Source organism: Panthera tigris, chromosome B1 (genome assembly GCF_018350195.1).
Source record: "Panthera tigris isolate Pti1 chromosome B1, P.tigris_Pti1_mat1.1, whole genome shotgun sequence".
In the NCBI taxonomy this organism is placed as follows: Eukaryota; Metazoa; Chordata; class Mammalia; order Carnivora; family Felidae; genus Panthera; species Panthera tigris.
In genome coordinates this window covers 168,472,372-168,963,834 of record NC_056663.1, presented here as the reverse complement: position 1 = coordinate 168,963,834, position 491,463 = coordinate 168,472,372, and the positions used below count along the sequence as shown (strand labels likewise).

Sequence of the window (491,463 nt, the reverse complement as noted above, 5' to 3'; positions counted from 1 at the left end):
CGCCTCCGACGGGGGGAGGGAGGGGGAAAGCCGGATCCCGAGGGCGCGCGGGTAAACAGGGCGAGGTTCCGGCCAGCGCGAGACTTTGGAGCCCCACGTGCAGACTTGAGGCTTCTGCCGTTGCGGGCGGGGTTAACCTTCGGAAATGAGCCCCTGGCGCCCCCTACGTGACCCCAAACTCTCGGGGTTGCACAGAGGGGCTGGTAGTAGTTGGGGCGGGGCGTGTGTCCTTTGGGAAGGTATCCCCACAGCCAGTTGTTCTGCCCACGGGGAATTGCTCCCCCAATCTTCTGTAAAGAACATCTTGAAGGTCCTGATCCATGGTCGCTGCGCGTTGTTTGCACTTCTCGGGGTCTGCCCACATGGTCTTTGAGCTCATGCATATCACAAGGGCGCACAGGGCGTCGGACTTTTACGTTATTTTATTAATTTCCCATAGGAGCCCCGAAAGTGTGTAACAGAATCATTTACTCCATTCTGCAGATGAGTAAACCGAGGCTCGCGAGGTAATTGCCCAAAGCCAGACACTCAGGGAGTGTGTAGTCGAGTGCAGAGATGCATCCAGATCATTTGAATTCATATCCTCACTCCTTCTCATAGCACGTAGACTGTCTGTGCAATTGAGGGAAAAATATGACCAGATACCTCCCTTTGGGATGGTGATTAGATACTTTCAACAATGTCATTTGATATATACGTAAATGTGCTTGTAGAACCAAGGCGGTGTGAGACCTTGCCTCCTGCATCGCCCACTGCATCTGGGGCCACCAGGCCAATGTTTCTGGAAGACACACAATTTCAGTAATTATTTGAATGAGAGAAGAGCCTCTGTGGTCTGGAGGAGGATCCCCATGGAGTAGCGCTGTCTTCAAATCTAGAGGAGTGTCCTGGCCTCTCCCAGAGGCTCCTTGGAGCAAATCAGCCTTCCCCTAGGTCAGCTCCAATGCCAGCATACTCCTTCCCAGGAATATTGGTTGCCAGCCGTCAGTCTTCATTTTCCAGGTTTAGGATTCTGGGTGCATCTCCTCTCTGATATATGACTCCCCTCTCTCCACTCTGAAGTTAACATTTCTTTTCAGTTTTCCTTTTAATCTTGGGAAAGTGACCCATTTTCTTCTGTGGGTTCAGGTCTTTTCCTCTTATTTCCCATATCTCCCTTCCCTTAGAAGCCTTCTCTCCGTTGGTTCAGCCTCTGTGTTCCTCCACCTAGGATAGTCTCCCTTTCTCCTGCAACCTCCTCAGATCATGCTGTGGGTACCCCCCCTTCCATTTATTAGAGATGAAATAAATAATGCCATAAATAAAAGTATTTGGGAGTCCAGGAACTGTCAGGGCTGATTAGGGCATAGAGGACATTTTCTTTCTCATTATGCAAAAGCATTTCATGGGGAAATAAAAGAGGTTTCATTGTAACTCATGCATGTCATATTTCAAGGAATTCAAGATATTAATCATATTTAACATTATTTGCAACGTTTCTCCCTGGCTTCTGAAAACTGCTAAATGAGGACACGTGGATCACTAGGAAAAAAGGAGACAAGCATGAGAGGGACAGTTAAGAAATAATGAAATGCTGGTAAAAGACAGGGAGAGAGAATGAGATGCCAAAGAGATGTCTCTTAGGCACATAAGTGAGAAATGGGGGAGCTGCTTCTGAGACGTGAGACAGCTGAAATTGAATGATATACTGGAGGAAATAAATGATAACAAACCTTCCCACACTTTTCTTTCTATAAAGCAGTTCTGAATTTTGCATCGAAATGTTTCCCTCCCACTTTACTCCCAGATAATTTGCCAATAAGCTGTGGCTTTTGAAAAGCAATTGGGGTAGTGGCAGTGTGTGTGTGAGGTGGCTTCAAGGGGAGAGATTCTTGAGTCCTTCTACTGAAGAAGTAATTTCCTATGCCTGAGAGCTTTCTCTTTTGCTTATGTATTTTTTGTTTGTATCATCCTCACCACTTAAACACCTTAAGAGACTGGGAACAGTATTTCTGTTGTCATATTTTCCCAACTAAAAGGACCTACTTTCCTATATGTCAAAAAGTGGTCGTTTCTGTAAAAGTAAATGCCAAAATTAGTGATCCAGCTTTAAAAGAAAAGGTGGGGGGAAGGCTCCTAGTGGAAAAATATTGGAAATTTAAAAATGATCAACTTTCAGGTCTTCATGCTAACAGTTGAGTCCATAGATAAATGAAGCGCTTTATAATCACTCTTGAGAAAATAAAATAGGCATTTTTTCCAACTGTATAGTTGAACTCAATTTTAAAATTGTAACTGGCCACTAATCCCTGCCTGGGCTTGTACTTAGTTGAGTATCGGACATAAGTAATATATTGAAGTGTTTATAAAATCACTGGTAGCACTTTGTAAGCATCTTTCTGTAAGTTATAGTCTAAATTATCAGATGGTGACTTTGCTGATATCTTCTCTTTAGGGTCTCAAAGGGGCTGATAGGATGGTAATTACACCTATGCTTTAAATCTCTTTAGATATTTACTCTTATCTCAAAAAAAAAAAAAAAGGTAGTGAACTTTTAAAAGCCAAGTGGCTATTTATGGACAGGGTGATTTTTGATTGGCAGCATGTCAATTCCTTGAGCCATCCAGAATATAGCTTTTAAGTAATAAGCCAGCCATGGGAAATGCTTTTTATTGCACCAATTTCAATGATATTTAATGAGCTTCTGATTGACTGTTTGATCTCCCAATGTTTTGTGCTACTTTTAATTCATTTCGTATAATAGAAAAAAAAAGTAATTGGAATAAAATTTTGTGACAAGATAATGACCTTCCACTTTGAAATTAAATGTCTGATTAGCTTCAACATTTTAATGCGGAGATGATATTACGGCAGGGATAGGAGTGTGCACACCATCATTTGGTGGAAAATGTCTGAGGATTACTTTGCTTTTCCCGTTGCATGACAGAAAGGGTGTAGTAGCCACAGAATCCAAGGCTTGTAGTACTAGAAGAGCCCTTCAGGCTCCTTTATTCTTGTGACCGAGCCTATGCCTATGGTTTTGCTATGACATTCCCAAGTGGTTGTACAAATCCTGCCTACATACTTCCAGTGATACCTGAATACCTCACTACTTCCAGAAGCATCATTCACCCAAGGATTGTTTGGTTGTTGTTGTTGTTGTTTTTAGGTAAGCTCTTTGTCCAATGTGGGGCTTGAAGTCATGACCCCATGATTATATGCTCTACTGACTGAGTCAGCCAGGTGCCCTTCACCCAAGGATTTATTCAACAAATATTTTTTGAATGCCTACTATGTGCTAGATACCTTTCTAAGCATTGGGGGATATAATGGAACCAGATTCCAAGATCCTACTATTATGGAATTTGGGTGGGCAGGTAATAAATAAACTGGAAACTAACCAAACAATGTTAACATATCACATTTACATAATATAATAAATACATAAATGTATATGCTTATATGATTACTTTACTAATATTAATATAATATAAAAAGCATATGTAATAATAGCACAATTATTGACAGTATTTCAGAAATAATTGTGATAAAAAAATAGGATGGGGATGTTACTTTTGATAGAACAGTGTGTGTGAGAAGATCTTTCTGAGGTGGAACAGTTGAGCTGAGAGTTTACTCAAGAAAAAAAGCCATCCATGAAAAGAGCTGTCCAGGCTGAGGGACAGCAGGTGTAGGGACCATAAGGTAGGAACAAGTTTGATGTTCTCATGGAGCTGAAGCAAGGGCAAGTAGTTGGAGTGTCCTGGCATGGGGCAGAGTGAGGAGATGAGGCCCTGGGACAAACCGGACCCAGGCTTGGCCATGTTTTGTGCACCTTGGAAAATGTTTGACATTCATTTTATTTGTGTGTTTGTTTGTTTATTATTTAAAGAAAAAGTTTTATTGGGGCGCCTGGTCGGTTGAGTGTCCGACTTCAGCTCAGGTCACGATCTCACGATCCGTGAGTTCGAGCCCCGCGTCGGGCTCTGGGCTGATGGCCCAGAGCCTGGAACCTGCTTCCGATTCTGTGTCTCCCTCTCTCTCTGCTCCTCCCCCGTTCATGCTCTGTCTCTCTCTGTCTCAAAAAATAAATAAACGTTAAAAAAAATTTAAAAAAAAAGTTTTATTTATTTTTGAGAGAGACAGAGACAGTGTGAGCAGGTGAGGAACAGAGAGAGAGAGGGAGAGAGAGAATCCCAAGCAGGCTCCTCACTCTCAGGACAGAGCTTGATGCAGGGCTCAAACTCATGAAACTGTGAGATCATGGCTCAAGCTGAAACCAAGAGTCGGATGCTTAATTGACTGAGCCACCCAGGCACCCCTGGCATTCATTTTAACTGCAACAGGAAGCTTGGGAGGGGTAAAGCTGGGGAGTGACACCACCTGATTTATGTTCTTAAAAGATAATTTTCAGAAAAAGTAAAATTATGATTCTCATACAGACAAAAAAAAAATGAACAGATGTTAAAGATTTTCTTTAACTTGTTCAATGCCCTCATAGTATTCAAAGGAAAAGTCAAAACACAGATTGATATGGAATAAGGCAATGTTGAATTGAATGTGTAAATGGTTTTAACATGTGTAAACTTGTGTTTCCATGGAGGGGGCGTGCAGGTGAGAGGGGAAGGGAACCTTTACCAGACAGGACAGTTTGCATGTCTATCAGTTATCTAAACTTTCAAAGGTGTAAAAATAGTTCAAAGACAATGAAAGAATAGAATCAGGTAACTGGGAAGGATGTGCTATACCTAGACAATGCAGACTTTTTCGTAGACAATGCAGACTTTTTCGCCAGAACACAATGTCTTTTCTACAGTTTTTTTTTTTTAAGTAAACTTTTTGTTTGAAAATAATTGCACATTCACAAGGAAGTTGCAAAGACAGGTCAGAGAGGTCCCAGGTACCTTTCATCTATTTCCTCCAATGGGCACTTTTCATGTAACTGTAGTTATATGAATAGAGCCATACAATATGTGATCTTTTGAGACTTTCTGCTTAGTTTAATGCCCTTGAGATCACTCCATGTTGTGTGTATCAGTAGTTTGTTCCATTTTATTGCCAAGTAGTATTCCATAGCAGGGATGTCTCTCCGTTTGTTTAACCATTTGCCTACATACAAACCGTGCCTACATTTGTAGGACATTCTCATTGTTTTCAGTTTGGGACTGTTACAAACAAGGCGGTTCTGAAAAGCCACATACAGGTGTTTATGTGGATGTAAACTTTATTTTGGGGGGAGTAAATGTCCAGGAGTGGATTGCTGGACAATGTTTTAGAAGATTCATTCTGCTTTGTGGACAGTGGACTGTAGAGAATCAGATTGGCAGCAGGAAGACAATTTATTTTCCAAACAGCAACTGAGTGACCCTTTTAAAATATAATCATGTCTCTCCACTGCCCTTTATTGTCTTTCTCCTCCATAGAGTAAAACCCAGAGTCTGTGCAATTGCTTTCTTAAGACTTGTCACGATCCACAACCATCCACCGCCTCTTGGACCTCAATCTTTCTTCCCTCCCCCTCCATCACTCTACTCCAGTCTGACTGGTCTTGAAGAGGCCCTAATGTCCTGTCCAGATTCTTCTGCTTCAAATATTTCTTCTGCTTCAAGTATTCTTTCCCCAGATATCTGCATCAGTCCCTAGCCTATCTCTTTAGCTCTGGCATCTCTTTTTCAGTGAGGGCCTCGCTGATCACTCTATTTATATTGCAACTGGGCCCTCCACCCATGCTCCCCATCTCCTTTCCCATCTAGTACCTAGCGCCATATGTCATGTTGTATGTGGTACTTGTAAGTTGCTTGTTTCCCCTGTGCAGAATGCAGACTCCTTTAGGTCAGGGGTTTCTGTTCTGCTCCCTACTGAGTCCTCAGCATTTTTATGTGTTCTACTCCCTGCTGAGTCCTCAGCATCGTGCCTAGCACAGATTAGAGGCTTGACACATATCTGCTGAGTGCATGAATGACTTTAGGAGGCTCTGGTAGTAACTCCGATGGGAGCGGAGATGAGTTGGACTGGTGCAGCCGCAGTGAGGATGAAAGAAAGGTACATGGATACAGAACATATTCAAGAGGGGGTCTGTTCTATTTTATGCAGCTCTGGGTCATGAAAAAGTGTTCCTTACCTTGAACCCAAATTTGCTTCTTCCAACTGCTGGCCCTCGGGCTATTCAGAGGAAGTTCAGTCCCCTCCCCTTCCTTCATATGACAGCTTCTAGGACCTTTTTAGAACAGATACATTCTTTTTAAAGAGTAGAAAAGAACAGCCACCTTTGATCTAATTACTATTTTTCTCACTAACAGGATTCCATATATTTATTAGGACTGTTTTACTAGCCAGTGACAGAAACCCAATGCAAATGGATTAAGCATAAAAATGCTTATGGCTCACATGACCCTGAAGACTGTATATATTTATATGTATATGTATATACATATACATGTATTGGGTATAGAATAGGCATCAATCCTTCTCTGCTGTTATTAGGAAGGATCTCTCTCTCCATTTCTCTCCTCTGATTTTCCTTGTGTTTTTTTCATTCTCTGGCAGGCTCTTCCCTTGTAGTGTTCATCTAGCTACCAGCAGTTGTCAACTGTGTGGAAAGAGAGCACCAGTTTCCCATTGGCTCCATCAAAGGAATTGGCCATCATTGTCTAATTATGTCAGGTTAATGGGTTAGTTTATTTATTCATTGACCCATTCACTGTTACAATATGTTAGGGCTATTTTGCATAAAGTGAAGAGAACTAAAGAACAAGGAATTGAAGAAATTTCCCAAAGTCACAAAGCAGGTCATTGGAGGATTTAACTTAAGTCAAGGTTCTTCTATTTAATCAAAGTAGCAAGCATACCTGGTCAAACTTAGTAAATTTAATATTTTATTCTCCATTCTTCACTTTCCTCCAATTTTTAGAAGAACATTTCTCCCAAAGAGCTGAAAGAACCCTGGGCAGAAGTTTGAGCTTGAGATATTTATGAGAACAAAGTTGGATATTAAAGCCAGGAGGGAAAATGGTGGAAAGAAAAAAGTCATTAAGAGAAAGTTGAGGAGATGTGGTAACAAGAAGTCAGAGATGCGTTCAGGTTCTTAGTGGAGTTAGCAGCCTCCACCAGCAAGATGCATTCTGCCCTCTCTTAATTTCTTTGTATGACTATTGTATTGCAATAGGACAGAATGAGTTCACAATGTTAATTAGTGTTTAACCCCACATCTTATTCCAAAGTACCCCAGAAGGACCAGCTTCCATGAAGAAGGTTCTGAAATGAGCCAATGAAATACAGTCTCAAATAAGGGCAACTTGAGGTTTCCTAACATCCCATGTTATACAGTTTACTGGGCTTTCTATAAATTAATCCATGCCAAATGTCCCTAACCAAGAAAGCAATTGGATTTGACTGATGCACTGATTGCTTGGAGTATTTCATGGTTTGCTAACAAAGCTTCTGTTAGTACCCATTTCTGAAGACCAATAGAAATATGTTTTTGCTGTAAAAATTATGATAATTTTCTAACTGATTTCTATAATGCCCAGGCAGCTAGGGTTTTGGAATTTGTTTTCTAGGCTAGGAAAAAGGAAAGTTTTGGTTTTTGTTCCTCTTCTTTTGTTTTCAAAAAGCAGCTGGTAATAAACTTCATGCGTTGCATAAAGATCAGCAATGACCCTTTAACTTACTGCTTTTGGGTTATTTAGACTTCTGGGTCTTTCCCCTGATGACTACAGGCAGCATTAAAGGTGAACGATTACAGAATCATAGACTTTTCCTTTCTGCAATGGACTATATTTGTCTCTTAGGGCTATCGTAACCAAGTTCCACAAACTGGGTGGCTTAAACCACAGAAAGTTTTTGTCTCACAGTTCTGGAGAAGGGAAGTCCAAGAGTAGGGTGTCAGCCACATTGGTTCCTTCTGAGGGCTGTGAGGAAAAGTCTGTCCCACGACCTCCCTTAGATTCTGGTGGGTCCTTTGCTGGCATTCTCTGGTGTCCCTGGCTTGTAGAAGCATCGCCTGCACATCTGCCTTCCTCTTCCCATGGCACTCTCCCTGTGTGTGTCTGTGTGCCCATTTGTTTGTGGTCCCTTCTTATCACAGCCCTAGAAAATTAATACATATACCATTTAGGTGGGCTATAACATCATCTCTGTTAACCAAAGTGAGTTTTGTCAGAAAGGTCAAGTGTCTGATTTTTTTTTTAAACAAGTCTACCAGAACTTGAATAATATATATAGACAGAAGACCAATCCACACAACAGATATGCACACTTTGGCACAAACGCTGGGCTCCCATGAGGCCACAGAAGACAGGGACAGTGTGTAAGTGATGTTAAGAACAGGGCCTTTGATCATCCCCATCATACCCCTGGAGATATTCACTGTGCTTTAATGAATTCAAGCACACCCCCAGGAGATACTGAAGGAGAGTTACATAGGGCTGACACCTCCATGCCTTCTCCAACCCCATCCCCAAGGCACGGTCGGAGAACAAGTTATTCTAGTTGATTCAAACCTAAAAATCATTAAAAACACATATAGATTTTTTTTTTTTTAGGTCGTAATCTTGGCTGACTTAACCTTGGCTGGGAGAATTTTTAAAAAGATTGATGATGCTCAGGACCTTCCCCAGACCAATTAAAACAGAACCTCTGGGGCAAGACCTCATCGCCTTGGTGGGTTAAGAATCCCTTCAGGTGATTTGTATATACGGCTATCTTAAGAACCACTGCTTGAAGCAATGGCAGTGTCACTGGTATAAATGCATCATGGTATCGAGGTAACCACTTGGAAGACCACTTCACATTGGGGGGTGCTTGAGCATTTTGCTGTTTATGAGCGAACAGCGTATGGCCCTGTCTTTGCAAAGACAGACTAAGTTACTGCAGCTAGAGAGTAATCACATTGGCCAGAAGTCCAGGCTAAGTAGGGCATGAAAAAGGAAGAAATGGATTAAAATCAGAGGATGATTCAAACTAGAATGTCGACGGGTTTATTGGATATAAAAGAAACTCAGTCTTTTGTAAGAGAGGGAAATACATTCAGCTCAGGCAGGCACCTTCTGGGAGAGGTCAAGGCAGTGATTTAAACTTTTAGTCTTTTATATTATGACTCTTTTGGTTGCAAGAGACAGAAACCCAACTCAAACCAGATTAAGCAAAAGGGAAATTTATTGGCTCATTCAACTCAGAAGGATGCTAAGGCATCTCACAGGAAGGAAGAAAACTATAGAAGTTAGAGTCTTTGAGATTAGAAAAAGGGGCTCACTGGTTCTAGAATTTTCTCTGTCTCCACCCTACTCATCTCTCCATGTTGCAGGAAAGATGGGCCCAGCAGACACAAAATCCACAAGAGAAAGAGATGTTACATGCCATCCTTGGACAAGTGTATTGCTTGGGAGAGAGGGTTGTGTTATGAGCCCTGCGATCCAGGCCTCCCCACTGGAACTGCACATAGGGATGTGCTTCCCTAAGGAAAGAATGCTAGGTAGACCAGAGCAACTGCTGTCTTGGAGAGCAGACTAATAGCTCTCTCTCAACCTTTAACAAAAGCCATTTCTGTGGAATAAAGATGTTCTCTAAATCAAGGAAAAAGCCTTCTTTGAAATTATAAGGGAAAAACCAAAATGACAAAGGAAGACCATCTTGAATGTCAAAAGCCAGTTTTATGCTTTGCTATCTCCACTTTTCTATTTGGTGAAATTTAGGAGGATTGATCTGGACTTGTTTGTTCACGGACAGATACACCTGTGCAAACAGTGCCTTGACTTGCGACACAGTCTGCTCTGTAAAGCAAGTAATGTACTTTCTGTAATATGCATGACGGCAGCTGTTACTTAGCTGTTACTTTCCCTTTAATGGGAGAGCCTAGTGGTTTTCTTCCGTATTTTTTTTTTTTTTTCTCTTCCAGCTGGGTTTCCAGGCTTCCCAGGAAAGGTCATTCATGAATCCAGAAGATAAGAGCAGAAGTGTGACTCCTGCCTAGCTGCCTAGCAGAACCTCCCCCAACCTCCCCCCCCACCACACCCATTTTGAACCTGTAGAGATAGTTGTTTTCAGTCTGTTGACACTATTATAGGCGTTTGAGATTTCCAAGAACACAGATATGGTTTCAAGTATAGAAATGGAATCAAGATGAAAGAGATCCTGTTTTTTTTCCTTAGAAACATGTAAGCTGCTGCATGTTCCAAGGGTCTCATTTTTGCCAATGGAAGGGTAGCGGGAGTGTTGTTCTGAATAAAAATCTGAGCGGCACAGTGTAGAATCAGGAAGTTGTAGGCTGTGCTAACTACCCATTATCTGTGTGTCTTAGAAACAGGAGAACATAGAAGTTGGGAGTATGAGCTCTGGAGCTAGTTGCTTGGGTTTTCTGTTGGGTCTTCTGTTTACCAGCTGTGTGTCCTTGTACCAGTTACTTAACCTTCAGTATCTTGGTTTTCCGTCTGTAAAATGGGGATAATAACAGTGCCCACTTGACAATATTGTTCTAAGGACAACAGGGATAAATGCATGGCACGTAAACAGAGTCTGGCACACGGAAAACACTCCATAAAGCTTAGTTCTTATCATTGTCTTCATCATCACTGGATATAATCAAATGAAATCCTTTGTATATATCTTAATCCCAAACAAACAACTGCCCATGAGAGGGATCTTTGTAGCTTAGGCTAGTCTGCTGGCCTCACCCTAAATTGGGTGAAGAGCACAGATGTTGGAACCAGCACCTCTGGACCCTGCTTTAGGCTCCGGCACTCATTGCCTCTGAGATGGTGGACAAGTTGTGTGACTCTAGGCAGCTTGGGCATGCCTCTGAGTCCCATTTTCCTCAACTGTGAACCCTGGAAAATCACACTGACCTGCCTCCTCTGCTGGCTGGATAGATGGAGGAGACCACATTTTCCAGCTGCTCCTGACCTGAGACCCGGCACCAGTGGGCGGCCCCCCGGCTCAGATGTACTCCTTCTCTCCTTTCCCCCCACTGGTAATATTTCAGTAAATGCAAGACACCCGAGATGCATTGTGACTTGTTTTTAACTCCCCCATTTGGTCCCTGTCTCGTCCTCAAGTTTTCGCTGTTCTGAATTTCAGGAAATAGTTCAGTTGCCAAAATTGGTTGAATGAGCTACTTTCAAAATTAGTCAAGTGATACAAAGTACTGCTTTGCAGAGTGGGTCTAGCAATTCCCTGTCATGGAACCATTCTGTAAGAGAGTGTTTTGACAAAAGGGGAGGATTTATAAAATTCACATTATGAGAACGCTTACCGTCTTATCCAGGAAAATCCCTGTGTAATATAAATCTCTTCCCTTCCTAAAGCAGAGCATCAAGATAAATCAAGACATGGATCATTATCAAGTAACCTTCCATGGAGGTACCCAAAGATAGAAATTTTAAAGTTATTATTCTTACTCCCTTCAACAGTGAGGTCCCGTCTTGGGCTACTGGTTCAGTCCTGTCTGGATGGCCTCAGGTTCTAACCTTAGCTATTTGGTTTAAACTCAGTTCAGCAGCTCATGTTTATGGATAAATGAGCAAAACAGTAAAGATCAAAAGCAAAAAATAAAATTACTATGGAATTCAATATTTCAGAAGCCAGAGTCGGGTAAATGTTAGTGAAGTGTGGCGTTCAGAACGAAAGGCCCTCACTTATGATAATGCGCCTAACAAGGAAATGAGATTGACACAGCAATTCTCTGTTTTTGTTGTCCCCTGAGGTTAGAGATTATGCAGTGCGTGTTTCTGTTTTTAGCTTCTTTGGTAATTCCTATGGTGAGAGACTACACTCTGCATATCTGTCAAGGTTGCACTCCTCTTAGGTGCTGGCTCTCTGAGGTAGTGCAGGAAACACTGTTCTCACCTGAGCCCCCCTCCCCCTCCCCCAGTTGCCCTGTGATACTGAGCCCCCCCCCCCGCCCCGCCCCCTTCCCATGGCTGCCTTCTTTATTTATGTTCGGTTGCTAGGGAATTCCACAGAGGAAACATAGGTCTGTCTTAACCACAGGTGTTGCTGTGAGAAATGTTCAGATGGGTGGCAGGTGACAAGATGTTTACGTTGTTTATTTGATGTCTCATTGTAATCCTGCAGCCTTTTAACGCCAATTGAAAGTAGACTAAGAACAAGAGACTAGGGAAGATCTGCATGGATTTGAATAAAAAATAAACTAGTTAGCTTTCCTTTAGGTATGACAAAACCAAAAAACGAAAACAAAAAAGCCCACATGGATCCAGGGCTTCTTTGGTATTAGTTACTGTAGCTGAATCCTCAGGTAGAGGTGTTACCCGTAAACCCAGCTCAGGTCTGCTGAAGGAGCAAAGGGCTGTATCGACTGAGGAAGGTGGGAAGGGGTAACAGGGTCACCAGAGCAGCGAGGCTATAGCAACCAGAACCACGGATTGGAGCTGGCAGAACTCCTTCCCTCCCCACCTGGTACTCATCCCTGCGTGCCTCAGTTTCTCTCGGTGAGTCGCCCTCAGTCTGTCCTACTGAAGGTGGACTGTCTGCACGCCAGAGCCAGCAGACTGCCACCCGCAGCCTCAGTTTGGGTGAGAGAGCTTCTTTCATCCAGCACTTGTACTATACATCCCAGGCTGGGAGGCTGATTCACTCTACTTTGGCATATGTGCCCAACCCTTGGACCAATCAATCTCTGTTGCCAAAGAGTACATATTACAATTGGTTGATCTGGGTCTGATGCTTACCGCTGTGGCCGGGGGCAGAGTGTGTGTTCTCAGGAGAAGAGGGATGAGATCATTGTCAGTGGAGTCCAGGGCAGTCCCGCCCTTAGCTATCTGCGACATACATAGCATAATACCACCAGAATGCTTTCGTTTATCGTAACTGTCCCGCGTGCAACCAAAATACGCTTATATACTCCCTGTCAAGAGAATCAACCCAATGTCACATCCAGTTACTACATCTAGCTCCAAGGGTAGCGTTTCTAGGCAATCCCTTTTCCTCTAGGTCGGGTTCAAGCATGCCTCTTTATGGTCTGGCAACCTTTGACTAATAGTCTCCAAATGCCCAGTGTACAATAATAGGGTAAAAGGATCAATGCAATTAAAGCCTCTCAGTTAGAAAAATAAGAAAATGGAAAGCAAAATGCAGCAATCACAGTCCTTAGCCTTTTTTCACATCCTGGTATCCAGGAATAGCAAGGAATTCTTTCTCTAGTAGTGAGTCCCCTCCCAAATCCAGTCACTTGATATGAGGTGGCTTTACTGGGAAGCTTAAAAGTAAACAATAGGAAGGGTATGTCACATTTCTCTGAGGAGACGTGAAGGCCATACTCTGATGCCTGACGTCCACGCCATCCTCAAACCAGACTTTCTATGGCTTGTGTGATGCGCTGGCCATATATTCCAAAACCCAGCCTGGGCTTCACTGACCAGTGATTCAGGAACCACTTTCAGGCATGTCCAGGAATATGTAGTTTATTTATTTTTATTTTTTATTTGTAATGTTTATTTATTTTTGAGAGAGAGAGAGAGATGGAGTATGAGTAGGGGAAGGGCAGAGAGAGAGGGAGACACAGAATCGGAAGGAGGCTCTAGGCCCTGAGCTGTCAGCACAGAGCCTGATGCAGGGCTCGAACTCATGAACCATGAGATCATGACCTGAGCCGAAGTCGGATGCTTAACCGACTGAGGCACCCAGGCGCTCCAGGAGTATGTAGTTTAGATGACAAAACATTTGCATTTTTGGGACTTTATTTTTCTTTCCTTTTTTTAAAAAAAAAAGTTTTTCATTTGAGTATGGCTGACACACAATATTACACTAGTTTCCGGTGTGTCAGGGATTTTCCTTTTCACGTGAACCGTTGGTGTTAGAAGCCTTCCTACAGTATATTATACACTTCTCTGCCTCGAGAAAAATGTGAGTAATCCCTGTTCCTTGCGGAAAAGGAAAAGACACAGATGGACAACAACAAAAGTATTACCCATAATATCACAGTCCAGACACGGCAGTAACCACTTGACTTCCAGTCTTCTGTATGTTCTTTTCTTATAGTACGTGCCTGTGTGTTTGTGTGCGTGCTGGACGAAAGTGGAATCCCGTTGTGCGATGTGTCTAAAACCTGCCTGCTTTTCCCTGGGGGCCTTCCTCAGAGGTGATAGGAGGACGCAGGGGAGATGGAAGAGGGCTGGCCTGAGTGCCTGTGGAGATGCCCACCATCTTGTTGGATCAGGATTACGAACCCAGGAGCATCGCAGTGAGTGGCGGCCCCAGCCTAGGACTCAGCTACTGGGCACATCCTGAACTTCCCCCTCGCTCTCCTCCTCATGATTCCTGACCATTATTAGTTCCCCTGGGTAAATGTCCCTTCCTCCAGCCTACCCTTCTCTTCTCTCTGTGACACAGACCTCTGATGTCTTCTATTGGCAGCCTTGTGGAAGTTCTTCAGGGACAATTTTTAATGGTTTGTGGGGCCAGTGGGATACGCTGTATGAAATCATGACTGTCCTGGAATCTGTAGGACCAACAGTCACCATTGAACTGAGATAGGAAAACTGAAGGGACTCCATGTTTAGAAAGGCTCCATGTCTGCTGTTTTTCTGCTAGGCCCCATTGACTAACATTCTGTATTTTACCTTGCATCTCAGTAAACTGAAGAAGCTATGTTCCCACGCCAAGGGGGAAGCAAGAAAGTTAATCATTCTCTGAGTTTCATCCCAGGCCCCTAAACACCTGATAACATCTAAGAAGAGCCCGTCATGTTCCAGGACATTAGCTGTGGTCAAACCCCGGCCAGCCCTGGCATCAATACCCCCAACTTCGATGATCTGTGAAAGAGCACTTACTATTTACCTGTCACTTGCCTTTGGTTGGACCCCGCCCTGGATTCCTGAAGAAACACGTACCATGGACCCCTTTCTAATATAAACCCCTCACCCCAAGCGATGACAAGACTTACTGTCTCCTTTCTGACTCTCTCAGACACTTGGTCTGCTATCACTTAACGCCATTCAGTAAGCTCTGCTTTCATTTCCTGTTAGCTCAAATGTGATTTCTATCCTGCAGGAAGCCAAGAACCCTCTTGGTTGGTCCTGCGGGACCCCCTCTGGGGGTCTTTGGACCCGGCCTGCCTACATCAAAGCATCAGGGTACGAGCTTAGCTCCCACAGGGAGGGCTCACTTCAGGCTGGGGCGGCAGTGCCTGGCCCTTTCCTCAAGACTGAATTTAGGTTTTGGGTCAGATGCAGTCCTTTCGCTTCTTCCTTCTTTCTCTCTTCATGTTCCCTTCAGCCACTGTACCCCCAAATCTGACTGGACCAGAAGGGAACTGTGAGTGTGGTCCAGGAGCTGCAGACCCTGGCACATGTATAACCTGACTCGTTGTGGAGAAGCGGCTCTGTTCCATCCTGTACTACCCTGTGCATCTCTGTGCTATGTTTAAAAAGAATTGCTGTTTTCTGCATTTTTGCAAAACGACCCCTCAGCCAAGTGTTGAAAATCTCAGCAGGAGTACTGAAATGGAGTTGATGGACGGGTAGGAACTCTAGAAGTTTAAGTCTTAATTTTTTTGGGGGGTTGAGGGCTTCAGGTCAAATATGTCTAGCACCTGAGTGCTGCTTCCAGAGTGATACTTATTTTTTTTTAAGTTTATTTATTTATTTTGAGAGAGAGAGAGCACATACACGTGAGTGGGGGAAGGGCAGAGAGAGAGAGGGAGGGAATCCCAAGCAGGCTTCTCACTGCCTGACATGGGGCTCGAACCCACGAACTGTGAGATCATGACGTGAGCTGAAATCAAGAGTCACATGCTCAACCAACTGAGCCACCCAGGTGCCCCAAGAGTGATGCTTTTTTATTTTATTTTACTTTATTAAATTTTTTTTAACGTTGATTTTTGAAGAAAAGAGACAGAGACAGAGCGTGAGCAGGGGAGGGGCAGAGGGAGAGAGGGAGACACAGAATTCAAAGCAGGCTCCACGCTCTGAGCTGTCAGCACAGAGCCGGATGCGGGGCTCGAATCCACGAACCATGAGATCATGACCTGAGCTGAAGTCATAAGTTTAACCACCTGAGCAACCCAGGCATCCCTGGAGTGATGCTTTTTAAAGGACAGTCAGTCACATCACTGCTTTGCTCAGGCCCGCAATGCTTTCCCCTCTCACTCACACAAAGCCTGCAAAGGCCTTCTTGCCGGCCCCTCTGTCCCATACCTCTGATCTCGACTCCCACGACCAGCACACTCCATCCACACCAGCCTTGCTGTTTTTGGAACACTTGAAGGGCAGCCCCATTTCAGGGTCTTTCTGCTTGCTGTTCCCTCTGCCTGGAACTCTCCCCGCTCCCCTGCTGCCCTCCATAGGACCTGCTCCTTCACCTTCTTCAGGTCTGTGACCATATTGTCAGCGTGAGTGAGCTTGCCCTGAGTGAGCTCAAAATCTCATCTCGTGAGACGGGCCCTGTCCTGCTGCCATGCTCACTAGCCTTCTCTCTGCTTCTTCTCCAAAGGCCTTGTAACTAGTACTTTCTCTGTTTACTTCCTTCGTTTATGGTCTGCCTCTCCTCACTGGGATGCAAACTCCCTGGAGGCAGAGAGTTTTGTTCACTTCAGCATTCCCAGCCCCTATAACAGTGTCTGGCCCAATAAAAATTTGTTGAATGTGTGAACTGAAGGCAGTTTCCTCAGAGGCTAAACGATCATCGTCTGGAACCCCTTCTTTTTAGAAGTACAATGTCCACTCATTAATGGAGTAGATACCTTTTTGTTTGTTGGCTATAAAATCAAATCCATTTGCCTCTTGATTTTCATTATAAAATTAAAGATGCATTTCTATGGAAGAAAAAAACAAAACTCCCATGGAGATTAAACAAGGATTAGGACAACTTCCAAGCTTTTGACATTCCGGGCATCACTGCCATGCTGTGTTTGCTTGCTGCCTTGGCATTCACCCATCAGTTCCTGCTCCTTTGTAATATTTGTAGCCCATGGTGGTGATTCTAATGCTGTCGCTCGCTCTCTCTCTAAGGAGGGGATCTTTTTTTCTTTTTAAATGCCAGATCCCCTTGCTTCCTATTCATAATGTTCTGAACTTTCTTCTCTTTTCCTTTTCCTTATGCCTAATCTATAATGGTGTTGCCCAAAGTTTACCAAGCACAGCACCTTAAGGATACAAACGAAGTTGCTACAGCATCAATTTAGATTTCCTTTTCTTACTCTCTCACGCTGCACAGTCTCATGCCCTGAAAGCACCTCACCTGTCAAATATTGCTTGGAGTCCTCAAAGATGAGCCCCACAACTTAAAGGTCAGATGTAGACACTGTTTGGTGTCTATCATGTTCTTTTTCTCTTGCTTTGGCTCTTCTTAGTTGATACACAGTGCCAAAGTCACCATCTGGAGCACCTTACCTCCATCGGTGGTGGCAGTGTCTACTGGGAGCTGCTGTCTCCTCATGCCCTGAAGGCTGCTGGTTCTCTGGGCGCCCAGGGAGTTCTCACCTCCCAGAAGCGAAGGAATGACCTGGTGCCAAGGGCACTCCTGCATTTGGCATTGAAAAATACTGCTTGGGGTTTTCTTTTTAGTTGCTCTTTGTTTAATGTCTACCAGAGTCTTTGGGATGATGATTGACCCAATGTCTACCATTCTTACTAATGTTTCAAAAATTTAAAGTCAAGTTTTGATCAGAACTCAAGCCCAAGATTCCATGAGCTTCCTGACGCAGTAGGCATACCTGAAAGGATTTGAATGATCTCATTAGGGAGGTTTGGGAATGGGAGCCTTGAGAAAATGATCCACATCTGGCTCCAAGGGATCACTACTTTTTTTGTATTGTTATTTTAATAAAGGGGCTGTTTATTAAATAACAGGGAATGGTTATTTTAATAAAGTGGGGCTGTTGCAAGTATCCATGGTAATTTCAACACATGGTTCAGGTTGCGTTCCATTCACTCATTCTTTTATTCACCAGATCCACTGAACACTTATTCCATGCTAGGTGTTGGAGATACAACGGTGAGCAATCCAAACATGGCTCCTGCCCATATGTAGCTCACCTACAGTCTGGTAAGGGAGGCAGATATTAAACAGGTCAGGTAAATGCACATTGATTACAGATGAGTTCAAAGCATTAAAGAAAAAGTCCAGGTTTTCTCAAACTGTGTGGGAGGTGGCAGTCGGACAGCCTGTAGGGGTGTGGGAAAGGAGTCCGGGACAGCCTCTCTAAGGGACTCATAGTGAGGAGAGTTGAGATGTGGAATGTGGGTAGGAGTTATCTAGGAGTAAAGAAGAGAAGAATGTTCCAGGCAGAGGGAAAAAAAAAAATACAAAACTTCTTAAGATCAGGCTTTCAGGGATCTATGCATAAAACGTTAATTTATTAATTACAGAATGGCTGACTGTGATATGTTAAGTCCAATTTAAACATGGGTTGTAGTAACATCCAAAATAACCCATCTTATTTCCTGTGATTAGGGCCACATTTCTTTGCACCTGCTTCTACTCTGATAATACCGGTGTTAAGTGGATATTAATGAGAATGTGAGAACTCTTTGGTTGAGTAATTTTGGGGGTCCATTTTTTTTTTATTTAAATCATTCCCGGGTGCCTCGGTGGCTCAGTTGGTTGAGCAGCTGACTTTTAATTTCGGCTCAGGTCCTGATCTCATGGTTTGTGAGTTTGAGCCCCGCATCAGGCTCTGTGCTGACAGCACGGAGCTTGCTTGGGATTCTCCCTCTCTGCTCTTTCCCTGCTTGTGCTCACTCTCTCAAAATAAATAAACATTAAAAAATAGTAAATAAATCATTCCCGAAGCTAGTCCTTCACTTAAGCCACAGAGTTTCGTGTTTCTAGGTATGTTTTCCAAGTAGTCATTGGCTTCATGCTTTGGTAGGCTGGGTCAGCCCATGGAAAGCCCCTAAGAGTACAGATAAGGGAAATCCCTGGATCCTGAGACACAATTAAAGGAAAAAAAAAACATTGCATAAGGAAGGTGCAATAAGGATTTCAGTATCGAGACCTTAGACATTAGGCCTTGGTGATGTGGCTTGATGATAAGTGGAATGAAGGCACTGTACATGGGTATAAGTTGTTTTTGGAAATTGATAGAGTTTTTTTTTGGCAGAGAGTGGGTAAAAGCAAGAAGCCAGGGATCCCCTTCGTGTGGAGACCTTGGGACCTGGCTCATTTTTCACACATTATGGACCACAAGAATAATTTGCACTCATGAGACTCTTTGCGACCATTCACAAACCCATCTCTGTTTCTTCTAAATCTAAGCCTAAGACACAAAACGTGGATGTCCAAAAGACTGGTACTTCTGGGTGTTGTGTACGTGGCACATTCAGTGTCCCTCTCATATGCCAGTTTTGACAGTGTCCCCATATTTGTCTATAGAAGAGTATTGACTTGCACATGGAAGAGGTTTAAAACTGCCCTGTGAAGCACGCACGGGTGTGTCACGTTCATCCAGTCAGCTCATACTTACCGAGCACCTACCACGTGTCTGTCTGGTGCTGTATCATGAATTGGTGGTGAACAAAATAAAATTCCTATCCTCATGGGCTCGCATTTAATCGTGAGATACAGGCAACAAATGAGTACATATGTAAGTAGAGAAATGTGTCAATAATATAAGTGCTAAGGAGGAAAAATGACAGGAGATAGAGAGGGACTTGGGTGGGGGCATACTGCTTTGTACAGGGCAGCCAGCAAGACCTCTCTGAGCAGATAACAATTTAGTAAATATCTGAAAGGAATCAGGCAAGGGACCGTATGGTTTTGCAGCATCTTACACAGAGGGCACGGCAGAGGCAAAGAGCTGGGGAATAAGCATGTTTGCCTTGTTCAAGGAGTAGTAAGGCCGGCAGCAGTGGTAGATTGGGGCATCAGGATGGTGGTCGGGGTGGAATGGGGGGCTGAGGGGAGAAGGAAACTGTGTTAGGACATAAAAGACTGAGAGGTGGTCAGAGACCAGAACAAGTTGGGCAAGGTGTGGACTTTGGGTTTTAATCCCTGTGTGAGTGGCAGCCGTTGGAAGGTCTTGAGCATCATCTGTAACATGATCTGACTTATGTTTTATTCAAGAGACTTTGGGGGTAGCAGAGACCTGGGTTGTTGGGCTGGGAGTGGTTGTCTCTAGAAGGGCTCTAGGCCTCCCGCCTGCCTTCAACCAGGGCAACTTCATTTTGGCCTATTTTATGTATTTGGCTTCTGGATAGATTTTTTTTTTTTTTAAAGAAAGGTTCTTACTGTTCTCAGATTTCTGAAAATTATTGTTTTATGTTGCCTGTGATATTTATAAAAACAAGTGGCAAGTGGAAAAATTAAAGAGGTAGGAAATGAACATCTCATACGTTTTACTCCATTAAGGCAAAGAAGGAAACTACTATGAAGACATGAAGTGATCAATCTTAACCTTAGCTGGACCACCTGCTTTTAAGCTGGTTGAATTGTTCCTTTGTATCAACCACAAAGGAAAATGGCAAAATTAAAAGTGAAGGTTGTTTTTTAAAATTTATTATTTATTTTTTAATTAGACTCCACGTGCAGTGTGGGGCTTGAATTCATGACTCCAGGATTAAGAGTCGCTTGCTCTGCTGACTGAGTCAGCCAGCCGCCCCCAAAGTGATGGTTATTTAGAGAATTTATAATACCTTTTAGTTGTGTGGGAATAGCTGTCTGTTCAAAACGGGTGGATTGTTCACAGCTGTCTTCAGGGACACGTGCAGTCACTTCAGGAGCACCTGTAGTCAAGGTGGCAAATGTCTGCATGATGCAAAACTGAGGTTTAAAAACACACTATAGGGGGCGCCTGGGTGGCTCAGTCGGTTGAGCAGCCAACTTTGGCTCAGGCCATGGTCTCACAGTTCGTGGGTTTGAGCCCAGAATCACGCTAGCTGCTGTCAGCACAGAGCCTGCTTTGGATCCTCTGTCCCCCCTCTCTCTGCCCCTCCCCCACTTGCCGTCTCACTCAAAATAAACTTAAAAAAAATAAAAACACACTATAAATTATCATATGTAATAGAGTTGATTGTTTTTTCTTTTTTCCCTTTGCGTTACATTGGTGGATAGGAAAAAATAGATAGTATATAAAATATATATAATAAATATATATATTTACTATATAAAAATATATAGTAAATTGATATTGTAAGAAGTTTTCAGGAATTTTTAAATTTATTATCTTGGAGAGGTACTGCTTTATTAACTTGTTCCCTGACATTTATTGAGCGACAACAATGTGCTAAGGCCTGTGATTTAATATGATTGATTTGAAAAAGACATAAAGCCTTTCAACCTCAAAGCCCCAGTAAAAGTATGTCATTATTTATAGGAAGCCTGCCCCTCCTAGGCTCTCTGTTGAATATTTTGCATGCATTAACTTATTTGATTACCACAATCACCCAAAACTTGGCATTATTTTTATCCATTTCATAGGTAAGGAAACTGAATCACAGAAAGCAAAGCATTTGACTTGGCATCATAAAACAAAGGAGTAGGCGAGGTGATCTTGGAGGTAAATCTGTTGGCCACAAGGCTGGACCTTTTGCCCTGCACAGAGCCATCTCCCAGGATGGGAGAAGCAGTTTATCTGGAATGTTCAAGATGGAGTCCAGATCTAGGTGGTAGAGAGAGAAATTTGACATCCTCTGCACCTTCTGTGAAAACCTATCTTTACTTGAGCCCATCATGTGGTGATTGCATAGAAACTCTTTGAATGCTCTGGGTTATGGTACTCTTTATGAGCATTTTTGTGTTTTTTGGGAGATGGATATTTACCATCTGAAATAGATTGTTTAAAATATGACATAATAAAACCTCAGAACTTTGATCTCCATAAAATAATATTAAAGGTGCTTGTCAGTGAAGTATGCCCTGGGATGTGAATTCCTGCTATGGAGACATGTTTGTCAAAGTCTTTCTTCTCAGGAAATCACGACATCTTGGAATATTGGTCTTCAGGATGTTCAGTGCTCTAATAAATGTATTTCTTAGTCTTGAAGACATGAAAGCCTTGTCTATATTCTTTGGACCTTAAAGTGTTAAAAAAAAAGAAATTGATTAAAGTTAGATATTGACACTAAAGAGGGGGAACTGACATATTAGGTCACAATGCATTCATTAAATGTTGATGGAAACTGAATTTCTTCAGCTAGAGTAAATCAGGCTGAAGAGGGACTAAAATAGCCTTGAATCATTTTATCTTCAGTACCCTCTCTCTACCTTCTCTTTCTCTCTCTGTCTCCCTTCATCACTCTTTTACTTTTCCTTCATCTGCAAGATGAAAAAAAAAAGTATGAGGGTAACCAAAAAATTTCAAAAAGTAGGATAAAAAAATAGGGTCCCAGCCCAGTAGATTTTTAAATACATGGTAAGTTTACACATATTAAAACAGTGCTTGGCCAGGAATGAGGCAGCAGGTGATGAATCAGATGAGAAGGTCAAGAGACAGACTTGCTTCCAGTTTAATAAAGGAAAACAGAATCAGGGAGTGGCTGGATGGATTATTCAAATGTAATTTTTGAATACTTTTCTAATTCCTTAGGAAAAAAGAATGACAATGTGTTTTCTCACTGCTTACATCAAAATACATTCAATATGAAGAAGATTTTAATGTAAAAACAAAACTCCATAAAGTGTTAGAATGAAAGTAAATATCTTAGGATGGCAAAGGGCTTTTAAAGTGTAACTTTGAAAGCAGAAATAGGAACAGCTGATCTATTTTATTAAATTTTAATTAAGAACGTCTATATGGTTAAAAATATAATACCCAATTGAAAAGCATATACATTTGGACAAAATGTGCACTCATATAAAAGTTAACATCTTTATTGTATAGAAGAGCGCCCTTAATGTGGAAAAGACCATCATTCTAGTATCATAATTTAAGTTCATGAACAGAATTTCACTGCAGAAACAACTGTTTAGTAAATGTTTAAAAAGTACCTTTAGGGGCACCTGGGTGGCTCAGTCGGTTAAGCGTCCGACTTCGGCTCAGGTCACGATCTCACGGTCCGTGAGTTCGAGCCCCGTGTCAGGCTCTGTGCTGACAGCTCAGAGCCTGGAGCCTGCTTCAGATTCTGTGTCTCCCTCTCTCTCTGACTCTCCCCTGTTCATGCTCTGTCTCTCTCTGTCTCAAAAAAATAAACATTAAAAAAAAAAAGTACCTTTAAGGAGCACCTGGGTGGCTCAGGCAGTTAAGCGTCCGACTCTTGATTTCAGCTCAGGTCATAATCCCAGTGCCGTGGGATAGAGCCCTGGGTTGGGATCTGCACTGGGAGTGGAGCCTGCCTGCTTAAGATTCTCTCTCTTCCTCTCTCTCTGCCCCTCCCCTGCTCGTGCTTGCTCGAGCACTCTTTCTCCAAAAAACCCCCCAAATTCTTAAAAAATACTTTTAATATCACAAGTAATCAAATATATGCATATTAGAACAAAGAAATTCCAGTTTTTGCATATCAGGCTCCCAGAGATCGTAAAGCATAATTTCTAGTCTTTCTTGGGGTATAGGGAATTTGGCACCAAGGATGAGAAAGTTATATAACATTTCTGATAAAAAATTTGGCAACGTGCATCAGAAACTTTAAAAACATTTATAGCTTTTGACCCAGTAATCTCAAAGTATTTATCTTAAAGAAATAATTAGAAATGTAGACAAAGAGGCACCTGGGTGGCTCAGTCAATTAAGCGTCTGACTCTTGGTTTTGGCTCAGGTCCTGATCTCACACTTCGTGAGATCCAGCCTCACATCTGGCTCTGTGCTGACGACATACTCAATCCTGCTTGGGATTCTCTCTCCCTTTCTCTCTGCCCCTCTCCTGCTTGTGCTCTTTCTTTCACTCTCTCTTTCTAAATAAATAAAACTAAAAAATTGACAAAAATGTTTGCACAAATACATTAATTATGGCATTAAAAATGCCATAAATTAAGAACAGGAATCCCATTTTATTAAGAATAAATGTATATATGGGGTGCCTGGGTGGCTCAGTCGGTTAAGCGTCCGACTTCGGCTCAGGTCACGATCTCACGGTTCGTGAGTTCGAGCCCCGCGTCAGGCTCTGTGCTGACAGCTAAGAGCCTGGAGCCTGCTTCAGATTCTGTGTGTCTCTCTCTCTCTCTGCCCCTTCCCTGCTCATGCTGTGTCTCTCTCTGTCTCAAAAATAAATAAAACATTAAAAAAAAAGAATAAATGTATACACACACACATGAATACCAAAAGAAAATGCATCAACTTGTTAATAGTGATGATCTCTAGCATTATAGATTATTTCTATCTTTAAGCTTTTTTCTTTAATGTTTATTTATTTTTTTTTTTTGAGAGAGAGAGAGAGATACAGAGCGAGAGCAGGGAACGGTAGAGAGAGAGAAAGACACAGAATCCAGTCTGTGAGCTGTCAGCACAGAGCCCAACGTGGGGCTCAAACCCCTGAACCATGAGATCATGAACTGAGCTGAAGTCGCATGCTTAACTGACAGAGCCACCCCAGCCGCTCCTATTTCTATCTTTAAACTTTTGTGAATTCTCTAAAATTCCTACAATGCTTAGGTATTTCCTCTACACTTAAAAAGGAGCAGTGAATGTTAAAAAAAAAAAAAAAAAGGTTCCTTCTCTTTGGCTTCAGACAAATTTGAAGCAAATCTTCCTCGGATGGCTACCCAGTAAATTATCAATCTTTAGTGCTTCAGTGTGAATTAATATGTCTATCTTTTCCTTTGTGACCGAAAGAAGAGCCCTCGGCAAGGCAGTCAGAGAGGGAAGGCAGACCCAAGCAGGTTGCTTTATCCCCTAAGTACTTTCGCTCTGTGGGCTCCTTCCTCCATAAAAAATGTCAAAAATCATATTTTATGATTTCATTGGCATATAGATGAATGTAATCCACTCTGGTAGATTGTATTCATTTTTTTCTTCCGACCTAAAAAGAACGTAAATTAAAACAGTTTTTTGTGGGTTCCCGAAAGGATCGTGGCCCTAGGCACTGTGCGAAGCTTGCCTAATGGAGGAGCTGGCCCCGGAGGCGAGGTAGGAAGTACTGAGGCACAGGAGCTGGGGATTGTGGGGTTTGGCTCATGGAGGAGTCGGTTCCCAAAAGGCAGGCACCATCTACTCCACTGGGTGGCCTTGAGCAGCTCAAGTTTGTCGTTTGTCCTTTGGAGAACCACTCAAATTTCAGGCTACTAGGGAGTCTTTTCTAAACTCTGTTCTGAATTGTGCATTACATTTCCAGGGCCCTCTCTGGGAAGGTGTGCTAGAATTATGTGACTTTCTGTTTGGGGATAAGAGTCGTTAACAAGAGGCAGGGTGACTTCCAGATTTCTGACCAGGGCATCTGGCTCAGTGGAGGTGCCGTTCTTCAATGTAGGTCACAGGAGGAGGAGGCTTTCTGTTTAGATACGTTGAATTTTAGGTGACTTGGAACACACAGAAGGAGGTGGGGAGTAAAGTTCTTGGGGATGTCCTAGGACTCAGAAGGGAGGTGGGGAGTAAAGTTCTTGGGGATGTCCTAGGACTCAGAAGGGAGGTGGGGAGTAAAGTTCTTGGGGATGTCCTAGGACTCAGAAGGGAGCTGCGTGTTAGATTACAGGGCTTGAGCCATCAGCAGACGAGAGGCGGGTGATGATGGATGGGACCAAGGGTGAGTGACTGGGAGAAGACTGGTGGCCCCAAGAACAGAATTCCCGGGATGGGGTGGGAAAGAGGAAAATCTCAAGATAGTCATGTCGACACCAAGAAAGGATGCAGTTCCTGATGGAGGACATGACTCACAGTTTCAAAAGCCGCAGGGAAGTTTAGCAGGATCACGGTTTAAAAAGGAAGGTGATTGAAAAGTTAGACGGTTATTGGTGACACTGGTAAGAATGTTTGATGCCAGGCTGGATTAAAGTGGGTTTAGGAGTAAGTTCATGGAGAAATAGATTACTCTTGTGAGAAGCTGGCTCTGAAAGGGAAGAAAGAATTAAGGTCATAATAGACATTACTGTTACTAATTTTCAGTTTCATTTATAATAAGGGGAATTAGTAGAGCATGCTTATATGTTGAGCAAGTACGAGTGTTTTAGGTTGAATTGTGTTACCCAAAATGCATGTGTTGAAGTCCTAACCTCCAGAGCCTCAGAATGGGACTTATTTGGGGAAAAGGGTCTTTGCAGATGTAATTAGTTAAGATGAAGTCATACTGGAATGGAGTGGGCTCCTCATCCAACAAGACTGGGGGTCCTTATAGAAAAGGAGAATTTGGACACAGATATGTGAACGGGGAGAAGGCCCATATGAACATGAAGGCGGAGTTTAGGTGATGTGTTTACAAGGGAGGGGACGGGGGAGGGGAGTGCCAAAGATGGCCAGTAAACCACCAGAAGCTAGGACAGAGGCAGGGGGCAGATTATTCTCTAATACTGGGTACATGCTCTGCATTCTCTAGGGTACATGGTCCTGCAACAACTGGATTTCCTGCTTCTAACCTCTTAGAACTGTGAGACAATACATTTCTGTTGTTTAAGCTGCTCTGTGGTACTTTGTCACGGGAGTCATAGGAAAGACACACAGGCAGGCAGTCAGAGAGACACCTGCATAAATCCTAATTCTAAGGATCTGGCCAAATGGTATTGTTAGTGCAGCATCTTGCTTAGTGAGCACCGTGGGAAATGTGTTAAAGAATTCATGAAAATGCCTGCAAATCGGACTAGGTTGCATGAAGAGGGCCACATCCAGGTTTTTGGTTGTATCTCTCCTATTCAGATGTCATTTCTACATACTGCCTGCTAGAGGCAAAACTCGTTGTTGTTGTTTTTTAATGTTTTTATTTTATTTTTGAGAGAGAGAGACAGAGCACTAGCAGGGGAGGGGCAGAGAGAGAGAGAGAGAGAGAGAGAGAGAATCAGAAGCAGGCTCCAGGCTCTGAGCTGTCTGCACAGAGCCCGACGTGGGGCTTGAACTCGTGGACTGTGAGATCATGACCTGAGCAGAAGCCGGATGCTTAACTGACTGAGCCACCCAGGAACCCCACGTTTTTGTTTTTTTTTTAGTTGATCACTTCTCTATTACATAAGTTCAATAAAATCTAACATCACATAGCATAATTCATACAGCTCTCAGAGATAACCGTTACAGTAACTTGGCAATATAAATCTTGGTAGTATTGACAAAAAGTGTTTATATAGATATTTCCAAGTACCCTGACTTGAACAGAAAAGTGGGAGTGAATAAGTAACAAATTGCACTCAACAATATCTTAACAAATTGATTTCCACTAAAATGAAAATGGAAAAAGATTCCTATCTTGGGTGAATATTAATTCTTATGCTCTTTATAGAGAGCCAAATTAATCTTTAGGGTGAAATTCATAAGTTAGCCAAGGAAAAACTATATGCATCAAGAAGAAGAGCTCAAAATTTATTCAATAAATGCAACTACTATTTAATTCTAACATGATCGTCATTTATTTTGGGGGAGCAAATGCATTGTCAGACAATTGCTATTTTATTTACTTTGTAAATGACTTTTGATAATGTTGATTATACTAAAAGGATACAAATAATGTGTCAAACAGGAGAAAGGTTCTTTTGTGTTTATGGATCGCCTGGGAAAAGCAGCTTATGAGAAGAGGGAATGTTCAGAGGTGGAGTATGAGGTGAAGAGGGAGAGAAAGGGGCAGTAAACAGATAGGTTACAGTTTGCTAAGCTGTGTGGCCTTGGGCAAGCCCCTTAACCTCTCTGAGCCTCAGTTTCTTCATTTCTAACAGAGCCTTAATAAGACCTACTTCACTATTGTAGATGAAAGCATCTAGCAGAGTGTCTGAGGCAGAGTAAAGGCACAATTGACATTTGCAGCATCTTTTTTTAATACTAGAACTTGTAATTGGAGGCAGTGTGGTAGAGCATGAAACATGAGTTTTGGGATAGGCTGATCTGGATACAAATGTCAGCTCAGTTTCTCATCAGTGTGTGGTTGGATTCGATCAAGTTACTGAAGTTCTCTGGGCTTCGTTTTCTTCATCTTTATACTCTTTATTTTATACGGTTATGTATTGATTAAAGTAACAAAAGAAACCGTCTGGCGTTGTGACTCTCAGGGTCACTGCTGGTCTCTATGACAATTTTATGAAAATAAGAAAATATCAAACCCTTCCTCAAATGATTTTACTTCTACCTATTAGAGAATTTTCCTAATATACTGATGATTATAACAAAAAATACTTTGCTGTTTATATTAGTTTGCTGGAGTTGGCCAACAAAATGCCACAAGCTAGGTGGCTTAAATAGTAGAAATTCATTTCTCATGGGGCGCCTGGGTAACTCAGTCGGTTAAGCGCCGACTTCCGCTCAGGTCATGATCTCATGGTTCGTGGGTTCGAGCTGCACGTCGGGCTCTATGCTGACAGCTCAGAGCCTGGAGCCTGCTTCAGATTCTGCGTCTCCCTCTCTCTCTGCCCCTGCCCAGCTCACCCTTTGTCTCTCTCTCTCTCTCTCTCTCTCTCTCTCTCTCAAAAATAAACAAACATTAGAAAATAGGAAGAAATTAATTTCTCACATCTAGAGTCTGGAAGATCAAGATCAACGTGCTGGTAGGGTTGGTTTCTCCTGAGGCCTCTCTTCCTGGTTTGGGGATGGCCACCTTCTCACTGTGTCCTCACGTGGAGTTTTCTCTGGCACACATCAGTGGTATCCCTTCCTTCTCGTATAAAGACAGTCTTATTAGATTAGGGCTCACCCTTTTTTTTTTTTAATTAAAGAAACATGTTTATGTATTTATTTTGAGAGAGAGAGTGAAAGCACAAGTGGGAGTGGGGCAGAGGGAGAGAGAGGATCCCAAGCAGGATCTACGCTGTCAGCACAGAGCCTGACACAGAACTTGAACTCACAAACTGTGAGATCATGACCTGAGCCGAAATCAAAAGTCAGATAATTAACTGAGCCAGCTAGGCGCCCAAGGGCCCACCCTTCTTATTTAATTTAACTCTAATTACTTCCTTAAAGGCCCTGTCTCCAAATATAGTCACACTGTCGGTTAGGGCTTCAACATACGCATTTGAGGGGGACACGATTCATTCCGTAACACTACTATCTGCCAGAAAATTGTCAGAATATACAAATTTATGGTATCTACACTTTGAATGTGGTACCTTTGTGTAGTGCGCAACCTGCACAGCCTTACACAAGTCTGGCACATAATAGATGCTAATTTAACATGTGTTTCCTCTTCTTCCCTCTTCCTCCTATCTCTGTTTTCCTTTCTTCCTCCCAGGCAGGGCACTCCCACGGATAGATCTTGTAGCCTTACGTGGGCAGTCTTCATTCTGAATGGAGTTGCCACAACCCCTAATGAGGAGTCTCCATAGGGAGAAAAAGTTATTGAGACTGTTCCCCATCAGTAACTTGATTTTTCTGGTCCCCACACATTCCTGGAGTCAGGGTTGACATTTCTACCCTGTGTTTTTCTTTGTCCCACTGCCTCCTTATGTCCTCAAGCTGATTTCCTCAGTGGGAAAAGGCAGTGGATTCTAGACTAGCAGTAGCCAAATGAGGAAGGAGTCAAGGGAAGAGGAGCAGATGTGGGACCAGGTGCTGAAGAGTCTCTCCTTTAATCTTTGTCCCTCCACTGCCACTTACTCCCTGGAGGCTTGTCTGCCGTCATTGGTCTTTCTAGTCACACCGGTGCTTGTCATTATTTTTTTAAAAGTTTATTTATCTGTTTTGAGAGAGAGAGAGTGTGCGCACATGAGTGGGGGAGGGGCAGAGAGCGAGGGAGGGAGAATCCCAAGCAGGCTCCTCGCTGCCAGCATGGAGTCTGATGCTTGGACTCCTAAACCATGAGATTGTGACCCAAACCAAAATCAAGAGTCAGATGCTTAACTGACTGAGCCACCCAGGTGCCCCAAAGTGCTTGTCACGATTGATGGCCTCAACTTCTAAGAGTAGATCCATCCAATACCCGAGCCGGTGACTTTCATCTCCATTCTAGTCCACGTAAGCACTAATCGCCACCAAATTTTGCACCGTTCCCCAAACTCCTGCTCCAGTCATCAGCGTCTTCAACTGAAACCTCCTGTGCACGCGGTTGTCCTGCATGGCCCTCCGCCATGACGGTTCTTTGGTGTCACTGAGATCTCAGGTGTGCTGATCAAACCCCTTTCTCTGTATCTTACAGCTCCCTCCTGCCCTGTTCTTGCTCCTGGTCCCACTCAGATTCCACAATCATTGCAGTCAATGTGGTGTAGATATCCCGAATTCCCTTGAATCTTTCATTTTTTGTTACATTTATCTGGCGAAGTTCTGACCTTGAACCCAAACGTTTGCCTTCCTTGAACTCGCACCTGAGCAGGTGGCATTGCCACATTGTACTGTGTGGCAGTCCTACCTCAACCTCAAAATCGACTTGCTTTCTGCTCTCCCAGAGACCATTTTATGACTTGCTTCATATTGTAGACATCCCTCTCCTTCCTCATTTTTCCCACCTAGTTTTCAGCTGTTGGACTTGTCTTCCTTTGGAAATAGAAGCCGTTATGTGGGAGCACCTTTGTCTTTCCATCACCTCATCTGCAGATAGTTCTTCCTGTGTCTGCATCCGTCCCCTTGCCCTTCTCTTCTGTCACTCCCTCCCTGCACGTGTTATCTTTGTGCCTTCTCCTCTTTCCTTACCTTGCTCTCTCCCCTTTCTACTGGATCACACAAGCATCCTCAGGCTCCTCCCTTAAACCCATCTTTTTCTTGTAACTGCTCCATTTCTCTGCTTCTCATCATTGTCTGACTTCTCAGAAAAGCTGCCTGTCTTTTGTCTTTTGTCTCCACCAAAAATACTGATGTCATTTTCATTGACTGCCCTGTATGATGGGTCCTCTTCAGTCCTCACTTTATTTGGCTTAGTAGCAGCAGTCCACAAAGTTGAAAACCCCCTCCTCTTTCACACTGGGACATAACTCTCTTCTAATTTTATATCTACCTCCCTACATCCTTCTCCTCTAGTCTACCTCTGAGTACCAGATATTCTCGGGAATTGGTCATAGGTCCTCTTTTTTCTCCATACTCCCTTGCTCGGGGGTCCTCTCTGTTCCCGTGTTTTTTTTTTTTTTTCTAAATATGTTTTTTGTTTGTTTTTTAAGTAGGCTTCATGCCCAGTGCACAGCCCAATGCAGGGCTTGAACTCATGACCCTGAGATCAAGACCTGAGCTGAGATCAAGAGTCAGGTGCTTAACCAGCTGAGCCACCCAGGTGCCTCTGTATTCCCATGTTCTTAAATAGCATCTATGTGATGATGATTCCAGCCCCAACCTCTCTTTTGAGCTTCAGATCTAATGGTATATCTGACATCTCCACTTAGATGTTTTATAAGTATCTTAGTAATGAAATGTCTGAAATTCTTGAGTCACTCCTCAAAATATGTATTGCCAAGCTTTTACTTTTTCAGTATATGATTATCACCGAGTAGCCTAACCCAGAAATGGGAGTCATTCTTGATTTTTCTCTCTCCCCTACCTCTTCCATCTAATTCATCACCTAAGATTTTATATTTCCAAAACGGCTTTCCGGTTGGTCTTCATCTCTCCATTTCTACTGCCATCAACCAAGCGCAGCCAACGTCAGTTGTCTCCTGGACCACTGCTCTAACCTGTCTTGCCCATCTGTTCTTGCAGCCCTCCAGACCACTTTCCAACCACAGCATGGTGGATGTTACACAATGTGCATTTCATTCTGCCATTCCCTTGTTGAAGACTATTCAGAGACCTTCCACTGCTCTTGGAATAAAAGCTGGACACCATTCCATGTCCACACAAGCCTGCCCCTCATGGTTTAGCTTCTCCCATCTTTATCACCATCATTCTATGCCCCTTTGTCCTTACTTCACCTTTCACTTTTTTCCAACATGCCAAGTTCTTTCCTTCTGAATCAGTGAATGGGCTCTCACTGGACATTGAATCTGCTTGGCACCTTTATCTTGGACTGGACTCACAGTCTCCAGAACTGTGAGAAATAGATTTCTGTTATTTATAAGTCATCCAGTCTATGGTATTTTTGTTATAGTATCCCAAATGGACTAAGACACTTTCCTTGGAGTTCCAGTACATGTGGTACCCTGTGTCTTTTATTACCTTCCCTTCAATCTTTGTAAAGCTATTTTTCCCCCAACTTTGAAGTCTCTTTTTTTTTTAATTTTATTTATGGGGGGGGTGGGGCAGAGAGAGGAAGAGAGAGAGAGAACCCCAAGTAGGCCCCACACTGTCACTGCAGAGCCCAAGGCAGGGCTCAGACTCATGAACCGTGGGATCATGACTTGAGTCAAAATCAAGTCAGACCCTTAACTGACTGAGCTAGCCAGGTACCCCTAAAGTCTCTTTTTAAATGTCTATCCCCTTGCCAAGAGGGTCTTGCCCACCATCTGTCAAGTATGTTCTTTCCTTCACACATTTATCATATTTGCAATTTCATATTTATTTTTTTATCCACTTGTTTAAGCCTGGCTCTCCCTTTAGACTGTCAGCCCCATGAAGGCAGGGACCCTGTTGGGTTGTCCTCCATGAGAACCTCTGCACTTAGCATCATGCTTGGCACCTAGTAGGCACATATGTTGCACTTTTGATCGAATGAACCAGCTGTTAAGATTTTGGTTCAGTCTATTATTTCCCAATTTCAGCTTTCTCACCTGCATTCTCTAAATTATCACCCTAAGATTTATAAAATGATTACAAGAAACATTATTATGAGTCATTATATTTTTTAAAAGTACGTGTTTCCATTTTTAATTAGTATCTATTAATTCCCTGCTAGGAAAGGTTGAGGAAATTAGCACTCTCACTTCCTTCCCCTTTTCTCCCACATCTCCTGTTTTTGTTAGTTATATTATTTTATTGTATATTGGCAGTGTTTATACCATTTACACCTGTTTTTGTATCTCTAATTCCCTGAGTTACTTCATCTTAGTTTTCTACTGAAATGGATTAATTGCTTACCATCTGTATCATTTTAGGTTCTTGGTTTTAAACAACAAAATTTAACTTCAGTTAATTTAAGCAGGAAAGGAATTGATCAGAAGGATGATGGGTGACCCACGGGTGGGAAGACTACAGGGAATCCTGCTCAGAAGTTGGGCAGGGACCAAGGGAGACAGAGCACTGAGAAGACCCAGCCCGGGTCCTGCCTCGTGGTCGGCTGGTTAGGACCCACTGGGCTCCCTCTGGACCCTCTCTCCCTCCTTTCCTTTCTCCTTTCCCCCGTCCTTCCCTGGCATTTCTTCCTCCTCTTTTGCTGTCATGTGTTTGGATGTCCTCTTATTTGTTTATCCTTACCGAGAAGCTTTTCCAAACAGTTTATCTGTTTTCATGTGGTGTGGATGAATTCCCCTTCCACTGGGGCTGAAGCTTTATCCTTTCCCGCACTCAGTTATTTGAACGCTGGATATTTAGTTTTCGTTCATCCCTGTTTTTATTTTTATATTTTGTACCTGAGGGATGAGGAGAAATGTGGTTGAAGCTATGGGAAATCTTTATCAGAAGACCCATCTTCTGTTTTGGAATCTGGTTTTGTTAAATGTCCTCTATGAGAATTCACTTCAGCTAGTGAAGGTGGATTATATTCCCATGTGCTGGGGACTCTGTGCTCCAGACTATTTACCCCTCACCCCACCCAAGGCCCTAGAAGGGGCCCGGGGCCTTCATATCTGGCAGAGAAAATGGGCCCCGGGTATCTACTATTTTATCCATCCCTTCTTAGGAGCCATTTCTATTTTCTGACAGTTGGAAGATGGGACATATAAAGATACACCCTTAATTCACTTTTGTCCTGATTTGGAATAAAGTGCTTTTTTGACTTTTTTTGCATCTGGTGGGCCAGGGGTGGTTGGTGGTGGATGTGTGGAGGGCATGGGGCTGAAGGCCATATTTAGGAGCTGTGCTAGGCCAGAAACTTGTGCTTCATTCCTCAGCTGCCCCTTCCCTTGTTTCATTGGTGAAATGTCTTCTAATTGCTTGACTCTCAGCATTGGAGGAGGGAGAGGATCTGTTTATCTTCATTGGTTCCAGCATCCTGATAATAAACCTCTATTTGCTTAATCTGGTTCAAGTTGGATTTCTTTCACTTGTGAACTGAGCAGTACTAACAAATGTAGTGCCGTAGATGCAGGGTGCAGCCTTCTCCAGTGAAAATGAGGGGCCCAGCTTGTATCTTATCAACTCCCATACCCTGTCTGCACAGAGGTGGGTCATAGGGGGCCTGTTCAGAAGCATCTCTTTCTTCAGGGGCAGCATTGAATTATCTGCTTAATCGTTCATTTTGCAATCTCATAAAATGATAATGGTAAGCATAAACAGATCTAGTTCAGACTGGATAATTTTAAGAGCAGCATGACGGTTACTATGGGCATGACGTGTCAACTGGGTTAGGCCCAATTATTTGGTCAAATACCACTCTAGATGTGAAGGTATGTTTTAGATGTGATTAACATTTAAATCAGTAGACTTTGAGTAAAGCAGATCACCCTCTGTAACGGGCCTTGTTCAATCAGTTGAAGGCTGATGACAGAGGTCCCGTAAGGAAGAGGGAATTTTGCCTCTAGACCACCTTCAACTCAGGCTGCAAGATCACCTCTTCCCTAGCTTGCCAGCCTGCCCTACAGATTTTGGGGTTTTGGATTTGCCAACCCCCATAATTATGTGAGCCACTTTCTTAAAGTCTCTCTCTTTCTCTATACACATGTATACACACACCACACTGCATACCCACACCCTATTGGTTCTGTTTCTCTGGAAGATCCTAATTGATACAAGGAGAAATTACTGAATACCACAGGCACCATAGATGTTGAATATGCTTCCTAAGGCTCAACTGATGTTGCCTGTTGCTGACTCCTGTAGGGTTTGCCAAGATGACTTTGCTGCCAAGGAAGCAGGCAGACTCTGGAGTCAGGTTGCCTGGTATCAATCCTGAGCTCTGTTACTTACTTGGTGTGTGACCTGGGCAATTTACATAGTCTCCGTGTGCCTCAATATCCTCATTTGTGAAATGGGACAGATGTTCGGGTGTGCCTATAAGATTATGTGAAGATTAATTGAGGTAATACATGCAAAGCATTTAAAATAGTTTCTGATACATAGAAGCTCCTTAATAGGTCTTGACAAATCTTATAGATCTATTGTAATCCCATAATGGAGCATAGGCTGGGCCTACAGAGCATACCCTGTATGCTGTAAAACGCCACCAGGGGGGTCTGGGTAGCACCTGATAATAAAACTTGGTCATATTTCTACCGACTGAAATGCACTTAGAGGAGTAAACATAGATCATAAACAACTGCCTATCAGTTCAGGTCAGTTTTTACCACCAGGTGGGTTAGGGAAGGAACTTGGTTTTCAGAGCTTTTGGGATTAAAAAAATTTTTTTTAATTTTTTTAAATTTATTTTTGAAGCAGAGAGAGAGCAAGACAGAGCATGAGCAGGGGAGGAGCAGAGAGAGAGGGAGACACAGAATTCGAAGCAGGCTCCAAGCTCTATGCTGTCAGCACAGAGCCCAACACGGGGCTCGAACTTGTGAACCATGAGATCATGACTTGAGCTGAAGTCGGATGCTCAACCAACTGAGCCACCCACATGCCCCAAGCTTTGGGGATTTTATTTTATTAAAAAATTTTTTTTGATGTATATTTATTTTTGACAGAGAGCGAGAGAGACAGAGCATGAGTAGGGGAGGGGCAGAGAGAGAGGGAGACACAGAAATGGAAGCAGGCTCCAGGCTCTGAGCTGTCAGCACAGAGCCCTACAGGAGGCTCAAACCCACAGAACGCGAAATCGTGACCTGAGCCAAAGTCAGACGCTCAACCGACCGAGCCACCTAGGTGCCTGGGATTTTAGATCTATGGGGAGGGGCCCACAGACCCGCACCCTCTGAGACTGTTTTGGAGATTCCTGAAAACAAGTCGGCTTGCCGGGAGAGCTTGTTGAATCGCTTCTGCTCAAACATTGGAGCATGTTATAAAAATAATGTCTGTTGAGGCATCGTTGATAAAGAGCTATTTTTTTTTATACTCAACCAGACAATGATAGCAGTTGCTTCTGGAGATCTCTCCTGGTATAACCTCAGGGGAGAGAATTCCTGTCTTTTTGCTGTGCTGTTTGTCACAGTAAAGCGTGTGCCTCCCTCCGCTTCATGCTAAATCCTCCTGTTTGTTACACAAACTTCGAGACTGAGACCCAGACCGGGTGGTGTGCTGGAAGGAAGCCAGCAGCCATGAACTCTCGCTGGAAGGTGAGGGAATTAGAACCCTATTCCTTTATCCACTCAACATATATCTTTTGAGCACTTACTCTGTGCCAAATAGTAGAAGCTCTATCTGTATAGCATTTTGTGGTTTATAAAGTGGGTTCACATCCATTGCCTCTTTAAGTAACCCTTTGAGGAAGATGTAGTAAATACTGTTATCTTTGTTTATGGTGAAGAAGCAGAATCTTGGGAAGTTCAAGTGTTACTTTAAGGCACAGAGGTAGCTGAACTGAGACGCCAACCCACTTCTTCTATACCAGACATAATAGAGGTTTGTATTTCATGAACATGGGGTGAATATACATTTTTGGGTTTTAATAGTAATTTATTTGTTATTGTAATTTGTGACATAAACAAATCACAATTTATTCTGAATGTTTCTCAATAGTCTTTGTTTCCAAATAGAAATATTAAATGGTGGCGAAAAGGGGGGAAAAAGGAACTTTCAGTATTATAAAGGATAAAAGAGAATCAAAACAAATCAAAGGCAACCTGATACAGAGCCCAGTGACCTCTTCGGGATACCTGAAATATAATTAAACTGTATCATCCAGGCTTTTCCAAGTCATCATTCTAAATAAGAGTATTATTTATAAAGAAGTACAAATTGACTTTTATATTCAACGTTGGTTAAATGAAGGTATTCAGTAGTCTTATTATTTTGTAATAAAAGAATCTTCATCTACCCTTCTCTCAGTTTGTGATGATTTATTTCTCTTCTAAATGGAGGAAGGCCTGTGAACCATAAGATGCTGGAACTAAACTGGTTGGCATTAGTGCAATGAATTTTTCTTCTGCTGAAGTATTTTTTTTAAGTTTATTTATTTTTTATTTTGAGAGAGAGAGGGACAGAATGTCCAGGAGAGAGAGAGAGAGAGAGAGAGAGAGAGAGGGAGGGAGAGAGAGAATCCCAAGCAAGCTCTGTGGTGTTATTACAGAGCCGACACAGGGCTTGACGTGGGACTCGATGTGACAAACCATGAGATCATGACCTGAGCCAAAATCAAGAGTCGGACACTTAACCAACTGAACCACCCAGGCGTCCCTCTGCTGAAGTTTTAAAGTGAATATATGTTAAACCAAGTTCTTTTGAGATAACATACACCTTGTGCTGTGGTCAGGAACCACTGATGTTACCCTGGAACTGTTACTCTTCTGCTAAACCTCATTATTGCAGAGGAGAAGTGTTCCACCATTTTGATTCGTAAGTAGGTCTTGTCTTCTGAGCTTCAGAGCTGCCCAGGGTCTACCTGTTAGAGAATCAGCACCTCTAATGTAGTTAACAGGCCAGTCATCCATTTTCACCTTAGCAGTCACTGTGGCTTTGAGCTCCTTTGTGGTGATAAGCATCAGTGTTTTCATACCTAGCTTCTGTAGTGACAGCAGGAGCTAAGGGGTCAGACTCCATTACCTCGTAGTAATTGGGTGGCTGGAGATCATTCTTCGTCATTGCTGAGTGATTGCTGGGCTAGGATGACAGTCTCCAGCTTGATAGTGTTGCTGGAATGGTCTGTAGACTAACCCAACTATAGTAACACTGCATTTGAATGTTTCAGAAAACTCTCATATGTAAGACTTGAGGGGAGATTTTGGCTGGTCCTTTGGGTAAACAGGGATGTTTCTGTATTTGCCAAGGCTAGCAAATCTACTTGTGGATGAAGAGTAGGTTTCAACTTGTTACAACAGGACTTGGAGAGCTGAAGTGTAAGTCTGAAAGCTGAGCGTTCGTGTCCCAGAGTGACTGAGCTCTCCCAGAGTGGCCCCACGCATTGGAGGGCTGGGACTCAGGACAAGGAGATTGCAGGACGAGGCTTAAGTTTCCCTGGTGGTATTGGCATCTTTCCTCTGGTTCCTATTTTGCTCCAAAATTCTTCGTTGTTTTTGACTAAATCTCTCATATCCAAAGATAGCATTATCTAAATCCTCATTCACTTGAATTAGCTCAACAGTTACATTTTCATTCTCCACTACCACAAGCACATCCATGATCCCATCCTGTGTCTCCTGACCCATCTTTTATATAAAGTTTCTGCAGTAGCTCTATGCCTTCAAGATTTTCAGACCCAGGAACACGGTGAGTCTGCATCAGTATGGTGGACAGCACCCTCACATTCATTTTCACCATATCTAATTCACTGTGCAATTGTCCAATCTGTTGTGGGACCAGTGTAATAGTAGAGCTCTTGAGAACAATTATAGAAAGAAGAGCTGGTTCAGTAGAATTCAATGAGATCTGAGCAGTCTCTTGTCTTACTGTTTCATCCTTGCATCTGAGGGAGGAAACTGAACACCTTTCTTAAGAAGGTCAAGCTATACTTCTTTCACTTCGCTTACATCCACACCTCCTGGGAGATGCTGTGACCAAATCTTAATGAAATTTAAGAGTCTACTCTGAATGTCTAATGGCAAGATATACCTGGGATTCAGCAGCTTAACTAGATTATCATTAATGAATTCCTTCTTCACAATCAGAGATTGAAAACTGGGACCACAGTTCTGCGTGCACAGATCAGTAAGTGACAAGGTCAGTTGGATTTCTTAATGATTGTAGTTTTGGGAAATCCTTTACTTCAGAGCTTTTATTGCATCTTTTTTGCCCATGATGGGCAGTGTTAATTATGACACACGTGCACGAACTGGCCCCAGTCTTCTGTCTGAATGCTAGCATATGTAGCCTTTTTGTATTTTGGGGTGTTCTGTCCATCACTTGTAGGATACAGATATGACATTGTTTCAGAGGCAGGATTCTGTTCATCTCATAGTAGGCATCAGTCAACATACATGGTCTTCCTAGAAGACCACTTAGGGATCAAGCCACAGAAGCCATTCTGGGTGGAAAGAGTGGTTGGGAAGAAATGGAGAGTCAGAATCTTGTAGCACAGGACGCTACTCCCACAGGATGCTCATGTGTGACCAGTTCCAAATGCTTCAGATTATTGGTGTTCCAGTTTAACTTCCAGACTTGAACTTTTCAGAGTATGCACTGCTATTAGTTCTTTCACAGAAAGACCAGGTTCCTCTTGCTGTGCCTTGAGGTGGTCGCTGGTTAGGAAGTCTTTCTCCATTGGTAACAGTCCTACAAGGCCCGCAGATGTAAGTTCCACTGCCCCCCGAGCTGTGAGATCTAGGCAGCCACAAAAATCGGGGTGCCTGAGGCTGGTGTGAGCTCCTTTCTGTTGATGCTGGTGAGCAGGGCAAGGCAGAAAGAAAGTAGGAAGATGGCACTGCCAGCAGCCATACCTGGGGGGTATTTCAGCAGACCCCCTGCTGTATGTTAAATTAGATACCTGTCCCTCAGGCCACTGCTTTCAGACAAGCAGATACACCTCCTTTCACAGAAAGTCTGGGCACTTTTTTTTAATTATTATTTTTAATTTTAGTTTTTTAAAATTTACATCCAAATTAGTTAGCATATAGTGCAACAATGATCTCAGGAGTAGATTCCTTAGGGCCCCTTACCCACTTAGCTCATCCCCCCTCCCACCCCCACCCCCCCAGTTTGTTCTCCATATTTATGAGTCTCTGATGTTTTGTCCCCCTCCCTGTTTTTATATTATTTTTGTTTCCCTTCCCTTATGTTCATCTGTTTTGCCTCTTAAAGTCCTCATATGAGTGAAGTCATATGATATTTATCTTTCTCTCACTGACTAATTTCACTTAGCATAATACCCTCGAGTTCCATCCACATAGTTGCAAATGGCAAGATTTCATTCTTTTTGATTGCCGAGTAATACTCCATTGTATATATACACCACATATTCTTTATTCATTCATCCATCAATGGGCATTTGGGCTCTTTCCATACTTTGTCTGTTGTCAGTAGTGCTGATACAAACATTGGGGTGCATGTGTCCCTTCGAAACAGCACACCTGTATCAGTTGAATAAATACCTAATAATGCAATTGCTGGGTTGTAGGGTAGTTCTATTTTTAGCTTTTTGAGGAACCTCCATACTGTTTCCCAGAGTGGCCGCACCAGCTTGCATTGCCACCAACAATACAAAAGAGATCTTCTTTCTCCGCATCCTCGCCAATATCTGTTGTTGCCTAAGTTGTTAATGTTAGCCATTCTGATAGGTATAAGGTGGTATCTCATTGTGGTTTTGATTTGTATTTCCCTGATGATGAGTGATGTTGAGCATTTTTTCATGTGTCGGTTGGCCATCTGGATGTCTTCCTTGGAGAAGTGTCTATTCATGTCTTTTGCCCATTTCTTCACTGGATTATTTGTTTTTTGAGTGTTGAGTTTGAGAAGTTCTTTATAGATTTTGGATACTAACCCTTTATCTGATATGTCATTTGCAAATATCTTCTCCTGTTACATCATGTGCCTTTTAGTTTTGTTGACTGTTTCCTTTGCTGTGCAGAAGCTTTTTATTTTGATGAGGCGCTAATAGTTCATTTTCACTTTTGTTTCCCTTGCCTCTGGAGACCTGTTGAGTAAGAAGTTGCTGCAGCCAAGATCAAAGAGGTTTTTGCCTGCTTTCTCCTCGAGGATTTTTTTTTTTTTAATTTTTTTCAACGTTTTTATTTATTTTTGGGACAGAGAGAGACAGAGCATGAACGGGGGAGGGGCAGAGAGAGAGGGAGACACAGAATCTGAAACAGGCTCCAGGCTCCGAGCCATCAGCCCAGAGCCTGACGTGGGGCTCGAACTCACGGACCGCGAGATCGTGACCTGGCTGAAGTCGGACGCTTAACCGACTGCGCCACCCAGGCGCCCCTCTCCTCGAGGATTTTGATGGCTTCCTGTCTTACATTGAGGTCTTTCATCCATTTTGAGTTTATTTTTGTATATGGTGTAAGAAAGTGGTCCAGGTTCATTCTTCTGCATGTCGCTGTCCAGTTTTCCCAGCAGCACTTGCTGAAGAGACTATCTTTATTCCTTTGGGTATTCTTTCCTGCTTTGTCAAAGATTAGTTGGCCATATGTTTGTGGGTCCATTGTTGGGTTCTCTATTCTGTTCCATTGATCTGAGTGTTTGTTTTTGTGCCAGTACCATACTGTCTTGATGATTACAGCTTTGTAGTATAGCTTGAAGTCTGGGATTGTGATGCCTCCAGCTTTGGATTTCTTTTTCAAGATTGCTTTGGCTATTTGGGGTCTTTTCTGGTTCCATAAAAATTTTAGGATTATTTGTTCTAGCTCTGTGAAGAATGCTGGTGTTATTTTGACAGGGATTGCATCGAATATGTAGATTGCTTTGGGTAGTATCGACATTTTAACAATATTTGTTTTTCCTATCCAGGAGCATGGAATCTTTTTCCATTTTTTTGTGTGTGTCTTCTTCAATTTCTTTCATAAGCTTTCTAGAGTTTTCAGTGTATAGATTTTTCACTGCTTTGATTAGATTTATTCCTAGGTATTATATGGTTTTTGGTGCAATTGTACCTGGGATCAATTCCTTGATTTCTCTTTCTGTTGCTTCATTGTTGGTGAATAGGAAAGCAACCGATTTCTGTGTGTTGATTTTATATCCTGCGATTTTACTGAATTCACGGATAAGTTCTAGCAGTTTTTTGGTGGAATCTTTAGGGTTTTCCATATAGAGTACCATGTCATCTGCAAAGAGTGAAAGTTTGACCCCCTCCTGGCCAATTTGGATGCCTTTTATTTCTTTGTGTTGTCTGATTGCAGAGGCTAAAACTTCCAATACTATGTTGAATAACAGTGGCGAGAGTGGACATCCCTGTCTTGTTCCTCAAGCTCTCAGTTTTCCCCCATTGAGGATGATATTAGTGTTGGGTCATTCATATATGGCTTTTATGATCTCAAGGTATGATCCTTCTATCCCTACTTTCTTGAGGGTTTTTATCCAGAAAGGATGCTGTATTTTGTCAAATGCTTTATCTGCATCTATTGAGAGGATCATGTGGTTCTTGCTTGTCCTTTCTTTTATTGATGTGATGAATCACGTTGATTGTTGTGTGGATATTGAACCATCCCTGCATCCCAGGTATAAATCCCACTTGGTCGTGGTGAATAATTTTTTTAATGTATTGTTGGATCCAGTTGGCTAATATCTTGTGGAAGCATTTTGCATCCATGTTCATCAGGGAAATTGGTCTATAGTTCTCCTTTTTAGTGGGGTCTCTGTCTGGTTTTGGAATCAAGGTAATGCTGGCTTGATAGAATGAGTTTGGAAGTTTTCCTTCCATTTCTATTTTTTGGAACAGCTTCAAGAGAATAGGTGTTAACTCTTCCTTAAATGTTTGGTAGAATTCCCCTGGAAAGCCATCTGGCCCTAGACTCTTGTTTTTTGGAAGATTTTTGATTACTAATTCGATTTCCTTACTGGTTATGGTTCTGTTCAAATTTTCTATTTCTTCCTGTTTCAGTTTTGATAGTGTATGTTTCTAGGAATTTGTCCATTTCTTTCAGATTGCCCATTTATTTATGTAATTTCTCATAATATTCTCTTATTATTGTTTTTATTTCTGCTGTGTTGGTTGTGATCTCTCCTCTTTCATTTTTGATTTTACTTATTTGGGTCCTTTCCTTTTTCTTCTTGATCAAACTGGCTAGTGGTTTATCAATTTTGTTAATTCTTTCAAAGAACCAGCTTCTGGTTTCATTGATCTGTTTTACTGTGGTTTTTTTGGTTTCGATAGCATTGGTTTCTGCTCTAATCTTTATTATTTCTTGTCTTCTGCTGGTTTGGGGTTTTATTTGTTCTTTTTCCAGCTCTTTAAGGCATAAGATTAGATTGTGTATCTGAGATCTTTCCTCCTTCTTTAGGAAGGCCTGGATTGCTATATACTTTCCTCTTATGACTACTTTTGCCGCATCCCAGAGGTTTTGGGTTGTGATTATCATTTTCATTGGCTTCCATATACTTTTTAATTTCCTCTTTAACTTCTGGTTAGCCCATTCATTCTTTAGTAGGATGTTCTTCAGTCTCCAAGTATTTGTTACCTTTCCTTATTTTTCTTGTGGTTGATTTTGAGTTTCATAGTGTTGTGGTCTGAAAATATGCATGGTATGATCTTGATCTTTTTGTACTTGCTGAGGGCTAATTTGTGTCCCAGTATATGGTCTGTTCTGGAGAACGTTTCATGTGCACTGGAGAAGAATGTATATTTTGCTGCTTTAGGATGAAATGTTCTGAATATATCTGTTAAGTCCATCTGGTCCAGTGTGTCATTCAAAGCCATTGTTTCCTTGTTGATTGTTTGATTTGATGATCTGTCCATTGCTGTGAGTGGGGTGTTGAAGTTTCCTACTATTATGGTACTGCTATCAATAAGTTTCTTTATGTTTGTGATTAATTGACTTATATATTTGGGTGCTCCAACATTTGGCACATAAATGTTTACTTCTTGGTGGATAAACACCTTAAATGATATAATGCCCTTCTGCATCTCTTGATACAGTCTTTATTTTGAAGTCTAGACTGTCTGATATAAGTATGGCTACTCCAGCTTTCTTTTGTTGACCATTAGCATGATAGATGGTTCTCCATCCCCTTACTTCTTCAATCTGAAGGTGTCTTTAGGTCTAAAGTGGGTCTCTTGTAAACAGCATATAGATGGATCTTGTTTTCTTATCCATTCTGTTACCCTATGTCTTTTGATTGGAGCATTGAGTCCATTGACATTTAGAGTGAGTACTGAAAGTTATGAATATTGCCATTATGTTGCTTGTAGAGTTGGAGTTTCTGGTGGTGTTCTCTGGTCCTTTCTAACCTTTGTTGCTTTTGGTTATGTATGTATGTATGTATGTATGTATTTATATTTTCATCTCTTCTCCCCTCAGAGGGTCCCCCTTAAAATTTTTTGCTGGTTTAGTGGTCACAGATTCCTTTAATTTTTGTTTTTCTGGGAAACTTTTTATCTCTCCTCTTTTGAATGACAGCCTTGCTGCCTAAAGAATTCTTGGCTGCATATTTTTCTGATTCAGCACATTGAGTATATCCTGCCACTCCTTTCTGGCCTGCCAGGTTTCTGTGGATAGGTCTGCTGCAAACCTGATCTGTCTTCCCTTGGACTTTTTTCCCCTTGCTGCTTTCATGATTCTCTCCTTGCCTGAGTATTTTGTGAATTTGACTGTGATATGCCTTGTTGATGGTCGGTTTTTGTTGAATCTAATGGGAGTCCTCTGTGCTTCCTGGTTTTTGATGTCTGTGTCTTTCCCCAGGTTAGGAAAGTTTTCCTCTATGATTTGCTCACATAACCCTTCTACCCCTATTTCTCTCTCTTCCTCTTCTGGGACCCCTATGATTCTAATGTTGTTCCTTTTAATGAGTCACTGATTTCTCTAATTCTTAAATTGTGCTCTTTTGCCTTAATCTCCCTCTTTTTTTCTGCTTCATTATTCTCCATAAGTTTGTCCTCTGTGTTGCTGATTCTCTGTTCTGCCTCATCCATCCTTGCTGCTGCGGCATCCATTCGTGATTGCAGCTCAGTTATAGCATTTTTTATTTCATCCTGACTAGTTTTTACTTTTTTTATCTCTGCAGAAAGGGATTCTAATATGTTTTCAACTCCAGCTAGTATTCTTATTATCGTGATCCTAAATTCTGGTTCAGACATCTTGCTTGTATCTCTGTTGGTTAAGTCCCTGACTGTCGTTTCTTCCTGCTCTTTCTTTTGGGGTGAATTCCTTCATTTCATCATTTTGAAGGAAGAAAAGGAATTAATGAGGTAGAAAAAATTAAAATTAAAAAATTAAACACACACACACACAAAATCGAATAAATGATGCTAGATCCTAGGTGTGTTTTGGTCTGAGTGTTGAAAGTAGCTTGAAAGGGGCACCTGGGTGGCTCAGTCGGCTGAGCGTCCGACTTTGGCTCAGGTCATGATCTCACGGTCTGTGAGTTCGAGCCCCGCGTGGGGCTCTGTGCTGACAGCTCAGAGCCTGGAGCCTGTTTCGGATTCTGTGTCTCCCTCTCTCTCTGACCCTCCCCTGTTCATGCTCTGTCTCTCTCTGTCTCAAAAAATAAATAAACGTTAAAAGAAATTAAAAAAAAAAAAGAAAGTGGCTTGATAGATTAGAGAAAAAAGGGAGAAAAAAAGAAAAACAAAGGAAATAGTTTGAAAATTTGAAAAAAATGAATGCACTGAAGTAGACTAAATTGAAATGATGGAAGTAAAATAGAATTTGAAAAAATATACACAAAAGTAAAGAATATAGTAGAAAAAAATTAAAGAAAAATATTTTTAATAAAAAATAAAAATAAAAATGAATTTTTTCTCTTTATTCAAGAAAAAGAAAAATGAAAAAGAGAAAAATAAAAAAAAAGGAAATTGTTTGAAAATTTGAAAAGTTAATACACTGAAGTAGACTAAAATAAAATGATGGGAGTAAAATGGAATTTGAAAAATTTACACAAAAATAAAAAATATAGTAAAAAAATTAAAGAAAGATATTTTTAATAAAAATTGAAAATAAAAATGAATTTTTTCTCTTTTTTTTGCTGAATTCTGTGGTTCAGGTTGTGCAGATTGTTTTGTTAATCATCAGATCAGTTTTATAGGTGTGCAGGATGGTTTAGTGTTGGTCTGACTGTATTTCATTGACAAGACACACAAAAAACTTCCATGCTGTTCCGCCATCTTGGCTCCCTCCAAGTCTGGGCACTTTTTAATCTGGACCCTGGTGAGGGTGAGTCCTTTAGAAATGTTTCTCAGTTTGTACTAAAGCCTTGTGGATCTCTGGACACGAGCCCTGTTGACTTTGAAAACACAATGTTTTGGGGGCTCATCCTTCAGATGCAGGTCTTAAGATTTGGTGTTCCCATGGGGTACATGCATGGCTCAGTCAGTTGAGCATTCAAGTTCAGCTCAGGTCATGATCTCACAGTTCATGAATTCGAGCCCTGCATCGGGCTCTGTGCTGGCTTTAGATTCTGTGTCTCCCTCTCTCTCTGCCCCTTCCTTGCTTGTGCTCTGTCTGGCTGGCTCTCTCTCAAAAATAAATAAATAAAAAAAAGATTTGGGGTTCCCAATATTGGTTTCATACCTTTTGCTCCTCAGAGAGAAGCTCAGTATTTTGAGCTCCCTCACCATTGTGAGTTGCCACCGCAGGGTGTGGTTTATGGTGAGACTGTCTTCACTTCTCCCTGCTTGGATGTGGGTTTCTTCTCATTTGCTGGATATGTAGGAGTCTCTCAGCTAGTTTTGGCTTTGTTTGTTTGTTTGTTTGTTTTCCAGAGGAAATTGTGCCACATGTAGTTGTAGATTCGGTGTGTCCACGGGAGGAGAAGAATTCAGGATTTTTCTTCGTGGCCATCATGAACCACAACATCTTTAGTGTATAGACATGTTTGAACCCATAAGGATCAGACTGTTGAGCAGTTGTTGATGCCAGCCATCAAATCAGGATTTAAATAGCTTTGGTGATGGGGCGCCTGGGTGTCTCAGTTGGTTGAGCGACCGACTTTGGTTCAGGTCATGATCTCAAGGTTTGTGAGTTTGAGCCCCATGTCAGGCTCGTTGTTGTCAGCATAGAGCCTGCTTGGGGTCCTCTCTCCCCCAGCAGCCTCTCTCTGCCCCTCCCCCACTCATACTCTCTCTCTCAAAAATAAATAAACATTCTTAAAAAATAGCTTTGGGGGCACCTGGGTGGCTTGGTTGGTTAAACTGAATTCAGCTCAAGTCACGATCTCACAGTTCTGTGAGTTTGAGCCCAGCATCGGGCTCTGCACAGACAGTGTGGAGCCTGCTTGGGATTGTCTCTCTCCCTCTCTGTGTCTCAAAATAAATAAGTAAACTTAAAAAAAATAGCTTTGGCAAAACATCTTCCATGGAACCTATTTCAGCTTAAGGTGGTTAATCAGAAATTTTATATTATAAGGGCTTACCCTTCTTTGGAGGATGTGATGCATTGCCCAGACCCCTGCTTAAGGATTAAAGGGCTCAGTCCTCTAGCTACTGAGAAGGTTGTTGGCTAATATCTGTCTTTGGGAATTGCCACCTGGTGGAGCCCAAGGTTACACCCCCCGACTGGGGACAGCCTTCATCCCATGGTGCTAAAATATAAAAGCCCCTCCCCCTCTCCTGGCTGGGGAGAACTCGGAAGGGCCATTCTTGGTCCAGACTTCCCTCTGGGGTTGGCTGAGACTTGTTGTACCTGCTCCATAGCCCAGCTTCCCCCTCTGCCCTATCCTGCTCTGTTCCCTTTCTCCCATGGGCATTGAACCAAGGGCACTCCCAAATACACCTCTGTACCCAAATCAGCATCTCAGAGTCTGCTTCCTGGGGAACACAGCCTGCGAAACCAGGTCTCAGTAGGAGGTGAAAAAAAAATAGTTCTCAGATCCTTATTGTGTGAGAAAATACTCACTTTTGAGATTTTCTGCCTTTGATCATTAAAAAGGAAAGAGAAAAAAATGACCCTTTTGGAAATTTGCTCAGTCTTTCTGCTGAACCAGACACTCTGCTCTATATTGTTTCCCTTTATTTACTAACTTTCACCCTGATTTTAATTTATCTCAAAATAAGAAAACCCAAACCTTCTTGAGCCCATTTTTGCAAGTGTAATTTGTTGCAGAACAGAAAATGACAGGAGGACCTTGAAGGACAAGGCATTTGTTGGAACAAGAAATGCAGAACATTATAGCAGAATGGAGTACTTTTGGTAATGATGCATGGGGTTGAAATGATGTGAAAGGGAGGTCATTTAACCATGTAAATTGAATGAAGGAGCATTCCATGAGAATGACCCCAGGCTCCAGTTTTCAGAACAAGAAGGTGGTAGGTCTCAGAATGAGGTCACCCTAGCACACGTGGCACTGAGTCCATCCGTCCACTTGGGTTTGGCAACCTGGTTTAATTCTCTGCTGGAGCATGGATTAGTTTTCATCTCAACAGTCCTTCTGCTTCTCGGAGGGTAAAAAATAGGCCCATTTTATAATATACTGCAAGGTATCTCAGGGTAAGAGCTATCTTAGGGAAGGAGGATTTTCACAAACAAATTGGCGACTCAATTGGAACTGGAGTTGCTGTTGAAGGTCTCAGGAACAGGTTAAAACAGTTGCATTTGCTGGAGAAAAGGAAGAGGAGGAAGGGCTGTTAACCGTTGTCATTGTTTTTTCTCTAATATTTCCTACCAAGCAACTGCTTTGGGATAATAACAAAATGATTTCACTATGGAAAAAAAATGCAGAGAAAAGGAACTGGAGCTGTTTGATTGGCTAATAATGAACATAAAGGACTTCATGCTTGTTGAATGGCAGATTGAAATCCAGTGAGTATTCATGCAGATCTTATGGGGGTGGTATTGGATGGGACCACAAATTAGTGCTGGCATTAATGAGATGGAGGCTGTAAAATACAGAGAGTTCCAATAACCAGGATCTCTGATAAGGCCCGATTGAAAGCACCCAGACCTTTCAGACAAGTTCTGTGCGAGAGCAGAGCAATAAACAACAAAGACATTCAGAATGGGGGAAAACTGGGGATTATATAATGGACTGAAGTGGTGTTAGGACGCTTGGTTAAAATGACACAGCGCAGCTGAGTGACAAACATAGCCTTGCCTAGAATAATGATTTTTAGAAACAGACATTGTTTAGATGCTACTCAAATGATCAGAGAGAAAAATTATGCCTTTTTATTGTAGGGAAGTTGGTCTAAATGAGGAACTGCCCTGTGACAATACCACTACTGCTGCACCTTATATGTGATGGACATCGTGGTTTGTGGTTCATGGCACTGTTAACACTTGTTATCCGGTCCCGTCCTCACAGTGTTTGCACACTGATAGTTGAATGCATGTCTGTGCACCCAGTTAGCTTTGGAATGCCATGACAGGAACCGGATCATATTCATTCTATGAGGCTTCTCCTCTTTCCATTTAATTGTTTGTGAATTCTCCGAAGTAATTTGTCTCAAAGAACACTGCCTCGTAGAAAATCTCCCTTTCCCAGCATTCTGGGATTATCTGGCATATAGAACAAATGCTGTTGTGGCAAAGTTATATTACATAATGGCATTACGTTGATAAATGAATGGAAGACACCATGTAACATTAACATGGGTGGCTTGCGTTTGCATGGGTGGAATTCTTGGATAACTTCAGTCTGCAAAACTCATCCACAGCTGCTGTAGGTATATTCTCTTTCCCAAGCAGGCTAATAAGGTTTTGCTGAGCATGTGTGCTCTTTATAGAACCTTCTGGCTTTCTAGAACTCCATCAGTAACTTTTTAGGAATTTGTCTCCATTTTGTCTTAGGTAAACCAGCTGGTGCCTCTCCTGCTGGTGCCACTCATGCTTATTTGTTGTTCAGTCACCAGTCTTCTATTTCCTGTCCCTCTCGGGAAGCCCTAGGTCCTAAAATAGCTATGGACTGTCTTTTGTTCAAGGCACACACAATGTTGCTGTGCTGCTATAGGGGACACAATTGGTGGGAGAACTTACTTCGTTTCCCCGATGGCCACCATCTTGGTTTTGTTCTTCCACATCCTCATTTTCCATATTACCTGAGTTATTTCAGTGCCTTAAGGTCTTTTAAGGGCCTCATTGTGTATGCTGGCTTTTAACCTGCTTTTTTGTAGTCTCTCCTTTCTATTGAGGTTTGATATGTGTTCAGCATAGAGCCTGACATACAGTGTATGTTTATTTAGTAATGTTGAATTGAACTACCCTGTGTGAGAGAGGCCCTTTTGTATTCATTGTATATGTAAGAACAGTTAAACCAAGAGAAGTTATATCTACAATCTTAGATAAAAATTTACAGCTGCGAACCCCCTTGGAAATCAATTAAGCTTTTCCATCTCATCCCCATTGTTTGTATTGATAAGAAAATTAAATTAGAAGGAAATTGACTTTCCCGGTATCTAGTAGTTAGTGGGTGGTTTAATAAAGGCTAGAATCCTGGGCTGTGGTCAATGTCTGTGTCCCCATATGTCTTCTCAAGGTTAAAGACGGTAGGCACAGAGATACTCCTGTGTGCATCATATTGATCTTTAAAAAAATTTTTTTTTAGTTTATTTTGAGAGAAATTGAGAGCAAGCATGAGTTGAGAAGTGGGGGAGGAGAGAGAGAGAGAGCGAGAATCCCAAGCAGGTTCTGTGGTATCAGCACTGACACAGAGCTCGATCTCACGAACCACAATATCATGACCTGAGCTGAAACCAAGAGTTGGACACTCAATTGACTGAGCTACCCAGGCGCCCCATCATATTCATCTTAATTTCAACATGTTTATGCCAGGCCTGGCATGCCAGTGGCTTTTTATTTATTCCTTGATGATTTCATGTCTTTCCATACCAAGAATTTAAGAAATGCCAGGGAGAGAGAGCCTGGAAGTCTTCCTGAACTGGCTGGTATGGAGTCATAGAACATAAAGGTCAAAAGAGGTTGTACAGGTTCCCTAGGTCAGTCACGCTCTAAAATTTTAGTCTCCATCTATACCATTCTGCCAAGTGGTCAGCTAGACTCTGTCAGAACATTCCTGGTCTCTCTCTCTGGAAAGAGCTGACTCTTGGGGTTTGACTGAAAGCCATCTCCCTGGAGCCTTCACTTGAGGACCAAGTCTACCCCTTTGAGGATGCTCAGAACAACTGAATTTATGGCCTCCATATCAGTTCTTCCAATTTGGTTCTCCGTGATGTTTCTCTTTCTACATTAACGTTTTTTTTTTTTTTTCTACCAGTGTCTCCCAACCTTTTGAAATCTAAGGCAGATACTGAAGATGATATTTGCAGAGTACCCTAGGGTGAACCTGAGAGGAATTAGGAATGTCTGTCTGGGGATTGGTGAAAAATTCATTACATTTTTTTCTTTATAATATATAATTATGAGAGGAAAATAAAATATAAAATACTAGGGAACATATTAAATATTGAAACTGTAGAAAGCTTCCAAATAAAATCTTTTCAAAGGTTTGAAAATGAAAGCTTAGTTTGATTCCATGAACATAACCTTTAGTATCAGGTTTTATGTTTGAAATGGCTACTTATAATTCCTGATCAAGACTTGTTAATGATGAATTCTTCAAATTCTCAATAGTTGTGATGGACAAGAAGCTGTGATTAAAAATTTAATACCATTTTTTCAGCCTGTAAAAGACATACAGCAGTTGAAATTATAATTATAGGCTCTAATAGCTCTTTCTTCACTTTCATTGACAAATATAATGTTGAAATTTCTAATGTTGGTGAGAAAGGACTACTAATCCAATTGAATGTTTTCATGTTAAGTATTTCAAAATATGCTGAAGCTCTATTTTGCAGAATGCATGTGCATTGTTAGAGCAGACGCTCAGCAGTACGGATATCTCCTGGAGGGGTATATCAGCTACACGCAGAGGGAAGTGGTTGTTATGTGTGAAGAAAGAGGCTCTGGACAGCACAGTGATCACACCCACTGGAGCACTCCTTCTACTCCCTGCCTCCACCTGGTGTCCTTAGGGTAACCGTGCCCTTTGGGCACCTGGAATAGGGACTGACTACTTCAGCAGCAGCTTCTCCACCCCACTTCCAGGATGGGGAGATGTGCTCTGCCTCTGGCTGCCAAAGTAGAGGTAGAGGTGATAGATCTTGTTTAAGCTCAGTATATCCAGGCCGAGTAGCAGGTGCCAATGTCACTTTTCATGTCTTCCTCCTGGGGGACCGTGAAAGGCATCCACAGACCCCACAATGCTTGGACAGTTCTTGCACAGAACCTACAAGAGCTTCCTGGGCCAGAGCTGGCTGGCATGGGTCTTCAGCTGTCCAGGTCCTGCTCAAGAGCTGAGTGATCCAGCTCCGGGCACAGCTTTAGAGAATTCAGAGCACAGCACAATGCCAAGGCACATGGACTGGGAAGATCTTTCGGTCATTGCTTCCATGATGTGCATTCAAGTTCTTTCATCATGATGATCTTTCTCTGAGGTCATGTCTGATTGATTTCTATCCTTTTCACAGCATGATGACCAGACCTGAACCCCAGGTGCAATCTAATCAGCAAAGAAGACCCCCCAAGGATTTTCGCCTCTTGAGACATAGATACAGTGCTTCTATGTCACATCCCTGGTATCTACGTCATGCCGTCTTGTATTATGTTTCTTGGATATTTTAACCTTTAAATGGCTAAACTTGTCTGCAAAAAAAGCCTGCTCCCTGGCCACAAAGGTAATTTTTGTGTGAGTCAAAGGCAAAATCTTGTTTGAGTATAGGGAGACTAGCTGCCTCTAAGGTGACAAAACTCTGCCACATAAATGGTGGCATGTCTGCTTGCTTTGGTAAAGGACAGTGAGTGCAAATGCTAGTTAAATGAGAAGGCATGTTACTCCTATAGGCAATGGTGGTCATTTTTATTTGAGAAGGCAAGTAGCCTAATCTAGTTGTACCCTTTTACTTTGCTTTAGGTTAGGATTTTTCTTTTTGTAATTTCTCTTCCTTTTTTTATTATTTATTTTTAAAAAAATGTTTATTTTGAGAGAGAGACGGAGTGCGAGCAGGGGAAGGGCAGAGAGAGAGGGAGACACAGAATCCGAAGCAGGCTCCAGGCTCTGAGCTGTCAGCACAGAGCCAGATGTGGGGCTCAAACCCACAAACAATGAGATCGTGACCTAAGCCGAAGCCGGACGCTCAACCAAATGAGCCATCCAGGTGCTCTCTCTTCCTCTTTTTAAATAAGCCAATTATATTGAAATACGTATAAAGAAAAGTACATCAATAATAAATGTACACCTGAATGAATTATTATAAAATAAACACTCGGGGCGCCTGGGTGGCTCAGTCGGTTGGGCGTCCGACTTCAGCTCAGGTCACGATCTCGCGGTCCGTGAGTTCGAGCCCCGCATCGGGCTCTGGGCTGACAGCTCAGAGCCTGGAGCCTGTTTCGGATTCTGTGTCTCCCTCTCTCTCTGACCCTCCCCTGCTCATGCTCTGTCTCTCTCTGTCTCAAAAATAAATAAATGTTAAAAAAAATTTTAAATAAACACTCAAGTCAAGAAATAGAACATTACCAAGAACGTAGAAGATTTCTTACTTCCACTTACCAACCACTTCCCCTCCTTCTTGTCCAGAGGTAACCACTGCCTTTACTTCTAATGTGTAAGATTAGTTTTGCCTGTTTTTGGACTTTACAAATGGACTTATGCGGTATATATTCTTTTGTGTTTGGCCAATGTTGTTCAGCATTGTGTCTGTGAGGTTTATCTCTATTGTTGAGTGTATCCATAGTTTGTTCTTTTTCATCATTCTGTAGTATTTCAGTGTATGAATATGCCACATTTTATTTATCAGTCTATTATTATTTGGATATTTGGGTTGCTTCTAGTATTTGGCTCTCATGAATAAGGGTACTAAGAGCATTTCTGTATGTGTCAGTGGCCCATATTTATGATTTTAAGGGATGATCGTGCTCTGTAGCCACTTGGAACCAATCTGCCCTGCAGGGGAGCCTAGGCATTCTTCTCTCTGGGCACAAAAGCAAGTAGTAGAGATTCCTTCTCAAACCACTGATGAAAGATATCCTTCCTGATACATATCCCGAAGTTGTCCTCTGGGAAATAATAACTTTGAATTTCTGGTGTTTTTTCTTGATGAAGTATGTATGTATCTATGTATTATAATTTCAGTATAGTTAACATACAGTATTATAATAGTTTCAGGTGTACAGTATAGCAATTCAACAGCTCCATATATTACTCAGGGCTCATTAAGACAAGTGTACTCTTAATCCCCTCCTCTTTTTTAGGGTACTTTCCTTTCTTTGAATTCCAAGTGTGCAGTCCACATCCATGCAAGAGAAGAAAACAAAAGATTGAGTTGTGAGTGAGTTTCTTAAGGTACAGCCCATGGGACTTCCACAGAGTAAAGGTTGGACTCCACTGGTGACATTGGAGGTGACTTCCCACTCTGAGAGCCTGTAAACTAATGAGATATTTTAAAGGAAGCAGTAAGAACCCAGACAACTTTATTATTTCTAGATCTGTCTCCATGGCAATTGAAGCACAGCCCTTTCTTACCCTGTAGCATATTGTATCTCAGTTATTTGTTTATGCCCATCTCTCTGTCTTAGTAGGGTCTCCTCAAGGATCCAGATGAAATCTTTTTCATCTTTTTCACTTCTGGCACAGTGCTTGCACACAATAGATTCTCTGCTTGAATTCTTTCCTCAGGGTTAGCACTGGAGAGCTGCAGAGAGGAGGCTGGAGATTGGTCCTGAGAACACACCAGAGCTTTTCAGTACCTCCAGATTTTTCAAATTTGTTCTTCCGTGTGGATGATCCACTATTAGCACCAGAGGCACAAAATGGTTTAAAATAATAAAAGATAACGTAGTTAATGCTGATTGAATCTTTCTAGTGACCAGGCACCATTCTATCTGTTTTACATTTGTGGACTCACTTGATCCTAGCATATCATGCCTGTTTTCAGGTGAGGAAGTTAAGGCTCCAACAGGTTAAGTAACTTACCTAAAGTTAACCAAATAGAAGGACAAAAACAGGATGGGAACCCAGGCTGCCTGGCTGCAGACCCCATATGACAGCCATTCCTCAATGTTGCGTCTACCAAGAGATGCATAAGACAAGTACCTATTGATTAGTTTTTGGTGGAGATTATTCTCACCTTAAGGAACAAGACAAGTTCCTATGCTAATAGTTCTCTGGATAAATTAAAACATATTCTAAATGGAAGCCTTGCATGGTAGTTGGGTACAGAGTCCCAAACCATGGTAAAGGGGGTGAGAGCATGGGCTCTCAGATGGATTTGAATCCTTACTCTGCCTCTTATTCCTTGTGACTTTGACAATTGACATAACATCTCTGAGCCCCAGTTTCCTTATCTACAAATTAGACATAGTCACTTTCACTTAAAATTTTTTTTTGAAAATGGAAAAATTACATAGAATACTTAGCATTACTAAAACAATAATAAACACTCGATAAATGGTAGTAATATTGGTAGTATTAGTATTTCTATTAGTGTTATAAGCTATGGCATGACAACGGGTCTTTTCTTTCTAGGGATGTTTCTTTTCTGAAAAACTGTTCATCTCTAGCCCTCTACAACCAGAACCTTTTCTCTCTCAGGCAATCTTAGAAGAAAATAGACTCCATCTTCTTCTCCAATACTCATTGTTGTATTGTGGCAAAGTATACATAACATAAAATTTACCATTTTAACCATTTTTTAATATACAGTTCTCTGGCAGGAAATATATTGTGCAGTCACCACCACCATTCATCTCTAGAAACTTTTGGTTCTTCCCAAACAGAAACTCAGTACCCACTGGATAATAACTCCCCATTCCTCCTTTCCCCAGGCTATTGGCAAACACCATTCTATTTTCTCTGTCTATGAATTTGACTACCCTTGTAGCCTGGTGTAAGTGGAATCATACAATATTTGTCCTTTTGTGACTGGTTTATTTCATTTAGCATAATGTTTTCAGGGTTCATCCATGTTTTAGCACATGCCAGCATGTCCTTCCTTTTTAAGGCTGAATAATATTCCATTGTGTGTGTATGTATATATATATATATATATATATATATATATACATACACACACACCACAGTTTCTTTATCCATTCATTTGTCAAGTGGTTGCTTTAGCCTTTTGGCTATTGTCAATAATGCTACTAAGAGTATGAGTATACAAATACCTGTTTGAGTCCCTGCATTCAATTATTTTTGGCATATACTTAAAAGTGGAATTGTTGAATCATATGTTAATTCCATATTTAATTTTTTGAAGACAAAATTTTTTTTGCCACAGTGGTTGCACCATTTTATATACCCATCAGTAATGGCTTGGGTCCCAGTTTCTCCACATCCTCACCAATACTTCTTAGTTTCTGTATTTTGTTTTTGTTTTTGTTTTTGTTTTTTAATAACAGCCATCCTAATGGGTGTGAAGTGGTATCTCATTGTCGTTTTGATTTGAATTTCCCTAATGATTGGTGATGTTGATCATGTTTTCATGTGCTTATTGGCCATTTTTTTCCCAATACCCATTGTTATTCTTTTTTTTTTTTAAATTTTTTAATGTTTATTTATTTCTGAGACAGAGAGAGACAGAGCATGAGTAAGGGAGGGGCAGAAAGAGAGGGAGACACAGAATCAGAAGCAGGCTCCAGGCTCTGAACTGTCAGCACAGAGCCCGATGCGGGGCTCGAACTCACAGACCGCGAGATCGTGACCTGGGCTGAAGTCGGACGCTTAACTGACTGAGCCACCCAGGCACCCCAACCCACTGTTATTCTTAACAAAAAGCATACACACCCACTCAACTCTGACAGTCTATGAATTCATGCCAGGCAAGTCGCCATACAATACAGTAGGTGGTTGTTTCATGTTTCATACTTCAGTGTCCTCCTACTGAGCACATTGCTGGGCCATTGTAGGCTGACTTACTTGCAGTAGATGGCTAATCTCAAATGCTAGGCACTGATCTTTTCTGCCATCAGTTTCAGAGGGTACTTTTTCATCCATCTTTTGCCTTATTCCAATGGGCAAGAAAGTTTTCAGTAGGTATTACGTCAGTGTGCAGGTAAACCCCATTGAAAGAATAAATGATGCCTCTCATATCCAAATAAATGTAATGAATATATCTGAGCAGCCTTGACAATGTTGACCACTCTGTCCTTTTTGAACCTGTCTTCTCCTGTGGCCATCTTGACAGCATCCTCTCTGGTTCTCAGCCTGTCTCTCTAACTACCACTCCTTCTTTTAAAATTTTTTTTTAACGTTTATTTATTTTTGAGACAGAGAGAGATAGAGCATGAACGGGGGAGGGTCAGAGAGAGGGAGACACAGAATCTGAAACAGGCTCCAGACTCTGAGCTGTCAGCACAGAGCCTGACGTGGAGCTTGAACTCACGGACCGCGAGATCATGACCTGAGCCGAAGTCGGCCGCTTAACTGACTGAGCCACCCAGGCGCCCCTAACTACCACTCCTTCTAAGTCTTCCTCCTTTTTCTTTGTTCTCTGCCCGTCATTAAATATTGGTGTTTTCCATTTCTGCTTTGTTTTTTTGTTTTTTTTTTTTTTCATCTGTGTGGTCTTCCTTCTTTACCCACCATTTGTACCTCCATTTATATATGGGGAAATTCCCAAACATGTCTCTTGCCTAAAACTCTGAGCTGCAGACTCATTTATTCAACTGTCCATTTCTACACAAAAGTTCCATGAGCACCTCAAACTCTACATATTGAAAATGGAACCCATGGTATTTTCCCGAAATAATATTCTTCCTTGAATCTTCCCTAAATGGATCAAAGACACTGCCATCAACAAGTCACAAAAACAGGGAAATCATTCTACATTCCCCTCTCCTTTACCTCCCCACATCCAGTACATCACTGCTGATCCTCCCACCTATAGTCTTTCAACACCTCCCCCCACCCTCCCACCCCAACACCCCCCCCCACCCCGTGGTTTTTCTTGCCCTAGGTCTCTGAATTCAGTAAGATAATGCTTACAATGTGTTGGCTCTGTGCCCTGCACACTGTAGCTTTTCCTACTAGTAGTACTTGCTTCAAACCCTTGTTACCATTTACCTAGGCTATTGCAATTCTCACCTCTTCTTCTGCTTCTGGTCTTGTCTCCATCAAATCCATCCCTTAAATTCTCTCAATCATTATTAATTTTTTTTCACAGCACACATCTTGTCATCTCACTTCCCTGCTTAAAAATGCTTTAGCGACTCCCTATTGCAATTACATTTGTAAGCTCAGCGTACAAGGTCCTCCAGCATCTGGCTCCTGGGTAAAGTTGGATCCATATTTGGCTGCTTCCTCACAGAGCCCTATGTTCTGCCCAGAGCAAATGCCTATGCTTCCCTGAACATACCACACTGCTGCGCAAGTTTATGACTTTGCACACACTCCTCCCCATGTACAAAACATGTTCTTACCTCCTTTTCCTCAACCACAGTTCATCCCTTAAAACCTCACCAGGTGACTTTTCTTACCTGTTGTCTTCCCTGAGCTCAGGTTTTCCAGGATGGTTGACCACCCTCTCCTTTGTGCTATTGTAACGTATACATTGTCAAGGCAATTCAGGACTCCAATGAATAGGACAGAAACTGCTGACAGCATCTTAGATGGAAGTTTTTCCAGCTTTGAAAATAAAATGAAATGTCGAGGTCTAGACTCCACTGGAAATCCTGTCATAGTACCATTTTTCCCCCAGCTAACTTTGTAATTATTTCTTTAAAAATGTCTGCCTCCTGACTAATGTAAAACAAGGGGAAAGGCCTGGGTTACAGTCTCCTTTACCTTCACACTGCCTGGCATGGTGCATCATACCAGGTATTTATTGAGCGCTGTCTGTGTGCCAAGCACTGCTGTAGGGGCTGTAGAGATCGTAAGGAACAGAATTCCTGCCTTCCCCGAGGAAAGCCTGTGCACTGCCCACCATGTTCCTGTCCCCCCCCACCCCCACCCAAAGGCTGATGTTATTCACGGAATTTTCTATGATTAGTAATATAAAGGGGGAAAAATCACTCAGAGAGAAAATACGAACTGTCAGATGAGAATGAAATTATAAGTGCTAAGAGGAGAATTAAATTAAGAACAGTAAGCATCATGGATTTATAAAAACAAGTCATGTCAGACAAACTTAATTGCTTTTCCTGATAGAATTACCAAATTAGGGGATGGCGGGGTACAGTATCCTGAGAGCAGTTTCCTTCAACGACCAGGTAATGAATATTATTTTTGAAGTTAGCAGAACCCTTTGAAATAGTATCTGTTGAAATTGTTCAAAATGAATTCAAATTGACTTTGATATGAGTCTGGTTCACCGACTTGACAGCAGATTGAAAAGGGGAAAAGCCAAGGCAACTACAAACAAGATGGCACTAAGCTTAAAGATATTGCCTAGCAGGAGCTTGGGGGGGTCTTTTTATTCAGATGTGTTTATCATGATCATTATCGGGGTCAAAGTATGATTTTGTGGCATTTAAAAGACATTGAGAGAAAATCACAGTACTTGGGGGAAGTCATTGCATGGAACACACAAATGAGATGGTTCTCTATTACCATTATGATGGTATGGCCCTCGGAGTGATAACACTCAGTGTTTTGCATAGTGCTTTAAACCCTTGCTCCTCAAAGTGTGGTCTGTAGACAGCAGGAGCCCGCAGAGCTGTCAGGATCTGGGAGCTTGTTAGAAATGTAGAATCTCCCACCCCAGTGAATCCAAATCTGCATTTTAACAAAAAATCCCCAGGTGATATTCGCGTGCACATTGGTTTGAGAAGCACTGCTGGGCTTGTTTCGTATTGTCCTTTGTGATTTGATTTTTAGACCCTTCTCAGAGGCGCAAGACATTGTGTTGATCTCATAAATGGGACTAAGCCCCAGTCTCAGTAATTCCACTTTTTGCCCTTTTTGCTTTGCTTAAAAGCAAGCATATGGGGGCACTTGGGTGGCTCAGTCAGTTAAGCGTCCGACTTTGGTTCAGGTCATGATCTCGTGATCCGTGAGTTCAAGCCCTGCATTGGGCTGTCTGCTGTCAGCACAGAGCCCACTGCAGATCCTCTGTCCCTCTCTCTCTCTCTCTGACCCTCCCCTGCTTGCACTCTCTCAAAAATAAAATAAACATTAAAAAAAGCACACGACCATATGAAGCTGATGGAGTTCTATCCTGGGGGCGGTTATTTTAGTGGGTCACACTGTCTTCTGTAAAGTGACATTAACCACCCGTGCCTCCTCACAGTGTTTCTATGTGCCACACATGTACACCGTCTGTTTCCATCCTTTAACATCATTGAGAAATGTCTTACTATTCTCATTTCACAGGTGTGGACTCTGATGTTTGGAGTGTTAATATAAATGGCTTTGGGGCACCTGGGCGACTCAGTTGGTTAAGTGTCTGACTTCAGCTCAGGCCATGATCTCGCAGTTCCTGAGTTCGAGCCCCACATTGGGTTCGCTGCTGTCTGCACAGAGCTGGACTTGGATCCTCTACCCACCCCCCTGCCCATCCCCAGCTTGCATTCTCCCTCTCTCGTGCATGCTCTGTCTCTCTCTCTCAAAAATAAATAACCAATAAATAGAATAAAAAATGATATATGTATAATTGGCCTACATTTATATTTTTAGTAAATGGCAGAGCCAGAGCCAGGATTTAAACCTTGGTCTGTCTGACTCCCAAACCTTGCTATTTCATATCTATGTATGACAGAGACTATGTCATGGCTATGCGTAACAGGAGTTTCAGACGCTGGCACAGAGAGGGGGATTCATCTGAGAACTGTTTATTGAGCATCTATGATATTGTAGGAACCACTGAGAGTATTCATTAAGGAATGAAACAGACCTGGGCCCTGCCTTTGTGAAGTTTATAATCTAGTAGAGATGGGAGTATGTGTGTGTGTGTGTGTGTGTGTGTGTGTGTGTGTGTGTGTTTAAAGTAGGAATAGTATGGGAGATATTGCTTCCAAACTTGTGCTATTTGTTGGGATAATGCAGATATCAAGAATGATGGAAAATTGCTTTAAATATAAGGTTAACTGGATGAATGGTAAACATGGGGGTATGGAAACATTAAAATACGTAACAGACTATCGAGTTATTAATGACAAATTTTAACTAACCATTTTGCTTTTTAAGGATTTCTTCCAACTTTGTAAGGAACCTTGTTGGGCCCTTAGAGAAATCCGTGATTCAGTGAATGCCAGTGAGAACTCTGGAAAGGAAAGGTGATGGAGGAGACTAACATGCCATCTCTTGCATTGCTGACCTTGGCCTAGTGTCTGGGTCCCAATGCCTTTTGGTATTTGAGACTGAACTAAGAGAAGGATGTTTGTCCTCCATGTGAGCCTGGTCTCCAGAAAACTGCCGGATGATAAACATTATAGAAAATCCAGAATCCAAGAGTCCTTAGTGGGGAGATGGTACATTGACACATGGAGGGCTGAGCATCTTTTTAGAAGCTTTTCTCCTAGTGAACTGTCCTTTATCCCTCAAGTTTCTGATCTTGCCGACGTGGTTAGGAGGGTGATATCTGCCAGATGGTCCTGCACAGCGTTACCTTTTGCTTTAAAGTTCTCATCAAATTGTAATTTAAAAAAAATTTTTTTTAAGGTTTATTCATTTTTCAGAGACAGAGGCAGAACATGAGGCGGGGAGGGGCAGAGAGAGAGGGAGACACAGAATCTGAAGCAGGCTCCAGGCTCTGAGCTGTCAGCACAGAGGCTGACATGGGGCTTCAACTCACGAACTGTGAGATCATGACCTGAGCTGAAGTCAGGTGCCCAACCAACTGAGCCACCGAGGCCCCCATCAAATTGTAACTTTAAAAATGTTTATTTATTTTTTAGAGAGATAGAGAGAGACAGAGAGCGAGTGAGTAGGGAAGGGGCAGAGGAAGGGGCAGAGGGAGACACAGAATCTGAAGCAGGCTCCAGGCTCCGAGCTGTCAGCACAGAGCCTGATGTGGGGCTCAAACTCACAAACTGTGAGATCACGACCTGAGCTGAAGTCGGATGCTTAACCAACTGAGCCACCTAGGCGCCCCGGATTGTAATTTTTTTTTTTTAATATCCATTTCTTTCCACAAGTCCTCAGCTCCATGAGGGTAGAGTATTTGTCTCTTGCAATAAATACAGTATCCCCAGGATCTTGCAGAGTGCAAGGCAAATAGTAGGTGATAAATCAATGACTCAATAGTTGTTCTATTAAAATTTGAAAAACTGGTATTTTTAAAAGTCCTTTTTACTTTAAAAAATGTAGCTCAATAAATATCCTTTATTTTCTTATGTGTGGCAAAATACACATAACATAAATTTACCTTCCGACCATTTTAAGCATACAGTTCAGTGGTGTAAAGTACATTCAGATTATTATACAACCATCGTTACTGTCCATCCGCAGATGGATGTCAAAATGAAACTCTGTGCCCATTTAACACTAACTCCCTGTTTTCTCCTCCTCCCTTTCCCTGGAATAATTTCTGCCTCTGTGAATGTGACTATTTTAGGTACTTCATACGAGTGGGCTCATGCAGTATTTGTCCTTTAAAGACTTTTTTACTTTTTTCTTTCTGAGTTATAAAGGGGCGCAAACTCTGTGGTAGTGTTTATTGGAGTGAGTCTTCCCTTCATCTGACTTAAAAAGAAATATGCTTATTCTTGGCCTGTTCATATTGAAAGAATCAGAGGATAGTAGAAGAGGAAGAGATGTGGACAGACCATCCTCTCCAGGCTTCTTACTGTTAAGCTTCAAGTATAAGTTGCTAGCCTAAAATTCAGGGATGTGGGAATAGGGGATCAAGTATTTCCTCCCTGTCTGTTGACCTATTGAATGTGAGAATCCAAGGCAGTGTAATTAAGATAGCATTTCCCCATCATTACTTATTTTCACATCTGACCCAGACTCCCGACATAATATTGAAGAGAAGATATGAAATAAATATGAAATAAAACAGATACGAAATAAAACAGAACAGATGTAGCAGAGATCCTTGGGTAGTAATTTAATACCTGAATCTGGGGCATGGAGAAGGGACTGGCTCTGGTCTTTTTGATCTAACAAGGCCAAGCAAGTTACATGATGCCTGCCTGTGCTTTGACTGGAATACACTTACCACACAACACACACACACACACACACACATCAATGGTTTAGAGATGACAGAGAGGGCTTGCAAAAAGTCACATCTACATATGCAACATCTCTTGACCAGCCAGTGAATTGACAGCAAATAGAAAGTAAAGATGAGACTTCTGAGGTCCATGTTTAGGCCAGCTATCTGTATATGCTATTCTGAGTGGCCTCTCTGGTTCAGAGATGAAGACAGGAAGGGGCAGTGGTGTTTGGTGGGGCTGAGTATTTGGCTGGGGCAGGAAATAGGATTCTCTCGAGGCTTTGGACATCAATCAGATTCTGGGGAGCTCACGGAGCCAAGAACTGAATAAGACACCAGTAAGCCCATTTGGGAGCTAGGAAGGGCTGCAAAATGTGAAGGGAGTCAGAGATCATTATCAGAACTAAGAACTTGAAAGATAAGAAATTAGTTAGCATTTAAACAAGCATAAGTGGGCTGAGGTGTGTGGCAATAGCCTGGTTGGAGTGTTTTCTGTGATCATGGTCCATCATGAGGATAATACAGGGAAGTTTAAAGGGCTAGGAAAAGTACAGACATATTGCCTGAATTGTTAAACAGGTCACATTTATTTTACTGTGTGGATGTGTCCAGTGTGCCATGTTGATGTCTCTTTTCCCTAAAACCCAACTCCTCCACATCTTAGATGTTAGCTTTGTGGCGAGCTTTATATCCCTATTACAGATCAACTAGTTAGATGCCAAACACTGTACTGGTTAAAATGGTTAAGGGGGCTTCTAGTAAGGTAAGTGATTTGCCTGGTATTAGAAATGTGCATCCCACTTTGAGAGTCCTGCAGGTGTCTGAGAAGCTTTGGGGCTTACACAAAACCATTTTCATGTCTTCAATACACATTTAGCTTTTACTTGTGCCAAGATGATAATGGGCTTCCATTCATTCCTTCAACTTCTTTTGACTATTGAAAGAAGTAGTTAGAGTTTGCTGAGAATCTTTGCACCCCAAGTGCAAGTAAGAATACATATATCATGGAATACATATATCATAGATATATATCTATATCTATATCTATATATGTCATGTATATTTTTATTCATGAAAAGATGGCTTCCAAAATCATTGAACATATTTATCTTAGCTTTTGCGTTCTCAGGTCCTACTGCCAGACCAGGTAATGCTTTTCTTCTTGGATCATATAGTATGTGCTTCAGTCTGAATAACATTAAAAATATTTCTCTTAGCAGGATGTGGTGGAGTTGTTTTCTTTTTTAATTTCAAATAACACCACTCCTTGAACTGGGAACAAACAATTCACTTGCAGCTCAGCTCTGCATTTATTTGTAATTTTCACATAAATCAACTTATATGAAAATGTATTCATAATTTGAGCTTTCTCTATAGCGATAAAATGTTTCTGCTTCTGTGGTAGAAAATAGCTTATTATGCAAACAACATTGCCACTCTTACATTATGCATGGGATTTACCTGGAGAACATCACAAAAGCTTTAAAAAAAAGGCCAGGGGAGGGTGTAGGGTACTTCATTTACTGCACCATTTACCTATAATAATTAGCTACAAATGAGCTAATATCTGTATTTAGCAACTTATTTAATATTGCTTTGGTTAATTCAGGGAAACAATGGAGGAAAAAGAAAAAAATACAAGGGAGGTCTCCTGATAAATGGTGCCTTTCAGGATGTCAGCCCAATGAAAAATGAGATCTGGTGGTTTCAAACTTGGGCCAGTGGTGGTGAGTAATTAATGGCCAACTCATTTGAACTTGTGTGCTTGATCTAATTTGGGATATTGAGAGTTCACACTGATTTGCCTTTAAAAAGGATGTCACTGTCAAATAAGGTGATTGTATAAGATTGATATGGAGAGCCCTGACTTGGATGTATAGCACAATTTATATTTAGAGAGGCAGGAGCGGTGTTATTCCTAAGCGTGTGTGTAGCGGTTCCACCACATCTGGAGGGAAAGCTGGTGTTCTTTCTATATAGGATTTAAATAGGGATCTTCAGGTATAAATGGTAGATGGTATTTATTTTTTCAGTCACATCACAAATATGTCTTAAATGTCTTTTTGCTGTGTTCAGACCTGCGGATAAAACAGTAATACAGTATGGCCTCTGCTTTTGTATTACCTCTGTTGTGGTTGGGGAGGAATGGGAAGGCAAAGAACAAATAGCACAAATGAGTACAATAATTGCAATAAGAATGATAAATGCTGTGAAGGAAACATACAAGGAGCATGATTTAAGGAGTTACAGGGTGGTAGATATAATCTTTAACGAGTGACCTAACCTTTTTGAATATACTCTTTGTAAATTATAAAGGACTGCATATACATGAATTATCATCCCCCAGTTATGTACAGTCCTACTGGTTGCCTCAGTGCATCTGCCATCTTGAATCACTGTTAGTGGTCCATCTGGGTGATCCCGTTTCGAAGAACCAAACACCAAGAGGATTGCTCTTTGGTTGTGGCTTCTCAGAAGCCTTTGCAAAGCTTATTATTGCTCTATTGAGTCCAAAGGGTGGCTTTCTTTTCTTGGGCCTGCTATGGGGTTTCTGCTAACCTTTGTTCAGGTCTAAAATTGAGGGTCTTACCTGGAGACATAAGGTGGTACAAGGTAGATCAAGATCCAGTTCTGGTATCAGAAGCCTGGTGTTCCATTCCTAGCTTTACCCCTTAGGGGTTTCTTGACTTTAGTCAACTTACAGATTTTTCCAAACATCTACTCCTTGTCATGTTTAAAAACCGTATAACAATAATATCCTCCCTAATAATATCTGACAATGCTTTTCCAAGTTATTATAAAGTGAAAATTTCTATGTTATTTAATAATTTCAGGCCATGGAAAGAAAGTGGACCGTTCCTTAGTTCATTTTACAAAGCCATTGTAATCTGATATTTATGTATTGGTTTCACTTAGAAATATGGTTGCAAAAAGTCTAACTAAACCTTAGTTTACTGAATCTAGTCCTGTATAAAATGAATAACACACCATGACTGAGTAGGATTTATTTCTGTAATGTAAATGTGTTTTAATATCAGAAAATCTACATGATAGTTCTTTAAATCAACAAACTAAAAGAGGGAAAAAAATCATAGGATTATTCGATCATTAGATACTATAATATAATTTTATAAGATTAAATAGCCATTCTTGATAAAACTACAAGCAAAATAAGAATATAGGAAAACTTACTTACGCATGAAAAGATTATCACATTCTTTTAGCAAATGTAATAATCCAGTGATGAAGTTATTTTGCTTAAAATCAGGGACAAAATAGGGCTCCCGTCTATGACCATAGTTATTTACATTGATTTGGAGGTAGTAGCAAATGAAATAAGATGGGAGAAGTAAATGATAAGTATAAATATTAGAAGAGATGAGATTGCTGTATTTGGAGATGGTATGACTAGATATTTAGCAAACCCATGGTACTAAAAAAAATACTATGTTATATGGGAGCTTTTGGTGAGGTGTTTTGTTATTTGATGAATATACACAATATATATTTTTTCCTTTTATTCGTATTAGTCAACTAGAAATAGACTTTGAAAAAATCTTCCATTGATAATAGCAACAAAAATTCAAACTACATAGGAATAATTTTATAAGATTTGTACCCCCCTTAAAAAAAACCTAAAAAATCTTATTGAATAAATGGAGAGGCATACTTCAAACCGTAAAATTTTCAATTCTTTCTTTTTTATTTTATTTTTGGAGAGCACGAGCAGGGGGGAGGGGCAGAGGGGGAGAGAGAGAGAGAGAGAGAGAGAGAGAGAGAGAGAATGAGAATCTTAAGCAGGCTCCATGTTCAGCACAGAGCCCAACACAGGGCTTGATCCCATGACCCTGGGGTCATGACCTGAGCCAAACTCAAGAGTCGGATGCTCAATAGACTGAGCCACCCAGGTGCCACAAATTTTTAATTCTTTGGAAATCATTGAACACATATTTGCAATTTCATTCAAAAACCTAATGGGATTTTTAAAAAGAGAATAATTAAGTTCAAATGGCAGAATAAGTATCTTAAAATAGTCAAGAAAAATTGTGCAAAAGAATAATAAGACATACTTACTAGATATTAGAACTAATTTCAGAGCCATGATGGTAAAAAATTGTTTGGTATCAGCATCAAATCAGATAAATAGATCAGAGAAACATAGTTAAAAACACCAGAAAAAGATCCAGGTGTTGATGAGAATTTACCATGTATCAAAAGTGGCATTGCAGCTTATTAAAAGCATGGTTTATTTAATAAAAGGTCCTGGCAAAAGTGACTACCCATGTGGAAGACAACAAAATTTATAATCCCTACGTCGTCATATAAGAAATCAAGTCTGGATGTATTAAAGAAAGTAATACGATCTTTATTAAAATGAGTAATGCACTTAAGCTTTGACCTTGCAAAGTGAGTGGGCTTCTAGCCAATAGAAATAAAGCACTGGTATATGAGGACATGTATACTAATATTTATTACAGCATTGCTTTTATTGGCAAACAAACAAGAAAACTGGAAACAACATCACTTTTCATCAATAGGACTATTGAATAAGGAGATCCATATATTGGAATTTTATGCAACCATTTAAAAGAATGAATTCCACCTCTATTTATTGGTTTGGAAGGATGTCCATAATGTAATTCAAGAAGGAAAAGCAAGCTGCAAAATTATGTGAAGAGTATGATCCAATTTCTGTATCTATATTTTATATAAACCAAAAAAGGAATAAAAGGGCTCAGCTGGCTGTTACTATTGGTTTTCTCTGGGAAGAAGGTAAGGATAGAGGGAAATGAAGAGGGAGATGCATAACTTTTAAAAATATATTGTTAGCTTGTGTCACTTGTTACAGTGAGCACTTACTCCTTTTAAATTAAAACAAATTATTTAAAATGTTAAAAGACCAAATAAGTTAGTGCACTGTCAGATTGGCATTACTTCTTGCTTCTGCCTAAATTTTTTTTTTTTTTTGCCTAAGAATAGAAAACCACCTTTTTAAAAAAAAATTTTTTTTTAACATTTATTTTTGAGAGAGGCAGAGAGACAGAGTGTGAGCAGGGGAGGGGCAGAGAGAGAGGGAGACACAGAATCCGAAGCAGGCTCCAGGGTCTGAGCTGTCAGCACAGAGCCTAATATGGGGCTTGAACTCAGGAGCCATGAGATCATGACCTGAGCCGAAGTCTGACCCTTAATCAATTGAGCCACTCAGGCGCCCCTAGAAAACCAGCTTATTGAGAATGGGTCAGTTCTCATCTAATTAGGTAATATTTTTCAAAATATACTCTGGGAAGTAAGCCTTCCCAAAGATCCCAAAAACCCAGATCCCCAAATCCCAAGCACTTTTCCTTTCTACTCAAATTACCAATGTTAAAACCAATTACATTGGACAGTGAGAACAATTTATAAAAATTAGAATAAAAAGTCCTTTGGCTGGGAAATTATATGGGGTCAGCCTCCAAAAAGAAGAGGCCTAGGGCCTGAAAGTTCTCAAAGGACACCAGTCTCACAGCCAGTAATACTATGCTCCAACTCTCATATCTGACTCGGAATATGGTATTCTTCCTACTGCTCCACAATATTGCCTGTCAATATGGGCAAAGGGCACTAAACCTATCCCAAATGGAAATGTTCTTTTCTCCCACCAATTTAGAAGACCTTTGAGGGCTTTACAGGCTGTTGTACTGAACCATAAATATCATATAGCTGTAAGTATCAAAATGTTCTGCTGTTTTGAAATCTCTGGTTTTCAAGATACTCAATGATTAGAAATTTTCATAGGCTGGCCCTGACCATTTCCTGCCAGAGTTGGCATGACAACTAAAATCAAATTGATGCCAACTTCTACCTGTCTCATTTTTCATGTTACTGCTGTCCTAGTAAAAATTAGAGTTGGTTTGGTATCCAGTAAGAACTGGGCATCTCTTAGTACAACGCCACCATTCCCCATATTCACTATGCCCCTGGTGTCTAATGTGGGGCGAGTTATTTAGGAGAGGCAAGCTGGTGGCATGGACAAAGCACGCTGGGGAATTAGCATAGTAGCCCAGGCCTTTGGAGTGTGTGTGTGTGTGTGTGTGTGTGTGTGTGTGTGTGTGTGTGTTTGTGTGTGTGTGTGTTTGCGTGTGTGTTTGCAAGGCTTAGAATTGCCTCAGTAATGATCACAAGCACTTTTTGATGTTTGCAACCTATGAATGCATGCCAACAAATGACTGACTGGCTGAGCTGGATGAGTGTCCCAGAGGATGGGTTGTTGGCAGCTGTTCTTGGTGTATCTTCAAGCATAGTTACTTGTGAGAGAAGAAATAAAATTGGAGCAAGAGAACAGCTTGGCTTCATTTCTCTCATAGTGAGAAAGGGTTGTGACTTGAAGTCATTTGTCTGTATCCTGATGTTAAGAGTAGCTCAGATGTAAATTTCAAATTAAATAAGAAAGTCTAAGAGAATGCATTATGAGCTCAGTGCTCAATGAACAAAATAAAAATGATTTCCGCCAAGGGAGCTAATTTTACTCTGGGGATGAGTTTATATTTTTCCCCTTTAAGTGTGCTTAGGATTCAGTCTTGAGGGTCAAATATTGACATTTATAAGACAACTTCTTATCCTATACAGCAATGGTAATGAAGAATTGTAAGTACATGAAACATTATGAACAAATCTCACAACATAATGTTAAGTACAAGAAGCCAGGCACCAAAGAGTATACTCTATGATTCCATTTACATAAGGTTCAAAAGCTGGCAAAACTCATCAATGGGGCTGAAAGTCAGGAAAGTGGCTGCCCCTGGGGGCAGGAGTAACAGGAAGGAGCATGAGGGGAGGTGCTTGTCATGCATAAAAATAATCAGGGGCGCCTGGGTGGCCCAGTCAGTTAAGTGTCCAACTCTTGATTTTGGCTCCCATCATGATCTCACGGTCGTGGGATCAAGCCCTGTGTCAGGCTCTGTGCTGACAGCATGGAGCCTGCTTGGGATTCTTTCTCCCTTTCTCTCTCCCCTGCTTGTGTGCTCTCCCTCTGTCTCAAAATAAATAAATAAACTTTAAAAAATAAATAAATAAAAATAATTTCTCGTGTCTTTCTTACGTGCTCTTTCTTTAATTGGCTTATTTAGCATCCTTGGTAGATGGCAACCATTCTTCCTCCTTTGTCTCACTTTCATTCTATGGATAAATCTTTAATAATGCTTACAATTGATTAACATTAAACCATTTTTTTTAGTCCTTGACTACTTAGAATGAGTTCATTTATTATAGTCTTTTCCACCTGATACTTTACTGAGGGGGGCAGACTAATAAAACAGGTGCAGACAGCTTGAAATAAATGTTAGACATGAGGAAAAGATGGCCCATTAACCTCACACAGTGAAGGGTACTACAGTCGTAGGTAGAAAGGCAGCTTGCACTCCATTCACAAATTTACTTAGGGCATGGTCATCTAACAAAGCTTTTAATCCCTGTCCTGGGTAGTTTGTTAATTTATTCTGTCTAGAGGTGGGGCATCGATTGGGAAACCTCTGGAGATGTTTTCTGGTTGTTTCATTTCAAGTAATTAAGTCTATCAGGGAGCATGGTAAGAGATGAGGACAACCCCGTCATGAAAGTAAAACCTCCAGCATCCTGGGGCTGTGAGACGACTTCTGCTGTGAGTGATCCCAAGTAAGGGTCACTTAAGAATGAATGAAGGAGGTGATGGAGTCTGGTTGGCCTCTAGGTCAGGACCTCCTGCCTTCAGCTCAGCAGTGTCTTTTCAGACCATACCCCAGACCCTTCCTCCTGAGTCCACCCAAGCTGCCAATGGCTGCACTCACCTTCGGTTTGTTTGCAACTCTGCTGTCCTGCCTCTACTTCTGTTGTGATCCCTTGGTACCCACACCCTGCGCTCATCTGTCTCTTGCCGCTGAGTTGTGTTCCCAGGCATCATCCCTCTCTGTGAGGGATGGCTGTCCACTCTTTGGCAATTGCCTACCATTATTCTCATCTCCTCTCTGCAAGGGGACTCCACCTGAGCTTACCTTGGAATGAATGTTTTCTCACCGGGGCTTGAACTATCCCTTCCTCATGGATCAGTGGCTCTTAGCTGCCAGTGAACACATAAAAAAAGAGGGGGGAGAAGGAGAAATAAGGAGAAACTCTGATTAAAGTTACCAGTCTTTAGGGTGCTTCAGTTCAAATGTTACTTCCTTACAGAAACCTTCTCTAACTTCCCTTTCTAAAGTGACCCCATCATTTTCTATCATATTACTCTCTTTTATTTTCTTCCTTACTACTGAAATTATCTTGTTCGTTTGTTTACTTGTTTGCTATCGAATTCTCTACTCCTGTATGACTGTGATCTCTGTAAAGAGTCCCTTACCAGTCTTGTTTGCTGTGATATCCTAATGTGAACAGAACTTGGCACTATGGTAGCACTCAACTCATAATTTTTGAGTGAATGAATGAATGAATCTTTAAAAACACTCTGAGGGGCGCCTGGGTGGCTCAGTCGGTTGGGTGTCCGACTTGGGCTCAGGTCACGATCTCGCAGTCCGTGAGTTCGAGCCCCGCATCGGGCTCTGTGCTGACAGCTCAGAGCCTGGAGCCTGTTTCCGATTCTGTGTCTCCCTCTCTCTCTGACCCTCCCCCATTCATGCTCTGTCTCTCTCTGTCTCAAAAATAAATAAACGTTAAAAAAAATTTAAAAAAAAAATAAAAAATAAAAATAAAAAAAAAATAAAAAATAAAAACACTCTGAAACTTGAAGAAAGTTTGAGTGACTCCCATTCAGAGTATAATGTATGAAAGTAAAATAGCCTCAATCGGTCCTCCATGTGATTTTGTCTTGCAAAACCCAACTGGCCAAAGACTATAGAACACCCACTTGGGACAGTTACACTGTGATGCTAATACAGTCTTTGTTGGGCTAATTTGAGGTCATTGGCCTATGATGGCCACAGTGCTTACATAGGCTAGCTTCTGGCTATGGAGAGGAATGTGGCTTTTAGTTACAGAGTCGGGAAGGCATGCAAGGTTAATTCTGAGTTAAACTTCAGGATTTGACTCCCCTGGGAGACCTAGAAATGGCTAAGATCTCACATTAATATGTAACCAAAATTTAAACTCATATTTCAGCAACAAGAAATAGTAAATAATGCATTGCTTCATGAAGATTTGCTTAGTTTATTTACTTACATTATTTATAGGTTATGTTGGGAATAGACTTGGCCTGCTCTGCTTTGTTCACAGTAACATTCCATAAATATAACAGCAAGCAATAAAATAGCATTGATTCAGAAGTGAGCTCATTGCTTTGTATAACATCAAACAGAAAAGCTGTGTTACAATGATAAATACTAAATCTTTAAAATATCTTTAAAATATCATTGGCTTTTTACTGTCATTACTTATGCAGTGTGTATTTCAGATTTTCATATTCAGTCTTGTGCTTTTTTACGTGTGAGTTATGCCCTGAGGCTTTTGGTATAGTCTGTACAAAACTGGCATTTTGAAGTTTTGGTTAGATGGCAGAAGAACTTGATTCTGGCTCAAAAGACCATCGTGAACTGTCCAGGAAGATCTCAATAAGAGAACAAATGGCAGTAAAATGTAGTGGCTTTTTTTTTTTCCTGTGAATGTGAAGTTCAAGCAATTCAAAAAAGTGAGGGTTTAAACAGAAACGACTTTTTATTCTTCCTGTGGTACGGAATGTCTTTGTTTTCCTACTTGGCATCTCCTAGAATTTTCTCAAGATTGTGGAGTCTCATGGCCTTATGTTGGTCAAAGGAAGCCAGGATGGTGCTTTGCAGACAATGGGAAATAGGTATATAGTTAAGATCTGGACTATGGAGTCAGGTAGCTCTGGCCTTCGGTCTGGCTCTGTTACCCTATCAGCACGTTGTGTTGGGCACACGTTGTGTGTCTTTGGGCAAGGGACTTAAGCACTTGAGCCTGAATTTGTTGTCTGTAAAATAGAGATAATACCATATACTTAATAATGTAATGAATATCCAATAAGATAATGTTTCTGGAGCACAGTGCCTGACACATATTGAGGGGACCATAAGTGTTGCATCACTTTGGGGAGGGGCTGCTGAAGAGGAGGGGGAGATTTCCTGACTCTGTAACCAAAATTGAAAGTTGCAAATCACCTGATATTTATGATGGAAATGGATTGTATGAAGTAGTCATAATTATATATTGAACCCCCACCTTAATGCTCTTTGGCATAAAGCATGTCTGTCTTGGACCCTTTTCAAGGAAATTTATAAAAACTGGTATCACAAAAAAACCTCTCATAAAGTGCATTTATACACATCTATCTCCTTGGCAAAGGCCTGAGGGCAGTGTGAATATGTTTTAAAAACACAATCTGCAATGTTGCTGAGTCTGACTGTTGGGTAATTTTTTGATTTTTTTTTTTTTTAATGCCCTTATGAAGGCACAGTTGTATTTTTAAAACATAGTGACAAACTGAAGGAGGGGTGGGGAAGATGGGAGGAAGCAAGCCCATGGAAGGATGGAAAATAAAGAGGGCTGACAAATGGCCCCCAGGTGGAACAAGTTGGATCAAGTCTTAATTTATGGGCCACCACTTTCTACCCTGGGTCTGTTTTTGACATGCAGATTGGAAAGCAGTGGCTCAGACAGATCCCCATGTGAGGTGACCTAAATTACAGCCTCTGTACGCTGAGACACGGGGGATTTGTTACAAAATGATTTTCTATCTCTTATGGTATCCTCAAGACTTATTTAATCCTCTCTCAAAGTGTGAAGAATACGTAAGAGTTATGGTATCTTGTTGGGGGTATCTTTTTTTTTTTTTTTAATTTCACCTTTTAATTTGAAAAGTTTCCTATCTGCTGAAAAGTCGCAATAGCAATATAATGAATTGCCATGTATGTTCACCTAGATCTACCTATTGTTACTATTTTGCCACTTTCATTGTATCTATGCCTATCTATGATATGATGTATGATATATAACGTATTTTATTTACTTATCTTTTGCTGAACCTTTGGGAGTAAATTGCAGAGATCATGATGGTATCAGTGAACATTTTCTTTTTTTCTTTTTGAATTTAAATCCAAGTTAGTTAGCATGCAGTGTAATAATGGTTTTGGGAGTAGAATTTAGTGATTCATCAGTTACATATAACACCCAGTACTCATCCCAACATGTGCCCTCCTTAATGCCTATCACCTATTTAGCCCATCCCCCCACACAACACCCCTCTGGCAACGCTGTTTGTTCTCTGTACTTAAGAGTCTCTTATTATGGGGCGCCTGGGTGGCTCAGTCGGTTAAGCGTCTGACCTCGGCTCAGGTCATGATCTCGTGGTCCGTGAGTTCGAGCCCCATGTCAGGCTCTGTGCTGAGAGCTCAGAGCCTGGAGCCTGTTTCCGATTCTGTGTCTCCCTCTCTCTCTGACCCTCCCCCGTTCATGCTCTGTCTCTGTCTCAAAAATAAATAAACATTAAAAAATAAATAAAAAAAGAGTCTCTTATGGTTTGCCAGCAAACAATTTCTAAGAACATTAAGTGCATCAACATCATGAACTTATTAAATCTAGTAAGTTTCATGTTGATACAAGGCCATTATCTAACATGCAGTCCATATTCAAATTTGTCCCTTATCCCCAAAATGTCCTTTCTGGCAATTATTTTTTTTCACTCCAGGATCATTCATTGTATTCAGATGTCAATGTTTCCTTAGCCTCCTACTGGAGGCTGCAGGCATTCCTTGGTCTTTTCTTTGTATTTCCTGACATTGACATTTTTTAATAGGACTGGTCCCTTATTTTTTAAATGTCCCCCAATTTGGGTTTGTCTGATTGTTTCCTTATGGCCTATTTCAAGTTCTGCATCTTTGTTAGGAATACCACTGAAGTGATGTTGTGTCCTTCTCAGTGCCTTAGTGCAGGTGACGTGCAGTGCTGATTAGAAAATTTTCATCAGCACTAAAATATATCTTTAATAGTCTTACTTCTTATTTGTTAAAATGAATACTCTGGAGGATTTCTTAGTTGGAAAAATCTCCTTGACAATCTTACTACATGAAACATTTGCCACTGTTTCTTGGAACAATGGTTATGGAATCATCTTGCTTTATCACTTTATCACTAGATAGAACAGTGCTGATGTGTTTGAATTTTGAAATCTTAGGGACTTCCCTAAGATGCCTTATTATCAGGAGATTTAAACTATGTTGGAAGTCTGAGGGTGCTAATTAATCCCTCTTCCCTTTCTGTAGGTTCTTAACCAATTGAGAACACAAGGAGCAAAATGATGATCAGCTTTATTACTAGGAGAGCTGGAAGATGTGGCAAAGCCTTTTCCTTCTTCTACAAGGCAGAACCTTTGATACTTTCCCAGTCCTGACCTAACCATTCTCAACCCACATTTACAAAGGTCGAGACCTGGCCAGACCTGCCACAAACTGGTTGGGAGAGGAAACACAGCTATCCATGTTGTTGAGTACATGCAGATCTGAGAGGCCAAGTGCAAAGGGAAAGGGAAAGCGTGGGACATAGCTGGCCCCCACTGCCTGGAATGGCCCTGACTAATGTGCCCATGACTGCCCTGCTCTTTCCGGTCTCATCCTCTTCTGTGGAGAGGAGCCAGTGATAGAGGAGAGAGACAAAGTGCAGGTGTTTTCCCTAACGCTCCCCTAGACGACAAGAGATGAAGTCTTGACTCTGATGTAGAGTGACAACGTGAGGATGGATGGAAAAGGGCTCTTCCTATAACAGTTATTTCTTGGGTTGCACCAAGTGGAATGGAAAAATGTGAAGTCTAATTGCAAAGTGAAATCTCATCTTTTTAATTAATGCTGCAGACTGCCAGGGACATCAGCTTTCTTTTTCAACTTTGGAAAACCCATTGAAGAGCAAAACATTTGTCAACTTTGCCAACCTAGACTAGTCTCTCCCACACTGTTCCCCATCCCCCCTTTTAAAGAAATAATACATTCACGTGGTTAAAATTTTTAAATTTACAAAATCTCCTTTTCACCTTTCCCTCTACTTCTCTTGTACCATTCTTAAAATCTATTCTTTTTTTTTAAATTTTTTTAATGTTTATTTATTTTTTGAGACAGAGAGAGACAGAGCATGAACGGGGGAGGGGCAGAGAGAGAGGGAGACACAGAATCCAAAGCAGGCTCCAGGCTCTGAGCTCTCAGCACAGAGCCCGACGCGGGGCTCGAACCCATGAACTGTGAGATCATGACGCGAGTGAAGTCAGATGCTTAACCGACTGAGCCACCCAGGTGCCCCTTAAAATCTATTCTTGAATTCTGTGGCTCAGGCATTCATTTTTCAGACAAATCATTATCACGTGAAGCTTCCTTACCCTTCCATCCCTCCTGTCCATCTTGGTTCCCAGTCTTTTGATATTAAAGCCAGATCCTGGAAAGGGGTCAGTGCTAGACAGGGAGAAGATTCTAGACATATGTGTATGCATATTTATGTGCCTGCATTTCAAAGTCAAATAAAAATGATTTAAGAATTGCTCATTTAGTCAATAAATCAAATCATATTTATTATTTAGTTATCATGTGCCATGGATGACACAAAGAGTACAAAGAATGGTCCCCTGAATTCAGAATGCTTTGGAGTTTATTTGTGGAAGCAAAATTAATAAAGATACCTGCAGACAACTTCTAAGCTGTGTGATCTCATTTGTGGGTACTGAGGTCTTCTGGAGAGAAGACTAGTGTGAATGGTGGGCTCTGGGGAGAGCTTCATGGAGCTTCTAGCTGCTTGGAAAACCCATCATAGGCAATCAGTAAATCCTATCTCATGGAGGAGATAGGATTTGAATGGAGCTTTGGAGGACAGGACTCAGTGGGTGTTGGGGAGGAGGGCATTCTAGGCCTGACTACTTAAGTCACACGGACCTCTTTGCTATGCCTTCAACATGCCAGGCTCATTGCTGACTTAGACCCTTACTGTTTCCTCTGCCTGAAACACTTCTCCTAATCAACTTAGCTAATTTCTCAACTCCAGCTCACTGCTCTAATGTCACCTACCCAATGAGACCCCCCTGGCCACCCTATTTAAAATTGGAACCCCCCTCCATGATCTGAATGCCCCTTATTCTGATGTCATTTTTCCATAGCTATTACCAGTTTGTAAGACATTGTACCATTTAATTGTTAAAATTGTATTGGTTGGGGTGCCTGGGTGGCTCAGTCAGTTGAGCGTCTGACTTCAGCTCTGGTCATGATCTTGCGGTCTGTGAATTTGAGCCCAACGTTGGGCTCTGTGCTGACAGCTCAGAGCCTGGAGCCTGCTTCAGATTCTGTGTCTCCCACTCTCTCTGCCACTCTCCCTCTCTCTCTCTCTCAAAAATAAATAAACATTAAAAAGAAAATTTTAAATTGTATTATTTATTTTCTGTCTACTCCCACTAGAAGGTAAGTACTGTAAAGCAGAGGTTTTGTTTTCTTCCCTGTTTGCTGCTAACTTAAGCAGCTAGAAACTGGCCCATCATAGGCAATCAGTAAATGTTTGTTGAATACAAGAATGAATAAAGCTATCCCTTCCTTTCCCCCAGATAGAAATTGAGGGGAGAGAGAGTTCATGGGAAAAAATTTAATCAGGTCATCCCTGTGAGCGCAAGACCTCTTTGCATTTCTAAGGGACAGTTATTGAAAGTATATGGCTCATGGCTGGGCCTCTTTCTTATTTTCTGCAGGCCTGAAGATACACAATTTGGAAATAGAAAATGAAGGGAGGAAACTAAACATTGTTCTGCATATTAATGTGACACAGTGACGCTCTTGAGAGAACAGCACCTTGAAATTTATGAGCAGTTAGAAAATGATTTTTCTTCATCTCTCCAGGTTTAGATGGTGTTGAAGAACTGCATTCCCTCCCTCAGTCAGCTTGTCCAGCCCCTCTGCGTTAAATCCCCCTCTATATGCTGACAACACCGACACTTACATCTCTTAGCCTGACATCTGCGTTTGCATGTCTGATCTAAATTGCCCCCCTCCCAGGGCTCCTGGGTGGCTCAGTTGGTTAAGCCTCTGACTTTGGCTCGGGTCACGATCACACGGTCTGTAAGTTCGAGCCCCTCGTTGGGCTCTGTGCTGACAGCTCAGAGCCTGGAGCCTGCCTCGCATTCCGTGTCTCCCTCTCTCTCTGTCCCTCCCCCACTTGCGCTCTGTCTTTGTCTCTGTTTCTCTTTCTCTCTCTCAAAAATAAATAAATGTTAAAAAAAATTAAAAAAAAAAACCTGCCCCCCTCTCTCAGCTCCCAGTCTTTACCACCTCCGTTAATGGCTCCATCACATACATAGTGGCTTCAGCCCCAAACCACCTGGTCACCTGTGATTCCTTTTTTCCTCACTCTTGACATCTCATTCACTGGGAAGTCCTGTGAGTTTTTCCTCCAAAAGGTATTATATCCCAACACTGCTGACTGTCCATTTCTACCACATCACGCTAGTCCAGATTCACTATCACTTCTCTGAACTGTTGGCCAGCAACTCCAATGGAGTCTTCCTGCTTTCTCCCTTGTCCCCAAGTACCTCTTCTCACAGATCAATTGAGGGAATTCTGTCAAAGATGTAACTCCGATTATGCCACCCTCCTGTTTAAACCCCTTTAATCTCATTCAATTTTACTTCAAATGGAATCTAAACTCCTTAACCTGGCCGGGGCTCCACCTGATCTGGCCCTTGCCTGCTTCTGCATCACCGTCCCACTTCTCCTTCCCTACATTGGCCTCATTTTCCTTCTTTGAATATACAGAGCTCATTCCTGCTTTGGATCTTTTGCACTTGCTTTTCCCTTTGTCTGGTAAGCTCTGTCCCAGAGCATTGCTGCACTCTGTTCCTTAGTCAGGTCACCTACTCAAAGAGCCCTTCCTGACTACCCTGTATAATGCCTTTCCACCCCCACCCTATCTCCTCCTATAATCATCTAGGTTTTATAAGCAGTATCAGGAATGATTTTGATTGTGTGTCTTGCATCAACAAAGTCCCCCAAAGAACGTCCCCTTCGCGTGGGGCAGTTGAAGAGAGGTTAATAAAAGCACCATTTCCAAAGATTTAGGGAGGTGAAGGGGAACCAACCAGGGAAGGTAGTACTACTTGCAGCAATAATAATAGAGAGCTGTTAACACCCCAAGGCCTGAATGGCGCGGGGCTGGGAGCAGCTACTTGAGCCTGGAGAGAATAGCTGTAATTTACAGGAGAGGCCATTTGGCAGGACTGTGGCCCAGCAGACAAGGTGTCAAGGGAAATAAACACTCAGACCTAACTCTCCTGCTTCCGTCCAGACTTCTGCTGGTGCTCCTCATTGGCCTAACCCAACCAGAAGCTGAAGGGCAAGACTACCAATTGATGCAATCCATAAAGGTCAGTCTCCATGACATAAAGTTGGCTTGAAAAGAGGGGAGAGAGGATATGGTAGGGCAAACAGGAGATATGCACCACACCCCTTTACTGGAATGCAAGCTTCATGGGAGAAGCAACTGTCCCTCAAATCTAGGAGAGTTTCTGGCACATGTAGGTGCCCAACAAGTATCTGTAGAATGAATGAATGAGAATTCCTTGTCTTTGGAGGATGTGTCTGCTTAGCCCAACTGTTATTAGCTTATAAAATTGGGAGAATAAATAGATGTGCTTTCAGTTCACAGTGATAGAGCAGGAAGTCAGGAATGGATTGACTTTGGTAGATGTGTGTCCCCCTGATGCTGAGCAGTGCTATGCAGCTGGGAGCCTGCCCCTACTAACCCTCCCGCTGAAGCCCTGGTCAAAGTGCTGCTGTATGCTTCACTACTCAGACTTGGAGAAACATACCTTGGATTAGGGTGTGGTGGGGGATGGATTTGCAACTGAGGCAAATCTCCAGAAGGAGAGGCTGAGGTTTCCCGAAAGATGGGTTGAGATTCATGGGGAAGCACGAGGGAGGTACTTTAATAAGGGTGTGCAAATCTGAGGGTAGAAGTTCCTCGAGAAGGATTTAACTTGTTACCTTCTGTATGTGGCACCTGAAACCTCTTAGCTGTCTGTTATGCAATCGTTCTCCTTCAACTTGGAAGAGAGAATATTAATATAAAGACCATTTTTCTTAAGGAAGATACGCTAAAGGATCACTGCACATGTTCTTGTATTAAGGAATAATGAATAGTATATGTAGATTTGTTATCAGCAGTGCTCCTCTCTTGACACCTCCTAATATATATATATATATAATGAGAGACTTGTTCCTTTGTTTAAGGCCTAATGGAATTTCACCTGGCCAAGATCTAATGGAGCTTTGTCTTGAATAAAGGCCTAATTGGATTAGGCCTTGGGGAGAGGAAGTTCATTGTGGGCCTCTCAGTTTTTGCCTTGGGAAGGGTTAGGGGTGGGAAGAGAGGAAGGAGGGAGAAATTGAGAAAAGGAGAGGGAGAGGTAAATGGAGCAAACTTTTCAGAAAGTGGAGATAAATTTTAATACCTTCTTTGTGCCATGTCACAGATACATAATTTCATGTATTCATTATGACAATATTATGATGTCAGCAGTATTATTGTTTCATTTCTACAGATAGGTAAACAGATTAGTCAAGAAATTAAGTTGCCCAAAGTCACATAGACAGGAAGTATGGAAACAGTCCCCTGTGTTTAGTCTTATACTTCTTGAATCCATTCTGTCCACCTTTAGAAAGAATTAGAATGAAAGATTGCTGGGAATTCGGTTGCGACCTGAGGAGTTCTACTTTTCTTCTTCTTTGCCTTGGCGTATTTCTGACACAGTAGACTCTGCTCTGTATGAGCTTCTAAGTGAGAATGAAAGGTTGAGGGGGCTCAAAAGGTGGGGGAGGAAGGGAGTTAGTACATTGGTGTTTCATACTTTTTCTGTTAGGGAGCATACAAAATCTGTTTTGGTTTAAGAAAAAACCTTCCATAAGAAAAGTCCCTTTTTTTAAAAGAAGAGATAGTGTGTGAATTTATATGAAAAATATCTTCCTAACCGAATAATATCAACAATGATTAACAATGCATATGGATAATGCATTGGTGGGTAATCAAGACTGAATATCACATAAGTCAGAGTAATGATCATCATTTCTTGAATTTCAAGGAGAGGACAGAACTTTCTTAGAAAGCATGGAAATATTGGCTCAATGGATTTGCCCCATTGCATGCTGTTTTTGTAGTCAGAGAACACTCTTTGTGTAAAGGAAATTTGGGATTGGGGAAGGAGAAATATGTTAACCTAGACTTTCCTTTATTACTGGGTAAAAATAAGAGAGAAAGCATGACAGGAATAATTTTTGAAAGAAAGGTTTGTGCAGGAAGAAACAAAGCCATCCCTACCTGTATCGGCTATATCATGTTGAGGTTTTATTTACGTTCAAACTGATCAAGTCCACAGAGCATGCGGCAAGGCAAACCAACCCAGGTATGGTACACTCTTGTGCTATCCTCGATGACGTTGTTTTTGAGGTTTAGAGAAGATTCTGCTGCCTCGGTACCGAACCAAACCAGTAGTGTGCACCTACTAGCTGTAATACACGTCACTAATACTCACTGATATTTCCAATTTTCCTCCCCTCCTCAGACTTATGAAAGAGTATGTTTTCCTTCCCTTCCATTCATTGGGTGGAACAGAGTGACCAGTTCTAGCTAATAGGCTGGAAATAAAAATGACACGTGTCCCTTCTGGGGAAAGGAATTAAATGCTGGTGTGTTATTTTCTGTCTTTCTCCTAGCATGGTCAACTAAGAAGTATCACGTTGAGTTGGAGAAACCCAAGACTGGAGCCTGGAATGGTGAGCCACTACATGGGGAACAGATGTCCTGATGAGCCCCCTGGACCTGTAGTGGATTTAGTGTGAACAAAACTTTCGTTGTGTTAATGCCTGAAGATTTGGGAGGATGTTTATTACCATAGCCTAATCTGGCCTAGTCTAATATCCTGGTAGGTGGATACACACACACACACACACACACACACACACACACACGTCAAGAAGAATGTGCAGAGCCAGCTCTTGGTTCTATTTCTAATCATATCTTCTAATTCTCACAAATTACACAGAGGATGGGGGTTAGAGATGACTCCTCTCCTCTCCCTGTTGCCTCTAGCTCCTCACCCGGGGTACTGGGAACCTTGGCTCTCAGGGTCACCTCTTGTGCTTGCTTCTCAGGTGGTCATCGCTCATACCCAAGCTACTTGTCCTGACTCCCCTCACTCCCTCCCGGGGTCTGGCAGCATTCCCTTCCTAGCCTCTGGTATGCATTTCAATCATTCTGTTTTGTTCTGCGGGTAGGGCTCAAGGTATTTAGGATTCTTGTGTATGGATAATCTTCAGGGCAGTGAGAATTTTCCCCTGTCAGGCAGGGATTCATAGAGTCATGAGGCTTAAAGAATCCAGTGCTCTGGATTGTGTGTACCTTGTTCTGCCTGTGTCTCAGGAAGAGGTGTTTTTGTGTATGGGGAGAGGTAGCAAGAGGGGGAAACAGACCACCCTTCCTGCCACACTAAGAGACAAGAAAACGAAGCCTATCTCTGGTAGGATTCTGTGGATTCGCAGTAAATGCCAATAATGATGACGCCTGACTTTTCATTTATATGGTCTTATTTTGTTTCTGCCCTAACCTGAATGTGGTGTCAAGGGAACTATTAATGACTGCTATTCAGGGACATGTGACTTGGTATTTATATATTACCTGCCCACTTCATAAAGTGCTAATGAATGTTTGCAAAGCTCTTTGAAATCCTCTGGTGAAAGGTGCAACGTTAAGTGAAAAATATTATTATTATTATTAGAAGGTAATAGACAGCTTTGAATGATTGGTCATAAGAATAACTGACATAGCATTAAAAGAAGTGCCAGAAATCATCCAGACGGTTCCAGCTCCTCCGGCCCATCAGCCTCCACATTACATATATTACACTGTTTCCCTGACACCCATTCTAATAACTGTATAATTCACACATTAAATCACCACTTCCAGGGAAAGGTTGAGCTCACTCACAGCTCTATTGATGGTGACACTGAGAGGGTATTAAATGTTGGAAGGTCTAAAATGGAGAAGTGCTCTTAGGTGGAGAGGCCAGATAGAGCCACTGAGTGGCCACCATGTTTAAGGGGATATGAGAAGGGAATGAATCAGAAGCACCTTGGAAATGGAGAGGAAACTTTAAAATAGATGTGATATTGAACAGCCGTGAGAACAATCAAAATCTGAAGTGAGATAGCCGACACGTAGCCATACTCTTTATTGCATGCCTTCTCTGGTTTGAAAAAATAGCGATAGCACAGACAGGTTTTGGTTTCCTACTTCCTTTAGCTTGGAGTTGTTTAATATTTCTGTCTTCTGCATAAAATTCAGTCTCAGAGTTGGCAAGTTAGGTCCAATCTTGCTAACTCTGGTTGGATGGCAGTGGCTGTCTAAGTGTGGTATTAAGAGTCATGGGGGCACATTTGGACTTGGCAGGAAAGAGTGCTGTGATGCATTAGCAATGTCTCTGCCTAGGGAGAGGGAGAGGAAGAATGGCATGTATGTGGGTGAGGTCTGACTAGCAGTAAAAATGGCCAAAAAGGACAGCATGGACTTAGTTCAAGGTTGCTTTTATTCTGACTGAAAACCAAAGCTATTACAAAGTAGTCTAAGGAATGCCTCTTGGCCACCCGTCTCTGGAGGCCAGAGGACCTTGTGTTCCTGGTCCCATAGGATTCTAATAATCCATGTCCCCCACGAAGGAGCTCCTACCCCTGTCTATCACCCTGATTTTTCTGACTTCTGCCAGGAGGCATTTCTATATTGCCTGGGTTTTGTTGCCAGTAGAGCTTATGCCCATGAATTCTACAGGACTATAACCAACTGAGAAAGAGTTCTTTTTTTTTTTAATGCTTATTTATATATTTTGAGGGGGGAGGAGCACAGAGAGAGAGGGGAACAGAGAATCCCAAGCAGGCTCCATGCTGTCAGTGCAGAGCTGGATCACGGGGCTCGAACTCATGAACCGTGAGATGGTGATCTGAGCTGAAACCAAGAGTTAGATGTTTGACTGAGCACCCAGGCACCCCAACAGAGAAACAGTTCTTAAACATTTACCACCCCTAGGGCACCACAAGAGGCAACAAGCCCAGGAACTGGGTTTGTCTGTGCTGGAAGCCTATTAGCTGATCATCATGAGTGTGGCCTGAGGGGTGGGCTTCTGATTAGGAACGCATCTTGGGGCGACAGTAATTCTTTCCAGAGACCTCATAGGGCAGGTGCTGTCTTCATTCTCGCCCTCTGTTGCACTCCAGAGTGCCCGTGTCTCCTGGAGGGAGCGTTACATGATTCTGGTGTCCTGCATTTTGTGTCTGGAGCTTCAGTTTTTGCAGCTGTCACCTCAGGGATGCCCCTTGATTGCCTGGCTCTGGTGGCCAGGGGCGCTTGCATTCCTGGGCCCCAAGAGACTGTAACAATCAGAGAGATGGTTCTTGGCTGGCTGTCATCCCCCAGGGCACTGCACAGACAGCAGACTGGGATACATTCCCCAGTCCTTCTGTAAAGGAGGCTTGTCTTGAAGTTTTGGTCTGAGGGGTAGTACTCAGGTCTGGCAAATATTTAGTGACCTGTGGAAATGCTCTCAAGAAACATTGGCTGAAGGAGCGCCTGGGTGGCTCAGTCAGTTAAGTATCCAACTTCAGCTCAGGTCATGATCTCGTGGTTCGTGAGTTCAAGCCCCACGTTGGGCTCTGTGCTAACAGCTCGGAGCCGGGAGCCTGCTTTGGATTCTGTGTCTTCCTCTCTCTATGCCCCTATCCCACTCATTAATAAATAATAAATTTATAAATAAATAAATAAACATTAAATAAATAACAAATAAAGAAGCATGGGCTGTGGATGCCATCTTGGTGCTTTTCCTGTGATTTGTCCCAACTCACCAGTATCACCCAGGAAAGAGATATATACTCATCTCGATTTGTGTGGCTGACACTCAGGGGACGCCTCCAGATCCCTGGCTCTGGTGGCCAGTGGGGCTTACACTTGCAGTCCTATAGGACTATATATATTTGCACATTTTAAAAAGCTGATGCCTGAGGGTCTGGCTTTAGTCATCATGAATCTAAATGCTGAAATCCTCCCCTTTGGGACATGACAGGTTTTGGCACATCCTCAACTACTGGGAGCTATTGAAAATATAATAGGCTGCTTGTTTGGATGAGCGCAGAGGTTTAAGAGAACACTAAGAGCTGAGGCAGTGTTGAACAGGTGTCATCTTCTACACAAGCCACTCTTCCAAGACTGTGAGAAGTGGTTGTTTCAGTCTATCATATAGAAACCACCATAGAGAACCAAGCAAAATTAAGGAACAGAGGAATATGTTCCAAATGAAAGAACAAGATAAAACCTCAAGGGGGAAAAAAAGTTAATGAAATAGAGATAAGCAATTCATCTAATAAAGAGTTCAAAATAATGGTCATAGAGATGCTGACCAAACTGGGGAGTAGAAAGGGTGAACACAGTGAGAACTTCATCAAAGAGATATGAAATATAAAGTAATACCAAATAAAAGAAGTCACAGAGCTGAAGGATACAATAACGGGAGTGAAAAATACACTAGAGGGGCTCAACCGTAGACCAGATGAAGCAGAAGAAAGAATCCATCAACTCAAAGACAAGGCAGTGGTACTCAGCTAATTAGAGCAGCAAAAAGCTAAAAGGCCAAGGAAAGGTAAAAAGAGCTCAAGGGACATATGGGACATCAGATGGATTAACCTTCCCATCACAGGGCTCCCAGGAGAAGGGAGAAGAGAGAGGCACAAATCCCATTTGAAGAAATATGGCTGAAAACTTCCCTAACCTGGGGAAGGAAATAGACATCCAGATCTAGGAATCCCAGAGAGTTTGAAATAAGATGAATCCTAAGAGACCCACAGGAAGACACATAATTAAAATGTCAAAAGTTACAGACAAGGAGAGAATCTTAAAAGCAACCAGAGAAAAACAACTTGTAACATATAAGGGAATCCCTGTAAGCCTAACAACAGATTTTTCAGCAGAAACTTTGCAGGTCACAAGAGAGTGGCATGATATATTCAATGTGCTAAAAGGAAAAAAAACCTTTCCTACCAAGAATCTTCTCCCTGGCGAAGTTATCACTCAAAAGTGAGGAAGAGATAAAGTTTCCCAGACAAGCAAAAGCCAAAGGACTTCATCACCACTAAACTGACCTTACAAGAGATGTTGAAAGGACTTCTTTAAGCTGAAAAGTAAGGGTTCTAATTAGTAATAGGAACACATGTAAAAGAATAAATCTCACGGGAATGGTAAATATAGTAAAGGTAGTGGATTAATCTCTTATAAAGTAGTATGAAGGTAAAAAGTAGTAAAAGTAACTATAATTATAATAATTAGTTAAGGGATACACAAGATAAAAAAGATGCAAAACGCTGGGGGCAGAGTAATAATGTTGAGCTTTACAATGGGATCAAACTTGTTACCAACATAAAATAGACTGTTGTAAGTTGTCATATGTAAGCCTTATGGTAACCACAGAGCAAAAACCTGTAGTAAGGATGTTTTGCTCTTGGATGTCTCCTCTTCCTTCTAAAAACTCAACTTCTCTAAGGTGATGGGGGAGTGGAGGAAAAGACAGACATCTTCCTGCCATCCTGGGCAAGTTCACATCCTCCTCTTGGTTGGTTGTGAGTGTTCTTCTTGCTCAGTGTCCATAGAGGAATGATGTAGATGTTGGTCAGTCATCATTGTCCCCTGACCTGGGACTCACTCCCAAGTAGTTCCCTGAGACTTAGCAGGTCCTTCCAAGATACAGCTGCATCTTTCAGAGGACCCTGGGCTGGTGCATTCCACTGAATCTCTGATGCATGCACCTTATTGGCCTTAATGCTGTGACAGTCCCCAGTCTCTGCTCCCAGAGCTAATTCTTCAGCAGTGCAAGATCTACCTTGCATACCTTCTTCTCAAACTCAAGAGAGTGGTCCTGGCTTCCTCTACCCTGGCAGTCTCATGCCTGCTTCTCCCACCCTGCCACATTGCTTCCCCATAATTATCTTTTACATGGTCACAAGCACTTGGGACAAGTCAGCAAGTCGCCTAGCTAAGCAGTCATAACTGGTAAATGAAAGGCTGGTCCCCTCTTCCTTCAGGACATCCTTTCATGACCAGTGAGTCTCTTGAGGCCCCTGTTAGGATGAGTGGAGGGAACAGTCTCAGACACTTCACTCCCCCTAATGCCACCTCCCACTCTTAACCCCCGCTTTATATTGACTGGGGTGATGCAAAGGAAGGTAGGCAGTTGTAGGACTAATCCAAAGATATTTCTGGGAAATTCTTGTAAGCCCTGGAGGGAGGAAACTATCCCTAAATAATGGCACATTTACCATGTGGTATACTGGGCCTTAGCTGCAATCCTAGGACATTAAGAAAAGTTCTAGTATATTTTTGCATAGACTTCAGATGAGCATTCTAACTCTTTATAGCCAGACTGTGCTTACCTTTAAACTAACAGAGTACAAGATAAGAACTAAAATAAAAGGCAAAAGGTAAATAAAGAATACAATGAGGCAAGTTTAAAGTATAAAGCAAGATATTTAGTGCAAACATCATAAACTCATTTTAATAATAATTTTTATATCGTTTACTGTGTGTCAAGCACTATTCTAAATTTACATGTATCATCTCATTTAGTCTTTGCAACAATGATAAGAGATAAATTCTTTTATTATTAGCTCTTTATAGATGAGAAAATGGAGGCATAGAGACATAATCTGTCCTTAGACACAAAAGAGTGCATCAGTAGCAAATATATTAAAAAGATATCGGGCTAACTTTTATAATTAGCATTCCATGTGCACCAATTATGAAAACAGTGTTTAGACTACTATAGCAAAATCTAGAAATTCGGGGTGTTAGCTTCATATCCTTTCAAGAGGCAGTACGAGTGTAGTTGTTAAGAGTGTAGATTCCAGAACCCAATTGTATGAGTTCAAATTTTAGCTCTCCTTCTACTTTCTTGGTAGCCATTTAGAACTGGGGTCCCCATGCCTCAGTTTTCAATAAGTGGTATTTAGCCTAAAGGGGTTGTTGGCAGAATTAGGAGAGTTAGTACGTCTAGAGCTGCACTGTCAAGTAGAAGTGTACAAGAGCCATATATTTAATTTAAAATTTTCCAGTAGCCCCATTAAAACAAAAGGAAAGGGGAACAGGTGAAATTAATTGTAATAATATATTCCACTTAACCCAATATATCCAAAATATTACCATTTCAATGTGTAATTAATGTGAAATTATTAATGAGATATTTTATGTGTGTTTTTTTTTTTTTTTTTTTTTTTTTTTTTTTTGTTCTGGCTCTTTGGAATCTGTGTTTTACACTTACAGCACAATTCAGTTTGGACTAGCCTCATTCAATGTGCTTATAGCCATGAGTGCCTGGTGGCTACTGTGTCCAACAGTGCCACTGTAGAGTGCTTAGAACAGTGTCGGGCGCATGGAAGCTGTCAAAGTTTATAAGTTCTTTTACCTTTCAAACATTTTTCAGTGGATCACTTTTCTCATTCTCCACTGACATGCATAAGGCCAATTTGTCATCATTTTTGCCAGGAAAGATGGATTAGCCTCCCAACTTGGCCCCCCCTGTATTCTCTAAGCTACCTGTACTTCATACTGAAGTTCAAGGCATGCTTTCAAAATATGTATCTGACCATACCCCTGCTCCATTGCCCCTGAACCCTCTCTCTACCACATTTCTCCTCCTCTTTGCCTTAGCCACTAACCTTGTTCAGTTCCTTGGACTGTTCAGTTCCTTGCTGAGTCCTTGGACATGCACTCCCATTTGTACCCCTCCTTATACTTCCTCCCTCCTTTAGATCTTTTGGGAACCCCTTTCTAGTAGCTTCCAGTCTCTGTCAGATGACTTTATTAGGATGCAGGCATAGAATCATGTTCTTTTTCCAAGGCTCTTTTCCTTGTTTGTAATTTTGCTTTCATTAGTGCAATAAATTAATTAACCTGTCTACTGCCCCGAGTAGACCACGAGTTCTTTCAGGGCAGGTACTACATCAGTTTTTGTTCACCATTTTGTCCCTTACATCTACCCCAATGCCTGGCACCTCGTGGGCCCTTGTGAAATATGTTTAAATAAACTATTTGAAATAACTAGATATGCAAATATTACCCTACAGAACCCTACAAAAACAGAATGAAGGGAATTTCAAACAAGGAGGAAAATGATACAAGGTCAGCTTTTAGTTTAATTTAAATTCTTAAGGATAAGAACAGAGGGATTCTAGAGTAGAATAACGCACCATGTAATAAGATTCAGAAAACTTCACAAACATGGAAATACCAACATTTAGACTGACATAAGACAAAGACATGAGCAGACTATGTCCTTAACCACCCTGAGCATATAAAATCAGCCTATAAATAAGAGGAGAAAAGGAGATGAGGAACAGGAAGGAATATTGTAAGCCAGGTTTTACTTCTCATATGCCTGAAAAATTAAGTATGAGTTGGGCATGAGGGGATATTGGTGGTAAAGGAAGTATGGGGCCTTTGTACCCAGATTTTCTATGATAGTCCTGTACTATTTTCTCTGTAAACAAATGAAATATCATGGAAATTCAAGTATCTCAGCAAATAGTAATTAAATGAAGTTGGTCAATGAGTCAACAAGTATTTTTATTTTCCATAAGCTGTGTGCTGGGAATATTGTGGAAAGCAAGGCAGCTTGGTCTCTTTTTCTTTAGGTTTAGGGATGACATCCATTTCTTCCTTCCTTCCTTTTCAGTTCTATATCAACTGAGCTCAGACCTGAAAACTAGGTTAGGATTAAAGTACAGTGTCCAGGTACATAAAATAAGTGACAGTAAAGGTGGTTCAGTGAATCTCATCCATAAGGTAAGTAACTCATCCTTGCCATCTACCTATTAGGGGATGGTGGAGAAGCTGAGTTGAAGAGTTTTCCAATATTGCTCCCCTCTGGACAGTGGATGACTGTTCCTCTTCTAAGAAAACATGAAAAAATAGGTAAGAATGTCTACTCACTACCGACATGAAGTTTCTGGTCCCATCAATTGAGTGGAGTGAGAACACTAGAGAGAGGAGCAGGTTGGAGATGGGAGGATGCAGAGAGAACAGGTGTCTCCATTTTGGATGAGCTAAACAACGCCCCTATAATAAGCTCATCACAAAATCTCAGTGACTTAACCCAACATGGTTTTACCTCTTGCTCACACAATGTTGTGCATTTGGTGGCTCTCTAGAGTAGCTCACCTCCAAGCAGTGAAAGAAATGCAGTCACTTTCATCTTGTGGCTCTGTTGTCTCATCCCAACTTCCAGATTTCCAGGTGACTTCTAGATTGCCAGGGCAGTGGGAGAGAAATCCAGCGTTCACTGCCTCAATTTGGAAGTGACATACGTCACTTTTGTTCACAGTCCATTGTGCAGAACAGAGCTAGTCCCATGATATTCCCTAACTGCAAAGAGGTCTATGATATGTTATCTTCTGTGTGCCCAAGAAGGAGGACAACTGGATGTTAGTGAACATTAGGAATGCCCATACCCACTTGATGCACTTAAAGTACCTCCGAAATTTCCAAGTGAAAATATGCTATAGGCAGTTAGGTACATGGGTCTGGAACTGCAAGTCTCGAACTTGACTGTGTGCAAAAGAATCATCTGGAGGAGATTGTTAAAAATTCAGATCCTTGGGTCCTGCTTTCAGAGACGACTTTGGTAGGTCTGGAGTTAGGCTACGGATCTGAACTTTTAGCTTCTGCAGAGATCATAATTTGATAAACACTGGTATGGAACTTTAAAAGTTCAGCAGCATAGGGATGGCACTTGGCTGCTGTGGGGGGAGATGAGATCACCTATGGAAAGAATTGAGGAGGGTAGGGGGTAAAAAAGAGAAAAAGATCCAGCCCAAAACCCTAAGAAATACCAAGGGGAGAGACTGTTTTGAGAAGGCAGGGTGGGGGCACCCATTTATGTCAGGTGCTACTGGGAGATGGTATGGGATGAGGGCTGAAAGGTTCCTTAAGTTTAGTGACAAGGAGCTAGAGCTGGAGGTTGACACCAGATCTGTGTTTGTTGAACAGCGAGTGCTAATAGAGAAATCGTGTGGACTACTTTTTGAGGAAGTTGGGCTGCAAAAAGCAGGAGAGAGGGTGGCAGGTGAAGTGAGTGGGTGGGATGGAGGGAATTAAAAAATATATAGGTCAGACTTGAACATGACCAAATGCTAAGAGGAGGGAGCCAATAGTGACACTGGATTAACTTGGCAAAATAGGAGATGGGAGATCTTCACTAGAGTTTCTGAGGGGGTGGGGGGGATGGGGCACTGAAGAATGGGTAGGAGAGACTTGCCTTAGCTTGGCAGAGGGAACACTCCTTTGGAACAGGAGGGAGAGAGGGAAAGATGGATGTCAGCCTTGGGCCTTCATCGGAATCACCTAGACGGTGTGCTGTTGCCCTTGTCCCAGCTCTGAGATTCTGCTCTGATTAGTGTCCTGTACAGCTTGGGCTCCAGGATTTTAAACAGACTCTCCCAGCTGACTCTAATGCACCACTAAAACTTTCAGGTTTTCACTGGAGTAGAAACAGGCATGTTTATTAAGGTTCTTACAGATTCTTAGGTCCACGGCTTAGACGGCACTTCCCTAGAGAAGGCTTCTAGGACAGCTATTAATCTAGGACCCTGGATGTATGTTCCCATAGAGTGTACTTTGCTCCCTTCCTTCACTTTTAATTTCTTATTTAGTGCAGGTCTTCCTCACTAGACCGTAAGCATGCAGCAGTGGCTCCCATCTGCCCGCGTTACTCCTGAGTCTCAAGCTGGCAGAGCAGACATTTTGCGTCTTCAGAACAAATGCATCAGTCATACCGTGGTGTGGCAGGAGAGGGTACAGGTTGAAGGAACACTGGTGAACCAGGCAACTGTATGCACAGGGGCTACAATTGTGTCCAGCCATGGCAGTGTGGGAGGAGCATGCATGCTGGTGCCTCTAGATGGAGAACTCACCCAAACAGCATTAATGTAAAAGCCCATGTAATTGTAGCTGGCAGACAAAGTTGACTGCAGTATAAGGTGGTAACAATATTGAGCATTTCTTGTATAATCAAGCATAGTTTTACTTTGTCTGTAGTTTAAAGCTGTTTGAAGTTTAAAATTACTTAATTATAAAATTCTGGTTTGTTTCCAAATGAATACAGGGACTAGAAAAGAAAGGAGCCTTTTTCATGAGACTATTCAAAAGAATAGAACTCCTTAAGGAAGCATTGCAATCCACATGTAAGTTTTTGTGCCTTCATCCGGAAGATCAACTCTGCTTATAGCAAGACATCTGTTATTTCTTTTCTTTCATCTATAATGGTTTAATCATATATGAACTCATAGTATATATGAATGAGGAGCTCATAGTATGGAAAATGAGGAATCAGAAAATCATGGACCCAACAACCCTTTTGAGACAGGTTTTTCCTAATCATCCCACCCATAAGACTTTATTTTATTATTTATTTATTATGTCTTTTTATTATTATTGGAGTTGATAGACGTACAGTGTTCCATTAGCTTCAGGTATACAACCTGGAGATCCGATGGGGTATCTGTTCTTTTTTCAGCCTTCATCTCTTAGGTGTAGCCACAGACTCATCCCTGTATCATGGTTGTGATGTGGTTGGTATGTGTGATGCTGGGTCATAATTATATATAGCCCAGGAGTTTGCAAACTTTTTCTGTAAATATATGTTTTGTGGGCTGTACAGTCTCTGTCGCAGCCACTCAACTCCACTGTTGTAGCCCCCAAAGCAGCTACAGGCAACACTTACACAAATGGGCATGGCTGTCATGTTGCTTTTATTGCTGTGTAATAAGCTATCACAAGCTTAGTGGCTTAAAACAATACACGTTTAGGAGCATCTGGGTGGCTCAGTTGGTTGTGTCCAACTCTTGATTTTGGCTCAGGTCACAATCCCAGAGTTGTGGGATCAAGCCCCACATTGGGCTCCACACTCAGTGTGGAGCCTGCTTAAGATTCTCTCTCTCTCCCTCTCTCTCTCTCTCTCTCTCTCTCAAAAATAAATAAATAAACAAATAAATACAATAAAATAAAAATAAATTTAAAAAATTAAAAAAAAACCCCAAAAGCCCAAAACACATCTATTGACTTACAGTTTCTATAGGTCAGGAGTCAGCTTAGCTGGGCCCTCTGCTCAGACTACAGTCAAGGTGTTCTAAGCCTCATCTGAGGCTTAGGATCTTCTTCTCAGTTCAAGTGTATGTTGGTAGAATGCCTTTCCTTGCAGCTAACTTAACACACTCAGAGCAGTGTGTTAAGGATAGATGAGCTATCTCATCTTACTCATCTCAGCAGGAGACTGGGGAGAGTCCTAAGCCATCTTTTAAGGGCTCACCTCATTAGGGCAGACCCACCCAAGGTAGTGTTCCTTTGGTTACCTCACACTGAACTGATTTAAGGACTTAATTATATCTGCAAAATCACTTCAGCTTTGCTATCCAGGGTAACACGATCATGGGAGTGATACCTCATCATATTCACAGGTCCCACCCACACTTGAAGGGAGGAGAGATTACACAGGGCATGTATACCAGGGAGTGGTATATCTTACCTTACAGATAGTGGGGGCTATCTTAGAATTCTGTCTACCACATCTGTGTTCAAATAAAACAGCAGAGATACACTGAAATGTGACTATCGGATATTTTTTTCCCCTGTCACAAAAATAGTACTCTTCTCTTGATTATTTTTTCAACCCTTTAAAAGTGTTAAAAATCATTCTGGTGGGCTGGAGAAAACAAACATCAGGAACTGGCTAGACTTGGCTGGTGGCCTGTACTTTGTTATCCCCTGATATAAGCTGTGGAATGGAGTAAGGTAGCTCTTGTGGCTTAGGGAGAGATGGTTCCCAGAACCAGATGCTAGATCCAGATGTTCTGGTTTTGCAATATGGAGAGCAGTGCTGGAGTTCAAGGATGACCTGTTGGGGTAGGGGACACTAAATCCCTTCTGCAGAGGTTGCTTCCTGTGGCCTGGCAGGATCTAACAGAAGAGCAGAGCCACGGTCCTAATCATAACTCCCACATGAGGACACAGGGGAATCTGAGAAGCTGTGCTCAAAACAGGCTGTCCCTAGCCCGTTCTCTCCCCGTTACTTCGTGAAGACATGTTCTTTGTGCTTGTTGATGCAAATTGTAGCTTCCTTGCATTTATCTGTTCATGTGCTTATTTTCTTTAAGACTTCAATGGAATCTTCTGTGGGGCTATTGCAACTTCACATAGTCAATCAAAGATCAGCTTGCTCTTTAGTTTTACTGAAAATATAATTCTGCTGAAATGGAATTTATGGCAAAAAAAAAAAACCCAACAAAAAAAGCATTGCTTTTCATATCACAAGGCACAATCATAGTTTCAGAGATGTGGATTGTACATCTAGGCTAATTTTCATATTGTTTAAAACCAAATTTTCATCTGCACAAACAAAAAGATTAGCAACTGCAAAAAACATCCTTGTTCTGGGAGCTCAAGGAAACTATGATAGTATTGTGTGATCTTATTATTTTTTATTTATTTATTTAAATTCAAGTTAGTTAACACACAGTGTAGTGTTGGTTTCATTAGAACCCAGTGATTCATCACTTCCATATAACACCCAGGGCTCATCCCAACAAGTGCTCTCCTTAATGTCCATCACCCATTTAGCCCATCCGCCCCACCCACCTCCCCTCCAGCAACCCTCAGTTTGTTCTCTGTATTCAAGAGTCTCTTATGGTTTGCCTCCCTCTCTGTTTTTGTCTTATTTTTGCTTCCCTTCCCTTATGTTCATCTGTTTTGTTTCTTAAATTCCACATATGAGTGAAATAATATGATACTTGTCTTTCTCTGTCAGTCTCTGACTTATTTCAGTTAGCATAAAACACTCTAGTTCCATCCACATTGTTGCAAATGGCAAGATTTCATTCTTTTTGATTGCTGAGTAATATTCCATTGCATATATGCATAGCACATCTTCTTATCCATTCGTCAGTCAATGGACACTTGGGCTCTTCCCATACTTGGCTATTGTTGATAGCACTACTATCAACATTGGGGTGCCTGTGCCCTTTCGAATCAGCATTTTTGTATCCTTTGGATAAATACCTAGTAGTGCAATTGCTGGGTTGTAGGGTAGTTTTATTTCTAATTTTTTGAGGAACCTCCATACTGTTCTCCAGAGTAGCTGTACCAGTTTGCATTCCCAACAACAGTGCAAAAGGGTTCCTCTTTCTCTGCATTCTCTCCAACATCTGTGGTTACCTGAGTTGGTAATTTTAGCCATTCTGACAGGTATGGGGTGATATCTCATTGTGGTTTTGATTTGTAGTTTTCTGATAATGAATGATGTTGAGCATCTTTTCATGTATCTGTTAGCCATGTGGATGTCTTCTTTTGAAAAGTGTCTATTCATGTCTTCTGCCCATTTCTTCAGTGGATTATTTGTTTTTTGGGTGTTGATTTTGGTAAGTTCTTTATGGATTTTGGATACAAACCCTTTATCTGTCATTTGCAAATATCTTCTTCCATTCTGTCAGTTGCCTTTTAAGTTTTGCTGATTGTTTCCTTCCCTGTGCAGAAGCTCTTTATCTTGATTAGGTCCCAGTAGTTCATTTTTGTTCTTATTTCTCGTGCCTCCAGAGACGTGTCTAGTAAGAAGGGGCTGCAGCCAGGGTCAAAGAGGTTGCTGTCTGTTTTCTCCTATATGATTTTGATGGTTTCCTGCCTATCTCACATTTAGGTCTTTCATCCGTTTTGAATTTATTTTTGTGTATGGTGTAAGAAAGTGGTCCAGGTTCATTCTTCTGCATGTTGCTGTCCAGTTTTCCCAACACCATTTGCTGAAGATACTTTTTTTCCATTGGATACTCTTTCCTGCTTTGGCACAGATTAGTTGGCCATATATTTGTGGGTCCATTTCTGGGTTCTGTATTCTGTTCCAGTGATCTATGTTCTTGTGCCAGCATACTGTCTTGATGATTACAGCTTTGTAATACAGCTTGAAGTCCAGAATTGTGATGCCTCCAGCTTTGCTTTTCTTTTTCAGGATTGCTTTGGCTATTTGGGGTATTTTGTGGTTCTGTACAAATTTTAGGATTGTTTGTTCTAGCTGTGTGAAGAATGCTGGTGTTATTTTGATAGGGATTGCAATTAATGTGTAGATTGCTTTGGGTGGTATAGAAATTTTAACAATATTTGTTCTTCCAATCCATGAGCATGGAATGTTTTTCCATTTATTTTGTGTCTTCTTCAATTTCTTTCAGAAGCTTCCGGTAGTTTTTAGCATATGTATCTTTAACCTCTCTGGTTATGTTTATTCCTATGTATCTTATGGTGTTCGTTGCAATTGTAAATGGGTTTGATTCCTCGATTTCTCTTTCTCCTTTCATTATTGGTATCTAGAAATGCAACCGATTTCTGTATGTTGATTTTATATCCTGTGACTTTGCTGAATTCACATATCAGTTCTAGCAGTTTTTTTGATGGAGTCTTTGGGTTTTTCATGTAGTGTATCATGTCATCTGCAAAGAGTGAAAGTTGGACTTCTTTGCCAGTTTGTATCCCTTTTATTTCTTTTTGTTGTCTGATTGCTGAGGCTAGGACTTTCAAAACTGTTGAGCAACAATGATGAGAGTGGACATCCCTTTTGTGTTCCTGACCTTAGGGAGAAAGCTCTCAGTTTTTCCCAACTGAGGATCATATTAGCTGTGGGCCTTTCATATATGGCCTTTATGATGTTGACATAGGTTCCTTCTGTCCCTACTTTGTTGAAGTTTTTTTTTTTTTATCAAAAAAGGATGCTGTATTGTGTCAAATGCATTTTCTGCATGTATTGAAAGGATTGTATGGTTCTGATCCTTTCTTTTATTAATGTGGTGTATCACGTGAAACATTGGGTCTTAGAATCATGATACACTCGTCTAGCCACAAATGTACTTAAGTGTTTATATGGTGCTTACTATGTGTCAAGCACCGTTCTGAGCACTATACAAATATTAATTTGTTTAATCCTCATAGTAGTTTTTCAAAGACAGTATTATTAGTATCATTATAAGCATACTGAGGTGCAAAGCACAGTTAAGTAACTTGACCAGTATCTCCTGACTAACAAGTGACTGATATAGGATTTGAACCCCAGCAGTTTTCCCTAGAGTCTGTTCTTTCAACCACTACCTGTACTACTTCTCCAGCATATAATAATAATTTTCAAATGTTTTTCTGAATGTGTGGGTGTAATTTATGATGCACAACTAATTAATAAGATATTTTAATGAAAACACTGAAATTAGTGCAAAAATTCACGAAAGTGACATCCTGCCAGGTGACTGAAGTGGCCAATTAAATGACCCATCTTTCCTCTGGGTTCAGCATCAGCAGCCTTGTTGATTAGTTCGTCAATGTGTCATCCAGTATTTCTCATGCCGGCTTTGAGATTCTTTTCCAATAATGGCAATATCAGAATCTTGGGAAGGATTGGCTACATGGCACACATTTACAACGGTTGTATTAATATTCATCAGATTTTTTCAATTGATGTAGAAGTTGTTATTGTAAAATATTCAAAATTTGTTACATTTCTATAATACGAGTGAAGACATTGAAATAATTGTGTGATTTTATCAAAGACAAATTTGGTCCTATTCAAACATAAGATTTCTGATACAGATGCCTGTTCTCAGAAGAATGCTAATAATGTTACAATCATCACGTGCTTAGTTTTTATCAGCTGAAAAAGTTCCATTGTCAAGACATTTTCCAAAGACCCTAAATCAAAACAAGGTCATTGCAATTTTCCATGACACTTTTTTTTTTTTTAATGGAGAGACAAGTGTTTCTCCATGTGAATCTTTGCATTTTAATCAAAATTGAAGAACAGGATAAAAATGTGAATGGTTTCATTCTAAAAATAAAAGAATTTCAGAAGAAAATTGCTAATATTGTTAACTATTCATTGTGATGTGGATTTGGTGAAAGGGACAACAGGCTGGGAGGAGAATTACCCACCTTGAGAAGGGATATATTACAGAGCCTTGGACGGTTTTGTTCTATTTGGTAAAAACCAACAAAAAGTTGTTAAAAGGCCCTAAAAAGGATTATCTGAAGAAGGCATGGAATAATTTCTAGGATATTTTGTTTTCTGTTGCTGGGAACACTGTTCAAAATGGAATCCTTAAATTATTACCTCAATACTTGTTTGCTGAGTAGAAGCAGAAGAAAACAAAATTCTCCAGAAAGCTTTTCATGGAAAAACATTACTATTCCAAGATTTTATACCACGTGATATGTGATTCCAGTTCATCAGTTCATTTTTGCTGACAGCTTTTGGAGGATTATTAAAGTAATTGATACAAGATCTCTCTTGATAATCAAATGAATTACTCAGATTTTCTAAGAGATGTTTGAAAAAAAATAAGAACAGTTTTTAACTTCACAAGTTGAATTCTACAAATGAGCACAAACCCTGTCATCAGCTTCCACAGAGATGATGAAAATGACAAAAATTGTATTAATCCATTTGTAATTTTTTGCAGAATTTTGTATTAATTCTTACCTACGTTTACTGTTGTTGGTTAAATGTAGAATTCATAAAATTTATTTTTTCTAATTTTTGAGGCTTTCTAACAAATTCACAAAAAGAAAAACACCGTTTGTCAGAACATGAATTTAAATTTGGGGATCTGTCAATATGGTCACCATACGAGTGTTCTGGACCAGAAAGAGTCTTGTGAGCCAGAAAGAATGAAGCAAAGGAGTCACAGAGTGGATGTACATGAGCAAAAGATGAAGTGTGAGTGATTTGAGGATTAATGGGGCCTTTTTTCTGTCCAGAAGGAAAGCATAGCAGACATAAGATGATTCTTGATAAGGTAATAATCACTGACTATGATCAACCTGTAAGTACTTTAACCAGAACCGCTGAGCCCCAGGAAAGGGCTATTAGGCATTGTTAAAGCAATTGACCGCTGTCACTCCATCATCATTGTTTGTATGCCTGGAATTTCACACTCAGAACTGATCATGCTGTGTTAGGAGGCCTGCTGAAATTCACAAATTTGGAGGGGCAAATTGGCTGGATGATTACAAAACTGTAAGGCTGTCTTTTCTGAACTGAACATCGACAGATAATAAAACATCATAATGCCACATACATTATCCAGGTACTCTGCGTTGGGATAATGCTTGTAAATCTGACATTAGGCATGAAGAAAGGAAACAAATAGTCTAAAAGATCTGGTAGTTAGTATTTTGGAACAACCAAAGGTTTCTGGCTAGGAAGGTGAAACACACTCCTATTTCCTGAATAGAAAGTTATGAAATGGCTCATTCGTTTGTCCAACAAATATTTATTGAGCGTGTACCGTGTGCCAGGCACCATTCCAGGCACGACAGATACACTAGTGAACAAGCTTAGTCACTGGGCTAAGAGTCCAGCAAAGGCACAGAGAATGAGATAATAGTATTATGTGAAAGCTGGGTTGACCGTATATAAAAAAAAAGCTAACATTTTTATGAAGAAGGGGTATCTAACTACGTTGTTACTATTAAACGTTACTGGATGTCATATAAATACAGTCAAACTTCTCATTAACATTTCTTTTGCATGGAAATTATATTTGACTAATACATGTTTTGCCAGAGGATTGCACGGGCTTCTTTTTTAAAACTGTAATCTTTAACTATTGCACAATCCCAGAATTCCGTTCATCTAGTTTTTACAGAAAATTTAGGCCATTATTGATGATCGGCCAAATGAAAACTCATAAAAAAGTGGTTTTAGCATATGTACCCTGGGAGAATTTCAGCTTTGAGGAAAACTCAAACTCCATGTAGTTCCACTTTATATCTTCTTATAGTTAAAAGTATATCCAAGGAATACAAATTAAAAAATTAATAGTTCTAATATACTGAATTCTAGATGTTTGCATTGTTTCTCAGATGGACCAGGAAGATATTCTGATAGTTTTCTGTAAAGGAATAGTCCTGAAAATCAAATAAAAATTCTGAGCACTTTACACAGTACTTGGCACATAGTAAGTACTCATTAAATATCTGCAGACATGAGCAGGCAAATTGGGTATGACAAGTTAGCATCATGATAATTAGGTAGTAGGGGCAGTTCCAGTTTTGTGGAATCGGAAGCATATGCAATTTTGGGAGCCCTCTTTAAAAAACAGAATTCAAAATCATACATATAAAATTAGGCATGAAAGTGAATATCTATTTAGAATGAGAAAATAAATCACCACAAATTATAATACTTTAAAGGACAGACAATTGTAAAAAGGGGTTCTTTTCACATTTTTGGCTTCTACCAGAATGTTTCGTTTTGTCATATTTAATCAATAATCTGCAAAAATATACAAAATGAATCTGAAATTAAGGCATACAAAAGAAGAATACAAATGCATTTTTTAGAAGGCTTCCATGGAGCTACATAATTATGTAATCAAATTACTCAGATTACATGTAGCGACTGAGGAATTTTGTCATTGGAATATTTGTTTTTCAGGCCATTTTGCTGTGTTGGTGGCAAATTTGCATGCCTTTATCTGGAGCTGCCAGACCATCGGGACAAGACGTTTCAGATATGGTAAGGCGTGATTCAGTATACACTGGGATGCATAAAACATGTGACTTCCCACACAGATGCACTCACTGTTGATTGTACCACTATAGGTTTGTATCCTACGGACACAGGGACTCCATAAATTCCATTTCATGAGATTCCCATCAGAAGACAGAAATAATACATGGCATGTTTATAATTATACATGCTGCATTACTGAGCATATGCCTAACAGAATAGAACTCCTGTTTTGACTAGGCATTGTTGACAATTGAAACCTCCACTTAAGTTCTACATGTCTGATAATTGGAAGAATTCTCCACAGTCTCGTTATATTTTCAATCTTGTTTTTCTGCCACTAGCCACAGTCTGCTAGCTAGTGCTGGGTGCTCCAGAACATGTTCATATCACTGTTCTATCCCTGGTCCTAGATTGTCACGTCCTGACACTAGGCGAGTCGGCACAGGGGGCTTGGGGGTGGACTGGAAAGAAGTCAAAGGGTCTCATTTTAGGTGCAGCAGTCGACTCATCTGCTCCCAGACTTGGGGCCAAGTACCGGGGTTTGGGTTTCATAGTATTGAGATAGCTGAATGGCCCCAGCGTATTTATGAGTATAGCTCCCTTCCCCAGACCTGCTTTCTGGCCAAGAGAACTTTACCAATGGGTTGGCACCTAGTATGAACTCTGATTTGCACAAATGGTGTGATAAAAGACATCCTTCCAGTCCTTTCTCTGCGTAGCTTATCAATAAAGGGAAATCAGAGCTTATATAGCAACTTGGTGATGGAGGCAGCCTGTCAGCAGGGATTGTATTTACGACCTTGATGCAGACTTGTGCAAGAGGAGGAAGTTGTTGGGGCATCTGGGTGGCTTAGTTGCTTAAGTGTCTGACTCTTGGTTTCTGCTCAGGTCACAGTCTGATGGTTTGTGGGATCGGGCCCCAAGTCGGGCTCTGTGTTGACAGTATGGAGCCTGCTTGGGATTCCCTCTCTGCCCCTCCCCTGCTCATGCCCTCTCTCTCTCTCTCTCTCTTGAAATAAATAAACTTAAAAAAAAAAAGGGGAGAGAAGGAAGTCCTCAGGAGGACTCTCTTCTGAAAATATTACTCCCTGGCACTGCGGTCATGTTCTAGATCCTTTGGCCCAGACCTGCCAATTCTTTTCCTATTCCTACTGCCCATTCCTACAGCCCTTGACTGGGGTCCTGTTCCATCCCGAATGCACGGCCTGGAGAGCTGCTACCCTCCTGCCCAGAGGCTTTGTTCCCCCTCCCAGTCTCCAGATCCATCCAGCACTTGGATGGAGTGCCTGAGTTCAGTGCAATCTTGGACACGGAGATCAAACAGTGCCTTTTGCTCTCCCCGTAGAAAGCAAACCTGAGATGAAGCTTGCCTCCCAAGCTTGGACACTTCCCTTTTTCTCAATGGGTACTATCAAGGTTGTAGGATCTCTCCTACAACCGGGTGGGTTGTCACGGGTTTCCTGATGGAGCCCATCACCGCTCTCCTCACATCAATCCCTGAAGCTGGGCACTGAGAAAGATGACGCAGGACCCACCTGGACCCAAGCTGTATGTTCCCAAGGTAAACCAAAACTCTTCCTTTCTAAGGCTTATGTGGACAGGTACAGGCACGCGCGCAGGCACAGGAGGACCAAGGTTGGGGAGGAGCCGTCTGCCCAGGATGCTGAGGGCTGAGGCTGGGCCCCGGGCTGTGGGCCTGCCCCCTGGTGGCTGATGACCCCAAGAGGGTGGTGGTGGTGGCACTTCTCTGAGTATTGAGAGGGGCAGAAGCAGACTACTCTGTGGATACCCAGGACTCCTGTGTTCAGGGTTCCTGTGATTACACATGGTCTATGCACCTGTCTTGCTCACAGTTTAACACTTGAATTTTTTATATGTTATAGGTACACCCTGTTTAAAAAAATGCCAAGAATGCAGTTTGACTCCTTGAGATCCAGGCTTCTGCTCCTGATAATAAGCAACAGACGCCACTTGCTCAGCACTTTCCCGGGTGCTCTGCCTGGACTCCAGGGAAAAAGCTCGTCATCGCACAGCACACTGGCCTGCTCTCGTGTGTCTTTCTCTTCCGTCTGGGGTGCACTTTCCCTCTTCTTCATCTGGCTGACCCTTCATCCTTCAGAACACTCCTCACTCCTCATGGTGTCAAAGCAGCTTCTCCTGACACCCCCAGGGTCTGGATTAAGTCCCGCCCCGTGTGCTCCTGTGGCAGCCCTGCCTGCCTCTACCATGACACTTACTCCACTGTCTTAAAACCAGGTGTCCATTCATCTCAGTTCCCAGGAAGTCTGTGGTGTCTGGAAGAGAGGAACTACGTCTTTCATCTTGATATTTTGATGTCTAGTGCCCCGTAAATATGCAGTAGATGTTTGTTGAGTGAATGAATGAGAATTATTGACTTTTTGGCGTCAAACTATTCCAGACCCTGGTGATCTCAAATCCATCATCATATTCTGCACAAACTGATTGAATATCGATCCCTTGCCATTGCTTCAGGTTGAAAAGAAAAAAAAAAAGACCTTTTGAAAATAGGATGTGCAATTGTAGAAAAACAAAACTGTTCCTACAAGCCACACATAAATATCAGTCTCATTATTTTATGATTATCCTTCACAAGTGACTAAGAAAATTTGAGATGACTGAGTTGCAGTCAGACTTGAACACATGCTTCAAGAATCTTAACTTTGTTTGCTAGTACAAAACAGTTTCAACTGAAAATGTCAGAAAGACATCATCTGGCCAGGAGAAGATTTGCAAATAGTGTTTTATTTCGTTTCTGTCAAAACTTTACCTGGTTTGTTCCTATATCCCAATCTTCAAATTCTGTTTCTCAGTGAAACCTATACCATTGTCCTTGGACTCTGTAATTTGTTCAGTTCCACATAAGTTAATGAATACTTACCACTCACATTGTGCCATTATTGAGATAAGGTCACGGAGTCAGGGTATTTGTATTCCGTATTTTTTGTTTCTTATTCTTTCATTTCTTCACTCAAGAAATATTATAAAGTTTTCACGTAAAGGCACTGCTCCAAATGCTATTGGCGGGGGGGTGGGTGGTGGGGTGGGGGAAGATCAATGCATTCCTGATTTCAGAGAAATTATAATTAGTGAGATAAGATACACAGGCATACCATATTTAACATCAACGTGAGCCAATACTCTGAGATACGTCCCATGATGAATTCCCTCATGGTCGGTTCTCCCTGCCTGCAGGGTTTACCCTCACAGCAAGCAGGGTTGTGCTAGAATGAAAGAGGTTTCAGACATAGGCTAATGTTTGAAAACAGGGCAAGTTACTAGACTCAGTTGCTTAACCTGTGTCTACTGTGCGTAGAATTATTGAGAAGCGTAAACGTGGAAGTGTGTCAAAGTGCTGGCACGGAACACTCAGTTCTTGTGCCCGTTCTTCCCCAAGCCTCGGAGAGGAGGAAAAACACGCCGCGTCTTCCCCTCTACTCCGCCTCTTTGGGAAGGCCATGTCCTCGGTGGAGTTAGGGGATACCGGTGCCACAGGCAGGCAGAGCAACTCTGTGGTCCCTTCCAAAGTAGGCAGAGAAAGCAGCCCTGGCCGCTGCCGCACTCTCGAGGGAGGTCCCTGGGGACTTTTCCTTTTGTCCTGTAATTGGGACTAAGAGTTAAAAACAAGAGGAGCTAAGTCTATCCCGGTGCTAAAGAAAGTTCACAACGATCCAGCTGCCAGCCACCCTTCCCTGGGCTTGCAAGTGGCCACAGCATCAGCCCCGGTGCACCATGGTGCTCTCCCCTCGGCCTCTGCTGGAAGAAAGGGCAAGAAACGAGACTCAGAGCATCTTTGAGGTAAGTTTGAAACAGGACTGGACTTGTAATAATCAAGAGCGATTGGAAATTATAAAATCTGTCCAAGATGTTGTGGAAGAACAAGGAAGGGGCTTAGGTGCAGCGCAGCTAGAAGTAGTGATGGGAAGATACGGAATGTTTTCATATTTATACTGCTACCGAGTGTCCTTCGCAAACTCCAGGTGAACCCAGGGACACACATGAGAGAGCTGCTCATCTTGGGGGAATGAGTAGACAAGGACACGGAGCTCATGGGCAGGAACGCTGCTGCCCTCCCACTCCCCCCCCAGTCGTGGTCTGCTCTGAATACGACACCCCACAACCCAAGCAGAAGCAAGAGCCTCCCATTTAGGAGCATGAGGGATTGATTAAATTAAGTTGAATTTGAAAGACCTGCCTACGTAAGTGGCTGGAGCAAGGATCCTGTTAATTTTTTTCAACCTCAGTTTGCTTACCTATAAAATAGGGATAATAAAAGAACCTCCCTTTGATGTTTCCTTGGGGTTGCTTTGAAAAGAAAATAAAACACTTAAAACAGTGCCTTGCATAATAGCGGTAAGTGTGTGTGTGTGTGACATACATACATATATATATATATAAGTATATATATAAGTATATATATATATATATATATATATATATATGTAAAGTAATGAGATGTTTCTTATATGTCCAAATTTATAAGGTAAAAATTATGCCTACAACTTCTGGTTTCCGCTTTGGCACATAAGGAGTTGAGAAGTTACCACTCACTCCATTCTAACAACAAGCAAACAGCCAAATAAACTGGAAAACAATAACTCTTTTTAGATCTGTCAGAGAAGTGAGGTCACAGGGCAAGTGGTTATCCTCAAAATTGGGAGGATAGTGTATTTTATTCATGCAGTGAACATTTATTAGGTACCTAAGTGCGAAGATCTTTGATACAAAATAGGTTAAGATGTTTAAGATGCTATGCTTGTACTTTACCTGCAGAGTTGGTGACCTTGATGTCTATCCAGGGAAATCCTGGAGAGGCTAAGTTTAGGCAGCAAATTCCCTGGATAAACAAGAAAAGCAAGTGGAGATACTGGACACACACTCTCATCCCTGTGCTAGTGAGGTCTGCCTGCTTCTTATGGCTGCAAATACACAAGCTGATGTCCTTGTACGAGAGGTTTCTCCCTTTGACTAGTTTTACCTAACCTAAAGGGCATGGCTATAATGGAGAAAATGAGTGTCTGCCCTGAAGGAGCCAAGATAACCTTGAAGGGAATAAATGAACGTGCATATTGATGGAGCAGTTTGAGTAGGTATTGATTCCTGGGAGCTGGTGCCTGGATTCTTAGCTCATATAATAGGTGGGAAGGGTCACTTACAAATAAAGCTATAGAAAACTTTTTTTTTTTAACTCAATAAACCCTGGGAGATCTTTTTTTTTTCTTTATAAATACTCAGTTGATGGAGAATGCAGTGTGGCCTGTGGCTTGGTGGTTATTGATCTTTAGGCATGATTAAAAGAGCCTACAGGTAGCTACAGAGACAGTCCTGAGCACAGAGCAAACATGATTCCCTGTTAGAAAATTGATAAGGAAAAGAGAAATTCTCCTGCAGAAGGTACCTATCAGAAAGGAACTAGGTTGATTTTTCTTCTGGAAGGAAGGAGATGCCATTCTAGAAATTTATACCTCACTCTAAACTAAATAAAGTGCAAGAACCAAGGGCAAGAGTGAATGTGATGGGCTCTGGGGTTGTGCTTCTACTTCTATTCAGTCGTCCACGATTAAGTCACTTGCATTTATTTAATGTCTCATGCTCTCCAAACGGGCTTCCAAGATCTTTTTTTTTTTTTTTTTTTCACATCACTCTCATAGCATGAGGGAGACAGAGAAGTCATATTTCTGGCCACTGCATGAGAGCAGAACAAGGCTGAGAGTCCGTTGGTGGATTCCAGGGAAAGAGACACCTAGTAATATTACAGTTAGAACATCCATTCACCCGTCCATCTGTCCATCCATCCATCCATCCTTTATGTATTTGCTGAGTATCAGGCATTGTGTTTCTGCCTGGAGATACATAGGTAAACAAAACATAAGTCCCTAGCTCAGGACCACTCAGTCTTGTGGGGAAGATAGCCGTGCAAGCAAATATAGCTATCTTCATCCAAATTTAATTTTAGAAAAGTTGTTGGATTGCCTATTTTCAATAGGAGAACCTACGCCTTCTTGTTTTAAATTGGAAAAATAATGTGTCCCTATCCCATCCAAAAATCCCAATCAGTTTCTCCAAGAATCTATCAAAACACTTGTAAACATCTATACAATTATCCAATAAACATTTCTGGTTTAATAGAAAACATCTTAAACACCAATCATCTAATGTTTAGCACTTAATGAACTCCTTATTGTTTTGTGCAGTATACGATGATACTGAAGAGCACTAGATAGGAATCATGTTTTACTTTTATATCTAGAAAATACCCTTCAATAAGAACGTACCCTCAGTGCATCCCATCCTGATTGTGGCCACTGGTCCACTGAATATAGTATTTCTCTAGATTTAAAAGATATCATGCCATGACCAGCAGACACATGAAAAGATGCTCAATGTCACTGATCACCAGGGAAATGCAAATCAAAATGACAGTAAGATGTCACCTCATGCCAGCCATAGTGGCTGAAATCAGTAACACAAGAAACAAGTGTTGGTGAGGATGTGGAGAAAGGGGAACCCACTGTTGTTTTTAGTGGCAATTCAAACTGGTGCAGCTACTCTGGAAAACAGTATGGAGGTTCCTCAAAAAGTTACAAATTAGCACTACTGTATGATCCAGCAATTGCACTACTAGGTGCAATTCTTTACCCAAAGAATACAAAAATACGCATTCGAAGGGACACGTGCACCCCGACATTTACAGCAGCATTATCTACAATAGCCAAATTATAGAAACAGTCCAAATGTCCATCAACTGATGAATGGATAAAGAAGATATGGTATATGTATACAATGGAATATTACTCAGCCATAAAAAAGAATGAAATCTTGCCATTTGCAATGATGGATGGAGCTAGAGAGTATTAGGATAAGCAAAATAAGTTAGAGAAGGACAGATACCATATGGTATCACTCATATGTGGAATTTAAGAAACAAAATAAATGAGCAAAAGGGAAAAAGAAAGAAGCAAACCAAGAAACAGACTCTTAGCTATACAGAACAAACTTATCGTTAGCAGAGGGGAGGTGGGTTGTGGGATGGGTTAAATAGATGATGGCAATTAAGGCATGCACTTGTTAAGATGAGCACTGGATGTTGATGGAAGTGTTGAATCACTGTATTGTACACCTGAAACTAATATTATACCCTCTGTTAACTGGAATTTAAATAAAAACTTAAAAAAAGTAAAAGATACCATGCCACGTCTATTGAAGCTTTTCAGAAGCAACGACACTATTAACATTTCCTTTTGCATTTTCTCATGCATAGAAAAAAATAGTATGCACAGTAGATGGGGATGCATACATGGCCAAATGTGGGTCCTTTGTGTGTGTACCTCTCTGAGCACACGTTGTCCCTTCTAATGTGTGGACTTTCCCAGACACGTTACACTTAACTGCTTTCTCGGATGCATCTTCGGTGACATTTTTTCTGAAGGTTGCGGGGTATGTGAGAACAGTAATGCACAATACAGAACGACAGGCGCTTGCACTGAGATCCTTTGGGGAGAACAACTGACGGGGCATGCTGCTCCCCCTTGCCTGTGTTTGCACGCCACATAAGCATACAAATTTGTTATGATGGGTTTCTGACTTGGGGAGAGGCTGCTGGGTGAAAATTTTTGCAATTCATTACAGCAAATATTCATGCTATGAATTCCCAGAAAACTAGGGACACCCATAATTTCAAGAGGGGTGTGTAGAAGATAATGTGGTCACACAGAAGAGTGATAAATCCTGCCCGGGGAGGTCAGGGAACGCCCAGAAGGGGAGCAGGACCAAGGAATAGCTGCAGGATGAAGGCTCAGCAGACAGGCCAGGTCGAGTGGTCAAGCGGAGGGCGTTTTAGGCAGAAAGAAAACATGAGCAAAGTCAGAGAGGCAAAAACAAAACAAAACATCCCATGATACCGTGCTCAGGGAACCAAGAGTATTTTTGTATTGCTGAAGTATACGGCATAAGGGCAATGAGACTGGAGAAAGACACATTAGCCTGAATGGGGAGGCCCTTGTTTGGAATTTATTCTGGAAGACATGGACCATAACTGAACACCTTTAAGCCAGAGAGTGTTAGCATCTCATAAAAAAGTGCTCTAGAAACAAAACAGAAGCAGGATCTGAGGATAGAGACCTGTAGCCAGAGATGATGAGAACTGGAGCAAGGGCCACTGTAGTTATGACAATAAAGAGGATGGGATCGTCTGCAGGGATGCCTGAGAAATGGAATTGATAGGAGTTAGTGATCTCTGCGATGGAGAGGTCAGCACTTTTTATCTCCATGTCGTACATTAGGAAATTAAGATCAGGGGCTATGCCTTTTCCATTTAGTGTCTCCCAAACCTTACACGGTTGCTGGCAGCCACCCAATACATGGTAAATGGATAAATTCCATTGTTCAGCTAGCACATCTTCGGCGAGGTGCTGAGTGAATGGATCAAGTAATGAATCAGTGAAAGAATTAATAAATTAAGTGACTCTTTCCTTGGTAGGGTCTGATGGTCTCCCATAGCATTCTGGCTTCTCTTTTTAATGCCTACTCCTGTCTCCATCACCCGGAAAGCAGAAGTCTCACCTGAAATATTGTAATATCCTCCTCACCAATCCTGCAGCCTCTCTTCTCTTGCCTCAAGTCCCAAGCGGGACCCATCTTGGAGTGTGGTCTCCTGATTTTCAGTCTAGGATTTTCTTGACCTCAGCTGAGCCCCAGCCACTCAGCTTTTTCATCGTTTCTCTCTCCCCAGCAGAAATAATAATCCTTATTCCTCCACCTCACACAGATGTTGGACAGATTGATTATTTAATGTGTGAAAATTGCTTTGAGGATGAAAAGTGCCGATTATTATTATTATTATGTTGTCTAAGAGAAACTCTGCCTTTTAAAGGGAGTCACAGAATGGTCACTGATGTTTCATTTGAATGCTTTGCATCTCACAGGTGGAATATTTATTTACCAATAAAGAAAAAGATCTCCACGTTGGAGAGCTCCCCGAAGCTCGTTCATCTGTTTCCAAAAGACATGACCAAATTACTCCCATGGAATGTAACCAGGGCAGGCTGGTTAAGGTCAATGTCTAGGCCTAAGTCAGTTGGGCGTTTGTCAGGCACTGATGGCATGGCTTTGCCTTTGTCAGCCACATGTCACCTCCAATGCCACTGACATCAGCCTAAGTCATATATAGGCATCAGGTCTATCTATCTATCTATCTATCTATCTATCTATCTATCTATCTTTCTAAATTTTCTTCCATAACAGTTTGAACTTAGAACTTTTCACCTTGGCCAGAAGTGAAAAAGGGTTTCTCAGGGGGCTCCTTTTTCATTTGTTTGTTTCTATCCTGGGGTGATTTTTATGCATATACCTCAGGAAGTTCAGTATTGAATGACAACAACGAAAAGAATATTTTGAATTTTCCTTTTGTCGTTGTTGTTGTTTGGGGCTTGATATAAAGTCAGGGAAAGTTGTAAGAAAAAGTTTAAACTGCATTTAAATAATGGGAGGGCAGGGGACCCTTAATTTGAAGTGTGTGAATGTAGAATTGATGCTGGTGGCTTGATACACCAAGCTTGATGTGTTGCTAGTTTTCTTTAGCAACTTGGGCTTTTAGTGTGATTTATGCTTAAACTTTTAGAGTGAAATTTATGAACTGCATTAAGCGCTAAGGAAGAAGCATAAAAATCAGTAATTTGAGAGTCTGGAACAGTCGAGTGCTGTGTACAAATAGGCTAAATGGAAATAATAGACTAATAGATGTGTCAGAGAAAAGCAAATGGCTTTCTGACATCAAGGAACCAGAGCTTTGGGAAATTCTTTAATTATCAGCTAATTGGCTGGATGAGATAGTGTTGCTAAAGACGTATGAAATCCAAGAAGTGTCATTTGAAAATGAAACACGTTTGGGTAGGGACATGGTGAAATGGATGGCAGAGTTTCATGAAGGTGATCAGTTGGACAAGAGTAGAGAATCAGAGGTGGTGCTCCATTTTAAGACTTTGCCCAGCAGGTGGCAGATGTGAGACTTCAAGACCAGGGGTTGGGTAGCTGGGCCACCATCTGCCTGCTAAACTCTGCCCCTCTGGCTGCTGATACATCATTTGGATGGGTGGGTGTGGCTAAGCAGCCATCTGGATCCATCTTCCTGAAATGAAGCGTGTTACATGTGTGGCTGGAACAGCCCTCGGTGGCCTGGTCATTCTGGCCATTTGTTCTTGCCTTTTCCCAGTCGTGTGCCGGGCTCTACTTTCTCCCAAGTTTCCTCTGCCAGCCATACTGGGGGTGTCTATGTTCTTTTCCACCTGGCTTTTCTCTTCAATAGAAAGCAGTTGCTCTGGACACTGATCTCTACTCTCTTGGCTCTCCAACAGTACTAACAGATTGAGCAGGTATGAGGGAGTGAGGTTAATGTATAAGGTGCTGAGCTAGGAGTTTCATGTCTACCCTTCTCATGACCCTATGTGAGAGATGCCATTTTCTTTTTCGATTGATGAAGAAACAGAGCTTCAGAGAGAATGAGGAGCTTGCCTACAGTTCACAGTAAATTTTAGGGCAGCAACATACTCTTTTCCCCTTGGTATTTCTCATCTTGACCCTTATACCAATCCCTGCAGTGTTTAGAGTCCTTGGCATCATGGACGTCCGGGATTGTTACAGAAACTGTGCGGGCATCTCAGAGTATAGGAAAACGACTCAAAGTAAGGTGAAGCCCTTGCCTCGGTCCTCCAGGCTAGATAGAGATTCTCTGGGTTGGCATATTAGTCAGGGGTCTCCAGAGAAACAGAACCCATAGCATACAGAAAGATAAACAGAAGGAAATCTATTATAGGAGTTGGTTCACATGATTATGGAGGCTGAGAAGTCCCCTAATTTGCAGTCTGCAAGCTGGAGGCCCATGAATGCCAGTGATATATCACCTGTCCAAGTCCTGAGGCCTGAAAACCAGGGTAGCCAATGGTATAAGTCTGAGTCTGAAGGCCCAAGAACCAGTAGCTCTAATGTCCAAGGGCAGAAAAAGATGGACGTCTCAGCTCAAACAGCAAATTCGTCCTTCCTTCACCATTTTGTCCTATGCAGGCCCTCCATGGATTGGATAATGCCCGCCTTCATTGGTGAGGGTGACCTTCTTTTCTCAGTCCACTAATTTGAATGCTGATCTCTTTGGGAGACATTCTCAAAAACACATCCAGGAATAATGTTGTTGTACCAGCTCACTGGGCATCTCTTAGCTGGGTCAAGTTGACACGTAAAGTTCACCATCACAGTTGGGGTGGGGAGAGTTGGAGAAGAGGAAGTGAGGAGATGCTGTGGGTGCCTGAGAAAGGGAGGCTCTCATGCCTCATCCTCCAGCCAGGCTGGGGGTGAGGAACCAGGGAAAATAAGAGCCCAGCTAGTTTTAGCGGGCGGGGTCCAAGTGCAGAGACATCTGTGATCCCCTCTCAGGTGGGGATGAGACCCTGAGGAACATGGCTGTGGGGTGCTTGATGGCCGGCTGAGCCCGGGCAGCCTCACTGAACTCCTCAGCAGCAGAGTGGTCCCCCACACTCGGGAGAGGCACAGGGTTGGACCAGAGCAGAGGAGGGGGCCTTAGGGAATATGGAGGGTGCTTGGTGGCGACTGTGAAGAGAGATGCAGCTGAAATCTGATGGGAAGAGGAGGCTCCTGGCTGTGCCACAGGGTAGAGGTGCCGGTCGGGACCACAGGCTGCCCGGCTTGCAGGTGCCACCTGGGAGAAACAAGAAAGAACCATAGTTGACTCGGATCCGGTTTCTGCCCCCTGGTGGAACGGGGGCTCATTACAGAAGTGAAGCTAAATTAGGGAAACTGAAGTTTACTGTTTCGTGTTTGTGGAGTGGGATCTGCACCCTCAAACAGTGTTGAATCAGGGTTTTCTGGCTCCAAAAACCGCTTGCTTCACCGCACTAAGAGGAAGCAGCAGTGCCAGATCCTGGATGTGACACGGTCTGAAGCAACCGCTGGCTGAATTATCTAGATGTGTAATGTTACTATTTTCAACCAAGTCAGTTCAAAGTTTGTTTTTCCCCACATCATTTCCCTTCAATTTAATGAGATTTTACTCAGTATTTTATTAAGGTGAATCACCGGGGATCTCTCTTCAAATATTTTCAACGCGCTGGACAGAAAAGGGCTTTTTTTTTTTTTTTTGGTGATGACACAAATGGCTTGAGGATAGCACGTGGTTCCCAGTCACGCCACACGTTAGGGCTTCTCACGTGTGAGTTATTCATCTTTTTGAAGCAGGTTTTCATCCTTTGCTATTACCCAACCATCCTCAACCCTCAGCATTATATTCAAGAAGAAGAGTTCCAAGGACATTTATATCAAGAAGCTATTGGTTTACGGCGCCTCACTCCATAGCTGTTGATGCAACATTTCCAGGATTTCCTCAGTGTTCGTTTTAAGAAGTTAGTGTGGGTTGCTGGTGGCCAGGATGGTACTGATTGGTTCTCTGCCAAGGTTAGTTGGACCTCAGAGTAAGGACAGTGAGGTGATTGTGTAGGGGTTACAGGGACTCACATTCTGGGCAATGATGGCTCTCGCCAGCATGCAAGCGAGGAAAGCACACACCAAGGATTTGTAACGTCTTTTCCTGTTTGTGATGTCTTTTCCACAGGGTGCCAAGCTGTCCTCAGCTCTGGAGGTCACCCTGGCAGAGAGAGAAGCATCTCTCCAGGGGTTGATAAGGCTCTCCAAACTTCGGCCTGTCCAGCTCTTACTCTGATCACATCCCTGGCTTTGGTCTGGAGTTATAAACCACCTGCATAAAAAGAGAAGCTGAAAATGCACTTGAAACTTTGCATGTATATCCTAGGAAATCTATGCTCTCTCCATAACTCAGCGGGCACGAGAGCGGCTTCGATGTGCATGCAATAGAGACGAAACTCCTCTAGAGGGCACTCACGGCTTCTCCATGAACCGAAGTCACACCGTCGCAGTTTTACAGAAATGGCACACAGTCTGCATGGGAGCAAAATCTATTTATATAAATAGATGAATATGGATATGTAGATTTTTTTCATCAGCAAATAGTACCTCTTTGTCTTTTTGTTTTTTCAGGATTCGTGAAAATGATGTGCATGTGGGAAAATAAAATATGGAGGATTGTTTTGTTTCCTTTGTGAATAACACTGAAGCCTCACCTCTAGGGGAGTTTGCTGTAGTTCACTGCAATGTCGTATTTATAATTAGCGAGAATGGGAGGGAAATTAAAGGATTCAACTGCTTGACTCTTCAGCAGCTGAGCTGTCGGCCCTGGGGACGTGCCGGGAACTTCATGTTTTGGCGGAGCTCTGTGGAAATCCTCAGGACTGGCCATTTGACCTCTCATTGGGCCACCTGAGGAAATCAGCTTTGGTTAGATTAGATGGACCATAATTGGCTTTTGAGTTGTTGAAGCACATTCTGGGTACACATTTCTCCATGTTTTGAAAAGCGTGTGTTTAACTTGGATCAGATCGGTGTGGAGAGAAGTCAGTCACTGCCTGGGTGGGTGGATGGGCCAGAACGCTGTTTCCCATGATCCGCTCTGTCTCTCAGCGTCCGGTGACATTGTCCTACTCAGCCCCTCTGCGCTGTGCCATCCTCCCCTTCCAGCCTGGGGTCAAGGAGAGGATTGAACCCTTGTTGGTCTGCAGTATAGTTTGCAAAGGAAGTTTGGCCTGGATGTTTTTCAGGATTCTTTTCTCCCCTTAGGGTCTGTGAGTCCATGAGTTTGGGGATTCTGAAGGGAGGAGAACATAAAAATGAGTCAGTGTGACTCCAACATTGTGAAGGGTAGAACTGTTTCCCTGCACACATGTTCCTCCCAGAACCATTTTCCCTTCTCTTTAAATATGTGTATCAGAGCACGGTTTTCCTTTCTGCCTCAAATTCTTCAGTGGCTCCACGTTACCTTCCTGAAAAACTCCTTAGCACACACCATTTACAAGGCTTTTCAAGATCCGGCCCACAGCCTTGGCCCTTCCTCCCTCCTGAATGCCCTGCAGCTCTCCAGGACATCCTTCTCTCTCTTGCTCCCAGGCCCATACTATCCCTACCACCTGGAACGTACCCTCCGCACCAACATACATACGCCTTTGCCTGGCTGATGTTTTTCATGCTTTAGGTGTCAGCTTAGCTGCTTCTTTCTCTAAGAAGCCTTACCTAACTCTCAAAGACTGGGTTGGATGCCCTTTCTTATGTAATCTTGCAACTGTTCCATCCTTAACCTTGTAGACTTGAGGTTTGTCCTTAGAAGCTGAAAGGGCTTCCCTGAGGGTGCCAGGTGAGTGCTATCTAAATCTTCAGATCCATCTAGACCAAAGTTCAGGAAGTCATCTTGTCTACCTGAGAACCCAAACCGTCTATCCTCACAATAGCCTGGGCGCTGAGAACTAGAACCATACTTTCCTGCCCTCATTAACGTGACTTTGTACTTTGCCTCTGTCTTCATTAGCTTGACTTTATTTTTCCAGGAGTCTGCTGTCCAGGCAAAAGTTTAACACAGCGTCTGCCCAAAAGCTTCTTCCCAACTCCTCAGTGGAAAACATCAACAGTTTGTGCCTGAAGAGTCTTTGAATCCCTTGCCTCAAAATTCTCACTGTGCCGTTTTCCCCAATTCTGGGCTATTGTATCATGATTTTTATCCAGTCCAAACAACTTCTCTTCTTTGGAAAACCCATCTCAAATCAAAAGTCTAATTCTCAATAAATTCTTACCTCATTTATTGCCTTGGAATAAGTTTAAGTCTCTTTTTTTTTTTTTTTTTTTACAATCAACAGGAATGGGGATAAAGATCGTGATGTGAACGGTTATAGTTGACAAAACAGCTTTTTTTAAAAAAATAGCTGAGTCATTGTGTAAACTTAGCTCTTAACACAGTGTTGGGTGTACCAAGCCCAGATCCATCCACCCATCCTTATTTAAATTCTATAATGAGATAAGCAAGGAATGTTTGTTTAATTTCTTTTTTCCATCATTATTTGTTGCATGAATATTATTTACTAGTTCTGGGGGGTAGCATGGCATGGGGCAGGTGTGATCCCTTCCTAAAACAACTGGTTAATTTGGACTAGAAGGAGGGGCAGGTGGTTTTTCTGTCTGGCTGCTCTGTCATTGCTGTTCATTGCACTCCATGGCCACTTGGCACGTATTTTCTGTGCCCAAGATGTAACAAGTTAGCACAATTTATGTAGTGGGCCATGTGAGAAGGCATGGAGTGAAAACTCCAATTTCAAATCCATTCTCTTTTCTCAAAGATTCTGAACACTTACTGCTTTCTGGATCATTCCAACATGTACGTGTTGGTTGATCATTATATGCGCAGCAAATATGTATTCTGTTCCACTTTATAGGTGCTCTCTTAGTTGCCATAGATACAGAGATAGATGAGGCTCTTTCTACCTTCAGTTGTTGCCTGTCTATTGGGGACATGAATAAATCAAGAAACACTGAGATGGGAATGCAGTGAACTCTGCCTGATTGTGCGGTGGGGAGAAGACAGGTCTGCCACTTATGTTGTGCAGGGTGTGCACCTCACAAGGGTTCCAGGTCAGGGGGACAGAAATGCAGCCTGTGGGCTCTGGTACAGGGCTACAGATGCCAGGGGAAGGGTTGCATTTTCATCCGTACAAGGTGCCATTCACTCACCAAGTATGGTGGCCCTCCATCAGATGGACTGTGTTTACCAAGAGGAAGTAAAAACTCCTTGTAATTTGCATGAAAATGCTGTAAAATGTATCCAGTGGTCATGAGGGAAGTAAGAGGATATTTGAACTGCACTTAAAAGACTGGATAGAGGGGCACCTGGGTGGTTCGGTCAGTTAAGCATCAGACTCTTGATTTCCACTCGGGTCATGATCTCACAGTTTGTGGGTTTGAGCCCCACATCAGGCCCTGTGCCGACAGCACGGAGCCTGCTTGGGATTCTCTCTCTTGCTCTCTATGCCCCTCCCTGGCTTGTGCTCTCTCTCTTTCTCTCATACACACACACACACACACACACACACACAAATAAACATTAAAAAAAAAAAAAAAGACTGGATTGAAATTGCCTAAAAGAAGTACAGAAGTGAAGATGAGTTTTCCAGGCAGAGGGATAGACAAGTGCAGATGTACAGGGGAGGGAGAGAGGACAGTGCATTTGAAGAACAACAAGCAGTTTGTGAAAGAGACTGTTCAGGAGAATTCTGGGCTATTAGACCACAAGGACAGACAGGCCTGTCACCAGGGGGCAGGTGTGCTGAGAAGTCTGCCGTTTGTCCTGACGCTCTGGGGAGCCGCTGGTGGATCTTAAGTATCACCTCCAGATCAATAGGTTCAGCGTGCCTTAATCCTTCCTCGCCAGGCAGCCCTTCTGTCCCCCACCAGCTTCTCTGTTTCTCTGACCTCTCCTTTTCTTTCCTGCCGTGGCCACACGCTTTGGGATTTGATTATAGTGTGCCTTGTTTCCATCTATCCACTTCCTGTGAAATCTTCCTCGCCCTTGATCTCTCACCAGATGTAATGCTTTGTGACGACACGGAAAGCGCCTTATACTCCTGAAGAAAATCTCTCTATTAGCAGCGTTTCTCAAGGTATGGTGTACGTATGATCTGTGGCAAGTGGGGTGGTTTTAAGTAGCAGGCCAACAAATATTTGTCTTTGAGTATATTTATTTTGTAGTAGCATACATTTTACGCATATATTTATTTTAATGTGCAATAAGAAAAAAGTACGACAGGCACACCAGATCCATGGTTTCACTGATGTGTCTGTTCAGGATGCGGCTCAAACGAAGTTAATGAATGAGTTGATTTAGGGGCACCCGGGTGGCTCAGTCGGTTGAACATCTGACTCCAGCTCAGGTCATGATCTCACAGTTCATGGGTTCAAGCCCTGCATTGGGCTCTGTGCTGACAGTGCAGACCCTGCTTGGGATTCTCTCTCTCCCTCTCTCTTCCCCTCCCCCACTTGCGCTTTCTCTCTCTCTCTGTCTCTGTCTCTCTCTCTCTCTCTCTCTCAAAATAAATAAATAAACTTTAAAAAAAGAGAATGAGGGGTGCCTGGGTGGCTCAGTCGGTTAAGCATCCGACTTTGGCTCAGGTTGTGATCTCACAGTTCGTGAGTTCGAGCCCCATGTCTGGCTCTGTGCTGACAGCTTAGAGCCTGGAGCCTGCTTCGGATTCTGTGTGTGTCTCTCTCTCTGCCCCTCCCCTGCTTGTGCTCAGTCTTTCTCTCTCTCAAAAATAAATAAAATATTAAAAAATAAAAAAAAAGAGAATGCGTTGATTTAAAGAAGATATATTCTGGTGGCTCACAGATTTGGTGGGCAAATGACATATTTGAGATCTAGCTCAGGGCCATTTACATTCTAGTAATGGCTTAATGAATAGCTATTGGAAAGTGGACTTATTTTTATTAGTTTAGTACTGCATATCCAGGAGAGTTTACCTAAAAGGTAACAGGATAAGAACTTAGAAGGAAGGACGAAGGAAGGGTGGGAGACAGCAAGGCCAGCTGTGGACCTCACAGCCTTAAGGGGGTGCAGGGGTCCCTACCACTGGGCTGAGGGATAACAAGAGGGGCTCAGAACCATGTGTTTTCAGGGGATCGACAGGTGCCAGGAAGGGGTAGAGTTTCATTCCTCACAAATGAGGTTAGCCAGGGCAGGGAGGCAGAGTTGTATCTTCGTCTGGTGGTTTCGCCCACATCTATCTCCACTTCGATGGTGCGTCGCATGCTTGGTGGTGACTGAACCCTCTGCCCTGCAGTAGACACAGCATTTATTTACCCATCCACAGCCCCGGTCTTCCCTACGATAACTTTATCTGCCCTTCCATTCATTTGTTCATTCATTCCCATTTATGAAACACCTTTTATGTCCCAGATTCTGAACTCACTGTCACCATCCTGTGTGCATCTATTTTTTTAAGTATTTATATTTTTGAGAGTGGGGGAGGGGGGGCAGAGGATCCGAAGCGGGATCTGTGCTGACAGCAGCGAGGGCTCGAACTCACCAACCCGTGAGGTCGTGACGTGAGCCGAAGTCCGACTGAGCCACCCGGGCGCCTCTGGTGTGTGTCAGTTCGGATGCAAGTTCTGCCTTGGTTCTCCTCACACTCTGGGCTTCACCACCTTCGGTCCCTGAGTGATCCTTGCCATCTTCCATCTTAGGGGCCTTTACAAACCTCCACTCATCCCCCCTCTGCTCTCGCTTTGAGCTAATTCCTACTCCCCCTTCAGCTCAAGAATCTTTCCCTTATCCTCAAAGATTGTCTTTGGTTCTTGAAGTGTTTTTAAAACAAGGCTGCAAAGTTTTGACTCTTGTTCCATAGAGAGGCGGGGACTGTGTCACCTCCCGGGGGCGGGGGGGTTGGGTGATCTTCTGACTGCTTCAACCACTATGATACGTTAGAAGTGAAGTTGTGTGACTTCTAAAACTAGGCCATAAAACATCATGCGACTTGCACCTTTATTTGCTGGAAAATTTGCTTTTGGAGCCCTAAGCTGCCATGTAAGAAATCCAAGTACCCAAGGCCGCCGTGCTGGAGAAGCCACACATGGGTACTCCAGTGGACAGTCTCAGCCGGGCGCAGCCTTCTAGCCATCTCTGCCCAAGTGCCACACATGTGACTGGGCTGTCTTGTACCCTCCAGACCTGTCCACACCCCAGATGTATCCCAGTGAGTGACCTCCACTGATGCCGTGATTAACAGAATAGTCGTGCAGCTGAGCCCTGCCTGCATTTGTGACCCACAAAACCATAGGCTATAATAAAACGATTGTCATTTCAAGCCACTGTGTTTAGGGTGGTGTATTATGTAGGCGATAGATCATTGCAACTGTGCTCACTATCTGTGTTTCCATAGTGTTCCATTTTGTCCCCACGGTAGAACTGACTACACTATGGCTTAATTTCCTAATTAATTTCCCCTGTCTTTCATAACAGGAAATATAAGGGTAGGAATGATGCTTTGCTGGCCATTATATTTATTTTTTTAAGTTTATTTATTTTGAGAGAGAGAGCACAACAGGGGAGGAACAGAGAGAGAGAGAGAGGGATAGAGAGAGAATCCCAAACAGGCTCTGCCTTGTCAGTGCAGAGCCCAACATGGGGCTCGAACTCATGAACCATGAGATCATAACCTGAGTCGAAGTCAAGAGTTGGATGCTTAACTGACTGAGCCACCCCGGCGTCCCATGGCCATTGTATTTTAAATATCTAGCATCAGCTCTGCAAAATATATGGGCTTAATTATTTTTTAAAATTTGGGTTGAATTGAATTAAATGGAATGGAGTAGAGCTGATTACAGGTAGGGCGTCCATGCAGCTGTGTTTGCCTGGGACCTATTGACCTAATGTAATTACTGAATTACAGTTTCACTCTAAAATTTAAAAGATAAATTATACAAACACCCAAATTAGAGGGGTCTTTGTGGGATCAGAGAAAGCTCCTGATCAGTATCCATAAGGTTCATTAGAGTTTGGATTTGGCTCTTGTTGGATAAGAATGTTAGATTTTTAGATGGAACTTTGAAGAAGGACTGTTATTACTGCCATCGCCACTATATTTTGATTATGTGCTCTATAATTAGATGTTGAAAATGCTAATGTATATTAATACTTGATTGATTTGATTACCCATCCTAATTATACTTTGATCACTTTTGATAAATATATTGATTCCTATTTTATTTACTTCACAGAATTCTTTGTATAACTATGCTTTGATAATATCTGATTACATCTTAATATTTGATTGCTTTCAGTAGTGCTTGTTTTAACCGTTGGGAAGTTGGATCATATTAGCTGTGAGGTACCTGACTAGTAGTCACAAACAAATGTTGCAGTAAAACCCGCCTGGGTGTGATATTCCCTGCTACTTAACCACTGTGTGACATTTGGTTGGTCACTTAACCTCTCTGGCTTTTTGGTTTCTTCATCTATAAAACGGAAAGGTGCTGGGTGGATTCAATGAGATAATATACATTAATAGGGTCTCCTGACCGCGTGGCACTGACATACTAGATAACTCTAATGTGTAGGCAATGCTCCCTACGCCCACCAATATCTGTCTGCATGAGCTGATCGGGATTAAGGCTTTTTTGTTGCTTGTGTTGTTTCAGGAGGGAGTTGAGGGGGAAGGAGGGAGTAGTTTGGGGTAGGGTCCTGGTGAGGAGAGAAGGGGGAAAGGAGAGGACGGTGTGGCACGATCTCCATCTTCCTAGTCAGGACATGGGGCACAGGTGTTCATGTAAAGAGGGCTGGCAAAAGGGCAAGCGGGGTGGAAATCCATGTCTGGCCACAGGGCTGCATTGGTTTTGGGGGAGGGGTGTCTGGTCTAATTCACACGGGTCCTGAGAGCCACTCAGAGGAGCCATATGAGCCAGTGGTTTGAGATGCAGTAGAAAGAGAGCAAACAGGTGAAAGACCTGTGTGCGTGAAAGACTTTATGTTACTCTAGGCACAAGAAGGGCTGTTTTAAGGCCCAGGAGGATACCCTCCCTGCCCCCTCCCAACACTGAGGCATTCTGCACTGCGTCCCGGGGTTCCTGATGGAAGAGGGCTCTGTCTGGCCAATCAGTGTGCTCATGAAGTTCAGAGTCATTGGTGAGTATGTGTGTTGCGGGGAGGGGAACGTGTAATGTTTGTGTGTGTGTGTGTGTGTGTGTGTGTGTGTGTGCAGGAAGAGTGCCCTTTACTGTAATAGCTAGAACCTATAGGCTCTGGGGACTCTGCCAACACTTTACATACATTATTACTTTTAATGGTCACGACAACCATGGGACAACAACCACTGGTGCTTTTTTTTTTTTTTTTAAATCCCAGTATAATTAACATACAGTGTTGTATTTGTTTCAGGTGTACAATACAGTGATCCAGCTGTTCTCTACACATCTCGGTGCTCCTTAAGATAAGCGTGGTCTTCATCCTCTGCCTATTTCACCCACCTCACCCTTCCCTCTGCTAACCATCGGTTTGTTCTCTATAGTTAAGAGTCTATTTCTTATCTCTCTTTTTCTTTGTTCATGTGTTTTGTTTCTTAAATTGCACATATGAGTGAAATCATATGGTATTTGTCTTTCTTTGGCTGACTTACTTCCCTTAGCATAATACACTCTAGTTCCATCATGTGTGCAAATGGCAAGATTTCCTTCTTTTTTATGACTGAGTAATATTCCACAGTGTGTGTGTGTGTGTGTGTGTGTGTATATATACATATATACATATATATACATATACATATATATATACACACAAATACCACATCTTCTTTATCCATTTATCAATTCATGCACATTAGATTGCTTTAATATTTTGGCTATTGTAAATAATGCTTCAATAAACACGAGGTGTGTATATCTTTTCGAAATAACAACCGCTAGTACTTTTATCATCCTTATTTTACAGAAGGGAAACTGAGGCAAAGAAGGATTAAGTAACTTCCCCCAGGCTGACAGAGAGTAACTGGCAGAGGCAGTATTTGAATCCAGTCTATAGATGCGAGAGCCACTGTTCTTAGCCATCATCCCAATTACCTTCTCATCAGAGAAACCAGAACGTTTCCTAAGCACAGGTGAGCCTCCCACCCCTATACTTGGGATCCCTGGAAAGGGGAGAAGCTGAATTCTGGCATGATCCTCTTGTCCTAAAATTCAGCGAGATCTGGACATCTGTGTTAATCTCTTCCCCCAGTCTGGGGACACCCTGCATTTGCCTAGGGTGTGGTCCGTGCTTAGAACTCAGTCCGGGGTCTGTGTTCGGTGTTATGAATGTTTGGCTTGGTAGCTCCTTTCTTCAGTAATACTTTTAGGGATGAGAACATGGAAACCCCCTCAAGCAAGCCAGTGCCCCCTTTGGCCTCGTGTTGAGCCCGTCCTCTCCTCTGACCAGCCTGAGGTCTACAGGACACTAGAAGGAGACCCGGGGTGGGTAATGGTCCTCCGACATTGGGCATCAGAAAAGGCCATTGGCTGCCCATTGGCTGGAGTCACTGGCTGCTTTCCAGAAGATCCAGAGGCCCTGGGAACTTGTGAAGCAATGACTAGACACAGCCCATGTGCATGGAGCACCAGAATGACTGCCCTGATGCTTAAAGGACACTCTTACAGAATCCCATATAAATAACCACAAATAAGTAAGTACCTTCCTTTCTTCCTCCACAGAAAACCCATTTACCCTTGTCCCTCACACTGTCCTTCATTATTCTATTTTATAACTTCTTGAGTATAGCATAGTTTTATTTTTAATGTTTGGGATTTTCAAAATTAAAATGTTACTTTTTTTCTTATATAGGATGTTAAAAACCTTTTGTCACGCACGGATTTAGAGGGGGAAAATAAAACCTTGAAGGAAACACTGTAAAATGCCAACATGTCTGTGGGTGATGTGATTGTGGGTTATTTTAATTTTCTTCGCTCTTCTCAGGGAACATGTTCTGCTCTTATAATATGAGAGGGAGTGGATTTTGTTTGTCTGTGTGGGTTGGGTGGGTTTTTTTTTGTTTTTTTTGTTTTTTTGTTTTTTGAGATTAGTTGTCTTTCCCAATGCAGTTTTAGTCTATCAAGTGCAGACTTTTATTTGGAATAATAATGATAGTTTTTGTTTCTATTTCATTTTACTCCCTGAAATTCCTCCATGACAGACCTGAACAGCTGAGAGGGGAGATAGATTAACGACCAACAGGACAGACCCAGCCAGCTTCTCACTGGAGAGGGGAACGGAAAGAACTTTGGACCGGGAGTCCGAAGGGTGCGTTCTAGTTCTGACGCCATCAAACATGGGGTCTCCTCCTGGAGTGGGTCTCAGTCTCCTCCTGGAGTGGGTCTGATGCCCCTTCCAGGGCTGACCTTCAGGGACTCCTTGATGCCTTCTGGAAGTCACTGGGGAAGCAGGTCAACAACTAGCCGGCAGCTGAGTTTGTTGGAGTATGACAATTTCATTACCCGAGGAGCCTGGTAGTTCAGAGGAAGCATGAGAATGGCGCTCCTTTACTTCCTCTGAGTGAAGGCAGAAAGCTCAAGCAGTGGCAATCTGCCAGGACTTCCTGGATTTGGTAGTAGGAGCTGTGTACTTGAGGTAGCGACAGGCGTGGATGGGATATGGAGGAGGAGTACGGTCTAGGAAGGATGGATTTCTGGGCAGATGTGTAGAGGTGGGAACAAGCCCATCGCGGGTGGATGATGGATGGGAGACTAACAGGCAACACCACAGAAAGGAAGCTTGAAATGTCCCCAGCTCGGGAAAGTACAAAGTCTTGGGTGTCCTTCTTCTCATTCACGGTGCCCTGCGGTAGCCACCCCAGAGCGCCCTCCATATATTCTGTGACAGTTAACCAATCACTTTTGTTTTTCTTTAATTTGGCTATAAGTTTAAAGTAAATATTGACATTTTCGAAGATATAAAACCAGTCACTCATCACAGTACATTTTAACAAAACCAAACAGTTTGGTGCCCTACACTTACAGAGGTTTCTTCTAATTGGATACAATGATGTGGACTGTGCTTTTTCATTTGCCTGATTAATTACTGCTCGAAAACCCTTGAAAACAGACATGGTCTGTAAGTGGTATCTGTTGTTTAATCGAGGACAGATGTTTTTAGGCTTGGAGAGTTACTCTCAAGTGAATCATTGAACTGTATGTTTTAAAGTGACTATACCATGCCAGCAAAAAAAAAAAACCACGCAATTTTTACTAACATTCAAGTATGGTCATCGTAATTGTGGTTTGTCCTAAATTCACCAGCACCAAGAAGCCACACCGAATAGTAAATGGCATCACCATCCATCCTGGGGTCTAGGCTAAAACCCAGTAGTTTCCCACAATTTTTCTTACCTGTGCTTCCCTCCCCGGCCCCTGCTGCGTCCAAGGTCTCTTGTCAAGTTCATCGCCTAAGTATCTCTCCAGCTGTTTCCTTTTGTCTCTTCCTACCATCACAGCCTAAGTTAAAGCAAGTGTATCGGTTCAGCCTGGGAGGAAACTAAATTCACCCCAGATGGCTTGAATAAAGACTTTAATGGGAAGACTATTGAGGGCGCGTGGTCAAGGTTAGGGGAACACACAAGGGAGATGAGACACCCAGAGAGCAGGGATACCAGTATGCCAAGGACATGACACTCCTAGGCTATGGACAGTGGAGGATGTTGTGTTCCCAAAGCCCAGAGAGAGTGAAGGAGGAGGATGCTGTGTCAAGGAGGGGCACAGAGCTGTGGCCATGTAGCACCGAGTAAGGGAGTCGGGGTAAATACTCCAACCTTTCCCTCCTCCTGTCCTTCAGTCCCCTGTTACACCTCCTCTTGGCCAAACCAACCGAAGCTCCAGGGATTCAGTCCTCAGGGGACAGCCTTCTTTAAGCACAAAGTGGGGCAGAGACAGGTGCAGAGTGCAAATCTTAAGACTCGAATGAAGGATAACTAGCACAGCAACCAGGACCCCACCCTTGAACTACTACCAACAGCCTCTTTTAAAAAAAAAATTAATGTTTATTTTTGAGAGAGAGAAAGAGAGAGAGAGAGAGAGAGACAGAGAGAGACAGAGAGAGACCAAGCAGGAACAGGGGAGGGGCAGAGAGAGAGAGGGAGACACAAAATCTGAAGAAGGCTCCAGGCTCTGAGCTGTCAGCCCAGAGCCTGGCCAACAGTCTCTTAAAGGCCTCCCTGCCTCCAGGCTTGTTTCCTTTCCTAATGACTCTCCAGGATGTGACCAGAATGTCTTTCTACAGCAGAAATCACCAGGTCACTACCATACCTACAACCCTGTAGTGACTCCCCATTGCTCTCAGGATAAAATGAAACTCCTCAACATGTCCCACACCCCCGTTCAAATGTCGAAACCTACCATCCCCGTGTGATGGTGTTTAGAAGTGGGAGGTGATTAGGCCATGAAGGTGGAGCTGGTGCCTGGGATAAGTGCCTCTCTTGGAAAACTCCCTCTTCCTCCTGTGTGTGCCCCCTTTACTCTCACCCTGCTACCACACTCACAACACCTGACACCACACATCTAACCATTCTGCAACACCAGCGGGGTGTCCTATGATTCAGCCCAATTCTGATGCTGTCTACCCTGAGAGAGCATCAGCTCCCACAGGTTAAGGGTTCAGTCTTAAAGGACTTAAGGACTTAAAGGACTTAAAGGACTTTACACTTAAAGGACTGCCCCCTCTTCAGACACCAGTTGTAAGTCCAGGTTGTTAACCTGTACTTCTGACCAACTCCTTGTAAATCAAGGTTCCCTCGACCTCCTCCTTCCTTGGGTCTGATTAATTTGCTAGAGTAGCTCAGAGAACTCAGGGAAACATTTTACTTGCTAGATCACTGGTTTATTATGAAAGGATGTAACACCGGGACAGGCAGTTGTAAGAGATGTAGGGTAGGCTTTGTGGGAAAGGGCACAGGGCCTCCATACCCTCTCCGAGCTCATCACTCTGAAACTTCATGTGTTCAGCCACACAGAAGCTCTCTGAACCCTGTCCTTTTTGGGTTTTTATGGAACTTCATTACTTAGGCACAATTGATTAAATCATTGGCCACTGGTGATTGAATTCAGTCTCCAGCGCCTCTCACCTCCCCAGAGGTTGGGGTGGTGAAAAGTTCCAACTCTCTAACCACATGGTTGGTTCCCTTTGTGACCAGCCCTCATCCTTAGGTTACCTCTCGGGTTTCCAAAAGTCACTTCCTTAACATAGCAGCCACACCTTTATGACTTTATCACTTAGGAAATTCCAAGGGTTTTAGAGGCTCTGTGCCAGGACCTGGGATGAAGACAAATACATATTTCTTCTTATTAATCCCAACATCAAAATGCCCTCATATAGGAGGCCCCTATCCCCTTGTCTCCTTCTGCCATGTGAGGAGACAGTGAGAAGACAGTCTTCTAAGGACTAGGAAGCAGGCTTTCACCAGACCCCTAATCCACTGGCACTTTGATCTTGGACTTAGCCTCCAGAATTGTAAGAAAGAAATTTCTGTTGTTTATAAGCCACCCAGTCTGTGATATTCTGTTAGAGCAGCATGAATGGATTAACACACACAGTGTAGTGTCCTGTGAGCCACATTTTTATTTACTTCCCTACCGTCTTTCACTGTATGCATTCCTGAGACTGAAATGCTCTCTCCCATCACCCAGCCTTAGTCCATGCTGCCCTCTCCTACAATATTCTGATTCCCTCGTGCCCTACTCTCTTTTCCATCCGGCTAAATTCTGTTGCAGTTTTTTTTTCTTTCTTTCTTCAGACTGTCCAGGGTTTTTCCTACCTTTTTATTTTCTTATAGTTTTTTAATTAGACCTTATTTTTTTAAGAACAGTTTTTGGTTTACAGAAAAATCAAACAGGAAGTCAGAGAGTTCTCCATCTACTTCCTTTGTACTCCCCAATTTCACCCTGTAGTAACGTCTTATGTTGGCATGGGACATTTGTTACCACTGATCAACCAATATTGATATGTTATTATTAACTAAAGTTCATAGTTTACATTAGGGTTCACTTTTATGTTGTACGTTCTATCATTTTGACAAATGCGTGATGTCACGTAGGCATCATTACAGTATTGCACAGAATAGTTTCACTGCCCTACAACTCCCTTGTGCTTCACCTTTTCTTTCTTTAAAAAAACAACTTTTTTTAATGCTTTTATTTATTTTTGAGACAGAGAGAGACAGAGAGAGACAGAGCATGATCAGGGGAGGGGCAGAGAGAGAGGGAAGCACAGAATCTGAAGCAGGCTCCAGGCTCTGAGCTGTCAGCACAGAGCCCGACACGGGGCTCAAACTCCCAAATCACGAGATCATGACCTGAGCTGAAGTTGGACGCTTAACCAACTGAGCCACCCAGGCGCCCCTGTGCTTCACCTTTTCATCCTTCCTGTCTCCCCCTACACCTCTGGCAACTCCTGATCTTTATACTGCTTCCACGACTTTGGCCTTTTCCAGAACTTCATATAGCTGGAAGTTCCAGAACTTCATATAGCTGTACATACAGTGTGCAGTCTTTTCACGTTGGCTTCTTTCATTTAGGGATTTGCACTTAAGTTTCCTGCACTGTGTGTGTGTGTGTGTGTGTGTGTGTGTGTGTGGCTTACAGCTCATTCCATTGTAGGGATGGACCACAGTTTGTTTAGCTCTTCACATATTGAAGGACATCTTGGTTGCTTCCGAGTTTGGGCAATTATGGTAAAAGCTGTGGTGAACATCGGTATGCAAATTTTTGTGTGGATGTAACTTGTTTGGATAAACACCAAGGAGTGCAAAAGCTGGGTTGTACAGTAGGACTGTGTTTAGCTTCTGAAGAAATTGCCGAACTGCTTTCCGAAATGGGTGTATCAGTTTGCGTTCCCACCAGCAGTGAATGAGAGTTCCCATTGTTGCACGTCCTCACCAGCAGTTGGCGCTGTGAGTGTTTTGGTTTTTATTCATTCGGATAGGTGTGCGGTGACATCTCATAACGGTTTTGATTTGCATTTCCTTAATGACGTATGGCGTTGCGCATCTTTCCGTATGCTTATTTGCCATTTCTGCTCCAGTTCGAACGATCAGCCTAGCTGAAGCTTCTGCAGAAAGGCTTCTTCCCCCCATTGTTTCATTTAGCTTTTGTTGTGTAACAAGCAACTCCAAAACCCAGTACAACAACAAACATGCATCTGTGGGCCTTGTGGGATTCAGCCCATTTAGGCCGGGCTGCGCTGAGTGGCTGTGCTTCAGGTTGTAGTGGGTGGGGCTCCTCTGCTTTGCACTGTGTATTTATGCGTCTGCTGGCCTGGCTTTGCTCCACGTGTTTCACACCTTTCTTGGACTAGTGGTATAGCCAGCATATATTTTCACGGCAAAGGCAGAGGTATGAGAAGCTAAGTGGAAAATGTTAAAGGCTCACTGGCACATAGCCAAAGGAAATCACATGGCAAAGCCCAAAGTCAAAGGGCAGGGTAAGGCCCTAGCAAGGGTAAGGATGCCTGGAAGAGGAGTAAAGGATTGTGCCCAACAACCCCACCTACCGCTGTCTACCCTTTTGGTCACAGTCACTCACTTCCCTCCAACACGTTAAATATCCTCAGCCCTATCCTAGAGCTCCAGAGAATGTCATCCAGTCATGACATTGGCTCACGATCAAGAGGTCATGATCTATATCTCGTCCAGCCAGACATGCCTTCTCTTGACCCAGATACTTATGGACAAAAATGACAAGTTACCTTATGTACCTGTTATGTACCCAACACACAGAGGTGGAAAAATGGGAAGACAATAATGAAAATAAACACTTCTGTTTGACATACTCCTATTTCTGCCCACATGCTACTGGCCATATGAAGTCACACGACCAAGCCCACAGTCAAAGGGTGAGCATGATGAAGCCGTGGCCAGGGAGAGATAAAGAATCGGGGACAGTGGTTTACCCCGAGGCAAATGGCAGTGGAAGGACCCTTGTCCTTCATTTCCATCATCTGCCTTGTCACTCTGAAAAAGGCTTGAGAAAATATGTCCTTTTTGGCATCTGAGCAAATTCTTCAGAATGCTTCCAACCTGGAGAAAGTTGGGGGCTCCCAGGTTTATATTTCACACAGTTGTAGCCCTTCTTAGTCAAGGCTAGAGGTGCTTTTGCCAATAATCCTTTCAAAAAACCTTTCTGAGTTTACAAATAAAAGCCAGAAATGAAAAAGTGTAAAGGAAGCACACTTTGTCTTAGAAAAATGAGATATGTCTTTAGTAATACATTTTTGCAAATGACTAGTGTTGAAGAGACAGTCAAAAACACCAACCAAAATTTTATTCCATACGTGTTTCCTTACCCATAGGATTTCAATAATTCAAGGTTTGGACCAAAATATATATTTTATAAAATAATTTATAAAAAATATTATTTTAGTAGTAATATATTGAAATTGATACTTTAATTTTCCCCAAATCTTTCTGAGTATGTAAGGTTAAACAAGGTGTCCTTCAGTGAAAACATCTGTGTAATTAGTATAATTTGTATAATTAGTGGTTAATGTGTAAGTCCAAGAAGGTCTTTTTAGAAGATGTCACAAGCACTGAGAAAATGAAGGACTAATGTCTGGGTACAGGCTTTATGCAGGTGTGATAGTTCCTAATTCTTTCCATTAAAAACAATTGCAATAGAAGGGGCGTCTGGGAGGCTCAGTCGGTGAAGCATCGGACTTTGGCTCAGGTCATGATCTCACAGCTTGGCTCGTGAATTCAAGTCCTGCATCAGGCTCTCCGCTGTCAGCATAGAGCCGGCTACTGATCTTCTGTCTTCCTCTCTTTCTGTTCCTCCCCTGGCTCCCTTGCTCTCTCTCAAAAATGTTTATAGCAGCACTCTCAACAATAGCCAAATTATGGAGAGCCTAAATGTCCATCAACTGAAGAATGGATTAAGAAGATGTGGTTGATATACACAATGGAATACTACTTGGCAATGAGAAAGAATGATATCTGGCCATTTGTAGCAATGTCAATGGAACTGGAGGGTATTACGCTAAGTGAAATAAGTCAGGCAGAGAAAGACAGATACCCTATGTTTTCACTCATAGGTGGATCTTGAGAAACTTAACAGAAGACCATGGGGGAGGGGAAGGCAAAAAAGTTACAGAGAGGGAGCGAGGCAAACCATAAGAGACTCTTAAATACTGAGAACAAACTGAAGGTTGATGGTGGGTGAGGGGAGAGGGGAAAGTGGGTGATGGGCATTGAGGACGGCACCTGTTGGGATAAGCACTGGGTGTTGTATGGAAACCAATTTGACAATAAATTATTAAAAAATAAAATAAATAAAAAAATACTGTAATAGGATTGAATTGGGTTTTCAGCTGATAGAACTTTTACATTTAGCTTTGACAAGTACTCACTCTGTGATTTTAGGATTTACCTCAGAAGAAGTCCAAAGAGTTGAATGACATGGCTCCAACCAAATTCCTTCCAGTCCCATTAACTTTAATTTAAGGGCTCGATGTCTCAGCACATAGATCTGTTATAAACAAGAAAATAAAAGGAATAAAATGGGGGAAAACTTCTTTATGAGTTTTTAAATGTATTTTATTTTAGTGTACTCATATGTCAAAATTGATTTGGGACATGCTTCTCTGTCCCCGTCGCTGTCTGTCTGTCTCTGTCTCTCTGTCTGTCTCCATAGTTGCTGTCACTCTAGGCATATCCGGCTGCTGTGGGACAGTGCCCTTACTTTTTCTGCCAACCTGGTTGTCCAGCTAAGAGGATGTCCTCGTAGACCAGGGTGACCCAAACATGCAGCATCAGCATCACCTCGGAGCCTTTCCAAAATACAAGTTCTTGGGCCCCTCACGGATCCATTGACTCAAAATCTCAAGGGGGGTGGTGCCAAAGTATCTGTATTAACAAGCTCTCCGGCTGACTCTGAAGCATGCTAAAGTTTGAGAACACTGTACTGGGTGCCACCTTGTTTCTTTTACAGTTTGGTCATTACCTGGAGGACTTGGCTTAACTGGCAGTTAACTGGATCGGTCTTCGTTTCTAAGCCGTATCCTGATGGCCACACCTTGACTTGATCTTTGTCTCCAGACTATATCTTACTTGAGAATCTTTCATTGGCTGGAAAGTCTGGGAATAAGAAGCAATTTTATTTCCCAGCCCAGGTGGTTCCGGGCTCTCTGTGTGCCTTCTGTTGTTTTTTTTTTTTTCCAACGTTTTTTATTTATTTTTGGGACAGAGAGAGACAGAGCATGAACGGGGGAGGGGCAGAGAGAGAGGGAGACACAGAATCGGAAACAGGCTCCAGGCTCTGAGCCATCAGCCCAGAGCCTGACGCGGGGCTCGAACTCACAGACCGCGAGATCGTGACCTGGCTGAAGTCGGACGCTTAACCGACTGCACCACCCAGGCGCCCCTCTCTGTGTGCCTTCTGAATTCTGCGCACAACTTGACCAGTTCTTCTCTGAGTGGAACCATATCGTATGCAGCTGAGAGCAACCAGCTTCCAGTTGTGATCTTCTGGCCGTCGTGCCCAAGTCTCAGGCTCGCTAGATACGTTTTCTGTCTTCCAACTTAGTTCTGGTGTAACAAACCATTCCAAAACTTAGTGAGCGGCTTAGCACAATAATTATTTATTATCGCTCACATGTCGGTGGGTTGAGGGAGTTTCAGCTGGGTCGCCTGGGTGGCTCTGCCTCTCACTGCAGGCAGGTGGAAATAGGTGATGCTTCTTACGTCCTGGGTTTGGAACTGCCATACTATCCTTTCTACCCACATGCCCCTGGCCAAAGCAAGTCACATGGTCAAGCCCAAAGCCAAGGGGCAACTGTGATGAAACCATGACAAGAGTACAGATACAGGGAGGGGTAAGGAACTGAGGACAGAACTCCAAACTGGCACCCCCTCCAGGATAAAAGTAGGAATCTCTCTTATGTGTTGCCATAGCTTAAAAAATTTATCCTTCCAGAGCCTTTGTGTCATTGTTTTTTTGTTTTCTTCTACCACCAATTAGATTAAGTTCCAGAAGAGCAGAGGTCAGGTCACCATCGTGCTTTTAGAGCCCGGACCATGCCTGGCACATAATAGGGGCTCAGTAAATACTTGTGGAACAAGCGAATGCCTAGATAAATGAAGGAGTACTTTCCTGCTGGGGAGCCGGCCAAGTTAGATCTGTAGAGACCAGGAACTAAGTGCTGATTTAGAAGCTTGTCTGGACATTTAATTTGAACCTTCAAGATTTTCATCAGTATGTCTTCTTAGGAAAATAAAAGCTTACCTTTGCATTTGAACTTCACAGGAGGCAAGTGATGGTTAGCATTTGGGAGATACTACGGACCAAAAAAGAGTAATAAAAGAAAAAAAAATGGAAGCAAAGGGAAACTGTTGAGAGGGAAGAGGTGATGAAATACCTGTGTGGGTTTTCATGCTGCTTTCTCTCTTTTTCTTGAACTTTTTCTTTCACAAAGGATGAGTGAGGAGTTCTAAGTAGTTGTCCCAGGGGCACCCTGCCTGTCACTGCCTGGGTTTTGTAGTTGAAGCCAAGAATCAGCTGGGGCCAGTGGTGTGGTTAAACCTCCCTGTGAAGTCTTGCTGGGGGGCTCTGTGACAGCCTCGGTGAGCCACGTGGGATGGTGTCCTGTCTACTGAACCTGTTCACACCCTTCTACCTGTGCTCACAGCCTGGCTGTGGCTTCAGATAACCTCGGCAACATCTCTCCCCTGCCTAACCCACTTATCTCCCCTCCACTCTTTCAGAATGTTACTGTTACAAAGTAACAAGCAATGCTTGGGGCCAAAAGGAGAGAGAAATCTTTAAATTCCACCTGACTTAAAGATTGTTGAAAGTAGGTTGATTCGCTCTATCTCAACAGCCTCAACCTTCTCTACTTCTCCGCACAGCCCTTTGCTTGGGTTGAATCTCATGATTTTGCTCATGCTGTGCTGTCCTCACCTGCCTGCCCTTACTTCCCACATACAACGGGCCTCACCCCATCCAGCCTTCATGCCGGGAAGCATTCTAGAGAGCACAGGCAAGGAGGTGATCTGCATGTGGATCCAGACGCCAGCTACTTACTAACGGTGTCGCGTGGGGGTGAGTATTGGACCTCTCTGAGCTGGTTTTCTCATTTGTAAACTGGGTAGAAGCGGAGTGTTGTTGGAGGCGGGGGTTAGACACAGTATATAAAGCATAGAAGGTGTGCAGTGACACGTAAGCTCATGAGGTGATAGGGCGTGTTAATTAACTCCATGATGGGAAGACTTCCACGATGTGTACATATATCAAATCATCATCTAGTACATTTTAAGGATCTTACGATTTTATTTGCCAATTATACCTCACTAAGGCAGGGGGCAAGGGAACTGCTCAGGGCACAACTTATGAAAAAAGAGAGGGCTTCACCTTCTTCAAACTTCTCAGACCAGAGTTTGCCATCTTGTATGACCTTTCATTATTCCATGGATTCATTCTTGCTTGCCCCACCACATTAAATTTCATTGTGAATAGAAATCATTGGTTTTATTTCTTTTGTATCCCGTATAGTATTTGGTGTATGGTAGCTGTTGATTAATTATATAATGCAATAAGATTAAATAATTAAAAAAAACCCTACCTATTTGTGTATTTATTTATTTTTTTAAAAAACCTACCTATTTTCAATGTTGTGCAAAATGTTCTGTTTTGTCTGCAGTTTCCAGGTATTTGAGGATACAGGATAGAATTTTGAAGATCTCTTTTAAGATGCTTTACAGTGATATGTGACATCAGGATTAAGAAAAATATTTAAGGAGGCTGGGATTCTGACAGAGTTTGTTTATTCGACACATTTTTATTTAGTCTCTACCATATGCCAGGCTGGCTCTTCTAGGTACTGAAACCTGATGAGCGAGACAGAAAAATAAAAATCAAACAGGCAAAAACTACTCTGCATTGAGCACCATGTTCTAGTGGTTACTGTTATTGGAAGCTACGATAACATTTCTTGGACTTCTATTGAGGAGGAAGCGCTGAGACATTGAGTTTCTGAAAGTAATAGATTTTCAAATCTCAATTTATTTGACTAAAAATTCTTTGGTCTCGGCACGGTATCCTACTGCCTCTCCAAGGGCAGTAGTGGAGAAGCTGGTTTGGGAGGGGGATGATATTGGAGGGAGAGGTGAATACAGGAGGCAAAGGAAGGGTGGGGCATGAGAAAGGCTTGAGTGCACTGTCGATGGGGATAGAACATAGTGTAGCTGCTGTGCAAAAACACTATGGTAGTCCCTCAAAAAATCAAACATAGGATTGCCATATGATTCAGCCATTCTAATTCAGAGATATGCCCAAAAGAATTGAGGGCAAGGGGGCACCTGGGTGGCTCAGTCAGTTAAGCATTGACTCCTGATTTTGGCTCAGGTCATGATCTTGAGGTTTATGAGATGAAGCCCCATGTCGGGCTCCTCGCTGACAGTGTGGAGTCTGCTTGGGATTCTCTCTCTCTCTCTCTCTCTCCCTCTCCCTCTCTCTCTCTCAAAAAAAAAAAAAAAATAGAGTTGAAGGCAGGACTTGAACAGATATTTGCACACTGATGTTCACAGCAGCCAGAAAGTGGGAGCAGCCCTCGATGTCTAACGATGATGAATGAATGGATAACAAAATGTGGCATTTACATACAATGGAATATTATTTGGGCTTAGAAAGGAAGCTACCACATGGATGAGCCTTGAGGGTATTGTTCTGAGATGAACCAGTCACAAAAAGACAAATCCACGTGATTCCTGTCACGTGAGGTCCTTAGAGGAGTCAGATTCATAGAATGGTGGTTGTCGGGAGAAAGGGAAGGATGGAGAATTATCATTTACAGGGTTTTAGCTGGGGAAGATGAAAAGAATTCTGGAGATGGATGGCGGTGATGGTTGCACGATAACGTGACTGTATTTGATGCCAGAGAATTGCGCATTTGGAAAGAGTTGAAATGGTAAACTTTGCTCTATGTGTATTTTACTACAATTGAAACATCTTGACGAAGAGCTCTGGGAGATAGGTCCTTTAAACCAGGAATTATGGGAGTAGTCGTTTGCCCTTTTCTTCCCCCTGTGCATGGGCTGCTCAGAGGTCGTGTACACATCTGGGGTCACACCTGAGAAGATTCATTTTGGGCCCTGGCGGTTGCTGTCAGACTCAATTTGAAGAAATTCTTTGCCTCACGACCGATGCCCATTCACAAGAGGAAATGGTTTTCTTTTTTCCTCCTGGATTTCAGCACAGTTGGAACCAGTTCAGGGCTTGTAGACTCCAAGCTTCACAGTGGAGCAGTTTCCAAGGTGAGAGGGGTGATGAGAAGCCGTTAATCTAAAGCTGACCTTTTTCTGCAGAAGCGTAGAAATGCTCCTTTGCTGCCCCGTGTGGAAGCCGAGCACTCCATAAGTTGTTGTGAGCCCACTTGGGACAAGGCTTGTTGGCCAGAAAACAAGCAGAGGTGCGGAGGGAGGAGACAAGGCTTCTGTGAAAGGTCATGCCCTTAGCCTTCCTAGGGGCCCCACACAGGGAGCCCAGAACGTACTCCCCCCCCCACCCCCCCGCCCAGGGAGCCACTCAGCTTTAAAGGCCACTGGGGTTTGAGTCTCTTGAGTTTTCCCTTGGGATAAGATGCACTTTGTGGGGCTTAGAATGAGGGGGTGCTTGGGATGAGCCAACCCCTTGGAATATGCCAGCAGGGTTGCGATTGGAAGCGATTGCTTGGCCCACAGAAAAGGCAGGCTTCACCTGGATTGCATTTCACGAAGCTTGAGAAGGTTGGCATACGGCCTCTGCTTCTGTGGGCGCCTGTTCTAGACTGTGCCCTCCAGGACCCTCTAGGACGGAAGAGAGTTCCTGACAACAGATTGACATACCCCGACAGTGAAGGATGTTCACGTTATCGCCGCAGCTCGTCCCAGGTTGGTGCCTATTTTATTTAACCAACACTTCCCTAAGTGGTTTATGAATGTTTCCTTGTATAACCCTCCTAACAACTTCACGAGGTATCTGTACCATTGTATAGATGAGGACGCTGAGGCACAGAGAGGTTAAGTAACTTGCTGAAGGTGACCCAGCCTGTAAGAAATGGAGCCAGGCAACCTGGTGTCAAGTCTGTTCTCCTAACCATCATGCTCCACTGTCCTTGCACATGAACGAGCAGCATGTTGCGTAAGTCACGTCATCTCTCCAAGCCTCGCTTTCTTGCTGCAAAATGGGGCCAGCAATATGTTCTCATAGGGTGTTTACACAGAATGAACGAGATAGTACAGGGATGGTCTGATCATCAGTCAACTGTGACAGGTGACATTTCTAGAGGTTGGGAATCTGGCTCCGGAACGGGCACCTCCCCATAAGAGCAGATGAGTTTCTTCGCTGGATGGTGCATCTGAAAGACCATGGACTTGGGAGCCAGCCGCTTCTGGGTTCAGCTCCTGGCTCTGTTGCCTGCCAACTCTGTGACCTTGGAAAATCACTCAAACTTTCTAAATTCAGCTTTCTCATTAATAAATTTGGCATATTGATTCACATATTCAGGATTGCCAGTATTTATAAAATAAGTGTAGAGGGTGTTTAAAAATGCTAGTTTCCCTCACCCTTACAGTTTATAGCTTCATCTGTAAAATAACAGTGATAATACCCGTTTCCAAAGGTTTATAGCAGAATAACACCTATCCCAGTGTTCATTATACCTGTAATGGTTATTTTTGGCCATAAACCTTGTTGAATCACTGTAACTGCAGGAGGGACGAGAATCGCAGTGACTGGACATCATTAGAGAGGCGTTCTAGTAGCCAAATAAGCAAACCAGGACAGTTTATCTTAGTCTATTTCATTCCCATGTGTCACTGGCGTATGCCTAATCTCTGTTTTGGGACTTTGGCACCTGGGCTTTGGGGAGGACAGAGCTGAAGAAGTCTTTCTTCTCCCATCTTTCTCTCTGTAAAATCATGTCTTGACAACATCTTCCAGTTTTTTTTTTAACACTTTTATTTTTGACAGACAGAGACAGAACATGAGTGGTGGGGGGGGGGCGGGGGCAGAGAGAGAGGGAGACACAGAATCTGAAGCAAGCTCCAGGCTCCCACCTGTCAGCACAGATCCCAACGCGGGGCTGGAACCCATGAACTGTGAGATCATGACCAGAGCTGAAGTCAGACGCTTAGCTTGACTGAGCCACCCAGGCACCCCAACATCTTCCAGTTTTGAACCAATGGTGGGCCACTTTTGTTCCAATAATAGAGGGATCTCTAGTGGGTCCATGAATGGGCTTTAAATGGGGTGCGGAGACCCCCAAAACTGTTTTACATTTCTTCCATTAGAGGGGCCACAGCGTTTGTGAAGCTCCATGATTCCCCCTCCCCCACAAAGGTTAGGAAACGCTTTCTGAGAGAAGATGGATGTGGAAATGCTACCACATTTGGGAACTAAACACAACGTATATCTGTGAAGGGATGTGAGGGAGATTTCATTGGAACTTTTCCCACTTTCTTTAGGACAGAAGTTGTGCAATTTTCCCCCCAAGTATTTATTTTTGCTCCCAGGGGAGGAAGTCCTGTGTCTTTGCCCAGTGGACTCCCATCTCTGTACCTGCTCGGAGAGCAGATCAACTTGCCTTTTCTAGAAGGTCTTTGTCCTTGAAACCCTTAACTCAGTGATGAATGTTGGCATTAAAAGTCCACAGCCAAGCAGAAGCACACCTGAGTTGTTGAGTCTCCCTGGCTCTGTGAGATGGTTACTGGTTAGTGGCTCTGGGTGACCCTGTAAACTTCCCTGGGAACTACTGCAAACAGCCTTGCCCGACATGCATCAGCTCCAGATGCCAGAAATCTAGTTGCATCACTTACAGATTTCTTCTAATTCAGCTCCTAAAGGGTCCTCATTTGTGGCTTTTAAAGTAATTTGGCCCCAAATAAGCATCATAGACTGATTGGCTCTGTTGGGCATTTGTTTCCCATAAATCCAGTTCAGCTTAGGTGAACCTCGACTGGGACTGGAAAGAGAATTTGTTTAGTTATGCTGGACTGTAGGCACTAAATTGGGCCATGTTGTCACTTCTCTTTGGTAATGTAAACAAGCCCACAGACTGCTCAGCTCTTGTCAGGGACTGTAATCGGTCAAGTCTGCTCGCTGAGCTATAACTCAGAAGGAAAAAGTCCGATAAGTTAGTCTGAGCCCCACCTTCCATGAGCCATCAGTTCATACATCACCCATGACAGAAAAAGGGCTTCATTCCCACAGAGTTAGCCCCAGAAGGGTTTTCCCGGTGTTAAGTTCTTAAAAATAGCATCTGGGCTTAGGACATTATTCTCCAAAATTTTACACAAGTGCCAATGATTCCACTAAATCAGCCTTGCAGGATAATTCCTCAGGGCTCCTTCTGTTTATTTAGGCCAGAGTGAATATTGAGGAAAGTCATATTTTGCAGGTCAATATTTTATTGCTCGATCCAGCCTACAAGATGTTCTACATCTTGAACACTGGTCAACAGGGGCTCTGAGGCTACAGGTTCACCTGCTGGTCATCTAGAACAGTAATCATTCAACGCATATTTACTGAACATCTACTCTGTGCCAGGCACAGGCTCAGACACAGGAACTAAAGCAGAGAAGAGCATGAACAAGCCTCTTGGTCTTTTGAAACTTATATTCTTATGGAGACAATAGACCAAGTAAACGAAATAATTACCAATAGATTGTGGGACTGTGAAGGAACTAACTAGGATGATGTAGTAAAGACTAGTGAAGATGGGGATAATCGTGGAAGGTGTCTCTGAGACCAGACATTTCAGCTGACCCTGCAGGATGCAAAGTGGTCAGCTGGGCTAGAGGGAGAAGTAAGCCCGCAAAGGACCCTTTCCCCAGCTTAGTATTCCTGAGGCTTCTTTATCCACCAGATTGTTAGAAACCTGAACTTCTGTCTCACTTAAAATATCACTTGAAACTAGCTAGCTGTGATGTTTGGAGATTCAAAACATTATCCTGAGTAATTGAGCAGTTTTAGAGAAGAATCCCCTTCCGCCGACCCCCTGCGGGAGCCTGGGGGTTGTTCCTCCCGCAGGAAGCGTGAACCTAGATCACCCCCCCTGCCTGGTTCACTGCAGTCCTGGGAGAAGACCAAGAAGAAACTTTGCTGATCCACAGGCTCCCGGTGGAGAAATTACTTCCTGGTTGTAAATTAGTCACCGGGGGGAGTTGGTTTTCCTTCCAGAGGTCAGGCGTGCTGTTTAGTACCATGATTCCCAACTTAGGGAGAACCGGGACGCCCTAATGTCATTTGTTAGAGTTCATGATTACCTCATCCTCTGAAAGCACTAGGAGTCTTGTGCTTGTTTTAAACCTTTAACTGGATACAAAATTCATTTCACTTTGAGGAGTTTTGAGAAATTGATGAAACCCCAGGTGTTGCAAAACCGTTGCTAAGAATTGAATAATATAATGATACGTTCGAGACTCTAATAGCCAGAGAGAATAGCTAGTTTCTTAAGATGCTTATGTAGCTCAGGGAGGGAGTCAATCTAATGATCTGAAACAAGGTAAACTTGGAAGAAAAAGTAAGCGTGAGGCTTGTGTTTGGAGAGCTATTTGGGTAAAACGGTGGGTGATATGCCTTAGCTTTGAGAAGTACCAGCAGTTTCTGGGATCACCACCATCTCACATGGGTAAATCCCAGACTGCTGCTCTCCTCTGATAGCCACGGTTCCACTGGACCCCATTCCTCCCTTCATGGGTGTGGAGGCGCTGAGACTTCCTCTCCTACTCCATCATGAAGCCCATCAAAACACTCCCTGAGAGATGCCCAGTGAAATCTTTCACCTACTTACTGTTATGGGTTTAATTGAATTCTCTAAAAAAGAGGCTCAAATCCTCACTCTTAGTGCCTGTGAATAGGACCTTATTTGGAAATAGGGTTTTTGCAAATGATGGGTTAAGGTAAGATAAGGTCATTAGGAGGACTTAATCCAATGTGACTGTGTTCTTATGAAAAGGGGAAACTTGAGAGACATGAGTAGAGTGACTGCAATGTGAGGATGCAGGGAAAATGCCATCCACAAACCAAGGAACACCTACGGCCACCAGAAGTGGGGAGAGGCCCAGAGCAGATTCTCCGTCACAGCCCTCAGAAGGAGCCAACATGGCTGATGCCTTAATTTTGGACCTCCAACCTCCAGAACTCTGCAACAATACATTGCTGTTCTTTAAGCCACCCGGGATTGTGTTACTTCAGCCCTTATAGGTTTTCTCAATCAATACGATGTAAACGTGTACTTGATACGAGAAACTTCTCAGACCCTTTGGCTCCTGAGGGATCCAGGGCTCAAACGTTTTTGTCATCACCACCATTATAGTCATTGTCACTATGTATTCTGAGTCAAACTCTATATTCAATGCTTTATTTCCATTATTTCGTTTATTCCTTAAAAGGGTAGATATCAATATATCCACCTCACAGGAGGGTAAACTGAGATAAGCCATCTGATCAGAGATGTGACTTGGTTTTAACTACAGTGGAGGGGAGCCCCGGACCTGGCTTAGGGGCCTCTGAAGGACTAGGAGCTACATACTAAAATACACTTCCTTATGGGTAAAGAAGTCTTTGGGAGGTGGCCTAGGAATCTATCCACCAAAGACCAAAGACAAGATCATGTTTTTGGGAAAAATATGTTCTGGGTTTCATATACATGACTGGCTAATGAATCTTTGAAACATGTTCCTTAGTTAGTTGTTTGTGGGTTACCTGAGTCACTAAATTAAAATATTGCTTTACTTGTAACAGTTATTCAGAATTGTAAAAAACACGCAGAGGTGTGCTATGCTTTTGCTAAATAATGTTGGAAGATTTAAAAATCTATCTTTTCTTCCTGCTGGATGAAGCAAAGTGTTAATGGGTTATTTGATCACAGATTAGCAGAACGGGAACTAAGTGGGGGGCAGGGGATGAGAAAAGCCTTATGTTCTCGCACAGGTGCTGTTGTTTTTTGGGGAATGACAAGAGAGACAATTCCCAAGAAATCAAATAACCACCCTTTTTGGATTGATGGAGATGTCCCTCTCCATTCCTTTTTCTCCCCATAAACATTTGATTCAAAGAGTATAATCATGATACGTAAATGTGCAGAATTATTTTTTTTAACTTCAAAACCCCAATTTTTACTGCAGAAAATTGTAATCATAAAATTGACATATACTTTGATCAGTTGTAAAAGCTACTTAATAGACAATCAAAAGAGACTATTTTTTAATTTTCTTGGTTAACATATTTTCTGAGGCACTGTATTAATCAGATCTCAGTCACATGCAAGTGTGAGATGCTTAAATCAAACTGGCTTACGCTCTGGAAAACAGTGTGGAGGTTCCTCAAAAAATTAAAAAGAACTACCCTATGACCCAGCAGTAGCACTGCTAGGAATTTACCCAAGGGATATAGGAGTGCTGATGCCTAGGGGCACTTGTACCTCAATGTTTATAGCAGCAGTCTCAACAATAGCCAAATTATGGAAAGAGCCTAAATGCCCATCAACTGACGAATGGATAAAGAAGATATGGTTTATATATACAATGGAATACTACTTGGCAGTGAGAAAGAATGAAATCTGGCCATTTGCAGCAATGTGGTTGGAACTGGAGGGTATTATGATAAGTGAAATAAGTCAATCAGAGAAAGACAGACACCATATGTTTTCACTCATAGGTGGATCTTGACAAACTTAACAGAAGACCATGGGGGAAGGGAAGGGGAAAAAAAAAGTTACAGAGAGGGAGGGAGGCAAACCATAAGAGACTCTTGGATACTGAGAACAAACTGAGGGTTGATGGGGGTGGAGGAGAGGGGAAAGTGGGTGATGGGCATTGAGGAGGGCATTGGGATGAGCACTGGGTGTTGTATGGAAACCAATTTGTCAATAAATTATATTTAAAAAAATAAAAAAAGACAAACTGGCTTAAAAGGGAGACAACATGGGGTTAATGAAGTCATCTAATTGAAAAGCCTAGTGCAATTTCTAGTACTTAGTAAAGATAGATTTATGGACTTAGAACATAACCTGTCTCACCCATTGCTAATAGTATGTGGTGTGAATGTAAATCTAAGTTTTTAAATGCTTATTTATTTATTTTGAGAGAGAGAGCGAGCCAGCATGTGGAGAGGCGGAAAGAGAGAGAGAGAGAGAGGATCCCAAGCAGGTTCCACACTGTCAGTGCAGAGCTGGATGCAGGGTTTGATCTCATGACCATGAGATCGTGACCTGAGCCAAAATCAAGAGTCAGATGCTTAACAGACCGAGCCACCCAGGCACCCCTAAATTTCATAGTTCTCTGTACATTATCTTTGGATTGTAGCAGTTTGAAACCACCTGATGTCAGCAGAAGAAGGGCAGTGTGCAGATACACTGCCAATGTTGTGTAATTTTTAAATTACCATTAATGTGTTGGCTGTTTTTGAATGCCAGGAGAGACATTTTCAAATTTAAAATTTGCTCATAATGTTTATGTTATCCTCAGATATTAGGATAAATGGAAAACAGACACAAAGTTGACTGAATAACTCTGGCTCTTCCAAATAAATTATCCATGATATCCCAAGAAAGTACTTAATTCTTGCCATGTGCCCGAAGACGACCAGCTTTGATGAGGTTGCTTTTCAATTGCACAGTTCTTCGACGGCATTTAGCTGGCCTGTTGGACTCTTGGGAGTCAGGGAGTGTTTTTTCTGCCTTACCGCCTAGGCTATTGACTGTCCCATCAAGGTGGTATGGCTACATGCCTACACACAGGGATGAGGCCTAGCTTCCAAGCTCTAGATTAGAAGACGAGTAGTATGACTTAACAGGTGTATCTTCCTATTGGATGGCAGAGAAATGCCTTTACTGAGATATTTTTCTTGTTTTAGAATCCTGGAACTTGACAGGGCAAATTCCACAGACTCCATGTTGCAGGTATTTTGGTCAGGGCCGATAAAATCTCCATTGGTTAGTGGGAGACAGGGGGATGACATGGAAAGAGCATAGGGATAACAGTCTGGGTTTTATTCCCATTCTGACATCATCTCGGAGGCTTTTCTGGAAGGATGGTGGTGATGCCGTTCACCACGGCAGAAGGTATAGGAGGAGGAACAGGAGGGAATTACACAGTCCCACACCCACAACAGAGCTGCCCAGACTTCTACCTTATTTCTATTTGAGGTTGGAGTTGTGTTTCCTGGATTATCACACAGCACTAAGATAGCTTATCAGTTCCTTTAAAAGTGGTAGGAACAAGGGGAGTCTGGATGGCTCAGTCATTTAAGCGGCCAGCTCTCGATTTCGGCCCAGGTCATGATCTCACAGTTCGTGAGATTGAGCCCCCTGTCAGGCTCTGTGCTGACAGCTCGGAACCTGCTTAAGATTCTCTCTCCTGCTCTCTCTCTGCCCCTCCCCCCACTTGGGCACACACTCTCTTTCTCTCTCTCAAAATAAATAAACATCAAAAACAAAGTGATAGGAACAATACTCTCACTTTTATATGGTGCTCAGTCAGGAGGAGAGCTGCCTGGGCTCCAGAGTGTTAGTAATCCCTGAATAATTACATTTACACAGACAATAACCCTGGGGGAAAATGCCCATTGCTGGGTGGCTTTGGTGGGTTTCAGTGTCAGCTTATTCAGAGGCCTCCAATCAGGCTGTGGTGGGGATTCCGATATCCTGAGTGAGGTTTTCTGAATAGGAACCATGTGGTATGTTCTAATAATAAGGTCTCTGTAGGGCTGAGACCAGTCCATTGTTTTGTGTCTTCCTGGTAATGAGGACGGGGATTTAGAGTCTAACTTCATTTTCTCCCAGAAAGCTCCACAATGTTTAGGCACCTATATATGTTAAAAGAAAACAAAACATTGCTCATTTTACTTCACCATCAAGCAACCAAATCCCCAGTGAAAATGATCAAATTGTAAGAAATAATTCCCAAATCTACCACTGGGGCCACCATTGGCCCAAAGTCCAGGAAAAATATCCTTTCACGTTTGTTTTCAGCCTCAGAAATCCCTTAAATTTGGCAAATGTGATTCTGATGCGAAGGGTCAGTAGACTCCTACAGGAGAAGATGCATATTCACTGTGATGTGGTTTTCCAGGCTTTCTCATCCAGCTGTCTACTCGCTTGCTCTGGCTAAGCACACGTAATAGCATTTTGTAGAGTCAACAATGACTGAGGCGCCTGGATGTCTCAGTCGGCTAAACATCTGACTGGCTCAGGTCATGGTCTCACTGTTCATGGGTTCAAGCCCTGCATGGGGCTCTCTGCCATCAGTGTAGAGCCCATTTCAGATCCTCTGTCCCCCTCTCTCTGCCCCTCCCCCACTTGCACACGCATGTGCGCTCTCAAAAAAAAATGACTATAACGCCTTGAAAGGTCAAGCTGGATTAACGAGAGAAGAAAGAGATGTCACAGCCTTCAACAGTGCACAGCGAATATGATTACTCATAGAGTAATCACATAATGAAAGGGTATGCAAAGACCCAGGAATGTCCCTTCTCATCAAAAAGATTGCATAAATCTCTCTTATTTCTTCTTTCCAGACCATTGAGTATGATGGCAATAAGCGTTGTAACTTGTGTGCCGGCTTTTGTCGTCATCGTTGTTGTTCTTTATTCTGGTTCCATGATCCTACTGCATTGTTAAAGGGTGCTCAGTAAACAAGGTAGCCATGCACCAGAAGAACATAGTTGGAATCACATTTACAGACAGAAGCCAGGAGTCTGAGCACTAACCACCACTAACTAGCTGTGTGACTTTGAACAAGTCATTTAACTGTCCCTGCAAAAGGAGGGTGATGGTTTCCAACATCCCGTGTGGTTGTTCTGATATCAAATGGGCTGATGTAGGGGAAAGTGCTTTGTTAAATGGAAAGCACGGGACGAATACCACTTGCTACTACTGGTCAAGTCACCCGGGAAATGGTTCCATGTACTTAACTCCCATTGACTTCCTCCATCCCTCCTTTGGGCTCACTGACTTCTAGCGGCCCCAACAAGGGGTGCCCAGGCATTGAAACAATCTCCTCATCACCTACCATAGAAACAGTAGGGAAGCACGCAGGCACTCAAGAACATATTTGCAGGAACACTTCTGGGCTTTATATCAAGTTGAGAACTCACGTCAAAAGGCTGATGCTTGACCAAACTATTTTTTTTTCTCACTCTGCCCAGTACCTAAAAAGGATCATATAGTCCTAATTAGGCCTAGAGAGGCCCACAAAAGAAATGTGTTTCCAAGAGCTTTGGATTTATGAACTAAAAACTGTAGGCTACTGTGTATTTTAATATATTCAGAGAGACAATTAAGATAACTTTAGTTATGGTTTTGGAAAATAGTCTGGGCAGCATTCAACTGAGCATATAGCCGTTCTCTGTCAAAAACCAAACTGAAATGACATTTTTGGAATCAACTCACTCTGTTAAAAGCAACCAACCATCTGAAAACACTCAATGAGTTGGAATAAAGTTGTATAAAGTTTTGTGATTCTCAGGAGAGGAACAAAGATTTGGAAGAAAGCTTAGCTGCCGAACTGCAGGAACAGGCAATTCACAAAGAAGGGAGTTAAATGGCCTACGGATGTGTGAAAAAATGTCCGCTCTCACCAAACAAAGAAATGTGCATTAAAACAACAAAACACCTTTAACAGAGATAAAAGTAAATTCCAGGACTCAGTGTCAGCCAGGTTCTATAAAAACGGGCACTCTTGCATCCTGTGGGTGGAAAGGTAAACTAGTGCAATCTTTTTGGTTTGCAGTTTGGCAAGATCGGAAGTGAAACTTTAACTTCCTAGCTCTGCTTCAAGAAATTTGTTCTCAGAAATTTATAGATTAAAAAAAATTGTGAATGGTGTTCACTGTAGTCTTATTCATAATAAGGAAACTGGATAAACCTAAATTGGAAAAAGTGAAGTGTTCAATAATAGGGGAATGGTTAAATACATGGGGATCGAACCATTTGTTGGGGACTATGTGCTTGTATACCGCTCAATTCCTGTGTTCAAACCCTAGCCCCAGTAGGATGGGATTAGGCAGCGGGGCTTTGGGGAGGTGATTAGGCCATGAAGGTAGAGCCTCTCTGATGGGGTTAGTACCCTCATAAGAAGAGGAAGAGAGTTAGCTCTCTCTCTCTCCACCATAGGAGGATACAAGGTAAAGGCATCAGTCTGTAAACCAGGAAGAGGGCCTTCACTGGAACCCAGCCATATTGGTATCTTGATCTTAGAATCCCAATCCCCGGAACTGTGAGAAATAAATGTTTGTTGCTTAAGCCACCCAGTCTATACTATTCTATTATAGCAGCCCAAATAGACTAAGACATCACCCATACATAAAATGTTATGCGGTCTTTATATTTTATTATTTTGAAGTTTACCTGATAACTTGGGGAATATTGTTCTATTATATTCATTATAATGAAGAAGGACTGAAAATCTGCCTGCAGTGTGTAATGCCTATCTGGGAAAAAAATGTATAGAAAAAAGAGTGAAAGGGAATATAATAAAACATTAACAAGAGTTCCCACTGTTAGATAAGGATATGCATGGCTTCCATTTTTTTCTTTATATTTGTATTTTTTGTATCTTTCGTATTTTTCAAATTATACCTAATTAACATGGATAAATTGTCATTTTAATAATCAAGAAAAGTATTATATTAAAAAGAGGAAAAATTTGGTATCCTCTCAAAACTGTCAGCTGAGCTAGCTTGCACTGAAAATGGAGGCCCCACCTGTCCGTTTAAAGAGGGTCATCCTGATCTCTGCGTGTTTCTCTGAGAAGGATTCCAGCTGGAGCAGGAGACGTGTCATCAGAGTGAACACACAGAATTTTTAGTCCTGTCAGCCATCAGAATCCTACTAAGTACAACAAGAATTAAAAAGGAAGAGGGTGAAAAAAAAACCTTGTAATTTTTCTGTTTTTTCAGTTTTTTCCCCTTCCCCCTCACTGTAAATTCTGTTAAGTTTTATCTTCACATTCTGCCCAATTGATATTCTGAAAAGGAAGATAAAGGGAGTTAGACATTTAGAACTTTCTTGATAAAGTTAATTAAAATGGCCCGGGAAAGGCATAGCTGAGATTTCTTTTTATCTAAGATGGAGATGAAAAGCCACGTATTTCCAGGATTTAATTTCACTCTTGTGAGTCTATTGTTTCCAGTTTTGCTGGCAAAAAAAGTGCTTTCTCCTTTAGACCAAGTAGAAAATGACTCAAATCTTATCCATTTCTCTCCCCCTCCCCCCACTGCCCACCAAACAGGCTAGAAATCACAGTGCAGAATCAAGAAGAAAAGAGCTCGTCAGCAGTAGTGCTGGATGTTTCCTGTTTGTCCCTCTGGATACACTTTGCATCCCTTACCCTGTTCTCTGTCCAAGAAGACTGGTCTTTACAGACTGCATCCACGGCCCATGCCCTGTGCATTCCCGTTAGGTTTGGCCAATGGAAGGCACAGGCAGGAGAAGGTAAAGACCTTCCAGTATTTATTCCCCCGGCTCACTGCCTGCCGGGCCAGGGCTTGTCAGTGGCTGCATCTTGTAGGCAGCCTCTTCCAACAGCAACAGCTCTCTTTGGGTTCATGGTTGATTTCCTGCTGTCTCTTTCAAGAAGTAGGTCATAGTAACTTCCTGTTGATTCTAGCACCTGGGTGTTTTACCATCACTTGCTGATTTCCCTTAAACCTGCATGGTAAATAAATAGAGCCTGCATCAAACTCGGTTTTATCTCCTTTTTTGTATTTGCCCTCTCTTTCCTGCCAGGATGCTGAGCTTTAAAATATCTTCGGAGATAGTGCAGTTTCATTCTGTGTCATGACTATCCATGAGAATGTTCTGATAGCACAGATGAGCCCACTTTTTTTTTTTAAGTTTATTTATTTATTTTGAAAGAGAGAGAGAGAGAGTGTGTGCACCAGTCGGGGAGGGACAGAGAGAAGGGGAGAAAGAGAATCCCAAGCAAGCTGCACACTGTCAGCGCAGAGCCCGATGAGGGGCTCGAACCCACAAACTGTGAGATCATGACCTGAGCCGAAGTCAAGAGCTGGACGCTTAACCGACTGAGCCACCTAGGAGCCACAATGAGCCCACTTTTCATAATTATATGGTTAGCAGAAGAGTTTGTGAACATCTCACAGTGTGACAATGGTCAGTCTTGTGCCCTTGGGATTTATAATAATGGATCTTAGCAACTGGGTTTCACAAAATACTGGGGAGTCAAAACAGAGGTATGCTGGAATAATTTATTAGTAATAATGAAGAACTGAGTTTTGTGCATTAAACAAATAATAAGAATAGACATTGTTAAAAAAAAAAAAACGCTGCCATTTTTAATCACAGACAGTCCAGTAAGCTTTCTTGAGATGTAGGGAAAGGAGGTAGAAAGTTCCAGCATATACACCTGAAGTTGCCTATAATTTGTATGTGTCCTTATCTACATGCCATTCCATAGGAATGGCCCTGGCAATATGCCCCTTATCTTTTATGTAGGGGTGGAAAAAAGATGGGAAACTGTTGTTGGATCACAAAGCAATTCACTAAGGAATTTCTCTGACTCACTAGTAGCTCTATAGTTTGTCATCCAAGTTTCCATCAGTCTGTGTAGTATAAAGTCACTAATATTTTAATTAACATTCACTGATAAGTGCCTTAGATGAATTATCTTATTTAGTCCTCATACCCATTCACATATTACCAATAAAGAGTTCATCAGTGGGCTGAAAGGGAGACGGGCTTTGAAGAACATGGCGTACCTTCACCAAGGAACTCTGTTTGGGGTCTCCTGGTGTGAATGTGAGCTGGGTGAAATGCAATACTCCTTACTGCTGAGGCTGAGACTAATAGATCTCAAACAGTGAATAGAGCAAAAGAGTTCAAATCTCTTGCTCTGGTCAGTTTAATCCAATTAAATTATGAGATCTAGAGGATACTGGGATGAATGAAATATAGTTCTGCCCTCCAAGAATCGGAAGCCTAGTTGGTAGACAGAGATATAAACAAATAAAGAGAGAACTGTAATAAAATGTGATTAAAATGATCATAGACCATGCTTAAAATTTAATAGGAAAACAGATGAGGGAGCAATTACATCTTTGGGAGGTAAGGAGTTTCATGAAAAATTATGTACCAAAGGTGACAGTTAAGCTTGACCTTGAGGGGTGTTAGGAGTTTCAATAGTGAAACTGGTGGAGAAAGAGGCGAGAGAGCCCAGCAGGGGTTTTCCTTCTTATTCTTACCAAAAGCTCAGAGTCTCCAATTGCCTTAGGTTTCAAATGGCTTTTTCAATATTGCATTTCCTATGATTTGTCTAGATTTCTTAGTCCTCTTTGGGTCTAAGGAATTAAAGTACCATTGAACGGGTGCCTGGGTGGCTCATTCAGTTGAACGTCTGACTTCAGCTCAGGTTTTGTGGGTTCAAGCCCTTCTTTGAGCTCTATGCTGACAGCTCAGAGCCTGGAGCCTGCTTCAGATTCTGTGTGTGTGTGTGTGTGTGTGTGTGTGTGTGTGTGTCTGCCCCTCCCCCACTTGTGTGCGTGCATGCTCTCTCTTTCTCAAAAATAAATAAATAAACATCTATTAAAAAAAAAAGTACCATTGGTAAAGAAGCTTTGGTTGAAAGGAGAGCAGGCTGGTCTGGAGTAAAATCCAACCATTGATTGCTTTCAGCAGGACCATGTACCAACCTGAGAAAACCATCTAGAGACCCCCAAGTCTGAACTCTGACAGAAATGTATAGTCTGAGATGTGTACCACAATTCACAGGGCCTGCCTTTCACCTGGTTTTACAGATAGTCTTGGAGACAACTATCTACCGGAGATTTCTGTGGCCACATGGAGTTTGGATCATGAAAGTATTAGGGAAATATTAAGAAGGGAGAATTTATAGAAGGGATTTACCAACTCAATACTATTAGTCATAAGTATACTGTATTATATCAGACCCAGAAGAGGAAAGAGGATTTAGAAGATTGTCTAAGACGTCATGAAGATTGATAGAGTTTACTTGACTGAGAAAAGCAGACGAGTTAAATCCAGTTTTAGATTTTTAAATATGTGAGAGACCCGTGACTCTTATCTTTGCCCCCAGACAGATGTGAATTCTTTCTTGCTAAGACCCAAAGACCTTATTCACCACTGTCTTATGTCATCTTGTCTTAAACTCTAGACCTACTATTGTTTCTTGTTCTCCCAGCGTGGTCAATGGACATACACTCAAGTCAGGCCAGTGAGACTTGCGGACTGGGCAAGGCAAAGGGAAATGAAAAGAAAATTGGGAATTTTTTAGAACCCAAAATCAAGCCCCTGGATCAGCTTGGCTTCAGAAAGTAATGGGTTGTAACAACACCAAAAAAGATATAACACTTAGACATAAATGTGCAGATTTTATAAGGGAAAAAAAACCTTTAAAACACTTTTAAGGGGCACCTGGGTGGCTTAGCCAGTTAAGTGTCTGACTTTGGCTCAGGTCATGATATTGCGGTTCATGGGTCTGAGCCCCACGTTGAGCTCTGTGCTGACAGCTCAGAGCCTGGAGCCTGCTTTGGATTCTGTGTCTCCCTCTCTCTCTGTCCCTCCCCCACTCACGTTCTCTCTCTCTCTCTCTCTCTCTCTCTCTCTCTATCTCTTTCCCTCTATCTCTCTCTCTCTCAAAATAAATAAACATTAAAAAATTTAAATAAAAACACTCTAAAAAGATATAAAAGTAAACTTAAATGGAAGGAAATCCCTGTTCTTAGATAGGATGATTCAGTATCATAAGCGTCATAGAGACACCAGGTCTTTCTAAGTTAATGTGATCCCTACAAAAATACCATTAAAACCCTTTCCTGGAACTATGCAAGTTGATAGTAAAGTTCATACAGAAAAACAAAACAAAACTTGCAAGAATAGTTGGAAAAACACTGGGGGAAAAGAGCTACTTACCAGATATTACAATGTACTTTATTATAAAGCCTCTGAAATTAAAACAACGTGATACTGACGCATGAGTAGATAGACCATTGGAATAGAATAGAATAGAAAGTTAAAGAATAGACCCAAATATATGTGGAAACATAATACACAATAAAGGTAGCATCTCCATTGACTAAGGCAAAAATAGATTTTTTTTTAATGTTTATTTATTTTGAGAGAGAGAGTGAGAAAGAAGGAGAAAGACAGACTGCGTGTGAGCAGAGGAGGAGCAGAGAGAGGGAGACACAGAATTTGAAGTAGGCTCCAGGCTCTGCGCTGTCAGCAAAGAGTCCAACGTGGGGCTTGAACTCATGAACCGCGATATTGTGACCTGAGCCGAAGTCAGACACTTAACTGAGCCACCCAGGCACCCCAGGAAAAAAAATAGATTTTTAATAAACATTGTGAGGACCACAGGATAGCTGTATGTAAGAATAAACTCCAGCTGGATCAAGAATGAAACCCCTCAGTATTAGAAAATCTGGCTAACTTTCTCTTATAAGTATGAGGACATCCTTTCTAAATGCAACTCAAAATTCAGATGCAACAAGACTGATAATTCAAGCTACCTAGAAATAAAATATACTTGCATGGTAAAATAAAAAAAAATCATGACAAAGTCATAAGATAACTGGGAGAAAACATTTGAAACAAATATCATAATTAAAGGACCAATCCTCCTAATGTATGAAAAGTAACGGGATGTGGGAGGTGAGAATGCTTCTCCAGCTTTTTCCTGACTTAATGTCAGTCTTCACCCTGGGTTTTCTATAGAGGCCCCAGTAATTAGCTTGCTGTTGGGTTGATCTGATTTAACATTTCATGGTCACTTTGTTGTTATTTTTTACTAACTTGTACTTTCACTCCCTGGGACCTGGTTGATTTATAAGTGTTTTCTCAGATCACATTCTGTGCTGGGCTCTGCACCTGGTGTTTTTCCTGGGCCAGTAATGACGACTGGTTTGCTGGGCTCTCATTTTGCTGTGGGTTCCTAGTGAGATCCGCCCCTGTGTGGGTGGTAGGAGGCTCAGGGAAGGGTGTTGGATTGAGAGAGTCCTTTAGCAGAGATTAATACATTCAAAAATACACTTAGCTTACAGTCTTGGGGATTCCTGGGTGTTGTTAGACACAGAGGGCCCTTTCTTGGGTCCCAACAAAAATGGGTAAGTTTTCAAAGGAGGGGAATAAAATAAATAAGTTTTAGGTTATAGATACCTAAATCAAATCTTCATTTCCATTGTTGTTACTTGAGTAATCATAGTTGAATGCACACAGACTAAATTTCATTGCCATTGAAATAATTAAAGTGTCATGGATAGACAGCAGGAAGATAATGGTGTTCTGGAATGAGAATGTTCTGGAAAATTAAACGAATGGTGCCCAAACTGCCCCACCCCCACCCCCTCATGATGCTGGGGAGCAGCTTTAACCAGAGATTCATGCTCACATCAGGTCAGACGAATGCATTTCCTGGAAGCGTATAGTCTTGTAGATCTTTGGTCTGGATTCTGAGCTAGACTGACCCATGACTTACCTGCTAATATGACTACAACAGCACTTTACATTAGTAGAGGGATTTCTATTTTTAAAAGCATTTCCACATTATTGATCTCATTGGATCTTCATATGACTCTGTGAAACAGATATTACTGTCTCCATTTTGCAGGTGGGATAACTGAGGCTGAGAAAGGCTAAGAGATATGAAGAGACAGCCCAATGGATGACTGGAGTAAGAATTGGGGCACCTGACATAGACTCCATTGACCTGTGGTTCCTGAGCAACTCAGTTTATATGAAGTTTTCCAAGCCCCAACTCCACCTTCAATTAAATGAGAGGTTTGCACAAGGTGGCCCTTGAGGCCCCTTTCAGGGTTACTGTTAGGAACTGGTTAGTGGAGGGGAAACAGCATACACTACCCCCCGGGGCTGCAAAGTTCTCCCCCTTCGTCTACCCCACACCGTACAGAACCAAGAACTCACTTGGGATAGGGGGTTAGCTTTTTCCTACTGCAGACTATGGATGGAAGGCATACACTCTCCTGCCCAATGACAGGACATTTTTGAAGTTTATTTTATTTTTGTGTGTGTGACTTTTTCAATTCCTCCTATGTAGTTTTTATTAATGTTTTTTAATGTTTGTTAATGTTTATTAATTAAGCTTTATTGTGTTTGCTTCGGCAGCATGTATACTAAAATTGGAATAATAAAGAGAAGGTCAACATGGCCCCCGCACAAGGATGGTGTGCAAATATTTTCTAGCTTTATTGAAGTAGAATTTGCATACCATGAAATATATCCATTGTAAGTATATAATTCAATGTGTTTTTAAAATAAGTTTATGGAGTTGTGCAACCGTCACCACAATCCAGGCTTAGAACTTCTCCTTTATCTTAAAACATTCCTTTGGGCTCACTTACATCAGTCCCCACTCCCTTCTCCAGCCCCAGGCCACCCCAGATATGTCTTCTGGGTCTACAAATGTATCTTTTCTGGACAACATAAATAGAATCATGCAGTATGTAGCCCTTTCCACCTGGCTTAACTCAGCATAATGTTTTTAAGATTCATTACATGGTAGTACACATCCATATTTCATTTCTTTTTATGGCTGAATAATATTCCATGGTATGGATATACCACATTTTGTTTATAGGCTATCAGTTGGATATTTGGGGTGTTTCCACATTTTAACTATTATGAGTAATGCTATCTTGGACATTTGTGGATAAGTCTCTGTACAGACATATGTTTTGTATTTCTCTTGGGTAAATTCCTAGAAGTAGAAACGCAGGTTTGTTTTCTTAAGTTTTTATGCAGTATTTGGACCTCTGCCTTTAATCTTTATACTTAAATAAAAGATTCATAGGAAATGTGTGGGAGGGAAATGTGTAGCCTGTTTTTATAGGCTATATTAATGCCTGGTAGCTGTTTGTTTGTTTTGTTTTGTTTTGTTTTGTTTTGTTTTGTTTTGTTTTGTTTTTTAGGCAGGTTTCATGCCCAGTGTGGAGCCCAATGTGCTGAGATCAAGCTTCAGACGCTTAACCAACTGAGCCACCCAATGCCTGGTGGCTTTTACAAGAGTGCAATCTATCTTGAATCTAGTATAATCTAGTATAATCATACAGAGTTGCTAGGGCTGATTTGTGTCCTTCCAGAACTCCTATGTTGAAGCCCTAACTGCTGGTACCCCAGAATGTGACTGTATTTGGAGATAGGGCTGTTGGAGAGGTGATTAAGGCTAATTGAAGTCATCAGAGTGGGACCCTAATCCAATATGATTGGTGTCCTTATAAGAAGAGGAAGAGGGATGACTGGGTGGTTCAGTCGGAGAAGCTTCTGACCCTTCATTTTGGCTCAGGTCATGATCTCGCTGGTTGTGAGTCTGAGCCCCATGTTAGGCTCTTCACTGACAGTGTGGAGCCTGCTTGGGATTCTCTCTCTCTCTCAAAATAAATAAACTTAAAAAAAAGAGAGGAAGAGGAAGAGACCCTAGAGGTGCCTGCACACAGAGCAAAGCCCATGTGAGGACACAGCAATTATGGGGCCATCTATAAGACCCAGAGACAGGCCTCAGGAGAAACCAAACCTGCCCTCACCTTGATCTTGGACTTCCAGCCTCTAGAACTGTGAGAAAGTAAATTTCTGTCGTTTAAGCCATCCAGTCTATGGAATTGTGTTACGGTAGCAACAAACAAACGTCGAGGACTAATACACTGTCCTACATGTTGCTTTGCAGGGCCTTCGGGAGGCCCTTCACACAGAGTGTTCTCTAGTGAAAACGAGCACTCTGTTGGGCTTCGTGCCCTCCTTTCACAGCTGGCTTTTACTCTGTTCCTTCATGGGGGGGATGGGGGGCTCCTCCTTGCCTTACTCTAGGTCACGGTCACATCTCCAGTTACTCCCCAGGGGGACTGAGCCCAACGCCCCCCCTCCACGAATACTTTCTCCCGTTTGGAAGCAGTTCTCCTCAGAACCCCCATCTATCTGACTCTGCCTTTCTATGGCAAGGACCCCCGCCCCTGTCTTCCAGCTACTGGGGACATCTTATCCCTCGTGCTAGAGGAAGAGCTCCTTGGGACAGGGAAAGTGCCATTTGCATTTACTGGCCTTCAAACCTAACCTCGGGCTCCATGTCCGGCAGAATCAGAGTTTTTTTAGTTAATTAAAACCGACAGCTCCAACTACGAAAATGTTGAAGTTTCAGAGCTCTGTGAAGGCATAAAATACTGGTTAGTGAAGTGTGAGGAGAACAAGAATGGCTACAAACGCGGAAACGGCAAAGTGCATACGTGGGAAAGTCAGCGCTAGTGACCTTCCACTGAGTCACTTGTCCACACCAAAACTCAGCTGCTGTATCCCCAAGGGAAAAGGTTGATCTAGCAAAGGTCTGTTTTATGGTGAACATTTTAGGCCCCTCCAGCTCTTGGTGAGGGCCGCAGGATTCCTGTCTTTGACGTGTCTCTCTGGTTATGTGGCTGGCTGGAGAAGTTCAAGGTCTAAATCACACTGCAACTCAATTAAAAATGAACTTAAAATGAATTTTGTGTTTCTGTTTTCCACGTAGAACTTTTCCAAGTATATTCAATTTAGTTAGAAGTGCTAGTGATTACCTTCTGGTGGCCCAAACCCTTAGGAGGCAAAGAAGATATAGGAACCTATATCACCCTCTTTTTGACAATGAACAATTTTATTTTATTTTTTTTAAAGTTTTTAAAAATTGTTTATTTGCTTTGAGAGATAGATGGAGCGCGAGCAGGGGAGGGGCAGAGAGAGGGGGAGACACAGAATCTGAAGCAGGCTCAGGCTCTGTGCTGTCAGCACAGAGTGGGACGCGGGGCTCAAACCCACCAATGATGAGATCATGACCTGAGCCGAAGTCGTATGCTTAACGGACTGAGTCATTCAGGTGCCCCGACAATGAACAATCTTAAAGAAATGTGCACACATGCGCGCACGCACACACACACACACACACACACACACACAACTAGCTTGGAACTTTAGAGCATCATGTTCAAATCAGACTCCATCAGAATGCTTTGTGTGGGAATTAACACCATGAAAGAGAATAAATCACGAAAATTCCCCAAATGATAAGAAAAGAAAAGCGTGTGTGGTAAACAGCCCCAGAAGAGGCTGTGCAAGTGGCCCCTGACTTTCTTGGCCCGAGTTTTCACTTCTCCCTTGGGTTTCTTTCACATTTCCTCCACTCTTCCTACCCTACAGTCTCCAAGGATTTGTAGATCTTTATTTCTTTAGGCGGAGGCACAGACAAAAATGCTTTCCTTCCTTTTCACTCAGCAAACCTTTGAGAAAAATGAAAAACTAAGAGTGAGAGAGGAAGGGAGGTGGAGTATAGGGTCAGTATAGGGTCTCTGGTCCCCAGGCAATTAAATCCCTACCCCAGGCTGGCCAGCCCTCTGGAAAGCGCATAGACCCATGATCCTTTTCTTGTCTTCTGTTGGTCTATAACCACGAGTCTACACTATCTCCCTGCTTCAGGATGCATCCGCCCAATTACCCTGAACCATCAGTGGCAAAGGAAGACCAGTTATGTGCCCTTATGTGGCCTTTAGGAAGTTCCCTGATCCTCTGTAAACTCCCACCAACATTGTTTTTCTTTCGCTTCTATTTATAGCTCTTGTTTCATCTGCTGAGCATCAATAATTGACCCGGTTAAAACCCAATTCCTTTCAGTTTCTTTCTCAGTCCGCATCTAGTATAGATGTTCTAGCCTGCAAATGGTGGGGAAAAGCAGATTTCCAGCCCTGATCATTATGGCAAGACGTGGTTTCCTTTCTCCCCCGCTGTATCTGATGGGAAGGATCTCTTTGGTAAAGAGTGTGGGACTTTGTAAGTAAAATAATGTATTGGGGTTAATGTGTTGGGCTCCTCTAATCATATGCTTCTACATCAGAGATTCTGATAGGAATATAAAGACGAATGTCGTACAGTCTTTGCCTTTGAGAAACTCAAGACTGAAAAAAAATACATAAGCTCAACAAGAGGAAAGTCATTGTCTTTTGTAGTTGTACAGAGACTTTACCTCAAGAATATTTAAATTAATTTTATTGTTTACCTGGGGCTAAAAGCAGTTCCCCTCTTGCTAAAGTTGGCACAAGGCTGCCAGGGCTTTGCCTGCATGGGTCAGGGGTCATTTTATAAGGGTAGTTAGCAAAAAGGGGCTAGCTCTGAGCTCTCTATATTAGGCACTTGATTCAATTTGAGTTCCGAGTTAATTCCCTTCATTAAGAAAATAATTCCGGGATTGCTTCACTCTGTCCTTCTAAGTGTTCCTTGGGGTGACTTCCTCTGGATTTGGCCTTACAAGTAGCCCACCCAACCCACTTGGCTGGTGCACCCTCCTTAGAGGTCTCCCTGAGCAGAATTTAGAATCAATGCAACAAGAAGCTTCTCAGAGCAGTTTGGCGCACCCAGCCTCCCTGGAGAGGATAGTCATTCATTCATTCATTCATTAAAAGGATGTTTATTGAGTGCCTATTATGTGCCAGGTGTTATCCCTAGAGCGCTGAATTCAATTGGCAAGTTCCAACCCTTCCCTTCGAGCTCGCTGTCAGAGCCAGCAGACCAAAGGAAGACCAAAGACAAACAGTAAGCTTAAGGAACTGAAAATAAATGGGACAATTATAAATCATGATGTGAGCCAAGGAGGAAACAAACAGGACACGAATAGAGAAAACCAGGGTCGGGGGCATGGACCATTTGTGGCTGTCAGGAAGGCTTCTCAAAGGAGGCAAAATTCGAACTAAAGCCTAAAGATGAAGAAAGCATCCGAGCTGGGAACCGGTGTTGATGTTTCCTAATGGGAGGAACAGCACGCTCAAAGACTGGGAAAATGTTGTCAGATCCCAGGAAACAGAAGAAAGCCAGTGAGGTGGGGCTTTGGGCAATGCTTCCTTACCTTGTGCCTTGGAGGCTTGAGGATTAAACACCAGGCAGTGCAATTGCCTGACGGTCAGGAATTGGGACAAACGTCTCTTTCTCTACCTACCTGTACTTTTCTCTGCATTTTGTTTCAGACACACTTACTAAAAACCAGAGGATCCGCATGTACATACACAGGGACATAAAGGATGAAAAGAAAATTAGAGGTGAGGAGAGGAGGGAAGGAATAATTGGAAGTGGAGGGGCATATGGTTCTCTTAGAGAAATCATAAAACATAAGCCTTTAAAGGTAGACTCAAAGTCACAAAATCTTATTTTATTGTTTTATTTTCTTAAAACTCAGTTTGGAAAGTAGGCAATTAAAATATTCAAATTAAGGGGCGCCTGGGTGGCTCAGTCGGTTAAGCGGCCGACTTCAGCTCGGGTCACGATCTTGCAGTCCGTGAGTTCGAGCCCCGCGTCAGGCTCTGTGCTGACAGCTCAGAGCCTGGAGCCTGTTTCAGATTCTGTCTCCCTCTCTCTGACCCTCCCCCGTTCATGCTCTGTCTCTCTCTGTCTCAAAAATAAATAAACATTTAAAAAAAAAATATTCAAATTAAAAAGCCAAAGTAAATCACAGTTACGAGCTCTAAATCTACTTGGATTCCCCCGTCCCCTTTTAAAATGTAGAATCACATTTCCTGTCCACATCTATTGAAACCAGAGCAACAAAATTGTTTCCCATGGAAGGAAGACAGGGAGGGGTCTTCTCACAAAATGTCCCCTCAACCAGAGTTCTCAGAAGATCATGCATTGGACAGTCGGATTACTCATATGGGCATAAGTTCAGAGAGGAATTTTGAAATGAATTACAACAGTCGGAGAAAAGAGAAACCATCCGGAAAAGGGTATCTTTTACTCTGAGCAGGGCAAGCTATCAGTCGTTATGATTTGTCAAATCTGTAAACACACAGCACAGGTCTTCGTTAGAGATTGCAATGGGGAGCTCAGAGGGCCAGGGGCAGAGAGAAGGCCCCTGGAGGGCAGGGGAAGAGTTCACCCAGGTCAGGAGGAAAGGGGCTTCCTAATCCTCTCCAGCTACTCCCCAACCAGATGCACATATAGGAGGGAAATCTAAAGCTGTCCCTTTCTCTGACCAGTCTCCACTGTGGAGGCATTAGATAGTTGGTCCCAGGAAGGACCAGCGTAGCAGATAAGAATTAGGCCTTCCCCGGGTTCTGTCTCTATGTGTCTTTTCACCAGCAATAAATTGGAATTTGACTCCCCGGTGGACACCACTGGCGTCCAGTCACCTAATACATTTCAAGACCACCTTGACGGAATTTCCAGATGCCCTTAAATCAAGCCAAATCCTCAAAAAGCTGCCGACTTAGACTGTGCCATCTTCTATGGTTTTGATTAAACGATCCTAATTAAATTTCTTACCACCGTAGAGCATGTGGTCTGGGAATCGGATTTAATTTGATTTATTAAAATAATGAATCTTTTGAGTGAAATTTATATCTGTTTCATTATAAATTAATATTACAAATTTATATCTGCTTCAACCATAGATGGTTCACTCTGAAGTCTGACCGGGAGAGGGCTTTTCCCTTCATTCTTTCCTCATAAACAAAGACCATGTAGCTTCCTGCCCCAGTTTCCTAAGGGGAAGCCCAAATGGCAGCCAAAGTAAGAAGTAAAGCAGCAGCAGCAGCAGCAGCAAGGCCAGGAACGGGGGAAAAGAGCCAAACACACCCAAGGGACTATGGGAGGATGTGGGGGGAGAGCGAGGGGAGAGTGAGGAAACCAGAGAGGAAGGATAAAGTTAGACTCAAGGGGAGCAAGTGATAACTCTTCCACCACCGTCTGAATTTTGCATTTAGCGTGAGTGTAAGACTTTCTGTCAACTAGTGAACTAGACCTTCCTTGCCTTGCAGCCGTTAGGATGACACTGAGTCACATGCCAACTCCTAGAGCCAGGAGGGTGGGTGGGGTCTCTTGTCAGGTCAATCCATCACTGTCCCTCCCTTGGCCTCCTTTTCTTCTTCATTTGGCCCTTTTGCTAAGCAGCTTTGGCAGGAAGGAACTTCACTCTCTCAATATCCATTTTACGATGTCAGAGAAACACTCTGATTAACCTTCTTTGGGTAGTCCAGAAACGATAGCTCCCAATGTCCGCTGACCACAGTGAGGACACTGGCGTGGTTAGTATGGGAGGTTGTGGGGGTAAAGTGGGCCACTTTAGCACCAGCTTGTGGAAGCTGAGCAGAGTTAGCTGTTAGTGGTGCACGACAGGAAGCTATGGTAAGTTTTAACCAGAGAGAGGCCCTGATGAAATGGTACCAAGGGAGCTCACTTTGGTAGAAGTATTTTGATTTTATTAGGGAGAGGAATAATTGGAGGTCCATATGCAACAAATGAACCTTGACCCATATTTCTCACTTAGTATAAACATTAACTCCAAATAGATCATAGACCCAGGGGCGCCTGGGTGGTTCAGTGGGTTGAGGGTCTGACCCTCGATTTTAGCTCAGGTCATGATCTCATGGTTCATGAGATCAAGCGCCCGGTTGGGATCTGTGCTGACAGTCAGGAGCTTGCTTGGGATTCTCTCTCTCTGCCCCCTCACCCACTAGTTCTCTCTCTCTCTTTCTCAAAATAAATAAACATTTTTAAAAAAATGGATCATAGACCTAAATATAAAACCTAAAACTATAAAACTTCTAGAAGAAAACATAGAAAACCTTTGTGACTTTGCATTATAGAAAGATTTCTTAGCCATGACACCAAAAACAAGATCCATAAAAGAAAACGTCAGGAGACAAGAAGAGCAGCGTGTTTTTCTTTTGTTGGGTTTTGTTTTACTCAGTTATGAATCATTTGCTACAGTTCTCACCTTCAAGTTTGATGGAGCTATGCATTCTTGGAAAGCAGAAAGGGTGTTTTGATGATCATTGTATTTTCAGGGTCTGGCACCATATTTGGCACATCATGGACACACAATAAATATTGGTTAAATATATGAATAAGCAAAATGTGGGATGATCACAAGATGGCCAAAAGGAAATTCTCTGAACAGAAACATGAATCAGAATTCCGGTGAGAGAACGGAGTGTCGTGATAATAGAAGCAATGCTTCTATCTATTATGTAGAGGCCGTGGGAAAGGCTGTAGGAGGCCATGTCTTCCCAAGGGCAAAGTGTAGACACAGAGGAGAAGGTGCTTGGGGTCGCCCAGTATTAGAGGCTGGGAGGATTAAGGGGGTTGGGAGGTGCTGTGGAGGAGACGAGAAAGCAGGATTGAAGAGGGAGGAAGTGGGCTAGGGGCATTCAGGATCACGCAAACCAAGGGAGGAAGTGTCTCAAAGAGTGAAGGGTCCAGAGTGTCAGTTACAGAATGAGACTGGGTAGAATTTCTCTCAAGAGGAAGTCCCGGGTGACCTTACAGAGAGATGGTTTCTATCACATGTAAAATTTGTATTAATAGTCAATAGAAAACATATCAAAATAGAGGAAACAGTACAGAAATTAATAAACTGTAGAACAGGGCTCTGTCGATTTAAGGCACCCAACATAAGCGAGAGCAAACTTTGGCTTCCCGTGTCCTTGTCAAGAAAATGTCATGTGAAACTTGACGTGCGAACATCATTTTAAAAATGGGCAAAACTTGACACTGTCACCTTCCTCAAATACTGTGGGTTTTGTGTTTTTCTTTTTTCATTCTTTTACTTTTGGGAATAAAGAAAATAGCTACAGAGAATTCTAACAGAGGAGCCATATATTCCCATCTAAGCCAACTATTTTGGAAACAGAGGCCATCCAGACTGGGTTAATGAGGTATTAATTCGAAGCAGCAACAGCCTTCATTAATAATAACTTGATATCAAGAAGAGTCTCTGACATAAACTAGAACTCAGATGACCAGTTGAGAGTCCAGTACAGAACTTGTTAATAAAAGTGAACTTGGGGTTCCACTTGAAATGGGGATTATTTACTCGGCTAAATGTGCTGATGCACCAAAGAATGATTATGGAGCATAAAGGATTCATTTATTTCATGGAGAATAAAAGGCCAATTCATTTCACCGAAATGTGTGATAGGTGCTAGAGGAAGGATAAGAATGCCCTACGTTTGGGGGTGCCTGGGTGGCTCAGTCGGTTAAGCGGCCGACTTTAGCTCAGGTCATGATCTCGCGGTCTGTGAGTTCGAGCCCCGCGTCGGGCTCTGTGCTGACAGCTCAGAGCCTGGAGCCTGTTTCAGATTCTGTGTCTCCCTCTCTCTGACCCTTCCCCATTCATGCTCTGTTTCTCTCTGTCTCAAAAATAAATAAATGTTAAAAAAATAAAATAAAATAAAATTGACTACATTGAACATGTAAAAAACATTAAAAAAAAAAAAAGAATGCCCTACGTTTGCATGCAAACAGATACCAAAACTGTCTTATTGAGTGGCTTGCTTCAGATATACAACCAGAGGACTCTGAGAAAGGACTCTGTTGAAACAACAGTAAGAAATTCTACAGCCTAATAAATACCGCAGGGAGAGAGGAGTTAGAAATAGTGATAGTTTAAAGTTCAATTATAACAAAATTATTAGTAACTTAATAGTAATAGAAAGGGAAACAAAACAGTAACTCCTTAAAGAGGACTGACCAAAATATCCCAGAAGAGCAATATAAAACATGCCCATTTGTTTTTAGGCTTCTTATCGTTATAAATTATGGACTATCAAAGCAATAGCAAACCCATTAATCAAGACTGTAAACAATTAAAATCTTTTTCCAGATCCGGGAAAGCATCAAAATGATCAAGACAGTGCCAAAAAAAAAAAAAAGGGAACATAAATTTCAGCCAGCTCTTTGGATCTGGGAAGTGTTTAGGCTAACCAGCCAAAAAGTCAGAGAGCAAAAAGTCTAAACTAAGCTGATAACAACTGATCATTAATTAGAACTGAAGCCAACTATCTCAGTCTAGAGAAATATCTTGGCTACTCAGCTAAGAGCCAGAAAGCCAAAGGTCCAAGTTGGGTTCATGATAATTAATCACAGGCAAAGCCACTGCCCAGAAAAGCCCCTATTAATGAAGGGGCGCCTTTGAGAAGAAGCAGCTCCAAGAGAAGCTGGCAGGGACACCCCTTTGTATAGTAGGGATAGGGGACCCTTTCCACTCTGCTTAGAAGTTTCATCTAAGGCTGAAGCCCTGGAATTAATAATCATGTATAACAGATTCTAGCATTAAAGGGACAAACTGAGCAGCTGATAACTCATCTTTATTGGAAGGTTTTTTAAAAATGAGATTCAGATCTTTGAATTTCATTGAAATAGGAAGAAGGTACACATAGGAGAGCAAGGGAGCAATAATGGAGATTATTTATATAAAAGGTGTCCAAAGGGAAATGAAATGTTGATAGCACCAAAAGTCAGCCACCAAAAGGCAATATGTAAAAACGACAGTATGTGAGTGTGGGAAGAAACTGTGGAAGGGTAGTTTAGAGGGGATTTAAGAATTGGATGTCATTTATAAGTTCATGCATATTGATGTTTAAATTCATTTCTGCATCTGTAAGAAAGCATTTTTCCTATTTAATTAGAGAAGGCACAAGTACCTTCTCATGCACACATCCCCTTTCCTTCTAATATCGTATTTCATGGTTTCTGAGCTGCACGTTATTTTCACATTTTAATATCTCTGAAGTCAAGAATGTTTCCGACAGTCATTGACATGTGACAATTACTTGGAAGTGTTTTTACTTTCTTATTGCTACCCAAACAACGACATTTTTTACAATGGATGCCGTTTAGATATGATGTCGTTCACGTATAGCCCCTTGCAATGCGTGGTCCCCACGCAGCAGATGAACGATGTGGCTGCACATCCCCTGCTTCCTGCTGCAGAAGAGGACCCCAGCCCTTTCCCTTGGGGTCTGAAATGCAGAGAGCTGGGGCATGCTTGAGGGCCACTGATGCATGCATAGCTAAGCAGTTCCAAGAAAGGCTTGCATGGTCTAATGCTGAAGGAACAGGGGTGTTCTGGACATGCTCTGGGTCTTTGCACACAATGCAATTTGTGATCTTGCCAGCTCATGCTGTATGGAGCACAGTTTCTCTTTGGGAACGTAGGGGAGGTGTTGGGCGGCGCTTGGATTCTTTCCTCACACTATACACCTATTTTCTGCTAATGACTCATTAAAGCATCATAATAACACAGTAAAGTTGGCACTGCAGTATCCTCCCCATTTCACAGATGAGGAAATGGAGGGTCCCCTAGGGTGGGTAATCTGCCATAGACCGCACTGTTGATAAGTGCGGAGGTCAGCTCTTGGATGCAGGTCCGTGTGGCTTCAGAGCTCATGCACTTGACCATTATATCACCCTGACTCAACCAAGACAGTCTTTGGACAAGAAACAGTGTTGGTGATTCTATAAAGATTGTGTAGGAGAGGAGGAGAGAAAAGAGAATGGGGAAAATTGATTTTAAACGAGAAGAGTAGGTACAAATAAGGAAGACACTCATCCTCAAGCTTTGATTCCATCTCTGATTGCGTGTTTTCATCCCACGAAGGTGGCTCTGTGGACGGAGGGGCTGGTGGCTATGAATACACTGCTTCTATATCCATGTATGGAGACCCCAGGAACCTAAACGAGCAAACTATTAGTCCCTGGGATTCAGATGGTGCAGAAAAGTACCACTTTCCCACCACCAAAAGGTACAAGTTTTATTCTTAGAAAAGTTGATTAAAATTCTGTCTTAATTGTCCAAAGAAGGACTCGAACACTATATTCAAGTCTGAACTCCATGTGTGAATGTATGTGGAGTGTATGTGCATGTGTGTGTTCAGAGATACATGCCATGTTAAGAGCTATAAAATATAATTACTTGGATAAGCTTGAACATGTGTGATATTTCACAAGTACCACTCTGATACATCTAGGTCATGTTTACATATTTTAAGACACATTAGGGTAATTTCCGTTGGGGAAAAATGTGCATTTTTTCCCAAATTCTATGCAAATGGTAATTTTGAATGCGTAAGTACATTCTTGGTTAAAGAGAACATCACTGTCACTTAATATATTACTGGAGATATACACAGATGTTGTTTATGTTTGTGCTTTATGTAAATTGCCTTTCAGCGGAGGAGAAATGTATACATAAGATTTAAACTTGCTATGTTTTACATATTTAGTTTGTGTAGTTTGTTTATACTTCACGAAAGCAAATACAGGAAAGCAATAGAAACCAGCATATTGCATCAAACTTTCTGATGGTTTTAAATTAAATGCCCTGAATTTGTGAACCTTAACAAATGCTGAGAAATTATGAGGTAATTTAGGAAAAGTTTGTCTTCCACTGCACTCCCTGTATATTGGCTTCAGTGGTTAACTGATCCTCTCACTATTCCCTGATGCGGTTATTTCTACCATCGTTTCTTTGTTCATGGTATCTCTTCAGATCCCATCTCTGTCTCAGAATGCGCTTTCTGTGACCTCATCGTATCTTACTTGTATTAGTTTTCTTGCAGCTGCTGCAATAAGTAACTACACACTTGGTGGCCGAAACAACAAAATTTGTTCTCTCGAAGTTCAGGAGGCCAAAGATCTGAAATCAGTTTCACTAGGCTGAATCAAGGTATCAACATGGCCTTTCTCCTGCAGGAGGCTAGGGGAGAATCCATGCTTTGCTTTTTTTTAGTTTCTGGTGGCCGCGAGCCATTCTGAATTTATGGCCATATCCCGCCAGTTTCTGTTTCTGTGGTCACATTGCCTCTCTAATGTGTGTTTAACACCCCCCACCCCCCCACACACCTGTGTTATATGGGCACTTGGGAATGGATTTGGGTCACCTAAGTAATCCAGGGTAATCTCTCCACGTTAAGATACTTAACTGAGTCATATCTCTGAAGATCTCCCCTTTGTTGTAATGTTTACAGGTTCCAGGGATTAGGACCTGAGACCTTTGGGTGGCCTTTATTCAACCTACGATACTACCCATTCTTCTAACCCATCTCAAATGCCACCTTTTCCATGAAGTAGGAAAATGGAAAAACATCTGAGCTGGGAGCCAGAAGAGCTAGATCCTTGTTTTGACTTAGAACTAACATGCTTTGTTACTTTAGGCACCTCACTTCTCTAGACTCAGTGTCCTTTATTGTAAAATAGATGCATTAGATGCAATTCTGTCAATTGGGTGCCTTGGCATTTTGGGGTGTGGAGGACTTTAATACACTTAGCATCCCCGGCCCTAAATATCAACAGGGATCCCAGTCAACATGACATCCCCACCCATATTTGCCAGTATCTTGGGGTAGGTGGGGAACAATATTGCCCCAGTTGGCAGCCATTAAAATAAGACAGCTCTAAGATCCCTTTTCAAAAGAATAGTACGTTTATTGCTGATATTCCCTTCTGATTTAGAAGAAATGTCATGCCAATTAAAAAATATTGAAAAATAGCTTAAGTACCAACAAGAAAGAAAATCATCCAAGATAATTGCAGCCAGCATTTTGACATTATCCAGTCTTTTAAAAATCTACTTTTATACATTTTAAAACTCTGATTGGATCTCACCATACATTCTGTTCTGTAACTTATCTGTTGCTCTAGACCATAAACTACAAACATTCTTCCATGTCATGAAATACTCTTCTGAGATGATTTTTAATGAATCTTACTATTTCATATATGTCTTTGAGGTAACACACTGAATCACATCACTCTGATCCTATGAATACAGTGTATCTTTTCTTCTTCCCCTGTTTTTGGCACCAGATTATAGTGTGCCTTTTATTCACCATTTTTTAATTAAAAAAAATTTTTTTTTTAATTTTAATTTTTTTTAATGTTTATTTATTTTTGAGACAGAGAGATACAGAGCATGAATGGGGGAGGGTCAGAGAGAGAGGGAGACACAGAATCGGAAGCAGGATCCAGGCTCCGAGCTTTCAGCACAGAGACCGACGCAGGGCTCGGACCCACGAACTGTGAGATCATGACCTGAGCCGAAGTCGGACGCTTAACCAACTGAGCCACCCAGGTGCCCCTCACCATTTTTTTTTTAAGAGAGTGTATAAGATCATAAAATCCTTGAGAGCAAGTACTGGAAAAAAAACTAACTTGAAAGTTTCTTGGGTGGCTCAGTTGGTTAAGTGACTCTTGATTTCAGCTCAGGCCATAATCTCACTGGGCATGGAGCCTGCTTAGGATTCTCTCTCTCCCTCTGCCCCTCTCCCCAGCTTGCATGCTCCTTCTCTCTCTCTCTCTCTCTTGCTCTCTCTCAAAAAATCTAATTGGAATAAAAATCAACTAAATGTTGGAAGCAAATGAAAGATCTTTAAACCCTTCCTATCTAAATGTATGCTTCTCCCCCTGGGTTCTATCCTGGGGGTGGAGATATCAACGATAATTATAAATAATACTTACGTAGCATCTTTATGTGTGAGGCACAGTCTAAGTGTTTGACAGCTATCTATTCAGTTAATCTTGGTAGGCAGTCTTAGAAAAAGAGGGTGCCTGGGTGGCTCAGTCGGTTAAGTGTCCAACTATTGATTTCGGCTCAGCCATGATCTCGCAGTTCATGAGTTTGAGCCCCACGTTGGGCTCCATGCTGACATTGTGGAGCCTGCTTGGGATTCTCTCTCTCCCTTTCTCTCTGCCCCTCTCCTGTTCACATGTGCACACACACACACACACACACACTCTCTCTCTCTCTCTCTCTCAAAATAAATAAATAAACCTTGAAAAAAAAAAAGCTTTAAAAAAGAAAAAAAATGGAGGGACAGAGAGACCAAGTAACATGGCCACAGGCCACTCAGCTAATAAGTGGCAGAGTGGGGATTTCAGCTCAGGCGGTGTGGCTCTTGATGCCTGCACTCTTATCCACTGAATAACCATACAGACTCTTAACAAGGCAGAGGGAGAGAGAGAGAGAGAGAGAGAGAAATGGGGAAACCATGGTGGATGGTGACCTTGCCTCTATCTCTCAGGAGGAGACGAGTCATTCTGTGTCACGTGGGTGACGGTGTAAGCATTTGGCACACTTTGGGTGCTTCTTTTATATTGACTTAGCTGGGTTAGACACCATCAGCAAAAAGTGTTCTGTTATTTCTGTTCTAGAGCATTGTTTACTTCTAAGCTAAGAGAATCACTTTTGATTTTTCTAGTTAGGTATAAAGTCGTGTTTGAGACCTGGGTTATTTGGCAACTTATTTCTGATTTTCTTCCTTCCCATGTTTTAGTGCCCTCTCAAGATTAGCACCTCAGGCTGTTGTGCAGCTGGCCTGCCCTTGGGCTAGCTCCTTCTGGAAGCTGGGGGTGATGTTTCTCTGGCCGCCTCTGGCATCTGTTGAGGAGTGAGCACTCCTGCTTCTCTCTCTCATCAGCTTGTTGACTGATGTTAAGAGTGACTTTCTCCGGGGGTGCCTGGCTGGCTCAGTCAATAGAGCATGCGAGTCTTGATATTGAGGTTGTAAGTTCAAGTCCCACACTGGGGGTAGAGATTACTTAAAAATAAAATCTTAAAAAAAAAAAAAAAAAAAGAGTGACACCCTCCAAACTAGAGAAATGGATGGTAGACGGTCAGGCCAAATATTATTTAAATGCCAATAAAATGCTTCACAATAGGAATCATTTTAAAATGTTATTTGTGTTGTTTAAATGTCATTCATGAATAATTATACCATCAGTGATGGCATGGTTCTCTGTTTGGAGGGATCACATTATATTTTTATTTTTATTTTTTGGAGGGATCACATTAAATAGATGAACAAAAGATCTCTAGCATCTCGTTTTGGTTCTTAGAATTTCCATCTCTCTGCTTACATTGTCCATCTGTTCTTGCCTGCAGTCTACTTCATCCATTAGAGCCCTTAGCATATTAATCAAAGTTTTAAATTCCCAGTCATAATTCCAGTATTTCTGCCATGTTTGGTTCTGATGCTTGCTCTGTCTTTTCAAATTGCCTTTGTTGCCTTGTAATTGTTTTTTCTTGATAGCTGGACATGATGTATGGGCCAAAAAGAACTGTTGTAAATAGGCCGTTAGTAATGTAGTGGTGAGGTGTGGGGAGGGGAAGCGTTGGACAGCTGAATGAGCAGGGTTCAGTGTTTTAGTGGGGCCTGTGCTCCTGAGCTGTGACCCTCAGGACTGCTCTGCATTGTTTTCTCTCCCTTTAGAGGGGGACAAGATGACTAGATCAGCTACAGTTCAGTATTTCCCTTCCTCAGGCCGTTAGGCTCTGGTTAACCAGTTTCCCTCGATAGAGGCCTTAAGAAGGACAGAATTCTGTGGCCTCCTTCAGAATGATTCCTTTTCTCTTCCCCCCGCCAGAAGTTCAAGGGGATTTTTCTCTGATATTTGTTGTGGGAGCCTGGTCGAGCTCCAGGAGGTCACAATATGGCGGAGGTCTCCCTATCACCGGGTATCTTTGGAGATTTTTAACTCTCAGACCTGGCTCCCCTGAGCCTCCAGCAATTTGCCAATCATACTTCCCGGTTCCCATCCAGCCCTGGTTCTTACCCTGGTTTCCCCTCAGGAGTCTCTGCTCTGTCAGCTACAATTCCCTATATATGCCTTTTGTTTCTCTGGTCCCAAGGGAAAGCATTTTGCTCTGTGTCTCCTCCTCTCTCTGGATCCACAAAGGGTTGTTGATTTTTCAGTCTGTCCAATTCTTACTTGTTACAGGGAGAGTGGCTGCTTCCCTACTCCTTACAAATGGAACCAGAATAAGATGAAGTGTCCAGAGGAACAAGAAGAATGTTTCAAGTTCTGCCCTCATGGAGCTTATTCCCTAGAGGGAAAGTGGACAAAAACCAAACAAACATAGGCTAGTCTCCAGTGTAGCGATGGCCATTAGGAAGAAAACTAAAGTGGCAGCAAGAAGACAGAGAGGCTGGGGCTGGGGAGGAGGAGGGTGGCTGTTTGGATAGGATAGCTAGTGACTTGTGAGCAGAGCCTGGAAAGCAGGAGCAAGCCACACGGGTAGCTGAGAAGGACCTGAAGGCTGTGGGAACCTCATGAGCTTGAGGTGACCGGGAAAGGCAGTGTGACTAGAGAGGCATGGACTCAGGGCTGAGCCATCAGATGAGACTGGAGGTAAAGACAGGGACTGGATCCTACAGGAGCAGAGCACACAGTAAAGAGCAGAACAGGAAGACGGTGAAGGGTTTTGAGTAAAGGAAGAGATAATAATTTGATTTGCATTGTATACATTTGTTGCAGTGCTGTGTGGAGGATAGACTGCGGGGGGCAGGGGAGATAGAGGCTGAGATACTGGGGAGCAGCCCCTGCAGCACAGCAATGATGGAAGCTTGATTAGGCGGCAATGGAAGGGGCCAAAAATGGTCAGATTCTGAACATAATTTTCAAAGTAGATTTGACAGGTTGGTTGTGGAACGTGACAGAATGAGGGAAATCAAAGAAGATTTCTAGTTTTTCACCCCTCAGGAGCAGGTACTAGTGGGGAAGGATGCCAAAACAGAATCAAATATTGAATTTGGTTTGCCTGTAAGATACTGAAGTAAAATGTTGAATTAGCATCCGGATATATCAGTCAGGGGACAGGTCCATGCTACAAATCTAATTTGGAGCATATAGATGTGATTTACATCCATGAAATAAACGACACTCATCTGGAGCTGTGCTTTCCAATATGGTAGCTACCAGTAAACATATGTGCCTATCGAGCACTTGAAACATGGCTAGCAGGACCATGGAACTGAGTTTTGTTTAATGTTAATTTAATTTTAAATATAAAAATGGACACATGATTCAGTTATCGGAAAACTTCAAGTGTGCTTGGAAAAACATAGGTATAGTTTTCAGTTGTAAATGTTGTCAAATCAGGCATTTCCTATGAAAATGTAACATCTGAAGGAATATGTACGTAAGTGTAAAATATGTACCATATTTCAAAGTCTTGGTGCCCCAAAGGTAAAATGACTCATTAATAGTTTTTTTTTAAATATTTTTTTAAATTTTTTTAACGTTTATTTATTTTTGAGACACAGAGAGGGAGCATGAACGGGGGAAGGTCAGAGAGAGAGGGAGACACAGAATCTGAAACAGGCTCCAGGCTCTGAGCTGTCAGCACAGAGCCCAATGCGGGGCTCGAACCCACAAACTGCAAGATCGTGACCTGAGCTGAAGTTGGACACTTAGCCGACTGAGCCACCCAGGTGCCCCTCATTAATAGTTTTAATATTAGTTACATGTTGAAATGATAACCCTTTAGATATACTGATGTGAGTGTGCCATGAAAATTAATTTCTCTTTGCTTTTTTTTCAAAACGTGGCTACTAGAAAGCCGAACAATATATACATGGCTTGCATTATAATTCTATTGGATAGTGCTTAGCTAGTAAAAAAGAAATGTCTGAAGACTGAACCCTGGGGGTACTCTACTATATAGAGATTTGGGGGAGAGGGGTCATCCTATGAAGAAGCCTCAAAAAAAAAGCAGCCTCATAGGGAGACCAACCAGGAGAGTGAGGTGTTCTAGAAATGTGTTAAGAACAAGAAAGCAAGCAATTGTGTTGGAGGCTGCTGAGAGATTAGGTATAATGTAGACTGAGAAATGGTCACTGGATTTAGCAACATGGAGATTGTTAGTGAACTTGATGGTTTCTGTGTGTGTGTATGTGTGTGTACAGGTGTCACAAAAAGCTGATTGAGGTGTATTGTAAAAAAATCAATCATGGGGGCATGTGGGTGCCTCAGTCAGTTAAGCCTCCAACTTCGACTCAGGTCTATAATCTCACAGTTAATGGGTTGGAGCCCCCCACTGGGCTCTGCACTGTCACCTGCTTCAGATCCTCTGTCTTCCTCTCTGCCACTCCCTTGCTCATGTACTCCCTCAAAAATAAACATAAAAAAAATCAATTATATTGAGGAAGAATGAAATCATGCCATTTGCAGCAACGTGGATGGAACTGGAAGGTATTATGCCGAGTGAAATGTCAGTCAGAGAAGGACAGATATCATATGTTTTCACTCATGTGGATCTTGAGAAACTTAACAGAAGACCATGGGAAGGAGGAAAAAAATAGTTACAAATAGAGAGGGAAGGAGGCAGACCATAAGAGATTCTCAAATACAGAGAACAGGGGGGTGGGGGAGAGGGGAAAATGGGTGATGACCATTGAGGAGGGCACTTGTTGGGATGAGCACCGGGTGTTGTATGTAAGCAATGAACCACAGGAATCTATCTCCAAAACCAAGAGCGCACTTTACACACTGTATGTTAGCCAATTCGACAATAAATTATATTTAACAAAATCAGTTATAGACTACTTCTTAAAGAAATTTTGCCTCAGGGTGCCTGGGTGGCTCAATCAGTTGAGCATCTGACTCCTGATTGTGGCTCAGGTCATGATCTCAGGGTTCATGAGATCAAGCCCTGCATCAAGCCCATCGAGCCCTATACTGACAGTGTGAAGGCTGCTTGGGATTTTCTCTCTCCCTTTCTCTCGGACCCTCCCCCGTGCTCTCTCTCTCTCAAAATAAATAAATAAGTGATTTAATATAAAAAAAGAAATTTTGCCTCTCAGGGGAGCAGAATAATGGAGGTGTTGAGGAATAGGGGTTTAAAGGGAGGCTTTTTTTTAGTCTAATGAGAAACAGATAATTATAATAGCTACTAGTTTTTTTATTCTTTATTAAGTTTTGACCTAAATAAATCATCTTACAAATATCTATTAGCTAGGAAGATGGTTCTAATTTATTTAATCTAAGTTGAGGAATGTTAAAAATTTCCAATAAATACATGTGTCTTGTTTGGCCCACGAAATCATTGTGAACAAAGAGGTCTAGAATGACCAAATCTCTTTCTAGGATTCTAAAATGACTAACAGAACGCACTGCATACAGTTCCCTAAAATATGAAACTGTAACATCATCTTTGCTGCAGTAGAAGTATGTGGAATTCTAGACCTTCAGAATAGAACACAGGTCCCAGACTTGTATTAAATTTTGGTCATCATGTCTTATTTTAATTTCCATCCTAGTACTTGGTGCAGATTTTGGTACATAATTAGCATTTAGTGTAATGGAATGAACGAATGAGGATGATCTCAGCATCCTGAAATACTAAAGGGTCTAGCAATACCCAAGAATTCACCAACAGATGGCACCATTCAATTCTTAATTCGAGGGCTGGATAGGGGGGAATGGAATCCCCGGGAATAGATCTTGCTGCTTCAAATTACATAATTGAATTATTAAAACACATTCATGTATATTTACTTACTACAAATGTCTGTGTTCCTACTCTAAATTGACTCTTTCTTTAGCTCAGATCTTGAAAGATAAGGAAGTGAGATTGATTTGTAGGTAAGAGAAAATCTCCATAGGTTATCATTATTAAAATATTTGTGAACACTAAGAAGTCAAGTTGCTAATTTGCTCCCCCAAAAAGATTAATATCCTTGGAAGGCAGTAAAACCAAGGATGTTTTGCATACAACTGGAGCACTGGCGAAACACTCCAGAGAGCAGATGTTGCCTTTTGCGGTTCTACTGTGTTCAGCCCGAAAGTGACAAGGACTAAACATACCCCGTGCTTTAAAAATGTAAAACAAAACAAACAAAACCCTGTCCCATATGGTCTGCACATCCAAAGTGTAAAATTTTCAAGTGCCATATGTGAACAGCGCTCCCACCATGACCCCCAATTACTTTTATTTTCTGCAGAATTGGTTGTAATTTTCATAACTTCCTACATTCATGGTTTCACTTGCAGGCCTGAGAAGAGACCAGTTGTGCTCTAAGACAAGTGTTGTGAGGAGGCAGGCCTGGCAGCTCCGGGGAGTGCGGAGCCCTGGTCACACGCAAGACAGACGGGACGACAGCAGCAGCAGCACAACCTCTCAGTTCCATTTACCTAAAATCTGAGAACAGTGGCTACTGCCACGATTATATTTTTAGACTCATCAAGAAGCCTCTATCTCAGAGGTGGATACATCCCTGCAGAGAAATGTGACTGACCAAAGGTAAGGAAATGGGTACCTTCAAACTGACGGGATCCTGCTATAGTAGAGCAAGACCCCGATGCCCACAGTGCCCAGCGGCCTCTGGCTCTCTAAGGAGGGAACTCTGGAGTCTGGTGGCTAAGGTTCAGGGGGAGTCACTCGGGGCTAACCTGGGCTTCCCCAGAAGATCAGTAAGATCCACCCAGTTTCTGATATTTTTGGTATGGCCAATACCTTGCCAGGAGGGTTATCACGGTGTTTCTTGAGAATAACACCACTCTGAATTTAAAAATGTATGTGAATTGGGGCCTGGGTGGTTCACTCGGTTGAGCATCTGACTCTTGATTTCAGCCCAGGTCATGATCCCAGGATTGTGGGATCGAGCCATGTGTCAGGCTCTGTGCTGAGCGTGGAGCCTGCTTGAGAGTGTCTTTCTGTCCCTCTACCTCCCTCATTTGCACGTGTGCACACTATCTCTCAAAACAACAATAAAAGTATGTGCATAAATTCCTCAGTATTTATTTATTTATTTATTTTTTTACGTTTATTTATTTTTGACACAGAGAGAGACAGAGCATGAACCGGGGAGGGTCAGAGAGAGGGAGATACAGAATTGAAACAGGCTCCAGGCTCTGAGCTGTCAGCACAGAGCCCGACGCGGGGCTCAAACTCACGGACCGCGAGATCGTGACCTGAGCCGAAGTTGGCCGCTTAACCAACTGAGCCACCCAGGCGCCCCGAATTCCTCAGTATTTAAATGACACACACAATTATTTTCTCTGTGTTTTTTTTTTCCCACCAGAGCACTCCTCAATTGCTTTTGTGGGTTTCTTTCATCCTTTTTTTTCTTGTTTATTTATTTATTTTTGAGAGACAGAAAGAGTGTGAGTGGGGGAGGGACAGAGAGAGAGAGGAAGACACAGAATCCAAACCGGGTTCCAGGCTCTGAGCTGTCAGCACAGAGCCAGACCCCACGAACCGTGAGACCATGAGGGGAGCCAAAGTCAGACGCTTAATCGACTGAGCCATCCAGATGCTCCTAAGTTTATTTATTTTGAGAGACAAAGAGAGCACGCATACCAGCAGGGGAGCGGCAGAGAGAGAGAGGGACTCCCAAGTGGGCTCCATGCTGTCAGTGCAGAGCCTGATGCAGGACTCCATCCCACAAACCGAGAGATCGTGACTTGAGCCGAGATCAAGAGTCTGAGGCTCAACAGACCTCTTCCAGCTCCCGGCTCCTCCCTCTACCTTCTGAACCTCTCTACTTGAATGTCCCTTTAGTATCTCAAACACAATATGTGGGGGAAGAGAACACCTCATTATTCTCTTCCCAAACCTGCTGCCCTCTGTATTCACCGTGTGTGCATGTGAAAGTCTTTTGGCATAATATTTGATACTTAAAAAAACCCCACATGACTTATGTAAGTTATGAAGCATAATTATAAAACAGATATTCATGAAACCTTCTTTTAACTTAGGAATTAGCACTAAACCAATATTTTTGCATCTGTGTAGAATTTTATTGTCTCAACCTTCTGATGCCTTCTCACAGTGTGTTAATTTCCCATTGCTGCTTTAACAAATTGGCACAAGTTCAGTAGCTTAAAACAACATAAATTTATTACCTTACAGCTGGGGAGATCAGAGGTATAAAATGGGTTAGCAGGGCTGCATTCCTTCTCGGGGCTCCAGGGAGAAAGCTGTTTCCTTGCCTTTTCCAGCTTTTAGAGGCTGCCTGCCTTCCTTGGCTCATTGCTTCTTCCTCCATCTTCAAAGCCAGCTGGGTAACATCTTCAAATCTCTCTGTCTCTATCTGACCTCCGCGTCCATCATAATATCTCTTCTTTGACAATCTTGCCTCTCTCTTTAAGGACCCCTGTGATTATAGTGGATCCACCATATAATCCAGGATAATCTTCTCATCTCAAGATCTTTAATTTAATTGCATCTTTTGTCATGCAAGATTTCATATTCACAGCTTCTGGGGATTAGGACATGACATCTTTGGCGGGGGGTTATCCTGCCTATTACATGTGGGTAACCACTCTCCTTATTGTGTTATTTCTTTAAGATTGTATTACCAAATACGTATGTATCCCTAAAATTTTTTAATTAAATTTTGTTTGTTTTTGAAGTTCAGAAAAAGTATACATAGTCTTCAGTCTTTTAACTTAGTGTTATGACTCTAAGACCCACCCATGTTACATGTAGTTCATTTATTTATTTTTACTTTATAATGAATTTTGTTAACATACCTAAACTTATTAATCTATTCTACAGTTGATGCATCTAGTGCTGCTATGAACCATCTTGTCTGCTGGGGCAAGAATGTGCATGGGTTTAGGGGCGCCTGGGTGGCTCAGTCGGTTAAGCGGCCGACTTCGGCTCAGGTCATGATCTTGCGGTGCGTGAGTTCAAGCCCCGTGTCGGGCTCTGTGCTGACAGCTCAGAGCCTGGAGCCTGTTTCAGATTCTGTGTCTCCCTCTCTCTGACCCTCCCCCGTTCATGCTCTGTCTCTCTCTGTCTCAAAAATAAATAAACATTAAAGAATGTGCATGGGTTTCTCGAATGTCTTATCTAGGAGTGGAATTTCTGGTTTATAGAGTACATCTTAGGGTATGTTAAAAATAGCTGCTTTTTGAAAATTTACACTTCCACTGTGTATCATTGCTACCATCTCTCCATATCTTTGTTATGCAGGCAATGCGGTGGGTATGAAAGGAAATTCCATTGTGGTTTTAATTAGAATTTTTCTAATTACTCGTAAGAGTGAATAGCATTTCATATGCTTTTGGCCAATTATGAACTCTCTTCAGAGAAGTAATCCTTCATGGAAGGTGCCAATTTTTCCAGTTGTAGGACTTCTTTATATATTCTGTAGATTTATCCCCCATTTGAGAATTGTATTTCCAATAAATTCTGCCAGGCTGTAGCATGTCTTTTCTCCCTTTCCTTCTTTATGGTGTCTGTGGTAACACAAAGTATGAGTCGCTCAAATCAGACTCACAGGAGTGAGAGGTCTCACCCAGTGTTAAGCTTTTTTTTTTTTTAAGCTTTATTAATAATTTAAAGAATACAGTTAATTTTGCAATAAGTGAAGCAAGGGGAGGTCTGGGACCATTCATATCATTTCTTTAGATCCTTTCTAAGCAATGTATGAGATTCACATCACTTTAACAGAAAGAAGCCATTTTGAAAAGAAAATGTGCTTATCTATGCACCATTAATCCATAGATCTCAAGTTTGTTTGCCATGATCAATTCTGGACAATCAGATATATCCTGCTAAAAGCATTCCATGGATAAAGACATTTCCATCCACAAATTCCATTAATTCTCATTTGCCAAGGCATCTATCATTAGTATGTTTACAAAGAGATTAGGCTGTGTTCTTTCTTTCCTGGCATCATTGTTCCTCATTCCCCACCTGGAGAGAGTGAATTACAGACCTGCTGCTTACCCATTCATTTCCCAGTGTCTTTGATTCATGTGTCTGGTGTGAAGTAAAAATTCAAAGCATTTTTTATGAGGATAACCAGTAACAGTCCCAATAACATTTATTGAATTTCATGATTTTTTTTCCCATAGACTGTAATCTATATGATACTCAAGTCTGGAATATGTGATAATTGGAGACTTAATTTGTGAATTAGTATGTGGTCAAGATTTGAAATATTCTATATGTGTTGGGGAACATTGTGCATTATGTCCTATCTCTATCGATAGGATTCTAGAACTGCCCAATAAATCAAGTTGGTTAACTGCAGTTTTCAAATTTTTACTTTGCAAATTTTCACAAAGATTTCTTGTGTTCTTGACTTATGAACAATTGTGGTAGAGGTATTGAAATCTCCCAATATCTTATCTGACAATATTCTTCTGTGGTTCTGTTGATTTTTCTCTATGTATGTGAAGGTTTCATTTGGGTGTGCACAAATTTAAAATCATTCTGTATCCCTGGTGAACTTATAATGTTGTGACCATCCCATTTCCTAATAAGGATTTTGTCTCTAAGTTTTTCTCGTCTCATGGTAAAGTAACTATACCAGCTTTTCAAAGTTGTATTTGCCTTGTTTTTTTTTAAATCTTTTTACTTTCAACATTTCTAAGTCCTTATGTTTTAAGTGTGTCTTTTGTAAAGAGCCTATTATTATTTTTTTGTCTTCCAGTAAAAAAAAAATCTTTTGTTATTTTAGTCAGGGTATAGTTATTGTGATTACTGACATATGTGAACTTGTTTATATCATTAGCTTTTTTCTCCTTTTCTTTTAAAAGTTGATGACATCTTGTTTTTATGTTATTTCTTATTTCGTTTTTTCCCACCTACTGGCTTGAAAGTATGGATGTTTCTATTCTTTAGTCAGTATATTTGAAATATTATTATTTGTATTTAACAAGTATGACTAAGTAGAGGTTAAGTTAGTGTCTTAGCCTTTCTTCTGAAGAATAAAATTACTTTAGGACATTTTAATTTCAGTCACTCAATTTTTCTTTTTCTGGTGATGTCTGTTTTTTCCTTATTCTTGAAATATAGTTTTGTTGGCTATACAACTTTAGATTAATGGTAATTTTTCTCAGTATCTTTGAGATTTATTTTACTGTCTTTTGGCTTCCGACATTGACATTGAGAAGTTGGCTGTGAGTCTAATTGTCTTTTTTTCTTTTTATAGGTAATTTGCCTTTCGTCACTGCCTGCTTTTAAGCTCTTCTCTTTTTCATTGGTGTTCTGCAGTACCATTATTATGTGTGTAAGTGTGGATTTCTCTCTTTTTTTTTTAAGTTTATTTATTTATTTTTGAGAGAGAGAATGAGAGAGAGCAGGGGAGGGGCAGAGAGAGGGAGACAGAATCCCAAGCAGGCTTCACACTGTTGGTGCAGAGCCTGATGTGGGACTGGAACTCATGAACCGTGAGATCATGACTTGAGCCAAGATCAAGAGTGGGATGCTTAAATGACTGAGCCACCCAGGCACCCTGGTATGGATTTCTTTTTATTTATTTTACTTGGTACATGTTTTGCTTCTTGTATATGTGGACTTATATCTTTCATTGTGTTCCTGGAAAACTTTCAGCCTTTATATCTTTAAATATTGCTTCTCCTTCATTATTGCCACCATTTCATTCTGGAACTCAAAATAGGGTATGTAAGACCTCTTGGTATATCATTAATATCTCTTAATCCTTTGTCCATATTCATAGCTCTCTGTGCTTCATTCTAAAAATGTTTTTTTATCTTTTTTTGAGAGAGAAGGTGCAAGTGAGTGAGTGGTAGAGAGAGAGAGAGGGAGAGAGAGAGAGAGAGAGAGAAGCAGGGCTCACCCAAAGCAGGGTTTGCATTCATCCCAAGTGAGGCTAGAGCTCACCTGAATCATAGCACAAATTCACCCAATGCAAGACTCAAACTCATGAACTGTGAGATCATGAGACCTAAGCAAAAGTCAGATGCTTAACTGACCGAGACACCCAGGCACCCTTAAAAGTGTTTTAAGATACATCTTCCAGTCTACTAGCTGTGTCTCCCTTCATCTGTGTCTGATCTACTGTTTAACACATCCATTGTATTTTATTTATTTTTTTTTATTGTGTTTTATATTATGATAATGTTTATTGTAAAAAAGTTCTATTTAATTATTTCTTAAGTCTACCTGGTAATTTTTAATAGACTCTACTTTAAAAAAAATTTTTAATGTTTATTTTTGAGAGAGAGCACAAGTGGGGGAGGGGAAGAGAGAGAGGGAAACAGAATCCAAAGCAGGCTCCAGGCTCAGATCTGTCACCATAGAGCCTGACGCAGGGCTCGAACCCATGAACCATGTGATCATGACCTGAGCCAAAGTTGGACACTTAACCGACTGAGCCACCCAGGTGCCCTGACTCTACTCTTTTTAATTGCTTATTTTTTTATTCCATCTTCTTTCTTTTGAACCCAACATACAGATTTTAAAAACATTTTTTCTAATAATTCCAAATTCTTAAGTCTTCAGGGGGTTAAATGTGTATTCTGGTTGTGTCTACTGATTCTTATTTATGGCATTTTCCCCTAGTGTTTAACTTTGATTGTAGTTCGTATTTGTTTGAAGGCAGTCTTCTGACAGGATAAGCATTTGCTTTTTCTAGTTACTGGGGGATCTCAAGTCCTGTGTACCTGTGACAACTTTAGTCTCCTTAAAGTTTTTCCAGCCTCACATGAGAATGTCCAGTTCGGCTCACTTGCCTTGAACTAGCCTAGACAGGACCGGAGGCATATTTTGACTCTGCTCCAAAGGCCAGTCATTTCCAACCCATAACATTTAGGGTGAGTTGAATATCACACAAGTGTGAGTGAAAGAAATCTCCAAAGTTGATTTTAATTTATTATATAACCAAACTACTACTGAAAAAAAAAAACTGTTTTTAATTGCTGAAAGAAATGTCCAAGGATGAAAAGTTTAATTCAGTTGTGATCCATGGAATCTGAGCTTTTTAATAAAAAAAATAAAAAGAAACTGTGGGATGACATTCACTCCAATACTAACATGTTTAGACTGTCAGCTAGGCTAAAGTGTGCATAACGTTCAGGGTGAAGGGGCTGCTTGAGAAGCCTAATTCTCTAGCTTACTGCAAATCTGTCAACTGACTATGGGGGCCTGGGTTCCCCAAGTAGAAGTTAATCAATATATTAAATCTCAAACGATGTTGGGTGAATTGAGGGAAAACCATAATCTATTTATTGGGAAAAATGAATCAACTTGGATTTTGGTATCACATATATAAAACAACCAATTGTTTAATGAAATATTTCCCTATTCTCATTTGGAGCAATCTCCTACTACACAGACCACTCAGCAGGTGGATTCAGACTCTGGAGTGGATGAGAACATTGGGCAAGTTTCTTAAATTTGGAATCTTCTCAGAGGATTGATGTGACCATTAAACAAGTTAACCCATAGCAAACACTCACCATAGTACCTAACACAAAGTAGGAACTGAAAAATGATTCAGAAAGACCCTCCACACTGAATTCATAAAATTAATTGTCATTTTGTGACCTTTGTTCAGGGGATTTCTTTTCTTTTCTTTTCTTTTTTTTCTTTTCTTTTCTTTTCTTTCTTTTTTTTCTTTTCTTTCCTTTTCTTCTTTTCTTTTTAACCTATAGGAACAACTTAACTCAATGGAAATAAGTTAATGTTTTATCTGCAAAAAAGTGATCACAAAGTTAACTTTGATAAACCAAAAACCCCAATGTTCACTAATAATCACCATTTTATATGAAGTTCCCCGAAACAGAGTGTTTCTTGTGTGAATAACTTATTTTTCTTTCTTATAATGAAACCTCTGAGGTCTAGCTATGCCATCAAGATGTTAGAATATTTTCATTCAATTAACTTAAATTATGTAATGTGAAAATGAATGATGGCCAGAAGTCTGATGCCAGTGTAATTCTGGTGAGAAATTATATTTCACACATTGGTTTATTTAGCTAGAATTTTCTTTGGGTAGTAAAAATAGTGTTACATAGAAATTAGATGTATCTAACCTCACACATACTGCCATAAATGGCTCTTGCAAATCCTATACTCTGAGTGACAGTGACAAATCTCCCCAGAAGGCAATTCCACAGTAAAATAGGGTTCTCCCTGACCCACTCAGATGAGCCGTTCTTGATAGCTGAATGTTCTAAATAGCTGATCTAAAATAGCAAAACAGTGAACATTTCAACTATTTGGATTGGAACATTTTCTAATTGTATCATACCCTTATTTTTTTTCCTAAACAGATTGTATATGGATTATGATGCAAACTTTTCTTAATGACTCATGATACATCCTTAGTGGCCTGGGTGTTAAGGAATCAAAACTAGATCTTGGTATTTGAATTATTCCCTCCAGGTCACTCCCGGGTTCACTTTTTGCCTTATGAATTTGCCAAAGGCCCAAGACATAATAATTCTAATGACCTGTCACAAGACATCGTTCTGGCAGGAATATCATCTAGATCAGAAGAGATGGTAGTCTCAGCAGAATGGTCTTGCATTACCTTCTCTTCTTGCCATTAATGCAGTATCCTCCAGGATTTGGCCTCTGTCATTCAATGTGGAACCAGGAAAGGAACTCAGAGGATTGGTGAGGAGGCAGCAAGAGTTGTGACCCTTCTGTGGCTCAGTTGACTGTATTTTGCAAATCTGGAAAGATGTCACTCAAAATGTCCAGGTCACATACTCATTGTTTAGCACAGGTGTGTGATAGCATTTCTCCCACGTGCCAACAAGTAGGGAGGTGGGTGGTAAAGTCAGTACGTTAAAGCTGGTCCTTGGTTGCTGCCATTGCTACATTAACTAGCATCATAAATGGAAAGGAAGAGGAAATTAAAATACTTAAATTTACAAAGGGATCTAGGATAAGGGTTGTCAAACTATGGCTGGTGGGCTCAATCCAGCCCACTGCCTATTGGATATGGCCCACAATTAAGAATGGTCTTTACGTTTTTTAATGGCTGAAAAAAATCAGAAAAAGAATATTTTGTGACAAGTGAAAATTGCATGAAATTCAAATTCTAGTGCCCATAAATAAAATTTTATTGGGACACAGCCATGTCCATGCACTTATGTTCATCTATGGCTGTTTTCGTGCTACAACATCAGAGTTGAGGAGTTACAACAGAGAGTGTGAAGACTGCAAAGCCTGAAATATTTACTCTCTGGCTTTTTTCCAAAAGGGTTGCTGACCACTGGTCTAGAAGAATAAATTTTCTTTGTCTTCTGCCTAGAAAAATCTTTTTTTGGACTGAGAAGTAGAGCTCTTTCCATGCTTACAAAGCTTATGAGCCCACCCACTCTTATAAATAATGGTGAGGAATTATCCCAAAATCTCATGGTGGAGATACCAAGAATGTGTATGTGTGTGTTTATGTGTACAGACACTAAGTACTTAAAATACCTAAATGTACTCCAAGTTAACCATCACATGTGATGATAATTATGAACATAAATTATTCTTCTAAAAGGATAATATTTATTAAATTCTGTCACTAATTTAAACAATTTAAACAATAGCTCAGTTTTTGTAACTTTCCCCCTAACCAGCCAGGGGCACCCAGGGTGCCAGGGGCACCTCGGGGTGTTCAGAATTTATTAAAACAAGAAACAGAGGGAAAGAAAAGGTAAGGCCCAGGGTTAGACTAACAAAATGGGATTTTTTTGTTTTTAAGCCCGTAGAAAGACAACGGTTTTGAGACTCTTGAACATTTTCTAAATTCCTCAAGCTCTTCTTTACTTATTAAGACCAATGCCTGGGGCACCTGGGTGGTGTGGTTTGTTAAGTGTCCTACTCTTGGTCTCGGCTTGGGTCATGATCTCACAGTTCATGAGTTCAAGCCCCACATCGGGCTCTGTACTAATGTTGTGGAGCCTGCTTGAGATTCTGTCTCTCTTTCTCTGACCATTCCCCACTTGTGCTCGCTCCCTGTCTCTCTCTCTCTATCTCAAAATAAATAAATAAACTTAATATCTATCTATCTATCTATCTATCTAGATATATATACATGACCTATGCCTGTGCATAGGTCTTATGACTTATAAGTCATAGGTCTTATCATAGGTCTTCAGACTTATGATAATTCATTGGTAAAAAGAATTCAGTAAATGATGTGAGGGAAGACTCTGACCCATGGGAAAAAGGGAAAGCGTGCCCACTTGGGCCCCAGGAGAGTGTAGGTAACAGAAGGATATATATATATATATATATATATATATGCCCACACTCTTATTTATTTTTGACAGACAGACATAGACACAGCACCAGCAGGGGGTGGGGGGGAGAGAGAGAGAGAGAGAGAGAGAGAGAGAGAAACAGAATCTGAAGCAGGCTCCAGGCTCTGAGCTGTCAGCACAGAGCCTGATGCAGGGCTCGAGCTCATGAGCAGGGAGATCATGCCCTGAGCCAAAATTGGACGCTCAACCGGTTGAGATATCCAGATGCCCCACAGAGGGACATATATTTAAGAAGCAACTGGTGAGACAAGTATGCTCTGGTTACTTCTTTCCAAGCCCATTTGGGACTCTTGGGGGAGATAATCATGATGTGTGGTCTTCCTCCAGTGTGAGGAAACCAGTTAAAATGGCAGCGAGGGGTGGACAGGTAGAGGGAGAGAGAGATTGAGTTAGCGTTCTGGAGCCTCTCTTGGTTCCTGTGTACTGTGGAAGGATCTAAAAGGTTCCTCGTGCTGTGGGGAAACACGAAAAATAGGTGATAGTGCTGTCTGGATGGGTTGCCATGTTGAGGGGGTTTTGCCCCATAGCCAAAACCAGACGCCAACTGCTCAGGACAAGCTAAACCTGAGGCTGGGGTGGCAGGGAGGGTACTCACAGTGAGACATTCACTGGTCAAAGCCCAGATGGGGCCTGGGAAGGGAGGGTTATGGGCCTTTTCCATGCATAGAGAAAAAGCCTCGTGCTTGCTAACCACAGACTTTCTCAGTGGACTCGTTCCAGAAACCAGGTCAGGACGGCACCCCTGCAACCCGTAACGGTGAGGATCTGGAGAGCAGTCTGTGCTCTCTACTGCCCTCACAAGCTGAAGTGAACTGCTTCTCTTCCTCGCCCCTTCTACCCAGGGGGAGGACCAGGGCACGAGACAGTCCTGATAAAGAGATTAACTTCAACTAACTGAATAAATAATTCAAAGGAAGCAGCTTAAACTAGCCTGATACACCTTTAACTGCCTATAATTCTGTGCATGAATCCCACGTGTCTTCCCCTGTCTGCACACCTAGCAAGGTCAGGGCTAACTTATCAGTTATGGAGAATAGGCAGCTTTTTTTTTCTAGAACACATTCTTTTTTAGAACACAGGAATAGTGGCGTGCTAAATATTTTGACTCTTTCGCTCTATTCAATGTTGTGATTTTAGTTTTGTTCTAAAAAGGGCTTTCAAATGTTTTCATCAGGCCCCTCAGTAAAAAAAAAAGCTATTTTATATCACTATCTAGAACATGTATGCTTACACATATATCTGAAAGGTCATGAAATCAAACTTACCTTTACTAGGGGTGATGTATTCTCTGTTTTGTATCCTATTCTATCTTTAAATGAATACCATTAATGGACCAGTAAATTGATTTCACGACCCACTCTGTGTGTTCTGACTCACAACTTAAAATATACTGTCCTAAAGCCCTAATGGGGTGAATAAAGCATCTGTTTCTTCACAATATAGCTCCAGATGCTGTGCTTTCATATCATCCCATCTTGATAACTTTACCACCCCTCACCCCACCCCCTTCCAGGCAGCAGTCATTTATTAAAGCTGGCTCCATAATATTTACTGTAGTGGTCAGATTAGCTTTCAGTGATACGTGATCAGAACCTAAAGCAAACCGGCTTAAGCCAAAAGTGAACATGTCATCTCATGTAACAAGGAAGACGAGGATCGTGCGGATTTCAGAGTCCAGAGACTGCAACATTTTAGGTCTCTCCCTTATGATTCTTCTCTTGCTTCTGTGAGTTGGCTCTATTCTCAGTCAGGTTTACTTTACAAGGCCAGGAGCACATCTCTGACTGTCCCAAGCAAACATCTCTACAGTTCACAATCTAAAGCTTTTTAAAAAATGTTTATTTATTTTTTGAGAGAGAGAGAGAGAGAGAGAGAGAGTGAGCAGGGGAGGGGCAGAGAGAGAGAGAGAGGGAGACACAGAATCCGAAGCAGGCTCCAGGCTCTGGGCTGTCAGCACAGAGCCCAATGCGGGGCTCGAACTCACAAGCTGTGAGACCATGACCTGAGCGGAAGTCAGACGCTCAACTGACCAAGCCACCCAGGCGCCCCTCTACAGTTCACAGTCTAAAGAGAAGGGAGGCCCTGCTCAAATTTCGTGGAAGGACTCTGAGTGGCCATGCTTGAGTCACGTGCACACCCCTGAACCAATCACAAAGTCCAGGGAGATAAGGAATTCTGATTGCATCACTGAGATCTCACTCCCAACCCTTGGCCAGGAGTGGAATTCCATGACTGACAGTCCCTCCGGGCCCACACGGAATGGGGGAAAGTGGGGTACTATTATTAGAATGAGGCGAGGAAGTCTGCTCAAGCCAAGAGAAAACTCCAGGGAGACAGAAAGATATAGATACAGAAAGACAGGCCTTGCGTGGGTATGTATAGCACTCTCTAATCAATAAGGCGAACTACATTTAGTACCAGACTTTGTGATTTTTCTATGCCTACTTTGGAAGATGATGGGGGGGGGGGTGGGGAAGGGCGGCATATGTAGGTAAGGAAGATTGTTGCCTGCGTTTCCTATCTTCAAGAGAGCTAAGGTTGCCAAATAGGTAAGTTCTTAATGGAAGAGGCAGAATGGCACAGAAACTAAAGAATTACTGAATCCTAGATTTTTATATACTAAATTAGACTAGCCAAGCAGACAACTACAAATGTGGTCTATGTTTCAAGCCCAGTTCAAGTGGAGAAGCCAAAGAAAGATGCTAAGGGTGAGTTTTCTTCTTGTCCTTGATTACAGACAGTATGTCAAAGAAGTATATAATGAGGTGATTGTACAGAATGAATGGTTGGATGAAATCAGATGGTGGAGGAGATGAGGCAGAAAGAATTGCAGAGCCCAGTTTTGAGGAGAGGATGAGGGGCACATGAGTGCTACATATTAGACGCTGATATTTACGATGATAAAACTGTTGACCCATTTGCTGTAGGAATGTATGACATTGAGTTCATTTTCCATGCTGCATACTTGATTGTGTCTGTTAGAGTCAAGTTCTCTGGCTGATGCCCTCCAATAACTCACAGCAGGTGTTTGCAAGCCAAGGTCAAGTGTGCATTCTGTATTCCTGAGACAGAGGAGAATTAGTTGACCCACAGGAGTGGAAATTAGGACCTTTGCCTCATTGGCCCCCCATGTTACCAACAGAGCTAACCAGATACAGGCTACTTGAAAAGGACAAAAATTAAAATAAAAGATAACTTTGGCAGCAACTATATGGTAGTTTTCCAAAGAATTCCATATGACCTACAAACTGCAAGCGTACTTAAAAATTTTCAAAACATTCTGTGTGGCTAGTAGAGGTGAGAAGGGGAGTAAGAAGGCAGAAATAAGACAAGAACAATTCTGTGTTTTCTTTGTTCTCTAAAACCCTTTCCCCCACCAAAAGAACACATGGCCAAGGTGCAGCAACTTACCATTTTTCCAGGGTCAATTCACTTTCCGTGCTGCTCTAAACCCTGCTGAAAGCCAGCTCCTTGGGGAGCCCCAGGAATTGGGGCTGGCCTCTCTTCAGTCTGCAAGCACTCAGAAGGAAATGCCCCTTGCTGAGAAAGGGGTGGTGTTGGGGGGAATCCATCTACTGTCAAGGAAGTTTCAATTAAATACGGATGCCAATTAATTTAATTTATATTTCTGCATGAAAAATGTCATTCTATAATACATACACTGGAAGGATGCCAGGAGCCCAGGTTAATAAATTACATCTCTACTGACATAATATGGAATCACAGACTAATCGGATGCTTATTAAATGCCCACCTGTGCTGGGGGCTGCACCTTGTAGAAATCCAGCTGAAATAAAGTCTCTCCAGCAGGGCCTGTCCCTATACTATGATCGTCTGACACCCACCCTTATCCCCCTCTGCTCCTAGCTTTGGGGCATTTCTCAGGAGAGCAACTCTAAAAGCGAATAATCAATATTCAATTGCCAGTGGTTATGAATGGGCGCATTGAATGAATAAGGGAATGAACGATGGAGAACTGTAAATAATCCACTCAAATTAATCAGGGCACAGGCCCATTCTGGTTAGCAGGAGACTTGCCATGATTATTTGACTATAGATTCAAACCAGCTGGTGGTGGGTAATACCTACTATTTCTGAAGCCGCTATCCTGAGCCAGACTGCTACATGTTTTATTTCGAACCCTTACAGCAATCTTTCAGGGTAGGGGTTATTCTCTCCCACTCCCCTCATGTCAGAGACATGGAAGCTGAGATTCAGTAAGCTGGAAAGGGCCTTGCTCAAGGTCACATGATCAGAAAGAGGCACATTCAAACCCAGACTTGTCTGACCCTTAACTAGAATATTCTTTCCACTGTCCTGGCTGGTTTTCTCTGCATCATTGTTCTGTTCTCGTAGACAAGTGTCGCCACCGTCTCCATGGAGGATCGTTGGTGACTGCTCTGTTCTGTCAGTACTTGAGCTACATTTACAGTTAAATTACGGGAGCTGACTCTTACAAACACCCCCTGCCTCAGAAATTTACAGTGCCCTCCACTGTTTCACTCCCAGGTACTCACTTGTTGCAGCGCTCTATAGTAGTGAGACAGATGTCACTCAGTTGTCACAAGTTCTCAACCAGTCACCTATTGTTTACAGTCATTTGTTTGCTCAACATTTACTGAGCACTCACTGTGTACCAGATACTCTGCTAGGTTCCTGGATGTAATAATGAAAAACGAGGCCAAACTAACGGGCAAGACAGATGTCCTATCTTACAGTGAGATATGGTAAAGGCTATGACATCACTAAGGGAGAACATTAATTTTGCCATTTATTCAATCATGCACTTATTCCCTCTGTGACAATTTACTGAGGCTCACTCTAACATGTGTGAGCTGGGACAAGAATAGACCTGGAGGCCACCAGCCTGGTCTGCCCTGCCCCTTCCTTCCCACCTCAGACTCCATCTTGCACTGCAGGGAGCCTCTCCTGTACAGATTTGGACTCCTTAGCCTGTGTTTACATGTTTTTAACCACTTGGCCCTAGAACCACTTATGACCAGGAAATGGCTTCTGTGAACCATAGAGGTAAGCTTGAGTCTGGAGGCGAAGCTGGTATCTTAAGGCCCAGAGAGTGAGATAGAAAGTGAGGAAATAGGCTTTGGTCAGGTCCCTTTGGCTCCATTCATTCCTTCCCCTGTGGGTGGGGGCAAGGGCAGAGGAGGCCCAGAGGGGTGCCGAGGATGGTCCTCAGACCAGCCCTGGCATCACCTAGAAGCTTTTGGGAAATGCAGAATCTCTGGCCCCTCTGGAGACCCTGGGAATCAAACTTACATTTTAACAAGCCCCCCAGGTGATTCCTATGCACCTTATGGTTTGAGAAACACTATTCTAAGGGCTCTGTGTCCAATCTCCTCTTCATAAATGACGACTCTGAGGCTGGCTAATGCACGGGGCAGGTGGAGGGACCAGCTGGGAACTGGGCTGCTGGGGCTGGGAGTACACTTCTGGGCACCGTGCTATTTATTCTCCAGTGGTGGATATGTGCTAAAGCAAATTTGAGGAAAAATACCTTTCTAGTAACTCAGATTGACAGGGTTGTGGAATAAGAGATTTATAGTGAGTGAGTGACTCAAGGAAGAAAATTCCATTAAGTCCTGGGCAAAGTTATAAAAGGAAGGTAGGTGATAAGAAATCACTTCAGGAAGGAACTTCAGGGAAGGTTGAACACTTTCTGTTTTCTATTTTATTCCTGGATCCAATGCAAATGATCTGGAAAGGATTTCCGTAGCCAAAGTGACTTGTCCTTTAATTAATTAATTAATTAATTAATTTTTCACTTCTGCATTCCTTTGGCCTTGTCGCCTCCCTTTCCTAGTACATTTTTATTCCAACCCTTTCCAATGCATTCATTTTTCCTTCCTTTTCTTTACTCGTCTGTGGTAGTTTCATGCTGCTATCAATTCTTATCGATGAAAAATAAAAGAACACTTGCATATGTAGCTTTTCTTCATGCATAAAAATAGAAAGAATTGCATTTCAATTTTATAAGTACCCTTCACGCAGCTACAATGATGAACAGATTGCCAGTTGTGTTTCAGATTCTTCTATTCCACCTTCCATTCTCCATTTCTTCCCTACCCTCTCTTTATTTCCATCCCTTCTTTCCTCCCTCCCTTCCTCTCTACTTCCCTTCTTTCCTCCCTCCCTCCCTTTCTTCCTTCCTTCCCTCCCTCCTTTCTCTCTCTCTCTTTCTCTCTCTCCCCCTTTCACTCTTTCTTTCTCTTTTAGTGGTGTTTATTAAAGCAAATTCCAGACATCATACCATTTAACTCATTTCCTATAGAATTTCCTGGAGGCAGGGCCACCAGAGAATGTAGGCTGAGGAAATGATCCCTTATGATTGTGTTATTCACCAAAATATGGAATTTGTGTTACTGAGATAAGGAAAAATATAGAATTTCCCAAACCTCCGCATAATACCCCAGATGGTATAGATTTTATTTTCCATCTCTCTGTCTTCCCTCTAGAGTCTTCAAGGGGGGGGGGGACCTAAGAGAACTTTTTAATCCTCCTTTACTATTAAAGTAGTAACAGAATAACAGAAAATTTGGATGTTTAAAAGATACATATTCTTTTAGTATTCACAAAGAGCATTCTGAGAACATCAATTTTGCAGTTTAATTTGTCAGTGTAAATTTGAGGAGCTCTTTCACGGCAAAGAACCAAACACATTTCCTCCCCTGGGCACACCCCCTGAGCTGATTGTTGTAAGGCACCTGGATCTAGATATGAAAGCGTGGCACACAGTTGCTCTAATATTCACACGTGTCCGATCTGTGGAGTATCAAGTAACTCGAAGGTTTGGTTGTTTTCCATGAGTAAATATGCAACTAAATTGGAGTAAAATGCCCTCTAAATAAGTCAAATAGACAGGAGCTTTGAATGAGGGAATTCATTACAGTTCATGTCCTAAGGAAAAGAATCCCACTGTGGCACGGAGAATGTAATTAATGGGAGGTGAGCGCCAACAAATCACTCCTTAAAATATTAATGCTATCAAAGAACAGCTGGATCATGAGAGAAACTTGACCCTTGGGGGACTAGCAAACGCTGCTGTCGCAGAACTTCTTGCAGTTGTGATGTAATGGAATTCCTTTAAATTTAACAAAAATAATATAAAGAGGTGTGGTTCTGGGAAAGTTATTAGCAGTAAACATGTCTTTGCGGTTTTATCATCTTATTATGATCACTAGAGCTCACTCTTGCTGTGGTTCTAAATGACCTTTTCCCTTAATTGCTCAGGATATATACAATCCAAACAACACTCCTAACACACAATTAAAAAAACACACACACACAACTTTAAGTCTGGCAAGGACATTTTTTTTTTTTTTTGTAAATAAAAACACTGTACCCAAGAAATTTCTGCAAAAACAATTTTTCAGTATGCTTAAGTCAAGAAAAACTGTCCCATTGTATGTTTGTGGATAAAAGCCTGAACTTAATGTGGTTTTATTTAATAGTTATTATTGTCCCGAGCAATATGTATTTCTAAGACAGCAATATAGTAAAATATTTACACAGTCCTACTTACCATCTGAAATGTTGGGCATTGTTTTTACGTTTTCATAACTAACTGCTAATCCCAATATTTAAATGAAGGAATCAGAAGAAATCGTTTACTTGGAATATACTTGCACTTGGATTTTAAGAAAGAAACCGTTTTATTCAGAGTTTAAAAAAAAAAAAAAAAAAGCTTCTCTGAACTGTGGATCACGGGGAAGCCGCGGGCGTGGTAAATGCCTTTGACCGCACACTTTTTATTGCTGGTGCACAGCAAACTTTTGTCTCTTTTGTTTCACTTAACTTGCCAACATCTAAATCAGTGGCACGGGCATTCAGAGTGTTTGACAAATTGGTTGAGATACGTGGAACATATTCACACATAGCAGTAAACGATGAGAGGAAGTTCAGGACGCAGTAAAAATAAATGCCTGAGTTTAGCCTGGGTTTCACATAACATCAGTTTCATAAGGCACTTACGCCGCTAAAGGAGCGGTGCCCCCGAAAATAGCACACAGGGGACACATCATTTAAATAAATGTGTTTCTTTGCCCGAACAGAAGTTCAGATCTGCTCAATTATCATTAATTTTGTTCCCTTATTTCCTTTGTGGGCGTGAACGAAGTCGTGCTTTTTGAGGGTTTTCGAGCTGCCCTCGGCTGGTGGAGGTGACCGGCGATTCTTCACCCGCCCGCACGCAGGTTGGGGGGGCTGGGGGGGGGGAGTGCGTGTGTGTGTGTCTGTTTGTGAAAACGTGCCGTTCCTCTTAGAAATGGAAACTTTTCGGTGGAAAACTTAGTGCAAATGTCGCCGGCCCCTTAAAATCACATTGTCCTTTCTGAACCCTTATAGAACAGGTGTCCCAGGATCGAGTCCGCATCTGTGCAACAGGCGACGGAAGATTCGACAAAGTTCAGTCGCCGCACCCGCTTTTTATTACACCCATACACGGCAACCGCGCGTCTCCACCCGCGCGCCGACGCGCGTGGATGGCAGCGGAAACCCGCAGCTCTCGCACTCGCTCTGCGGAGCTCTGTGGGCCGAGCGAAACTTGGGGTGTGTGTGTGTGTGTGTGTGTGTGTGTGTGTGTGTGTGTGTGAAGGCCTGATGCCCGCACGTCCAGAGCTCAGTCCTGGGGGAGCGCGGTGGGCGGGGGGGGGGGGGGCCGGGAGGGGCGGAGGGGGGCGCACTAACCAGAAAGCGCAGGGGCATCGGCGTCCCGCGCCGCGCCCCCGCGGTGATTAGCTTCAGCGGCGCGACCCGGGAGGGCGGACTCTTTCTTAACCCTCGGCGTCTCCCCCTCCCTCTTCCTTTTTAAAGGACGCCTTGCAGGCAGAGCCGTCAGCAACCGGGAGGCCGTTTGTACTTGGCCGCGGCGGGGCTGACTCCTGCTCCGGTGACAGACAGGGGCGGGGGTGCAGGGGCCGCCGGTCCCGGGCGCCTGCACGTGGGGATCTCGATTTCTTCCTCCTTCGGGCTCCGCTCCGGATCCCCGGCGACGGCCCCGAGGAGGGGCGCTGCGCGGCGCTGGGGTCGCCCGCCCGGGACGCGATGGCTCCCTTGAGGAGCGGGGAGGGCGGCGGCCGAGGGTTCAGCGCGCCCCTGGCGCGGGTCGCAGTATGAGACCGGCGAAGGGCGGCAGTAGCAGCCCCAGCAGCAGCCTCTGCCGGCGCCTCCCGCGGGCCCTCGCCCTCCGACCCCGCGCACCATGCAGACGCCTGGCCTGCGGAGTCCGCCGCGCAGCCGCTGCCGCCTCCCCGGCCCCCGCTAACCCCCGCCAGAGGGGCCTCGGACGCCGCGGCCAGCCGCCCGCGCCGCGCCCCGGGGGAGGCGGCAACGAGGCGCTCAGCCCTCCGCTCTCCGGCCGCGCGCGTCCCCCTCCCGGCCGCCCCGGGCGCCCAGCGGCGATGGGGGCGCTGCTGGCGCTCTGGCTTCTCCTGGGCTGGCTGCGCTGGAGCCCGGCGGGCGCCCAGCAGTCCGGAGAATACTGCCACGGCTGGGTGGACGTGCAGGGCAACTACCACGAGGGCTTCCAGTGCCCGGAGGACTTCGACACCCCGGACGCCACCATCTGCTGCGGCTCCTGCGCGCTGCGCTACTGCTGCGCCGCGGCCGACGCCAGGCTGGAGCAGGGAAGCTGCACCAACGACCGCGGCGAGCTGGAGCACCCGGGCATCACCGCGCGTAAGTGCGGGCCCTCGGCCTCAGCCCGGCGCCCGCGGGTGTGCGCCCCAGGCGGTCCTGGGTCTGCGCGCGTTGGAGCGGCCAAGGTGGGGGCATCGGGGCCGGAGCGGGTGGTCGCGTTTCGGGTCAGGCGCCCTAATTGCTTTGCAATCCCGATTCCCGCCACGCGCGGTCTCCACGGGTCGGCCCGAGGAAAGTTTGCAAGGGACGGCGAAGACCACAGGGCTTGCACCCATTGACCCCGGGCAAGACAGTAGTAGGTCTCGGGAACGCGGGAGGTCAGGGGAAGAAGCTACCGGGACAGCGCCAGGTCGGATTGCGGTTTTCTAGGGCGGTGTAGGCTCCCCATCGAGCGCCCGGGTCACCCGGGGAACTGCCGGCGCCCGGGGAACTGCCGGCGGCGGGGGCCGCAACTCTTGGGGAGCGCTCATCTGCAGCCCCGCAGGGCTAAAGGAACTACAGCCACGTTTATCCTCCCTCCCCACTTTTTTTTGGTGGATCTTTGGTAGCTATCCTAAGCCTGTGTCTCGTTCTCCCGACTTCCTTTCATTTCTCTGCATCGAATTACCCTCTCCGACCCACCCCCTATTGTCACGCCTTTCAGAAATGCCCAGGTCCTCGAGGTGGAGATTTAGAAACCAGGGTCGCAGGGGCTGCCCGCCCCCTATTCTCCTGTCGGAAAACACGGGTCAAATTTCCGCTCACTTCAGAGCGGAATAAATCAAGACCCCAGCAGAGGAACTTTACACCTTAAAAAAAAAAAAAAAGGGAAAGAAAATAAAGCTTTCCACCTGAATGGGAACGTCTGGGAAACCCGTTGGAGCTTGAGGCGATGGTTTTACCGGTGGAAACCCGGGGAGCGGGCGGAGCTAAGAATGGGTGACACCCCAGAACGCCACAGCAGAGGTCTGAAGCGGGCACCAGAAGTTCCCCGGGAAAGAATTAATGGTGCCCGAAGTCCCCCCACTCCGCCCCAACCCCGCCCGCAGAGAGAGTAAGGACCCAGAGGAAAAGCAGACCCTGGTTTGTCTTAGAACCCCATTATACTCTCAAGGACTTTAACTTCTTGTGGATTGGGGAATTGGTTTCTGGAGAGAAGATGCTGGGGGGAAAGCAGAGAACTCAAGGCCATCCTGGTGTGTTAAAAAAAAAATACAGACTCGTTCCCCTGGCTTTCCTCCACTCACCCTGGGGGACCCATTTGCTTTCTGCACAGACTTTAAGAGCGCAGTCTGCATCAGGGATTCCGTCCTGGGCCTCCAGGCTCCGCTGTGTTGCCCAGGCCAGCAGGAGAGAGGGCAGCATCCACACTCACTGAGGTGCGGTTAGCCAAAATCTCAGGGACCTTGGCCTGTGACTGCCTCTTGCCAGCTGGGTCACTTGGGCAAGTGACTTAACTCTCTGGGCCTCTTCTCAGCTCTAAAATGCATGTATTGCTGGGGCGCCTGAGTGGCTAGGTGGGTTAAGCCTCCCATCTCAAGGCTGGTGGGTTCCAGCCCAGCATCGGGCTCTGTGCTGACAGCTCAGAGCCTGGAGCCTGCTTCGGATTCTGTGTCTCCCTCTCTGCCCCCTCTCCCCTCTCCCCTCTCAAAAATAAACGTTAAAGAAAAAAAACTTTTAAATGCACATATTGCTCTCAGAGGAGACAAACTGAATTAAGTGAGTGTATGGATGTTTAGAACAGTGGGGGAGTAAGTGGCTGGTCAGTCACGCTCCTCTCCCCTTCCACAGGGTGCTACTAAACATGGCAGAAGGGGCGGTAGACGGTAGAGCTTACACCGAGGAACCCCCAACCCTCGGGGTTGATCGTTCCCTGTCCATCACTGCTTGTGTGTCTTTGGGAAGGTCAAACATGAGTATGTTGCCACATCTGGAGAACAGAGAGTACCATGCCTTCCTCACCGAGTGTCCAGGAGAGCTGAATCAGGTCATAAGTAAGAGGCACACAGTAGGGTCTTAGTTTAATGCAGGTTTTCTTGGTTCTACTTCTAAGCTGGAGGCTGCATCCAAAGGTGGCCCTATCAGACAGGAGAGACACTTGGAGAATGTCCCAAAGGTGCCTCAGGGGTAGGAGATTTTATGTCTGCCGTGCACAGAGAGAAGGAAATGGGTTTGCTCTGACGGAGGGATGCCCTCATGGAAAGTTGGGGCCACCAACACCAAGAGCTACCTCATGATCTAAGGTTGGCCAGACCTTCCCACAGTTTGGGTGGAAATTGAGGGGAAGAGGTGTGGCAGCTGGGGTGGGCATCCCAAATCATTTCCAGGAAGAAGTGTCCAGAGATGACAATTTAAGATGCAGTCACAGACACAGTTCGTTTGGGCCCACTATGGAGTTCTTGAAAACTTTTATTTTTATTTATTTAAAAAAACTTTTTAATGTTAATTTTGAGAGAGACAGACAGAACACAAGTGGGGGAGCGGCAGAGAGTGATGGAGACACAGAATCTGAGACAGGCTCCAGACTCTGAGCTGTCAGCACAGAACCCGACACGGGGCTCAAACTCACGAACCACAAGATCATGACCTGAGCTGAAGTCGGATGGTTAGTGGACTGAGCCAGCCAGGCGCCCCTATTTTTATTTATTTTTTAATGTTTATTTATTTTTGAGAGAGACAGAGAGTGAGCAGGGGAGGGGCAGAGAGAGAGAGGGAGACACAGAATCTGAAGCAGGCTCCAGGCTCTGAGCTGTCAGCACAGAGCCCGATGAGGGGCTCAGACTCATGAATTGTGAGATCATGACCTGAGCTGAAGTCAGACCTTAACCGACTGAGCCACCCAGGCGCCCCGTGGATTTCTTTCTGTGGTTCTTTCCATAGTCTCGTAATGGAGGGCTCATTTACAGGCCTGGCTCTCTTTGCTTAGATTGGAGATTCTTGGATGGGAGATGAATTTTCAGCTTCGGAGATGGGTCAGAGCCCTCAGTGCCCCATTGTGGTAAAACTACCAAAAACCTGGGTTTACGTCCAGAAGTTCTGGTAACCAAAAAACTCACACTTTCCCTCCCTCCAGTGCATGAACAGGAGGGTAGATTCTGTCCCTTCTGACTTCCAGATGTGCAATATAACGTCTAATTGCTAACAGAGGCTACAGTATCAGTTTGCTTCCTCCCTGCTCGGAGCAAGAATATTGGGTCATCTCAGTTTGCACTTTAGAGGTTACCAGCTCTGAGAGGCTGGGCTGACAGCGGTGGTCATACTGGGTCACTCACCTCCCCCCCCCCCAAAGGTGCCTGGAGTTTGGGAGACTCGTCCAAACACCTGTGTGTGTCTTTTTTGTTTTACCTTTTAGAGCCCGTCTACGTCCCCTTCCTCATCGTTGGCTCTATCTTCATTGCCTTCATCATCCTGGGCTCTTTAGTGGCTATTTATTGCTGCACCTGCTTGAGACCCAAGGAGCCCTCACAGCAGCCAATCCGCTTCTCACTCCGCAGCTATCAGACGGAGACCCTGCCCATGATCTTGACTTCCACAAGCCTCAGGGCACCTTCCAGACAGTCCAGCACGGCCACCAGCTCCAGCTCCACCGGGGGCTCCATCCGCAGATTCTCCTTTGCCAGAGCAGAGCCGGGCTGCCTGGTGCCCTCCCCGCCTCCACCTTACACCACGGGCCACCCCATCCACCTGACCCAGCCATCCGGTTTCCTGGTGTCACCCCAGTACTTCGCTTACCCTCTCCAGCAGGAGCCCCCGCTGCCTGCGAAGAGCTGCCCGGACTTCAGTTCCAGCTGACGGGCCACAGCGATAAATCCAGCCCGTCGTACGACGGCAGACAGGTGGAGTGCTGTCGCCATTGCTGCAAGTAGTTCTGGGGAAATTTCCCTGGGAGCCGGCGATGTCATGGAGGAATGCGCTAGGAAAAAACAGCGCCTTCTTAGTCTTAAGGTTCCCAGCTCCCATCACAGAACGGGTGCGTTAAGAGAATTGCTTTCTGGCCTTGAAAACGTGGTGATTATTACATTTCAACTTATGCTGCTTTTATTCAAAATAGGCACCAGATCAATTTACAGTTGCAAATTGGCTGAAAATGTATTAATTAGACAACTCAGCTATAATGTTTAGGAAAGGCCTACATGTTCTTTTGAGTTGTTTAGTGAGTCTTAGTACAAATATATACATAAATAAGCAAAGTAAAATACCTGATAGTAATTATTGAAGGTTCTCTTAAAAAAAAAAATTAACAACTAAGCAACCTGAAGGGACAGTGAGCAACCCATTTACGATTTTGGGAGAAACCTAACCAAGAATAACGTTAGCATCGCGAGAAGAGTTACTTTTTAAATTAATAATTAAATTTTGTTTAAAATATAAGAGCTTTTTCAGAATACAAGATTTCAGTAACCACATGGAGTTTAAAATTTTAAATATTTACTCAGATATTCATTGTAAACAGATCTTATGTAAAAGCATTTCCCGCACCCACCCGAGGGAATATTTATTGCAGACTTTTTGTTCAACAGCATTTAGTGTTTAAATGAAAGTTGGACAGCTGAGTCTTAAAACATTTATTTGTAAAATGAGTCCTGTACAAATGTAAAGATTTGTAATTTAATGTATTTACCACATTGACGGTACTAATTATTTAGTAGTCCACACTGAAATTTTTTATGTTAATAATAACTGTGGCGTTCAAAGTCCATCTATTGGGTTATAATCACCGAATATTACATATCTTACGTGCCACTCAGTTCCATGTCTGATGATCACATTTGGGCATATATCCTGCTGGGTTAGAATAAATAAAGTACTTTATGTTTTTGTGAACTTGAAATTTTAGATCAAAGTGCTTCATTTTATCTTCTTAATGATACTCTCTGCTATTCAATAAAAGAAGATGTCTTCACTTACTTCATATTTTGAAATTAAAAAATCCTACACTGATTTTGCATTACGTTAAAAAGCTCTTTTCCACATCAGGGCTTGTGGAGAGCAGCGAAGGAAGTGAATTCTTAGAGATTTAAAAATCGGAACATTTCTCATAAGAGTCTGGATTTCTGGCTTCTCGTGACATGAGGAAGATGTGGCACTGAGGTTCCTATACTGCCATTGGGCCAGGCCAGCCCTTTTCAGACAAGACACTCGTCATTCACCAGCCTCCTGCCTGGTCTCCACAACCTGGCCCCTTTCCCTCAATTTTGTTACCTACTTGACCTCTGTGGGTGTTGTTTTGGAGCCCCGGTTTATACGAATTCATGCTACGATATGTGACCCTCAATAGCTCTTTTTATATATATTTTTAAATACAACCATTTTTATTTTTTTAAAAAGTAAGCTCTACACCCAAAGTGGGGCTTGAACTCAGGACCCTGAGGTCAAGCGTCACATGCTCTAATTGGCTGAGCCAGCCAGGCATCCCTCAGTAGCTCTTTTTATAATTTATTTTATTTTACGGAGAGAGTGCACAAATGGGGAGAGGGGCAGAGGGAGAGAGAGACTCTTAAGCAGGCGCCATGCCCAGCACAGAGCCCGACACGGGGCTCCATCCACGACCCTGGGATCATGACCTGAGCAGAGATCAAGAGTCAGATGCTCAATGGAGCCAGCCAGGCCCCCTTGAGTAGCTCTCTCTCTTTTTGTTTAAAGTTTATTTATCTTGAGAGAGAGAGTGTGCGAGCTGGGGAGGGGCAGAGCGGGAGAGAGAGAGAATTCCAAGCGGGCTCTGCACGGTCTGCACTGTGAGGATAGAGCCCAATGTGGGGCTGGAACCCACAGACTGAGATCATGGCCTGAGCCTAAACCAAGAGTCAGACGCGTAACCGACTGAACCACCCATGTGCCCCAGTAGCTCTTTTTAATAGAGCCACTTAGAATTCTAACCTGGGGGAGTTGTTTGGCCTTACCCTTTTGCTTTCTAGCTGAGGGAACAAATTCAACGGTATTGTGCCTTTGCTCGGTCTGATGGCAGAGGAGCTCTGAATTCTGGTCCTCTGCTTTCTCCCGTGACCAAAGTGGTGACTTCAGATATCCCATATTGCCCAAAATAAGAAATGAAAGGAAGAAGGGGGGGGGGCAGGTTGGGAGGGAGGCAAGAAGGGAAAGAGGGATGGCCGAACAGTAGAAGGAGAAACATTTGTGAGCATGCCTCTGGTACACACTCCTTTGTCATTAGACTGGTTTTATTCATGTTTGTTATATATTGCTCCTTTGATATTTTAAAAGCTAATCTCTACTGGGCTCTTATGAGCCAAAAACTATTCCAAATATTTATATGCGCTAATTCCTTTCATCCTCCAAACAACTTCAAACAGGGAGGCATTAGAATTCCTATTTTACGCACTTGGAGGAGTGAAGTCACTTGCCCAAGGTCACACAGTCGGTCCTGGAGCTTCATACAAAACCAGTCTGAAACAGCAAGGGAACGCCTACTTTGAGGTTTTGAAGTTTCTGTGCATGAAATCCACTGTGGGGTAAAGCATGAAACCCAGTCCCAATCTCCGAAGCTATGACTGTCAACTCTGTTGGGCCCAGTGAGCTCTCCTTAGAACAAATATTTTGTGCCATCCCTTTAACTGTCCTAAATTGAAATTTATAGGTAATATTAATCACTTACAGATACAATTTTGAAAAATCAATACAGTGTCTTAATGGTAAATAGGAGAAAGAAAAGGAAAATACTTCCAAATGTGACAGTTTCAGTAGACCTAACGAAGGTCCTAGATTTGCACCTCTACGCAGAACGACCGAAAAGTGATAGCTCCAAATCCAGACTGATGCAGTGTTGCTAGACTGGCAACCCACACCCCCTGTTGCATTATTGCTGTTAATGTGATTTTTCCAAACAAAGCAAGGTCTGATCTCCTTTTGATTTTCACAGTCGTTATGTATCTGGAAAATCCAGTGTATATTAAAACAGTGTCAAAGATACTTTATAGGTAAAATAGGATTAGGTTTTTCCACCCAAAGGAACATTCCAAAGTCACACCGACGGTCAAGTCTTTGTTGGGTGGACTAACCTGTGCATTGTAGGATCTCTGTCAAGACAAAGACCCACCAATGAATACCCATGACACCTGCCCCTCCCCCTCCATCCCAGCTGTCTCCACACAATTCCACAATGTCCTCTAGAGGGCAGAACCGCCTCCGCTGAAAACCATCTAGCTTGTCAGCCTTCTCTAGTGGCTGTACTTCTATTTGCCATCCCTCTGGAGAGCAGTTCCATTAGGCAAACTAATGCTAAGGAATTCAAAACGTTCACACCTGCAAACTTCTCTTAGCCGTGTGCGCCAATCAAGTTCATGGGCTCTAAGCTGTTTAAAATACGGAGACGTTGTGTCCTCATCGTAACCTGGCACTCAGTGACGCTGAATCAAATCATATCCCCACCTACTTGTTGACATAATACATGCCTTTGGACTTCTCCCTGAACGATATGTAGCTGATGTTATTATTTACACACCCAAGGCAGGCAACTTGGCCATCCTGTGGCAGATTTCCAGTTATGGTCCGTCCGGCAAGCATTTACTGGACACCGTCTCTGGGTGAGGCACTGTGCTAGGGGTTGGGAGTGTCAAGATGAATAAAACGCAGGTCTGATTCAAAAAGCCACTATCTCCACAGACCCAGGCATGACGGCAAGTCCTTGGGATAAGCTGTTACAGAGGCTCTATAAAAGAAGCACATTGTCTTTCCTGCTTTCCAGGAGCTCGCAGTCACTTAGGGGAAGATGAACCCACAAACCGACGCTTAGAATTCATTCTGGTAACTGCAATGATAGGGGATGTGTAGAGTGTCCAGGCGGCACATACAAAGGGCACCTCGCTTTTCTGGAGGGGTTGAGATCGAACCTGGGCCTCTGGATGCATGGGATCTGAGTGAGGAAGGCTGGGTGGGGGGGGGGGGGGCAGAGAGCAGTGCTAGGAATGAGAGGAAGAGCATATTAAGCAAAGGAAAGAACTGGTAGAATGGCAGAGAAGCACCCACCAGCATAAAAGAACAAGGAGCAGTCTGGAAACTAGCCAATTCAAAGAGTGAGGGTGAAGAGATGACCAGGCTCAGTATCAGAGGTCTTGAAAACTAGGGTGGTTGGATATACATCACATGTAAGGGGAACCTCGACGAGGTCCATGAAGGAGAGCAGCTTGATCACGTCTTCATTTTAGCCTAGAGAGCAAGGGTAACGTCAAATCACCTGAAATTTCCAAAGAGAGGCTCGCCACAACCTGCCACAGCACCAAAGTATGGCGGAAATTGGGCTGATTGATGCTTTATTACTTTCCCCAAGAATTAGAGTCCAAACATCCTAAAACCATGATTATTTTGAAGAACGGAAGTTCTACACTTTGAAAGGTACTTATGCAAATAATGGGTAACATTTACTAAGCACCACGTGTGTCTCAAGTCTTTATGAACTGTAATATTTAATCCTCACACCCCTGAAGTGAGGGTTGTTATCACGCCTGTTTTGCAGATGAAGAAATCAAAGCAGCAAGGTCAAACACTATGCCCAAGGCCAGACAATAATAGCAGAGCCAAGATTTGAACCCAGGCAGTCTGCTTTGAAATTCTACATTCTTTATGATACATAACCACACAGCTCCCTCCCCACTGGAATGCAAGTTCTAGAATTTCTAGAAGGTCTAATTTTCTTGGGAAAAAATCAGCCAACCTACTTTTCAGAAAATCTATTGGAGACAAAGTGATTGATTGTGTAATATTGTACAAATCCTATAGAGACAGGGGACTGTAACAGTCAGTAGAGCTGTGCTACAGCATGAAACACAGAATTAAATGTAAAGCGCGAATAGAAATACTAGATGACAAACACATCTCCCTTTACACATGAGAAACTTGGGAGACCAGATGATCTAGCATGGATTTTGGAGTTATAGTGCCTGGCTTAGTTTTCTGGGTCTGTCACTTATTATAAGCTGAGTGACTTTGGGCCACTTACTTCACTGTGTCTCAGATTTCTCATTAAAAAAAAAAAATTTTTTTTAATGTTTGTTTTTGAGAGAGAGACAGAGCGTGAGTGGGGAAGGGCAGAGAGAGGGAGACGCAGAATCCGAAGCAGGCTCCAGGCTCTGAGCTGTCAGCACAGAGCCTGACATGGGGCTCGCACTCATGGACCGCGAGATCATGACCTGAGCCAAAGTCAGATGCTTAACGGACTGAGCCACCCAGGCGCCCCCTCAGTTTTCTCATTTGTAAAATGGACATATTAGTGGTACCTTATTGCTTTGGGTTATCTTGAGAAATAAGTTAGAGTCACTGTTTCCAATCCCTTGCATTCTAGTGGGGAGGGAGCTGTGTTGTAATTAATGACAAATAATAGAAAGCAGATGAAATACCCTAGAATAGAAACAAAAAGGCTAAGAATTGTTGGCGGTGGGATGGGCAGATCTAACTGCTGATTGGAGTGCAGGGAACAGAGAAAATGGCCCTGTGGTTGATGGAGTGAGTCATGAAAATCCATGGCCCCTTTTGCTACCTGGCCAACCTCCCCACGTTGCCAGGGATAGAGTACTCTCCCACCCCGCTGCGTATTCATGACCTGTACGTTTTATCATCTGCTTTAGAAAAATGTATTTAATAAATTTGCTTTAAAATGAATCTTCATTTTAAAGCCAACAGATTGTACTTTTAATTGTCCAATTGGATCGATTGTTCCGTCTTATTTTCCTTGCCTATTTGCTTTTTCTTGGTGTTATTGTTAGTTATTCCATTTGGTGGAGAACTTGCCAGACTGACTTAAACCCGTAAGATTTCTAAAGTGAGATAATGAAAAAGGTTCCTGAAAGTATATACAATCACAGTTAAGAATTTGATTCAGTTCATTGGGCTGGGATCTGTTTACCTTTGCACAACCTAAAAAACTTATTTAGTATACACTCAGGAAAAATAAGAAATTAAACATATATTAAACTATTACGGAGACAAACTGTTGACATATTTTGACATGGATATGGACGTTTTAAAACTGCAATTAGTTATTAATGCAATTATTCTGACAGAGTTGTTATTTGAAATCCTAGTTTGTACATGAAATAAAAACAATGGTAAAACAGATTTCCTATTTTCCAGAAATTTTGACTAGCCTCCTAATGAAATTGTCCAGGTTAGGAAGACCTTTTTTCATTAGAATGAGTGGCTCTGTGTTACCAAAATGGAAGCTGAGCTTAGAGATGCCATACGCACACAAACTTTAAATGGGGAAGACATGTTGAATTTATGAGAACATTATTTCAAGTTTGCTGCTTCCTTTAGTATTTAGGGCGTATTAGCATCCGAAACCACGGGGTCAGTATAAACAGCGTGCACATTTCGAGGGGGGGTGGAGATACAGGTGAAAATCGTTTGACATAATTCACAGGTAACTTTTCTGTAAACGTTGTTTTGCTGTGGTTTTGCTTGGGAGGCCCACGTGCAGCCCATGTCCCTGGAAAGACTGAGGGAGAGGAAGCGGGGCCCTCAGCCCTTGCTAGTAAAACCAGAGGCTTCTCAAACTGCTCCCTCAAGTGTTTCTCTGGGAACGAATCCCATTCCGGCAGTTTCCAAAATTGCTGCTTCATTTGTTTCTCTTTTACCAAATGATGCTTGTTTCTGATAAGACTATTGTCCTCATACCCAGTGTTTCTTGTGCTTTTGTGTCACATGTGTAACATTTTTTGGTTACTTCCTTCACATGTTACTGGCTAAATGTGGCCATGTAGCTTGGGTAGGTTTGCTGAGGTGAAAGGATGGAACCGTGAATTAGCTGTTGACTTGTAGGCTGATTTAAATATGGAATGGGGATAATCCTGGGAGGCTTTTCTGACCGAAGAATCAAATACAGGAATTTTATTCAAAGAAACTGGGGGGAGGGTACTCAAATTAACCATGTCTCTTACCAAACTAGACTTCACATGTTCCCCCTCATGTCTCCTTTAGTTGGATTAAAAGGAAGGGCTATTTTCTAGATCACTGGGGTTATAAACAAAATGTTAAAATGCCATTAAGTGGAGACACCTTCTCAGACTATAATTACACTGGCTTTGAAAGTTTTATAAAGCAACAAAGTTTTTAAAACTAGCAATTACAACTGCAACAATTCCTTTATGTAATGGTACAGTTTATTTCATTTTTAATAACAATTAGAGGACAAAATGTTTAAAATTTGCAATTTAAAACATGCACATTCACAAAAGGCCAATGACACATAACACTGCATAGAACTGAATATTACTCAACTTTAATAACTATTTATGAAACACAGTGCATTGAACATCGAGATAAACAAACCTGAGAAAACTATGATCACAGATTCAATACTCTCCACTCATGCAGCTTCACAATTTCTACAGCAGTTTCAGCAGGAATGGTTTTTCATGGAGCTGAAAATACTATTTTATCTTAAATGCAAACTGCAATTTTCCATAGTAGCTGCCTCCCAAGGCTGCCTTTTTTTTTTAAACTTAATAAACTTGAAAGTGTGAAAAAATGAAGCTTGAAATAGCTAAACAAACAGCAAACAGTATTTACTGCATTTATGGCTTCTATTCTAGAACCATGAAACATAAAAATATTTATTATTTTTTAATATTCTGCTCTCGGTTTTTGCAAGAGCAGATTTACCTATGGAAAGTTGCTGTTAATTCAAAGTAAGCATGTATAAAATCTAGCTTTTTCCCCTCCTTACGGGAGATTTATTTGCTGAGAAGTTTTGTGAGCTTTATTAAGAAAAGTTCTTAGAAGCAAGCTAAACAAAAGTTGCAATTAATTTTTTGCAAATTTGTTTGTAAGATAATTTACTTATTAAAAAATTTGCGCAGAGAACCAATTAATTTGTCCACTGAATATTGAATTCCAGGTAGGCCATGACAGAATTTTATAAGGCAGAAATAAACATCAAGATTTACAGCAGTAGCCATGCATTGGCCTGGACCACTTTAAATATTAATTCATGCAAACCATAAACCTATCAAAAACACAGCTGCTTTCATACAGAAAATAAATCAAGACGAGAAATGGAAAACATTTATTTCCTTTCCTTCAAAGTTTAACTTACATTCCATTTTAATAGCCACTGAAGGTTAATTAAAATGCAGCAAGTATAACTAAGTCTCTCAAGTGACTTCAGTTATTTTAATGTGAGAAAAATCAGATTATGATCTCTTAAAGAAGCATTATAGAAATGTTCATCATTAAAAAGCATTTATTAGGCACCGAACTGCATGGTATTACATTAATTTACAAAAAGAATTCCACAGATCTGGTCCACATGATGTGAATGGGGTGGGTGTTTTTCCGATAAATTTTATAAATGGTTATTTATAAGGTTATAGACTTATTTGATGAAATAAGTTTTAGAACCAGGAACTCTCATAGGGCAACTGTGCAAAAATAAACACTGATGATCACGTAGCACGGTAACAGTTAGGACATTGTTATAAATAATTTAAAAACTACAAATATACGATCTTTTACTTTCAGACTTGCACTCAGTTCCTGAAAGACTATTTTCAATGACAAGTTACAAGTGATGTACAGTGCACACAATGCAGAACAAATTATCATGTGATGTTCACATCTGATACGAGAATGCTGAACTGCAGAATTATAAAACAAAACTTCATGATCAGAATAGGTGTTGATTTCTGGAATTCACTTTTCCCCCCTGAAAATTAAGAGGAATGAGTGACTCCATTCAATGACCATATAATTCATGTAAATAAATAATATTATTGAATAGAATACACGTTCATCCGACTCGATGAGAAAAAGGTTTCCCATTAAATCTGCGACACTGCTGAAGCTGGCTCATGTGAGATATCGAGTGGGGTGTGGGAGGGTGGGCAGCAAATATATCATTTTAAATTTGCTACATTCCTGAGAAACATCATTCTCCTGCTAACAATTTCTGCCAGATAGCATCTTTCTGGGTGTGAGACCCAGATCTATTTTTATATGTATATATAAAACATTTAGAAAGTTCATGCTCAATATCACCACGTACTACCCAACACTAAAGAAGCAACTCCCAGCTTTTCAATGTTAAATGAACGAGGATTTTCTGCTGTAAGTAGTATTTTCTGAATTGTAAACATTGTAAAGCAACGGTGTTAGCATTTGCCAAAGTCCCTACAAGGGACTTTTTAATTGAAGAGTATGTGTCCTTTATTTCAGAAAATACAAGTTGAAAGTCATTTCAGCTGTTTGTTTTAATCCTGGTAAAACTGTGTTACTTTTCCCCTCTTTGGAAGGTTAAAAAACCAGAGGGTTTTCTCTAACACTATGAAATCACTGCAACCGTAATGCTGTGTTTTAAGTTTTACCAAGGCGACCACTCCCTGCTGCCCAACCCCCTCTCTCACCCAAGAAGCAAAGGAATTGACTTAATAATTCATAAATAGGACTAGAAATTAGCCATATTTCAGACCATGATCTCGTACGTTAATTCACCATGGGTATTCTCTTCTACTCATGTTAAGAGCTCCATAGAAATAATCCATGTTTTAAGATAAAAATAAAACTTTTCATTTTTTGAAGCCAGAAAATTCAGTTCCATTATATTCATCACATTTTGCTATTAACATTTTGGAGAAGGACGCCGCTGACGAGGAGGAGGAGTTCTGATCTGTACCTGCGAGGAAGTGCTTCTCTGGAACGGGGTACTTCATTCTTGTTTTTGGATTTGTGTGGCTTGGCCTTGACTATCACCACTGCGAGGCCTGGGAAAGCTGCTCCATTCAGCGGACAAAAGTCCGTGACTGCAGAATTTTGAAGGTGATCTCAGACTCTTCTTACACGTGTGGACTTTCTAGATGTTTCGATTCACAATTTTCTTAATCTGAACCCCAAAGGGGAATGCTCTAGGAAGTGAACTATGTCAACCCCTTGCTCCCCTTGGAATTATGTATGTGTTATAACCTCTCTCATTTACAGAAAATGGGGGGGGGGCATACTTGTAACTAAATAGCTAAAAATACAGAGAAGGAAATGATGTATAACCTAATTTTAAATCTAGATTAAGAAAAAGGGTTAAAAGAAGGAGACATTATTAAACTCAAATCACCTCTTTGCAATTCTAGTTGAATTTTTTTTTTTTTTCAAGAGGAAGTTCTACCCATTTTGCTGGTAAGTCCACTTAAAGGCAAACAGGATTCTGAATAAAAGGCAGAAAGTTTGCTTCAATCTCTGAAGTGTATCTGAAAACTAGAATTCCTTTTTATTTTTATTTTTAAATGAAAGCATTATTTTAAAAATAGTATAGAAAAGCGGTTGTGGTTTTTAAACAGCCCCTTCACCATTTATCGTTGGTAGCAAAATAGGCATTTTTAGGACATGTCTCAGAAATGCTGAAAATAATTAAATTAAACTGAACATACATTTAAAACCATAGCAACAAAATCTACTCGTGATGAAGACTGTCTCTGACTGTAAAGCAACAGGCTTGAGTAAAACAGGTGTTTTTAAAATGGGGAAAATGTACCACTGATTTGTCCCAATTAGCAGCATGTGACTAATTTGGGGGAGCTATTTGAAAAGTGAACTGTGAAGTAATTCTCAGTGTTAAGTACAGGGGTGGTTGCCATAACACGGCGTGTGCTATATAAGACAGCAGGCATCTCTAGCAGGAACTATAGAAAGAACCAAAACACAGGACAAAAGCCGAGCCTACGTACATTACAAAAGCCCATGCATTTATCTGACATGGTATTCCAAACACCTCGACAGAAGCACTGGGACTCTCACGTAAATATGTAAGCAAATTTTTCTTGAGAGAGAAAATTTTAAGACAAAATGACATCACTCAATCTTCAGCGGAAGCCAGGGTTTTAGAAAAATCTAGAGACACCTCATCAGAAATGACTGAGACATATATACAGATTAAAAATCAGTGTCATAATGACAGAGTCACATTACCACGTGTGCCCTCCAACTTCAACAAGTAAACAAGACAAACAAGAAAGAAGCATTTGTAAGGCCAAAGGTGCAACATCACAGATTTGAGTAGCAAATGCCTTGAAATACTCATTTTTGCAAATCACTCTTACATTTGAAAAGTCAAGCATGCAGATCCTACAGCAGAACTGGAGGTAAACTTTCTTTTAAATTTCTGGGCAAATGACTACTGAATGAGAAATACACTTATTGAACTTCTTTGGCAAACATTTATCAAGACAATTTTTGACACAAACACTTATTAATGTCTTGTTTAGAAATTTTGCTCAGTAAGGTGAGTCAGTTCCTTAGAGAAGAGTGCTGGTTTTTTTTCAGCATATTCTGAAATCTAAGTCTGGATATCAAGAGTCCCTTTAAATTATTACCATTTTAGAGTTTTTAAATGGTTGGTTGCCTTGTGGTATATCCAATCAACTGATAGTCAGTTACAGCCCCAGAGTAACGCCATAAGACTCCTGACCTATTCTCAGTTTTAAGAAAGCATTCTGGCAAGATACAAGGTCATTTTCAATTTCTGCTTACAAAGACTCAGCAAATACTTTAAAAAATCTGAAAGAGATGGTGTTACAGTATAGTGGCACAGTGCTTATGTCTATAATATACATGAATCTGAAGGTCAATCAACGAGATGAGCTCAGATCCACTTTCCCCTCCTTGGACCAGACTGGATTTGGTCAGCAGATTCTGGGAAGACCTGGGAGCTCTCCTTAGAGACCTGGCGGAGCCAGCCTCGAAGCCCCGCCCATCACCATTCATCGGGTCTCTGCTTTGTGGTGTCATATGCTCTAATCACTTCAGATTGTGAGACGATCCCGTTCTCATCTTGTGAGAAAGCATACCCATCTATAAGTTAGAGAGGAAACAGAAATGATCATCGTGAAGTCACTGGGAATCTCTATTCTGAGTTTTAAGTACTTATTTTCCGATCGCGGGGATCTCATATAGCCCTCCTGCCCTCAAAAGTGTGCACGAAGACATGAATTTTTAACATCCGGAGAAAGATGCAGACTCAGCTATAACAGGAAGAGTGGGCTGACTGCAGGTTGTCAGCTGAGATTCTATGAACTCTGCCCCACGGATGCTTTCAACCCCCCTCGGTCTTCCTCATGGCATCTCAAATCCAAGCCAAGCCTTCCAACTTTTGCTTCCTGGCTACTGGAGGGTGTGGGAGTCTAGTCAAGTGGGCACATGCATTTCCATACACATCAGGTGGATGAGCCAGAAGGAAGAACAAAAGTGAGGAGGATTCACAATTAAACACATGTAACTGCCAAAGGTGGAAAAGGGGACTCCTTCCTTGGGACAACATCATCCTTGGCTCTTGGCGTCTACAAATAAACTCATTTGTGCCCCAACATGGCTGGGGATAAGCAATGGCCCCCAAGGGGGTCACATCTTTAGAAAATGCCTCTTGAAGTATAGAAAGCAAAAGCATTAAACATGAGCATACGTAAATGAAAATAAATTACATGTGGAAACAACATGAAACAAAAGATATATGACTAACACAATTACATTTACTACAGGGCTTTATATATTATATTCTCTTTTAGATCCTTGAAATGTTAAGAGGGCATGATACCTAATAATTTCTTACAACTCTAAATATTCATAAACATTTTTGAAGGGGGAAATATATGTTTCTGTGCCGTATGAAAGCTGAAAAAGCCCTTGCAAAGTTGTTCAAGTAGAAAAGATAACAGTACGGAGGGAGCTTTTAAGACTTAAGATTTATTTTACTAGTTCGTCTTAAGATTTAAGGAAGCAAGGGGCATGTGGAGATATTATTTCTTCAAGTGAAAGCAGCAGGATTTTAACATGCTTTGTCTTGTCTGCTGGAAATGAGAGGGTTGTGGTCAGAGGTTTCTCTCACTGGTCATTTATGTAACGTGTTGCAAGTACGCAAAACTGTTTTTCGGTGTTAATGTTAAAAAGTTGAATATTCCTAAAGCCCAAACCCTGCTGTCCTAAACGCTCTGACGTGACGGCAGAGAATTTATTTGCAAGTCAGAACTCAGATACTCACGGAGCAGATTTTGTTGCAGCGATTCAGATCGGTACAAGTTCACGTGGTTCTTCTTAAAGACGTTCTTGAGCAGTTGCGCCCTCTCCGTGAGGCTGTGGGGCAGGTGCAAATGTGTGAAATGAATTATCAACTCGGCAGAGACCCCAGTGTGCCCACAGGACCACCAGAGAATCAGACTTAAACAAAAGACTGCTTGAGAGGTCTGCAGTCTAGGGATTCTTTTTGCCCCGTTTTCTCAGATAGCAAATGAGATTTCAAGTATTTAGATACTTCCAAGGCCAGCTTTCCCCAGAGCTAAGGAGAGTTTTGTTCCCAATAATCCAGCCAAAAGAGTTCTCCACCCCCTAGTTATATTTAAGTCAAATGGGAATACAGAACCTGTACAACACAGTTAATAAAAAAATACAAAATCTGCCAGCAGCGTCATTAACTTCTAAAATCCTGGTTGACTTACTACGTACGTACCGAACGTGGCATTTTTAGAGTCACAAAAATTATTACTCTTTTTCCTACTTTGCACATATTTTGGTACAAAATAATATTTTTTTAGTGATGCAAAGAAATCCTAAAAATTACACGAAGAAGAGATTTCATAGACATTTTAATTAGAAAAGTTCCATTACCTGCTCCAATGTGGTATGAAATGTGTTCCTTAATTTCATTTTAAAATAAAACTATTTTCAGAAAATAATATTACGTAAAACAACAAGGAAAATATTTATTTCTCAATAAACCTTTTGAATAATCTCCATGGAAACCAATCCACGTAATTAATTATGTAACGCCTAGAAGCAACATTGCAAGAAATAATGCATCTGTTTTTTTCCACTGCATGTAGAATGGTGTCTCCCACCGCAGGAAGCCAATTATTTGTCAAATCAATGAGTTCGAGTAATCATTGTGAAATACACTTTAAACATCACACCAGGCCTCCCAATCATGCCATTTCTCCAGTGGTTGATGTATAAAACTTTGCTTTGATATCAAAGAACATAAGAATCCTAATAAGTAATCCACATGTGCTACAGCAAATGTTTACGCAATTTTGTTTTAATCACCGGAATTCGCTCAGTTGAAAAATTTCCATCTTGGGTTTTTCCCCCACTATAAAAGTTTTAGTTAAATTGTTCTGTCAGCTTTGTGTTTTGCCAAATTTTCTGAAATCCTGAAGTGGAACAATTGTTATCATATACAAAGAATAAAAATAAAAGAATCCTCTGCAGAATGAACTCGTAATTATGCAAACGTTTAGGCTTTCGCTGAAGTAAAATATTTAGCAATGTTGACATTTGTAGTTATCTTCACATATTTTTCAAGTCGAGGGATGCTGTAAATGGTACTTGTTAGACATACTTCATTGTCACTGAGAATTATCTACATTAAGGCAAGAAAGCTAATTAATCTAAAACTCTGGTGGATTTGCAAATAGTTGTAAAACTTGTTTTTGCCAGTGAAATAAACAGATATGGGGAATGAGAAGGGGCCATTTTTAGAGTCGAGTTTCTACTCTGTTCTTAAAATGATCTAACATTACAGACCCAGAGACCCCGAGGAACACTAAAACATGTAACTGCTTTGAGGAAGTCGGCAGCCTTAGCGGCAGGTGGTCTGATTTTGTTAGCAGAGCATTGCGGACGGGGTGCTGGGAAGTCTCTGGTGTTTAAGATGGAAATGACTACAGACAACTAGAGGTTGGCAATGTATCAGGATGTAGCTTCTTCTCCCCCAAATACATTTTCCAGGTTTCAGGCTGGCCTTCCTAAATGCATGATACTTTAATATTATAACATTAAATGTTAAGAAGGCAGATGTGGGAATTTTATCTGTCCTATTACAAAACTTAGATGTAGAAGATAATGTAGTTTGTAATAATCATTCATATGAGGCTTTCTTCTTACTCAGCTGTTGCATCAAGTTAATGCCTAGTGTTCAAAAACAAAGCGCAGTAAGAAAGCTTTCTCAGGAAAGGAGTGCATTACTGGGGGCAGAGCATGGGCTTTGGAATCTTAACTTTAATTCTGAGTCTGTTACTTATTAGCTGTGGAGCCTCAGGCAAACCTTTCTTGGTCGTCTCATACACACCAGGAGGATAATCCCTAACCAATGGTGGGGATTCAGGGAATTGTATGGTTTCTAGCACAGTGACTGGCACTTAGGAAGCACTCCACAAATGCTAGCCCTTCCCAACCTTGCCATTCTCCCAGCTCCCAAGGAGTTTATTAAAAAAATTTGTTTAATGTTTATTTATTCTTGAGAGAGAGAGAGAGCCAGAGCGTGAGCAGGGGAGGGGCAGAGAGAGAGGGAGACACAGAATCTGAAGCAGGCTCCAGGCTCTGAGCTGTCAGCACAGAGTCTGATTCGGGGCTGGAACCGGTGAACTGCAAGATCATGACCTGAGCCGAAATCGGACGCTTAACTGACTGAGCTACCCATGGGGATACCCAGGCGCCCCATGACATCTATATAAACTTTTAAAATTCTGGCAGGTGGGGCAGAGATCTACTCATCTTATGACCACCCGAGACTATCTTCTTATGTAAATCCCTTGCCAATTAAACCTGACACCTACCCATCTGGAGTGGCCTGCCTCTTCTTTCTTTGGTCTCTCTCTCTCTCTCTTTTTTAATGTTTATTATTTACTTTTGAGGGGAGGAGGGAGGGAGGGAGGGAGGGAGGGAGAGAGAGAGAGAGAGCGAGCGAGCAGGAAAGGGGCAGAGAGAGAGGGAGACACAGAATCCGAAGCAGGCTCCAGGCTCTGAGGCATCAGCACAGAGCCTGACACGGGGCTCAAACTCACAAACCGTGAGATCTTGACCTGAGTTGAAGTCAGACGCTTAACTAACTGAGCCACCCAGGTGCTTCTCCAAGGAATTTATTATAAAAAAAGAATCCACCAAAACAGAGATCATCACAAAACAGAAGACAACTTTGTGAGGATCCTTTTTGATGCCTTGGCTTATGTTCAACATAAGCTCAACACGACATGTCTATTGCTGCATGTGAGTTTTGATTTACAATGCTTCCACTCCAGTTCCACAGTAGGGAAACTACTAGGTTTTTGTTGTTGTTGTTTCCTGGACAACACCGAACGCTTGCTTTAGTTCTTGTAGAACAGAGTCCCTCCTATGAAATATAAATGCCATTCACAGGGGGGTGCTTAATAAATAATAAGTGATGATGATTTGTATTTGTCTAGTCTTATCCTACCTTTTGGGAGCTACTCATCATTTCAAAATTATGCAGTTCTAGGCCCTTGATGTTTATGGGTACTGATGTTACTATCAAGTCAATTATACATTGCATTGGTGACACGCAAACATTAATGGATATGTTAAAAAGTTCAGCTTTTCTTGAACAGCTTAACGCTGTGAGAAGAACAAAATGACTTTAGATACCTTCTCATTAAAACCCCATCCTTTTTTTTTTAATGTTTATATTTGAGAGAGAGAGAGAGAGAGAGAGAGGGAGGAGACAGTGTGGGAGCAGGGGAGGGGCAGAGAGAGAAACAGAGACAGAATGTGAAGCAGGCTCCAGGCTCTGAGCTGTCAGCACAGAGCCTGACATGGGGCTTGAACTCACAGACTACGAGATCATGACCTGAGCCCAAGTTGGATGCTCAACCGACTGAGCCACCAAGGCGCCCCTAAAACCCCATCTTAATTACAACTGTTAGTCAGTAGTTACTAAATTTTGTATGGTCTTTCATCATTTACATACCAAGCCATGCAAATTCTTAATTTGTTCAATGAAATTATGCAACTACCACTTAAATATTGTTACCTTATTTCCAAGCCCACTAAAATGTTTCAACTTAGATATTTGGTGGAGGTAAGGTGTTTCAACACACTGTGTTTTAAAATAATATTTCATTTAAAAGCACTACGGAAAGCCTAGGTAAAACCCCATTTACTGTCCTGGAATACATTGCCATAAGGTATTTTTGTTTATTTTTGAAGATTGGTAAATTTGCATTTGACTTTATATCGGGTTGACAAAGCTACTTTGGTTGACTCATTAAAATGAATCCCCAGAAAGTAAAAAACCATCCAGACGTGGCAGCTGTCCTGTGGTAGGTGGTGGTGGGGAGATAAACAGTGATTATAACTGTCCTGATCTCTGCTCTGGAGGAGATAATACTTGTCATTCTGTCACTTTTCTTTACAAATGCTGAGTAGAACCATTATCACAGTGATAAGAGTAGGGTGGAGGAAAACATCTGATATATGCTCCTGTCCTAAACCTCTACGGAGGTTCGAATGTAACACTGATAGAAATCCAGTGTGAAAACTGAGACACATAGTTTCTTTTCTATTAGTTTGGGGGCAATGTTAAAATTGCTTTTTTTTTTTTAAAGATAAATAATATAGGGAAAGGCTGAGAGAAACCATCATCACCATCCACATGGCCAAGTTATCTGACATCCATACTTCCATACTCTCTTCTTTAAAGTCAAGGCTGTAGTCAGTGCTATCGATAATAAACAAAGTATGGAAAGAGAACAAATGTCCAAAGACGGATGAATAAAGATGTGGTATACACATACAATGGAGTATTATTCGGCCATCAAAAAAGAATGAAATCTTCCCATTTGGAACTACCTGGATGAAACTAGAGGATATTACGCTAAGCGAAATTAGAGAAGATACATATCATATGACTTCACTTGTATGAGGAATTTAAGATTCAAAACAGATGAACATAAGGGAAGGGAAGCAAAAATAATATAAAAACAAGGAGAAGGACAAACCATAAGAGACTCTTAAATACAGAGAACAAACTGAGGGTTGCTGGAGGGGCTGTGGGTGGGGGAAGGGCTACATGGGTAAGGGACATTAAAGAAGACACTTGTTGGAATGAGCACTGGGTGTCATACATAGGGGATGAATCACTGGAACCTACTGAAATCATTATTGCACCATATGCTAACTAACTTCTATGTAAATTAAAAAATAACAAAATAAAAATAAAAATAAAATAAAATAAAATAAAATAAAATAAAATAAAATAAAATAACATAACATGAAATTTCATGGCCTCAAAAAAAAAATAGTCGAGGCTATAGCGAAGGACAAATTAATGAGGAATGATCTGAAGATCCTGGGGAAAAATTCTATTTAGTAATGGCTGATGATAATATGCTGGCTTATGTCTACGGTTGGATAATAAAACATGATGGATCTCATTATCACATTTGCCTGTACAAGATGTATATGCGTGCTTCTCATGCTTATGAAAGGTATCCCAGACTGCTCTGCCTCCAATGAGCCCAGTGTAAACATCCCTTATTTTAAAGCACTGGGTTTTTGAATTCACATTTGTTTGTGTTATTTTGTTTTAGAAAAGATGTTACACACAACTTATTGATGTAGATCTCCAGTGAGATCTGAGAGGCCTCTATTCCAAAAACGAATTATTATTTCTGCTATAAAATGTATGGATATTTATATCATAGAAAAAAAAAAACCACTGTCAATGCCTTTATATATATAGAACAAATGGTTTAGGTTCTTCTAGCAAATATTTGCTATAAACCTGTGAGGAAAAATTGAATTTCAAACTTCTTTGTATTTTGGAATTATAGATGCTTATGCTCCCGAGCGTTGGGGCCTATCCACAAAAAAGTAACAGCAGAGACAGGGTTTCAGGGCATATAAGTTATTTTCTTAACCAAAAATAATAAGCTATACCTACTTAGTGATCAGGGGCAAGACTTACAGTTATTCTCCCAACATTTTAGACTTAAATTGAATTCCACCATAACCCAAGGTTGAAAGCAACATACTGTACTTAGATGATCAAACACATCTCCCACCCCATCCCCCCAAATTTCATTGTAAGATTGGAGGGAATATTTCTAATTCACTGGATAATAGTAGGTAACTGACCTACTATTTCCACTAAACAAGACTGTCTCAACCAAAATGTTTTAGTTTTTGAACATGAGTAAACATAAGACATACATTATCTTATGTCTGGATACAGTGCTTACAAGTTATAGTTTCTCTGATGCAGTTTCAGTTTATGTACAGTTTGACTTCACAATAGAGCCTAGTGGAGACTGAAACAAATTGGGGATGGCCAGCTTACAAGATGGCATCATTCTAGGACAAAGAAGTAAAACACTGTTACTTCTCTGGGCATGACTAATTTGGAGAGTGTAACTTGTATAACTCTAGGTTCTTATTTATCGAATTTTTATTTAACTACCCATGAGTCAACCGTCTATTTACCACCCACTACTCAGCCATCCTTTCACCCACTCATTCATTTGTTCATTCATCCCTCAGGTCATTCTCTTGACCACTCGATCACCCATTCAACAAATGTTTATCAAGTGCCGTTATGTTCCTGGAACCATGCTAGGTGTTGGGTCTCGGTAAAGACTAAAAAGGGGGCCTCTCTTTCGAGGAGCTCCTTCTAGTAGGGGAAACAAACACACACATTATGATACAATAAAGTAAATGTGACAACAGAGGCACAAAGTACCCAGACAGCAGAGTAGGAACTAATCTCATGTAAGAAAACCTGAGGTAATTGCGTTGGAGCCGGGTTTTGAAAACTAGGAATCAGGCCGCCCAGTCTGGAGGAGGGTAGCAGCTTCTAAACAAGGGAGCAGCCTGTGCAGACTGGGAGGTATAAACTTGGTGTTTTTGAACTGAAATAAGTCTGACATCACTAGACTACCCAGAAATCACAATTTCACCCTCTTTGAAAACGTAGATAAGATTAGCTAACTTTCTTGAAATTTTACATCCATCTCATTCTCCAGGATTCCTAAAATAACCCTGGCAGTGGGGTGCCTGATCGGGCCAGTTAGGAGAGCATGCTGCTCTTTTCTTTTTTTTCTTTTTTAATGTTTATTTATTTTTTGAGAGAGAGATAGAGTGTGAGTGGGGGACGGGCAGAAAGAGAGGGAGACACAGAATCCGAAGCAGGCTCCAGGCTCTGAGCTGTCAGCACAGAGCCCAATGTGGAACTTGAACCCACGGACCCCTGAGATCATGATCCTGAGCTGAAGTCGGACGCTCAACCGACAGAGCCACCCCGCCAGGTGCCGCCGGGGTGACGAATTTGTACAGGACTGTCACGGCGATCCAGTGTGACAGTGCATATGAAGCAATCAGTGCAGCACCTAGCATGTAGTGAGCGCTCCACAAATGGCGGTGCAAGGACTTGTGCTAGAGAGGCACAGACTGGTGGGTGTGTGACGAGCCCTCCTGGCCTGAGGAGAGTGAGCCCAGGCTGGAAGCCAAGGTCTCAGCTTGAGTTCCCAGTCTGACACTTACTTAATCCTGTCAAACTGGGTAACAACAGTGGATTGTGATGACAGCGACAGACACCCGAGCAAAGCAGTTCCTATGGTGTAGACACAACTTGAGCTCATGTTAGTGCGAAGAAGGAAGAAAAAAGTAAATTCCTGGTATTACCTTCGTAATTGTGTTTTATTATAGACGGCTTTCAAATCAGTTTAATCTCTTTCTTATAATGCTTTGTGAATTTAGTACATTGGATTAGGTGTCTAACCTCGCTCTTTTGAGGGAGTGGTGCTGAGAAAAGGACTTGGAACACACAATTCACTTCATAGATGACCCATGCCAAGGTCAGTTCCTAATAAGCATTTACTCCTACTGTAGGGCACTTTGCCCTACGTCAAGCTCTGATTTTCCTGACACGCTATTTTATTACAGATACAGTGTCAAGCTAAAAGTCTTTTTTTCCTTTCATTTTAATAACACACTAATATTTGTAACCACCATTTATTTAAAGCTCATTAAGCACCACACACCAAGCTACCTGCTTGATCAATTAGATCTTATTTAATTCTAAAAACTATTCATGAGGTAGGTAATATTGCCCCCATTTTCTAGACGAGAAAACTGAGGCTCAAGAGCATTTTGCGACTTGGCTAAGGTCACACATAGCTTAGTGAGTGACAGATTTGATTGAATCTGCATCCCTCTGATTCTGAAATCTATCCACACTGCTAGTTCCATGTAAAGTCATAAATATAAGTTTTACCACTTATTTCCAACCACGAATGAAAGACAAAAGTTCACTTGGAAAAGAACATATTTAGTGTGTCTTTTACCTCTTTCCAAGCACAACTGCCCCTGGGTCTTGAGATTTTGCCTCCAGCTCCTGAACTTCATCTACCAATGTTTTAAAAGCAGTTCTCTTGATACTGGAAAAAAAAAAAAAAGATTTGCATGTAAATCTTCATACGAAGACTTCACACTTTACAAAACTGGTTTATTAATGTGCTGCTAGGTACAACAGTAATCAGAGTACAGGCAACCAGTTTTCAATAAGAATCTAAAAATTACAGTAATTTTGAGCATGATGCAATTACAGAAACAACAGTCTTAAAAGGAATGGTTTAGGTTTATAAAAGTTAAAACTCTCAGAGTTATTAAATAAGCATCATAGAATTAACTTTAGGGATATCTTTTTTTTTGTGGGAAGAGACAGCATTTTAAAACTGATAATCGTTGAGAAAAATGAGTACAGTTTTAGTTCCTTTCATTCTATATTTTATATAAGCTTTGAAACAGGCAGGCAAAAACCTTTTTTTCCCACAACTATTGTTCATAAATAAAATATATATGTGTTTGGAGATAACAGAATTTTTTCTTCTACCTGGATTTTTCTGGCTGATTTCTAAAAATGTACCGTCTACTATTAATAGAAAATACTTGCTCTATATCTTATTCAGTCTTTGTATTAATTTACTTTTCTAATTTCTGAATCACTCATTTCTTCTTTATTTATCAGGCAGAACTAATTAACACTACAAATTCTCACTAACATCATTGAGCTGATGTTACAACTGGAGAAATCTGAGGGTTAACACACATCTATACTTTTGTGTACACAGCCGAATAGTATACTTACACCTTGTAGGCCACATCAAGAAGCAGAGACGCCACGGGGATAAACAACAGGCCCATCCAAAAGACTCCAGAGCTAAACAACATGGCAGCCTGGGTAAACCATCAGAAACAACATTACTTTAAAAACTAAGACATACATCATCCGTGTTTAGTTTTTATATGATTTTAAGTAAAATAATTTAAAAATATTTCATTCTGCAAGAGGATATACAATAACTAAATCCAAACTTGTGCAGAATCTGGAATCAAAAGCCAAATGTGTTAAAACATGTCTTTGCTACATCTATTTTTTTCCCCCTCAAGTAGCTAATATAGCAGGGTTTTACCATGTGCCAAATCTTTTCATACTTTTATGTGAGATTTTTATTACTGTGGTCACTATGCGGAGTAATAAACTTTGACCTTCTTTTATAACTTAGAATATCAAAATCAATCTTTTGGAGCAAATGTCAAATATACTCTGGCTTAAATTCTCTTATACTACAACATGTAAAATAAATCCTAGTTAGAAACTAAATTTACTATTTCTGGCCAATAAAAATTAACTTTGCTTTTGTAAAATATTACATTAAAAATCATCCAGATAAATCATGATATGGTATAATCAAATTAAGATGTCTATGATATTAGGCAGAATAATCTTAAGTTTTGTTCAAAGATTTACATAACTTGCATTGATATGTCCTGTTACTGCTAAAGTCAAACCAAATATCTACTGTGTAAAACTCAAAGAAAAGTGTATTAAAAATATTTATAATCATTCCTTTGTATCAAATACTAAATGGCTATATCAGAACCTTTTGGGTTGCAAAGAAAATGATTCTATGCTTAAAAAATTAATAAACCTATTAGCTATATGAAATTATAATAAAATCCCTTTGTAATGTAATTAGATTATACAGAGTTTAAAAGGAATATGCCATACAGTAAAACCAAAAGAAATACTTTGTTTCACTTTGAGTCTCTGTTTACTAGAGTAAGTTTTCAGTACCGATTTAAGTGCATAAATGTATGGGCAGAACTCCATTAAAAAGCAGTCAACTAATGCATGTACATTTGCACTCTACTCAAATTCACAAGGATTTTTTTTTAAACCAGGTGTGGCTCAGGACTTAAAAATGATCTAGGGTTTTATTCTTACAGGCCAATATGCAATTACATATTAACATTCCTAATCAATCAGTCCGTACCTAATACAAAGATTACTACTTTTAGATTATGTTTGAGATTACCTATTCATTCCGACCCTCAACTAAAGACCAGGTACTGATGTTTAATTTTTTTTTTTTTTTTGCATTAACATGGGCTCATTCATATAGACTGTCAGTTCAAGGATGCTACGGTTTCTTTTTCCCCATATATACGATTAAATAGCTCTGAGCACGTTCAAAATAAAAACACGGTATTACAAAAGAATTTCAGAAAATAAATGTGGCCACGTGGATTCAATGAAATAGCACCTATATTCTAGACACCGACAAGACGAAAAATATTCACATAAAAGTCACTTTATTTTATAAGCAAAACATGATCTTCAACATGTTTGCTGACATCGTCTATAGTGAAAACCAACAATTACTATGTAATAGGAAATGTCTATCAAATCAGTGGGATTTGTTTAGATTGAAGGCAGCTTTTTAGTGAGGTAAGGACCGAGAAAAAAAAAAAAAAACCACAACAACAACAACCCCCAAAACCCCCAAAGCAACCACATTTCTTTTTTCTCCTGGGGGGAAAAGGTAGCTAAGATTCTAAGTCGCGTAACGGAAAATGCCCTCATTTGCGTGGCTTAATTTTAATCTATTTTAATTTAGGGGCCAAAGAAGAAAGATTTATGCTTGCCCTTGCCACCTTGTATTAAATGTCGCTGGTGGAAAAGGCAAAAGTGGTGGAGACTCTGGGCTGCTAATTCTGACCATTGTGATGTTAACTATGAATGGGGAACAAGGAGCGCCCACTATTCAGTCCACCAGCCTTTGGCTTTACAAATGAACAACATGAATTGAGGGGAAAAAAGTTTTTCTGCGTCATATCTGAAAGCCTGTCAGATTTTTTTTTTCTTTTGCAGAGTTAATCCAAACCTAAAAGATTTAAAGCCGACATTCGCATTAAAGACAGAGTCTCTTTGTATTTTTTGGATGAAGGGGAGGGTGGGGGGGGGGGAGAAAAAATAAAATCCCACAGAGGTATTTCCTTCCTTTCTGTACAAGAAAGCTCCCCCTCAGTCTGTAGAGACCATTTTTGTCTCTAACTTTTCACATCTCGCCACTCGCAGGCAGGTCAGCTGGGGAAAGGCGCCCGATCCCCGCAGACAATGGGGGTAACAGGAGCGGCCTGTTCGGGGCTGGGCTCGGGCTCCCTCCGAGAGCAGTTTGCAAATTGCTCTGAACGTGGGAGACTGCTGGGCCATGCCAAGCGGCCCCCACGGCCCCTCCTCGAGGCCCTGTGAAGCCAAATGGAGGCTGCCACAAAAGTGGCTCCCGGGGGACTTGAGAAAGGATCAGCCGAAGTCGCCGCAAAGCCGGTAAACCGGAGGGCACAGGCCTGCGCTGGGAACAAACGAGCGCTTGTCTCTGCACAGCGAGGCTGGCTCACCATCGCACCGTGCGCGCTCCCCAAATGAACTAACGCAGCCTGAGAACCTGAAAACGCAGGTTCGGAGGAAGGAGGAATTGCTCTGAAACTTCCACGTGAATGAACTTGCAGGGAAAGAACATTTGGGAAAGCAGGCGCGGACGGGTATTTTGGCCATGCCAAGGGGCTTGCCCAGATAAGAGGGGCTTACCTTCGGCCCCACCTGAGGCGATCCCCTAGTACCTAGTTCCCACACTAGAGAGAAACACTTCTTCCCCTTCAGGGCCCCCAAGTTCAGTCTTGTAGGAGAGAGAATTTACAGGTGCTACCTGCCTACACAACTTTGGGGATGTGGTTCTTAACGCTAACCCTCTTTTTACACTATAAATGTCAGAGTGGTGCACTAGGATTCTTATTCTTGGATAAAGTACAGATGTTGTCTAAAAGAGAGGGCCCTTTGGGGAGTCCTAAGACTATCTCCTAGGACCCTGATTGGAGCAGGACTGATGATAAACAGCCCTGGAAGGAGTCCTGGCTCTGCCCTTCCTTGCTCTCCCATTTGTGGTTTGTAACTCCCAGCCTCTGCTTCCTCAGCTAGAAAGCGGGCTGGAAGAATGAAACCCCATGGTGTTGGTAGAGTGGCTGCTTTTATTACTGACACAGATGAACAGACTTTCCTTTCTTCATTTAATTTTCAAATTTCTTAAAACACCCCAGGTCTTTTTTACTTTCTAGTGATCTCTCCTATGAGCTTTGAGGAAGAAAATTTTTGTCACAGTATCAAATTAAGTCTGAGCCAGTTTGTAAATGTAATGGTTTTTGTCGCATTAATGTCACAATACATGCTGGTCTCAAGACTGAAACTGACCAAGGTAACTGACCACTAATAAATAAATTGCCATTCATCTCAATTTGCTAATTTAAGAAATGGAGACAAATTATCTTTTTCATAACAATTATTAAAGACTGTCTGGGCATAATATATTAATTTAGGAAGGGAAAATTATTCAGAAAAGAGTGCTATAAATCTTGCTTAGTTGTTTTTCAGGGAGGGCAGCAATATAAATTCCAAGGAGGCTAAGAGTTTATGTCAATAACAACCAAAAACCAAGAAGTGATTATTAAGTGTCTAGATAAACCTTTATAAAAGGCCTTTCTAAGCTTAAAAACAGTACACACACACACACACACACACACACACAAAACCTACAAAAAGAAATGCTGTAAAGAATGGATTTATAAAAATGTATAAGTCCCACATATTTTAAAAGAACATAACTAAAAAGTAAATGATAAACAAGAAACTAGGAGAATGCCACAAATATATGAAATTCTGCATTAATATCTGATAATAAAAATAGACCATTTGTCTTCATAAGAATAGCTAAGGTCCCAACAAAGAGGCTAAAGACCAGAGAAGATTTTCACAAAAGCAGCAGTAAGTAACGAGAAACATGGAAAAGTGCTGAGCTTCTCTGTAGTCATAGAAACACCACATATTAGATCAGATTTAAACAATTCACTATCACAGCTGGTGTGGGGGCAACAGCTCTTTGTAACAATTTATATTTCTATTGGCAATGTACTCACCTTTGGGAAAGGTATTTGGCAATGTGCATCAAGTACATAAACATATTCACTCCTGTTAATTTGATAATTCAGTTTCTGGAACTATGTGCTGAAATTTGAGACAACTTTTGCATATAGGTTAGTATCCCATGAGACTTCTGTGGTCACTAGTCCTGAGACCACTACCCCCGAAAAGCTGATGTAATGTCCCAAGGCTTAGTAAAGGTATAAGCAAACCATAGCAGCACCCTCTTGAAGGGTCACATCACAAAGCAGCATATTTCAGGCTTTGAGAAATCACTGTAAAGACCTCTACTGAACCAACCTTCCTCCTGTCTGTCCGTCTCTCTGTCCTTCCATCCATCCATCCTTCCTTCCTTCCTTCCTTCCTTCCTTCCTTCCTTCCTTCCTTCCTTCCTTCCTTTCCTCCCTCCCTCCCTCCCTCCCTTCCCTTCCCTCCCTCCCTCCCTCCCTCCCTCCCTCCCTCCCTCCCTCCCTCCCTTCCTTCCTTCCTTCCTTCCTTCCTTCCTTCCTTCCTTCCTTCCAGTTTTATTAAGTAATCTCTACACCCAATGTGGGGCTCAAATTCATGAGTCACACTTGATCACCCAACTGAGCCAGCCAGGCACCCCTGAATGTTTTTTTTAATCAAGGTTTCTCTAAATGTATTTATCTACCATGGAATACTTTTGCCACAGTCTGCTTACTAGCACATCCCATGGAGCTAATTTGGGGGAATGCAAATATTCCTTGTGGGTTCTTTTAAATAGCAAAACATCACTAACAGGACACCATGTGGCTGGTTATGTAAATGTATACCCATATTAGAGAATATTATCCTAGCTGTTAAAGACGCTGTTCACAGACTGTAATTATTAGAAAACTAATTGTCTAAAAGAGCCCTAAACAAAGGGAAAGGTAAGATATCCTGCTATTCTGTCAGGAGGCTTCTGGTATCACGTAAACACACACCCTGAGAAGGTTAGTGTTTTCTATTGTCTATATGGGGATCAGTCACAATCTCTTCCCGTGGCTTACATCTCTTGCCTGTACTTCAGACTGTCCAGCTCTGAACTTGAACGTTGCACAGTTACTTTGAACTTGATCCGTCTCACACTGAACACACACTGTTCTCCCCCCAAACCTGCTCTTCCGTCGTGCACTCTATCTAGAGAATGGCTTCGTCACCAACTGTGTATGACGCAAAACTGGGCTCTAGTCTGGTCTCTTTATACCACCAGCTTCCGTTGTGCACAGTATCTTTGGACCTACTACGTACTTTTTGCCAACCCTGCTGCCATCATCCCAGTCCAAAAATGTGCCCACCCTTGCTAAAAGCCTGCAAGCTAGACCTCTGACTCCAGTGTTGCTCTGCTTCTAGCCTTGTCTCCACACTGAGGCCAGAGGGACACTTCCAAAGTACAAATTAGATTTTAGCACTTCTTGGATTAAACCCATTCAGTGGCTTCGTACCGCCCTGAGGATAGAGGGCAAAATCCTTAACATGATTTCAAGACCTTGTCTACCTGACTTCTGATGACTTCTCACAAGTCATCTTTCAAGCCAGCCCCCATCTCTAGCTATACACGTGTCTCAGTTCTTGGGATGTTCCCGTTTAATCAATTTTCACATCAGATTGCACTTCCTTCCTTAGACTTGGGTTAGCTGACACTACTTTGGGCTTCCATTTTGGTGGCACCTATCACTCATTTTCTAGGTGCTTCTTTATCTTCCAGTTAGACCATAAACTCTATAAGAGAAAGAAATACATCTTGATGAATTCTCACAACCAAAGTGCTTAACCAGTAAGCAGGTACTCAATAAATGTTGATTAGTAAATATGTTCTTACAATCCAGTGTTTGGAGAGACTGAAAGTCAAGAAGGCTGGAGCCTTGGGACTATGCTCCTAAGATAGGGCGGTTACAGTTTGCTTGGTTTCTTGTGTTCTGGCAGGGAGTTATCCTGGGAGCAGCCATAATGAGGTGTTTATGTGATCTGGGGAGGTGGGAGAAAAGGTTGATCCGGCTCCTTAACAATCCTTTTTCAACCTAGGTTGTCTTTTCTGTTAAAAAAGCTGAGCAACATCCATTAAAAGCGACGTATGTCAAACTACCCCTTCCCTCATCGGAATCAACAGAAAGATTTCAGTGAGTGAACTGGGGAAAAGTAGGATGACTGGAAAAGAGGACATTTTAGAGGGGAGTCGGGAAAGGATGCCGAACGTGCAGGAAGACAAGGAATGTCTCCTACCGACATTAATGAGGACTTTTAATAGCCACATGAATACTTTGCGACGTCAAATAAAAAGGAGGCGACATAATCCCAGCCTTCCCCGTCTCAACAAACACAACCTTTATTCTGCCAGCTGCTCTGGCCCCAAACCTGAGAAGCCATCTCTGCTTTCTCCTTTTCTCCCAAACTGCACATCCAGTCTTTGGCAAGTCTGCGCTGCTCTACTTAAAAACAGACCCCATACCAATGTTCACAGCATCAATATTCACAACAGCTAAAAGGTGCAAATACCAATAGATACATGGATAAATGAAATGTGGCTTATACATACAATTGGATATCAGCCTAAAAAAATGAAATTTGGACACAGGCTACAATAATAGATGAATCCTGAAGACACTATGCTAAATTAAATACGCTGGACACAAAAGGACATATACTCTATGATTCCACGCAAATGAGGCACCTAGAATAGTCCAATTCAGAGGCAGAAAGTAGGATAGTGGTTGCCAGGGGCTGGGGGGAAGGGGGAACAGGGAGTTTCAGTTCAGGATGACGGAAAAGTTCTGGAGATGGATGGTGGTGATGGTTGCACAACACTGCGAATGCACTTAATACCGCCAAACTTAAAAATGCTTAAAGTGATTGGGGTGTCTGGCGGGCTCCATCAGTTGAGCCTCCGACTCTTGGGTGTTGGCTCAGGTCATGATCTCATGGTCCGTGAGTTCAAGCTCCGCATCTGGCTCTGTGCTGATGCTGTGGAGCCTGCTTGGGATCCTCTTTCTCTCCCTGTCTCACTCTCTCTGCCCTCCCCCATGCCCTCTCTCTCTCAAAATATACAACTACGTAGACTTAAAAATTGTTTAAGATGACAAGTAGTGAATTATGTACATTTTGTCAAATAAAAAATGTTTAAAACTTGTAAGGATTCTAAGAACAAAACCGTCTTCCCTTGCAAATCCAGACTCTACCCATTTGCTAGTCCTTCTGCCCTGGCTTCAGTTCCCACTGTGTCTTCTGATCTTTGCTCAAGGTCATCTTTCCAGTGATGCCTTCCATGACCACCCCCACTTAAAACAGCACCCCACCATCACAATAGTAGTTTCTATCCTCTTTCCTACACCACGGTTCTCCACGGCACTTACTACCACCATCCAGCGTGCTACAGAACAGACATACTTGTTTCCGTCTCCCTCTCCTACTCCCCCTTCCCTTCCAGAATATAAGTGCCTGAGGGCAGAGTTTTCGATTTTGTTCACTGCTGTATCCTTGGCAACTAGAACTGTCCTTAGACATATATTTGTTGAAAGAATAAATTGTTGGATCACCTGGGTGGCTCAGTGGGTTAAGCACCCTACTCTTGATTTTGGCTCAGGTCATGATCTTATGGTTCCTGAGTTTGAGCCCCATGTGGGGTTCTGTGCTGACAGCACAGAGCTGGCTTGGGATACTTGCTCTCTCTGTCCCTCCCTTGCTCTCTCTTTCTCAAAATAAATAAACATAAAAAAAGAATAAATTGCTTAATCAAAGTTAAGTGTACAAATTAAGCGTATTAAAAGAAAAAAAAAGACTGGACCAACATGTTAACAGTGGTTACCTTTGAATACTGGAATAATGTTTTTTCTCACGTTTTCCCTATTTTCCAAAGTGTATTTAGTGACTCTAAGCTACTCACATAAATCAAAATTATGAATTTTACTTTAATAAGCAAAATTATCATCAATTTTCACTGATACAGAAACATTCAAAATAGTTATGATAAAACCACTATTTTCAGGCAGATCCTAATCTCTTTTTCTGCATTTAGGATTATCTTCCTAGGCTTAGTTACGATAATGAGGAGAAGACATATTTGCTTTTTTCCCAAATGGTTCTCTAATTGGGAAGAACAGATGATTCAACAGTGACCCTCCTGTTCGGAAACATAAACAACTTGTTTCTTTGTGTTTCTGTCATTTGTCTGATTTTCTAGTTTTCTTCTCATTAACCATGTACATATCTGGCTAAAGTCTCTCCTGTTGCTGCTGTGAATGGGACCTTTCATTTTCTTTGTGTAGGAGGGCTTATCTTTGAAGATTTAGGGCTTTTCCAAGGGAGTTAACAAGTTTTGGGGAAAAAAAAATCCCAGCACTTATTATATATAACTTATATATCCCATTACATGCTTCTTGGGATTTGGTCAGTAGGGTGTCGGACCCAAGAGGGCAGCTGTTCTTTCCGGCCATGGCACCTCTGAAACATCTTGGTAGAGTAACCCTTCCTGTGCAGGGATGGTCTGTGCTATGGTGTGGCGACCCTCATATCTTGCCATCTCCTACTTCTCTCTTTTTTCAAAGCCATCCAGCAAGTTAAAACCTCACTTAACTTCTCTCACCTGCTCCTCTCAGTTAATCCTTCTGGTCTCCTCTGTAAGCATCTTTCTCACGAAATCATTTTCGTCAAAAAAAATTCAGTGCTCAACCTCAGGTTTTCAGGTATTGTTTCTTTTCATACAAATTTTCTGGGTCTTTCCAAGCACGTCGCAGCTCTTGTCTCCCTACCGTGCCTCAATGCTTCGTCTCTGCTCTGCCAGCTGGATATTTCTTCAGAAAAGGCACACTCTGTGTCCGCGACGTCCACTCCCATCTCATCCAGCCTCGGTTACCCAAGTGGTCATTTTCTCAGTCCCTAGTCTCAGGGGAACCGGGAGAGCTGATTCACAGAACCTGAGATACAAGGATCCTTTTGGTACCTTGAAGGCTGAAATCCACAACTTGAGCATCTCTATTTTTGCGGCAAAATATCAATTTTATGTAAATAGAATATGACTTAGTGTATCAGAACTGTGCCTCCTCCTGGCAACACAACCACGGATGTATGGGAACTTCATATCAGCTCATCAAAATCAACGCTGCTTTTGGACATTACTGTGCCATTTGAATTTAAACTTGCAAATGTTTCTGAAAATGTCTCTGTGTCCAAGGCTTGGGAAACACCATGGTGTGACCCTGTCAATGTCTCTAAGTTGCGTGAGGCTTTCCCAGAGGCTTGAGCCTGTCTGTCTAAATTAATTGTGGTACCTGGGTGTGGGGCTGGATTTGGAGGTAACTAAGGATCACTGGGTCGGCACTAAGTGGTACATTCACCACCTGATACTTTAACAGAGAAACTTCAAGCTCATAGGAACTTTGGCTTGAAGACATGAACTTCCACTGAAATCCTTCAGGGGCTACACATGTGGGATAGTGTAGCTCAAAACCTCCCTCTGATAAAACCCAAAGACAGAGGAATTCACATGCCAACTTCCATGTTCTGGTGCTTATTACTGAGAAAGGTCTTTGATGTCTTATTTTAGCTGAAAAAAATTCTTGCAAATTTTCAATTATATCATATTATATTCGCGTCAAAATTTAAAATGTTTTTCACCCCTCGTAGTTTATTATTAGCATTTATCTATCACGCCCTCTGACCCAAATCTTTATTCTATGGTTTCAGGTACTTTCTAGAACACTATGTATTTCATCACAATGAAAAGCCATTTGCCATGGCTTAAAGTAATGATGTTGATGACACTTAAGGAGGTTTCTGTGACCGAGTCTTTGCTTAACTTTTCAGCTCTAGCTCCAGACATTCTCTACCTTAGCAACCCCAAAGTCCTTCTTTGCTTGGGCTGCCCTTTACTTGGAAAGTCTTTCTCCTCCTCTTCTGCTAGCAGCTGTGTATCCTGATCACGGTAATTAGCATCCATCATAATTACCTGTGGATCTGTTATTTTATCCACAAGACTCAATCTCCCCAAGAGGACCCTCTTTTTTCACATAATGATCCACTGACACCCATTATAGATCTTGACACACAGGTACTCTGTAAATCTCAGTTGTATTGAGCTGACTTGGGCTCTTACATAGGATGAATTATTACTTTCTCCATAAAAACAGAGCAGAACACCCAGAAAATAACTAAGGAGAAGGGTGTTTCAAATAAACTCCAGTATGTTTGCAATTATTCCCAGAAGCTCTTGCTTACTCAGAGACAAAGGAAACCCTTGGCTTGGAATATTCCAAATAAACAATCAAAACTCTTAGCAAATAGGCACATGGCTCCAAATCATAGACAAATATGCAAATTAGATACCAGCTCATAGCATTTATGCACTTTCCCTCCCAGTGGACATTTCAGGATGGTGGTGAGGGGCTCAAGCAGGAGCGATCACCCTGGGGGACTCAGAACCAATATTCCATCTAGCTGTATGATGCAAGCAGCAGACTTTGTATCTCCACCCTCTGGCAAAGGGAGTAACGAGAAAATAAACGATTAAGAAAGATGTTCGGAGGCAGTGCAGTAAGAGTTAGTTGGGACCTGAATTGATAAGTTAACTTTTTTAAAAAAGGAAAGTAAAATTTCACTCTATACACGTATATACTGAGAGCTGAACATGCAAAATAATCTTTCTGAAAAGGAATTAAGAGTGCTAGGATATATGTGGCTCTGAAACTTTATTTTCTAGGGATCTAGTTCCCAGACAGTGAAAATAATTAAGAACAGAATTTGTTTTGTTTTAATCTTATTGTACTATTTAAAAAACTTAAAAGTACAAGAAAAATGAGAACCGAGTTAGTAACCAAATATTCTTTTTATTATAAGAGAGATAATTTAAAAATGTTATGATGTTCCAGGGGAAGTTGTGTAAGACAGGGTTCATTATCTCAGTGCTCAATCTGTTTACCTCTTCTTTCATTCCTGCAGGTTTTTATAATTTTGTGATGGCTCTTTATCTCAAAAACCATCTCAGAAAACATCAATCGTTAGATTACTAGTAACACAATCTGTGAAACATGCCGACCTATAGTTCAGATTGTAGAAAATTATTTTCAAAAAATTTTAAATTCACTCTCCAGCTTTATTGAGACATAATTGACATGTGACATTATGTAAGTTTAAGGTGTATGATGCGTTGATTTGATACATTCATAAATTGCAAAATGGGTACCATTAGCATTAGCTAACACCTCCATCCTGTCACATAGTTAGCATCTCTTTTAGGAAATTATTTTTAAGAAACTCAAAAATTCAAAAAGCACTCAGCTATAAGAAAGACACAGAAAGGTTGTTAAATGGCTTAGGTTGAAAAATTACTGACTTTCATGGCAAAAATTTCTAGTTGTTCCCCAGTATATCCCCTCTCCCCTTCTTAGATGCAAACACTTGATTCTTGGCTGGACACTTTGTCCTCTAGCTCAGACTCTATTCCTCTGGCTCTCTTGTTGCAGCTAGGTGTGACTGTGTTACTAGTTCTTGGCCTGTGAGATCTAAGTGGAAATGTGGTGGGTGCTGTCTAGGAAAGAGCATCAAAGATAAAAGGTTAATCTTTCTTCTTCTTCCCTTTCTTGTTGGCTGGAATGTTGGTAAAGTGGCTAGAGCTGAAGCAGCCACTTTGGACTATGAGGAAGTACACTAAGGTTGGCCAGTGCAGCAAATACAAGAAACCTGGTTCTTGATGACGGTGCAGCTGCCGTACCAGCCTTGGACTGCCTGCCACCACTAAACTTCTTTTACATGAGAGAGAAATAAGTTGCTATCATTTAATCCACCCTTTTTAATATCAAAAAAATATGCCATAACCATTGAGGAGGGCACTTGTTGGGATGAGCACCGGGTGTTGTATGTAAGTCAATCTGACAATAAACTATATTTAAAAAAAGCCATAAAATAACTTGGTATGGATGATACACGCTAGGAAGCTGAAGTGACAGCATGGAACAAAGTAGCTTTTGACCACTCACCGATGATCTCTTTATCTTAAGATAAACAATCGTGTTCAGTTATGAGCTTTACTGAAGCAGATCATACAGTGACATTTGTGATTTCCTTTACGAGCATTTCTGATGGAATCCCAGGCCTGTTATCCAGAAACAAGCTGTGCTGGTCTCATGAGTGAGAATGCTGAGCTTGGGGGTGTGGTGATCTGCCCTCTGCCCATCTCACTGACTCCTTCCCACCCTCTCCACTCCAGCATTCCTGCCTCAGAGCATGGGCACCTTCTGTTCCTTCAGTCCTGAAATGCTGTTCTTTACGCACGTATCATTTTAAGTTTCAGCTTAATCATTCCTTCTTCAAAAAGACCATTTTGGAGCAGCCATTAGAGTCCTGCCCTTTAGCAAATTATCCTGTTTTCTTTCTATCACTTTGTGAAATCACCTTTAGTCACGCATTAACTGACTTAGTGATTGTTTCTCCCTCCCATTCCCTGGTCCCTTCAATCTGCATGCTAATAGGGATCTGGCCTAATTAACTGATTACCTAGCCACAGTGCTTAGCACCCATTAAACACTCAACACACATTTATGGAATGAATGAATACAAGAAATGATTCCAGAGAACAGTCAGAGCTCTGCCAGACTAACAGCAGGCTTTGTTCAGTTTCCTGTGGTTTGCTCACTGCCATGGCACTTTGGGTGTACCATATCATCTCTTACATTTATGATATCAGCACGCCATCATTAGCAATGAGATTCTTCTTATCTTTCTAATGTTGATTTATTTTTGAGGGAGAGAGTGTGAGCGGGGGAGGGGCAGAGAGAGAGGGTGACACAGAATCCGAAGCAGGCTCTGGGCTCCGAGCCATCAGCACAGAGCCCGACATGGGGCCTGAACCCACGAACCATGAGATCATGACCTGAGCTGAAGTCAGACACTTAACCGACTGAGTCACCCAGGCGCCCCTCATTAGCAATGAGATTCTTAAGGGAAAGAAACAACTCCATTCATCTCTGCATCCTCCACTGCCTAATATGAAGCCTGGCATACATTAGTCACTCAATATACATTTGCCCTGCATTATCGGAAAATATGCTGTACCTACAGAAAGCAATGCCAGTTCTTGTAAGGACCCTAAGGAGAGCTCTAATTTCAAAATGTCCTGATTTGCCATTAGAGTTGTCATATCCATAGCTCTCTTTGCTTCTTCGTGTTTCTACGTAGGCTTCTCTCTACAAAATGGGCTTGGAAATGGCTATGCAACCAGCTGCCTTAAGGACTGTGAAAGTCTGGCCTGTCTCATTTACTGTCAGGGGCATGAGGGCTGTTGACCAACGGCATGTTTTCCTGGATGGGCTCCCAACTGTTGGCTCACTGAAGAACATCTGAGAGAGTTCGGCGTAGTTGTTCCCTCTAGTCTCCTTGGCTAAGCACAGTAACTTGGATGAAGCTTCATCGTATCGTAACACTGTCCCACCCCATCGGCAAGGGCTGGTCTTGTGACCAATAAATCATTACATGCTATCTAGGTAATTAAAAGCTGATAGATGAATAAGGACTATTTCAACCAGGAAATTCCTCATACGTAAAGTAATTTATCGTGTCGGTAAAGTGGGCAACGGCACAATTTAGGAAAATCATAACACTAATGTTGTTTATTAATACCGTTCCTACAGGGGTGACACCAAAGAGTTCAACAAAGATTTTTATTGTTTTTCAGAGAGACTTTACCAACCTCAATCAAGAGATCTGAAATTCTGTAAAACACATGCTTGTTCCTTAACTTCAATTTCCTTCGGTAGTTTTATAGATCCCTTAGGCCAGGGAAAGCAGAACCAGACGGCGCTTGGGAGGACTTTACAGTGCGTGTCTGCAAAGCCACGATGAATTTAAAAGTTTTGCCGATACTAAGCTTCTGGTATTAATTGTGATATGAAACGATCCTCGATGTAGCTTCCTTTTCAGTTTTTAATCTGGTGTACTAACCATAGTGACTAAAATATTTTCTTCTGGAAAAAAAAAAAAAAACCCAAAAAACTCAGTAACATCATCTAGACAAGTCGGAAAAGCAGGCTAGCATATGTTTATATAACATAGCACTTCTCCCCAGGGTCTACCTTGCCCCATAAATTGTTGTACTGGTGTGAAAAAATACAAGTCAGGTCTGAAAAAAAAAAGTCCTTCTCTTAAATCACAACCATATTTGTGAAGAGGAAGACAGCGACATATTTAAAGTCACAGCCAAGCCTGTCACACTATTTTCTTTTTCTTTTTCCTTTCCTCAATAATTTCTCATCGTCAGATGTTCTACCTTTGCATCACCCACTGCCCCCACTCTGATATCAATATTCGGTCGTAATAGTTAATATTTCAATATCTGTGGTACTGGAATACTTGTTAATCATTATCGTCGAATCTTTATTCTGGACAGAGATGCAGAATTACTGTAATGGAAACAAAGTGCAGAACTATAGGAAGGAATGTTCCCAAATGGGAACACCCTGCCACCAACTGAGAGCCACCCAATCTGGCTGTAGCTGGAGTAACTGAAGACTGCATTAAACTCTGAGATATTTGGGGAACAGATTTTTGGAACTTCACGCATGTAGAATGTGCTGAAGTAAGGGGGAAAGAAGTGATCCGATGGTGTGAAAAGAACCCCCGATCTGTGATAAATGAGTGTAGCTTCTGAGTACAGCTGAAGATAGAAATAATATATACAGACAACACATTCCTTAGTTTACTGACCAGATGGAAGTCTTTTGACTGGTGGCACTGATAGGAAAAGGCATCTAACATCTTTAAAGTTGATGAGGCTGGCAGGAAAGGCCTTAGTGGAGATGGGAGAAAAAACGTAAGAAGAAACAGAGAACGGTATGTAAGGAGGTTAAGGGTACAGACTGTGTCTGAGTTCCAATCTCAGCTCACTCAAAGCTCTGTGACCTTGAGAACATTATGTAACCACCTGTGTCTGTGAAATGTATAACACAACTTACCTCACCGGGTTGTATTAAATATTCATAGTGTTAAATGAGTGAAGGCATGGAAAGTGCTAGAACGGTGACTGGCCTTCAGTAAATGAGGACCTATTACCATCAGAGTGGCAACCGTACATTCTCTAATGATAATGGGATGATTGGGTTTTCAATTTTATGTGTATTTTTAAAAATGAGAATGGTATTATTTATACTGGTATCACTGTTAAGAAGAGCCAAGAGTCTAGGTTATGAAATGAGATGGAATTTCTATAAATGTATTTAGGAAGTTAGGTAGGTGTTGAAAAGGGATAGTTAAAAATTTGGGGACTTTTTAAGAGAGATGGGCCAACTGAGGGAATTTTGTAATTGGCCAACTTAGGGAAACTGATGAGGGCCCCAGGTATCCCAGGAAATAGATAAATCAGAGAAATCAATGGAGTGCAGGCAACATAATTCCAGGAAGGAAAGAAAAAAAAAGACTTTCCCACTTGGGAGTAAGGAAGATCAAGGGCCCCAAAGAGAAGGTATTTCGATCCTTAGGATGTTAGCGGAAACCAGAATTTGAAAAGAAAACCTGGGGTAACTTCTCTAGGTCACTTGCTATTGTTTTGCTTACCACAAAGGTTTATTATCTGGGTTTAAATAAAACAAGGAATGCTTGAAATCAAACACAAGTGCCTGGAGAATATGGTGTGTGCACAGTAAATGTTGGTTCCCTTCCCTTCTTAGTGTTGCAAGGATTTTCTTTCAACATGTTGAAAGATACAACTCTGTCTTCAGATGGGCTGCAATGATGAACTAAGAATGTAGATTGGAAAGGACTATAAAATCCTGATCTATGTGTGAAGATGCATCAAGCTAAATATAGAAGCATGAGACCTGTACCTGTAAGTTGCCTAATTTGTGTACAATTTGCACCCCGAGATCCTGTTAACTAGAGCAAAATAGTCTGTGCCCTTGCAACATTTAAGTTGTTCCTCTGGAGAGAACTGAGTGAAGAGAAGCACACAGAGAATCTGAATCTTAGGAGTTGGAAGGCAGCCTTGGATGTGCAGATGATAGATTCTGCCTAAGAATCACTGGTGGCCCACTGGCACAGAAAGGGTTTCCTCAATGAGCCCAGCATCCTATTCTGCCACTAGACGTCACTACATATTGGCTCTTTAGATGTTCTATTTGTGCTGAAATCTGCCTCTGTATCTTCTGTGCATCTCTGCTTTTTCATCTGTAGAGTGGTTATAACCAGTCTGCAGTGAGGATCCGGGGAACAGAGGACAAGCACTCCTAACGAAATTCACAGACAACACTATGGGGTCTGCCTTGGCTTCTTTCACTCTCACTCCTGCCATCTGGTCTGTTGGCAAACCCAATTGGCTCTACCTTTAATGGAGATTTGGAATCTGACCACTTGCACCACTGCTGTCCTCCTGACCCATGCCACTGCGATCTCCTGCCTGGGTTACTGTGATAACCTCTGCAAAGGTTTACAACACAGCAGCCATGGTCCTGCCATGAAAACCTAAGTCAGATCTAGTCACTTTGGCTCTTGATTTGGCCACAAGTAAAAGCCATTAGGCTGTATGGGAAACACGACTGAAATCTTGGCTCTTGGCCCTCCTTACCTGCTATAATTTTCTCTATAATACTTGTACTTGTCTATATGTTTCACTTAATTATTTGTCTGTCTTCTTCCACTAGAAAAGTGAGCTGAGAAGTACGTGAGTTTTTGTCTGTTTTATTTCCTAATGAATCCAGTGTCTAGAGCAGTGCCTGAATGATTGAAGGATCTCAACAAATAGTTGGTGTATTGACTGAGTGAATGCATATAAAGTATTTAGAGAAGTTCCCTGGATACAGTGTTCAATACACTAAGTATTTAATATACACTAGGTATATTATTTTTCCTAGAACCTTGGTTGCCTTTTTGAATAACTGCTCTGTCTTGCTGATGCCACACAGTGTATCACCATCCCCTAAAATATCACCTGGACCAGGATGGGCCAGTAGGGCTATTATTTTCAGTTCTAGGAATTCTGGACTATCCTGTGGGCCCTTATTATGCTTTTAGGCAAGCAAACATGCATACATATTTAATTAATTGTTTCGTTCTGGGAGAAACTGCTGCCACATCAATATAGGAAAGAACTGGAGTCCTTGGGTAGAGTCTTGGAATTAGACACTGAGACTCGGTAGGGGTTGTGACAGAAAGTTACTACACACCACACCACGAATCCTGTGGAGGAGCCTTAAATCCCGGGAGCTACCCCGGGCCCCGTGTTTCATTATGTGGGTCACATAAAACATGTCGAGTTGAGGAATGCTAATATTTATACTTATCCTGATGTTATTTATAGTAATATATTACTATATGTAACACTCAATAATATATATGTAGTATATAATACCATTTTGCTATGAAAGTTAACAGATGAATAAATCTTATTCAAGATGGCTGGCCAATTATATATATATACACACACACATATGTGTGTGTGTGTGTGTGTGTGTATAATTGGCCAGCCATCTTGAATAAGATTTATTTATTCATCTGTTAACTTTCATAGCAAAATGGTATTTTATATTTATATATATATATATATATATATACACCATATATATATATATATATATACACATATTATATATATATGGTATATATATATATATATATATATATACGGTATATATATATATATATACCGTATATATATATATAAGTGGTATAATACATACAGGTATAAATATTGGTACATAAATAAATTTTTCATATATTTTCATGTTTGTATATATGTATGCTATGTATCTGGCTACACTCTTGACTGAAATATAGAATTTTAAGCTTAGAAAAATGTAAACCTAAGGGTAGTTGCTTCTTTCTGAAATTAAACTGGATTATAGTAGAACTAGTGACTCTCTACACATAATAAAAATGTTCAAAAACTGGGGCACTTGAGTGGCTCAGTTGGTTAATTATCTGACTGCTGATTCCCGCTCAAGACATGATCTCATGGTTCATGAGTTCTAGCCCTGCGTCAGGCTCTATGTTGGCAGCATGGAGCCTGCTTGGGATTCTCTCTCTCCCTCTCTCTCTCTGCCCCTCCCTTGCTTATGCTCGCTCTCTCAAAATAAATAAATAAACTTAAAAAAAAGTCCAAAAAATTGAGTATTGCTACAAATATTCTTGGGATCTAACCCTAGTGCCCAGGAAACAGTAAATGTAAATTCTCTATCCCTGAGAATATGAGTGGCATTCTTGTTAAACTCTTTTTTGGCAGTTGCCATGAGGCTCATTTGCACACGTGCATACACACACACACACACACACACACACACACATACAGCAAAAGACTTGGTAAGCACTAAGTACTATATAAGTTTAAAGTATTCTTTTCTTTGAATAAATTCAACAGTCTTACAGTCAAGTTTACAGCTAAATTAATCCGTTTTTCATATTTTCAATGGAGCCCCAGGTATTTAAACACTGTATTCAAAGAATCGGTAGTAATAACAAGAAAAAGAATCCCTGTTAGCACTTCCCACTGTATGTGAAGTGAAGAGAAACGTGATGGAGTACTGACATTCACTTCACTTTGAATTAAACACAGCATCACCGCAAATCTCAAGAGATGATATTAAGTTCTCTGTGTGGGTAATACCAGGAATTCTACAGGCAAGGGTAGAATTGTATTTGGTTGGCAAAAAGCCAATCAAACTTCACACTTCTTTTAGAAGTAGGTGGTCAAAGACTCTGTTCTTGTCATCAAAGCTGTTGGCTACAGTGGCTTAAACTATCTGAATCTCAACATCTTCTGTGACATTCATTTTGAAGATAAAACATTAAGAAGTGAGGTAAAATGAGGTCTAACGAAAATGATATTGAATTGGAATTTTAACCTCAGGGAAAAGCAGGTCTGGTGAGACAGAGAACATCAAATAAAAACAAAGGACTGATTTTCCAAATGGTATCTTCAGACACACATAGTCTCTGATTTTACTTCTTCAGGAAAAAAGGACTCTAAGCAAGGTAAGCAGATGCATTCACAGCTTTCTGTTTTCCTCACAATACATGCTGTAAATTTTCCAGAGTTCATAGTACATGTTTCCAAAGAGGCCTTCACCTCTGGTGGAAGGAAGTACATGCTCCTTGATACGTCTGGTTTTGCTGTAATAGTATATAATACCTCTCTCTAATAAATTGAACCACAAAAATTTTTTTCAAACGTGTCTGCATTCTGCTAATTTATAAAAAGCAGGATGCTGTCAGATAAAATTTCATGAAAATGATCTATAAACCAGACTGTCAAAAGTGAAAGGTACTCAGGCAGTACTTAGGGGCAACAAATCCATGGAAACCACTGGAAATCTTTCCTGTGGCTGCAGGACAACAATGTACTGTAACGGAGCTCACATTTCCTTGATTTGCAAGTTACTGTGAGGTCACAGGAAATCCTGAAATGTTTTCCACATTTTCTTTTATACATTTTATGTCAAATTTCCTGCAATTGAAATCATAAACCCTCCTACTGCTGGAATCTCTTCTGAAGGAAAGGAGATCTTGTGACACTCCCCCATGAACACCTAATAACTCAATTCCTACCAGTGTAACCAGAACCTAAAAGACAGAATTGAAAATGGACTGTGATAAGGCTGAAACGTCAGATGCCCTAACTCGTTCAAAATGAAAACGAAACCAATCTCATTAAGACGACTCTAAAAGTGCATTTAATCTAGTGACGGTACACTTTTCCCTAGAATGAGAGATAACAGAAGAAATGACAGACTGTCCCAAAGACAAATCTCTGATTTGTCTCCATTTCTCCAAATCTCTGATTCAGAATGTATTTGTGGATTTATAGTCTAATTTTAAAATGGCATCTTCTAGATGGAGATTCTTAACATGAATAAAGCTCCTGACCACATTTTAGTGTTCCAGCTAGGCTTTTGAAAGGGTAAGTCAGATTTAAGTAGAATGTCCAAGTTTAAAATGTTCTCTCAAGATTTATCACTTGCAACTGTGGAAATTAAAAATAGCTTTTAAATGGCCAAATACTATTTTAGTACAAATCCATACCAAACAAGGTTCATTAATGAACACCAATTTTTAAGATTAGTTGGATCGGGAGTTATCAGGACACATTACCTCTCCTGACATATCAGGGGCCATCGGAACAGCAGGCCACAGAGATGAGTAGATTCCAAAAAACACCACCCAGAGTACGATGCTGCCCCAAATCGCAATATGGCTGAACTGTGAAGGAAGAGAATCTGAGTCACGAGACTTTTAGGTAGGCCGGCTCCACAAACACTAATGAAGCTTTCACAAATTCCCTTATTAATTTTTTACTACATCCATCAAATAGTATCTATAGGAATTTCTAAATAATGATGTGGGCGTGTTTAACTAGATCCTTCATCAGGGCTAATGCTAATGTCTTCCAACCATGGCTAGGATGTTTGTGCTACTGGCATTTAGAAGTGTTCCGTCTCTGTCTCCTTTGGGGGCTTTCTCCTCCGAATCTCCTCTTTTTCATCTGCTACCATCTTTAACCTCCTTTGTTTTCACTTTGCATGCTGTCTCTGGGAGAAGTTAGACACGTGGGAAAATGCTACCTGTATGTTGAGGACGGTCAGCTCCACGTTTCTTGTGCCCATCTTTCTCCTGAACATCAAACTTTCATTTCTTTTTGTTTCTTGGGTCTCTCTACCTGGATACTGCAAACTAATGTTCTAAACTGGAACATGTTTTTATCCAAACTGGGTATTTACAAATATCTGAGGACAAATTTTTGCTAATATTGCTGGTCTTCATAATCATTTTCCAGTGGATTTTCCGCCAAATGCATCTTGTGACACATTCTACTAAGAAAAGACTCTTAGTCAAATAAGTTTGGAAGCCTCTCTCCTTCCTGGGATATTCACAATACGCAATAATATATTAAAGGCTCTGAAACTCTTGTGGTCAATAAACCTACTTCAGTTTTCTTTATTCACTGTTTCCAAATCAGACAAACTAGAATCCCCAGTTCTCCTCCTTCCACCCAAGACCCCTCACAATGAACAAACTGTGGGACCAGGGAACAGGGATACATAAAGTTAGTATAAAGAACAACAATGTTCACAGTTAGCACCTAAGTAAACGTGAAATGCCTTGGTTGTGGATAGAGACACTCTTACCCATGTCCAATATGAGGTCTCCAATCCAGCTTTCAAACACACGGTTATCACCACAAACTAAGACAGAAGGGAAAATGTTATTTTATTTCATAAATGTGACAGTTCCAATGATTGAAGTGAGGTTTATAAAGACTAACTATTACACTGTGAATTAGACTATGGGACTGGTAGATGATTCATAGCTTACCTTGTATGTCCACCAAGCAAAGAAACAGGTGGGCTATCTGCACATGGTGGCCATGGCCACTCAGAACCACCCATTAGCAGCATCACACTCCTGCCACCATCCCTGCTCTCCTCACCTGCACAGCCTCACAGTCCATCCATGAGGTTTGTGCCTGCCGTTTCCTGTACAATTCGTGAACGGTGAATGCAAACCTGCGGTAACTTGGATTCAAGTGTGCTTTAATTTGATTTTAGGGGTGCCTGGGTGGCTCGGTTGAGCTTCTGACTTTGGCTCAGGTCATGATCTCATGGTCTGTGAGTTCGAGCCCCACGTCGGGCTCTGTGCTGACCGCTTGCTCAGAGCCTGGAGCTGCTTCAGATTCTGTGTCTCCCTCTCTCTCCTACCCTCCCCTGTTCATGCTCTGTCTCTCTCTGTCTCAAAAATAAATAAACATTAAAAACTTTTTTTTATTTTATATCATCTGTAATGGGGTGCCTAAGGTGGCTCAGTCGGTTAAGCGACCGACTCTTGATCTTGGCTCAGGTCATGATCTCACAGTTTGTGAGTTCGAGCCCCACACTGGGCTCTGCGCTGACAGTGCTGAGCCTGCTTGGGATTCTCTCTCTTCCTCTCTCACTGTCTTTCCCGTGCTCTCTCCCGTGCTCTCTCTCTCTCAAAATAAGTAAAAAAAAGTTAAAAACTTTTTAAAAACATTAAAGAAATATCATCTATGAGACTTAAAGCCTCTACTTTCTGAACTTTAGAGATAAATTCTAAAATTCTAATATAGCTGGCTGTTTAGAAATTTAAACACTTACTCTGTAACTCTACTTACTTAAAAACCCTACCGATTAGGATATAAAAGCCTGTTATGCCCTCCGTGATGCACACACCCGTTATTGACTCTGCTACTAACTTTGCAGTAAGGGAACCTGCTGTAATGAAGTGTCCTGTGTTTTCCACAGGGTGGCTCAAAGGTTAACTGGACATGACCTGGAGTCACACTACTTGTGCTCAATGCACCACCATTTATTAGGCACTTTGGTCAAGGCACGAGGCAAGTTACTTGACATGTGTGTTTCCGCTCCTTCACCTGTAAACTGGGACTGATGTAGGTCACCTCCCTCACAGGGGTCTACCTCCCTCACCAAGAACAGTGCTTGGTGCTGAACTGTTATCTGCTATTATCTTTTTATAATTAAAAATGAAGTTCTAAGGGGCGCCCGGTGGCTCAGTTGGTTGAGCGTCCGACTTCATTCAGCTTAGGTCATGATCTCCCGGTTCGTGGGTTCGAGCCCCACGTCGGGCTCTGTGCTGACAGCTCAGAGCCTGTAGCCTGCCTCGGATTCTGTCTCTGTCTCTGTCTCTCTCTCTGCCCCTCCCCTGCTCACACTCTATCTCCCTCTGTCTCTCAAAAATGAAAACAGTAAAAAAATTTAAAAAGTATAAAAAAAAAAGTTTTAAAGCCTGTCAGTAGTCAAAGGAATTCTGGGCACCGAAGGCGGTGGCAGTGTGACACCAGCCTTGCACGGGTGGTCAGGGCACGCTTGCTAGCTCTGCGTTTTGGGCACTTTCAGGGTTTGCAAATGACATTAGGGGCTTCCCCGTGGGGTCATAAGTGAAGCGTGTGGGCCTTCTCAGCAAGATATCTAACGGCAATTTAGGATTAATATCTGTAGAAATAAAACTCTTAAAATGTAAGTGCTCATTAACAAACCCTATAAAAGTTCAAAACTAAGAGGCGTAGGTTGACATAAAGAAAAACACCTTCCTGAGACCTGAGTGCCTGAATGTGTCCCTAAAACACATCCATGATACATCCTCCGATTAATTTCTAAACGTACTCTATCAAGTAGTTACTTATTTGTTTTGGCACCCACGCTGCATGAGACCAAGTCACCAGCGCCCCTGACCCGACACACTTTCTCTCTCTGTCACTACTTCAGTTGGTTGATGTCAATGGAAAGAAGACCTCTGGAAAAAACTTAATCCCTCTGTTACTTACTGGCCTTAACATCCTATCACTCAGTAACTTAAACACTTGATATTTAAGCATCATAATATAGTTTTTCTACCAACTGAACCGGCCACACTGACAGCCACTTAGTATTTGGAGCAGCACACTGCCTTCATCGGGGGGACATGGACAGGGACACAGGATTAGAGAGGAGGGAATGCTGGCCTGAGAATTCAGAGTTGAAGGTGAGTAGAAAACTTACCAGACACCAACCACGTGACCTCGGGCATTAGCAGTCAAGTAATAGTTTTGACTTTTAAGGTTAAAGTGGTTTTAAAACATTTTTTGGACCTTTATGGCAGGAACGGGATTGCATGCATGTCTGTGTCCTCTGTAAGTGTTTGGATAGTGACTTAACACAGTGGGTTCCATGCCTTGTGTGGATGAAATGTCCCTAAAGAGTGATTCCTCTCCCATTTCAGTCATCATGAGACTCTAGAATAATTACTGGTTAAATACCCAAGGACAGTATGATAATATTTGCCATAAATTCAGGAAAGCCAAAAAAAAAAAATTAAGGGCAGTAAAATAAAAATGAGGAAAAAGAGACAAGGAAGAGAAAAAGGGCAAATGGGGGGCACTAAGAGTAAAGAGGGAATACTGAGAACAATAGCAACCAAAGTCTTGTAAAGTCAGTGAGCCCAAATGACATATTAAGAACCTAATATAAAAAAACCTCTTAATAGTCAAAACATCTATTTTCATTTTTATTTAGATTATTATTTTTTAATTGATTTATTCTTGAAAGAGAGAGAGAAGGAAAGAGCACACAAAAGTGGGAGAGGGGCAGAGAGACAGGGAGAGAGACAGTCCAAGCAGGCTCCACACTGTCAGTGCAGAGCCCTTCACGCGGCTCAATCCCATGAACCGCGACATCATGACCTGAGCCAAAATCAAGAGCCAGATGCTTAACCAACTGAGCTACCCAGGTGCCCCTCATCTTATTTCTTTTTTAAGGGGAAGTGTAAACAACTCTAAATCCAGCAGTGCACACAGTTAAAAGGATTTGATCTGATATACAAACTAGGCAAATGTTCTGCACTCACCGTGTAAACAAAGTTTCCCAACAGCAGATAATCGGAGGTTTTCCCATTTCCAAATACGGTACCTGTATGACAGGAAGATAGGCTTGTTAGAAATGAAAATAAATGAGGTCCTTTCAGAATCCTTTCAAATATAAATCAATTTACATGTGTTAAACAAAAGAAGGGGAACCAAGTGGCACACAATAGAGCCAGCAACTAGCGAATTAAAAAAAAATTGTAAGAAGTCTCACAAAATCGCTATGAATGTGGGTCACAAAGTGAAAACAATTTTTCCAAAAGCCAACATGAAGGAGGAAAACCGACTTGTTAACCAATTCTTAGGATCCATGAGATGGGGAAAAAAAAAATCGAACTAAGTATTAAGCAAAGCCTAATGTTATGGACATTGAGACAGGAAAGCATCCTGAACCCTTAATAAAGAACTCTGTTAACAATATAGATGAAGGTTTTAGGGAGGCTTCGTACTTTCTCTTCATAAAGTTGTTGGCATTGGTCCAAAAGGGATTCATAAATGCAACTCACAGAAGACTGAGGGCACCAATATGATTCCAGGCATATAGCTCTTGGAAGGTCTGGCTGAATTTAGGGGCATATTTTGAAGTATTTTGTTATTCCAGAAATGACTAACTAACGTGGCTTTAGATGAAGGGAGTGGTAGCTAACAAAGAAAAATGATTACTGTTAAAAAAATTAAAATAATAAAAATAAATGAATAATCATATCATTGGCACCACGGAAAAATGTAAAACTCATGGCATAGGCAATACGATATCCTATTTATACAAATAGGCAACAATATTTATTCAAAGTCTCACGTGCAAGGACAAAATATGTTAACGTATGGGATGAACCAGGCAGAGTGGCACTGGTATGAAAAGAAGGAATAATCAGGTGAGTTTGGGCGACACAGACTGGGGCTTGGTTCTGTGACTAATTGTATCACGTTGGTGTATAATCAATCTCCAGCCAACTCAGTTTCTTCACTTAAAAGATGAAGTGAAACGAACCACCCTGGAGGAGTTTTGAGATTAAAATGAGGCTTCATATGTAAGGCACCAAGCACAGTGTCAGTACTGGGAGCACGTGGTAGGGGCTCCATGATGTGGCTCTACCCTCTCTAAAGTTTTTGGTACAAGTAGTCAGGAAGGGCTGCTTAATGGCTTGGCAATAGAGAGGACTCCTTCCCTCTGTGGGGGTATTCCATGATTAGGGATATAGGAGCTGCCGTGCTATGTCTTATGAGTACATTGTGGACAAACTTGTAAGTGTCTGCAATTAACCTGCAAACTTCCATACAACCAAATTAACATACTCATAAATCTACAAAATAACTGGAAGTGTCTTATGATCACTTCCTGTTTTCCACGCATTTACAAAGGTCCCTTAACCAAAATATATAAGTTATCAAAAATGATCACATTTGGGTCCAAGCCTTCTGGTCATGACTGGTTCATCATGAAGAAGCCGAAGATTCATTTCAAGATCACATTGAGAAAAAAAATTAAGAGCTTATTGTGGGGTTTGCTGGATTCAGCATTTGGATCATTCAGGCAAATCATTCGTTCTCATACTTTCTCATTTCTAGACTCCTTTGCACTTAAAAATTATTGAGGATCCCCAAAAGCTTTTGTTCGTGTGGTTTATATCTATCGATGTTTACTAAGTTAGAAATTCAGGCAGAATATTTAAAAATACATATTGATTTATCTAAAAATAATAGTAATAAACACAATACATACAATATAAACAGATTTTTATAAACAATATTCCCAGAAACAGAGCAGGTTAGTGAGAAAATTGGGCACTGTTTCACATTTTTATAATCTAATGTCTTGCTTAATGGAAGGCAGCTGGATTCTCATATTGTTCTGGTTGAAATATATGAGGGAAATTCAACTTCACGGAGAGATGGAGTCATAGAGGAGTGTTTTAAGAATCTTCTCTAACGATATTCTTTGATACTACATCAAAACTCAACAAGTAGTTTCGTGAAGGTTACACGTGGAACCTGAAACTGTATCAGTGAGCTTTTAGTGCTCTAATTACAGTAAGATCGGGGGTTCCACTTGACACTCTGAGTGGATCTTCAACCCAGGCAGGATTCTGCAGCCTCTTGAAAGTAGCTGGTTCAGGTCAGAACTCGCATGGCGCATAGGGCACTCTGCCCGGTTCAAGGCTCACTGGTGCGCAGCACAACGGCTTTCTGCTCCCTTCCCGTTTTGTCACGCAGAATATTAATGAGACATGCACCAGATTTCAGGATTTAACAAAGGTATCGGTTTTACAGCTTCTTCAAGGGCATGCTTAAGTGCAACTGGCTTCTATTGTTGTTCTTTAATGTGGGTGCCTGGCAGGGAAGAATACCACTGCCCAGTGGTCCGGTGGTACCACTATGTGTGCTAAGGTACCAGCAATTTTAGCCGCCTTGCTTTTGTATCAGCTGTGAAAAAAGAAAAATCACGTCTGGATAATACGATAAAAATTTTGAAATTTTGACCTCAGGTAGCCCCAAAAAGGTCATGGGTATTTACAGGTGTCTATAGGCCATACTGTGAGAAGTAAAGAAATGAATATTTCGCTGTACTTTCTATAGCCTTACATTTCTTGTGTACCTCATCCTTTCAAGAGCTACAAAAACAAAAACAAAACCTCAAATCTAAAACCTCTCCTTATTTAAAAATTAAAAATAAGGCAAAAAAACCCGACAACAAACCCCTCAACATTAGAATGTTACAAGGTAATTTATGCCAGATGCCATTCATGTCGTAAGAAGAGAAAGCACGCGTGCCCTTGACTGGGCTAGGTCTGGGTCTACAGGTGGCACCCTTTTTATCAACTGCCTCTGCTGACGGTAGCTGGCTCGGGCAGTTTCTGGGAAACTGTGAACATGCAAAGGGAGTCCTAGGATCTGTTCGCCAGGAGCTGGAGTTAACCTGGGAATTCCTTTCAAACTCTGTCACTGTTCAGGTGTTTTTAGATGCTACTCGACTTGAGATACTTTGGATATCCAATTTCTGTTTTCTAATTTACAATGCTGAAATATCAAGAGATGGCCATGTGTAGTCTTTCATACCTATATTGATTTTGCAATCTGAAAATAAGGTTTACGTAGGGAAGTTGTCTAAGGTCCCGCATTGTACCCTACATCTCAATGTCCCACGGCTCCAAAGAGTGGAAGCAATCTAAATGTCCGTCAGTGGAAGAATGGATAAGCAAAACATGGGAAATCCATACAACGGAGCATCATTCAGCTGTAAGAGGTGAAGTACCGATTCATGCTGCAACTTGAACCAGGCCACATATTACACGATTCCATTCTTCCGAAATGTCCAGAACAGGCAAACCCACAGACAGCAGTGAGTGGCTCCCAGGGGCTGGGGGGGAGGAGCGATAGGGAGTAACTGCTAACGGGTATGGGGCTTCTTTAGGGGGTGATGGGAATGTTCTGGCATTAGACAGTGGTGAATTTGGGCAATTCTGTGAATATACTAAAAAACGCTGAATTGTACAATTTAAAAGGTGAATTTTATGGCATGTGAATTATTATCTCAAGAAAAAAAAAATCCATTTTGGTTCTCCTGGCCCATCCGGGTCAAGAGGCTATACTCGAATTGGATTTTCTTACCACTCATTTCCATGGCTTAGAAAATGAGAAGTATTTAGTGCACTGGCAGGGAAATTAACAAACAAATGAGATGAAAAATCTCTGATTCAGATATGAAGCCCTCACCCTCCTTGTAACATTTACCCCATACGTGCCACGTGTTCCCATGAAGGGACAGTTCACTAACTAGGTATTGTTTCAAACACTGCAAGTATAACATTGAACCACATGGGGAATCCCTTCTGGAACTCTGATTCTTTTTTTAATTTTTTTAAATTTATTTATCTTTGAGAGCCAGAGAGAGAGAGACAGAGAGAGAGAGAAAGTAGGGGAAGGGCAGACAGAGAGGGAGACACGGAATCTGAAGCAGGCTCCAGGCTCTGAGCAAGCGGTCAGCACAGAGCCCGATGCGGGGCTCGAACCCACGAACCATGAGATCATGACCTGAGCCAAAGTGGGACACTTGACTGACTGAGGCACCCAGGCGCTCCTGGAACTCTGATTCTAACTAAGGAGAAAGACAATAAAAAGTGAGCAAATATGTCACACCCTGGTAGTCAAAGACCTCACGAAGAGGACAGAGGATAATGAGGAGGAGCAGAAGCAGAGAAGGCAGTGTTGGTGGCTCTCTGGCAGCCCAGGCCTGAGGCACAGAGGGAGAGAACCCGCTGGAATATCTGGAGGACGAAGTCAGCAGTGCACCCAAGTGGCAGGCTGGGGCCCCGCGGCCAGGAAAGCAGGGAAGACACAGGTGGAGGAGTTAACCCCGGTGAGGGCTGTGCATTTCGTTCTAAACTCGACAGAAGTCTGTGGGTTTGTGAAGAGCGAGGCACGTGGTCCATGTCCCTTTTACCAGGACCACCTTGCCTGTGGAGAACAGGGCGTAGGAGGGCAAGAAGGGACCGGATGCTGGCTCTTCTATTGCCAATCGTTAACTCACAGCCGGCGGGGGAAGGCCTGCACTTCTAAAGGACGGACAGACCTGGGGTGGGGTAGGTGTCGTGTTTTCAATGCCTGTAGTTTGGGGGCAGAGGCCCCCAGCAGCCGGCTGCCTTCCTCGGGATCTCCAGCAAGGTCTGCTCCAGGGGACACGGCAGTACCAGCTCGAGAGTCACAGGGATCGCTTTCTAAAGTGGCTACTTTATCATTTTTATGTGCAGAGGCGATTCACCATCATCCTCTCTCTCAGGACTGACGGAATAAAGTCACTCCCTCAAAACAAGCAGAGGAAAAGCTTACACTCCAAGATGACCATAAAAACATATTAAAAATCTCATTCAAGATGTCGGCTCACATCGACTTGAAAACACGAGTGTTGTCTTATCAGGTTCAGTATAAAGGGCTTGGTACAAGCCTCGCAGGTATAATAAATGGACTACATAAAATATTAGCACTACTGTCTTCAAGCTCTACATCAATGGAGGAAAAAAAGAGCCCTAAAATTTAACTCTCTGCAAGTTTGGAAAACATGAGAAGTGGAGAAGAAAGGCTTTGCATATATTAAATCACTTTGCTCCCAAAGGAATAATAAAAATCTTTAAAGTGTGTACAGTTTTTGGATGCATGTATTTTAAGTTAAGGAAAACAGCATAAAATGAAACACTGCTATAATTTTTAACATATATTGACATTGAGTTATTTTTCTAAAAACGTAAAAAGTCATCTCTTAGCATTCATATCCTTTCTACTTACCATACTGAAGGGCTTTTAGTGGAAACCAAAACAGAATAACTGAGTGGAAGAGGCCATTTAAACAATGAACCCAGAAAACCTGAGGGAAAACAAAAATCCATGAGAACCATTTGCGATAAACTAGCTCTGTGAACTCTGACCTTTCTTTTTATCTGTGAGCTAGATTCACAAAACGTGTTTCTGTCGGGCCACCACTGTGAATTAATAGAACTGACAGACACTTTCTGCCTCTTAGACCTTCATGGGTCATTTATTTATTTTTATGTTTCTCAAAATGTTTTTTCAGCTTCACTGAAATTTTTTTCTGCTTTCTGAAAGCCAAGTATTAAAAGTTTAAATTTCTTCCTGCAAAGGAAAATAATATTGAAAAGACATGTAGATCCTGAAATTCTTTAGGTGCGACTGTTTTCATAATTCCAGAAGAACAGACTTTTGAAAAGACTATAATTTGGTGAAATCCCTACTTTCTCTTTCCCATGTGCAGTACAAGTGTAAATGCTTCAATGGTAAGGATGTAATGCATCCTTTCTCTCCCCCCACCTCTCTCTCTACACACACTACATGCTAGAAATAACAGGTACACCATTTGTGTGATTCTTTACCGCACTGCCACTGTTACTGAATTTATAAAAGGCTTCCACAACTTTTAACACCTGTCAACGTCAAAGTTCCTACAAGTGTAACGTCGTTTTAGTTAGTACTTTTCTATATCGATTGTACTTTAAGAACAAGGGAGCATGTATGGCCGGTACTTTCTCCGTGGCAGGGATGTGCAAGATTAAGTTATAGAAAAACCATTTACAATTCTTATGGTCCTTTGAAGTGCGGCAGTTTTGTCATTTAAAAGTGCTTCTTGCAAGCAAAACTTATGCTAAATAAAACTGGCATGTATTAATAGTTTTAAGCTGTTCAAACAACAGAAATTAAGTTGCCTGCCTCCCAAAATTTTCCACTGTGATCTCAATCTCCTTTGTTAGCTCACCCAGCCACAGCGGATTGTATGATCCAATTTACGCTCCAATACATTACACATTTGAACTTGTGTTACTCATTAACCTTTGTCTCTTCTCCTCACTATGTCATTACCACAAGTTTTTATTTGACAGAAAGCACAGGTGGGTGCAAGAAAAATTAGTTCTACTTTTCCATTTTCCTGACCGATACTTATTGTCACATGCTAATCCTTTAACCCCTGTCACGACCTCAGAACCTCCGACCCTTTTTACCATAACAAACGTAATCATCATCATTCAGGGCAACAATGCTTCTACACTGGGGACCCACAGCAACTGCTGTGTATACAACTATGCATTTTGTAGCCATTTGTCCCTGAATTTTAAAACACTTAGATGGGATTTAATCAAAGAATTTTCACTGAAATCATGAGACAATCCATAAATACTATTAAAAATGGTTGGCAACTTGTATATAAATATTCAAAGGATAGAGAAGTTGTATAATCTGTTTGTCTTGATCTGATGACTTTTGAAATGCATGGGCTCTGCAGACAATGAAATACTTTGTAAACAACAAAAGAACAACAAAGGATACAAGGAAGGATGCTTCCACACTGAAACTATAAACTACCTTTTCCTTGGCCACAAGACTGTCTAAAGTTGCCATGTGCAGAGGGCACGAAAAGATGTGACTTTCCAGGAATGGCTTTGGATACTCATGGCAGGATCAATTTATGTTTATAAGCAAGAGTACCATGGCCAAGTCTGTGGCTGGGAAGTTAACTCTTGAGAGAGTATCGTGGAGCCTGAGCTACGGTAGACTGGACACCTGTGACTGAGCTTGATACAACTGTCCAGGTTAGTGAGAATTACTGTTAGCATGCCAGTAGCCCTGGAACTTTCCCAGCTCTCAGATCACTTTTCCAGGAAAACAGCAGTTCACAGTCCATTGTATCTGCTCTGTGTCTTACCGTCATTTGAAAATACCCACCACAGGTAACGAAAAGAATTTACAGCAAAGTGGTGCCATTTAATAAAAACTGGACATCATAAATAAATTTTTAAAAGTCCAAAAATCGGGGCGCCTGGGTGGCTCAGTTGGTTAAGCGTCTGACTTTGGCTCAGGTCATGATCTTGTATTTAGTGAGTTTGAGCCCTGCCTTGGGCTCTGTGTTGACAGCTCAGAGCCTGGAGCCTGTTTTGGATTCTGTGTCTCCCCCGACCCCCGCTCTCTCTGCCCCTCCCCCACTTGTACTCTGTCTCTCTCTCTCTCTCAAAAATAAATAAACGTTAAAAAAAATTTAAAAATCCAAAAATAAGACATTCAAAAATTAAAGCATGCATATTGCACATTATAAGCACTAAACATTTTCAGAGACTATTAGAAATACTTTTCAGAACCAGTGGCCCAGGACACTTCAGCTTTTGTTGTTGTTGTTAATTGACCAAGTTGAGTTATTAAAAACAATGCCAACAAGTCGTATCTGCACACCTGGATACGCATGCACAGTGTATTCATGAAGACCTTGTCTCAGAAGATGAATGACACCCTGGCTATCAAGTTAGCGTTTCCAGTGTGAGCTTAGCGGAAGTGAAATGCCTTTTACTTTATTCTCTTGGTGTACTGAGAAAAAATGTCCTTTGAGGGTTTTACAAATTAATAAACATTAAAAATATCCTATGGTAACTGTCCTAAATTCAAAGCATTGAATTTAGGTCACATCTGATTATTAGTAATATGCCAATAACCACGTACTGTACTAGATGGGAAAAGTTCTGTGAAGGTGTATTATATTCGTGGCTTTTATCATATTTTCAAAATAGCATCTACTTGACGGTTACAAAATTAAACATTTTTCTTTCACTTACACTGAACAGAAACCTGAATTATTAACAAACACTGGTGGAAAGACTTTAAAATATAAACCTGAGGGAAAGTAAACTATGCAAAAATAAATGAGATATTTTTGTTGTTGGGATGAATAAACACCATGACCCCAAAGGATGACAAATAGTCCATGGTGTGTTATGTAGGGTACAAACTCAGAATGTGATTTTAGATAAACGTTAGATATTTTATCTTGTATTTAAAATTTCATGGGTTGGAAATACCGAGTATTATGACTGAGTTATTGGCCAGAGATTGTAATGCCCAATACAATCTAATATTCTTATGAGGTTGAAGTTATTTCACAAAACAGAGAATTGATAAAGAATGATACATCATCCACCCTGCCACCACTTTACACATGTAAAGACAGACCTTATCGGTCCTGGATGACTGACCCCTGGGAGGAGTGAGCCTTTCCCCACAACGCTGCAAAGACAGAAAGCCGGAGGGCCAAAAGGACACTCTTGTCTGTCTTTCAGACCCAATTTACTGCTGCCTGGCAAATCCCAGTGAACTGTGGTTACAAGTTAATTTTATAAGAAAACAAACATATAAAAACCCTTCTCTGTCCATATCAGAACCCGAGGCAAATATGACTTGCCGTGGTCGGAACCCTGGAGTTGTTTCCTTAGCTTTGGAAGACCAGATGCCCCATGTAATTAAAACAGGAGAGCAAGTCCCCCTGCCCGCCCCAAACATGCGCCGGGACATCCTGTCCTACCTTGGTGTTGAAGTCCAGTGCGTTCTGAGACGTTTTGTATAATTCAGGATACTTTAACATATTCTCTTTTCTGCATGATCTCTCAAATATTCCAAGCGTTAAGGGAGGCATTGCTGTAAACATCTAAAGGGCACAAAGTGGTTATTACTCCAAGCAATCTAACGCAGGGTGAACCTTTATCTCAAAGTATTTAATGAAACAAAAATAATCAAATGTCCTCAACTTACCACATTGTAAAGACCTATACACCATCTCTCAAACAGGATCTGTCCAGAGAAGCCATTAACAAAGGCAAACCAGATCTAGGAAGAAAACAACCCCAAATCCCTCAAATTAGAACACAGAAAATATAAATGCATTGCTTAGAACCTGAAAACTCAACCACTGTATAATGGCCGTATTAACATATTATTTTCACAACTTTCTTAAAAATGGCATTTATTTTTTAATTTGAAGAGATGCTTTCAGAAGATATTTGTTATTTAAGTCAGAATTGGCTTTAGGTGTTGGGTCAAAAAAGAATCCTGTTAATAGGCAATCATACATTAAAAACATTAAATATAACTTTATTTTCTAAAAGGTACTTTAGGGAATATATTTTAAGCCACTAAATTTTTAGAGGTTTAATTCCTTTTTGAAAGATTTAACTTTTGGTAATTAAATATTATTGTTTTTATTATAAAAGAACATTTGTTTATTTAGCAAATGAAATGATTTCCTATGACAATACCATAACGATTTTCTTCTGTGTTGGCTGTATTCATATAGGTCATCTATATAAAATTCACAAGATTACCTTACTGGAAAAGTGTTAGATAGTGTCATATCCTGTTCCTTTCCCTCTTAACAGTATAAAATACACATTTTCTCAAGTTGTTACATATCCTTTAAAGTGACATTAATAGATGGACATCTTCTATAGCGTGACTCTAACTATTTTGGGATATTTTGTTTGCTTTCAGCTTTGGTATTATATATAATTCTGAACTAAAATTCTTGTACAGAAATCCCACACATCTCTATTTTCTAAGGATGGATTTTTTTTTTAGAAATAAAAGCTTTATGAAGGTATAACTAATATACAAAAAAAATGCACACAGTTAATGTATACAATTTGTTAAGTTTGGACGTATGTATATACTCGTGAAACTGCCACTGTAATGGAGGCAACCTACATATCCATCACTTCCAAAAATTTCCTTGTGTCCCTTTGTTTTTTTTAAGGATGAATCCTCAGAAGTAGACCTAACAGGATAAAAGTTGATAAACCTTTTAGCATTTCTTGATAATTATAGCCATCAGAATGTGAAATCTGAATTTATATATTAAAAATATCTGGTAATGTGAATTTATGCTTTGAGTATAAATAAATCTTCAAGTATAAAGAAAGCATCATGTTCTTATAAATTTTGCAATTCTCTTAAAAATGGAAGACTTAACTTTGGATATAAAATTAAAAGACAATATAACAAAAAACTTTAACATGTTTAAGACAAACAGAAAATGAAGTGAATATTAGTAAGTCAATCATACATATATTGCTTTTAAGAAAGCAGACTGAAAATGTAACTAAATCTCAAGTTGATCCAGAAGAAAGAGAAGCGTAGCCGGCAATGAGATTACATAACCACACACCCAAAACCAAACATAACAACAACAACAACAACAAAACCTGTTCCAGGAAAGCAGTCCTGACATGCCAGTCAAGTGAATTTTTGAATCAGACTTGCGGGGACTTTGCCACACTTCACGTTTCATTTAACCTCATTATGGAAGCATGAATTGCTACAAATTCACCATTTATCAATATGTACCCAGGCTGGCCTCCCTATGAACAGCTTCTGTACCCACATTGATCTTTTTCCTTTTTATGGAGGAAAGGATTGATTGAGCATATATAAAAACGAATGTCTGCTTCATGAGATGGAAAAGAAAACAAAGGAGAAGTAGCACATGAAAAATAAGTCCAAGTTGTGTTAGGGCTGTAACACACATTAACAACAACAATAGCAACAGCACAGGGACCGGAGTCACATCTGAAATTCTTGCTTACTTTGCTACATCTATTTACAGAAAAAAATTGAACATCTGCCCTAGACTAGTAGTCAGGTCATTCATGTGTGCGTGCTTTAAAAGAACTTAGTATCTTTAAATTGAAGGTACATTTATTCCTTAGGGTGGTGCTGCTGACTTTACACTCTTTTTTTTTTCTTTTTTTTTTTAAAGTGTAAGTAGACACAAGATGACAAGATGAACTTTAATGCTCTCTTGCGTTTTCACATTTGGCCTTTTTCAGATATGGATTATGTAAATACGTATTTGTGATACTCTGGGTGGCAGTAATGTTCTCCCTGACGGGGTCTGTGATTTATTGTAGTAATACACTCTAAGAAGCTCCTTCTGATGCCTTAGAGTATGATAGCAATATATGGAATTATTAAACACCAAGTTTCAAATTATGGCCTCACTAGACTATGAAGATGTGGTCCAGTCTTTGTTGGTTGGAAAAAAAGATGCACACCAAATTTATCCAGTGGACATGACCTGGATCAAAAGGGTCTAGTAATACATGTATCTGCAGTCATCGATGCTGTGTACAATAAGAAAATTATGTTACGTTTGCGTGTGAGTAAACATTTGTAAATGTGAATGGTCTCCTACCGTCTTTGTATATAATATTCTGTGCTGATTCAAATGCCACTATGAGCCTGAAATTTAAGAACCTCCCTCAAATCAATAAATATTTACAGAAAGCTTAACATTCGAAATAATTTGCACATAAACGAGCAAGTCTGCATTCAAAGTTCATTTAAAGAGGCCTCACCGCGTTATGAAAGAAAAGCAGCAAGTTTTAAGTGGAAAGCTATAGACACATTTTTACCTTTTCATTTCTCCTATTGAAAGGAATGCGAACATGTTTTTAGAAATTACCTTCCTGCATTTGAAAAAAATTCTTATTCCAGTTTCTTTTTTAAGAAAGGAGACATGACTAGAATATGAACAGAATCCTTTACTATGGTATGCTGCACTTTCATACAAATATTTTGCCATTCGAGTGTACATACACTTTAAAAGAGAAAGGCCTTTAATAAAGAAGTCTACTGAAAGGATTTCAAGCTAGTGTGATTTGTAGTGAAAAGATATATTAGAAACCTATCCCATACTAAATAAAACAACACCTAAATGACTACAAACACATAAAAGCCCCTTCTTTGACTCAACCAAAACCATGGATGCAGAAAGAAAATACCAGTCTTTCTGGGGAGGTTTGGAGATTATTTAAATTCACAAGAAATCCACGTCCCAGCACAACTCGTGCTGGGAAAGTATCACCTCATTGACTTTAATCAAAGCTTCTGGAAATTAGAAACACTACATTGTTTTGGGATCTTACCAGAAAACCTGGATGCGACCAATCATTTGAAAGAAAAGGTCCTATTTTGTTAGGAAGGAGTCAGATATTTCAGAGAAAAAAAAAATCCCTTTAGAAAGAGCAATTTCAATGAACACCTAGGGCTGCCGCTGGGTGGCCACCACAAGTGAGTGTTTTATATTGCCACCTGCCGAATCTGTATTTATTTGTCTGGCTGTAATTTATGGCAATGGAGTCACTAGATAGTGACATTCCTGGCAATACAGCAATGGGAAAAGCAGGTTTTGCAGATAATCTATAAAACCCATGGTGTTCCTTTATTAGCAAAGAAACTTCAGACCTGGTATTATTTTCTAAGTTCCATGTCCCAACAGAGGCGTGGCAGTTAAAGCTTCACAGACATTTTCCTCATGGAGCATTTCTGCATATTAAACAGCAGCTTACAAATAGTCAATGAGTCCTCTGCTCCCACGCCTGATCAGCACAAAAAACTGAAAGGAGAGATTCGAGACTGGCAGTTATCCTCGCTAGAGACACCCAGTGATGTGTTTTCTGTCTATTCATTCACAGTAGTGACATGAGCCATTAACATCTGCAGAACTTGTTTTAGCTGGCAAAAGTTGGGTATCTGGGAATTGATTTAAAAGGTCAATTCCTTTCCAAGACAGTTGAATTATATTCAAAATATATTTCCATAAAGTGCTAAAAGAAAAATACCTTAAAAATGAGATTTCCAGTAGAGTTTAGGACTTACTTCTTTTTCAATGTGTAAAGTATTTGATCAGTGCTAAATATCTCATGAAGAGGCTTTAAATTCAAAGCCAAGTGAAATTTAGGGCTAATCAACCACAAATCGCGTAACTCTGGAGCGGAAACAGAGCTTGCAGTGTTCGTGTCTCAGTTGAATATATTTTATTTCCCCCACTAGTACGTAACTTTTGCCCACTTCATTGTTGATTGTCAATGTAGATTTTAAGAAAAAGCAATGAGCTGACTACTCATTTCATTGCACAGAACTAAAGTTTTGTAGTAGATTTATTGCTGCTAGTGTTTTTAAACTCCTGGTGTCTTCAAAAGTATTTGTTACCACCTATGTAATCTGATATTCTTTTGAATATCAATGTTTTGGGATGAGAAGAAAATTAAGAAAAACTAGAAGTATAGAGGGGATTGGGAATCCAAAATTATTATTTTAGAAAAGAATCACAAATCTACACATACAACAGAGAACATATCTATATTTGGATCTCATAAGCTATTTTAGAAGTGCATTTTTCTTTAAAACACAGACTATTCCAGACCCAATTCAGCAGTGATGAACAATAAACTCGTAGATTATGCTGTTTAGGTCTCCAAGCATTTGCTTATTTTACCTAATGGGTTGTAACCTAATTATAGAATTTTAGTGACCAGTAAATGAAAGTGCCTGCACACTTTGAAACTAAGTTTCAATTTTCCTAGCCTGAATCTTAAGAACTATGTTGTATCAACATTTTAATAAGGAGATAAGCATTCTGACAGAGGCATAAAGAGCAGCTGAACCAAACATACAGCAGTTCCCAACCAATGTGCCAATAGGGTAAATGTGAAATCCACTGATGTTTTGTTTGTTTACAGTGTGACTTCTCTGGCGTAAACTATGAGCTATTATTTCCATACAGCGAATGGTTAGCTTGTGTCTCTCCTGACAGAAGTGTAGAAACAGCAGATTAGAGGGCAAGGTGGCATAAACAAACGTGTGAGAGAGCCCTGGGCAGATTTATGAGGGTGTGGGAGGCCCTCTGACAGGAGTGGAACACGGAGGGTTTTCCTAACAAAAGCTACGGGGATCTTATCGCCACACTCTGTAGAGCAGGGGGAGCAAGAAACTGATATCACCTAGAACTTAAGTATTACAAACACAGCTTCTAATGGTATCTAGATGTTGGAAAAAAAAAAAAAGTAAATAACTTATCTATTATGTCCTGGTTAGCCACGTAGTTCAATTTGTCCACTTAGCCACAGGCCACACGTGGCTGCTGAACACTTGAAATGTGATCAGTCCAAATGGGGATGTGCTGTGATGTAAAATACGCACCAGATTTTAAACACTTGGAATGAAGAATGTAAAATACTGCATTGAGTTTTTAAAGCGGTGACATGCTGAAATGGTAATTTTGAATACACTAAGTTAAATAAAATATGATTTTATTAAAATTTTTTTTAATGTTTATATATTTTTGAGAGAGAGAGAGAGAGAGAGAGAGAGAGAGAGCGAGCGCGTGAGCATGAGCAGGGGAGGGGCTGAGAGAGACGGAGACACAGAATCTGAAGCAGGCTCCAGGCTCTGAGCTGTCAGCACAGAGCCCGACACGGGGCTTAAACCCACAGACCTTGAGATCATGACCTGAGCCGAAGCTGGAAGCTTAACCGACTGAGCCACCCAGGCGCCCCTAAAATATCATTTTAAAATTAACCTGGGGAGAGAGGCAAACCATAAGAGACTCTTAAATACAGAGAACAAATTGAGGGTTGATGGTGGGGGGGAGAGGGGAAAATGGGTGATGGGCATTGAGGAGGGCACTTGTTGGAATGAGCACTGGGTGTTTATGGAAGCGATGAACCACGGGAATCTACTCCAAAAACCAAGAGCACACTTTACACACTGCACGTTAGCCAATTTGACAATAAATTATATTAAAAAAAAAAGAAAATGAACTTGGGCTTTAACTTTTACTTGTTGCTACTGTGCTTCCTAAAAAAATTAAAATTACAAATATGGCTTACATTGTATTCTACTGTCAAGCTTCTGAAGGACAGAAGCTGGATTTACTTTGTAGTTGCTGAACGTGCCTGGCACCTAGTAGGTGCTGCAAAAATGTTTATAAAACAGAATGCATTCTTTTAGAGGTGATATTCCTGACCTGGGGTTAAGTTTTAATTTTAATAATAATGTTATATTTGATACCAGAAAAGGGATATAGCGATTTGTTGCTATCCAGACACAGGAACTGAACATTCTAATAATTTTTAGACAATTTCCTATCTGAACTGTCAATACCTACCAGCTCAGAAGACAAAACAGGTCTGGGTAGCAAAGGATACTTTTATATATATATATATATATATATATACATATATATACATATATATATATACGTGTATATATGTGTGTATATATATATATGTATATATATGTATATACATATATATATGTATATATACACGTGTATATATGTGTGTATATATATGTATATATATATAAACATATATATATACACGTGTATATATACGCATATATATGTATATATATATATGTATATATATATGTATATATATATAAGTTTGGAGCATAATAAGAACGACTAGATGACCAATACAACACAACACAAAAGTATGTGTGTATCCTTCTGATTCTACCCCTTAGTAGAACTGCTACCCTCAATTTTATGTCTGTCATTCCCTTACTTTCTTTTAAGGTAGTTTTCCATGTGTGTATCCTTCAACAGTGTCCTGCTTTCTCTAGTGTGGTTTTGAGCTGTATAAAACAAATGCTATGTAGTTGGTAGTCTTTTAAAAACTGAAAACAGTTTTCCTTCATTAACAATTCTAATTCAACACTATCTTACCAAAGCAATGTAACAATTTTAGCCAGGAATTTAAACACTGATTATTCTCTGCGGCCAACATGTTTGTAAGTTATAAAAAGTGGGCAGATGAAGGATTCACGAAAACAATGAGAAAACTTCTTTCACCATATATGCACATGACAAGGACTGCACACTTAACCTGCTATTACCTCAATAATATAGAGGACTATGTTCTTGTAGAAGCAGTACAGGATGCACTTGGAGACTCTGTTATAGTTCCAGGCACCGTGAACCATCAGCAAATTCTTCAAATACTTGAACTAAAATAAAAGTGGAAAGGAATTAGTGTTTTTTCCCTCCTACTATCCAGCTGACGGGGACAAATGGTGCATTTTGCAGCAACGCTGCTTTACCTGAGCTATGGAGTAATCCGAGGAGTTCGCGGCCTGAAGGCCCTCGTTGCCACTGATCCCAACCCCGACATGGGCCGTCTGTATCATGCTGACGTCATTCGCTCCATCCCCAATTGCAAGCGTTATGACTTTGACTTGTTTCTTAACCATCTCGACAACTTCAGATTTTTGAAGAGGAGAAACCCTTCAAGTAGAACAAAGTATCAATTAGCTCTGCTTTCTGAGAAAAGGAGTTTTGAAGTGTTACGGTCTTGAAGGATAAAAGCAGCGGAAGATCCAAAGGGATAGTTCTAGGAAGTACCATTGTGTAAAAGTCTTTGGTTTGCAGATGCTCAGTTCTGTTACCCTGGTTGCCACTCTAAGGGAAAAAGAGAGTCTAAGAAGCAGGCCTGTAGGTGAAAGGTAGGAGCTGCAGGGCCCTGTTAAACACTACTTCACCGGAATGGGTGCATTAATTTGTTAACAAAATCACATTTGAATTTAGAAATTCCACCGCTTCCTAATAAGCAACATCAGAATTTCAAATTCTTCACATTTGAATGAGAAAGGTCAGGACAGCTGCTGGATGGTAGTCAAAATGTTACACTAACTAAATCCTATACTGTACCTTGGAAATAAAAGTTTTGAGCCTCTGTAAGCAGATCTTAGATAATGTACTATGCACAACTTCAAACTCCAAGGAGCAGTAGGGAACTGGCTAACCTCTTGATCTGTTCTCATACACCATGATGAATCAATCAACCACAATAAACACCAAATGCCTGATTACATAGTTCATATGCCTCAATTTTCTTCCAAAGATACTAGCGGCCAAGAAGAATCAAGCAACCTTTTCTTCCTTCCTTCCTTCCTTCCTTCCTTCCTTCCTTCCTTCCTTCCTTCCCCTCTCTCTCTCCCTTCCTTTCCTTTCCCTTCCCCTCCTCTTTCCTTTTCTTTCTTTCTTTCTTTCTTTCTTTCTTTCTTTCTTTCTTTCTTTCTTTCTTTCTTTCTTTCTTTCTTTCTTTTCTTTCTTTCCTTCCTTCCTTCCTTCCTTCCTTCCTTCCTTCCTTCCTTCCTTCCCCTCTCTCTCTCCCTTCCTTTCCTTTCCCTTCCCCTCCTCTTTCCTTTTCTTTCTTTCTTTCTTTCTTTCTTTCTTTCTTTCTTTCTTTCTTTCTTTTTTCTTTCTTTCCTTCCTTCCTTCCTTCCCCTCTCTCTCTCCCTTCCTTTCCTTTCCCTTCCCCTCCTCTTTCCTTTTCTTTCTTTCTTTCTTTCTTTCTTTCTTTCCTTCCTTCCTTCCTTCCTTCCTTCCTTCCTTCCTTCCTTCCTCCCTTCCTTCCCCTCTCTCTCTCCCTTCCTTTCCTTTCCCTTCCCCTCCTCTTTCCTTTTCTTTCTTTCTTTCTTTCTTTCTTTCTTTCTTTCTTTCTTTCTTTCTTTCTTTCTTTCCTTCCTTCCTTCCTTCCTTCCTTCCTTCCTTTCTTCCTTCCTTCCTTCTCATTTATTTAGAGGAGAGAGACAGCATGCAGGGGAGGGGCAGAGAGAGAAGGAGTGAGAGAATCCTAAGCAGGCTCTGCACTGTCAGCATGGATCCTGATGCAGGGCTCGAACTCACAAACTGTGAAATCATGACCTCAGCTGAAATTGAGAGTCAAACGCTGACCGAACTACCCAGGCACCACAAGCAACCGTTTATACAGACAGGGGTCGGGAACAGAATACACCAGCATCTATACTAAAATCATATTTGGTGTTAACTTTGGATCAATTTATCACAGATTTTTAAAAGCCATTTAAGGGGGTGCCTGGCTGACTCGGCTGATGGAGCGTGAGACTCTTGATCTCACGGTTGTGAGTGCGAGTCCCACGTTGGGTATAGAGATTACTTAAAAATAAAAGCCACTTAAGAAATAAACCCCATGGCAATGACAGAAGGGTTCAAAGACAGAATGCCTCAGCGTAATTCCTATATCATCCACAATTATTGGCAATTAAAAACAAAGAGGAAAACTAAACAGTGAACTGAGTCCAAAAAGTATGAAGACAGTGATTAAGTATGAAGAAACAACTAACACACACAATGTTAGTGATCAGAGTTAAATTCTTTATCAAGGTGAAGTGGAGTAGGTATCTGATACCTATCTGCTGGAACATCTGGAAAATCATTTATTATTCTATTTAAAAATGAAGACCCTACTCTGAAAGATGCTACCTTATAATTTTCCTGATTATTATCAATTTCCTTAGGAACAATTCCCAGCAGTGGATACTCTGCACAGATGTGTACCTTCAGGTGGCCCTACTGCCTTTCTGAAAAGCTTTCCATCAGAGCAGCCCCAGATTTTATTTAAAGTTTGGGAATCATTATATTAGACTGTGAGTTACTTGCAGAGTGAACCAGCCTCCTCATCTTTGACCCAAAATAGGTACTCAATAAACGGCTGCTACATGAAAGAATTCTTTTTAATTCTCTCTTTGGATTTCCTTTCAGAGTCTGGCAATAGCACAAAATGGCCCAACTGTGAACACTGCAAGGGAATGGGTGAGTACCAGCCATTATGGGCTTTTTCACGGTTAGCCCCCATTTTTCTTTGAGGTAATTTTCCGTTCATTTTCACATTTCATTTAATTTTTCTTAACAGACTAATATAAACTGGTAAGCCCACTGGCTGTAGGCCAATGGTTTAAACATGGACTACAGCTAACATGTAGCAAATGCCAAAAAAGCATGCTCGCCAAGAAATGATCTAAATAGCAAATGGGAAATGGACATGAAAAGAGAGAATCATTTGAAAACATTCATCAAATTGCCTTTGTAAGTTAACAGGATCACAATGTAAATAACTGTGAAGTCACGCCATGGGATCGATGGAATTAGAAAACGGTGGTATCTGTTTTCATCGGCTGAATGTGTCATAAAAGAGAAATCTCTGCATGGGGAGCTAAGACCAGAGATTGGAAGTAGCATCAATTTTGTTTTCTTTCTTCATGGCTATCACAACCAACCACTATTTCTTCTGCCTGCCACTATAATTTTCAATGTCCCCAAATTAAAATTGGCTGAGGATTTTCTCCAACTTCGTGAGCGTGGTTATCTCAGGTGTTAAAAATGGAGTATTAATCCCCTTGGCAAGAACAATGCCTGTGTGTGTGTGTGTGTGTGTGTGTGTGTGTGTGTGTGTGTGTTTTAAAAGATGATGATATAGCGAGAGGCGTCCCCAAAGTTACACTGTAACTCTTACTAGCAGCGGCATCTGCCTCCTTTACAAGCTAACAGCAGACAAGGGCTTGGAAGAAGATTCAAGAAACGGCAGAAGCCTTCATATCTGATGTGTCTGACATAGCCGTTGCTAAGTGGGGATTCATAAAAAATAAAATATGCATACATAAAATATTTAACTCATGAACCCACAAACTTGTGATGTAGAGCAAAGAGCCTTACTTTGCAGAGGGGTCTACTGTTTGAAATTCTGCCTATTTTTGTGGCACAAACCTCACTCATGAGGCACACTACACGGCCGGTTTCATTCAAGTGGAGACCAGAACGTAATGACGCCTCCACCCCAGCTCACTGTTCTCTTTCCCACTCTAAAGTATACAGCAAATGGTTTAGCAACTCTGAAAGTCTTTCTAGAGTATTATACCAGGCTTTCCTAGCAACAATTTTGACTGATTCCTAGCAAGCACCACGTCATCTCATGAAAGCAAAAGTGCAGATGTGTCCTGAGAAGCATCCTTCCAGGTCTGGCCTAGATGCGCTGTGGGCATCTCTTAGGGGGACAAGGTGGTTCAAGAGGATTCAGGTTAGTCGAGCTGAAATCAGTTAAAAAGCTCTACTGTTTTTACAGCATCCACTAAAAAAAATTTTTTTTAAATGTTTATTTTTGAGAGACTGAGAGAGACAGAGCATAAGCAGGGAGGGGCAGAGAGAGACACACACAGAATCTGAAGCAGGCTCCAGGCTCCAAGCTGTCAGCACAGAGCCTGACGTGGGGCTTGAACTCATGGACCACGAGATCATGACCTGGGATGAAGGTGGACGCTAACTTGACTGAGTCACCCAGGTGCCCCTACAGCATCCATTTTAAAAACTGTTCCTTGGGAGCGCCTGGGTGGCTCAGTCGGTTGAGCGTCCGACTTCGGCTCAGGTCACGATCTTGCGGTTCGTGAGTTCGAGCCCCGCGTCGGGCTCTGGGCTGATGGCTTAGAGCCTGGAGCCTGCTTCCGATTCTGTGTCTCCCTCTCTCTCTGCCCCTCCCCCGTTCATGCTCTGTCTCTCTCTGTCCCAAAAATAAATAAACGTTAAAAACAAAACAAAACAAAACAAAACAAAACAAAACAAAAAACTGTTCCTTGGCACAAGGCAGTTACAAGATAGCACAACAAACTTAGACGACATTAAAAAGGAGTGTAGCATAAAGCTTTTTGATATAATTGCCAGTACTTCATAACTTCAGAGGACGTGGAAATCAGAATTGCTTGAAAGGGGCTTCCTTGATGAGTTAGAATATGACTTGGCTTTGACAAGGAGAGGAGAGCTTATTGTCAGGTAAAAAAAAAAAAAAAACCCAGCAAATAGCATATACTAAACTTCTTCACTGTTTGAAATCATCTAGAACATATTCCTTCTACCATTGTCCTTCTGTCTTATAAGAAGTCACTAACTGAAGTCACGCATTAGAATTTATTTTCTTGACTTTCATAAACATGCTTCTATATTTGTACAATTTCCAGAATAGTCTAGAACAATGTTACTACATGCTAATTTTCCCAAATGTCTATCAAAAAACTAGAGATCCATGTTTGAGAGTAACTAAAAACTGAATTTTACAAACGCCAGTAGTGACCCAATGTATAATTCAGAAACATCATAAAAGCACTGTTTTCTACTCTAGATTTTTTTTAAAACCACTCATGGGTCTGCGTTAGGACTTCAATTATACACAGTTCTCTTCTCCTCCATTGTTGCTCTTTTCTTCTTTGGGAGAAGCCAGAGCCTCTGTGGACAAAGACTAATCAAGTATGTGCTCTAAAGATACAGTTTTCTTCCTGTGGCTCCACAAACAGAAGGTGGTCTTTTGCAATACAAATTAGCAGCACACTGAGTGTAATAGCTTTTCAGATATTATTTTGGCTATATTTTCTGCACATGCCGTTCAGTATTTTTCTTATTTGCTATGTAGTAACTCTCATTGTCCAGTGGACATTAGATCAGTGTACTGACAATTTTTACCATTTAAGCTGCAGGTATATAGAGAGCACATCTTTAATGAGCCTCATTTTGCACTCTTTTAATGGGATTAGCTAAACGAATTGCCTTTTTGAATGGAATACGGATAAAGACAGAATATTTTAGGGGACTTTTTATAGGTAGCCAAAAGGAGTATAATAATTTATCTTACTGTATTATGTTTTTAGGTTACTTACCTAAAAAACATCTTATATATACACTAGAAATAGTATTGATAATATATCTCAAAAACATACTGAAAACTTAAAAGTTACTATAAAGTTGCTATTAGAAAGTGAATCCAGAGAAACGTTTTAAGAACACGGAGGAAGAGAGTATTTCTTAATTATCCTGAAGTGTTTTTATAGTGACCCTGTGCTTATAGAGCCCCTGTATTTACTAAGCTTGAGAACTGCTCCTGGTGACTATTTAGAGGTCAGGATCATTAGTAGGGGGTTCTGCTGTATTTTCCAACACTTCTGAAGATTTCTCCTTGTGACTATCAGTCTATTTATTCCCCATTGAGTCATATTCTGCTAATAAAAAAAATATAAAAAGAGAAAAAAAAACCTAAGAGAAAAACTTTTGAGATCTTGAGTCTGAACTAAAATTTGTTAGGCTCATTTGTAAAGTTTTGAATTGAAGAGGAATTAAAATTTGGCCAAAAAAAATTCCGTTACATGTACCAAAATTACATAAATATTAGAACACTTCTAGAAACTCATCATTGATTACTGGAATGAAAACAGCCACGTATATAGCATCTTCAAAACTATACTTAGCATATGGTACATAATGAAACATTCAACTACTTCTAGGTAAGAGAACTGTGTTATTCAAATGACTGACGAGTGAGTGCTTTCCTAGCCTCCAAAAGCAACATCTGTTGATATACTGTGCAGTCAGAGGCAACAAGGGGACCTTATAATACAGGGATTGAGTCTACAGAAATAAAATGCAGATAGCCTTTTCACAGGGCAAAAAGGGAAAGTAATTTTAAATAAGATGTCCTTCTGCAACGCATTTTAGATGCAAACATTTTCCCCCCATAATCATGGTTGTTATAGATGAACTACTCCTGTCTCCAGTTTCAATGGTTCTGATAATATTTTAAATAGGGACTGATTGTATTGATAGTGTATATTTGAATACGCATTTATGTGTGTGTGTTCACAGACACTCCAAACTACTAACTGGCAAATGTACCTTATAAATACCCCCAAAAGGAAAAAAAAAATTCCTGATAGAAATCTTTATTATAGTATCAACACCAGAGAATAGTTTGTCTACAATGCTACTGTTCATTTTCTTTCTTTCCTGCTTTCTTTCCTTTCTCTTTTTCTCCCTCTCTCCCCCTTTTTCTTTCTTTCTTTCTTTCTTTCTTTCTTTCTTTCTTTCTTTCTTTCTTTCTTTCTTTCTTTTTCTTTCTTTCTTTCGTTCTTTCGTTCTTTTGTTCTTTCTTTCTCTTTCTTTTCTTCTCTCTCTCTCTCTCTCCCTTCCCCTTCCTTCCTTCTCTTCTCTTTTCTTTCATCATCTAGTATCTGGAACCCAGCACTAGACTCAGCCCAGAGCAAATGTAAAATGCTAGTAGAACTGAATAAATGGCAATTTTGCAAAAACAAGAAATTCATCTCATTATCTCATTATACTAACACTACAACTCTCACTCGTTTTTTTTTTTTTTTTTTTTAATTTACTGTTTGCTGTCAGGAGGCAAAGTCTGTTTAATCTGCTCTGTATCTAGAATGCAGAGGAAGTACATAAAGGATATTGCATTCTCCAGGCTTTCTCACATGGATAGGAAAAACAGATGGAAAATTATTAGGTGGAGAAGGAAACATACCACCTTTTCAAGGGAAAGTGGGTATAGTCTGAGTGGCTTAGAGCCAGATGACAGGGGGCCTCTGCATGTCAGGATAAGAAAGTTTGAATATCACAGCTACTAGCTCTAAGCAACAGGAGGTGTTAATTAAAAAGATTTTGAGCCAAAAAAGAGCATGGTAGAAGCAGTGCATTAACAATATTAATTTGGATTGCCCTCAAAATGTATCTTTTTTATATATGTAGATACCTACATCTCTCTCTACATATGTATCTGAACTGAAAAGAAAATGAAAAGAAAGGACATATGGCTTGGGTGTGGGGTTTGAATGGAAGTGGGATCAGAGATGACCCTGAGGTTTCAAATGTGAGTGACTAAGAAAATGATGGCCTAAACATCAACAGAAAAGGCAGGAATATGTATAGAGGAAAGGTCTCAGGAAGTTATAGACACTTGGAAGTTTAGAGAGCATTGGGATATCCTAGTGGCATCATTAACTATACTGACTGAAAAGTCAGAACTAAGCTTGGAAAAAAACTCAGAGCTGGGGATGTGCATTCAGGCATCACTCGCTTATTAAGTATTTAAGTGATCCTTTGGTATGTGATGAAATTTATATGGAAGAATATTAAGAGAAGGAGAAGAGCCTTCTTCTTAGGGCCATCCTTCTGCCCGTTATTAATTTAAGAACTTTCACTGACCTGACCTACTGTACCAGGAGTTAAATATTATGAGCCTATACATAGGACAGTGGTCTATGAATTCTTGCTCCAAGGAGACAAAAAGTGCTAGAGACAGAAATCTCTCCTGCATGGGACAAGGTCCAGCTACCTCTTTTTGTCTAGGGAGCCTTGCCTATAGGAGTGGTGTGGTCCAACTGGGAAGAATGTCTACTCCAGAAGGCCAAGAGTGCTTCTTCTTCAGGTTCTGCTCTTTTGCGACCTTGCTCTCAGAGTGGTAAGAGCTATGGCCTCCATCCATCTCTTCCTGGTTGGAGCCTATATGGGCACTTGCTTTCTTCTCTTTTCTTGTGACTCTGAGGAGGTAAGGAAGGGTTGGAACTTCCTTAGGCTGTAAGAAAATCAGCTTGCCTTTCCTTTCTTCCTTCCCTCCCTCATTCTTAGGAATTCTGTCCTATGTGGATGGGTTTCACCAAAGAATTGTCTCTCATCTTATAAATATCTAGTAGAAGATGAAACAAGTGGTAGTGTTGGCTACTGCCCGAAATTGAAATAAAATCCTGAAGATGCCAGGAGCTAAAGAAGCTCGGTAAATTTGAGGGTCACAATCAGCAAAAATCGATGAGAAGCCTTTGGAGAAAGACGAAGTGCTGGATACCTGTCAGAAGGTAAATGAGTAGAGGGAAAGAGTGGTGTTCCAGGGCCATAAATACACAAACAGGCAGGGAAAGCTTTTCAGATGCACTGTTCATTCCCTGTGGTGTCCCCATGGAAGCCCAGGCTGACCAGCGTCAGGGAGGTGAGAGTGGGCTGCATGGAGCAAAGGGGTTCCTCTCTCACTGTAAACACTTTGGCTTAGGCTTAGAGCTTGTAGAAACTCAAACTCCCCCAAATAACATGTTGAAAGACACCCCAATTCTTGGGAGTATCCACAATGCCCTAAAACTAAGACCCCAGGAAAATTCCCATCTCCTACCTTGGGACAGGAAAGTTGGAGCCATTTGGTCAACCTCAGGGCATGGAGCCAGGCAGGGACAGGTGCCAATGATGTGGGTGTGTTAACAAGGCCTTCAGTGTTACCTTATGCAGGTAATCTCACCAAAACGTGGCTGCCTCTAAGAAAAGCAACACTTGGGTAAAGGAATGAGGGGCAGGGGACAGGGATTCACTAAGCTCAGATGGAGCCCTGGCTCCAATTTTACCACAAGTTAGGATGTAGCTTTCATCTTTCTCCCAAAGGACTTTGCTGCTGTTAGGGAAAATGGGGAAAAAAATCTCACAGGTAAAACAGGATATCATGAGCACAAAAGAAAAAAAAGCCTTATAATGGCTTATAAGGAAATAGAACTGGTATAAAAAGATATAAGAATTTTGAAAAAGTATGATTAAAAAAACAACAAAACCTTGGAAGAATTTGGGAAAATAGTGAAAACATGAAACCAGAACAAGCAGTTATAAGCAGAACAAGCAGTTATAGAGGCTCAGTTGGCTAAGTGTCCAACTTCAGCTCAGGTCATGATCTCATGGTCTGGGAGTTCGAACCCTGCATTGGACTCTGTGCTGACAGCTTGGAGCCTGGAGCCTGCTTTAGACTCTTTAGACTCACTCACTCTCTCTCTCTCTCTCTCTCTCTCTCTCTCTCTGCTCACCTGCTCTCTCAAAATCAATACATATTAAAAAAATAGTAAGACAAAAGAAATGAGGCTGACATAGTAATAATTATAATAAATATAAATAGATAAAATTCACTGACTGAAAGAGATTCTCAGGTTATATTAAAACAAAAAACAAAAAACAAATTCAGCAATACGGTGTCTAAAAGAGACACACTTTATAATAACAGGTAATAATAACACTTATTTGCTCACTATATTCTAACTTTACTTTACTTGTTTTAATTCATTCAATTCTCAGAAGAACCCTGTAAGAGGTTACTATTATTGTCATTTTACAAATGAAGACACTGAGGCACAGAAAGATTATATAATTTAAGGAAAAAGAGCAAGTAAGTGGTGAAGCCAGGATTGAACCCTAAGCAATGTGGACTTAGAGACAGTATTCTTAACCACTATATTATACAGAAGGATTGAACATAATGGTTTAGAAGAAAAAAAAAAAGACAAAGTATATATATAAAACAAAGGAAAGCCAGGTTAGCATTATTAATATAAGATAAAACAGAATTTAAGCCACAGAAAAGGCAGTGATGGTCAGAGAGGAATCTTTTTTTTAATGTTTATTTTTGAGAGACAGAGAGAGAGAGAGAGAGAGAGAGAGAGAAAATGTGAGTGGGGGAGGGGCAAAGAGAGAGGGAGACACAGAATCCAAAGCAGGCTCCAGGCTCTGAGCTGTCAGCACAGAGCCTGACACGGGGCTCAAACCCATGAACTGTGAGATCATGACCCGAGCTGAAGTTGGACACTCAACCGACTGAGCCACCCACACGCTCCAGAAAGAAACCTTACGTATGATTTCTCACCAGAAATATTCAATTAGGCCATAAAAAACCCCAGCCGACAGTTCAGTACCCCTATTCTTCTTCAGTGGGCTGCTTTTCTTTATAGCAACTATTACCAAGGATTTCATATAAACCTATCTGATATATAATAAATCAACTACGACCATTTATACACACAATCATACACAGTAATTATTACCTTTGAATATATATGTGTAATGATTTTATTGAACAACAGCTACAATGTGAAGGCAGGGATTTTCCTCTTGTTCACTGCTCTATTTATAGAACTTATACATAGCAAGCATAGCGAGTGCTCAAAAAATATTTGCTGAATGAATGAATGAATGAATGAACTTCAAAAGCAGAAATCTAGAGAGGTAAGTAGTTATATTAAGAGATGCTAGGGGTGCCTGGATGGCTCAGTCAATTAAGCGTCTGACTTTGGCTCAGATCATGATCTCGCGGTTCGTGGGTTCGAGCCCCACATTGGGCTTTGTGCTGACAGCTCAGAACCTGGAGCCTGCTTCAGATTCTGTGTCTCCCTCTCTCTCTGCCCCTCCCCCACTCACACTCTGTCTCTCTTTATAGTAAGAGATGCTTAATCTCCCTAGTAATCAGAGAAGTGAAAACAACAAGGTGCTTTTCAACCATCAAATTGGCAAAGTTATAAATTCAGGAATGCCCAGCATTGATGTTAAGGTGCGGAAACAGCAACCTTCTCACATAAAGCTGGGAATGCACACTCTGAGTAGAGCTGCTTTGGAGCAATGGGGCAATTCTGACTGAAACAAAATATAGATATAGCCACAGCCACACACTTCCATTCTTAAGTATATATTAAAAAAACACTTGGCATGGTTATGTAGAGAGGATATTCCCTTTAGCACTTTCCAGGGTAGCAAAGGTTTAGAGGCAACTTATATGGCCATTGCTATGAACATAAATAAAATGATGTATATTATTATGATGCATTAGATAACAATAAGCAGTGGTGAGAAGAAATAAACTTGCTTTCCATCTGGTAACATGGATAGTCTCCCAACTGTAGAAAAATTAAAGAGGCAACAAATTTGTGCTGGAGTATTATAAATATAGATCTCTCATTTCAACACACATATAACCATATTATGTATTTTTCACAGTGGCACATACATACAAATAAAGTGTGGCATTTGGAAGGGAACATGTTAAATACTTAAGAATGTTTTCCTAAGGTGGAGTGCAGAGGAGGTGGCATGTAGGGCAGAAGCTAAAATAATGCATAAAAATCAAACAAGAAGTTGCTTCACTTTGGCTTTGGACCACTTCCAGCTTAAGGGGAAGGCTAGCTTGTGCCCCTTCCCGCCTGGTTCCTTGGCTGGAATTGTCCTTTTGCATCTTGCTGGCACATCCCCCTAGAACAGAGGGGAGGCATTTCGGTGACAGAGCAGGATTTGATATCTGTGGTCCTAGTTCCTCATCTATCTCCTACTGAGACACATAAATATCTATTGACACTTCATTCAAAAACAAATTGAATTCTGGAAATTCCACATTTTAACGGTTTTTCTTGAATCCCAGGACACAGAGAAATTTAATGGACCCTCTAGAGTGGCTGTATAGCTGTCACTACGGAAAGAATGTCAGTCATTTTTGAGGAATCATGGAGAAAGGGAAACAGGCAGGTGGAGAGAGACTGGCAAATGTCTCAGTTTTCCAGAAAAGAAAGATGGAAATTACAGCCTAGGGAGGTTGGAGTGAACCTCATGGATGTTCTGTCAGAATGTCTCCCGCTTATCATTCATTCACGAGCCACAGACACCATGCAGGGGTCAATAGACTATGACCCCAGGGCCAAATCTGGGCGGTAGCCTGTTTTTTACATAAAGACTTATTGGATCACAGTCACCCCCATCATTTATATTTTGTCCAGAGCTGCTTTCATGCTATCGTGGCAGAGTTGAGTAGCTGTGACATAGACTGTATAGCCCAGAAAGCCTAAAATACTTACTATCTGGCCCTTTACAGAAAACATTCACCCACTTTTGCTCTATGAAATACTCCCTTCCTCTTGGAAAATACTATCTGGAACCACCTCCTCTTTCATGCCTTAACTTAAAAGCTTATTATATCCATTTTTCGTCTCTCTGTCTGCTTCCTTGGTAATATGCCTCTTGTTTTGCAAGATCATTTTCCTCTAGGATGTGCTCTTTTCCTTCTCTTTACTCCATGCCCTACAGCTGTTCAACAGTCATGGCTTACATCCTACCTGGTCTTGACTCTTGAAGCCCTAGCCTGGCTCAAAATGCCAAGCCTCTAACTTGCTCTAAATGGGGATGGCTCACATGGGTTTATTAGAAAGAAGGTAATCACTAGAAACCCTATGGGTTCAAGGAGAACCAGTTACACCAAAGTAACTCTGCTTTCCTTTCCCCCACAAAATCAGGTCAGTAGACAGATTGAAGAAATATTGTAGGTTCCATATACCATGTCCTTAACAAATCGGAAAATGAAGCCCTTTATTCCATCACCATAGAACTGAAAGAGAACTGTACATAATCTATTAGGTGGATTTGTTTTTGAAGACACATTAGAGTGCTGACTATTGATTTATGTAAAGCTTTAGGGAGGCCTCAGTGGAAAGCTGCAGAGTCTGTACTTAAAATTGCTGAACAGAAAAGAATCATCAAGAATTTGAATGTAGTTATGGAAGATACATACACTTATTCCAAGTTAGCAAGATATAAAACAGAAAAAGACTGAAACGAGTAAGATAGCATTTAAGAAGCATGATCATGGAAATCAAGATAGCACTTACTCTTGGGAGGATAATAAAGCTACAGGGAGGGGAGCGTGCAGGGGCTTCTGAGGTGCTGGTTATGCTCGAGTACTTGATACAGGAGTGTACTTGCTTCATGAAAATTCACTAAGTTGCATGCTTATATTTTATATACTTTCCAGTACAAGTTAACTCTGTTTTACTGGAGTTATATGATCTGCAGTTCTAATCGGTGTCTGTGCGTGTGTGCATGTGTGCGTGTGCACGTGTGGCTGTTGGGTGATGGTGGTTTATCTAAACTGATCATATCTAAAACTATATCATGTTGAATTGTAGTGGAATTCTGAAGTGTTGAGATTTATTAATATTTTACTGTCAAATATGGACTTCCCTGGTGGGGAACTGTATAACATAAGTGGCTACCAGACTGTACCGTGGCCTTATTATTTAACATTACTCAGGAGGGGTAGAGTAGCAAATGAGACAGACAGGGCTGAACAGCTTATTATATGATGTTAAAGCAAAACATGGGCATTTTATGAAGTTATAAAACTTATTCAGCATGTCCTCTTTTAGCCATACATGTATGAAAGAAATATTCTCTCAACATTTTCAACATTTATTCATATTTTCTTGGAAGCAAACACGGGGTTGACATTCATTAACAGTTTGTAAGTCTTCTCAAAGCCAAACATCTGCTTGGCATCCAATGGTGTTCACAAACTTTTTTCTTTAAAGGAATGTCTGTTGAGCATTTATTAGCTTCATTTGTGCTTTATGACTACCCTTTAAGTGCAGAACATTTATTTAGGGAAATCTTTCAAGTTTAAGACAATCCCAAAAGATTCAAGAAGTAGATCTGTCTTGACCCTTTGCTTAATGCAGTCATGCTATGACACAGAGTATTCAAAGGGTCCCTTTAGACCTTTTCTAGGAGGGCCGGTTGATCAGACCAGGGTGAAAGGTTTTGTCTGGAATGCCACTCCTGAGTGACGACTCTCACTGAAGTCAAGTTGTTTTTTTTTTTTTTTTTTTTTTTTTAATGCACTATGGGGAAAATGGCCCAAAAGGGGGTTAAACTTTGATTAGAGATGTTGCAAGTCGGGAAAAATGCTTACTTCAATTTAACTTCTGCTTTTCAGAAGACATAAGTACATAAATTATGTAGAAGAACGGTGATTACTAGACAGTCTAAAAGCTGGAGGCTCTAGGCCAATTTTCAACCAACTGTCACAGAACATAAGTTTCAAAATATGTTTAAGCTAAACTGACAACTACAGAAAAAATGTAAAATTCTTTGAAAGGCTGGGTTATGTGAACTGATGAGGATCTCAGAAACCACATGCTATTTAACACACAGCAATACTTCCCTGCAACATTCCCACCCTCTTCTGGAGGGAATATTGAAAGAGGTAGAACAGATGCTTCCACAAATTAAGCTGATCCAAGCGGTAGACAGACCCGTCCCAGCATAGAGTGGCCCACAGAAGAAGGGTTTGTCCAGAAAGTGAAAGGGCCAGGAGAGGTCCTCTGGCCCAGCGGCTTTCAAGCTGGAAGGAAATAACTGAGAAGGTGTGTATGTGCACGGCTCTCCCACGGCTCTATGTCAGAGAAGCTCTACTCTCTGCTGCTTAGACCTCCAGGCTCTGTAGGATTTGAATCATTGCTATGTGCCAAGCTCTTCTTTTTACAGGTCACAAAACCAAAGCCAGAGAAATTCCACTAGGCGGCCAAAGTGCCAGAGAGGTAAAATTAGAACAAGAATTTTATGAATCCTCCGATAAAATGCCATTATATGTACCAATTATGCAAGCTCTAAGAACTTAGGGCATAAAATGTTGGTAACTGAGATGAGGAATTATTTATCTGGTACAGTAACGTTGCAGAATAGGTCTTGATTTTCGCTGGGCACAGAAATCTCCACAAGTCTTGGAGCAAGCCTTTCCCTCTCCTACCTGTGTAAGAGTTTTAGGGAGCTGTGAAGCCCCTAAAATGGTGAATTCAATTTTACATATTTGTGTATATGTGTATTTTGCGGGAGTGGTGGGGGGGTGGGGGGCGAGGGGTGTTGAAAATGATGCAGAGTTTTCATGTTCTTCAAACATCTGATCCCACCAAATGATGGAATTGGTGCATTTGAGCAAGGGAAAAGAAGGAAAGAAGGACCACAAGGAGTTTATGTTTATAACCAGGAAAACTGATCAGAAACTCCTCTAACGTTAGATGCATGTTTCCTATTAAACTATTCAGGTTATACAGGTAAGTGTACACAGAGGTAAAAACAAAACCTGCATGGTATCTATAAAAATACAGGACATGTTGGGCAGATAAAAACAGATTTCATTTTACTTCTTGGATTTTACATACTTAAAAAAATTACTTGAAGTATAACATGAAACCTCCCCTTTGTAAACCAAAACCAGGACTCCAAAGCCCTGAATAATTTTGGAACGAGGGGATTATTTCTGTCTCTGAATAGTCCCTTCAGAAAATGGCGGTGAGTGAGAGATATAATGACTACTGACTGAGAACAACTGTTTCTTTCAATTCAACTGTAGGCTTTTCAGGAAAAACGCTCATCTTTATAACTGTGTCAATTAGGCAAACACTGAAAACTGCCTCCTGCCCTCTCTGCTGATAATGTCAGGGAAGAAAGTGGCTGATGTAATCCTGAAGATGGAACTAATATTGAGAGCCTCATTACCCATTACGGGAAGGCTTTCCTCTCCACTTCCACTCTAGCTGTGGCCCAGAGCAGACTCTGGATGATTTTCACATGAGGACTGACCAAAAAAAAAAAAAAAAAAAAAAAAAGGAATATCAGAAAATAGTTGGGCGGGGAGAAACCCATAAAGACAGAATGAACACAAACAAATTTGTGAAACAGTAGTGTATTTTGAAATAATATTCAGTATCTGTCTGGAGTGTATGTTCTAATAGCAGAAAATAGAGAATTTCCTGAGGCTGGGAGACTGTCATCTTCTGGGAACCTGGAGTGCCACTTGCATTTAATGGTAAAGAAAGATCTACAGAATTGCCCACCTATTCCTCACAAGTGACAAAAGCGCATCATGGAAATTGTACTTCAAGGTTAGTAAGCTGAATGAGAGGAATACGGTCTGTGCCACTGGATAAAATGCCAGGAGGCACTAGGCGGCCAAGAAGGTGAACAGACATAACTGCAGCAGTGGCACTGATGAATTCTCAGCACCAGACTGGAAGTTGAACCACAGTCCTTAGGGGAAAAGAGAGAGTATGAAGGCACTCAGAAGAAAAAGCTGAGGAAAGATATTTTACTTAAAAAAAGAAAAAGCCCTAAAAACTCTAAATAAAACCCAGTGTCTGCATAGGGACCTTCAGGTCCTCAAACATGCATAAAACAGGATGGAGGGAGGAAGGGGCCACACACATCTTTATAAGCTCAGTTTCAGAGCTGAGTTGCACGTGCATGGCAGAGTGTGATTCCCTCCCAGGGACCTGGGCCCAGAGGAGCCCTGAGATCCATGTGACTTGTGAGCCATCCAGAACAAGGATCTCGGGAGAGAATTTCACAAGCTCACAACATATTTCTTCTCCCTTGACTCCGCTTTCTAGTGTTTCTCTCCCTCTGCTATTGTTTAATTTTGTGGTTCAACTTTTGGAAGAATGGTGGGAGGTACTGTGTTAAGCAATGCTCTAAGAATGAGATCAGCTGCAGGGACTGCATTATGAGAACTGGCCTCCCACAGCTTTCAAAGCAACTGTGATTCTACTTAAAAGGAAAAAAAAAAGGATACATGAAGGAGAGCAGGCAGGAAGTCTTATTCATCCTTGTAGGTGTGGCCCATCTGCTCAGCACACAGTAGGGCCAGACCAAGGGAACCGATCACTGAATCTAAAGAGCTCTGTATTCCGTTTTGTTTTCAAGCAGGAGCTAACAGTCATATCACTTAATGTGCTTTTGAGCAATCTTTTGTTGATCCTTGTGATCCCATTAGTGAAAGTGATTAACAACTAGATCTGGCACACAATTATCCTGATGGAAGGGTGTCAGAGTTGAACACTACTAAGACTTGGTCAAGAGATTAGCAAGGAATCAAGAAAGGTCACTGGAAAAAGCAGATTTTTAAAAAGCATGGTGATAGCAAAGTACAAATGAGACCATCAAGATAAATTAATCTCTAATTCTTTCTTCGTGATTAAGCAGAAAGTCTGAATATTACTAATATTAAGTATGTACAACATGCTATCCAAGAGCTGTTTTACAGCAACATTTATCAATACATACCACAGTGAAGAAAAATAAATGACTAAAGTAATACGATTCCTGGAATAAGCACTTTTAATTCTCTGAGTATAATTTCATAGGTTGAAAATGATGCTTTATAAAAGGTATTTATTAAGTTAGGTTTAAATATGTTTCACAAAATAGGTTCCAGCTGAAATTTCGGAAAGATCTACAAGGCATGGCTTACAAATGTGGAGGCAGATTATAGGCAGGATATTTAAGAGAATAAGCCCAGACAAAAAAGGTTTAAAAAGCATAACCTTCTTTTATCAGTAAATATATATTTTAAGATAATAAAAGAAAATATAAAACATTTAAAGATAATGTTAAAAGAACAAATTCTGAGAAATTCTTCAGAAGCCTTGCTAAGATTTCATCTCCCAGGAGGATAAACACTGGAGACACTACCACCTGGACCTGGTGTGACCAGCTGGTAAGACTCAGTAAGTGGATGGCAAAGAGGAAAATCCCCGGGTTCCACGGTGAAGACACTGGGCATAGTCATGAATACATTAAATTAATTAATTAATTTTAAAATATTTATTTGAGAGAGAGGGAGAGAGAGAGAGAAAGAACACGAGTGGGGGAGGATCAGAGAAAGAGAGAGGAAGAGAGACAGACTCCCAAGCAGGCTCCATGCTATTGGTGCAGAGCCCGACTCAGGGCTTGCACTCGTGAACTATGAGAACATGACCTGAGCCGAAACCAAGAGTCGGACGCTTAACTGACTGAGCCACCCAGGTGCCCCGTATTTATTTATTAAAAAAAAAAAAAATTATTTAATTATTTTTTATTTTAGAGAGAGGGAAAGGGTGAATGGGGGAGAGGGGCAGAAGGAGAGATAAATAGAATCTTAAGCAGGCTTCATGCTTAGCATGGAGCCCAACGTGGGGCTCCATCCCATGATTCTGGGATCATGACCTGAGCCAAAATCAACAGTTGGATACTTAACCAACTGAGCCACCCAGCTGTCCCATGAATATTCTTTCTTTCTTTCTTTCTTTCTTTCTTTCTTTCTTTCTTTCTTTCTTTCTTCCTTCCTTCCTTCCTTCCTTCCTTCCTTCCTTCCTTCCTTCTTTAAAATTTTTTAAGGTTTATTTATTTTGAGAGAGAGAGAGAGCACAAGCAGGGTAGGAGCAGAGAAAGAGAGGAGAGAGGAGAGAGGAGAGAGGAGAGAGGAGAGAGGAGAGAGGAGAGAGGAGAGAGGAGAGAGGAGAGAGGAGAGAGGAGAGAGGAGAGAGGAGAGAGGAGAGAGGAGAGAGGAGAGAGAGAATCCCAAGCAGGTTCTGTGCTGTCAGCACAGAGCCTGATGCGGGGCTCAAACTCAAGAGCCACAAGATCATGAACTGAGCCAAAGGCAGACACTTAGCCGACTGAGCCACCAGGTGCCCCATCAATACACTTTAAATTTTAGGATATAGGGGAACAATGAAGACAAAGATATGGGGAAGATTTTTTGACAAGAAGTTTGGGAAGGACTGGAGTGAATAGTTTACAAAAATGTAGTTCTATGGATTCAAGCCTTGATAACTCAAAACAGATTCTAACTTAGGAAATGAGCAATATCATAAATTACAGGAAAGAGGAATGTACAGTCAAGAAACAGTCTTGAGGAAAATGACCAAGCACCTCCCATCCTGCCATTCCCTAAAGTTAAGTCCTTGAAGCAGGATCTAAGATTGATGTGTAGAAAAGAGAACATTTACAGAAATTACCAAACATGGAAATGTAGGTAAATAACTGATTTTGAACACAGGAGATGGCAATAAACTTGTTGATTCAAATTATGAAAAATAATTACTAATGATCACTAAGACTCTGCTACCAAATTCTATTCCAGGTTGTAAACCTTCAGTCTTGAGTGAGTGAAATAACAAATAACCTGACATTTACAAATTCTGGATAGAATCTGGAAGTTCAAAAATCAAGAACTTAGGAGCAAGGTGCTCTTTACTGAAATCTGACAATATTAAGGAGAACTTACCTGCAGCAAATAACAGCTTTGCATGACAAAGCCAAGTCCAGGAAATACTGTCTTACTCCAAAAGTTAAGGCATACTTGAGGGTTTTCCCATCAATTATAAGAGCAAAATCATTCTCTTTTCGAAGAGCATCACCAAGGGTAGTGCAGTGGCGACTGAGAGTTTCCCTTGTTGCCTGTAAAATCAAACAAACACTCTCAACATTTTGCTCCCATTCGTTCTACTAAGATGCCTTCAGGATGTTCAGCAACTACATTTAGTTATTTTTAGTGCTTTTCTGTTTTAAATTGCTTTCACATAACTCCACTCATTCTATTCTCACAAAAGTTCCTCAAAGGAGATTGGACAAATGTTATCAGAAGAAATAAATTACTCCATTAAAGTCACACGTCTGTGCCTACCAGAGTTGGGATTACAAATCACTGATTCCTCTGCAATCTTTGCTCATTATTCTAACCACACAAATCACAGTCCTGCAAAAATATTTTCACTAAATTATCTTATTACAAAACAACAACACTGTCCTAATTTATGAACTAGTCAAAATTGCTTAGCCATGAATCCAAGGGAAAAGTTGAAGAATATAATTTAAATAACTTATTTTTTCAGAATTCCTCAATGCTACTGAAACTTAATTCCCAGTAACCAAGAGGGGAAATGCAGTATCTGTCATCTCTTGCCACTTCACAAATTGGTTTCTATAACTTTAATCATGATTTCATGATGCTGTATTTCAGTTAGGGATGGGGACATGTGGCTTGGTAATCTTGATGGATCAAATAAAAGAACCCCTCCCATCAATAAAGAGTATTAAAAACCTTTAGTATCAAGGAAAGCTTTGTTCACCTCAACTATACAGAGGGGTTGTATTTATCTCCCTCGTCAAGAACTGCTTTCTCAGCTCTTCAAAGGCAAAAAGTTTCAAGATATTTAGCTTCCCTGCCCCCCCTGCCCCAAATCCTATAGACTCTTCCTATAACCTAATGGTGTCGGCTTTCTGTTTTACAAGAGTCCGAACACTGAGAAGAAACAGAACACTGGCTCTGCACAAGGAAATATAAGGAACAATTCCTCTACTACTGGAGTTGTTCAGAATGCTAGCCTGCAGTTATTTATATAATAAATACAATAAATATATATGTATATATATATTTGTACTTATTATGTATATATATACATATATGTATATATGTATATATACACATACATATGTATATGTATACATATATATTATTATGTATACATATATACATATATATATATATAAAATAAAGTCTACCTTTAATAAAAGTACTTTTAATTTTTATTGCATTTGTGGGACATAATTATTGTTCCAATTTAAGAATGTGGCACTGTTTTTTCAGTTGCACTCACAAACAGGGAAGTAAAGACATAGGGAATTAAAATGTTTATTGGAGATTTTTGAAGGTGTTTCTGCATTCATATTTGAATGAGGTTCACACTGTGTTCTGGGATTTCAAAATCTGTTTATCAGAATAATATAACCACTTTGTGCCGTAAAGTAAGCCTGCCCAAATTTCCTAATACTGGAACTTCACTTAACGTCTCCCCTGTTCCTCATGATCTACAGTGACACTAAGGACCACCATGCAGCAGCATTCTCTACAAAACTTTTGTTTATACTTTACATCCAGGGGAAGTAGCTGTTTGAATTTACAGGCTTTATCCTCCTATTTCCTGCTAAAAAAATTTGGTCCAAGAGCACTTGAGAAAAGAAAGTGAAAATTTCAGAAAAATTCTGCAAACAAAATTTACTAATGACAATACAGATTACTCTAGATTGCCTTAAAAACAAATGAACAAAGACTAAACGAGCAAGTAAATGAATGAACTGAGAAAAAAGATAAAAATAAAATACTTAGCACATAGTACATACAAGATTCTAATGGCTATGCATACGCATACATTTAGTAAACACTTGTTATAACCCTATGCAGAAGGCATCATTGCTACCCCCATTCTTTTTTTTTTATTTATTTTTTTTTATTTTTTAATATATGAAATTTACTGTCAAATTGGTTTCCATACAACACCCAGTGCTCATCCCAAAAGGTGCCCTCCTCAATACCCATCACCCACCCTGCCCTCCCTCCCACCCCCCATCAACCCTCAGTTTGTTCTCAGTTTTTAACAGTCTCTTATGCTTTGGCTCTCTCCCACTCTAACCTCTTTTTTTTTTTTTTTTTCCCCTCCCCCATGGGTTTCTGTTATGTTTCTCAGGATCCACATAAGAGTGAAACCATATGGTATCTGTCTTTCTCTGTATGGCTTATTTCACTTAGCATCACACTCTCCAGTTCCATCCATGTTGCTACAAAAGGCCATATTTCATTTTTTCTCATTGCCACGTAGTATTCCATTGTGTATATAAACCACAATTTCTTTATCCATTCATCAGTTGATGGACATTTAGGCTCTTTCCATAATTTGGCTATTGTTGAGAGTGCCGCTATAAACATTGGGGTACAGGTGCCCCTATGCATCAGTACTCCTGTATCCCTTGGATAAATTCCTAGCAGTGCTATTGCTGGGTCATAGGGTAGGTCTATTTTTAATTTTCTGAGGAACCTCCACACTGCTTTCCAGAGCGGCTGCACCAATTTGCATTCCCACCAACAGTGCAAGAGGGTTCCTGTTTCTCCACATCCTCTCCAGCATCTATAGTCTCCTGATTTCTTCATTTTGGCCACTCTGACTGGCGTGAGGTGGTATCTGAGTGTAGTTTTGATTTGTATTTCCCTGATAAGGAGCGACGTTGAACATCTTTTCATGTGCCTGTTGGCCATCCGGATGTCTTCTTTAGAGAAGTGTCTATTCATGTTTTCTGCCCATTTCTTCACTGGGTTATTTGTTTTTCGGGTGTGGAGTTTGATGAGCTCTTTATAGATTTTGGATACTAGCCCTTTGTCCGATGTGTCATCTGCAAATATCTTTTTGCTACCCCCATTCTGCAGATGAGAAACAGGAGACAGAATTTAACTTCCTTGCCCATGAACACTTGGCTACTAATGGGTGAAATCAAACTCAGAATTAAAAAAGTTCTGTGCTAGCTTGCCTTTCTCCATATAATCCAGCAAAAATAAATAAATAAATAAATAAATAAATAAATAAGTAAATAAAGAGTAAAAAAAAAAAAAAAGAATTAAAAAAAAACCCCACCCCAACTTGAGACAGTACCAGACACAGCAACTTATAAATGGAATGCCCACATCATTCCCTCTGTTGTTTCCCTAGAGCTCTCATCATCTGTCTCTCATCTCGTCTTTACTGCCAACAGAGATTTCTCTTTATAAAACAAATGTAAAACACAAACCACATCTCTTGCTCTGAAATTTTTCTATGGCTTCCTACTGTTTACACTGTAAAGTCCAAACTCTTAAATCGGCATTGAAGACTCTCTGAAATCTAGGCCCAACTAATTTTCATTCATATTTCCCTTCACAGTCTTGACCCCTTCATGCCGTCTTTGGAATGCCCTTCCCTTCAGAGGTTAGTCTATCACCTTCTAAACCAAGTTTATCCACTAAGCCCTCCCAGACTTGGCCCATGTGACCAAGTGTAACTCACTCTAGGCCAGCAAAGTCTTCAGTTCCTTGAAGGGAGAGAGTACGTTTAACCCATTTCTCAGCAGCAAACATATTGCCCATGATTACAAATGCTTGGGAATTGCCAATGTATTGAATGAAAGCACTGATAAATTCTGATTTCTTTCTACTGGCAGCTCTTCAATTCCCTGTCTTTTATCACTTCTGATTTGAGAGTGAGTGAGCGTGTGCATGCATGCGCGCGTGTGTGTGTGTGAGAGAGAGAGAGAGAGAGAGAGAGAAACAGAGAGACAGAAACAGAGAGAGGAAGAGAGGGAGGGAGGGAGATCTTGTCTTGCTTGCTCCTTAATTTTTTAGAGAACAATCTATCACTTCAACAGTCTTTCAAACCAAGGCATTGATCACTAAAATGCCATTGTATTTTTTATGCTTTTGCCCATGTGACTCTTGGGCTGAAAACCCAAATGAAAGCTGAGGTAGAGCCCAGGAGAACTCCACATTTCCTTAAAGATCAGCGGCAGAGCAAGACTGAAAGTCAAGTGAGCCCTGAGCCTTGTAAGCTCCCGTATTAACTGAAGCCATGGGACGAGGTCCGGTGCATCCTCCTACTCTCTCTCCTTTTGAAAAGTGTTCTCTGACACCTTGAAATGTGTTGAGAACTGTCTTATTTGTAGCATTAGTACCCAATGGGTTTCCTTGGTGATTTTCACAGATCTTCAGCAAATCAAAAGGTGTCAGGACATGTAATAGGGGCAACATTTCAGAAGGTGAGTCCAAGAACTTCCCACTGTGAATTTTCCAGGCGGCCCACCTAGAGTGCAGGGTGACAACAAAAAGCTGCAAACATTTCCTTATTTTAGTTTATAGCTTTCTTTTGTAAGGAGCTCTGTTGTTGGCTGTTACATGTTATATTTTACTCTTATTTATACTGCCAGGAGTATTTTAAAATTATTTTATTTATGAAAGTTTATTGCTTCTCCCCTAAGCCTGGGAGCCATACTTTATGGCCACATTGCATTGAAGCTTATCTCCTGTAGCTAGAAATAAATTTATTAGTATATTAGCTGTTGCTTTGTTTTCTTTTTGGCTACTGGAGGGGGAAATGTTTAAACATTTAAACTTAGTGACATGTGAAAGTGAAAATATATAAATGAGAAGCTAAATCAGAAAAAGGATAAAGGACCACAGAGTAGAACAAAATGAAAGCTCTGTAATATCTCCTTATTCTACACAGTCTTATTTGTGGGCTGAAAGAAAAGGAGTGTGTGTTGCCATAACCATGGCTGGTGTGAGGTAAAGGCAATTTGGGGACACAGATAGGCGAGGGGCAAGGCAGGGGTCCAGGTACCTTACTCGGCAGCCATACAGGTGAGGGAGGGAAAGTAGGATTTGTGTGCTTTCTCTTACCCATATGGGTAAGTGTCCCTTACCCATATGGACACTCCAGTCAATCCTTCAGCTCAGCTCCCCCTCCCCTAAGCCCTGCACACAGCCAAGAGCTCTTTAGAAGCTCTTAGCCCCTGGACCTCCTGCCATGCTTTCCTGCCTCGCCAATTCACAGTTTAGGCCACAACCAACACTCTCCTTGGTTCTTAGTCTTGACAACATGGAAGGGAAAAACCACCTCACTACGAGGACAGGCTCTATTCCAGCTCTCTCCTCTTGCATGGGTGCTCATTACCACTAATCCATGCTTTCATCCATGCCCACTGGATTCCATTTTCCCACAGGCTACTCCAGACCCTTTCTTCTCCCTAGATTCCGAATTCGGCCCTTGTCACGTCAGCCAACATCTATCTGCTTTACTGAGAACGTTTATGCCAGGAAGAATTCCCTCAACTTTCCTTCCTCAACCTCAAAACTTCCCTTTACTTTTTTCTCCCTAATTTTTGAGGCAGGGGAAGAAATGAATTTTTCTCGCCTCTGGTCCCTCCACTTTTCTCTTGCATCTTCCTTCTCTCCATTGTCACTGTTTCTCTCCCTTTAGGACTGCAAACTAAAAACAGTGAACAAATGAACGACCATGGCTCTATTGCTCCTGAGTCCTCCAGGTGACAGGGGTGCTACTATCTTTCGGACTGTCCACATACTTGTTTATACTTCTACAACACAGCACGATGTATAGTCATTTATCTCTTCTTCCCTTTGGGACTGAAGCCTCTGACAAAGAAATAAAGGCTTTGTAATGAAAGAATAACCAAATTATTAATGATTGCAGAATACCTCGTGGGAAGTTACAATAGTTTTTGTGTGACTATTTTGAAGATTGCTTTTGTTGAGTATACAACTCCCGTGTTTTATAAAACTCCAAGAATGTCTTGGATATTTTTTTTAAGATTTTACTTTTTTGTAATTTTTTTTAACTTTTTATTTATTACTGAGAGACAGAAAGAGACAGACGTGTGAGCAGGGGAGGGGCAGAGAGAGAGGGGGAGATGCAGAATCTGAAGCAGGCTCCAGGCTCTCAGCGGTCAGCACAGAGCCCAACATGGGGCTCGAACTTATAAACCGTGAGAGCATGACCTGAGCCAAAGTCAGAAGCTCAACTGACTGAGCCACCCAGGTGCCCCAAAGTGCTTATCTTCCTATAGAGGAAATGGACAACAAGGTGGTAGTGATGATCTAACATCTCTTTCTGTCTCATAGAATATAAATTGTCTAATAAAAATAATAAACGCCTAGACTAGCTATTTCATGATCAAGCAAGGTTATGCAACAGTGGGCCAAGTAAACAATATTTATTTGCTTTCTAAGAAATATGCTTAGAAAAGAAAAAGAAAGAAAAATGCTTGGCAGATAATTAGGCCAGTAGAATTCCTCATAAAGACAACTCTGACCAGAAGGCTTTCATGGAGTTCTGTTTCAATCTTTAGGGGATAGCCTGGAAAAATAGGTAACATGTTCATATAAAACCCTGCAATAAAACAAAACAAAACAAAACAAAATAAAATAAAATAAAACAAAATAAAACAACAAACTTTAAGAAATCAGAGACTTGTAGCTTTATGGCAATCTTTTTCAGTGCTTTTACATGACGTTTACCAAGGAAATCCTTGATAAAAACCACATAGGGGAGCCTAGACAATGAAATCTGACACAATTTTACAGTGAAACAAATTGAAAGCCCCGATTTGTTTGGAAAGTATCATAGCATGCAAGATGTCACTTCCATTTTGGCAAAAACTCTGCTTGGAACAGTCTAAAGAACCCAGAGGCCAGATGTGCAAAGAACATGCTAGGCCACCTAAGAACTATGTTTTTGATGGCCTAAAATGTAATGTTGTAGAAAGCACCTGCATAAAATGGCTCTTTTCAGCCATTTTTCTAGTCTTTGGTTTTTTTTCCTGATTCTTTTCAGAGGTTTATACATAGACAGTCTTACTTAGGAACATATCCAAGGAACACCCTCACAGAGAATGTGGAAATACCCCTAAGGAAAGGAAAATAAAAGCCTTTAGCCTTTGACTAGAAGACTAGTTGGCCAACTCTCACTAGCAGAGATGAGGTAAAGATTACAGATAAATGTTCCAATATGCCAGGCCTCATGGTGGTGACTTCCACACTGTGCTCCAGGACCTGTTACTTACAGGGACAATAAGTGATGTTTCATCACTCATCTACATCCCAGAGGGTATCATCAGCAAGGCCAAGCCAGAATGGCAAAAGCTAAAGGAAAAAGGTATATTTATTTATCACAAAGTATATGTTGGTGTTTGGGTGACTACAGACACTTGGCATTTATATTTCTTCCTGGCAATCTGTTAAAGTATGTGCAGGTCAAATGATAAACTTATGTTTTAAGGAGAATTCTATTCCCAGAAAGGAAAAGTGATATATCAACATTCTGAATTACACGTTGACTTTCAGACACAGTATTTAACAATGTATTTCATTGTTCTTGGATTTATTCTTTTCCTTCATGAGTTCATCACCGGTTAAGTGAAATAAGCATACGATTGGGGCTAATGATGAATCACACTTGGGAGACACACAACTCTCACCCTTGTCAGATGGACTGAAGTTTATGAAGCTTGTACTTCTTGGTTTAGTGGAAACACCACAGGTTTCTGTTTTCACTTGCTTCCCATAAAAAGGGCAAAATGCAACCCAACGCTACAGGAAAACACCTGCAGGGATCTTGCTGAACAAGGATGGCGACTCTGCTAAAACAAGATAATTTGCTGGAAGCTGGGCCACTGTAAACTTGTCAGCTGATGTGCAAAGTCACCAACTGATGCAGAGAAAGCAGGCATCAGTATACAATGTGCAAATGCACAGCTATAAAAAAGCGGACTCTTTTTGTCAGAAAGTCAAGGGTGGCCATGAGGGTTCACAAGATACTTCTGGGCACTGATCACATCTGAAGCAAGATCACGAAGCCATGTTGTAAAGAACTAACATTCCAGAAGCTAGAAGGCAATAATATGGTATCAGAATGGCACTGTTCTGCCCTTTATGGATATCTTTATTTGTAGGTTATTTTACTTCTTGGAATCAAACTTTTCTCATTCATGAGATTGGGTTAATATCTGTTTTGTAGGGTTATGGTAGGGACAAAATAGCTCTTTTAATTGTGAGTCAAGCACCCAACCCAGTGCTTGGCTCATAGCTGACATCCAAAAAGACTAGTTCTTTCCCTTCCTCTGACATTAGGTTTAATGGAGGTACCAACATCTGATAAAGAAGGATTCTCAAAGTGTCAAATACTGTACAATATTAGTACAATACAAGTGGTATCATGAGGAGAATTGTAAGTTTCCTTTTGAAATTTTCCACTGGCAATTTATTTCAATCCACTTAACATTCAACTCTACCAGCCACTTCTGCCACATGAAAAGTATCTGGAAATCTGTCTTGCCCTCAACTCTAGAAAAGTTAGCATTACTTCTTCACATACAGCATATGGCTCTTGCTATATGGCAGGAAGATGACTATTTATTTATTTATTTATTTATTTATTTATTTATTTTTAAACATTTATTTATTTTTGAGACAGAGACAGAGCATGAACGGGGGAGGGTCAGAGAGAGAGAGGGAGACACAGAATCTGAAACAGGCTCCAGGCTCTGAGCTGTCAGCACAGAGCCCGACGCGGGGTTCGAACTCACAGACCACGAGATCATGACCTGAGCTGAAGTCAGCCGCTTAACCGACTGAGCCACCCAGGTGCCCCGGAAGATGACTATTTATATAACTAAACTAGATTGTTTTTCTTTAACAAATTAGTTTGCCCCAATCTGATAGAACTCTTGAGTGGAAAATAACTTGAAAGTTATAAACTGACTTGGCGTTTTTCTGTGTGTGTGTGTATAGATGCTCACATCAATATATATGTTAGACTTTAAGCTCCCATAAAGAATGCAAAATTATATATATGTAAAGTTACATGCAATAACATTAAACATGCAAATGTGATTCATAAATACTAGGTTTAAAATAGCTAATGATAAAGAAAACACACAGGCTGGGGCGCCTGGGTGGCTCAGTTGGTTAAGCGTCTAACTGTTGATTTTGGCTCCCATCATGATCTCATGGTTCATGAGATTGAGCCCTCCATTGGGCTCTGCACTGATAGCGTGGAACCTGCTTTGGATTCTCACTCTTACCCCTCCCCCTCTCATCCCCCCCCCCCCAATAAATACATATATTTTTTGTAAAAGGAAAAAAAAACCCACAGAGGCCTTGCTTTGCTGGCATGTTCTTAAGATATAACACCATAACTTAATTTTATAGATATGTTTTGTTTTTTAATAGCAGAAAAATAAATATTTCCTGGGGGGGGGTGAAAAAAACCTTACTTTAACTTGCTAAAGGTCTACCTTTTAAAACCTATTAGAAGTTAATTTAAAATGTCAAATAAGAGAATATATATATAAGAATCTTAAACTAACACATACTTTATTAGCTGTTTTTGTGGTTTGTGGCCTCACCTCATCATCATTTAAGCCATGAGGTATTTACAAATTTATGGTCAAATAACATTTCATTCTTTCTCTACTTTTACACTTTCCAAATGTTCACACCCTCAAATTACAAATTAACAGAACATTCCAAGAACATTCTTAATAATACATTATGACCATATCAAGTATGGACAATGTTAGCAAGTTCTTAAAGAGTGAGTTATGACTCCCATAATAGCAACATGGATAAACCACTGGGTGTTACTTATTTTTCGACAATGTGTTATTGATTCAGTGGAACACTGGACCTTCCATATACGCCTGTATAACACATATATCCACTATTCCACTGGCTACTGCTGGCAGCAGTAAGTTGTAAAGAATGTATGCCTGAGAGTAGAGAGAAACTACATTTATATATAATTGGTCCATTTAGTATTCATTCCAGTAGAATCACCAGCATTCTTGGACATAGTTTTTGACTAAAAAGCTTTGGTGTTTTTAAACTCCCAGACTATATGAGAACATAACCCTAAAAAACGTATTTGTATAGAACCAAACTAATGTAGAGTAATTTTTCCAAAGTGGATAAGGGCAGACAGAAGGTGAAATCATTAAAAACATATGGTCAAAGAGGTCCTCCAAAACCGCTTAGTGGAAAGCAGCCAAGGGAATGCATTTAATCAATACATATTGCTAAATATAACGAAGAGGGGAAAGAGACACACAAAAAATTCCCATGCTTTGCTGATACACAGGTACGGGTTTTCCACGGTGGGAATACATATAAAACACTGTAACTGAGGAAACAGTCCGATCTCCCAGCAGGGTCACGTCATCAGAAAGGTTAGGGGTCACAAAATGGAAGGTAAGAAGAGGACACTGTGGCGCTGGATAAATTGCTCTTGGCCCCTGGGCAGAGGTTTGGGATGTGGGATTATGATCGGTTCCATCAGGCAAATAACTCCTTATGAGGCATCTAGTCTCACTTGGGGTATGCTAGAGAGAGAGAGGCAGAGAAGTGTCGAATCTGGGTCTGAGGCTACGGTTCAGTGTTGGGGTATGGGCACGCAGCAAAGAGAAACAAATCCAGTGAAAGGAAGGAAGAGTGAGGTAGGGGATATAATTATATCATTTAAATAGTTTTGTGGATAAAGGCTTTTACCCAAGTTCTCATGGTAATTATTTTAAACCACCACTGAAAGCCTCCTAAACACTTATTTTGAGCTTGGTATTAAATATTCTCTGGTGGCGGCAGTGACTTAAACACAGAAGGAAGAATTCTAGAGGAACTCGGTCGGCAGACATCCAGTCTCTCATACTGTCTTCGATTCAGCCAGGAAGAGGATGCTCAGAACATACAGCTGCCTTTTTTTTGGGGGGGGGGGGGGAGAAATATGCAAATTACCAAATCAATGGTTTGGAGAAAGTTAACAACCAGGAAGCCTGTGAGAAATTGTTACCCCCACAAAGAAAGAACCACAAAGAAAGCTAATGTTGGGTCCATTTTCCTAATGATTTGAATTAATTAATGTAGGAATGCAGAAGAATCATTATCTGCTGTATATTCTCAGTGCAAACCCCAAATCCATACCGTTTCCATTATTTCATAGGTACATTCAATAAAGTCTTCCATACAGTCATTGTGTGAGTACAATGAAACGTAGTCTTTCCCGAGTTCCATAAATACAAGATGCCCAAATGCCACAGTTTTCCAGAAGAGCATCTGTCTTTCAGCTGCTTTGTAGTCCTAGTGGTGAGTGGGAAAGGAGGTAGGAACAAAGTAGAGGGACAAGGCAGAAAACGTGGGGGATGCCTCCCAGAATGCTTCTTCCTGTGACTGTCTCCGCTGCCACTGGAGAAGGTATGGTTATTTAAAAACAAAAGGAAAAGGGGTGCCAAGGTGGCTCTATTAAGCAGCCCACTTAGGCTCAGGTCTTGATCTCAGGGTTCACGAGTTCGAGCCCTGTGTCAGGTTCTGTGCTGACAGCTCAGAGTCTGGAGCCTGCTTCGGATTCTGTGTCTCTGTCTCTCTCTGCCCCTCCCTCGCTCATGGTCTCTCTCTCTCAAAAGTGAATAAAAACATTAAAAATTTAAAAAAAGAAAAAGAAAAAAATGGTTTTGGACTTAGAGCGATCTAGGTCAAAGTGCTGGATTCTGCACTTGCTAGCTGTGTGAACTCCAAAGTCTCTGTATGTGAGACGAATTCTGCCAGCACAGAGCAGCAGAGTTAATGTAGGCAGATACAGCTGGCACACAGTAGGTTTCCTCTAACCTGTCAATTGCATGGTTGTGCTGACTCATCAAAAGAAATGGGGGGTGGAGATGCAAAAAAAGTCACAGGGCATGGCCTGCTACCCTCAAAAATGTCAACAAGCTGTGGGGAGAGTGGCAGGGACACAACGGTTAGAAAGCATTTATCTGTAATTCTAGGACTCAGGGAACTCTTGGAGGAGTTCAGATGTTCAGCCAAAAGAAAAGAGAGAGAGAAAGAGAAAGGGAGAGAGATAAAGCATATTCAGGCTTGCGGGTAGGAAGAATTTCTCAAGACAGAAATACTATGAATTTGTGAACAATTTCACTGAGGATTCTGCACAGCAGCCAAGATTACGGAGTTCTGTTTAAGGAAAGGGGACACATTTAATTTTTATGAGACCAAACAATGTGTTTGATGGAACTTTTTCAACCACACACTTTGGCTTGTGGCAGGCAGCATCCTCAATCAGAGGAAAAGAGAACAGATTATTTGTTCATATGCTCTTTTCATTTTTTGTAATGTTTACATTTGTTACTAACTCATTTCTTTCAAAAGTAACAAAGTTGGCTTTCTTGGCTGAGAGCTATTTGGAGGAAGCGGTGTGTCAGACACTATTTCAACAATCATCCTGCAATGGGACGCTATAAAAATGTAACTTTGCTTCTGATAGGGATATATTAACACCTTGAAAGTTAAACTAAGATCTTAAAATTTTCAGGCCCAAAAGCTGAAACAGCTTTGCTAATGGTGAAAGAAAATTCCCAATACTAACGCCGCCATGCTGGCAGTGGAGGAAAACTCAGTGTGGTTTAAAAGCTGCCTAAACTGGTTTTCAAAGCAATACAAAATGTATTGTACTGGACTCATGGGACACATCAAGACAAAACCTGAAGTAGCCCCAATTCTCTTTGGTCCCCCCTCCTTTTCTGGAGTCAAGTCAGTAACTTGCTTATTCTGGATTGCTTTCAGAGGCCATTCAACAGTGGCTGGTTCCCCAAACGGTGAGGTTTGTCTGCGTAATACATAGAAGTCGAGCTTAAAAGGATACAGATGACAACCTCACCATTTATGTCATGAATGTCCTGTAAGTTATACTTGAGGCTTACACGGTGTTAGAAAATCAAATTCAGCTAGGAAAAAAAAAAAAAAAAAAAAAAAAAAAAAAAAAGACAATGCCAGAAAGGGCTTTATTTTAGCAAGGTGTTGAAAAATATATATTCTTAGGCTTGTTAATACCAAATGTGGTTAACAATTCATTTTCTGTACAATAATATATCAGTGAGGAAAAACACTGATATCCATAATCAAACCTGGGAGTCATATGTTCAAATTAAGGAGAGACGTTTAAGTAGTGAGAAGGAAGGCTGTTTAAAATCACCTCTTAAGGGGCTGGGTAGGGGGGCACCTGGGTGGTTCAGTTGGTTAAATGTTTGACTCTTGATTTTGGCTCAGGTCATGTCTCATGGTTGGTGAGATCAAGCCCTGAGTGGGGCTCAGAGCTGACAACACAAGGCCTGCTTGGAATTCTCTCTCCCTCTCCACCTCTCCCCTGCTCTTTCTCTCAAAAATAAATAAATATTTTAAAATCAAATCAAATCAAATCACCTCTTAGAGCAGCTGGCAAGAAGATGCCCCTCCCCCTCCACGCCCCGGGAATAATCATGCTAAAAGAAATAATAATTATTATGGTTATGATAATGGTCCATATTTTTAAGTGCTTACCATATCTTGGTTGCTGTTTACAAGTATTTAAAAGGTACTGTTTTATTTAATCCGCACAATGTACCCCATAGATGGATATTATTACTATTTTTGTTTTATAAGAGTAGCTGGCAGCTGAAGCCCAGAAAAATCTATTTGCTTAGACTCCGGAATCCAAGTACTTTGATACATCCTCAAATGCTGATTAGCACTGGAGGTCAAGGTGAACTTTTAGAATGGGCATAATGGTATCTGCCTACTAACGTTGTCAAGTTTAAGTGTGATTGTTCCTATAAAGTCCTTATTCCAGTACCTAGTACAAAAAATAAGCTTCATAAACCTAAGCTAGCCTTTTTCTTAGGACTAGAACTATCCCGCAGGGGTAGCAGTGTTCTCTTTTCACAAAAAGTCAGAAAGCTGCATTTTCCTTTGGGATCCATTCACTACCTCCCATATATTTGGTGCTGACTCCTCATCAGGCTGAATGTGAATGTCTACAGCAGCATAGACTACCTAGAAAAACTGCCCAGGTGATCTCCAGGACAGGTAGGCAGGGATTCTTGGGAGTTCAACTAGAAAACACTGGAAGCCTTTGACTATGAGTGTAGGAAATTATTTCTCCAAGCTCTCTACATACATATTTAACCATCATTCCTGTTAATTCAATAAATATATAGTAAATAATTTTCTCCTCTGCTCTTTTTTGTTTCCTAGGGAAGCCGGACAGTAGAAAGGAAAATGGATTTACGATCCAGCCCTACCTCCCAGGACACATCCAACAACTGTCCATGTAAAAGAAATGCTATAAGAAGGAGAGATCAAGGTTAAGGGTATATTATGTGAGACTCAGAAAGATTGTTCTGGCACCTATAGAGTTAATGGCTTAAGAAATTATGGTCCCTCCCATTCACCCGAGACTTGACAGATGAGAACAGTGGAATCTGGATGTAGAGAGCTTTTTGTACATTTTGAAAGGCCTTAATTAGATACTGGGAGCTAAAGACAAATTGAGATTCCCTAGTTCTTAGCTCACATTTTTAGACATTTCCAGTTTTAGCAGACAGACTTTGAACAAATCATGACAAATTAAAGATATAAAAGCGATGCTAGAAGAATCCCTTCAAGCTAGGTCATTAAGTGGAAGGGGTTTCTGAGAAGTGGGATGTCCGCCCCCCACCCCAGCCCCGGGAATAATCATGCTAAAAGAAATAATAATACTCATGGTTATGATAATGGTCCATATTTCCTGGGCATTGCTAAGGAATTACAGAAGAAGTACAATATACCCTTCATGCCAGGAATTTGAAATTCCTGCCTTTGCAGACCCTTAAAGAAATGTCTCATACCACGAAAACAGTCAGAACTTCTAATAAAGCGATTCAAAGTAGCACAGTAAAAAATTATATAAGTATATTACCTAAATGATCAATTTATTACAAATATCTAATAGATTTTGATCAACTTTAAGAGGATTCTTTAGAAAAAAAATTTTTTTTAAGTTTATTTTTGAGACAGAGAGAGACAGTGTGTGAGCAGGTGAGGGACAGAGAGAGGGACAAAGAATCCGAAGTAGGATCCAGGCTCCGAGCTGTCAGCACAGAGCCTGACCCAGGGCTTGAACTCACGAGCTGTGAGATCATGACCTAAGCTGAAGTCAGTTGCCCAACCGACTGAGCCACCCAGGAGCCCCCAACTTCAGAGGATTCTTAATGGCGTGGACCCATGAAATTCTTACTTTCTAAACTAAGAGAAAAACATGATCAAGGTTCCTAACAAACTCTTTTGCTGACACTGTTAATGTTAAATGGTAGCTTGGTAGGTAACTGGGTGCAAGCACCCGACTGTGCTCCGGGCAGCTGCTGGCAGTGGAGACCGCTCTTGCCATGAAGGAAGCCAGGGATGGGCAGATGCAGAAAAGCCCGTCAGATTTCCCTATCAGATCTGTGGAGCAAGACTTTCATTCTGTATTTTCAACTGTGGTTTGGTTTTATATATTTACTTAAAGGTTTTAAAAATGCTGAATGGCCATTAATTTTTCAACACAGATAACTGTACTGAAACTCAAAATGAGAAAATTAGAAGTCCAAATAACTTTTTTTTTTTTTTGGACATGCGCTAGATTATGGGAAGACAAAAAAATTCCTTTACTGTGATTGCCAGGAAAAAGTCTTTTCTATTTGGAAACTCAAGAGCCTCAAATATAATAGTTTACTTATACAAGTTGAAAAAGAAGATTCAACTTTAAAATGTTAACAGTATTAGGAGTATCTTGGTATAAAATTTGCACAGTTCATAGCACTAGGTATCACTTCTGCAAAAGAAGATCCACATTTATATCTTAGGAAAAAAATGAAAAGATGGGGGAATAATGTATCTTTCATAATAAAAATGGTCATTATGCAAAACAACTTGCAGGCTACCGAAATAATATTTTTCTACAAAATTTTATAATATCTCTTTCTCGTACGTGCCATGCCCTGTACTAATCATGGCAGTCCTGTGCCAACGGTAACATTATCCTTGCTTTGCAGGCAGCAAAATTGGCTCAGAGCAGTTACCTAATTTCAATCTGCCCAGGGTCCCACATTCAGAATAGGGCAGAACTGTAACATTTAATGGAATAATTTAAGTGCGTTCATTAAAATTGCCACTTGATGAAACATACACCCACAATCTATTTACTGTTGTATTATTTCCTGAGACATTACGTTCCTACTAAGTTTATTGCTTAAATGTTAATTATTTGTTTGTGCTGATGGAATCGGAATCCCATAGTGTATCCTCATCAGTACAATGTGAATACACAGGATGCTTTTCTTTTCCGTGACAATGGAAAATAAATAATGATGTATCTGCAGGCGTTCTAGCACATCTCATGATTTCCTTGAAATCTCAGCTGTGGATTTTATGACACAAGACCTGAAGGAGCTATGCAAAGTGATGTGTCCTTTCCTGCTGAGAAGCAAATGAGTGCACCAGAGAGGGTCTGACCCCAAACAGCCAGATTTGTAAAGTCACCACTTAACTCCCTGGGAGAACAGCCTGCCCCCGCCAGCAGGGAGAGAATGCATGGCGGTCCAGAGCTGGATAAATGAGTGCTAATCCGTCAGCCAGGGTTTGCCTATGATCTTCCACACTACATTGTCACTTGAATCGCTAAGAACCTTTCTAACTACTTTACTTTAAAAATACCAGGTAAGATCGAGTACTGCCAAATTTAAAACTGATACACAATATATATTTTTTAAAGGGAAACCCTTAATTGAAAATTACTCTGTGACTTAATTCTCAAGTGTTTATGGAGTACTTATGGGGTAGGCAGTCTGCTGGGCATTGAGAGAGGCCGGCAAACCAAAATACATAGACACGGACCTGCTTTCCTGAAATTGAGTATTCCCTTGAGAGTCCTAGCTATGTTTGGTCCCGTAGAAATAGGGAGTGCAGGTACCCCTTGAGGCAGTTATGTCTTAGGAGTTACCACTCTGAAAACTCCAAAATGCAAGTAAATGCCACTGGCTTAACAATACATGATGCAGCACGCTGACTATCTTCGGTATTTCCCTTTACTTTTTTATTCTTGAGATTACTAGTTTTATCACTCGATACCCGCAACACAAAAAGAACGTGCTCATCCCAGTTGGAGAAAAATTATGAAAGAGATGAAAACAAGAAGCGTTGCTGTCGTAAGCTACATAAGATGAAAGCTTACAACCAAACAAAAAGGATCATGTGACAGGTCAAGCATGGCTTGACATGCTTTTGCTTTCATGTCAGAGGTCTCACCTCTGACTTCTTTCAAGTGTCAGAAAAACCATCTACTACCTGTAACCCATGTTGCTGACAAAGGCCTACACGTCTACAGGGACTAGGAAAATGCTTCCGTGGAGGCTCTTGTAATGTTGTGAACAACCATGGCCCAGTTCTGGAGCCACTCTTGATGGCTTCCTCTTTCTCCAGGGACCACATGGGAGAAGTCTCCCTGAATTTCTCTCCCATAACATGGATGGCAATGGCACCCCCATCCCCTATTACCTAACTCTTATCCTGGCCTGCTGCCTGCACCCCATGACTCTCCAGCCTTCCACACTTGTCTATGGTCGGTTGCTTCGACACATCATACCTCTCCTAAAGAGCTGATGAAGTTTGCAGTTTCCTTATGAATACTGTGTCACCATTTAAAAAGAATTAGGTAGCTTCACACACGTTATTGGAGAACAACTGCTAAGATAATATTAAGTGACAAAAGCAAAAAGTAGCATGGATAGTGTGCTGTAATTTGTGTTCAATAACAAAGCACGTGCACATAGATATACACAAATATCCCTCAGACACGGCAGAATATCTTGGGATGAACACTTGGAAACTGGAACCAGCGGTTGTTCCTAGGGAGATAAACTGGGTAGCGTGGGGGTAAGGATGGGAGACTCAGTTTTTAACGCTTGTACTTGTCCCTTTCTGTAACCTGGATTTTACCTTATGTATCTGCATTTATTCAAACAAAATACTTTAGACAATTACAACCTTTTAAGTTCAGTGTTCCTCTTTTATGCCCCCAAATGTACCTTGAACTTACATGTATTAACTTTCTGCTTCAAGGATTCCTCCATTACTCAACTACTCATCTCCATCTAACTCACGGTCGCTTACTTTATAAACACTTCCAAGCCTCACAATTGTGTCATAGCAATACATCCACCTTATCTGTGCATCTGTTTGGTACTGTTACTTATATGCATTTTACTTCCCTTATTATCTGTAAGCTTTTGAAGGGTATGGCTATCTTAGTTCTGGTTTTTCATAACACTGTAACTTGAATAAACCCAAAATTAATAATATGACGGGTGGGGAACAGAGACAACTGTGAGCCCTAAGTGGCAGAGTCCGCTGAGTGCTTACCCAGCGGTGTGTCCTCGGAGCCTAGCAGAGGCCTGCTGAATGAATAAATAAAAAGGACATTCTTCCAACCACAGGCTAGGTGTTTTTTTTTTTGGTTGTGTTTTTAGGATTAAAGCGTGGTTCACACAATATGCTTATTAATAAAGATGTGACCAACTTTCATGGTTTCAAAATCAAGTATTATTCCTTAGGCTACAAGTTTCTCAAAGGTTTCACAAGAAAGGGAAAAGGATCCCAAGGATTGTCATGAGGACAAATAATGAAGAGATCGTCATTCCAATTTAAAAATCGGAAGTCAAATACTTCTGACCTGTAATTTCTGTTTGCCACCTGACTTCTGCTAAATGTCTGCCTCTTCACCATCCTTTCTACATACCTGGCCTCTCGGCTTCACCCACGTCCTTAATTATCAGGTTTTCTCTGCCCTTTGCGTCACAATGTCTATTTCAAGCAGTTGTATAGTCACCTCCCCTGTTCTGTCTTCCACCTTAAGTTACAAACAGTCACCTTTTTACTTTAAAATTCTTAACGGGTCATTTGACCTGCATATTTAAAAAAAATTTTTTTTTGGGTTAACTTCTATTTTACACGGTACACCTCACAAATCTTTCCCTCTTTCCCAAATATAACTTTGTGTGATCACAGCCATGAAAAAAGGAATTAATATTTCAGCCCAGAAGTTAGGACATTAAAAAAAACAACGTGGCTTTCCTTTTAGGAATGGTGATTTTCATGCTGTCCAATAGGTTTCACAGATAATTTTTTTTAAGAGAAGCAAAATACACATTAACACTGGAAGCTAAAGAAGATATTAAATGTTTAACATACAAAATTCCCAGGTAGACATGATCAAATTGCAGTCACTCAGTAACCTCCTGACATAATGCTTCTGCAAAGCAGAAAAGTTTTGTCTCACACCATCAAGCAAATCATTTAGCAACTTCTTTTAGCGGTCACGGACATAAAGCTGGGATCTATTTACAACAATGTGGTTCAAAACAATATGCATTATGTTACAGCAGAGCAAGAGTAATAAATCTCTTTTAACCTAAGGAAGATCAAATATTTTTACAGCTATTTGAATATAAAATAAAATATAACAAGATGGTTAAGTTATTAAAGGAATTTTTTTTAAAAGATAATTTTACTTACATCAAGAGAGCCTTCATTTATAACAATCATTCCCATGTTCTTCCTCAAAAGTTTGCAGGAGTGTCCTATGTCCAAACATAGAGTAGATTAATTGATATAATTCATTTCTCTACAGAGCAGTGGCGAAGATGTTAAAGTGATAATACTGTAAAAATATCAAATTTTATTTACTTTTAATCTATTTCATTAGATAAAACTAAAGCTTTATCTATTTTATTAGGACCGGTGATAGTTGTTTTCCAGGTTTGCAGAAGTTAAAAAAGAAATGCTCTTGCTTGTTATAGGAGGGCTACAAGAATAATATTTGGTAAGTTAAAGCTGTCTTCAGACACAAGTATGGAAAGAGAACGTGGTAATGACTTTCAATGTCCTGAAAAGCACCACACTTACATGCAACATCCTTCATGATGACCAACATGAGGAGATGGCTGTTTTGGAGAAGGGTGCTAAAGGTTGTCTGGCTATCTTGTGGACCGTGGATCCCACCACTGTCCCCCTGCCCTTGGACTACCGTCATATCCTCTACCGTCCTGCCTTTCCTCGCTTTGCTGTACTTGCAGCAGGGCAAAATCACCTGCTGGTTAAACTGACACTGCCTACTCAGAACCCACTTGTGTACAGCTGAACTTGGCTGGAGAAAAACAAGCAACTCGGCTGGCTGGTGTTTAAAATATTACCATCACATTTAAAATAGTATCATCTACCTTACTCCTTTTGTGATCTCTTTCGATATATATATATATTTTTTTAAATGTTTATTTTTTATTTTGAGAGAGAGAGAGAGCACGCAAGCAGAGGAGAGACAGAGAGACAGAGAGAGAGGGAGAGAGAGAGAGAATGAATGAATTCCAAGTAGGCTCTGCACTGCACTGTCAGTGCAGAGCCTAATGTGGGGCTTGAACTCATGAACCGTGAGATCATGACCTGAGCCGAAATTAAGAGTCAGACACTCAACTGACTGAGCCACCCAGGTGCCCAGATACAATGGTTTTAAATACCATCAAAACAGTGACCATTCTGGAACTCATATCTCCTACTAGAGCTCTTTCCTGAACTCCAGACTCTCATATCCCAGTGCCTATGTAAGAGCAGACACTTAGGTGTAAAACAGGCATCTCAAACTTAACATATCTCAAAACTGGATTCTTGATCTCCTCCCAGAAAACCTGCTTCCCCTCGGTCTTCCTTATTTTGGTTAATGGCAATTCAATCCTTCAGTCACAACAGCTACGATGCCTTGGAATTATGCTCCAGTCCGTTCTTTCTCTCATACCTCACATCTAATCAATTAGTCCATCCTGATTAGTCCATCCTAATCATTAGTCTACCTTTAAAATATATACATATTCCAGCCATTACTCACCACTTTCACTTTACCATCCAGGTCCAAGTAACCACCACGCCTCACCTGGATTAATATAACAGCCTCTTCACTGGTCTCCCTGCTTCCACACCTGCTTCCCTCCCAGCTCATTCTCAGCCAGCCTAGTGGCCAGACTGACCGTTCTTGCAGGAAAGTCGGTCCACATCTTTCCTCTGCTCAGAACCATCCAGTGGCTTCCTATCTCACTCAGAGTAAGTGCAAGGCCTTTACAGCAATCTGGGAGGCCCTGTCATGCGGCTGACCTGCTCTCCTGCTCCCCGCTTTGCATTTCTGCTCTTTTTAGAACAGTAGATAGCTTTCCCTAATCATCCAACGACAAGCTCCCTTTCCTCTCTTAGGTCATTTCTCAAAGGTCATCCTCTCAGTGAGTTCTTCCTGACCTCCTGATTTAAAACTGAATCCTGCTGTGTAATGCACATTTGCTGTATGAATGAAATGAATGGATGTCACCTACTTTATTCTAGGAAAAAGACCCCAAAGATTATGGCCCAAGACTCTAAAAGCTAAATGTTACCAAACGCCACCTCCACACTCTTCATAGGAACTGTCATGATGGCTCCGTCACTCAAGTGTTCTCAGCAGCACTTATTTTCCTCACATATCACTCTTTGCCACCCTACAGTCTTCCTCTAGCTGTCATCATGCTTTTTGTTCAGCCTATTTCTGTTTTTCAGGTCTCCCAACTCTAAAGTATTCTTGTACACCATCTTTCCATTTGTGTCTAACACCAGTGATACTTTCTGTAATCAAAATTAACCATTTGTTTGGCTTACAGATTTACACTTATACTAGCATCTTTTAAAAATTAATTGTCCTCTACGTCCAGCAATTTGCTATAAATCTGTTGTAGTTTTTTGTTTTTTTTTTTACATTTTCTTTTTTATTTTTGATAGAGAGAGACAGAGCACAAGTGGGGGAGGGGCAGAGAGAGACGGAGACACAGAATCCGAAGCAGACTCCAGGCTCCGAGCTGTCAGCATAGAGCCTGACACAGGGCTAGAACCCACAAACCGCGAGATCGTGACCAGAGCTGAAGTCAGACACTCAACCGACTGAGTCACCCAGGCGCCCCTCTGTTGTAGTTTTATATTTACAAAATGCTGCAATTACTAAAATTTCTAAAAGGAGTACTAGCGAAATGTTTCTTAAATAACGATACTTGATACGGACTTTCTAAGAATGTGATTTCATGCTGTCAATACCTTTGAATGGTTTCTTCCACTTTGGTAGAGTTTTGGATGTAATTCATAGGATTTATATCCAGAGGTTGAATCTATGTCAGGGATTACAGTGCTCAGGCAAACTATTATTACCGAATTTGGAAGAAAAGAAAAAAAAAAAAAAGAGTGACATTTCCTTGCATATTACTGGTATATGGGCCTTAAACCAAATACCAACTTTCTTCTCAGGAAGACCTCTGTTATGCACAGGGTTGTGTCTCCTTAGTTTTACATGTTGGAACCTGAACCCATAATGTTTGGAGACTGGGTCTTCCAGAAGATTGAGTTAAACGAGGTCAGAAGGGCAGGTTCATGATCCAATAGGACTTGTGTGCTTATAAGACGAGAAAGAGACACCAGGAGTGTGTACCCGCAGAAGAGAGCCAGCTGAGGACACAGTAGGGAGGGGGCCATCTGCAAGCCAGGAAGAGATGCTTCGGGAGAAACCAAACCTGTGGACAATCTTGGACTTTCCAGCTTCCAGAACGGCGAGGAAATAAATTCCTGTTGTTTAACCCACCCAATCTGTGGTATTTTGTTATGGCGACATGAGCTGACTAATAAAATCTCTTTGTGAAAAATGACACGATTGCAGGATGAATGAAAGCTGGCAACATTACCTCCCATCTCAGAAATAACCTTTGGTCACATAAACAAGTGCCGATACACGAGTCTGCCACAGTCCCTATCTCCAGACTTTCACAGACAACTGCGGACATGTTATCTACATGTGTCAATTATGGATGGAAGGTGGGGGGAGGCAGAGATAGAAAGGTGAGAGAGGGTTACTTTGTGATTGCAAGAGCTGAGGTTTGCACCACTGCAAATTTAAAGGGACATTGGGACCATAAATGAACAGATAAGCCCAACAATATTATAAATATGGAAATCTTACAAAACCAAATCTTTCAAATCTTGAAATATCTCAAATTTATCTTCTAAAATACGTCAAACTGTTAAAAAGCATCACGATTTAAAGGTTGAATTAGGTTAATTACCAATGTTAATGGCAGTTTCTTGTTTGTCCCCTGTAAGGATCCAGATCTTGATGTCTGCTTTCATGAGAGTTTCTATGGTTTCAGGCACTTGATCTTGTAATTTATCCTCAATGGCTGTAGCTCCAAGTAGCTGAAGATTCTAGGGAAAATGAGTGGCAAAAATTTTAAGAAGAAAACCCATTTAGATTCTTTAAGAACTAAAGTATGTATATGTTTTTCAGAGAATAATGGTAATATGTAGACTTTGATATAAATTGCAAGTATCCCACTGAGTTTTCTCTTAAGGATCCCTGACTTTCATCCAGTACTTTGACATGAAACTGAAGATACCTATATTCCTTACTCCTAAGGTAGGCAACTGATTCTTACAAAAACAAAAAATGAAACAAAAAGCCACACACAAGGGAGAAATCAAAAGGGAGTTAAAGACCAGCAGGCAGCTACAAAAAAACAACAACAAAAACTATGGAAGATCAACACAGCAAAGAAGCAGTGTTCACGACCTGTTTGAAAAAGAGTAGGAATAAATGCTTATGAAAAAATAAATGCTTATGCAATTAAATTATAATTTGATGCAGTGTCAGAAAACATACACATAGCAGACAATTAGAAATGCTGAGGAAGAGAGAAATAAACCAAGCGACAGCATCAGTCTCTGTAAGAAAGAATAGGTTGGGTAATTATCACATTACTCCATATTTGTGCTGTGGAAGGCCAGAGTCCGTTAAAGATTGCTTGCTCACTAGTTGGTATGTTTCATACAAGACTGAACATAATATGTTCTGCAGAAAGCTCTTCTAATCACTCAGAAAGAAGAATGGTTTCTACTCTCATCTTCCTAAATAGAGGAAAAATGAGAACAACTCTTCGGTTGTTAGGGAAACCTGGCTCAGTACAGAGGTAAAGGGGATGGTTCTTGGTCCTAAATACATAGGAATGCAAACTGGCAAACTAAGCCACAATCAACTGATTCTTGGATTTTCCCTGTAACCTAACCACCAGGATGATCCTCTATGTCAACATTTATCTTTCTTTTCAAGCTGTTTCTCCCTTCTTGCCTTCATTTTTATTTTAAAACACCAGACAAGGACAGTATAGATATAAGGGAAATCAACTGCTAAGGATAGTGTCTAAATTGGTCATAACAAAGAAAGCATTCCATCTTCTTTCTTCTAACATGAAGTTCTGCTTACTATTTACCAAAGTGTAAGTTTAAAATTAGTCCTAAGTCTTGGTAGGCATGGGAAATAAGGTTAAAATATATGTAAGCAAACATGAGTGAGTGAGAGAGGGCTTATGGGTATATTACTTAGGAATGCTTCTGGCTATAATAGAAAAAGTCTAACTAACAATGGCTTAAATGAAGATTTGGTTTTCCTTCCCTAAGTAGTATTGGGATAGGCAGTTACAGGCATTAGACTGACAGTTCAAGTCACTTTCCAAGACTTTCTCAATGTCTCAAGGTGGCTGCCACAGCTATAATTATCACTGCTACAACTGAAGACAAGAATAAGGGGGCAATGGCAACTGTATCCATCTCTTACTTGAAAGCAAAAGTGTTTCCAAAAGTCCCTAGCAGATTTCCAAACATGGCCATTTTTGTTTATTTATATTTCCATGGCCATGCTTCACTATCAGTACTGAGCTTTTCCAGCCTCCATAGTGGGATGACAAGACAGAGGAGGATGGGAACGGGTGTTAAATTAGCCAGCCAACAGTCTTTGCCACAATGCTTAAATATAGCTGGGCGTGCATGTGCACAGGTGTGTATGTATATGTGCATGTGTCTTTGTGTGCATGTATGTATACAGAGGCACACACATCCTCCACTGCTTTGCCTGGGGAAACCCAGCTCATCCTGCAAGGCCAGTCTCAAAAGTTAACTGCTTCCTTGAAGCTGTATTTCTAATACAAGTCTTCTCCTCTACGGTGCTCTGACAGAACTTTGCTCTGTCTTTACTCGTTTTAATGTACCATATTCAGATTAATTGTTTCAATGTATGACCCATAGTTTTGTTCGAGAGGAGGCACCACATCTTGTTCACCTTTACACTGTATCTCTGGAACACTGGCAGTCAGCATTCAGTGTTTGCTGAGTGAATGACAAAAAAAAGTTAAGAAAGATTCCGAAATCTAGATATTATCCAGTACTGTTGCAGTCTAGACTACATTCTCTTCAATATGTTCCAAATACATTATATAGCTATTAGATACTCTTGGCGCATGACTTCTTAGTTTATAATATGTAAGACAGGAAGGCAAATTCCCTTCTTTAAGGAGATAGTATTATTTTATTATCTTTAATGGGAAGCAGATTTGAAATCTATCATAACCTGATGAATAATTATCATCAAGAAGTTCAAGAACACAAAGGAAGCACAGGTCAGCATCAACTATGCCAACATCACAATGGCTATATTTCAACGTTTAGACAATGACTCTATCCATTCTTTCAGCTACTTTCGGGGCATCTGCAGCTAAATCATCCTGGCCCACATCCCAGGGAAGATCAGAATATACCTGTGTTCAAATGTCAAATAATCCACAGAAAGCATGATAAGATTTTTTTAACGATCATGGGGGACAGTTCAGTAATACAAGCTCTTAAAATTTTCTAAACTAAAAAAATATTTTCTGGTAATGTCTCACAAAACCCTGAGGTAACTAGATAATGGGAGAGTCAAGATGTGAACGCATTCATTAGAAATACATAAACAAGTGTATTTGTGTATCTTGTAGCTCCAAGGGGAGAAATGAGCTCAAGAAGTCTACAGGCATACATTACCATGCACGAATCTAATAAAAACAAAATAACTGCATGGGTGAGATCACATTGAAGCCATATTTGAAGGAAGGAAAGCATCTGATTTTGCACAGATGAAAAGGAGACATTCTTTAAACCAGGCAAAAATAATATAAAGGACTAAAGAGGCAGGGCCAGCAATGAGCATGCGGAGAAAAATTACAAGCAGGCTAACCTGGGGTGTGTTGGTGGCTCTAATAACAGGATTTTCTCAAAAGGGTAATGAAACAGTTCTGAATATGCAGCAAAATTGCAGTGGGTCTACCCTGAAGCCTACAAAAGAAAAACTGTGTCCCCAAGCCTGTTACTTTTTCTTTTATCCTAAGAGCTCCTGGAGCACAGCATTTACTAATTTTAGTGGAAGGCCCCACAGCCTCCTTTCCTTTGGCCCTGGTGTCATTTATTGTGAGATTAAGATCTTGAGTGATAGGCTGTTTGCCCCTGGAAATTAATATCTTTAGCTACATAATGACCACTAGAAAAAAAGATGTGAACTTTGCGTGCTTTTCCTGATCATAACACAGGAGTGTTTAAGCCGTAATCAATTTCATCCCAAACCTGTATTACCTTACACAGATGGCCACTAATGTGCACTATGGGAATTACATATTCAGCAAGTGTTGAAACATGATAAAATTCCCCTGGCATTTATGGAATTAAAAAAAAAAAGTGCAACACTAATTTTACTTTCAAAATGTCACTATGCCAAAAGTTATAAAGGTTTCAGGTTGAGGACTCTTTGACATAATGTAGATTTAATTATCACTGAAAAATCATGAAATAATATTTATTCACCCAGTAAAGCCCTCCACAATCTTATTTTCTCTTTCAGATGTTCATAAAGTAGGCAGAATTTTAAAAAGGCACATAATTGTAAAATTTCAACCCTAGTCAAGATAAAAGCCTTCATGCAGAGTACTTAAAACCTGTATGGTAAAATGTATCATGATGGATTTAGAAATTATGTTTTTCCCATTCATTGTATATTTTGCCAAATAACAGAACCTCAGAATGACTTATTACCATATTAGCAAATGTTTGGTTAGTACTTAGATTTCTTTGTATTTTTAAAAAGTTTGTGATAATGTTCCTAAATGATAAAGAGTTTAATAATCAAACTCAAAAAACAATTAGGCTTCAGATTACAACATGGACTATTTGGCGGAAGCTTCTTTAAAGACAAAGACAGAATGCTGGTAAGCAAAGTTTTCCTACTAGAGTAAATATAGATAAATACTAGAATAACCTATATTTCAGTATGAAATAAGATTGTGACCAGGAAAATGAAATATTTCCTTACTAGAAAGAATGTACCAGACACTGCTAAGTGCTTTACATCTATTAATTCAGTTAATAGCTTTGGGGAGGTTGAGCAAATTAGGGTCAAACAGAGGTACAGTTGAGCTACGTCGGTGCGAACAAAGTCCCAGGAATCAATAAATACCCAAAGGTAGAGAACGAGAAGTAAAACTGAGATTAAAGGAGTTAGGATTTTATTCAAATCATTAGGTTTTTAAACATTTGTATCTGTTCTTCAGTCTTTGGTAATAACTTTGTTTCTCTGAATGGGTTTCAGACTCCGTCCAGAGCCACTCCTGCTAAGGGTACCTATTTGTTTCCACTGGAAGGCTCCGGAATCCCATTTTGGGACTGGCTCCTCTCCAAGCACACCCACACACCTGCCCTCATTCTTTCACAGACATACTCCGGGCAGGTACTTCTGGGCAAGAGGGTGGGATACAGCAGTGGGTTCCTTCCTCTGCAGGAAATTTTTATTTTAGAATGTACCCTTAGAGATTCTTCTTTGGATTCCCCCTCATCTTGTTTTCTCATTGTACCTCCTTTCCTTTTGCTGGATCTGTTTCTCTTAGACCCCGGCTGCCTGGCTATCATCAAGCCCCAAGTAATTAGCCATGGGGCCAGGAATCTAGAGTGGTGGTTTTCAGAGTCACCTGAAGGGCTTATTACACACAGATTTCTCATCGAGTAGGTCTGAGGTGAAGCCTGGGAATGTGCAATGGTAACATGCTCTGGGTTTGAGGACCTCACTACAACAACTGCTTTTTTAGAGCAAGCTTGACAACATTTTTCTGTGAAGGGACAGAGGGTAAATATTGTAGGGTTTGGGGCTTGCTGCAACTGCTCAATTCTGTCGTGGCATGAAAACAGCCAAAGACCATGTGTAACCAAGTGGGTGTAGCTCGGTTCCAATAAAACTCGATTTACAGAGCTAGGCAGTGGGTGCATTTGGCCCTTGTGCTGGAGTTTGCACACCCCTGGTGCAGAATGCTGTGAGCAGCCCATTTTTGCACTGGGTTCCACCCTGACTGACTGCTCTGGATATTTCCTTGTCCAAATCCGACCATTCTTTCTTAGCCTGACCTCAGATCCTCTGGTCCCAATTCTCTCTTCTTGCAATCCCAAACTGCAGACAAATATCTCTTAACTGTAATACAGGGCTACCGTCAAAGTGTTCTCCCCAAATGATCATATTACATATGCTATATGCTACCTTAAAAGTAAACAAAACATTTTCTGCAGGTACAAAAGAGACACATGGGGAAGAGATACCTTCTTTAGTCTGGGTGGCTCAAAAACCCAATCCCACATGAGTTAACACTTGACCTTAAATGAGGAAGTAAGGCTGAGCCAGGGTGGGGGAAGGATGGGCAAAGGAATTCTAAACAGAAGAAATCACATGCGCAAAGGCAGAAAGTATGCAAAAGCATATTGTACTTGAGACGTTGCCATTCAGACAATATGGAAATAATACATGAAGCGAGGTGTGGTAGTGATTTACAGACTACTAATTTAGTAGGATTGTTTTAAGGATGAAATTGGATCAGTAGTCTCAAACTCTGAGTAGTAAGTTAGGAAAAAGATGGGGCTGGAAAAGCTGGTAGGGAATGGAAATGGAAGGGTCTGGGTGTTATGTGCAGGGTTCCAAAGGCAAAGGTTATTTGGAGAAGAGTTTTAGAAGAGGAACAGGATCAGATTTACATTCCAGAAAGTGTACTGGTGGCCAACTAGGGATGGATTAGGAAAAATAGAGGCCTTAAGACCAGTTAAGAGGTTATGGCAGTCCTCATTCTTTTCAGCTTGAAAATATGGCAATCCTGGAATACGGATGTGCTGGTGGGTATGTGATTCTTAGTCATTTTATAATGCTGGCTCACAAAGGTTGCCAGCGTCCTCTCTGTTCTGCATTCCACTGGTCAACATTCACTCTTGTAGTTTTTCTTCTCAACCTCGTTTAGCATACAACAATGGGGTTTTATTTTAAAAAGGAGAATCTCATCTTTCCTTCCAGTGTAAGTGGGGCTACAGAACGCTAGGACAAAGAGCATTAAACCACTGGAATGGCTCACTTGCCTGCTTCTGGAGAAATCGTGCAACCGGTTAATTTTTCCAAGGCCAAGGAGTAGATTTTAACTTAGTGCTTTGTGAACCACGGAAATCATATTTGAGCTCTCATGCAGCCAAGGGCTTGCCAAATAAGGTCAGAATTCACACACCCAGCTGAAAGGAATCAGGATTTGAGAGGCGATTGGGTGTAGCCTGCAAAAACAACAGCCATCTTCTCTGGGCGAGAAGGCAGCAATACGCAGTGTGGAAAGCCTACCGCAAAAGGCTCGTCGTAAGAGATCAGGCCAAAAAGGAGAAGCATGTAAACAGAGAAAGAGTACTAAGAAAACCTTAAGTACTTTAAATACGATTCCCAAGATGAGTTGAGGGAAAATCATGAAACACAAATTTCTACCTTCATTTTTAAGGAAAACGATGCACAGAGGCTATCTCGTTTACTACGGGGACATGTCCTAACAATGCCATGCCTCTCAAGTGCTGATCTGGTGATTAGGCAGCTACACACTTGGTTACGTTTTATTTTTCAAGTTTACCATATTTTACATACATTCTTGCTTTCTTCTAAGCCACACCCACAGAATAACATATGGTTTATTAACATGGGATTTGGAATTAAGACCAAACTGGGATTTGAATCCCTGCTCTGCCAACCACTGGATATGTATCCCTCAGCAAGTAACTTTCCTAAGAATTTCTAAATCAGCAAGGTAAGGCCAATTAACACAGACTGAATAGGATCTTTCTGAGAAATGATCTCAAAACTTTTTTTTTTTTGAGTAGTATATTAGGAAAAAATGTTGAGTGCTTACCTAGGACATTGTTCTATTTTTGTATAACAAACTCTGTTAATATCAATAAATTCTGTACTTTGCAGAGTAAAGAGAAATTATAAAAAAGTTGAGATCAAATATAACTAGTAACAGAAGTTGTAACATTCTCTCACCCCAACGGATCATTTCGTGTACTCCACTTTTATAGGCCCTTTAACTAAGTAATTAGGGTAAAGAGCAGAGGACCTGGAACTTAGTAAATGCTCAAAAAGTGTCAGGTCTTAGTGGATGAGCTGACAGGCTGCAAATATTCTTTTTTTTTTTTTCAACGTTTTTTTTATTTTTTTATTTTTTTTATTTTTGGGACAGAGAGAGACAGAGCATGAATGGGGGAGGGGCAGAGAGAGAGGGAGACACAGAATCGGAAACAGGCTCCAGGCTCTGAGCCATCAGCCCAGAGCCTGACGCGGGGCTCGAACTCACGGACCGCGAGATCGTGACCTGGCTGAAGTCGGACGCTTAACCGACTGCGCCACCCAGGCGCCCCAGGCTGCAAATATTCTTAAGCAAACAGTAAAACAGGAAACTACTGGAATTTTAAACCATGAAATCACCAGTACATCATGTAAATTTTCATCTAGTACATTTCATTTTTTAGTACAAATGAAAGGGATATTTGCAGCCTCTAAGAATAGAAGTGGTAGTTTTATCTGAAAAAGCATTACATTCTAATACAGAAGTTACTGTGAACTTGGCAGTCATAAATGCTCAAGAAAAGTCCTGTTTTCCATTAAGTTTTATATTTTTCTAGGAATCCTCTAAAGCACTCGTTGCCACGTGTTGCGAAGGGTGCTAAACTGTTGTGTTTAGTCACACTGTGTGTCATGGTTGATCTATTTATCACACCACATCAAAGAAGTCTTCATGAAGTCCCAAAAATGTCAGCCACGTTTGAGGGGGAAGTTAAGGAGATAATGTAAAAAAGGTCACTCCACCTCACGGTCCGACCTTGGGGACTCATCTCAGTGCTCGGGGCACTAAGCCCTGTCTGGAACTTCATTTTTCAGTTTACAAGTGCACTGCCTGTCTCCGCCCACTGAAACCAAAGACAGGGATTTTTCTTGGTCCTTTTCCCTTGCTGTGCCCCAGATCCCAGAACTCAGCCCGCCATGTGTCCAGGCGTCTGCTGATGAATATTCTCAACCGTGTGCTTGTCACGTTCATAGGTTAAATAATTTAGGAAGTTTTCAAAATGGCTGTGACCACATTTCTACAGAATGCATTCTTTAGAATTATTAGCTCTTTTTTCCCCCCGACATATCCTTAAATTAATCCTTAGTGACAACACATGTGACACGAACATCCTCCATGTGAAGAAAACATGGACTACATACATTAGCAATAGGGGCCAGGCTTTCATTAGGCAAGCACCTACTAAATAAATTTAGCTTCTGAATAAATTATTTAACTGAATCGTTTATTTATTCATCAAATATTTATTCAGTAGTCAACATGGGCCAGACAGGCAGAAACTGGAAACACAGTGACGAATACGAGAAAAACAGTCCTTGCTCTCATGAGGCTTCAATCTAGTGGAGGGTACAGGTTACAGAAATCACAAATTGTGTGTAAAACATTGCTCTCTGATTCAAAGGAGAGCTAGATTGTCAAAGTTGCAGGGTTCTGATTACTCTTTTTTAAAAAAAATTTTTTTTAGTGTTTATTCAGTTTTGAGAGACAGAGAGAAACACAGCATGAATGGGGGAGGGGCAGAGAGAGATGGAGACACAGAATCCGAAGCAGGCTCCAGGCTCTGAGTTGTCAGCACAGAGCCCAACGCAGGGCTCAAACCCATGAACTGTGAGATCATGACCTGAGCCGAAGTCGGTCACTTAACCGACTGAGCCACCCAGGCACCCCTACCTTGATTACTCTCAAGCTCTGAAATGATCTTCTCTGAACCATAATCTATTAAACAAAACTGCATCAGCTAAGTTGCTATTTTTTAAAAACATATTTCACAATCTATGCCTCATAACAGGAAGAAAAAAGAAAACACCAATTTGATCACCAGGGAAATACTGCTTCAATCACTGCCCACTATTATATCTCACTCTGTTTTCGGTTACTGCTCAAGATAAATAATTTGCTTTCATAAACACTAGATGCGATCAGTAGGTAATCTGTGTAATGCTAAAGATATAATTGCATTTCTCTATTGAAGCAAATAAATATAAAACATTTTCAGAAATCTATATTTACCACGAAGGGACACCTTCCTATTTCAGCCAATGGTTTAATTAGAAAATCTTCCCTGATAAGATCAGAGCCCTCTGTACTATAAATTTTCAAGGGAACCCAGCAGCAGAGTATGAAGATGAGGCAAAAAAAAAAAAAAAAAAAATTGTTTTAGAAGGACGTTAGAATAAATGTAAAGTGACAGATCAAAGAACAAGGTGAGAAATTTCAGGGAAACCACTACTAATGAAGCATAAAGCTCCGTAATTATTCTGTTACTTATCTGTAATTTCTCCTGACCAAATACATACAAATGAGTTCTAAATGTTATTCTAAAAATCAGATTTTTAAAAATGCAGACCAGCGTAGTATAGGTGGTTTCATAATCTAAAATTACAAGTCCAAATACATGAATTGTTTTTCAAAAGAGCAAGGTTAAAGTACATAAAGCAAGTCAGGTATACTGTCTGAAGAAGGGGGAAACGAGGTTCTCAGAAGTGGTGGTAAAGACATGCAGAGTTGTTACCGTCCATAAAATCCAAATTGGTGCTACAATTCCCCTTCCTAAACCAGGTCAGGACACCTCAAGTATCTAATATGATTCTAATAATCCCTTTTGCATTTTAACCATGTGACCCTTCTTGTTCCTGTACGATTTTGTCTTCCTAGGAATCAATGCTGCGTCTTGGCCTCCATTGGTAACAGAAAAAAGATGTTTCAGGAACATCTTGAAACAACCCATAGCATTAGAAGTTCTTTTTTTTTTTTTTTTAATCCTGAAAAGTTTACCATCTGAATACAAGGGTTGGAGTCCAAACCATGAGCAGAGATGATGCTGATATTTACAGATGGATGTAAAAGTCCTAAAACTTCTCCTCTAACGACAGTCAGTAGGGATAATGGTATCCAGAGGACTTTTTCAAATCTCTTATACATTCTTCTTTCCTATAGTGCCCTGGAGGATGAAGGGAGTGCTTTCTAGTGCTCAGATTGCTGGGAAAGAAAAGTAACAAAGCACTGTGCCAAGGGACCAAAGTCATTATCTTCTTGGATGTTTTTGGTCTATTTGGATATTTTTTCAGCTTATGCTAGGAGTTACTGCACCCAAAGGAATAAGGTTTTAACTAAATTTCAAAAACTGAGTTACTTCTTTGAACAAACACTGGAGGGATAAGATAGTGAGTAGGGTTTAAAAGTACAACCTTATTTATAAAATTTTCACTTATTTTGTAACATATTAAAAATATTCTCATTTTCAGGAAAAGCTCTACGAATCTTTCAAATTTTGAATGTCTTTAATGTAATACTACCATTAACATGTCAATGGCATTTTGCATCATTAATTCAAATATGTTCAGAAACCTCTTGTGCAGGGACCACAGTGACGATCTGGTTTTTCATTGAAAAGTGAAAAGCATTGAGGGGCACCTGGGTGGCTCAGTTGGTTAAGCATTCGACTCTTGATTTCAGCTCAGTCATGATCCCAGGGTCATGGAATTGAGCCCTGACTCTGGCTCCACACTGGGCATGGAACCTGCTTAAGATTCTCTCTCCTTCTCCCTCTGCCCCTCTCCCCCGCTCATGTGCGTGCCCTCTTTCTTCCTAACAAAACTGAAAAGCATTGAAAATCTATAGTATTTTGAGAAGAACATTTTCTAAAAATTTCACACACAGATGGAATATTATATGGTTTCAAAAGGTGCTCAGTGAAGCCCAGAATCATGAAAAGCTTCTCACTGACCATGATGAGGGCAAGGTGCTGAGGCTGAGGGGAGAGCCAATTTGGGGTTCCTCTCCACCCCTCCACCCTTAATCAGAGCAACTCTGCTTGTATCTCTTATACATATTATGATTCAGGCAATACTTTGTTTGCTAAATGGGTTTTGCTGTTAGAAGAAAGATTTAAAATTCACTATCTACATGCTAAGTCTAATATTATGGTCCACCCAAAAAAACAGATTGCAATCACATAAAAAGAGACTACTTAATCCACACGTCTCATTTAAAGTAGCCAAAGAACGCTAGGGTGCCTCAGTCGGTTGAGCATCTGACTCTTGATGTGGGCTCAGATAATGATTCCAGGGTCATGGGATCAAGCCCCTTTGGGCTCTGTGCTGAATATGGAGCCTGCTTAGAATTCTCTGTCTTCATCTATCTCTCTGCCCCTTTCCCCTGCTCATGCAGTCTCTAAAAATAAAAACAGATACAAAAATAAAAATTAAACTAACTAACTAACTAACTAACTAACTAACTAACTAACTAACTAAAGTAGCCAAAGAAGAAGCCAAAAACGGTTGACCCTTAACATTATGACAGCTAAATGTAAAGCCAGGGCAATGCACCCGCAGGACCCATGCTCTGCCATGTTGAAACTTGCCTCAGTAGGGTGGTTTTAATGACAATCACCCACAATTCCTACTGAACACTCACCCCAGTGATTTTAACCCAGAATGCAAGCTCAGACCAAGAAAGCAGTGATATCGCCCTGACTCTAGATACATTAAAAATCCTAGAGTCTTCAAATGATCAGGGATGGGAAAAGTATTTTCAGAAAAATAACTCTTCGTTACAGAGACTCTTCAGTATTATTGTGCCTGTTCTTTTTCCCTAAAAAAATCTCTGACCTCTTTTAACTGGTAAAATAATCTTTTGGGGTTCATTTTATTTTTTATTATTTAAAAAAAAAATTTAAATGTTTATTTTTGAGAGAGGCAGAGACAGAGCACAAGCAAGGGAAGGGCAGAGAGAGGGAGGGAGACACAGAATCCAAAGCAGTTTCTAGGCTCTGAGCTGCCAGCACACAGCCTGACACGGGGCTCGAACCCATGATCCAGGAGATCATGACCCGAACCTAAATCGGATGCTTAATTGACTGAGCTGCCCAGGAGCCCCTGGAGTTCATTTTAAAAGTTATGTCTCTGGAACTACCATTGGACCAAGCTTGTGTGTCACCATTTCGGGTTCCTTCCGAATTCCCCACTTAAGGAATTTGTTCAGACCATGATGCTCAGGTCCTCCACCGAGGGAGTGTTCCTTATTTGCCTGTGCTTCCCCAATACATAACACCTATTAGCAGTCTAATTAAAATTAATGAAATAAATACCTGAGTGGAATTATGGTTTTAGGGATAGGGATGGACACAGAAATCCAGCCCTTATTTGGAAACTGGCTGAGCAAGGGAACCAATCCTTTCACCTTTCTGGTTCTTAGATTTTTCAATAAAACTTAGAGACCATGGCTTATCAGAAAGTAAAAAGGAATTAGCTATCAATCTCCTTTTCATTCATTTTAGGAAAGAGGCAGTCAGAGGGAGGCATCTGTATGTGTAAGCTAAAAATATACATATACATGTAATGAATGCATTTCCCAGACAAGTTAAATTTTTCCGTGTGACTCACGATCACCATCTGCTGGAGAAAGGTTGAACTTCTATTTCATTTAAAAGATGGAAGTCCCAAGGCTTTTAATACCAGATATTACACTTACTACACACACACACACACACACACACACACACACACACACACACGCATGCACGCACGCACGCACCCAACTGCAACAACTGTTAAACCTATAAAACCTAATCTATAAACTCTAGGGAGTTCAGAGTAAAACTGTTATTAGGCACGTTAAACATTCAACTCCAGAATTTTCTACAGTATGCTTTATGCAGAAACAACATTTAATGGTTAGAATCCATTTGCAAATATTTTATTGTAACTTCTTATATATTAATTCTATCACATTACCATGGAGGTAAAGGCTACATTATATTCAGGCTGTGTACAAAAGGAGGCAGGAGAAAAGTTATTTCCAAACGTATTTCCAAACGTTAGTTTTTTTGTTCTTAGTCCTCAAAACAATAAGAAAAAAACAACAGATTAAAAACCTAAACCATTAGTACTTTAGGAAACATGTAACTTTGGCTGGAGAGATTGAAAGAGATTATGGTCACGGCATTGTAAATAATAAAGTATTTTATTTTACCACATTATGCCCCAAAGACATAACCATATATAAATATGTTAGGGAAAAAAAGAGAGGGAGAGAGACCGATTCAACAAGTTAACTGATAACAAGCTGTGTGTGTGCTTCTAAAACTGGGGGGTGGATGGGTATTAAGTTGGAAGGTAGCATATATGCCATCACAAGTCTTCTGAGAAATAAGCAAGATACAAAAAGAAGTTCAAATGCAAGGAATGTATGAGAAACAAGCTAGCTTTTAAAGTGATCACAGTCCACTGAGGAGACAGGAGAACAGTATCTCGAGTCACAAATGACCACTGTATACAACAGAGAAAACCACCTGCAGCTGGGGCACGACATTCCCCAGTATTATACACAGAGGCAGCATATGGGAGCAGAAAGGGGAAGGAGGCATCAGTGGGGCTAACCACCTTTCAGACAGGAAGTGCCAGAGAGCAAACTGTTTGAAAAAGTGGAAGGAGTAAAAAAATGACAACTTTTACTAACCTGCAGGCAAGATCCAGTAAGCTGAAGCTAACAGACAAACCAGATTCTATGTAGTACAAACATGAATACAGTCAAGGAATTATGCAGTAAAGAAGTTATTTGATGGAAAGTGAAAGGTTAGAATGAAGATACCTGAGTGGCTAAGAGCATGGACTTTGGAGCCAGAATGAGGATTCTGGCTCACCCTCTTATGAACTGTGTAATCTCAACCAAATCACTTAACCTCTCTGTTTCCTTGATTTCTTCATCTGTGAAACTGGAGTCATTAACATTACCTGCTTCCAAGGGATGTTGTGAGGACCAGTTAATAGATTCAAGGGCTACAAAGGCATTTGGCACACAGTAAGTACTACACAAATATGTTTGCCATTCTTAATTAAGGAGGTGAGATTTCTTGCTACTTATAAGGCAGCGATCATAGTGTATACATCACTTTTTGGCTGAATAGCCTTGGTTTCCTTATCTGTAAGATAAGAGTATTTTTGGTTGTGACACAAATGAGGGATGTCTGTATATGTATGCATACGTGTCTGTGTCTGTGTCTGTGTGTGTGTGTGTGTGTGTGCATATACACAATGAATAGCCAGGTATAAGCACTGAATTGTTCACTTATGTCTTCTTCATTATTAGGTATAGAGTCACACAAGCTGTGTTTTTACATTATTTTGTATTACATATTATAAATCTTCATTTATATACATATATACATATTCAGGCTGTATACAAAATGAGGCAGGAGAAAAGTTATTTCCAAACGTATTTCCACATATACATATATATGTATGTATACATATATCTACACACACATATACATATATATACACACACACGTAGTGTATGTAACTTGTGTGCACGTGTGTGTGGAGGAGGGCATGCTTATCTTCAACGATGCGGAAGCAATAGTGTACATTGGCAAGAAGACAGCTAAACTAGCCTAACTCCAATCCAAAATTATATAAAAAAAAGAAGGTCTACACAAAGTAATTCCAGAGACTTTTCGGCAAAAGTTTTAACCGTAATTAATATCTGTTGATGCTTCGACCCGAGGAGATTCAACAGTGAATGGTGTGTCAAAATGTTCTGATCTTTATTTATTGGCTCCTGAAAAGACTGAAATTTCCTGGAAACCAAATTTTCTGTATGAGCAAAATGGTCTTTCACATACCTTTTCAATTAACTCATAACTCTCTTCGAGTTTGAGCAGTCTGTTCTGCACGGATGTGGATGCACGCTGATAGACGGCTCGCCACTCCTGAAAGTTGCTCTCTGAGATCTCAGCCACAGCAAAACATAAAGTTCGTAATCCTGAAAAAAGGTAGCATACATCCCCCCAACACCAAATAAGATTTTATTCAGAAGACCCTTCCATTTTTATATAAATAAGTCTTATTTTGAAAAGACTGGCTCAATTCAAACAATATGTTGAAGTCTGATTCAGTTGTGACACCACTTTAGTGTAAAATGGGTATTCGTGCTCCCCTCACCTTGAACCGGCACCCTGCTTCTGATCCCTAGCTCTTTCGATACATCCTTTGTGCCTTTCCCAAAGTGACTTTTCCAACATCCAAATCTTATCAGATTATTCCTTTTTTGAGATCTTTCAATTATTCCCCGGGATAAAGTCCAAACCCCCAAATCTGGCTCACTTACCCTGTTCCAATTGTCTTCAACCTCCTTCTCTGCCATTTACCTCCTATACACCAGGGTCTCTGCACATGCTGGTCACTTTTCTCCCCTTTCACCCCCTCCAACTCCCTCTACTGTCTGCCTTGCATCTGCCTTAAGACTCAGTTCGTAACGTCATCTCTCGGAAGCATTCTCCTCTCACTCAGACCCCACAGGCAGAAATCCCCAAACACACCTATGGTGTAAATGACAATGTTTCATACTGTTTTTCTTGTGGATTTCCTGTATTAGTGTCCAGATCCTGGAGGGAAGGGGCCCTGAGTTCTTCATATCTCTAACTCTAGTACTGGGCACAATGGCTGGCTTGTAGATGCTTCATAGATGCTTATGAGGAAAAAGAGGGACCCCAATGGGGTCTCCTAGGAAAGCCATGTGCCTCATACAGGGATATATGCTTGTATTTATTATTGTTCTTTATCACCGTAAAAGTGTAGTATAAAGAGTCTAAAAGACCTGAGGGATAGTGACAAAACAAAAGTACTCATCAGAAACACCCTAGGAAAACAATCAAATCTGATGTTTGAGATGACCTATTCCTCGTGATCAGTGTCTATCAATTTCATAACTCACTTGGAAACCACCTTCAGCCAAACAAAAAACAAAAAACAAAAAACGGTGGCTTGGAACAAGGAAGAAGCAAAAGCATTTGTCAGCCAGGACAAATGCAGTTAATTGGGTTCCTGAGAAGACAACACCCTCACTCAAAGTCATTAACTCATAGAATAACGAGGTGCTAGTGACCTCAAGCCAAATAAAATATGACCAGGGAACATGTCAGAAATAAGAAGCAGAGAACATAAAGTGCCCAGAGGACTCTATCTTCCAAGAAAGGAGTAGGGTTGTCCATTGCCAGCTCACGGAGAGTAGAAGCTAAATCTTTGGGGCCATATTAGGACATGTTTTTCTCTTCTGGAATTTTGGCTGAAGACTTACTCTGGGGTAGCCATGGAGTAAAAGCGATGTTCAGCCCAGGGCCAGAAAGAATAGGGTGGAGGTGAAGACCAAGAAAACTTAAATTTGTCTAGGAGCTGGACTATCCTCGTATCATAACCAGAGAAGAGAGAGATGCTCCCTCAACCCTCCTCCAGAAAAAGAACCTGGGCAGGATGCTGGCTAGGTTGTACCCGCCGAGCCCAGCTGAGGATGCGCCTTGAGGAATCTGAACTCTATGAACAGGAGTGTCTCCATGCTCTTGCATTTTTGGAGAGCTGGGAGAAGGTTCTTTATGCCCTTGCTTTTCAAAACCTTGTGCTTTTTAAAACATTCCTATCTTTTTGCAGCTTTTGGATTAAGAGGAAAAAGGATTTGATCAGAGGTCAGGCTTGCTGCATTTGGTGACCGTTGTAGCTGAAGCAGACAAGAGTGAAACCTTAGATGGGAGATTTAGATACAGCTCTGACTACTTCTGTTAAGTTCAGAGATAAGGCTCTACAAATTCTTGTAGTAACAGACCCTACTGTTTAAGGACTCTCGAGTCCTCCCATCTAATCTAGATCATTCCCCTAGACTATGCACTGCTCTGCTATACAGATCATATGTTTCAGGAGGACACAGAGACAGGACTTAACATGTTTAGATCCCAAGCCTCACACAGAGCCTGCCATGTGCTAGGGGCCTAAGAAGTCTTGAGTTAAAACTATACCAAATAACTATTCTTATAGCCATATAGGCTTATTTTTCTCCTCTTTCTTATTCAGACTAGCATAGCCAGTTGTTTTGTTTGTTTGTTTGTTTGTCTTCCTTCTACACTGCTAGAGATACAACATATTTATAATGTGAATAGTACCCATTGTAAAAAGTGAACAGATTTATAGGCCCTATAGCCCCAAAACTTGGGGGCTAAGTCTCTCAAAATTTTAATACAGAAAAGCAAAGCAAAAATAATAGGAACAGCATATAGTATAATCTAAATTATCAACATTAATTGTTCTCTTACTTTAGGAATTTCTAAGTCAAGAAACAACAATCTTGCAAGACACCAGAAGTATTTGATTTCTTTTTATTTTAATCATGCTGTATTGCTGTATTATACTCACCTTCTGTAGCAAACTGCTCTAAATGTTTTAGGGTAATTTCTTTGTATTTTGAAGTCTCTGCCAGTCGATCATAAATTACAGTGTCCTTGAAAACAAACAGAAGGTAGAATGCAATTAAACTAAGCATCTTGAGCTTAATGAACATTAATGTTGGCAGCATTATTAGCAGCAAATCAGTATAAAAACAAGCAATCACTTTGAGCATTAATTTTAAAGCACAAAATATTTTTTGCCTAATAACACTGTTTCCCTAGTGACACTAAGAAATAAGCTTTGAGTCATATATTTTCATCTTTCTCCTTTCTGAATACATCCTTAGTTACTCCAGTGATCAACATTTCATATTCTAGCAGTACCTCACTTATCTTGCAAGATCTTCCCCAACCCTGAAGGTAGGGCAGGACGCTGCAGTGTTCCTGGGTGCCACAGGGAAAAATGGTCCAGTACTCAAAAAGTTTGGGAAGTGCTGGGCTGAACGAGGCTTGCCCTGTAGGAATACTTAGAGCCCTTAAAATGCTAATGTGAACAGATGTCTAAGGGGGCCGTGTGGTATGTTCCCCAGACTCATTCACTATGGAGCCCGGGCTAGGGATTAGGGCATCTCTATGGGGCTGGTGCTCACAGAGAACAAACTTTGAGAAACACAAGGCCAAATCCACTGAGAGGGTTGGTGGATATGATAAGGAGAATTCTGAACAAATCTAGCATTGCCTGATAGCTGAATATTTCTGATTGTGTCACTTTATCTTCTGAAAGCTCAATTAACTTAGTCTGTAAAATGCAATTACTGGATTATCTTTAAAGTGCCTTTCGGCGTGAATGTTGTGCACCACTTACAGTTCTCTGATTTTTGCCTCTTTATAAATTGCTTATTGTTCCTTTAGTTATTCCTCAGCTTGGATTTAATGTTTTAAGAATTTTAATGTTTGGCCTTCATGGTTTTATTAGACTAGGAAAAAATAAATCATTTACCTGCAATTACTTTCTCAGTGGTATTACCCATTTTGGGGTCTCCAGTCTCAGGGCTCAGATTTGGAAGGAGGCTAATGGAGTATGATTTAGAACCCTTGAGAGAAACAAGAACTTAGTGACCTCAGGACAGATGGAATATTCCAGGCCCCAATTATGAATTTCTTTTCATTCTTTAGTGGTGGAATAGGAAGGGGGGGGGCAAAGCAAAAGGAAATGGTAATTTCCCCTCATGGTTCTTTTCTAGGAATGAAAGGTATAACTTGTGAAATCTATTTTTTTCCAGAGGCTAATGACTTTTTCAAAGAAATTAAATAGGCTGCTTTGAAACTAAGAAAATCTTTTAAAAAATTAAAGTCAGGAAAACCAAAGTGATAAGGAAGATTAAATTCTGCAACATAGCCAAATTTTCTAGCGGAAGACACTGATGTCCAAAATAGAATTTTCTGTTTTCCTTATGGTATCAAGGAACGCAAGAGACAGAATATACATGAATTATATGGTATGTTTTTAAACGATAGTCACAACTGGCCATGCTTACCTGTCAGAAATACATGAAGATCAACTTTTTACCCAGAGTAATGCTCATTAATTCAGAGAGCTACATCAAATATACGGTACGTGGTTAGGACCAAAAAAGGTTTCTTCACAGGAACGAAAGCGTGTGCACCCTTAGGATTGGATTAGAACCTACTGAGTCTACATTTACAGAAGATCCTAACTGGATTTACTTATCTGGTGTCCTAGCCCTCAGCAAGGTAAGATCAGAAAACAGTGCATGAGGGGATGTTCCTGGAGTGCACGGCACAGATTCCAGGTGTTTATGTGAAGAGTCTACAGCTTCAAGATGAATAATAACTCATATTAGGTCGATTTTCACTTGAAAAGTTGTTTTCCTGTTCATCTTTTATTTTTTTAATTGTTAGTATTTTTAAAATGTATTTTAACGTTTATTGATTATTGAGAGAAAGAGAGAGACAGAGCATGAGCATGGAAGGGGCCAAGAGATGGGGAGACACAGAATCTGAAGCAGGCTCCAGGCTCTGAACTGTCAGCACAGAGCCCCACACAGGGCTTGAACTCACAAACCGAGAGATCATGACCTGAGTCAAAGTCAGACGCTTCACCGACTGAGCCACCCAGGCGCCCCTATAGGCACCCCCTATTGGAATAGCGTTTTTATTTTCTTGAATAAATTAAGATTTTATTTGTGTCGATATAACTTTTTAAAAATAGGCTACTATTGCAGACATAAACTGTATATTGTATACTTTTCCTTTTTTTTTCATTTAAAATTAAAAAAGCAAGGCAACTTCATTGCAGAAAACCTGGAAAAGAATAAAAAAATAAACCATCCATATCCACACACACAGAGAACCACCATCTCTCTGTGCTATATTCTAGATGAACTCTTCAGTGCTGTCTTCCAATTCACTAACTCTGCCTCTGCCCCTTTCACTCTGTTTAGAGTTTATTCCATTTACTGATGTTTTCTCTTGATCTTTTATGACTTCCAATTTAGCTTACATGTACCCCCACCCCTCAACCCCAACTTCTTTTTGATTAAAAATAGTTGTTGTTTTTTTTTTAAATCATGTTGAGCTCTAAGCATCCTTGGTCAGACCTGTCTGTACAAATGATTTCACCTGGAGTGAATTCGTGTCCTGTGGTTTACATGCTTGTTCTCTCTTCGGCATTAGACTTTCCTCATGTGTCCCTAAGTTTTGCTCTCACTCTCTCCTGTTTCCTGTTTGTGTGTACCCCAATCTGATGGTTTTATATTACCCCCCAGCAGAGTTGGTATGAACTTTTCTTAGTCTCTTCTCATAATTAGGAACCTCATCACTGTCTCAGGCATCAAAGAGGCTCCCATCCACATTTTACAGAAAGCACTATTTGCCCCCATTGTCTCACAGAAACCAAACTCCAACCACTGCTCCCCAATCCTGATCAAATCTCTCTTTTTAGATCCTCTACTCTTCACTTTTAGCCTCTTCTTTTCATGTAATATCTCCTTACAAGATCTCATCAATCCTCTGCTTTTAGTTTCCAGCTATACTTGTTAACTCCTAAATCTGTATCAGCACCCTAGATTCCTTCCACTGTATAATCCAAACATCTCTGCCTCATGGCCCAGATGTAGTTCCCAACCCTCTATCATGGGACATGGTACCACTTCGTCTACCCAGTTAAGTTGAAATTGGATAACAATCCTAGATCATGGTTTCCCTCATCACCCACATGTAATCAGTTACTAAGTCCTAAATCTCCACCCTCTCAATCCTCTCTGCAACTGTCTTGGTTCAGATCCTTATCAACTCTTGGGACTATAGTCAATAGCATCAACTGGTAACACTGTATGCATCTCTTTTCTGCCTTAAGCCATCTTCCTAAATGGCATCAGAACAATTCAGAAAAAAATATAAGTTCGTGAGCATGAAAATAATGCATGACCTAATGCATGCTCACCTTGCCAGCCTTGAATTCTGCTATTCTCTGCCAAACTATGTGCAGTTCTCAAGTGTACCTTGCTGTTTTACATATTTCTGCCTTTTTAGCATTCAGCGGCATTTCACAGCCAACTTGGTTGGGAGTGAGGGGAAACAATGCAATAAGCAAGTTAATGTATACAAACTTTCCATGATTATACAAAAAGGAAATCCAGTGTTTTTATAGTTTATTCAGTGCTTTAACTCCCCAAAGGTTCTAGATGGACGATTACTCAAAACTAAGAATGGAAGGATGTAAGTTGAGTGTAAACTGGACACATATCAATCATTCCCTTATCACTAAATACTACCCTTGGAATGTAGGAGAGCTTTAAAGTATACCTCAATATTGTATACTAGTCTTCTCTTTATATATATTTTCCTGACTAGGCTCAGCTCCTGACAAGTGTTGGGTCTTATCTTCCTTTTTCCAAAATCCAGCTGAAAGGCTGGTAGATAAAGTGCACACAATGAATAAATGTTACTTGTTTCAGTCAACAACCGGAGGAATTCTAAACCTAAATTTATGAGACGTCACGAAATGATTCTACCAAAATACTTTAAAAACACGGCATTCAAAATTGCATTTCAATGCTTTAAAACCAAGGCACTGAAAAACATTTTCAACAAAAATTTAAGTAATAAGCTTTGGCTTCCTAATAAGTTCAGTTTCCAAGTTTCATTCAATAAATCAAGGTTGCAATTATATTTAAAATTGGAAAGTTCTAAGTTGGTAAGTTATCTGACTAGTCCAAGTAGATTAGGTGTCCAGAAAGGATAATTCAGAAGATAAATGCTAATTTTAAGAACAAAAAGTGGCTCTGGTCCGTAGACCCCGTATTTAGATTTTTATGAGTGTAAACATATTTTAACTAGGAAAATTCACTTCGAATGACAAATTATTATTTTTGTCAATATAACCTGCCAATATACAAAAGCCAACCAATAGTTAGAAATTCTGTTATAATTAGAACAATGCAAAACAAATAGTAATGACCATATGATGAAAATTACAGCAGTCACTGTGATCCAATTTTTCCCCATGTTTCTACGGTCTTTAAAAAAACTAGATTCAAACTGGTGTGGATCATTACATTTCTAATACAATTTCAAAGCATTTTCTACTTTAATTGTCTTCTAACGTATTTTATAATATAAACCTCAAATATTATGTATCAAAAATTGAATTATATACATAACCTAGGCCAAATTTTTTCAAAGCACCAAATTTACCCAGAAGGAATTCCGCATTTCACCAGAAGAGGCTGAACACTATTACTATAAAACACCAAGGAAAGTGGATGTCAGCAACTTTATGCTAAACATCTGTGTTACATTTCCATAGCAGAATGCTGAACGTATACATTATAAACCGTCATAAATCAAAACTGTTAAAGACAAAAATAAAAACTTACAGCTCCTTTGCAGTAAAGTCGTAACTTCCCGGATGGAGTGCGAACAATCACCGACATTCTTTTTCTAGCGCTGAAAGAAAGAGGTTTTCCATAATGTGTCATCATACTGAGAATATGCATATATATGTTTGTCATGCCTCACATATTTTAACGCTCACAGTGAAAAAGTAAATGTGACCAAATTATGAGTCCTATGCTTCCACATACACAAACTGTCCCCTGGGTATGTATGGCTGGGTATCTCTGAAAGTTACATTACGTCTTTTTAAGGCACCAGGGTACCATCCACTGCCCTAAAGGAATAATTTACAAAATGGATCCCAGGAAGCCTGCAAGAGCAGAAGAGAGTTATGGCTCAATGTTTTAAGATTTAAAAAATATTAAAGTCAGTGTCTTTTAAGGGGAATTGTATGTTACAACTTTAAATACAAACAGAAATAATAATCTATGTTAAATATATACCCAAACCACACAGAAAGGCGAACACTGGCACTTAAAAACTGACTTATGCATTCACAACGATTGTTTTTCAATGATTACTAGCAAACCACTGGCATCATGTAAAAAGCCCAATTTATATGAGAAAGCTAAGCTAATGAGCACAAGCATTTTAGCACCGCGTTGGCGATATAAAAATGGTAGTCAAACACACAGCATCTTGCACTGCATTTGCAAAGAGATAGCAAATGACACTGAATAGAAGTGGCACAGACTGCATAAGATATGCCTCATTTAGAAACAGGCGCATATAAGCATTCTCTCCAGAAATGAGGGAGAAGAAGGACTTCTCAAGGGTCTGTATCTATTTGTTTACCTTACAATATTCTGCTACGAACTGAGGTGAGTCCAATATAAGGAGCAGTTAGATATGGTATCCTAGCATACCACACAGTCAGGAGTTTCTTTCTGAGGTATCTAGAAATATTGAGTCTTCTGTTCCTCCATCTAGAATCCCCACTGTATTAGCACCTCCGATCGCTGTCCCTGTGCTTTGGGAATACATTCAATTGGGCCCTCTCCGTAATGACATTGAGTAGTCTATATTCTGTCTCAGCCCTTCTTGGTGCCTCCTTAATCCAACTTTAATGAGATGGTTCCAAACTCATCAACTTTTCTGCTCCTTTTTTCTCCTGGCAAAACTCACAAATCTTGGGGAAATGGGAATGCTTTCTGTGGCACCACAGTAGACGGACATAGTTGGAGAAAAGTCACCCTGCCACCGAGTTTAGGAAATCCAAGATATCCATGTCACCTGGGTGCTCACTACTGTTCAGCAACATGTCACCTTTTTCTAATAAACTTGCTCTCTATCTGCAGGATTTGGAACACCTTCTCCCTTCCCCAAGTCTCTAATGAACTCTTGTACTCTGGATCCTTTGAATTTTTGCAATTCACCTTGATGAAAGCTACAGACAAAAAAATCTCTGTTCTTTTTGCCATTAACACCTACACATTTATCTGCTGGGCATCATCCTCTCTGCCTCTTTTCCTGACAATGGAGGAAGTATTTCTTTTCTTATCAGAGGACTTCCTTTCACATGTGAACCTCCTCTCTCACTCTTCTTCCTCAGTAACCTCACTCCTCAAGCTAGGCTGCCCTCCCGAGTCTGCGTCTTCCACTTCTAGACTGGGTCCTCCTCATCAGTTGCGCATGTTTGAGTCTCTCTCCTACAAAACTCAGCCCAAAGAATGTGCCCCAAGAGAGCCACATCCCCATTCACAACTCAACCCCAAACAACTGCTACACTCATGGTCTCTACCTATATCCCCTGAACGCCCCCCCCCCATCACTGCCACCTGACTTCTCTCTTGACCTTCCCACTGAGTGGCTAAATTCAGCATATACTTTCCACCTTCAGCTCACCTAACCTCGCTGCCGTCTCTGACACAGAAGACCACGGTCACCTTGAAATTCACCTCTTCTCCTGGCTCTATGCAGTTATCCTCTCTTTATCCTCTACCTCTCTAACCACAAAGTAGTTTCTTTTGCAGATTCCTCTTCTTCTAATCAACCCTTAGAAGTTGGGGTTAGTCATAGAGCAATCCTCAGCCTTTCTTATTTCTCTCATTCTGTATTTTATACCTAAGAGATCCAACTCATTTCTTTGGCTTTAATTATTTTAGAGAGAAAGAGAGAGAGAAAGAGAGAGAGAGAGAGAGAGAGAGAGAGAGAGAGAGAGAGAGAGAGAGAGAGAGAGAGAAAGCCCATTTACAGGCCAACAAGAACCAAATTTATATTTCAATCATAGGCTTCTCTTTTATGTTCCAGGCCCTCATATCCACGGCCTGTCCCACCACCTCCATCCGTATATCTCAGGGGCATCTCAAACGTAATGATTGAAACATCTCATCCTGCACATCTATTCCTATATCTGCCATCTGTATAAACGGCACCTCTACCTACTCAGCTGTTTACGCCACAGGCTCCAACCCCTTCCTCCTTTCTTCTTCCACCTCCAATCCATCCCAAAGGCCCCCTGACATTCTTCCAGAAGGTATCTGGATTCTATCAACTTCACCTTTCTTTGCACTACCATCATCCTAGTCTGAACCACTAATGTTTTTCCCAGAGCCTCTTTTAATACCACCATAGCCACTTTTCTCACTTTTATCCTTACGCCTGCCCCATCGCTGCATCCTGACAGACCTTAAACCCCTGACCGTGCTTTATTTTTCTTCGTGATGCTTCCAGGTATGTGTTAATAAACAAACATACCCAAATGCTAATGATATACTATTTATAGTATCATGTGGATATAATGCAAGTGGACTTAGCAAAAACAGCCACTTTGACATGAAAAAAAGAGGCCAGGAATACATTTTGGATATATATATATAATATATATACACACACACACACACACACACACACACACACACACACACACTCTATTATAGTTACTCATCCAACTTCTCATGCATTTTCCCTTGAGCCTTTCAGCACATACAAGTAAAGAGAGCAGTGTTTAAATAATACATTAGACAGACCCCATTATTTTCTATATTAACCACTGGCATGCGGTCACTCCCAACCAAGATAGCAACCAAAGCTGGCATAGAAAAGGAAATGACTTTTTTTTCCCAGTAAGTTACAAGTGTTTCTATTTATTTATTTTAGTTTTTACTTAAATTCCAGTTAACATACAGTGTATTATTAGTTTCAAATGTAAAATTTAGTGACTCAGCACTTCCATTCAATACTCAGTGCTCATGACAAATGCATCCCTTAATCTCCACCACTTATTTCACACATCCCCCACCACCCCTCCCCTCTGTAACTGTAATCAGTTTGTTCTTCTAAGAGTCTGTTTCTTGGTTTTCATCTCTTTTTTCCTCTATGATCGTTTGCTTTGTTTCTTATACTGCACATGAGTGAAATCATATGGTATTTGTTTTTCTCTAACTTATTTCACTTAGCAAAATACTCTCTCGCTCCATCCACCTTGTTACAAATAGCAAGATTTTGTTCTTTTTTATGGTTGAGTAATATTCCATTGTGTATATATATCACATCTTTACCCATTCATCAGTCAGTGTACATTGGGTTCTTTCCATAATTTGGCTATTGTTGATAATGCTGCTATAAACATCAGGGTGCATGTATCCCTTTGAGTTGGTATTTCTGTATCCTTTGGGTAAATATCTAGTAGTGCAATTGCTGGATCGTAGGGTAGTTCTATTTTTAACTTTTTGAGGAACCTCCATAATGTAGGAAATGCCTTTTCTAGTCAGTGAGTATAAGCTTGCCTTATGTAGGAGAAAGTTCAAGGATTTAGGTAAACTCTTATTTCCTTGAAGAGCAGTGTTATCTCCTGGCCGTGGCCTAGCCTTAAGTGCCCTGTTAATGGTGATGCAATCTTTAAAAACCATCCTGTTAACTGAGGCCTATTTGCCCTAAGAATGTAGGTTAGGAAACTCCATAGTCATGAAGAAATAAAAAAGCCAAAATCACGAAGATATCACTGATTATCATTAGAAGGCATCTATTATTTGACCTTAAGAAATAAAGTAGGATAATCTCTTTGATTGCTGCTTTTCCCTACTAGATGGTAACTGGTTTTATACCTAATGGAGGGATGGATATGGTTTCTGAAATCTCAAAGATAATTAGATACAATGAACACAGAATTAGACTGCTGGGTTCTTGACTCTGAGTCATCTTCACTACACATAAATCCTAGTGCATCTAAGTATAATGTTTCCAGATCACCAGCCATGGGACTCTTGGTCCTATACTCCACAGTTGTGATGCAGACCAGCTATGTTCAAAAATATTTTTACACTGCCTTCAGGAATCATGTCCTGCAGTACTCTGAAGATGGGTGTTTATGACTTATTGGCAGCTATGACAATTATAAACTACACTGATGATTTTAGTATTTTGTCTAAATAAATTTAGCTAAATAAATAAAGCACACTCCTAGTTATTTAAAAGAGAAAAACAAAAATGTATAGAATTTCATCTCACAGATATAAATCACAGAGCAGCTGTTTTACCTGGTGAATTCCAGAACATTGAGCAATTCGTATCTTTCTTCTTGCCCCAACTAGAAGAAAAGGAATACGTGATTACATCAGGTTGGAAGTATCTTTGGCTTTTTGGAAATAAACCCTATGCATGAAGTTTTAATGTAAAAAATAGCACAAACAAAGCGTCCCTTCTGAATATATCCTCTTTAATTGAATTTATTAACTTTCAGGTTAAGATGGAAGACTGAACATATGCATTTAATTTCTGTCTATCCCAAAGTCTCACTAAAACTAGAGTAAACACTTAAAAAAAGGAAAAAAAACCCCAAAACAAACCTTACAATGGCAGGAAAGTCAGAAAGAGGACAACAGCACCAGAAATTTGCAAGCTAGAACACAGATCAATGAATGGCATCTTAGCAGATACAAGAAGGCTGAATGCTATAGTGGTCATGGGAAAGGCTGACAATCCACTTGATTTATACCACATAATCCTTAAATGGTTTAAGGATGTGAGAAAGCAGAGAGCTCTAGAATTCTGAGACAAAAGAGGGGCCTAAAATGGGAAGAACTGGGTAGGAGCCACTTGAAAAGCAGCTCTCAGCACTGGCCCATCCTTTTGTCTAGAAGCTGACTGGCACAGCTGAAGATACATTGTGCACTGCGATCATATTCATATCAAATGCTGGGTCCCAATACCCATAACTACTCAGCCAGACCTTCCCAGGCAGAATTGCAACATTACTCTCTGGGGAATTCAATAAGCCCGAGAGAAGCCTTACGGGTACAGACACTATGACTTCCGAAACAAATCCCCCCAGACCAACCTAGAGTAAAGCTCAGTGTTGACAAATACCCCTGTAGGCTCAGAACCGTCACATCAGCTTTCAAATTCCTCATTCTGAACCATAAGATTAACAGACATCTAAGGACACTAACATGGAACAGAGATATCAAAAACAAACAGATAAAAGCAATTTCGAGGAGAAAGAATTCAAAAACAAAATTTCAAGTTGACCTGCAGAGTTTCAGGGTTGGGTTTCCTGATGGGCACAAGAGGCTCCTGAGCAGCCTGAATGTCTCTTCACTTAGTTTGAAAACCAGACTGAAGTGCTTTGTCACATGATTCATATGTGGCATTTTCTGTTCTATTACTGGAACTGGATAACTGTGCCTTTCTGGTGGCATAAAACTTTTTTTGCAGTGTTATATACCCTTGGAAATCCTGCTGCATTAGCCAGTACATGCTTTTTAATGGGACCCATGAAGAAAATGTCTAAAACAATGAGACTGTTTGTAATAATTCTTATGTTTTTAGGATTCATATTTATACCCTGGCTACTGCTCTTTGGTAGTATAGGAGGAAACTGGCCTTAGTATTCTGCATATTGCAATGTGTGTCAAAGACCTGGTAGAGTCTGCCATACATTCCATATGAAGGGATACGGTAATTAAATGCCGTTCTTTTCTCCTAAGTAGAAAATGAGAAAACTTAGGAAAAGAACATTTAGAAGTTGATTAGCTTTTGGTGAAGTACATTTTCTCCCAAAACTATAATCACTACAAAGCAACTGCAGTGACAGTTTGAGACCATTTTATATTCTGGAAAAATCTGTAGTTTAACTAAATGCTTATAAATGCTTTGTAATTAAATGCTTTGTTAAATGCTTTTAAAATTTTTTTAGATGAAAATTTCAAAAAACTGTCATTATTCCTCTGAGAGAAGTAATATATGTATTACATTCATGAAAGAAGAACAGGATACTATTAAAAAAGAAATATCGAGAGAACAAAAAAGCTTCTTGAAACCAAAAACATGATAGAAGAAATAAAAAAAATGAGTAGAAGGCTGAGAAGATAAAGTTGATGAACAGTTTCAAAAAGTAGAGAAGGCAAAGACATGAAAAGCAGAAGACAAAAGTTAAAGATTACTTCAAGAATTCTAAAAAGAGAAAGTAGGTTGGGAAGAGGGAAGGAAAATGGAAAAATTTTCCAGAATTTAATTTTCCAAATGTAAAAAAAGGGTCCACCAGTGCTCAGGACAAAGGGTTAAAAATACTCCCGGTAGGGTACACTTTTATGAAATAGCCCAACTTTTGGAAGAGAGAAGGTCCTGGAATCTTCTAGAATGTGGGGGAGTGGGCAGGGGCAAGCCATAAAACCTGTGGAATCATAATGGCTTCTGATTTCTCAGTTAGGTGTACTGGAAACCAGAAATATAGTGGAGCAGTCAAAATTCTAAGGAAAATAATTTCTATCCTGGAATTCTATATTTATTCAGACTATCTAAATAAATAAATTACTCCCTATGTATCTCTTCCAAAAAGTCACTAAAGAATGTATTCCACAAAAGTAAAAGAGTAAACCAAGAGCAAGGAAGACATAGGATTCAGGAAAAAAAGATCTAACACAGACTAGAGGTAAAGAAAGTCCCCAGTAAGGGGTGCCTGGGTGGCTCAGTCAGTTGAACATTCGACATTGGCCCAGGTCTCACGATTGTGGGTTCGAGCCCCGCATCAGGCTCTGCACTGACAGCTCGGAGCCTGGAGCCTGGAGCCTGTTTCAGATTCTGTGTCTCCCTCTCTCTGCCCCTCCCCCACTCATGCTCTGTCTCTCAAAAATAAAACAAAACATTAAAAAAATTTGAGAAAAAAAAAAAATAAAGTCAGTCCCCAGGAAGACAACAAACCAATTCCAGGATGACAACTGTGAACAGAATGGTGACCCATCAACTAGTGTATCTGAGATCCTGAGAGTCAGGAGCTGGACTTATGGAGGACTATCACTACTATGTCCTCTGCTTTGAGAATGACTTTTTAACCTGAAGAAACAAACAAGAAATGTATCCCATCAAAACAAGGAAGTTCACGAAGAAGATCTGAGATACAGGAAATAGTTCAAAATGGAAGAAAATCAAAAGAAAATCTACAAAACCCAAGTGTTGTAGAAGTAGGTCTTAGACAACACTGGCACAGACCAAAAAGAATGATGAATTTCTAGAGGGATGGGGAGGTCTCAAGGTAAGAACTGCCAACTGACAGATTACATGGTATGGCTGTACTGATAAGAGTGTACCAAGAAGGTATGGCAACAATCACTAATAGGTCAAAAAAATAAATAAGGCAATTGAAAAAAAGATAAGGGACTTATAAAGGAAAAATTATTTTCAGGAAATAATTTATAACAGGAAAAACAAAAAGAGAAAAAAATTCCTGAATACAACAACATTCAACTATGAACACTGGTACAGGCATAATAACAAACATCAAATGATGATTTTTTTAATGAGATGCAACTTACATACAATGAAGTATGCCGACTTTAAATGTATAGGTCAGTGAAAACTGTGTCATTTGACAATGGTACAGTTGTGGAACCACCCCAATCGAGATAGAGAACATTCCCATCACCCCATAAACTGCTGTGCCCTCCTCCAATCCATTTCCTGACTCTGAGGCAATCACTGTTCTGAATTCTATCCCCACGATCACTTTTGCTGATCTTGAGCTGTATATGTGCGTGTATGTCTTTTTTTTTTTTTTTTTTTTTTTTTTTTTTTTTTAAATTTAGAGAGAGAGAGTGTGAGCAGGGGAGATGGGCAGAGGAAGAGGGAGAGGGAGAGAGAGAGAGAATCTTAAGCAGGTTCCACACTCAGTGCAGAGCCTGACATGGGGCTCAACTCCAGGACTCTGGGATCATGACCTGAGCTGAAATCAAGAGTTGGACGCTCAACCAACTGAGCCACCCAGGTGCCCCTCGAGCTGCATATAAATGAAACTAGGGAGCATGTATGCCTTTGTGTCTAGCCTCTTCTGCTTCAACATAGTGTTTTTGAGATTTACGCATGTTGTTGATGAATCAATAATTCCTTCCTTTTTACTGTTTGGATATTCCATTGTATGTGTATGTCACAATTTGTTTACCCCTTCTCCTGTTGATGGATGTTTGGTTTGCTTCCACCGTTTGACTGCTCTGAATAAAGCTGCCATGAACATTCCATTAGATGTCTGGGGACACATGCTTTCATTTCTCCTGGGTCATTATGAGTGACGAGTACCATTGCTGGGTCAGGTGCAGGTTTACCTGTGTTAGAAAACTCTAAGGGTTTTTCCAAAGGTCTTGTGCCGTTTAACATATCAACTAACAACATACGGATGCTCCACTTGTGCCACATTCTCATTGACATATGGTGCTGCCAGTGTTTTTAATTTTAGCCTTTTTAGTGGGTATATAGCATCTCACTGTGATTTTAATTTGCATTTCACTGTTTACTAATGTTTTTTTTTAATGTGCTCACTGGCCATTCATATATCTTCTTTTGTGAAATGTTTGTTCAAGTCTCTTGCCTATTTTAAAAATTGGGTCCGAATACCTGTTTAACTAAAAACTGTCATGCAACTACAGTAATATCAGGAAGGGATAGTGAATCAAGAGAGATAAACCCTCATTTAATCTAACAGAAGACAAAGTCAGTAGATAGGTTTAAAAGTGAAGAATCAAGACCTATATCATTAATCCCATATGCTTTTGAAAATATGAGATTTTTACATGCCTGAAGAAAGAGATATGGCTGCTTCTGGAGAAGGGGATTAGAGTAAGGAACGTCTATTTTATTATGATCCTTTGATATGATTTGATCTTTGAAGTTATGCATATGTCATTCCTTTGATGAAAAAGAGACTTAAAAATAAATAACTTACGGAATCTATAATCACTGAGTCAGGTGTTCTTCCAGTGAAAACAAAATTCAATTGTTTGGCTGCTCTGACCAGTGCTCCTTCATCTGTTTTAGGAAAACAAATGAAAGCAAATACACGGTGAGATGAGAAATTATCCCCAGTACAACAGAAATACATTATTGTAATATATTTTCTGTTTAATTTTAAAAGAATTAAAATTCTGTTTCTTCTGGTTCCTGTTATTGAAATCCGTTTCTTTTAAAATTATATGACGGGGCGCCTGGGTGGCTCAGTCGGTTGGGCGTCCGACTTCAGCTCAGGTCACGATCTCGCGGTCCACGAGTTCGAGCCCCGCGTCAGGCTCTGGGCTGATGGCTCAGAGCCCGGAGCCTGCTTCCGATTCTGTGTCTCCCTCTCTCTCTGCCCCTCCCCCGTTCATGCTCTGTCTCTCTCTGTCTCAAAAATAAATAAACGTTAAAAAAAAAAGAAAAAAAGATAAAATTATATGACAATGCCAAAGGAACGAGTAGAATCATCTTAAGGATCTGAGACATGTATAGAACCAGGAGACATATTTTACTGTTAGTCATACACAGCTAAGAAGGAAAATTTAAATGTACCTTTGGTTCCACATACTCTCTAGAAAACCTTTCTCAAAACAAATGCACAAAATTGTCTTGCATTTGTGCTTTTCTCCTAAAACACTGAATGTAAAAAAAAATACTAATTGAGGATTCAATTTAAATGGATATAAATGCACTGTCAACACTTCAAACTAATATAACATTGTGTGCCAACTCTAAAAAAAAGAGAAACTTGGACAAAGGAAAAAAAGAAATGGATATAAATGAATTGATGTTTTATTTTATCATGTATTACTTTCATCACCATACTACATCAGAATGAGATGTAATTTTTTTATGCTTTTTAGGAATTTGGTACATTCTACAAGGTCATGGGCGCTGGTTTAGAATACAGCTAAAACATTTAAAATGAAGTTCTTTAAAATATATTCCTTCTTTCCTAAAGTCTTGCAATCATCAAACTGACTGCCTAATTACATTGAAAACAGGTTTAAAATTAAGCCGAAGTATTAAATATTGATAACCATGCTAATACATATTTTATTGAATCCCTTTCAAATGTGTGAATTTTCTTCATCCAAAGAAATACTCAAGCTCCTTGATTATCATTTCCAAAAGAGGAAAGCAAATTTGTTATTTCAAAGAAGGGAGAACTTACTGTGTGTAAGTACTTTTTAGTACTTTATACTTGTGTGAATTTTGTTATTCAAATTTCCACATAATTTATGTCATATACCAAAAGTTATATATATGAAGTTACATATTTTAACCTATATATTTAATTCTGAAAGCCAAGTTTTTCTAATTAGTAAACACATTTTTTTAATAAAAAAACACATAACTTGGTTATTTCACTTTTTCAAATTAAACTGATTTTTTTCTAGACAACCTGAAATTTCAGAACAATTTTCCACTGAAAAAAATATAATTCCTTCCTTTGTACCTGGAGATGCTGCTTGATAAATAATCTTATCGCCTTCTCGCTCTGGCACTGCTGTGTGACAAACGGCCATCATTGTAAGAAATTCACATATTATAGGTGCAGTTGGCTGTAAGAAATAAACACATAATTCAGCCTTTTTCACCTAAACATTTTGACACTAATGATAGCAATATTACTTCATGTCTATTAAGACTGTAGCTGTAAAGCATTGAAGGTGTGAGGGTATAGACAACTAAGAAGCCAACAGTTACTATGAATGTATTTTTAAAATCATTCATTCCTACATGCTTTCATTAATTTTTCAAACAATTATATAAGACAACTTGGTGGTACCAAATAAAAACAGCACAGTGAAAAAGGTAGATATAGTCAAATCCTGCCTTTAGAAGACATGAGAGAAATTCTAAGATGCTCATTTACCTGGTTCTATTTACTCTTTTTTTTTTTTTTTTTTAATTTTTTTTTTTTCAACGTTTTTTATTTATTTTTGGGACAGAGAGAGACAGAGCATGAACGGGGGAGGTGCAGAGAGAGAGGGAGACACAGAATCGGAAACAGGCTCCAGGCTCCGAGCCATCAGCCCAGAGCCTGACGCGGGGCTCGAACTCACGGACCGCGAGATCGTGACCTGGCTGAAGTCGGATGCTTAACCGACTGCGCCACCCAGGCGCCCCATCATTTACCTGGTTCTAAATCTTGATTAGATTAAGCTTTTGACATTTGATCTTACTAGGGTTCCACCACTTTGTTGCGGTGATAATGGCAGGATACCTCTCTGTAAAGCTTTGTCCTCCCTCTCTCTACAAATGACAACCCTAATCTGAAACATGTTTTACTAAATACAAAGATTTGGTTGAGCAATTACTATGTACAATGGATTCTTACAGCCTGAGGAAGACATAAAAGCGGATCCTTTCTGCAAGGAACTTAGAGCATATAGGAAAAAAGAAGTCCGATATTTTATTTTTTTTTAATTAAAAAAATTTTTTTAAATGTTTTTATTTATTTTTGAGACAGAGAGAGACAGATCATGAGCAGGGGAGAGGCAGAGAGAAAGGGAGACACAGAAGCAGGCTCCAGGCTCTGAGATGTCAGCACAGAGCCTGACGTGGGGCTCGAACTCATGGACTGTGAGATCATGACCTGAACCGAAGTCAGACGCTTAACTGACTGAGCCACCCAGGCGGCCCAAGAAGTCAGATCTTTTAAATTAAACATCTTCCTGTTTGTCCCCCGGTGAAAAGAAATATCAAATAAAAAATATTCTCCTATGGTCTTGGTCAAAAAGCAAAACAAAACAAAACAAAAAACAACAAACTAAATGAAAGCACAACTGCAGTGATTGGAAGGGTAAATCATAACATTATTTGAAAAATCTGTTCTCAGGCTAGTACAGTAGACAAAACAGACATGGTCCCTGCTGCATGAAGCTTAACTTGTGGGAAAGAAAGAACACAGATAAATACACAAATATTTATTTATAGTGTGAAAGGACCATAAAGGAGAGAATGTGCAAATATCATGTAATGTGATTTGGGCCAGTCTGATGACGTTTGGCCTCATGAAGAACTGAGCAGAGTTTTGCATCAAGCAGGAATCAGACATGACTGAAAAGGTCCTAAAGGAGGAAAGAATGAAGTGTGTTTGAAAACATATAAGCCAGTATGGGCTGGGGGAAAGAAAGAGCAGCTCAAGCGAGGTTGGTGATTTAGGTAGGGGCCGGACCATGTATGGCTGAGTTAAGAAGCCGGAGAATGGTTTTGAACAGAGAAGTGATGGAAGTGACTTCCAGTTCCATCATTCCAGTTGCCATGCACAGCAAGAACTGGAGGGGAAAAAAAAAATGGAAGCAAGGAGACTGGCTGGGGAATGCTGGGAGTCTGGACGAGGGTCGTGAAAGAGAAAAGGAAGGAAAGAAAACAAACAGGATATATTCTAGAAGTCAGTACTGATGAGGGCCTGGTCACCCCATAGAGCTGGAGATGGAGGGAAAAGGAGGTATCTAAAGCAGCCCTCAAGTTCCTGGAGAGAATACTAAAAAAACAGGTGATGGTGCAATTTGAACCTGAGAACACAGAGGAAAGAGGTGGTCAAGGTTTTTGTGGATCCTGAACCTCCTATTCTAGTTGTGAGAAGAGACTGCTAGAGCTCCACTCAGGGGCACAGGTTAGTGAGACCATGAATGCTAGAGGAGCATGTTTTGAGGTAACGATTACCAGTTCAAGTTTTGACACCTCAAGCTTGCGATGACGATGGGGAAAAGTTCTGGGGTGTCAACTTCAGGAAGCCGTATCATTTGATCTGACAGAATTTTTATACTAAGTGACGGTAACTTCGTAAGTCGAGCAGTCACTTTGAGCAGCAGGTATCTGGACTTCTTACTCTACAGAGTTGGCACTGGCCTGTTGTTTTGAGCAGGTATTTCATTTCTAGCATTTCTACAGATACTCCGAAATGGTGAATAGTGAGTTGTTTCATACAGAGTTCTATAATTATTTAATAGAAGACATTTTGAAAAGACAGAATATCGATTAGCAATACTATTAAAACTGAATTTCTAATAACCATGAATTTGTGTTGACCAGGTAAAAGGATTTAATAAGAATAGATTTTGGTAAGTATTAAATGATCCTGAAAAAAAAGAATATATAAAGAGAGACGATAATCCAGAGAAATACTCATTAGCTTTCACTCATTAACAAAAATATAATGGTTTTATGTTGCTTACATGATTATTTTGGAGGTTTTCCAACAATGATGAATCACTAAATGTTTTTTCGTCTCCAAACTGTGAGCTCTGCCTGAAGGGGAAAATAAATGGAGCAAAACTGGTTCATTGATACAAGTCATTGTTATACTTATGACTAACTTTTTAAATAAATCATTATGCAAACCCTTAATAGATTCAATATAGTCTGAATTTCCAGATATCAAAGATTTCATAATTGAATCATACAATATTTTCAATGATTCTAAAATGTAATGGACTTTTGCAGTATAATAAAAATAGTATTTTATAGTTCATTTTTCTGGAGTGAAATTATACTGTAGCCACATGAAGTTTAAAAACTTTTTAAAAAAGCAATAAAACTGTTAAAATACCTGGAATTTAATTTCTTCTACTCCCGTTAATTTTTTCCAGGTTTTAGAGTTTGAGAATCAAGTTATTATAAAAAACAATATTGATTCTTTTACTTTAGCCAATGAGAAATCTTTATTTGTAGTGACTAACATTACAGAATTATCATATGGAATATAAAAATATAAGGAATAAGCTTTTTATATATCTTATCAACATCTGTCACTAACAGATATCTGGTATATTTATGTATATATCACTTGTTCTGTGTCTATATAAGAAGAATAAATCATAAAAATATATGGGATTTTTTTTGCGTTGTGGCTATCTTTGGATGAGCAAACACTTATGTACTACATATGAAATAAATGGAATCAAAATTGCATCTTAATCTAGCTATATTAATCTCATGGCCATGTGGTTTAATATCAAACAAATTAAAAGATTAAAAGAACAAGCAGCATTTAAGTGGGAATGTCAAACCTAAAGGGTGTATTTTGCAATGGTTCAGTGAAAATATACACATCTAACCTTTTGTGCATAAAAAAAAAAATTCTGGAATTCACCAAGGAAAAATATGTATCCAGTAATAAATAGTTGTAACCCAGAAAGCTCTTAATCACAATTTTTACAAGTTACAGAATATTATCAATGCCAATATGCCAAATATCAAGAGTTTCATATTTTAAATCCAGCAGTTTGAAAGGAAGGAGAAATTGAAGAAAAAAAGAATTTGAAATAATGAAACATACACAGTATCAATGAAATATATTTTTCCCATAAACCAAAGAAGGAAGTTAGAACGTTTATTATAAAATACAGCCCCATTTACATGTAGTAGTTTGATCTATTAATTATGAAAATTATAATATAGTACATCTTCATTAGCAAGTAGTAGTTTAGAATTCTCAAAACATCCTTAGGAGACAGAATAAACACATTACTACTTTTCCTCTAGTTTTAAAGATAGAGGGAAAAATCCAGTAACTTTTAAATGATTTATCAATGGGAACATAAAAAACTAACATAAGTTTTCCTCCAAATACTACCATTTCTTAAAAAGAGTTTATTTCTGAGGCTCCATAAAGTCTCCCTATTATTAAAATGTATTCATTAATGGTTGTTATACATTCCTACTTATTTGTTAGATAAATTGAAATGTCAAGGAATAATCATAGTAACATCTTGCATGCGGAGGCCTATCTTCTTTCCAAAGGATTCCAGACTAAAAGCTTTCACAAATCTGAAGATATGTCTTGTTAATCTCAACAGAAACCCTTTAATCTCATAAATCACAGTTACCATAATTGATACAACTTTCAAATGTATTTATAACAAATAACTCTAGATGTGCAATTGAAATCTTTACACGCACACATCCTACCCTCCATTTACCAATGAAGCTTCTTCTACCATGAATAATGCTAAATAAGAGCTCTTCAACCAGGAAGTGGCTTCTTTTCTAAGATCATAAAAACCACAAATAAGTCATCTGCTAATCAACATAGCCTGGGTTGGATAACTCAGGCATGGAGCTCTCACTACTCCTCTCTGAAATCTTACAAAACATTCACTTTTAGTAAAAGTAAACATAAAATTAGAAGGCTCATGTCATTTCAAAATAAGAACCAACTGCCTTAAAAGTAAAAGTGAGAATTTAAACTCAGTTGACAAAACTGTATGAATCAGCAAACCGCTCACAAATACAAATGTCAAGTCAACATTTTGTTAGATTTTTCCACAGAAATTTTCAAGTAGCATGAGGCACACAAGGAGACAAAGAAATTATGGTGTTTTGCAAGAAGGAATAAGATAGGGAGTGTAACATTAAGGTAAGGAGAATAAGAAGCAGGTGGCCCACAATGCCAAATAAATGGTAGCTTCCTGCAGGCTTATTTAAAAACTAGGATACATTGTAAATAACTATTCCCTGAGTATACAAAAATGAAGATCCCCCAGAGCAATAAAAATTAACAGAAAATTTAGAATGTATATGGCTTCAGTCAGTACTACTTATTTTCATCTATGACATTATGGACTATGACATTTTTTAAAAATTCAACACTCATTACAATGTTTTCTAAGGTCATTAGAAATAAAGGAAAAAAACAGGTGGAGCCATACTTTTCACCTTAAACCAAATAAACCCCAGATGGATGAACAATTTAATAAAGATACTAAAGATAGGGGAAAAATTTTAAAATAACTTAGGAGTGGGAAATGCCTACGTATCACATGCGTAATTCACAAAACAAGTAGATAAATCTGACTGCATAAAATTAAATGTTTCTGCATAGCAAAAACTACTGCAAGCAAAAATCAAAAGCCAAATGAAAAACTGGGAAAAACTGTTTCCAACTCATATAATGAAGGTCAGTTTCTGTAAAATAAAAAGAACTCCCAGAAACCAATATGACAGAGATCAACAATATGGCAGAACAATGAGCAGATGAGGAAATATGAGCGCTTTAAATAGAAGCTCTGGTTTACCTGAAAATGAGAGAAATGAAATTTAAATTTATCAATTTGGCAGAAATAAAGTTTGACAATTCTGTGCTGTTGTGATTATGGAAAAAGATAAATCATACCATTGGTGAGAATGAAAATTGACATAACTTCTCAAAAGGACAATTGGGTAATTTCTACCAAAATTAAAATGCATGTATCCTTTGATCCAGTAATTTCAGTTCTAGGAATTTACACTAGCTATCTACCTAGTGCAAAATGTACGTACAAATTCATTCTTCGCAGCACATTTTTTTAATAGCAAAAGATTAGAAATAACTCAAGTACTAAGAAAGATGTTGCTTTAAATAATTGTGGTACATCCACATAACGGATACTATACAAAAACGAGGAAGCTCTTCATTTGATCTTGGACCAACCAAAAAGATGCACTGTCAAAAGAAAAGCTGGTACAAAACAGGGTGTATAGTATGCTTTGCTTTCTGTAAATACATGAGAAAAAAATACGTGCATGTATATATGTAGAACAGATCTGGAAGGATACACCTGAAACTGATTACACTGCCTGCCTCCAGGAGGCGAAATGAAGGGCTCAAAGAGAGAGAGAAAGGAGGAAAATCTTCCCCTCCTTATACCATTTGAATTTGCAATATGTCATTGCATTATGAACTTTAAAAAATAAAATTTAAATTAAAAATTAAAAACAAGAATAAAATCCACATCAGCCACAGCCTACACTAAATGTATACATTATGCACATACATATAATACACATGTGCACACACAGGAAGACAAAGGTGGTGTGACTATAAAGCACCAGTTTTTGAAAGGATCTGCGCCTCTGGCTTTTAAGTTTCTTTATTTTATTATATATAGAGAGATTGTGTGCATGAGCAGGGGAGAAGGGGCAGAGTGAGAGAGACAGAATCTTAAGCAGGCTCCATGCTGAATGTGGAGCCTGATGTAGGGCTCGATCCTATTATCCTGGGATCATGACTCGAGCTAAAATCAAGAGTCAGAAGCTCAAGGGACTGAGCCACCTAGACTTCTGTACCTCCTACTTTTAAATGATGCTATCAGTTGCAAACTAAAATCGCTTAAAAGGAGATTTAATTTTTAGAAAGGACTTTGTTCTTGGGACCTCATGAAGATAAAAACCTTCTGCACTGCAAAGGAAACAATCAACAAAACTAAAAGGCAACCAACAGAATGGGAAAAGATATTTGCAAATCACATAGCAAGCAAAGGTCTAGTATCCAAAATCTATAAGGAACTCACCAAACTCCACACCCGAAAAACAAATAATCCAGTGAAGAAATGGGCAGAAAACACGAATAGACACTTCTCTAAAGAAGACATCCAGATGGCCAACAGGCACATGAAAAGATACTCAACGTCGCTCCTCATCAGGGAAATACAAATCAAAACCACACTCAGATACCACCTCACTCCAGTCAGAGTGGCTAAAATGAACAAATCAGGAGACTATAGATGCTGGCGAGGATGTGGAGAAACGGGAACCCTCTTGCACTGTTGGTGGGAATGCAAACTGGTGCAGCCACTCTGGAAAACAGTGTGGAGGTTCCTCAAAAAATTAAAAATAGATCTACCCTATGACCCAGCAACAGCACTGCTAGGAATTTACCCAAGGGATACAGGAGTGCTGATACATAGGGGCACTTGTACCCTAATGTTCATAGCAGCACTTTCAACAATAGCCAAATTATGGAAAGAGCCTAAATGTCCATCAACTGATGAATGGATAAAGAAATTGTGGTTTATATACACAATGGAATACTACTTGGCAATGAGAAAGAATGAAATATGGCCTTTTGTAGCAACGTGGATGGAACTGGAGAGTGTGATGCTAAGTGGAATAAGTCATACAGAGAATGACAGATACCATATGTTTTCACTCTTATGTGGATCCTGAGAAACTTAACAGAAGACCATGGGGAAGGGGAAGGAAAAAAAAAGTTAGGGAGGGAGGGAGCCAAACCATAAGAGACTCTTAAAAACTGAGAATAAACTGAGGGTTGATGGGGGTGGGAGGGAGGGGAAAGTGGGTGATGGGCATTAAGGAGGGTACCTGTTGGGATGAGCACTGGGTGTTGTATGGAAACCAATTTGACAATAAATTTCATACTTAAAAAAAAAAGGACTTTGTTATTCAGAGTCGTGTCCAGTCAAGTCCAAGAATATGAATAAGTGATAGAATTCGATAATATATTTGTTGGACATTGGTTTTAACCAAAGTAGTAAGACCTACTTTTCCATATGGCTCAAAATGTTTTTGAAGGCAATTACAAAGGAGGAGTTCCAAAAACATTCTGTGAAACGGCTGCATCATTGGAATAAATAAATTACCTGTCAACGTAACTACTTTCAAGACTAACACTAATTTGGATGTGTTAGATCTCATTATTATACAGTCATACCTGGAAGAATGTTTTCATGAGTCTAGCTGCTGCAGCAGAAAAAATAAATACCACTCATTCCATACATAATTATATACCAGAAGAAAATGAGAAAATAAGACCAGAAAATAGTACTATCTACTGATATTATGATAATACCAACAACCACAGTGAAATGACTAAGCACAAAATACAATAAGGGAATCCTTCTGGAGAATCATCTTCATTAGCATTAACTTAAAAATATACCGAATAGTGTGGGATCTATATTAAATAGTTAAGGAAAACAAATATGTTATCTGGGATGTGGTTCAAAATAATGGTGAAATTGGTCTTGAATACGTTATTATTGAAGTGAGTGAATGCGTAACCTGTCTACTTTTGTTTATGTTTGAAATTTTCCACAGTGAACATTAGGAAAAGAAAAAAATGGCTATGGAAATATACAGTTTTGAAAAATAATCATATCTTAGGGCTACATGAATAGAATAAGCAGAACTTTTTTTCCATTGGTAGATTTTTAATAGAAAAGAATTACTCTGTAAGGTTATATGTTAGCTTACGATACTTGGCAGTAACAAAAAAAAACATACCAACTTTGAAGTGGCTACTGGTTGGGAAATGATCTTATCTCTGCATACTATTTACACTAATATATTTAAGTGAGTGAAGCTACACCTGTCATCCATTATCTTTAATGTCAAGGGAATGTGTTTGAAGATACTCTCAAGAGAGTATTATAGGTTTGCCTTCAAATTCCATTAAATGTACAATCATCTACATACATTTAAGTGTTAAATATTATGTGTTTTTTAAACTTGACATTTTGTGGTGAATATGGTTCAAGGAGGGCAGTAAAATATATACTGGCTACAGGTTTTATATATCGAATTCAATGAACTTCACATTGAAATGTGAAGCTGTTGACAGGAATGAACTTTGATTTTGGGTTTATATACTCATCTACACTCTCTAGTTTATCCTTGAAGACCAGCATCATGAAGATGTGGTCAGATGCCTGGAGCATAAGATTCAACCAGGATTACACTTTTTTTTTTTTCTTTTTCAGGATCACAATTTTGAACTTGGTATTATTGGCAACATAAAATCAAGTGGATGAGGTTGGGGAGATTCCACACTTATGAATGTGCAAAATTTTGCTCCCTGTGCTAAATTTTCACAAAACAGTTAAATTGTACCTGCTCTTGCCACCTTAACAAGAAAGAAAAAAAAAGCCTGAAATGGTAAGGATATTTTATGCTCTAAAAGCGTATGTTTTTAAAATTCTTTAAGTTCTATAGGACAGAACGTGACCAGCACCTATTGTCTAACCAGGCTGGGTGAGGTTTTAACTGTGGCTTCCACGTTTCCTGGTTGTGTACTTTGGGGCAAGTTACTTTGCCTAAATTTCACCAATTCTAATATGGTCATGTCAATCACAACTCTTCAAATGTGTCATCAGGATGGAATGAGAGACATCAGAGCTAACAGTCTCTGTGAGTATACTATGTCCAGACTCTATTCTAAGCACTTTAAAAACAGAACTCACTCAATATTCACAACCTCCCTATGATGTTCAAATTCTGCCAGATGAGGACAGGCAGGCAGAGAGATCAGGTGACTTTTTCAAGGGCACTGGTAGGATCAGGATGTGAACTTGGGTGGTCAGAATCCAATGTCTGCATCCTTGACCACTGCAGAAAGCCGGGACAGAATAGAGACTCAAGTACCACCTATTCTTTCATCTTTGCAGGTCTACAGGTAACTACCTGATAGATGGGGAATCTAAGCATATATTTAAATTAAAGCTCACCTTATTATCAAGGTGATAAATGCCTTCCCTATGGTTATTTTTTAAAATACTAATATTTAAGTGGAATCATACAATTTATGCAAAATCTGGCATTTCTTAGAGTTATCTAGTTTAGAGTATCAAATATCAAATTTTCCAAAAGGGTGTTTTACAAAAAGAAGTTAACTAGATAATATGCCATCCTCTCTTTCCAATAGCGATAAAAATAATAAAACAACTTCTATTGAAAGTAGGATATTTTAAGTTACCTGAGTAAATAAACAACGATTTTTAACATTTCCGTTCAATCTTAATGAAAACATGGTAATGGTAATTTCCTTCTCTTAAGAATAAATGAGCTTTCTGGGGCGCCTGAGTGGCTCAGTTGGTTAAACGTCCGACTTTGGCTTAGGTCAGATCTCATGGTTCGTGAGTTCGAGCCCCACGTCAGGCTCTGTGCCAACAGTTCAGAGCCTGGAGCCTGCTTTGAATTCTGTCTGTCTGTCTGTCTGTCTCTCTCTCTGCCTCTATCCTGCTCGTGCTCTGTCTCTGTCAAAAATAAATAAACATTAAAAAAAAAAGAATAAATGAGCTTTCTTAGAAAAATGTGTATTGATTCTACACTAGTGAACAGTATTTAAAATTAACAGAATTATATTAATGTTACAGAAAAACAACAAATAAAAGATGGTCAAAATTTTACTACATTCTCGAAGGATTCAACAAAAGGGAATATCTACATTAAAGTTGAATTATCTACCAAAAGTAAGAAGCCTTGGAATATTTTTTAAAATGGTAAAAATTATTCAGTTGTGTGTAGGTGTTGAAATTGGAAGACGCTCCAAGCAATGCGCTTAGATGTGATGACTCATCAGTTATCACATGAACCAAACAGCTGTCTCTATCAGTATTATAGGTATGAGGTTTACTGCAAATTGTTACCAAATCTCCACTTTACTGCAATAAAATTCAAGTTGAAAAAGAGTAAATAATGTTATTGGACTTCCATGCATATTGGAAATGTGGCTAAATCATAAAACGCACGTATAACCTGAAAATAAAAATATAACCACTTATAAAACCACAATGTTTTCTATAGTTACCAGCACTGAAAGAACCTGTTTTCTGAAGTTTCATTGGCCACTAAATCATGATGAATTATAGAAACGGCAAAATAAATTTATACTGTTCTAAATGAAAATGTAAATCCATGTGGGGGGGGGGTGGTGGTTTAAGGGAACACAAAAATCCAGAAATTAAAACTATAAAATGCCATCTTTAATTAATTCTAAAATTAATTAGATTCCAGTTAACTTTAGTCCTTGGTAGCATTAGTCTTCCAACATTTGTCCCAGACATTTAATTTTAAAAATATTCCTTTTCTAGCCCATATTCATTTAGATTTAGCAAACGAATGAAAAGATGTGAAGAGCGTTTCCACTTCTTAGGTAGGTTTCAATAGCATCTTTTTTGTGGCTCTGTAGAGTACGTAAATAGCAGCAGAAGGTGGCAGTGCTGCGCTAAAAAACATCAAACTTCTTGAGTTCCAACTGAAATCGGCTAGTTCACAGCCCAGGGACCCAAAGCTGATCATTACAGACTTTATTATAGATACATAATGCAGAACTCTAGCAGGCCTAACCATTAAATTAAATGTTTGTAACATGACTAAAGGTTATGCAATAGGAAATCAAGGATATTCGATGGATTTTAAGAAATACATACTTTACAGCATTGTTACCCTATTTTATCGATAATGCTTTTCCCCCCTGAAAGTAGTGAAATGTGTTTATCAAAACAACAAAATGCAAACCTCTTAAAGGAATCAATGAGACAGAAAGGTCCATGCAGCTTACCATTCATCAGGAGAGCAGCCATAATCCTCAGGTTCAGGGACATGGCTTCAGAAAGCAAGAGGAGGGGCAGAAAGAGAGGAAAAAATAATCACAGAAAGGCTCAAAACATAAAAGCATGAATAAAGGAAGTACTGAAAGATGGATCTTGAAAAAGTTAAGAAAATGAACTTTTAGTTGATTTTGAAAGAATGGCAGTTAGCATAGAATTAGAACATGATGATTTATGGTAACTAAGCAGGTTTACAAAATTATTCTATAACAGGAAAGCCAAATTGCCTCTTGACCATGGAATTTACCCATTTTATTCACAGAATATTCAAAAAGAAATATTTCAACCTAGAGGTTTAAATACATGCTAAAACCGATGGAAAATTAATTACATGTTGTATAATCAGAATAAAGTATTTTAATGAAACAAACATGCTAATACCTAGGAACAAACGATCATATTGATAAAATTTCCCAGGTACATTTGAGAAGTAAATTTAACCACCATGAAGTAATGTGTCTTTAAAAAGGTATAACATTACAGTAAAATATTACATTTCTATAATTAAATGGAACTGCATTTTAAAAGATGAACTGATAGAATTTGTCACTGAAACCATAATTCACTCATTAAGCCATTTGTTATCTCAAACAGAACACACATTCATCAATAAGTTTAATTGCATCCGTTAGCTCATTTGAGAACCAGGAAAAGTCTGACTGATGTATTGCTTTTGCTTCAACCAGCCAGTCATGTATTTAGTCAGAAGTGGCTCATTTAATACATGACAGAGCAGATTTTCTTTCCTCTCTCCACGGATTTATTAAATTTTTATTTTCATTGTTTAAATTTTTTCAGCTTTATGGAGATATAATCGATGCATAACACTGTACAAGTTTAAGGTATACAACATGATTACTTGATACACTTACATACTGCAAAATGATTACCACCACAGTGTTAGCTAACACCTCCGTCACATGGGTACCATTTCTTCTTTTGTGGTAGGAAAAGGTAAGATCTATTCTCTCAGCAGCTAGAACAGATTTTCTTATCTCTCATGTCTTTAACTATATATGACCACTCCATATTTTTTCTTTAAATTAAATTTGTTAGGTAGGATTTAAAAAAAATACAGAGTTGAGTACAAATGTAAAGTCACTGTTTTTGACAAATGTAACATTTCACTGAAAACTTGTGGTGTCCTTTCACTCCCTCAGTGTCCATCCCGCTCTCTTTACCTTTCCACCCAACTGGCTATGACATATGTGGGCCTCATCATTCCAAGGCACCTCTTCCACCTCCAAAGCATTAAACCTCCTCCAGAGCAGTATGCAAGGCATAGTCATAAAAGGCAGTCCCCTCTACTCTCTATTCTCTATTCTCTCTATTCTCTCTCTATTCTACTCTCTATTCTCTCTCTCTATTCTCCTTTGGTAAACCAAAGGACTTTTGTTGATGCTTGAGAGGAAGGGCTAACCAAGCCTCTTGTGGGCTGGACTCCCAGAAACACTCTGTGGAAACTGGCTGAAGCCCAGCGCTTAAGGCAATCACTTCTCATCAACCTCAAAGCTTGGACTCTAGCCCTCCACACTATACCAGAGGAGGGCCAGTGATACCCAAGCAAAAACACCGTGCCAAGGCTCTGCCAAGTTGCACTGGTGTTGGACAGCAGTGGCCGATCTCACATCAGGAGAGAGGCTGGTGCTTCTCAAGTCCTACAGGTTAAACGATGCAAAGCTGAAGGCTCAGGGTCCCTCTTCCCGGTTCTGGTCCAGCCCTGGCCGAGGCTGAGCTGAGCACTATTCAAACGAGATGAGCAGTAGGAGAACCACACACCTGCTACTGAACCTGTCTGCATGAGTGTGCCCACGGCTGCTGCTCCAGCAGCTCGGGGGTGCATGTGCTATCTGGTCATTTGCTGGTGTGTGCATGTCAACATTGCTGTATCTGCCTGGTAAGCTCTTCACTTAACCAAACCCATTCTTAGATCTCAGCTCAAGTATCACTTTTTCAGAGAGCAGTCCCTGACCTGCCCGATTTGATCAAATCCCCATCACAGACTCAAATGGACCTCTGTACTGTGTTTTATTTTTGTTTGATGACTTAATTCACATCCATTAACCCCTAATTAGATCATAAACTAATTAGATTAAAAGCTGTTACATCCCCATCATCTAACAAAACGTCACATACAGAGAAGGAGATAAAAATATTTGTTCAGGTATGTAAATAAGCAAACAAATGGTGTTTACCCAGCTCTTACCATGGTGGGCGGTAAATTTGTTGGTTATAATCTAGACCTTGGGGGGAAGTTTTATGACAATTGTGATATTTCTTGTGGTGAATCTCTTCTCAGTGTACTGATCCTTTCAGTAAACATACTGCTAAACAAAATACCATCATGTTAAGCTATTCACATATTATATTAATATATAAAGATTGCTTTTTAAAAAATATTTTTAATGTTTAGTTTTGAGAGAGAGACAGGGACAGCATGAGCGGTGGGGGAGGGGGGGCAAAGAGAGAGGAGGACAGAGGATCTGACAGCAGAAAGCCCGATGTGGGGCCTGAACTCATGAACAATGAGATCATGACCTGAGCTGAAGTTAGACACTTAACTGACTGAGCCACCCAGGCGTCCCTCCATAAAGATTGCTTTTTAGAAAATTCATTATTTACTTAAAGGGAAAATGTCAATGAAATGTTTTTAACACTGATTAAATGGCGAAGTCAACAAAAATCAGTTTAGTTTCTGTACTAGAAATTTTTTTTTTAACTTTAGAGACTGTACTATGTTAAGCCTTGCCCAGCTTATCAGCTTAATCTAATAGTAAGGTCTAAATTATCAACAAAGGATTATACTTAGGACTGTATTATATATGCTGATAATATTCACTGTATAGAGAGTCCTAGACACTGAACATAGAAGCCTCTTTAGCCATACATGGTATTTAAGTTACTATGATAAAACTGACTCATTCTCTACAGGAAGGAATTTGTGGAAATGATACTTTAACAAATGTTTAACAGTAGAATTTCTGGTTTGTAGTAAGTTAAATTTACAAATGACATCATTTTACATTTAATCAAAGAAAGATCTAATGAAACAATCTAATAAGTTTAAGCACAGTGGCAATCTGACAAAGTGGATCGCTATAAAATAATCATTATTGCTAAGCATGTACAAATCTTTATTTCGTTGCCCACCATAAATCCAATTTGGGGCACTGGTTATGGCAAATGAGAGAAAACTTACCAAGACTAAATTCTGAAGCACTGCTTTCAGTGTTAAAAATCTTTTCACAAATCTAAGGAATGCTAGGAAAAAATTATACTTCAAGTCTTATCCTTTAAACTCATAAAAGCCAACAGAACTCATTACCCAGGGTAAAACTAGGGTTTGTTTTACTTCTTAAAAATGCTGAAGGAGGATCAGTTCTGAAATTGTGACCCCAAAGGCACTTGTTAGTCTGTGAAAATGTGTGGTGTTCTTTGCTTTGCCACATCCTGGGGGGATAAATACCATCCTTTCTTCTGCTGGAGTTGAAAGTGCATGTACATAACAGTTCCCCATATTAAACAAGTGTTAACACTGCTATAGTGCAAATGGGATTGCAAAACCACGTTATTTCCCCGTCTGGGTTCTGATGACCCGAGAGTGCCTGAGGAAATTCTCATAGGAAGATGGTTGACAGTAATTACTTTTCTTGCTGAGTTTGGTGGAATTAAGGAACAGTGGTGTGCCTCCTACTGTAAACACCTAAGTATCTGAAGCCTCCCGGATCAACAACTTCATATATGAACAACTCTACAATGTTGACATTCCAAATGTCCATCAGGATATTTGGGGGAGGGGATGCTGACGAAGCGCAATCAGGGCTAAGGATCCTAAAAGCACATACCCAATACAACATAATTATTGGAAGCAGTTTAACAACTAGCTTCACTCAGCAAGGCTTCTGGGATTCTCAGAAACATGATGTATCACCCAGGAAAGAGATGTATGTCTGTTTATGTAGTTAAATTTTGCAAACAAAGAAACACCTGTTGTTTTTTTTTTTTAATTTCTAAACACACTTTTATGATTTTTATATCCAGAATTTTATATCTGGAAAAGAACTGTAGAGATACCGTATCTCACTATCCTCATTGTAAGGAATTTAGAACATTTGAAAAGAATTATTGATAGTTACATGGTGAGTCAGTTACAAAGCTAGGACTAGGGGTCATGGCTTATGGCTGCACCTCAGTATTAAGAGATGTTATTTTCCCAAGAAGAATTTGTCTTACTGGAAGCTTAATCTAAATTTTGACAGTTCTTAACTCTTTAAGTTTATTTATTTATTTTTGAGAGACAGAGAGAGAGCGTGAGCGCACAAGCAGGGAAGTGACAGGGAGACAGAGAATCCCAAACAGCTGACAGCACAGAGCCCTATGTGGGGCTTGAACTCACAAACCATGAGGTCATACCCTGAGCTGAAATGGAGAGTTGGATGTTTAACTGACTGAGCCACGCAGGCGCCCCAACCCTTAATACTACTTTAATATTTACCAGTCTCAACCCTACCGGGTCATATAACAGTGGTTAATGCTGATTATCATCAATGGATCCAGGAGAACCCTGCTATTTAGAACTCCTGCCTGGAAGTGTTGAAGGACTTGTTTCAAGAATAAGAAAACACTTGATAAAATGAAGGAGAGAGGCTAGACCTCATTCTAGCTTTCTGTTCTCCTAAGTTCATAATCAATAATTACTAATTTGAAGAACTTGCTTATTCAACTGAAAACTGGCAAAATAAAAAAAGGATGTCAATTATCAAACAGACCACTCTAAAAATAAATTCACTTACGAATGCAGAATTTTTGTAAAAACAATCTCCACAAATCTGTCAGCAAGTATAATTCAACAAACTGTAGAATCCTGTAGAATCACAATAGGCCTTTCCTTTCTTGCCTGGGGTAACTGTGGGTCAAATACACATGACGTCACAAAATGTGGCTCTGTCTCCCCCAAAATGGCAGCTAACTAAATTACAATGCCGGTAGCAATTGGTGGGGGGGAGTAAGGAGAGCCTTTTCTAGGGGAACTGGGGGAGCTCTGGATAAAGAGGAAAGATGCAAAGTGGCATCCAGCCCTGGAAACAGTGAGCACGCTTCTTAAATTAACATCCTGTCTCCGCAAGTGTGAAAAAGCCATTCAATCAAATGTCTTTTCAGCTTCAATTACACACATAGTTTGAAGCCATTTTTAGTCACTGTCTCTGCTAACCCAAAGAATATCTGCCTTCATCTACTTCTCTTTGTAGACCCTTGTACAGGAGTCATCATTTGTTTTTAGAATTTTTAACAAATGGCTATTTATTTATAATTTTAACTATGGCATTTTCAAAATTCATCCATAATTTTTATACTAGCTTACTGCTTGGAGACAGAGTGTGAATGGGAAAGAGTGGGTACAAGCCAGAAAACCCAAATGCGAGTGCCCTTGCCTGAATGGTAAAGAGATCAGTATTTCCCAGTCTCACTTGCAGATAAAGACAGTTGGAAAATTTGATAATAGGTCATGGTCAAGGTCATTCCAGACAATGAGAGTGTTTCAACTTTTGATCATGTCCTTTTAGGAAATGTACAAATTAATTTTCTCACATTACCCTATAAAGTATTTCAAAAGGCTTTTGAATGGTTTAGGCAAACATAACTCGAAGAAAGAAAGAAATGGGTTCTAAACAAACACATTCAAAAGAACATCGTGAGCCTGATAAATATTTCTGATGGCATTCATCACGCCCTGGATTTAAGAGTTTCGTGTCCCTACCTCCTTCCCATCATCAGAAATTTAGACTGCTCTGTGACTGCAAAGAGGAGAGGTGTAAAAGGAAAAAAAAAAAAAAATCAAAGGGATAACTATCAGGGAAACAACAATATTTTAACTTGGAAACTGCCCAAGGACACTTTGCATGTTCTTACAACATTGTACTCTAACTTTACGGCAATGCAGAGGGAACTGTGTTTGTACCCCGTGATGGGAGCCAGACAGTGACCTTCAGCAACTCTAAATATGGATATACTACTGGGCAGAGCCTCCACCCCCTAGGTAATTCCAAATGACAAACAAATCCAGACTGTAACACAGAAAACATACATGGCTGCTGACATCAAAATAGGGGCTTTCAATTAAAAATATTTCCCCTGATGAGAACTCTCAAAATGTACCAAACTATTAACAGTAATTAAATGTATATATTCATACTCTAATTAGGGGGAAAAAACTCACCCATATGCAACTCCAGCTATGGTACACTTCTTAAACTGCATCACATTGCAGGTCAGAGTGCCTGTCTTATCAGAAAATATGTATTTGACCTAAAAAAGTATAAAATTTCTCATTAAAATTTCATAAGTCTTAAAAAAAATTTTTTTAACGTTTATTCATTTTTGAGAGACAGAGAGAGAGAGACAGCACAAGCAGGGGTGGGACAGAGCGGGCGGGGGCGGGGGGGGGGAGGGAGACACAGAATCCTAAGCAGGTTCCAGGCTCTGAGCTGTCAGCACAGAGCCCAATGCGGGGCTTGAACCCACGAATTGCGAGATCATAACCTGAGTTGAAGTGGCAAGGGGCCCCTTCAGAAGTCTTTTTATGCTACTCTCTCACAGAAGAGGAAAATACCCCTTAAATAATTCTTTTTATCAATCTTGTTACATTTTAGGGCTACAATGAATGCTATTAACTGCACATTAAGTAATATGTTCAACTGCTTTTTTTTTTTTTAAGTATTTTAGCAATGAATCATCTCATGTATGAACAGTGAAGACTATCAGGATGTTAGAAAACCCTGTAGCCATGTAGCAATCTGCCGTGATATGGTCTGAATTTCCACTAGAAAACACCACTCCTGCTACTTAACATTTATGGAGCACTAAAACCAGCACTTCTCAACATAACACACAACTACAGAAGGGGGAAAGCGTGTGCAATTAACTTCACGCAACATCTGAATTGGTAAGAAAAAGGATAATTCTGGCCTAAATGCTATTTAAAAAGTAAGACTTTGCAAATGGCAAAAAAAAAAAAAAAAAAAAAAAAGAATTTTTCCTCAGCTAGTATGTGTAAATTGATTACAAATATACACATATATGTGAATATAGTATCAATTTTAAGTCCAAAATTCCTGTTTGATTACTTTCATACTTGGACTTACATAACATCACTGATCGATTTAAACATTTTTCTTCCTTTCTGGTCAAAAGCTACGAGCAATTTTAATAGTGAGAGTTTATAACTCAAAAACAGCCAACACTTTACTACTAACCAGATTACATACTGAAGGACATCCCTTAGTGAAATACTTTAGGTGAGAGCAAAATATGTTTTACATAATGTTTTTAAAAAATTCATTTACTACAAATGAAAATTGATAGTTATCTGCTAACACGTACGTATGCCGATCATTCAAGCAATGGGACATTCGGAGCTGTCGATTCAGATGAAGTTGCCACCCATGGCAGAAATGACAACAAATCTGACTTCCAATTCAACACATCACTAAGAAATTTAGTTTACCTGGCCAAGTTCCTCGTTCAGATTAGATGTTCGAGCCATCGCAGCAGTGTCTGTGGGTTCATAGTGCATGTCGAGATCCTTTTTTTCAAAATAAAAGAAATTACTGAATGCAACTGGTATCAAGAGGTTGACTGAAATTTCATTTAACTCAGGAGCTATATATGTAACCACTCTCATCTCTTGCCATCACTTTACCATTTCAGTTGATTTCCCTGAAAAGGACTCAGTATAGAATATTATATTTCCCAGTAAGGGCAGGACAGCTTGGTAGTTAGAGCATATCTCTGGAATCAGGAAATCTTAAAAAAAAAATTTTTTTTTAATGTTTATTTATTTTTTGGAGAGAGAGAGACAGACAGACCATGAGTGTGGGAGGGGCAGAGAGAGGGAGACACAGAATCTGAAGCAGGCTCCAGGCTCTAAGCTGTTAGCACAGAGCCCGACCCGGGAGTCAAACTCACGAACCATGAGATCATGACCTGAGCTGAAGTCGGATGCTTAACCGACTGAGCCACCCAGGTGCCCCTGGAATCAGGCAATCTTGATTTATTATAGTTCTACCATTTTCTACATATGTGACCTATTGTAAGATTAAATAAGATAACGTATGTAAAGTGCTTCCTAAGGTGTCCAACACAATATAAATCCTTAATGTAGCTAAAATAATAGCAACTAGACATTGCTCAAATAATTAAGACTGAAAGCCCCTGGAAAAATTACCTAAGAGATTCTGTCTGGTTGTACTTTCTTGGCCTAAGTTTCTGCCACTGTATATACTTGAAAGTAAAATGAGTGCCCTTCTCAAAACCCAATAAAAAATGTACAGCTTTGTACCATTTGTACTTGCTTTGTTCACATAAATTATGAGGTGTGACTATTAATCTTATACAAATTAATATCTTCTACAGTATAATATTCTGTTGGCAAGTCAGGGTTCACAGGTTTTCACATGTCAAACGAAAAGGACAAATCTGATCTTTCCCACATCTGCATTCCCCATCTGCTGATGGGGATCAGTTCTAAAGTAGGCCATGTTTTAAGCAGGATATTAACCAAGCGGGCAATGTTCAGAGAGGAATAAAGGAATGGGGAGTAGGATGGAAATCAAATCTAGTAAGGAACAGAAGGATATGGGAGAAGATACCATAGGACAATAGGCATCGTAGCTGAGTTCTAATACTTTGCAAGGCTATCATTCAGAAACAAGGTTTTAGACATTTTCTTAAAAGGTCAGGTAGAACCAGTATCAAAGGGGAGCAATTATTCATCTCATTTCCACACAAGAAAGAGCTTTCTGGTAAGGGAAGACCTGTCAAGAATGTTATAAAATCTCTGTATAACAGAAAGGTAGTTGAAAAAAGCATAAGCCTGCTAGGTTATTCCAACATTCAAACTATGTCATTATTTGAAGGAAATACTATTTTTGAAAATCCAAGTAAAAAATAATAAAGTGACTAGTTATTTGACTTTCATAATAAATCACTTTATGATTTCTTATTGTAAGTGGGAAACCTTAATTTTAATCCTGTTTTTAACTCTATTTACAGAAATTTTATTACATAATTCTTCAGCAATGTATCTCCTTGCATGAAATAAACCACACCTGCAGCTCATTTTAGATTTCTAAATTATACTGGTCTTCTGAATGAATTAGCAATTGACTGCTGAGGCAGGTCATTCACCATGAGCAGTGGCAAAAGTATCGTCAGTTATATTTTAGAAAATCCCAATACTGTACATTTGAAAGACTTTTAAATTATTAAAAAAAAATAACATCAAAAGATAATACCAGAATTTCTCAAAAAAAAAAAAAAAGAAAAATTAAAACTTTCTGGCAGATTAAGTCTGAAGATGTATTCAATTTACATAAATTCATTAATTTTAACTGTGGTAAAATAAAACTAAGAACAACACATTTTATAAACAAAATATTTAGGAAACAGATGTCTAGCACATTTTTTCCCCAAGATTAAAAAAATTTTTTTCAGAAGAAAAAAATTAAGAAAAATTCAAGCACAGCTGAATTTGTTTACAGTATGGAAAAATAAACTACATAGATACATAAAACACGATAGACAGCCTGGTTGTTACAAGTAATGAATGTGGTATTATTTCTCCAGCACTTAATCGTTGAGGAGGCTGTGAGATTTCTTTGTCATGAGATTTCTTTGCTCTGTATCACCACCATGAGATGTTGGTGAACTGTGTTTTATCATTCCTGTGTAAGGGTCCAGGAAAATCAGCCTCAAAGAAGTCAAGTGGCTTGGCAAAGTTCACACAGCTAGGAAATACAGAGCTACAACTATAGTCTAGATATTTTAGCTCCACACCCCATGGTTCTCCTTTGCCCCAAGATCACTATGAAACCCAAAATAGGTTTCCTGGAGATCTTGTTCCCCAGAATGTCGGGTCCGTAAACTGGTGTGATTCTGAGATGAGAGATTTTGCTACTGATTTTACATGTCAAATGATTTTTGTTATAATTATATTAGAGCCATAAATATTTTGAAATGCCATCTTGTAGTCAACAAAAGGTAAGGTAAAATTAAGATTTTGTTTCTGAGAGATCAAAAGACGCTATCAGGAAAAAAGACAAAATGCATACTTAGAATGATGGAAAACAATAATAATTCATATTTACCCAATTTATGAAGTATGCCTGGGTAAATTTCACCACTTCTAATGTCACCAACAAGCTGATAGGAATGAGATTGTTGAAAAGGATGATGAAGGTCAAGAAATTCAGTCCAAAATTATTAGCACCACCATCTGTTGGGGGAGGTGGGAAGAAAGTCATTTACCGTTTTATTTTTCATCTGCATTGGCCAGAACTTTAGCGTAACAAAAATTTTCCGTATCATACAACAGATGCATATAGTTAGGCGGGATTCACTGTGCTGATAACATCTCCTTATTTTCAAATACATTCAGGATGAAACAGCACTATTTGTGTTCAATATGTTGTTAGTCCTGTTAAGAGCTTCATAATGGTATGAAAGAATGAAGCACTACCAAGTATTTCAAATCCTGTTCCAAACAGGAAGTTTAGAGATAGCAGGGATAGGATTGTGGGTTTATAAATGTAAAATCTCAATTGGGTAGAATCACTTTTATATAAACTCTTAAAAAAGATTTTAAAGCATGCCTGAAAAGCAATCAAACAAAAACAGCAGCAGGAAAACTAACCCAAGTAGCAAAAACAATGTAGGGCTGTACTTTAGGTAAACTACATTCTTCCTCTTCAATAAAGAAAATGGAACAGCTACCCCAGACACACAAGAAACAAACTGATGGTACTCATAACAGTTCTAATGTTGAAACAGTAAATCAATGACTGTAAAAAAAAAAAAAAAAAGTTGGAACAGCTGCAAAACTAAATCAATATAATAAAAACTGAAAAAAATCAATTTTGCTACCAGGTTTTACTAGAATTTGTTTTTGTACGTTTGGAAATTAAATATTTATTGGCAATCAAAAGATAATGCAAACTTATTTTCCAGAAATATTCAGAGATGGTACATTAATCCCATAACAGTAAAAGGATAGATGGTCCAAAAAGAACCTATTTAATAGGACTTTCCCTGAGACAGGATGACCATTAACATGGAATTTACTGCATTCATAGATTCAAGTGAAAGTACGTTCAATTTAAACATTTTACAAGCATGTGGTTTACTTTTGGTGCTTTAAATATAATCAATCTGCTTTCTTTACACAGATAGCTACCTAACCACCTGTGTTAAAATATTTTAAAGAATAAATGAATAACATTAAATAAAATACAAAATAACATTTTATGTTATTACAGAGTGCTCATTATATTTTTAAGAATTCTCAAATTTTAGAGACTCTAACATTTTACTTCCTTTTGCTGGAAACTGCATTGAAAAATAAAAATTAAATGCCCAGTTATCTTGGCAACAAGGTTTCCTTTTTAGGAATAATAGGAAATCTCAAGTCAGCCGTGAAATAAATACACGTTTTAATGAAAGAAAAACTAAGTACAATAGGCACTTTAATGCTTACAGTTTAGATTGAGATACCAGTGCTTTCCAGAATGCCTCCGATTCCAAATGGCTGAACCCACAGAACAGATAAGAGACATGGCAATTAAGATACAAAATAAAATCAAAATTTGTACATTTGTAATCCGTTCCACATTTGAGAGTTTAAGTGGTGGACTTGTTGAATTCTGTAAAAAGAAACAATATGAGCAATAAAAATGTGGACACATTGATTTAGTAATGTATATTTGGTATTTTGATGAAGACGACAGAGTAAGTCACACCTCAAAATCTAGACATGAGTAGATACATGAAAATTACACAGAAATAAGCTGTCAAATGTTAACCACCTTTCCCTCCCCACCCCGCCCGTATCTTTATCTAACGTAAAACAATAAAAAGAGAAGGAAATGATATTCCTTTATAGACACGACTTTTGCATTGAGGCAGGCAAGATGAACAATGCATTACTTGACTACTTAGACTAGAAGCATCTAGCATCTCAGCTCTGGAAGAGAGGCAGAGAGGGTGGCCTATGCACCCACAACCAGAGACCTGGAAGTTCCAAACTATGAAGACCACATTTAAAGGATCTCTGGTTTCCACATTTCTGGTGGCAGTTAGCAACTCTTTTACTGAATACGGCAACCATCTAAGTGGCCCTGGCTGTAGGAAATGACAGAGGTTTCCTCAGCTGTATTTAATGATAAAAATCATCACGCTAGGTCAGTGCTAACCAAGGCGTCCACAGAAGAGAAAATTAAATCTGTGATAATAGATATAAAATAATGGCTTACAGAATTTATAGAATGGCTAGGGGTGGAATCATTAATAGCAGTCCTGTCTGCCTGTCGATAACGTCTCCACGACTTTACAAAGTTATCAGAACTGAAACCAGTTTTTCATTTAGTATCTTAAAATGGTATTCCCTACCCACCTAACCAGTGAACACTCCTATTATATCCCCAGGCGCATGTAAACACTAGAAGTGCGAAGACTAAAGTTGATTAAACGTGGGCTAACGTTAAAAATGTTACCAAAAAATGGTCAACATTTGACTCTCAGATTCTTTTCATTTTATGAAAAAGTGAAACCAAGTTCTAAAATTTGATCACTGTATTAAAATAAAATTATAAGACAAATACTTTAACATAGAGCACTCGTCATTACATAGACATCTAGTATTAATCACTGCAATAGTTAGTAAATGCTGCCAACGGGCCAACACACAAAATCATTAAGAGTTCATGCACTGTTGATGCCTGATGAAACTTTCCACTGTTCTTGTGTGCATGAACCATTTCATAGCCCCACACACCGAAGAATGAGATTCTGAATGTATAGAGTGGGGCTCAGGAATCTGTGACAGATGGTCTGCTATGTTTCACACTACTGCATAGAGAGCTACAAATAGCACATTTTTCAAGAGAATAGGTCCAAAAAGTTTTCATAGATAAGAATCCCACCTGCATCAGCTTGGTATCATGTCCGGTGTAGACAACTATTCCATGAACCCACTGTGTGTTTCTCAACTGGGCGCCTCGAAGAAGAATCTGATCTGCTCCCAGGGGGACAGTGCTAGGACAGATCATGTTGTGACATTAGAAACATTTTCTAAAATGCTTAAGAATTCTATAGTTATTACATAGTTCCAACAAAGGTTCTGTTATTAAAATAACCCTTCTCACATTCACTTTATTTTTAGAAAAGAAGTAATTTTCCTACCAGTAAGAATAATTTTCTTACCCAAGGACAGCTGGAAGGAAGCATTCCAGTTGCTTCTCCTTAGCACCAAACCAGCCATTTCCTACAACTTCATTATCCAAGACAGTAGGCAATATTTTAGAACTCAGAGGTTAATTTTCAAACCTATTTTAGACTCTTCCTGATTTAGTAAGTCTGTTTAGGTTTCTAAGATGTTTGGAAGCGGTGAGGTTAGGGGATCTGCTCCCCTCCCACACCTAATTAAAAACAGCTTTGTGCATAATAAAGGTAAATACATAGATCTCATCATCCACTTGCACTGCCACCCCTGCCCTGCAGAGATAAATCCCTGTATTTAAAATCTCTAGGATAATTTATCATATTTGAATATCAATTATCTAAGAACTATGAATAAGTTTCCAATAAATGGTAAGCATCTAATGTCTTAAAACATTCCTCTGAAATGACAGCAAATTGAAGATATATATTCCATCTAATTTAAAACACATTTTTCATGAATAAAGGCCAACTTGAATCTTTTGCAAGTTCTTTGTAAAACTATCCACCCTGGTAGGTTGTTGGCTGACACAACCTTACACAGAGAGGTACAAGCTATCAGAGATATAGTGGGATTCTTGACGGAGATGTACTGCACAAAATGTAATGGCTTAAGGATTTCTATCACTAGGTCTTCATTTTAGGAAAAAAAGCAAGAAAGAAATGTCAAATATAAAGAAAAATACATTAAAAAAAAAACCTGGAAAAAGAAGGCAACAGTTGGTCCAAGTAAAGTCTCTGGAGAACCCAGAACTTCTTACAGAACTTCTTTGCCAGCAGAGGGCAAAGTGAGGTTGAGTCTTCCATTCCTGGTGGGCTTTCATGGTCTGTTAGGTGGCTAAAGCTAGTAGCAGCTTGGGCCTTAGACCTTCTTTCAAGAACTGCCCAACGATCACTGGCTCAGGTGACATCAGTTCAGGTCATAACAGCACCTGAAGGCCTCTACTTAAGCAAGCCTTTAAGAAACGGTGTATGCCAATTTAGAAAAAGACTACAGTATCTATAATTCTCATTCTTTCTGTAAACAGCATGCTTTTCAGACCCAGCTGGAAGGGAACCCTTTGTGTATATGTCTCAAGATGTTTCAGAGTGGGAGGGGACCTTAGGCCTAAAGCACGTTTCCAAGAAATTCTTGGGAAGCTGCTAGCCTATACTTGAAGCACGTAAGTGCCAACCATTCCTCACATATACAATGAGGTACAATAGGACAACTGTCACCTTGGCATTTGTGGTATGGATTGATTGGAATTAGGTACAGACTCTTCAAAAAAAAAAACAAAAACCAAAAATACTCTTTTTCAATTATGAAGATTCAACATAAGTTAGCTATTACTACATTTCATCAGAGGTGGAATTCCAAAGCTTCTGGCATTAGACAATGACCCTCATCCTTAATAATGGAATCAAAGTACACATGTTCCAAATAAAGGGGCTCCAAGAGCTCTGGGTAATCACTGTAAAAGTCAAATGTGCCACAATACGAAGGTATTGAAAATCTGTTTCCACCTTTCATATATATTAAAGCTTATTGTATAAATTCTATCTTACCCTAAGTCTTGGCACTATCATATAGTTTCTCTTTCACTGCATTGATTTGCTTGGCATTGATTTCATGGGGAACTGATAAGAAATGGAAGCTGGCCAGTTAGGAATGTCAGACTACAGAAACATTACTTATATAAGTGGCCAACTCTATTATTAGTCTATAACCATATGTTCACTCTGTGAGGTCACTCTGTGCAAATTTTAGAACAATATATAATTCATGAATTACAGGAAAGCTTTTGGTGGATCTGAATGAGGATGACAGTTTAGGGTATATCTTACATGTTCTTTAGAATTCAAACACTGTAATAATGCAATTATAAAATAATGAAGGCACTGATAATCTCTCAGGCTGGTGGAATGACTAGTGCATTTAGCTGGCCACTACCTATACCTGGGGGTAGAGGAGACAGAGGAGAAGTCAAGCGAGGGCAAGAGGAAGAAGTGGCAGATGGGAGAGACCCTACCCTTCCTTGCCAGGTTCTGCTCCATTTCTGCTCCCTTTTCTAACAAAGCTCCTTGAAAAGGCTGTCTACACTTGGTATTTTCAACTCCTCTTCTTCCACTATCTCAGACTCACTTCATCAGGCTCTGCCTGCTCTAACCAAGCTCAAGGATATCGACTTGCTAAACGGAACTGTTAATTCTCAGCCTCATTGTGCTTGACCAACAGCAACATCTGACCCATGTCTGTCACTCCCTTTGCCTTGGTAGACTTTCCTCACTCCATCTCAGCTTTCTTCCTACCAACCTGATTTTGGTTTCTTTGGCTGGTCTCTCCCTTTTCCCAACCTTAATGTTGCAGTCTTAGGACAGTCCTTGGGACTCCTCACCTTTCTCTCCATACCGTTTCACCTTCAGTGATTTCTTCCACTTCCATGGCTTTAATTATCTATGCCAACTATTCCCAAATTTATCTCATGACCCAGACTTCTATCCCAAGCTCTAGGCTTATATATTCATTTGCCTCCCTGACACAAACTTATTTGGCCCAAAACTGAACCGCTGATATCCCCTTTAAAAACCCTCCAATGGATCACCATTTCCCTCAGAGTAACACTCTACAATAGCCTTCAAAGCCTTGCATGGTCTGGCTTCCTCTTACTCCTCTACCCTTCTTTTATTACTCTTTCTTGGTAACTCTACTTCAACCACGCTGTCCTCCTTGAAATTTCATACCTACTCCAGGCACATTCCCACTTTAAAATGATGCAATAAATACAACTAATAATTTGCCCTGACTATTCCTTCTGTCTGGAATTCTCTCCCTCCAGTTGTATAAATGGCTAACTTGCTCTCCTCCTACTCACAGGCCTCAAATGTTACCTGATGAATGAGGCTTACTACAACCATTCTAACTCAAAAGTGATTTGCTCTCAAGGACACCCAATCTGCCTTGTCCTGGGCTATTTTTTTTTTTTTCAAAGCATTTATCACTTTCTAACCTAGAACAGAATTTTCTTATTTATCATTTGTTGTCTATTTGCCCTTTCCTTACTGCAAGAAAGTAAGCTCACAAGGGCGGGCATATTTATCTCTTTTGTTCACTGCAGTCTCCTGTTCCATCTCTGTACTTAGCCTACCTAGCCCACTGGGGGCTTGAGAAATACCAGTTGAATCTATGAAGAGAGAGACAGGAAAGAGAAGTGGGAAGGAATGAAGGGTAGAAAGGATGTAACAGTAAAGATAACTGTAGATGATAACACGGCCTAGAAAAGAGCATATGGAATTATACAGAGAAGACAAGACAGATAAGAAATTATCCAGTACAGTCAACTCCTTGCGGGTAGAATCTGATATCTTTGAGGCACCTAGAGATCACAGGAAAGGACCCAAGCCATGGAGATTGCAGATAGGCCTATGACATAAGTATTCTGGCCAAAGAATATGCCACTAATTAATGTGCCACAAGCCTGGCATATCCCTGAAAATATCCAATTGTCATCTTGAGGAAGTCTTCAGTTGCACCATATGCATGGAGTTAAGAGCTAACATTTCTGCAAAAAGACTCTTGGTAGAAGTAACACAGAAATACTTAAGAAGAGGTTTTGAGTGTTCAAACTTAGAGCATGAGAAAATAATATGCACCGAGGCTTGGAAAACACTCAGCAATACACTGAGACGCAGAGAATTCCGTTTTTTGTTTTGTTTTGTTTTTTATGTTTATTTTTGAGAGAGAGAGACACAAAGCATGAGCAGGGGAGGGGCAGAGAGAGAGGGAGACACAGAATCTGAAGCAGGATCCAGGCTCTGAGCTGTCAGCACAGAGCCTGACGTGGAGCTTGAACCCAGGAACTGTGAGATCATGACCTGAGCCGAAGTTGGACGCTTAACTGACTGAGCCACCCAGGCACCCCTGAATTCTGGGTTCTTATAAAGACCAATTTTACATACCTATGTCCATCAAGCCTTATGTTTCCAACAAAATCGTACAGATGTCTGTTTGGACTTTCACACTCGATTCTGCCAGAAATTCTCATCAAACTGTCAATGTCTTTTATATCTGATGTTGCTGGTAAGCCCTGTTCAGAAATTTTTTAAAAAGCAAAAGAGTATATTAATTGCATTGTGTGCAGGAGGAGGGGGGATTCTGAATTCATCTCAGTCTTAGGATCTAAGAGGTCCCACTATTTTATAAGCAAGTCTCCTCCCTTACACAATACTGTTTGTCAAATCATAATTAAGGGTCACCTTCCTCTCTACTTGAATACAAGAATAGGGTAGCTTTTGTGAAAGATCTAAAACATACTTGAGACTATTAACTTGACTGCAAAGGTATTTTGAAGTAAGTCCTCAAAGAACTATGTGTTTCCAAAAATAAAATTAATATTTAGCATTATACAGTCTGCCTGCTGAATCTCAAAAAGAGAATGCAAAATAAACAGAACTATGTCCAAAGAGAATCATTACATTTCTTTTCTGTTAGTCTACTGAGAAGGAAAACTCAAAAATAGTTCCTCCCTCTGGCCAACTAGCTTCTACTGGCTGGCAGTGAACAGGCCCCCGCTTCCTGGGGCACTCTGAGTTCAGGTGCCCTGATGACCTACTTCCATCACATCCCAAACTTCTCACTTGTCATTTCCATCATCCCCCTAGAACCCCAGACAGTACATTTTTAAAAGTCTCCTCCTTAAAAAGACCGTTGCTTTCTATCGGAGATGGTATGAGAAGCAAATACAGAAATCCTAACTATTCCCTGAGATTAGTGAGACTTTTAGAACAGCAATGGAAACTATGCCTTTTCGATACAGCAAAGCCAAATAATAATTTGGGCCAGGCGAATGGGGACGATTAAATACGCGAACACATGTCAAAGTACTTAGAACTACTAAAATTATCATCATCGGGCTGTTGGCTATTACATGAAATATTAAAAATGTTACAAATAATATCTGTGTGATGGACTATATTTAATCAGGCAAGTAAATCTGAGTCTTCATCTCAGTCAAAGACACCTCTTCATAGTGGCTCAGCAAGAAAGTATTTGCAATTAGATAGTCACTTCAATTCAAGACAACACCAGAAATAAAGCTCTTGATTCCATGTAATAAATCAGTAAAAATTACATAAACCTGTATTAGATCTTACCTGCCTAATTTTCAGGTTTGTTTCACCATCTAAGTTGGATGTTTCAATGTAGCACATGGCCTGGGGTTCACTGTTATTTAAAATTGAAAAGCAGAGAGATTTAGTGGGGGAAGAAAAGCATAATAATAACTTATTTAAATGCTTAGACTCACTGAAGCCTTTTGTTTTGAACAAAGCTTTAGTCGTCTAGTTTCATGATGATTTCCATTCTAAGTGCTAAATGCTGGGAGGCAGAACCCATGCGTCACAACTCATGGATCAGCTTTTCAGCTAGAACGACCACAAAGCAATTTCCTGATGCCAATCAGTACTGATCTTCAAGCTAATGTGGATGATTAGATTTGTCATGTGCACTTAAATTGCTCATCCATAATGACACGACACAGACTGTATCTGAAATGTAAAAGCAGTTTTGTGTCCAGATTTATCTTTAGCTCAAAAATATCAAGTGAGATTACATGCTTGTAGCCCATGTATAAATTGGTTAAGGAAAGTGATTAGAAAATTCCAGATTGCTGCTTCTATAAACTTTCAGTGACCACTTTTTAAGAAAAGATGAACAGGATCATATGAACCATAATATTTAAATTTTAAGGCTACTTTTAAAAACTGTGTGAGATTTTACAATGGAAGTAGATATATACTTTAGATACATACTTCTGTTTTTGTTTTTTTCTGCTCCTGTTCTCTTTCTTAAGGTTATGTCAGAGATTCTTGTGGCAGAAAAAGCTAAAACTAAAACCAGCCAACTTGGCCATATTGCTCCTTGACCTGTCCATTTCATGGGTCCCCACCAGAATGTGTTTGGAAAAGTTTAGTGAGTGGTGGCTGGCAGAAGGGATGCACATTCTCCAGCATTATCACAGGTACTACATCCTGGACTGTGTATATCCTTTCCCTTCACAATCTGACTTTATGTGCCCAGCAAGTATAGACAGGTGAGTCTGTCATCTAATTGTATCCTCAAGTGTAAGGGAAAACGTTCTGAAGTTAAATCAATCTCATTAGCACTTGGTTATACAATAAGCCTTAGTAACATCATGGAAGTATAAATGTAATCTCTGATAAGCATATGTATTCAAAGTTAGAATGGAAAAAGTTTGTCAGTTACAAATACCTGAATCTTCTAATCAACTTCCAATTTGTACATGTGCAAAACACATTATTTCAAGTTTCAGAAATGGGCAGGTAGCTTAGTTTTGTGGCCTGGAGATTTGTGAAAATTGCTGAAACATACGGTCAATGATCAAATATTTTACAGATTCATTTTAATGTAACTTTCCAAGTTCTTCAATTCACTCAGTGGATTTTTTTTTCTCCCATAAAGGCTTATATTTTTTTCCCAACTGGAGAAATTTTTCAGTATTTATATTTTCGCTCTATTATATTCAACATATCAGCTATCCAACATTTAACTTGGCTCTAGTAACTGCTAATTTGTAACTTATATATACATTTGAAACATAAATGGCTTATGAAATTTTAAAACATATCTTCCGACAATATAGAAGCATGGTGACAGATGTTAGGTGAACAATGCAGATTCCATACTTTGCCAGTAAAATGCATTAAAATATTACTGATCAATATGTCCAAGGCCATTCTCACATTAAAATGAGACTACCATTCTATCTTTTTTTTCACAAAGCAATTTTTCTAGGACTTTACATGGCTAGGAAGTTAAAAAGTTAAACGGCTGACTTCTATTTGAAGTGGGGCAAATAAAATATGCATCCGAATTCAGAACATTCTTAATCCCTTAAGACAGCTGTTACTGAAGCAGTTCTTAATAGTGTTATGAAAAAGCAGCAAGAAGTTTTACATAAGGGATCATGCTACATAATAAATATTTCAGCAAATTATGGTGACATCCAAACGCAAGCTACAGTCAGAGAGGCAAAGCAGGCTTTTTGATTAGTAAGTGGAAAGATGAAACAAGATGCATATCACAATACAGACACTGGTAGACGGCTGAACTTTACCACGGGAACATGCACTTTGCCACTAGTAACAAGTGGGATAAAAACTGATCCCAAAGCATGCGGTACAAAAGGTACAACATCCAGCTTTGTGCAGGGGGTCCTCTGTAAACCCTATACAAGCCCAAATTATAGTCATAATTGCTGAAGGGATTCTACAGAACTCACAGTAAGTTTCAAATATAAGAATAAGGCAAAATTTCAATGACTTCATTTCATGAAAAGCTTAACACTGTTCAAAACAGTATCCTGGAGAGGTATTAAATTCAGCCTCGGTATTTAGGCATGTTGTTAAATATGGATATATATTAATGATGCACAGGAAATTAAAATCTACCTTTACTGGCATGCCTCATGAACTCCTATTGAGAACAATAGGAGCTGAATCTTCCCACCTGAGGGACAAACAGCATCCAATGTTGCATTCATAAAAGGCCTTTAAAACATTTGTGAAATGTCTATCTCCAAGAAGTATAAACATTTTTGTGTTTTACAGGAAGAGACATAGAACTCAACCATCTTTGGGTGTAATTGTTCTCTGCTGTAGGGTGAGGATCCACATACACACATCCTGTACGACTCAGTGGTTCTAACCTTGAGGACAGGCTGATGAGATCTGCTGGGAGATGTTCCCCATTGGTCACTTTCACTATTTCCCCTACTGCCACCTACAGGTCCCAGTTTAAAATAATTGAAACGGAAAAAAAAAAAAAAGAAAAAAACAGAAAAAAGAAGAACCAAACAAATGGACAAAAGAGACAGAAAGTTTGAAATTATTATAGAAAATAATACATGTTAATAAAAATGTCTAATGTCCATTTTTTCAAAATTTATTTTGATCAGGTCTAAAGGCACAAGAAAATGTGAAATATTAAAGGTTTACTCAATTTGAAGCCCAATTTTCAATTTTTAATGTGGAAACTTTTGCTCCTTTTTTAAAGTTTATTCACAAGACTGTCTTCTCAAAAACAAAATTTTATATAGTTACTTTATCTTACAGATTTTCCTTTCTCCAATTCCTCACCCTCACGCCATCTAGTGTATGACCACTCCTACCCAAAAAGGAAAGAACTGTGGGAACAATTCTCTGAAAAACCAAGTATATTAGTCCTCTCCACCACCATCCCCAATACACTTAAAAAAAAAAGTATTAGAAATTTTCTGATTCCGAAACATTTTGAAAGTTAACTGCATACATATCATTACCTTTAATGCAAAGCTGTAAAGACATGGGTTTTAGAAGGCATAATCGCAGCCTTTTGAGTTGTTCAATAATTCATTAAGTCTTGGTGATGCATTGTCTTAAAAGGGTAATAAGCCTTTGAACCCAGGAGAAGTTTTTCAGAGAGGGTATGAAATAGACATGCCAGGAACCTGTGTGGACTTGAATTAACAGCTTGAGTTATTTTACTCTATATCTTACTTTCTAAACTTATATATGTATTTGTTATAAACTAAAACTTGTTTCTTCAAATGGAAGTGAAAAATCAATGAAACACCATAACTTTCAACAATGTTCATGCTTTATTTTCAAACTACCCCAGAAAGGGTACACTATTAGTATTAATAATTGAAAATATTTGGAAATTAAAATGTTACAAACTGTTGTTTATGTTTACTGTTAAATAATGCTCATCTGCAGGTGAGAATCACCATGTCCTTATTCTGATAGTGGACAGTGTGGCATAATGAAGAGATCAGATTAATTAGGGATTAAATATTCCCACCTTGACTTAGTCGTTAGGTAAAGTTAAATGGCAAAAAATAAGACTTGAAGTCAAAATTACGCTTTCTGTTCAATGAGGACACAAACTTCTACCTATTTGTTAAGGTTAACGTACATTCACAAGAGTAGTGCAAAACTTGAGAAAAAACAACCCTGGAAGGTGGCACTTTGCCACTGGGATATAAATACATAATGGAAGAGGCTTTATACTTTGAGTCCTACTAAATAACTAAATACAATGAGTCACACAATCTTTTAAGAAGTAATAATCTTTGGAGGAAGTTAATCTCTGTGGCTGCTATAGTAAGATATAGAAACTATTGGGGCACCTGGCTGGCTTAGTTGGTGAAATATGAGACTTGATCTTGGGGTTGTGAGTTTGAGCCCTACGTTGGGTGTAGAGATTACTTAAAAATCTTTAAAAAAAAAAAAGATAGAAACTATTTCCATCTACCGTATCTATAGTTATACTACAGTATCTGTGAGCCACCAGTGAGTGTTTTTAACGTTGAGGAAATAACTCCTGTAAAAATGCTCCAAACTTTAAAAAAATATGAGCACAGAGCTTTCTGGGGGTGGATAGAGGCTGATGAAAAGTATTTTTTAAAACTTTCAATTCAAAATTATGTATAAAGTCAGGGCAATATAGTCAAGTATCTTCATGCTTTGGAGCATACAAAAAATAAAAACTGTAATTAATGGTACACATACATGATATTCTCTATGGTAAATTATGTCTCTCTGATAGGCGTAATCAGGAAAACACGATTACCTTCTTAAATTGCTGGAATGCTGTATTATCACTTTGAACTTTGACCATTCAGATGGTCAGTCATCCACTACATTTATCAAACTTTTATTTAGTACCACCGAGTGCCCATTGTTCTGTTGGCTAGGCATTCTTACAACTTAAATAAATAAAAACTTACTGAATCTAAAGAAGAAGGAGAATCAGGGAATATCAGAGTTTCGTCATCTACTCCTTCTTCCTCACTTTAAAAGATGTGAAATCAAGGCCTGGGAGATGAAGTCTTTTGTTCAAAATCACCAAGCCAGGGTAAGAATCCTGATTTCCTGTCTCCTAGGCAGAGTGTTCTCTAGTACCTGATGCCATCTGGTATGTTGAGGCAGTGACAGCAAGCTCAACCGTTAAACTCATTCTCACACAGCCACATGTGGACCAGTACCTCTACTTCAGTTTTAGAAACCGACCCTAATTAAAGCTATGAGCAAAGAAAAATTAGTAACGAAAAGGCTGATTTAGAAACCCATTAATTTTAATTTTTCCGGAAATAAAATCTATAGGTGACACAAAAATCTCCCAGCTATAAAGTATGAAAGTACAACTACCTACAGTACTTCAACTACCCATAGACTTATTTCTATAAGTATCTGGAGAACTTCTGGCTCGGTTAAGTGTCACTAACTTGTTATAAATCCAATCACTTTAAATAATGACCTGATTAAATAGATTTTGAAAAAAGGACACTGTCCATATTTATATGTGGATTTTACAAATAAAACTGTCCAAGGAAATGATGATAAACAACCTCTAAGATATTAAAAAACATTTTTCTTAATTTATATTAGGACCAGTTTTACAGTTTTTAAACCCCAAACCATTTGAAAACCGCATTCTTTAAAAGGTAACGGTGCCATATGTTCTGAATACTAATTCATGACTGTCTTAAATATGAATAAAACAAAAATTATCTAAATTCAGTCATGGAAAGAATTTAAAAGAGCAAAATACTTCAATTTTTTTTTGTTGTTGTTGTTGGAAGAGTATGGCGTTTCAAAAGGTATGACGACAAAAAAGAAATCATTCATCCATTTTCTTGCACTAATGTCCCATAAAGATCAAGAAAGTTTGGAGGGATATATTAATGCATCATAGAAGAATTTATCATGAACAAGGACTGCAAGATAAAAATCAATAGAACCCCATCCATGTATTATATAAAATAAACAACAGGAAATCTCATGAGTTAGTGGTCCACACACAAGGATCTGGATGTAGCCAGAGAGAGAGCAGACTTCTAATTGTAATGATAACTTTTGAATTACACAGGATAGTACCTATCACTTATTCTATATGGCAAATAAGAAAGAGTCCATTAAGTCCAATCAATTTTTTAATGTTTAATTCAAAATCATTAGAGAGGTTTGAAATTCTTCGTTTATTCCTTATTTCCTTGGAGAAATCACAAGGTCAATGCAGGGTAGAGAAACCATCCTCTACACTGTTTGAGCATCAGTAGGTAATCTCTACCTTGATGAGAGAAGTACAGTGTCAGCAGGTATATACTCTTTGCCTTTTATTATAACTATATCTCCAACATTTACCTGAAAGAAAACTGGGAATTGGTTAATTATCTGCATTGAAAGATAGTTACAAATATACAACCCACTGTATTTAAGCATAGAACACAGTAAAAAATGGTTACTGGCAAACAAGAACCACTTATCTTCACAAAATGGCATAAAATGATCTAGGAGTGAGGCCAAGGATGGGACAGTCCTTTAAAATATTAACACTGTATCTTTTTTTTCCAACTACAGGGCTTAGCTTAATAAATCCATCCATTTTATCCACTGACATCTCAACTTCTCACATTCTCTATGACATAAAAATAAAAAGGAGGAATTTACCAAAGATGATCTTTACCCTGCTTAAGGAAATCTCAGTGCAACTGGAAAAGCTAACTACCATATATATGATCATTATTCCTCATGATGGTCCTATAAAATAGGTTTTGGTTATAATTTACAGTTTAGAGAGGAAAAAAAAAGAGTCTTATTAGCTTCTAAGTTATTTCTCTAAGATCACAGTGAGAGGAAGAGGTTAGACTCAAACCCTTATCTGACTGGCTGCAAAGCTTGATTTTGCGTAAGTAAATAAACCTATGCTGTATTTTAAATTAAAAAAAAAAAAACAGCTTAATATCTTCCTGGCTTTTCTACCCAGTAGCATTTTTGTGAACATGTCCTAAAGACACATTAAAGATATAATAAGCCCAGAACCTTTCTAGAGGTGATTTAAGTGATAGGTGTGTCATAGAGTTTTGAGCAAACATTAGGTCTCCAACTAAGTTACAACTGGACCAAGTTACACTGATAACCACTCTCATTAGATCACGAAAGTGCCCTGTTAGGAGCCAAATAAACCTCCAAATAAGCTTCAATATTTAATCAAGAGAAGAAAAGTCTTTTTTTGTTATTGTTAAAGCCTTTTTGTTCTTTCCTCTCTCAACTTTTCCTTGAACCCTAAAATAACACTTTATTGGATGGGGGGGGGGAGGAGAGAATTGTGTCCTCAGCAGGAATCACAATAAGAAATTATTGCAGAGACAGACCACTGTGGTTACTTTACATGCCGGGGGAGGAAGTTAGGCAAGGTTGGAGGGGGTCTTCTCGTGTATGGTATGTATGTTGGCTATCCAGGTAGGGAAGCTCCAATTCAAGGGAGATTTTAGCTGAAATCTGGATGATTGGAAACGGACAAATTTCCAGGGACGTTGGAATCAAACACACCAACCCTCAAAAAAGGGGAAGTAACAAAACCCCAGCAAGTATAGGTGTAAACAGGCCTGTTATGTGTTGTGATTGTACTCTGATCGCACCCAAGATCAGGAAGTATAAGGTCAATGGAGCTACGGCATTTGGAGAGAATGTTACCCAGGCTACCATTTAAATGCTCTTTAATCTCCTATTGCATGTTAATGTTTGCTATCCAATCAGACTATATGCTTCATAAAATCGAATAGTTGTCCACATTATAGTGTAAGAGTTTAACAGTCAGACTTACAAAAATCCCTTACTGATCCCACTGCTTTTCCACATCTTTATTCATTGTTAAGACAAAAGCCAGGCTTGTGGTCATTCAACTGAGGACTGAAAGAAACTATTAGCACCTTACACAGTGGTATGAAGTAGTTAGTTACTCAGGGGCCTGTGAAAACCAAAGGCTCACCACCGAGAGCTAAAGCAGGTCTTGCAGTACTATGAGGACAGCAGGGAACTTACCTGCCCCCTCCTTATGATGCCTGTTTTAGATCGCTTCTCAAACACGACCAAGCACCTCTCTTTCTTTTTTTGGTTTTGCATTCCTAAAGTGGCATTCCCCCTTTCCAGCCTAGTGTGTGCATAAGATTAATGGACAGAAGAGAAAGTCAAGTTGGTACAAATTGCTTGACCACATGTTCTCAGTGGAGGAACATCATGACAGAGCACTTAGTTCCTCAAATACTGATGTTAAGGAAATATTCAGGGCTTTAGACCATCACCTTGAGCCTTCTCAAGTCACTGACATTCATACCTACAACTGAGGATTATGTAAAAGAGTAAGTTTATCAAACTGTAATGGACTGATTTAGAATCTTTGTCCAATTACAGACCCCAGCATATTAATATTTTTACTAAGAAATTTTTGGAGATATAAATTCTAAATCCAAACAAAAGCATTTCAGGCTGGAAACTTCATGTCTTAAAGCAGCTTTAGGGAGTGACCTGTACACCTGCAAAGAGCCCACCACTCCATACTTCTCTACAAAGCCAGGAGAATGTGCTGAGTCTAAGATCCCTCCTAAATTCTCCACCTGCAACTCTCTCCAAAACCTGTGAACAATTTCAGCTGCATCTCAATTTGAAGAACTAGACTTTGCGGTCAGGGCCATGGAAGGCAGTAGCTTACACGTCAAGAATGGAGATGCAGTGCCTTGTATAGGGCTTTGTCACTGCAATACTTGCTTTGGAAGTCAGACAGTTTGTGCAACAGAGAAAAGTCTTCAGGGTAAAACTGGAGAGATGAACTATTAACGTCTGAGAGCTGAAGTGTGCCCATCTGTGAATGACTGGACGTATGCTGTGCAAAACTGTAGTTCCTCTGAGGACAATTAAAAGGTAGCTGCAGTAGCCACACATTTAGAAAAACAAAGAAATCAAGTCCTGAAAGAAAGCCCCATTAGCGCCGGTAAGGGTAATATGCTTATTGTATTACCCTGGCATGAGGATCAGACTCTTGGTTTCAGTTTATTGATTTTATTTTTAATTGTACAAAATGTGACATAAGCTAAAGAGAAGACTTGTCCCACAACCTGGCTAACCCAACAAGCAAGGCTGCTTGCCTGTCTACTCAGTGTTCAATAAACCATTTTTACATAGTTGACATCTTAGCATAAATGCCTCTGTTCTTCTCACCTATGATTATATTTCATGACACAGGGACCCTCATATGTCTTGCTTGCTGTTCATTGCTTGGCACATACACTCAATAAATATTTGCTGAATGAATGGTATAAAATCTTTCTATGATGCCACAGTATTTGAAATTACAGCTTTTACTTATCACAAAATATGCCAGAGTGTAGAATGTTGTAATTTAAAAAACATTTTCCCAGGGCACCTGGGTGGCTCAGTCAGTTGGGTGTCTGACTTTGGCTCAGGTCATGATCTCACAGTTCGTGGGTTTGAGCCCCATGTCGGGCTCTGTGCTGACAGCTCAGAGCCTGGATCCTGCTTCGGATTCTGTGTCTCCCTCTCTCTCTGCCCCTCCCCTGATCACTCTCTGTCTCTGTCTCTCAAAAATAAAGGTTAAAAAAAAAATTAAAAAACACTTTCCTTAATGGTGGATATCCACATTAGTCTACCTTTTCATCGTTATAAAAAATGTTACAATAAATATTTTTATGCATGTACAGGTTTTTTCCTCTACTTAATCATTATTTTCTCAGGTTAAATTCCCAGAATCCCCTTTTTATGATTCTCAATATGAAGACCTAAATTATTAATCCACAATAGTATGTGAATGAAATACTTCATAAAACAAAAAATCTTAAGTAAAGTAGAAGTATAGCAAATGAGACACCAATATTGCTTAAATTTGCAACTTTCATAACTAGGTTGAATATTACACTGAGTCTGGTTGCTTACTACAGATCTTCTTGCTTATTGCCAACTTTTATTTCCTATTTATATAACAATTTCAATCTTTTGTCCTATTTGGCACAACTATTTTTCCCTATTGTGCCTTATTTGTGCTTTTGCTGTGCATTTTTAAAAAAATTTATAGGATCAAATTCCAGACAGCTTGAGATCTTGCTCTTCTCCAAATATTTCTTAAAGTCTTTATTCTATTTGTATGTTTTTCAAGACCAACATTTTAACATTTAAGCCAGTTGGAATTTATTTTAGCATGGGATGTGACTTAGATATAAACTGCATTATTTCTTGAAACTTGCAAGTTGGTGATTTCCAACATCATTTATTAAATAATTATTTTATCAATGATTTTTTGCCCTCTTTATTAAATATTAAATGGGCTTTATTTCAGGGCATCCTTGTCCCTTTTCTTCTAGTCTATTTTACTCTATTTATCAATGCCTATTTTGGCAACAGAACCATACTATCTTAATAACTTCTGCTCTCCATTTTACTCATCCTTGCACACAGCTCATTTTCCCAAAATATTCTTCTATTTTCTTGACTGTTTCTTTTTGAAATTAAGATGAATAATTTAGTCAACTCTTGAGGAAAAAATAATAATTTCCCTGGGATTATATTACACCAGTACTTTGGAACAACTGGTACTTTTGGTTTTGCTAGGAATTTGACATAATTGCCCATTTATGTCAATCCTTAACACCTAAAAAGCTTTGATGTTGTCTTGACAAAGGTCATATACATACCTTAAATTTATTTGTAAGCATCTCACATGCCACTGGGAATGAGATCTTTCATTGTATTTTTCTAATTTGATATCTCCAACAAAAGAAATGCTGTTAATTTTTGAGTATTTATCTTGAATTCATCATTGAGCCAACTTTTAAAAATTCTAGCTAATTAAGTATCTAATACAAATTATTAAGTAACATCAGTTCATGCTGGCTGGGTAACTTTTGGCAACACTTTAAATTTTATTCCTCTGCTTCTGTAAGTGGGATGCGCAGGGAGGGTGTGGCACTGATCCCCAAGACAACAAAGAATGCTAACATTATGGGTAATCATGGGCTGCTGATTTCCTGTCTGTGAAAAACTGAGTTACAGTAATTCACTCAATCTTGAAATAATGAAAAAAAAAAAGACATCAGTAAAATAAGACATTGTAATAGGCTAATTTTAGAGGAAAGTCATGCATGCTTATCTCCTGACTTTATGACTGCTTACTTTGGATAAGATGGTAAGAAACTGATATATCAATTTATTAAGAAACGTGTCTAAGCTAATTACTATGACAAACCTAGTAAATGATACACATTTATAATACAATTCAATTCGTCATACTTGATTACATCCTACCAATCTTCTAAAATGTTTAAATCCACAAGTGCCAAAGAAGAGCAAAAGGAAACTTCTTTTGAAGCAATTTTTTGAGCTTTTTCATTTTTTTATTGTGCTTCTCTGAGCGGTGACTATGACAGGACTAAGGAAAGCACAGTCAAGGTATTTTCCTCTTTGTTACTTTTATGTCAAAGACCAGAGAGAGTAGTGAGTTTTTAAACATGCAGGAAGGGAGATGTCAATCTTTATTTTGGCCACTGATTTAAAATGAGAAAAATGCAATCAACTGAGAGGGAATTTGTTCCCTGCAGGGACACAAGGTGACTATGAACATCACAGGGCAGAATTAAGGGAATGGCCTTCAAGCTGCTGGGAAATACTGGAAGGCAAGTAACCAGCTGAGTGGGACACCTAAGCTGTTCCTAGCAATCTCAGAAAACATAATCCCCCAGGTAGAGTGGCTTTGCCTCCAAAAGTCTTTCACCAAGTTATAAAGGTTCTTTGCTTGCGAATAGAGTTAGACTCTAGTTAGACTAGAGTTAATGGTCTTCCAGGACTAAGGGAGAACTAGTAACAATTGCTTACCTTTTGAAACTGAGGTCTTAAAAGCACTTAGATAACACATGTTAAATGATGACTCAACTCACTAACTGCCATGTTACACGTCCTGTGAGCGTGTTAACCTCTCGAGACTATGGAATTGATTTCCAGTTCATTAGAAAATGATGTTTAGGTTAGTAAGTTGTTTTTTTGTTTTTTTTTTGTTTTTTTTTTTAAGGAACTCTAATTCTTAGTTTTGCTTGGACAGTAGATGATTAAAGCAAAAAGTTTCAACACAAAACAGTTCATGGTTAAATGAAATCTATGAAAAACAGTACTCAAAATATACTATGAAAAACAAAGAATTCCAAATATTACTTTTCAAGTCTTTCTAGCATATTTCAGAATTAAATGAGAGTGACTAAAGACTCCATGTATGTTTACAACATTAATTACTAAACAGCTTTCGTATCAGAATTCATGACATTTGTTTACATCACACACAAAAATTGTATCTATTAGAGTACACATCGATGCACTTCTTCTGGAACAAAATAAAAATCAATGCGTACCTTTTCCCAGTGCACAATTTCCCAAGCACCATTTCTCAAAACTGGAAAAAGAAAAGGTGACATTTTTAGAAACATTTTTACTACTTATTAAAAGCCTGCTTCTGAGGAAATGATCATTTTAAATGGACAGCTTCAAAAAATGAACCAGCAGCAATTTTTATAGATTTAAAAATTAATTATGACAGCAAAGATGCTATAAAATTTCACACAGAATTAAAAAAACAACCCATGCACATTTTAGATCCCACAATAAAACATTACTAGCAGAGGGTAATCTCACTGGTGCTCAGGGGCTTTCTTGAGCACAAAGAAGAATTACAGGCCACGGCTGGAGGAGAAAGCCACACAGATGATGTGAAAAGGGAGTGGCAAGCTAAAAGAGCATTTCAGAAGCCATACAGTAGCAATGTTTAAAAAAAAAAAAGAAAGGTTTACAGGCACAGAAGAAACAGATTTCACATTGGTTAGTAAAAATTTAACACATAAACAGATAAAGAATTTGCGCCTTTAGTTTTCTAATAGGGCAAAATTGCGTAAGTTTCCATATTTGGTTTACTGAGAAGAAATGAAAGAAGAGGCTACTATTAAATTATGATAGAGGGATACTTTATTAGTGTCTTATTATTGCTTCACAGCAGTAACGTTGCTCAGTACATCTTTTTTCATCCCCAGTATGTGTCTGTGGCATAATATTGAATATACCAATAGACACTAAAAGATAAAATAAAAAAAAAAAACAGTAAAGATAATAATGCAAGGTAGAAAGTACAGCACTTAGTACTTAAGGAATAGGTCAAGGTCAGTCAACAAATTATCCCCACAGTAAACTGCATGAGGGCAAAGCCAGTATTTGCACCATTTAATAATATTCCCTGGAAACAGCACAGTTCCTGGTGCAAAGGAGCTACTCAGTAAATATATGCAGGAGAAATAATTGATAGGTACAAAACTTTAGACTCAGATTCTTTTGATGTTAGAAAAGTTGAAACCTGAGCCCTCTGAGGTAAATCACAATGATAATAACCTCCAAAATGTTAAACAGCAAAAACAGCATTAGTCACATACCAACAGGTCTTGCAGTCAGTATTACGATATAAATTAGTTTAATGTAAATACAATCTTTTTTGCTTTTCAAAATTCCCTGAACACAAGGCTGTGTCTTATTCATTTTCTCATGGTACCTCACAGCACTCCTAGTAAGACACTCAAATGTTTGTTAAAGAAATGAATAAGTCCAACAATGAATATCCTACAGTGCATTTTGGTGAATCCACTTCATTAAATTAAAACAATAATAATTCCACGTTGAAGAGCTAACACTAAAATATTTCCAGTACAATTTCTGTAACTATATGACCAAGTTAAAGTTCCAATTTTTACAATATTGTACAGTTATGGGTCAAGGATCTGAACCGCAGGCATCCAAAAGTGATCACTACATTCTAAAACAGAACTCTAATGCCCGCAGAGTTTATCAAACTGATCCCAGGACTACACCTGCTCCTTCATGCTGTTCCCTGAGTACAAGAGGGTCAGGGCATGAGACAGAGTAAAAGGCCACGGGTACAGATGTCGTCTGTCGCTGCTTAGCAGTGTCTTTCTCACAATTAGTTGTTACAAAGAATAAAGAATAAATGAGAGGGCTCTGCCTTTTAATGGCTTAATCCAGTAGCTACAATATAGTAAGTACACTTCTCAACAAAGACAGCTAGCCAAGTGCTGCTCAAATCAACTATAACTAAGATTAACTGACACTGCATAATGGGGTCAAATTGCAGTATTTTAAATTAGAAAAATATTATTCAACAGCAGCCAGAGTCCTTTACTGCCATTTAGTTTCTTCTGATCCTATCTCATATATTCTCTCAATTGCAGTACTTAGGTTTTTAAAAAAAATCAGTGCCCAATATTTCTAGAATTGAAATTTGGCATGAAAATGAAGACTTCAGCTTATCTGGAAAGCTCAGAAGGTCACTCAATTCCCGCCTAAGCCTCGAACAGAGCAGTGGCCACCTTTCTCCATGGGGCTCACCGCATTCATGGTTTCCTGTGTTCTCATACCCAGCCTGCTTCCCTTATTTAGGGCAACTGCCTGGCTCATGCCTACGAGGTCTTCTTTTATTAACTGAGGTATAACAAAATGTACAGATCTTAAGTGTTCAATGAGTTTTGAAAACTGTAAACACCTGTGAATCTACCACTCATCACAACATATAAAACTTCAGAAAGATCCCTCACGCTCTTTTACAATCCATCCCTCCATCTCTAGAGGCAAATATAAATTAGTCACCATAGATTAGTCTTACATTTCGTATACATGGACTCATACAGTATGTGTGTACCTCAGATTCTGTCTATCTGTAAGTGACGAATCATTAAATTCTATACCTGAAACTAATATTATACTGTATGTTAACTAACTGCAATTTAAATAAAAATCTGGAGAAAGAAAACATATATTTCTCCTTAAGGTGAAAATTAAAAAAAAAAAAAGATTTTACATTTTCCTAATTAAAGTAACGTGGTGCTGTACTAGGTAGATTTCTAGACTCTGTATTTATTTTACTGATCAATTTGCATATCTTCACAATACATGCCATCTTGATTATTGTAACTTTATGGCAAGTTTTGACATCAAGTAAATCTTCTCTTTTGTTCTTTTTTTATGTAGTTTTGGCTATTCTATGTCCTTTGCATTTCCACATAAATTTTAGAATCAAATCATTAATTCTTAAAACAATACCTCCTGAGATTTTTGATGTGGGGCTTGAGTCTTTCAATCCCTGGACAACCTCTATCTCTGTATTTATTTACATCTTCATTAATTTTTCTCAGATTTGTTTTTGTAGGTTACTGTATAGGAGTCTTTCATTAGATTTATCTATTGATATTTGATAACTTTTTCTTATATTGTAAATGGTATATTTACTTCATTTCCCACTGGTCACTGGTAGTCTATAGAAATGAATTAAACTTTCATACAATGACCTTGCTATCTGGTAATTTTGTTAAATTTACTTATTAATTTAGATAAGGTTTTCTCACTGTTTTTGTAGCAATACTTTTAAGAAACTTAAATTCTCCTGATTAGTGATGCTATATTGTTGTTTGAGGTGGTTTTATTGTTCTCATATGCCTCACTGTTCATCTCTTTATTTTTAAAATCTCTTCTGCTCTTATGTAAAAAAAAAAAAAAATCACTGAAAATTAGGAAGACGTTTTACTACTAAAAATTTCCTGTTGATTCTATGTCTTGAGCATCTCCAATTCGGCATCTCCTCCACCATCACCAACACCAGCACCCCTACTTGAAGCAACCATCATGTGCCCCCAGCTAGAGATCTGCATTAGCCTCACCATTAGTTTCCCACATTCATTCCTGATCTCTTTCAAATTTAGTGTCTATAGCATAGCTATAATAACTATATGTAATGATTATCTATATTTGTACAACTATGGATTATTATGTATCAGTCCACATATCCTTACATACACACAAATATATATATTTATATATATAAGCGATATATATATTATGTTATTTATATATTATATATTATATATATATTTTATATATATTTATATATTATATATTTACATATATATTTTATATATTTATATATATTTATATGTATATTATATACATATAAAATATGTATATATATACATATATATGCAATATAATATAAATTATAATATAAATATATTATATATATATTTATATGTATATTATATACATATAAATATATATAAAATATACATATATAATATACATATAAACGATGAGGTCACCCCTTGCTCAAAACTCTTCAACTGGCTCCCCTTGGTTCATAAAACAAGTCCAAACATCTAGAAGGCCTTTGATTAACAGCTCCTGTCTAGTCTACCACCACCTCCCATAGCTCCCTCTGCCCCTCATACCCTGTGGTGAAAGCAACATGCTGTTTCCTGCCTCAAATCCTTTGCACATTTCCATGACTGGAACCTTCTTTCCCTCCATCCTCACCTAGATAACTCCTACATAAGTTCCAGATCTCAGCTTTAACACAACTTTTCAAGGGACACTTCATGACACCCACTCCTTTACCACTCCCCTCAAGTCCAAATAAGCTTCCTGCACTTTTCCTTCAGAGTATTAAGGCAGTTCTACTATGTATTTAGTTGAGAGACAATTTATGTAAGGGCCATCTCCTGCCCAAGGCTGTAAGAGCTGTGACAATGGGAACATTTTCTATTCTGTTCACTGCTGAATACCCCGTGTTACAAAAGAGTGATACAAAGGCACTCAGTGAATACTTGCTGGATGGAAAGCTGGATTCACTAATGTGTTTGGGACCATATGAAGCCTCAGTAATAGTTACATAGATTTACTAAAGATACAACCCTGCCTCCCCAGTAAGTCCCATGTTAAAAACAACAGATACACAATGTTTAAAAAAGAGCTATATGACAAAACAAGTTGGTAATTCCTCAGAAAGTTAAGCACATAGCTACCATATGACTCAGAAATTCCACACCTAAGTATGTACTTAAGAGAACTGAAAACATATGTTCACATAAAAGCTTGTACACAAATGTTTATTGTAGCATTATTCATTCATAATACCCAAGAAGTAGAAACAACCCAAATGCCCATAAATTAATGAATGGGTGAATGAAATGGGGCACATCCACATGATGGAATATTATTGAGCCATAAAAAGGAATGAAATGCTGATACATGCTACAGCAAAATGAATCCTGAAGTATGCTAAATGGAAGCCAGACATAAAAGGCCACATATTGTATGATCTGATTTGTATAAAATGCCAAGAATAGATAAATCCATAGATACAGAATGTAGATTAGTGGATGTTGGAGGCTTGTGGAAGAGAGGAGTGGGGATTTAATGCCTATATGTATGGAGTTTCTTTTTGGGGTGATGAGAATATTCTGGAATCAGTGGTGATGGTGTATAACTATAAATACATGAAAAAACCAATGTATACTTGGAAATAATGAATTTATGCTATGTGAATTATAACTCAATAAGAAACAGCTATATTAAACGGTGCCAATGAACTCTTTAAACACTTGCTTAAAATAGACTTCTCAGTTTTGTAAGTTCCTAAAATGATTCCAGTGTATGGACTATATATATATATAGCCAGCGTGAGCAGTTGGAAATGTTTATGTAACCATCGGATGCACTAACATGAGTGTCCTCTGATGTCAGCTCCAGGCCACCCCTTCCAGATCTGTAATCTAAACGAGCCCTCCTTGAAATGCTGCCACTTCGCAGATGTTTGTTCGTTCACATCTAAAAATAGCCCTGAACCACTCTACTGGGTCCCACTGAACAGGATGGAAGTGTCATAACAGGCTTCCCAAACTCAGCAGACCAGCCAGGGAGTCTTTGCTCCACTAATGAGGGTGGAAACCTGTAGTACTTTCACAGAACCATGGAAAACAATCCTCCAAACCTGCTTCATGTCCCCCTTTTCCCTCTGCTCCTTCCTCGCATCCTTGCTCCCAAGGCTTCTTTCTGCACAATTGAATTGATCTACCTCCTTCCCTTAACCGACCTTTCTGCACTTCCTTCACTCTCAATCCACCTGTCCTCCTACTACCCCCTAGGGGCTCTCTGCCTCCACCCAAACGTTCCCTCAAAATTCATCGTTGAAGAGATACACTGGAAGATGTGGCTGGCTGCAAAAACGTGCACGTCTAAGAAACTTTTAAATACATATTCAGTGGACGGTGTTTTGTATCAATTATAAAATCAATGCAAGTTTGTAACAAGCCAGATAGAGCTATATAACAGGTGAGCTGACATTCTCTCATCACATGCCACTTTCTTCAGCTGAGGAATACTAATTGATGCATCGTCACATACCTTTCTCTAGACAAACATGAATATATGGGGGTGCCTGGGTGGCTCAGTCAGTTAAGTGTCCCACTCCTGAATTCGGCTCAGATTGCAGTCTCATGGCTCATGAGCTCAAGCCCCATGTTGGGCTCTGCACTGATAGTATGGAGCCTGCTTGGGATTCTCTCTCTTTACCTTTCTCTCTGCCTCTCCCCTGCTCACTTGCTCTCTCTCAAAATAAATAAATGAACTTTAAAAAAAGAACATGAACATATGGACTTTTGTTTTCTTTTCTCTAAAAATTTACTTCTCTGCAGCTTGGTTTTCCACTTAACATGCCACAGATGCTTTCAGAACAAAGCACAGAGATGAGCCAGTTTTGAAAAACAAGCCACTACATGGATACATCCATTACAATGGGTCAGCTAACTGAACAGTCTTGTAAGACTCCGTAGAACATATCCACAAAAAGCTTTATCAAGGGAGAGGATATGGTGCAGCAGAAACATGAAAGGACAGGGAAGCATCAGGAGTCTGAGAAACTTCCAGGCACAGTTCTCCAGGGTCTCTTCACACTCATCTAGGACACAGATTTTGAACCTCCATTAAATGTACAATAAATCTTAATTTTAAGGAAGCCTGGAGAAAAGTTTCCAAGAGGTCTTTTATAGCCCCGAGTCAATTAGCCAAAGCAGACTGTATAACAGGATAAACCAAGTAAGCCATCAATCTATACACATCCTTAAACTAAGTAGAGAAGCGGGTCTTGGGTGCCTCTAGGGGAGTTTCAAACCCTAGATAGCACTTTATAAATCACCAGCTAGTGCATCTTGTTCTGCTCATGGCCAGGTGTCCCAGAGATAAGCATTGGGTATTTCAGTCCAGCTGTGAAACAACTCTGGTTTACACAACAGCTACACACTAATGTATTTAACTATCTTTAATTTTTATTAAAAAATTTTTTTTATGTTTATTTTTGAGAAAGATAGTACGAGCAGGAGAGGGACAGAGAGAGAGAGACACACACACAAAATCTGAAGCAGGCTCCAGGCTCTGTGCTGACAGCTTACAGCCTGACACAGGGCTCGAGCTCACAAACCGTGAGATCATGACCTGAGCCAAAGTCAGATGCTTAACCGACTGAGCCACCCAGGCGTCCCTCAACTATCTTCCTCTTGATGGAAATTCTGATTTCTTTTTTTTCCCTACCACCTCAAACAACACCGAAATATATTTATATGACTGTATTCTATTGGACAGGATCCTAGAAGGAAGATTGCTGGCTCTGGGCATTTGTGTTTGTACTTTTATCAGACATCAGATATAAACCACATTACCGGCCCAAGAATCATGTGCAATCTATACTCTCACATGCAACATATGAAGTTCACTGACTAAACCTAGACAAGCGCAAATTGTTATCAATCATTTGGTTTTTGGCAATCTAAATGGGTATTTGTTATCTATTCTGAAGGCTATAATGGCCTGGATTAGTCAAAGTGTAAATTACCTTTATGTCTCTACACTGAGTTAGAATTCTAACCCAGTGTGGTAACATTGCTTTGAATGTACTACAGACCCTCGCTGCTCAACCAGTGGTCCAGGGACCTACAGCATCATCATCATTTGGAGGCTTGTGAGAACTGAGAATAGGTTTCTACCTTCTCCTTTTCCCTTTCTTTTGTTCTTGAACTATAAAACTAGAACCAGAAATAAAGACCGGAAGTGCATAGGTTTCTTCAAACTTGAGGCTAGACCCATCTTAGGATACAGAATTCTGGGGAAACTGAAAATCAGCTCATGACATATAAAATGTTTCTGTACAAATGAAGGCTTGAATACTGGCTAAAGATAAAAGTCGATCATATAATTCACTTTGTCTCTACTTCAGAACTGGTTCCTAAACACCTAACCATAGAACAATTAAAATAAGCAATATCACGTGTATTATGCTGGTGACTGAAACAACAACGCAGTTATTTTTAATCACTGACCTCCTCTGACCCAGCTCCAACCACGTTTAGAGGAAGTGAGAAATTACGCTGGGTGCTTTTCTAAGCTTTTAGCTTTCCCAGCACCCAAAGTACTTACCCCATACCTCTAGAATATCAGAGTTTAAGAAGGTGAGCTGTGGGGATGATTAGTGATGCCTAATGAAGGGGGCTGAAAGCAAGCCATGGCAGAATTGAGAATGGCCTGTCCTATGGTGCATTAATGGCTCATTCCTTTATTGTTTTTCATTTTTTAGTTTTTTTTTTAATGTTTATATTTGAGAGAGGGAGAGAGAGCGAGCGAGCATGAGTGGGGGAGGGGCAGCAAGAGGGGGTGTCAGAGGATCTGAAGCGGGCTCTGTGCTGACGCAGTGAGCTCGATGTGGGACTTGAACCCACAAACCATGAGATCGTGACCTGAGCTGAAGCTGGACGCTCAACCAACCGAACCAGCCAGGCACCCCTAGCTCATTCCTTTAAATGCAAAACTCCTCTCTCTGCAGTTCCAGCCAAATACACCTGCTACAGTTTTCACCCAGGCTAATTAGTCTGACAGCATGCAGAAGAGAGCTCAGACTTGCAACAAATACCTCAAATGTAACCTGTTTTTACTTAGCAGGATACTCCTTAACAGCTTTGTTGTAATGGATTTCTGTTTCGAAATGAAAACATTCTGTTAGAGTCCCTTGGGAGTTCCCTCATCAAAGGCCCTGGAGAAACTGGCAGGCTCTCAGGACCCAATCAAACGCTGCACAGGTACAGGTGCTCACTTAAGAGTCTAACACTGGGCTTCTCAGAGAGAAGCTGTCACCACTGTAAATGAAAGAGTTCATCACTGGGGCTGTTACTGAAAGTCGCTGGGGTGCCATTTGTGGGCAATCATGCTACTTCTTTAAGTGGGTAACAAGAGGCGAGTTATCCGAAAGGATGATGGGCACCAGCGAGGTCACAGAGGATGGAGAAACCACAGAAAACGTGGTACACTCTGGTTTCTACTTGGCTGTAGGCATTAGAGAGGAGTTTCAGTGCCTTGAGGAGGACAGGGCAGTGCTGAGACTGTGCCTTTGAGCTTCACGAAGAAAGAAAGCCATCATACCCATATTAAAGCATCAATTCAGTCACTATGTAGACCCTTGCATTCCAAAGACAGTTTTAAGGCAGAAACCTCTCTGCGGCATAAGCTGACATTGCACAAAACTCTCCTGTGTGATATCTGCACGGTCAGTGAGGAGCCTGCTTGGGATTCTCTCTCTCTCCCTCTCCTGCATGTGCACTCGCTCTCTCTCAGAATAAATAACTTAAAAAAAAAAAAAAAAAAAAAGGCAAGTCAAGCAACAATCTGCTTGGAGTCCGCCAACACAAAAGACAAAGGCAACTTTCTGAATTCTGCTCTTATCCCTGTTCTATATATGGCTTTTCCATCGGTGATACCACTTCCATTACCCACTTACAAAACTTGTAACAATGGGCCTCACTGGCAGCATCAGTGTTCCTGAGACCTTCTTAAGAATGAAATCCTGGGGCCCCTGGGGAGGCCTACAGAAACTCTAGGGGCATCTCCCAGAAAGCTGTTTTTGACCAGTGACTTATAAAAACGAAAATATGGGTGAGATGATGTGATCAGAGAGCACGAGGATCAGCAATCCCCTTTTCTCAAAATGTTTCCCCTCAATCCTGCTCACAGAGTCATCTATCATTTGCTTTTTCCCTCACTGACTTGAACAATTCCTTGAAGGAAAGATCTCCCTCCACTGCCGCAGTAATCAATCCATCCCACCATTCTTGCAGCCAGGCTCTAGCTCTGCAGCTTAGAGCTGGGGCACCCGGGAAGACTCACGACTTCTTAAATGCTGGACGTAGTGGGTGTCACAGTCTAATTCGGTGGTATTTGCTGCTTGATGAGGTTCCTTCTCCTTCGCCGAGCCCAGGTGGATCTGTTCGCTGTGCATTTTCCTGTGCCTTCCTGTCATCATTGCCCCACCCCTCTCCTTGATTCAGCAAGAGTCGATCTCTTGGGGCACCTGGGTGGCACAGCCAGTTAAGCATCTGACTCTTGATTTTAGCTCAGGTCATGATCTCATGGTTTGTGGGATTGAGCCCCATGTTGGGCTCTGTACCAACAGCATAGAGCCTGCTTGAGATTCTCTCTCCCTCCCTCTCTCTCTCTCTCCCCCTCCCCCACATACTCGCCTGCACACTCTCTCTTTCTCTTTCAAAATAAATTAAACTTAAAAAATAAAAGTTAATCTGTCTGCTCCCCGCACCACCCCAAATTCTTCTTTCAAAAGCACAACTGGGAACCTAGCCATGCTCTTCAGTATTTCTTTCCAACTTCTCCACGCTGGTTTTCAAAAGCCTCCAGAAAAGGACCCTAACTTGCCTTCCAATGCTTGCCTCCACTGCTCTGTGACAAGTATCTTATGCTCTAGCTGAAATAGACTATTTCCCAGAATACATCTCAGGCCTTCCCACCTCCTCCTGAATCACCCACTGCTACCATTCCAATAGCTCTGCTTACTGAAAGCCCACTCGTCCTTCACGAGCCTGGAAAATGACATTTTGGAATTCCCACCTCTCTCATTTGGTCCCTTCCAGTTTTTCGATCTTGTATCATAGTATTAGTGGGCATCTTATGTCTCTGCCAGATCATCATTTCCTGAAGAACAAGAACGCAGACTGGTTTCTTTCTGTGTTTTCTGCACTGGGTCTTATACAAGGTGGATTCGCGGTGAGGACTTACTCAAGTGAAATAACTAATGTTCGAACTTTGGATCACACCTGTTTTTCCTCTTTAACAATGGCCCTAAATTTCCTCAGTGGTTTTTTGCTCCTCAGTGTGCAACTTTTATTTATGGGACAAATGGAAGACAATCTGGGGTTGTATTCCCCTCATATAAATGCCTGGTCTCCATCGAGAGCTGTTGCTGAAAATACCTAACCAGTTCAATTTATACAACTCTAAGATCTTTGTGACAGTTTGAAAATATTAACAGTCTTACAAGTGTCTGAAAACATTATTTAGGCCATACATGTGCTCCATTTTTAAGCCCGATGTTTAAGATCATGGAAGCACTAGTTTCTAGGAACTATTTATAGGTAAGACAATGCACATGTGGCAGAGTATATGTTCAGGCCTACTGCACAGACCAGATGTGGGGAGACCTCCAGGGAGACAAAAACGCAGCACTCCGGCTTTTTCAACAAGCAGTACAGTGGTACTACCTTAAGTCCCTTAGCATGGGATGAACTTAACCAGATGGATTCAGCCTGATGGTAGGCCGTTTCAGGGTTAACGTCCTGAAACATATTCCACCCAGGCCAACTCAACACCTTTTTCACAAAGGGCTTTAAAGGTGAAATGGTTTCCAGTGGGAGACAGGCAACTACGTGCCCTGCAGGGAAGAAGCCCCTTAGTGGCTATCAGCCAGTACCAACTCAATTCCACTTCTGAAAAGGCTGATGTAGCTCCAGGGAAGGAAGACACAAGTAAAGCTGAGATCTCCTATTTTTAGCTACATGCCTACTTGTTGTTGTCCTTTTCTACATTAAAACTGAAAAACAACTATTAAAAACCTACTCTAGGGGTGCCTGGGTGGCTCAGTCCCTTTTAAGCTTCCGACTCGACATCAGCTCAGGTCATCTCATGGTTCATGGGTTCAAGCCCCATGTTGGGCTCTCTTCTGACAGCTTGGAGCCTGCTTGGGATTCTCTTTTCTCTCTGCCTCTCCCCTGCTCATGCACTCTGTCTCTTTCTCTCAAAATAAGTAAACCTTAAAAAAGTTAATCTCATGTCTGCTACATGATAGAGCAATGTATGAAACAATCTAACTAGGAATTTCTGGTGGTCCTCGTTCAACTATGGCATCAGATCAGGTGACTGATGGGCTGCCAGGTGTCACAGGTAGCTCCCATCCATTCTCCCCTGTGAAAGGTATACACTCCACCCTTCAGGGAAGACAGCCAAACCTGGGATTTTAAAAAAGCAAATCTGTTTCATTGGGGGATTTTTTAATTTTAAGATCCTAAATATCTCTCTCAGTCTGCACCTGAACCCCATTTTTCCCCAGGCGTCCGTAATGTGATCTTGTGTGAAACTAGTGTTCCACTTGAAATGCTGGCATGCTAGCCACAACAGCATTTCAAATATATGTTTACGTATTCAAAAGAGAAGCAGCTCAACCACTATAATAAATTCATACAGAGATTGCCTTCAATTTACGTATCATAATGATAATAACAAATTTATATTCTACAAATTCCTGCCAAGCTAAATTTGGCAAAACCACCCAGATTAGGGAAAACTATGAGAGACTGCTTCCAGTGTGTGTGTGTGTGTGTGTGTGTGTGTGTGTGTGTGTGTACACATGGAGTGAGGTATATCAAATACCGTGAGTTCAAATATAGAGGAAGAAATCAGAGAAAATGAAGGTAAGTTTAGATGCAAAGAAAACCAGGGCATTCTGAATGCCCTGCTCTGGAGCAGTGCTCTGGAGCTCTGGGTAATGCAAGTGATAAGTGGACCCAGTACTGTGTTCACAGGAGGCAAAGCAGAGTAAAATGATGATATGATGGCTTCAACAGACAAGGTGCAGAGGCAGCAAGAGCTTCTGTCACATTAGCATTTTATCAGTGCCTGCAGAACAGTCTGGGACACAGTGTTTTGAAAACACTGCTCTTCATCTTGCTTACAGCCCAGATAATGAATTTCTAAGGCGGCTCCTTTCATTTCTAGTCTCTTATTGCTTTTTGTCTGTACTCAAGTCTATAGATGGAGAGTGGTTCATTCATCCATACAGGCAGGCCCCTGAGCTAAGAGACATGGGGAACAGAAAGATGAGTAAAAGGGCCCACCTACCTAGTACACACAAACCATCACATAACAAAAACACAGGAAGCAATCACAATTTATTGGGAGGAGCGAACCACAAAACTCAAAGACTCACTCATCCTCCCTGGACTTCTGGCCATCAATTTACACTGCTCTCCCTCAGCAACCAGGACCTCAGAGACCAATATGCAGTTTTGCACTGGCCAGCCCACTGAACCATTTACCTAAGCAACTTCTCTATCTCTAGGACAAGAAATGCCTTGTTCCCGTAAGTACTGATGATAGACACAAAATGTAAAGTTTATGAAGTCATGCATTAGGTCCTAAATCCGTAATTTAATCCCTGCTTGGAATCATTAGTTCATGAAAATTAAGCATCAGACAATCTCCAGTTAAATGGTTGAAAATGTTGTAAATGAAATTATGAATTTATATTTCTGAAGTCATTAGGGAATGACAGAGATAAAAGTCACTCTCGAGTGTTTCAATGTAAAATGAAGAGACAAAATATTTATTTCTGTAAGAATATATGATTAATATTTGAATCTGACAGAATGGTGTCCTCTTAAATATTACATGGTCTTGAGAAACATTTATAAAATGAAAATTTAAGTTAAATACTTCAAATGTCTGTCAAAAATTAATTATCTTTCAAAAATACCCCCCTTCCCACTCCTATACCCATTCTTGCCTCCAATTCAGGAAGGCAAATTGAATTTCATTCTGGTCTAATGACAACAGATGGCTTTTATATCAAGCAGTTTGAGTTATCTGACAGCAAACAGTATCCTACTCAAACATTTCTGTTACCTCCTATTAACTAACTACAATACAAAAAGACAACCAACATTCAGCTAGGCAAAGAGGAAAAAAAGAAAAGTCTATTCCCTCAGAAAATAAATTCAAGTATCAAACTAAGAGCCATAGTTTCATGGAAATAGAATTTTCAAGTTTTCTGCTGACTTGAAGTGGTTTTTATAGCTACTAAGCTCTAATATTTTATTTTTGACATGAGTTTTATGTCACTACAGAAGCTTTCTCTTCTTCATTTTTAGCCAGAGAGCTAATCTTGTTAATCCAGGATAAACTGATGAACCAAGAAACAATATTTTCTCTAAATAGGAGAGAAAAGTGAGTATTTCCAGCAGTAGGTAGTACCTGGAAAATTGGAAAACCCATCAGTACAAGGTGTGGTAGCCTACAATCATCTTAGCTATGATGGCTGCTCTTCAATCGTACAATGTTGACTTCTTGGGCCAGTACTTGAAAATAAATAACTGCTAGTCCCTGAAGATAGCCCTTTGCTACAAGATACGCTATGTATTGGAAAAAAAAAACCAGTTACATATTTTTGGTTCAAAAGATGCTGCTGAATATTCTAAGCAACATGGCAACAAGCGCAAATGTATTTTCTCACATTGTCCAAAATACCAGAACCTGTAACGTGTGGATTTTTTTTCCCCTTTCAATTCCCAATGGTTGTCTCTTCACACCCAAATTCCTGGAGTACTTTGTCCCCAGGCTTCTAATAGCTTCCTATTCCATTCCACTCTGTTCTTTCAACTTTAATCTGGATGGTCATCCTGTCTCTTTTCCACTTGTAAACGTTCAATAGCTACTCAGTACACTCAAGAGAAGTTGGAATCTCCTTGGCTTGGCATTCAGGCCCTGGAAAATTTGACCTTGACCCTATTTTTTAATCATGTGTTTGCTTCCCTTTGATATGAATCTCCTTTCTTCATCTGGCAATCTGGTAACAGTTCAACAAAGCAATCCAGAAGCCTTTTTCATCTCTGTTCAGGATAACCTCTGTTCCCTCTTTCCCAACACACATGTAATATCTTCCCCATTTGGATGCCTCTGCTCATCCAAAGTGTTCCCCAAAATTCAAGATCTATCTCAAATTACCCCACAATTTCCTTTCCTTCTCTTGGACCCATATAGTATTTGACATAGGAACCATTATTTGCCACAAAAATCTACAGAGACATTGAGATCATGTATGCCAAAACTTTCATTTTCCACACAAGAGCATATTTTACCCTTGGGCTTTTATATAGTTCCCATCTTACACTTTTTCATATGTCCCATAATAAATATTATAAGCTCAGTAAATATTTTGTAAACGTATTAGAGGATACTTTAATTAATGTACCTTTCACAAATGTATCAAAAATCAGCAGATAATCCCTTTAGTGGAAGGTAAAAGCAGATGATCCCTTTGGAAGAAAAGCAGGGTGTTTGGCAGAGTCCCATAAAAATCACAGCAGTATAAAAATACTGTTTTTAATCACCAGCTGATTTGGGCACACATGACTGTTCCTCATCACATTAGGAAACTTCAGAGAAAAATGAGATTCTCAGATGGGGCAAGCTCAGGGATGGGTTAAGGTGTCTATTTCACGTGATCCTGGGTATTTTTTTTAAGAATATAAGAGCATTATGGTCTATTTACTTGTGTGAGAGGTCATTTTGATTCTTGCTGTGTCAAAATGAGACCCACAACAAAAAAGCCAGGTCAAATGCCATGTACTTCCCAGAAGCTGGCCTGGTTTTTGTTTTATTTATTTCTGGAGCATATATCATCTGTGTGTACAGTATAACACAAAGTGTTTCCAACATGCCTTTTAACAAGTAGCTTCACATCTGATTATTTTCTATAAATCTTACCTAGAGTAACATCTATTGATCACTAACAAAATATAGACATTTTGCAGCATTTAAACACAACTGATTTCATGGACAGTACTCGGGAATGCATTGCTATGAGGCACTTACGCATATTAAAAATGTTATCTTTCAAAAGTATTACTACTGTAAATCACTCTAATGTGAATTTAAGTATTATGCTAATAAATACTACAAAAAAAAAAAGAAAGAAAAAAAGAGTCTCCCCTGGAACAAAAACTTAAGAGATACAAGGTATTTAGGTATTTTCAATTGAATTACATTTCATTGATGTGATCTATATATATTACCAGAGTGTATTTGACAGATAAGAGAAATTAAAATGTAAAATTCCTACCTTGTGTCTGTTTCTTGTTCACTGCATTATCAGCTTTATGTCGTTTCTAAAGTTTAAAAGCAAAAAACAAAAACTATGAAAAAGTGGATGAGATGAATAAAACAAAGTAGCATCTTTATACAAAAAATATTTCTTTTAATTTATGTTTCTCAAGGCTTTTATCCTTTTATACCCATATCAATTTTATAAGCATGCTGGGGTGTGCCGATAAGAAGAATCAGAGGGTATGTGGGAATTTTAAAATTGAAAACACAATCCATAGAATGTTCACATAGTATTCCTCTTCTGGGAGCACAGAGTAGAGTCCTCAGAAGCATCCTACATTATTATACAGGTAAGACTAAAATTTTAATGTACTAGAAAAGGCTGATTTAGCCTTTTACTTAAATAATTCACTTAAAAAAGGCAACTGCCTAAGAGAATTATCTGTAATAACTACCGTTTAATAATGGTACTGAAGTATTTTCAGCTTCTTATGAAATTCCTTATCTAATTAGGCCAAGTACATCTTCCATAATTTAATGGCATGCTGATGTCTGCCAATGACTAGAACCAAACACATATACCATTTTCATAAAGCTTCTTCTATCCACTGCTTCTGAATGGTCCCTTCTCCCCATTATAAACCATTTAATCACAGGATATCCTATTCTCCTTCCTGTTAAAAGCATCAAAAAAAAAAAAAAAAAAGGTAAACAGGTGTGTTAGCCTAAGTCTAAGTGGGTGAGTTTGAAGAGTCACATAAGCCAAGGTTTTGGAGCAGAGAGTAAAAGAAACTAAAGGTCAGAGGAAAGGTGAGAATTTGAGTGGCCAAGGGAAGCTATCTTGTCTATGGTTCAACTAGAGGTTTTTCATAGCTTCTGTCTAAACTTACAGCATCAAGTGTAACACATCAGCCTTGGTTGACGTTGCAGGAAAGTGTTGAATTTAACTAACTCTGAGCTCAAAGATTCTATCATATAAAGCTCAAGGTCAGATTTAGCTGCATATACATGACTTTAAGGTGGGTTGGAATGCACATAAAACAACTGAGTTCCTAATTTTTTCATTTGAGAAGAAATACAGTTTTTAGAATCACAGTACACAAATGACAATACTCTCCAAGAGAAAAGGCCAGAGTTGTGGATTAGCCCTCCTCCCAAACACAGCAATACTCAGGAGGGATGACATAATAGCAGGCAGTGTGAACTCAGTTTAGCCAAACAATCAGCCACTGAACTGTACAAAGTGCAAACAGGGCATTCAAAACGCCTCTGTGGAAGGCTTGTAGAAGATAATTCTTGCCATATCCATATGTAGGAACACACTACAATTCTTTCTCAGAACAAAACACTCACTAACAAAACTGGAATAATGTAGACTTTCATTAGGCAAATTACTGCTTCCAAAAGTAAGCTTATGATTTACCAGCAAATGTTCTTAAATGAATTTTTAAAGTTTGTTTAAATTTGTAGCATTAGGGGCGCCTGGGTGGCTCAGTCAGTTGAGCGTCCGACTTTGGCTCAGGTCAGGATCTTGCTGTTCCTGAGTTCAAGCCCCGCGTCAGGCTCTGTGCTGACAGCTCAGAGCCTGGAGCTTGCTTTGGTTTCTGTGTCTCCCTCTCTCCACCTCCAACCCCCCTCAAAAATAAGTAAACATTAAAAAAAATTCAAATTTGTAGAATCAGTAGAGAATATTTTACAATTGATAAAACTCTAACATACTCTTGTTAGCAATGATCTTAAGAAAATTAGAAAGTAACCCAAAATAAATTTTGGTCCAAAATAATGGTCCAAAGCAAATTTAGATATTTGAATGAAGTACAAATACTTCCAAAACAATGCATATCTATGACAGACAATGGTTAGACTTCCAACTGAAGGAGACAAATAAAAGCTAATTAATGAAACATTCCACTTAAACAGGAAATTTAATCTTAGTGAAACCTAAGGAGATCCTAAACATTACTTTCCATCTACAGAGAATTCTTGTATAGGAGCAGCCCTTTCCTCAGCCTTCCCTCCACAGAATAAATTAGGTTGCTTGCAAGAAACAATTGTGTTGAGTATACATAAGGATCCAGCCAGACAGGCAGGTTCTAACCTTAGTACTGTAAAAAGATCATATCTTTAATCCCAAACAGATCATTATTCCTTCTAAAATGAACAGTTCAAAGAATATTAATGGAGTTACTCTGTGAGTTCAAATAACTCCACTGTCCTATAACGAGAATTCACTTAATGTCACTGAGGGCTCGTGAACTATTTAATATTATCAATATTTAGTTGACAGTGCACCAATAAACTACTGTGTAAATAGTGCCATGAACTTCAGGATACTTAAGTACGTAATGCTGACCACACCCTCCTGGGAGCTGTCTCCTGCTTCCTAAGCATTTATCACATCATTGTCCAGGTGTTCCATCTGTAGCTTGGCCCCTTCTTTGTCTCTTCTCTTGTTACTCAGTGATGGAATTGTTCAAGGCTTATACCCAGCCCTCTTCGCTTCTTATTCTATACTCTCTCCCTGGCTCAGCTCATCCATACCTGCAGTTTCAATTATAATTGATACATACATATTTACCAGCCAACATTCTCACTGGAGCTCCAGATGGTTATATCCAGTTGCCTCCTTGACATCTCCCTCTGGCAGTCTCAGAGGCATCTTGAACTATGACCAAAAAGCAATCTAGGACTTTAACCCCCAAGACGTGGTCCTTGTTTCAGACATGGAACCACATACCATCTACTTGCACAAACCAGGAACTTGAGAGTTAACCTTAGCATTTTCTTCTCCTTCTCACTTCCATCCAATCTATTTCTTATTCATTCAATAATGTTTACAAAACAATATGAGCCAGGCCCTGTTACTGAGGGTAACATCCCTGAGGATGCAGCAGTGAAAAAGCACAAAACTCTTAGTCTTTATGGAGCTTACATTCTAGTGGTTGGAGAGAAAATATGAACAAAATAAGCATGTTGGATGGTGATAAGTCTTGTCAATTCTACTCCTAAATATATATAGAATTCATTTTTCTGTATTGCTTTATCTACAATACCACTCGGTCTCAGACCTCTTCATTTTTTTATAGCAACTACCAGAATATTATTCTAACTAGTCTACCCAAATCCTCTCTTTCCTTACAATCCATTTTCTATATTTTAGTCAAAAGGATATTTGGATGATGACAATACAGTTAGCATTTATTCATCACCTTACTATAACTAGGCATTGTTCTAAGGACTTCAGTGTATCATTTAATTCTTTTGTTTAAATTTTTTTAAAATTTTATTTATTTTTGATAGAGAGAGCACAAGTGGGGGAGGGGCAGAGAGAGAAGGAGACACAGAATCCGAAGCAGGCTCCAGGCTTGGAGCTGTCAGCACAGAGCCCGACGCGGGGCTCGAACTCACAAATTGCGAGATCATGACCTGAGCCAAAGTCGGACGCTCAACTGACTGAGCCACCCAGGTGCCCCAGTGCATCATTTAATTCTTATGATAGCTGATAGCCGGTGTGGTTACTTGATTGTCTGTCTCCTCTACTGGGCTGCAAGTTCCATCATGGCTACTTTTATTCACTAACACATTCCCAGTAGTTGGTCTCTGAATATTGTAGACTTTAAAAAAGCATCTGTTTTATAATGAATAAAGTTAATCAGAGCTTAAGTTAACAAGTGTATAGCAAAGAAGGCATGTTTTCTGTGGTGAATATCATCATTTAGCAACCAACCTTGACCCTTATCATAAGAGTTGACATTTGACACGATGCTTTTTTTTTTTTAAATGAAAAGTTCTCCACTAATTTCAGAATATTTTCAAGTAGGTATTTATGTCATTTGCTACCTGCACATTAAAAACAGGAAACTGCATTTTGTTGAGCTGGGCAAAGCATCAGGTGTTAAAATGCACTGGGTGCATAAGTCTTAGGTGTCTCACCTGGAGTGTTCAATATAAAAGAAGGTTTACTGTAATGTAAGCTGTGTTTTATTCACTGATGAAAGAGTGGCAGACATTACTGGTCTTCACCACTATCTAGTTCTCCTCTATTTTCATGGACACTGAGATTAGCCTCCTTTTTGTTTTGTCACTAGTTCTGGTATCAGACTGTAAGCAGATGTGATGTGCTTTATTTTTGGGGCAAAAACTTCTGGACCTCCATTCTCTCTCCCTCTGCTCTGGTGACCACCAACGTTCCACACAGTAGACCCTTGATTCAGCTGCATCCCTGAGTGACTACATGGTGCGTCCTGCCCTCCCTTCCTCCCAGAAAAAATACCTGCAGTGTCTTTGAGTACGTGAAAAGAAACTTAGGTTTAAGCCACTGATATTTGGGACATGATTACTACTGCAACAAAAGTTCAGCACATCCTATACGTAACCTAGTAAATTCTTGGCACCGAAGTACTGCTTCATACATTTCATTGAAGGAATGGACAAATATATGTATTCACTGCAATTACTGATAAAGATACATTACTGATAAAGATACTCCTTGGGCAATCATCTAAACCATTTGATTTTTTTCCCCCTAGGGAGTACTTTTTCAAACTTTCTATCACCTTACAAGTTGACATAAATGTCTTGTTAAACCATTCTTAAGGACTTATTTTACTCAGTTTTGTTTTTTTCCAGTTTATTTACCTTGTGAGAGAGAGAGAGAGAGAGAGAGTGTGCGCGCGAGCACACATGCATGCGCCCACAAGCAAGGCAGGAGCAGAGAAGGAGGGACAGAAAGAATCCCAAGCAAGCTCCATGCTGGCAGCACAGAGCCCAATGCAGGGCTCGAACTCACAAACCAGGAGATCATGACCTGAGCCCAAATCAAGACTCAGATGCTTAACCAACTGGGCCACCCAGGTGCCCCTATTTTACTCAATTTCTTAACAATGATTTTATTGGAAAAGCACTCCATGTAATACTATTTCTCCCCACAAGTATTATTATATCCTCCAGGAATTGCCTGGCAAGCTGCTTTCTGATAGTACACAATTATTACATTGTGCCAACAAGAGTTCTATTTAAAATAAAAACACCTTTTGGATAATATTTTATTCACCTTTTAATAATATTTATACGTTTCCATAGAGAGGGGTTCTAAAAACCATAGCTAGAGAACTTAGAGGTTTGTTAGAAGGAAAAGAAGAAAGATAGGCAGCTTCCAGCAGGGATGATAATGCAGGGCTCTGGAGCCAAACCTTCTTTTGAATTCTGACAGCCCCAGTTATTAACTGGATGACCCTGAGCAAGTGACCTTGCTCCTCTGTGCCTCCTCTTCCTCATCCGTAAAATGGGAGCAATATCAATAATCCTTTAAAGAGTTGCTGTAAGACTTAAAAATGTAAAGGATATCGAACCAGCACATGGATCCCAGAAGCTCAATAAATGTGATCGATCCTACTGTTGGTGACTTGCCACAATATAGAGGAGCACTGGATGAGACAGAGCTCTGATCCCAACTGCGTTCTTGGACAGGCTCATGACCTCCCTAAACCCCAGTTTCCTTACCTTTAAAACGGGATTAATATCCAACTTTTAAAGGTACTGAAGAAATGAAATGGGAAAAACATGTACAAAAACAACAGCACAATGTCTAGTAAATAACCTATGCTTAATCAAAATTATGTCAAAGAGAGAAAAGGGACTACATAAAGCAAAGAAAGTGACAAATTATAGTAAAGACCGATCCTTATGGACTGCCAAATCCAAGTACAATTTAAAGGATTTAAAGGTAAGTCTGTGTGGAACAATACAGGTAAAAAGAGAGTCCCTGACATTTTCAGTTTGTGGTCCCCTTCAAGCATGTTATTTCCAGGGAAGAGGATAGTGATGTTTTACAGACATGCAAACAGACAACCTCTGTCTATACTCCTACACACTTGGAGGTTTTTGAGACTGATGCTTCAAATGGACATTTGACCCATTTCAAATGAGTCTAGTGAAGCTATGGCTCATGCGTTCTTATGAGTTCCCAATTTGATTCTCTACAGAAATAATATTAATGTTTGTGCAACTTTAAATTGGAGCTTCCCAGAGAATGTCTCAGCCTTTCCTCACCTTACCATCTGACTTGCCTAAGGCCTGACAGAAAGTCATTTCAGATTGGCCAAGTATTTAAAGAGCATAGGAAAAAATACATTCGCTTCCTCAACTGAGGTAGTTAAGATAACGGTAAAACAGAGGAAAAAAGAAAAGTCTGAATTTATTTTGGGGAACTTATTTTATTTTATTTTATTTTATTTTATTTTTAATTTTTTTTTTTAACGTTTATTTATTTTTGAGACAGAGAGAGACAGAGCATGAACGGGGGAGGGGCAGAGGGAGGGAGACACAGAATCTGAAACAGGCTCCAGGCTCTGACCGTCAGCACAGAGCCCGATGCGGGGCTCGAACTCACAGACCGCGAGATAGTGACCTGAGCCGAAGTCGGCCGCTTAACCGACTGAGCCACCTAGGCGCCCCGGGGGAACTTATTTTATAAAAGGGAAATGGACTTCCTCTTTTCTCAGCTACTACAGAATAATAATAAAAATAGCATATATGTTGGTACTTTCTTTTAAGAAAATAAAAGGAAACTTAGAACTACTAATGATGAAAAGGAATCAAAAGTATTTAATAAAGTAAAAACCATGCCTATAAATTAAAAATACATTAAAAGCCCTTTACATTTAGATAATTTGGAGGGTACCATGTTTAACTTGAAATAAAGTTCAAATTGAAAACTGGGCATAATTGAAATTAATGTTCAAATATAGTTTTCTCTCCAAGCCAATTATTACATTTAATTTCTTGGGGCACATGGGTGGCTCAGTCAGTTAAATGTCCAACTTCGGCTCAGGTCATGAGCTCGCAGTTCGTGAGTTCAATCCCCGCATTGGGCTCTGTGCTGACAGCTCAGAGCCTGGAGCCTGCTTCGGATTCTGTGTCTCCCTCTCTCTCTCTGCCCCTTCCCTGCTCACACTCTTTCTGTTTCTCAAAAATAAATAAACACTAAAAAAATGTTTTTAATTAATTTCTTTTATTACTAAACTACAAACATGGAGAACACTCTAACAAGTGGTCTGTAACAGTAAAACTGTAGAAACTAAGAGGAATGAGCTCCAGAATACATTCTACATATTTTTAAGTTGAATAAGCATTTTAAATAGCCTCTGCCAAGAATTAAACTTAAAGAAAAATGTATAAAAATATGTATATAAAATAACCATCACATTTGTTTATGAAAAAAATCAAATACTTACAATATCTTCTATTATCTCTTTGATAGCTGCCACAGCTAAGATAAATAACAGAGGAACCAGTGTTGTGTAGCGACCTGTTGGTGATACATCAGGTATTTGCTATTTGGGGGGGGGGAAAAAAAAGAAATCCAGTGAGAACCAGCAAGTTTATAACATATTTAAAAACAACCCCGTCCTAGTGCCTCTTAAAATATGCTTCAGTGATTTTACTCTCACGGCAGACTAACACTGGGTGAGGCAATTGGCTCGTATCTAGTAAGTGGCTGGAAGAACATGATAGCTCGCTTCATGGCAAGCTGTTGTATGTAGGGGAGTTAAATTAATACCATACCATCTTTAAAACTGATATTTTAAAAACACACTGAACCACATGGGAAAATAGCCACGCATTGCTGTATGGTTAAAGCAGAATGTAAAACATATGTATTATACGATCTTCTTTTTGTAGGCTAAATGAATAAATAATATTTAGGGTTGGGAGGGGCAGGGGGAAAGATGGCCAGGAGAAAATACACCCCAAATTTTAGGGTAGTTGTCTCTGAGTGGTGGAAAAATAATAGTTTTAATTTTTTTACGCTTTGTTGTGTTTTCTTATTATTTTTACAATGAATGTATGCTTTTTAATACAATGAAACTTGTTTTCCCTGAATTACTACTCAATTACAAAAGGAAATGTTTAAAAAAAAATTTTTTTTAATGTTTATTTATTTTTGAGACAGAGAGACAGAGCATGAACGGGGGAGGGTCAGAAAGAGAGGGAGACACAGAATCTGAAACAGGCTCCAGGCTCCGAGCTGTCGGCACAGAGCCCAATGCGGGGCTCGAACTCATGGACCGTGAGATCATGACCTGAGCCAAAGTTGGAGGCTCAACTGACTGAGCCACTCAGGCACCCCAAAAAGAAATGTTTTAAAATGGTAATTCTTATATTCTAAGGTTCAGAACTATTACTGTTACTAAAATAAATTAATATTTAATTACTATTTGAAGAAAAACTTCCCTCCCTCTTTACCATCAAATGTCCTCCCTGCCATATTGAATGTATAGAATGCTAAAAATAAGCTGACAAAAATGAATCAAAAGGCTTGAAGAAGTAGTGGAATTCTGATATTGCCTGCAGCAGGAGTTGGAAATGTCCACCCCAGCCAGCTTGTCTCTCTGTGTTTTAGATGCGCTTCAGGAGATGGGTCATGGGCTTAACAAAAACATTTATTAATATCTGAACACTTGACTTTGAACTAAAGTTTTATGACATGACTTTACCTGCAGCAGTGCAATAAAGAGAAAAAATGAGTTAGCAGCTCTTCTGAACTGAGAGTAGAGAAATCTTGGAAGGAAGGTGATTATGTTGTATTTCGCAGTGCTAGAAAACAAAATGAAAGGTAGCATAAAAAATTAATCCATAATTAGCACCCACATTTACAAAATTCTATTACCATCATATAAAAAATGAGATGGACAGCTGCCCTCTATTTCAACTTGGGAGAATACTGCAAATGGTCATTAACCTAGATGAAAGTAAATGAAAAGACTTATCTAATTAAGTAGTAAGAGTTTAATTTTTCTGCATAATCTCTTTTGTTCTTTTTGGCCGATCATCCTTTTTAACATACTAGGAGTAGCTTACAAAGAAAAGCAACTTTAGTTAGGAGAGTATATAATACACTAATAAAAAATAAAATCTTACCAAAAAATCAGGAATTTGAGCAAGGCCAGAAACTTTTTCTTTTAATATTACTTATTTTTGAGAGAGAGACAGACAGAGACAGAGTGTGAGTGGGAGAGGAGCAGAGAGAGGGAGACACAGAATCCAAAGCAGGTTCCAGGCTCGGAGCTGTCAGCATAGAGCCCACCGTGGGGCTCGAATTCACGAGCCTTGAGATTGTGACCTGAGCCGAAGTCGGACACTTAACCGACTGAGCCACACAGGCGCCCCTGTAATTATTAATATTAAATGGTTATTTCTCAAATCCAGGAATTTGGCCACTGGAGAAACACTGGGCTCGTGAGAGGGGTGATGGGGTACTCACTCCATCCAGAGGCCACTCAGTGAACAGTGTTTACAACGGTGATAATTTTTATGCTGTTGTTGGAAGGCAAATGTACCAGTGCAGGAACGCAACAGCCCTCCATTCCTCAGCACCATACTCAATCTTACAGCTATCAAAAGCCAGAATTTAAAGACTATTTAACCAAAAGGAGTTCTTGGTGAGGGACTGCAAAGGCCTCTTACCAAATCTTGAATTTTGTTAGCCAAATAACTGACTAACAATAACCACTCCTTCTTGTAACAGCTTTACGACAAAGGCATTTACCCATGAGCAGCTTTCGCCATGCAGACACTATACATAGAATTGGTACAGTTGGTAGGGTATGGCTGTTTACCCTTTCTGTTTACCTCCTTCCAGCTTCCAGATTCTTATTAATATCTCCTTATTGACTAGAGGATGCAGAAAACAGCAAATTCACACTGCCTCCAGTAAGTTCTCAAATATGAACCGATTTCACCGAAAGCTCTTGGTGAGCATTTTTGTTTCGGCCAGAGAGGAGAAATGGCCTATCGGGTGTCGCTGTGATGGCTGGCCTGACAAGCCATCTTTGGCAGTTCCTACCTGACTTGGTTATTGCAGAATTTTGTCAGCTGGGGCTGGTTGATGAATATAGTCCGTATTTCCTCCTGGTCAGCCAGTGAAGTCTTCTCTGAAACATCATCTGTCTTCTCATAACCTTGAAGAGAGACAGTCTTTTGATTCAATAAGAAACGTTTCATTTTATCATCCAGACCACAACATACTTCATAACTACTTGAGATTCTAAAATTTGTTCAGAGCTATAAGCTTCTCCCTGATTGGTGTTCTTGTTTCTTTCATAATAGAAAAGGAAAATCCCCACATCTAATATTTCAACTAAAAGTCAGCATTTAATAATCATATAAAAACTGACCCATTTTAAAATCTTTGCAAATTTTGCAAATTCTTACTCATTGTTCCCCCATAAATGGTCAACTTATTTCCTTCTGTTATGTAAGAATCCATCCAAAAGTAACAAAACATTTTAAACTAGTTGACCTTACAGTTTTAGAGAAGAAGAATAAGACAGAGGTAATTCAAAATATATTTAAAAAACTTAAGTATACATATTTAATACCTCTCTGGGATTTTTTTTTCCTTTTTGGGTGAAGACAGAAACAAGATAAACATTAAGGTTTACAGAGGCAACCACCATGTTCTGATATGACCACAACTCACTGTAATCATCTTAATCTTTCCACTAACTGCAATTTATGTTCATAAAGAGCTTCAAATTTCTTAAGACCATTTCAAGTCATCTCAGGGTCATTCCTTCTTTTTATGTTTCTTTTTTTTTAATGTTTTTTTGTTTTTTAGTGTTTATTTTTGAGAGAGAGAGACAGAGTGCAAGCAGGGGAGGGGCAGAAAGAGAGGGAAACACAGAATCTGAAGCAGGCTCCAGGCTCTGAGCTGTTAGCACAGAGCCTGATACAGGGCTCGAACTCATGGACAGTGAGATCATCATGACCTGAGCTGAAGTCGGATGCTTAACTGACTGAACCACGTAGGCGCCCCTAAAAATTTTTTTTTAATGTTTATTTATTTTTGAGAGGCAGAGTGTGAATAGGGGAGGGGCAGAGAGAGGAAGATACAGAATCTGAAGCAGGCTCCAGGCTGGCAGCAAAGAGTCTGATGGCGGGGCTCGAACTCACAAACAGTGAGATCATGACCTGAGCCAAATTCGTCCATTTAACCGACTGAGCTACCCAGGTGCCCCTGTTTATTTATTTATTTTGAGAGACAGAAAGAGAGATAGAGAGAGACAGAAAAAGAGGGATGGAACAAGTGGGGGAAAGGCAGAGAGAGAGGGGGAGAGAGAGTCCTAAGGAGACTCCATAGTGCAGAGTCCAACTCAGGGCTCGATCTCACAAACCATGAGATCCTGACCTGAGCTGAAGTCAAAAGTCAGGCACTTAATGGACTGAGCCACCTAGGCGTCCCTCAGGATCATTCTAACAATGCAACAGATTCAAGCAATTTCAACTGGGTAACGTCTTATCGCAAAGTTGACAACACTTTAAAAATACAAATACATACAAATTCTCAGGGTACCGGGATGGCTCAGTCAGTTGAGCATCTGACTTTAGCTCAGGTCATGTTCTCATGGTTCATGAAATTGAGCTCCATGTCGGGCTCTGTGCTGACAGCTCACAACCTAGAGCCTGGTTCAGATTCTGTGTCTTCTTCTCTCTCTGCCCCTCCCCTGCACGTACTCTCTCTCTCTCTTAAAAATAAATAAACATTAAAAAAAATACATAGAAGTTCTAAAAGAACATAAAACATTAAACTGCTTCTTTTACCTTCTAGTAAGAATTAACTGAGACTAGATTAAATCAGTCCTTACTCCTTTCCTAGAAAGAGCCACCAACAGTATTCTATTAAAAACCCAGTTTTCTTCTCTTTTTATTCAGGCAATTCCAACTCCTCCTATAAAACCTGCTGACAGGGTTTCTTCTTAAGTACTCTAAGATGCTAAGTCAGTGTTTCTTCTCTGTATTCCCATAGCCCTCTGCACTTCCCAGTCCCCAGCAAAACACCCAAATCAGAAGATTTTGTTACTGCCTGCTTCTGAGTCTGTCTCTCCTTCCCAGAATGGGAACTCCCAGAGGCCACACCCAGAGGGTGTGTTACTCATCATCCGAACACCAGTACCAACCAACAGCAGGTACTCAATAAATGTTTGCTGAATAAACACCAAATGACAAAGGAGTGGTTATTTGGCCTTTTCTTTTCTTTTCTTTTTTTTTTTTTTGAGGGCAAGTAAATGCTTCTCCACCCATTGATAAAGAACTAATGGCAGCCAAGTGCTGGTAACAAAATGTATAAGAAAAGCTTGCCTGTGGGGTCTGTTGCTATATGAAACCAGAAAATCACTTAGGCTTTCTACAGAGGTGGGCAACACGAGTATGGGGACGCAGTTGTGTGCAGAGGACGCAACAGAGCTGAAGCATAGACAAAGGGCAAGGTAAAGGCAGTGCGATGTGCTGAAAAAGCACACGGGCAGATCTCGGGAGACCTCTCATGCTGGCGAAGAAGTCTGGAACGCATCCTCTGGTTGGCAGCGAGCCACTGAAAGCTTTCCAAGTAGAGAGGCGCAGAGTGAGGATGGTCACTCTGGAGGCCACATGGCTCCCAAGTGAGTGCTGTCATATCCATTTTACAGTCTGAATGAAGCACACGGGCAGCTTTGCCTCTGCTCACATGGTTAATAACTCTCTTTCACCGCACCACGTTTTAGATACAGGTTTCCCCCCTAGTTTTATATAATCAAAATTTTATATATGGATTGCTATAGACTGGACATTTGCATCTCCCCCAGATTCATATGTAGACAGGTAATCCCAAATTGATGGCATTAGGAGGTGGGACCTTTGGCAGGTGATCAGGTCATGAACCCTTGGGGCTCAGGCAGTGGGATGCCCTGCGCAGGTGTGATACTGAAGGAGGGAGGGAGAGCTGCACTGAAAGCAGGGAGCCAGGCACTCCACCAATGGGAGCTGCCAGTCACCCTGTCCTATCTCTTCAGGGCTCCAGGGAGCTCAGCCACCCAAGCTCCTCCATCAGCAGTGATAGAGAGACCCCGCAGGCACCTGAAGCCCGTTCCCATGATGTCGAAAGCCAGGTGTCACAAGTACCACCTAGCATTTGGCCCAGAATCCCTAGTTACTCCTTGCAGGTGGCAGCAAGCCAGCAGTAAGTAGACACAGGGACCTCAGGAACTCTCAGGAATATCTCAGTGAATGTACCTAACCTCACAGGTCCTCAGGAATAATCCATGAAGGCATCTGGGAGAAAGGCTGGTATTCTTACTAAACTGGAATGGGAAAGTCTGTAACTGTTATACTTAGAATCTTCAAGGAACTCTCATCTTACATTATAGAAATAAGCAGGTTAGGTCTGGACATATGGGTAACATATCAATCCCTCAACATCTGATGAATTAACCCACTGGTAGATGACAAGAGTCTAACAGCATCGGGCTAGCACAGCCTGACGCACCCAATCTCACAACAGGGGTAGACGCACCCGTAGAGCCCAAATCTTCAAAGTCTGTTGGGATACCTGGCAATGGGGCCGTGCTTCAAATCTGTTGCACACAACTAATTCTCTGCCCCTCCACAGAGCTGAGAAGGGTGCTACCAATGTTTAACTCCCTGACTCACCTCTTTCCTGACCATCTCCTTCTCCAAGTTGAAATTGACATTTAATCTGTGAATGGGATTTTTACCATCAAACCTTACAGGCCTAGGAACAGATATGTCTCTCTTGCAGGCGAGTCTGCTCCTATCATGAGTTGAGCTTACAAAAAAAATAAGAAAGCAAACTCATTTCCTGCATTTTCAAGTTCTTGGGGGAGCGGGGGCGGGGGGGGGCATCTCAATATGGTCCCAAGTACAGACACAGAAATTAATGATAGTGACACCAGATCCACACTCCTTCAACACATCTTGAATATTCCAGGAAAACCACCCCTAGTCACCCCCGTGTCCTCAGTGTTCACTCAGGCATTTGACATCTGCTAATAGCATCATTACTCTTCCTAAACTAAAAGTGCTACAGGGCGAACCCTGGCAGGCACAGTCACACACAGCACTGTAAGGAACAGACATGAAGCAAGTCTCAACGGTGTCTTCTGAACCACATTAGCTTCTTTCAACATTGCACCCTCCAATGTCCGTAATGTCTTAAAACCAATCAGAAGGAAACCAGTCTCCTAAAATAAACTATTCTGCACTAGCTTTTACGGAAATGAATAAGTAGGATACTTTTCCCTATTTATGCAAGAAAGAATAGGCAATGATTCAGTAATTCAGAATTCCAGGTACAGTGAAAATTCTATATGTAGTGTCATATCCTGCTTATTATTTCCCCAGCAGAAAAGCACTTTTGTTTTCCGAATTGTTTTTAACTATTTCAATTAATGACAAAGTTAGTATTTAAATGATAAAATTACTTCACAAACCAGGGATTTTACCAGGCTCATTTCTGCATTCTTAGTTATAACAGAACCAAATGCTATTTCTAGACTTCTGAAGGACCAAGAGTTTCAATATAGGGAAGCAAAGAGTCACATATCACTTTTAGCCACTGAACGTGCTACAAGAAGATACTACTTTGTATTACTAAAGAGGGATATAGAAGCAACATCCTCCTGGTGACCATTTCGGCTTTCAGCAATAATTTTCATTACCGAGTAAATAGAAGGTGCTGACGAGTCAGCATTCTAATCATGGCCCTGAAGTGAACAAGCGTTCATCTTCCCCTAACGGTGTTTGATCATTAAACCCACTTGGTGGTTGTGAGGCAAGCTGTGGTTCTTCCACTGAGTACTTATGTGACCCTGTGAAAACCATGCAATCCCTGGGGGTTATTTCTCTCCCCTTGTAAAAATGAGGAAGGTAGGCTAAGGTTCTGAAGTTCTTTTTCAGCTCCAAAGTCTTATGAGATTAGTATTTGCCAGGAACCAGGGAGAAAAAAGTCAATACGTCATTTGTTCAGAAAAGCAATGAAATTTAAAAACAAAACAAACATTTCCCTACTTCAGCCAGATGATTCACAGCAACAGCTGCCTTATATGGCCTGCAGTAGAACTCAGTTACAAAGTCAGACTGCGGTCCATGTTTGAAAAGGTAAGTAGTGACTATCATCTATTGCCAGCAACTACCTGGCACCCACTTATGACCAGGGACTACTGGGTTAATTAGTATATTCACATATAGTCTTTCTTCCTCTGCCCAGATTCATGGTCGCATGCTTGTATGCACACAATATAATGCGACAGAGAAGAAAAATGTCTAACAGATTATTAAAGTGAAGAGCTTTGAGTCCTTTTCATACAATTAGAGCCGAAGTATCATCTTTGAAATTTTCTATTTCTCACCACAAATATCATGCCCCAATAAGACTGATCATGTGTTCGTTCATTTGTTCATTCATTCATGCATTCACTCAACATATTTCAGCATAAGTGCCTACTATGTCCCAGCAAAAAGCTTCAGGAACAGCAGAAAATTAGACACAGTCCCTTCTCTCAGGAACTGGCTTTCTAGAGTAGAGCAAGATAAATATAGATCATGGTAAGTGTGATGAAGAAAATAAACCAAGTGATTGACGGAACCCTCTGTGCTTCAGTTTCATCATCTTATGATGGAGATGATAATAGCGTCTACTTCAAAGGGAGGTCATGAGGCTCCCATGAGCTAATAAATACAGAAAACAATGCCTGGTATATAGTAAAAGCTCACTAAACGTTAGCTGTTCTCATTGTTGCTGTTGTTACCACTACCGCTACTGTGGCTTTATACTGAGTGGTAAGGGAAGGCCTCCCCAAGGAGAGGCTGAGGAGGGACCTCAACCAGGAATTAAATAAGGGACAGGGTAAACCCAGCTGGGGAAGAGCAGGATGCGGTCCGTGTTTGAAAAGGTAAGTAGTGACTATCATCTATTGCCAGCAACTACCTGGCACCCACTTATGACCCAGCTGGGGAAGAGCCTTAAAGACAAGAATAAGGTTGGCATTTCCAGGTACATAAGGATCAGTAACAGTGAATAGGAAGGCATCAAATAAGGAGACGCAGGGCCAGATTGGAAAACAGTAAGAAGCCTGAATATATATTCTTAACGTGGTAGGAATCCACTGAAAAGTTGTAGGCAGGAAGATCGTTTTGAGGCTACTGGGACAATTCAGGTAAAAGATGATGGGGCCTGCGTGCCATAGCGGTGACAGGAGATGAAATGGATGCATACACATTTTTTTTTGGAGGTGGAGCTGCTCTGACCCTTACAGCCTCTCCAGAGCACACATTACCATCGTACCCCTGTATGATGCCACATATACACGCTGTCTGAAGCTAAAGCCCAAGATGAGGGAGACCTTTAGGATTTTAAATGCAACAAAACTGGGGTGCCTGGGTAGCTCAGTCGGTTGAGCATCCAACTTTGGCTCTGGTCATAATCTCATGGTTCATGAGTTTGAGCCCTGCGTCGGGCTCACTGTGTCAGTGTGGGGCCTGCTTCGGATCCTGTGTCCCCCTCTCTCCCTGCCCCTCCTCTGCTTGCACTATCACTCAAACAAACAAAAATAACAAATGCAACAAATGATCAACCCCTTAACAGAATCTCCATACAAACACTCCTATCCTTAAAAATCATGCATCATTTTCCTTTTACAACATACCAATTGATAATACTAAAACCAAAGGTATACTCAAGGAAGGCATGACAGAATCATAACTGGGAGCACAGACCATGGAGTGAGAGATACAGTTTAGGTCCATCCATCAGTTATGAACTAGGGTCATCTTTTAAAAAGCTTTTTTAAATATATATATATATATATATATATATATTTATTTATTTATTTATTTATTTATTTATTTATGGGGGGGAATGCAAGCAGGGAAGGGGCAGGGAGACACACACACACACACACACACACACACACACACACACACACAATATCTGAAGCAGGCTCCAGGCCCTCAGCTGTCAGTACAGAGCCTGATGCGGGGCTTGAACTCCTGACCCACGAGATCATGACCTGAGCCACCAGGCGCCCTGAGCTAGGGTTGTCTTAAGCAAATTACTTAACTCTAGCTGCCGACTTTGTTTCATAGGTTTTTGTGGGGAATAAATGAAATAATGCATGTGTATAAAGTACTTGGGATAGTGCCTAGCTCCTCATGCTCATACAACAATTCTAGCTATTATTTTTATTACTATAATCAGAGAGGCAGACTGTGGGGAAAAGGAATAGGCTTTATGGTCAGATATGTACACAAATTTGTACAGAACACCACAAATTATTGTGTTCTGAGCCTCAGCATCCTCATGCATAAAACAGTTATTAAGAGAATTAAATGGCATTATGTTAGCACAATGTAGCACAATACTTGTCACTCGTACATTTCCTGTCAGCCCATCCTACATCCAGATATTATAAAATTAATCTCCCTTTCAAAATACTTGAAATGAGAAAAACAAGTCTTAAGGACATCAATGTAGGTATTAATATTTAAAAAACATTTTAATGTTTATTTTTTTTTAAAGAGTGAGTGAGAGACAGAGCACAAGTTAAGGAGGGGCAGAGAGAGGGGGAGACACAGAATCTGAAGCAGGCTCCGGGCTCCAAGCTGTCAGCACAGAGCCTGATGGGGGGCTTGAACTCAGGAACCGTGAGATCATGACCTGAGCCGAAGTTGGACGCTTAACCGACTGAGCCACCCAGGCACCCTGGTATTAACATTTTTAAAATTTGTGGATAAATTATAATGAAAATTGTGACCAGTGTCTAAGTATAGATAGCAAAATAATGTATTTTACCCTATGATTTTATAAATTAATATTAAGTAAGTAAATGTTTTCCCCCAAATTGTCATCTGTGTGGGGGGTTATGCAACAGAAAAGCAGGGGTGGGTAGGTAGGAGGGAGAAAAGAACAAAATACAAAATCATTCTGTTGCCTGGTAATATGGTTATAGCACCACTGAGTTTCTGTAGTCTCAAGTTTATTGCAGTTATAAGTAAGGCTAAAACTGGAATCAGAGTTATCTATTACGTTATCTCCTAACATATTCAGGAGAGTCCAACTGTATATCCTTTTGCTCAGTGGCCTCAAATATTAGACATTAAAGAGGTCATATTAATTGCTCATGGTTTTTGACACAAAATGGGGTCATCAGACAAACAGTCTTGCTTGCAAGAGTCATTGGATCTAATAAAAGAATATGAACTGGAAAACTGGCCAGAGACTTTAGAGGCACAACTACAAACTTAGGTGTAATTAAAGTTAAGGGCTACTTATTGGGAAACCATGAGCATTATCCTTTCCAAAATTTTAGTATGTTTTTATTCTGTGAGAAAAATAACAATTAGAAGTCATCATGTAATAGTAGTTTTGCTTTGTTTTTGGCTCAAGTTTCTGGAACAAAGCAATCTTTGGCTAAATATAATTTACAGGCTTGTATTTATTTTGTTTTTAATGGTATCTTACTATATATATAGTTTATTAGAAACATAGAAGCAGTTACTAGAGGTACAAAAGAGATTTGAAATCCCATATCCTGTGCTGTTGGAGCAGAAGAGCGATTTCAAATGTTCGATTGTGAGCTTGGCAGCAGCTGCTGAGGGAAAGAACAAAGGGAAGAAAAACAACGGGGCTGGGAACAAGGAACGGGGTGCTTTAGAGGTTAAGACTCACACGCTACATTTTCAAAGATGGCATTGAAGAAATCAAACACCTTTAAAAGTATGGAAAATAGAAATTATTTAGCAATCTGTCTCAAATTTCTAGATCATGGTTGCAATAGCCAGAAGGGAAATGAAATTTTCAATTGCAGCAATATACCTTCCTGTTGATTTATACCTGACTGTTGATTTAGGCTCAGTGCAGTGGACATCTGCTGCTCATTTCAGCTCAGCATCTGCTTCTCCTGAAAAATCCTTGGTTTTCTTTGGAGAACTCTTCTTGCACAACTGCTGGCAGTCTTTAGGATCTGCTGCATCAAGTTAGTGTTCCCCTTTTTGACTTAAAGGTGGGCACATGGCCCATGGTCGACTAGAAATGGTCAATGTGCAATCTGGATGTATGGAAAGGTTGAGCACACATAAGACTGATCTGAGCTATCCATCTATTAGTCAAATTGCCTTGGAGCATCCTTGGCTTTCTTGCCCACAAAATCACCAGGCTGCCTAGAACCTTCCCCAACTGGCCCTACTTGCTAGAGCAGATCTCCTCTGATGTTAACAGCTGTCCTAACCAAGCCCCGCGTCCAGCATGTTCTGAGATAACTATGGGTTGTCACCCTAAAGAATTTGCACTACAGTCAAAAAGCTTTCCACATCCCTCGCTTTCCTAACTTCCCCTCCTTTTTTTTATCATTCATGCAAATGGTAGCTCATTACCCTCAAGCCCAACTGAGTTACAACAAAATGTTGTAACAAAGGACATCCACTTACTCCACTGATGTAAAATACGGTTATCTGCTTCAAAAATGGGTTGCTTTCAGTCTTTAAAAAAAGGAGTGAACCCTTCTGTAAGGGTTTTAAAGAATTTTCTCAAAATGATGAAGATACAGGAACTACTTCTAATGGAGAACTGCTCATGGTCAGAGCCAGTGAGTATCATACCCAAGACAATACAGGGAAACCGATTAAAGTACAACCTAGCTCTAAAGCTTTAACACTAATGGAGGTATTCATTCATTCAACAAATAAGCTTGACCTGACTTCTAACTCTATTTCTCCTCTACTTTCCCTGTTTCATATCAATAGTTTTTCCAACCATAAATCTCTCCTACCCTCATGGTCTTGTTAGATGCTACTTAGATGTGAAAGCACCCTCTCTGACCATTCCTCCTTGAAGTATCACTTACAAAAGTTTTGAATATAAAGTGGTCTTGTGATCACTCCAATATTAATCTTTTGACCTATAGTTTAGGTATATTGTGGTAGGGTCCCCTCACTAAGGAATGGAAACAAACAAACAAACAAAACCTTAAGGCAACCTGGCTATACCAGTATGTGACAACATCCCTCATGACCTTGTAACATGAGACCACTTAATCAGACTGCATGTTTGTGTGTTACCATATATGGGAGACAAAGAAATAGAAAATGTATAAAAAAAAAACTGCCACGTGGTGTTCGGGGCTCACTTCTTCGGGTACGAACCCAACTGAACAGTGCCGGCATGAATAAAGCTGCTTCCTGGAAAGAAAAGCCTCAGTGTCACAACTCTCTGTGTAAGAATACTGCTACATTACAGCAGCTGAGAATAATAGATGTTACAGATAAACCTAACTTATGCACTGAGACAGGACAGGCATAAGGGCACATGAAAGTAACTGTCTGGTATGTTACTCTAATATCAGGAAGAGACGAAGAACACATCAGGAAATTTTCTTCCATGTAATAAATGTTCACTAAATTTTCTATTTTAATATCAGGCATCCAAAAATTCCCAGTAGTTTACAGTTTTTTTGCCTGTCTTGATACCCACTAATATATTCTTCTATCAGGACCTGTCATACAATAAATGGTAAAGATATTTTTCTTTAAGTGTCTTTGTGGGAACTGATCTAAAAATAAATAAGCGTGAAACCACATAGACAACATTTCTTATCTAGAATAGGAAAAAAAAATGGCTATTTCCTGAACTCATGCTGAATTGCAGCAAACTCCAAAAGCAGTACTATCAATTCTAAGTGGTGGACGCTAAAATAAGTATTCCTGACATCAGGAAGAAAGGCTTTCCTTAAGCAGCATCACATGAAAATCTAGGGCCTGCCTAGTGTTGAACCTCACACATAGTAAGCACCCAATTTCCTTGGCCGTCAGCCTTGCATGTTAACCTTGGAAAATAATCATCTTGGGCATGCTGAATTGTTAGAAATAATAAACATTTTTATTAATGCTAAATCATGCTTAACAGGAAAGGAAGAAGAACAATAAAAGATGGAAGGAATTTAATGATACCTCCTTGAGAACAGGCCATAGATCACTTGGTCAGATAAAAGCAATAAATGGTATGTTCCCGAGAATACATATATTAGATACAGACTTAAAACTTGGCACAGAAACAGACTGCACTAGCAGTGAGGGGTTTCAACTGCCAGACATCCACCAGGCATCTCCTCGAAGTCTCAATTAGCTAAAAGCACCATTGACTTGTCTCGCATTCAAATTCATCTCTGAGAAGGCACAGACACAAGATGAGGAATTGCCACCATGGATTGGACTCTAATCAGTGCAAAAGTGATAAAACAGAACTGAAACTGTAGAAAACATAACTGTACCAAAGAGCTTTTGACAGGCAAAAAAGGGGAATACCAGGCTAAACCAGACACGTATGTATTCTAGACTTTGGGAGGACACATTTTAAGTTATCATCGAGACCCAAAAAGGACAGAAGTCTGGAAGGCTGTCTAAAGCAACATGCTGACTGACTGTGGAAGTCCTGACACAGGGGAAAGGGAGGTGTATTCAAAGAGAGCAGTGCCACTGCACCAGTAAAACATAAACAAGATCATGGAAAAGGTTGGAAATCGGCTCACAAGTTCAAGAGTGAATAATAACAGATGCACAGACATCTGAGAACAAAGGAAAGGTGTTTTTAAAAATGTTAGACTGGGGCGACTGGGTGGCTCAGTCCGTTAAGCGTCCGACTTCGGCTCAGGTCACCATCTCAAGGTTTGTGGGTTCAAGTGCCATGTTGGGCTCTGTGCTGACAGCTCAGAGCCTGAAGCCTTCTTCGGATTCGGTGCCTCCCCCTCTCCCTCGGCCCCTCCCCCATGTATTTTTTTCTCTCAAAAATAAAAATAAACATTAAAAAAAATGTTAGAGACTACTAAATGTTTTCTTGCCTTCCATGTGGAGTACAAGGAATTGCTGGGACAGGTGTGCTGCCTGCAACTGATGGCATACTGTTAACAGAAAATAAAAGAAATAACAGCACTTCTCAACTCCTACTTTTCCTACTTCATTCTCTATCAAGGGTGATCAACTTAAGACTTTCTTAGAAAAGTTGGAACAAACATTAGTTGGAGGAATGAGGCACAAAAGAAGGTAGAGGCTTGCTAAAAAAAGAAAAGCCCGCACCTAGCTGCTCTAAATGAACTCATATCTGACAGCATATCTAGGCCTGCATCTACATACACACACACGCTTTCAAACCTGCAGAGCTATGAGAACCTGCAGAATCATTCTGTGGATTGTCACTCATCATAGAAGACACCATGGTGAATGCGAGAGGTTACAGAAGTGGAAGGCAAGAAACAGCTGTCCCAGTGCTCTAAACAGAAAAGAAAGAGAATCCTGTACTTTAGAAACTGTTTACGAACATAGTCTACAGAGGTGCTTTTAGAGTTCACAGATTTACATAATGGGAACTACAATTTCTAAAGGTTATGGTAAAAATCTGAAAATAAATTCTCCGGCTAAAAACATTTCCCTTTAGCATTGAGAATTCAGTTAACATTGAATAGGACGTCACTGTTTAAAAAAAAAAAAAAAAAATTTTTAATGTTTGTTTATTTTTGAGAGACACACACAGAACACATGTGGGGGAGGTGCAGAGATGGAGGGAGACACAGAATCCGAAGCAGGCTCTAGGCTCTGAGCTGTCAGCATACAGCCCGATGTGGGACTCAAACCCACAAACCACGAGATCATGATCTGAGCTGTAGTTGGGCTCCCAACTGAGTGAGCCACCTAGGCACCTGGATTTCACTCTTTTAAAAGCAGCATTTCTCAGGGCGCCTGGATGGCTCAGTTGGTTAAGCATCTGATTCCTGATTTCAACTCAGGTCATGATCTCACGGTTCATGAGTTTGAGTCCCACGTCGGGCTCTGAACTGACAGTGTGGAGAATCCCTGCTTGGGGTTCTCTCTCTCCCTCTCTCTCTGCCCCTCTCCTGCTTGTGTTCTCTCTCATTCTCAAAAATAAATAAACTTTAAAAAAAGGGGTATTTCTCATACATGGGATATATACTCAGATTTTTAAAAAATTTCCCCTTTGGGGTGCCTGGGTGGCTCAGTCGGTTAAGCATCCAACTTTGGCTCAGGTCATGGTTGGTCTCACGGTTTGTGGGTTTGACACCCACATCGGGCTCTGTGCTAGCAGCTCAGAGCCTGGAGCCTGCTTCGGATTCTGTGTCTCCCTCTCTCTCTGCTCCACCCCCACTCACACTCTGTCTCTGTCTCTCTCAAAAATAAATAAACATTAAAATTTTTTTTTTAATTTCCCCTTCAAAAAAAGGTCTTTTATATTACCTAGGTCTGAACAATACTGTTACTGGCCAATGAGTTTGGGGTCAATGCCAGTCAAAAATCAAGTGTAGAGGACTAAAAGAATGGTTTAAAGGAAGGAGGAGACCATCGGGGACCAGCAAGCCCACAGACTCTTTCCTTTTTAAAAATGGAGACTTTAGCATATGGATTTCAACAAGGCTTTCAGCTAGGCTCTATTCTTTTAAACACAGACATATAGGTTTCATGATCATGTAACGATGTAGATTCTCAACTAGTTGACCAACATCGTCAGACAGGGCTCACATTGGAAATTTCCTTTGGTTCCCCCTTGCCTTCAAGCCCTTCTGAAGGAGCTTACCCTGAGATACCCTTGGTTCCTGCCCCTCTACTCCTCTCCTGACCTACTACCCTGGCCTGGGGTGTCAGGGTTAACAAGGGGCACCTGACCAGCTAGGCCAATCAGATCCCCTCCTGGGAATATGGACTTATGGTCCAGAGACATAGGCAGGCAGACTCAGCACTGAGCAGGGACCGTCACAGAGAGTGGGGCTGGAGGGGGTCACACTACCCTGAAGCCACATGCAGGCCAAAGGTACAAAGTATCTTTGAAATAAAGTACATTACAGGGAGGAAAACACAGGACAATACTGTCCAGAATGAGTGACCCCGAAGACTGAGTCCCATGAATCTATGCTCTGATACAAAAGGATCCCTTGGGACAGTTAAAATAAAAACATAAGTTCAAGAGGGCTCTGGAGCCAGACTGCCTGGATCCCAATGACAGAATAAGGACATACATGGTACTACTAATAAACGTGCAAATGACATAAAAAATCAGAATTGGAGAGGGTTTTGGGAGTTTGGATAAACTGAAGGTTCTAGAAAGCACTTGCTAAGAATTAGACGTGGCTGAGAATGGAATGGACTGTCTATTTTCACACTGAGAGGTATTCAAGCAGGAACTGGGTAACCAATTGCTAGGCCAGCTGTGTCAGGGACTGTGTTGCACTGTATAATCTCTCAGCTCCCTCCCACTCTGCAATTCTACAAGGCTATCTTTTTAAAATGATTTTTTTTTCTAAGAAAATTCTGAGGTCATCAGAGAACCATAAATACAGTGCCAATACATGACCAAGTTTTAATCACTTTATACATGGAGAAAAGCATTAATGAATTGATAAAAATCCTTGCAAGCTAGTCAACCTCTTCGGTAGCAAAGCGTTCCTAGGAAGATATAACTGAATGACCCAGCCCTGAAAACATACTGGGGAAAAAATACAAATAAACAATCATGAAAATTATCTGAATTATTACGACTTTCATTTTTAGAGCCATTTATGCATTTTATAATGTAAAAACAGGTAGACACATGACTGGTTCCAACAGACTAGTTCTCATTTTATTAAAAGAAGCAGAAACAGTCAAATAACATTGTTTTGCTGCTGTATTATTCTCAGGATGAGTCAGCGGAGTTTGACAGCCACCTGCTTCTTACCTCCATTGTGACTTTGCAAGAGAGAAATAATACTTCTTTATTTTTTAACAAGGCCTCAACCATCAAAAACACCCTGCAAAGAACATAAAGCCTACCTGCTAATTACGACTTTGGCAGAGAAGTCGGTTTAGCACACACAGCAACATAAAATGCCCACAAGCAAGAATAGCATTTTACTCTACAGGACGCTGCCCAGGGTAAGGAAAGGGGTGAAACTCTCATCTGCCTACTGAAGATGAGCAGTGTCACAATCTGGCATGCAAAGTATCCAACAAGTCCACTGAACAAGGCTAGAAAAAGGGGAAATCCATAAAGGAACACCAGAGAACTCCACCAAATCCCAACGTGACCTTAAGAATGGGTGTGGCTGGGGAGGGCTGGTCTGCAGTAGGCACTGTGGTTAGTATTAAAGAACCTACCAAGACTGGTTAGACAAGATAGGCTCAAAGATCTAGGAGTCACCTTCACAAAAGCAAATAAGGCAGAGCTGGCTTCCTTCAGGATGTGGCTAAAGAACAAGGGAGAAACTTCCACCGAGCAGATTAAACCAGGGTGTGTGAATGACAGCTGGTGGGCTGCAGAGACTGAGGAGACCCAGCACTGTGCTCAGTGACATCAAAGCAATGACACCTACACATGTGTGAGACTGCCATCAACCCTACCCAGTTAGCAGGTGGAACAAGAATGATGCAAGGATGGATGGAACAGATGCTTCAAGAACCTTCTAGCACTCTAAATAAAAATCACCCACTGCAGGGAGACCCTAGTAATTCAGTGCTAGTGTCTCCACAGGCTATCACCACTAATTAGAATCACAAAGTCAGCCCTGTAGATCTGCTGGAATGGCTTGGCCATTGTTGAGCAAAGGGGAAAATACTGAGATTTTAAAACCACTCCAGCCCATTAAAAACCTCAGCTTCCAAAATCTGAACAGCTTGATCTTATCCCAATCACTCAACAGACACAGGTTCAAGTCTTATTTGCTTAGCTTAGCGCCTACTTTATAGGAAGTGCTTTCATTTAATTTCTCCACTCTGAAGGATGTCCCTGCAGCTTGGAATACCTCAAGAACCAAAAGAACATGATGAGGACATGAAAGAAAGTTCTCATTGACTCTGATTATGGAGTGAAAAGTCATGACAGAAGTATCAATCCCAAATAGATTAAATCCATACAGTTCCTGGACTTCTAAAATCCATTGCAGCAGGTAAGACACTGATAGTTATGTTTACTGAGGTTCTAAAGAATATTCAAAGAAGATAAAGGAGGTAGAAGATGGAAATCCTGATTTTAGAATAAGTGCAATATTCTAAGAAAATTTAAAGAAATGCACACAAACATACATATGGGCACATGTGGGCTTCCCACTCTTTTCTAAGATGCAAGGATATTTTCAGTCCTTCATGCCGGTGTTTTCTATCTCAGTAAATGGCACGATCGTTCTGGGCTGAGGGCCTAAAATTTTATTAATTCTTGACTCCTCTTTTTCTCTAATGCTCCACATCCTATCCATAAACGAATCTGTTAAATCTACCTTCAGACCATGTTCTCAATTTGACCACTTCTTGTCGCCTCCACTGATACCTAGTAGTCAAAGCCACTATCACTGCTCCTTGTTTCATCTCCTATCCCCAAGGTGAAATCAGAATCTCCGGGGGTCAGTGTGCTTCAAGCTCCTTGGGAGGTCCCAGCATGCAGCCAGTCTACACAACAGGCAGAGGATTTACCGGTAGGTATTACGACCATTCTGTCAAAGGAAAATGGAGTCTCAGGTTATGTGACTTGCCCAAGGCCACACAGCTTGGGAGAGCCAGAAGTCAGTTATCACTCCAAGCCTATTGGGAGCCCAAATGCTTCATTTTCTCTTAAGCCAACTATTATTACAAGGTGACAGTGTAAGGTGCTGAGGAGAGTGGTGACAGTGCTAAGAAAGTTATAGTCTCAAGTTCTGTTGTGCCACTGAAAACAAAGGCACTCCACTTTTTAAGTGGCTACCATGTTAAATAGTCTGGTACCAAATAGACTAATAACACACGAAGTATAAAGAGTAAAGATGTTGATTCTAGTTTGAGTCAACAGAATTTTTTAAAAAGGACAATTCCAGGGGCACCTAGGTGGCTCAGTCAGTTAAGCAGCCAACTTCGGCTCAGGTCATGATCTCGTGGTCCGTGAGTTTGAGCCCTGCGTCAGGCTCTGTGCTGACAGCTTGGAGCCTGGAGCCTGTTTTGGATTCTGTGTCTCCCTCTCTCTGACCCTACCCCATTCATGCTCTGTCTCTCTCTGTCTCAAAAATAAATAAATGTTAAAAAAATTTTTTAAAAATATTAAAAAAAAAGGACAATTCCAGCTGAACATATGGAAAAAATGTCTGATATCTCATAAGGAAAACTATTATACATATTGAAATCTTGGTATTCAGACTTAGTTAAAATTAAAACATAAGGGAGTAGTTCACCAACCATACGGATAAATTCCACAGGGAAAGCCACTTAATAAGATCAAGAAAGATTCAACTTGGCATTTGGGAAAATTAAGAGAGTTTTTTTTCCTTCTTTCCTAATTCACTAAGAAGTCAACAAAAGGCCAACTCGTGTAATGATTCTTTCATTGAACTTTAAACAAAAAGACAAGAATAAGTAGCCATCTGGGGTTAAATTGAGCCAACAATTTGTAACTTTCCCTCAATTCCTAGGTCAAAATCAGGCTTTTAAAAAAGATTTCCATCTGTGGAGTACAAGTCACATTATCACCTTGGAAAAAAACAAAGTCTAAATGCCGAGACAACAAGGATAGAAGAGAACAATAAAAAACAGTCACATAACAATCGGACACGATGCATTGGCTCTAAGGCACCGTGGAGTTTCTTTTCTAATCCTCAGTTTGAAATAATCACATCCTGAAGCTAGACACCCAGCACCCATACATGTGGCCACAGAGAAACCCCACTGGCTAAATTCAGTGTCTCAAAAGTGAGTTTCATCTCGGCAACCAGAGAAAGCAGGTAAAGGACTTGTAAGTTTTCATTTTCTGTACATTAACTGGTAAAAGACTGAACATCATTGTGGGATAAATGAAAGAATACAAAAATACTAATTCAAAGGGATACATGCACCCTGATGTCTACAGCAGCATTATCTACCATAGCCACATTATGGAAACAGCCCAAGTGTCCTTCAACTGATGAATGCATAAGGAAGAAGATATATACATGCATGCACACAAGGGAATACTACACAGCCATAAAAAGAATGAAATCTTGCCATTTGCAAAGATGTGGATGGAGTTAGAGAGTGTTATGCTACGCAAAGTAAGTCAGAGAAAGACAAATACCAAATAATTTCACTCATGTGTGGGATTTAAGAAGCAAAACGAACAAGCAAAGGGAAAAAAAAAGCTAGAGGCAAACCAAGAAACAAACATTTAACTACAGAGAACAAACTGATGGCCACCAGAGGGGAGGTGGTTGGGGGGATGGGTGAAATACGTGATGGGGATTAAGGAGGGCACTTGTGATGAGCACCAGGTGATGTATGGAAGGGTTGAACCACTATATTGTACACCTGAAACTAATATTTCACTGTATGTTAATTGGAATTTAAATAAAAACTTTAAAAAAAAGAAAAAATTATAAACTGAAGAAAATAAACCCTTTAACATAAAGTTTCAGACCCTTAGCAAAGCATTCAGGTATTTCTTCTAGGTGCAGATGATTACATACGTAGGCTATAAATATAGGCTGAATAAAGAGATTAATTAACTACCACACACTAAAAGTAGGTAGGCTAGCAAAAAACTAGTAATGACACTACAGAAAGGCTCAAATTCATCACACTCCCAGAGTAGACATAACAACAGCTAAAAATAAGCTGAATGTATTTACTCCTCATTTGGTTATACAAATTAAGCATTCAGAATTTTAAAGAAAGTCTTCAAAATCTAATAATCGAGTATCATCCTATAAATGTTACCATTTCTGAGAAGGGTAAGCAAGGGGAGGATAATTAGACCCAGTAGGTAACTGGGAAATAGACAAAAAATTTTACCCTAATACCTACATGCACTTGGTTTATGGCTGGCAACCTACATGGCTTTATATATAGTCTGTTCCTCCTCCTCTCTGCAAAGTAAGCAAATTCACTACACCAGTATTTTTCAGCATTGCTGCACTTCAGAATTACCTGGGAGAGAAAATATCAGTGCTTGATCCATATGCCCAATGGACCAGACTGATTCCACTGGTCTGTGATGCATCCAGGTATCAGTATTACTTAGAAGCTCCCAATCTGATTCGCTGTGCAACCCGGGTCGAGCAGCACTGAGGTACACACAACAAGGCTATAAAACAATCCACAGTACACAAGCCTCCCCCTGCCTGACCACGTCGGACACACATTAAAGATGGCAGACAGAATCATTCTTCTTCACGTCATTTCTCTAACCACTATTCATAACTGTGAAAATAAAGTTACAAAAGTGGAGTAAGTCCACCTGCGAACTTTTATCACAATCATTCTGGCATTGATGGTGGAATGAGCCCAACTTAAGCTTAAGGTATAGAGCACCATATCAAATTTGGGTAAAATCTATACACAGAGATCTTGTTTTATTGATTTAATTTTGTCAGATAGGACATGGCCTGGGTTATAAAAAAAAAAAAAAGTAAAGTAAGATAGACTAGATAGGTGGGAACTGGAAAGGGTCAAACTTGTCACAGCCATTAGGATAACAATACAGTGGCAGGGCAAGGGAGGGATCCAGGAAAAATGGTCATGGACTACAGATGCACCCAGAATCAAAGAGCTCCAACATGGAGCGACGGGTTTGTCCAGACAGCTGGCCAAGAGCAATAGTGGGGAAGGTGAAAGCAAATGATATCCAGAACTCTTGGCAGGCCTGGTTTGGCATCAGACTTGCTCACAAGTACAGTTTCAAGCTATGGTCAGGAAGGAGGGTCTCCTCTCCCAGAGTAAGGAAGGCAGGGCCCCACTCCAGGAGCTCTGAGCTGCTGTGATAGGTACCAAGGTCAAGGAAATGGTGACAGGGTGATTCATGCCATATCCTTAGAGTGCTAAGTCAGAGCTCCTTAAATGTCTCCTATCTTTAAGGTTTGCAGGGCTGGGGCAGGGCTAAGTCCACACAAAGGTGAGGGAGAGATCAGAGGAAAAGTTGGGACGCAGATGCTGGAAAGGGATTTCTTTGACACCAAGCTGCATTTCTTTTAGGACCTGAGGTAAGCAATGAGACCCAAGCCATTTGCAGAAGCTATTCTAGATTGTGTCAGAATAAACCAACTCTCAGATCCACCCTCGTATACCACTGTTTGCCTGCTTCCCTCATGAAAGCCAATCTTGTATTCTAAATAGGTCTGGCCTACTAAAGTGGTTTCCTGGTCGAGAATCCAGGCTAACTCTGGCCTTCTTAATAATAACCTCTGCCTCAACTGTCACCTGACTAATCGGATCCTGTTAAATACAACCCCAGATAGATCAAGATCAGTCATCTTCAGGGCACCTGGGTGGCTCCCTCAGACTCCGGATCAGGTCATAATCTCACAGTTCGTGAATTCAAACCCTGCGTCGGGCTCTGGGCTGACAGCTCAGCGCCTGCAGCCTGCTTCAGATTCTGTCTGTCTGTCTGTCTGTCTGTCTCTCTCTCTCTCTCTGCCCCTCCCCCGCACGCACTCTCTTTCAAAAATAAACATTGAAAAAATCTTTTAAAAAAAGATCACTGATCTTCAAAGATGTCTCACACAAAATAATGAACGGAGGCTCAATTTAAAATGGACATTTTCGGGGTGCCTGGGTGGCTCAGTCGGTTGAGCGTCCGACTTTGGCTCAGGTCATGATCTCACAGCTCGTGAGTTCGAGCCCCGTGTCGGGCTCTGTGCTGACAGCTCAGAGCCTGGAGCCTGCTTGGGATTCTGTGTCTCCCTCTCTCTCTGCCCCTAACCCACTCCCATTCTGTCTTTGTTTCTCTCAAAAATAAATAAACATTAAAAAAAAATTAAAAAAATAAAATAAAATGGACATTTCCCTTTGCCCAGTTAGCTGTGTAAATGACTGGGAAGCCAAGTGCTACAGTCCCCTTAGATTAACCAAAGTGATGGCAATGCTGTATATAAAAGCATACTACTCAAAGTTACTATCTATGTATACACATCACGTGTTAACATTTAAGCGGAAAATAATAGGAAGGTAGAGCAGGATGGCTTTTGCTCATTAAAGAGATTTAAAAAGAGAATTAAAAAAAGAAAAACAAAAAACAATAGCTCCAAAAGATGCCATGATGTACTTACATAAAACCTCTAAATTGCCACAAGAGCCATGTCAAAAGCAGTATCATTTAAGCACTGATAAGGTTTTATGAGCGTATTCTTGACAGCCTTCTATTGTAAGAAAAGAAGCTGAGAGGCACAGCCACACACATATTTTTAATACGCTTACTTCGAGCCATGATTTCCACTGTGAAGTTTTATTCTGAAGAATGCTAGTAAATCCTAACATGTAAACACATGGTAGAGGTGTAGTTTGCAAACTGTGCTGCCCAGAATGACAGCCACTGGCCACGTGGGCAACTGACAACATGAGACTAGTGCAAACTGAGATGTGCTATAAATACAAAATATGCAGCACTCTGAAACATAACACGAAAACTGAATGCAAAGTACCTCATTATTAATTTTTATATCCAAAATACGGTGAAATAGTATTCTGGATATACTAGGTAAAAGAAAATATATTATTAAAATTAATTTCACCTGTTTCTTTTCATTTTTAAACTATGGCCACCAGATTATTAAAAACTACACGTGTCTAGCATTTGTAGCTCACATTCTATTTCTCTTAGTGTTGATCTGAGATAGGAATGCCAATTTGACATAAACAGATTCCATGGAATCATTAGTTAAATCCCAGTCGGTCTAAATTCTGACCTGTACTCGTAGCAGAAGAGTAGTATCTCTGCTACTTTGTAAGGGCTCTTATGTGAAACCTTCAAAGTAGTCTGTTGGAACCAGAGTCCACAAGACTTCAGCAGATGAAAATGAACCAATCTTGCTAAAAAAAAATAGTGTAACCAAAACATACCTGATCAAGTTTAATTGAAAACCCCATTTAAAAATACTTTGTTTCATGACATACAATATAACTTTACAACTTCTAAAGATGAAAATTATCTGAAAAACTACTCAAAGAATTCAGACTGATGGTCAGTGTCAAAATCAAACACCTCACATGTGTTAGCAGTCAAACAAGAACACACAACGTAGAAAGGATTCTATTGACAATATCTTCATAAAATATAAATCTATGAACAAATTATTGAAGTAGACAGGATTTATTTGAAGATAAATACCAGGAGAGAATACAGGAGAGAAATACCAATAAATGGAGAAAAGAAACCAACCTTCAATGACCCAACATATGAAAGATGTCAACTTTCTCAGTAAATTCATAACAATGCAATCCCAATAAATATCCCAACACATTTTTTTAAGTGTTTACTTATTTTTGAGAGAGAGAGAGAGAGAATAGGGGAGGGGCAGAGAGAGAGAAAGACACAGAGTCTGAAGCAGGCTCCAGGCTCTGAGCTGTCAGCATATATCCCAACGCAGGGCTCAAACCCACAAACTGCACGATCATAACCTAAGCCCAAGTGGGACGCTTAACCAACTGAGCCACCTAGGTGCCCCTCTCAAAACATTTTTAATCTTGACTGAGTGATGCATTCACTGGGTCAAGTGGAAAAATAAACACGAAAAAAATCAGATAAAAGAGCAGCGAGAGTAAGAGAGCTATGAGGATAGTTCCTAATTGCGGAATGGAAGTTGATAGCAGGGGTCAAAAGAGACCAAAACAGAGAGGGGAGGGCAGAGAAAAGGGGGAGAGAATGCTCCCAGAAGTGACTCAACTACATATGTCAATTTAGTAGATAAAAGAAACACCTCAAAGCAATATGAAAAGAATGTAGTATTAAATACATGATTATTATCTCACGTGGATTATAATTTGAGGAAAAATAAAATTAGATCCCTACCTCCCAGTTCACAACAAAATAAACCCCACAGGAATTGCACATACAGCTGTTTAAACTGAAATGCAAAAGTACTAGAAGAAAAATGTAAGTGAAAAATTACCTTTACCTTGAAATGAGAAATATGACATTAAAGTATAAATTTTAATGACAAAACTGAAAGATGATACATCATAAAAATTAACTTGGATGTAGGGAAGGGTCCAAGCTGGCGACGTAGAAAGACCTTAAAATCCCCTCTTTGGTGGACACACTGAATCTACACCTACATATGGATGACTGCAGCTTCTGTACAACAAAAGTTAGAGAAACCACATAGAGGGTGGCAGGAGAGTCAGAGACATGGTAACAACTGGGAACGCCTACCTCCAACACCATGAACAGCAGTACTGAGGGACTGTAAGCAGACTCATCTGTCCTGGGGCACAGAAAAAAAGCTTCAGTTTAAAAGAACTGTATCCACCAAGCACTGGCGGGCCTGCTGGAACTCCCCAAGTCAGTGGGGTTGGCCACCAGCAGCCCTGTTACATTATATTACCCCTCCACCTGGATAGTGCAGACAAAATTGGGGTCTGGGCACCCTGGCTGGTCTGCTGCCTCCGTGAGCGTGGGCCCATAACCCTGTCCAGCCACAGTTTAAAACAGCAAATAGAATATAAAGGAAGTTATCCAGAAATGTGCTAAACCACAAGGGAGCCATGGAATACTCTCCAGAGTTAGACGGGTTGATGAGCGCCACTGTTTGTGCCACTGTTTGTTGACAGAGCAGATGGGAGCTGAGTCTGAGCACCCCAGCTGGCCTGCTGCCTCAGTGAGCCTGGACCCCTCGCCGACACCAGCTCAAGCCATCCCACCAAAGTGGGCCCCAGTGCGGTACATGCTGGGACACCCTAGACAGTACCCACGATAGCTACAGCCATCTTGCCAAGGGCACTCAAGGGCAAAGCATCCCAGAACACTCCAGGCTTGCACAGCCCCAGCTACAGATCCTCACTCAGCAGCCAGGCCATATGAGGCCAATATTCCTGATAAACATATATGCAAAAATCCTCAACTAAATATTGGCAAACCACATTCAACAATACATTAGAAGAATCATTTACCATGATCAACTGATATTTATCCCAGGATGCAATAATGGTTCAATATCCAAAAATCAATCAACATGATGCACCACATTTGGGGCATCTGGGTGGCTCAGTAGGTTGAGTGTCTGACTTTGGCTCAGGTCACAATCTCATGCCTTCTGAGTTTAAGCCCTGCATTGGGGCTCTGTGCTGACAGCTCGGAGACTGGAGCCTGGAGCCTACTTCAGATTCTGTCTCCATCTCTCTCTCTTGGCCCCTTCCCTGCTCACACACTGTCACTGCCCCTCTCTCTCTGAAATATAAATTAACATTAAAAAAAATTTAAAAACATGATGCATCACATTAACAAAATGAAGGAAAAAACCCATATAATCATCTCAACAGATGCAGAAAAAGCATTTGACAAAATTCAATATCCATGGATAAAACTCTTAAAGTGGGTTTAGAAGGAATATATCTCAACATAATAAAGGCCATATACGACAAACCCACAGCTAACATCATACTCCATGGGGAAAAGCTGAAGGCCTTTCCTTTAAGATCAGAAATAAGACAAGTATGTCAATGCATGTCACATTTACTTATGATAATACTGGAAGTCCTAGCCACAGCAATCACACAAGAAAAAGAAAGAAAAGGCATCCAAATTGGTAAGGAAGAAGTAAAACTATTTGCAGATTACATGATTATACACACATACTATATATGCACATATACACAAATATATATAAAACCCTGAAGACTTCACCAAGAAATTGGAATAAATGAAGTCAGGAAAGTTGCAGGATACAAAATACACAGAAATCTGTTGTGTTTCTATACACTAATAACAAAATAGCAGAAAGAGAAACTAAGAAAACAATTCTACTCACAACTGAACTCCCCCCCACCCCACCGAAAATACCTAAAAACCAAAGAAGTAAAAGACTTGTACTCTGAAACCTAAAACACTGATTGAAGAAATTGAAGATGACACATGAAGATGGAAAGATATACTGTGCTCATAGATGGAAGAATATTGTTAAAAAATCCATACTGCCCAAAGCAATCTATAGATTCAATGCAATGCCTATCAAAAACCAATAGTATTTTAAACAGAACTAGAACAAAGAATCCTAAAATTTATAAGAAACCACAAAGGACCCTGAATAGCCAAAGTAATCTTGAAAAAGAAGAACAAAGTAGGAGGGGACCACAATCCTAGATTTCAAGCCATACTACATACAAAGCTATGGTAATCAAAACAGTATGGCATTGGCACAAAAATATATACATCAATGGAACAGGATAGAGAGCCCAGAAATAAGCCCATGCTTATATGGTTAATTAATCTAAAACAAAGGTGGGGCACCTGGGTGGCTCAGTTGGTTAAGCATCCAACTTCAGGTCAGGTCACGATCTCATGGTTTGTGGGTTGGAGCCCCATGTTGGGCTCTGTGCTGACAGCTCAGAACCTGTAGCCTGCTTCAGATTCTGTGTCTCCCTCTTTCTCTGCTCCTACCCTGCTTGTGCTCTCTCTCTTAAAAAATGAATAAATAGCCAGTTAAGCATTGAACTTTAGCTCAGGTAATGATCTCAGGGTTCGTGGGTTGGAGCTCCACATCAGGCTCTATGCTGACAGCTCAGAGCCTGGAGCCTGCTTCAGATTCTGTGTCTCCCTCTCTCTCTGCCCCTCACCTGCTCATGCTGTGTCTCTCTCAAAAGTGAATAACATTTAAAAAAAATTATTTTTAAAATTACAACAAGGGAAGCCAGAATACACAAAGGGGAAAAAGACAGCCTCTTCAATAAATGGTGTTTGGAGAACCAGAGAGCTACATGCAAAATAATGAAACTAGACCACTTGTTTATGTCATACACCAAAACAAACTCAAAATGGATTAAAGAGATGAGATATGTAAGATATGAAAGAATAAAACTCCTTAAAGAAAAAATAAGCATGGAGCACCTGGGTGGCTCAGTCGGTTAAGCATCTGACTCTTGATTTCGGCTGAGGTCATGATCTCATGGTTTGGGAGATTGAGCACAGAGCCTCCTTGGGATTCTCCCTCTCCCCCTCTCTCTGCCCATCCCCAAATTGCCTGTGCACACACATGTGCGCTCTCTCTCTCTCTCTCTCTCAAAATAAATAAGTAAACTTAAAAAAAAAAAAGAAAGAAAAGAAAAAGTAGGCAATAATCTCTTGGACATTAGCCTTAGCAACATTTTTCTAGAGATGTCTCCTGAGGCAAGAGAATCAAAAGCAAAAATAAACTATTGGGATCCCACCAAAACAAACACACAAACAAACAAACTTTTGCATAATGAAGAAAATCATCAACAAAATGAAAAAGAAACCTAGTGAATGGGAGAAGATATTTGCAAATAAATATATCTGATTAGGGGTTAATATCCAACATATATAAAGAAGTTATACAACTATCAAGAAGACAAATAATCTGATTAAAAATGGGCAGATGACATGAAGAGACATTTTTCCAAAGATGTACAGAAGGCCAAGAGACACATGAGAGTATCTCAACATCACTAACCATCAGGGGAATGCAAATCAAAACCACAATGAGATATCACCTTACACCTGTCAGAATGGCTGTTATTGGAAAGACAAATAAGTGTTGGCGAGGATGTGAAGAAAAAGGAACCCTCATTTACCATTAAGGAGAATGTAAACTGGTATAGCCACTATGGAAAACAATAAGGAGATTGTGCAAAAAAATTGAAAATGTAAATACCATGTGATCCAGTAATACTACCACTGGGTACTTACCCAAAGGAAACGAAAACACTAATTTGAAAAGATATATGCACCCCTATGTTTATTGCAGCACTATTTACCATACTGAAGATATGGAAGCAACCCAAGAATCCACCGATGGATGGATCCACACACACATACATACATATAATGGAATATTACTCAGCCATAAAGAAGAATGAAATCTTGCCATTTGAGACAACACATCCCTGTGGGATGGGCCTACAGACTCCAGGACCTACAGGACCTGCTAAGTGAAAAAGGTCAGAGGAAGACAAATTACATGATTTCACTTATGTGTGGAATTTCATAAATAAAAGAAATGAACAAAGAAACAAAAAACAGAAACAGACTCACAGATACAGAGAACAAACCAATGGTTGTCAGAGGCAAGGGGGGTAGAAAGGATGGGCAAAACGGGTGAAGGGGAGTGGGAGGTACAGGCTTCCAGATATGGAATGAAAAAGTCATAGGAATGAAAAGTACAGCATAGGGATTATAGTCAATTGTATTGTAACAGTACTGTGAGGTGACAGAAGGTGGCTACACTTGGCAGTGAGCAGAGCATAATGCATGGAGAAGTTCAATCATTATGTTATACATCTGAAACTAATGTAACATTGTATGCCAACTACAATGATTTTTTTAATTTAAAAAATGCTTCTGAAAATTAACATACACTAGAAAACACTATAAAGAAGTTAACAAACTATAAGCAGCGAAAAATTACTATCTTTAACATATGAGAAGCTCTTAAATTTCAATACAAAACAAATTCCATGTCATTTTATGACAAAATATATTTAACCTAATAACTGAAAGCAATGTAAACTTAGAGATTCATTTTTTGCATCAGATATTCATAAGGGTGAGAAAGGTGGCAATACAATGTTGGAGAAGGAATAGAGAAGTATGCACTCTTGGTTACTTTTAGTAGATGCATAAATTGATACAATCTTTCCAGCAATTTTGAAATATGTATCAATAGCCATTTAAAAGATGCATACTTTTGATCCAGAAATCCCTTTCCTAGGGCCTTTTTACAAAGAAATAATCAGAAAAGTGTACAAATGTCTAAAAATGCTTATTCAAGAATCCTTTTTAAAAACCTGAAATGACCTAAATGCCATAGAAAATCCCTTAGTAATTATACACTAACATAAAAATGTTAAGATTTCATGAAATTAATGATCTATGTATTCAGCAAATAGTATTGAGCCCCTACTAAATTCTAGGCTCAGCTCTAGGCAGAGAATATAAACTATCACTGTTTCCCACTGGAAAATAGTTGCAAATATATACATATATATATATTAAAATGTTAACAGTAGTTATATTTGGAAGGCATAGTTTGGGGTGATTTTTACTGTCTTTCTGACACCTTTTACAGTGCGCATTTTTTTCCAATGAGCAAGTGTGAAACTTCTAAGATCCAGAGAACAATGTTAGGCTTTTCCATTAAAAACAAAGTTCAGAGTTATCCATTCATGTGACAAACATGGAGGGCCACTACCCGAAGTGCAGTGTAGAGCAGTAAACAGATCACACTGTTCACACTGTTGTTTTTGTTTGTTTTTTGTTTTGTTTTTAAATTGCTCTCGCAGGAGGAGGGTGTCAAATAGGTCTAGTTGTAAGGCATCTCTAGATCATCTTACCTCTAAGTCATAAGATTAATTTATTCATTCAACAATATCTGAGCTTCTATTACATTCCAGGCAACGTCCTCAGTGGGAGCCATGTATCGGTAAACAAAATAGACAAAAATCCCCGCCTTTAGTTTAGGGAATTGACGATCCAGAGAATAATAGCTTTGAAAGGTACGGGCTCCAGCTAGCAGTGAAGAATGAGACTGCTGCCTTTACAACATTTACATTCTAATGAAACTCTGTGAACAGAAACCTATACTGTAGGGTTCATACTAGAGAAACTCAACTTCAAAACTATACTCACCACACAAACTTTCCTATGGTTGTAAAGTAGCACATGATTCAGTTCTCACTGTTTTTGAAATGACATGATGAAAATGTGAACGATATGCTATATTTTAGAAAACCTTAAAAATTTTAGTTCTGCCACACTTACTATCTCTAGAATTGCACTAAGCGAAATGAAATATATTGGGGATTCTCAAATACTGATTTTGTGAAGTATCACTATACTCACATTCCCACTCTCTCACAATGCCGTATCAGTTCTAAATCTAAAACCGATCTCCAGGTTTCCTTTGGGATCTCATTCATTCACCACACCTTTTTGTCTCATCACCCAACTAGCTGGCACACAGCAGGTGCATAATACATGCTTATTAAAGGAACAGGTATTCTTAGTCATCTTTTACCTGGACAAATGAAACCTCCCCCAAATTTCCCTTTAATAATTCTTACAGAAACTACCCGAATGTTCCTTTCACTATCTTTTAAGTAAATAAAACACAATATGCTATAAAATTGCAAACATTTTAAAGTTGCCATTTACACTGACTAGTTTAGGAAAACAATGCCTAAAACAACTAAATTGATCACTTCGCACATATTTTACACAACCAAATGAATGCCTTACATTTTAGCCTAATATTCAGCAGAAGAAAATGCAAACTATTGGACAGGTGTGTGTGTATGTATACATTTCCTTAGTTTTGAACAATTAAATGCTTATTATTTTATCAATTATGAGCTCGAGAACACTCCTTTATTTCAAGCAAGAGCCTTTGCCAATCTCAACACCTGAAGGTCTCTGTGCCTGTTAGCTGTGTACCCAATAGCCATTCTTTCTTTCTCCTTTAGTAATAAAACACTGAGTAATGTGGCTAGCTAGAAAATTCCATTCCCAGCTTCCCTTGCAGATGGAAGCCACAGTAAAATAAACAAGAGTCTTTGTGTGGTACTTCCAGGAAAACCTTTTGGTCTTTCATCTTTCTGTGTTTTCCTACCTGGAGCTTTTCCATGATGGTTGGAACCCCAGCAACCACGTTATGACTTCATGGAAGATGGTGAAGCAGAAAGGTGTAAGGAGACAATGTCCCTTCCAATTTTATGTATCAAGCATAGCTGCTCTGGACTGCTTACCTCCATTCTAGTGTTACAAGAGAAAATTCTGTATAAACCACCACAATTTCCATCCCTGATTCTAACATTCCTAATGTTGTATTCAGAGACTCATTTGATTTAGCTGGGGTAAAAATGAAGAAATTCAGGATTCTTAGTCTTCTGTTTCATCCTGTTTTGCCCTCTGGAAAATTTATCTAGTCTCAGGGATTACCTATTACCTCTGAACTCAAGATTCCCATTTGATTTTGCCCACATCTACCTTCCAATTCTAAGTATCTTCAAAACACATCCCCTTGGATATCCCACAATTACTACTTCTCATTGTATTGACTCTCCTCAAGTTCCTTATCTTTTAATAATTTTCCCAATCAGTCAGATTCAAGACAAGAGCAGAGGTCCTCAAAATGTGTTTCACTTATACCAGAACATCCTAGGACGTTCATTAAGAATGTAGATTCTCAGTCCTGCAGATCTAATGAAGAAAATCTTCATGAGTAACACCCCCAAAATGTGGCTTTAATGAGATACTAGAGATCTTACAAACATTAGAATTCAAAATTCCTGCTTTAGAATTTCCTTTTATTTTAATCCATTTGTCTCCCGATCTATATTGCTATGTTCTATGATGTGACTTTTGTGACCTCCTTTCCTACTATTCTCCCCCACACTGTTCCTTTAACACTCCTGACTCTCTTGTCTTGGGGGCCTGTGCTGTGACTATTCCCTCTACCTAGAACACTCTTCCTTCCCCTAGATCTCCACAAGGCTAATTCCTTCACTTTCTCCATGGCATCTTTTCAGTGAAGGCCAGCCTAATCAACCTATTTAAAATTGTAATCCAGGGGCGCCTGGGTGGCTCAGTCGGTTGAGCATCCGACTTCGGCTCAGGTCATGATCTCACAGTCCGTGAGTTCAAGCCCCGCGTCGGGCTCTGTGCTGACAGCTCAGAGCCTGGAGCCCATTTCGGATTCTGTGTCTCCCTCTCTCTCTGCCCCTCCCCTGTTCATACTCTGTCTCTCTCTGTCTCAAAAATAAATAAACGTTAAAAAATTAAAAAAAAAAATTGTAATCCATCCACCAACCTTATGCATCATACCTTCCTGTTATATTTCCTGTAGTACTTACTACATAACAAATTCTATAATTTGCTAATTCATTGTGTTTTCCTGGTCTCTTAACTCACTAAAATGTAAGCACCTCCAGGGCAGAGCTTTTTTCTATCCTGTTCACCAATGTATCCCAAGTACCTGAAATAGAACTTGTAGGAGCTCAACAGATACCTGCTGAATGAGTTAATGTTTTACTCAGCAATATCTCAGATTCCTCCCTTCCCATTCTCACTGCTGTACTTCAAAACTAATCCTGACCTTTGTCATTACTAGATTTTTTTTTTAATGATAAGAGTCTATCTTGCCATTCTCTCCAAACCATCCAACATGCTTCCAGATGCATCTTTCTAAGACATTTACTTTTTTGGGGATGTCATTCCCCTATGATGATTTGGGGCCTAACTGGCCCTGTTACATATATTACACACTGGACTCATGCTTGAAGGAGAAATGGATTAGACAAACTCTAAGATCTCCTTCAAATACTTGATTCTGTATCCAAATGACTCATCTTGGCATTTGAAATACCTTGTAATCTAGCAGTAATTTACCTATACATATTTATATCCTGCTCCTTCCAAGTCTCCTCTGCTCCTGGCTAATTTCCTTAATATCTCTCAAATAAGCTATGTTGACTTTCACCATTTTTTCAATTGGTTACTCTCTACCTTTAACACCCTCCCAACTACTGAAAGAAAAAAAAAAAGGCAATATCCTTTGAAATCTTGCTACACAGACCTGAAGGCCAGTGCCATCCAGCATTATCTGGGAGTTTGTCAGAAATGCAACAGCTGCAGCCCCATCCCAGACCTACCAACTTGGAATCTATACCTAACAAGATCCCTAGATGACTGATGTGTTCCTTAAAGTTTGGGAAGCACTCATCTCAAATTATTCCTCAATGAAGTATTCACTCAGTAGGCCTCATGTTCTATGTCCTGACCTCCAATGGTATGTATGTCAGCCATAGAAAGCACAATGTTCAATTAATAGCATCCCCTCGTGGACTATTTATTCCTTATTTCTTGTAAGTTCTCTAGCCCTAATTGGGATGTAAATAACTTGTACACAGGAAAGCCGTGCATCTGGCCAATCTGGCTGCAGGGAACAGAAACCCATTTAAGTCACTTGGAGGGAAAAAAAGAGCTTATTCTAACACTGCTTGGGAACAGTGACTAGAAAACTCAGGGAGGGAGGAGTTCCAAGGCTGGGCTACTGCCTGTCAGCATCTGTCTCTCTGCCCCATTCTCTCCATCCAATCCATTCTCTCTCCTATTTTTCTCTGTTTACCATAGTTCCTGCTTCCTCATGACAGCAGCATTCATGTGACCTATTAGAGCCAGCCATTCTTTCCTCCACTAGCCTATTCACCTCTGTCCCTTTCTGTTTCAATTTTCACCCTCCGGCTTAACTCTTCCCATGAGAGAGATGCTCACCACAGAGAATCTTTTTGAGCCAAACCACAAGGTTACAAGTGTCTGCACTACCTTGTAGGATTGTCTGCCCTTGAGTCATGAGACCACCCTGGTCCAATCAGCTGAGCCAAAGGCGTTGCAGTTCAGAACAAGGCCCTTTAGGCAGCAGGAGCTGTCAAAGGAGAATATGCCTTAGGAAAGAAAAGTGTGGGCAGGGCGGGCAATGAGCCATATCTCCAGCCTACAGAGTCATTATTTATGTTGTCCTCACCATAGTCCTGAGCAACCTACTGAGCACATAATAAACTGAAATCAACCACTATGCGAGGGAAGAGTCATTCACCAAGCTCCATTATGGCCCTGACCCCGGGATGCACAGGGAATACAAAGATTAAATTAAAAAGTCCTTATTTTCCCAGAGCTGTAAGTCCAAACGTGTCACTGAACTAGCTACTTGACCTTGGGCAAGTACCTCAACGTGGGCCACGGTTTCCTCAACTATCGGATGAGACCACCTTCACTTACTTCCAGAAGTGTTGAGAAAATGCTTGGAAAAATACACATAACAATAAAAAAACAATACTGTAGCATTTCGGTATTAATAACACCCACTCACATGCCACAGGTTTTGCATTGTTTTCTGGTCTTTTCTCTTTTTCTGATTTCCCACGATACATGGTTCATTAGTTGCTGCTATTTGAAAAAACAATCCCAATTATTACCACTCTATTTTCATTACCTGTATGGCTCACTCAGATGATTAGAAATATTCATTCATTTCACTCAGATGGATAAGATGAAAAAGAACGAATAAATTTTTTACCATGTACTTTTAAAAAATGATACTACCATTTATTCACCTTGTATCCAAAATTGTCATGTCTTACATACTTTTCCATTACAGTACAAATAACAATAAGTATGTACGAAATTCCTATGTAGGACACAGGTCAGCTTTGACTCCTGTGTGGCCACTACTCAGAACCATTTCATTTAGTATTGCCTAAACGCTGTAACAAATAAACCACAGATACTACAACTCGATGTCCCCATTTTTTTTTTTTTTTTTTTTTTTAACATGAAGATTCTGAGGAGGAAAAACAGTAAAATGGCCTGTCTCAAGCCCTGGAGTCCTAGTCTCCTAACTGCTAGACCTTTCTAAAACCACTTTACCACCTGCCTCACATTAAGGGAGGGGGGTGGAGGGGGGAGGGTGGGAACCAGTGATGACGGCAAGATAGACTAGTTCTCAAAACCATGTTATTCCACCCTTTGCAAATTCAAGTCCTGGTTTATGGGAGAGAAAAACAAAACAAAACTCGAGATATGTACAACCTTGGCTTTGCCATAAGCAAAATCAAGAAATGTTTACCGAGTGACTGTCACTTGCCAGGAAGAATGCTGAGGGCTCCTGAGATAAGATGAAGAGGGTGTCTCAGCCCTCCAAAAGCTTACTTGCTATACCCTTGGGCATCTGTTGCTCACTGCTGACAGGTGTAGCCATTCAACAGCTGGCCCTGGGTGGAGCAAAGAAAACGGCTTCCACCTAGCTAAAAAGTCAGCTTAGCTGGCCAAAGTGAGGACATCAAGGAAAAGGAAAAACAAAAATGAGATCGCAGACGGAAGCTGGGTGGACTCCACTGCAGGAGGGAGAATTGCAGACCGTAATGCACAGAACCCGCTGGGCACCCAGCCGCAATTAAGGCTCCTCACGCTGTCAGAGGCAAGGGGCTGTGGATCAAAGGATCCTGAATCTGGAAAACGCACCCCGCTCCTTGGGGAACCGCGGGGAGGGAGCTGCAAAAAGGTGGGTGCCAGAGGCGGGGGCGGCGGGCTGGGGTCTGTTCTATAGGGTGAAGAAGCCAAGTGGAGACAGGGTGGCTGGTGCGCTAGCGGGGAGGGCGGTGGGCAGGACGAGAGCCCTCGGTGACAGGAACCGAGTTGTCACGCTGCGGTGTAAAGCAAGCCCTGGGGCTCCCGCCGAGGACACCAATTTCAGGGCTCTAGAGCCGGGAAGGGGTCTGCGAATGCACTGCAGGCGGCGCTGGGAGAAGGATCTGCCAGGGCAGGCACGACAGCCAGACTTACCTAGGGGAAGAGGTGGGACGGGGGCATCTTTTCCCTAACACACACACGGCCCGACCCCAAGCTGGCCCTGAGCCACCCCCGTGCGCGCTGCGCGCACAGCCCCGCGCTGCGGCGGCCGCTCACCCTCCGCGCGGGAGCGGATTTCCGACACGGTCCTCCGCATGGTGGGCATCGCTGCGCCCGCCGCAGGTGGATCCTCAGCTGGGACTCTGCACCTGTCACGGCGCCGCGCGGGCGGGAGACCTGGCTGCGCGGCGCCGAGTGCTCAGCGGCCGCGCGGGCCCCGCAGCCCACCCAGGGCAGCGCCGCCGCCGGACGGCCCCCGCACGCCGGAGCTGGAGGAAGAGACTACGAAGGTGGTGGCGTCTGCGGCGCTAGCGAGCTCTCCCGGCAGCCGCCGAGGGGGCGGCTCGGCGAGGGGCGGAGCTCGGGTGCCGACGCCGGGGGAGGGGTCGCCGAGGCGCGCGCTCACTCGCTCCCGCGGCAGCCCGGCAGGGAAGTCGGGAGAGGGGCGGGGAGAGAGCCGGGAGAACCTCCTCCGCCCCGCCCCGCCCCGCCCCGCCCCGGACCGTACCATTCCTGCGGGGGAAGGGTGGTCAGCTCCCAGCCCCCTCTTCACCCCCCGGGCGCCCTCGCTCCGTCTCGCAGCTTCGGCTCGTCCCGTCCTTGCTCCACACGGTTCTGACTCTGCCGAAGTCTTGACCAGAGAGGAAGGTGTGCTTTGGCCCCTTTATCTCCGTGTATCTCCTTCCCACTACCCTGCGGCTTTTAATAGCAATGGAGTTGGCCTTGGTCTAGAAAGTGGTGTTGGGTCCGAGTGGACCGGCGAAGGGGGCGAGAAGGCTTGGGACGCCAAGGGTTAAGTCCCAGTCCGGGCAATGGAAAGGGACCGCGAGTTCGCCGCCTGGGTGGAATTCTAGCCTCCCAGAGCGGCCGGCAACCCTCACTGCCTGAGCCTTACTTGCCCCATAGCCCGACCCGCGAGCAACAGGCTCTGAGGCCGGGCTTCCCACCCCCGCGCCAGTGCTCCTCCGGCCACGGTGCTTGGTTGTAGGCGGACTGCTTGCGAGTGGGCAGTAGCGTCCCGCCAGTGTGTGCGCTCAGTCCGACGACGCTCGGGAATTGCAGTAAATTCAACAATTGTGCTAGGTGGTTCACAAAGGACTTTCTTGTTTTGGGTTTTTGCGTGGAGTCAAACCTGCAGGAAGTTGAGTGCAGTAGTTTTACTTGAAAAGGGGAAGTGCCCTAGCATAAAATCCATAAATGCTACATTTTAATTTGCTCCATACCCTAGTGATCATCCTAACCTCATTACCTTTTATTTTGTATAGCAAGGTCTATGCTAACAAGTTTTTGAAACTAGTACCGTATTCTTTTATTGCTGATTTTATCTTCAAGTTAGGATGTAAGGTTTTATGTAGATTCTGGTGAGCTGCTGAAATGGCAAGAAAGGAATAAATTAAATTAAAAGCAATTTGCTTCTTCCTTCATCTTGTGCTCTTCCTCCAGTATCCTGTGGAAGAGAGGCCTTTTATGTGAGTTGTTTTCAGATCCTGAAGGGAGAGATCTGAGGAGGTTTGACCAGAGAGATAAGTGATTATTCCCAACCCTCAAGATAAAATGAAATCCACTAACAGCATCTTATCTCCATTTGTGGTATTTCCTTTGCCTCCTGCAGGTAACATTTGCTAATCAGAGCTCTGCCCTACATTAATACTCCCCGTTATGTGGTCAATGCATATTTATGAAGAGCCCACTCTCCTAGGCTCTGATTCAAAGGCTGGGATTAGAACAAAGAAAATGTATTTCCAGTATTCCTGAAACATCAGCAAGGGTAGAGCAGGGCTCAAGATAATTGTGTTTTAGTGATGGTCATGATTTGCAAGTATGGTCTTCGAAAAGTAAGAAATAAGCAGTCTTGTTAGGACTGTCATCACTGGCCATTTTTATTTCTTCCAGGTCCAGGACTTCCTGTATAAAGCAGGTATCCTCTGGCTTGATGAACATGAGTCTGGAACAAATTAAAAGGGTAAGTACAACCATGGAGACAGTAAAAATAAAACAAAACAAAACATCGGCTTTAAAAGTTAGTGAACAGAAACCAGAGAAAATGCTGTGCTTTTATGATTAACATTTTAGGTATAGTTTTATAAAAAGCCAGAGCCAGTTTTTATTCAAAATCAGTGCACAGCAGCATGACGGTTTCTGATTTATGAGCAATCACCTTTGTAATTCCTAACGAGCCCTCAAGTGAAGTTCAATTCTGCTTAACTGAAGGGAGTTTCAGAGATTACCTGTATTTTCTAGAGAAATCTGTTTTATATGGTTCTGTGCGTGTGTGTGTCCCATTACCAACCCATCAGGAAAGTTGACAACATATGCGATTCATATAGGAAATGACCACTGTCTTTCATACAGAGACGATCATTGCATGGTACGGTCTAGCTTACTGTGTGTCCTTTTCCCAGATCATTCTATCACTATCCATAATGGTGATAGTATGCCAATCAACTCATTTCTGAAAAACCACTCATTCCTGATGGCTAGAAACCATACACATTCGTATTGGGGCAGAAACCTGACTGAAGTAGAATATTGAACTAATCTGCATCTGCTTGATTTCAATTTTTTTTTAAATGTTTATTTATTTTTGAGAAAGAGAGAGACAGAGCATGAACGGGGGAGGGTCAGAGAGAGAGGGAGACACAGAATCTGAAACAGGCTCCAGGCTCTGAGCTGTCAGCACAGAGCCCGACGCGGGGCTCGAACTCATGCACCGCAAGATCATGACGTGAGCGAAGTCGGACGCTTAACCGACTGAGCCACCCAGGTGCCCCTGCATCTGCTTGATTTAAAAGCCCTCTCAGATATTCTCACCTTCCATTGTTGTGTGAAGTACAACGTGCCAGCCTCTGGCAGGGAACTCTGATTCCGGCAACATGACCTTGTCACAGAATCTGTGGTACAATTTAGATGTCAGCAAGATCATTTTAAAACTTTCAGGTTCTATGACCATGCTACTGGTGGATTTAGGAGGGAGAGGGTTCTTCAAGGACAGCTTCTCTAAGGACCAGGTTTTATCATCCTCCACAAGATATGTATCGGATGCATAAAATGTGTGAGGCACCAAGCCAGAGTGCTAGGTGACAAAGACACATAATGCACATGTGAAAGCTAACCAGCAATATGACAAAATGGCTGACACTTAAAGTCCAATAGACTATAGACATCGAGAGAAGGAGAGAGTCCAAGAGCTGAGGTGATCAACATGATTAAACTAGGTCTTAAAGTCAGAGTTAAGGATGTAGAAATGGAGGGAGACATCATTTCAGGTAGGGATGCTTGACATACAGTAAATACTCAATAATGATTGTTTAGTGAATGTTTAAGGTAACTGGAATGATAGAAAAGCATATATCCTTGGGAGGAACAGAGAGATCAATTTGACTACAACAAAGCTTCTCCTCGGGAATCTGTACACCTTAAATGGATGAATTGTGTGTTATATGAATGATAACTTAATAAAGATGTTAAAAAAAATATCTCCAAAGTTGTCAGCCAAAAATTATCAAGGCCAGAAAGTCAAAAAGAGATGTCAGAGGATATTCCTACCTTAGTGGGTTTTCACTTACCTGATATTGCCTGGGTCTTTTGTTGTTTGGGGCCACCAAGGGTTAAGAATTTGGTCTCCTTTGGGAGGAACTCATAGTCATATAGGTGCTCACTAATATACTGATTTATAATAAAGGCTGATGTGTTTTGTGAACTTGTGGCCCAAAGGTAGAGACATGCCTGAGAACCCTGCATCTGATTAGGACTGAGGTGTGGAAAGTTGATTTCCACACTCCTATAAAATACAGACACTGAATAGTGCTGGCCACCAAATTCTATATTCTTTTGCAGGTGCATAAAATAATTGGATAAATTAATCTTAAATTGTAGATAATTACAATTATCTTTTAGTTTAAAATTGAGTTATGACAAAATTCTATCAGATTGCAAATCTGCCTGCTTATTTCAAGGAAAGATGCTTGTTACCTTTGGTATATAGTTGCTATTATATTGATTCAACAGATAGTATAAGGTTAAGATAATATATTGTTAGATTTGTAAGGCACGTTCCCAAAGTCTTCCCATCTTGATTGCTCTCTTTGTGTCACCATCCCTTAACATGCATACCCCTCCAACAAACCAGCACATTCTTTAGGCTCTGTTTCTAAAATATATCTTAATTCTACCCACTTCTTTTCATCTTTGCCACTCTTGTACAAGTCACCATGATCTCTCGCCTGTAAAAGCCTCCTTACTCATCTGTCTGCTTTTATTTTTGTCACACATTCATCTTCTAGAAGCCATGGTTATTATTTTAAAGCACAAATCAGTTTATGTTATTTCTTAAGACTCTTCAGTGGCTTGCCAGAACACTTGGAATGAAACTCAGACCCTTTATGATTTTCTCCTTGCCTGCCTCTCAGACTCCTCTCCTTCTGCTTCCTCATTCAGTCATTGGAGTCAGATGATTCCAGCCCACCCAGCTTAGATTTCCCCACTTCGCCCCCAGTGCCAGCCCCCACCACGTTGCCTTATTCTGTCTTTCTCATAACACTTATCTCTATCTGAAGTTTTCTTATTTGCTTACCTGTTTAGGAGAACTAGGTCTTGCTACGTTTCTCTCATTCCAATTTGTGTCTGTCATATAGCACAGTATCAATACATATTTGTAGAATGAATGGATGAGCTTAAAATTGTGTGCACTGTGATTGATCTGGTTCCTTAAGATTCGAAACTGGAAATAGGTAGAAGAATGGGTAGCATGCTATTTAAAGATACAAGAGGTTGTGCCCTTCATAAACATATATACTGGAATATATTACTTTGTCAGAGTCATTTACATGAAATAATTTAGAGCATATTTATTGTGAAGTACTTGATATTGAAAAAATCTTGTGAATACCATATTGGCTTTTGTCAAAATTAAGTGATGAAATTTTAAAAACGAACCAGTTTCAACTAAAAGCTCTAACTCTGTTGTCATTGAATAATTCAGGCACTTACTCTTACTCATAATGATAAGATCAATACTTTTCTCTCATGCCTGTGATTCATTTCTCATGACTGTATCATCATTCTCTTTTCAAACACCTTGGCAAGTTTTTAATTCAGAATTATAATGTCTTTATTATAATGTCTTTAAACATTATTATCTTCTTCATATACTGGGAATTCCCAACAAAAAGTACAATGATTTTTTCTTGACTATAATTGAAAATACTCTACTCATGTTTAAATGAAACTAGAGTTTTAAAATGTGGCTTGGTATTATAAGAAAGAACTTTTAATAGAAATTTTAAAAACTAAAAAAAAAAAAAAATAAGAAAATTTAAAAACTATCATCCAATATATTTAAAATAGCATTAAGTTCACATACAATCATTTTGGAAAATAATTTTCCGAATATTTTACTGAAAAAGTAAATGAACATTCAAGGGGAAACAATCCTGTTGAGAACTTAAATTCATATTTCTTATTTGAAACTGGTAAGAAACTAATTAAAAACAATCCTAGTGTTGAGAACTTAAATTCATACTTCTTATTTGAAACTGGTAAGAGACTAATTAAATGGTAAGATTTTTACTTCAAAAGTCTCTTTCCTATCAAAGCCAGGAATTGAAAATTAATACTGTTAATGCTTCCCCCCAACCCCATTACATTCTAGTAATGCTGATCCTTTGTAAAATGCTGTTGTAAAATACCCCATGAACTTCATGGGTAATACATTTAGCATATCATGTTATAGATTTTGACATTTTAAAAAAGCAGCTTTATTGAGGTATAATTGACATAAGCTTCATATGTTTAAAGTGTAGAACTTGACAAGGTTAGACATATATGCACCTGTGAAGCCATCACTGCGTTCAAGATAACATATCTATTACTTTCAAAAGTTTCCTTCTGTCCCTTGGTGTGGTTGTTATGTATAACTAGAGATGCTTTTTCTCCACTTTATTGAGTGCCCACCATGTTCTAGATACTGAGCTGAGTATTGGAGATTGAGTAGTCAGCTAAAACAAATAAGTTTCAGGCCCTTATAGAACTTACGACATTAGTCAAATAATTATGTAAACAAATATAAATATATATCATACTCTAAGGAAATGTAGTCTACACCTGTATATATTGAGTGTATTACAAAGCATTTCTGGGTTTTCACATTGTATCTAGAAGTCTTCAAATTTGTTTATATGTGGCTTTGTTATAGATCTAAAAAAGATATACTAACAGTTTGTTTCTACTGGATGTGATGGCTTTTATCTTGAAAAAAGTGTGGTATTTGTTATATGGAAAGGATAACCACTAAAAGCAAGAACTTTTATTATAATCTATTTCCTTGATGTTGCCCAGAAAGCCAATATTGGAAATAAAAAGAAACACCCAAGAAAATCTCTTTTTTTTTCTTGCCATGTCAATTAGGTGCTCTTTCAGGGAGGAAAGATGACAATACTGAGGAAAAAACTATTGAAAGAGATGAAAATCTCAGAACTTTTTTTGAACAATTGAGTATAACAGTAAATGAGATAAATATAATTATAAATACAGTTTTGTAACTCCATGACTTTTAATTTAGAAAGAATGCCAGGCTTAAAAAATGATTTCCTGATTAACTGAAATAAGCCATAACTTTCAACTATGAAATATTTGCCAGTTGTGTTTTGGCCTCTTGGATGATGTAGCCTCTGCTCGGGTTCATAATTCACTGCAGTGTTTAGCAGATTTATTGGAGAATAACAATGTTTTTTTCCTCCCTCTGACCCTAAAAAATCGGAAACAACATCTGCTGGAAAGAGGAATTATTTATCACCGTAGTTTCTTGGCAACTTTGAACTCTAAGGAAATCTACCAAATGGAGAAAGAGAATCAATCCAGGGTTACATTTTAGTCATTCCCCAAAGAAAAGAAGGTAGGGGAACACTATAAAGGAAGGATGTAAAGGAAGTGAAGTGACTGCAGGTTCAAGGTTTGTGGAGCTAGAGACACTGGAGGTGAGAGCACAGTGAGCAAGTGCTAAGTAGGAGAGCAGACGCTTGGACTTTTGTATAGATGGGCTTCCCTATGCCAGACTTTAAATGTGGGCCCCTCTTCCCTGCCTTTTTCTCTTGTCTATTTTTTTTTCCCATTTGGTTTGTACTCTTAAAACTGACCTCAGCCTGTTAAATTGGAACCTCTTTCCTCCTATTCCTGCATCCATGCTATTCTGACTCCCGCTTGATGCTCATGCTTTCAGAAGTCATATACTGTCTAACTGAGGCAGCTGCAATCTGTGGCCTGCATCACCCCTCAGTTTCCTGTGCCCACTGGCTTCATCTTATACCTCCTTCTGGCTCCTGTTGGCTTCTGACTTGTTCTTGATCTACAAAGTGCAGGAGGCAAAGGGAAACCCGTAGTTTGGGAAATACTGAGAGATAAATTTGAATAAATGCACAGGAACCAAATTAGGGAGGACCATGCAAACCAGCAAAAGTGATGGACTGTATGCACAGAATGAAATGAGAGGCAGTGTGGGGTCTGGATGCAGAATAAAATTGGGCTTTAAAAAGATCCTTGTGATAACAGAATGAGGAGCATGAATTAGAAGCAGAGACTCCAAGCTGGAAAGGACAAAGATCTGTTCAATTAGCAGAGAAAAAGGTGATTTTTATTTTTATTTATTTTATTTATTTTCTTAAGTTTATTTGAAAGGGAGGGAGAGCGAGAGATTGAGAGAACATGAGTGGGGAAAGAGAAGAGAGAGGGGGAGAGAATCCCAAGCAGGCTCCACGCTCACAGTGTGGAGGCTGATGTGGGCTTGAACTCACAAATCCAGAGGTCATGACCTGAGCTGGAATCAAGAGTCGGATGCTTAACTCACTGAGCTACCCACACACATGGAATAGGTAGTTTTTGAAAAAATTGAACTTGAACATAACATGAGGAATTTTTAGTAATACTTATGGGACTATGGAGAATAAAGGACATGTTAATCTGAAAAATATAGATAATTTTCTCTGTATAGTATAGATATAACTATAGACATAGATAATGGCTGTATTTGAACTTTTTAGATGTTGAGTCGATTTCCTATTGAATCAATTTATGACATTCAAAGAGGGGAGATTGCCTTTGCTACTTGCTTTGAAATGTTACGTATGTTATATTTGAGCATATGCTTAATTAATGGAAGTGTTTCATTTATCTTTTAAAGCTACTATACATTTCAGTAGCCCAGAGAAAATGTATGATTAATCTAAAAACCTCATTGGTATCAACACTGATGTAATGAAAATCACTGGACTCAAAAGACCTGGTTTGCATCTCAGTTCTGGCCGTTTCTAGTGGCTTGATTTGGGGAATGCCATTAAAAACCTTTCTGAACTTCAGGTTTGCTTAGTGGGTTACATGGAGGCTTTGCAATCAAACAGCTAGATTCATATTCACATTCTATCTCTTACCAGGTTACCTAATTTCTCTCTGCCTCAGTTTCCTCATCTGTAAAATGGAAAATAATTATAATGTCGATTTTATAGGAATATTGTGAGAAATACATGAGGTAATTTATTACAATGTAATAGACAAATTTTAGTTAATAAATTTGTTAGTTAATAAATTATTACCATTTAATTAACCCAACATCTCTTTCTACTCCGAGTGACAGAAAATTAAATGATTTTAGGTATCAGAGGCATATTCCTAACGCCTTCTTTTTTTGTATAGTCAAATAACACAAGTTTACTTAATTTATCACTTGTATGACAAATAGCACAAATGTTGGATATATAATTTTAATGCAGGATTCTATTTATTGATTTTCAGAGACTTGTTGGGAGGAATACTCATTAGTAGTATTTATTAAGATGCCAGGGGTGCCTGGGTGGCTCAGTCGGTTAAGCGCCGGACTTCAGCTCAGGTTATGATCTCACGGTTCGTGTGTTCGATCCCTGCATCGGGCTCTGTGCTGACAGCTCAGAGCCTGGAGCCTGCTTCAGTTCTGTGTCTCCCTTTCTCTCTCTCTCTGCCCCTAGCCCCCCTAAAATAAATAAACATTAATTTTTTTTTAAAAAAGATGTTAAAAAATATGCCTGTATGTGTCACTTAGAATAAGATTCAGTTGCCCATAATATTATGAAAACCCCAAAATAACAGTGGTTTTTACGAAGTTGAAGTTTGTTTCTTTGTCATATAAAAGAAGTCTGAAGATAGGCTCTATACTGTCATCAGAGGTCCAGGGTCTCCCCTTTCTGCTCTGCCATGTTTACAAGTGGTTTCCATCCTCAAGGTCACCTCTGGGTCCTGTCTGGCTTCTGTTGTGCCAGCCAGAACATCCACATTGAAGATGGGGAAAGGAATAAGGATAAAAAGGGATCCCAGCATGCTTTAAGCATCTGTTACTGAAATCTTACCTAAAAGTTATGCTCGTATCTTACTGGCTAGAACTCAGTCACATGGCCACAGCTGAAAAGGAGGCTGGTAAATTTAGTTTTTTATTCATCTGGCAATGTACCTGGATAAAACATGAGGTTCTGAGGAAGAAGAGAGTGGATTTGAGAGTAGGCAACCTACATTCTCTGGTATACTTTCAGTTAAATCTCAGAAATCATTCTCAAGGTTGCATTATTAAAATTTTGGAGTTCTTCATGGACATTGTAGTGGAACTATGTTTTGGTCAAATAGTGTTTTAAATATGTATAAGAAAAAAAAGATTTTACTTCTTTTTAGAAACAGGCTTGATTAAACAGGTTTGTAACTGCTGAGGCTTAGCCCCAAATTTATTAAATGCTAATTGAAAATAATATTGAATTGAGGACAGTTGAAAATAGAGAGGGAAATTAATTTAATGAGGTAGTAACTTAGTTGTTAAAGTGACTTCCTGGTTAAAAACAAATAGAATCTGAGAGATGAAAAAGAGATGGGGCAATGGATGACGTAGAAACACAGAAAGATCTTCTATTTCAGCTTTTCCCCCTTCTGTTCACATCAGAAAACAGAAAGATCAGAGAATTCGAGGTGTGAAGAGAGACAATATATAATGGCATTTGGGGAACATAAGTCTGTCAGCTGTACACAGATTGTACTTTGTGGGAAAAGGCCCAGACCTTGCTAGGAAGCTATTGGGGCCCTGTTGTCCATGGGGGTTTTCTGTGTTCTTGACAATGGCTTTTGGATCCTGAAAGGACTATCTGAAGCAAACTTTATTTTCTAAAAATTAGTATTTAATGTACTAAATACATATGTTAAAAAATAGAGTTCTTTTTTAAGCTTTAAAATTCAACTTGATCGGGGCACTTGGTGGCTCAGTCGGTTAAGCATCCTACTCTTGATTTCAGCTCATGTCATGATCTACGGTTTGTGGGTTTGAGCCCCACGTCCGGCTCTGTGCTGACAGTGTGGAGTCAGCTTGGGACTCTCTGTCTCCCTCTCTTTTGGCCCCTCCCTTGCTCTCTCTCTCTCTCTCCTTCCCTCTCAAAATAGATAAACTTAAAAAAATAAAATTCAACTTGATCATTTTATTCTATTTAAAAATCTAGCAGATTTTAAGAATTACTTTTGAGGACATGGTTGATTAATGTTTGATTCCATTCATAAACTAAAATGACTTTAAGCATTTTAAACTACACTTATGAAGTTGAATTTTGTTTTCTTTTTAAGTCCTTCAGTCATCTGTAGGCTTTCAAGTGTTTAAGTAACCATTATAATAAGATAAATTTAACTTATGAAAATAAGTCTTAGGCTTTCTCAAATTTTCAAATAACTGATGGATTTCAGCATAAAATCTTTGGTATAAATCAATTTTCCTGTCCCATCAATTTAATTTGGAATCATAACATGACATATTTTTGGAGTAGGTCCAATTCTCTGGATTATTATTTCTAAACTTTACTAAACGATATTAGTACTTATAGGTTTGATGTACTTAGTCATATATAGACTTAATTCTCCAAGTTTAAAGCTACTAATTCTCTTGGAAACAATTATGCCATCCAAACAATTTTACGGTTAGCATTCCAAGTACTTCTGGAGGTTACACTTTAAATTAGCTGAGGCTGAATATTAACCAGAGATATCAACTGAGACATCTGAGCTCTGGAACTACGGATACCCTTGAAATTTGTTTTAGATCTTTGGCTGTCAATGGGCCTCAGTCCTCAAGATTCAAGTCCCCATTACCTCACATTTCTCCTCACATGCAGAAGTTATATTTGATCCATTTGATTGGCTTCAGCTAATCTATTACTGTATTATTTTACTTCAAATTATTTTCAAATTTTTTTCCTGCTAGTACTAATATGTATAGTTCTTTTCATGACATTGGATTGAGTTTTATTTATCTTCCAAGACTTTTTATAATTGGCTCCTTTTAGTTTTAAGGTCTAAGCTTATAGTCAAGGGACCCTGAACTAGGGTGGTGGCAATTGGAATGGAAACAAAGGGAGAAATGGAGAGGTGTCACGAGAGGAGAATGGAGAGTAGATGTTAGGATGAGGAATGGATTCGTAGAAGAGGAAACATCGAAGAAAGATCCCAGAGGTAAGTTGGAGATTGGCAGTTCCAAACCCTCAGTCCATATCTATTCCCCCTACAAATCCCCTGCAGTTGGTGATATGCTCTCCTACTGACCCCTATGAGAACACACAACCTGGAGTATTTATCCAGACTAAGGTATAGAAAATCTATAATTCCAGAGTTTCTTCTGGGTCTTCTGGTAGCTATAATTTGGCAAGCAAGGACAGATAACTGTTGTTTGAAATGATGGATTTTTCTTCCTCACCAATAGGCTCTTCCCTGTGTTTTAGAAAGTGGAGGCTGAATATGAGAGTAGAAGTTGGAATGTACGTTTGTAATGACAAGTGCTGTCTTCTTACTGAAAGAGGGACTGTGTGAAGATTATTCAATGTTTAGGGAACTCTCTCTTCTTTAGTATGAACCTATTCTGTATGGTCTCAGAAAATCACTCTCAGGGGGTGTGTGTGGTAGAAACAGAGATGTACAAGTTCAGTACAATTTTTATTTTTTAATTGATCAGGGAGAATGAGGAGGCATGTTGTCTCACACTGATGGAAGGATGTCCTATCAGGCAGGTCCTTAAAGTACCACTATTCATCCATCTACAGTCCTCACTGTTTATTTCATTCTAGACTGAGTTATTCAGTATTTGGAAAGTAGGCGATCGAGTCCACTGTATTCCACTGGTTTCAGGAGAATGGGGATTTTCTTAAGTAGAAATGGAAGTTAGCACTGAAGGTTTAAACATTTGGGGGAGAGGGGCGCCTGGGTGGCTCAGTCGGTTAAGTGTCCGACTTTGGCTCAGGTCATGATCTCATGGTTTGTGAATTCGAGCCCTGCATCAGGCTCTGTGCTGACAGCTCGGAGCCTGGAGCCTGCTTCAGATTCTGTGTCTTCCTCTCTCTCTGTCCCTCACCCACTTGTGCTCTGTCTCTCTCTTTCAAAAATAAATAAACATTAAAAAAAAGCATTTGGGGGAGAAAGGAAGAAGGGGTAGTGAGACAGGTAAGCAAGTCTAGAAACTACAGTATTCCTTCAAAGAGATTCCCTGTGAATGGATTCAGCTACCTTTTTTCCTTTCCCATTAGACTATGGAAGCATATTTATCTTAATGTTTTATGTTATAAATTTTCAACAGAATTTTGACATGTTTCAGATTTACAGAAAGTTGCTAAATGTAACAAAGAATATTTTACTATTTTTGCTTTATCCTTCTCTGTTGTTTTTCTGAAAAGTTTGAGAGTAATTTCCTGACATGATACCCCTTACTCCTAAGTAATTCAATGTGTGGTTTCCTGAAGTAAGTGCATTCTTTTACATAGCCACAACACAATGATTAAAATCAGGAATTTAATGTTAAAATGATACTTGTCTCTAATCCCCAGACCTTACTCAGATTTTGACATCTGTTCCAACAATGTTCTCCAGAAAGTGTGTTGCATTCAGTTGTCATGTTCCTTCTGTCTTCTGTAATCTGGACCAGTTCTTCAGTCTTTCTTTGTATTTCATCACCTTGACACTTCTGGAGAGTGCAGGACAGTTGTTCTGTACTATCTCTTTCAGTCTGGGTTTGTTTGATATCTCCTTGTGGTTTGGGCACGATTACTGAGGAAGTGAGGCTGTGTTCTTCTCAGTGCACCCTATCAGGAGGCACACGATGTGGATGCTTCAGTACTATCGATGTTAATCTTGATCACCTGGTTAAGGTTGTAACTACCAGGCTGTCACTATTTGTCCTCTTGTAATTAGCAGTATCTGTGCAGGAGACCGGTTTTACATTTTTAAAACATTTTTTAATACATTGTACAGTTTAATTCTACTCTCCATATTTGGAAAGGAAGTTTTGTTTCTTTTTCATTTTTCCCAGATATGCTCTTTGCTTGTCCATTCTCCGCTGTGCCACTGGTACCCACCCCTTACATCTCTGCCCTGGGTCTGTTCACACTGCCTCAGTGGAGTATTGAGGGGTGGGAGGGAGAGCCCACAATTCCCATCACTCCCCCCATCTCTTCAATTCCCAGGACACAACTGGGAATTGTAAAATGTAAAATTGTAAAAAATCCGTAAAAATGACAGGAACATTTGGGAGTTTTTTGAAAGGGAGTATATGAAATGGAAAATAAAAGGATATTTGATGTACTTTTCTCACTCTGTGACATTTCTGAAAGCTTTCCCTGCTGAGTAGTTTTCTGAACACCTTTCTTACAAAAGACACTGAGCCAATTTGTTCTGTAGACCTTACGTACCCCTCCTCTTCTGTTATGTGGGAAGCTTAGTTCCTACATGAGATCAAACTCACTGAACTTAAAAAGTACTACAATCACACCGAAAAACTAATATGTTAATATTATTACACATCTAGTAAAAGCTCAGAATTCCTTCTCATTTAGCAACTCTTTGTAGACAAATTAAATATAAAGCTAGAGGAAATGTTCTCATTATAGAAAAACTCAGCATAATGAACAGTCATGGTGAAAGGGAAGATTTTACTCTGACCTATAAGATATCTTGTTGCTTCTGGTTTTTCTTTACAGGTTAGTGGGAAATTTATAGGGTAAAACATGGGTATTTCAATGTCTGTTTCTATAACACGTGAGATAACATGTTCAGGGAATGTGCGTGTGAGAAATGAGATACCACTTTCACTGAGAGGTAATCAAAAGAGTTGCATGCTTACTGAAATTTCCATTCTGCCAAAAACCTGCTCCAATAAATATTTCATTCTAAATAGGAAGAGGAAAAGCTAATCTCACATTCTCTCAATTTCATTTTAGATTGTTTTCCGGCATTGGGAAATAAATAGGGAGACTTTTGTTTTTGCTTTTGTTTTTTCTTATCACAACACAGGGTGTCTTGGAACTACTGACAGTTGAGAGCGTTGAAACAATGAGTGAATTATTTGGATTGGTTACCTTGAAGAAGCCTCAAGGATTTGGCAGGCATTCAAAAGCCAGAGATTGAACGAGTTAAGGATAAAATTGATCTGCCTTACAGCTTTCTGTCCAAAAGACTGCCTGGTTTTGTTGCAGCTTTGGAGTCTGATCTGTCTTGTCTAGAACCCTGAGAAATTTTGAAATCTGTTCTCTTATTTCCTCAGTACATGCAACTGTCTGAGCTTCTGACTTAGACATAGCAGAGATACTGTTGCTGCCGGAGGGTAATAGTTTGTTCTGTTATCCTGGAATGCCCTTGCATTGAGAAAATTAGAAGCTGGAGAGCTCAATGAATTTTCCCACTGTACATTTCTCGTTAGCTCTTCCTGCCTCTGATTCTTCCTGCCATTTTAGAGGGAAGAGCCATCCCACTTCTCAGGCTTCCAGCTTGCCCATGGAATCAGTTGGGTACATTTAATGCACACAGAGGAAATGCTTATAGAGCAGGTAGCAAAAATAAGGACAGAATGTTTTGTTTTTCTGATCCCTCAGAGAATGGGATATTCCATGTAAGTGTATTTTCTAGACAACTGAATGAAACTTCTGCCTTAAACATCAAAGTCTATTTTTAACTGTGAGAAGCAGTGTAGCATAATGATTAAGCACATAGACTCTGAGGCAGATTATCTGTAAATAAATCCTGACTCTACCACTTTCTAGCTTTGGAACTTTTCGTCCTGTACTTAACCTCTTTTAGCTCAGTTTCCTCATCTGTAAAGTGGGGGTGAAAGTAGAGTTATTGTAAGAATTAAATAGGATTAGATGAATTAAAATATGTAAAGCATGGGGCGCCTGGGTGGCGCAGTCGGTTAAGCGTCCGACTTCAGCCAGGTCACGATCTCGCGGTCTGTGAGTTCGAGCCCCGCGTCAGGCTCTGGGCTGATGGCTCGGAGCCTGGAGCCTGTTTCCGATTCTGTGTGTCTCCCTCTCTCTCTGCCCCTCCCCCGTTCATGCTCTGTCTCTCTCTGTCCCAAAAATAAATAAAAAACGTTGAAAAAAAAATTTTTTTTAAATAAAAAAATAAAAAAAAAATAAAAATAAAAAAAAATATGTAAAGCATGTAAAACAGTGTTAAGTATGTTGAGTCCCAGAAGTTATTATTAATTCAACTATTCATATGCAAATCTTGCTATAAAATTGTACCCACCTTCTTTTTTTATTTTATAAAACACATTGAACATTGAGTACTTGGTGCCTTCATACCCAGAGAAATAATAGTCATGCCTTCAGACCCTGCTATGATGACGCTAATGGTGAAAGATAGCTAATATTGTTTATTTTGCAGGTTTCGTGAATGTTATTGGTAATCCCTATGGTACACCTCTAAGATACGTACACTTATAAATAGGCTGAGAGGATTTACGTGCTTTCCCAATTTCACACCACGAGAAGTAAAGATTTGAGATGCAGATCCAGAGGCTGTGGGTTGGGAGCTGGTGCTCTTGGTCACCTCACCCCACTTTCTGGTGGCTGGGCTTTCTTGTCACCACACCAGTCGTTCTCAGACCTGAGCATGCATTAGAGCTCCTGGCGGCCTTGTGAGAGCATTTGCTGGATGGCTGGCCTCCTACCCCAGAGGTTCAGATTCAGTAGTTCTGGCATGGAGCCCGGCACTGGGGTGCTAGCTTGCTTGGTGCCATGGATGCTGCTGGTCCAGATTACCCTTTGAAAACTGCTATCCTGCACCCAATGACTCCATACTATTTCTAATTCCAACTTTTTTTTTTTATTGCCCCATTACTGTTAACGGCACTTGAAGCTATCTCTGTTCTTTTGCTCTCAAACCCTATTAAACATACGTTCAGCTGTTTTAAAACCCTCTGCAGCTTACCTCCTGTGGTATTGAATGTGTGCATTTTATGGCAGCAGTTGCCGCTGAGAGGTTCCTACACTTGTAGCTCAGCTCCTTGGAGCATTTGGTTCATTAACTCTGCGAGGAGCTTCACTTACTTCTTTGCATAGTGCTTCCTTTTATTTAAATGTGGGAAAAGTGTTGAGTAACTAAGCTTAATAGATTTAAAATGCCCATCATATGCCACTTTTCTCTTCTCAATGTTGAAGCCTTCACACCCATCGGAGGATATTCTCTGATATCGCATAGTACAACCTAGCACACCGATGACTTGGGTTTTTAGCCTCCTCAACTCGGGAGTCTAGCTCCCGGACCTAGAAGGACCTCTCCTTCTCTCTCTGCCCCTCCCCTGCTTGCACATGCTCGCTCTCGCTCTCTCTCTCAAAATAAATAAACTTAAAAAAATTTAAATCTAATTTTTATATCATCTCTTCTAGAAAATAGAAGAGAGGGAACACTTTTCAATTCATTATGAAGCTAGTATCACCCTGGCACCAAAATCAAAGACCATACAAAGAAAAGAAACCATATACAATATTCCTCATGAATATAAATGCAAAATCTTTAACAAAATCCTGGCCAATAGAATTCATCAATATATAAAAAGAATTACATTCCATGATCAAGTGGGTTTTATTCTGGGGATGCAATCAATGAATTTTTTTTAAAGGATTTGAGAATAGAATAAGATCAGGACTAAATATAAGACTATGGAAAATTTTGTATTTATTTCCTTTCTTTAAACACAGAATGTGTTTGGGACCCCTGGGTGGCTCAGTCAGTTAAGCCTCTGACTTGGGCTTAGGTCATGATCTTGTGGTTTACAAGTTCGAGCTCCTCGTTGGACTCTGGGCTGACAGCTCAGAGTCTGCAGCCTGCTTCAGATTCTGTGTCTCCCCCTCTCTCTGCCCCTCCCCTGCTCATGCTCGCTTTCTCTTTCAAAAAAAAAATGAACATTAAAAAAAAGTTTAAGCCCAGAATGTGTTCAACAGTGCTATAAAATGCACCATGCTGTTTAGTTATTGTGTGAGCTCTGTGCACCCAGGAATATAATCCATGGTGTTGATTCTGTTTTCTTTTACTAGTTATATAATTTTACCTCAGGCAAACTTACAGCAATTTTGTGTGTGATTTTTTTTTCATAAATAGCATTTGTAAAAGAAATATAACTACTACATTGTTTTCAAAATGAAAGTAAGGGGTGCCTGGATGGCTCAGTTGGTTGAGCGTCTGACTCTTGATTTTGGCTCAGGTCATGATCTCACGGTTCATGAGTTTGAGTGCTGCATCAGGCTCTGTGCTGACAGAGAGGAGCCTGCTTGAGATTCTCTTTCTCCCTCTCTCTGCCCCTGCCCCACTCACTCGCATGTGTGCCTGCACGCTTTCTCTCAAAATACATAAATGAAAACCTAAAATCACTGCATTGCTTCATTAATGATATGCACAATTTGGCTTTTTAAAAAAACATATCTTAGTAAATGATTATACTTATGAATACAATTTTAGTTAAATTATTGACTCTATTGAACACCAAGTGATCAAGCATTGTCAATTTTAAAAGGCTTTTAAGGGGCGCCTGGGTGGCTCAGTCGGTTAAGTGTCTGACTTCGGCTCAGGTCATGATCTCACAGCTTGTGAGCCCTGCGTTGGGTTTGCTGTTGTCAGCTAGGAGCCCAGAACCTGCTTCAGATTCGATGTCTCCCTCTGTCTCTGCCCCTTCCCTGCTAATGCTCTGTCTCTCTGTGTCTCTCTCTTAAATAAACATTAAAAAAAAATTTTTTTAAAGGCTGTTAAAGCAGTCTTTTCCCTACTCCCTCTTTGAAACAAGTTATGAAAATGGAAGGACATGCAGTGTCCTTTTTTCTCATGTGAAATTAATAAAGCACTATGGAATTATTTTTAATATTCCAGCGTCTTATTGTGATCAAGATCCAAGCAATTTTGTGGCTACCTTAGAATGTAATGTGCCAGTACCAGGCATCAACTTTATTTTTCCATATATCTGTATAGACATTATTTCTAGAAGTTTCTATGTTACTTGTGGTAAGGTTACCTAGAATACATCCCAATGATTAGAACAGATGAAGACACAGTTTACACAGCTGAATATTATCATTTTTCACTGGTAGAAAGTATAAACAAGAATAGAATGACCAAAACAAGAATGACAGAAGCAACAACAACAACAAAACAAATTAAAAATTACATTTATCTAGGCAAATGTTACTTACTATACTTATTTCTGGAGATGAGTGTAATATTGGTAGGCGAGAATGTGTAGTAGTTTATTATTGTGTTTAATATTCCTTTGTATAAAACAATATTGGCACTCATATTCATAGGACCACTGTGGTTTTTATTTTTATGAAGGCCCAGTAGCAAGCACATTTGTAACATGAAAAATTTGTATTCAGTTCCCTTTATATGAAAGCAACTTAGTACACAGAGCTCATTAATTTATCCTCATCTGATATATAAATGATTAATCTTGATTTGCCAGCTAAATGGAATATGAGATCTCAACAGGCAATATTTATTAATTTTTACACTGGGCTTTAAATATTTCTACCCTGCTTCTGAAAGATACAAAGAGGAAATTACAGCTGTTGTGGTTTCTTAAGACATTAGTATAATCCAGTTGGTCCTAAATTGCAGAGTAGAAATTAAACTTTAAGATTTCTTTTGTATTGGTTTACCTCTGGCTACCTCATCAGAGGAACATGCTTTTTGGTTAAGATTTATACTTTCAGGTGTTAATTCATCCCCTTCCTTCCTTCCTTGATTTTGTCTTTTCATTTAAAAGGATATCTTTCATGAATTGCTGAATTGTTAGAATCATGCATTCATTTGCTCTTTTTCTTGTATTACAGACTTTTTCCAGAAAATGATATGAGATTCCTGGCAGATGATTAGATTGGCAAGTAATAAGGGCACATGTGAAAATATATATCAAAAGCAAATTAGAAAAACTCAATATTGGGGCGCCTGGGTGGCTCAGTTGGTTGGGCATCCGACTTCGGCTCACGTCATGATCTTGCCGTTTGTGAGTTTGAGCCCTGCGTCGGGCTCTGTGCTGACAGCTCCGAGCCTGGAGCCTGCTTCGGATTCTGTATCTCCCTCTCTTTCTCTCCCTCCCCTGTTCATGCTCTGTCTCTCTCTGTCTCAAAAATAAATAAAAACATTAAAGAAAAGAAAAGAAACACTCAATGTATATAATGATACCAAATAATAGTAAGGGGGTGGGGGTCAATGAAATCACACACATGGTGCTTGAAGTATAGCTTGGTTTGATGATTTTGGAGAGCAATTTGGGAATCCTTTGTAAAGCTGAAGATCATCTACCTTACCAAGACACTACTCCATCTCTCTACCCTAGAACAACCCAGGCATTTGTGCACAGGGATATTCTTTCAGAAAATTTGTAATACAGGAAATAATCCACTTAACAATGAATAAATAGAGGCGCCTGGGTGGCTCAGTTGGTTAAGTGTCTGACTTCTCATCTCTCCTTAGGTCATGATCTCGGGGTTCATGGGATCGAGCCATATGTTGGGCTCTGCGCTGAAAGCACTGAGCCTGCTTGGAATCCTCTCTCTGCCTCTCTCTCTCTCTCTCAAAATAAGTAAACAAACTTAAAAAAACCCAGTGAATATTTTTATTTATTCAAACAGTTAGTATGCAAGATTTATAATGAATGGTCCAGGTCTACATGAGTAGACAGTTAATTTCAAAAGTGCAATGCTGAGTTAAGAAAAAAAAGTGCATTGTAAACGATACTTAAAGTATAATTTATGTAAAATTTAGCAATAGTACTATTTATGGAATCTAGATACATAATAAAAGTAAAAAAAAAAAAAAAAAGCCATGAACACAATACACACCAACAATAGGATAGTAGTTACTACTGGGGAAGAAAATGGCAGGTTGAGGATATAGACGTTATCTGTAGCATTTCACTTTTTAGAAAGCAAAGTAAGAATTGAAGTAGAGAAAGCAGAGTATTAACATACGTTAAACTTGGCATTTTAGCATTGCTTCATTTACATGTGTCTTTCACATTATCTTTTGTACTCTCTTATGTTTAAATGGTTTCCTGATTAAAAAGAAAAATAATTTCTAATTACCCACTGTGAAGGACTGAGTTCAACCAGGTGAATATAACTCCCATTGGTTTAAAACCAAAGTAGGGGAATTAAAGAGGTTTTCTCTTAAGCTGGCCAAGGAATAGCAAGAGGAATAATTTGTCAAGGAATGAACTTTGAAAATAGACCAGGATACATTGTTCTTTTCGTGGGAAATTATTCTGATACAGTCTTCTTTTAAAAAAAATCTTGATGAATTAACTTGTCCAGTGCTTATATTTTTCTCAGCAATAAAAAGTAATGATAACAATATTGCATAACACTTAATGAGCCCTTATTATATTCAGATTCTACTAAATTATTTCTATACTTTCTCACCTAATTCTCACAATGTCTCTGTGAAGTAGGTATTATTATAAACCACTTTTAAAGATGGGCTAAGTACTTTCCCTATTCACATAGTAGGGCTAGTGCATTACTGGCAAGAGTAACCGTTAGTATCATTTACTCTGTGAGAACAACGAATTAATAAGTAAGTCTGAAATATTTAAGGTAATGGAAACAGTCCTTCCAGCATCCCTCTGTCCTCATTTTGTATTGGATTACTCCATCGGTTGCTACTGAAGTAGTTTGATAATTAACTTTAGGGAGATTAAATTTATGTACTAACAGACCGTGTGCCATCCCCATTGAATATTCTATTTAATGGTCCTGTTTTTGTTTCAGTGTTAGGAAGTTAAAAACTAATTTTTGAATATGTAAACATTAGTTTAGATTAACAGGCATCTGTCTGAATGGAAAAGATATGCCTACATCTAAATTTTCTTCCAGCTCGAAAAATTTTGTGTTTGTATGGTTAGATTGATTAGAAACTAATTATACTTCTGAGAAATAATAATCTTTTTATTAAGAAATAGGAATAGTTCATTTGAGCATTTAAAGGATCTTCAAATTTAGAAACTGTAGGTAGAGTTTTAATATATTAAAATCAAAGCAGAAATATTGCCTAAAGTGTTACTCAAGTGTATTTGTTGCTCTCAGAAATTGGGAAAAGCTGGGGCATCTGGAGCCTCAGTGTGTTAAGCATCTAGCTCTTGGTTTCGGCTCAGGTTGTGATCTCAGAGTTCAAGCCCTGCATTGGGCTCTGAGCTGGCAGTGCTAAGCCTGCTTGGGATTCTCTCTCTCTCTCTCTCTCTCTCTCTCTCTCTCTCTCTGTCAAAATAAATAAATAAACTTAAAAATTAAAAAAAAATAGGCAAAAGCTGAGAATGGGATTGTCTTTAGGATCGGACTGTCGAAGTTTAGTTTCTAAAGTTATTTGGGAAGGAGCCTAATTTTTATTTTAGAATTAATTATAGTTAAATTTATTGGGCCTTCAAATGCTCCAATAAGCACCCGTTGCTTTTCAGATACTGAACTGTGCCTCTTTACAAGTGGGATTTCATTTAGGCCTAGCAACATTGTATACTCACTCTGCAGATGAGAAAACTGAGGATATGAGAGGGTGAGTAAAAGGCTCAAGGTTGCACAGCTTGAGAATAGCAGAGTCATGATTCAACCTGGAGCGGATCCATGTTGTCAACTCTCTACTTTTCTGCTCCCTTCAAGCTGTTAAGGGAACTCAATGTAAAAACCTCCCTATACTAGTTCAAGGAAAAAGAGGTGAATCTGAGCTCTGAAATCTGCAACACCTTTTGACGGCAGGCTGAACACATACTTACTTTTTATGAGAAACAGTCACAATTAAGGATAGCAACTTAAGGGACCTCAATAAGAGAATTTTAAAGGACTGGGGTAGAGTTTCCTGGAAAAAAATGTTCTGCTTGGAAGGCATGCTAGGGAACTATGAATGGCTTTTCTTCTTTTTAGCCATGAAAAGATTAGAAGTATAATATTCTGAACTATTTTCCAGGCAGAGAAACTGTATAAGAGTGTAAGAGAGAGAGCAGGATTCAGAATATTTTGTTTTCCTTATTATTACAAAAGCAAAATATGCATATGGTAGAAAATAAAATATTGACAAAGAAAAGAAAAAATTAAAAAATCTATAGGTATCACTGAGTGATAAATACCATTATTACCTTAGTGTTTACAACTCTCTCTGTATTCTTTAAAAATAAAATCATGCTGCTCAACCTGTTTTGTCACCTGACTAATCTTTTAAAGGTTAAAAGCATTTCTTTTTATTCTTTAGGGCATAAATGGAGCTATAGAAATGTCAATACAGTAAGTATATATCCACGAAGTTTTTAACTACCTTTCCATAAAACTTACTTTAATGAAGCATTATTTTCTTCTGTTCTGTATTCAATGTAGTTCATGACAATTGTGGTCAGGACTTTCATGAATTGAACAAACCTGTATGTCAATCATATGATTCTCCTTCCAGGTTAGAAGGCTAATCCAGGGCCAAAGTTAAAACAGAAATAACGATAATTTGTGAAAGGTAGAGGAGATCCTATAGAATGAATATTTACCTTACATGTGAGGAAAGTGAGAACTTCAAAATAATGTCCAAAGCCATACAACTTGTTGGTGAGAGCCCCTGACTGAAATCTAGCTGTGCTAACTTGGTCCATTGTTTTCTCTTCTACTGCACAAGGTTTCTCACTTAGGATCCCATCTCATGAGATTGCAGAATAGAGCACTGTGTTCTAGCTTTATGAGGAGCAATGTTTCCAACCTCCACACTCGGGGCCCTGCATAAAGAGGGCCTTGGAAACATCTCCACCATTAAGAAATTCCATGAAGCATAGTAATTGTTCCCATTACTCCTTAAAAGGCCTTTCTACCATTGGAGGAACAGAATGTCCATTCATTAATCTTAGAATTTAAGATAGCCATTGGAAAGATTTTTAATTTAGTTTTCAAAGTCCTATTACTGGCCTGTGAAGCATGGGGAGAGTTTAAGGTAGAGGGAGAAATGTGGAGCAGAAGCTGGCCAGGGAATAGCCAAAGGTTTAACTTCACCAATAGGAATGTTTTTCTTCTTTTTCCTTCCTTTATCAATTGTCATTGTCCCTTTGAAATCAGTAGTATTATTTTTTTAAATCTAACATATACTTACTGTAGTCAGATAATGAGCTCAGTGCTTTTATATACATTATCTCCTTTAATCTTATGAATCAAATTATGTTTTTTCCCATTGTACAGATTAGCTAACTGAAGCTCAAGTGACCTTAAAAGCCTCCTAGCTAGTAATTGCACTAGGATTCTTTGGATCTCTGGAACCCACGCTCTTTACTCTGCTGTTCTTTTCCTCTGATAAGCATCCATGAGGGGTTGAGGCCCAAAAACCCCAATCAAGGTGCAGAGTAAGCTTAGAATTGATCTGAACAGTGGTATGAAAAGGGAGGATCTAAGCCAAGACGCACGAAGCCCATGGCAATGAACTTTCTGAGTCCAGTACTAGGATTTTGATTTGTCTCACCATCCCGAGGTCAGGCCCCTGGGGTGGGGTGAGAAGGATCTAGTAACATCAGAATGACACTCCCAGCTGTACTTTTTGTCTAACAAGAGACGATGAAAGTTAGGAATCAGGGCAGACATCCAGCAGGTGTGCCGGCTCTGGGATTTATGCTAGATGTCCATTGTCACAAGGTATAGTTCACTCTGAACACCGTGTACCCAGGCACTGACCGATGGAACAGACCGATTCCAGAGCTCGTTCTTCCAGGTGTTGCTGTTGGATTGGAATCTAGAGAAGGTTGAAGCAAACGGAAGTCATCAGTCTGGGCTGTTGGGGGAGTCCTAAGCAGAGGGAAGCAGACCTCCCTTACCCACTGGAGCAATATTAATAGACATCATTAACAGGGATTTTTGATTCTATGGAATGACTTCTCTTTCTTGGACCAAGTTTATTTTATGTGTATTTGTTTTATTTTGTATATTTATAAATATATACAAACTTATGTATACATGTGTATGTATATACATACATATATATAAACATACGTATGTGTTTGTTTTGTTTTACATATGATCCCTATTTCCAAAGAAGAAACAGTGGTGGAACTGAGTCGGTGCAATTTACATGCTGTGTGTGGTTCTTGGCAAGTGAGAGGCAAAAGAGAGTGTGGTAAGGGTCAGGGTAGGGATGGGAATAGTGAGGATCTTCCAACTGAAGAAAACATATGTGCAAGTCACAATAGGGCGGTGAAGGAGCACATTCAAGGTAATAGATGCCACTCTGAGGGGTGGTGGGCCAGCTTTCTCTCTGTAGTGTTGTTGGTGGGGTATGCATATTTTTTAATTTGAATATTTGTAGCCAGAATTCTCAAAGTGTGGTCTCCAGACCAGCAGGACCAGAACCACCTAAGAACTTGTTGGTAATGCACATTCTCGCGCTCCATCCCAGACCTACTGAATTACAAAACTTGGAGTGGGACAGGTCTTGGATCCAGGTGACTGATGCAACTAACATTTGAGATTCATGGACCTGCAGTATTACAACATTTCATTGTCAGAGCAGTTGTATGGGTCAAGAAATATTATCTTTGTTTTACAGAAAAAAAAAATCAAGACATGTCCAGTTAGTGTTAGGTATCATGCCCAATTAATAAAAGAGCAAAGCTGAGCTTAAAATTCACTGTTACATGGTACAGTTTAGGCGCCGTGCTGCCTCCAGATAATTTTAACTATTAATTGAATTTAATCTTTGACTTAATCTGTTTGGACATTTTCTTCAGACGTTATTACACTTTCCTATTATATGTCCTCAAGTATTGTACCATGATATATATGTTACCTCTCACATAGCATTTAGATGATATAATAGGAGCTACCTTCTATATGAAATTATCTGGAAGAACTTTCAGATCAACTAACTTTCCTTCCTTTTCCCTTTAGCTCTTTTTCTTCCACAATTTATTTAAAAAATTCTCAATGCTGGGGCGCCTGGGTGGTTCAGTCCGTTAAGCCTCCAACTCTTCATTTTGGCTCAGGTCATGATCTCATGGTTCGTGAGTTCAAGCCCCTCATCGGGCTCTGCACTGGCAGTGCAGAGTCTGCTTGGGATTCTCTTTCCTTCTCTTTCTGCCCTTCCCTGCTCCTTTACTTTCTCTTTTGCAGAATAAATAAACAAACAAAAAGAAATACAGTTGTCAGTGCTATAAAAGTTCAAAGAATAGTCAAATAAGCAACACGTGTTTTTGCTAGAGTTACCAGTTACCATTTTTGCACATAAACTTTTCTCTCTTCCTGTGTGTATATCCGTGTGTATATGTGTTTGCATATCATACATGTTTTCCTGAGCTATTTGAAGATAAGTTGCAGATGTTATAACAATTCACCTCTAAATGATTTAGCATGTACCTCCAAGAAGAATAACTTTTTTTACACAACCACAGTACTACTCATACACCCTATTAAAGTGGCAGTTCATATTCAAATTTCTTTAATTATTAAAGAACAAGTCCCTTATAGTTTTTTACTTCAAGATCCAACAAAAATCATGCAATGCATTTTGCTGTCATGTCTTTTTAATCTCCTTTATCTACAATAGTCCCTCTGTCTTTTTTGTTTGCTTTCATGCCCTTGACATTTTTGGAATATGGGCTCATTGTCTAGAAGAATGTCCCGCTTCCCATTTGTGTATTTCCTGTTGCATCACGTTAGGAAGCACATGATGTCTGTTTGTGCCATTCTAGATTACGAACAATTTGGTTATTTACTTATTTGCTGTCTGCTAGATGTCTGCAACATAAAGGAATCCCTTCCTCTTGTAAATGCCAAGTGATATGTGAGATGATGCTTTTTTCAGCTTTTTTTTTTCAACTTTTCACTCAATGGTATAAGCATCAGTTTCACATAGGGAGTTGCAAAATGGTGATTTTTCTAATTCTATTTCTTTTTTTTTAAATTTTTTCATGTTTATTTATTTTTGAGAGAGAGACAAAGAGAGGCAGAGCATGAGCAGGGGAGGGGCAGACAGAGAGGGAGACACAGAATCCTAAGTATGCTCCAGTCTCCGAGCTGTCAGCACAGAGCCCTACATGGGGCTAGAACTCAAAAACCGTGAGATCATGACCTGAGCCCAAGTCGGTCACTCAACTGACTGAGCCACCCAGGTGCCCCTTTCTAATTCTATTTCTACATTTATTAACTGACATTCTTCTGTTCCATCATTTCCCCCTTTCTCCCCTTTATTTTGTGTGTATTATGTATTAGGTATGTATATACAAATTTAGATATGAATATGTATGTCTATATATGTTATCACCATTTACTATAATTTACATTATTCTTAATATTTTTTTTATTTAAGTCTAAGGTTAATCTATCATTTTTTGAAATATAAATGCATCATAATTTTTAATGAACGATACTATATGGTCACTGGGTTTGTACTAGATAGAAAAAATAGAAGAGATAAGATGATTTGTGTAGCCAATGGGACAGATCAGCCCTTTACTGGTCTAGTCTTTGTTACTCTTTACGATTTTGTTGAGAGATTTTGGGCAGAGTCAGGGGAGGAAAGATGGCCAGAGAGAATCTTTTAGATCGGGTTTTCCCCCCCAATTCCCGTATTTATAGCCTACTTTTATTTTTAAGAGAAATTTGCTTTGAATTAGGGTGCATTTTTACATTTTTGTGAGTTTAGTGGTTTTCAACAAGTATTTTATATACATGTGGATATGGTATATGTTATATAATTATGCTTTATATCTATACATATTCAATTTTTATGAGAAGAGGATCTCTATATTTTCTCTGAAATATGAGTCATCATCAGGTTTTAATATTGCTAAGGGGAAAAGAAATAACGAAGATTCAGAGACTCTTTTATGTTTTTTGAATAAAAGTTGTAAAATAGATCACAGTGGTTAGAGACAACTTTTACAATACATGAAAAATGTAAGCATGATGAGTTGTGAGAAAATAAAATTTGATTTGTGCTAGAGTGAGTGAATTGAGTTAAAGGTAGTAAGTTACTTCATTATTTTGAAGAGACTCAAAGCATTATTTAAAAAGTAGACTTGTTTTAGATAAAAAATGCCATGTTAAAGTTAAATTATTAAAAAAATCTTAGGGGGGTGTCTGGTGGCTCAATCGGTTAAGCCTCTGACTTCAGCCCAGGTCAGGATCTCAAGATTTGAGCCCTGCCTAGGGCTCTCTGCCCTCAGCACAGAGCCTGCTTTGGATCCATTGTTCCTCTCCGCCCCTCCCGCCCCCCTCCTCCAGCCCCTCCCCCACATGCATGTGCATGCTTTACACTCAAAAATAAATAAATATTTTAAAAGATCTTATCATTTAGACTTAGTCTTGTGAATTAATATTACATACACTTTAAAAAGCACAATAGAAAAAAAAACTTGGGAAAAGTAGGATTCTCTTCAAAATAGAGATTAAGAAAAATCAAAGTAGCTGAATATAATGATTTCCTAGCTGTGTTCCTTCTGGTTTTCTTGAAAACTGTGCCCTCTAAGTGCTGGTAAAGCTCAGAAAAAGCTTAAATCAGTGGTTGGGTAAGTGGGTTGGATATTAGAAGTGCATCTGCAAAACTTCAGAACAAATCTGTTACTTTAAGTAAAGCTCCCAGGAATTCATTCTCCTGATTCTTTCATTAAAGGATGTATAAGTGTAGGATAACCACTTAGGGGATGGAAATTTCTCAGAGTTTTTTGAGAAAAGAATTCGAGGCAAAATATCTCAATCTTTTAGGTGCAAGCAAGGCTGCCGTGGACTGTTGGACAGTTTGTGCCCTGCACTAGGGCTCCTGGCTGGGAGGAGAGTGGGGGCCATGCTCTGGGTGGCAATCTATGTACGGGGGCAAAGATCAAGAGGTTCAGTCTGGAAGAAAGGATGCCTTTCTGTAATTTGCACAGAGGGCACATAATGGCCTATGTTAAACCTGGCCACAATATTGGTGAAATTTAGAAATAATTCTCTCTCTTTCTTTTTTGAAGTAATTTTTGTTTTTTTTTTTAAAATCTTCATTTATTTTGAGAGAGAGAGAGAGAGAGAGAGAGATCAAGGGAGGGGGCGAAGAAAGAGGGAGAGAGAGAATCACAGGCAGGTGCCCTGCTGTGAGCACAGAGTTCAGTGCAGGGCTCCAGCTCAGGAGAACTGTGAGATCATGACATGAGCCAAAATCAAGAGTCAGACATTTAACTGACTGAGCAACCCAGGCACCCCTGAAATAATTCTCTTTTAAGTGCTGTTCCATATGACTGTGTCAGAAGGAGACATGGGGAGGGAGAGTGAAGGTTTAAAGGTTATACTCCTTGATTAAAATGACAGGAATTGATTATCATTTTTTATCTTTCCTGGTCTCTTCCAGAAGAGGAAAGAGAGTTTTCAAATCTCTTTATGATGAAAAGTAGTGCCTGTGTTTAAAGAAGTATTTCTGGTGTTCAAAGTGAACAACACATTATTAATGGAATCTTAGTTTGGGGTATGTCTACTTTCATTTTTAGTTCCTAAATTTTAGAATTTCAAAAGAAAACCATTTAAAAGTACTATTTGTGGTTGTTTTTAAACTACTTTCAACTTTACTATTCTTTATATTTACTCTCTGAAATCATGTTAAGGTATCTTGTAATAATAATCAGTGACTTTCAAGGGACCAAAAAAGCTTAACCACAATAGGTTAAGGGATTAATAAAAAAAAAAAAAAAAAGATCTTAAAAGAGGCATCTGGTACTATTAATTTTTCATCATCCGATAGGTCAACCTTAAAAGTAAAACAGCCAGTTATTTTACCAGCAAAATTGGTTTATTCAGGAATAGCAGAGGAATTGCAATTTGGGGCAAGCATGTGATAACCAAAGCCATAGGTAAGTCTGGAGAATAAAAGAAAGTAACACTCTTTTATAGAGGAGAGTGGGTAGTTGGGAAGGGCTGTTATAAACAAAAAGCCCAGTGGAGTAAACTGGGAGTCGAAAGTGTAGTGGTGTTTCATTGGCTGAATTTTAGAGTCTCTTCATTGGCTGGGCTGTTGTCAGACAAAGGGAAAACCTTCCCTCTTTCTGGGGTAGTAAAACAGGCTTTTTCCTGTTGGGAATGTAAGGTACATCTCTTCATTTGGGTCTGCCATTGATGACAAGTAGTGATATGTGAGAGGGCCCCCTTTTGGCTTCCTGACTCCATGTTAAATGGGTGTCTTTTCTTTAGTTTCACACATTGTTATTTATTATTAATATGGCTGATTCTCATTGTTACTTCTTGATTTTTTTTTTCTGAGAGCTTTTGAAAACTATTCCCTTCAGAAGGAAACAAGGCAAAGCAACAGTTAACTAGTCTATTTCTTTATCAGACTTTAATATTTTAACAATTAATTTAAGCAAATTTTATATAAAATTATATTGCCATTATTGTTATGCTCAGAGTGGTTACTGATGTTTAGTAATCTTTGAATTGCACTGAAGTTAGTTGTCTTTGTATCCCTTAGGGAGAAATTTACGAAATGATGGTGGATTATTGATAATAGATAGTTACTCCACTTTTTTTTTGAGACATACCTGTTGAACTTCTTTTTTATTATGTGTATGTGAGTAGCAATACTTATACATATAGGTCATTTATAGATAATCAAATTCCCTCAATCTTCTGAATTCTTTGTACTCTCCAGTAGCTATGCCTGATTCATTTCTGCCATCATCCCCACTAAATGCCTCACTACCATACCAGATGGGCCATATGGCTTGTTTCTCTGTGACTCCTAACATGCTACCCTGGAGACATGCCTAAATCCTGTCATCGTTTGTGGTTTTCAGTGGTTCATACACCTGAAGTGAGTGTTAGAGTAACTAACAGTAACCTTTTTGAAATTAGTTTTTCAGCAGGAAATTTCTTTCTAGAACTCAAGCATGGAGAGACCAGGAATATATACAGTAGGTCCTTCTCTTCTCACACTGTCCAGCTGGGGCATGTTTTTCTGGTTTCAACAAAATATTCAATACATTTCAGTCCGGGCCAATTGCCAGATTTTTCATGGCACTGCAAATCTTTACAATTGATTTTTGAAAGTAGCTATATTTTTAATTTTTCTCTTATAACATAGGAGGATAAGTTAATTCTCCAGAGTACACTATAAAATAACAAAGCAGTGATTTCACTGTTTTTTTAATGAGTCAGCAGGAGAGGCTATGACTGAGGAACTTTTACGGATCACAGGATTTATAATTTGGAGAACTAAAAGAAGAGATAAAGAAATAACTAACTGGTATTCTTGAGGTCTTGTAACTGATATTCTTGAGGTGTTGCTGACCTGGGATAATGGCTCCCATGTTAAATTCCCTTAATTATGCATTGATTTTTTTCATAGTAGTAAGTTTTATATTGTCTGGATTCCCTTCTGATACTTTTGGGAGCACAGAATAATGATATGTTTCTGATCTTTGTAATATTTAGGATTAACAGGAAGCCCAAAGTGAGGGTGGCTTAAAGAAGGCAGAGGTTTATTTCTCCTTCTCATAAACAGGAAGCAGAAGTAGGCAATCTACAACTAATAAGGAAACTCCACAAACATGGAGGACTCAGGTTCCTTCCATCAGGTCTCTCTGTCATCTTAACATACAGCTTCTAACTCAGGATCCACGATGACTGCCCCAGATACAAATGTCACATCTGCTTTGAGCCAGAGTGAGGGAGGAAGGATACACCCTTCCCTATAAGGAAGAACACATGCTAGAGTTGTCATAGACCATTTCTGCTTATATCCTGTTGGCCAGAATCTAGTTACATCGCTTTGTCTGGCTATAAGGAATACTGTGAAACGTAAATCTCATTCTGGGCAGCCCTGTCGCCAGTTAAGTATTGGTGGTTCTATTATCAAAGAAATAGAGGAAGATGAAGATTGAGGCACAATTAGCAATCCCTGCCATAACTTTTCATAGTTTGCTTGAGAGGCTTTATTTATTCATACTTTCCAGGGGCAGTTGTCAACTTGTACACTATTTTCACAGTTGGCAAATTTTCCTTAAGACCTTGATCTGTTTTCTGCGATAGTTCAATGCATTTTGTTAATGACAGTTTTAAAGGGAGATTCTGGTCTTTCTTAAATGGTACAAGAAGAATGGGGCACAGATTACACACTCTTTCTCATCCATCTGCTCTAGCACAAGATGTACCCAAACCTCCACAGGTGTGTGGCCAAATTTTGATCAGTGAGAAAAGCTTACTAATTTTGGTAGCTGATTATGTATACAGTTATGCAGTGTTGTCATTTAGAACATTGACTCACTCAGTAGATGCCCAGAGGTCGTATACAGCAGGTACAGACATCAAGAGCAGTATGGGGAGAGCTCAGTGTCGGAGATGCTCGCTCTACCTTGTGGATTTGCTGTCATTGACATGGGCTTCCATTTTCTACCATCCTTCCCACATTCCAGACAATAGGAAGGAAATTAGAGAGAGGAGTGCACGCCTTCCCTTTAGTGGCAGAATCTGGAATTTGCACACATTACACAGGTAGATCTTCCTCCCTCCCTTCCTCCCTTCCTTCCTTCCTTCCTTCCTTCCTTCCTTGGTTCCTTCCTCTCTCTCTCTCTTTCTCTTCCTTTCTTTCTACCATCTTCTACACTGGGCACCCGGGTGGCTCAATCAGTTAAGCATCCGACTTCAGCTCAGGGCACTCTCTCATGGTTCATGAGTTCGAGCCCCACATCAGGCTCTGTGCTGACAGCTCAGAGCCTGGAGCCTTCTTCAGATTCTGTGTCTCCCTCTCGCTCTGCTCCTTCCCTGCTCTTTCTCTCTGTCTCAAAAATAAATAAATAATAAAAAAGAAATTAAAAAAAATATAACCATCTCCTACACTCAGACTGTTATATTGCTTAAATCTAAGATGATTACATCTAAGGCTCTTCAACTTTTACATTGTTTGCTATTATTCATGATTACAAACAGTAGCATATATACTTTGAAATATATAAATCTAAATGTATTTAAAGATAAGTATTTATGTGTTTCACAGTATAAATTTATTGTCTGCATTTCGAATGGTTTCTTTAGATTGTGTTAGTAGAATTGGGCAAACATAGATTTGATAAATATTTCCAGTTTACTTTTTTAAAACGTTAAACATTTACACTCTTATCAACTATATTTGAGAGTGTTTATTGCAAATTTACTAGCATCAAGTTTTCTCATACAGTTATAAGAAATATGTAAAATGTCTTCATTTTAAGTGAAGATAAATATTTATTGTCTATCCCTAGCTTGTTCCATTTTGTTTTTTTCTTCAGCAATCATATTAGATGTTTATTTTTAAATAATGCTAATTTTTATTCTGTCATATTTATCACTTAAAATCTCAATATATTCTAAGTCTTTTGAATTCTTATTGAAGAATTTAATGACAGCTTAATTATTATTCTTATTGAAAGAGACATAAAATGCTTACATAGGTCAACTTATTAATCATAAACATTGTAATTTTCGTTCTACTGTTTGAAAGTATACAAGATAATTACCATCCTGGGATTCAGAATTGCATAAATATTCGCCTTAATTATGTTCTATTTTATTTTTTCTTTAATTTAATTTGGTAGATGTTATGAGGTAAGGCTCTAAATCTATGTTGTTCCCAAATAGCAAACTGTGAATCCCCGCTGTTCATTGAATAGTCTTTTTCATTCCCATCAATTTGTAGTGTTTTATATATTATTTAAATGCCCAAAGTATAATATGTATTTTCAACCTATCTATTCTGTCTTGGTGCCAGAAATGTTTTTGTGGCAGAATATTTGCATGTATTAAAAAATGTTGTTGTAGAGAGTGTTTTGATGTCCTTAGAGCACAGTTATTACCATTTTGAGCCAAAAAGCAAAAACAAGCATTTTTTTTAATGCCAATTTAGAAAGTGCTTTTCCATATGAATGTCCTGCAGGCACTTCAAACTCAATGCATCCAGAAGAAACCCATCATTGGCGGCCCCATTACAAGTCTCCTCTTCTAATGGTTCCTAGTGCAGTTAATGGCATAGCTTTCATCCAGTTCCCTCGCTACAAACCTCAGTGCCATTTCTGACTTTTCCCTCTGCTTTTCACCCTCCATACAATTATTTCCTAGTGTTTTCTAACTCTGTCCTGAAATATTACTAGAATCCACTTTTTCCCTTTGCTTGCCACTGCCTCTCCTTTCAGGGCTGTGCTCTCTCTCCCTTGGACCTTGACAATGGCTTCGGGGTCTTGTCTCCAGCCTCCCATCTGTCTGCCTTCTGCATAGGTACCAGTTGTCTCTCTAGATTACAGACACAAACACATTACTCCTTCTGCTCCTAATTCTTGGGTGGCTTCCCGGTGGCTTCAGAATAGAGTTCAAACTCATTACCATGCTACTCAAAGCTGAACAGAAGATGAGTCTCCTTCTAACTTTACTTTATCAGCTCCCTTCATTCCTGGCCACCCACACACCCTGTGTTTCTGTCACCCTGGTAAATGGTTCACCTTTACTTTGAAATATTTAGACATCCTTTTCCCTTGGGCTGTTTTGTCCATAGCACCTCACTCTGTTTTCATAATCCACACTTTAACTCCTAGATCAAATATCATTGGCTTTGGGAAGCTCTCCTTATTTATGCAGTCAAACTTAATTGCCCTGTATTCTGTGCTCCTACTGAATTTGTGTACACATTTATCACAGCCCAGATTACTTTCTAAATTATTTAAGATGCAGTATATCTGGTGAGACTGTACATTTTAAGTGGGCCAACGTAGCCCATCTGTCTTTGTAGACACAGAATATGACCTCACAGCAGATTTTCTGTTCTGGGAGAATAACTTAAGCATTCCCTCTTAACTGAAATGTGAGTTCGCAGCTACAGCATGGACAGTATCTAAGCCTCCAGCCCTCTGGGATTCCTTAACATGCATTCTTCATTCCTGGGGAAGATTTAGGTATGTTTACAGACATCCAAAGACTATCCTAGGAGACTTGCTGAGGTACCATCCTCTTTCCTTCCAAGGTTTAATGGGGTAACTTTTCTGATGGATTGAAAAGTTCCTGATGGATTTACTGGCCCTCTGTCACTAAAGCTTATGAAAGACCTGAAAGGGAGCAGCATACCGTGAAGGAAGATGGTCCTGATTAGTGACCCAGATTCATTGCCACTGTCCCTATATGTGGGATTTGATTGGTGCTGACAGAGCTTGAGTTTGGACTGGAAACTTTTATGACCTGGCATCCTGGCTTGGATCCTGACCCCCATTCATGATGGGCTTCTGAGTACAAAGGAAAGGAGGTAAAACCTTGGGAGCCTAAGCATAAGGCATCACTGCAGCCTTTGGCAAGGATCTGGCCCAGCAAGGATGACTTAGCAGCCAGAGACCAGGACCCATTTTCAATTTCACTAGCAAAAGAAATACAGAAACTTATAAATTGAGGCTCATAGCGTCCTGATCAAACTCACCAGTTTTGTCTTATGAACTTAATGTGGTCTTCCTTAAACTGAGTAAGCACCTCGCCCGCACGCCTAGATTTCTGCTGGAGAAAGAGCTGAGATAATTCAGGTGGGGGGTAATTGGATTATTAAAGGAGCACTCCATGTTTGTATCTCAAGCTGGCTACGCAGGTTATCCAGGTGACACTTACGAGTGTAAGGTAAATATCTGCAAAGTGGATCTCCCTGGTGATGAGAACAGTGATTTGAACATGGCAAGTATGTGAGTTTAATTGCTTCTCCCCCATGTTTATTTTAATGTTTAGAACTATAGCCATAACAGGTAACATTTTAAAGTTCTGTATAAAAAAGGTATTTTTTATTTGCAAGTATTCTTATAGAAGACACAGGCTGCCTGGAATACTGCATGAAGCAGGGCTGCCTCTGTTCCTTGGGGTCTCAAGCTACAGTCTCTGCTGTATGTTGTCATTAAAACCCAGAAATATGCGGTGCCATTACAGTCTTCAAAAACAATTTGGTCTACTGAGGTTGGCACTGGAGAGGATTGCCCCACAAAATCAGCCCCCAGTGTTCTAGTTGACAACTTTTGCGAATTTGCTTGGTCTTGCTGTCTTATGTAGAAACTGGTTACCCTTTGTTGCAATTTAAAATATCATTTTTTCTTATTTAGAGAGGAGGTTTCTAAGTGTACCCTACTATTGGAGAATGTTTATGCTGACCACCTATGATTTAGCATATATAAATGTGCTCCCTGGGGCTTGTGCTGGCTCAGCATTTCCCCCCAAACTCTTCAAAGAGACTTGTGCCAAGTCTATGTGGTTTGTAAAGTTAGTTGCCCTCCCTATTCTTGTCTGTTTCTGTGAAACGGGTGTTGCTTGAGTGTTGCTTTTGTGCCCTGTATGAAACCATGTGTGCTACATTCCAATAATATGCAGTAGTTCAGCTGAAATTTAGAAGAATTTTTGTTAAAGAAAATATAGAGGTGTTTTGCAAGGCAAATAGTGTTGATCTATTTATATATGTATGCATCTATATATCTACCTATCAACCAACTGCCTAGCGGTAGGCTAAATGTTTAGCAGTAGACTCCCCAGGAAAGAATAATGACTAATTTTAAACTTTTGCCAATTTCTCAAGCATCAGTACTCTACCATAGCTCATTTCAAGCTACCCATATGATGTCATTGAACACAGAGTTGGGAAGTGATGCATGGTAGAACACTTTTATATGATATTTTCACCTTAAAGATACAATACATGCAAATAATCTCAAGATCACACATAATTGTAAAATATAGTAAAATAACAAGGAAGTGATCAGTTTTGATTATTATCTTTGTTTTAATGCAATTTATTTCATTGTAAATTTATGTAATTTGTTTTTTAATAACAGTTGTGTTTAAGAACTCTTGCAAAGTTCCTGAAAATTTAGCAACTGGTCTTGCAAACCAGTATAAACTGGCTCCAATACAACACTGAATTAATCTATTTACTTCTATTCACTCCTTTCCTTTTTCTAAGTAGAGTGGGCCCTGTGGCTGGGGAGATCTCTGTTTGTTGAACTTTTTGGTGGGAGTTTAGGTAAGCAAGTCTGGAGGCAGAAGCAGGAGTAAATTGCAGATGTTTAGTAAAGGATGCAAGGTTTTGTGTGTGGAGTAGGTGGATGCTAAGATTACAGGGGACTGGAGGCAAGAGTTAGCTTGCTCTGTGGTGGGATGGAGAAGGAAACTCTATTATTGAGAAAGCCTCAACATATACATATTATTTATTTTGTGCAATTCTAAACTACTTGAATTTGAAAGTGTTGCCTAAAATATTAATAAGCTTTCCTGTCAAAATGTTTTTAAATAGTATAATCTGATCTTGCACTTAAATCTGTGGAATAACTATCTTCCAAGTTGCCAGAGTAAAATGATCAGAGTATTTAGGAATGCAGCCGTTGCGTAAAACACTGCAGTCTGCCACGAGGTATTTGGTGCAAATCCCTTCTTCTGTTTCTTATGAAATCTTTGGTAAAATCTACACTGCTTCATAATGCCCTTTAAGGAAATGGATTCTTTTTGGAGAGGGAAATAATATAGAGTTTTATGTCAAAGTTGCGGCAAGGCAAAAATGGAGACTATGTTCTGGTTTACACGAGGTATTTGAAAATAATATATCTGGGACTGAAAATGAAATCACATTAGGTGAAGTACAGAATCATTTGTTAAAACGTGAATGTGGGCAGCATAGGATGGGACTTCAGGGTAGAGATTCTACCGCCCAACTTTTGGAGTTTGATTACAGATTCTATCACTCATTATCTGTGTGACCTTGGACAGGTTATATAACATCTCTGAGTTTCAGTTTTCCTGGCTGTAAACTTGGAATCTTCACAATACATATTGCATTGACTTGAGGATTAATGAGCTATATGGAAAACACTTAGAATAATTCCTGGCACAATGCAAGCAACAGGGTCAGCTATTATTTTTAATTGATTTAGTGACTTAGGGATACAATTAATCAGAATATAACATGTATATAAATATTATGTATGCTGTTTTGCTGAGGAGTCCAGATAAGGATCCTTTTCCCTGTGTGAGTTTTGAACCAACTGAGATAAAAGAAGTGACAGTAATAGAGATGAGAGAATCAAAACATTACCTTTAATACTGGTAATGCTGATAATAGCACAATGTAGTTGCATCTGTAGGCAGGTGGGCTTCCTAATTCAGAAATTTAAAATTAGGCAGATTTCTGCAGCCCCAGTCAGCTCTGGAAACCTACGAGAATCCTCTTTAGGGGCAGACCCTCTCACCATGTGGCTGAGAGCAGAACAGAACACACACTCATTGAGGGCGGGCTGACTTGAAGAGGAAAGGGGAAGGAGAGAGGCTGGGATCTGTGTGCCCGGTTTCTCCTTGCACACTCTTCGTTAAATTCATTACCTCCTCTGTCAGTGGGTAAGTCGGTACAGGACAGAGAGAAGTCAGGATTATTTCATAACTGGAGCTCCTTCCATATGGTAGGGAATTATAGGAAAAAGGAACGCCTTCCCTTCCATATCACTGTTCAGTAACACAGAACTACTGATGTTTTTAACAGAGGACAGTGTAATTTACTCAGGCCAGGAAGGAGTTGAGAGGCCCAACCAGAGACGGTGAGAGAAGTCAGAGATTAGTAGCCGCAGGAAGACATTACCCTCCTTGAACAAAGGGAGTTTATGCTGTTACCAGAGACCAGAGTCTGAAATCACCCAGCAGAATCCTGAACCGTAGTGGGTCTGTGGAGCAGGAGCTGGAGCCATGAAGATACTGACTAAGGAAAGAAATACCCTGACTTCTCCCTCCTCCAGGTCTCCCGTCTCTCTCCTGTGCCTCTCATTGGTTGCCCTCAGCGGGCAGCCATTTAACAGGGGACCCTGGGAAATACAGCCTCACAGGGCAGCCCCATTGCTGTACAAAGCAGAGAGGGGAAGGACAAGGAACTGATCTGTGGGCAAAGGGGGCCAGGACCTGCATGCCCCCGCAGGCACATACACACACGCACACATTCGTACACACACATTTAAACACCTTCTGTTTTGTAGGACTCTGCTTTTGAACTCTCTGGACTAAGTAGATCAAAATGCTCTTTCAGATGGTACAATTTTAACATTGCTTAGAGACACTGTCTATGGAAGTAAATTGAAGAAAGTTGAAAATCAATATACAATTTGGCCCATCTTTAAAGTTCTGGCAAACATCCTCTGCAATAGTTCTAGATAATAAATCTCCAGACCGCTGCCTGACAGTGTCAGATTATTGCCTAAATTCTTTATTTTTTGTTGTTCTTTTAAAGAAAGACACAGATATAGAATTCTGCTCTCAGAGTGCAACTTGATACAAGTCAGACAACATTGACTCTCTGCCTATTCAATTTCTTGTACCAGTTAAAAACTTATAGCAGTTATCGGGCAACTTCGGCCTTGGTTCCTCCATGAGGCGTTCATGCGTGCGGTCCTCAGGGAGGTCTCCAACACTGAGTCTACTGCACTTACTTTCTGTTTTGGCCACGTGCAGTTGTTTTATGTGTCTAGTCTCGTGTGCCAGTCACCTTAAGAATAGGCGCTGTGTTGAGGCACCTGACTGGCTCGATACAGTGTGTGACTCTTGATCGTGTGGTTTTGAGTCTGAGCCCCATACTGGGTATAGCGACTACAAAAAGAATTGGCACTCTGTCATTAAAGTCTGTCATAAATTTCCCAAGAAGTTAGCTGGTTCAAAGCCAAATTATGTGGTTCTAATTAAAAGTCCACTCTTATACTGTTGCTGAACAAAGTTTTCTTGAAAGCATTTCATTTTCAGACTTATTTAGTACTCACAGACAATTCCGGAAAGTGTTGAACCCAAACAGTTACAGAAATGGAAGCCTTGAATTGCATTTGCTTTCCAGAGAATTGTGAGGACACCAGGTCAGAATTACTCACTGTCAAGGTCTGGTGTGAGAACCGTCTACAGTAGTAGAAAGATTAAAAGCCAGATGGCTTGTATTAGGTCTTGAGGTAAAGGAAAATCGGCAGATCAAATAACTTCTGTATGCGTCAGTTTCCTTACACGAAAAGTAACGACAGAGACGGTATCTTTCTCATGGTTGTATTATATGAGATAGCCTGTGCCTATTGCTGCATCCATGCCTAGCACTCGGTGTTATTATAATCCAGTGTGTTGTCTGTAGAAGGTCATTTTTAGATAAAATCCTCAGAAATATAAAAAGTTGATTTTCTACTTTGTGCGGAACAGTTTATCTCATATGCCTGTCTGTAGGAGTGCATCAGGGGAGCAGAGACGCTGAGTAGCTGCCTGGGGCACCAAACTCTCAGGGATGGTGAAACATCACTGGAATTGAAGCAAGAGGGAGAAAATTGTCATTATTGGAATTGCTGTTGCAGGCCTATTGTGCTTTGATGGAGGGGGCTTTAAAAAGGTCCTTGGGTTGGGGGCACCTGGGTGACTTAGTTGCAGCTCAGGTCATGGTCTCACAGTTTATGAGTTTGAGCCCTGCATCGGGCTCTCTGCTGTCAGCATGGAGCCCGCTTTGGATCCTCTGTCCCCCTCTCTGCACCTACTCATTCATTTGCGCTCTCTCTGTCAAAAATAAATACACGTTAAAAAAAAAAAAGAAGGCCTTAGGTTGGGGGAGTGAGAGACCCGAAGAGGCATGTTTATGTAAGGATAGATGATTGCTAAATCGCCTTTTCGGGAAAGGGCCCAGATGACTGTAGGGATTTTGCTTTGCTGATGCAAATGTGGGCTAGTTGAGAGTAATAGTGCAAAGGCTGAGAGCCCCCCAGGGATGGTCCTTTGCTACCCCACCTCCCAAGTGCCACTAAGCTCCAGAGTTCCTCAAAAAATAATATATAAAACAATATTTTCCCAGAATGGAGCACCAATATATTAGCTCCGTGGTATATATGTTTAATGCCATGAATTAGTAAAATGGGGGAATTTTAAATCCCATCAGTCAGGGACCAAGGAATTGGAACACAGAAATTCAACATAAAAAATTGTTAACTAGGCATAAGTTTGTTAACTAGGTAAGTGAAAGGGCCAGACGAAGCTTTAATGTGTTCTGGAGGAAGCAATTGCCAAAGATCAGCTAGGGTTGAGGGACCAAGGGAGTGAGGCTGGAATTCTAAAATGTAGAGTTCTAGAAGGCACCTGTAGGGCTGGAACACACCTGTAGGGAGGAGGTGTGCTGCTCAGGGGGCGCTGGTGTCTCCAAGCTCCAGGGAGAGGCCTGAGCAGGAGGTGTCCCTGGAGTCCCTGGAGAGGGTGGGACTTGAAGCTGGTTCTGTAAGCGCTGGAAAAACTACCAGCTGGGTTCAGCAGCTGCTACAAGAAAGAACTGCTCACTGGAGAAGCAGATAGGAAAGAGCAAGTCTGTTCTTCCTCCCCCCGCACCTTGAGGCCTCCCCCCACTGTCCCTCTTGGCAGAGCTAAGTCCAGGTGGCAAAACATGTTGCATCCACACGACTCCTGAAACAGAATGCTACAGGCACCAGTGACAGTCACAACAAAGTTTATTGCAATGAGAGGCAAGGCCGACCGATCGGGACCAACACTCTTGATAAGAGTGCGGCCCCGAACAGCCGGGGTACAGAGTTTTTATAACCGATCACATCATTTTATCATCACCTGGGAACAGAACAAAGAAACAGGTTCCAGATGAGTTAGAAACAGTTGCCTAATGAGGTGTTTACTTTAGACTTTCTGCCTCTAAGTTGCAACCAGTGGATCTCCTTGACCCTGCCTCTGATGCTCTTTTCTTTGAACTTTTGTTTCCTTAATTGGTGAAGCCTAATTTACAAGGGTATGAGGCGTAGTTTACCAGAGCAAAGCAAGGCTGTTATCTCTTAACCTTCAGTGTCAACACAAAGCTGTTATTTTTCAATCTAAGCATTAGCCCTACACTACAATTTAACCCTTGCAAACAGGATACATAGAAGGGTGGCTTCGGAGCTGAGACATAGTCACTTAATAAATGGGACGTAAATATCCTGCAAAATGGAACAAGCTACTCAGTAGACATTGGTTACTCGGTCTTGGGCAAATAAATCCTTTCTGGAGTATTTGCTACATGCTTCTGGGAGTACAGAGCTGAATGTGACCTGTCTCTGCCCTCAAGGAAGAGGGAAGGAGGCCAATTTATAGTATCAGTTATAGTATACCATGATAAATGGTCCAACACAATTATGATGGGAGCATAGAGAGGGGAATCAACTGAATAGGTAGTGAACCTAATAATCTTTTTTTTTTTTTCACTAGTTAGGTGCTATTTAGGTAGTTTAATTATATGAAAATAGAAAAGCGGCATCAATGTTCATGCCAGTTTAAAGGTAATTGGTAAAGGTTGTGCAGCACAATTTTGAATGTTTTCCTTATGTTTCCTCCAACTTAGTCTCCCCAAACCGGTACAATCTACTTTGTGTTTGTGTGTGTGTGTTTAAATTTCAAAGAGTTCTAATCCTGCCCATAGGAGTGTGGACAATACTGACTCCATCTTTGGCCCTCTACCTTGCTCATGTCCTTGCAAAGACCTCCCTCAGGGTTCTATGTTCTAGGCCCCATGGAAGTTAATGTGTGCCCTGACCAGAATTCAAGTTGCACCGAGAAGGCTCTACTTTAGACAACTAGTAGAGATGACTGGCACAAAGATCCACTTTAGATAACTACCCCCGTGACCTCACCACCATGCCCCTTGCTCCATAAAAGCTCAAGATTAAGGTCTGGAATGGGCAGAGAATAGCTGTGAAGATTGGGGGTGAAGAATGAGTTTAGCGCCTGCATCCTACATTTGTGCAATCCCCCGTGTCAGTAAGTTACTCAAAACATACACACACACACACACACACACACACACACACACACACCAGTGTAAATGGTATGGAGTGGCTTGCTTCATTTGTTGGTCTTAAAGTGCCTTCTCCATCTGGAAGATATTTTACTGACCCTCTTCCACCTTCTAACACTAATTCAAGACATTTCTTCATTCAGAGAAATAATTATAAATTTATTTTGTTGAGTGTTACCTTTTAGTATGCTGTAAAATAGGATAATATTTCATAGGCCTTGAGTCATCTTAGTACATGTAATGTGCCGGTGATATTTTACAAAGGTATTCCAATATTTGCTCTAATTTATTAACTTAGTCCGCAAATATTTGCTTTGTACTTCACTAGATTCTGGGGAAATATACATTGAATAAGACGTGATGTGGTAGACACCTGGCTAACACATCAGCCATTGCAGTGTGCTTCCCTTGCCGACAGAACCTGGATTTTGTTCGGGTGTTGGGAAGCAATAAGACCAACCCAGGGGCAAATCATGGTTTAAGACAATTATAGTAATCCTGTTCCCCTTTACTAATGGTTTAGGGTGGGGTTTGTGACCAGTTCTGACAAATCCATTATAGGTGATTTCTGCTGTGGGCTTCTGGGAAATATTTTCTTCCCTGATAAAATGTCCTATTGGACATTGTTGTTGGAGGACATGATATTTGGAGTTATGACAGCTATGTGAAAACTTTTAAGAGGACAGCTCTGAAAGTCAGAAATGCCACCTGGAGTCCTGTCATTGTTGACTCACTAAATTAATCACCCTGGACTGGCCTAATTTGCTACTTATTTTGTGAATAATACCCTATTGTTGAAGCATTTTTAGTGGGGTTTGGTTTTAGATAAAACAAAAGTAATCCTAAACAATGAACATGGTTTTTGCCTTACACAAATCTTCAATTTTTTAAAAGAATTCTAAAAGTGAAGTAGTATTTTGTTGCATATATGTTATTCTAAACAAGCAAGTGAAAGTCTCAGGGAGTAGATATCATATAAAACTATTAATAGGGTATCTTGCTCAATAAGGGACCTTCTCTCTTTTTTTGTGATATACTAATTTTTTTCTTTTAATTCTGAAGTGGATGAGATTTAGACTTGGAAAACCCACCTGGAACTCTTCATCCCCCTCTTCTCACCCAAGCTATAATTCTATGTTGAGTTTTATTTTTATGACATCATCCATTTGCCTTTATTTAACTACTCCCAAGCAAAACCAAACAAAATAAACAAATAAAAAAACACGGTATGCTTGTTATTTTGTTCTTGAGTCAAACAAAGCTGTTAACAGGGTGAAGAGTCAGTATACAAAGTATTCAATGAAAATTGTATGAAGCCACTCTAAAAATGTCATTAGTACAAATCCATTTGTGATGCATATTCTTGAGAACAAATAACTGGTGAAAATCAGTTCTTCATCTCACAGTGGTAGCTCTTAGGGAACCTGTCTCTTTCAAAGAGAATTGTCTCCATGGACATCCAATAGACTAGGAACATTGGTATTACTGGAGCATGTTCTTGGTTCTGCTCTGCTGACCTCCCTTTCCTTCTGTTAGAGACTGCCTAGATAAGGTATAGCTAGACTTCTTCAGAACCACCAACTTGCTCTTGAACGTAAGAATTTCTAAGAAGTGTTGATGGGAGACCTACTTCATTCCCTAGGCAACTTTGTCAGTACAAACACTAAATTTTGGGGGATATTTGGAAGGGCTTCTCTGGAGGCAGAGAGCAGGGTCTTTACAGTATTTATGTGGTTGCTATTACTTGCTTGTCAGAGAAGATGCTCCCTGGGTTATCTGTTCTGAAACTGACCCCATAATAAACTATTTGCTTTTGTCATTCACTCAGTATCTCTCCTGCCTCTGCTGTAAACTCTAATAGAAATTAACCCTAAAGAACAAATTAACAAATCTTGCGACTAGAAAATCTACAAAACAGGACATATACAGTGAACCAAGTGTTTAACCTAACCAAAAAGTACATGTAAATAAATATAAAGTATTATTTTCCTGTTCATCAGATTCACAAAGATTTGAAATAATAAAACACTCAATAAAACACAAAGGCAACTTATTGAATGGCAGAAGATAGTTGCAAATAATATATCTGATAGGGGTTACTATCCAAAATACATAAAGAACATATACAACTCAATATAAAAAAACAAACAAACAATTTGATTAAGAAATGAGCAGAGGACCTGAGTAGACATTTTTCCAAAGAAGACCTACAAATGGCCAGCAGACACATGAAAAGATGCCCAACATCACTCATCATCAGCAAAATGCAAACCAAAATGACAATGAGACAATCACCTCCCACCCACCTGTCCTAGTGGCTATAATAAAAAAGGCAAGAAAAAAACCAGTGCTGGTGATCATGTGGAGAAAAATGAATTGTGCACTATTGGTGGAAATGCAAATTGGTACAGCCACTGTAAAAAAAAAACCAACAACAGTATGGAAATTCCTCAAAAGAATTAAAAATAGCATCACCATACAACCCAGTAATTCCAGTACAAGGTGTTTACTCAAAGAAAACAAAGACACTCATTCAAAAAGATATACATACCCCTATGTTTATTGAAGCATTATTTATAATAGCCAAGATATAGAAGAAACCTAAGTGTCCATCAATAGATAAATGGATAAAGAAGGGGTGGTGTGTACATATGTATGTGTGTGTGTGTGTGTGTATACACATATATACACATATATACACACACGCACACATATACATGTATATATACATACATACACACACAATACATACATACACACACACACAATGGAATAGTACTTAGCCATGAAAAAAATGAGATCTTGCCATTTGCCACAACATGCGTGGATTTAGAAGGTATAAAGTTAAGTGGAGTAAGTCAAAGAGAAATACCATATGATTTCACTAATCTATGGAAATTAAGAAGTAAAACAAATGAACAAAGAAAAAAAGAGACAAAGAACAAAAAAACAAAAAAAAAAACAGACTCAAATATAGAGAACAAACTGGCAGTTGCCACAGGGGAGGTGGAGGGGGGTGGTGGGCGAAATGGGTGAAATAGACAAGGTGATTAAGAGTACACTTACTGTGATGAGCACTGAGTAGTGTGTAGAATTGTTGGGAAGATAAAAGGAAGGGATGATCACAGTGATGGTATAGAACACATGACAAATAAGTTGTAGAAAGCCTGTCTCCCAAGATGACATTCTCCATGTGGGGTCTGAGGTTTTGGATAAAGAGAGATTACATGTACTTTGCAGGAAGGATATAAATACACACTAATAGGTGCAATAGTACTTTAATGGTAATGATGATAATGTTAGCTACCACTGATTATTTACCATGTGGCAGATATTAAGCATTCTACAAGGATTGTCCCGTTAAGTCCTCATCACAACACTATATTTTGGAGTAAATTATTATTTTCTCTCCCATTTTAGAAAAGAGAATATTGAGGGTTAGAGAGGTATCTGCCCAAGATTACATAGCTAAGAAATGGTGAAGATAGCATACAAATCCAAGGTGGTATAATTCTAGGTCTGTTTCAGCTCTAGGAAGGGGGTCAGAAAAGACAAATTGTATCTACTTTTGATCCTTTTGCCTTAATTTAAAATTGTTATGTCTTAAATTATGCTCAAGTTAGTGAACCAATATCCCTGGATTTGGTTGCGTGAGGATAAAAATGTATATCTTTAGGAAGAATTATAGCCATATATATTAAATTCTCAAAAATATTCTTACATTTTCAGTCAACTATTACACTTCTAAATTATTTTATTCCACTTCCACTGATCCTAAAGAAATAATCTTTAATGTAGAAAAAATTTTGTGTGAAGTTATTTGTTGCAGCATTATTTATAAATAGTGAATGGTTAGAAACAACCTAATTATTCAACACTAGAGAAAGTAAATATATTTTGGTACATCCACATAATGGATGCAAATATAAAATTTATGCAATATAAAAATTATGGCTATATAGGGATGCTTGTGTGGCTCAGTTGGTTAAGCATCTTTTTTCTTTTTTACTTTTTTAATGTTTATTTTGAGAGAGAGAGAGACAGACAGACAAATGGGCAGAGAGAGAGAGGGAGAGAGAGAGAATTCCAAGAGAGAAAATCTGTGCTGATAGCACAGAGCCCAACACGGGACTCAAACCCACCGAACTGTGAGATCCTGACCTGAGCCAAAATCAAGAATTGGATATTTAACTGATGCCCCAGGCATCCAACTCTTGAGCTTGGCTTAGGTCGTGATCTCACGGTCCATGGGATCAAGCCTTGCATTGAGCTCTGTGCTGACAATGCAGAGCCTGCTTGGGATTCTCTGTCTCTGTCTCTCTCAAAATAAATAAACAAACTTAAAAAAATTATGGGTATACAATTTTACATTCTGAGTTAAAGGCTGTTGTTTTAATGTTAACCAAAGGAAGCTAAAAATTGTATGTACTATATATAATATCTTTACTATGAAAAAAGCCTATGGGAGAAAATACAGCAAAAGTTTTAGCAGTGGTTTCCTCTGAATATGAATGATTAATATTTTTTCCTATGTACTTTTCTATATTCTCTGAATTTTCTCCAGTGAGCATGTATTACTTTCCTAATCAGGAAGGAAATACACGATTTAAGAAAATGCTCATAAGCGTTTTCTTATAAGAATGACTTAGCTTCTGTTGTTTAAAGAAGGTTTTCCAACTGCTTTTTTTCTCATCTTTAGAAAATATCAAACCACTACAACGTACAGCTTTTTTAGCACTTGAGGTTTCAAAAGTACAATGAAATACAAAGGAATTTGGTTCAATTTCATTCTTTTTCCAATCGTCATCATGACAGTGCATTTATAACAGGCAATTTTCTGTTCTCTGGAAAACTAGGTGCATCACATTAGAAACAGATTTTTATCTGGTGTCTCAGAACATTTCCTGCTGTTCAAACATTGATGTTGTATTGGCACATATCTTTTTGATATGTCTTTCCCTTTTACGGTTTGATTTTATTGTTTCTTGTAAAATTTGCACTTCTGCTGAAGGCTAGGTATATATGGGATGCTTGATGTCTGTGGAGCTGTGAGTGAATAGCTAGGGAGTGAGAAGAATGAAAAATAACAATACAGGAGTGTGGGAGCACATACTTCTCTTCTTTGTGCCTTTTGAAGATTGCCTTTGTGCCCTGGGGCCAAGTCTCTGACTAATCACAAGTTAATGGTGTCTATCATCTCATATATACAAGCACATGTAATTTAGTACTCTGGTCACATTTCAAGTTTGTATGTAATTATACATTTTTTAATCTTATTTTTTTTCCTGATTATTAAAGTAATATGTACATTCTCATTATTTAAAACATGAGGAACATATTAGTAACCTATTGCTACAAATTATCACAAATGTAGTGGCTTAAAACAACACAAACTTATTATATTAAATACTGGAGGTCAGAGCTCCAAAATGGGGCTCACTGGGTTAAAATCAAAGAGCTGGCAGGGCTATGTTCCTTTCTGGAGGTTCTTGCCTTTTATAGCTTCTGTAAGCTGCATGCAACCTTGGTACATTGTCCCTTTCCACCTTGCTCAACCAGCAGTGGCCGCTTGAGTCTTTCTCACGTGGCATCACCCTGACTCTTCTGCTTCTCTCTTCCACATTTAAGGACTCATAACTCTATTGGGCCCACCCAGATAATCCAGGAGAATCTCTCTATTTAAGGGTCAACTATTAGTCACCTTAATTCCATGTGCAACCTCAATTCTTCTTTGCTCTGTAACCTAACATATTTATGGTTCTTTAAGTGTTCTTCCAGGTTTTTTATGAAAACACATGTGCCATAGCATTGTTGTTCCTCGTCCCATGTTTAGCCCTTACCTTATTCCATAGTGGGAGTGGACGTAGGGAATTCTCCATGCACCAGACATTGCAATAAGTGCAATCTTAACAACCCTATGAGTGGGTACAGTTACTATCTTTATTGTTAAGATGGAGAACCCGAGACGAGAAGTTAAGTAATTTACCCATGGTCATATACGTGATAAATTATAAGGTGGGATTTGAACCCAGACAGTTTGCTTTCATAGCCCTCATGCTTAATTACTGTTCTCTATTCCCTATCCTATATGATGAGCATATTACTTGCTAATTTAAAGAATTGGTTACAATTTCTTTGTCATCTCTAGAAATCCTGTGTATAGTAGTGACCACATCAGTATGTTTACCTCACAAAGTCATGTGTTTCTGGGGAGGTATGCCAGACACTCTTGATTGGCTACTCAAGACCTATACCCAACAGCCATTCCCAACCCTTTTCTCTGTTGCAGGTACCCAAAAAAGAACTCACAAAGCAGGACATGCTTTCAAAGCCTCCATGGAACTAGGAGTAGCTATATGGCTCAATTCTGGCCAAAGGGACTGGAACATTTCAGAGAGACTTCTGGGAAATGGTTCCCTCCTAATGACATGATATGGGTCAGTCAGGAATCCTCTCTCACTCCTCTTTCTACACCTTTGCCTCCCTATGGACATAACCACAAGAAACTATATTCAGAGCTCAGGCAGATCTTTTGCAACCATGCAGAGGAAGGTAAGAGAATTTCAGATATTTTGAAACAGTGCCTGACACTGTGGAGTTGCCAAACTTGGGACCAGCTGTCAGCTATTTCCAGGGCTTCTTGTTAAGCAAAATGATAAATAGTCTTTTTTAAAAGATTTTTTTAGAGTTTGTTTATTTTGAGCAAGAGAGAGTGGGGGAAGGGCAGAGAGAGGGGGAAAGAGAGAATCCCAAACAGGCTCCACACCAGCCGCACAAGCCTGATGTGGGGCTCAAACTCATGAACCGTGAGATTATGACCTGGGCTGAAGCCACGAGTCAGATGCTTAACTGACTGAGCCACCCAGGCACCCCAAATAATAAATAGTCTTATTTTAAAGCCCCTGTTAGTCATGTTTTCTATTACTTGCAGTGAGACACAGCTTCATGGATACAGAACCCAATAGCACTACTGAAGAGAAAGCATTTGGAGGGTGTACCTTTTAAGAGGGATGTGGACAAATTGTAATATAATGAGAGAGCAGCCTATATGCAAGGGGTTTTGAAACCTTTTACAGGAATTGGGAGGAATTATCCTAGAAAGGATGATCAATGGGGGGATATTATAATAAATGTCATATACTTGAAGGGCTTTTTGGCATATTGAAAACATGGTTGCAAACTCTTCCCATCTCCATGTGCACAATCACTTTGCAATGTAACATTTTACTTCCTCCTGTTTAGTGGTGAAGTTTTTTTCTCCATCCCTTGAATCTCTGCTTGACCATGTGATTTAGTTTCCTGGGGCTGCCATTACAAACTGCCACAAACTGGGTAGCTTAAAACAATAGAAATTTATTCTCTTATAGTTTGGGTGCTGGAAATCTGGAATCTAGGTATTGGCAAGGCTGTGTGCTCTAGGGGAGAATTTGTTCCATGCCTTTCTCTTATCCTGTGATGGTGTAGCCTTGGGCTCTTTTGAGTCTTCACTTGGCATTCTCCCTGTGTGTTTCTGTGTCTCTTCTTTTCTTCTCACAAGGATATAAATTGTATTGGATTAAAGGCCCAACATACCCCAGTATGACCTCACTTTAACTCAACTAATTCCATCGGCAATAATGTTATTTCCAAATTAAATCATGTTGTGTGTTTCTGAATAGGACGTGAATCTTAGTGGGGACACTGTCTAACCCAATACACTGGTGTTACTGCCTTGGCCAAAAAGATATTAGCAAACATGGCATATCAGAGGCTGGGAAAGCATTGATCTTAGTTACCCTGCAGAAGCCCAGCTGAGACCACCTCTAGAACCACCAGCCTGATAACTGCCAGATGTGCGAATTAGGCCATTCTAGACTATCCAGCCACAGCTGAGCCAGCCAGACTGGAAGTTACCCAGTTGACCCTCAAAATCTTGAGAAATAGTAAGTGTTTGTTGTTTAGGATGTTTGGGATGATATATTACTCAGCAAAAGGCTCTAACGTGGAAAGGAGACTTAACTTGTTTGTGGAAATTCTACAGAACAGAATACTCTTAAGATTCTTGCCAACTTTGAAATGCTGTGGCTTTAGGATTGATTTTCTGAACAGCACCTGAAAGGTACCGAATGGGAGATTTCAACTGAATGTACCTATGGACTTTCTGATAAGTGGATCTGTCAAACACTATAGCCGGCTGCCACCTGAGGGGAGTGTTACAAAGGCGGATGTTGTTTGGGAGATGGAGTCAGAACCTCTAATGTCCATTTCAAACCTAAGACTTTAAGGAGAAAAGGTTTGGATGGTGGAGTTTTAGAAACGAGAAAAAAAAAATCATTGTTGGTTTAATAGTCTTTTAATGCACTGTTCATGCCAGAAATTGTGAAAAAGCCCCACACTGCTCAGCATGCTCTATAAAATTCCAGTGCCTACTGGCATTATTGCACACAGTCTTTCTAAATTGAGTCTTGCACCAAGAGTTGAAAGTGAGCCTTTGACTTTGGGTTTCTACATTGCCCTTTCCATTTTATCACTGGTAGTTCCTAGGGCTAGAAACACACTGGTTTCTTGCCAACTGATGAATCAGTCCTGGGATTGGTCCAGGACTGAAAGTGGTAGTGGTAGAAAAAAAGTCAGAGACAGGACCACCAGGCAACCCTCTAGAATGATGTCATTTATCTCTTGACGTAACACAAAAGGAGGATAATGGAAAGAGCCAGAGAGAAATGAATGAGCTGACTTAGTAAAAAAGTGAGATGGCTTCGAAACACAGGTATCTGGAATGGAACATTCTTGGGATGTGGTACATTGAGTATAGTTATGCTAACCGAAACAAAAGAGGATTTAATTAATAAATGTTCTAGTTATGTTTTATTGCCCAGTATCCTACCCTTGTCAGACTGTAGCTATAATAAGATTTTCTATGCTATCTCAAGCAAATCAAGAACTTCTTTAAGCTTCAGTTTCTTGGAGGAATTATTCTTAAATTATCACTAAAATTTTATCTATGAATATAATTCTAGTACTATGCATAAGCAGTACTCTCAGATATTCAAGTTAAGGCTTAAAAAGTATTCAATTCACTTATATTTCATTTATAATGTTGAAATTATAATTGATTAATTTTTTCCTGAATGCCTGGAACTGAGAAAAGAACTTTATATTCGTTATCACATGTATAGAACACAGTGACCATATTATATAAATTAAACATCTGAAACTTAGAGTGATCACAGAACTAGTAGTAACTAGATTTCTAGTCTGTAATTCACACTGAAATTATTTCAGGATAAACAGTGTTATCTAAGTGCGTATACAGGTACATACTCTATTCCTTAGCAATGCATCTGAAAGACCCTAAGAAGAATCAACATCCAAACAACCATCCAGAGGTAGTTGCTTAGTATCTAAGTTAGTTTGGGCTGTTATAATAAAATACCATAGATTGGGTGGCTTAACTAACAAACATTTATTTCTTACAGTTCTGAAAGCTGAGAACTCAAAGATCAAGTGCTGGCAGATTCTGTGTCTGGTTAGGACCATCTTCCTGGTTTGCAGTGGCCTGCCTTCTTGCTGTGTCCTTACATGGCAGAGACAGAGGACTGGTCTCTTTCTGTTTTCGTAAGGGCATTAATTCCATCATTGCACTCTTACTCTTATAACCTCATCCTAATCTAGAGGCTCTACTTCCAAATACCATCACATTGAGGATTAGGGCTTCCATTTATAATTTTTTGAGGGATACAATCGTTTAGTCCATAGCACTTAGCATTTTAAATATCATTATCAAAATTTGTGTCTGACCAGTAGCACCATTATGGAAAGCAGTATAGAGGTTCCTCAAAAAATTAAAAATATAACTACCATATTATCTAGCAATCTCACTTCTTAGTAAATCTCCAAAGGAAACAAAATAGGTATCTGGAAGAGATGTCTGCACTGCCATGTTAATTGCAGCCTTATTCACAATAGCCAAGATATGGACACAATGTATGTGTCCATTGACAGATAAATGGATTAAAAATGTGATATATATATATATAATATAAATACATAATGTTATATGAATGATATATTAAAGCATAAAAAAGAAGGAAACCCTGCCACTTGTGACAATACAGGTGAACCTGGATGGCATTATATGCTAAGTGAAATAAACCAGACAGAGAAAGACAAATACTATACGGTATCACTTATATGTGGAATCTAAAAAAAAAAAAAAGAAAAGAAAAAAGAAGCCAGTCTCATAGAAACAGATAGTTGAATGGTGGTTGCCAGAAGCTAGGGGTTAGGAGAAGTAGGGAAAGACAGGTCAAAGGGAACACACTTGAAGTTATAAGATAAATAAGTTCTAAGGTTCTAATATATAGCATGGTGACTATGGTTAACAATACTGTATTATATACTTGAATTTGCTGAGAGTAAATCTCACATGCCTTTACCACATACACAAAAAAGAGTTTAACTATGAAGTAGTAATTAACTTGATTACGGTGATTACCATAATCTCACAATGTAATCACCGCACGTTCACTTTAAATATATACTATTTTTTGTCAATTATTTTGTCAATTATTCCTCAATAAAGCTGGAAAAAAGTTTATATTAGAGTTTATAAGTTGGCATAAGGATGGTAGAAATGATTTTTCCTTGATGAATGAATGGCATTCAACATACATAGCTGGTTACACATTTGCATAGATTCCATTACTGTTGCACAAACTCAGCTGTCTACTAACAACTTCAGTAGTGGGGGGCTAGGTTCTGGCCTCTCACTCATCCTGCATCTCTCCAATTCATGGAAGATTCTCCTCACCCAACTTCAAGACTGACCAATTCTGCTTTTAGACATCCTTATATTTGGCACAGACCAAAATTTTCATTCAAGGAATGAGGCAGTGTGCTATTTTAAGAGAATATGGGAAAACAAATAGAATAAGGTTATAAATTTGCTCCCTTGCCCTCAATTGTGACGACTGTCATATTTATTTTTGTAAATCAGCATTGAGTGATTTAGTCCCCACCCAATCGTTTCTGGGGAAACCACCTTCAATGATTTTAAGAATCGTCCCTGTTTTGGGAATCCATATGAATACCACCTCTGGTCTTAGTTTCATGGTCACTGCTGAACTGCTTTTTGGTTTCCCTGAGTGTCAGGGCATCCATTACCCACAGTCCCAAAGAGTTTTGCTCTGTTCCAGTCTTGACCAACAGGGTCTTTTGCTCAGTTTCCAAGGTATCTGTGCATGCTCAACTTGAGTTCCTGCCACACCTGCCACATTGGTGAGACGTGAGAGCCCTGGCCTATGCTGTTCACAAAATGAAACTTCTTCCCAACCCCTTCACTTTTTGGGGAACCAGTTCTCCCTGCGTTGTACCTTCTCTTTCTACATAACCATCAGACCTCCCTCCTTCTCCGATAATCAGACCTTTGTACTTAGGCTTTCAAAACAAAGGTGTGTTAATTTTTCTCTGGGGCAAAGATGTCCTATAGAATTCCGGAGCTAGGTGGATCTTGTAGTAAAGGTAGGAGGATGAATTGGGAGGAAAACTTTTTTTTCTTCTTATTTTCAAGTTTCTTACAGAAGAAATTATAAGAATTACTCTCTCAAGAAAGTATCTAGCTATGCTTGTAATGCCATCCAAAGACAAATTTACATGGTTTTTGGCTTATTTGGTATTTGGTGTTATTCATGTTCCCATTCATTAGAAGAGGCAAAGCTACCTAAAATCAAACCAAATCAAACCAAACCAAATTATATTATCCATATACTGCTTTGCCTTGGAAGGTATCATTGATTCTTTCTTGACTATGGGAAAAGTCCCAAATTCCTGAGTTTGGCTTTTAAATCCATCCAATAATCTAAGCAGACCCTTATCTTTGGCTTCTCCATTACTGTCTTTACTTCCTCACTTGTAGAGACAATTCTCTTGAGTTGGCCTTTCTCAATTGTAGTCTCTCTGACTGCACATGAAATCTTTTCTTTTTAATGTAAATAATACCCTTTTTCAAGTTCTAGCCCATGCCCCTCCTCTTGTGATAAGGTCTGCTATTGCTCCTAAGTTTCTCTCACAGTGCTTTCTCTCAATAATACTACTGCTTCTAACATTCATTTTGACATTTAATTGTGTACCGTCTTGCACGGTGACTTATTCTTTCACAGACACAGGTCTTATCTTCCCAAATGGATTTTAATCTTGCAGGCAAGAGGGCATAGAATTAGGCACTGTATATCATCTCTTTCTTTTACCTTTAGGAGCATTCATTCCATTGCTGCACACATAACTAAATGAATGGGTAACTGAGAATTAATGCTACTCATCTGTCTCCACATGTACATCACACATGGGAACAGGCAATAACTACGCACTGAGGTATTTGCCAAACCTAAAAGTCAGGGACAACAGTTTCTTTCTTAGTAGCTGTGTTACTATCACCTCTGAGCACTACAGATCATGTTAACTGACAAAGAAACTTTTAAAAAGGGATTTAATTACATTGGGATACGCAGGATCACAACTGAAGTGAGTGGCAAATAAAAACCATTCAGTGTAAAGTTGTGGAAGATAGGCCATTGTACGCTTGAATATTTTTGTAATATAAACTCTCATCTTCTAGCTCTAACCATGCAAATTGTAATTCTGTGCTCTTGGCCATTTATCTTGAGATAAACATGCATCTGTGCACTTTCCATAGTCTCTTACCCTGCTTAGTGATTCTGTAGAGGATGGATGTGTAGGAATTAGTGAACTAGTGGATAAATTTGTTTCTAAGCCATCCGTGCCGCTTTCTTCCTATTATGCTGTTGATTCTGGTATAGTCACTGCTATAGTAATCTATTTTTAAGATTGGAAAAGGGTCTCTTCCTTGTCTCCTTTAGGGTAGATAAAACATTGCAAATTGTTGTCACATATTCTTCAAGAT

General features: G+C 40.3%; 2 protein-coding genes, 1 long non-coding RNA gene and 2 pseudogenes across 6 annotated transcripts; 3 read left to right on the top strand and 2 right to left on the bottom strand.

Annotated features, from left to right (window-relative positions):
* Positions 1-37,459: 37,459 nt before the first annotated feature.
* Positions 37,460-38,882, bottom strand: LOC102950365 (annotated as a pseudogene).
* A 113,854-nt stretch (positions 38,883-152,736) lies between these two features.
* LOC122238239 lies at positions 152,737-152,836 on the top strand (annotated as a pseudogene).
* A 39,740-nt stretch (positions 152,837-192,576) lies between these two features.
* On the top strand, positions 192,577-197,720 carry SHISA3 (shisa family member 3). Its single transcript, XM_042982745.1, has 2 exons — positions 192,577-192,853; positions 196,146-197,720. The coding sequence occupies exons 1-2, from the start codon at positions 192,577-192,579 to the stop codon at positions 196,583-196,585; spliced, it is 717 nt and encodes a 238-aa protein (XP_042838679.1). The 3' UTR covers positions 196,586-197,720.
* Positions 197,721-203,892: 6,172 nt separating this feature from the next.
* ATP8A1 (ATPase phospholipid transporting 8A1) lies at positions 203,893-436,707 on the bottom strand. 4 transcript variants are annotated; one of them, XM_042984609.1, is made up of 37 exons: positions 436,569-436,707; positions 402,213-402,327; positions 400,864-400,963; positions 399,601-399,699; positions 392,382-392,427; positions 376,690-376,730; positions 370,572-370,645; positions 364,595-364,664; positions 363,401-363,528; positions 359,167-359,278; positions 357,723-357,888; positions 356,338-356,465; positions 353,697-353,774; positions 352,410-352,498; positions 346,144-346,188; positions 337,262-337,334; positions 334,534-334,639; positions 333,028-333,110; positions 328,355-328,404; positions 323,858-323,927; positions 318,985-319,069; positions 316,428-316,567; positions 301,613-301,751; positions 298,011-298,075; positions 278,538-278,710; positions 259,363-259,546; positions 259,159-259,269; positions 252,235-252,309; positions 252,008-252,130; positions 248,440-248,518; positions 243,144-243,205; positions 239,915-239,971; positions 238,881-238,988; positions 218,652-218,740; positions 217,849-217,941; positions 209,760-209,851; positions 203,893-208,576 (listed from the first exon to the last, which is right to left on the bottom strand). In XM_042984609.1, the coding sequence occupies exons 1-37, from the start codon at positions 436,615-436,617 to the stop codon at positions 208,479-208,481; spliced, it is 3,495 nt and encodes a 1,164-aa protein (XP_042840543.1). In that variant the 5' UTR covers positions 436,618-436,707; the 3' UTR covers positions 203,893-208,478. The 4 variants fall into 4 exon arrangements, with proteins under 4 accessions (XP_042840543.1, XP_042840544.1, XP_042840545.1 ...); XM_042984610.1 differs by lacking the exon at positions 370,572-370,645 and adding an exon at positions 367,168-367,241; XM_042984611.1 differs by lacking the exons at positions 370,572-370,645; positions 400,864-400,963; positions 402,213-402,327; positions 436,569-436,707 and having other exon boundaries at positions 399,601-399,646.
* Positions 436,708-437,075: 368 nt separating this feature from the next.
* LOC122238050 lies at positions 437,076-455,746 on the top strand. The gene is made up of 3 exons (XR_006217029.1): positions 437,076-437,159; positions 438,405-438,474; positions 455,636-455,746. It is a non-coding gene; the product is annotated as an uncharacterized LOC122238050 (long non-coding RNA).
* The last annotated feature ends 35,717 nt before the right edge of the window (positions 455,747-491,463 follow it).

Excerpts from the sequence above, each read along its gene's own strand:
- SHISA3 (XM_042982745.1), top strand. The coding sequence starts at position 192,577 with ATGGGGGCGCTGCTGGCGCTCTGGCTTCTCCTGGGCTGGCTGCGCTGG. Across the intron at positions 192,854-196,145 it reads GCACCCGGGCATCACCGCGC|AGCCCGTCTACGTCCCCTTC; the intron begins GTAAGTGCGGGC and ends TTTACCTTTTAG.
- ATP8A1 (XM_042984609.1), bottom strand. The coding sequence starts at position 436,617 with ATGCCCACCATGCGGAGGACCGTGTCGGAAATCCGCTCCCGCGCGGAG. Across the intron at positions 346,189-352,409 it reads ATAGCTGGAGTTGCATATGG|CCATGTCCCTGAACCTGAGG; the intron begins GTGAGTTTTTTC and ends TGCTTTCTGAAG. Across the intron at positions 217,942-218,651 it reads CTTGATGTGGCCTACAAGGT|TATCAAGAGAACTGCTTTTA; the intron begins GTAAGTATACTA and ends TTTTTTTTCCAG.